This window comes from Microtus pennsylvanicus, chromosome 1 (assembly GCF_037038515.1).
Source record: "Microtus pennsylvanicus isolate mMicPen1 chromosome 1, mMicPen1.hap1, whole genome shotgun sequence".
Lineage (NCBI taxonomy): Eukaryota > Metazoa > Chordata > Mammalia > Rodentia > Cricetidae > Microtus > Microtus pennsylvanicus.
This window is the reverse complement of record NC_134579.1, coordinates 149,279,611-149,856,326: the sequence shown is the minus strand read 5'-3', so window position 1 is coordinate 149,856,326 and position 576,716 is coordinate 149,279,611. Positions and strand designations below refer to the sequence as shown.

Below are 576,716 nucleotides of genomic sequence, written 5' to 3'. Positions count from 1 at the left end.
ATGACACTTTGCACGTTATAAAGTCGTCTTGTTCACCTTACTCCCTGTCTTCCTCCCCCAAAGGAAAGCACTAGAAGGATGTAGCTTCTCTCCACACCACGGTGGCAGAAATGCTAGAAACTTGTCTAGCACCTACAGCTGTTCCTTCATCCAAGACTTGTGGCAAAACAAATCTGCAATAATCAATTATAACAGTCAGTGATACTCTAGAGACACCAAAGACAGTATACTGATTGTGCTCCCATTACTGTGGAGACATACCTGGGACAAGCAGCTTAAGACACTTTATTCTGGATTACAGCCCTTCATGGTGAGTCAGTAATGGCTGCCGAAGTGGAGTGAAGCTGCTCACATGGCATCTCTAAGCAGGAAGCAGAGAGAGATGAACCTGGAAGTCCACTTGCTTGCTTCTTGTTATTCAGTCCGGGGACCCAAGCCCCAAAATGGTGTTGCTTACACTTGGAGCAGTGTTCCTACCTCAGTTTACCTAATCCAGAAATTCTGTCCCAGAAATGCCCAGGGTTTTTGCATCTGTGTCCTAGGTCCTATCAATCGACAATGAGTATTAACTGTCATCATTGTTATCCAGAGTAGCTTATCTGAAACCAGCAAATGACAGTGAAAGCTGTGAAGTAGGCGTACCTAGTCTAGATCTAGGAGTCCAGGGTGAGTCAGGGCAAGATGGTCTTTCTCTAAGGATTATCTCACTTCTTCAAGAAATCTGCTCCATTCACACAACTTCTCTGTTGTAGGGGAAGAAGAAGGCTTCCGTCAGGAGATGGAGGGAGTGAGAGTGGGAGATGGCAACGGGGATAAAAATGACTAAAGATTCCCTGCCCTGACTGCTCTTTGGACTGGAGAGGGAGGGGGAGAGGAGTGGGGGGAGGAGGAGAAAGGTGGGAGGAGGGGGAGAAGGGTGGGAGGAGGGGGAGGGAAATGGGAGGCTGGGAGGAGGCGGAAACTTGTTTTTTTTCCTTTTCTCAATAAAAAAATTCAAAAAAAAATAAAAAAATAAAAGCAGACATGATAAAAATAAAAAAAAGAGAAAGTTCAAAAAAAATGACTAAAGATCTTCATACACATTATACACATTGGGTCAGAAAGCCATTCAATAGTGCTAGAATTCCCAGAGCACCATAAGAACAGTACTTTCCTTCCTATAACATGGCATTTTAAAAATAATAAGCAAATGAATGTTTAAATTAGAAACAGAAAATATCCTACCCTCTTGAACATTGCCATTGGGATTTGTAAAACCCAAACTATCTCTGTTCTTCATGTTACTTGGCTTTTAATAAAATTTTATTGATATATATTATATATAACAAAATTTATAATTCTACAATGTATAGCTGGGCCCCAGGAGCTGCTTCTGTTGATAAAATCTGGATCAGTCTATTCTGGTTGAGACCAGTCTTGTCCATTCTGGACCAGTTGAGACTGGTCTGGACCAGTCTGGTCTGGTTGAGACTGGTCTGGTCTGGTTTGGTTGAGACAGGTCTGGACCAGTCTGGTCTGGTTGAGTCTGGTCTGGTTTGGTCTGGACCAGTAAGGACTGGTCCCATCTGGTCAGGTTGAGACCGGTCTGGTCTGGTCTGGACCGGTTGGTCAGTCTGGTCTGGTCTGGTAGAGATATGCATGAGGATATCCCAACTTAAGTTAAAAATGTTGATGCATAAATATTACATTTATAATTTTATTTGTCAATAAAAATAAGATAAAATCTGGCTCTAAAAGATTAAAATGAGCTACAGCTATGTATTTTACGTTAAGACACATCACATTAAGAGACTGGGTGGAATGGTGTACATCTTTAATCCCAGCACACAGGAGGCAGAGGTAAGTGGAGGTTCATAGTCGAGGACAACCTGGCCAACATGGGGAGTTTCAGACCAATTAGGGCTATAGTGAGAACCTGATTATAGGAACAAAACAAAACACAGAGGATGTAGCGATAAGTGGCAGCACAGCGTGCAGGGTTTATAGCTGTTCTTTGATGTGGGATCAGTAAGTTAGCTGGAGGACACGGCTTACATGGTCATTCTTGGCACATGGAGATCTTACTAGATCATTATTTGTCTTTTGATTTTTGGTGGAATTTCTGTTTAAAAAGTTACTGTACCAGTTGTGGTGGCACACACTGGTAGAATTTGCTGGAGGAGGCAGAGGCAGGAGGACCAAGAGTTCAAGGCCAGCCTGGGTTCCCCCAGTGTATAATACCATCTCTTTGCCACATTCACCCATTTCCCTCTAAAAAGGAATAAAAAATTATTACATCTCTCTGTCTATCTGTATACATTTGATGCCCATGTAAGGGTCAGATGATAACTTGAGGGAGTCAGTTCTCTCCTTCCACCATGTGGGTCCTTGGGTTTCAAAAACCGAGGTTATCAGGCTTGGTGGGAAAAACCCTTCTCCACTGAGCCATCTCATTTCCCCACAAATTTCTCTTTAAGTTAGTGTATGTTAGTGAAAAATATAACAGGCATCTTCTTTTGTAGCACCTTCCCCTGCTACGGGTTTCCTTCCTCCTTTCCAAATACTTCCCCTTCTACTTTGACATCTTAAAAAAATATCTCCATGCTCCAAATAAGAGAAAACATGCAATTGTTATCAGATTCTGACATATTTTCCTTAACACAATGATCTTCAGTTCTGTCCAGTTTCCTGAAAATGATGTAGTCCTGTTATTTTAAAAACTATTTATTTTTGTTAATTTTAGCTGTGTGTAGGTGTGTCTGCACGTGGGTATGTGAACTGAGTATCAGAACCATCAAGGTCAGATGCATCGGATCCTTTGGAGCTGGAGTTGGTGCCTGATGTGGGTGCCGGAAACTGAACTCAGGTTCTCTAGAGGAATCACAATGGTTTTGTTGTTAAGCTTCATTTTAAATATTGATGTTTACATCTGTAAGTTTGTCAAGTAACCTTGGTTATAAGAGCTACTTATAGCAGTAGCTAGGGGTTAAAGAAGTTACTCATTCTTTTTGTAATGTTGTGAACAAGCTGACTGGGTGCACAGCTGCAGATGGCACATCATATCCACCCACTTACAAGGCTCACGGCACATCTCTAAGAGGAGGATGGAAGACTCTAAGAGCTGGAGAACGGGGAAGAGCGTGTTGAATTGCATCCTCTAGACATGATATACCTGCTGCACACATGAACTCACCATTGTGGGGAATGAGGGGTGGATTTATTTAAGACACATTTTATACCTGTAAGAAAATACCAAAGAATAAATAAAAATTAAAACAGCAAATCCCATCTGCAATGAACACATATAGACTTGTTTATCTTATATTTTTGAAAGCAATACATCGTTGTTGGTTTTTTTTTTCTCTGTATCTTTGGAGCCTGTCCTGGAACTAGCTCTTATAGACCAACCTGGCCTTGAACTCACAGAGATCTGCCTGCCTCTGCCTCCTGAGTGCTGGGATTAAAGGCATGCACCACCACTGCCTGGCGCAAGCAATACATGGTAAGTGATATATTATGGAGCCTTTATATTATATTGGATATGCAAATGCCTAGAAGAATATATATAGGCTATCTGTAAATACAGCCCAACCGGTGACAGATTTCTAGAAGGTTCTGGAGTTGAGGGGCTGGTTTTGAGGTCTGAAGGTTCAGCTTTACTCCCTGGTGCTGTTTCCTGGCTGCATATGCAATGTGATCAGCCTCTTCACGCCCCTGGTGCCATGCCTTCATCACCATGATGGACAGCATCTCTTTTTAAGCTGTCAGCTGATCCTAATCAACCATTTACTCATGATAACAAGAAAATTAACACCCCCATGAGAGCTTCACTCCCTTGCATCTTGCAGGTGAGCCATCCCAATCTTCTTTAAGTAAGATGTGTCTCAGAATTTCACAGCATCATTCCCCTCCCCACCGTTCAAACAACTGTTGTGGAATAATCCTTCTGTACACTGTGAATATGTTTTTCTCTCGTTGGTTAATAATAAAGCTTATTTGACTTACAGCAAGGCAGAATAAGGCTAGGCAAACTGAAAAGAGAGAGTAAGAAGGGTGGAGTCAGAAGATGTGAGTCAGCCACCAGAGGAACAAGACATGCTAGAGGAGAGGTAAAGCCACTGACCATGTGAAAAAATGTAGATGAATAAAAATGGGTTAATTTTTGTTGTAAGAGCCAGTTAGTAATAAGCCTAAGCTATATGTCAAGCATTTTGTAATTAATACAGCTTTTGTGTGATTACTCGAGACTGGGCAGTTGGGACAGAAGACAAACTCCACCTCTGTTTACAAACAGCTACAATGTTTGGTTACATTTTTAGGGAAAGCCCTGCTATAGAGCCCCATGCTGGCCTCAAACTCCTGTTTCTCCTACCTCAGTCTCTTAGGATTACAGGCATGTACCATCATACGAAGCCACACTGCAATTTCAATTGCTCTCCTTAACAAATTTAAATTGTCCTTGCGTAATCTACTGTTTATACACTTATCACCCAGCACTAGTATTTGCTAGTAACTTAATAAATGCTTGCCAGGAGGATGAGCAATGAATGAATGTCTATTGTAGTTTGCTTTTCTGTTTCTGCAGTAAAACACTCTGACCAGAAAGAACTTAAGAGAGAAAAATGTTTTATTTGGCAGGTCACAGTCTTTCACCGAGGGAAGTCAAGACAGGAACCTGGAGGCAGAAACATGAGAGGTAATGCTATTGACTGGCTCCTCATACGCAGCTCAGGCACATCTGCTTGGGATGGGGCCACCCATGTCGGCTGGGACCACCCACAACAATCATTTATCAAGACAATTTTACACAGTCCTATCCACAGGCCAGTCTGGTTTAGACAATTCCTTAATGTATTCCCTCTTCCCAGGGGGTTCTAGGTTTTGTCAGTTGACAATAAAAAGTAACCAGCATGTTCGTTGTCCACACCTACCGTTCAGAACCTTTTTCTTTTATAGTTCTGAGGTCTCTTTTCAGATTGACAATAAGTTAGTCAATGATCTAGAAGAGTTAGACAACCGAGAGTTTAACAACAGACTCATTTGTGTTGTCTGAACCACTGACAGCGCCTAACTCCTACACAGCTTTTCATCTTGTAGAATGGAAAGTCCATGCCCACTCAACAGTCACTCCTTATTCTACTTCTTCACGCTGCTATCAACTATAATCCTACTCTCTGTGCCCAGAAACTTGACTCCTATGGGTAACCCATACAAGAGGAACCACACTGTGTTCATCCTTTGCGACTGCTCATCTTGCTCATTCTGATATCAAGTTTCAGCCTTGGATTAGCATATATAGTAACAATTTTCTTTTAGGTCCCCTGATTTAATTTCTTTTGTGACTTAGCTCTTTTTGATCAGTGCTGTGTGGTACTCATTGCTTTTAGATGAATTTAAATGGCAAGTCTGTAGGGTTGGCTCTAAATGTAGATGAATCCCATATATAAGAGACCATCTCCCAGTACCTAGTGGTCTCTGGTGACAGAAATTATGGTGGCTGTTTCTATCCTAAAAGACTCAGCTTACCAAACAGAGTACAGATCAAAGAAATATAATCATAATAAGAGAAACTTCAGATAAACAAACTAATCACAGAGAGAGGGATTGAGGGAGACTTGGGCTAAAATCTTAGGTATAAGACTAATATTGGGGTGATACATGCTTCTAATTTCAGTACTAAAGAGATAGAGGCAGGAGAATCAGGAGTTTGAGGTCACTCTCAGCTACATGTAAAGTTCAAAGTCAACCTGGGCTACACAAGACCCTGTCTCAAAATAACAAATAATCCTGCTTACATCAATACCAGTTTGTAAAAACATTTCTTCTACAAACGTGTCCTTAGTATCACATTGAATTGAACTTGTACTGTTTTGCTAATGGTCTTAGTCACTGTTCTGTTGCTGTGAAGAGATACTATACTAAGGCAACTCCTATGAAAGAAGACATTTAATCGGGGGCTGGCTTACCATTTCAGAGATTTAGTCATTTAGTATCATCATGATGGGAGACACAGTGGGAGTATGGTGACAGTCATGGAACAGTAGCTGAGAGCTACATCCTGATCCATAGGGAGAGAGAGAGAGAGAGAGAGAGAGAGAGAGAGAGAGAGAGAGAGAGAGAGAACCTAGACCTAGAATGAGATTTTGAAACCTCAAAATCTATCTCCAGTGGCACATTTTCCTCTAACAAGGTCACACCTCCTAACCCTTCTAATCCTTTCAAAATAGTGCCATTCCCTGGTGACTAAGCATTCAAATATCTGAGCCTATGGGGGAATCATCTTTTCTTCCTCCTCCTTGAGATAAGGTTTCTCTGTATAGCCCTAGCTATCCTGAAACTCACTCTATAGAACAGTCTGACTTCAAACTCATAGAGAATGGCCTGCCTCTGCCTCTACAGTGCTGAGTTTAAAGTCATACACAACCGATGCCTGGCTGGGGGACATTCTTATTCAAGCCACCATACTAGCTGAGGATTTTATGCAATTTCTCCACTTGTCTAAAAATAAATGCTATTGGCAGAGTGTGGTCATGTGCCTTTCATTCCAGCACACAGAAAGCTGAGGCAGGAGGATATCTGTGACTTTGAAGTTGATCCTGGTCAGCACAGTGAAAGCCTCTTTCAAAATAAGTAAGACACCAAATTTATTGGTGGGAGTTTTTAATGTATTTGTTTAATTTTTAAAGGCAGGGTTTTAATATATAATCAAGGTTAACCTGGAACTCTCAAGGTAGTCCAAGCTGGCCTTCAACTCACACCCTTCCTGCTTCTGCTTCCTGAATGCTAGAATTATAATTAGGTTCTATGAAATTTAGTTTCTTTTTAATTATTTCAATTATAAAACAAATGTGGTGTGTGTGTGTGTGTGTGTGTGTGCTGTACCTGTGTGAAGGTCCCTCTTCCCAGGCATGTTTGAAGGTCAGAGATCAATGTCAGGTGTTTTTCTCTGTCACCCTCCACTTTATTTTTTGTTACTGTTACTGAACCTGGTACTCTCTGATTGATAATTGTGAACTATGTGAGATTCACCACATACCTTCTGGGAGATGCTGTAAGATTTTTACCTAGAATTCTTTTTCTGATGCATCTCTCTAACAACAGCAAATGGGATAAGAAAATACTCTTTTTAAAAATTTTTATTTAATTTTATTTATGTACATTGGTGCTTGCCTGCATGTATATAAGCATTAGGGGTTGGATCCCCTGAAACAGGAGTTACAGAGAATTGTGAACTCTTATGTGGGTGCTGGGAATTAAACCCAGGTCCTTTAAAATACTAGCCAGTGCTCTTAACTGCTGAACCATCTCTCCAGTCTCAAAGAAAACACTCTTAATAAGTGTTGCTTTACAAACTGAAAATGTGCCTCTTCTTCAATTCTATATATTGAATTTCTAATTCTTAGTGTGATAGTATTTGGAAGTAAGCTGTGGGAGGTGATCAAGGTTAAATGGAATTATAAGGTTGGGGCCCTTACAGTGATAAGTGTTAGTGCTATAAGTCTGTGGAGGACACAAGGGATGTTTTTATCCCCAAAGAGCCCTCTAGGACATCAATCAGAAAACCAGAAACCATCTCATCAGCAGATAATAAATCTGCCCGCTCCTTGATCTTCAACTTTCAGCCTCCAGAAAGAGATGTTCAAACCACTCAGTCTAAAAATTGGTTATGTATTTTGTACAAACTCAAGCCACTGATGAAGAAGTTTGTGGTGTGCTATGAGACCTTAGAAGATTGTACTATTATGTGTCCTTGGGCTTGGAACTAAGTGCTGAACCTACTATGAAAATATAGCAATGGAGTGATGGAGGAAGGTCATTGGTTAAAAAATAAAGAAACTGCTTGGCCCTCATAGGTTAGAACATAGGTGGGTGGAGTAAACAGAACAGAATGCTGGGAGGAAGAGGAAGTGAGCTCAGATTCGATAGCTCTCCTCTCTGGGGCAGACGTGATGAAGCTCCAACCCAGGATGGACATAGGCTAGAATCTTCCCGGTAAGCGCACCTTGGGGTGCTACACACATTAATAGAAATGGGTAATCAAGATATAAGAATTAGCCAGTAAGGGCTAGAGCTAATGGGCCAAGCAGTGTTTAAATGAATACAGTTTGTGTGTTGTTATTTTGGGGCAATAGCTAGCTGGTGGCCAGGAGCCAAGTGGCAGGAATGCAGCCCGCAGCTCCCACTACAATGGAGGATGGAGGGAAGAGGGAGAAAGGTATGGAGGGAAGGAGGTAAGAACTTACTTCTGCAAGTTGTCTTCTGACCTCTACATGTGTGCCATGGCATGCACACATACTCCAACCAAAATTAATAAATTTAATAAAAGTCATAAAGATGGCAAATTTAATGTAATTTTTTTACATTTAAGACATCCAAATGAGAATGTTGTATAGCTCAGTAACAGAGGACTTTTCTAGAATGTTTGATGCCTTAGATTCTCCCCAGGACTCACCCCAAATGAATAATTAATTAAAACATACAGAAATAAAAAGTATGTAGGAGCTGATAGAAAAAGGACTACTGATAGTTTCTCTGAGTAATTCAGGGGTCAGGGATGATTTGTATTTTCAAGGAGGCAGGTATAAGATGATGCTCTAGGCAGAATCATCAGAACAAGGCATGATAGTGAAGAATGGAAATGTGTTAGGGCATCAGGGCATCCACTCTGGGCAGGACATCCAGAAATACTCAGAACCACAGCCAAAGAGACAAAAGTATTTCTTGGGTTCACATACTGTGGGGCCTAAAATGTCAGGCTGAGAAATACCATTTATACACTGAAGCCAGTGAGGGGAGAAAATGAGAGAGAGAGAGAGAGAGAGAGAGAGAGAGAGAGAGAGAGAGAGAGAGGCAGACAGACAGACAGGAAATGTGTATGTGTTCACAAATATTGTTTATAAATATTTGTTTACATTTAAAGGGGGATATGTTATTGAGATGTAAACTTTGCATTGGTATGGATCTTGGTTTTTTTATACAAATTTAAGATCAATTTTGATATATATATATATACATATATATTTCTGCTTTTTATTAAGGTATTGTGTTTGTACAGCTCATTATAATGTAATGTATAATTATGAAATATAGGTTAATATAGAGTCATCTATAATAGTCAAGCTTGTATTCATCATAGTTAGGTTTTCTAGATGTACAGAGTTGTATTTCAGATGGATAGATATTCTTTAAACCTTTCAAAGACTACAGAATATGGCATTTAAAATGTTTAAGAACTTAAAACTTTTCATGACAATGAGATACATCTGCTCCTGGCAGCACCAGTTACTTAAAGAGGATGATGGGCATCGAAGAGGTTCCTCATGGAGTTTGTTAGACATTTGGGCAAGACATTGCTCTTGCCTGGACTGCTTGATGCTATGTCATATGAACTGGACATGCAGGACCCACAGAGAAATGACGGCTGAACTTGCCTAAAGGTGAGATGGTCCTTCGGGGTTCTTGCTACATGAAAGAATCTGCCAGACATTTTGCAGGACATAGAAAAAAGCCACCGGCATTCATTACAAGGCAAAACAGATCTTCAAATTTCCTGCTTCGTGGATAAGTCTGCTGGATACCATGGGACTGTAGGCTGAAGATGGATGCTCCAATGGTACAGAAGAACTTTGGGTGACTGTACAGGTATTGAAGTGTCTCTGTCAATTCTAGAGTTTTGAAAGTTGTTTACAATGTACTTCCTGTTTACTTTGGTAATATTATATCCTTCTGGAGTCTTTGATGTAGTTAAAAAATAGATAATTATAGTTTTCCTTAGTTATGTTAAAAGATAAAATAGATATAAATGTTGTAATTTTTCTTGATACCTGTTTTATTATATGTTATTTTACTATGTTAAAGTTAAAACCTTCTTATTTAAACAGAAAAGGGGAAATGGTGTGGGAGGTTCTTTTGTATATTTGTTGCTTTTATTGGTTAATGAATAAAGAATCTGCCTTGGCCTGTGATAGGGTAGAATAGAGGTAGGAAGAAAAAACTAAACTGAATGCTTGGAGGAAGAAGGCGGAGTCAAGGATATGCCATGTAGCCACCAGCAGGAACAGACATGCTGGAACCTTGCCAGTAAGCTACAGCCATGCAGTGATATACAAATTAATAGAAATGGGTTAAATTAAGATGTAAGAGTTAGCCAATAAGAAGCTAGAGCTAATGGGGCAAGCAGTGATTAATACAGTTTCAATGTGGTTATTTCAGGGGTGAGCAGCCAGGAACAAAAATGTGGCTTCCTACAACGTGTGTGTGTGTGTGTGTGTGTGTGTGTAGGTACACATGTGTGCATTCACATGCTGGTCCTGCAAAGGCCAGTAGGTAGCTTTAAATCTCTTGGATCCAGAGTTACTAGCAGTTATGGGCTGTGTACTGTGGGTGCTTGGAACTGTGCTTTGATTCTCAGTAAGAACAGCAAACATTCTTACCCTCCAAGTTACTTCTCCAGCCACTGAGAGCATTTGCTTTAAACTTGTACCTATGATATAATATGTATCTGTCAAGGGAAAGTTTCCTAACTTGTGCCAGGTGAAGACAGCCTTAGAAACTCATCTGGACATATAATATTTTGTCACCTGTTTTCTCTTAGGTATATGATGATTGTATTGAAGTGGAGACCACCTTAGAAACAAATTGAGGATACTGGTGTAGTGGTAGTTGGGTCCACAGTGATGGTGGAATAACTGCTAACCCTCCCTAGTAGAAGTGGAGTGTGGGGTTCACAAGAGCCATAAGTAGAGTTCCTTGTCACTCATCCCCCAGCATTAGATCAACTTGGGAGATGCTGGAGTATATAGGACGTGGAAGGCTTGCTTCAGCTGAGACTCCATGATGCAGAGTCTATGAGGCTGTCATCTATGATGGGGTGGGAGGCTCGGTGGGGATGCAGCTTTATTGGGGTCACTCACACTCCTGTGAGTAGACACTCACCAGTTCTCTAAGTAAATTGAATGAAGTCATTAGTTTGTCAGGTTGGACTTGAGTGGGGTCATTACATTGGTCTGTCAGTGGTGCCCTGTCTGGGGTGAATAGACATTTGTTCATGCTTTCCTGGGAACAGTTAATGCATCCAGTTTTCCTCGATCCCACCCTGAGTTTCTGCTTCCATTTTCATATCCACCTAGACTGGGGACCTTGGGGGCTGGGACAATGTCAGACTTATTCTCATATTCCTGGCACCCACAGCACCTTTCTCCACACAGAAGACAATGAATGCGTGCTTATCAACACAGTGATGCCAGACTGGGCATGCCTCTGCCCTCTTCCTCAAGCCCAATAGCTTTTCTAATTTATATAAAAAAATCTCTTCCGTGTGTTGTTTAATTCCACAGAGATTTGGGGCAGTCTCAGAGATCCAAGATCCTCAGCCATTGCTTAAACCAGCCTCTTTATGTGCCTCCTGCTTGTGAGTCCAGAAGCAACTCAGCACTGTCCAGACAAGAGTCTCAGATACACAGTGGGTGAAGGGATAAGGAGGGGCGAAGCTCTTGGTTCAGAACCAAGGACAGTGTCCACAGGTTCATCAGGCCTGTAGGAAATGCTCTGGCCCTCTGAGTGCTGGATCCTGGCTTCACTGCTGAGAATCCACATGTGAGTGGATACTCAGACAATCTCAACACTGATCAGAGGCCCTAGGAGAGGGACCCTTTACTCAGCTTCTCAGGTAAGTGAACTGGAAACCTCATGGTGCTGGAGGCGGGAGGAAGAAGATGAGAGAAGTGGTACCTTAGAGTCACGTCCTCAGCATCCGCTGCCTTGTTGAATCTTCTTGTTTTATCTCATGAGTTCTCATCCCAGCCCTATGATGTAGTCATACACACAGCCCTTATTTTAAGGATGGAGACGATGGATACTGTCAAAACTACATTAAAGAAAAGACTGGCTTTCATACAGCTGACCAGATTAAGATATTGAATTATAGTCCTGGGCCACATAATTCTGAACCCCAAATTCTTTCTATCATAACAAGATTTCCCTTGGCAATAAGTGAGATGGAATATGTGGGTTGAGGAGGGAAATGGAACTTGCATCCTCAACTAGCTGAGGGACTCTGGTCAAAGTGAGAAAGCATCTTTTTGTGCTGGTTGTGCAGTTTCTTTTTGATTTGTCCATAAATTTGCTGAGTTTTTACCATTCTTTTCTTTCTATTTACTTATCTGAATTGATTGATTTTCATGTGCATATATGTGGGGGTCCGAACACCACAGCACAGGTGTGGAAGTCAGGTGACACTTAGGAGGTTAGTGCTCTCCTTGCACCCAGGGATCAAACTCAAGTTGTCAAGTTCCCTGGAAAATGCCTTTACCTGCTGGGCTTAATATTTGCACGGCTGTCTTCCATACAGCCCTAGAATCCAGTTCAGAGGCCAGGGAAAGAGAACTTTGCAGTGACACTCCAGAGATGTAGAATAAAACCATGATCATTAGCTCTAGAGCCAGGTAGATCCTGGCTTGGTTGCTGGATTTGCTGCTTACAATCTGACTGCAATCAGTCAAGATTCATTCCCCACTCTGGGATTGATCTCTTCTTCTGCAAAGTGTGTGCAGTAACATCCCACTTCCAAAATGCTTTGCAACCGTGTGCTCACAAAACCTGTACATTTCATAAAAATGAGGTTTGTATTTGTGTGCATATGGCTTACCATGTCACAGAACATTGGCATGTGTGAGTTTTATTAGATCAACATAGCAACAACTTATAGTTTGTCTAGGAGGAGATGAAACCTTAGGAGGACACATAAGTTTTTCTATGATCACTGATATTGATATCTAATGTTGAAGTCCAGGTATAATCAGCCCTTACTTGATGGCGGAGGCATAAATTTTCATAATTTATGAAGACAATCTCATTTGTTTTCAAAAGGCTATGATGTGTCAGATATGTTAGAGTAAGTCATCCAGGTTTAGCCAGCAGTGAAGAAGAAACCAGAATATTGTTGTCTGGAGCCAAGTCTTGCTTATTCCTGTATTCTCACTGTGCCTCCCTGGGGCATCTCACAGTGTTGATGCCAGAGGCATGCTTATAAGATGAAACCACTCTCAAGCATTCGGATCATGCACTACACAATTTTAAAATTAAAATCTGACTCAGGGATGCTATCAATGGGATAGTTACTGGAAAAATATCCATCACATTGACCCATGGAAAATAGAATAAAAATTGATATAACCATTCACTGCAGCTGTGAACAAGAACAACTCCAGGAAATCACCACAGCTGAGTCTCACAGACGGCGTTAATGTTACCATTTCTTTCAAATCAGCAGATAGTCAGACTCAAGAGTCAGGGAGATGAGAATTCAGCTGTACCTAAGAGAGTCCAGGAAAATAACCGGCATCCACATTATTAATGGACAGTTAAAAAGGATTGGTATTATTAGATATTATCAAAATTAACAACTTATTTCTATACAACTTTATTCTTTTTATCTTTTTGTGCCATCTCAGCCACATCATGGAAGTTGATGTCATTATTTTTTGTTCTACAGAGGAAAAATGGAAGTTAGAATAAACACTGCATGTTGAGGATGGTAATAGCCATACAAAGAACAACTGCCAACCGTGTCACATTGTGTCTCTTCTAGCTCAGTCACCGTCAGAACTGAGTGTGGTGGCTCACAGTACTCCCAGCACATGGGAGGCTTACTGTGAGTTAAAGGTCGCCCTGGCTTTCACAGTGAGCTCTACGACAGCCTGGACCACAAAGTGAGGCACTGTCTAAAGTAAATTGCAAAACCAAGCCCAAATAATTCAATGAGCATTGCAAATTAAGCCTGAGTCCCAGTGATCTTGAATCCATTTATTGTGAAGCCTGTGGAGGGAGCTACTGATGCTTAGAAAGCCTTGACCCATCGTGCGTTATGGAAGAGCATGTACAGGACACTATATGAGGGTCCTTGACTGGCTGTGGAGGGCAGAGTCCTGAGTAAGACTGACATCAATCAATGCAATCCTGTCCTTAGGGGGCTTACCAACTAGTTAGAAAGAAGATGACCAGTGGAACAGTGGAAAAAAGCATACCCGTGATTTAATTGTTCTCTGAACTTGTTCATTTTACTTTATATATGTTTTACATATGTTTTTGTCTGTATGTATCCATGTGCACCCAAAACATGCCTGATACCTGTGGAAGTCAGGAAAAGGCATTCGATAGCTAGAAACTGGAGTTGTGGGTGGTCGTGAGGCACCCACATGTGGGTGCTGGGAACCAAACCCAGGTTCTTTACAACAATAGTCAGTGTTAACCACTGAACTATCTCCCCAGACTCCTCCTAGTAATTGAAACTAACCACAGCAATCGCTTCGCAAGGAAGTATTAAGGAATGGAATAAGAAATAACGACACAGGATTTGATATGAGACTTTTGAGAGAGGCCTATCTGGGGACACGACTTGAAAATGAAAAGCAAAAGTGTGGAGAAGTGTGTTCCAGGCAAAACGACCAGTGCACAGGAATGTCCTAGGGCTAGAAGAAGCTTGGAGCACTTGAGGGCATGGACAGGGAATCAAGGGGTCTCAGTGGGTGACAAAAGTCTTAAAGCCAAATCATTCAGGATCAGAGCACTGGGGGCTAGAATACTGCATTGTGATAAATTGGGTGTGGTTCACAGGTCAGCAATCCTAGCACTCAGGAAATGGAGGCAGGATGATCAGGAGTTCAAGACCATTGTTAGCTGAATAATGAGTTTAAGGCCAGCCTGGGCTACCTGAGACTTTCTCAAACTAAAGGAAGAATTGTATTATGGAGGGTATTTATTAAAAGAATAATAAGGATGAATGGGCCTTTTAAGGAGGAAGGAGTGATCTTACATCAGGTCTGTTTTGAAAAGACACCACTAGATGGAACACAAAGACTTTTATAGATCAAATTCAGAAACAGAAAGATACAATTAGAAGTGATATCAGGGCTGGTGTGGTGGGTCAGTGGGTAAAGGTACTTGTAGCCAAGGATGATGAGCTGAGTTTGTTCCCTGGAACCTACATGGTGGAAGTAGAGAAGTGATTCCAGCTACAAAGCATCTTATGACCTTCAAACTTGCACCCCCAAATGCCCTGCAAAATACATAAACATAGTAAAATTTTTAAAGAAGTGATTGATGCAGCTGTGATAATGGCATTGATCTAGGGTGGGATATGATATAAGGAAAGAGACTTAGAAAAAAATTGTAGGTGTATTTTTTTTTTTAGATGGAGAAGTCACTTGAATTGGGCAACACAACCAGAGTCCAAGAGTTTGTCCTACTAGGCCTGTCCACAAGGCTGGGGATAAGGGATGCCCTGTTTGCCGTCTTCCTGACTCTCTACCTGCTGACGCTCCTGGAGAACACACTCATCATCTACCTCATCTGCAGTCACAGCGAGCTCCACAAGCCTATGTACTTCTTCCTGGGCAACCTCAGCTGCCTGGAGATGTGCTATGTGTCCGTCACCATGCCCACCCTGCTCGTGGGGCTGTGGATGGGGCCCTGCCATGTTCCATTCACAGGTTGCATGACCCAACTCTTCTTCTTCATCTCTCTCATCTGCACAGAGTGCACCATCCTGGCCTCCATGGCTTATGACCGCTATGTGGCCATCTGCCGCCCACTGCACTACCCACTGCTCATGAGGCCCCAGGTCTGCCTGGCCTTAGCCTTGTCTTCATGGCTGGGTGGGTTGCTGGTCTCAGTGATCAAAACAGCATGCATTGCAAGCCTGTCCTACTGTGGTCCCAACGTCCTCAACCACTTCTTTTGTGATGTCTCTCCTCTTCTGAACTTGTCCTGCACCCACGTGGCCCTCACAGAGCTGGTGGACTTCATCTCAGCCATTGTCATCCTCTGGGGATCACTCCTTGTGGCCATGGCTTCCTATGTGGCCATCGGTAGGACAGTTCTGGGCATGCCATCAGCTGCTGCGCGCCACAAAGCCTTCTCTACTTGTGCCTCCCACTTGGTAGTGGTGGGCATCTTTTACTCAGCCACTATCTTCATCTATGCCCGCCCTAGCCGCATAGAAGCCATGGACCTCAATAAGGTGTTGTCTGTCATCTACACGGTGGTTACCCCCATGTGCAACCCCATCATCTACTGTCTGAGGAACAGGGAGGTGCAATCGGCTTTCCGTAGAACCATGCACTGGTCCTCAGTTTGACCAGGTATTTAAGACCATGTGGCGAGACATTGATTTACCTACATCCTGCTTCTGTGTTAGGGTATAACTACCATACCATTACTTCGCCTTTTAAACACATACAACTCAATGTCTGAATGTTTTCACAAAGTAGTATACCGTCATTGCTGTGTTAGTCATCACTCCGGGAAAAATGCCTATACACATTTGGAAGTCAGTTTCGGTGGTGTCTACTCCTTAAGAAAAATCACTAATCATCTACTTTTTATTTGCATAGATTTCCGTATTTGATATCTTGTAGGCAGGGAATTGTGTCATGCCACCTTTTATAGATGACCCCTTACACAGTTCATAATGCATCGAGTTTGTGAATGGTTCAGGAGGTATCAGTGATTCATTTATTTCTGCGCCCTCATCACATTGCTTTGCATGAACACTCATCATGAACACTTTGCGTGAACACTCATTCATAGCTTTAAAGGTTTTATTCTCATTCATTCGTTTGTGTGTGTAAGAACACTTATGTGTGTATATATGCATGCAGATCCCTGCAGAGGCCGGGAGTTAGACATTGGGTCTCTCAGAGTCACAGTTACAGGTCGTTGTGAGTAATCTGATGTGGGTGCTAGAAGCTGAACTCCAGTTCTCTGCTCTTAACCACCGAGCTCTCTTTCCAGCCTCATAATTCATATCTTTTGAACAGAAGCACATTTCTTGTTCTCTTGTTCTTATACCCATGTGTAGAATTGCTGAGCTAGTCTTATGTCAACTGAATGGTTGACTTTTTGAGTAACCGACAAACTATTTGGCAGAATGTTTAACACCTTACTTTAAAAACATACTTTTAAGTTACTTAAGACCTAGATCTTAAATTTATATACACATTGGAAGTCACACACACATGTATCTTCTGCAGACATATGCATAAGCTGGGCTCCTCTGGGGATGAAGGGTGTCTGCAAAGAGGAACAGGGACCAAGGTGGGAGTGGTGGAGGACAAAATGTATGTGAAAATACCGCAATAAAATAAAAAAATAAAATAAAAATTAGAAAATATTCTAATTTTAAAAAATTGTCCAGAGAAGCCCTTTCTCAAAAACCAAAAAAAAGTGTCAGTATGAAACTTCCCAATATATGTTAAGGCAGGTGGTATTATATACAAACATAGAACTAATAGCTGAAATAACATAAATGTTCAATGAATCTACAGACCTCATTGGCCCTTGCAGAAAATGTTAAATAGAAAATGACACCACCAGTATATCATGGTGGGGAGCATTCAGCTGACTGTCGCATCCTGACCTCCTTAGGTTTTAAAAGGATGGACATATGCTTATATATTTTCTGGACAATAACCTACTCACCAGTATAAAAGTTGTTTGTAAACTTTGACCTGGTGTCCTCATTTACGTGAATATTTCATAAGACAATTAAAGCAGTAGAGCACAGAAAACAAAGATGCTGATTGTGACATTGTGTCACCTGTATGAAGTTAGAATGAGTGATAATATTCACCAGTAAGACAGTGACTGACTATATTATGCTAACTCCACAGAGAGAAATGCGATATAAGAGGATTTATTGGCTGGGCGGTGGTGGCGCATGCCTTTAATCCCAGCACTTGGGAGGCAGAGGCAGGTGAATCTTTATGAGTTTGAGGCGAGTTCCAGGACATCCAGAGCCCCACATTGAAACTCTGCCTTGAAAAACCAAAAAGAGAAGGATTTATTGTAGTTCTACAATTGATAAAATGTATAAAATGTTTGTAACTTGAAATTTGTATTTTAAAGGCATAATTTAAAAATAACTAAGTAGGAAGCCTTTAAACAAAGATGATGGACATCTAAAGTGCGTTTCCAGAGGGATTCTGAGAAGCCAAGAACAACTCAGGGACACTGTGAATTTCTATTTGTAAGTTTCAATAATAATTGAAAAGTATTAACTAAAACTGATGTGATTTTCAGGGGAAACTTGACACTGTGCATGGCATGTGTGAGTGTGTATGAATGTTGACTCAGAATGTGACTGAAAGAAATTTTGCAAAAAATAAATTCAGAATATTTGATGTACCTACAAGTATCTTTATGACATTTTGTGCTATTTATTTATTTATTTATTTATTTATTTATTTATTTAAGATTTCTGTCTCTTCCCGGCCACCGCCTCCCATTTCCTTCCACCTACCCAATAAAGTCCCCCTCCCTCGTCAGCCCAAAGAGCAATCAGGGTTCCCTGCCCAATGGGAAGTCCAAAGACCACCCACCTCCATCCAGGTCTAGTAGGGTGAGCATCCAAACTACCTAGGGTCCCACAAAGCCAGTACGTGCAGAAGGATCAAAAACCCATTGCCATTGTTCTTGAGTTCTCAGTAGTCCTCATTGTCCACTATGTTCAGCAAGTCCGGTTTTACCCCAGGCTTTTTCAGACCCAGGACAGCTGGCTTGGTGAGTTTCCAATAGAACATACCCTTTGTCTCAGTGTGTGGGTGCACCCCTTGCGGTCCTAAGTTCCTTGTTCGTGCTCTCTCCCCTTCTGCTCCTAATTTGGACCTTGAGATTTCAGTCTGGTGCTCCAATGTGGGTCTCTGTCTCTGTCTCCTTTCATTGCCTGATGAAGGTTAATATTCAGGAGGATGCCTATATGTTTTTCTTTGGGTTCTCCTTCTCATTTAGCTTCTCTAGGATCACAAATTATAGGCTCAATGTCCTTGGTTTATGGCTAGAAACCAAATATGAGTGAGTACATCCCATGTTCCTCTTTTTGGGTCTGGCTTACCTCACTCAGGATAGTGTTTTCTATTTCCATCCATTTGTATGCAAAATTCAAGAAGTCCTTGTTTTTTACTGCTGAGTAGTACTCTAATATGTATATATTCCATACTTTCTTCATCCATTCTTCCATTGAAGGGCATCTAGGTTGTTTCCAGGTTCTGGTTATTACAAACAATGCTGCTATGAACATAGTAGAGCATATACTTTTGTTGTATGATAAGGCCTCTCTTGGGTATATTCCCAAGAGTGTTATTGCTGGGTCCAGGGGTAGGTAGATCCAAATTTCCTGAGAAACCGCCACACTGCTTTCCAAAGTGGTTGCACAAGTTTGCATTCCCACCAGCAATGGATGAGTGTACCCCTTCCTCCACAACCTCTCCAGCAAAGGCTATCATTGGTGTTTTTTATTTTAGCCATTCTGACAGGTGTAAGATGGTATCTTAAAGTTGTCTTGATTTGCATTTCCCTGATCTCTAAGGAAGTTGAGCATGACCTTAAGTATCTTTTGACCAGTTGAACTTCTTCTGTTGAGAATTCTCTGTTCGGCTCAGTGCCCCATTTTATAATTGGGTTGATTAGCCTTTTATGGTCTAGTTTCTTGAGTTCTTTATATATTTTGGAGATCAGACCTTTGTCAGTTGCGGGGTTGGTGAAGATCTTCTCCCAGTTAGTGGGTTGCCTTTTTGTCTTAGTGACAGGGTCCTTTGCTTTACAGAAGGTTCTCAGTCTCAGGAGGTCCCATTTATTCAATAAGGCCCTTAATGTCTGTGCTGCTGGGGTTATACATAGGAAGTGGTCTCCTGTGCCCATGTGCTGTAGAGTACTTCCCACTTCTCTTCTATCAGGTTCAGTGTGTTCAGACTGATATTGAGGTCTTTAATCCATTTGGACTTGAGTTTTGTGCATGGTGATAGATATGGATCTATTTTCATTCTTCTACAGATCGACATCCAGTTTTGCCAGCACAATTTGTTGAAGATGCTCTCTTTTTTCCATTGTATACTTTTAGCTCCTTTATAGAAAATCGGGTGTTCATAGGTTTGTGGGTTAAAGTCAGGGTCTTCTATTCGATTCCATTGGTCAACTTCTCTGTTTTTATGGCAATACCAAACTGTTTTCAATACTGTAGCTCTGTAATAGAGTTTGAAGTCAGGGATGGTAATGCCTCCAGACGATCCTTTATTGTATAAGACTGTTTTGGCTATCCTGGGTTTTTTGTTTTTCCATATAAGGTTGATTATTGTTTTCTCCAGGTCTGTGAAGAATTTTGACGGGGATTGCATTGAATCTATAGATTACTTTTGGTAGAATTGCCATTTTTACTATGTTGATCCTCCCAATCCAAGAGCAAGGGAGATCTTTCCATTTTCTGGTGTCCTCTTCAATTTCTTTCTTCAAAGTCTTAAAGTTCTTGTCAAATAGATCTTTCACTTTCTTGTTCAGAGTTACTCCAAGATATTTTATTCTATTTGTGGCTATTGTGAAAGGTGATACTTCTCTGATTTTCCTCTCTCCTTCCTTATCCTTAGTGTATAGGAAGGCAACTGATTTTTTCGAGTTGGTCTTGTATCCTGCCACACTACTAAAGGTGTTTATCAGCTGTAGGAGTTCTTTGGTAGAGTTTTTGGGGTCGCTTATGTATACTATCATATCATCTGCAAATAACGAAAGCTTTCTAATATGAATCCCCTTGATCCCCTTATGTTGTCTTATTGCTGTTGCTAGAACTTCAAGCACTATATTGAAGAGGTATGGAGAGATTGGACATTCTTGTCTTGTTTCTGATTTTAGTGGGATGGCTTTGAGTTTTTCTCTGTTTAATTTAATGTTAGCTGTCGGCTTGCTGTAAATATCTTTTATTATATTTAGGTATGACCCTTGTATCCCTAATCTCTCCAAGACCTTTATCATAAAGGGGTGCTGAATTTTGTCGAGTGCTTTTTCAGCATCTAATGAAATGATCATATGGTTTTTTTCTTTCAGTTTATTTATATGGTGGATTACATTGATGGATTTGCGTATGTTCAACCAGCCCTGCATCTCTGGGATAAAGCCTACTTGATCATAATGGATAAATTTTCTAATGTGTTCTTGGATTCTGTTTGCCAGTATTTTATTGAGAATTTTTGCGTCGATATTCATGAGTGAGATAGGCCTGTAATTCTCTTTCTTGGTTGGGTCTTTGTGTGGTTTTGGTATCAGGTTAACTGTTGCTTCATAAAAGGAATTTGGCAACGACTCTTCTGTTTCTATATTGTGAAATACATTAAGGAGTATAGGTATTAGCCCTTCTTGGAAGTTCTGGTAGAATTCTGTATTGAAACCATCTGGTCTCGGGCTTGTTTTGGAAGGGAGATTTTTGATAACAGTTTCTAGTTCTTCGCGACTAACAGGTCTATTTAGATCATTCACCCTGCCTCCTTTTTTCTTGCTTTGTATCAAGCATGTATGTTCTTGTGGTACCCACAGAGACCAAGTTCGTATGTATATCCTGCAAATAGTTCCAAATCTCCAGATCCTCACTCTCCACACATGAAATGTCACTTGCAATTTATTACAAGACTGTATACATGTCTTTTGTAGATTCCATGTACTTCGGTAGCTTGGGATCCCCTTGAGAGAGGTTATTGGGCTTCACATGCCTGTTGGATGCCAGCATTTGACACAAGTCCCTGGTCTTGCTAGGAGTTGCAAACTGCCTGGGAGCTGACTGGAACCAGTGCTGCCTTTGGGTCACCTTCAGTACAACCTGATGAAAAATTTCACTTGGATTTTTGCTCCAAACCCACAGAGATTAAGGGTCCTCTAAGGCCCAGCTCTTGGTTTTAAGTTGGCCCGTCTCCTTACAGCTGACTGGTAGAACTCTCTTGAAAACAGAAAAGTAGAGACATGTGGAGAGTCTAGTTGAGAACTCATTACCTGGAACTAATGATAACTTTTCCAAACATGTGGCTTTGAATTCATTGTCCAACCACTTAAGTCGCTGCTGTCTTCACTTGTGTCCAGGTGAGAAACTGAATATTTTTAAGAGGAAGAAGCAAGATCTGCTTTGACTTAATAGAGAGGTAAGAAGCTACGATAATGTGATTTGATTTCAATGAGAACAAAAACTTTTCTCTCCTATAGGATGTCTATAGATGCTAGGAACAGCCTGATGATACACAACTTCATTGGAATGACTCCCCATGGCAACCATAAGAATTCAAGGCCCTCCTTGAAATCAGAACTTTGAAGAGTAGATTAACTGGATAGGGATGGGAGACTAAAGGGAAGAAATGGTAAGATGTGATTATGTTTATAATGCATAATGTATTTAAAAGTAGTTGTCTACACCTATATTAACATCATGTGCAATGAATATACACACCAATAAGATATTTTTTAAAAATAAAAGAAAATGGGATACCATTTTTATACTGTAGATGAATATGTGAGCTTTATTAGGCCAGATCCAATGCAGACAGAGATGAATTAGAACCAGCTTAGTATCTTTTACAAGCTCTTTCTTAAGTTGTCAGTATATTTCAAGCTGAGATTTATAAAATCAACTTACTGGGTAAATGACAATATTAAATAATATTGGGTCAATAATAATATTAAAATGACACAGAATGAACATGTTCAGTCAAGTCTGTCATAAGTGAAGACACTGCCAAACCTAGTCATGTGATGTAAGGTGAGTGTTTTTAAACTTTTAAAAATGTCCTTGATGTTTACATATACATGCTGCTTGATGTATTCACGATGGAAAATGCTTTCTTCTTATGATTCGCATAAAATTATTTATGGAGCATACTATAGCTTGCCCTGACTAAATCACCCAATACCTGGCGCACAGGCAACAGGTGAAAGCTATAACATAGTGTCTTTATGTAATAGATAATTCAAAGGAAGATACTATTAGATCTGGGTATGGTGCCTCATGCCTGTCACCCAAAAATCGGTGACAGAGGCAGAGATCGAGGGTATCTTTCACTATATACTGAGTTTGAAGCCAGCATGAACTACATTAGATCCAGTCTCACCTCTGACACATGCTTTAAACATCTTTGACTCATCCCAGATCACCCGGTACCTCTTAAAACACTGTCTTCATTTGTGAGATAGTCAGTCAGGAGCATAGGACATCTTATGTTATCAGAAGGGCAAGATAACATAAAGAAGCCTTAAGCAGATGTTATATAAGATTCAGGGTGTATATAAGGTGAGGTATGAAAGATAAATGTAACCAAGGGTAAGCAGATCACAGAAGGAAATCATTCCAACTGAGGAGGAAAAGTCTGTAGTGGAAGATTTGCAGGAATTCTTGTCAGAACCACGGACAGCTCCAGAAACGCTGCGATGACCCGCAGGGCGTACTCCCAGAAACCCGGACGCGGTTTCAGCACCGGGGACAGCTCCAGAGGGCCCTGCTCAACTCCAGAACCCCTGCTGATGCAGCTAAGGTGTCCTGATGATCCATGCTGACAGGCACAAAGACTTGTGGCGTGAAAACCACCTTTAGTATTGTCGTTGAGTCTCAATAGGCTTGTCTTGAAGAAGTACCGACCTTTTGTGTTTATAGAAAACATTTTTTAATTAAAAATGATTTGTGTGTGTCTGTGGGTGCATACATTTATGGAGGGCAGGGGATAACCTATGAGTCGGTTCTCTTGCACTATTGGGTCTTTAGGCTGGGTGCTGAGTGTTTCACTCACTGAACCATCTTTCTGACTTAACAGTTTTCAATTATTACTACTACTATTATTGTGTTTTGTGCATAATATGCTGAGGACCACAACATGCATGTGGACATTAAAGGACAGCTTTCCAAAGTCAGTTCTTTTCTTGCATCGAGGTTCCAGGAACAGAACTCAGATGGTCTGGCTTGTAGGCCAAACTCTTTCACCTGCTGAGCCACCTTTCTAGCCTCTAAATGTTTTTTTTTTTTTTTGCAGTTTTATTTTATGGAAGTGATTAATGCCAATTGCATGCTTAGGCATCTTTCTTTTTGGTCAGGAGTATGTTTCAGAGATTGGTCAGGGAGGATGCTAGGCTCATTTACTTACAAAGTAGCACTCCAGTATATAAACAGGACTTCATGTATCGGTTTTATTGTTGGATGTTAGCAATGTTGAGATACTTTTGTGCCAAAAGTGCTGCTGTTAAAGTAACCGCTCTCACAGTGGCCACACTCTAAGATCTGATAGATGTTGGTTGCTATTTCCTTTCTCAGGAGTCAACACTCATCTAGGCTCCCACCAAAGTGTGTGACAACCGTAAGGTGAAACTTAAATATGTCCAAATAAATGTTCATATTCATGACAGCTCTCTGGCTGTAAAACAGATATTTCATTTTGACTTCAATTTCCATTTCTTTGTTTCCTAATAAGAGAAAATTTTCTAGTTGTAAGTTATTAGTTATTTTTGGTGAAAATGTGCCTTTAGGACAGGGGTTCTCAATCTGTAGGGGGTCACACATCAGACACCCTGCATATAAGATATTTACATTATGATTCATAACAGTAGCAAAATTACAGTTTTGAAGTAGAAATGGACTAGTTTTCTGCTTGGGGGTCCCAATAGCACAGGGACTGTATTAAAGGGTCATGGCATTAGAAAGGTAGGACTTTATCTCATTTTTTTAAACTGGAAAAGAATATGCTTTCCATAACAATTGACCAATGTCTTTGTATATTCTATGAAGGAACCCCTTATCAGTAGCATGCACTAGGGACATTTTCCCAACTTGCGATTTTTATCTCTTTGGTAACCAGAATCTCTTCAGATCATGCAAATTTTTAAATTTTATGAGGCAGGTGTTTTAGTTCTCTGAAAATTTCGTCCTTTTATTGAAAATAGATTCTTTGCACACAAAATATATCCCAGTTAAGGTTTCCCCAGTCCTCCCCACCTCCTCTCCCATCCAGATGTACTTCCTTTCTGTCTCTCACTAGCAAAGAGATAATACCAAAATATAACAACATAGCATATATTAAGATAAAACAAAAACTATCACATTGAAGATAGACAGAACAATCCAAGAGAAGGGAAAGAGCCCAAGAGAAGGCACCAGAATCTGAGACCCACTTGTTCACCCATTCAGGAGTCCATTCTAACAGAAACCTGAAGCTGTGATGCATGCACAGAAGACCTGGTGCAGACCCGTGCAGGTCCTGTACCTGCTGCCTCAGTCTCTGTGAGTTCATGTGCTCATTGGTGAGACAGATGTTTTCAATGCTTTTCTCTTCTTCTTGATGTTGTTTTATGTATACCACTGTTTTCTAAAAGTTTAGAAATTTTTATTTCACATGAATACATTAAATTTGGACAGTTCTCTACAGATGTGCAATGGTATGAACAGGCTCGCTCTAGCTTCTCTCTCTTACCTGCCTCACATTCCTGCCTACCCATTTCTTCTTCCAAATCAGACCTTTCCTACTTGCAGGTTACATTTTTTTGTGCAGTTCTTTCTTGCATAGGTAGTCACAGCTGCGCTGTGTTCTGGATTTCATTATCCTGCTGTAGACCGGGTTTCATAGGACTCTTCCCCATCCTCCAGCCTCCCCATTTGTGTGTGTGTGTGTGTGTGTGTGTGTGTGTGTGTGTGTGTGATGTTATGTGTGACTTCTCTGGCCATAGGAACTTCTTTGCAGTTGGTGTCAGTTACTACAGAAACTCATCACTGACCCAAATGCTGAGGATAAACGACTGTTCAGTGCTCAGCTCTGACTGGGACATCTGCATTGCATTTATATTTTCATCTGATCAAAACCTGAGCTCATGTGTGTGTGTCTGAGTATATGTGTGTGTGTGTGTGTGTGTGTGTGTGTGTGTGTGCCAAAGGTCGACATTGGCTGACTTCTCAAGTCTCTCTCCACTGTAGTTTTGGAGACAGGGTCTCACTGACCCATGGGTTACCAGTTTGGACAAGCGAAATGGCCAGTGAACTCCAGAGACCCACACACCTCCTCCCCAAAGCCAGTGCAGGAGTTACAGCTGCGTACATTCGACCTTTTTATTTGAGTTTTTCTCTCTCTTTACCTAGAATGCAAAAATTTCAAAAGGTTGCAAACAAATGCTCATTTTTCACCGTTTTAGTTCAAGCACTTGGTACAGATTATAGACTAGATATTTGCTGCCGAATCAGCTGAAACACTGTACTCTTCACACCGGACACGGAATCCCATAGTGTTAGTAGCACAGGACAGCACCTGTCAGGATCCCTTGAACAAGTTTCAATTCATGAGCTCCAGCACAGTCGCAGGTAGGCATGGTTGGATCAATGTCTATCCATCTAAGATAGTAAGAACAAACTTGATGCTCATTTAGAATACTCTGTGGAGCCTAAATTATGCTCAGTGTACAAAGTTTCTTTCCTCTAAAAAGGCTGCTGGGCATGGAGGAGATAACTCACTGGGTAACAGCGTTTGCTAAGCAAGCTTGAAGACCTGAGTTTTAATATGCAGTCTGGCTGCAGGTAAGGCAGAGGCAGGTGAACCTGAAGGCTCTTAAACCAGCCAGCCTACTGGAAACTGTGAGCTGATAGTTCAGTGAGAAGTTCTGTCATAAGAAAAAAAGATGGAGAGAGGTCGAGGAAGACGCTACTCTGTCCTCTGCATGCACACTTACAGGTGCATGTGCACACTCATGTGCATACAAAATGCACACATGCACACGCTTGTATGGACAAACATACCTGTGCACATACATCTTCAGAGAAAAACAGAAACACACACACAACTGTTGTCATTCTGGGAGAATTCCCTTCACCCAGGCTTTATGAGTCTTAGTTGCTGTATTGTTCTAGTTGAGGCGAGGAGCTGGAAAGATGGCTCAGTGCTGAAGAGCTCTTGTTGCTTTTGCAGAGGGCACAGGTTCCATTTTCAGCACCTGCATGACAGCTCACAACCATCCACAGCTCCAGTTCCAAGTGCGTTATCCTGACCTCTGTGGGTACCAGGCATGCATATGTGCAGGCTAAATACTCATACACATAAAACAAATACACCTAAATGCTCTCCTCTACCCAAACTGTCTTTCACCTACATGGTTCTCACGGAGCTGGTCAACTTCATTCCTAACCTTGTCATCGTCTCGAGCCATGTAGTCACAGAGGAAAAGTGTCATGGAAAGATTATTATCCTGGAAACTTTTTCTAATATTGACACATTCCCTTTAGAGATGAGCCCATTTAAGGTAGATAAGCCCAGAAAAGACTGTTGTAAGTCTTCTCTTATTTAAAATAGTGCACACAACTTGTGAGATTGTGGAAGGTTTTTGAAGAAAGAAATTTGACCCAGAAACAATCATTTAAGGTCATCAAAAGTAAGAAAATAAGCATCATTTCTTATTTTATAACCACATTCTCATTTATTGCTGTACTTAAATATCATATGAAGGGGCCAGGCTGTGGCTCAGTAGGTACAGCACTTATCTAAGATGGGCAAGGCCCTGGGTTCAATTCTCATCAGTAAAAAACTAGCAAACAAACAAAAGCTAAATATTCATAAGGACCAAAGGCTTTGTGAGGGTGGATTTAATCTGCTTCATCCTTTCAGGTTTTATTATTTTATATTATGTGTATGATTGTTTTGCCTGCATGTATGTCTGTGTACCACATGTGTGCCTGGTGCCTTCAGAGGTCAGAAAGTATTGGATCACCTGGAAATGGGGTTACAGATGGACGAGAGCTGCCATGTAGGTGCCTGGAATCAAATCCAGGTCCGCTGCAAGAGCAACCAGTGCTCTTAACTGCAGACTCATCTTTCCTGCCCCTCACCTCTTAAAATTGCAGACCTGCCAGGTGGCAGTGGCACAGGCCTTTAATCCTAGCACTCGGGAGGCAGAGGCAGGCAGATCTCTGTGAGCTTGAGGCCAGCCTTGGCTACAAGAGCTAGTTTCAGGACAGGCTTCAAAGCTACAGAGAGACCATGTCTCAAAAAAGTTGCAGACTTAGTAAATTTTCTGTGTGTGTCAATTTTCCATTTCTGGTTTTGTAGTTTTCCAGTTTCTTCTTATTACTTGGCCTGATGTAGCTCAACCTCTTGCTAAGTTGATTCAGCTCCAAGAAAGTTTAACCATAGATGCCTTTATACTTCAGAACAGACTAAGGTCTTTATGAACATATGTCTTTCTTTACTTAGATGGAGAGATCTCTGCAACTGGCCAATCAGTCCACGGACCAGGATTTTATCCTGCTGGGTCTGTCTGCCAGGAAAGACATCAGGGATGGTTTGTTTGTTATTTTTCTGGCCCTCTACCTGCTGATCCTCTTAGAGAATATGCTAGTCATTTACCTCATCTGCAGCCACCTTGAGTTACTCCACAAGCCCATGTACTTCTTCCTGGGCCACCTCAGCTGCCTGGAGATGTGCTATGTGTCAGTCACCATGCCCAGCTTGCTCATAGGCCTGAGGTCCAGCCCCTGCCACATGTCCTTCACATCCTGCATGGCTCAATTGTTTTTATTCATTTCTTTCATTGGTACCAAGTGCACCCTGCTGGCCTCCATGGCCTACGACCGCTACGTAGCCATCTGCCATCCGTTGTACTACCCACTGCTCATGAGGCCTCAGGTCTGCTGGGGATTGACTTCGTCCTCCTGGGTGGGTGGACTGGTGGTCTCTGTGATCAAGACCACATGCATTGCGAGTCTGTCCTACTGTGGCCCAAATGTCCTCAACCACTTCTTCTGTGATGCGCCTCCTCTTCTCAACCTGTCCTGCACCCACATGGTTCTCATAGAGCTGGTGGACTTCATCTCAGCCATCCTCATCTTCTGTGGGTCACTGATAGTTGCTCTGGCCTCTTATGTGGCCATCAGCAGGGTGCTGATCCAAATGCCTTCAGCTGCTGCCAGCCACAGAGCCCTCTCCACCTGTGCCTCCCACCTCCTTGTGATGGGCATCTTCTACTCTGTGGTCCTCTTTATGTATTCCAGGCCCAGACATATCAGATCCACAGACTTCAACAAGGTACTGTCAGTCATCTACACAGTGGCCACTCCCCTGTGTAGCCCAATCATCTACTGCTTGCGGAACCGGGAGGTCCATGCAGTGCTGAAGAAAACCCTCCGTCTGTGCTGAGATTCTCCAGAGAGCTGATGCCCTCCCTCTCCTGGTTTGAAAAAAATTCATGGCCAAATACACATAAAGAGAATTCAAAGGCAGAGAGAAACATGGCAGAAGTTTCTGGAACATTTTATAAATAGACTTCATAAAATCAACATGAAAAATAGGAATATTATAGGGACTGGCAAGATTGCTCAGTGAGCAGACAATTGCTCTCAAGCCTGATAGCCTGACTCCCTGGGTCTTACTTCATAGAAGAAGTGAGTTGACATCCACAGGTTGTCACCTGATCTTCACATGTGCACAGTGGCATGCATATACTCCAATTCACAAGACAGACAAAAAGAAAGAGTCTTTCTGGGTGGTAGTGGCACACCTTTAATTTCAGCACTCAGGAGGCAGAGGCAGGCAGATCTCTGTGAGTTCGAGACTAGCCTGGTCTATATGAGTAGCCTGGTCTATATGAGTTAGTTCCAGGACAGACTCCAAAGCATAAAGTAACCTTGTCCTAAAAAACAACAACAACAACAACAAAAAAACAAAATAAAAAACATAAAAGAAAGTTTTACTAATTAAAAGGGTTACTATAGCTGTGATAAAACACCATGACCAAAGCAACTTGGAGAGAAAAGGGTTTATAAGGTGTACTCTTCTTCATCACTGTTCGTCATTAAAGGAAGTCAGGACAGGAACTCAATCAGGGCAGGAAGCTGGAGGCAGGAGCTGATGCAGAGGCTATGGAGAAATGCTGCTTACTGGTTTGCTCCTCATGGCTTGCTCAGACTGCTTAATTCAGAACCCAGGACCACCATCCCCAAGACAGAACCACCTACAGTGGCCCATGTTCTCACCCATCAACCACTAATTAAGAAAATTCCCTGCAGGTTTCCATATAGTATGATCTTATGGAGGCATTTTCTCATTTGAGGTTCCTTCTTCTTAGGTGACTATAGTTTATGTCAAGTTGACATAAAACTAGCTGGCACAGAAAGAAAGGAAGAAATAAAGAAAAAAGGAAGGGAATATTCCCAAATAAAAACCAAATGAAAATAGTCTTATCGATAAAGAAATATAACTGCTCAGTAAATACCAGAAGATGGACATCCTGCCTATTAAATGCAAACTTGAGAGATTATCATTTATTCTTTGTGTCCTAACACACATATGCTACATGTATGTGCATGTACAAATAGTTAACAAGATACATGTATAAGAATGGTTACTGTAAATCGTGACATTTGGAATAAACATGTCATGACGTTTAGAATAAACATTATGTGAACAAATGAAATGACTGGAAATATCTCAAAGATCCGCTTGAAGATGATTTGCGTTTCTAACATATATACTGTGAAAAGCTGTGCACCATTCAAAGATAGAACTGGATCTGTGGTTACTGATACGGGGCAGACAACCCGGTAGGTGATTGGTGGTGACGGTGAAATTGGTGATTATTTACACTAATATGCATCTAGGAGTAATTCCGAAGAGATATGTAATGTAGCTAACAGTTGCTAGAAATGTTTAGTCCATCAGCAGGACCATGGGAAACTCACATTTTTTTAAATTTTATTTTGCATGCTTGCTGTTTTGCATTAAGTTTGCATTAGCTTTATAAGCACATTAAGTAAATTATTTTAAAAATGAAATAAGCTAGGTGTGGTGACTCATGCTCTTGCTCTCAGCTCTCTGGAGGCAGACTCTGGGAGTTCAAGGCCAGCTTGGTCTACATAGCAAGTTCCAGGCTAGCCAGCACACATAGTGAGAAATGCTCTCTGAAGGAAAAGCAAAGAGGAGATAAAAATAAAACAATGATCTTTCATGGAATGACTTGCTCATCATACTGCAAGATGTTGGAAATTTTTATTTCAAACAGTAGTTTAGGTTAACAGTTACTCTAGAGAAATTGGTGTGCTCTATGTTTATGAGAATATTAAATGGTATTAACTGAGGAAAAAGTGAAATAAAATTCTTATCATCACTGGCTCATAAGTTGACTTGAAAGTCACCAATTTTCAAGGTCCCACATGTAGGCAATACATATATTTGCTGGAGATAACAAGATTCAGGTTCTCATGCTTCCAGGGCAAATGCTGTATCAACTGAACCATCTCCCCAGCCCAGGGATGGACATTTATTTCACACAACATAGATAATTCATTTAATGACATAGTATCTCAATATGAGATAGTGTTCCATTGTGTGAGTATTCTGTACACAGTTGAACTTGCTGTAGTATAGTGAGACAGGAACTTATGAAGTCCAGATTGGCTTCAAACTCACTGTATAGCTAAGGATGACCTTGAACTCCTGGTCATCCTGCCTCCACCTCTGAAGTTAATATTCTGAATAGAAATGTTTTCAATAAAAGCATAGACTTATGAATTTTTCATAGCTCATTAGATACCTGCATTCTATGTTATTTTCTGGGTAAAAGCTGCCTACACTGATGCCATCACAGAGTCCATAAAATTTCTAATTTTTCATGCATATGATCAAATGTTCCTCAGAAAGTATCCTGACAATTTGATAATTATCTTTCATTGCTAATAAAATTTGTTTTGAAAATGTTCTTATTCACCTTTGGAGTTTCAGTGTGTACACCCTCAGAATGGTCTCTGCCAACATTGGCGACATCCATGGGTAGCTCTTTAAATTGTTATGAACAGTAACTGAGTGAATACTATCTGTTGTTTCAGGTAAACCAATTTCCTCTGAGTTCTTCCCAAGAAAATACTTCATTTAAAATACTACTGTAGTGGCTGAAGTGATGTCTTACAGTTCAGATCACATTCTGCTCTTGCTGAGGATCCAATTTCAAGTCCAAGTCACCCACATCAGGTGGCTCACAACCATCTATAGCTCCAGCTGTAGAGATCCAGTGCTCTCTTCTGGACATTGTAGGCATGCACACATGCATCACAAACACACATACACACACTCACACATTCACACACACACACCACGTTAAATAAACCTATTCAAATATACAAATCAACAACAACAAAAACCTGTTCACCATAACAGACAGAAAGAATGTTAGAGCTTGGGGATGGTGAGGAGAGCTGGGAAATGCCATCTTCTGGATGTGACAAAGCCACTGTACTCATGAACTCACAGAAGCCATGGTTCTTGACACAAGAGCAATCCAGTCAACATGGGTGGGGATGGGGCTCCTTACCTAGCTGTGGAGCTATTGGCCACTGAAAGTAAGCCATTTTTTTTTACGATGTGGACCCTGGCAGGCTGCTCATGCTCATTCAGGCAGCAGTCACTGGTCTCAGATGATTAAGGAAGAGCACACAAAGGAGAAAGGGCACAAGGATTTGAGGGGGTGGGGTTGGGGTATATGATCAAGATACACTGTATACATGAATGTAGTTGTCAGAGAATAAATAGAAGTCTTTCTAAATTTTTAGAATAGTATTCACAGGGGCTGGAGAGATGGATCAGCTGTTAAGAGCACTGACAGCCCCGCCCAGCACTCACATGGTAGCTCACAACTTTCTGTAACCCCAGTTCCAGGGGATTTCCCCAAAGCAGAATCAACCCACATGTCCACTAACTGAAAAATGAGCACATAGAATAGTGAGCATCAATACAATGGATTGTAATTTGGACACAAATGAACATAAAGTACTCGTTAATGAGGCAATGTGTGCAGCTTTCAAAATATGTCAGTCACAATAACCACATATGACATAAAGCCACTACCATAAAATATCAAGAATCTACAAATCTACAGAAATAGGATACAGGTTGTTGGTTTCTTGGGGTGTGGAGTAGTGACTGGTGGGCATTTGGAATGATTTTTAATATGCCCAGGTTTATCTTCAGGGCAAACAAAATATTCTGGATTTGACAAAATATTATGATTATGTAATTGCAAACAAGTTAAGAGGAAAACACTACACTGTAGGTATTTAAAGGTAAAATTTATGGTATCTGAATTGTTTTTTTTTAACAAAAAATAGATATTGGTAATTTAAGGTCCCTCTCCGAGGACTTAGACATTTGGTCAACCTCAGGACCAGTGCATGGTTCTGTAGAAAGCTACTTGGACTTCCTTGTTCCTTAGACAGTAGATGACTGGGTTGCACATGGGGGTGACCACTGTGTAGATGACAGACAGCATCTTGTTGAGATCCATGGCTTCTATGCGTTTTGGGCGGGCATAGATGAAGATAGTGACTGAGTAGAAAATGCCTACTACTACCAGGTGGGAGGCGCATGTGGAGAAGGCCTTGTAGCGGGCAGTGATAGAAGGCATGCCCAGAACTGCCCTACCGATAGCCACATAGGAGGACATAGTCACGAGGAAGCAACCCCAGAGGATGACAATGGCTGAGATGAAGTCCACCAGTTCTGTGAGGGCCACATGGGTACATGACAGGTTGAGCAACGGGGAAACATCACAGAAGAAATGGTTGAGGACATTGGGGCCACAGTAGGACAGGGTGGCAATGCATGTGGTCTTGACCATAGAGACCAGTAACCCACCCAGCCATGAAGTCATAGCCAGGCCCAGACAGACCTGGGGCCTCATGAGCAGGGGGTAGTGTAATGGGCGGCAGATGGCCACATAGCGGTCATAAGCCATGGAGGCCAGAAGGATACACTCTGTGCCTACAAGAACAATGAAGAAGAAGAGTTGAGTCATGCAGGCTATGAAGGAAATGTGATAGAATCCATTCCACAGCCCCACGAGCAGGGTGGGCATGGTGACGGACACATAGCACATCTCCAGGCAGCTGAGGTTGCCCAGGAAGAAGTACATGGGCTTGTGGAGCTCGCTGTGACCGCAGATGAGGTAGATGATGAGTGTGTTCTCCAGGAGCGTCAGCAGGTAGAGAGTCAGGAAGACGGCAAATAGCGCATCCCGTATGTCCAGTCTAGTGGACAATCCCAGCAAGATGAACTGCTGAACCCTGGTCATGTTGGCCAACTCTGGGAATCTCTCCATCTGTAGAAAGACAAAGAAAATTGTTGACATTCCACCCCTAGTAATACACAGTGAAAATCTGGGAAGATGTTCAGAGCACTTGGAGAACCCCTACATGTTTTTCAGTCTAGCATCTGTTGGGGTTGTTATCGAGAAAGGCATGGAAGATTTATGGGGCCCTGTGTCTATCTTGTTCTTACTGAATCTGTGACTTCATACAGAGCATCCAAGAGTTGGGAGAATAATGCATAGTATCCCTGAGTATATATTAAAGCCAAGCAAGTGAATCAGTGGGTGGTAAATTTCTCTTCTGGATAAAAAAGGTTATGGGCCTTGCCAGGTGTGGTGATTGTTTAATTACAGCACTTGGGGGAGTTAGAAGCTTTCCTAGTCTATACAGTGAGTACCAGGTCAGCCAGAGCTTCGTAGTGAGACTGTGTCTTAAAAAATTATGAACCTGGAAGATGACTCAGTGGATAAGGTGATTGCCAACTAAGAAAGAGAATATGAATTTGAATCTGCAGAAATATAAAATCAGATACTGTGACTTATGTCTGTAGTTCGAACACTCCTATGCTAGCTAGGGGGCAGAAATAAGAGATTGCCCAGAAGTCCTAGGGCCAAATAGTCTGTCTTGTACACTGACAAACAGGAAGCGCTGATTTAACAGTTTTGACAGTGAGGACTGATACTCTAGGTTGTCCTCTGACCTCCACATCCATGCCTGCACCTGGGACTGCACACACACAACACACACATACACACACACACACACACACACACACACACACAGAGAGAGAGAGAGAGAGATACACACACAGAGAGAAACACCCTCCATCCCCCTCACAGAGAGAGAAACACACACACACACACACACACAGAGACAGAGAGAGAGAGAGAGATACACACACACAGAAACACCCTCCATCCCCCTCACAGAGAGAGAAACACACACACACACACACACACACGCACACACACACACACACACACACACACACACACACACACACACACAGAGCCGCAGAGAGAGAGAAACATACACACATACCACAAAGATAAAAATTATATTATACTATGTCAGTTTTGAAAAAAGTGTAGTCTTTTTGACTGTTTTCTTTCTTTTTTCTTGGTTTTTTTTTTTTTTTTTTGGTTTTTCGAGACAGGGTTTCTCTGTAGCTTTGGTGCCGGTCCTGGAACTAGCTCTTGTAGACCAGGCTGGCCTCGAACTCCCAGAGATCCGCCTGCCTCTGCCTCCCGAGTGCTGGGATTAAAGGCATGCGCCACCACCGCCCGGCCTGTTTTCTTTTCTTTCAGTAACTGAAACATGCATTGGGTACTCTATAAAGCCTAGAGTAGAGTAATATTCGCTCTCTCTCTCTCTCTCTCTCTCTCTCTCTCTCTCTCTCTCTCCTTCTCAGTCCTATTTCTCCTCCTCTTCACCCCTCATCCTCCTCTTTTGCTGCTTTTGCTTTTCCTGACCCTCTTCCTTTCCCTTTCGTCTTTTTCCTCTCCTCCACTTCTCTTCCCCTTCTTCCTCCCCCTTCTCCCCATCTCTTTCTCCATTTTCTTTCTTCTTGATTCTTTCCAGAACACTGTAAAAAAATGCTATCCTTACCATTGTTTTTGCAAGAAAGACACTATAGAACAAAACACTAAAATAGAGCTCGAGAGATTACCCAGTCAGTAAAGGTGCTGGATCCCAAGCCTGATAGCCTGAGTTTGATCCTTAGCACCCACATGATGGAGAGAACAGATTCCTGCAAGCTGTCTTTTAACTTCCACCTGCATGTCATGGCACAAGCACAAATGTGGGACACACGCAAACACCACACATACACACAGGCACACATACACACAGGCACACATACACACACATGCACACACACATACACACACACATACACACACATACACACACATACACACAGGCACACATACACACAGGCACACATACACACAGGCACACATACACACAGGCACACACACATACACACACATACACACAGGCACACATACACACACATACACACAGGCACACATACACACAGGCACACATACACACAGGCACACACACATACACACAGGCACACATACACACAGGCACACATACACACATACACACACATACACACACATACACACAGGCACACACACATACATTTTTCATTAAAGATTAAAATCCAATTAAATTGGCTTGCTCTAAATCATGTGCCAACAAGGGAAATGGGATCAAATCTCTGGATAGTTTGAGCCCCTGTCCAGCCGTTCTTTCTAATTGTTATTTCTTGGTCAGCATCATTCTAAATGGTAGCAGCACAAACGACAAATGATTAAACTCCTAAGCCAGTGGCTCTCAACCACTCTCCTAATCCTGTGACCCTTTAATACAGTTCCTCATGTTGTGGAGATCCCTCCAACCACAAAATTACTTTGTTGCTACTTCCCAGCTATAATTTTGTTGCTGTTAGGAATCATAATGTAAATTTCGGATATCCAATCCCAAAGAGGTTGAGAACCACTGTCCTAAGTTCTTACTTTGGTCAAAATCTTGGTTTCCACTGAGAAGAATTTTTAAGATAACACAGAACTCTATGAAGATGCTTTTTTTTTTACCATCACAACATCACAATGGAGTTCAGGATTGAGAATAACATACTCAAGAGAGAGGGGAGGGAGAGGGAGGGCTGGTTACAACTGGGCTGTCTGTGTAAGTTCTCAAGTTCTGTGTCCTGACATCATAGGTGTCAGCAGTGATGGAACAAATGCAGAAACTATGGTGTATAGAGACACCGGAGGTTTAGTCAGCCATAGAGGAAAGTGAAGTCATGGTTGCCAAAGAAAGGTTGGCACTGGAGAGCATCATCTGGGGTGAGGCCAGTTTGGATGCTTTATCTCATAAATCTAAAGAAGGATGCCATAAGAGAGAAGTAGGGAGGAAACCCAATGACAACAAATTTGTGTTAAAACTGCCCTGATGAAACTGAATACTAGCGATATGAGAAAAGTCAATAGAGGCAATTATTTCATAGGTCTAATAGGTGACCACTGTGTCTTTCCCATTCTCTATCAGATGGTTCCTCACCCATGCACATCCGAGCACCACTAACTGCACTTTAGAAGAACACGAAGTTGGGAGGATGGTGTATTGCATGGGTTACAGGGAGAGGGTCGGGTAGATATGATCAAGATATTATATCCATGTGCTAAATTGAAAAATAAAAAGAACTAAATTATCTACTCTGCATAAGTAAATTTTTTTTTCTAAACAGAGTTTCTCTGTAGCTTTAGAGCCTGTTCTGGAACTAGTTCTTGTAGACCAGGCTGGCTTCAAACTCACAGAGATCCACCTGCCTCTGCCTCCTGAGTGCTGGGATTAAAGACATGCATCACCACTGCCCAGTGGTAGATAATTTTCCTTGGATCTCAAGATTAGAAATGAAATAAGAAAGTAACAGGAATATTATGGCTATGGGACGGGAAAAGAAGGTGTTGTAAGAAGGGGGTAGTAGGGAGGAGAATATTATCGCAGTATATTTTATGCACACATGGGAATGCAATGCCAAGCCCAGTGCTTTAGATAGTAACTTTTAATAAAGTTAATCAAATTTAAAAATTCTATATTATTTCTGCCATTTCTTAATACTTTTCAGAGGTGAGGTTTGGTCAAATTTCCACTTTATGGGTTTAAATACTGACTTGTAAAAACTATCAAGAACTTGACAATTTTTTGGGTCAAATTTTCATAAAAAAAGATGATACTCTTTCCCAGAACCTTCATGGTAGAAGTCTCTCTCTGTGTCTGTCTGTCTGTCTGTCTCTCTGTGTAGGGCTGGGGACCCGACTGACTCAAGGCTTGCACATGCTAGGCTGGTTCTCTCCCACTAAGCTGTATCTTCAGTCCCTGAAGACCGCCAGAAAAGTTCCCCCTGTCTCGTCACCTGTGGTCTATGCCTAGCCTCTGTCTTAGACAGGACCCCACCATATCAGAACAGCAACATGGGACTGCTTTTGTCTGCTGCTGAACATGAGCGGCCCTCTATTTTGTGTATTTATCTGGGTGGTAGGTCTTTCCACAAACTTACACAAGTGCCTCAAGAGTTAGGGTCAGACTGTCTGCGAAGGGGTTCTATTTGCTGTTGCAAGGGAGTCTTCATCCTCCAGTCTCAGGACAGATGCCAAAGCTCTGAAGCATCTGGCAGCAGCTTCCCTGCCAAGAATTCCTGTTGTGCTCCCCTCTCCCTTGTTCCCCCCACCCCGGCTTCTCTGGCTCTGCCTTTGTGTTTCATTCTGTTCCCCTTGCATAGCAACCTCACTCACTGCTTAACTCTTCTATGAATCTCTTTCTGGGCAACGCTTCCTTTCTAACAGATCGAAAATTGGCACAGCACTCCATAAAAATCATACAAATGTCTACCAGTGCCTCAGCACATCGGGAGAAACAGAAGACACACCCAATTCCATCTGTTTTCTAAATATGAACCACTCAGTTGCTGTGCATAGCCTTATTCTGTCTGCTCTCCAGAGGGCTATAGGCCATGGTGTTTTCCTAAACCTGTGCCCTGGAAAGGCTACTAACGCTCTTTCAAATGCGGGACAGTCATCTACTCTGGCGCGTATCATTTCTCTGCCTCTCAAGGAGGGAGACACATCATGTTATTAAAGTCTTTACTATAAGGCGTGACCTCGTAAGTTAAATGGCAACAGGTTGTAAACCTCTTGTCTTAAATAATATTCAGGGTTTTTTTTTCTCACCAAGGCTATTGGCTAGAACTCTTCAATAGTCATTAATTTTACTCCCTTCCACAAATGCTTTTGAAGGGAGGCTTTGAACAGAGAGAGCAGGACACAAGAGCTATGGATGCATTGCCATTTGAGAAGCTGAGCTTTTAGCATCAAGATGTTTGAAAACCTTGAATTCATATATCTCCAGGAATCACTTCATCTATTTCAACCCATTTTGTCTTCTCTGTAATGTAGGATCATTTCTTTTCTTTGAAATGGAGAGATTCCATAATAGTCTTCCATGCTTGCCCAGCCTCTCATCTTCAGGATGTTAGCTGAACCTCTGCTGAAAACAAGAGGTTGAAGTCACCCTGACAGACTAGCTCTCCCTTGTAAGTGCGTGATCTTTAAGAATCCCCGACACCTTCAGGTTGTCAGTCTCGCTATCTCCACCCATATTGCATACATTTTTATCATGTAGTTGTCATGAACATTAAATCACTATCGTTCAAGTATTTGGAGCTGGTACCTAACAAACAATTACGTGTTCTACACAATTTTTTTCTATAGCAAAGCATATATACCTGTTTTTACATACATGGATTTCTAGCGCTCTCAGGCTGGCTGAGGTGGGATGACCACAAGTTTGAGGCCAGAATGATCTCAACTAAAGAAACAGCATATTCATTCTGCCATTCCTTGTATTGGTTTTTGGATAAGGTCATATATCCCAAGCTGGCTTTGAACTTGCTGTCTAGTGGAGGATGACCTGAGCTTATGATCCCCCTGCCTCTATATCCTACGTACTGAGATGTCAAGTGTGTGCCACCCTCCCTCTTCTAGTAGTTGCCTGGGTTCAAGCCCAGGGCACCTGCTGGCATGTTAGGCAAACACTTGACCGGCCGAGCCTTACCCTTGTTTTCACTCCCTCAAAGAATCTCTCTGGATCACCTCACCTACCGGTTGATGGTAGATAAGTGCAGATCCTTTCTGGCTGATGCTAAACGTGGAGTAGGCTTTGGTGGTGGCCAGTAGAAACAGCTGGCTCAAGGGGGTGACATCAAGGATTGGAGCCTTTTGGTGTATCTTGGGAGAAGTTGTCTTTGGTCTTAAACACACACACACACACACACACACACACACACACACACACACACACACCTGGGTTTCTGCTCCTGAATGTCCCAGTTTCTCAGTTGGCTATACTGCTAGAGAAGGCAAAGGAACAAGTTTAAACCAGCTCTCTAGACCTGAGAGGATTCCCTGGTCCCTGTGGATTTAGAAGAAGTAAAGAAAGGAAAGCTTCAGAGAAGATGCAAGGTAAGCACCGACATCTGAAACTGTCCTATGACTGCCACACACACATTGCAGTGCGTGCATGTGGACACACACAAATCTATGCACACAAACAAAGGAATTTTGTATCACATTTTACTTGGTTTTTGAAATTAAATATTCATATGAGTTAAGCTTATTTTTATGGTAAAACATACAGGCTCTATAAATGGCTTAACTGTTAAAAGCATTCACTGCTCTTGTAGAGGACTCAAGTTCAAGACCCAGCATCCATGCTGAGTAGCTCATAACTAACTGCTGGTAACTACGCTCCAGGGGACTCTGATGCCTCATGAGTTCTATGGGCACCTGCATTCCCATGCGTATACCCCACACATAGACATACAAGTGTATACATACTTAAAATAATAAAAGTTATTTAAAACATGACTTATCTCTTTTTACTGTCTCATATTTGTCTTATAATTAAACTATTATTATATAAGTACTATTGATAGGAATTAATTTGATTCTCTCTTGTTGCAAATGATGATTCAGTTAAACTGTAATTTTTGTACAATACTTTTCTATCCTTGTAGACTCTCACAGGCTCACTTAATAAATATTTATGAGCTAATTATCAATAACAATTACAGGACTATGAAATATGCATGTGTGAATGAAATTAAGCATATAAAAATGAGGGTGACAAAATATGTGTAATTAGTCAGGAGCTTTAGCCATTTTCTCCTAGTGATTTTCCAACTATGTCCTCTGGGTTTTAGTTAGCATTTCAAGGTTACTTGTGGTGGTTGGGCCATGAAGATTTGAATGAAGGTGTGAGAGGTTTGCGTACAAAAGGTGATGATCAAGGCCAGTGAAGGGTCTTCTTCAGCACAGTGTGGACCTCCTTATTCCTCAGACAGTAGATGATGGGGTTGCAGAGGGGCGTGACCACCGTGTAGATGACGGACAGCACCTTGTTGAGGTCCATGGACTTGATGCGACTGGGGCGGCAGTAGATGAAGAGAGCTGCTGAGTAGAAGATGCCCACCACCACCAGGTGGGAGGCGCACGTGGAGAAGGCCTTGCGTCGGGCAGCAGCTGATGGCATCCGGAGAACGGCCATCCCAATGGCTGAATAGGAAGCCAAGGATACCAGGAGTGTCCCACAGAAGATGACAATGGCTGAGATGAAGTCTACCAGCTCTGTGAGGGCCACGTGGGTGCACGACAGGTTGAGGAGAGGGGAAACATCACAGAAAAATTGGTTGAGGACATTGGGGCCACAGTAGCTCAGGCTTGCAATGCATTTTGTCTTTATTGCTGAGACCACCAGGCCACCGAGCCATGAAGACAAGGCTAAGGCCAGGCAGACCTGGGGCCTCATGAGCAGGGGGTAGTGCAGTGGGCGGCAGATGGCCACATAGCGGTCATAGGCCATGGAGGCCAGGAGGGTGCACTCTGTGCAGATGAGAGAGACAAAGAAGAAGAGTTGGGTCATGCAAGTTACAAAGGAAATATGGCAGGGTCCCGTCCACAGCCCCACGAGCAGGGTGGGCATGGTGACGGACACATAGCACATCTCCAGGCAGCTGAGGTTGCCCAGGAAGAAGTACATGGGCTTGTGGAGCTCGCTGTGACTGCAGATGAGGTAGATGATGAGTGTGTTCTCCAGGAGCGTCAGCAGGTAGAGAGTCAGGAAGACGACAAACAGGGCATCCCTTATCCCCAGCCTTGTGGGAAAGCCTAAAAGTACAAATTGCTGGACTCTGGTCATGTTGGTCAACTCAAGTGATGTCTCCATCTGTGGAGAGCAAATGACATTATTTATAAACAAGCACAATAGCACAAGCTTAGGAGGATGCCCACATTTCCTGGATAAATTATTGGTGCTGGCAACTGTCCAGAAAGGCAGAGTGTTAGCCAGTTTTTGAAAGAAACTGTAGCCCGTTTCCTATTTGTATTGGTTACTTTTCTTGTTGCTGTGATGAAACATCATGGCTAGGGCAAGTTAAGGAAGAAAGAGAGAGCTTACTCCAGCTCAAAACTCCAGGGTGGTTGGATGGGGGAAGAGAGAGTTTACTCTAGCTCACAGCTCCAAGGGGTGGGTGGGGAAGACTTTGTCGTGGTAAGAAGCTGTGGCGTCAAGTGGCAGACACGGCAACAGGAACAGGAAGCAGAGAACATACATCCTCAATGGCAAGCTTGAAACAGACAACAAACTGCAAGTGGACTGGGGCTCTGCACTCTCCAAACCCACCTCCAGTGATGCACTTCCTCCAGATAGGCCATTCCTCCTAAATTTCCCCCAAAAGCATCACCAGCCAAGTGGGATGAGGTCAAATACTTGATTCTATGCAAAATGTTTCTTCATTCAAATCTCCATACACATCCCCTAAATCTGTGAACACACACACACACACACACACACACACACAAATGTGATTTTTGAAAAAGGGTTTGCAATATGACTCAGCTTACCCTCTAAGATTCACGTGGTGGGAGCAAGCCTGAAACTTTTGACCTTGTAGGAATAATGTCTCCAAATAAAACAAGAGTAGCATTTATTTGTTGTAATAAATGAAGCAATGAATGGCAAGCTCTGTACCAAAGAAGGAACTAGAAATGTCATCTGTCTAGATATTTTGTCTATCGAGACAGGGTTTCTCTGTAACTTTGGAGCCTGTCCAGGAACTTGTTATGTAGACCAGGCTGTCCTCAAACTCCTAGAGACCTGCCTGCCTCTGCCTCCCAAGTGCTGGATTAAAGGTATGTGCCACTACTGCCTGGCTCTAGATGGTTTTTTAATTTTCTTTTTAAACTCCACACAGAAAGTTAGTCGGATCTATAAATCAAGAGTGGTACAAGAGTGTTAAATGTGATTTTATTTTCTATTGTTATAGTTTGGAGCTTGGGAGATAGCTCAACCAGTGAATTGCTTATCTTGTAGGCATTAGGACTTGAGTTCTGTGCTAAAACATGGGCATCGATCATGCATGTTTGTAATCTCAGTTGTAAGGCGATGGCTGCAGGGGGATCCTTGGGCTCTTTGACCGGTCACACCAGCCTACTTGGCAAGCTGTAGGCTGGTGAGCAGCTGTGTCTCAAGAGCATGTGGAGGGTGTGTGAGAGATAGCTCAGTGATTAAGAGCACTCACTCCTTTCCAAAGGCAATGTTGATGCCATTTTTGCTGCTTTTCCTCTTTCATTGCATGCAGGATCCTTTGCAAGCAGCTAACATCTTTGGGTATAGTGTCTCTCAGAATCAAACAGGCCCATAACATCTGACGCAATGTTTATCAGAAAGTTTGAAAATTGTGGAACACATTTATTATTTACTCTTTTTAGTTCTTCTGTATCTCTAAAATAAAAAGCATTGTCTTAATTATAAACAATAAAGCCTAGTTATTTTTCTGTTGCATTAGAAATGCACAAGACTCAAAGTGACACATCTTTTGTTCCAAGTCACAGTCTGGGAGTGAAATGAAATATGACCGTGCTTCAGCACTGGGTGGATTCCATTGTCCCCCACCCTCATGCTCAAGACAGGAACCCAAGCACTTTTCCACCTCAGAGACTTGGTTAGAGTGGAAAGGTTCTCCTTGATGCAGAGAACCATGCAGAAAATTAACTCTGACATTTACTGAGGTCCATAGGTATTCAGCAGCTTGGGATGCTGGTTTCTTGTAAGAAACAGATAATGAATAAGTGAGTGAATTAAAAACAGAAGCAATTTCATACGAGGTAAACTATGGTGGTCCTGGAAGAGCAAGATGCAGGCCACTGAAGTCGAATGGTTGAAGAGGTAACCCCTGAGCAGGGAGAACCAACTGACCACGAAAGCAGGTGAGCCAAGTGTGGTTCAATCAAGATGCTACGGAGCAGTGGGATGCTTCAGGGAGGGGAATCTTTCCCTTACTCCCTCCCCTCTCAGATTCCCCATCTATTGAGCTTCTAGACTATTCTCTTCTTTGGGTGATGTGTTCCAGTCTCTCTGTGGTGTCTGCTCCTTGCTTTGTATATTAAAAGGTGTCATCAGTGGGAAAAACAGTGTTCATGTTCCCTCTGACCCTTCTCACCTGGACTAATTTCAGACTGAAGGTGTGAACACCTTCAGCCTCCAGATTTGAGACCCCTGTGGGATTGGGGGACCCTTGGATCCATTTTCATACTGATGAAAGAATGGGACAAAGTTTAGACTGATTCTAGGCTAACTTGAAGATGAGTTACACAGTAAAGTGTTGATAAGTGTAAGGACTAATTTCATTCTTCAGAATACAGTCTCTCTCTCTCTCTCTCTCTCTCTCTCTCTCTCTCTCTCTCTCTCCAACAATTAAAGAAAAAGAGGCTGTGAATTTGAAAGAGAGCTCAAGGGCAGGGGTGGTCATGGTAAGATGATTTGAGGGATGAAAGGGAAATGATGTAATTATGATCTCAAAAAATATTAAAAATTTACTCATCAATTTATGGACACATAAGTTGTTCTCTTTTCTGGACTTAGGGGATAGTGTTGAAATAACCATTAAGCTGTGAATTAAAAACAAACCAGGCTTGGTGGTTCATGCTTGAAACCACAGCAGTGGGAGGCAGAAACAGGCAGGTCCCTGGGGTTTGCTGGCAAGTTCTAGGCCAGTGAGAGACCCTGTCTCCAAAAACAAGGTGGACAGTTCCTGAGGAGCAACATCTGGGATTCTCCTCTGTCCCTAAAAGCACATGTACACGTGTTTACAGGCATCTGCACACACAAACACATACATCTGTACCCGTGAGCACTCACACACATGAGAAAGAAAAACTTAGATTAATTCTAATCCTTGTGTCCAGTCACTTTTCTCAATATTCTAAGTGATTCTTTTGCCTGTGCATGGGACTTGTTTCCTCCTACTGGATTGCCTCACCTAGCCTGGATAAGAGAGTATATGCCAAGTCTTCTAGCATCTTGTTATGCAGAGTTTGGTTGATCTCACTGGGAGGCCCGTCTTTTCCTGAAGGGAAATGGAGGAGGAGGGGTGGGTCTGAGGGAGAGGGGAGAGAGCGGATGGTGTGGCTGGAAAGTGTTGTATGAGAGAAAAATAAATAAAGTAAAAGAAAAACATGATGAAGGATGCTCACCATGGAGCAGCAATAAGAGCACCACATTTTAAGTTCTTTTTTTCGAGTTGGTTGTTGTTCTAGTTCTTTCCATGTGCACCCATTTATTCCCATAAACTCTCTGTGGAGACACCACTTCCACCCCATCTTTGAGAAACGAGCAGCTTCCCTAAAACACGGAGTATGTGTAGGTGTGGGCGTGAGCAGAAGCCAGAGGCCAGCTTCCGGGAGTCTGTTCTTTCCTCCACTGTGTGGTTCCTAGGAAGTAAACTTAAGTCATCAGTCATGGCGGCAAGGGCCTTTACCCATAGAGACATCTTGTCAGCCTCTAGTTGTATTTATTCTTTGAGAATTTTATGCATTTATACAATATGTTTTGAAAAGAATGGGCCAGAGGCAGCAGATGAGACTTTGGGACACGGTGGGCAGCTGTACCTGGGAACTCAGGGGGTTGGGACAGCATGCCTGAGACCTGTCTGTGTAAGCCCAAGCTGGGCGAATTCCCAACTGGAAGAGGAGAGCTGGGCACGGAGTCTCACCCCAGGAGAGGAGAGGCGCTGCTGGCGACTGATAGCATCTGAGAAAGGGGGAGTCAGTTTTTGTTAAGACTGTAGGTCCTGGGGAGTTGGCCATGCGCCAGTAGAAGGCCACACACACAAAAATGCATGGGCAAAACAAATTAGACTTAATCGGTGTAAATACAAAAGAGGGGAGTAAAAGGGACACAGGGTTGGGTGGGTAGGAGAGTCAGGGTAGACCTGGGAGGAGCTGGAGGAAGGGTGAACAGGATTAAAACATTCTGTGAAATTCTCAAGGGATCAGTACAAATGGAGAGATGGCTCAGAGGTTAAGAGCATTGCCTGCTCTTCCAAAGGTCCTGAGTTCAATTCCCAGCAACCACATGGTGGCTCACAGCCATCTGTAATGGGGTCTGGTGCCCTCTTCTGGCCTGCAGACACACACACAGACAGAATATTGTATACATAATAAATAAATAAAATATTTAAAAAAAACCAAAAAATTAAACAAATGGACTTTAGATGAATGGAGTTCTCAAAAGAAGAAATACAAATGGCCAGGAAATATTAAAAAAAACGCTCAACATTTTCAGTGATCAGGGAAATGTTAAATAAAGTACTTTGAGATTTTATCTTATCCCAATCAGAATATCTAAGACTTTAAAATTATTTTTTACAACAAATGCTGACTTAGTGGTGAGGAAAGAGGAATACTTATTCACTTTGGTGATTGTGCAAACTAGTAATGGTTAAGACTCTAAAAAAATTCTACTGTAGTCAGGCAGTTCATGGCCTTAATCCCAGCACTTGGGAGGCAGAGGCAGGTGGATCTCTGTGAGTTCGAGGCCAGCCTGGTCTACAGTGAGAGTTCCAGGAGAGCCAGGAACTGTTACATGGAGGAAACTCTGTATTTAAAAACAAAAACAGAAGAAGATTTATGTTTTGTTTGTTTTTACAACAAATGATGTCACGCAGTGAGGAAAGAGAAACCCTCACTCAATACTTGTGAACATATAAGCCAGTGCAGCTGCAGCTACTATGGAATCAACATGGAGGCTCCTCAAAAGGAGAAAAGCAGACTGATCATAAGACAGTCAGGCTGCTCCCTAGAGTTTTCCCCAGGATTCCACATCCTACTAGAGACACTTGTTCACCCAGGTTGCTCTACTCACAAGAGCCAAGACAAGGTTTTGAGACAGATCCTCTTGGGAGTCTGAGGAGCAGGAACTGGGAGGAATATGGGCACGCCAGCCTTGTTACAACCTTTATTCTTGTTACAGAGAATCAGGTTCTCAAGGATCCAAATTTGGAAACATTGGGGAACATTTGATCTTAAAGACACCGGCCAAGCATAAAGGCCATGAGCTAACCGGGTCCAAGAGTCATGGGAGAGCTGAGTGTATGACTTCATACAGAGCATGAAGTTGAGGTTCTGATGAGAATCCAGCAGTCCACAGTTTCCAGGCATAAAATCTCCTATTCCAAATAGCATCTCCTGTCTATTATGCAATTATTTTTCCTTTGCCTTTGAACCAAGCATTCTCAAGTCCATCTGCATTTTATGACAAATGATATGAGTTTGAATTTTGCCAAGTCTTTCAACAGTTTTCAAATCTACAGTAGGCACGTTGTCACTTTTCCTCATGCAATTACCGAGGAGATTATATTGCAAAGCACAGCCACATGGGTGGTAGCTATCATTCATATCAAAGCTCATGCCAGCATCCACTGTGGTTGAATGGATCTATCTTTTTCTCCAATTGCGGTCCCTTCTCCAACTGAACACTAGCCTGATCTGAAGCAGCTGTTCTTTATTTCTTATGAAAATGAGCTTCTCAAGAAACTGAGTTTGGATTCTAGTGGTAATCTTAAACAAGAGTACTGACCCAATGAGCTTCTGGATCCTTGAGTAGATTTGCCTTCAGTGTTTACAAAGGTCACCGTTAGTGCTGGAGAGATACCTTAGACTATAAAGTGACTTCCATACACGCATGAGGCTCTGAGTTCAGATCCAATCACCTGTGCACAAACTGGGTGTGGTTGCATGCACCTGTAACCCTAGCCCTGGGAGTGGAACATAGAGGATGAAAGCCTGGAGCTTCCCAGTCAGACTGTTCAATTGGTCATCTCCACATTCAGCTAGAGGACTCGTCTTAAAACTCAAGGTGGAGATAAATAGAAAGAGACACTTGACATGGCTTCAGACTTGTACAAAGCATATCTAGCACACACAAACACACCCATGAACACACACATACATTTACATGCTCATATACACATGCATACACTTGCATACACACACGCGCACACACACAATTTCCCAGGTTGATTACTGGATGAGGGAAACTGTCTACATTCTCTAGAGTATGTGCTGTGACCTTCTCCTCCCGTGCTTCTTCCCCTCCACTGAGATTCTTTACACCCCACTCTGCCAGAATCTGACTTGATCTTTTAGTATCAACTCCACACTCTCCTCTTTCATGTATCTTTTTGTGGCTATATAATCTGACTGATGACCCAGAAGTATTTATATTTCCATATATGAGCATTAGAACTACTGCAAATGTACCACCAAAGGGTCACCACAGCACCCTGAGTCCAAGAACTAGAACATGGAAAAGCTGATTCAGCAGGAGATACACGTGTAGCCCTGTGCTGTCTTCCAGCAGCTCCTCTACATAGTGAGGAGATGATTCTACTCCCTGGAGGAGATGGAACCATGATGCTCTTTATGTACTTTCAAGAACTCAATGCTCTATCTTTTTATTTTTTAAATCTGAAGCTAAAGAGATGACTAAGAGATTAAGGGCATTTGCTGCTCTTGCAGAGGACTCGAGTACAATTCCTAGCACCCATGTCAGACAAGTCTCAAACACACATGACTCTACCTCCAAGTGAATGATGCCCTCTTCTAGCCTCTGCAAGTGTTACACATGTGTTTACCCCACACCTAGACACAGACAGGCATAAAATCAATTATTATAATTAAAAAGTTAATCCATATTCTTGAATTGTTTTTGCTCCTATTGATGAAGGGGGAATGCAATGTGGAGACCACTTGGGTTCTGAGTTACAAAGAATGTATCTGTTCTAAAAAAAATTTAGACTTTCTTACATGAGAAAGGACAAGTCTGTAAAGACCTGTAGATCACTTCACTCCATGGGCATTTAAGAAGTAGGGTCATTAGCTAAAATATTGGTGACTGATAAATTCTGGAAAAGGGGTGGTCATTGTCTTCAGTATTGAACCTACTGAGATGCCTAACTGGATCCTATGGAGAGTTTAAAAAGGCATGAATGCTAGAAAGGGAACTACGGAGAGAAGGAGGTTAATAGGGATGGGAGGAGCATTAAAGAGGCCAGGGATGTTACACTAATCAGCATCCACTTTATACATGTAAAAGCTGTCAAAGAACAAACTCAATAAAAAGACAGGGAACTAAGGATACACACAAAAACAAAATGCATCTGGAACTACTGGCATAATGGCAAGCAGTTGGACTTTATTCTACAAGCACTGAAAGAGCTATGACTCTTGGACAGCTGGTCAACATACTCAATCTTGCTTATCTATTCTGGGATGTAAGAGGGCTCAATCGTTCCCTAGAATGAGCTGAATCTATTCAACAGTAACCACTGCATGCCAGCTCTCTTTTGGGTATTATAGCATCATGGTTAAGAGTTTTGAATCAGACAGAATGTCTCTCCCACCCTGACTGGACCCCAGGAAGCCACTTAGATGGGCCATGCTTCATTACTAACTTGTAGATGCGATTATCTTTACCGCCTCTTCATCAGTTCCTCTGATGCTTAAATTTGTTTATGTTTCCCCCAACAGTCAATATCTGTGTTCACTGAACCTCCTTGCCTTCACCCCAACGAACAATGGTGGATCCTCTCACCTGGTGGCCACAGGCAGCAGGTGCCGGTCCTTCCTCACATGTGTGAAGGGAGGTTCTGCTATTCAGCTGCTGCCCAGAGTATATGCCAAGAGACAGGCAGACAGCCCTTCAGTACATCCAAGGAGCAGCTGCTCCTGGTGCCGAAATAGACCCTCCAACCATACCTCCCATTCTGTTCGTGGCTCTGGAGGTTCTGAAGGGCTGAGGATACTGGCTGCAGTAAGATGAGGAGGAGGAACACAGCCTTAGAAAGAAGCTCTGGACCTCAGAGACTTCCCTGCCCCTGAGAATTTGGAGGAGTGGCAGGAAAGAATGGATTTTACTGATACCTTTTAGAGATTTAAGTAGAAAGGCCTGCAGACCACTCTCAGAGCGATCTTTTTTTAAAATTATGTGTATGTGCTCTGTGTGTGTGTGTGCGCGCGTGCGCGCACATGCATGTACATGTGGGGGGGTTGTGTTTGTGAGTGCAGACACCTGTAGTGGCCACAGATGCACCGGAGCTGGAGTTCCAGGTAGTTCTGAGCCACCTAACATAGGTGCTGGCAACTGAAGTTGGGCCCTCTGCACATGAAGTGTGTGCTCTCAAGTTCTGAGTCATCTCTCTGGGCTGATTTCTTCTTCACTGTAAAGACCATGCTTGGAATGTGAAGTATGTAAGGGAAAAACCCTGTTTCAGCTTTCAGTTAATTGACAGAGTATAGAGAAGAATGCCAACATGGAGCAGACAACCTGTCTGTATACGGGTATATAACCTGTTTAAAGAAACATGGCTGGCATTGAAGATCCACGAAAGAAACCTGTTTAAAGAAACACCACTGGTGTTGAAGATCCAGTAAAGAATGGAACTATTCAGACAAGGGAGTTAGTCTTCCATCTTCCTGCACAAAGCAGCTATGTGCACAGATAATACAGGCCAACAAATAGAAAAGACATAAAGCCGAAATTTATTAGGAAGAGGAAAGAGACCAGCAGGGTATGGGAGGAAGACAGTGAAGGTCATGAGGGGTAAACATGATCAAGTACATTATATACATGCAAGAAAACGCCATAATGAAGCCATTTGTACAATTAATATCTGCTAATACAACTTTAAGCTTTCCTATCACTCACTCACATATCTCTGTGTGTATCTGCACATGAGTGCAGGTGGAAGGACGTGGCAGATTCCCCAGAGTGACAGTTACAGGCTATTGTGAGCTGCTTTGTATATGTGTCCTGGAAACTGAACTCAGGTCCTCTTGCAAAAGCAGCAAGCTCCCTTAACTACCAAGCCAACTCTCCAGCCTCTTGATTTTTTAAATTTAATGTTGATACCCACCATGATACAAATTGTTTTCTTTTTTTATTTAAAAGTGCATTGGTTGCCTCACACTTAATATGTCTGATCCATCCATTAGTAGATATTTAGGTTGCAAACACTTTGCAAATGTTAAAGCAACAAGGATTCTGCACACCCAGCTACCTGCATTTTCCAGGACAAATAGATACATTCAATTAAAATGTATTGGTCTCCTAGGAATAAGAATAATGGGATGCTCTAGCTACATTCCTTGGGTTATGACTTAAGAAGTGGATCACTGGCCACTAGCCTGTATTTGTCTTGTTTTCGGTTGGGCTTTTCTGATTGCTCCTTAGGTATTTCAGATTTAGGTAGTGTTTGGTGTGTTGCTACCACATATTAAACAGAAAGTTTTATTCTATTTTTCTTTGTACTTTAAGGTCTATGGAGTTTTGGAGCCAAGAAATATTTGTAGTTCTTTTTTTCAATGGTTTTTAGGATCAAACCCTGGGTCTGTGCATGCTATGATAGAGGTGCACCACTGAGCTACATCTCCACATCTCAAGGAATTTTTGGTCCAGGGAGAGAAGAGTCCAGAGTTGTAAGACAATGGTCAAGGCCAGTGGAAGGTCTTTTGTAGCACAGTGTGGACCTCCTTATTCCTCAGACAGTAGATGATGGGGTTGCAGAGGGGCGTGACCACCGTGTAGATGACGGACAGCACCTTGTTGAGGTCCATGGACTTGATGCGACTGGGGCGGCAGTAGATGAAGAGAGCTGCTGAGTAGAAGATGCCCACCACCACCAGGTGGGAGGCGCACGTGGAGAAGGCCTTGCGTCGGGCAGCAGCTGATGGCATCCGGAGAACGGCCATCCCAATGGCTGAATAAGAAGCCAAGGATACCAGGAGTGTCCCACAGAAGATGACAATGGCTGAGATGAAGTCTACCAGCTCTGTGAGGGCCACGTGGGTGCAGGACAGGTTGAGGAGAGGGGAAACATCACAGAAAAATTGGTTGAGGACATTGGGGCCACAGTAGCTCAGGCTTGCAATGCATTTTGTCTTTATTGCTGAGACCACCAGCCCACCGAGCCATGAAGACAAGGCTAAGGCCAGGCAGACCTGGGGCCTCATGAGCAGGGGGTAGTGCAGTGGGCGGCAGATGGCCACATAGCGGTCATAGGCCATGGAGGCCAGGAGGGTGCACTCTGTGCAGATGAGGACTATAAAGAAGAAGAGTTGGGTCATGCAGAGTGTAAAGGAAATATGGTAGGGCCCCATCCACAGCCCCACGAGCAGGGTGGGCATGGTGACGGACACATAGCACATCTCCAGGCAGCTGAGGTTGCCCAGGAAGAAGTACATGGGCTTGTGGAGCTCGCTGTGAATGCAGATGAGGTAGATGATGAGTGTGTTCTCCAGGAGCGTCAGCAGGTAGAGAGTCAGGAAGATGGCAAATAGCGCATCCCGTATGTCTAGCCTAGTGGACAGTCCTAGCAAGAGGAACTGCTGAACCCTGGTCATGTTGGCCAACTCCAGGGGCCTTTCCATCTGCAGAGACAAACCAGTTGTTAACATGTGTCCTTCATAGTAAAAGTAATTAGAAAGTTGTTCAGTGATTCGAGCCTTTAGGGATTTAATCATATAAACGACTGCTTGATGTGGGCAGTCGATGGACAAGCTAAAATTAACCAGACCAGCTCAATATAAGAGATTCAGTTTTAATAAACAGAAAAAAAGGGAAACTCACACAACCAGGGTTCCAGCGAACACCAGGAGCGCAGAGAACAGAGAGAGCAGGGCGAGTGCACCTGGGTGTTTTTATCTTTTTTTTCTTGGCCTCAGGGGGACACACCCTAAAAAATGTGATTGGCTGAACTTCCCCATCAACTGCTGGAAATTGGCTATGAGAAAGATTCTTTATATTCTTGAGATAAATGCTACAGCTGCTCACCCAAATGTATAGAAAGAATGCGACCAACTGAACCTCTATGATCCACTGAGCTTTTCTTTATGTCAGAAACGTGTCATGATGACTCTGCTATTTTATTCAGCACTGTTAAGTCCTGGTATGACTTAGGTACTTCTTTTTTTGAAGATTTATTTTTATTTTATCTGTATGATTAGTACCTGCATGTGTATTTATGCATCACATGCATGCAGTGCCCACTGAGGCCACAGAGGGCATCAAATTCCCCTAGAACTGGAATTACAGATGTTTGTGAGCGACATGTGGGTGCTGGGACTTGAATCTGAGCCCTCTGGAAGAGCAACCAATGCTTTTAACTGCTGAGCCATGTTTCTAGCACTCCTGACTTAGTCTTAAATGACATAGTTATATTCTTTGCCTGTGTCCCACAAGGTAAGTACATCACAGCCAAAGATGACCCAGTATGGAAGCGCCTGTAGCTCATCTCAACTCCATTACTCTACTAATTCCATTGGATGACATTACCCATCCCCAAACCCAGACCAGAAACAGTCTCCAACATCCAGACATACTAGAGATTCAGAAAAGTATACAATTTGAGAGTGCTTCTTGCTTTAGAGTGTCTAGCATAGATTCTGCCTGCTGGGATTGAGCTCCTGTGATGAGATCGGCACCCAGGCAGGGGTCTTCTTCTTACTGTTGTTGTTGCTCCTTTTCCTCACCCTCCTCCTCATCCATTTCCTCCTCCTCCTTCTTCTCCTTCTTCTTTCTTTTCCCTATCTCTCCTTTATTCCTCTTAAATATGGATATTTTTATATTGCTATTATTAGCAAATACATTTACTAAACAATTCAAAGCAACAATCTTCTCTTCTGTTAGGAGCTGACTTCTTACAGGACATAGAGCCCATGAAAAGAACTAAAGACAGGGATTTCGGATGAATTTAGAGCAATCATAGTGCTTACAAACCACATTATCTCGATATTGAAGACTACTCATTCATAAATGAGTATGAGTCTAATGAATAAGGGGAGATGCCCCTCACCTACCACATAGAAGAGACCAGGAAGAGCATTTTAACAAAGCAACAGCAATGCTAATGGTTTGAGGATGAGGGGAACTGCCTCAGAGAGCCTGCTTCACCATCTAGCAGATTTTCTCCACTTTAGATTTTTTTTTTCAGTTTCTAATCTGGTTTTCTCTTCAAGGAAACATCCCCAATTTCCTTCCAACATTCCATTTTTTAAAAACTGCATTACTTAGGTGTGCATACGTGCGTGTGCACATGCACCAGGTTCATGTGGGAAAGTCAGAAGACAACTTACCAGACTCAGTTCTCTCCTGCCACGTGGATCCTGGAAATCGAGCTCAGGCTATCAGGCTCAGGGGTGAGTACCTTGACTCCCTGAGCCAGCTCACTGGTCTCCCTCAAGCATTTCTCATGGACAAAGCATTCATGCTTCTCCCAGAATGATCACTGCTTTGTACATCGTCATGTGACCTCACCATGGGAAAACAGAACAAATACAACTGTCGTTCTCTCCCAGGTCGACTGAATTCTTTTTTTTTTTAAATTTATTTATTTATTATGTATACAATATTCTGTCTGTGTGTATGCCCAGAAGAGGGCATTAAGGATGGTTGTGAGCCACCATGTGGTTGCTGGGAATTGAACTCAGGACCTTTGGAAGAGCAGGCAATGCTCTTAACCTCTGAGCCATCTCTCCAGCCCTCGACTGAATTCTATGTTGTAAAATTATAGCCTCCAGATTTGATTCCCAAAGTTCTAGATGATAGATCACTGACAGCCTTTGTTCCAAGTTTTTTGCCTGTGAAGATAAACTAGTTCATTTTTTTCCTCTCCTCTTCTTTTCTTTCCTCCCCTCCCTCCCTCCCTCCCTCTCTCCCTCCCTCCCTCCCTCCCTCCCTCCCTCCCTCCCTCCCTCCCTCCCTCCCTCCCTCCCTTTACCTGTCTCTGTAGATATCTCAGTCTGTCTGTGCTCTTTTTTCTCTTCTTCCCTCTCCTGTATTTCTCTTAAGTACATAGGCATTTGATTCCATGCCTTGCTAGGATAAGTAAATATATTTACTAAATAATCACCTCAGTATTTTTATCATCCTTTGCCCTCAGTTGGGCATTTACCAAACCAGGTTCTTAGAAGTATGATTTCTGTCAACATCCTCACAAATAGGCACACGTGTCTTTGTAAACACCAGGCACATTCAATACCTCAGTATTTTTACCAAAAAATTATTCTCGGACAAATTCTCTATCTTCACAGAGCTGATCCTTCCTTTTTTAGTAGATTCTAGATGGCTCCTTTTGTGGGTCCCAGGGTCCCAGTTCCTTACTAGAAATTGTTCTCCTCTCTAAGCCCATCACAGAGATCAAAAAATATTCCAAATTGCCTTCCAACCTCCACATCCCAGCACAGTGCCTCATACAGTAACGGCATCTTAGGAGACCAACAGAGTTAAAAATTTCAGCAAGGAGTGGGGATGGGCTCCCAATATTCCACCCCCAGCTGAGTACCTTGATGGAAGCAGAGGGATAAAGAATTGCTTTTCTTTCGCGGGTGTGGGGATTTTCCTTGTTAGATTGCCCATGCCCTGATGGATGATCCCAAACATAACACATGGGCAGCACTAATTGAACTTAGTGGGCTTTAAAATAAAAAGATAGGATGTTGGTTGGAATAGAAACAGGAGGTATGTTGTGGAGAGACAGGGTGAGCTGGAGGGAGGGAGTGGGGTAGATATATATTAGCCCCTTAAAATGTCTATAGAACTATAGTTGCCTGGTGTGCATATGATTTCTTATCTGAAGCTGAAGCATTAAGCTCTGCTATTAGTAACTTGCCTAAAGCACAGAAAAGGCTGTCTAGAGCTAGGGTGTGCAGAGAACTCTCGACACGTGAGTGACAAATCTCCTCCACCCCATGCTTCATCTCTTTTTCTTTCTCTGTTTAGCTTCTAGGTTTTTCCAAATGTTTAACATTTTGGTATAAACAGATGTTTATTATAGACAGCATGAAGCTGAGATCCACAGTGTCAACAGGTCTTAATTTCAGAGGAATTTTATAGGACCTGTGCTTTGGCAGATGTTAGTTGGGTACAAGTCCAGTCGCAGACCCTTACATAGGCTCAGAAACTGCACCAAATCCAGCTATGTCCTATATACATTTTTTCAAGCAATTGGGTATATAATCAATTATCCTCAAGAATTTATTGGGAGAAAAATCAAATCATAGCTATATCAAGGACAGGTATAAAACACAGACCAATGTGACCCCTGAAAATGATGCTTATTATTGGTCTCTATCAAGGATATCTCGATGCTAACATTAACTCTAGGCCACAGAGCTTCCCGGGGGCTTCTGGAACTTGGATTTGGCTTCTATTTGGATGTCTTTTACCATCTTAAACAGAAGTCTTACTAATGAGTCATCAACAAGATATGTTTTTAGAATTAAAGGTGGTGCTGTCACCAACCTGGTGGAACCCCCTGTCTTCCTCTGAGAAGTCTTCTGCCCCAATTCTGAAGCTCTTCCTCCATTCCTAGCCTCCCATTGATTTCTCTTTGCCTACCCACAGTCACCTTCTTTGCAAATTCTTTTCTGTGCTGCCACCCATAACTTCAAATACAGTAAGATACCCTTACAAACACATTTGGAAAAACTCATTTGTACATACACAGATGGATACACCTGAGCTCTAAAGCCCAGAGATAGAATATTCAGAGATTACCCTGCCTCAAAAGTGTTTACCAGCCCCTTGAACCAAGTCAATAGCAGCTGTACAAAAAGGACAATTTAATGTAGTTACTAAAAATTGGGTTTAAGGGTCACAGATAACTCATGGAATATATGAGAAAATCAACAGTAAAGACATTCTCTGTACAAGGATTTCAGGGATGAAAAGGACTTTGGATGGTCCTCTTGAGTTCTACGATCAGGAGCCCTTATGAATATTGTGAAGGCAAGATTAAAGAAAAATTAAAGCTAGTAATTTTTTTCTAGTGGCAAATTGGAAAATTTTGAGAAATTAGAATTGGAGACATGGAGAAGTATTTCATCTTAAGGTTAGGTAAAAAGGAATAAGGATCCTGACCAATTTTAACTCTAGGTATGAGCAGATGTTGACATCCCTTCAATTATTACAGACAAAACCAAGGTCATCCCTCAAGAGAAGGTAGCGTCTTAACTGATCGACTATGGCCTTTAATTCCACAAACATTTGTCAAAGAAGGACATGCGCACAGAGAGCAGACCCTGAAGGACCAGAGAGACGGGGGCATGAAGAACATGAGCTTTAGTTAAAGGTGTTTGAAAAATTTGAAACAGTTTGTCTGTGGGAAAACTTAGTCTCTTTAGTACTTTACACATGTTCCATAATGTAAGAGCAATTGTTACATGCTTTGGGGTCATCCATGCTATACAATATGAGTGAATTCTTTGGGATGGTAAAACACAGGATGAAGAAGCAAAGGTTGTGATGTGTGAGAGACAAGCACAACAGGATATTTCTCCACTGATAAAATTCTGATACACAAAAGCCACTTGATTCATCTATGTCAGTTCTGTCTTTCTACCCACCCACCCACCCACCCACCCATCTTATCTATTTACCTATCATCTATCATCTGTCTATCTATCTATCTATCTATCTATCTATCTATCTATCTATCTATCTATCTATCTATCATAGATCTACCTACTATCATCTATCTCATAGCTATCAATACACATATTTGAAAACCTATGCAACTATGTATCTCATATCAAATATTTATACATTTATTATCTATTATATCTATCAATATATCCATAATTTATTGCTCATATAGGTATTACATCCCTATATGTTTAGATAAGACTACTCACTATTCCTGAGGATTAAGCCATTTAGTGTCTCTATAGTGTTCAGCATCTGTAATGTGGACCTGATATCTTGGCTACTTTATAAAAGAAAAGTCTTTGTTCCTGTTGTTCCTTGATTTTACCCACAAAGAATAGCATTGGGTCATCATACCTGATAGTTGAGAGTAAAGAAGTAACGATACTTTCCTGCTGATTCTGACTGTGGCAGAGACTCTGATACTTATACAGATTCAGCTTCTGCTTAGAGATGGAGATGCCCAAGAACAACACCTTTCAATCTGCCTTGAAAAGAAGTGTTCTTGGCACACACACACACACACACACACACACACACACACACACACACACTGCCTTTCTCTCTTTGCTGCAGTGAGCTATTGAAGTTGCCGAGTGGACTGCCTGCCCCGTGAGAAGGAGTAGACATGCAAACTTAAGCCAGAGCTCTGGACCCCAGAGACTTCTGTGGTCCCCGTGGACTGGGAAAGGAGTGCAGAGGAAAGCCTCTCATTGATGCTCTGCAGAGACTGAAGAAGATGGACAGAAGCAGGAAGCTTCTGAGCCACCTTCACTTCATGTCAAGGGGCATTGCTGGTGTTTCCCAGAATTTCAGGCCCTGCTCTTGGGGCTGATGTGTCTGATGTCCATAGGAGAGGAAAGTGTAATAGAAAAGAGGCTGAAAATGCTGCTATTGTAAGCTTATCTGTCACCTACATCCACATCTACAGTAGCCAAAGGTAGAAGTAATCAGATATCCTTTGAGGGGAGACACAATGAAATATTGTGTAACCTTAAGTAAGGGAGGAAATTCTGACATGCTACAACATGCTACAAAGGGAGGAAATTCTGACATGCTACAAAATGGATAGACCTTGAAGGCATGGTTAGTGTGGGAACTCCTTTAGCCAATAATCTTTAAGATACCAGATCATTTGCGTGTGATCTCTTGTACTATAAATGCTGATATAAAGCTTGTGCGGTCTCTCTCTCTCTCTCTCTCTCTCTCTCTCTCTCTCTCTCTCTCTCTCTCTCTCTCTCTCCTCTCTCTCCTCTCTCTCTCTCTCTCTCTCTCTCTCTCTCTTTCTCTCTCTCTCTCTCTCTCTCTCTCTCTCTCTCTCTCTCTCTCTCTCTTGCGACTGCTGGGTTCATTTCCTGTTGCCTGCTCATGCAGATTACTGTGATCTGGGAGACTACCTCTAAATAAAGAACCCTTTATTATACTCAATTCTGAGCTAGTGTGGGACTACTTTATAGCATCCATCTACATATGGTGTCAAGTGTAATAGTCACAGAAAAAACTAGAAGGGGATGGAGAGATGACTCAGAGCTTAAAAGCATGCAGAGGTTAAATTCCAGAGGGCCAGAGTTCAGTTTCCAGAACCCACATGGTGGTAGCTTACAACCATCTGTATCTCCAGTTTCAGGGAATCTAATTCCCTCTTCTGCCTGTATAGACGCTGCACATATATGGTGTAATGGCACACAGGCAAGCAAACACTCATACACACATATAATCCACTACCCCAGAGAAGCTAAGTAACAAGCAGAACTCTAAGAGAAAACACATAGATCCTCCATGACAGGAGAAATAGACAAGACTGCCTGACAATATTGGGAGCATGGGGGTGTAGGGGGAGAAGGGAAGGCAGAAGGGGAGAAGGAGGGGAAGAGGGTGGAGAACTAGAGGGAACAGGACAGTCAAGATGGGGAAAGGACAAAGACGGAGAACAAGGAAAGAGATGTCCTTTCTCGAGGTCCTAGTTAGAGCAATAAAACACCAAAAGAAGATCAAGGGGATAAAATCAGAAAAGAAGTCAAACTCTCACTATTTGCTAATGGTATGATAGTTTACATAAGTGATCACAAAAATTCTACCAAGGAACTTCTACAACTCATAAACACTTTTAGTAATGTAGAAGGATACAAGATTAACTCAAAAAAATCAGTAGCCCTCCTTTACACAGATGATAAATGGGCCGAGAAAGAAATCAGAGAAACATCACTCTTCACAGTAGCCACAAATAGCATAAAATATCTCGCAGTAACTCTAACCAAACAAGTGGAAGACTTGTATGACAAGAACTTCAAATCTTTATAAAAAGAATGGAAGAAGACACCAGAAAGTGGAAAGATCTCCCACACTCTTGGGTAGGTAGTGTTGAAATAGGAGCTGCGGTGGGCTGTGTTCCAGGCACCCGGCCACCTGCACGGCTAGCTTTATACCTGAAATAATTACACGGAAATTGTATTCTTTTAAACACTGCTTGGCCCATTAGTTTTAACCTCTTATTGGCTAGCTCTTACATATTGATCTAACCCATTTCTAATATTCTGTGTAGCACCACGAGCTGGCTTACCAGAAAAGATCTTAACCTGCATCTGTCTGGAGTGGGAGAATCATGGTGACTGCCTGACTCGGCTTCTTTCTCCCAGCATTCTGTTCTGTCTACTCCGCCTACCTAATTTTCTGTCCCATCAGGCCAAGCAGTTTTCTTTATTAGTTAACCAATGAAAGCAACAGATAAGATACAAGACCCACCTCCATCAAGGTAGAATTAACATAGTAAAAATGGCAATCTTACCAAAAGCAATCTACAGATTCAATGCAATGCCTATCAAAATCTCAGCAAAATTCTTCACAGACCTTAAAAGAAGGGTACTCAAAAAACCATTTGAAAATGGAAAAGCAAAAACCCAGGATAGCCCAAACAATCCTGTACAATAAAAGAACTTCTGGAAGCATCACAATCTCTGCCTTCAAACTCTACTACAGAGCTATAGTACTGAAAACAGCCTGGTATTGGCATAAGAACAGACAGGAGGACCAATGGAATGGAATCGAGGACCTGGATATTAATCCACACACCTCACCTTCGAACACCTGATTTTTGACAAAGAAGCAAAAAATATCAAATGGAAAAAAGAAAGCATATTTAACAAATGGTGATGACATAACTGAATATCAACATGTAGAAGAATGAAAACAGGCCCATATCTATCACCATGCACAAAACTAAAGTCCAATGGGTCAAAGACCTCAACATAAAGCCAGCCATACTAAACGTTATAGAAGAGAAAGTAGAAGTACACTTGAATGCATTGGCACACGAGACCACTTCCTAAATATAACCCCAGTAGCACAGACACTGAGAGAAACAATTAGTGGGACCTCCTAAAACTGAAAAGCTTCTGTAAAGCAAAGGACATGGTCAACAAGACAAAATGACAGCCTACAGAGTGGGAAAAGATCTTCACTAACCCTACATCAGACAGAGGTCTGCTCTCCAAAATAAAAGGGTCAAGAAATTGGTCATAAAAAGAACAAATAACCCAATCAAAAATGGAGTACAGACATAAACAGAGAACTTTTAACAGAGGAATCTAAAATGGCTGAAAGACGTTTAAAGAAATGTTCAACATTTTTAGTTATCAGAGAAATGCAAATCAAAACAACTCTGAGAAACCATCTTACACCATTAAGAATGGCCAAGATAAAAAAAAACACTGAAGACAACTTATGCTGGAGAGGTTGTGGGATAAGGGAACACTCCTGCATTGCTGGTGGAAGTGCAAGCTGGTACAGCCCCTTTGGATATTGGTATGGCAATTTCTAAAAAAATTTGGCGACAACCATCCTCAAGACCCAGCAATACCACTTTTGGGTATATATCCAAAGAATGCTCAATCGTGCCACAAGGATATGTGCTCAACTATGTTCATAACAGCATTGTTTATCATAGCCCGAACCTGGAAACAATCTAAATGGCCCTCAACTGACTAATGGATAAGGAAAATGTGGTACATTTACACAATGGACTACTACAGAGCAGAAAAAAAATAATATTTTGAAATATACAGGCAAATGGATGGAGCTAGCAAACATCATATTGAGTGAGGTAACCCAGACCTAGAAAGACAATTATCATATGTACTTACTCATAAGTGGTTTTTAAACATAAAACAAAGAAAACCAGCCTACAAATCACAATCCCAGAGAATATAGACAACAATAAGGACCCTATGAGAGACATAGATGGATCTAATCTACATGGGAAGTAGTAAAAGGCAAGCTATCCTGAGTAAATTGGGAGTATGGGGACCATGAGAGAGGGTTGAAGGGGAGGGGAGAGGCAAGGAAGGGAGCAGAGAAAAATGTATAGCTCAATAAAATCAATAAAAAAAGAAAAGAAAAAAGAGATATCTTGATTGAGGGAGCCATTTATGGGACTAGTAAGAAGCCTGGCAGTAGAGAAATGACCAGAAATCCGCCAGGATGACCCCAGCTAAGACCCTAAGCAATAGTGGAGAGGGTGCCCAAAGTGGCCTAGCCTTGTAGTTAGATTGATGAATATCTTAAATGTCACTATAGAACCTACATCCAGCAACTGATGGAAGCAGGTGCAAAGAACCACAGCGGAGCATTTGGCTGAGCTCCCAAAGTCCAGCTGAAGAGAGGGGAAATGAGAAGACTGTTTTAATAAATTTAAAAAAAATAAAAAAACTTGAAGAATTCATTGCCCTCAAAATATCATCAAACCCTAACTGGAGCAAACTATGTTTTTTTGAAACAAGGTTTTTCCATGTATCCCTTGATATCCTGGAACTCACTCTGCAGACCAGGCTGGCCTTGAACTCACTCACAGTGATCCACATGACTCTCCTTCCTAAGTGTGGGGATTAAAGATGTGTTCTACCATGACCCAGCAAACGTTTTTCTTTTAAAAATATCTATTCTTTGACATTATCTTTCTATATTCAATGCATTTTCATCATACCTACACCTATTTCCTCCCCTTCAACTTCTGCCCCCAACATTTTCACATACCAAAGGTCTACATATTATTTACATTTAATTATTTTCTTCTAAAGACAAAATCCACAGTTTTTAGCAACCAAGGAAAAATCCATACATATATTTATAGAATACTTTTTCTAATGTACTGTTACTCATCCTGTTTTTTATGACTTTATTTTAAATATCTTCTGTTTATTCTTTGACAATTCCATAAGTGTATACCATGTACCTTGACCATATCCACCCCAACTTCCTCCTTCCACTGCCCACCCCCAACATGTTCTCCTCCCACCTTTGGTCCTCCTGTTCCATTTTCTTTTCAAATTCGCAGAGTCTAGTTTGTGCTGCCTGTTGACATGTGAATTAATCATGCCGGTTTGACCTTGTGCAGGTGACCACAGTGCAATGAGTTCGTGTATGCAACAGCCAAGCCATGTCCTGCAGGCGGCCCTTCCTCTAGCTTCATCTCATGGCTTCTTCCGTGATATCCACTAACTCTGGGGGGATGGTGTCAGTTTTTGTTTTTATATGTAACCTAGCAAACTAGTGCAAAGCCTTCCACATGCTTTCCCCCTAACTGTACACACAGTAGTGACAAACAGGGCATTGACTCCTGACCTCCACAAATCTATTCATACTACAACAGATTATTTTTTCTTATGATGAAATATGATTCATTCTTTAAAAGTTAAACTGAACACCACAGTATTTGAAAAATATTTACTAACTCTTTTTTCTCCACCCAAACAGAGCTGGGCTTCTTCTCTGAGCAAGTCACAGGGTGGGTTCATAGTTGGCCATCTTCTGAATGAGGACAGAAGAACGTTGCGTAGAGTTGTTCTCAGCAGATTTGAAACTCAACTTTTGACCTGTACTTCAGAAGCCATACACCTAGACAGATTAAGATGATTTTCAACAACCCAAATAAATTGCCTTTCTCTCAGGATCATTGAGAATACAAAAGTAGCAACTGTAGATGTCACTCAGCTCAGTAGAAATGAAATTATCTTCGAATAGAGTCATTTTATCATTATCATTATGCGGGAATGAGGTATAGACATTTTTTCAAACTTAAATTAGCAGAAGCATTTACCATGTTGGCATGAAAACTGACAGAACGGACAAAGTCTCAGTAAATACCAGCTGATTTCCATCACGAAGTTACCAGTAATGGCCCGGTGCAGTGGCCACTCCCAGGGCTCTTCTGTAGAGGCAACTACGCTCTGTACAGAGGGGGATAAGATTAAACAATTATTTAAAAGTTGTAGTAGTGATGTGGGAGGGTCTTCTGTTTTGAGTTGATTTCATTGGTTAATAAAGAAACTGCTTTGGCCCTTTGATAGGACAGAAAAGTAGGTAGGCAGAGTAAACAGAACAGAATGCTGGGAGGAAGTGAGGCAGTCGCCATGCCTCTCCTCTCTGAGACAGACGCGATGGAGCCAGCCGCCGGGTCAGACACGCCGAATCTTTCCCGGTAAGACACCACTTCGTGGTGCTACACAGATTATTAAAAAATGGGTTAATCAAGTTGTGAGAATTAGCCAGTAAGAGGCTAGAACTAATGGGCCAAGCAGTGTTTAAATGAATAAAATTTGTGTGTTGTTATTTCGGGACATAAGCTAGCCAGGTGGCTGGGAGCTGAGTGGCAGGAACGCAGCCTGCTGCTCCTTCTACATAGTAGTGTGGTTGTTTGAATGATGAATGTCTCCCATAGTCTTGGGTATTTGAATACTTGATCCCCAGTTGGTGGCCCTGTTTGGGGACGTTTAGGTGTGGTGTTTCTGGAGAAGGTGTGTCACTGGGAGTGGGCTTTGAGGTTTCAAGTGTTATACCCAGCTAGCTCACACTTTCTCTGCTTTCTGCTTGTGCTTCTAGGTATTGGTGGTTAGCGTTCAGCTCTACTCTGCCATCGTGAACTCAGTCCTTTGAAACCATAATCATAAATAGCTTTCTTCTGTAAGTTGCATTGTCTATGATGCTTTATCACAAGCAATAGAAAAGTAACTATCATAAGTGTTCAAGATGGACTGCAATCTTCTCAACAGGATGCTGCACAAATCGTTGCACCTTCTTCGGGGCTTACTTTATACTCTGTGAACAGGAAGGAGTAGGCTTGGGGTTCATTGGCCCCTGTGGTGCCCAACCTCCGTTGTTACTGTAGAGATAAAAGGAGGCAGTCAGTGTAAAATACGCACACTCGACGATGGTGGTGAGATGGTGATGTCAAAAGTCAATATACACAGGGTTGTCGTGATGGGGCTTTGATACTAATGCCATGTGCACAAACATCTTTATTTTAACTCAGCCCAGAGCAGTTTTAACTGAGAAGATTATACAGTTTCACGGAACAGAATCCTCCAGTTTCCTATACAGTGACAGTGATGTTACCACAGTTACCACAATCACCTTTATCGACACTATCATCACCATCACTACCGTTGTCATCACCACCACCACCATCATCACTACCATTACATCTCAAGTACCAGGCTAATGGTTAGGACTAAAATCAGGAGTCATACCAAGAGATAGAAAACGCAACCCAAATGGTTTAAGTTGAAGTGAATTTATTTGTTCACAGAAGGACACTTTCCATGGGTAGACCAAAGTTCAGGGTATGAGAGATCCAGGAATCCATCAGTCATTAGGGCCTCATTGCTGTCTCTCCAATAGATTTATTTTTCTTTTTTGATTCTATTATCAGTCAGAGACTCCTGTTTTATAGACACACACACACACACACACGCATACAGTATGTAAGGGTACATACATGTGTGCTGTGCCCAAATTGGCCAGAAGAAGGCTTTCAGAGGGTAGCCACAAGGATATTAGGGAAGGGAACTCTCGTCCTGTCGAAGAGCGGTGAGTGCGCTATATTGCTGAGCCTCCTCTGTTAAAGCCCAAATCGTAGCACCTACGTCTTCTACAATCCTATAGATGTGCTCATTAGTTTTATATTCACTTGACACAATCTAGAGTCATTTGGAAAGACAGACCCTCAACTGAGGAAATGTCTTCATGAGATTGTCCTATAGGGAAGTCTGGAGAATACCTTCTTGGTTAGTGATTTTTATGGGAGGACCTTGTTCACAGTTGGTGATGCCCTCTTGGGCTTGTTTCCTGGGTTATGCTAGAAAGCAGCTGAGCCAGCCATGGGGTTGTCTTTGTAAGCAGCCCCTCTCCACAATCTCTGCTTCAGCTCCTACCTCCAGGTTCGTTTCTTGAGTTCCTGCCCTGACTTCCTTCAGTGACGGACTGTGACCTATGAGTTTTAAAATGAAATAAATATTTCCTCCCCAAGTTGCTTTTGGCCATGGTGTTTTACCACAGCAGTAGAAATGCTCATTAAGATAATGGATCAAGAAAAAAATCTGAGAGAAATCCCAATCTGACTTTCTGATGTAGATTTATTAATGTCTCCAGTTCTTCAGCCATCCATCTGTGAAGGTCAGGTTTCATGTGACTCCAGCCTCCTCCACATAAAGGTTGAGGGTATCAGTTGTCTAATCCAAATAATAATATGTCATGTGACCAAAGTCTTGATAATTCCTCATGCAGTTGGGTTTCCTCTCTTACACTTCAGCTACTGTGATGAAAAGCCAGGCCTTAATCAGCCCTTTGGTCTCAAGAGAAGTATATGGATCTAATCTCCTTCATTTAGGCCATCCTAACATTGATCAACATCCATTTGCATGAGTAAAATTAGTCCATGTCAACATGCCACAAAGGTAGGTCCAGCCTAGATTACCTTACCTTATATCCAGTTGATTGAAAGTGAATGAGATTAAGTTAGTTACCGGCATTTTGTTTCTGAGACATGGTTTCTCTGTGTAGCTTTGGAACCTGTCCTAGCACTTTGTACACCATGCTGGCCTCGAACTCAGAGCTCTGCCTGCCTCTGCCTCCCAAGTGCTGTGCCACCACCGCCCAGCATAAGTTACAAGCTTTAGGATACTAAATTTTAAATGATTTGTTACACAACATTCTTTCAGAAGAGCTAGCTATTGTGCTTTAGTTGGCTTAAAGTGGATTCATTTGTCCACTTTTATTTAAAATAACCAAGATCAGAGGTCAAAAGTTTGGTGTTGTGCCTTCTTTTGGGTAGGAAAATGGAAGCAGCCATGGGTTCCCCCAGAGGAGTGTCAGGGTGTTAAGCCACCCTGAGAAAGTGGCCCTCAACAATTTTTTTAATCTGAAAGATGGTAGGAGAGAGAATTCATTCATGGAGTCTAGAGTCTGGACCCTTGGCGTCCACAGCATACACGGCCAAAGGCAGCTTTGAACTCCTTGTTCCGCAGGCTGTAGATGAGGGGGTTGAGCATAGGGGTCACCATGGTGTATGACAGGGACACCACTTGCTTGCTCTCAGGAGAGTAGCTGGCCTTGGGGCGCAAGTGGATGACCCCCGTTGTGCCGTAAAACAGAATTACCACGATGAGGTGGGAGGCACAGGTGGACAGGGCCTTGTGGCGCCCAGAGGCTGATGGCATCCGAAGGACAGCAGCCAGAATCATGACATAGGATGTAGCTATAAGACAGAAGGGAACCATGATGACAAGGACAGTGGCCACAAACACGTTGGCCTCAAAGACTCTGGTGTCTGCACACACCAGGCTCAGCAGAGGTGCTATGTCACAGAAGAAGTGCCGGATGCCCCGTGGCCCACAGAAAGGAAAGTTAAAGAGCCAGATAGTGAAGACCAGAGCCAGGGGGATTCCTGACAACCAGCAAGCGGTGGCCAGCAGGTGGCACAGCCTCGAGCTCATGATGGCGCCATAACGCAGTGGCCTGCAAATGGCCAGGAAGCGGTCCCAGGCCATGACCGTGAGGAGAAAACACTCCGATGTGACACAGGACAGCACGAGGAGCAGCTGCAGGGCACAGCTTGTCAGGGACAGCCCACGTCCTGGCCGCAGCAGGGTCATCAGCAGACGGGGCGCCACGTCCAGTGAGAAGCAGATCTCCACCAGCGCTAGGTGGCGCAAGAAGAAGTACATGGGCGCACGCAGGCCTGGATCCAGGCTGGTGAGCAAGAGGATGAGTGTGTTGCCTAGCAACGTGAGCAGGAAGGCGGCCAGGAAGAGCACTGAGAGCATTGGGCGCAGGGAGGGCACATGTGCGAAGCCTAGCAACACGAACTCCAGCTCACGTGCACTGCTCTGATTGGCCCAGGGAGGAGCTGCCCAGGAAGGTGGCATGTGCCCAGGATTCGAGGGCACTGAGCTAAGGACCGGGGAGGAACCCTATGGAGTACCAGAGGGAGGAGAAGATGAAGCAAAAATTGGAGCCTGTAGGTTCTGTCCTCTACAGTTACCGGAAAGACGAATCCTCTCACACCCAGGGCCTTCGGTAAACACCTCAGCAAGTGTGGAATGAATGAAATGACCTCATCTGTTGACCTGACTCCTTCCTAATTCTCTGGTCTGTGCTCCATGGAGCTCCATGCAGCATTTGCAAACCATCTCAGGGCCTTTGTAACCTTCATTCTCTCTCCTCCAACCACTCTTTCCATGTCCGTTTATAAGGATGGATGTGTGTCTACACACACTTCCCGCTACTCTTCCAAGTGGTTCCCATGATCCTCAACCCCTAACACTCTTTCCCCACGAACCCAGCATGCCCTCTTTGCATATACATATTCCGTATGTTGGCATCCTTAGACCATTCTCAGTCTCCAGATATATATTAAAATATCACCTTCAAGGCCACCACGATGGCTCAGCGAGGAAAGGAGCTTGCCAGTGAGCCTGAAGACCTGAGTTCAAGCCTCAGTACCCACATAGTGGAAGAAGAGAGTCAACTCCTGTAAGTTGTTCCTATAGCAACATGGCACCTGTGTTCTCCCTCTGCCACATCTCATCACATACAAATAGATAAACAAAGACACCTTCTGAGGTCCATTCTTGGTGGCCAGAAGATAGCAGTAACCACCCCTTCAACTATTCACACTTTCTGAGTATAGCTGTAGTTGAACAAATGCTGGCTCGAGTTTATCTCCTATTCAACAAGTCTATTCACTCTGCAATCTCTCACCATCACGGGTCATGCCATTTCATCTACTGCCCAGGAGATTATTCTCCAGTAAATACTATCAAAAAATGTCTCTTGTGTGGGTCTTGTGAAAAACCAATTTTGAGTAAAATATATGGAATTTCTGGGCCTGGGGAGATAGCTATGTGTGTCATGCATGTGCTTGTTGTCCACACAAGAAGACCCAAGTTTAGGTCCTTATCACACAAAAGCAGGGTGCTGCCTCTGTCACCCCAGTGCGGATCATAGGGGAATGTGGTATAGAGGCAGGAGGAGCCTAGGGGCTGCTTGTCAGCAAGAGCCTGGCTGAAGAGTCCCACAGTCAGTGAGAGATCCTGTCAGATGGTGCGGGGGGTAAGAGAGTGTGCTGTGCTGTGCAAGCGTGGGGACTGCATTCAAGCCTGTCACATCCATGTAAAGAGCAGTATGGCTTCATAAGCCTGTGACTGTGGTGTTCAGGAGCAGAGGTGGGTGCATCATGGGAGTTCTCTGTTCAACCAGCCTGGCTGAAATGGCAAGCTTCTGGCTCACCGGCCATGTCTTAAAGGAATGAGGCAGAGAGAAAAGACAAAATGCCCTCCGCTGGCCTCTGCATGCATGTTCACGGTCATATAGCACTCAGCCATGTGCATGCTACAAGCACACACCGCACCAGAAATTTTTAAAAATTAAAAAGTGTTTACAGTGGATCCATACCTTTACTTCTGGTCTCTGCATTCAAATGGACAGGCAAGCATCCTGCATCCCCATGTGTACACTACACCACACACATTCACAGGCACACTATATATATACATATATGTACATATGTTTTTTCCAGGTCTGGGCCATAATCAAATATATCCAAAGACATGTCAGTGACTTCAGAGCTCTTCTTTGTATACTCCTATTGTAAGCAAGATGAAGCTTAACTGTCTCATCATGACATTCATATTCTCTTGGGAGACAGCTCCCAAATCCATCCATCCATCCATCCATCCATCCATCCATCCATCCATCCAATCCAGAAGGTCATTCACAGCACCAGATATTGCAGCAGGAACTGATCTTGGACTCAAGTTTTAAAGGGAAAGAGACCTGTTCCTCAGCTTCTGATGCTTGGGCAGACAGAGGGAAATGCTTAATCAGAAGGGGGAGGGGTTGCCCAGAAGGGTGTCACAGAGTGACATCCTCGTGTAGCTCATCAGACATTCTCACGGTAACACTCGTTTCACGCACGTCCCTTTGTTATACGCAACACGATGCCTGGCTCATAGAGGTGAAGAATTTGTGTTTACAAAATGTGTGAACATCTGTCTTGTTCATAATTTCACATCTAGCTTTCACTTCAGGGCCTGGCAGATGACAGAAATCAGAAGTACTTTGTTTTTCAAAGGTTTCTCTGTATAACTACTCTGGATAACCTGAAACTCACTTTATAGACCAGGCTGGCCTCAAACCCAGAGATCTACCTGCCTCTGCCTCCCGAGTGCTGAGATTAAAGGCGTGCGTGACCACCACCTGGCCCAGAAGTACTTTTTTGAACATCTGGGCACTGACATGCCCCCTTTCCTTAAAACATCTCCATAATATCCTGCACATTCTCACTTGCTCTTTTTTCTGCTCCCTGCTGGCTTCTCACACTCACCTTGGTGGAAAATGCTGTTCCCGCTCTCTTCACACAGGCCCGAAGTTAAACTGGACTCAGACCAGGGGGTGCCTGGCTGTGCATCTCCACATCTAGAAGTGTAGTTTATAGTGAATGAAACTGCAAGATGGGTCAGTGGGTAAGGGCTTGCTCTGTTAGTACAAGGCCCTGAGTTCAATCCCCAGTAGCCAGGCATGGCTGTATGTGCCTGGAAATCCAGTGATGGGGAGAGGGACACAGACAGGCAGGCCCTCAGAACTTGCTGCCAGCTAGCTTAACCAAACGTTCAGTGAGGGACCCTGTCTCAAGGCAATAAGGTGGAGAGAAAGAAGACAGTCTACATTAGTGGTTCTCAACCTGCGGGTCGGGATCCTTTTGAGGTTGAACGACCCCTTCACAGGATATACGCAAGACAGTCTGTGTATCAATATTTACATTACGATTCATAATGGTAGGAAAATTACAGTTATGATGTAGCAATGAAATAATTTTAAGGTTGAGGGTCATCATAACATGAGCAACTGTATTAAGGGGCTGCAGCATTAGGAAGGTTGAGGTCCACTGCTCTCCTGCTCATGCAAAGGCACACACACACACACACACACACACACACACACACACTAGCACACTTGCGTGCATGCACATTACCCCATGGGGGAATCTATCTTAAGAATGTAATGGAGGAAAATTAAACAGAGATAACCAACATCTTTACAGCTCCAAGAGGACAGCGACACTCTTAAGCAATCTCCAGTGACATGGCTAGTTCAATATGGACCAGAGCTTCACATTCAAGCTACCAGGCTTGGGCTCCCAGGTCTGAAAAAAAAAAAGCAATTTTGTCAAAATGCACTCTGTGCACTAAGTGGATACCATCCCCATGGCAACCTCCCCAGCAAAGGTCACGACAACCTTTCACATAATGAGTGCTGTAAGCTCATAATTGGCCATTTGCCCTTTCTACCTTGGCATTTCCAGTCCATTTCTTCATTGCATTCACTGAAATGACGAGTGAATAGTGTGTGTGCACGCGCGAGTGGGTGTGTGTGTGAGAGAGAGACAGAGACAGAGACCGAGTTAGAGAGATTGAGGTGTATGAGAAAGACTGAAGACTTCAGTTCATTGAGAATCACAGAAAAATTCCCGCACTCCATCCTTGAGATGATGCCTTGGCAAATGTGCCTTTGGTGGCTATATTTTTAATTCCTCTTCAACTGGCACCCAGACCACTAAAAGTCTCTATCACTTCTTCAGGGAGACAAAGGATGTCTTGGCTTGTCTGAAGGAGTCTATCTTGTCTTACTTATTTGAGCCACATTTGTCTAGTATTTCTGTTTTATTTCCCCAAATGGGCAAGGTGACAAGGGCTCTCAACCGAAAAGTGTCTGATGCCGAAGTTGGAGACACAAAGAGACATCAGAAGGCTATTCGAATAGCCTTGGATGTGAGGGATGCTGCTGGATGCTATGTAGAGGAAGACTTCTCAACCAGGAGGACCAGAGGCATAGAACAGATTCTGGAGGTGACATCACCAGCTACTGCTGATGGACTGGACGGGAGGAAAAAGGATGGAGAAGAATGAGACATGACTGCTAGGAGTCAGTCCATAGACACAGGATGATGGCATTTACAGGGCTTTACCCTGTAGTCAGATAAATATCTTAAATGTTGCCATGGAGCCTTCATCCAGCAACTGATGGAAACAGAGGCAGAGACCCACCACAGAGCACTGGGCTGAGCTCCCAAAGTCCAGTTGAAGAGTGGGAGGAATGAGAATATGAGCAAAGAGGTCAAGACCATGATGGGGACACCCACTGAAACAGTCTACCTGAGCTCATTGGAGCTCACCAACACCAGCCAGACAGGGAAGGAACCAGCATAGGACCAACCTAGACCCTCTGAATTTGGGTGACAGTTGTATGACTGGGGCAGACTACGGGGCCACTGGCAGTGGCATCAGGACTTATCATTACTGCTTGTACTGGCTTTTAGGGAACCTATTCTCTTTGGATGTATACCTTGCTCAGCCTAGATATAGTAGGGAAGGCGTTGGACCTTCCCCCAAAGCAATGTGCTTTACCCTCTCTGAGGATTGGATGGAGGGTGGGAAGTTAGTTAGAGGGAATGGGAGGAGGGGAGGAAGTGGGAACTTGGATTGGTATGTAAAATAAAAAAAAATAGTTTGGGGGGCTGGAGAGGTAGCTCAGCAGTTAAGAGCACTAACGGCTCTTTCAGAGGTTCTGAGTTCAATTCCCAGCACCATGGCAGCTCACAACCATCTGTAACTCTGGTTCCAGGTGATCTGACACCTTCACACTAATGCACATAAAATAAAGTTAAATAAATTATTAAAAAGATAGCTTGTGTTCTTTTTTAAAAAAATAAAATAATAAAAATAAAACCTCAGGTAATTGTGTACACATCTCAAAAAAGAAAGAAAGGAAGGAAGAAAGAAAGAAAGAAAGAAAGGAAGGGAGGAAGAAGAAAGAAAGAAAGAAAGAAAGAAAGAAAGAAAGAAAGAAAGAAAGAAAGAAAGATTGATTCAAGGATGCTCCAGTTTGGTGCTGAGGTGCTGAGGTGAGAAGGGAAGAGGAACAAATTTGATGAGAGTTAAGAGAGTCTGAGACTTTCCCATAGTGCTGCAGGGAAGGCTAACATTAGGTGTTTTCCTCTTTCACACTTCACCTTCCTTTTTGAGACAGGGTCTCTCACCGAACCTGGAGATTACACTTGCAGTGACTCTGGCTGGCCAGTGAGCTCCAGCCTCTGCTGACTCCACCTCCCCTTGCTTCCTACCTCTGATATCACTGATGGTTCTTATGTGGATTTGAGAATCCAAAATCAACTCATTATGCCTGGGCACCCAGCACTTTAGTCACTGAGCTGTCTCCCTGCCCTATGGAGTCCAGTATTAAGAGTAAAATTGTGTGGGTGCACCCCTCGCGGTCCTGAGTTCCTTGCTCATGCTCTGTCTCCTTCTGCTCCTGATTTGGACCTTGGGATTTCAGTCTGGTGCTCCAATGTGGGTCTCTGTCTCTGTCTCCTTTCATCACCTGATGAAGGTTAATATCCAGGAGGATGTCTATATGTTTTTCTTTGGGTTCACCTTCTTATTTAGCTTCTCTAGGATCACGAATTATAGGCTCAATGTCCTTTATTTATGGCTAGAAACCAATTATGAGTGAGTACATCCCATGAGGCAATGGGGATGTTCTATCGGGAACTCACCAAGGCCAGCTGGCCTGGGTCTGAAAAAGCATGGAATAAAACTGGACTCGCTGAACACAGCGGACAATGAGGACTCAAGAACAATGGCACTGGGTTTTGATCCTACTGCACGTACTGGCTTTGTGGGAGCCTAGGCAGTTTGGATGCTCACCTTACTAGACCTGGATGGAGATGGGTGGTCCTTGGACTTCCCACAGGGCAGGGAATCCTTCGGGCTGACGAGGGAGGGGGACTTGATTGGGGGAGGGGGAGGGAAATAGGAGGCGGTGGCGGGGAGGAGGCAGAAATCTTTAATAAATAAATAAGAGTAAAATTGTAGTTGGTTTCAAAGCAGGTTTTGTGTCTTCCGTATTATCATCCATAGGATATTTTTCCGTTACTGTAACTGACCGGACAATTGTCTGCCTTATGAGGCTGGCAGAAATATATAGCCAATTCTACATCACATGGGTCACACAGGGGAATCCTTGATTTCGCTGTCAACCCAGTTAAGTGAGCAAAACTCTCCACTCATTTCATGGAGCTGCAGTGAGGATGGGTTGAACCAGTGCATTTAATCTCCGTCTATGAGATGACTCGGTGGATGACAGTGCTTGCTGTCAAGTTAAAAAATGTGAGTTTGATTTCCGAGACCCACATGATGGAAGTGAAAAAAATGACTCCTCAAGTTGTCCTCTGACCTTCACACATGTTCTATAGAGCATACAGACACCCCACACACAAATACATAAGTGCAATAAAAAATACTAGAAGAATTCTATGCGCAGTCCCAGCAAAAACCATCATTTGGCAAGTGCTATTTTATTATGACTTTACACAGTAGAGTTGTCTCCAGTTTTATATTTTTTTCTCAGATTATAATGAATGGGGCATGATGGTGCACGTCTGTAACCCCAGTTCTCAGGGGGTATTATGAGTTCTAGAATAATCTGGAATATATACTAAGACCCTGTTTCAATGCTTGCTCCCCACCAAAAATAATGCAATGTGCATTTGTAGATGAACTTCAGATCTGTCTTAGTGTAAGAAGTTGATTGTGTTGTAAGACGATGGAGAGGAAGAAAAGGCTAGAGGAAGGAGGAAGGACGTGAGAAACAGAAGACAGACAAAAAGGAAGGGTGGCAAGAATGGAAGAATGGGAGGGGGAAGTTGAGAAGGAAGGAAGAGGAAGGTGGGAAGGAAGAAAAAAGGGAGAGAACAGCGGGAGGAAAAATAGAAGACAGGGAAGAACGGAAGAGGGAAGGAAGAAAGCCGAGGGGGAAGGAAGGAGACAGAGCGACTGATTACAACTATCGAGCGTAATGTTTTCCTTGAGATCAACATCAGTCACTGCTCTTGATTTTCGCATCAGAAAATGAGAAGCCCCAATGGTGAGTCCTTCCCAGACACTTGGAGAATTCTTGATACCCGCCACCCACAAACACTTGTCACAATTCTGTTCGGCAAAGTTAATTCTCAGGTGACGACTGAGTCAAGAAAGGAAGGACCAGGGACCTTCCGAATGCACCAAGCAGAGACACCCGCTCCTCCTACCTTTCCAGTAATGTTGTTACAGAGACTGCCCCTTATCCTTGAGTCCCAAAGAGTCCCAAAGAGAATGAAGACGGAGACTCACCTCCTTGCTCATCCACAGTCAAGGCTGGCTGAAGGCAGGTCCCAGGGATATCAGCCTCTGACCAGGGACCTGGAGCTGTCTGTTTTCCCTGAGGAGTGCAGACTCCATGCTCATTATCCACCCTTGCTGTGCCTTGTGGAGGCCAGGGATAGGCGGTGTCTTTTTGTTCATTCCTCCATCCAAGGCACGGGTGGGTGGAGTCACCTCGGCAAACTGGGGACGCCCCTTCCATGGAGGGCCTGCCTGCTGACGGCAGGGGTCTGGAGATATAAATCCCCTCCTACTGTCAAGACAGGAGTGTTAGCTGCACAGTTTGCCTTGGGGGGAATCTGATAGAATTAAATCAGTGTTAGAATGAGCCTTTCTATCATCTGGGCAGTAGTAAAATATCTCAGTACCATGCGATAGAAGTGCTCACATAAGGAGCCAAGTGGGCACATGGAAAGATGTGTACGGGGCACCAATAGTGACACTGGAACTACACACTGATAAGGCCTGGGTAGGCGGTCACGATTTGTTCACTCTGCAAGAGAACACTGCAGAGACTTTTCTGTGTTGAAAACGAGGATGTCCTAGAATGCTTAAGCAAAGGTAACTCTTTGCAGACTTATATGATGGGGTAGCTCTCAGAGGAAATGAGGAATATGAAGAGGAGGAAGGAAGGTGGTGTCTAAAGTGGAGGAGGAGAAAGGAGGGAGGAGGACAGAAGAGGAAGAGGAGGAAGGAGAAGGAAAGGAAGAGAATGAGGAGGCTGGAGGAGGGGGCACACGGGTGGAGGTCAGTTTTCTCCTTCCACCCTATTGGTTTTGGGAATCAGGCTCAGGCCATCAGACTTGGTGGCAAGCACTGTTGCCCACCAAGTCACCCCACTGGCCCACAGTTAGACATCTCAGACAGCTGAGGTCAAAGTACCTGGACAGATGCAGAGTTAAATGGCATTTAAACACTCTCCTTGCAATAGCAAGGTTGGATCTGGAGGACATTATGGCAAGTGAAACCAGCCAGTGACTGGAAAACAAGGGCCTCATGAGTACACCATAAAGAATCAGAAATATGGAGTCCATAGAAGCAGAAAGTGAAAGCGGGTTTTCCTGGACACAGCGTGGGGGAAAGGAGATAAGAGGAGTCAGTCAAACTTCAAGACAGAAGATGTGTTCTGTGGCTTATTGTACAGTGTGGTACTAGAGTTAACAATGCAGTATTGTATACTCGAAATGTGCTCAGAGAGTCATGCGTCTCCACCATGTCATGCACACACAAACACACACATGCACAAATGATGACATATGTGTTCGTTCAAGGGTGGCAATCATTTCATAATGTATACGTATATGAAGTTGTCAAGTTGAACAGCTTAAATCAGCCAGCATCCCAGCAGCAGCACTAACTGGACTCTGAGTTTAAAAAGATAAAAAGAAGAGATGAAACAAGGAAGGGTGTGGTGTGAGTGACAGGAGGGAGTGGGAGGGGTGAGGTTGGAGGTGAGCATGATCAAGACACACTGGGTATATATAGGAAATTGTTAGGGAATAAATAAACAATATTTTTAAAAGTTATATGCCTTGAGTATACAAAACTTTTATTGGCCCCTGATACCTTGAGAAAACTTGAAATATAAACTCTATCTTAGTCTCAAAAATTAAGCCCGACTTAATCTAAAATTAAACATGATTTCAGAGCAGCTTTAAAAGGATCTTGCTGAAAAGAACCTATAAAGGCATTCACCCCATGACTGGAGTTTAGTAATCTCTTTAAGAAAGAGTGGTCATAGAAACCTGCAAGGCTGGCAGCTGGAACAGAGAAGGATGAGGTAAGTGTCCAAGGTCAGCTTCAGCTGTACAGGAAACTGGGATCTAACCTGGGCTACATGAAACCTTGCCTTAAAACAGAACAAAATCAAATATAAATAAAATAATATTCTCTCCCCCCCCCCAAGTCAGGGTTTTCTGTGTAGCCCCGAGTGTCCTGGAACTCACTCTGTAGCTCAGGCTGGCCTCAAACTCACAGAGAGCCGCCTGCCTCCCTCGTGCTGGGATTAAAGTCGTTTCTACCACTGCCTGGCATGAATACATTTCTTAAGAAGATTCATTTATTCTTATTTCATGTGTGTAAGTGCTCTGTCTGCGTGTATGTATGTGCACCACGCATGTGCAGGGCCTGCAGAGGCCAGAAGAGGATGCTGGATTCCCTGGAACTGGAGAAACAATTCTGAGCAGACAATGAACTCGGGTCCTCTGCATGAGCAGTCAGTGCTCTTAACTGCTCCAGAACTTTTTTTTTCTTGGTTTTTTTTTTTTTTTTTGGATTTTTCGAGACAGGGTTTCTCCGTAGCTTTTGGTTTCTGGCCTGGAACTAGCTCTTTGTAGACCAGGCTGGCTTTGAACTCACAGAGATCTGTGAGTTCCTGACTCTGCCTCCCGAGTGCTGGGATTAAAGGCGTGCGCCACCACCACCCGGCCCAGAACTTTTTTATAAAGGATGAGCTGATAAATATTTTGGGTGTTGCTGTAGCTACTCCGGTTCTGCCACTGCAGAAAGGCCTCCAGATAGTCAGAAAGGAACTAGGGACTGCATCCACAAAGCTGTTTGTGCTGAATATCATACAACATCTGTGAATCACAAACCTTGTTATTATAATTTTAAAAACATTTGTTAAAACTGTGTACGTGTGGATGCCTGAGTATATGTCTGTGCACCACATGTATGCATACTCACAGAGGCCAGAATAGGGTATCGGACCCCCTGAAACTGGAGTTATGAATCACTGTGAGCTGCCATATGGGTGCTGGGAATTGAACCTGGGTCCTCTGGAAGTCAGTGCTCTTAACCACTGAGCCCTCTCTCCATCCCTAAATATATCCATAAAAGGGATGTATTATCTTTTTTTTAAAAAAAATATTAAGCAGTATACATGTGGTAGGTCTTCAATGAACATATGCTGGACGGAACCAGTCTCTCTCTCTCTCTCTCTCTCTCTCTCTCTCTCTCTCTCTGTGTGTGTGTGTGTGTGTGTGTGTGTGTGTGTGTGTGTATGAGGGAGTGAGTGTGTGTCTGCAGTGTGCTATGAGCTAGGAATACAACAATAGATCAGAGAGCATCCCTAAGTCTACCCAGAGGAGTGAAATGCATTTACTGACTAGATGCCAGGTTTGTCCAGCTTGTGGTCCATGGACATCAGGTAGCCAAGACCCACTACAGTTGAAGGCCTACCCCAAACCAAACACCTACTTAACATATTCTGAGAGCTATGATGTGGGGAGATTGCTCAGCAGGTAAAGTGCCTATAGTGTAGGTATGAGCACCTCAGTTCCAATCAGTCTCTAGCTGAAAACATAAAAACCCAGTTAAGCTTTAATCCCAGCACTCGGGAGGCAGAGGCAGAATTCTCTGTGAGTTTGAGATCAGTTTGGTCTACAGAGCGAGTTCCAGGACAGGCTCCAAAGACGACATGGAGAAAGCCTGTCTCAAAAAGTGAGAAAAAAAAGAAAAAGAGAAGGAAAGAAAGAAAGGAAGGAAGGAAGGAAGGAAGGAAGGAAGGAAGGAAGGAAGGAAGGAAGGAAAGAAAGAAAAGAAAAAAAATCTAGTAAAAAATAAGAGGTCAAAAGTTAAGGATGATAGAGAGAGAGTATGAAATCCTAAAAATACAAATTAATATTAAAATAAAATAAAAAGCCAGATAAGGTGGTGCATAGGGGTAGGGACAAGCAGATCTCAGGAGTGTGCTGACCAAAAGCCTAGTCAGTCAGTGGGTTTCGGGTTCAGTGTGACACCGTGTCTCAAAAACAACGTGGTGAGAAAGGAAGCTGACCACTAACCTCCACACACATGTATACAGCACAATGCACAGACACACAGACGTGCACACATATACACACTACACACATCTGTGCGTGTGCACGCACACACACAGATGACTCAGTGGTTAAGAGAACCACTTGCTTTTCCAGGGAACCCAGGTTCAATTCCCTGTACCCACACAGCAGCTCAGAACTGTCTGTAACTCCAGTTCCAGGGGATCTGCCTCCCTCTTCTGGCATCTGTGGGCACTGCATGCACAAAGTTCGCAAATATACATGCAGGCAAAATAGCCACAACATGTAAAGTTTAAAAAAGAGAAACAAAACCAAAGCCTTGTGAAAATTTTTTGTGATTTTTTTTTTGCAACTCAGTTATGTGGTTCTCAAGTGTGGTTTTTGTGGATGATGGCATCCTCTCACAAAGTCCAAACAGTTGGAGACACCGAATACAACATACTGTTCTCAGATATATGATGCTTTATACATGAAATTATGGAATTTGAATAATAAGATTAACAAAAAAGTAAGTCAGAATAAATCTAAATCAGACCATATCCCTTGTTGAGTTAAAAATCTGCCACAGCAGCCCACCGTGACAGAAATAAGTCAAAACACCCCGCCTTTCCATGGCTCCAATCTCTTCCTTTGTTTGTGGGAATCCCCCCTACTCAGCAATGCTGAGTGTGCAAGTGGAGGCAGGGGTTGTGTGTGTCTTCCATGGACTCTCTTTACCACGCTTACAGCGGCAGGGTCTCTCACTGACTCCGAAGTTCACTAGTTTGTCTAGCCCAGCTGGACAGCTTGCTCTGGGGATCCCAGATTGCTTCTCCCAAATGCTAGGAGCTCAAGTATGCTGCCAGGCTCAATTTACTATAGGTGCTGCGGCTCCAAGCTCCTCTCCCTCAACCTTATGTGGCTGATGCTTTATCTTCCAAGCCATCTCCCCAGCTCAGCCATATCCTGAGCATAATGTTTTGTTGTTTTTTATTTTATTTTATTTTTGTTTTTCACACAGGGTTTCTTTGTATAACAATCCTGGCTGGCTGCCTGGCTATCCTGGAGACCAGACTGGCCTTGAACTCACAGAGGTCCACCTGCCTCTTCCTCCCTGAGTGCTGGGAGTAAAGGCGTGCACCACCACCGCCTGGTAAGCATGATGTTTTAAGAAAAATAAAATTCCATAACAAGAGATGACTGGGTGTCAGAGAGTTAGCCTGACTAAGATTTGCACACTTTGTAAAATGAGACCCAATAGTACCCAACCTGAGATGGGTCATCTTGATTGTCAATATGACTGGATTTCATAATGCTGCTTGGTATTTCTCCAAGGATGTTTACAGACAGGTTATCTGAGAAAGGAAGATGGGTGGCATGGTCCCATCCACAAAGGTCCCAGCCTTATGAAAAGAGGGCAAGGAAAATGTGAGCTGAGCATTTGTCTCCCTCTGCTCCCTGGTCCAGGGTGACCAGATGTCCCGGCGACACCTCTCTGCCTTCCCTGAAGTGCAGACTACATTCTCAAGCTGTGAACCAAAACAAGCCTGCTCTTCCTCAGACAGCTTTTGTCAGGCACGTTGTTATAGCAACGAGGTAATCATGGGCCCACCAAGCTGTGCTTTGATAGAATTATTATTTTGGTCTGTTGTGGGCTTTCTATCTGGGGCGAGTACTATGAGTGCTTGGACTCCATGGAAAGTGTCACATGACAAGGGTTTGTCCTGTCACATGACAGGGGTTTGTCTCGAACCTTGTGGAGTTCAGTGTTAGACCTTCCATTTCTCATGTCATAATGCTCTTTTTGAGCTTCCAGAATAGAGGTGGCAATTCAAAATAATGCGGACATTTTGCTCACTGAAAATGGTCTCATTTTCTTTTTTTTTTAAGATTGTAAATCATGGCGTTGGACAAATGGCTTATTGGTTAAAAGCATTGGCTCCTCTTCCAAATGACCCAAGTTTGATTCCCAGCCCATGAGAGATCATGACTGCCATAAGTCCAATGTCAATGGATCTGATAAGCCTCTTCTCGCCTTCTAGAGCACCAGGGACACAGGTGGCATACAGATATCTATGCTGGCATATCACCCATATGCATAAAAATAAATAAAAATCTTGTAAAGATTGTAAATCTTGTCTAATATGGGCTAAACATACGTGGGATAACTGGTTTGATACATGCCTGGGAGTGTGGGGAGCCGTTCCCACATACTCCATTGCAAGATGGCGCTGACCCTCAGCACCACCACTGTAATCAAGCCAGTGCGCGTGTGCATGGTAAATGACAGTTTACCTTGTCAAGCCAGTGCGCATGCACATAGTAACTTTCCATCCCTTGCTCTTTGCCTCTCCCGTGGCGTCATAGGGTTTGACAGGCTGCAGCCAGTCAGAGTTTGACACGTCCGAGGCAAGGACTGTTAAGCTATATAAGGGCCGGGTTTTTGACCCTTGAGGTCTTCGCTCTGTAAGCTTATGCTCTCAAGACGCATAAAGCTTTTCTGCAGAAGGATCCTGAATGTGCCGCGTCGTTCTTGCTGGTGAGACAGTAGCGAGGGACATGGGAGCCTCAGAAATGCAGGCTTACCTCATCATTAAAGAGTAATTGGCCATGTGTAAAAAATGCCCGTGCCCTCCATAAAAGTTGAGCCAAGGGTTGGAGTAGTAGCTCAGCAGGCAAAGGGATTCCACCAAACCTGATGATCTCTGGGACTCACATGACAGAAATAGGTAACCCATTCTACAAACTGCCCTCTGGCCCCCACAATTTCACTATGGGACCTACACCCACACAAACAAATGAAAAAAAGAACACGTAGCAATCAAAATAAATAAACATCTGCCCACATGCCAAAACATTAAACACAGTCTTGTACCATGAAAATGAACTCACAGTGGTATTTGGAGGAAGGGATAGAAATAAGCCCCTATCAGACATCATGATGGGCAATCCTCTGAGGAATCCTGCTACAGTTGTGAAGATATGATAAACACAGAGATTCAAAGGGACATGGTGCCTCTGTATGAAACACATGGTTTCTAGGCTAGATGCATCAGTGATGTTGGGACTCTAGGTGAGGCTCATCTCTTCTCTTTTTTTAAAAAACTATGGGCAGACAGGCCTAGGGTAAAGGGAAAACTCCAAGCTTTATTATTTTAAATGGCTGTATCAAGAATCAAACCTAAGTGAAAAAGATCCAGACTCTAATTTCTGTAATGGGCTTTGTGTCCTGCAACTTTGCTGAAATGGCTGATCATTTCTAGAAGTTTCCTGGTGGTCTGTGCCACCACTGCCTGGCCTCTATGGTTAACTGGTGCCTAGCTCCACACTTTGACTGGTAATTGGAGTTGGTTTTCTGGCTACCCTGACACAAATAATCACACAAAACTTATTAATTACAACACTGCTTGGCCAATGGCTCAGGCATCTTCCTAGCTAGCTCTACAACTTAAATGAACCCATTTCTATTATCGTATATTTTATCAGGAGGCTGTGGTTTATCGGTAAGGTTCTTCTTTGGCAAACACATACCTCTACCTTACTCCACCTTCTTTCTCCTGTATTTAGTTCAGCTTTTCCACCTAGCTCTATTTTGCCCTCTGCCATAGGCAAAAGTAAGTTCTTTGGTATACAGAAGAGAATCCCATATTATCTCCTCTTTTCTATATAATAAAAAGGAATGTTTTAACTTTAACATAGTAAAATTACATATAACAAAACAGATAGCAAGCAAGAATTAGTTACAATATTTCTTTGTGAGTCTAAAGTTTCATATCTAATTTCTCTTTTATCATAACTAAGGAAAACTATAATTATCTGTCTTCAATTCCATCAAAGACTCCAGAAGGATATAATGTTGCCTAAGTAAACAGGAAATACATTGTAAGCAACTTCCAAAACTCTAGAATTGACAGAGATATTTTGTTGGCTGGACAGTCACCCAAAGTTCTTCTGTAATGTTTGGGCATCCATCTTCAGCCTACAGGCCCATAATATCTGACAGACTTTTCAGTGAAGGAGGAAATTTGAAGATCTGTTCTGCCTTGTAATGGCAAAATTTGTCCATTGCTTTCTTCTGTGAACTGCAGGATGTCTGGCAGTTTCTTCTGTGAAGCAGGAGCCCTGAAGGACTATCCCATCTTTTGAAAAATTCAACAGTCACTTTTCTGTGAATCCTGCATGTCCCGTTCATACAGCATACCATCCAGTAGTCCAGGCAAGAGCAGTTTCTTGACAAAATGGCTAGCCTTGTTCCACTGAGGGTAAATTCCATAACAAGATTCTGCAATGCCCATCAACGTCTCTGAAGTAATTGGTGTTGCCAGAAGCAGACATGTCTCACTGTCCATAAAAGTCTAAGTTCCTAAAATATTTTAAATGTCATATTCTGTAGTTCTTTAAAATATTTGAAGAATATCTATTCATTTGAAATATATCTCTATATATCTATAAAACCTAACCAACATGAATACAAGTTTGACTATTATAGATGACTATCTATTAATAAACATTATACCTTAAACAAGAGTAGAAATACACATAAAACAAAATTGACCTTAAATTTGTATCAATAAACCAAAGTCCATACCAATGTAAAGTATTCATTTCTATATCATATCCTCCTTATTTTTGTTTGAGAAATTGACTTTGACCATTAATCAATTCTAACCAACCTTTCAAAAAGGAAAATAAATATTTATAAACAACCATTTTGGGAATTTGGGCATAGTTTTCTCCAAACTGCTTTCCACTGTTTTCTGGGTGAAGTATTTTTAGGGTTCACAGAGACTTTTCAGGGGTCTTGTTCCATCAAACCACATTACCTGAAAGGAACCCAAGGGTTTTCATCTTCTATTGAAACAAAATCAGAACCTCTTTTCCAAAGTAGCCTATCCTTAGACTCAAATTTTGAAGTCAAGATATCTTTACATTGGTTTAGCTTTGCATCCCCCATGATCAAATGTCTCTCTGCAGTTAGCTCACTAACAGTCAAAAAATTCAAGGAAAACATAATATATATAATCCAGACTGTATATATTCCATCTTTACTTATTTTTCTCTATTACTTTTTAATATTTATTTTACAATCTTTAATCTGTGACTGACTGTATTTTTTTCTTGTCTAAGGGCACAAAAATAATGTGTGTTCTGTGTGTTCGCATATGTATAATATAATCATAAATGTATATTTTATACACTTATACTTTAAATTCATCTATTTTTTTCACCTTTTTTTTTAATTGAGAAAAGGAAAAAGAACAAGTTTCCGCCTCCTCCCAGCCTCCCATTTCCCTCCCCGTCCTCCCACCCTTCTCCCCCTCCTCCCATCCTTCTCCCCCTCCTCCCACTCTCCTCCCCCTCCCCCTCCCTCTCCAGTCCAAAGAGCAGTCAGGGTTCCCTGCCCTGTGGTAAGTCCAAGGTCCTCCCCCCTCCATCCATATCTAGGAAGGTGAACATCCAAACTGGCTAGGCTCCCACAAAACCAGCACATTAAGTAGGATCAAAACCCCGTGCCATTGTCCTTGGCTTCTCATCAGCCCTCGTTGTTCACCATGTTCAGAGAGTCCAGTTTTATCCCATGCTTTTTCATTTACAGTTCAGCTGGCCTTGGTGAGCTCCCAATAGATCAGCTCCACTGTCTCAGTAGGTGGGTGCACCCCTCGTGGTCCCGACTTCTTTGCTCATGTTCTCCCTCCTTCTGCTCCTCATTGGGACCTTGGGAGCTCAGTCCAGTGCTCCAGTGTGGGTCTCTGTCTCTATCTCCATCCATCATCAGATGAAGGTTCTATGGTGATATGCAAGATATTCTTTAGTATTCAGGATAGGGTCATTTCAGGTTCCCTATCCTCAGCTGCCCAAGGAACTAACTGGGGACATCGCCTTGGGTTCCTGGGAGCCACTCTAGGTTCAAGTCTCTTGCCAACCCTAAGGTGGCTCCCTTAACTAAGAATTGTGCTTCCGTGCTCCCCTATCCAATCTTCCTTTATCCCAATCATCCTTTTCCCCCAAGTTCCCCCATCCTCCCCTTCTCCCTTTTCTCTCCCCATCTCCCCTTACCCCCATCCCACCCCACCCCCAAGATCCCAATTTTCTACCCGGCAATTTTGTCTACTTCCCATAGCCAAAGGATAACTATATGTTTTTCCTTGGGTTCACCTTCTTACTTAGCTTCTTTAGGTTCACCAGTTGTAGACTCCATGACCCGTATTTATGGCTAGAAAACAATTATGAGTGAGTACATCCTATGTTCATCTTTTTGGGTCTGGGTTATCTCACTTAATATAGTGTTTTCTATTTCCATCCATTTGCATGCAAAATTTGAGAAGTCATTGTTTTTTACCGCAGCGTAGTACTCTAATGTGTATATATTCCACACTTTCTTCATCCATTCTTCCATTGAAGGGCATCTAGGTTGTTTCCAGGTTCTGGCTATTACAAATAATACTGCTATGAACATAGTTGAACAAATGCTCTTGTCATATGATAGGGCATCTCTTGGGTATATTCCCAGGAGTGGTATTGCTGGGTCCAGGGATAGGTTGATCCCGAATTTCCTGAGAAACCGAAACACTGATTTCCAAAGTGGTTGCAGAAGATTGCATTCCCACCAGCAATGGATGAGGGTACCCCTTTCTCCACAACCTCTCCAGCAAAGGCTGTCATTGGAGTTTTTTATTTTAGCCATTCTGACAGGTGTAAGATGATATCTCAAAGTTGTTTTGATTTGCATTTCCCTGATCGCTAAGGAAGTTGAGCATGACCTTAAGTGTCTTTTGGCCAGTTCAACTTCTTCTGTTGAGAATTCTCTGTTCAGTTCTCTGCCCCATTTTTTAATTGGGTTAATTAGCATTTTAAAGTCTAGTTTCCTGAGTTCTTTATATATTTTGGAGATCAGATCTTTGTCTGTTGCGGGGTTGGTGAAGATCTTCTCCCAGTCAGTAGGTTGCCTTTTTGTCTTAGTGACAGTGTCCTTTGCTTTACAGAAGCTTCTCAGTTTTAGTAGGTCCTATTTATTCAATGTTGCCCTTAATGTCTATGCTGCTGGGGTTACACACAGGAAGCGATCTCCTGTGCCCATCTGTTGTAGGGTACTTCCCACTTTCTCTTCTATCAGGTTCAGTGTGTTTGGACTGATATTGAGGTCTTTAATCCATTTGGACTTGAGTTTTTTGCATGGTGATAGATATGGGTCTATTTTCATTCTTCTACAGGTTGACATCCAGTTATGCCAGCACCATTTGTTGAAGAGGCTTTCTTTTTTCCATTGTATACTTTTAGCTCCTTTATCAAAAATGAGGTGTTCATAGGTTTGTGGGTAAAAATTCGGGTCTTCTATACGATTCCATTGGTCGACTTCTCTGTTTTTATGCCAGTACCACACTGTTTTCATCACTGTAGCTCTGTAATAGAGTTTGAAGTCAGGGATGGTAATGCCTCCAGAAGATCCTTTATTGTATGGGCTTGTTTTGGCTATCCTGGGTTTTTTGTTTTTCCATATAAAGTTGATTATTGTCCTCTCCAGATCTGTGAAGAATTTTGATGGGACCTTGATGGGGATTGCATTGAATCTATAAATTGCCTTTGGTAGAATTGCCATTCTCACCATGTTGATCCTCCCAATCCAAGAGCAAGGGAGGTCCCTCCATTTTCTGGTATCCTCCTCAATTTCTTTCCTCAATGCCCCAAAGTTCTTGTCAAATAGATCTTTCACTCCCTTGGTTAGAGTTACCCCAAGATACTTTGTGCTGTTTGTGGCTATCATGAAAGGTGAAGCTTCTCTGATTTCCCTTTCTGCTTCCATATCCTTTGTGTATAAGAGAGCAACTGATTTTTTGGAGTTGATCTTGTATCCTGCCACATTGCTAAAGGTGTTTATCAGCTGTAAAAGTTCTTTGGTGGAGTTTTGGGGGTCGCTTATGTACACTATCATATCATCTGCAAATAACGAAAGTTTTACTTCTTCCTTTTCAATTCGAATCCCCTTGATCCCCTTATGTTGTCTTATTGCTATTGCTAGAACTTCAAGCACTATATTGAAGAGGTATGGCGAGAATGGACAGCCTTGTCATGTTCCCGAGTTTAGTGGGATGGCTTTGAGTTTCTCTCTGTTTAATTTGATGTTAGCTGTCGGCTTGCTGTATATAGCTTTTATTATATTTAGGTATGACCCTTGTATCCCTAATCTCTTCAATACTTTTATCATAAAGGGATGTTGAATTTTGTCAAAAGCTTTTTCAGTATCTAATGAAATGATCATATGGTTTTTTTCTTTCAGTTTATTTATATGCTGGATTACATTGATAGATTTTCGTATGTTGAACCAGCCCTGCATCTCTGGGATGAAGCCTAATTGATCATAATGGATAATTTTTCTAATGTGTTCTTGGATTCGGTTTTCCAGTATTTTGTTGAGGATTTTTACGTCAATGTTCATGAGTGAGATAGGCCTATAATTCTCTTTCTTGGTTGAGTCTTTGTGCGGTTTTGGTATCACAGTAACTGTAGCTTCATAAAGGAATTTGGCAATGCCTCTTCTGTTTCTATATTGTGAAATACATTAAGGAGTATAGGTATTAGGTCTTCTTGGAAGTTCTGGTAGAATTCCACATTGAAACCATCTGGTCTTGGGCTTTTTTTGTAGGGAGGTTTTTGATAACCTCTTCTAATTCTTCGCGACTAACAGGTCTATTTAGATTGTTCACCTGGTCCTGGTTTAACTTTGGTATATGGTATTTATCTAAAAATGTGTCCATTTCCTTTACATTTTCCAGTTTTGTGGCATATAGGCTTTTTAGTAAGATCTAATGATTCTCTGAATTTCCTCTGTGTCTGTGGTTATGTCCCCCTTTTCATTTCTGATCTTATTAATTTGCAAATTCTCTCTCTGCCGTTTGATTTGTTTGGATAGGGGTTTGTCAATCTTGTTGATTTTCTCCAGGAGCCAGCTTTTTGTTTCATTGATTCTTTGGATTGTGTTGTGTTTCTATTTTGTTGATTTCAGCCCTCAGTTTGATTATTTCCAGTCTTCTACTCCTCCTAGGTGAGACTGCTTTTTTTTTTCTAGAGCTTTCAGGTGGGCTGTTAAGTCTCCAATGTGAGCTTTCTCTGTTTTCTTCAAGTGGGCACTTAGTGCTATGAACTTTCCTCTTAGGACTGCTTTCATAGTGTCCCATGAGTTTGAGTATGTTGTTTGTTTATTTTCATTGAATTCCAGGAAGACTTTGATTTCTTTCTTTATTTCTTCCTTAATCCAGGTATGGTTCATTAGTTCATGAGTTTGTAGGCTTTCTGGGGGTAGCATTGTTTTCTAATTCTAACTTTAATCCATGGTGATCTGATAAGACACAGGTGGTTACTAATATTTTTTTGTAACTGTGGATTTTTGCTTTGTTACCGACTATGTGGTCGATTTTCAAGAAGGTTCCATGAGCTGCAGAGAAGAAGGTATATTCTTTCCTCTTTGGGTGGAATGTTCTATAGATGTCTGTTAAGTCCATTTGCTTCATTACCTCCATTAATTCTCTAATTTCTCTGTTAGGTTTCTGTCTGATTGACCTGTCCATTGGTGAGAGAGGAGTGTTGAAGTCTCCTACTATTAGTGTGTGCGGTTTGATGGCTGCCTTGAGTTTTAACAATGTTTCTTTTATGTACGTGAGTGCTTTTATATTAGGGGCATAGATGTTCAGGATTGAGACTTCATCCTGACGAACTGTTCCTGTTATGACTATAAAATGCCCCTCTCCATGTCTTCTGATTGATTTAAATTTGAAGTCAACTTTGTTAGAGTTTCTTAGGTCCATTTGCTTGATAATCCTTTTCCCAGCCCTTTACTCTGAGTAGGTGCCTGTCTTTGTGGTTGAGGTGTGTTTCTTGTAAACAGCAGAATGTTGGATCCTGTTTTTTTTTTATCCAATCTCTTAGCCTGTGCCTTTTTATAGGTGAGTTGAGTCCATTGACATTAAGTGATATTAATGACCAGTGGTTGTTAACTCTGGTCACTTTTTTAATCGTAGAGTTTGTGTGTTTCCCTTCTTTGAGTTGCGCTGGTGAAGGGTCTCTAGATGTCTGAGTTATTGTGGTCATTGTTGGACTCCTTGGTTAGTGATTTTCCTTCTATTACTTTCTGTAAGGCTAGATTTGTGGCTGTGTATTGTTTAAATTTGTTTTTATCCTGGAAAATTTTATTTTCTCCATTTATAGTGAACGAAAGCTTGGCTGGGTATAGTAGTCTGGGCTTGCATCCATGGTCTCTCAGTTTCTGAAGTACATCTATCCAGGACCTTCTGGCTTTCATGGTTTCCATGGAGAAGTCAGGTGTAAGTCTGACAGGTTTACCTTTGTAAGTGCCTTGGCCATTTTCCTTTGCAGCTCTTAAAATTCTTTCCTTATTCTGTATGATTTGTGTTTTGATTATTATATGGCGAGGGGATGTTTTGTTTTTTTTTTTGATCCAGCCTATTCGGTGTTCTGTATGCTTCTTGAACCTTCATAGGTATATCTTTCTTTAGGTTGGGAAAGTTTTCTTCTATAATTTTATTAAATATATTTTCTGGACCATTGAGCTACACTTCTTCTCCTTCTTCTACTCCTATTATTATTAGGTTTGGTCTTTTTATTGTGTCCCATATTTCCTGAATGTTTTGTGATGAGATTTTGTTGGACTTGCTGTTTTCTTTGATCAGTGTGTTTATTTTCTCTATGGTATCTTCAGAATCTGAGATTCTTTCTTCTAACTCTTGTATTCTGTTGGTTATGCTTGTTTTTGTAGACTCTGTTTGTTTACTTAAATTTTCCATGTCCAGCTGGCCCTCTGTTTGTGTTTTCTTCTTTGCCTCCATTTCAGTTTTCAAGTCTTGAACTGTTTCCATTATCTGTTTGATTGTTCTTCCTTGGTTTTCTAGGGTATCATTCACTGATTTATTCAATTCTTCAAACTTTCTGTTATATTTCTCATCCATTTCTATAAGGGCGTTCTTTACATGCTGTTTAAGGGCATCAGTCACTTTCATGAGGTCAATCTTTTCTACTTCTTCTTGATTAAGGTGTTCATGTCTTCCCTTTGTGAGGTCGCTGGTTTCTGGTGGCTTCATATTGCTTTTCAGATTGTTGGGTGAATTCTTGCATTGGCATCTGCCCATCTCTTCTTCCAAATGCTTCCTTATGGATCTTCTTTTACCGCATCAGGTCTCCTTGCCTACTGATGTACCTTTCCAGTGATGGCTCTCCCCAGTGATGGCTCTCTTGGTGCCGAGATCAGATTTCCGTGCCCAATGGTGGCTCTCCCAAACGCTGGCTCTCCTGGCACCCAGATCAGGTCTCCATGCTGGTTGGGTAGCTCGTAAACAAAGCGCCTACCTTGCTTGGTGCAGGCAGGCTATAGAAACAAAGGAACTCCCACCCGCTTGGTTGCCCTGAGGATTCGGACCCAGTGCCCAGACAGACTGGGCTGGGTGATGTTATGTGCCGAAAGAGGGCAGGGGGGCCGAAGTGAGGAGGGCTCTGGATGCAAACTGGGTGGGATAGGAAGAAAGAGGCAGTATGCAGGGAGTAGAGGCCTTGCAGAGAGCCCAAGAAGGATAGGGGGCTGAGGAACCCCTGAGTTCCCTGTCCTGGGCTGGCACCACGGGGTCAGAAACTCACCCCAATGTTGGCTCTCCTGGCGCTGAGAGATCAGGTCTCCGTGCTGGTTGGGCAGCTCGCAAACAAAGCGCCTATCCTGCTTGGTGCAGGCAGGCCATAGAAACAAAGGAACTCCCGCCCGGTTGGGTGCCCCGAGGATTCGGACCCAGTGCCCAGACAGGCTGGGCTAGGTGATGTTATGTGTCGAAAGAGGGCAGGGGGGCCGAACTGGGGAGGGTTCTGGATGCAAGCTGGGTGGGATAGGAAGAAAGAGGCAGTATGCAGGGAGTAGAGGCCCTGCAGAGAGCCCAAGAGGGATAGGGGGTTGAGGAACTTCTGAGTTCCCTGTCCCGGGCTGGCACCGCGGGGTCAGAAACTCACCCCAATGTTGGCTCTTCCGGCGCCGAGAGCGACTGACTGTATTTTTATATTATTTTTACTGCCACTTTAAAGATTGATTTATTTCTTAAAACTATTTCTTTCTATAACTGCCTATATCCATTTTATTTTTTTTTCTTAAGCCTACATACATTTTTAAACACTCGGTGATCTGTTTAGAGATTTATTTTTGTCTGAATCTATCTTTATTACATATCTGTAATCAGTGCCATGGTGTTCTGTCTCACCAGAGGGCCAGAAACCATGGAGCCTGCCATGCTCGGTGACAAATCTCTGAAACCATGAGCCTAAAATAAGTTTTTCCTTCCCAAAGTTGTAATTAGTATGCACATACCCACAACAACATGCATGAGCAAGAATCACATGATGTACAGTGAAAGCAACAAGACACGGAAAGACAATATAGTGGCAGCTCACTTATGTGTGGACTCTAAATAGCAGAGCCCAGAGAAGCACGGGACTGACTGAGTGGTGTTTACATGACACTGCCATATTGAGATTTGGTTTAAAGGATGGAAAATTTAGGCTAGGCAGGAAGAATTACTGAAACAGGGCCAGGGAGATGGTCAGTGGGTAGTCACTTGCTGCCAAGCTTGATGACCCAAGTTCAATCCCAGGAACCCGCATGGTCGGAGTGAACTGACTATTGTGGGTTGTCCTCTGACCTCCATATAAGCACAAATACACCACACAACACAAAATAAACAAATACATGTAAAGGAAACTACTGAAACATATCTTAAGTGTCATCATTCCAAATATGATAAATAAATATACTGATTTAGCCATTCCACAGTGACTATACATATCAAAACATCAAAATGTATATCATCAATATATACATTTTGTCAACTTTAAATATTTCTTTAATGAAGAAAATGAATAGACTGAATGAGTAATAGTAAAGATAATTTACTGAGCTTTGTCCATGGTAAAGAATCCTCTATCCCTGAACCAATTTCTCTGACCTGAACAGCCAAGGCTGCAGTCACACACCGACTCCTTAGTCGACATCCTTGTTGACTCATTGAAGATGACCCCCTGAACTAACACCTTTGGCTCTGATTGACTGAACCGGAGGTCACAGTGACTCCATTGTTTCTCTTGATTGGCTGAAGCCACAGTGAGGTCACAATATTCATCCCTAGAATTCTCATGCTTGAAAAATGAGGTTTCTATTCAGGCCACACAGATGGAAGAGAAAACTATGGCATCAAAGTGGAGAATAGATACTCAAGAGGGAACTGATGAATGTTCATCGTAGAAAATGCAAGTGTTGCTGCTGGGATGGCTCAGTAGCTAAAGGTGCTTGTCATCAACTTGACAACCTGAATCAGATCTGAAAGACCCAAATAGTAGAAGGAGAAAACTAACTCCTTAAAGTTGTCTTCCTGCTGGGAGGTGGGCACACACCTTTAATCCTAGCACTCGAGAGGCAGAGACAAGCAGATCTTTGTGAGTTTGAGGCCAACCTGGTCTACAGAGTGAGTTTCAGGACAGACTCCAAAGCTACAGAGAAACCCTGTCTTGAAAAAAAAAAGTTGTCTTCTGATTTCCATGTGGGCACTTTGGCATGTTCCCCAGCTACAAAATAAATAAACAAATGAAAAATTATTGTGCATACTGAGAAAGAAAACAACGAATTCCAATTGATAGAGAATCTCTAAGCTGGAAAGAGCTGGAGCTGCCTTGAGCATAGAACAGTGTTCACGGGGAGTGGAAGCCGGTCATGAATTTTGTAACACGAAGAGCCCAGAGATAGGAACATGGAGGATTCTTGCCGAGTCTGGAGACCTGAAGACTATTCAGAAATCATGGTTATATCAACTTCTGAGGAATGAAGACTTTGTCTTTCTGGCAGTGTGTAGTAGTTCCTGCTTGGAAAGGCGAGATGGCATTCGGCTTTCATTTCTGTTGCTGAGACAAGGTTCTTACAATAAGTAATTGAGTGGAGAAAAGTGTATTTTAACTCACTCTTCTTGGTTTTGCTCTATCCTTGTTGGGAAGCCAGATGCCAGGCACTTGAAACAGCTGGTCACACCCACAGAGGAGAAGACAGAATAAATGCATCATGCTCACTTGTCTATGCTCAGCTTGATTTCCCCACTCTTAGACAGTTCAGGATCTTCTGCCTAGGAAATGGCGCTACCTGTGGTGGGCTGTGTCTTCCCACATCAGTTAGCATGAAACTCCCACAGGCCAACCCAACGCAGACAATGCTTCATTGAGACTTTCTTCCCTGGTGATTTAGGTTGTGTAAAAATGACAATTTACCCATCATACACATGTCTGGGGGGAAAATAAAAGATGCCTATTAAAATAGAATCTATGAGAAGAGAGAAGGATTTGCTTTATTCATAGTGTTCCTGGAGAGGGGAAACCAGTCATTAACTGTGTAACACGGCAGAGGGTGGGATGATCATAGGAACAAAGAATATTGGCAGCTGAATCCAAGCTCAAATAAAAAATGTCACAACCAAGTTGGCTTCATTCTAGAGATTCTGGGATGATTCAATATAAGTAAATCAGTAAATGTTATCCATCACATACGTGGAGCCAAAGACAGAAAGCACATGATTACCTCATTACGTGTAGAAAAAAGGCAATTGGAAAAGTCCAACATACCTTCATATAAAAAGCCATGGAGAAGCATACTTCAGCATCATAAAGTGTACATGCCAACATATAGCTGCTACACACCAATTAGAGAAAGTCTCAAAGCATTTCCATTAAGATCGGGAACAAAACAAGGGTGCCTGCTCTCTACTCCGAGTCAGTATAGTTCTTGAAGTCTTACAGAGCAAGAAGAGAAGGAAATAAAAGGGATGCATATAGGAAAAGAAGAAGTCAGTGTATCTCTATTTGCAGAGAGCAGAAAACAGGAAGGGTCTAGGAACAAAATATTATGAAGACTCTGTCTCCAGGGACCTACTACCTCCAAGAAAGCATCACCATCTAAAGGAGTTTTCACTATTTCCCAAAACAGTGCCACCATCTAGGGACTTAGGAATTTCCTCATGAGCCTGTGGAGCATGGTTTATATTTACAATAGAACACTGTACTTCACTTTCTATGTCTGAGCAATGGGCGTTCTAGGAGACCTGTTCCCAGAAGGTTCTTATGAGAATCAACCAAACCGCATTGTGTGATATGTTATTTGTGTTCTGACAAAGTTTGCCTGGTGATCAGAGGGATGAGCTAGCCCCTAGTTAACCATAGAGGTCTGCAGGTCTGTACAGAGAGACAGGAAGTGACAACATGGGGAGGAGACAGGAAGTTATAGGTGGGGTGTAGAGAGACCCTCCGCTTTTTTGATCTGAGGAAGCGAAGAGGTAAGAGATGACTATGGCAGCTCCTTTGCTTCTCTGATCTTTCCATTTTTACCTCACGATCTGACTCTGGGTTTGTTGATAGGATTAATTAGGATCATGCTTCAGAACTGCTTGGTATCAAGGCACCTAAATGCTTGATCAGTGCTAAATGATATTATTTATATCCATGCACTTATAGCTTTGTGTGGTGGCTTAAAGGAAAATGGCCCCCAAACTGATATGTTTGAGTGCTTGATCCCATTGGTGGAACTGTCTGGGAAGATTAGGTATGACTTGTTGAAGGAGGTGTGTCACTGAGAGTGAGTTTTGAGGTTTGCCTGGAATTTTCTTTGCCTCCTGGTAGTGCTTTTTGAGATGAGAGCTCTAGGCTGTTGTGCCTGCTGTGCCTTTGGTCCACCATCACAGACTTTGAGCCTCTGAAATCATAAGCCCAATTAAATGCCTTTAAAAAGTTGTGTTGCTCATGGTATCTTACCACAGGGGAAAAGTAACCTGAACACTTTCAATGTGGGTATGCTTACTTGCTTCCGTCTGCCATCTCTCATCAGATAGTAATCTCAATTAGACTCCATCTTTCCCATGAAGTATCCCCAGCATTTTTGTTGACCTTAGATACAGTTTTGGAAGGAATATTAGAGGTTGAGCTACATGAATGCATCGAGATATAACTCTCTGTTCTCGTTCTTTTTACAAATTTATTTTTTGATCCGTGTGTGTGTGTGTGTTTGTGTGTGTGTTTGCATGTGTGGGGTCCCATGTGTCTGAAAGTGCAGGTGCTCATTTGTGTGAACCTGTAAGTGCCCAAGTTTGATGTTGGGAATCAACCTTAATCTCTCTTTCAACTTATTCATCGAGATAGAGTGTCACAGTTAGATTTTTAATAATGTGATAAGCAACAAGACCGAAGGAAACTTGGGGATGAAAGGGCTTATTTCATCTTATTCTTCTCAATCATACTATTACTGAGGAAAACCAGGGCAGAAACTCAGAACGGGAACCTGGAGGCAGGAGCAGAAGCAGAAGCCATGGAGGAATGCTGTTTACTGGATTTCTCTTCAGAGTTTGCTCCGCCTACTTTCTCATATCACCCAGGAACACTGGCTCAGGGGGCACCACTTACTGCGGCCTGTGCCCTCCCACATCAATAATTAATTAAGACTCCCCCAGAGACTTACCTGTAGCCAATCTGATGGAGCCATTTTCTCTTCCCTCTTCCCAACTCCTGCCAAGTTGACAAAAATAAAATCCAGCACACAGAGTCTCTCAATAAAACCCAGAGCTCACTGATGTGCCTGGTTTCCCTAGCCAGCTTGCTCTAGGGACTCCTGTTTCCTAAGGCTAAAACCTTAGATAGTACAGTATGCCCATCCAGAATTTACTTGGGTTCTGGGCATCAGAACTCCAATCTTCATGCTTGTGGAGCAAGCACTTTAACCACGGAGCTGCCTCTTCAGTCCATAATGTCCCATTATCTATGGATTTGGTCTACCAAAGATTTCTTGATTCATGGCTTACTCATTGTCATAGATGGATGCTATTGGCTGCACCAAATTCTTGTTAGTAACAAAAAACAATGGCCAGTTCTCTGCTCATTTCTTGCATAATCCACCAGCTATGTTTATTCAAGGACAGAAGTCACAATGCCATCTCAATAGAAGCAGAAAAAACCTTTGACAAAGTCCATTGTTCTCTATGATTGATCTCTTCCTACTCTTTGAAGGATCTTGTAATTTTAATTTTCCATAAATCCCTATTGCTTATTCCTACTCTGATCTCCAATATTCTTTCCCCACAATTCATGCATCCCCTTTAATCCGAGCTGTTTTCTCTACCAACAACTAATTTTTCTTAATCTGTGGTCACTTGCCAACTTTTCAGAGATGTCTCTCTTAATTGTTATTTTTGTCATTGTTTAATTTTTGTTTTTTTACTATGCATGTGTGTCTGTGTGTGGGCATGTGCCCAGGGAGGCCAGAAGAGGGCCCTAGATCCCTTAGAGCTGGAGTTACAGAGAGTTGTAAACAGCCCTGCATGGGTACTAGGAGGTGAACTCCAGTCCCCTGGAAAAGTATCAGGTGCTCTTGACCATATCTAGCCCCAATGATCAGTCTCACTGCAATCATAAGTAAGGCCACCCTATGTCTAATAGACATTGCCTTGTCTACCTTTATTATATACTGCTTCATCTTTAATTTCTTTTTCTGTTTTTGATTTTTCAGACAAGACTTTACTAGATTCTTCAAGATGACCTTAAACTTACAGTCTAACTTGAGCTGGCCTTGAACTTAGGATAATCCTTCCACATCAGCCTCCAAGATTTTGCAATATTTTTCTTAATGTGCATAATTTAAAAACTTTAAAAAATTTGTTTTTATTAGCATTCATAATTTATCACCTGATGTGCAGATTATTGGTTCTCCTGTTTATTGTCTCTTTGATGTAATAGCATAGATAACCGAAGTGCTATGATCTACCCACTTTATTTATTATGGTCCAGATACAAGGTGAAGTGTGTTCACCATGGTCAAAGTTCACAGACTTGTCCTTTCTTGCTTTATCCTATTATGAGCCGTTTTAATCCCCCTACTACAACCCTGACTTTGCTTTTGACATAGAATGTATCAGATTGTGAGCTTTTGCATATGCATATACGTGTGGATTATGCACAAGTGTGCATGTGTGTTTACATATTGGTGCAGGGACACATGCATGTGAAGGCTGATGTTGATATCAAGTGCTTAGTTAGGGTTCTATTGCTGTGATAAAATATCATGACCATAAGCAACTTGGGGAGGGAAAGATTGATTTAATCTTTAATCTAAGCAACAGTCCATCACTGGGGGCTATCAGGGCAGGAACTCAGGGCAGGAATCTGTCAACGGAGACTGCTTGTTTGTTTCCTGACAGCTCAAACCAGAATAATCCCAAGAAACTATATTAATTACAACACTCCTTGGTCTATTAACTCAGGCTTCTTAATACTAACTCTTACATCTTAAATTAACCCATATCTGTTTATCTATGTATCACCATGAGGCTGTTACCTCATGACCTCATGACCTCATGGTAAGGTTCCAGGGTGTCTGTCTCTTTTGGCAGCTACATGGAGTCTCCATTAATCCACCTGCTTTCCCTATATATTTCCGTTTGGATTTCCCACCTGGCTTTTCTCTGCTAAGCCACTGACTGAAACAGCTTTAATCATTATCCAATAAAAGCAACGCATATACAGAAGGACACCCACATAAGGACTCTGGAAGCAGGAGCTGATGCAGAAGCCTTATGAGACTGCCCATTATTGACTTATGCCTTATGGCTTGCTCAGTCTGATTTTTTAGAGCGTCCAAAACCACCACCCCAAGGGTGGCCATGACAATCAATCATCAGTCAAGAAAACACACCAGAGAGTTTCTCACAGGCCAATCTGGTGATGGTATTTTCTCAGTTGAGTTCCCTCTGCTAACTCTAGCTGGTGTCGCACAAATCCCTTCATTGTTACCTACCTTTCTGTAGATTTAGTTTTGTGTATGCATGTGTGCCAATAAGCAGGTATGAGCACATGTGTACAACTTCTCAGAGAAACCAGAAGAAGGCATCAGATTACCCTAGAGCGAGAATTGTAGGTGGCTGCCAGTGAACTATAAACCAACATAGGAGCTGGGAACCGAACTTGGATCCTCTACTGGAATAGAACAGGCTGTTAACCACTGAACCATCTCTGCATCTCTGAAGCAGCCCCAATGACTCTCCACTTTATATATGCAGGCAGGGTCTCTCACTGAACACAGAGATCCCCAGCTATTCTGGGATGGCTTGCCAGCCTGCTCTGGGGATATCTGCTTTCTCCATGCTGGGATTATAAGCGGGCTGCCACACCCACACAGCTTTTATGTGGGATCTGAACTCTGAACTCTGGTTTCCACGTTTGCACAGCAGACACTTGAACTTGCTGAGGTCTTGTGTCCACGGGACGCACCTGTCTTACCATGCCCCCCACTATCCCGAAGCACCTACCCTGACAGAATGACAGTGGCCTTTTAAAGATAGTGCTCAAGTTCCCATTGGGCAGTAGCAGCCTGAAGAGCGGGGCAAGGTTGTCCAGAGGACACTCGGCATCCCCAGTTAAATCCCACCCACTCTGATTTCCCCTGCCCCCCTCACAGCACCTGCGCCCTACTCCCCCCTGTCTAGAGTTGAAACTTAATTGAAGAGGAATTTCAGGTTAACAGAGGATTGTGAAGATGGTACGGACTGCACCCATAAACCCCTGTATGTACGCTATCCCACCATGCACAGCACATGTAACCAGTAGCAACACTGACATTAAGCTACTTTTCCTTGTTCTTGCCTCATGTTCTTCTGCTCCAGCATCTCAGCCAGAACACCCGGTGACAGTTAGACATCATCACATCTCCTTAGGCTCTTTCTGGCTGTGAGACATTCCAGAATTTTTTTTTGAGTGACCTTGACCAGTTTGAGGAACACTGTTCAGGTAGATTATAAGATGTTTCTCTAATGCAATTTGTCTGGTTTCGTACCATTATCGGAATGAGATTGTGCCAAGTATGCTTCAGATCTATCCTTTGGGCAAACATCAGATACAAACTAGAACATTATGAATCATAGCTGCTGTGCTGCGTATTAGAGTCCCAGAACTTTTAAAATCTTATAACTAAACTTTTGCACCCTTTGACAGATGTCACTCAGCCCGTTGCCTGTATCCCAGTCCTTGTTCCTGTCATCTCAACTTTAAAAGCAAATATTGCACGTAGGAATAATATTGTGTCAAATTTGTCTTCTTGTGCCTTGCTTATTTCACTTAACACAATGTTCTCCAGGCTGGTCCCTGTTGTTGGGAAGATTTGTTTCCCTTTCACTGATTTGCATGTGTACATATTTCATGTATGTGTGTGGGTGTATGTGAACATGTGTGCATGGAAGCCAGAGGTGACATTTAGTATCTTTTTAAAAGATTTTTTATTGTGTTATTATATATATACACACACACATACATGTGTGCAGTACCTGCAGAGGCCAGAAGAAAACATCAGATCTCCTGGAGTTAGAGTTACAGGTGGATGTGAGTCACACGATGTTTGGGCTGGGAGCTGAAGCTGAGTCTTCTTCAGAAGCAGAAATGCTTTTAGTTCTGAGCCCTCTCTCCAGTCCCTGACTGTCTTCTCCACTTGCTTTCCACCTTGGATTTTTGAGACAAGGCCTCCCACTGAGCCCTGAGGTCACTGATTCATCTAGACTGACTAGCTAGCCTTCTCCAGGAATCCTCCTGTCTCTGATTTCTGAACACGGAGATTGCAAGTGCTCGCTGCTGTGATCTTTTCACAATGGCGCTGGGGAGATAGCTCAGATTTCCATGCTTGCATGGCAGACACTTACTGACCAAGCCATCTGCAAGCCCCTTTGTTCATCTTCTCAATCTCCACTGTCTCTCTGTCTCTCTTCTCTTTTGTGTTATATGTGTGTATATATACACATGTATATTTGTGTATGCTTCGTGTGTGTGTGTGTGTGTGTGTGTGTGTGTGTGTGTGTGTGTTGTCAGAGGTTGACATCTGAGTCTTCTGGGTGTGGTGCTGCACACTTTTAATCTCAGCACTCAGGAAACATAGCAGGAGGGTCTCTGTGAGCTTGAGGTCAGCCAGAGCTGCTATACAGACAAACCCTGTCTCGACAAACACAGAAAGAGAACAGCTCTCCGAGTCTTCCTCTACCACTCTCCCACATTACTATTTGAGATAGAGGCTCTCACTGTACCTGAGCTCTGTTTCTTCTAGACTGGCTGGCCAGAAGCCCCGGAGGTCCACCTGTCTCTGTCCTCTGGGACAGGAGCTACAGGCACAAACCACTGCACGTGGCTTTTTACCCGGGTGTTGAGGATTAACTGGGGTCCTATGCTTCTGCAACAGGCACATTGTCCACTGAATCATCTTCCCAGGTCCCCTATTCCTCCTTGTGCATTGAGAGCTCCAGAAGACGGAAGTGGGTTATTGTCTTAGTTTGAGTTATCGACTTGACACAGCCTTAAGTGACCAGAGAAAGGAGTCTTGAGAGAGATGCTATCCAGATCAGAGTGGTGTGGGGGGCATGGCTGTGAAGAGACCGTCTTGATTACTAAGTGGTGTAGAGGGATACAGCCCACTGTGGGGGGCACCGTTCCAATGGACAGTTGGTCCTAGGCTGTATTAAGAAGGCTAATGAAGACGAGTCTATGAGCAATCCAGCAAGCAGGATTCCTCCGTGGCTTCTGTCATGTTTCCTTGACCATGAGTGAGTTCCCTGGTCAGAGGCAACGCCTCATGAAAGGCAGGTAGCCCCGTGTCTTTCAGTTCCCACCTTGAGTTCCTGATATCACTTCTGTTAATGATGGACTGTGACCAGGAAGTGTAAGCAAAACAAATCCTTTCCTTCCACAAGTTGCTTCTGGGTAGAGTAGGACAATAAGGAATCTGTAAGACAATGCTTCTTAACTATGCCATTTGGGGATCTATTGCAGTGAGAGGCTGCCCTGTGTGCTTTCAGGAGGCTAAGCAGAATCCCTGGTTTCTACACACTCAATCTCAGTATCCCCCATCCAATGTGGCAATCAAAAACATCCTCAGGCATTGCCAGCGGTCTCCTGATAAACTGAGTCATCTCAAATTGGGAACTACTACCGCCAAGAAAACATCCATGTGAGTCCTTTCAATTGCTCCGCGCTATCACTCAGTTGTTTCCCACCTATCTGTCTTCTCCAGTGTGCTGAAGACTCAGAGAGGCGTGGCAGCACCGTATTCACCCACACTCTCATTTCAAAGAAGGCAAGCAAGGCTCTCATGGAACCAAGTCATGCATGGCTGTGCCAAAAGTCTTTTCCTTCCTGGCACCTCGAGGGTGCATTTCCTCAGCACCGAGACAAACTTGCTGGCCCCCGGGGGGAGGTCTCAGCCACCATCAGCTTCTTTGCTAATGAGTTTAAGCAGTCAAAAAGTTTCTTTGTGATTCCCAGACCAGCCTGGGCTTGTCTGCTCCTAACAAGCATAGCGCGCTCATCTCTAGAGGCTGTCCCAGATGAAACAGAAGCCAATTACTCCCGTCCTGTGGGGAGGAGACCTTGCTGGGTGCTCCAGGGTTAGCGGAAATTCTCACCCTTGGGAAGCCATCAGGAGTTTCAACTTAATGAGCCTTAGGAGAGTGCTTTGTTGTGTTCATCTAAACTGAGTTAGGGCTCTTGGAACTTCCAACTTGTGATCGCGGGTGAGAGGAATCTCCAGAGGCATTCGGGGCTTTAGAGAGCAGTTTGACGTTGGCTGCAATCAGTTCAGGGTGTTTGTGTTGTGTTCTGTGAGTTATCTCACCTCTCCACAGATACTGAATATGATAGTCAACCCAGAAGCCAAGGCTAAAGATGTTACACTGGAGTTGAAATGATTTCTTGGACACACACAAATACACACACTACCAACTTCCCTCAGTTCTGTGACTTTAGTTACTATTGATGTTCTACTCATAGCTTCTCTGAATATCTATCTGTCTGTCTGTCTGTCTGTCTGCCTGTCTGTCTGTATATGTTCCCACATTATCTATTTATCTTCTGCTGTGATCAACTCCTCCTGGTTTTTAAACCTACCCAGAATTTCCAAACAAAAGTCTAACAGACATCTCATAGCAAACACACGGCGGCAGAAACAGGCCCGTATGTCTCCAAATCTTCCTCCAGTTTTTTTTTCTGCACAAATAAATGTTATTATTATCCACACATGTACTCAGGATAAAAGCCCAAAGCTCACCCCTAGCACTAAACCACGATGGTTAAAGGTAGAGTCATATGAGTGAGTTCAAATTCAAATCCTGGCTTTCCCACATGCTACCTTTGAGGCTTTGTCCCCCACCCCCCCACACACAAATTGTCTTGTCTCAGCTTCCTCGCCTGTAAAAGTGGAATATGTAGAACCTATGTCACTGAGATTTTGTTAGGATAAAAGGAGATGTGTAATGACAGATGGGCAGAGAAGTCATAGCGTGATGCAGTTAGATTGTTCATACATACATACACACATACATAGAAGATAGATAAGTAGGTAGAAAACAAAAAATTGATAAAAGATGGATATATAAATGATAGATAATAGGTAGTAGATAGATATATAAAAGGTAGATACATACATACATGCCGCATACATAGATGATAGATAAAAAGTTAGATAGATAAATAGATAGAATAGATATATAGATAGATAGAAGATAGAGAGGCAGGCAGACATATATATATTATAGATAAATAATAGGCAGATAAAAAGGAAGATTGATGGATATTAAAAAGTAAATAGGTGATAGAAGATGAAAAAAGAACAAATAGTTGGATAGACTGATAAATATAGATATATATGTGATATATAGATAAAAGATAGGTGGTAGGGAATATATAGATGCCAGACAGAAGGATAAATAGGAAGAGCTAAATAAATAAATACGATACAAAAAATAGGCATAAAAATGGCAGGTGATTGATAAATATATAAAGATAGATAATCATATACATATAGGTTGATATGTCAAAGACAGGTAAAACATAAAAGATATGTAGTTAGATAGCAGATAAATAGAAGCTAGAAATAAAAGATAGATAAATAGGTAGAATATAGATAGAAAGGTAAATAAAGGGATGGGCTGTAGACAGATATAGACTGGTATACAGAAGTTACTAGGACGCAGATACATGATACACAGAAAGAGAAAAAACAAATAAATTATAGGTAGATATATAGATCAAGTTGGATAAATGGTGCATAAATAAAGTATTAGAGTTTAAAAGAAAACCCCAGGTCAGGGAATGTATAGAATATAGATAGACTGATAGACAGAAGGTATTAGACAGATAGAAGATAGAAAGATAAATAGTAAATGATAGATGACAGATTATTATTATTATTATTATTATATTGTTATAGATAGAAATGGAGCACAGATAAACATTGTGTGTTCACTATTGCCATTGTGCGTTATTTCTGTTATTTTTACCACATCAATTATAAGACTCTCTAAGTTCACTCCATACACATCGACTCATGTTTGGGTCTCTACATTATAATTCAAGCAGGATTTTAAAACTACCACTCAGGCCATGTCCTTCGCAGGAAAGTCCCTCAAGGGCATGTTACCATGCTGAACTTCATGTACAACTCACACAATTGGGGTCCTCTCTTGGGGTTCTTAATCTTACTAATAAAATAATTTAAGAATGAACTAAACCAGAAGTTCAAGGAAAATTTTGTTAAGAGTTTAAAAAAAAAAACCAGGGAAGGCAAGGAATAACCCTTAACACCTTCCTGTAGGAGAATGGAGGAAAGAAGACAAACAAACAATAGACCACCCTTCTAGATATATGGTCTCTAGACATATGGTGTCTAGACATATAATGTCTAGACATATGGTAGACAAGCAGCCAACGTTGGGATAGAGACTTTAGAGACAAAGAAAGCCCAAACTGTTGGGGGAGTCCAAAGTTTTAAAGGAAGATTGCTTAGAAAAGAGACAGAAGAAAAGGAAAAGTTCCATTTTTAAAGCAGGCAGACAGAACCTGGAAACAACCTAGATGCCCTTTAATGGAAGAATGGATGAAGAAAGTATGGAATGTTTACATATTAGAGTACTACTCAGCAGTAAAAAACAAGGACTTCTTGAATTTTGCATGCAAATGGATGGAAATAGAAAACACTGTCCTGAGTGAGGTAAGCCAGACCCAAAAGAGGAACATGGGATGTACTCACTCATAATTGGCTTCTAGCTATTAATAAAAGACATTGAGCCTATAATTCGTGATCCTAGAGAAGCTAAATAAGAAGGTGAACCCAAAGAAAAATATATAGGCATCCTCCTGAGTATTAACCTTCATCAGGCGATGAAAGGAGACAGAGACAGAGACCCACATTGGAGCACCTGACCAAAATTCCAAGGTCCAAATCAGGAGCAGAAGGAGAGAGAGCACGAGCAAGGAACTCAGGACCGCAAGAGGTGCACCCACACACTGAGACAATGGGGATGTTCTATCGGGAACTCACCAAGGCCAGCTGGACTGGGTCTGAACAAGCATGGGATAAAACCAGACTCACTGAACACAGCAGACAATGAGGACTACTGAGAACTCAAGAACAATGGCACTGGGTCTTGATCCTACTGCACATACTTGCTTTGTGGGAGCCTAGGCTGTTCGGATGCTCACCTTCCTAGACCTGGAAGGAGGTGGGAGGTCCTTGGACTTCCCACAGGGCAGGGAACCCTGACTGCTCTTTGGGCTGATGAGGGAGGGGGACTTGGTTGGGGAAGGGGGAGGGAAATGGGAGGCAGTGGCGGGGAGGAGGCAGAAATTTTTAATTAATTAACTAATTAATTAAAAAATAAAAAAATAAAGCAGGCAGACCTCTGAAATGGCGTGGTTGCGGCCTTGTAAGCTGTGGTGCTACTGCTGGGGATTCAGCACCTCATTTGAGGACTAATTATTCTGCCCATTTCTTTAGTGCCTCTCAAGGTGAGCCCACCTTCCTGGAGGTGCCCCTTGGCTTGGTGATTGATCCAGCCCAAGTGGAATGTTAGTCTCTGCCCAGTCAAGATATTTAGATTATTATTTTTGGCTGGGGAGTGTTTTCTCCTGATGGGTGTGAACTTTTATGGCTCATAAACATCCACATTATATATATTAATGGGCTACTAGAACGCAATAAGAAAATGGCAGTTTCTTAGTCACTGTTCTATCGCTGTGAAGAGACACTGTGACCATCATAACTCTTATAAAAGAAAGCATTTAATTGGGGCTGGCTTACAGTTTCAGAGGTTTAGTGCATTATCATCACGGCAGCGAGCATGGTGACATGCAGGCAAACATGGTGCTAGAGAAGGCAACAGTTCTACATCTGGATCCACAGGCAGCAGGAAGAGAAAGATGATGCTGGGCCTGACTTGAGCATTTGAAACCTCAAAGCCCATGTCCAGTGACACATTTCCTCCATCAAGGCCACACCTACTCCAACAAGGTAACACCTCCTAATTCCTCTTGTCAAGTACCACCACTCCCTGAAGACCATCCATTCAAATATATGAGCCTATGGGGCCATTCTAATCACCATAGGTAGAAAACCAAATTAAAGAGTAGGCAAAAAATTTGAACCCACTCTAATGAGATGGCTTTGTGGGTAAAAGTGATTGTGACCCACCTTGATGATCTAGATGAGTTCAATCCCCAGAACAGAGATGGTAGAATTAGAGCACCAACTCCCACAAGTTATCCCCTGATCCCCACACACAGTGTGGCACATGCACACGCTCTCACACATACATAAAGAAAATGTAATAAAATTAGTAAAATAGTGCTCACTTTGGTAGCACATATACTAAAACTGGAATGATACGGAAAAAAGCTAGCATGGCCCCTGTGCAAGAATGGCACTCAAATTCAAGAAGGATTCCATATTTTTAGCACCCAAGGTTCAGCGTCTTGTTACTCCATGTGTCCTGCAGCACAGATGCCATCATGTTGCTCTGAAGAAACAGCAAAGTAAAACAGAGAGGAGGCTGCAGAATATGCCGAACTTTTGGCCAAGAGGATGAAGGAAACCAAAGAAAAGTGCCAAGAACAGATCACCAAGAAACATAAACTGTTCTTGCTGAGAGCTTCTACTTCTAAGTCTGAGCCCAGTCAAAAATGTAAGTCTTCGCCGGGCGGTGGTGGTGCACGCCTTTAATCCCAGCACTCGGAAGGCAGAGGCAGGTGGATCTCCGTGAGTTTGAGACCAGCCTGGTCTACAGAGCTAGTTCCAGGACAGGCTCCAAAGCCACAGAGAAACCCTGTCTCGAAAAAACAAAACACAAAACAAAAAACAAAAAAAATATAAGTCTTTAATGGTAATAAATAAATAACCATATCTTGAAAAAAATGAATAAAATAAAGTAGCCATTAACAAGAAAGGCTCTTTAGATAATGTTAAATAAATAAAGGCAGAAATTGCTTTTATCATTAAGGAAGATTAATTAAAGATAAAAACACAAAATGTACTTAGCTATATGCTCTGGTAAATTGTATGAAATAAGAATTATATTTTAATAAATAATTGTTAAAACAAATGGAGGTATTGCTTAGTGGTTAAGAGCATTCACTGTTCAACCATGAGGACCAGAGGTTGAATCCCAGCACCCATGCAGCAAGCCAGGCATCACACATGCTTGTGACCCCGGTTCCAGGGACAGGAAGAAGGCTGGGGCTTCTGGCCTAGGTGAGCAAACAGAAGCTCCAGATTCAGGGACAGGCCCACTTCAAAAGAGTAAGTGAAGGGTGATGGAGGAGGGAATCTGGTGTGCTCGTCTGGTCTGTGCGTACATGTATGTTTGGACGCCACACATATTTGTATATGTGCATGCACTTGCATACACACAAATAAACAAATATTTGAAAAATAGGATCACATACCCTTCAGAGTGGCATGGCTAGGAAAGCCTGGTGACAGGAGGAAGGGCAGCAGCCACTTCATTGTAGTCAGGAAGCAGAGAGAGATGAATGGCTGGTGTTCAGCCCTCGGAATCTGAGCCCATAGGGTTTTCCCACCTAAATTAACCTATGCTAGAGACTTCCCTCACAGACATGCCCAGAGTTTTGTCTCTAAAGTGATACTAGATCCTGTTCAAATTACAGATAATAAAAGATAATGCACCGTGGAAATGTAAACCAAAAGAAAAATACAATGATTCTTTGGTCACTGGATGACCGTGAGTTTAAAAACTATCCAGTTAGTCATAAAGACAAAAATTGATTCTCATGCACATAACTCATAGATAGTGATAAAGCACATACAAATTGAGTTAAATAATTTCCCATGAATAAAGTGTGCACACCAATTGATCCAGTGATTCCAATTTATTGAAAAAAAAATCTGTGCCTATATATAAAGAGGGTATGCTTTATCTTGTAAATAGATACAAGATATGGTTGGGGAGATGATTCAGTGGTTAAAGCCCTTACCATGCAAGTATAAGGACCAGCGTTGAGATCCCCAGAACTGGGTAAATTTGGATGGGTGTGGTGGCCTACCTGTAATTCTGGCCTCACAGGGGATTCCCCAGAGCAAGCTTGCTAGTGATTGACCTTATGGGTCAGCTTTGAGTTTGAGTGAGAGGCTCGGCTTCAGTGGTTAAGGTGGAAGATCTGTTGATGATGATCCTAAACATCAACCTGAAGCCTCCACATGCATGCATACTCATACAAAAACATACACACATGGGTGACCAAACACATGAAAACACACATATATATATATATATATATATATATATACATACATACATACATATGTATACAAACCACACACATCGATGAAAATGGAAAAGTAAAATATTAATAAAACAAATAGATACAGGATAAACCAACAATATATATGAATTAATATTCACTGTAATCAATAAGAAAATGTCTTGAAAATGAGAGGCCATTTATAAGTGTAACCAAACTCAAGGTTAATGATGAACAAAAGGACATTAAATAATACATAAAGAAATTTGTTGAACACACTTAGAAATATTTAATCTAAGATGTTCATTTTTAAGACTTAATTTATGTGTATATGAGTAAACATATATAACCTAAAATGTTTATTTGAAAGTATTTATTTGCATGTGAGTTGATGTACATGCCAGGGGGTGTGGAGATAGGAGAGAGTGCTGAGTGTCCGGCTCTAGCATTCTCCATTTATTCCTTTGAGGCAGGGTCTCTTCCTGAATCTGGGTCTTTCCTTTTCTTTACTAGACTGGAAGCTGACAAGTCCCAGTGATTCTCTTGTCTCTGCTCATGACACATCTTGGGTTACAGGAGTGTACAGGATTCCTGGTTTGTTTTGTAGGTACTGGGATCTGAACTCTGCTCCTTGGGATTGTGCAGCAAGAGCTCACAACTAGTGGACCATCCCTCCAGTCTAAAACCCATGATATTTGGGAGAGATGTAAGAATGCCAGTTACAGCACCATTGGCCTTGGCCAAAAGAATGAAAACAGACTAAGAGTCCACTGATGTGAGAATGAATACTCTAATTTTTTATCTACAGTATTGCTGAAGTTCTTTTTAAAGATATTTGTATGTAGATTCCTATTTAATAACTGTCTGAGACCATTTTAAATCCAAAGAACAAGACCGAGCCAGTGACCTAGGCTGGAGCAAGCCTGAGAGAGTGACCTCCACAGGAGCATGAGCGGATCCAGACCAGGGACGTTTATGGAAACAGGACTAAGCTAACAATCTAGGCTGGAGCAATCATGAGACAGTGAACTCCACAAGAGCAGGAGCAGAGCGAATCCTGGGAGTGCCAGGTGACCTCCAGGAACACAGAGCGACCAATGGGGTGACTGGAACTGCATCACAAGGAGCAACCATCTAGGCTTTGAATATGTTGGCATCTAGAAGACTGATCACCAGAGTCACAGACAGCCCAACTATACCAATCAGAGGAAAAGATGGGTAGACAAGGTAATAACACACACAACACCACAAAGAACAACACAACACCAGTAAAAACTAGTGACCCTGCAACAGCAAGACTTGAACAACCAAATATAGATGAAGCAGAAGAATATGGCCTAAAAAATAGCTTTAGGAGAATGTTTAAGGACCTTAAAGAGGAAATGAAAAATTCCCTCAAAGAAATGGAGGAAAAGAAAAACAAAAAATTGGAAGACATAAACAAACCCCTTAAAGAAAACCAAGAAAAGTCAACCAAACATATAAAAGAAACTATTCAAGACTTGAAAAATAAAAAAGAAAACACTAGCTGAGGGAATTAAAGAAACAGAAACCCAAGGGAATTATAGAAACAAAAATCACGAGAAAACAATCAGGAACCACAAATACAGCATAAACAGCAGAATACAAGCGATGGAAGAGAGAATCTCAAGCATTGAATATACAATAGAGGATACAGACTCATCAGTCAAAGAAAACATTCATGGAGCTGCCCGAGAAATACATGCTGAAACCTTGCCAGTAGGCCAAGAACCTCGTGGTAGAATATAAAATAATGTAAAAGGGTTAATTCTAGATGTAAGCGCTAGCTAGCAATACGTTTAAGTAATTGGCCGAGCAGTAATTTAATTGGTACAGTTTCCTTGTGGTTATTTCGGGAGTCTGGGCAGTGGGAAACAAACACGTGTCCTCCTTACTAAAATCATCTCATTAGATGCTAAAAAAGCTTTTGACAAAATACAACATCCCTTCATGATAAAGATCTTGAAAAGAGCAGAGATACAAGGAACATACCTAAACATAATAAAGGCAATATACAGCAAGCCAACAGCCAACATCAAACTAAATAGAGAGAAACTTACAGTGATCCCACTGAAATCAGGAACAAGACAAGGTTGTCCACTCTCTCCATATCTATTCAATATAGTTCTTGAGATCCTAGCTTGAGCAATAAGACATCAAAAGGAGATTAAGGGGATACAAATCAGAAAAGAAGAAGTCAAACTCTCACTATTTGCTGATGATTGATAGTTTACATAAGCAACCCCAAAAATTCTACCAAAGGACTTCTACAACTCGTAAACACTTTCAGTAATGTAACAGGATACAAGATTAACTAAAAAAATGGGTAGTCCTTCTTTACACAGATGAAAAATGGGCTGAGAAAGAATTCAGAGAAACATAACCCTTCACAATAGCCACAAATAGCATAAAGTATCTTGCAGTAAGTCTAAGCAAACAAGTGGAAGACTTGTACGACAAGAACTTTAAATCTTTGAAGAAAGAAATTGAAGAAGACACCAAAAAGTGGAAAGATCTCCCATGCTCTTGGGTAGGTAGAATTAACATAGTAAAAAGGGCAATCTTACTAAAAGCAATCTACAGATTCAATACAATGCTCATCAAAACCCCTGCGAAATTCTTCAAAGACCTCAAAAGAACAGTACTCAACTTCATATGGAAAAGCAAAAAACCCAAGATAGCCAAAACAATCCTGTACAATAGAAGAACTTCTGGGGGCATCACAATCCCTGACTTCAAACTCTACTATAGAGCTAAAGTACTGAAACAGCCTGGTATTGGCAATAAGGCAGGAGGACCAATGGAACAGAATTGAAGATCTGGATATTAATCCACACACTTTTGAACACCTGATTTTTGACAAAGAAGCAAAAAAATATCAAATGAAAAAAAACATACTTAACAAATGCTGCTGGCATAACTGGATATCAACATGTAGAAGAATGAAAACAGATCCATATCTATCACCATGCATAAAAGTCAAGTCCAAATGGATCAAAGACCTCAACATAAAGCCAGCCATATTGAACCTCACAGAAGAGAAAGTGGGAAGTACACTTGAACACATTGGCACAGGAGACCACTTCCTAAATATAACCCCAGTAGCACAGACACTAAGAGAATCAATTAATAAATGGGACCTCCTGAAACTGAAAAGATTCTGTAAAGCAAAGGAAATGGTCAACAAGACAAAACGGCAGCCTACAGAATGGGAAAAGATCTTCATCAACTCCACATCAGACAGAGGTCTGATCTCCAAAATATATTTTAAAAAAATTGGTCATCAAAAGAACAAATAATCCAATAAAAAATGGAGTACAAACCTAAACAGAGAACTCTCAACAGAGGAATCTAAAATGGCTGAAAGACACTTAAGGAAATGCTCAACATCCTTAGTCATCAGAGAAATGCAAATCAAAACAAGTCTGAGAAACCACCTTACACCTGTAAGAATGGCCAAGATCAAAACCACTGATAAAAACAAAAAACCCAGGATAGCCAAAACAATCCTATACAATAAAGGATCTTCTGGAGGCATTACCATCCCTGACTTCAAACTCTATTACAGAGCTACAGTAATGAAAACAGGGTGGTACTGGCATAAAAACAGAGAAGTCGACCAATGGAATCGTATAGAAGACCCGGATTTTACCCCACAAACCTATGAACACCTCATTTTCGATAAAGGAGCTAAAAGTATACAATGGAAGAAAGAAAGCATCTTCAACAAATGGTGCTGGCACAACTGGATGTCAACCTGTAGAAGAATGAAAATAGACCCATATCTATCACCGTGCACAAAACTCAAGTCCAAATGGATTAAAGACCTCATTATCAGCCCGAAAACACTGAACCTGATAGAAGAGAAAGTGGGAAATACCCTGCAACAGATGGGCACAGGAGATCTCTTCCTATGTATAACCCCAGAAGCACAGGCATTAAGGGCAACATTGAATAAATGGGACCTACTAAAACTGAGAAGCTTCTGTAAAGCAAAGGACACTGTCACTAAGACACAAAGGCAACCTACTGACTGGGAGAAGATCTTCACCAACCCCGCAACAGACAAAGGTCTGATCTCCAAAATATATAGAGAACTCAAGAAACTAGACTTTAAAATGCTAATTAACCCAATTAAAAAATGGGGCACTGAACTGAACAGAGAATTCTCAACAGAAGAACTTCAAATGGCCAAAAGATACTTAAGGTTGTGCTCAATTTCCTTAGCAATCAGGGAAATGCAAATCAAAACAACTTTGAGATACCATCTTACACCTGTCAGAATGGCTAAAGTCAAAAACACCAAGGATAGCCTTTGCTGGAGAGGTTGTGGAGGAAGGGGTACCCTCATCCATTGCTGGTGGGAATGCAATCTTGTGCAACCACTGTGGAAGTCAGTGTTTCGGTTTCTCAGGAAATTCGGGATCAACCTACCCCTGGACCCAGCAATACCACTCTTGGGAATTTACCCAAGAGATGCTCTATCACATGTCAAAAGCATTTGTTCAACTATGTTCATAGCAGTATTATTTGTAATAGCCAGAACCTGGAAACAACCTAGATGCCCTTCAATGGAAGAATGGATGAAGAAAGTATGGAATATATACACACTAGAGTACTACGCTGCGGTAAAAAACAATGACTTCTCGAATTTTGCATGCAAATGGATGGAAATAGAAAACACTATCCTGAGTGAGGTATCCCAGACCCAAAAAGAAGAACATGGGACGTACTCACTCATAATTGGTTTCTAGCCATAAATAGGGGTCACAGAATCTACAATTGGCGAACCTAAAGAAGCTAAGTAAGAAGGTGAACACAAGGAAAAACATATCGTTATCCTCTTGGATAAGAGAAGTAGACAAAATTGCCGGGGAGAAAAGTGGGATCTTGGGGGTGGGGTGGGAAGGGGGTAAGGGGAGATGGGGAGAGAAAAGGTAGAAGGGAAGGAGGGGGGACTTGGGGAAATAGGAGGATCGGGATAAAGGAAGGTTGGATAGGGGAGCACGGAACCACAATTCTTAGTTAAGGGACCCACTTTAGGGTGGGCAGGAGAATTGACCCTAGAGGGGCTCCCAGGTGCCCAAGCTGAGGTCCCCAGTCAGTTCCTTGGGCAGCTGAGGATAGGGAACCTGAAATGACCCCATCCTAGCGCAATACTGACGAATATCTTGCATATCATCTTAGAGCTTTCATCTGGCGATGGATGGAGATAGAGACAGAGACCCACACTGGAGCACTGGACTGAGCTCCCAAGGTCCCAATGAGGAGCAGAAGGAGGGAGAACATGAGCAAAGAAGTCGGGACCACGAGGGGTGCACCCACCCACTGAGACAGTGGAGCTGATCTACTGGGAGCTCACCAAGGCCAGCTGGACTATTACCAAAAAAAGCATGGGATAAAACTGAACTCTCTGATCATGACGAACAATGAGGGCTGATGAGACGCCAAGGACAATGGCACGCAGTTTTGATCCTACGCAATCTGCTGGCTTGGTGGGAGCCTAGCCAGTTTGGATGTTCACCTTCCTAGATATGGACGGAGGGGGGAGGACCTAGGACTTACCACAGGGCAGGGAACCCTGACTGCTCTTTGGACTGGAGAGAGAGGGGGAGAGGAGTGGGGGGAAGGGGAGAGGGGTGGGAGGAGGGGGAGAAGAGTGGGAGGAGGGGGAGAAGAGTGGGAGGAGGGGGAGGGAAAGGGGAGGCTGGGAGGAGGTGGAAATTTGTTTTTTTTCTTTATTCTTCTTTTATCAATAAAAAAAAAACCACTGATAACAACTTATGTTGGAGAGGTTGTGGGGTAAATGGAACACTCCTGCATTGCTGGTGGGAATGTAAGCTGGTACAACCCCTCTGGATATCAGTGTGGTGCTTTCTCAGAAAATTAGGAAACAACCTTCCTCAAGACCCAGTAATACCACTTTTGGGTATATATCCAAAGGATGGTCAATCATGCCACAAGGACATGTGCTCAACTATGTTCATAGCAGCTTTGTTTGTTATAACCAGAACCTGGAAAAACTTAAATGCCCCTTGACCAAAGAATGGATAAGGAAAATGTGGTACATTTATACAATGGAGTACTACACAGCAGAAAAAAATACTGACATCTTGAAATTTGCAGGCAAATATATGGACCTAGAAAACATAATATTGAGTGAGGTAACCCATACCCAGAAATACAATTATCATATGTATTCATTCATTAGTGTTTTTAAACATAAAGCAAGGAAAACTAGCCTATAAATACAATCCCAGAGAACCTAGACAACAATGAGGACCCTAAGAGAGGCATACATGGATCTAATCTACATGGAAAGTAGAAAAGACAAGATCTCCTGAGTAAATTGGGAGCATGGGGACCATGGGAGAGGGTTAAAGGGGAGGGCAGAGGCAGAAAAAGGAGCAAAGAAAAATGTAGAGCTCAATAAAATAAAAAAAATCCAAAGAAACTATAAAGGTAAAATAGTAAATGACATATTGCCCACTACCATAGAGGATGATCAGAATATTCTAGAAATCTCATAGTTGGAGCCAGGACTGATCTCCTGCCTGCCAAAGAGCCTCAATCTCAGAGTTTAGAACAGAACACAAGGTCCCAGAGGTGAGCCTGGGCAAACTCCCAAGAAAAGCAGAAAGAAACAGCCCAGAGGTGGAGCTGTGGCTCAGAGCCAACATCGAGGACTTTAGCCGACCTGGTTCATCCCCAAAGCCCTCCTTGCTATAGCTTAAGAAGTGTGACTTCATCCCTGAGTTAGGAGTTCCCACCTTGGACCTGCACCCAAATAGCCCCTCGAGGAACTGACCTCCCACTAGCCCAGCCCAGCACCAAATAGGCTTCAGCTTCAACTCCCGGATGGGGGCAGTGGCCAGCAGCCAGGTAAGCAGCTGCCATTCTGTGCCTGGGACACCTGAGACAGCAGAGTGGGCACATCTGGGGTTGTGAGGTTGGCTTAGCCTAGCTCTTCCACAGCACTACCAACATAACATTAACCTGCTTTATAGAGAACAAGGAAGTTGTTATTCTGAGCCAAATCCCCATCACTCAGGAACACAGACTCAGTGTTAGCCTTTACCCCGACAGACAGGTTTCCTCTGTGGAAGTGACATTGGTGACTTTACAGTCACAGAAGTAAAGTGAGCCAAGTGTGGTCTTATCAGATAGGTATATGTAGAATATATAGGTAGACATAGAAGGTGTGTGTGTGTGTGTGTGTGTGTGTGTGTGTGTGTGTGTGTAGAAGACTCTTCGATAGGGTTCAGAAGCTAAGGGTCTGTTGGGCTCATCATAAAACCCAAGAGGTTTTGTGGGGTTGTTTATTTGAGGCAGGATCTCCTAGGCTGGCCTCAGTCAAACTCACTCTGTAGTTGGGCCTGAACTCAATCAAGTTCACTCTGTAGTTGAGGCTGGCCTTCAACTCACATCTATCTCCTGAGTCATGGAATACCTGGGACTGTAGTTCTATCTAGTAAGGAAAATGTTGGCTGCAGAGGTTGATACTGACTGTTAAAAGGCCTAGAGATAGTCTATACTAACTGGCTCTCAAGAGCCTGTGAGTTTTCACCCGTCAGTCATGGTTTAAGGGTCTGTGGGCTCTTGAGGCTTCTTTTGAGGACTTCAATTGTTGTAGCTATGAGAACTTGGGCTCCCTGTCTCTGTTTTCTGTCTGAGAGATAGGGGACAAAGAGATAACTGCCTCCCAGGATGGGCAAGAAGATAAACAGGTGCTGCAGAAGCCATTCAAAGCAGTTGGGATCCCAGAGATATTTAAACACTTGGTTATTGCATGGCTGAGGTAGCACAAAACGTCTAGTGTGGTATCAGCCCAGGGAGGGGTCACCCTTCTGTACAGCGGGCATCAGGAGACACATTCACATGCAATTATCACAGCTTTTCCAAAAGACAGTGAGGATGGAGGCTGGATGCTGTATTTCTTCATTTACTTGTGTTTGGGGGAGGTATACACATACATACACACACACACACACACACACACACACACACACACACACACACACACAAAGTGAGTTTGTGGTAATCAGCTGTCTTCATCCACCCTGTGGACCCCAGGGTTGAACTCAGGCTGTCAGTCAGCCTTGGCAGCAAGCGCCTTTGCCCACTGCACTATCTCACCAATCAGTTTTTTTTCCTGGAACATCACTGTACAGTAACACATGAAGTTGGTGTCTGATGATCCCACTGAAGTAAGCGCAGTACTCTACGTATGCCTGGGGACCATCTCATGCAGACACCTGGATTCTGAAGAGGGAGCATCCTGTGGCAAAGGGAGGGAGGAAGAAGAGAAATGGCAGGGAGCCTCCTGAAAGAGGCACAGATGGTGGTGTTCACTTAGCACTTTTACTTCTGGGTAGGACAGGGCAACCGGGGGAGGGGGGTTCCAACAGCAGCTGGGAGGGTTCCAGGGAGTCCTGAAGGGAGGGAATGGTCTCAGGCTTCCAACCAGACCTGGGGGCAAGCTGAGAGCTGCTGAGGAAGGAGAGACGTCGGGATGAAGTTGTAGTGTTTGGCAGTCACCCTACCCGGTGACTAGAGTTAGTGGGGCCCATGGAGGGGGGTGCAGTCAGCATACCAGTGCCTGCCCTGCACTAAGTGGGTGAGCAGTAGAGATAACTGCACTCCTAGGTCAGCTGTGCGCTGCTTCCAGTAGGATGCTGGGAAGTAAAGAGATGAGTAAGAAATGATCCCTGTTTTTTGGGAGGGGGTGTAGATCATTAGACCTCACACCGAATATTCTACTTAAGAACCCTGGAGTTGCCTAGACATATGCACAGAAGGCTGGTGATGTGGCTCAATTGGTGGAGTGCTTGCCTGGCATGCCTGAATCCCGAGCTCAAACTGGGCACCTAAACTGGGCAGTCATGCACGCCCGTGACCCTATCACTAGAACTGCGCAGGTAGAAGGATCAGGTGTTTAGCGTCATCCTCAGCTACACATTGAAATTAAAGCCAACCTGAGCTACATGAGATCCTGCCTCAAAGGGGATAGAAGATGGGACAGATGGGTGTATGATAAAACAAAAGCATTAAGCTAACAGAGACCAGAGGCAGTCGCTCTCCCCCTTATTCTTTGAGACAGGATCTCTCACTGAACCCGTGACTGGCAATTTAGCCACCGGCCAGCAAGCCTCATAGCTCTACCCCAGCAGCCTGGGAGTGCAGGTGCGTGCCATGGGCCAGCTTTTCTAGCTGGGTGCTGGGAACCAAACTCAGGGCCTCATGCATATGTAGCAAGCACTTTACAGCTTAGCCATACATTTGGATTGGCGATCTATGAGAGTCAAGAGACTCTTCATACAGACGAGGAACTGCAAAGCCTCATTTGGATAGAATACTCATTTTCCCCATCTCCACCATTCCCTAACGTCCACCCAGCTAGATGCTCTTACATGCCTGGTGTCTCTGTGAGGTCTTTGAGTTTGGGATTTCAATGGAAGATAAGAAACACATCTGGATTTCAATTAAGAAACATGAACATTCCCATCAAGGCAACTCATCCTTTAAAAAAAATGGTTTTTAGGCCCGGCAGTGGTGGTGCACACTTTTAATCCCAGCACTCAGGAGGCAGAGGCAGGCGGATCTCTGCTTTTGTGACCAGGCTGGTCTACAGAGTGAGTTCCAGGGCAGACAGGACTACATATAGAAACCCTGTTTCAAGAAAGGAAGGAAGGAAGGAAGGAAGGAAGGAAGGAAGGAAGGAAGGAAGGAAGGAAGGAAGGCAAAAACAAAAAGGTTTTATATATTCTTTTAAAAATTCATACATGTATACTATATATCTTGATCATACCCACCCTCATTACCCCCATCTCCCTCCCAGCACCCACCCCGTCTTCCTTACAACTTCATGTCCTTTGATAACTGTTAACTTATTTTCCCCCGCCGAGTCCTATTAGCACTGCCCGTATGTTCATGGTCCTAGGGCCATCCACAGGGGTGTGACCAAATTACCAGTTACTGTACCTCAAAGAAAAATGACTTGCTACCATTAACTGCCATTAACTCTCCAGACAGAGGTGTGACCCCAGAAGCTCCCTTACCTGTATTGAAATTACACCTGGCTTGTGTGGGTAGCCACAGCTGCTCTAGGTTGGTGGTGCGACAGCCATGTCACGGCTGAGGAGAGCTTTTCACAGCACCCCTTCTCCATCCTCTGGGCCCTTACATTCTTCCTTTCCCCGTGACGCTCCCTGAGCCCCGAGAGGGAGCTGATACAGATGTTCCATGTATGGCTGGGCCCTCACAGCCATCTGTTGTCAGGGCTTTCTCGGGTACCACAGATCTCTGCACTAATCCCTGCCCACTGCAGTCCAAAGTGTCTCTGGCCAAAGCTAGAAACATGAACACCTCACCTCCTTTTCCTCCTTTCCTCGCAGGTCCTTGCTATGGTTGCCCGTTCTCTCCACGGACTCTCCTTATTCCCATTTCCCAGAGACGCGCCATGGCCAATCTCTCTGCAGTGTCTCTCTTCATCCTCCAGGGCTTCTCCACGGTCCCTGCATTACAGCGGCTGAGCACGGCCGCCTTCCTTCTCATATACCTGGCTGCAGTTCTGGGGAATGTCTCTATCATGGTAGCGGTGGCTCTCGATACTCGCCTGCACACACCCATGTACTTCTTTGTCAAACACCTCTCCCTGGCGGATCTCTGTTCTACATCCACCACTCTGCCCCGGGCCCTGGTGGCTGCCATGGCGGACACCAAAGAGATTTCCCTCGCGGCCTGTGCATCCCAACTCTTTGCTTTCATCTGCTTTGGCTCTCTCGAATGTTTTCTCATCACCTCCATGGCTTTTGATCGCTGTCTAGCCATCTATAGGCCCCTGACGTATGGGACAACCATGGATTCTCAGACCTGCGTCTCCCTGGTGGTGGTGGCATGGGTCAGCGGGCTCCTCTTTTCTACCTTCCACACGGTCAATACCTTCACCTTGTCCTTCTGTGGCCCCAACATAATCGACCACTTCTTCTGTGACATTCCCCCACTCATGCATCTAGCCTGTGGTGACCCTGGAGGCCATGAGGCTGCGGGCTTTGCAGTCAGTGGCTGCGTCATCATGACCTGCTTTGCCCTCACCTGCCTGTCTTACGTGCTCATCGTGTACACAGTGGTTCACATCCGCTCCTCGGCTGGCCGCTGGAAGGCCTTCTCCACGTGCTCCTCCCATCTGGCCACAGTGCTCCTGTTTTATGGCACTGGAAGTTCTGCCTACATGCAGCCCACAGCCCACTATGCCCCTCTGCAAGGGCGCATGGCTGCTGTCTTCTATTCTATCCTCACGCCCACTCTGAACCCACTAATCTATAGCCTGAGGAATAAGGACATGAAAGTTGCTCTGAGGAGGCTGTATCCACAGGTGCCATCTTGGAACCTGTGGTTTAGACACGGGAAGGTCCAGAATCCCACCTCCAACACGTTTCCCCTGTAGCCATGCTGGGGTTCACCAGAAACTCAATATATATATTGACCAGTTCCCTGCTTTTGAAAAATAGGTTTGAGCTGGCTTGAATCATGCGCTGAGGCGTCAATGAATTATTCAAATATCTGGATTCCCTGGCAAGACCAAAGTAATCCTATTCCTGAGATATTTGGGGTTTTAAAAATGAGAAATGTAAGGAAGAGTTTACTCCATAAGACCCACATGCTGGAGCTGGAGAGATGGCTCAGCAGTGAAGATAATTTGCTGCTCTTGCAGAGGACCAGAGTTTGAGTTCCAGCACCCTCAATCAGGCAGCTCCCAACAGTCATAACTCGAGTTCTGAGGGATCTTCTGCCCTCCTCTGGCCTCTACAGGTACTGCACTCAAGTACAGTTTTCCCCACCCCACATTTAGTTCGCCTAGAAACACGTGCATGCACATGTAAAAAGAAATCTTTTTCAAAAACACACAAAAAATGCAAAAACATGGAAGGATAAGTAAAAAAATGTGTGACCATAAAATATGGAAAATACACCACAGTGACTGATACAAAGCTGGGCTAAATCAAATGCTAATATCATATTCCTAATGCTAAGATGAAGTGTAGCAATGTTAATATTCAACCAGACAAGATGGCTCAGCAGGTAAAAATGTTGGCTGCCGACCCTGACAACTCAAGTACAAAACCCAGGACCCTCATGGTGGAAGGACAGCACTGAATCCCGAACATTTCCTCTGAACTCGCACATGTTCCCTCACACGCATAAACACAGACAACGCTCTGCACACACACATGCAGGCACACCTATGCACACACCTAATGCAGTAAGTTTGGAAAAATATTAATTTTTATTATCTCATTTACAAACTCATCACAACAAACCAAAAGGCTTTTCAATTAGATTTCAATGTGAACTAACAATCATAGTCTTCATGTCTCTTACAAAGCAGAAATACATTTACAGCACATGATTCAAAACACAAATATACAAACATTACAAAGAATGCTGATGTAAGACAAATTAAGGAAAAAGAAAGAAACAAAAGGCCCAGCGGCTATAGCTGGGTCCTGCACTATGCAATATGACCTCATCTGTCAGTAATTCCTGATTCAAGGAGGGCTCCTTAAGGAAGGGGCACCTTTTCACAAACCAGCTCAGCTCTAGAGTGCAAAGCTTTGTTGCCTTCCATGGGAGGCCTTACCCTTTCTGAGGAGTGCATGGGGGGAGAGGGCTGAGAGGTGGGAGGAAAAGAGGCAGGGGGAACTGTGGTTGGTATGTAAAATAAATAAAACAATTAGCAGAGAGTGGCTAGTGTGTAATTACATCAACAAAACCTTCACAACAAAGCAGTCTAATGCTTACAGCAGGTTCAATTCTGTAGGCTTGGGAAAGAAAACAAAATGACGGAGCTAGACAATGAGCTGAAGCCTTGCTGGGAAAAAAATATTCAAAGAAAGTCTCGACAAAGCTGAGGAACCACATGGGGCTAAAGCAAGTCTGGGAGTTAATCTCTCTTCTGCAAAGAGGGCAGCTGACAAAGGGAAGATAATAAAGACACGATTGAAAGCGGCGCAGAGAAACACAGTGCTCAATGAGCTCCCAAGCACTTGCTTAGCTTCCTTTCAAATCAGATCACTGCAATTAGAGCCCCCATTAAACCATACAGACAGCGCCAGGTGTGACGATGTCCCTACGTGCCACCAGCCCTGTCTCCGGCGACGCATGTTCTCACAAGTAGCCTGGACATATCAAGAACATCTTAACAATTTTACACCTTCAGACTCCAGCAATTCCTCCTTGCCAAAGTTTCCTTTTAAGAATGCAACCCTAAATTGGGAGGAGGATCTAAATAGCAAAATGGTCATTGCAGTATCACTTATAATCATAAAAACTCCAAATCAAATATCTAAACAAGAGCAGAGTAACCTCACATGTAAGGTTCTGGGTCTGCCATGTACCTATTAAAGAGGTGCTAGATGGACATGGAAGTATTGGAAAATCCAAGAATAGCCGGGTGGTGGTGGCGCACACCTTCACTCCCAGCACTTGGGAGGTAGAAGCATGTGAAACTCTGTGAGTTCAAGGCCAGCCCCTGTCTAGCTTACTTTCCCTTGACCACAAGTGACTTATATAATTGGAAGCTCCAAACCCCTTCCTTTACTGTGAAGCCATGAGGGCTAATAGCTCTTCTCCATACTGTCTTGTGCGCTCATCATCGCACCTGGGATGAATGTCAACAGCTCTTATAGATCCCATTTACCACTGAGAGGGATAGAATCCTGCGAGAATGCCAGAAGCAGGTTCTAGGGTGAGATGGTAGCCCACGGATGATGAGATTATTAATGATTATTAACCTGAGGAGGGATGGGATTATAACACCACCGGTGGTAGAGAGAAGCTAAATGTCTATTACCCGATTCTTGTGGGTGGTTTTTGGGCAGCTGTTAAGACAGGTCACAAATTTGTCTAAGGTAAGTCAGGAAGTGCAGGACAAGGATGAATCAGCGGAAGCATTTTTTGAAAGCTTGTTAGAAGATTATCGCATCTATACACCATTGAACCCGGAGGCTCCAGAGAATCAGATGGCAGTCAATCTGTCTTTTGTTAACTAAACAAAAGAAAACTCCAACAGTTCTATGGATTTGAAGGTAAAAATCTGTCTGAATTGATTGCTATGGCCACCAAAGTTTATAACAACAGAGAGGCACATAGGCAAACTCAGGGGCTGGTTAACGTCTTACCAGCAGATAAAAACCAGGAGACCAATGGGCATAGGAAATGTAGACCATACCAAGTAGCCAGTGAGTGGGGAGATAAGGGCTGTGAGCACCCCCAAAAGAATCAATGTGCATAATGCAAGGAGATGGGCCATTGGAAGAAGGAATGTACCCAAAAGGACAAAAGGAACTTGGAGATGACTGAAAAGTCCTTGAGTTGGCAGGCCTAGGCAACTGAAGGGGATGGGTTTGAAGCTCTCCTTGAGTTCTGGGTAACCCTACAAATGGAGGGGAAACCTGTTGATTCTTTTAGTGTACATTGATCCTCATCATTTGGTGCTAAAAACTCCAACAGGACCTCTATCAGACAAACAAACAGGTTCAATGGGCAACAGGGATAGCCCTACATCTAAGGACCACAAAACGAACTGTGGACTTGGGAAGGAAAAAGGTTCCTTCATAGTTAACCCTGAATGCTCCTACACCCTCCTGGGAAGAGTCTTGCTGGGCAAGAAGAAAGCCCAAATTCATTTCACTGGGAAGGGGATGATGATCTCCCCATGGCCCAAAATCATGCCTTATGCTTGGATCTAGAGGAATAACATAGGCTTTTCCCACAGTCTGAAGACACTATATGAACACACGACCTCTGCCTCACAAACCACAGAAGTCCTTCACTCTTGGCCCACAAAACCACTTTCGCTTTCTCTTCTGTCCTTGTCCTTGCTGCAGACTTCCTCCCAGCCTGAGAACAGCCAACAACTTTTGCCCCAGTCACTCTCTGGGGTCATCTCTTGCTTTATGGACAGTCCTGACCTCTCTTCTGAATATGGACTTTTGCTCGCTTTTCTCTCCACTTTTCTCCCTTAAAAATCTGGTTATGGGACCACCAGCTAAGAGACATTGGGCAGTGGCTGGAAGGCTTTGGCTGTTTGACTGTGGTTGAATCCCCTTTTGCTTCTGGGACTGGAATGTTCTCTTCAGATGGCGGCTACTTTCACAGCCACAGCTTGAACATTTCTTCTATACTTTGTCATGGGCAACCTTGAGCAAAAGATGTCCTCCTTCTCATTGGAGCCCCCCCCCCACTGCATCCTGAATTCTCAAAAGGGGACACAATCGAGCTACCACATAAGCCTTCCTGCTCTTTGTACCCCAATGAACCTTACCCAACTGAGTCTGTCTATCCTTGGGAAGATATTCGGCCCTCTGCCCCTATGGAGGCTGGAACCAGGCCCACAGCAATGTCTCCTGTCCCCAAATCTTCCCCTCAGCATGACCTATGATTGCCTCCCACCACAGCTACTCCCCACCAACCCCTTACCTGACTCTTACCTCGACCTCAGTCTACAATAGCAATCCTGCCTCCCAGAATCTCAGAATGAGACTGAGTCTGAGAGCTGTCTCCCCCATCTTATATTCCTCTCTAGGGCTGGAATTAGAAGCATGCACCACCTGATTTCTATGGCAACTAGTGTAGCTACTGGGATTAAAGGTGTGTGTTACCATAATCTGGTCTGTAAGACTGACCAGTGGGACTGTTTTACTCTCAGATCTTCAGGCAGTCTTTATTTCTTAAAATACAATTGAAATGCCACTACAAGAGCATAGTTATATTTAAGCCCCACATGGTACCTTGAGAATAATTGCCCAGAAAGTCACCAGTGGCATGCCAGTATAACGTGATGTAGCCTGTAGAGTTTTCTGGACACATATCAAAGCAAAAAGCCTCAGACAGGTTAAATCAGAGGCCAGTAATACTAACAGCCTCTACAGGGGTGGCAAAGGGGAGCCCCAGTGAAACTTTTGTGGCAAATAAACTGGGAGAAGAAAGAGCCTTTATGGCTACTGGCATGGGTATTGGGGGAACAGTGTAAGAGCCCACAAATTGGGGGGCCAGTACAAGAGCCCCCACATGGTCAGCAAAAGTGGCAACTGGCCACAGGTGTAGTAGCATTAGCATAGTGAGGAGTCGTCTGGGGTGTTTTCTTGGTCTGTGACTAGCTAGATATCTTGACTGGACACGCATATTGGCTTGGTTTGGTTCTGCACTAACAGGAATGACATTTCCCTGGGAAGGGAAGCCCAGTGTTTGTTCAGCATTTCCTATTACTTTCCAGGCTGAGAGTTGCCCCATTTGGAGTTTAAAGGCCATTGTTGGGAGCTTCTACAGTCTCGTGCCCAATGATAGCACTTTTGGCATTTAGGGTTTTGGTCTTTGGACAAGCCCTGGGACAGTCTCTACGTATGTGGCCAGACTATCCACACTCCCAGCAAGTATGAGGTCTAGTGGAGTGAATTATCATCCTTGTCAAGTTTGGCATTAACCAAGGCATTGATGGAAGCCATTAGGCCAAAAATGGGCCTATTCTGTGTGTCAGTATCACAGGCGGCTAAGACCCACGTATGAATTCCCTCATTTCTAACAGTTACGAGTAATGCTGGTGAGCCCCTCCCACGCCAGCTGTTTAATAAGAATATCCTTGGTAGGGCCAGATGGGATGCTCTTTTCAACAGCATTGGTGTCATGGATCAGAAATTCAGGAAATGGTTTCACAGCCTACTGGACAAGATTGCAGAAATAGCCTACTGTCCTGGGCAGTTTGAGGGCCTTGAAGACTAGGTCAGACACTTGTTTGTGATAGGCATGCAGGCCAGTCATGGATTATGAGACAGGATCAGTAAGCATGTTGAGGATAATATTAAGTCCAAATTGCAAATTTGTATGATTTTGGGTCTTTGCTGCATCATCATAGGCTGAACACCACTGGAGGAAAACTGAGGGGGTCAAGAATGGCCTTTAACATAGAGTACCAATTGTAATGGGTTTGAAGCTGCATAGCCGAATGTTTGCCTGCTCAAAATAAGGGGAAATCAGGATTGGACTCATTAGCCACCTTTCTAGTTAGGGCCAAATATGTAAGTGGAGTAGGGACCCAAGGTTGAGCAGTAGCATTGGGGCTACAGGGAAGCTGAAGGGGTTGGTGGGGAGTAGCTGTGGTGGGAGGCAATCATAGGTCATGCTGAGGGGAAGATTTGGGGACAGGTGACATTGCTGTTGGCCTGGTTCCAGCCTCCGTAGGGGCAGAGGGCCGAATATCTTCCCAAGGATAGACAGACTCAGTTGGGTACAAAGAGCAGGAAGGCTTATGTGGTAGCTCGATTGTGTCCCCTTTTGAGAATTCAAGATGCAGTGGGGGGGGGGCTCCAATGAGAAGGAGGACATCTTTTGCTCAAGGTTACCCATGACAAAGTATAGAGGAAAGGTTCAAGCTGTGGAAGTAGCCACTAACTGAGGAAAACATTGTGGCTACTGGTAAACTTCCTTCAGGCTTCCTGCCTCCTGCATCTGTCTCTTGGGGTATAGCTCCATGGCTTCTTTCTGACTCTGCCTACTCTCTCTCTACATCTCTGTTTGAATTTCCCACCTGGCATTACACTGTTAAGCCACTGGCCAAAAGCAGCTTTATTCATTAACCAATAAAATCAACACATATACAGAAAGACTTCCCACACCAAAGGAGACTGCCTTAAATGTCACCAATTCATTGATAACAATGCCAGACCTTGTGTTGCCTGAAATTCTGGATTATTCTGCTCAGGATGATCAAGACTTTGCCTCTTTATCAAATAAAGGTATACATTGGATGAAGGACTCATCTTACGAGATGAACTGGCCAACTCCCTGATCCACCAAATCTAAAAGAGGAACACATTTAGGCCAAAGAAAATTAGAAAAACTCCTGAGTCACTCAAAGTTTAAGATTTTCAACATGAATCAACTAGTGGAGGACTGTATGACTCGATATTTCACCTGCCAGACCACTACCCAGAGAGGAAAGAACCCTCTCAAAACAAAAAAGAGAGAAGAACCTCCCCCAGAGTCCACTGGGAAGTGGACTTCACTGAGGTAAGTGTGGAGCCAAAGAGCACAGGCCTTTTTTCACCTGTCTGCTGGTCAGAGAGTTTAGAGACTGACAGGCATAATTGCACATCCCATCTCAGGAAGTGGTTGTCTGACTCTTTTGAAATTAAGATAGTTCAAAGCCATCCTGACAGGTGATCAGAATATGCAAATGTACTTCTACCCTGTGGTGTAACTATGAGGTTACCTAGGAAAGGATGGTCTTCAGCATATGTGACTCAGAGCACCTTAGCTACCTAGATGACAGAATGCTAAGGACTTGATGTCTCAGAGTGATAAGGCTACTAGGAGGAAAACTCCAACTAAAGGAAGTCTGCTACAGCCACAAAAACACAGACAATAGCTGTGACCTCACAGAAGCAAATCCCAAAGAAGGGACACACACACGTAATAACATCACCACCAACAAAACTAAAATAACAGGAAATAACAATCACTGGTCATTAACACCATGCTCCTGGGTAGGTAAAATTAACATAGTAAAAATGGCAGTCTACCTAAAGCAGTCTACAGATTCAATGTGGGGTTGGTGAAGATCTTTTCCCATTCTGTAGGCTTCCATTTTTGTCTTGTTGACCACACCCTTTGCTTTACAGTTCTTTAAGTAAGTTCTGCCTGCTCCCCACCACGTTCCTTCTTCCATTCAACCTTCACAGCCCCCCCTTTAACTTCCCTATCAATAAACTCCTATGTATGGTTGTTGTACTCAGTGATTCATTCCTCACTGCTCCCACTGGATAACTACATTTGGTGCCAAGACTGTGCCAGGCTCTCCCCGTGTTGTCTCCCGTCCATGGGCAGGCAGTCTGAGGCACATGAAGACCCTAAACAACCCTAAATGACAGCCTGCTTCTCAACTACCCATCCTCTGGGCTACTCCTCACAACATGGGCAACCCAGTCAGCGCAAATGCTCCCTTGAACCCATGACTGTTGAGTGTCTGGCACCCTTCTGGTGTTCTGAAAACAGAGGCACCTCCAGTCATGGTCTTGAGGGCTACGGCTGGCTCCTTTTGCTGACAATGACCTCCAGGAATTTCCCATGAATGAGGCCTTTTTTTCTCTTGGTTTCCACGTCCTTTGGGACTAGCACCAGGGCATCTGCCTTAATTAAGTGGCTGACTTGCACCTTCATTGCTAGGACTTAGGTTCTTTGAGCTCCAGCATTTCAACCTCTCTGTCTTCTGTCTCTTGGACTTATGTCCTTCCCTCGGGCTCAGGGCTCTGGCCACCTATGTTGTTGTTGTTGTTGTTGATAAGGAACTAAACGGCTTGAGCCATTATTGATCCTCACTGAAAAGGCCATTGGATCGTTCTGCCTCACTTATGGGAAATAAGTTGACAAGTAATTTAAATCATTTCACTCCTCTGGGATGCCTTTTAGAAAACCTAAAACCTTCACACTTAATGCCATATGTAAAGGCTTCTAGACTCACTTACCTCTGTACTAAAATAATGGCCTAAATATCCCCTAACTAACAACTAAAATTGGCCACCTGCTGTGGAAATTCATTCAGTCAATAGCTTTTGGGGGTACTGGACTTATGGTTGTGGTCTTCTGTGTGCAGACATGATCACTTTTAAGGGAGAGGAGGGGCTCACTCTCTCTCTTGGGTGGTGGTCAGAGATCTGACCGCAGCTCCCAGTGCACACAGAGCCAAGGACCATGGTGGCTTTCTACCTTGATGTCTGTGAGTGTTTCCCAATAAATATTAGATACTCCCCCTTTAGCTCCGGCTCACGTGGATTCATTTATACATGACAATACCTAGACCCCAACTGAACCTGCCACCCAATTTCCCAGCGCAGCATGCAATCCTCTGCATCTGCTCCGATCCCTTGGTCCTGTGACCCAGGGCACACCACCACTGCCACCCAAGCTACGATCCCCTTTTGAGGTCCAGGGGCCTTTGCCCCAGGTCTGACCACACAGAGCTCTGACTCTGGGAGCTCTGACCCTGCTCGGTCAGCTAGGCAGCAGGCAGAACACAGGCTCATGTCCCCAGTTCAGATCTGCAAGAGATAGGATCCCTTGACCCAAGCTCTGGCCAGTAACCCAGCAACTCACAGGCACCTGCAAGTTCTGTGTTGGGTCTCATGGGGCCCAGGAGTGAGGCTCAGTGTAACTTCCCAAGCCTAGCTCGAGTTTGGTGACCTATCTCTGGCCATAACTTTCGCATAGGAGTGAGTTAGCCCAGCCCAACCTAAAACTGCCTCTGTCTAGCCACTGCTAACATGGTAAAATTTTATTGGCCCTTATTCCCTACTCCACCTCAGACCCTTCCCTAGACTCCCACCCTTATCACAACCCTATATAAGTTCCTGCCTGATAGAACAAAATGAGATCCTGCTTCAACAAGACTCCCGACTCAGTGTGTGTCTCTCCAGTGGCCAGGGGAGGTCTGGATCGTCAACACTCACCATCCTGCTCAGCCCCAGGAAGAGATTGGCAGGATCGGCTATGCCTCAGCCCTATCTGCTGGAGATCCCGGCAGTTCTGGGCCCCTTGAGCTTCTGCCTGACACAGCCTGCTCCATGCGCGCGTGTGCTTCTATGCACAACGAGGCGCCTCTAACCCACCCTAAGGACACTAGGTCTAACTGGAGAACAGTTGCAGTGGGCACAGGCAGACCCCCCCCCCCCAGTTCATGGGTTTTAAATTACCCACTCCTGTTTGCCTGTGTGCAATCAGTCTATCCCTCCATGATCCACAAGGCTCTGTGGGCCAGACACTTCCTGCTGGTGATTGGGCCATGCATACCATATGCGCCTGCTTGTGTGATCACCCCAGGTTGCTCTACACCACTTCCTTCGTTGCACAGTGCCCCCCCCCAGGTGCACCCCAACCACATTTTAACCAATCCAACCAAATTCGCTAGCTATAATTCATTTCATCTCTGCTAGGTCTCAAAGGTAATTTAGACCCTGCTCTAGGACCTGCCTTAGTGCCCCAATTGTGACACCTGCTGGCCACCATCTTTATTACACCTAAACTCTCAGTAACAACCCGAACCAGCCCCCTGAACACCGGCTCCACCTGATGGCCAGTTGAGATTATTATACCTATGACAGTCTTCTGAGGATTTTAACAAAGGTAAGCTATTTGATAACCGAATATTAGGATGACTAATAAATAAATAAAAAATTTACAATCTGTAAACCACTCCCAAGATAATGGCAGATAATATCACTGTTGAGAAAATTTAAAACCCTTTTGTTTCTACTATGAATGGAATTCTAGAAGTCTATTACCTATTAGGAAATACACATTCTTAGCCATAGCTGCCATTATTTTGATACTTCATATTGTATCCTTAAAGAAATTGTTTGATAGCAGAGCCAGGAACGAGAAACTTATAGAAATGACACAGACTTTACAGACTGGTAATTAGAGGTTAGCTGAAACAATTCATTCCATTGAAAATGATCACTAAAATTTGAAAGGCAAAATTCACTCCATGTTAAATGGTTATGAAACCTTAGAAAATGGTACTGAGAGGTTAGTTAAAAGGATTTTTATTGTTGAAAATGATAATCATAACAAGCTAGCAGATAGAACATTGCTTCTTGGAGGCAATCTGCATGTCATCCAAATAATCTCTAAGGATGAGAAGATATCATTAATGGAAAAAATTTAAAACTTGGAACCACATGTGAGTGATGAGAACAAAAGGTTGATTGATTTAATGAAATCATTAGAAATATTTGCAGGCCAAGAAGCTTAAACACTACAAAAAAACAATGATAAATAGACTTCGAACCTTAAGAACTCATTAAAATTGGTAAACACAGAGATGGAATTTACACAAATAAAGGAGAATAGAAAAGACTTAATATCACCAGTATCTCTCGGGGTCAGAGATAACTTACCAAGAGTTTTATCTAATTCTACTTCCAATGCTAATATCTATCTTGTTACTATTTCTGATAGGAGCCTATATGTATAGAATATCTAAAAGATATTCAGGAAGCAGTAGTTTCTATGGCATGCCTTCACCATATGTGAGACAGTAAGTAAAGATATGGGCTTCAAAAAACAAGATCACTCCACATAATTGAATTAAATTAGTCTCTGCAGTGTTAGAACATGGTCCACAGCTACAATGGAAAAGTTATTGGAGAGAAGCAGCTAAGGCCCTTGAACATCAAGGTAGAGTCAAAGGTTTTGAGGCCTCCCAAGATCAAATTTGTGGTGAGAGCCATCATGCTGATGTGGATACTCAAGCTACACACAATGAGCACACTTTGTCTCCATGCCATACAGCAACCTTCAATGCTTAGGGCAAGATTCAAGAACTAGGGAAATGAACTGAGTTGTATACTAAGGTTATACAAGACCCAAAAGAACCCTTTAGGGACTTTTTGCAAGATTGACTAAAGCTGTACAAATAGGGGTATCAGATCCAGAAGCAAGGTGAGTACTCATTGACTCTCTGGCTTTTGAAAATGCTAATTTAGAATGCAAAAAGATACTTTGGCCTTTAAAATCAGAACAGCACCAGTGGATGAATGGATCCTGCATACGGCCAAAGTGGAATCCTTTGAATATAACACTGAGGTTTAGGTAGAAGAAGTGATTTCTAAAGGTATGAAGGCACAACAAAATACCAAATGTTTAATTGTGGTTGAATAGGCCATCTGAGAAGAAATTGCTGACAGAGCATTCCTAGAAATAACGTTTCTTCTGGGAATGACCCAAATAGAAGGCTCCAGCCTTCTGGATTATGCACAAGATGCCACAAAGGCCAATATTGGACAAATGAATGTAGATCAACTAAAAACAGGGCAAGTTGTTACTAATGAAAAACTCCTTGAAGGGGTCTCTTATGGGCCCCTAGGTCAAAATTTTCTAGTCATTCCCAGTCGTTGTGTAGGACATGCCTTCCCAGGAAAATTAAAAAGTCTAGTGCCTGTGATAAAAAAAAGAAACATACTGCTCTGGATGATAAAATAACCATGTAGGATAAATAAAAAGTTCCATTAGGAAGTAGAAAACATATATTTTAGTACTCAAGAGTATGAATAAATAACATTATAACTGAAGGATGATTAGACACAGGTACAGATATCACTATTATTACTCCAGAATCTTGGCATCCCAATTGGCCTCTTCAGGAGGTATATGTTCAGCTCCTAGGAATTGGAAGTCTATTTCAGGTAAAACAAAGGATGAGATGGGTTTAATGCATAGGGCCAGAGGGACAGAGAGAAAGGTTGAGGCTATATGTGGCTAATATAGCAGTGAGTCTATGGGATTGTGATCTATTGCAGCACTGGAAGAACCAGATTAACATTCTTCCAGTCTCAGAAATGGACTATAAACTAACTCATGTTAATTCAGTGTCCAGAAGCAAAACATGTGACCCACATATTGCCCAACCTCAGCTTGGTAGAACTATGAGAACTGCTGGCCCTCCTGAAGGTCCTCATGGAATGTCATGCTAAACCTGTCAATATTTTCTCTGACAGCCAGTATGCAGTCCAGGACATTTGTGCTCTGTCCTTTTCCCAAGTTAAAGAATGAATAAACCCTTTATATGTGACCACGTTGTCCATCTAGGACATGTTAGCCCACAGAGCCCACCCCTGGTGTATTTCTCATATCTGATCACACTCAGGCATCCTGGCCAGAGGTAATGATGAAATTGACACCATGACTATGATGGTAGATCTTAACCTCCTTGAATAAGTGAGAGTATTTCATCAACAGTTCCATCCATCTATCCCCGCCACCCCCAGCCTACACAAGCTCTTCCTGGAACTTGCCATTTCTCAATGTAAACACTTAGTTAGATCCTGCACTGTCTGTGCTCCTCTGGCACCCTGAACCCCCTCTTTAAGTGGAGCATGAACCCCTGAGGGCTCCTGCCCAATGCAATCTGGCAGACGGATGTCATCATCCCCCATTTGGTAGTCTCTGCTATGTTCATGTTATGGTAGTTACCTGCTTCTCCTTCATGTATGCTGTGGCCTTCTCAAGGGAAAGACCTCCCATGTTATTAAGGCCCTTAAAATGGCCATGGGGGGCGTGCCATGGGCTATTAAGACTGATAATGGCCCAGCTTATGTTTCCCAAGAACTCAACGAGTTCCTCAGTTCTTGGAGGATAAACCATACCTTTGGTATTCTCTATAACCCTCAAGGCCAGGCCTTGAACCCGTAGAACACTTAAGGATATCCTGGCAAAATCTGCTTAGCCTGAGCTCAAATGAGACCACCATTTGGCTATGACCAAGGTTGTATTAAACCTAAATTTTCTTACCTTTGATGCCTCAGCCCTGCTTATAAACACTGAGCATATATATGCCACAGTGCACTACTGCCTCTAGTAAGATGGAGGGTCCCTATCATTCTCCAATGCCAACCGCCCACCCCAAAGTTAACTCAGGGGAGAGGATATGCTTGTATTTTCCCACAGACTTCAAAAATACCCATATAGGTTTCTACCCAAGATATGTCACTGGCCACTGAGGGATGGAGTATAGGTGGAGGAACCTCCTCTTCCACAATCCTTCCCAGATGGGTGATGTGTGCCTTTCTTATATATCTGGCTATTCATGTTTTGCAACAACAGGTGGATTTGCTCACAGAAGAAACAGAACTTGTCCATGACATGAACTGACTGGTGTGCAACTCTCACTTCAGGTTGATTGGCCTAACCCATTACCAGGTGTCCAACATTTCCCAGACAAGAACACAACTTGCCCAAATATATATAGGGCACCTGGTCAAAAAGTTTCTCAACTATTTTGTTCTAAGAGAACACATTTCCCACCTTAACATGATGTGGGTACCTCCTATGATTTCTGATAAAAGTTTTATCACTAAAATTTAGAAAAACTTCAAGAGACTCCTCAATCCCTTCTGTACATATGAAGTAATGAGTAGCAAAACACTATTAGTATTCATCCTTCTTCAATGTTTCCTGCAGCACTTCGGACAGCAGCAACCAGCCAAGGCGCCCAACATGGATAACTTCATCCACAGAAAGCCCGAGAAAGCTTGGGAAAGAATAGAGTAAAGCATTTTTTTTTGGTAGCAGCAGTTTCTCGGGTCTGCTCTGCTTGCTGGAGGCAAGCAAGTGCTCTCATCTAAGAGAGGCTTCCTGACTCAGCTTTAGCTGCAAAACCTTGCATCTCTTTTAAGAGGTCCTGCCATGAACACTTAAACAGTGTTGATGAAAAGCTGAACACGTGCTTTTCGGTTTTCAGCCATAGCAGAAAAAAGCTGCACTGTTTGAAGATGCTGGCTTTCTGGGCTGTCCTGCCAGTGCAAACTCTGACTCTTTCAGGCAGGTGGTTTGTGTGATTAAACACACTGCTGCAGCTTGCTTGCTGGCAGGGACTTTGAAATGCCAAAGAGCTGTGGCAACAAAAATGGCCCCAGCGGTACCTCTGCCATGAGGCTGGAAAGCTAAGGAATGGGCTGGATCCAGCCATCAAAGCCACGGCTTTAGTCCTACTGATATTTCTTGGTAAATTAAAGACTCATGTGATCAGAAAAAGAGAGAGATACAGTAAAGAGAGATTCAAAAACAAAGAAAACCTCTAAATGATTTACAGTGTGTTAAGAATATATGCAGGCTAAAAGTTAAAGTTCTTAAAGTAAAATACAAAAAAAAAAGGAAGAAAGAGAGTAGTTGGGTGTGGGAGTACACACCTTTAATCCCAACCTTTGGGAGGCAGAGGGAGATTGACCTCTGTGACTTCAAGGTGTGATAGCACACGCCTTTAATCCCAATGCCTGGGAGGCAGAGCCGGATGGATCTCTGAGAGTTCAAGGACAGTCTGGTCTACAGAGTTATTCCAGGACAAAGATATACAGAGAACCTGTATCAAAAAGTAAAAGTAAAAATAAACAAAATAGAGGTTAAAATAAAGATGCACAAAGATGAAAAATACACAGAGAATCTTGATACTGTATGCTATCATGCTCTCTTTGAATTGTTTGAATGCTGAGGAAAGAGCTGCTAAAAGATATTTGTTTATAAATGCTGATGAACTAATCCAACATAAATATTTTGAAAATGCCTTGACTTTAAAATTTGGATCTAAGGACATGATGCTTTGGAAAGGAGTTTCTTCTTTTGTTTTCACAGAGGATGAGATCCTGTGGATTGCTTCTATCCCAATATGGTATGATGGACCATGCCCTCCTGAAGGGTTGCTGTGAACACCTTCAAAAAATTACTTCACTCAACTGCTGACTGAGATGAATCTAGCACACAGGTTATACCATGAAATACCTAAATAACAATGCCCCCATTCAGCAGGAAGTAGTTTGGAGAGGAAAAAACTGTGCCTATATTCCCAAATATTATGTATAAATGTTCTTTTACATTTAAAGGGGGGGTATGATATAGATATGAATAATTTGCATTGGTATGGATTTTAAGGTCAGTTTTATTATATGTATATGTATTTCTGATTTTAAGGTATTGTGATTGTGTAGTTCATTTAAAAATGTAATGTATATAGGTTGTTAATGGCTAATCATTGATAATAGTCAAGCTTGTAGTTATGTTAGTTAGATTTTCTAGATGTACATAGATATACTTTAGATAGACATTCTTCATATCTTTCAAAGACTACAGAATAGGACATTTAATCTTCAAGAAGAAGATGGGCATCGAAGAGGCACCTTATGGAGTTTGATAGCCATTTGGGCAAGAAACTGCTCTTGCCTGGACTGTTGCATAAACTGGACACAGAGAACCCGCAGAGAGAGGACTACTGAACTTGCCTAAAGGTGAGATGATCTTTCAGGGTTCCTGATTCATGAAAGAGTCTGCGAGACGTTCTTCAGGACACAGCAGATAGTGACTGAACTGCCTTTGAAATTTCCTGCTTCATGGAAATGTCTCTGGATACTATAGGCCTGAAGGCCGAAGATGGATGCCCCAGCGGTACGAAAGAACTTTGGGTGACTGTCCAGGTAGCAAGATGTCTCTGTCATTTCTAGAGTTTGGAAGTTGCTTATTTTTTTTGTTTGCTTGGGTAATATTGCATCCTTCTCGAGTCATTGATGGAGTTGAAGAATAGATAGTTATAGTTTTCCTTAGTTATGATAAAGATAAAATAAATGTAAATATTGTAATTTTTACTTGATAACTATTTTGTTATATGTAATTTTGCTATGTTAAAGTTAAAGCCTTCCTTTTTTTGTTTAAACAGAAAAAGGGGAAATGATGGAGGAAGGTCATTGGTTAATTAATAAAGAAATTGCTTGGCCCTGATAGGTTAGAACATAGGTGGGTGGAGTAAACAGAACAGAATGCTGGGAGGAAGAGGAGGTGAGGTAAGACGCCTCAGACAGATGCCATGCAGCTCATCACCAGGACAGACACGATGAAGCTCCGACCCAGGATGGACGTAGGCTAGAATCTTCCTGGTAAGCGCACCTCGTGGTGCTACACACATTAATAGAAATGGGCCAAGCACTGTTTAAAAGAATACAGTTTCCGTGTAATTATTTTGGTGCATAAGCTAGCCAGGCGGCCGGGAGCTGGATGGCAGGAAAGCAGCCCGCAGCTCCCACAACACCCCATTCCTCCTTTTGCTCCTCCCCATCCTTAGTTCCCTTTCCCAAATCCCCACCATCCTGTACCACCTAACTATGCCCTTGTTTATCATGTGTCTCCTCCCACTCAGACACACCACCCAATAGGACTGAAAGACCCCCACTCAATCCCACTCAATATAAACAGCAGCTAGCAGCAGTAACGCCATTCTTGCAAGGCTTGAACTTTTGAGCAAAATATACACAAAAGCCAGGGCAGGGAAGTTCAACTTAGAAGACAAGGGCGGAGGGGCTAGGCAGGACGTCTGCGGTCAGCCACCGGGCCCCGAGCAATGAGGAACTAAGCAAGGGGAAGCAGCTCATGCCCGCCCTAGATGGAGCCAGAGTAGACAGTTTATCTGATTACTAGGTAAAACCTCAAATTGTCCTCGATGAACCTGGCCTTATATGAACTGACCAATTAAACCCCTGTAACTATGCGTCTCGCTTCTGTAGCCGTGCTTCTCGCTCCCCTACCCTATAAAAACCCACGACCCCTGCCTGAAGGCGCGCTAGTCCTTCGAGAGACTAAGTCGCCCCAGGTACCTGTGTACTGAATAAAGCCTCTTGCTGTTTGCATCCGAAGAGTGGTCTCGCTGTTCCTTGGGAGGGTCTCCCCAGTCTGAAAGGCTGCCCACCTCGGGGGTCTTTCAGGAGGAGTTCTCATTTAGTTTGGATCCCTAAACCTACACCAAAACCCAGCTCAGTGTGATCTCACTGACAGATTAATGAATGTCATTACATTGTTGCAAATACTGGTGATATTTGGAGCAATATTAAGTACCTATTTAGCATTTTTCTATATAGCAGCATATGGGATAGTCAACTTGACACAAGCCTGTTATCTAAGAGGAGGGAACCTCAGTTAAGAAAATGCCTCTGGTGCTGAGGAGACAGCTCAGAGGTTAAGAGCACCAGCAGCTCCTCCAGAGGACCCAGGCTCAATTCCCATCACCCACATGGTAGTTCACAACTGTCTGTAACTCTAGTTCCAGGGGATCAGACACCCTCCCCCAGATATACACACTAGCAAAACATCAATGTACACAAAAATAAATCATTGCAAAAAAGAAAATGCCTCCATAAAAGCCAGCTGTAGGCAAGTCCATGGGGCACTTTTTTAACTAGTGATTCATTAAAGAGGACCCAGTCTGTAGTGGGTGGTGCCATCCCTGGACTGGTAGTCCTGGGTTCTATAAGAAAGCAGACTAAGTAAGCCATGGGAAGAAAGCAGTAAGCAGCTCCTCTACTTGGCCTCTGCACCAACTCCTGCCTCCAGGTTCCTGCCCTGCTTGAATTCCTGTCCTGACTTCCTTCAGTGATGGACTAGAAAGTGGAAGTGTAACCAGAATAAACACTTTCCTTTCCAAGTTACTTTGCTCAGTGTGTTTCATCACAGCAATAGTAACCCTTGCTAAGACAATCAGTTTGCAACTCACATACATGAATTTTACATGGAAGCTTTCTATCAACCCTATGAAAGGAAAATGACACCACTTCCAAAAGAAATAATAGAGGCCAAATAACAACAGACAACAAAACTAACTAACAGTTTCCTCTGAGATAAAAATATCCCATCCAGCAGGAAAGCCCTTTAAACAGGAAGGTAAACAAAATGACCCCAGGAAATCCCTGAAACTGACCAGATTTACTAGGTCCCTCACTGCCAGTGTAGGCAGAGACAAGCCAGAAAGACCCTCTGAGTCCAGACCAGCTGCCTGCAACAAGCAGAGGCAGCAGAGCACCTGAAGTTTAGATCAACTGAGGCGCCTGGAAAGAATACTCTAACCTGCTGACCTGCCTATAGACTGTGCTGTGAATTCCATCTTTCTCATGACTCAGGTTCTCATCTATACCAGGGCAACAATAATAACAACAAGAAGATCGCCTCTTCCTCACGGAACCAGTGTGAGGATTAGAGGAGTCACATATGTAAAGGATTTAGACATGTGTCTGGAATATATATCCAGTGCTCAATCAACATCTGTTACCATATAAACAGTAAGTATGAAATTAAGATGCTGAGTGTTTTCTTCTTCTTTCTCTTCTTCCTTCCTCCCCCTCTCAGAGAGCACTGTCCTTTTGAAGCTGGGCGGGAGTATGGTTGGGAGGTTCAGGAGGAATTAGAAGGGCAGATGGGGGTAGATACAATTAAAATATGTTGCATACATGTATGACATTCTCCGAGAATAAATACATTTAAAGATAAACAAGTGGCTGTTTAAAGAAGACCTGGACTATGGTAACATCAGTATACATGCTATCATGGGTGGTGAAAAGCTCATAGGACCCAAGCCCTAGACAAAGAACTATGCAATTAAGGATTGCTGAGAGCAGGAGAAATAGTCTTCCCCAAGGAGGAGCACACCTGCTGGTTTTCTAGTACCTAGTGGTCAGCACTCAAACCATATACATAGAAGTAACATTGTAAAGACTGAACAAGTTATATTCAGATATATTAATATATATATATATATATCTATATATATATATATATATATATATCCCATTCTTATATTGAGGATATATCTATATATATGCACAGATATATGTATGTGGCAATTAAAGAAACAGGAGCCATGAATTTGAGAGAGAATAGGAGGGGTACATGGGAAAGGTTGGAAGGAAGAAAATTAAGGGGAAATTTATGTTATATTCTAATTTCAAAAAAAGAGAAATTGTAGATACAATGAAAAAATAAATGAGATTGTTGGAGAAATATCTCAGAGGTTAAGAGTACTTATAGCCCTTGCAGAGGATCTAGGTTCAATTCCCATCACCCACATGATGGCTCAGAACAATCTGTAATTCCAGTTCCAGGGAATCCAGTGCCCTCCTTTGGCTTCCACAAGCACTGAATGCACATGGTGCACAGGCAAACATGCAGGAAAAACACTCAGATACATAACATAAAGGTGAGACTTAAAAAAAACAAGGGGATATAATAAAGTATTACAAGAGCATTAATTATCCCACAGCAGCCCTGGGCCAGCCTGAGCTCAATGAGATGTGAATTACCCTCACACAGTAGTTAGAACTGACCTAGTGTGCAGATATCTCATTCTACAGAGAGTGCACATTTATCCTGGGAGACCAGATTTCAGTAATCCTGACATCACCACCCAGTACAGTCTCCTATCACATCACTGCCCTGTTCAGGCTCCCCTGACATCACCTCCCAGTACAACCTCCCCTGACATCACCTCCCAGTACAACCTCCTCTGACATCACCACCCAGTTCAGGCTCCCCTGACATTACCTCCCAGTACAACCTCCTCTGACATCACCACCCAGTTCAGGCTCCCCTGACATCACCTCCCAGTACAACCTCCTCTGACATCACCTCCCAGGACAACCTCCTCTGACATCACCACCCAGTTCAGGCTCCTCTGACATCATCTCCCATACAACTTCCTGTTCTATCACTTCCTGGTTCAGGTTCCTCTGACATCACCTCTAGGTACAGGTTTCTCTGAGTAGCACTGGGTGGGTTGGGGTGTGGGGCGCTGAATAAGCCACATCCTTGAAGGTCCCCAAACACTAGCAAAAAACTCTAAATGATTAAAGAAGCAAGGAAAGAGCCTAAGTTGGAACAACAGTGCTCATGGCCCGAGGCTGAGTCAGCTAAGAGAGCACAGACTGCCAGGCTCCCACCCCATCCGTGTGGCCTTCAGTGGCTTTCCAAGTCTTTGCACCTCCATTCTCTCACATATAAAAAGGGGCATAAAGCTCAGACTAGGGGCTTGTTCTGAATAAAATGGGATGTTAAGACACAAACAATTCAGGATGGCGAGAAAGGAAAACGTTCTCGAGGAGTCAACACGGAAAGTAGAGCAGAGAAGAGAGGAAAGATAATCTTAAGATGAGCTAGAAAGGAGAAGGGAAAAGGGCACGGACATGTTTATAGACAGACTTACTGGAAATGAAGACTAGAGGACACAAGCACTCAGGATCAGGAATGACAAAAGACAGCCTAACTCACCTGGGGCCAGAAGATGGCAGACAACACCTGCACCCTGCCTCTGCTGGCCACTGGTTTCCCTGCAGTGTAGGAGGGAGTCTGCTTGTTCATTCAGGCCGCCCAGAACCAAAATAACCACGCAGAAACTATATTATTTAAATCATTGCTTGGCCCATTAGCTCTAGCTTCTTATTGGCTAACTTTTATATCTTAATTTAACCCGTCTCTATTAATCTGTGTATCGCCACGTGGCTGTGTCTTACTGGATAAAGTTCCCTCCATCTTTTTCCAGCGGTGTGGGGGGCTATAAGACTTCTCTCTGACTCCACCTCTTTTCTCCTAGCATTCCGTTTAGTTGCGCCCCCCCCCCCCCCCCCAGCTCTTTCTGCCCCGCTATGGGCTCAAAGCAGTCCTTTGTTAACCAATGGTATAATGGTATTCACAGCATACAGATGGAATCCCACATCACTGCAGAGTCCTGAGCAGGGGAGCCTAGATGAGGAAAATAACACAGCACTGAGTCCTTTCTGGCCGCAACCATGGCCAGCCACCTCCACGTATCCTGTCCTAAGGAGGAAGTCCACAGTGGCCAGGGCTTCCTATGGTAAAGGAAGAGATCATAGAAACCGCTCCTGTTCTCAACCAAGTCAGGCTCCAGTCACTTCCCACTTGTGAACCTCTCAGTGGGCTTTCCCACTGCATCCTAAAGAGAGTAAAAGTTGTCCATGTCAGTGCTTTACTGTCAATCAAAATCACCAGGTAGGGGCCTGGAGAGATGGCCGGCCCTTCAGAGAGCGTGATGGTCTTTTGTAGGCCCCGGGTTCAGTTCCCAACGACCACATGGCTGCTCACAGCCATCTAAAATTTCAGTTCTAGGGCATCCAAAACATTTTGACCTCCGTAGGCTCCTGCATGCAAGTCAGTCAGTCTCTCTCTCTCTCTCTCTCTCTCTCTCTCTCTCTCTCTCTCTCTCTCTCTCTCTCACACACACACACACACACAATTAAAACTTAAATTCCCAGGAAGCTTCAATTTAAAAGCAACAGTATCTACACTCTAAGGCTTTATGAGGGTTAAATGTTACCAATGTACAACACAGTAGGTAGGTTTTTTTTTTTTTGAAAGGCTGACTTTATCAACCCCTCCCTACAGCTTCTTCACTTACTAATCTAGAAGAAAAGGACACCTTACCCTAAAAACCTGGACTTAGAAGCATCCCATGGTCTTTTCCATGTGATCTTTTCAGTAATTTCTTGTTTCTTTCTCAGACCCTATGCAATTTTTCCTCTTTCCCCTCTAACTTGTTTTTAACTTCTAGGGCAATACCCACTATGTCCACGAGAGGCAGTGGAACACCATGGTTAAGAATGGAGACCCAAGCAGAGTCTATTTTTTTTTTCCTGATGTTTTTAAAAAGAGAGTTGGGTGGGTAAGGGAAAAAGGATAGGTCTGGGAGGAACTGGGGAGCAAAGAAAAATATAACCAAAATACATTGCATAAAATTTTAAAATTGAAGGGGGAGAAAAAGAGCATATGAACCTGAAAGAATTCTCTGCAGGTCCAGGACCCGGCAACCAGGTTAACACTGTGGAACTGCTATGTGTGGCACCTGGAATCCCAGCACTCAGAAAGTGAGGCAGGAGGATTGCTGGGAGCTCAAGGCCGTCTTGAGCCACATACTACAATGCTTTAAGAAAACAACAAAAACAAACAAACTGAATACAAAATACAGAAAACAAAAGAACAACAACAACAAAATGGATCATAAGCACAGGCAAATTGCTTGATTTTGTGTCTATGAAACAGAAGACAGTAAGCACATGTGGGCAGTGCTAACCGGATTCGGCGGGTTGAAAACAAACAAGTGAATAAATAAATAATAACGGAAGAACATGAAGTTGGGAGGGAGACATGATGGGGGATCCTGAGGGATGGGGGGGCAGTATACGAGATGTGGATATTATCAAGATGCAATGCCTACATATATGAAACTTTCACAGAATAAAGACATGCAGATCCATAGCTGTGAATTAACCATAGTTTTTAGTTCATGATATCCTATGCAAAATATGTAATTTTTTATTTGTTCTAAATTCATATTTGTTCTAAATTCTTTCACTGACATTTGGAAATATAATTAAGGCTTGTGAGTTTACTATCCAAACCCCGAGCTTGAGAATTCCCAATGAGGCATATCCAGCCCACAGCCCACAGGCTTAGAGACGCTGAGGCAGCTTAAACACAAAATTGTAAACAATCTAGAAACTTTGATTCTGCTTTGTAATGTTTTTTGTAACTCCATTGCATGGTTCTGGACCTTGTCGTGTCTCCATGTCAAAAGGTGAGGCATGCCTGCATCTAGCCATGCGCTCTTTCCTGTCCATGCCCTATACCCTCCTTCCAGAAATAGCTATGAATCTGATTTTTTTTCCACTTGGTATATATTTAATATTGTTCTCTTCATGTATATGTAGTATACAGCTAATATATCTTATTTGTAGTTGGCATCTATTTTCATTCAAACGACTAGGGGCTTTCTTTTCTTATTTTTGAAATGCCCTCTTTAGTGCCAACCAAATAACCTGAATTCCTATGAAACTAACAGATCCTGGGAAAGGCTGAGCCTTCAGTCCTCATACTAATCTCCCATATTGTAGATCCTCTTGAACTGGACCTTCAGTCATTCCTTTCAAAGTTCATTCTTTCCCTCAAATGAAAAGACTAAGAAATAATATAGAAATTGGTATGAAATTTATACTTAATGCATCAAGTCTAGATTCTTTGGTAGTGCTGAAGTTTTGTTTTTATTTTTGTTCTTTTGAGAAGGGGTTTCTCTGTAGCTTTGGAGCCTGTCCTGGAACTAGCTCTTGTAGACCAAGCTAGCCTCAAACTAACAGAGATCTGTCTGTCTCTGCCTCCTGAGTGCTGGGATTAAAGATGTGTGCCATCACTTCCTGGCTGGTATTGCTGATTTAAACAAACAAACCCACTGATTAAAAACTATGTACATATGTGGGTATGTGCAGGAGGGCAGGTGTCCCACAAGGCCAGAGTCATCAACTCTCCCTGGAGCTGAAGGGAAGAAGGATGTAAGCTGCCTGATAGGAGTGCTGGGAATCAAATTCAGGTCCTATGCAAGAACAATCTATATTTTTAACAGCTAAGCCCCCTCCTCTTTCCCATGCGGTGTTGTTTTCTCCTGGGTAAGAAATACAGATGGGCGTGGGGGACAAAACTAGTACTCTCTGAGTAAGAGAAACCATTAGAGCAGGAATCAATCTGAATTTTCTTCCTTCTCATACGAGGTTAGACAGGTTTAGCTTAGGTGTGCACAATTCATTCTTTTCATTCATCGTATTTCTGTCGTCCCCACCACCACCAACAAGCCAAGCATATTGCACATGTGCAATAAACACAACAACCATTTGCTGCCTTCCTGACTCACTTTTCTCTCCAAACACCAGAAACAAGCTTGCCAGGAGACTGCCTGCCTCCCTGCCATTCTTAGGCCGCTCTGGCCTCACCAACATCGAATCTTCTTCCACGAGGTGGTCTGAACATGCTGCCATCCTTAGGCCGCTCTGACGTTACCAACATCTGAATCTTCTTCCGCAGGGTGGTCCAAACATGGCGCTAGCATTAGTTGTTCTACATCCGCTCCTTGGCCAGGTTCTGTGTCTGCAGCCACTGCTTACAAAGCGGCTCGATCTGGCTCATAGCTTGGTGAGGCCCGTTCACCGCGAAACACTACAGCTGACTCATTTTGAAGGGAAACTTTTGCGGCCTCTGGGTTTTTTATGTGGATGGGTTTGGGATTCTTTTCTTGATCATGCTGATGAAAGATGGAAGCATTCTTCCGGAGCCCCAACACTTCTGTTATATGTAGCATCTTTCCAGCCTGGCCTTTACAGGATGGAGATTCTGTCCAAGGCTGGCTGTTCCAGAATAGCCTACCGTGGAACAGAGTGGGTAGATGAGACAAAGGGACACCAAGATCATAGGACACGGAGCTCTTGCAGAGAGGCTTACAAATGTTTACCTAGGACTGAGGAGATGGTTCAGTTGGTAAAGCAGTTGCCATGAAGCATAAGGAATTGACCAAGCATAAAGAAAAAAATCCAGGCATAAACGTATACCGAGAATTACACAAAATGGTAGAGGTGGCCTCAAGCAAAGGTAAGTAGCTCCTTTCACACAAATGTCTAAACAGACATTCACAGAGATGGGGCACTCACAGAGGTGTTATGTCTGAGCTGGAAATGCACAGGACAGAAGTATACCAAGACGTGGTACTGAAGGGGAAAGACTGGCATTTAATATATAGCTTGCCCGGTGGAGTGCTTGCTTACACACAAGAAGCCTTGAGTTCAGTCCTCAGCACTAAATAAGTTACATGTGGTGACTTATAATCCTAGTACTCAGGAAGTGCGGGCAAGAGGATCCTGAGTTTAAAGTCATCTTCTGCTCCACAGAGAACTGAAGACCAACCTGGGATACATTAGGCTCTTCTAAAAAGTATCTTGAGATAAAGCAACCATTATAGGGCTGGAGACATGACTCAGGGTAAAAGCACAGACTGCTCTTCAAGAGTGCAATTCCTGAGTACAATTCCCAACAACCACATAGAGGGAAACAACCATTTGTAATGAGAGCCGGTGCCCTCTGCTGGTGAGCAAGCATACACACAGGCAGAACATTGTATGCATAATAAATAAATAAAATCTTTTTATTGATTTTTATTGAGCTCTACATTTTTCTCTGCTCCACTCCCTGCCTCTCCCCTCCCCTTCAATCCTTTCCCAAGCTCCCCATGTTCCCAATTTACTCAGGAGATCTTGCCTTTTTCTACTTCCCATGTAGATTAGATCTATATAAGTCTCTCTTAGGGTCCTCATTGTTGTCTAGGTTCTCTAGGATTGTAATTTGTGGGTTGATTTTCTTTGCTTTGTGTTTAAAAACCACTTATGAGTAAGTAATGAGATAATTGTCCTCTGGGTTACCTCACTCATGACGTTTTCTAGCTTCATCCATTTGCCTACAAAATTAAAGATGTCATTATTTTTTTCTGCTGTGTAGTAGTCCATTGTGTAAATGTACCACAGTTTCCTCCATTTTTCAGTTGAGGGGCATGTAGGTTGGTTCCAGGTTCTGGCTATGACAAACAATGCTGCTATGAACATAGTTGAGCACATGTTCTTTTGGTACGATTGAGTATCCTTTGGATATAAACCCAAAAGTGGTATTGCTAGGTCTTGAAGAAGGTTATTTCCTAATTTTCTGAGAAAACATGATGCTGGTATCCAAAGAGGCTGTACCAGCTTGCACTCCCACAAGCAATGCAGGAGTGTTCCCTTTACCCCACAACCTCTCCAGTATAAGTTGTCAACAGTGTTTTTGATCTTGGGCATTCTTACAGGTGTAAGATGGAATCTCAGAGTTGTTTTGATTTGTATTTCTCTGATGACTAAGGATGTTGAACATTTCCTTAAGTGTCTTTCAGCCATTTTAGATTCCTCTGTTGAGAGTTCTCTGTTTAGGTCTGTACTCCATTTTTTATTAAATTATTTGCTCTGTTGATGGCCAATTTCTTGAGTTCTTTGTACATTTTGGAGATCAGACCTCTGTCTAATGTGGGGTTAGTGAAGATCTTTTCCCATTCTGTAGGCTGCCGTTTTGTCTTGTTGACAGTGTCCTTTGCTTTACAGAAGCTTTTTCAGTTTCAGGAGGTCCATTTATTAATTGATTCTCTCAGTGTCTGTGCTACTAGGGTTATATTTAGGAAGTGGTCTCCTGTGCCAGTGCATTCAAGTGTACTTTCTTTTCTATGAAGTTCAAGTTCAGTGTGGCTGGCTTTATGTTGAGGTCTTTGATCCATTTGGACTTTAGTTTTGTGCATGGTGATGGATATGGATCTATTTTCATTCTTCTACATGGTGATATCCAGTTATGCCATCACCATTTATTAAATATGCTTTCTTTTTTCCATTTGATTTTTTTGCTTCTTTGTCAAAAATCAAGTGTGTGTATTAATACCCAGGTCTTTGATACAGTTCCATTGGTCCCCCTGTCTGTTTTTATGCTAATACCAGGCTGTTTTCAGTTCTTTAGCTCTGTAGTAGAGTTTGAAGTTAGGGATTGTGATGCCTCCAGAAGTTCTTTTATTGTACAGGATTGTTTTGATTATCCTGGGTTTTTTTGGTTTTCCACATGAAGTTGAGTACCATTCATTCAAGGTCTGTGAAGAATTTTTCTGGAATTTTGATGGGCATTGCATTGAATCAGTAGATTGCTTTTGCTAAGATATCCATTTTTACTATGTTAATTCTGCCCACCCAAGAGCATGAGAGATTGTTCCACTTTCTGGTGTCTTCTTCAAATTTTTTTCTTCAAAGATTTAAAGTTCTTGTCATACAAGTCTTGCACTTGTTTGGTTAGAGTTACTCCAAGATATTTTATGTTATTTGTGGCTATTGTGAAAGGTGATGTTTTGCTGATTTCTTTCTTTGCCCATTTATCATCTCTGTACAGGAAGGTTACTGATTTTTTTGAGTTAATCTTGTATTCACCTACATTGCTGAAAGTGTTTATGATTGTACAAGTTCCTTGGTAGAATTTTTGGGGTCACTTATATAAACTATTATATCATCAGCAAATAGTGAGAGTTTGACTTCTTCTTTTCCGATTTGTATCCCCTTGATCTTCTTTTGTTGTCTTGTTGCTCTAGCTAGGTCATCAAAAATTATATTGAATAGATATGGAGAGAGTGGACAATCTTGTCTTGTTCCCGATTTCAGTGGGATTGCTGTGAATTTCTCTCTATTTAGTTTGATATTGGCTGTTGGCTTGCTGTATATTGCCTTTATTATGTTCCTTGTATCCCTGCTCTCTCCAAGACCTTTATCATAAAGGGATGTTGTATTTTGTCAAAAGCTTTTCAGCATCTGAGATGATCATGTGGTTTTTTTTTATTTTTTAGTTTGTTTATATGGTGGATTACGTTGACAGATTTTCATATGTTGTTTATATGGTGGATTACGTTGACAGATTTTCTTTTTTTTTAAATTTATTTATTTATTAAGGATTTCTGCCTCCTCCCCGCCACCGCCTCCCATTTCCCTCCTCCTCCCCCGATATGTTGATCCATCCCTGCATCTCTGGGATGAAGCCGACTTGATCATGGTGGATGATGGTTCTAATGTGTTCTTGGACTCGATTTGCCAGTATTTTATTTAGTATTTTTGCATCAATATTCATCAGTGAGATTGGTCTGTAATTCTCTTTCTTAGTAATGTCTTTCTGTGGTTTGGGTATCACGGTAATTGTAGCCTCATAAAAAGAATTTGTCAATGTTCTTTCTGTTTCTATTGTGTGGAATAATTTGAGGAGTATTGGTATTAGTTCTTCTGTGAAAATCTTGTAGAATTCTGAGCTGAAACCATCTGGTCCTGGCCTTTTTTCTTGGTTGGGAGACTTTTGATGACGGTTTCTATTTCTTCAGCAGTAATAGGTCTGTTTAATTTGCTTATCTGGTCTTGATTTAATTTTGGTAAGTGATATTTATCCAGAAAGTTGCCCATTTCCTTTAAGTTTTCCAATTTTGTGGAGCAAAAGTTTTTAAAATATGACCTGATGACTCTCTGGATTTCCTCCATGTCTGTTGTTATGCCCCCTTTTTTATTTCTGACTTTTTTTTGTAAATTTGGATATTCTCTCTCTGCCTTTCGGTTAATTTGAATAAAGGTTTGTTTTGTTGATTTTCTCAAAGAAACAACTCTTTGTCTCATTGATTCTTTGTATTGCTTTCTTTGTTTCTATTTTGTTGATTTCAGGTCTCAATTTGTTTATTTCCTGCTGTCTAGTTCTCTTGGGTGAGTTTGCTTCTTTTAGTTCTAAAGTTTTCAAATGTTCTGTTAATTCACTAGTGTGGGATTTTTCCAGCTTCTTTATGTAGGCATTTAGTGCTATGAACTTTCCTCTTAACACTGCTTTCATTGTGGCCCATAAATTTGGGTATGTTGTGTGATTATTTTTGTTGAATTTTGGGAAGGCTCTAATTTCCCCCTTTATTTCTTCCTTGGCCCACTGATGATTCAGATGAGCATTAATTTCTGTGTATTTGTGGGCTTTCTGGAATTAGTGTTCCTGTTTACTTCTAGTTTTAAGCTATGGTGATCTGATAAGATACATGGGGATGGAGATATTCCAATTTTTTTGTATCTGTTGAGGTTTGTTTTGTTACCAAGTACGAGGTCAATTTTTGAGAAGGTTCCTTGAGGTGCTGAGAAGAAGGTATATTCTTTTATGTTTGAATGGAATGTTCTATAAATGTCTGTTAAGTCCATTTGAGTCATAACATCTGTTAGTTCCCTTATTTCTCTGTTCATTTTTTGTCTGACTGACCTGTCAAGTGGTGAGAGGGGAGTGTTGAAGTCTCCCACTATTAGTGTGTGGGGTTTAATGTATGATTTAAACTTTAGAAGTGTTTCTTTTACATATGAGGGTGCCCTTGTATTTGGGGAATAGATGTTGAAATTTCCTCTTGGTGGATTTTTTTCCTGTGACTAATATGAAATGATCTTCTTTGTCTCTTTTGATTGATTTTAGTTCGAAGTCTATTTTGTTAGATATTAGCATAGCTACACCAGCTTGTTTCTTAGGTCAATTTGATTGGAAAACTTATAATACAAATGTGATACATATACACCTACATGATACAAATTAATATAATTTATATTGCAATATCTAGTAGGAATTTATATTCATAATTAAAACAAAAGTATTAATTATGTTCTGTTATGCTTTGACATATACATGTATATAGGCAGATTTTTCTGTCCCACCAGCCAGCTCCTAAATTACAATATAGATTTATTATTAATTATGAAAGCTTGGCCAATAGCTTAGGCTTGCTTTTAACTAGCTCTTATAACTTAAATGAACCAATTTCTATTCATCTCTGTGCTGCCATGTGGCTTGTGACTGATACCTCTCCTCCTGCATGTCTTGTTCTGTGTCTGGCTGGAGATTTGGCCTTCTTCTTCCCTAGCATCCTCTCTGTCCTGAAAATACTGCCTAGCTATTGGCCATTCAGCTTTTTATTAAACCAACCCAAATGACACATCTTCACAGTATACAAAAAGATTATTCCACAACACTTCACATGAAGATAGTATAGCATGATCTATAATGTAACAAAAAATGTGATGTTTACATAATATGTATTATGCTAGGTTTCTTTTTAAAAATATTTATTTATTTTTATTTTATGTGCATGAGTGTTTGCCTGCATATTGTCTATATGCCATGTGTGTGCAGGGCCTGAGAAGGCCAGAAGAGGACACCAAATCCTCTGGAACTGGAGTTGTAGATGGTTGTGAGCCACAAAATGGGTGCTGGGAACTGAACCCAGGTCCTCTGAAAGATCATCCAGTGTGCTTAACTGATAAGCCATCTCTCCAGGCCCTTGTGTTTAGTTTCAGTTGCTGTGACAAAATGCCTGGGAAAGCTAACAAGTAGGAAAAGTCTATTCTGGCTCACAGTCTCAAGGGTCCAGTTTTTGTTCCTGGGCCAATGGCAAAGCAGAATATCATGGCAGGCAAAGTGTGGTGGAACAGATCTTCTTGCTTTCTGCCAGGCAGGAAACTGAAGGATAAAGAGGAGGAGGCTGAGGTCTCACTGTCTCCTTCAAGGGCAGACCTCTAATGACCTAACTTCCTTCCTTTAGAAGTCGAATTCTAAAGACACCCTTACCTCCCATGAGTGCCACAGCTTACAACCACACCTTCAACACATGGGCCTGAGGGAACATTCAAACTATACCCATTTTTGAGATCTGTTTCACACTTATAGTGAAATAACATTATCCCTATCAATAATTGAGTAACTATAGAAATATACGACATAGACTTCTATGTTTGCATCATTGTCTTGGCTTCCTTCTCTTCACTACTATTTTTTAGCATTTCTTTGTTCTATTCTAGTTGATATTGTGTGTGTGTGTATGTATGTGTGTGTGTGCGCACGTCCATATGCACGCACGAGTGGGGGTGGGGTGCCAGGTTGCACTCGTGGCAACTGAAGGACAAGTTGTGAGTGTCAGCTCTCTCCTTCCACCACGTGGGTTCCAGGAATCAAGCACATATCATCAGGCTTACTGGCAGTGTTTTTACCAGCTGAGCCATCTTGTTGATCCAATTCCTTTTTCTTTTTTTTTCCCTTCCTTCCCTCCTTTTAAAAAAATTATTCATTTATCTTTGCATTTATTTATGTATTTGATACACTTTGTAATACATAAATAAATACATTTGTTCCCATTATCTCAGATTTTAATATCTTACACCGCTGTCCCCAGCTTCTCATTTGATTTTATAAAATTACTTTATGTGTATGGTGTTTTGCCTGCGTTTGTCTGTGTGCCACATTTGTACAGGTCATTTGCTTCCTGTCTGTAATTCTAGCTGGATTTGGTGATATGATTATGACTTACCTCATTTACTTGGGTTTTGATTGCAGCTCAGCTGAGCTGCTTCGCTTTAGCCAACGTTGAATGCACAGCCTTGGCCTTCAGAAACCCAACTTGAGGAAAAGTTACTGAAGGCAAATCCCTTGGAGTAGAATTACCGAGAGAAAGGCTTGGCTTCCTGGCAAAGATTTCTTCTCTTTTATTTATTATCTTTATTACCTCCCCCTTTTTTTAAAAAAAAGAAAACCTTTCTCAACAGAATCTCAGCTAATAGCTCAGGCTGACCTGAAGCTCACAGTGTAGCCCATGCTAGCTTGGAATTTAAAATAATTTTTCTGCTGCAACCTCTCAGTGCTGGGATCTCGGGTGTGTGACTCTTTGAGCAAGGTTTCAGAACTTCCCTCCTGCAGCAAACTACAGAGCCACTAACTTAGGAGAGAGAGCCTTCATCCACACTGTTCTGCTCAGCTGCTTGGTATTTTCTAAACATTGACTTTAGGAAATAATACCTAGGACCAGTTTAGCTTACACATTTTTCTTTTTATGAACAAGATAGACTGTTTTCTAGCTTTTTAGGGGGCATCTTATAATAACTGTTTATTACTTTTTAATTTATTGTGTGTAGTATATTTGCATATGCATATGTATGTATACACATGTGTCTCTGTGTATGTGTGTATGTTTATGTGTATGTGTGTGAATGTATGTGTGTATATATCTATGTGTTTATTGGGTGCAGTGATATTTTGTTTGTGTTTCAACAGATAAAGCTTGCCTGAAGATCAGAGTACAGAGCCATCCACACTAGAGAGTCATAGATGCCAGGCAGTGGTAGCACACACCTTTAATTCCAGCATTTGGGAGACAGAGGCAGATGGATCTTTGTAAGTTCAAGGCCACCCTGGGCTACACAAGATTGAATCGGTCTAAAAGAGAAACAGAACCAAGCAGTAGTGGCTCACACCTTTAATCCCAGAACTAGGGAGGTGGAGATGGGAAATGATATGGCTGGGCAGAAATATAGGGCAGGCAGGTGGAGACGGAAGCTCAAGGCATGCAGTCTGAGCACTTGTAGAGAGACATGATACCTCATTCGGTCTGAGCATTTTATAGAGGTAAGAACTGGCTGTTCTGCTTCTCTGATCTTTCAGCTTTCACTCCCTAATATCTAACTCTGGGTTTTTTAAGTAAGATCAATTAGAATTAAAGCTACAATTGGATGTGTGTATCTGTCTCTGTGTGTATGTCTGTGCATGTCTGTGTATGTGCAATGTCTCTGTGTGAGTGTGTGTGTGTGAGTGTGTGTCTGTGTCTATGTATGAGTGCTTGCTGGTTTGGGTGTGTATGGAGGCCAGAACTGCACATTGGGTGTTTCCCTCAATAGCTTCTCTGACTTACTTTTTGAGAGTGTTGCAAGGAGCCGCTTGTTCATCCTGGCCGCGCAGAACCAAAATAATCACACAGAAACTGTATTAATTAAATCACTGCTGGGCCCATTAGCTCTAGCTTCTTATTAGCTAACTCTTAAATCTTAATTTAACCCATTTCTATTAATCAGTACATCACCACAAGGTCGTGGCCTACCAGCAAAGTTTCAGCACATCTAACTCCGGTGGCGGTGTCTCCATGGCGTCCCCTGACTCCACCCTTCTTTCTCCCAGCATTCAGTCCAGTCCTCCCCATCTACCTAACTTCTGTCCTATCAACAGGCCAAGGCAGTTTCTTTATTCATTAATGGTAATCACAGCACACAGAGCGGACTCCCACATCAAGACAGTGTCTCTCACTGAATCTGAAGCTCACTGTTTTCATTACACTGGCTACCAAGTGAGCCCCCAGAATCCTCCTGTGTCTGCCTCTCGGTTTTGAGATTATAGATACATTTACAAGCCACCATGGCTGGAATTTTATAAAGGGTCAGGCAGAATTCCAGTCCTTTTATCATCTCCCCAGCCTCATTTGTTTGGTTTTTATTGTTCTATACATATTTTTAAATTTTGAGATAGGGTCTCACTGTGTAGCTTTGGCTGTCCTGGAACTTGCCATACAGATCAGCTGTCCCCAGACACACAGTGATCCACCTACCTCTGCCTCTGAGTGCTGGAATTAAAAATGTGTGTCACCAGCCTGGTCTACAGAGCTAGTTCCAGGACAGGCTCCAAAGCCACAAAGAAACCCTGTCTCGAAAAACCAAAAAATAAAAAAAATGTGTGTCACAATGCCCAGCTTTTCTTCCCCCACCCCCTTTAGACTTATTTATTTTAATTTTTGTGTATGGGTATTTTGCCTGTATGTATGTCTGTGCACCACAGGCAGGCAGTGTCTAAGGAGGTGAAAAGAGAGTAGTGGATCCTCCGGAACTGGAGTTGCAGGTCACTGAGGGCCGCCATGTAGGTACCGGGAATCACACTGGGTCCTCTGCAAGAGCATCAGCACTCTCAAACACTGGGCCATCGCTCCCGCTCCTCAGTTGTTTTCAACTAAAGCAATTTTCCAGTGCATCAAGATCTGTGCAGAGGATACAGAAATACCTACCGTAATTATGTACAATGCTGATGATGGCAGCGAAGGCATCATGGTTAGATGGCTTGCTATGTGTCGCTTGCTGCCGTTCAGTTGCTATGCTGATTACTACAGCAAATTATTTGCTCACAAGAAGCCCAGTTTTTGGATAATGAAACTCAGACTAAGAGAACCATAGATGGATAAGTCTTGGAAAAGACTCCAACAAGTGTCTGTTCCTGGTTTGACTCTGTCTGTCTGTATACCAAGTCAAACCAGAGGATGGAAACCTGGGCTGAGAGAGCCGAGAAAGCTGCATCTTCCCACACTGCATTAAACAGAGAGCCAAGGCCCTGCTCTGACATCTGAGATTATTTTATATTAATGAAATGGAATACCTCAGTGACTTTGTGGCTACCAGAAAACAGCTTCTAAGGTTTATGTGGAGAGCCCAAAGAACCCACAAGAGTCAAAACTCAAAGTCTGGAGGGTTGTGTTGCAGTCATCACGGCACTGTGGTGCTGACAGAACAGATAAGTAGGTCAAAGGAACAAGGCAGAGAACCCGGAAGCAGACCCACACTGAAAATCAGCAGAACTCGGACAAAGGCACCAACAGAGCACATTAGCAGAACATCCGAAAAGCGAGGCAGAGATAACTGGACACGGACAGGACAGCAACAAAACAAACCCATCTGAATGCTGTACTCTTCTGCAAAAGATGCCGAACGAATCACAGACTTACATAAAATGCAAAACTATAAAAGGCAAAGTTAGCACAGAAAAACAAATCAAATTCTGGATGGCCTAGAGTTAGGCAGCGACTTTTTAAGTATACATACTCACTTAGGATTTCTATATAATTGGCCCCCATAATCGAATAGGGAGTGGCACTTTTAGGAGGTGTGGCTTTGTTGGAGTGGGTATGACCTTGTTAGGGGAAGTGTGTCACTGTCAGGGTGAGCTTTGAGGTTTTCTGTGCTCAGGTACCACCGAGTGTCTCAGGACTTCCTGCTGCCTGCAAGATGTAGTACTCTCGGCCGGGCGGTGGTGGCGCTCGCCTTTAATCCCAGCACTCGGGAGGCAGAGGCAGGCGGATCTCTGTGAGTTCGAGACCAGCCTGGTCTACAAGAGCTAGTTCCAGGACAGGCTCCAAAGCCACAGAGAAACCCTGTCTCGAAAAAACCAAAAAAAAAAAAAAAAAAAAAAAGATGTAGTACTCTCAGCTTCAGCACCATGTCTGCTTGCATAAAGCCATGCTCCCCACCATGATGGGAACAGACTGAGTCTCTGAGTTAAATGTTGTCCTTATAAGATTTGTCATGGTTGTGGTGCCTCTTCATAGCAATAGAAACCTTAACTCAGACAACAGGTAACAGGGAGAAAATTGGCTTGAGTTTTTGAGATCTCAAAGCCTACCCTACTAGTAATATACTTCTTCCGACAAAGCCATACCTCCTAACAGTACCACTCTCTATGGGCTTATGGAGGCCATTTTCTTTAAAACCACCACAGGAAGAGAGAGATAGAGAGATTCAAGAGACACATAAATATATAAACATATAGAGAGATGTACATTCACAGAGAGATATAGACACATGCTTGAAGAATCAAATCTGGTGTGTGACCCCACAAAGCCTTACCCAGAATATTTGGTTTAGTAGACAACAATTATGTTATTTAAGCTCTCTAGGGTTTCATCAAAATGAAGGAAATCTTTATTTAAAATATAATTTCAATGCAAGTAGATACAAGTCAAGATTTTGCATATCTTTTTTTTCAATTTAATTTTTGTGGTTTAGGGGGTGAATTTAGGGCCTTGTTTGTTTGTTGAGGCAGGGTCTCTCTGTGTATTCCTGGCTATCCTGAAACTCACTGTGTAGACCATGCAAACCTCAAACTCACAGAGATAAGCCTGCCTCTGTCACCTGAGTTCTGGGATTAAAGGTGTGCACCTCCCTGTCCAGCTAATTTAGAGCTTTGTGGTTGCCAGGCAAATACCATAGCATTGAATGATAGTCTCATTCTCTATCATTGTAGTTCTTGTTCCTCAGAGGTTGGGAGACACTCACAAATAGGGTCACATGGTGTCTTAGTCAAAGTTCTATTGCTGTGAAGAGACAACATGACCATGGCAACTCTTAGAAAGGAAAGCGTTTGATTGGGGTGGCTTACAGTTCAGAGGTTTAGTATGTTGTCATCGTGGTGGAAAGCATAGCAGCTTGCAGGCAGATATAGTGATCGAGAAATGGCTCAACTTCTTTATTGGAGAGTTCTACATCTGAACCTGAAAACCGCAGGAACAGAGAGATACTGAGACTGGCTTAAGCATTTGAAACCCCAAAGCCTGCCTCTGATGACACACTTACTCCAACAAGGCCACACCTCCTAATCCCTGTCAAGTAGTACCACTCTCTCATGACCAAGCATTCAAATAGATGAGCCTATGGAGGCTGTTCTTTCAAACCACCCCATTGTCCCTGGCACAGCATTTAGACCTATCAGTACGCCTTCTGGACTTCAGAGTCTTACACGAGGCTTCATGTCACATTTCCCATTATGGTGCCTGGGAACTCTTACATTTCCTGGGACTTGTTTCTGGATGTGATGGTGAGTTTTGATTGCTGACATATTCCAAAATCTATTTTTTTTAAATTTGTCAACCATAAAGTTTATTTCCTTGAGGGTGAGACACAGATAAAATATTTCTGCCACACTGGTGAGAGATTAAAAATAGTTTTTACATTTTTATTTAAAATAGAATTACTTCACTTTCTCCTTCCCCTTCCTGCCTCCAGGGCCTCCCATTTCCTGGCTCCTTCTCAAATTAATAAGAGGCTATCAATTATTATTGTTTCCATACATACATACATATATGTGTGAATGTGTGAATGTGTATAAGTATGCACAAATTATCTACAACCTGCTGAGTTTGTGTATGTGTGTGTACACGCATTCATGCATGTATATGTATGGTTTCATAGATGATCGTTTTGTATTGGATAGCCAATCAGGGGTTCATGCCTTTGAGAAGGCAATTATCCCTTTCCCAGTAGTTGTTAGTTGCTTGGTTTTTTTTTTTTTGGTTGTTGTTTTAATTGTACATTATGTATGTGTCTGTGTGTGGGTTTATGTATGTGCCCTCAGGGACCCTGGGAGGGAAGCACATTAGAGCCTCTGGAATTGGAGTTACAGTGGCAGTGTCTGAACTGAGTGTTGGGAACTAAACTGAGGCCCTGTGGAAGAGTACTACGTGGTCTAAAATGCCGAGTCATCTCTCCAGCCCTTGCCTGTGGTGCTTTGTCTAGGAGGTGGAATCCTGCAAATTTTCCCCTGGATGGGAGTCTCTTTTTTTAAATAAACTTATTTGTTTGTTTGTTTTATTTCCCATCAGCAGTTTTCCCTCCCTCCTCTTCTCTCAGTCTCACCCCCTTCTCTACCTTCCTGTGCCTCTTGTCAGTCCACTCTTCCCTGTTTCTCTTTAGGAAAGTGATGTGGGATTTCCCTCTGTGTGCTGTGGTTGCCAATATTGAATAAAGAAACTGCTTTGGGCCTGTTGGTAGTCAGAACTTAGGTAGGTGGGGAAAACTAAATGGAATGCTGGGAGGCAGAAGGCAGAGTCAGAGAGACACCATGGAGCTGCCAGAGACAGATGCTGGCCAGAATTCTAGCCGGTAAGCCACAGCCACGTGGTGATACACAGATTAATAGAAATGAGTTAAATTAAGATGTAAGAGTTAGCCAATAAGAAGCTAGAGCTAATGGGCCAAGCAGTGATTTAATTAATACAGTTTCTGTGTGATTTTTTGGGGGGCTGAGCAGCCAGGAATGATCAAGCGGCCTCTCTCCTACAGGAAAGGACAGGTTTTCCATGGTATCAGCAAAACATGGCATATCCAGTTGCAGTAAAACTAAGAACCTTCCCATTAATTACAGCTGGGCAAGGTGACCTACTATGAGAAATGGGATCCCAAAAGTCCTTAAAAGAGTCTAAGACATCTCCTGCTCCCACTGTAAGGGGGCCAAACTACACCACAGTAACATATATGCAGAGGGCCCAGGTCAGTCCCATGCAGGCTCCCTCATTTTCTGTTTAGTCTCTGTGAGCCCCTGTGAGCCCAGGTTAGTTGATTCTGTGAGTTTTCTTGTGGTGTCCTTAACCCCCATGGCTCTTACAATCCTTTCTCCTCCTCTTCTGCAGGATTCCACAAACTTCACCTAAAGGGAATCTTAATGAGGAAATCTCTAGACCAGGTCAGCCTGTGGTCAAGGAGTGTGTGTGTGTGTGTGTGTGTGTGTGTGTGTGTGTGTGTATGCACATGTGTGTGCATGTGCATGATTGTATGCCGCCATATTTTCATGCCTGTAGAGCCAAGAAGAGGGCCAGCATTGGATTTTCTAGAGCTAGAGTTACAGGACATTGTGAATTGCCTGATGTGGTGTTGGGTGTTCAGCTGGAATCTCCAGCTCAATTCCAGTTCTTTCTCCCCCCCCAAACCTCACCCTCTGATAATTGCCAAAACCAAAACAATAAAACAAACAAACAAACAAACAAAATAATCAGTTTCCCATTCTCCATGATAGCAGCAGCTCCTCCCCTGAGTCTGCTAGCCGCTCAAGACCCTGTGTACCACGACAGGGGCACAAACCCAGCTCATGAAGAATGCTTCATTGCCCTGCCCCCAGCCTGCAGGGTACTTAAGCCCCTCCTTCAGAGCAGCCATGTGATTTCTCTCCTGCCCTCTTCCCGCACCTTGCTCTCTGGGGCCTAGAGTATTCACCCAGAAGTGATTTGCTCAAATATACCTGGTCTTTTACTTTTCAATTTGGCTTGATCTGACTTACTGTGTTGGTGGAGAAGCCTTTTATAGGGGACCTAATTTTGATCTTCCACAAGAGAAACAAGCACTCTTCACTGCCAAGCCATCTTTCCAACCCCAGAGGATTTTGAGCTGGTTTAAATGAGGTGGGAAGACCCACCCTGAATATGGCTGGCATGATTTTTTAAGTTGGCTTCTGGAATGGATGAAAAAGAGAAAGTGAGCTGAGCATTGACATGCATTAATGCATTTATGCATTTCTCCCTGCTCTTGACTATGGATGGATGTGAGTGGCTGCTTCAGGCTCCTGCCACAATTGACTTCCTGCAATTTTGAGCCAAATAAACTTTCTCTCCCAAAAGATGCGTCTCCCAAAAGATGTATTGTAGCACAGCAACAAGGAAAAGACACTAGCCCTCATGGGGGAAAGCCTCACTCACTCCCTCAGTGTAAGTCTCAGCTTCTTGGGTTCCCTCTAATCTGTAGAAAGTCCACGTGACCCAAACTCATCAACCCTCCCACCCACCCACCCCCGGCTCATAACCCAGAGACACCCCTAGAACTGATTTGGCTTCACTGAGGCCTGTGGATACAGTTGTCTGAGTTGGCTTTTCTGGGCATCAGTTCAGCTTTACTGATGTCTACCAGACCTTGCTGGTTTCAACCAGTCCCGAGGGTTCCACAGGACAGCTTCTATTACAGGCCTCCATTACTGCCCCATCGCTGAACACAGGCCAAAGATTTGGACTCTTGGCTAGGCAAGTGACTTGCTCTGTGAAACGCTGTGCTACTGGTAACTGGGCAGGCAGGCTCAGTAAACACCCGACACCATGATGGAGAAGGGCAAGTAGATGAAATGGCCTCAGAGAAGCTCAAGGAATAGCACCTCCCACCCTATTCCCAAAGTTCACTGGGTTAAAACATGCTCAAGCCTAGAAAGCTTGCTCCAGGCTCCCCTGGCCTCCTAATTAAGATTTGTACATCTTTCCACATGGTCAGAGGGGGTCCTTTTTGTAGTGGGTGGTGGCTGATGCAGAGATTCATAACTGTCCAAAGTGCTGAGTGTAAGCCACCATGGGTGGGTGCTCAGCTATAGATGGGTCCTCTGTGTCCATATGACCCCTGTAGGCTAAGGGAAGATTGTGGAAGGGAGGAGTGGAAAGAGTACAGGCCCCAGAGCATGAGGGGTGCTGTGGACGCTGTCTCGTGGACATGACATGGCTGTTAGAGCTCACTGCAGCTGTGGTCTATACAAGACCCACACAGGGGAGAACAGGTACATGATCAAGCGAGGGAGCTATTGGTGGTTGATGGCTTCTGGACGGGGTCAAGTCACTTTCCTTTAGGAGTGTGACTGCTAGAAGCTTGTCTGTGCCCCAGTGGAAGGTCCCACACCCAGGAGCTGGACTCATTGGCATGAGAAAAAGGGAATATTTAGTTGGGAGAGAGATGTGTTGTGTGTGCATGGAAACCGGGGAGATCTGGGGGGAAATGGAGGATAAGGTAGACATGATTAAAATATATTGTAAACATATATGAAATTTTCAAACTGTTATTTAAAAGACTGTCTATAGTCAGAGAAAACAAACACAAAAATAAGACAAAAGTCTAGTTTTATTTTGCTTGTACAGGTATTAAAATACATATATAGATGCAGGTGGAGGTGCATGCACTATCCCAGCACTTAGGAGGCAGAGACAGGAGGATCTCTGTGAGTCCAAGGCCAGCCTGATCTACATTCCAGGGTAGCCAGGACTACATAGAGACACCCTGTCTTATAAAAGAAAGAAAGAAAGAAAGAAAGAAAGAAAGAAAGAAAGAGGGAGGGATGGAGGGAGGGAAAAAAGGAAGGAAGGAAGAAAAGAGACAGGGAGAGAGGAAACTATGTATAACATGTTTCATTGTTGAATATTTGCTATGTATACATTTTTGTTGCTATGTCAAAACAAACCTTCATATATACCTTCTGACTAAACTTTGAATACTATTCATAGATGCATTACAAATCAAAAAAATACATGCTTGTTACATTTATTTATTGTGTGTATATGCATGTGCTTGTGTTCCAGCCAGGGTACCCATGTGGAGGTTGGAGAACAGCTTGCCAGAGTTTGTTCTCTCCTCCCATCATGTGGGGCCCTGGGATTGAACTCACGTCGTCAGGTTTAGTAATAAGCACCTTTACTGGCTTAGTCATCTTGCCAGTCTATGAATATAATAATTTTATTATGAAAAACAGAACAACAAAAATCCCAACCTGCTTTGAGCTCGAGGGTGTTTCGGTTGTTACTGCCAGCAACGCTTCAATCAGTTCTCCAGCTGCGCCATCACTGTCCATTCTACGGCAGAGAGACGGGTCCTGTCTCTCCGGCATCCCCCTATAGAGACCGTCTTCAAAAAAGTTAACAAAAGTGCTATGTTATTATTGCATTTGCTCAAGGATGAGGAGGGACCAGCCAGTCGTCAGACTGCTTCCCAATTGCAACAAGCCTTGCTGGGATCTTCTTCTGGGTGAGAGGACCTCTCTTTCCTCTAAGTTTGAAAAGCATCTGCATAGCTGGAAGCCAAATCTTCCTAACATGGTGAATGCTTGGGTCTACTGAAAGAAGGACTATGTGAGGAAATACCCAGAGCTCCAGAGTCAAGAGATGTCTTGCCTGGATCAAGTTCCCGATTCCAATCAAGGTTCCCAGCCATCATGAATACTTCATGCAAGGAGCCCTCCCAAGTACGCATGTCCAGTTTCTTTTGGTTACTTCGGTCTTCAGCTAGTGTGAGCTGGCTTCTTGTTCGCAAACCAAAAGGATCACAGAAAATATAAAGTCTTCTTTTTCTCTTACATAGCCAAGTCCATACACATGTAAATATTTCAGTCATAAAACAATCTGTGTAAAAATAACTGGCTGCATGTAGTCTACTCTACACAAAACACATCTTAGTCCCACTCCTGTGATCTTCCCAAGAGTTAGGCAGCCACATCACCAAAGAGCTCCAACCAGAGTCCTGGGATTTCTTTATCTGCGGCTTTTTTACTCTTACTGTAAGATATCTGTGCCCCCTCCTGCCCTCTTAGAGCAAAGCGTGGAAATAAAATGTTCCGAATGAAATATGAAGACAATCCACTGAGCCTGGGTTCATTACTAAACCCTTGCTCCCAGCTCCATTGGTGGCATCTAGAGCACATGGAAGGTCACAAGTTTGGTTGGTATCATGGAGCGAACCACCATATGTCTTTGGATAGATAAGTCGTTCAAGCATTGCTCAGGGTCTGGTAAGGGAAGCAGTTGAAGATTCTGGTCACATCACTTGCTGCCCTGTTACCCGCCAGAGCTTTGCAAACTGTGGGTGATGAGGTTCTTCAATCTGAACAAAATCAGTTGAGAGTGTTGTCTCTGGCACTTCAGAGTGAGAGCTGTTAGGACCTACATTTCAAGCTGGTAAGTCGTGGAACTTGTCTTTTTGGTTCATTTTTACTTTTTCCATGTTCATGCACATGTGTTATGTGCACATATGTGCATACATTTCTACATGTTTATGTACACACATGTGTGGGAGGATGCAAATGGAGGTCCACAGTTCATGTCAGCAATTGACCTCCATCACTCGTCCACCGTGTTCATCGAAACAGACTCTCACAATCAAACCCAGAGCTCTCCAATGTGGCTAGTCTCTCTAGCTAGCTTGCGCTGGAGAGTCCATCTCTACTTTCTGAGCCTGGAACTGCAGGAGGGCTACCACCCCCACCTGGCATTTACATGGATTCTGGGGACTTGAACTTGGTTCTTCACATTTTTGTGGCAAGGGCTTTTAACCACTGAACCATCTCCACAGCTCCAAAATTTGTCTTCTAATATGCAGAGACATGTGGCCATGTGCACACAAACACACACAGGTAATCTGTACTGGATTGCAATGCCACAGATCTTCAACACCGAGAGATGTGGCAGAAGACTTCCAGGGGGGTGCCACAGAGTTGGCTTTCTCTTTGTCCGAATCACTTTCTCCCTAATTCTCACCAGTTCGTTAGCCATTCAGAGGTGGCTAGCCAACTCTCCATTGGCTATAGAGTCTTTTCAGCCTCACTGAGATGCTGAGTCTCTGTTCTAATAACTTGATGCTGTCTTTGTAAGCCGCAAAGCAGCCATTGGATCGATAGACAATTCATAAACAAGTCTATGTGGTATGTACTAAAACTCCTCTTCCAGCAGGCTGTGACTGAATCCATGTAGGTCTGTACACTCCGTGATGTACTAACCTCTATCTCAGCTCCTGCTTTCTGCCCTCAGGAGCTATCTACACAGAAATGCAGTGTGTGCTCACATGCGTGTGCGCACACATACACACACACACATAATATACAAAATTTTAACACACATTTTATGCAAACATGTAATAAATCTTATCTATTTGAAAGAGTGCAATATAAAATTAGCAATGCAGTCTTGCTATAAGTGCAAAATTGGAAATAACACATCATTACTAAGCAGCTCAGCAGGGTGTGGCAGCTCACACCTGTCGTCCCAGCCCTGGAAAGACCGAGGCAGGACGACTGTCACAAGTTTGAGGCTAGTCTAGGCTACACAGTGAGACTCTGCCTCAAAAAACACAAGGGAATAAAAAAACAAAATAAGTACATAATGCTTCTTATTTCATACGACTGGTAGGGTTGATTAATTGATATAGTTCATGTAAAGATCTCAGCACCATATTTGATAGGTAGAAGGACATCAATAAACACTCAACTATATTAGTAATACTGTTAGTAACCTACTGATCATTCTGCCTGAGGCACAATGGAGGTAGGAGTCCTGTAACTAAAAAAAGAAGGAAAGGAGAAGAGAGGAGAGATAGATACTCTTAAGGAAAAGTCTTGGTTTTCTCAACAGAAAACTAGGTACGTAACAGTTCTTATCTCATAGGACTCTGGTGAGGATTAGGTCTGCTAACCTCCACACAGAGTTCAGCACCACACTTGGTAAGTAGAGTGTGAGCAATAGAGGCTCACAGTTATCAGTGATGTTATTAAGCATTCTGCCCTAGGCACACTGGAGGTAGGAGTCTCCATCCATTCCAGCTCATCCATCATCAAGAGGTGGCCAGCCAATGCTTTCGATCAAAGGTCACAGAGAAAATATCTGCAGCCAATGAGATGTTGGGTCTCTGTTCCCTAACTCAACATCATCTTGTGTGCCTCCAAATAACCATTGGACAGAAAATTCATAAATGAGTCTGTGTGGCATGTACCAAAACCTTCCAAGTAGCTGTGGCTAGATCCACCTATATCTGTACACTCCAGGATTTACTGACCTCTGTCCCAGCTCCTGCTTTCTGCTATCAGGAGCTGTTAACACAAAAACGTAAGCACACTCACACACACACACTCACACACACATCACATCACACTCACACACACAAGCTTTAAAGACACATTTATGCAAATATATAATATATCTTATCTATTTGAAAGAGTGCAATATAAAATTAGCAATGCAGTCTTGCTATAAGTGCAAAATTGGAAATAACACATCATTACCAAGCAGCTCAGCAGGGTGTGGCAGCTCACACCTGTCGTCCCAGCCCTGGAAAGACCGAGGCAGGACGACTGTCACAAGTTTGAGGCTAGTCTAGGCTACACAGTGAGACTCTGCCTCAAAAAACACAAGGGAATAAAAAATAAAGGTACATAATGCTTCTTCTTTCATATGATTGGTAGGGTTGATTAATTGATATAGTTCACGTAAATATCTCAGCACCATATTTGATAGGTAGAAGGACATCAATAAACACTCTACTGTATCAGTAATACTGTTAGTAACCTACTGATCATTCTGCCTGAGGCACAATGGAGGTAGGGGTCCTCTGAGAGGAGGAGGGTGGAGAAGAAGGATACTCTTAAGGAAGAGTCTTGGTTTTCTCATCAGGAAACTAGGTACCTAAGAGTTCTTATCTCATAGGACTCTAACGAGAATTAGATCTGCTAATTCACATGGAGTTCAGCACCACACTTGATAGGTAGATAGTGATCAGGAAATGCTCACAGTTATCAGTAACCCACTGCACACACAGAGGTAGGAGTCCTGTGGGTGGGGCACTGACCAATCAGAGATCTGAAAGTGCTCCAAACATCGCAGGCTCCGACACATTCACGACACTTAGAAAATGCTACATTCTGCTATCAAAAGCACAAAGTCAACATCACAAAGTTGTGTCCTAGTTTCTCAGGGCCATCCCACGAGATAATTATTGATCACTAGGATATAAATGAGCTCCGAATAGAGTCTTCCATGGTGTTGAAAATGTTAGTTGTCCGTGATATCAGTGACCAGAGAAACCAACTGCCCACTGAGGCCTTGAAATGTTGATGATGCAGCCAAGAGACTGCCTTTGTATGTTTATTACATGTTGGTTCCTTGGCATTTAAACAGCCATGCCTAGTTAGTGGTTACTGTAGTGGCTGACAGAGGAAACTCTACCTGAACTCCTTCTCAAATCCAAACGCCCATATGGCTTTTGCTTGAGAGAGGAAAATCATTCTCAGTTATTGGAAGGCAAGGGAGTCTGTTTGTTACATTGTAGAATATTTGATATCACCCTTTGCCTCTATCCATAGATGCCAGTTGATAGCGGCACCTAATGCTGGAATAATGATAACAAAAAAATATGTCTATTTATATTGCACAAATGCTCCGAGTAGGGGAAGGGTTGAAACCAGTCTTCTGTGGACAACTACTGGCTTAGAAGTAAACAGCTACTAAGAAATGAAGAAACTGGTCACTTATATAGTTTCTCTCATTTCAGCTTAGTTCCAAAGACCCCAAGAGGTGAGTTCTGGCTAAAGAAAGTATTTTATACATTGTCGGCAGGTTTCTTTTTCACATGCTTTTTCTGGTGGAGCAGCAGGGTGGCCAGTTTCTTAAAGGTTCTCCCACACTGGGCACACGGATCTGGCCTGTCTCCAGAGTGGATCTTCAAGTGATTGTTCAACGTAGTTTTGTCAGTGAAACCTTTGTCACACTTCGTGCACACGAAAGGCTTCTCCCCAGCATGCAGCCTCTCATGCCTCTGGATGCTTGATTTGCACCTAAACGTTTTCCCACATCCCTTGCACCGATACCTGGAGTTCGCCTCGTGTCTTTTCTGGTGCTTGAGAAGGGCTACTTTGCAATCGAAGACTTTCCCGCATTCCGAGCAGTCCACTCGGGCTCCGGGCACGTGGCTCTGCTTGTGCTCTGCTAAGTAAGTGCTGTTTCGGAAGTGCCGCCCACACTTGTCACACTTGTAGGGCTTCACCTTCAGGTGGAGCCGCTGGTGCTCCGAAAGATGGGAGTTGACCCTGAAGGATTTCCCACATACCTGGCAGCGGTAAGGCTTCTCTCCGGTGTGGATCCTCTTGTGCTCCCTCAGCGACGAGCTGCGGCCGAAGCATTTGTCACACTCTCCGCACTTGTAGGGTCTCTCCCCCGTGTGGATCCGCTGGTGGCGGGTGAGCTTCGTGCTCTGCTTGAAGGTTTTGCCACACTCGTCACATTTGAAGGGTTTCTCCCCCGAGTGGATCCTGCAGTGATTGTTGAGAGTGGAGCTGCTGTTGAAGGCTTTGCCACACTCCTTACACTTGTAGGGTCTCACCCCCGTGTGAATTCGGTAGTGTGTGAGGAAGTACGAGAGGTGCCTGAAAGATTTCCCGCAAGTGTCGCACTTGTGGGGTTTCTCTCCTGTGTGAATTCTCTCGTGCTCCACGAGGTGGAGGGTCTGGTTGAAGGTCTTCCCACACTCCTTGCATTTAAAGTGGTTCTTACCTTGTCGGGCAGGCTTACGCTTGGGCTTGGTGGAGTTGCTGCCATACTGTGTTTTTCCATGAGAGTCTTTCCCCAAAGTCGACTTTTCAGGAGGGGTGCTCCGTGGTGCTGTAGCTGCTGGCTCTTTACTCGAAGATGTTCCTGGGGTCACAGATCCATGCTCCTTCGTGCCGGGAGTCATTGCTTTGCCTGCTTCTCTTGTCGAAGCTGGGCCACACTTCTCCTTTCTCTGAGATGGCCTGACATCGCTTTTGGAAGGCTTTTCTGCACCCAAACTCTTGGAACCACCCCCTTGATCTGCTTTCTTCTGCTTCTCCTGAGACGTTGTCTTAGAATTGTCTGGCTTCGGGATTTCTGTCTTCGAATTATTCCCTGTCTTCTTTCCTAAAGGAGATTTAAAGGTTTAAATTACAAAAAAAAGTGTGTGTGTGTGCGCGCGCGCACGTGCATGCGTGCACCTGTTTTTGATCATGCCTGTAGGTGAGCATGCCTCTGTATGTAAGTGTGCCTGTATGTGAGTATATGCATGTGAGTGCAGGTGCCTGTGCAGCCACAAGAGGGCATCGAATGTCCTGGACCTAGAATTATAGGTAGTTGTAAGCTGCCTGACATGGGTGCTTGGAACTGAATCCTGGTCCTTGCAAGAACAGTAAACATTCTTATCATTGAACCATATCTCCAGCTCCATGAAGGAGCACAAACAGGTGTTTCATGTCTGGCTTTGTTTTAATGAAAAATGTTTACTAATAATTAGAATATAACATGCATGAAAGTATAAAATATAAAATATTTGTTTGGCATTCACAAAGTGAATATAATCATGTCTATAGCACCAAGGTTACTCTCAGAAGCAGGTAAGCAATCATTTCTACCCCAACCCTTTCTCATTTTCCTTCTAGTCATTGTCTTCACATTCTTGGAACTTATGTAACGGGGGAGGGACGGGGTGTGCCACAGTTTGCATGTGGAAGTGGGAGGCCACCTTGTGGTAATTGGTTCTTTCCTTTCCCATGGGTTCTAGGATCCAGCCAACACAGGTTGTCAAGTTTGGTGGCAAGAACTTACCTACTGAGCCATCTCACTGCCCCAGCCCTGGCTTCTAATATTATAAATTAGTTTTGTCTGTTCTTAGATAACTTATGAGCAGCTACAATATGCTCTCTTTAGTACCTGACCGTTTGCACTTAATGCTATGTGTGAGAGTCACCCACATTATTTCATTATTTTGTATCATGGTTCTCTCTCACTTGCATTATTTATAATATCTCTTGATGAGAATATTCTGAATATATATTTCACTATTTTCTCACTTATTGGGATCTGGGTAGACCTCAGTCTGAGGCACTCTGGATAGAATTGCACATTTCTATCATGTCTGTAGCTGGGACTATAGTTGTTGGGGTAGCCATGATAGAGATGTACAATTCTGGTAGGTATTGTCTGTTGGTTATTTTCCCCAGACACCTCCACCAGTCAGCACTTCCATCAACAGTCTACGGGAGCTCTTGATGTGCTAGCTCTACAACAGACTTAATGCTGGCGTCCTTCCTGCTTCATCCCTAAGAAGATGGCACTTGCAGGTGGGGCCCCTGAGAGGTCATTTATGTCATGAAGATGAACCCCCCCATAAATGGGATTTTTATTTTAAAAAGAGGCCAGAGATCTTTCTGGATTTCTTTACGCCGTGTAAGCACATGAAGAAGAGCCTATGACTCAAAAGAAGGCTCTCCCTACGGTTCTCTAGGGCTTGTATCGCAAACCTGGACTTCCTACATCAGAACTACAAAGGTCAGCTTATGTTCTGTGTATGTCACCAGGACTCTCTTTGACCTGGCAGCTAACAAAGCCCAAGATGATGCCCCCAGAGCATTCCCACCACACAGTTTAGTCATTTTAATGGAGAGGTGCTAGGGTCACTGAAACTCACAATTGTTCTTAACCTGACACATAAGGCAGAGTCGATAAGGAATGTAAGAAAGTCTGGAAACTACTGTGTTAAGAAAAATAAGGCAGACTCAGGAAGACAAAAATTGCATATTTTCTCTCATATGGAGAGCCTATATTCCAGTCTTCCTATACGTGTGTGCACATCTTTAGGGGTGGGTGCGTGTAGGCCATGAATTAGCTCCCACCTCTTTACACCTCCTCTCCTAGGGCGGAGACAGGAGGATTCGGAGAACTCACTAGCTGGCCAGCCCAGGCAGAAGGTGAGCTTCTGGTTCAGTGAAGGACCCTACCTTAAGAAAATGAGATGGAGAGAGATAGAGGGAGGCACCTGATATCTTGCTCTAGCCTACACGTGTACCCACACCTTCATGAGGACACAACACACAAACACACACATACACACATACTCTCTCTCTTTCACACATGCCCATACGTACTCAATCACACTCATATACACTCTCTCACACACACTCACATATACTCACACTGTCACACAAATCACACATTCACACAATGCAATCTCATACACTCAATCACACACTTACACACACTCACACACTCTCACACACACTTTCATACACATTCAAATACACTCACACACACTCACATTCACACACTTAATCACACACTCACACACATGCACTCTTACACACTCAGTCACACACTTACATACTCACACACACTCTCACACTCTCACACACACTCACACACACAGACTTACACACACTCACACACACACTCTCACACACACACTCACACACACTCACACACACTCACACACACACACACTCACACACACATACACACATACTCTCTCTCTTTCACACATGCCCATACGTACTCAATCACACTCATATACACTCTCTCACACACACTCACATATACTCACACTGTCACACAAATCACACATTCACACAATGCAATCTCATACACTCAATGACACACTTACACACACTCACACACACTTTCATACACATTCAAATACACTCTCACACACTCTCACACACACTCTCACACACACACTCACACACACACACTCACACACACACTCACACACACTCACACACACACTCACACACTCACACACACTCACACACACTCACATACTCACACACACACACTCTCACACACTCACACACACACACACTCTCACACACACTCTCACACACACACTCTCACACACACACTCACACACACTCTCACACACACACTCATACACACACACACTCACACACACTCACACACACACTCACACACACACACACTCACACACACTCTCACACACACACTCACACACACACTCACACACACTTTCATACACATTCAAATACACTCTCACACACATATACTCACATTCACACACTTACATACTCACACTCTCACACACTCACACACTCACATACACTCACACCCTCTCTCACACTCTTGTACAGATGTACACACACCCACTCACACACTCTCACACACTCACACACTCTCACACTCACACACATGCTTTCATACAATACACTCTCACACACTCTCACTCACACACACACACACTCTCACACTCTCTCACACACTCTTGTACAGATGTACACACACCCACTCACACACATACACTCTCACACATATTTACACACTCAAAGATAAAAAGTAAAACGTTCTGGTGGGAGCAATAACCGAGAAAGAGTGCAGAATCATCATTCGAGGGAAAGAGCCAGCATGAAAGTCTAGAGTCAGGCTGTCACCTGCAAACCCGAGGGCAGAGGGAAGGAAGAAGTACGGTACCAAACTGGAGAACACCAGCACCTCTGGGGCTAGGAGAAAGACACAGCTTGCCTCAAATGAATCAAGTTCTGTAGTCACCCATCAAGTCCCCAGCATGACGGAGGACGGGGATGATTGATAGACGTTAGAATGGCCCTGGGACTCACCTGCAGAGGTGTCGCTCCGGCTGACTCCTGCCTCACCTTGCTGGCGTTCTCCAGGAACATCATTCTCTTTGGCGAAAAGGTCAACACCCTGTTCTAATCTGGTGATCAGCCTTGGCTTGAAAATATAATATTCTGTTCCACAGAAAAAGAAGAAAAAAAACTGCTGCATGTCTCCCAAGAATCCCTTTCTAAACAAGTGTCTGCCCAGAAAGGAGAGTGCTAAGAGATTTTCACAAAGAACAGCCAACTGGAACAGGGAGACAATTACTTCTTAGCCCTGTCTTGCCCCACCCCCATCACAGCAGCTCAAATTTCTGCTAACCCAGGAGCCCACTACCACATCAGCCAATCAACCCATTCTTGGCCCCACTGACCACCAGGATTGGCTTAAGACAGAGCGGTCAGTGCCTGTGAGGAGTCGGGAGTGGGAGCTGTAGGCATTCATTCTCAACACATTCCACCCCCCTCCCACGCATATGAGTTAAAAACTAAACTTCTAAAGTGGAGGATTGTTGAAAAGCACCAGTCTCCGGATGAGGCCAACAGCACCCAATTTGCAGGGTCTGAATTTCGTTCTATGGCAGAGTTCATTCCTAGGAACCACAGCCTCTCGGAATTGCGACCCACAGACTCTTGTGAACCCAGAAGGCACTGCCGATCATCCTTACCCACAGAGATCAGGTTCCCGTAGTTCTCCAGCATCACATCCTTATACAGGTCCTTCTGAGCAGGCTCCAGTAGCTGCCACTCTTTCTGGCTGAAGTACACAGCTACATCTTTGAAGATCACTGGTTCCTATAACACCAAAGTCCCACTACCGCTCATACGAGGCCTCGTCTTCCCCTTGGCCCAGGAGAGGAGATGCAAAGAGGTGGGCGTTTGAGCTGTATTCAAAATTCTACACCGTTGCAGACTGCGAAGATGGCCCTGGTACCTTCTTACTTCGCGCTAGGTCCATACTATTTGTGTGTGTATTTGTGTGTGTGTGTGTGTGTGTGTTTAATGTGTATATATGTGTGTATGTGGTTTATGTCATGTGTGCAGGTGCTTGTGAAGGCCAGAAGAGGATGCCAGATCCTCCCGAACTGGAGTCCCAGGTCACTGTGAGCTGCCTAATGTAGGTGCTGGGAACCAAGTTCAGGTCCTCCGCAAGAGCAGGAAGTGGCCTTGACTGCTGACCTGTTTTTTGGCTTGCTTCAGTTATTAACTTGACACAACACAGAATCACCCGGACAGAGAGAGTCTCAGTCAGGAATTGTCTAGATCAAGTAGGTCTCTTGGGGGAAGGGTTATCTTAATTGAGTTCATTAAGACGGAAAGACCCACCCTGAATGTGGCTGCATCATTTCATAGTCTCAGCTCTGGGCAGTATAAGAGTAGAGAAATCTAGCTGGGTGCTAAGCAAGCAGGCAGCGTGGGTGCGTTCCTTTCTCTGCTCTTGATTGTGGATGGGATGCTTCTAGTCCCTGCCTTGACTTCTCCACAGTAAGGAATGGACTGGGACCTGGGACCGCAGGCCAAATAACCCCCCCCCCTTCAGTTGCGCTCTGCCATGGTATTTTATTGCAGCAATGGAAATGAAGCTAGGAGTGTGTGACCAGGCACTGTCTTCCCATTCTGGACCCAGGTTTGGTTAATGGGCTAGTGGAAAGCTATGGCATAAGCAAAAGCTTTTACACTGTTTAAGGCTCAGGGGCTGGAGAGATGGCTCACTGATAAGAGTGGGCACCCCTTGCCCACTGAGCTATCTCGCTGGCCCCGTATTTGCTTTTAGAAGGACCAAAGAAAAGGACCTTCATTCCCTACACCCCACTTCTGTTGGTTCAGATTGTGAGCTGAACCGGGGTGAACGCTCCTCAGCACCCTACGGAAGAACAAGATCAAAGGTCCCTGGTTCGGCCAGCTCTGAATGCTCACACACAGACTATAACGTAAAGACCGCAGCACCATTCTATTCAAACACTTCACACAGCCACAGCCAGATGTGTGTCCTTCTAGAGCGCACAGTGCAGAGCAAGGAGAAGGGGCCTGGACACGGCCTCGGGGGCATCCCAGGGTGGCATGGCGGGTGCTAGAAGAACATGCCCAGGAGACCTCTCCGCGTGTTTGAAAGAGTAGGTGACAGCTGAGGATCCAGTGACGAGGAGGAAGGTAGAGCAGAGCGGAGCAGAGCGAGGTCACTCAGAAGGTCAATACCGAAGGGAAAGAGCTTCAAGAGGAAAGAAGAACACAGAAGGAAGGAGAGAAGGTTAGCATCACCTTAGAGTGAGCACTCTACAGTTACAGGGGCGGGGCGTGTGGAGTCAGCGCCAGGGTTTTGGATTTGAATTCCCCTGACCATCAACGAGCTGGGGGCCCGTGGAGGAGTGACTTCCCATGCCTCTGTTTCCACATCTCCAGCGCCGAAAACGATCGCCGTTCTTAGGAAACACAGACTGAAGTATTTAGAGGGGGGTGCGATAATGCATGCACTCTATGCTCAATGGCTTTGGAAACAAGTATGCAGATGGCAGGGCAATAGGAGAAATGTCAGCAAATTCCAGACATTGGGTGACCTTTGTGCAATTCTTATAACTTCCTTGTGAGTCTTAAAGTATTATTTCTGTGTACGTGTATGTGGTGTATGTGTATGTATATGTATCTGTGTAGTATGTCTGTGTGGTGTAAATGTATGGTGGATATGTACATGTGGTGTATATATATGTAGGTATGTATACGTGTGTAGTATATGTGTACATGTACACAGTGGTTATGTATGTATAGGTGGATAGTGAATATGTGTATGTGTTGATGTATGTGTCCAATGTGTATGTGTATGTATATGTATAAATGTAGTCTGTGTATGTGTAAGTGTATGTTTGTGTATATGTATAGTATGTGTATTCGTGTATGTATGTGTAGTATGTGAGTATAGGTGTGTTTGGGTATGTGTATATGTACGTGTATATTGGGTATGTGTATACTGTATATGTGTAGGTATATGTGTAAATGTATGTATATGTGTATGTGTATAGCGTGTATATGTATGTGTATGTGTATATGTATGTAATCTCTGTGTATGTGGTGTATGTGTATATGTATGTGTATAGTGGGTATGTCTCTATTAATGTATATGTGTATGATGTATATGTGTATATGTATGGTGTGTATATGGGTGTGTATATATATGTGGGTGTGTGAATGTATGTGTATATATATGTGGGTGTATAAATGTATGTATGTATATATGTATGTGTGTACATGTGTGTGTATCTCTGTATGTGCATTGTGTATGTGTGCATGTGCGTGTTGTTGTTGCTAATAGGAAAGACGGTCCAGTCCTCCAGTTGCTGAGCAGAAGCCCATGTGAGCCTCCAGGTACTTCAGACTTGCTGATGGCTGCCCATCTCTCCCCATCTCTCCTCTGGAACTCTCATTTGCCACAGTGCCCCTCCAGGATTCTGTCCCAGCAGTTTGAGCAACCCTGAGGTCAAAGCAAGTCTCTGGACCAGTTCTCACTGGTCAGGACTGAGTCACAACGCCCAGCCTTGAATCAATTGCTATTCCCCGAGTAAGCCTGGAAGTGGGGTGAGGTTCAGATCAGCCTCTCCCTACATCGCCCCATCCAAGGCCCAGGGAACACTGAAGAAGAGGGAGGCGGAAAGAATGTAAGAGCTGGAGGATGAAGAGGAGGGCTGTGAAATGCTGTCTTCTGGATATGACATGGCCGTTGCACTCATGAACACACAGCAGCTGTGGAGACCTGCACAAGAGTAGGCCCATCAACATCCCATAATTACAGGGGGAGGGGATCGCGAGACCCCACCTTAGGAACTCTCCGTGCTTAATGTTTGCCAGGGGAGGGGAACGTCATTTTCTTCAATGGTGTAACCACTGTTAACTTTCCCATGCTCCAGGAGATAACCCCACACCCATGCTAATACAACCAACCCTAATTACATTCATGGGCCAAAAAAGAAAGGTATGAAAATAGGAGGGGAGGGAGTGCTAGTTGGGACACAGTAGGGATGGGAGGAGCGAGAGAAGACAATGGGTGTGTGTATGGATACAGTCATGATAGAGTATGTGTGTGTGGAACTGTCAAAAAAATGATACTAAATTGAAAGCTTGGATAGCATAACAAAAGTCATTAACATAAAAGAATTTAAAGAAAAATATCAGCTTCATCCAAAGTGGTGGGAAGACAAGGCATGCCCAAGGGAAATCAGAAGTGCCCGCATAAGGAGATGTGGATTCCAGTGCGACTGCGCCAAGGCTGGCTGCCTCAGAAGAACCATTCACGAGCTCCTTCCTTCACCCATGCACATCACCCATTGTCCATCACCCTTTCAGCCCAGATGCAGAAAGTGTGTTAAAAGTCCAGACCAGACCGCTGCTCAGGCCAGGTCAGCTCGCAGAGGCCTCTTTCTTCTGTAAAGAAAAGGGTGAGCCCCCTCTTGAGGGAGAGTCTGTCTGCCAATCTCTAACCATCTCCCCAGGTACCCAGATTCCAGGAGAAGGGCAGGCATCATTCTTACTTCAACAAGCTAGTTTGCAGGACCTCAGGCTGCCAGACTAGGCGACATCAGAGAGTATAATGGGTACGAATCAATGAGGCATGCCCCCTCTTCTCTGACATTCTAGAAGCCCCACATTCCTTCTGAAGAATTCCTTCCTCTACCCCTGCTACCTGAATGAGGGCTCATGCTGTGAAACTTTCTCCCCGACTCCAGACCTATAAGAAGGGACCTCCCCTCCCTTACTTTTGTGTTTGAACTCTTCTCAGAGGCCCTGCCATACTGCTATCTGTCTATCTATGAGTTAATAAACTTTTTACCCCCAAAGGGCAAGGTGCAATAGTCTTACCCTTGAAAATGGACACCCCACACCCCATCAAGACCTTTCCATCTCCGCCACTCATCATATTTGTTTCTGGGCAGAGGGGATGTGTCAGTAACTCATCAGAAGACAAGGGACAAGGTCCCTGCCCTCACAGATGGGGAAGAAGAGACAGGCAATGAACAAGTTAAAATATATGGTATTGCCAGGTGGCAATACCTGCTATAGAAAAACATGAAAGATAACTTGTTGGTGAGAGTGCTCAGTTGGTCTTGCGGAGGACCAGAGTTCAGTTCCCAACACTCATGGCTGGCAGCTCACAACCGCCTGCAATTCAAGCTCTAGAGGTCTGATGCCCTCTTCTGGCTTCCAGGACTCTGCATTCATATGCACATATATACACATACACCTAGTTAAAAATAAAATAAATCTTCAAGAAAGAGAAGGAAGGAAATTAGGATGTTGGTGTCATCCTATCAAGAGCGGAAATTAGGAAAGAGGGGAGCATCTCTTAGAAAAATGCCCTTCCCTGAGGTGGTCCTGGTTGGAATGTACAACTGGGGCAGACCCCCAAGCTGGGCTTAAAGGTGGGGATGCCCTTTCCTTCTGTAGACCAAGCTAGCTTCTGATCAAAGGAAGGAACCCACAGCTTACCTTGTACCAAGTTGGCAGCAACGTGGTTGGAACTCTTCGCTTCTTTTCAGAGAGCTGGCTTAGTGTCTGATCAGGATTCGGTAAAGGTGTGGCTGCTGGAGGAGGAAGGAGGTGTGAGGCTGTTCCGGTTTCTAAGAGTAGGGAAACCCATTCACAATAAACCTTTAATAAGGATATAAACCCATTCACAATAAACCCTTAATGGGGATGTAAACCCATTCACAATAAACCCTTAATGGGCAAGCATTGACTAACGCTGATGTGTACCGTGCACTGTCCTACATTCCAGACAATTATTTGAGTGTTCAGAGCAATCCTAGCAAAAGTGAACCAAAGCCCTGTGCGGTACCCAGAGTAAGCTACCACACGTGTGAAAAACTATGCATAGATACTATAGATACTATAGATACTAAAAGCATCTATGCATACTTTTCCACACATGCGGATACACATGTAATGGATACACAGATGGATAGTTCACACATGTCATGGATACACAAAAGAATAATTCACACATGTCATAGATGCACACATGGATAGTTCACACATGTCATGGACACACGAAAGGATAGTTCACACATGTCATGGATACACGAATGGAAATTTCACACCTGTAATGGATACACAAATAGTTGGTTATGAAAGCAGCACTTTCTGGCTACCACAAGAAACCGGAAAGTACTCCCTCTAGGCAAAGAGCCAGGTTGCTGGGGAAGGAGAAGTAATAGTACTTTTAATTGTGAAGCCCTCTGCCATTAGACATCGTTGCCAGACAAGCAGGATGTCTTAGCGGGTAAAAGGTATCTGCTTCTAAGCCCGAGGACCTGAGTTTGATCCCTGGGACCCACACAGTAAAAGGACTGCAGTAATTCAGAAAGTCATCCTCTGACCAAAACTGTAATTAAAAATTGTAAGGGAGCTTGTACCTCTTGATTCCAACATTGACCCTGAAAGTGTTCTAACAACACCGAGATCCGTTGAAGAATTACCCAGGGAACAGCCATTCACCTAAATCTCTAAGTTGCTTTGGTCATGGTGTTTTACCATAGCACTATACAGACAACCAATATATAACCCCGAGAGAACTCTGAGCACAGATATGTGGGGGTGAGGGAGGGTCTCGTGTCTAAATTCTTGCCATCAGTCAGGCCTAGGAGGTTCATCCTACACACACCCATGTTTTCTGGAACCATTCGTCTCTTACCTTTACTAACTGGGGTTTTAGTGTTCACCTCTGCGTTCTTCTTCCTCTTCATGGCGAGAGAAGGAAGTACTGCATGAAATACAGGTAGGACTACTAGGTGAGGGGATCTTGGTGGCCTCAGGCAGGGGGTGGAAGGTCTTCAGGCTCCATGTCCCTAATAGGAAAGCAATGTCATTAAAGCCTCTGCCCTAGAAGGTTAGTGAGATGTCTGCCGTGCTCAGTAAGGGGAGAGCTGGGGTTGCGAGTCCTGCCTCTTTTTAAAGTTATTTGTTAACCATGTTTTGTTTGTTTGTTTTGGAAGGGTGCCATGGCACTCACGTGGGGTCTCTTTCCACCATAGGAGGGTCCTGGGGTCACCAGGCTAGGCAGTAAATGTTCTACCCACCAAGCCATCTTGATGGCTCTATTAGGGTCCTTTTTAAGTGAAGGTGGGAAGGAATGGGTGAGATGGCTCAGCAGGTAAAAACTCCTGCCGCCAGGCTTGAGGACATAGGTTTGATACCAGGATACCGGGAGGTGGAAGAGAACTGACTCCTGCAAGGTATACTCTGGCCTTTTGATACACACACACACACACACACACACACACACACACACACACACACACACACACACAAAGAGGAAACAAACCAACAAATAAATGTGGAAAAAGAAAATGAGACAGAGAAAGCAATCGGCTCATGCCTGTATTCTTTGCTGTTTGGGAGGCTGAAGTGAGAGGATCCCAAGTTCAAGACCTGCCTAGCTTACGGGCATGAAATCTGCTTATACCAACATGAAATTTCTCATCTCACCTAGCCAACATGAGAGCCAGGAAGTGATAAAAAGGAGAGAGCTCAGGGCTGGAGAGATGGCTTTGCAGTTAAAAGTATTTAGTACTCATGCAGAGGACCTGAATTCAGGGTCCACAACTGCCTGTAACTCCAGCTCCAGAGATCCGATGCTCTCTTCTGGTCTCCACAGGCACTGCACGCATGTGACACACATATGCCCGTGCAGGAACATGTATGTAGACACAAAAAGTAAAGAAATTTAAAAAAAAATTAAAAGCAAGAATTTATGACTGCTGACTGAGACTAGAACTTTATAATTTTCTGAAGTCTCATGAGAAATTCCTTCTTGACCTACACACATGCCCAGGCTTGACACGCCTTTCACATGTGCACACATGTGTGTAATGGATTCCACCTTCAGCATACTGACATGTTCTGAGGACACTCTTTCACAACAGCTTCTCCACCAATGAGCTATTGCCAGGTGATCCTTCAGGTTTCCAAACCAACGAGCTTTGTATCCAAGCAGCATTCATCAATCTCTCCCTTTTCTTTTTATCTATGGTGTGTGTGTGTGTGTGTGTGCGCGCGTGTCTGTGTGTATGTGCGTGTGCTTGTGTGCGTGTCTCTGTGTGCACGCACATGTGTGCGTGTGCTTGCGCGCGTGTGTGCGTGTGTCTGTTGTGTGTGTGCATGTGTGTGTGTATCCATGTGCACGCAGTGTGCATTATGTGCTGGATCCCCTGGAGCTGCAGTTTTAGGCATTTGTGATGCTCCTATCTGTGGATACAGGGAAAGGTCCTCCGCGAGTGAAGAAAGTCCTCTTAACTGCGGAGCCATCTCTCAGCCCCCATGACTCCATTTTCTGCTAATAAATCTTCTCCCTTTGTCTCAGCCTTGAATACACCCATAATTTACCTCGGCACATCGCGTTCTCAAAGAAATACCATGACTCCTTAGGGATTCTCTCTTGGATTGCTTCTGAGATTGATCACTATGGATGTAAAAGCGATGAGGGAAACACAAAACTGTAAATCATATCGACTTCTAGGGCCTGGAATACAGCCAGTACTCGGTAAGGACGGCTCTTAGGAAACATCCAGATCCCCATGTTGTTTCAATCCTGTTCTAAAGTGATGAATTTAAACGCCCAGGTCCAAAGCCCAGCTCAGTCTCCAGCCCTCTTCTGACTCACGCAGGGACTTTAAGCCCAACACGTTGGGTTAATGGTATCAGGAGAGTAGAAACTTAATCTGAACACAGTGTGTAAAGATGGGGCCGTCACAGGGCGTGACTGGGTTTGGGAGGAGCCCCATCATGCAATCATTTCTATTTTTTTCTGATTCGTTTTATGGAGGAAGTGTGTGTGCGTGTGTGTGTGTGTGTGTGTGTGTGTCACTGAGTCTGAGTATAGGGTCAGAGGACAACTTGCAGGAGTTGGTTCACTCCTTTCACCCAGTGGGGCTCAGAGATTAAACTCAGATCCTCAGCACCTTTATGCTCTGAGCCATCTTGCTAACTCATGCAAGGAGAGGGAGAGAGATTGAGTCCACATGCATTTCCACCAGGAGGCAATCTAGCTAAGCTGAGTAACCGTGCTGAGTCCCTGACCACACATACAAATGTATATATGTATGTATACATGTATGTACATATGTGTGTGTGTGTATATATATATATATGCTTTTAGACCCTAAATTTATGAGTTAAATGCTCATTTCTTTATGGGGTAGCCCCTCTTAGGAATGTCTTTTTGCACGGTGTGTGTGTGTGCGGGGGGTGAGCCTGTGTATGCTCTCCTGTGTAGTGGGCAATGACGTGGAGGGAGTGTGTGTTCACATTGTATCTGTATTTATGTGGAACCCCAAGTTTCCAAAAGATGTCAGGCGTCATCCTTGAGTCTTCTCTTTCTATATTGAGTCAGGGACTTTCAGTAAACCCACCCTGTTTCAGTTAGTCAGGCTGACCAGCTTTCTCTGGGGGTTCTGTCTCCTCTTCCCCTGCAGTGGGATTACAGATAGGCCACCCTATCCCTGCCTGACTTTTGTGTGGATTCAGAGGCTCTGAATCCTAACCATATGTTTACACAGCAAGTGATTTACCTGCTTCCCTACCCACCCACACACATTGACTTTTCTTTTTCATTAAGACAGAATCTCATGTATCCCGGCTTGGCTTTGAACTAGATAAACAGCCAAGGAGGACTGTGGATTTCTGAGTCTCTTGCCTTCACCTCCCTCGAGCTGGGAACACAGGCATACTCCACCATGTCCAGTTGACTCAGTACTAGGGATGAAACCCAAGGCTTCCTGGATGCTGGGTGCGGCGAATGCACTCTCCCAACTGAATTACATCCCAGCTCTCTCTGCATGTGACAGTGGTAAAGAAAAAGTATTTATACTCCTCCCTGGACCTTGTGCAAACGACTCTTCTGCCTAGGTTCCACTGACTCTGAAATGGGGGTGTTAGATAATTCCTTTACAGATTTCCTGTGGAGATGGCTGGTTCCGTGTAGCCCTCAATAGAAGGCACGGGGAGAAGTCAGCTCTGTAGTAAGGATGGTCAATTAAAGGGCTTGCTGTTAGCTCCCGGTCTCCCCAGGTGCTGCTACAAGCCTGAGAGCACAATGAAGGGTGGGTGCTGGAGCGAGCTGTTTCTGGGGACGAAGGGACGGTGACTCCCAGCTGACCATTCTTTAGCTGTGAGACCTTAAGGGACCAGGTTGGCAGATTCAATAAATAAAAATACTTGGAATGCAGTTAAATTAACTTTCAGATAAGCAAAGAATAATTTTCAATTATAGAAACATTCTCAAATACTACTTGTGGCATGCCTATGCAAAAGAATAGTCGTGTGTATGCGTGCGTGTGTGTGTTGTGTGTTCATGTGGGGGTGCATGTGTATGCATGTTCATGTAGAAGCCTCAGGAACCATCCATTTTGTTTTTTGAACAAGGGTCCCTTACTACAGTCTAGAATCCACTTATTGAGCTAGACTTGCTGGCCGAGGAGTCCCTGGGTCCCTCCTAGCACCCTTTTTTTTCCAGTGTGGGGATTACATACCTGGTGTTTTATGTGGGTAGAATCCTGGTTCCTCATACTTGCACGGCAGGAACTTTTTTGACTGTGTCACATCCTATCCCCAAAGAATTATTTTTAATACATTTAATAACTAGCTTTTATATATGCATCCCCATATAATATTTGAAAATTATTTTTTTAATTATTTGAAATAAAATTTAAATAGTGCCCCATATTTTAACTGATAATTTGAACACTAGGCTGATTGCTCGACATTTTTATAGTTTCACTCAAAGACAAAACAAACGAACAAACAAACAAAAAAAAAAAAACCAAAAAAACAAAGTAGATTCAGAGGGTCAGGGAGATAGCGAAGGGGGTCAAAGTGTTTGCCACACAAGCCTGATAACCTGATTTCGGATTCCCAGAAGGCAGAAAAAAAGGGCTGGCACGGAGGTTCTAATCTATTTTCCCAGCATTCCGACAGTGAGATGAAAGATACAGTCAAGCAAATTCCAAGAAGCTCACAGGCCAGCTAGCCTAGGATACACAGCGCAGTGCCGAGCTAGACAGTCTCAGAAACAAGATGGAGGGTGAGGAAAACATCTGACTGCCACAGAACATGCACGAACACGAACACACACACACACACACACACACACACATGCACGCGCGCACGCCCGTGCGCACACACACACACCACCACCACCACCAAACACTTAAATAAATATTTAAATTTATTTGGGCATTCAAAGACGGGGAAGATGGCTTCGTGGTTAAAAGCACCTATTGCTCTTGCAGTGGTCCCGAGTTTGGTTCCCAGCATGCACATCGGGTGGCTCGCAACTGCCAGTAACTCCAGCTATGGGGGGTCGGGGGGGGGGGATCTGATCCGGGAGCACTTGCGCTCACGCGTGCAGTCAGAGCTTCCCCCTCACACACATACTTAAAAAGTAAAAATAAATGTTTTTAAAAACATAAGATCTAATATTTCATGAACGTCCAGTAATTAAACAGTGCCCAAGATGGAGTATATGCTTTTTGCTCATTTAGTGCTTGCTATTCAAGCCTCGGGGTGTAGGGCGTGGTAGGGTCTTTCTTCACTCTGGTCTCAGCTTCCCCGCACCATGTCCCTATCGCTGAGGTCTTCAACTGGGCCACACATGACGGTGTTTTTTCCCCAGTGCTCCTTCCCTGTGAGTGCAACCTCTATAAAGAAGCAAATTACCGTTGAAGAAGATCTGTGGATCACCGAATTTTATGCTTCTGCCTAGAAGAAGCATCACGGCTCAGTCCCCAGGCTAGACAGCAGAGGCCGAATCTTGGCAGGTTTGCCAGACATACAGTGGTCCCCCAGCATATGGCCATCCCCCTTTACAGACTGGCAGGAACTTTGCTACTCACGAAGACATACTTTGTTATTTTTACAATGTTGTACTTTCAAGAATTCGTAGCCACCACACAAGACCGGGGCTCCCAGCAGCCGTTATGGATTAGAGAGAGGTTTGTGGGCCCTCTGAGCTATGGATTGGCAACTAGTGGATTCTGGGGAAGAAGCAGCCATTGCCTTCAGTTGTGTACCTAATGGGGAGCCCACCAGGCTCCAGTAGATTCTGCCAAACCTGCAGCCACACGGCCAGGCCCTGGTTAAAATCAGTAGGTCACAAAACAAAAAGACATAAACGTGGGAAAGGCAGCTGTTCTGGGGTGTAGGGGGAGTGGGCGGTGGGAGAGCTGTAAGAAAGTGGGGAGCAAGAGTAAACAGAGGCACTATATACAGGTGTGAAATGCGAAATCCAGCCACCACCACCAAGAGCAGCAACAACAACAGTAAGAATGGAATTAGCAAACATACCCTCCGCTTCGCAGGTTTTTTTAAAGGACACTGAGATCCGTGGTAGTTTCTCACACAAATATGTTGATACAGCATCAAACTTGGGAAAAATCCAACCACATCTTAGGTGTCAGAAAAACTGAGGACACCCTAGCATACAGACACAAATCCATCTGCAGTCAGATGCCAAGGAAACTGAGGAATCTGCCCATCAGTCTGACATCTGTTCAGAAACGCTGAGACCCCTCCAAGCGTACTTGGGTGTGGACATGCACACATGCCATCTATAGAAGAACATTCCAGAATTCCCAGTCACCCTCCTGACAGAAGATCTCTCTCTTGTTGACTCTAAGGCTGACCTCAGCCTCACTTGGCCTCCCATGGTATGCACCCCCATCAAGTGATGGAAGCTTCCTGCCCTCGTCGTCAGCTGAGCACTAAAGCGCACTTACTTGCAGCGGATGCTCACGACGTTTTTCTAAGCACCCTTCTCATCCAGGAATCTTCACACGTGTCCTGTGTCCCAAATATCTCCTGAACCCCCCACCGTTTCATCCGTAGCCTAACTCCCCCAAGGGTCTCTCTCTAAACTCATCCTTCTGAGACCCCTCACATCAAAGGACTAACTGGTTCTTCTGGTTCCCAACTGCCCAGTTTAAAGTCTGCGAAGCCTCCGCCCATTTCCTCCTGGCCCATTAGAATAATACGCCTCTAGGGCTCCTAAATCCCTCTTCACAATGCCTGGCTGTGTGTCTTGAAGAGCCCACCACAATCCCCTCCTCTGAGCCAATCCTAGTTTCTTCATTTCTTGTCTTCTCTCTACTCCTCCAGGGGTCTCGAGACATCCAGGGGCTTGGTTGCTCTGTGGCTCAGAAACTCCTCAATTCCCAGTCTGGATCCCTGCCTTCCCTTCACCAGACCCTGAGTCTGCCCTGTGCCCCTAAGGCAACAGGCACATTTTAATAAGTAGGAAAGACACCTCTGCCTGCTCCCCTTCCGCTGCCCTTCAGCCACCCTGAAGTCATTTATCTCCATAAGTGCCTCAGTCCTAGAACAGGATATTCTGCCTGACCTGGGACTCTTGAACTGCCTCCTGGGATCGGGTTGAAATTCTCCAGGGTTTCATGCTGGGCACAGGCCACTGGATAGGGGTAAAATGACTTGCCTGGTGCAACCTTTTCTTGGGTATCCACAGGTTTAGCTACTAGGCATCCAGATAGTGTATCAACGTGCTAATGACTAAACTTATGGATCGCATAGACCTGCTCCTGTGTGCACAAACTATCACCCTTACCCACATATCGGCAAATGCACATAAAGGCACCCAAGAGTACAGAATCAGCCGCATACAAATCAGTGAGACACAACTCACTAACTGTACACAAAAACAGACCACGTAAATTCCCACAGTTTAGTTGAGCCCTAACTCCTTCAACCAACCATACCAACACATTCCTCGACATACCACAGACACAAATGCAACCTATAATCCACACAAACACCCTCTGCCAGGCACAGTGTGAACTCAAGCCTTACAACCCGAATTCCATGGCCGGGCCCCACATGGTAGGAGAGAACGGACTCCTGAAAGTTGTCCAAAGACCTACACACACACACATACAAACGCACAAATAAATAAATGTAATAAAAAATTTCACACTCACAATACCACACAGTAGTAGACCCACAGAAGGAGACATGGAGTCGGGCTCAACTACAGACACGTCACCCCATGGTCAAATACCAACTCATACAATCACGCTCAGCCACACTCGTAAAGTTGGGCAGTTGGGCAAAACTCAGAACCACAGCTCACACGTATCCAAAAACGGATACGGTTACAAAGTCTAACACAAGCTCACACACACACACCCTCACAAGGAGAGAATGTGAGTCTGCACTGTTCAAATAATCCAGTTACCACCAGCTACAACCACACGGGAGAGCCAAACTAAGTTATGAACTTAAAGTTGTCAGGGAAAGCACATTGCTGGGTCCAGATCCTCCAAATCGGAGTTACACAAATCTCCACAAAGTAACAAAAGTGTCTGAGAGCTATGACACACTCTTCCCTCGCACACCCCCTACCCAGACCAATGTCCTCGACAGAGCTGTGACAAGGTGGGGTCCCAGGACGCACGCAGACACCCGTGGCCTCTTAGTCCTCTCCCGTGTCCTTGCCTCTCATTCCCGCGCTCGATTCTCCAGCCGCACTCGCTTCCAGGCACCGCAGCCCGCGGTCACCCGGAGTGGAATGCCGCGGGAAGACTTTCAAACCCAAGTCCCCTAGCTCGAGGGCACCACCCACCGGACTACATATCCCAGAAGCTCGAGTGCTGTCCAACCCGCGGTTTCCTATCTGTGAAGCGCCCAGAGCCGGGAACATAGCGCGCTGGGCCTTGTGGGAAATGTAGTCTTCAGCAAGATGAGCGCGCTTTAAGCGCTCTACAGACGCTGCCCCACTGTGGCTCCACTCAACAAGTGCTGTTCAGCTATTGCGTCTCCTGGTGGAAAAGTTGCCTTCGGTTGCAAAATTTCTAAACTGAGAGAGGCCTCTGGTAGGAAAGGAAAAGATTTTTTTCAGGCTATGTAATGATTCAGTGGGGGAAAGTGGTTTGGTTTGGGACAAGGTTTCACTGTGTAGACCAGGCTGACCTCAACCTCATGATCCTCTTCCTTAGCTTCTCAAATGCTGGGATTACTGGAGTGAGTCACCAATCTGCCTCTGTTTTCACTTGTTTGTCTCTGAACCTATGTTACCATCATGGCCACAGCGTAGGTTTGGGGCCTTTTTCTCAGCTGGTAGAAAAACTCAGTTTCTACAAGTGGTGTCTCCTCATTATCGGTTAGGGCAGAGCCTCCCACTGTGGTGTAGATTTACAGGGCATGGAGGATGTATGTCAGGGGCAGGAAGATGTGTCCATTATTACTGCAGCTATGTCGTTAATGCCTCTTCCTATTCAAACCCAGTGTCGCAGGGTATGGCATTTCTCTCTTGAAGGTGGAGTTTAAACCTCTTATTCCAGGATGCTTGCTTTAGCCAACAGAATGAAGTGGGTAGCCCTAATTCCAGTTGTCAGTGGGCTGGTTCACTGATTCTCTTGCACTTCTGTCAGAAGGAATGAATGAATGATCATGGGTAAGACCTTGATGGGTGGATAAAAGGTGGCAACCACTAAGTCACCAAGTCACAACCCAGGGGTGTTGTGATTTGAATGAAAATGGTCACCAAAGGTTCATAAGGGGAGACACTATTAGGAGGTATGGCTTTGTTGGGGGAAGTATGGAGGAAGTGTGTCACTAGGAGCTGTCTTTGAGGTTTCAGAAGCTCAAGCCAGGCCTAGTGGTTTACAGTCTCTTCCTGCTGCCTGTGGATCCAGATGTAGAACCCTAGGCGGCCTCTGCAGCAGCATGGCTGCCTGCATGCAGCCGCATTTCCCACCATGATGACAATGGGCCAAATCTCTGAACTGTAAGTCAGTCCCAGTTAAATGCTTCCCTTTATGAGAGTTGTCAATGTCATGGTGTCTCTTCACAGCAACAGAAACCCTAACCAAGACGTGAGGTCAACCCCAGGACTCACAACTGTAGAAGGAGAAACCTGTCCTCCCCAAATTGTCCTCTGATCTCCATAGGGACACACATATCCACACACAATAATTAAGAAAGTAAATAAATAAATAATGTATAATAAAAATAATCTCTCACCCTCAATGTGATAGTGTTGCCAAACTGACAGGTTCTATGATCACCTGGGACACGGGCCTCTGGGCATGCTTGGATCAGGGGAGACTATCTTGATGATGCTAGATGTGGGGAGATCCATCTTTACCCTGAGTGGAATCCAGCGCTCTGATCAGGGTGTCTGGGACTATACAAAAGGGAGAACATGAACTGAACAGCAGCATGCATTCCTCACTCTCTGTATCCTAACTGTGGATGTGAGATAACCAGCTACTTCAGGCTCTCGCTGCCTTTGCTCTCTACCCGCATGCTCTCCTGATGGACCAGATCTTGAGTTGTGAGATAAAATAAGCCCTTTCTCCTGTAAGTCTCTTTGGTCAGAGTATTTTATCACAGCATCAGGAAAAGGAATTAAGATGGAAATGCTATACCTAGGGCCTAGGGTTAGCTCACAGACAGTCAACACCAGACAGGCCCAGTCAAGATAAGCGGTGCCACCAGACCATCTGGAGTTTATTCCAGAGGTGTGAAGTTTTGCTGTTGCTTTGAGACAGGGTCTCTCTATGTAGCCCAGACTGGCCTCAAATCCAGAGATCTACCTGCCTGTTGAATGCTGAATGTAAAGGTGTGTATTAACACAGAGAGATAGGAAGATCTGTGGCTTAAGGTTCTTTTGTTTTTATGTATATGTGTGTGCCTGAGTGTAGGCATATGCACCATGCATATGGGTGCCTGTGAAGGCCAGAAGAGGGAGTTGAATCCCCTAGAACTGGAGTTAGGTGGTTGTGAGTCATCCCATGCCTTATGATCATGACCTTAGTGAATTGCTACATGAGACGTGAGTGGTTTATGAGGTATGCAATAAGTTCATATTAATATGAGGCTGGCACGTGTTGGGTAGGGAGGGACAAGTCTAGATGTAGAAGTCTCTGCCTGATTGAGGATGTAGTATTGCCCTGTCTGTAGGAAACGGGACTTGAATGTGACCATCCATTGCCATCAGATGTCTGACTGGAGGTAGGAAGAATACCAGTCTTGGTTTCTTTCTTCCCGTCCTGGGAAGGGAACTGCTTTGCTTGCCATTGCTGGTAACAGATTGTAATTGTGTTCCACTTTACAACTTTCCCTCCTTGGATTAATAATAGTTTACTTTCAACATTCAGTAATTCTCGTAGAGCTTGTTTCTTTTGGCCAATGAATAGACTATTTGTGTGCAGTGGTTTGGGATGAGGGTCTTATAAGGCTTATGAGTTAAAGGCATAGTTTCCCTGCCTGGCTCTATTGGGAAGTGACAAAATCTTTGAGAAGTAGGATCTAATTCCCAGTTCTTAGGTCACTAGGGCATATCCTTGAAGGGACCTTAGTCACACTTTTGCTTCCTGGTTTGTGAGAAGAGTAGCTTATTCTGTGAGCACATTCCTACCCTTGATCACCCTTGCCGGCATTTCAAAGTAATGGAACCATTTGATCTTGGGCAGCAATCTTAAGCCAAAAATAAACCTTGTTTCATTATGGCAATAGGAAGACCTTTCAGCCAGACTCTAAAGGAGATTGGGGCACTGGGAACTAAGCTTGCCCTGGCCATGTATCTCTTTGATATAGCCAGCCCTGATCTATGTGATCGCTCACCTAGTTAGCTATTAGTTTCTTTTGATTGTGACTGGATGCTGGGAACCCATGAGCACACATCAACAGATGCCAAAAAGATACCAAATCTCATGTAGTAAATATATTGGGAGAGTTAATCACCTCTTCAAATGAGCTATGGGGGGAAGAAAGAGGTCCTTAGGAGCATCAGGGTTGGTCATACAATCTCAATGGACATGCATTTTATTTCTTTTCTCTCTTGCCTTCTTTCGGGGGTACTCTTTAGAAAAATGGAAAAGGATGAATCTTTTGCCTGGACCTAGGCTGAAATCCCATGTTATAAGATGACTACTCAAGAATGGCTCTGAGGTGGTTTGAATGTAACTGACCCCATAAGTTCATAGGGAGTGGCACTATTAGGAGGTGTGGCTTTGTTGGAGTGGGTATGGCCTTGTTATTGTGGGGGTGGACTTTGAGGTTTCCTATGCTCAGGATACTGCCCAGTGTCTCCGTTGCCTTTCTGTTGCCTGTAAGATGTTGGACTCTGAGCTACTTTTCCAGTACCATGTCTGCCTGCACACCGCTATGCTGCCCACCGTGATGATAATGGACTGAATCTCTGAAACTGTAAGCAAGCCACCCCAGTTAAAGGTTTTTCCTTTATAAGAGGTGCCATGGTCATGGTCTCTTCACAGCAATAGAATCCTCCAGGAAAAGAGCCAAGACTTGGAGTGCTTGCAGAGGCTGAAGGAAATGCAGAATGGGTAGCAGAGGAAGGTAGTTAAAATGCCATCTAAGGCCACGTGACCAGTTGCAGAACTGAGGATTATAACTGGCATGAGAGCTTCTGTTGTATGTTAAGAATGAATTTGTACAGATGTAGTAATAAGGGCGACGGGGCTGCGTCCCCAACACCCCAGTCGCCTGCTCGGCTAGCTTATGCCCTGAAATAATTACACACAAACTGTATTCATTTAAACACTGCTTTGGCCCATTTCTATCTAGCCTCTTCTAGGCTAATTCTCACATATTAATTTAGCCCATTTCTAATCACCTGTGTAGTGCCCCTAGGTGCGCTTACCGGGAAGATTCTAGCCTATGTCCATCCTGGGTCGGAGCTATCTGAGGCGTCTGCTCCGGAGAGGAGAGCTGTCGAGTCTGAGCTCACTTCCTCTTCCTCCCGGCATTCTGTTCTGTTTACTCCACCTACCTATGCCCTAACCAATATAATGGGCCAAGGCAGTTCCTTTATTAGCCAATGACCTTCCTCCATCATACAGACATTTGTGTTTTCTTTCAGTTTCTTTATCATATGTTGTAGCATCAATTAAGAGAATATCAATGGTTATCATATGTAAGTTTGAGATACTAGAAGGATTTTCCCCAAGGGGCATTGCCACTAGTCCTTTTTTTTAATTCAATTCTTTTTCATTTATTTTACATACCGACCGGTTTCCCTTTCCCTTACCACTCCCATTCCCTTTCCCCACCTGCCTTCTACCTTCCCCCTATCCACTCCTCCTCCATTTCCATTCAGAAAGGGGCAGGCCTTCCACAGGAGTCAAGAAAGCATTGCACATAAAGTTGAGGCAGAACCAAACTCCTTCCCCTGCATCAAGGTTGGGTGAGGCAACCGAGCATGGAGAATTGGCTCCCAAAAGCCAGCTCAAGCACCAAGTACAGGTCCTGATCCCACTGATAGGAGCTCCACAAACAGACCAAGTGACACAACTGTCACCCACATGTAGAGGGCCCAGGTCAGTCGCATGCAGGCTCCCTAGCTGTCCGGAGTTGGTGAGCTTCCAAGAGTTCAGGTCAGCTCTCTGTGGCTTCCCCTGTAATGACCTTGACCTCCCGCCCCCTTGCTCTTTTAATCCTCTCTCTTCAACAGGACTCCTGAAGATCAGCACAGTGCTTGGCTGTGGATCTCTGCATCTGCTTCCATCTGTTACTGGATGAATCATTGCTACTGTTCTAAATTTATGATGTGATTGTGGTTGTTTGAGGGATAGTTATACATGCTAGGTGTAATTATGACCTGGTTAAATCTATAATACATTTGCAATTGTATGTGGAATAGTTATGTTATGTTTAGTCATAATTATGACCTGGTCATTGTTTTTCATTTGGAAATTAATCATGGCACAAGGAGATATGATTGTGTGTCAAGCTGAAAAGGGGTGGATTGCAATGTCTATTCTTGGTTGTTAACTTGTCTAAATATGGAATGAACAACAAGCCAGAAATGGAGGGCACATTTGTGATCTGGACCTTGAGGCCAAAGGGCTACTTGCCTTTGATAGGGATCTTGAGGCAGCAGGATGTGAACCTTTAATCCAGACCTTGAGGCTGGAAGGCACACCTTTAATCTGGGCCACACCTTCTGTTGGAAGCCTCTATGAGGATGAGAGAAGAAGGAAGGGGTGGGTATGTTCATTCTTCACCCACTTACCCTCACCTTGTCATTTCCATCACTGGCATTGGAGCCTATATCCTCAAGATCCCAGCATATATAGAAGACCAGCAGAGACACCCAGCCTCGTGAGACTGAGCAACTCTAGATTCTTGGACTTTCCATTGACAGCTAGCCATTGTTGGACTCAGCCTGTAAGTCATTCCAATAAATTCACTTATATTATATATGTGTATGTATGATAGGCATATACACATATATGTGTATACATATACATATGTGTATATGTGTGTGTATATATATCTATATAGAGAGGGGGAATTGCTTCTATAAGTTCTGTGACTCTAGAGAACCCTGACTAATACAGGCTCCCATTGGCTCATTGACTCATATATTTGAATGCTTAGTCATCAGGAAGTGGCAATACTTGAGAAAGAATAGGTGTGGCCTTATTGGAGGAAGTATGTCACTTGGGGTGGGTTTTATAAGAGTTGCCATGGTCATGGTGTCTCTTCATAGCGAAAGAACAGTGACTAAGACAGGTGCCAATGAGGCCCCCACAATTCAATGAGGTTTCATTTGGGCGTAAATAAAAGTTTTAGAACTATGAAAATATTCATGACCTGCCAGGGGCTGGAGTGACTAGATTTTAGAGAAATTTACACTCTTTTATCTTAAAAGCAAAGTCTAATCATGGACTGTGGAGGGTGACAGAGGAAGTGGAGTGTGTTGGCCGTTCCCTTTGAGTTACAGAATCAGAGATGTGACAGCCGTGGATTTTTTATGGTCTTCCCATCCTAGTCACTTACAGGGATTCCGTTAGCTAACAGACTTTATCTCTGGTCATTATGAGGCTACAAACATGCTTAATAATTATCTCTCAGAGGACTGAGGGGTTGGCCCAGTTGGAATAGTGCTTCCCATTCATACACGAGGACCTGGGTTTAATTCCTAGAACTCACATAAAAAGTCAGGTGTGGTGGCACACACTTGTAATCCCAGCACTTCACTGCTGTTAGTTGGAAGCGGGGGAGAAGAACTCTGGGGAACACTGGTCAGCCATGCTGGCTTTGTGGGGAGCTTCACAAGGTGGGTACCTAAGGAATGCCACACCCAAGGTTAAACTCTGGCCTCCATGTAAAGACACATACATACAAACACACACACACACACACACACCCTAGCTAGGATAACCAACTAAACTGTTATGTTCCTAGTGGTGAATCTGGCCTAAAGTATAATGAATGCAAATAAATAGTTTTTAATCTTGTGCAAAAGTTAGGAATAAATGCCCCATTGTGATGCCAAACCCTGCTTTACTATTCTTATGCTGAGGATTCATGAACCTTTGTTTTATAGAACCTCATATTTCCAATTAAAAATGCCCCATCAACTAACCAAAATATATTTCTGATTGTAATAAAATCTAAAACCACTACTGGGTGGTTATGACTTAAGATGATCAAAATACGATTTAGTTTTAGAGGTGTAGTTAAAAACATGGACCCAAGTAGAAACCATAGATCCCTGACACGGAATTGTTGAAATACACAATCCTAAAAAAAAAAAAAAAAAAAGACAAAATGAGAAGATGGCTCCACTGGCAAAGCATTTGTAACAAAAGCATTAAAGTTGGTTGAAGTTTATGCTTCCAGCATCTACAGAGAGCCTGCAGCTGTTGCGAGCATCTGTAATCTCAGCACTTTTACAGCAACCTTGGAGGCTGGGACAGGAGACTCCCCAGAAGCTCCAATCCATCTTACCCTGGCATACCTATTGGGACCAAAAATCCACCTATTTCTCCAACAGTGGGAAGGTGGGGTTGACACCTGAGGCTGTCATCTGATGTTCACAGCCACACTGGGCCATGGGTGCATGTGCCTATACTCACACACAGATATCCACTCATGCATGTACATACACACAGACTTGTTTGTTTGTGTTTTATAAGAAGATTTGTAAGTCAAACTTCATAGGGCTAGGGGGCCACTAACATTTTGAATTTATAACTTTATCAACAGCAAAGAGTCCCTACAAAGTTACCAACCACCAAACACATACACCAGAAAAAGAAGAGACGGAGAATTATCTTACTTTTAGCTTTATTTTTATTGTTGACACTATTACAAGATAGAACAACTACAACCATATTAACAAACCAAAAGCCTGTGCACAGAAACAACACAAAGAAAATATATCGAGATGTTAACACAGTCTTTGGATGATGAAAATATGGATGAGTTTCTCTTCTACATTTCCACATCTTCAAGGCTACTAGGATGGACATGTACTGCATATAGAATGGCAATATAAGCAATGAGGGTAGCCTACTAGAATAGAACACTATGATGAAGACCCCTCAAAGAAACTGAGGAAACACACTTCCCTGTAATCCTGCCACAGCTAACCCGCTGTTCCACACTTCTCCGCATTTCTTCCCTTGTTGACTCCACACACTTATCTAGGATAGCCTAATAATCGCACACGTGGCGCACAAGCCCAGATGTTAACAGGAACTTGTTGGAAATACAATTGCTTTTTTTCTACTTCACTACAATTTCCCAGTTTTCTTTGAGTATGTCTTATATTTGTGATGCAGAATATGTACTTAAAGTTTGTTACCCAAACACCAAAGATTATTCAAGAAATTTAGAACAAAATATTTAAGCACGACCCCCCCAACACTATTTTTGTTTCCCATGTTTTCTTTTTGTTTTAGACATTACGCAAATCTATTTAACACTGTTTAAATCACAAGTTTATGCGATGGCACAAGATGGAGGACATAGGTGAAGATCTTTACAGTTGTTGGTTGTGGGGAATGTAGGCAGATTTTTCTTTTCAATTTTACTGTATTTTCCAATTTTTCACTGGGTACATAGTATGCTTATAATGGTGACATTACATACTAAGCTTCAGTATCAGGAGACTATTATAAGGAGCATAGGGGAAACTTCAGATCAAAGTATTTTACCGTAATTACACAGGAATACTAGAACAACTATCTTGAATACACGTTTTGACACAGTTATAATATCTAAACCTGTGCACGGCAACAAGAAAAACAAGATATTAAAGAGTATATCTATCTTTGGATGGTGGGGACATGGATTATCTTCCCTCCACTTTTCTTTTTTTCCAAGTGTTTCATAATGAATTCCAATTATGTTCACGATGGAAATGTGATCCTTAACTTTTGAGTAACACTACCATAAAGAACATTCTAGAAATTTAAGAAAATAATGCTCGACTATAAGCCTACAACAACACAATAGCTTTTGACTATAAGCGTACATTTTAAGACAGTTATAGTTGTAGTATAAATATAATTTTGTGTCCTGCTTTCTCCACTTCATATTCTTGAATATCTACTACACAACTCTCCATGATTATCACTTTTAAACAACTGCATAAGATTCCAGGGCACTTTGACTTAATTATTCCTCTACAGTCTGGCATTTCAATTGTTCCTAATCTTCTACTCACTCAGTTACAGTTAGAATGGACACTTAGACTTCTTGACAAGTTGCTTTCTAAACAGGGTCTAGTGGGGTAACACTGTCAATGATAACGAATCCCAAATTTACCCAGATGACATCAACACTGACTTCCATCTCAAGGGTGCTTCCCCAGTGTATCGCTGCCCTCTGTTTCCCTAGATGTCAGTTCCAACCTAGGGTCTCTCTATGCAGCTGGCCTTCACCTATGCCATGCCATCAAAAAGGCCTTTCTTCCAACTACCCAGGACACTTCATTCAATTCATTCTTATCACCCTGCCCTTCCTGTCCCTGCTGATGCTGTTTTCTTTAGTCTGTCTTAGTGCCTTCCTAGATCTGCAGTTATCTTGGAGCTCCTTTCTTTGGCTCGCTCATCTCTCTACTCCTTGCTCTTTGCTCGTGTCCACCTCTGAAGCCTCTGGCACTCCTTGAGGCTTTGACACACTCCCTGTGAGCCCCGGTCCTACAGCTCTAGAAGCCTAAGAGTCAGACCCATTTCCTCAGCAGGCATCTCACCTCACTTTCTCAGATGATCTGTACAGAGCTTTGATCTTTCGCCTACAGATCAGCTTTGTTTTTTTTTTAATTTTTTAAAATTTTTTAATTTTTTTTTTCCCCAGCCAACAAAAGGCCAAAAACTTTCTATAGCCATTATGCGAGGGGAGGGGAAGTAAGGAGCGCAAGCTGTCCATACATAGGACGCAGGAAATCTCAAGCTGGGAAGTCCATTTGTGATCAAGAGGAAAACTGACGACATCAAGGCAGACATGACACTAAGTGGAAAGCTCAGAAATACTTAGGAGGCTCAATGAGAAAGAACAATGGTAACAAAAAAAAAAATTAAGGCTGCTGGGGAACCTGAGTCCATGTTAAGCTAGGATTAACTAGAAAGAAAGCTTTTTTTGTGTATTTTTCTTTTCTTTTTTTTCTTAAATGCAAGTTTCACTTAGGGTTGACAGACACATAAAGGGTGGGGGATTAAGTTTGAAGATACAAAGATCTAAGGATACTAGCTCCTGGGCACCCAGGGAGCACACTGACTTGTGGCAAGCACATAAAACACCACACAGGTGACTCAAGCGACGCTGCCACTTGTCACTTAAGGCAGGAAGCACACAGCAGAGCTAATGAAAGGTTGCCTGTCTGCTTCCTTATTTACAATGTAAGCCTCTCCTGTGGTTCCCAACCTTCATTAGGCACTACTGTGATCTAGCGATGGTTGTCACCCACTCTTTAAAGGCAAAGACATCAAGATTTACAGGGCAAAGCTTCAGGCTTCATGAATTCACTATCGAACACATGATGAGCAGGTTAGAAAACAAAAACCCAAACCTTAAAGAACACCTCAAATGTACATATTTTGTTTTTTGCATGAAAACCACTGTAAGGGATATAAAACGGGGAAATGGACAGGGTCATAGAGATGAATCCACGTATTGTAAAGAGTTACAGTAAGTCTCAAGGGGTTTAGGTGCACACCAAATGGCTGTCTGTTCTCACACAGCCAGGATTCAAAGACACATGCTCGCTCACACCCACACCTTCACAGGACTAGCTAAGAGGTAGGGGACCAAACAGTCCGTTACTGGGAAGGATACTAAAGGGGTTCAAAGGATGCACAGTAAAGCTTCCGCGGGATGGCCAACACTTACAAATATATGCTAAATTGTTGCTCTCTTCCTCCTCAGGAAAAAAAAAAAAAAACCAGAGCACCAGTTTAGGTAGCTCTGTAGAGTAAACTGTAAATTCTATAGCACACTAAGTCCAAATATATGTATCACTGATTTGCTCATTTATATACACGGCAGGAATCATTATGTATAGGGTATGAAAGGGGTGTCCTTTACAGTTGATTGGGGCAACCTCTGTGGTCTTGAATACTCACTAGGTTTTCCCTCAGTCTAACTACTCAGATGAAGAATGAGATGTGTGCTCTAGCTTTCACGAGTGTAACCGATGTTCGATGGAGAAAAGACTGAAAAGGTCTCTTCATTCATCCTTTCTGTTTATCAGTCTGAGTTATCTGATGAGAAGTCCGGTATGAGTATGATAAGGTGAATTTCTATTTACATTGTGGGTTGGTTTAGGCTCTCTCTGTGATTTATTAAGGGTCTGGTTCTGGGAGGAAGGTTCGTTTTTGTTCTGCTTTTTTGCCTCAGCCTGGAGACTCAACCAGTGTGAGAATTCTGGTGTCTGGCAAGGGAGAGGCGGTTGTCGAAGAGCTGCCCGCAGACATCGCATTTGAAGTACTTGTCATCGGCCTGCTCGGCACCATCCGCGCTGGTGCTGGCGCTGGCACGTTCAATGTAGCCGGAACACTCTCCGAGAGCATTGGCAGGCTCGAAGATGATCACGCTGGCATGGCTTTTCAGATGCTCGCCGAAGGCTGCGCTGGAAGCGAAGGTTTCTGTGCACTCGTGGCAGTTGTAGTACGGTTCTTCAACCTCAATCTCTTGATCTTCTTCCTCTTCTGGGTCTTCGATGTCTGCCCCATCGGGCTCATCCGCATTTCCCTCTGGCTCTTCAACATCTTCCTCTGGCTCGTTGACTCTCTCTTCCGGGTCTTCGATCCCGGCGCCATCTGGCTCATCAGCATCACCATTTGGCTGCTCTGCCTCTCCATTGGGCTGCTCAGCCTCTCCGTCTGGCTCAGCAGCTTCTCCATCTGGCCCTTCAGCCTCTCCATTAGGCTGTGCAGCCTCCACCTCAGGCTCTGCAGCCTCCACTTCTGGCTCCGCGGCCTCGACTTCGGGCTCAGCAGCTTCTGCATTTGAGCCCTGGGTCCTCAGTACTTCCTGTGGAATGAGGACGTTGGCTTCGACCTCTTGAGCTGTGGCAGCTACTATGTCTGAACCCCCTTCTCGCTCAGGATGGAACATCAGCGGCTCGGTGATGACTGTGTTGTCTAGGAAGGGCTGCCCACAATCTTTGCATTCGTACAGTGGGATGTGTTTCCTGCGGGGTTCGGTGAGGAAGGAGGTGTGGGTGTAGGAGGGCCCGTACTCGTAAGGCTCGTCCTTATGAACTTTGGTGTGGTGGTCTCCGAGCTGTTTGGCAGTGAAGAAGCATTCTCCACAGATCGTGCACTCAAAAAGCTTCTCTTCGGTTTCGCTTCCCTGGTACTCGGTGAGGGCTAGGCCTTGAATGAAAACCTCATCGTTCAACTCATTCTGCTCCAGCATTTCATCATCCCGGTGGTGTCTCATGTGCTCATTGAGGGCAGAACTGTGAATGAAGCCTTGTCCACACTGGCGGCATCTAATGGCTGACCCAGCAACAGCAGGATTTCTCTCGGAAGCACAATTCCTCCTTGGCCTCACAGGCAAGACAGCGACGAAGCCGTCGTCACCGGCCTTCACAGAATACAGCTGGTCTTGTTCGTGGACTCGCTGGTGCTCAAAAAGCAATGAGCTTTGAGTGAAGGACTCCCCACATTTGGGGCACTCGAAGAGCTTCTCTCCAGAGTACTTTTTCTCAAATTCGCTGACCGAGTGGACATGAACTTCAGAGTGTGCATATTCGCGACTGTCAACCAGAGCTTTTCCGCTGTGGACATCCTGGTGGCTTGTGAGGTCTGTGAGGTCGGTAAAGCCCAGACCACAGTCCTGGCATTCATAGATCATGTCACTGGCATTATCTTTCTGGTGCTCATCAGAAGTGGAGGCCTGAATGGTAGTGTCTTCAGCTTTCTCCTGGCCATGGGGCTCACTGCTCTGGGCCTCTTCACTGCTCATCTCCTGATCCAGGGGTTCTTTGTCATGGGGCTCCTGGCCATGGGGCTCCTGGCCATGGGGCTTATCACCATGGGGCTCTTCACTGCGCATCTCCTGATCGAGGGGTTCCTTGTCCTGGGGCTCATCACCATGGGGCTCCTGGCCATGGGGCTCCTGGCCGTGGGGATCTTTGTCATGAATCTTCAGAACATGCGTTTCTTTAGCATGAGGCTCCTCGGCATAAAACTTCTGTTGGGCATAGATTTTCTGTACACTGAGGTTGTTGCTGGTAGCAGAGCGCTGTCCAAACTCTCTGAATTTGCGCACTTGCTCTTGAATGAAACGTTCTTGGGCATAACTGGTCTGCGGGTCCCTAGGGGCCAGGCTGCGGATGACAGACCGCTCATAACGTCGACTTCCAGAGGGTCTTTCTCTGTCATGAATCTTCTGGTGTTCAATGAGCTCAGACCTACGAGCGAAGGCCTCCCTGCACTCCTGACATTCAAAGAACTTGGCTCTACGGCGGATCGATTGCAGGTCTCCAAAAGGTAGGGAGTGGATTACAGAGGTGTCGTTGCTCCTGGCCTCAAGGTATTTCTTCTTGGCACGAGCTTTCTGGTGTTCACGAACACTTGAGATGGGAACTGAAAATATGACGTCTTGATTAGATTCGCGGGGCTCTCCAGAAAGACCTGGAGGCCCAGTGCGAGGCACTCTCGGGAGGATGAATTCCTTGTGCTTGTTGCTGTTACTTCCTTCATAAGTATCTTCTCCAGTAGGAAGCTTCCGTCGCTTGTTGTTAAGATCTGAGATATAAATGGAGGACTCTCCCCCTTCATCACATTCAAGCTGGTCATTTACTCTATGGCGTTTTAGAGGTCGAGGAGCGGGCAGGCTGTGGATGACAGATCCCTTGTATTCATTTCTTTCAAAGATGCTCCCTCTAGAGAAGAACTGGGGGAAGCTAAAGTCACCTGTGGTCTGGGTGCTCGACTCTGTCACCGATTTCACTGGTCTTGGTTTGATGAATCCCAGTGCACCACGACTCTTCTGAGCCTCTGCAGGGCAGAAGCTGTGAATGACAGACCTCTCATAGGCTTTCCCCTGGCAGTCATTCGCCATGGTGGGGAATTTCAGCTTGTCAGTGGGGTTGGCGCTGATGGTGAACGGTTTGTCATTGTCTTTGTTCTCAGGTGGTCTTGTTATGGTATGACTCTTCTGAGACTCGGTAAAGGGTTTCTCATAAGCCCTGCTCTCAAAGAAATTCCTCCGAGAACGAATTTTCTGGTGGTCCCCGGCGTCTGAGCTTTCCATCAATGCATCTCTGGTGTTGTTAAAGTCGAACGGCTTCTCCCTGTAAGTTTTCTGGCGCCTTCTGAGGGACTGACTAGGGACAAAGGTCTCCTCGCACATCCTGCTCTTCTTTGCAAATGGGTTTCCTCTAGTGTGGATCTTCTGATGCTCCTTCAGGGATGAGTGATGAAAGAAGGTCTCCTCACACACCTTGCACTCATAGAGCCTGTCTTTCCTGTGCATATCCTGAAACTCACCGAAGTTTGGACAGGTCAGAACGGGTTCTCCATGCTCTTCGCGTTCACGTTCACGCTCACGTTCACGTTGCTCCCGTGCACGTGCACGCATGCGCTCCCGTTCACGTTCGCGCTCATTCTCTCTGTTGGCTCCTGATTTGCCTCTGCCATGGGTTTTCTGGTGCTCGATCAGGGCGGAGCTGTGCAGGAAGGTCTCCTTGCACACCTTGCACTCATAGAACTTGTCTTTGCCATACATCTTCTGCAGCTCGCTGAAGGTGGGGCTAGGCATGATGGTGTCCTCATCCTCCTGATCTTTACACTCTGCCAGGTACTCTCTAGCATGAACCTGGCGGTGCTGCGCCAGGGCTGTGCTCCTACTGAAGGTTTCCCCGCACTCCTTACACTCAAAGCGCTTGCCCCCACCCTGACCTTTCTGCACCTCATGGACAGCTACACTGTGGATGAAGGACTCTCCGTACTCGTAGAGGTTCTCCCTCGTGTGCATAATCTGGTGCTCGACAAACTCAGAGATGACACTGAACGACCTCCCACACTCATCGCACACATACGGGTCTGCGGCCAAATTGATTGTCGGGGACGCAGGGACAGGAGGGCAACTCAGGTTACCCATGCTCAGAGCCTGTCGCATCTCACTACCACACTCAAAAGGCTTCTTCCTCACACAGCTCTTATTTTCGTGACCTGAACCCTTCTCCTCAGAATCAAAGTGATAACGCCTCTTCCTTTCCAGAGCTCGGCTTCTGGAAAGCAGTTCAGCATTGACCCTGAAGCCTCCCCTGAACGCGCTCCCCTCAGCAGCCCTCTCCTGGTTCACCGACTCTCTTTTGTTTGATGAAGTGTCCTTCCAGTTGTTGCTGGGCCTGGGGAACCTCGGAGGAGGACGCATGTTCAGCTCCCTGGCTCTTCCGGATTTGGAGTTGCGGGACACATCCTTGATGAATTTTTCCATTATCACGCCATGAGAAGATTCATCCTCACAGATTCCCCGTCGGTGGGCTGGCTTTTTGGCTTCAGGCATGGGTTTCAGACCTGGAAAGAAACCCCCATATGTAATTCTTCCCTTGTTGTTCTGTGGTGTTTGAGAATGTGAAATGTAGAAGTTTCTCCGTGTGGGACTGGCTTGTCACTCACCTCGGCTGGTGCTTGGGTAGGCACTTCTCTTGGACCTGGATGAGTGGCCTTGTGTCATGTGAGAGTGTCGGTCATCTTCGGCAAGCTGTACTCCTGGTTACAAGAACAAAATGGCGGCTCAGCTTTATGTTGAAGATGCAGACTCATCACCGTCAATTGACCCTTCCCCCAACCACTCGTACTAAATACCAACTGTCTCCTATTCAAGTCTTTGACTGTCTTTCATTCAGTGGCTGAAGGAAGAGGTGCTTACCCAGTGAGAGCAGTTTTCGGTAGTTTTCCAGATTGTCCTGAATTGGATTCTGAGGCTTCTTGTCCTCTTTGAGTTCCACCATGACATTGTGGTATGACTCAGCATCCTAAAACATCAAACACAGGCCTCTCAATGGAATCTGGCCCCATGGATGTTCAAAAAGAGAATAATGTTGGCGACATGGGAGCTACATATATGAAGTTCTATAGGAAGTGCTCACGGTATTTAGGGTTCTGAGCGATCCAAGGCAAGTGTTACTAGGGGCCTACATCGTACCTACCTTGTGCTACACTCTGAGGCAGATCCCAAAGACGCATGACACATATTCCTTGCCCTCATGCAGCTTATAATTTGGTTGGAGAGAAAAGACTCATGAAACAATTAGAGAACAATAAACAGTAAATTGGGATACAGATAATAAATGCTACATGGGTTTATTGGAGGGACAGTTCAGGGTGAGCCTGAACAGTGAGCAAAGGTTTTGCAGAGGGCCTCCAGTGGGCCTGAAGTGGTAGGTGAAATTACAGTATGTGAAGGGGGGCTATTGGGAAAGCCCATGCAGGCTAAATAATCAGCATGCATGCTCTACTCATGGAAACAGAAAGAAAATGTGATCTAGCAGACATCTGGTCAGACTGTGTGGTTTTAAGTTCCCTTCCTGTCTCTCTATTGCATGACATGGCTACAGCCTAGAGTTTCCAGTGTGCATGGTTTCCAAGTAACTCAACACATCTGAAGTTCTTGACTTAGAGCTACCTTTTATCTTAATAGACATTTCTCTCAAAAAGAAATGCAAAACTCCCTGTGATACTCAGGAGAGTCTTCTCTGCAGGATTCTAAAGGACCTTTGCTTGCTACCAGAAGGCAGTCCTGGAGTTTCACTGTCTTGGTGAGCTGCAATGCCAGGGGAGATGGTGCTGAGCCTGAAGGGGATACTGGAGGATGGAGAGGGTGCTATGGGAGTCTATAGGCTTTGGAGCTGGAGAGAACTGTAGGGTCAAAAGCAGACTGCACCATTCATGAGCTGTGTGACCGTAGATACGGAAATCTTTCAGACCTTCAGTTTCTTCATTGTAAAATGGAGAGAACTTGCAGTATTGCAACATTGTGGGTGAAGGTTCCACAATATGGTTATTGTTTAAATAGTAAGAGAAATTATGCAAAGAAAATATAAGTGCTTTGATGTTAAATTGATTATTGTTCTGTTACTGGAAAGAGGCTGGAATTTTAATAGAAACATGGGAAATACAGCAAAAAGAAAAAAAAGCATCAACTTTTAAGAAGCTTCATTTATGCAGCTGCCCATGCCCAGTCATTAAGAAATAAACAACAAAAATTAGGGTGGAGAAATGAAGCAGAGCTTCAGAAATTAAAGTCTTTCTAGGTTAGGGCTGAAAATGAAGACAAAAACCACACTACAATGAAAATTTCAGGAAGCATTGCAAACTTCACAAAACTGCCACCCTAGAAAGCTAAATTCTTTTCTTTTGGGTGTCCCTCCTCATTCCATATGGTAATTTCCTTGGAGGTAAGTGCTCTGTGCTATCCATATTTCTGGGGGTCACTGGCATTTACTTATGATGAAAGACAGAACAAGTGAGTACACAGATATATCGGTGATGGCACAGGAAACTGGAGGCTGCAGGAAAGCGAAGGAGCCAAGAGTCCGGGAGTGTGAAGACAAAGGGGCATCATCGCTGGGATACCCAGAGCCCAAGAGCAGTGCAGCAGATGGATTAGTTTTTATCTTTATTTTTCTGTCTAATTTGCATAAATTAAAGTCTCAACTGCACTGTTTCATAAAACAAAATGGTGCTTTTGTATGAAGAGAGGTTAATTTAAATAGCCTTAAAGCAGTGGCTGTTTTTGTTTGCCATCAACTGTGACACCTAAATGTTCATGAGCTGCACACAAGTTTGGGTGAAAGAGGTGGCCCGAGAGCAGTGCTAACATGGTACGATCCGAATTTTCACAACATGAGCTAGACATACAAATTATACGTGTGATTAAAAAGGTAATAAGAGAACTAACTTCCTGTTTGGAACACCCTCAAAATGTGATTTGCACCACCTAGTGCCCCTGTTTCTACTCTGAGTCAGTGGGAATCAGCAGCATCTAGACTTCTGCATTCTGCAGACATGGCCCTTGGTCAGCAACTCTTCACACACTGACGAAGTTCAACTATCAGATACCAGCAATCCAGCCCTGTGTGCTTCAGTAATTTCCTGGCTCTTCTTTGATTTGCTGGATGCCTGACTTTCACTTAATTCTGAGACCAAAGCCTTTGTACTTTCCCTAAAGCCTGGGATCCTCTCTAACCTCAAGCTGGCTCACTCCTCCGAGCCCCTCAGAAGTTAAGTATTGCTGCCTTTAAGGCATTTTGCTTTGATCCAAGTCAAGATTCATGCTGTAATTTTTGTGATCATCACCACTGGCAACAGCGTCTGAGCAGGGATCCTGTCTGTCTTGGCCACAGCTATGTTTCCCAGGGCTTAGCTGCATAATTGCAAAGGAAATGAAGGCTCTGCCTCTGGCTTCTCCCTCCCTTCTGAGGTCTACTGATGCCAAGGTTCTGCTCCTCCTCTTCTGCTGTCACAAGCCAGCTCAAATCCCACGCCCTTTTCCCTTTTACCAACTGCCCTACTACTTACTGTGCCTTAACTCACAATTGCTGTAACTGCTAGTACTGTGTCTACCACATGCCAGACACCATAATAGGATCTCACAACACACACGGTGTGTGACTCTCACTGACTCCTCACAATGGATCTGGGAGACAACTGCCACATCCACTTTTACTGATGAGGAAACTGAGGTTCAGCTTAGTTGAATAGCCCAATCCCACACAGCAGTAGGTGGCAGAACCAGGTTTTGCACCCCATTCTCGTCAGCTCCAGAGCCTTGGTTCTCCCTGAGTCCACTTTCTAGACTCACAACTTGTAATGCTCCTAACTTCCTGGGGGCCAGGAAGATGTTTGGAACCCTTCTGCTGCTTAGCCTATCAAGTGACACACATTGAGGGGGCACACACTCCGGGTTGTGCAGATCAGTTAAAAGACAGGCAGCAGTGGCCTTGGCCACCTGTTGGGATGGTCCCTGCCTCCTCTTTAGAGTGACTGAGGGCTTTCAGCCACAAGTGGGCATCTAGGGGTAGATGAAGACATCGTCGGGGGAAAAGACGGGTATCTTTGGTGTGAAATGAAGATAGGTTTTTCTGGAAAGAGAGGAAACCTGAGCATACCTGGGATCGAGACTCATAATCCATGGAACGCCTCTCATCATCTCGTTCCAGTCCAAAATGTGGTCTTGACATCACAGGAAGGGAAAGATCCCGTTGAGGCAGCCCTAGAAGGAGGAGAGGCATCAAAAGGGTGCAAAACCTAGTCCAACATGGCAGGGCTCAGGTATCCCTGCCAACCTCAGAACCTACCTGGGGTGTGAATATGCAGAAAAAAAATGTGTATGTTTTCTCTGCTTTTTGTGGAAGGACCTTGCAACATCTCAGCATACCTGTCTCTTCCTTCCTTCCTCCCTCCCACCCTCCCTCCCTTCCTATTTTAGAATCAGGCTCATGGTTTCAGGTATCATGTCTGTATTCCTGTTGTCAGTCACTGGCTCTCTTGTGTTCCCTCATTCAAAACCAGAGATAAAGCCTAGAGGGTCACCAAAGGTACCCCAAACTATTGGTAAATATGGTGGACTTGCACATCTCTTCCTGATTACCATTTTAGGATGACGTGCTGATAAATGCAGCATCTTTCAAGTCCAGGAGGAACAAGAGCTAGTTCCTGGTGACATGAATACCAATAATATATCAACATGTGTTTACTCACTGTACTCTAACTGGGTGGGGCATTTCGGTGCAGTGTCCCCCACACCTGCATGAAACCATGATAGGCAACATTGTTGTAGTAAAAATACGTTTGCTTTTCATGGTCATATCTCTGTCTGTAGCACTTTGTACTCTTTTTCATTTTGTAGCAATATAGTTTTATATAAAAACATCTAGTTTTTTTTTTTAAAAAATTATGTCTGCTTAGGAAAAATGTTGAGAAAACAAGAGCACAGGCTGAATTAGGCATGTAGCATGAAACAGCTCTGCCGAGAGGAGGTTCGGAAACTAGAACTTTGGACTAAACCTTTGAGTAACAGGAATTCAACCCAAATTGAGCACTAGGGCCTTCTGAGGCCCCTGGACACACAGCCTCTGTCCTGAGTCGCAGGCCAGCAGACAACTTACTGCTTCTGGGGTTCCTGGTGTATGGCCAGCGGTCTCGAGGCTCCACATCTCTGCTTCTGCCCCTGTGCTCCTGGTCTCGGTCACCTAGGCAGGTCAGGTATTTGAGTGATCAGATCTGTGCTTCCTTCATGTTGCACACATGCCTCCCTTGAGGAGATGGACCCAACATGGAAGGTTCTACACTAACAGGCTCAGTAGCTATCCTACAAACTTTTCCCAAGAGGGGCTTGCTTCACAGCAAGGATTGGAGTAAAGTCTGTATGGTAGGTCCACTTCAGACCCCCTCCCCCCAATTATCTTCTAAGTGGTCAAGCCCAAACCAAGGACCGGGACCATAGACCTTCTATGTCTAGCGCAGGCCAGCTGACTTTAAATTGCACAACATTCTACTGGAAAGAACCTGAGAAAGTGGAACACATACCCACTCTAAGAGCAATTCTGCTAGTGTAGTCTTAAGTAGATGCTAAATAGTATAAATATGTTATTGTTGAAAACCCCTTGCTGTCATTCCATTGTAGGTGTCTGTTTGGATATAAAAATGCCTCAATTAACCTGCTCTCCTCAGAGAGATGCTGAACACTCTGGCATCGCCTGTACTTTTCACAGAGGCCTCGAGGCCTGTGCCTCTCTATAGTGGGGCATCTGGTGGGGTGTGGTACTCACTGCTGAAAGAGTGGGATGGTTGAGGTGGTGGGGTGTCTCTCCCACTTCGGCTCATGTCGTCATCACTGGTCATGTCACTGTTGGTGTCGTCTGAGAAGACACCAGACAGTAACTTAACGCGTTTGCATAGCTGGCCTGTGTTCTCACATACAGCCACCCTCTCCCCTGCACTTTCAGTGTCAGCTCTTCCATCCTCTTGTCAGCCCCTGTAGTGGCATCTGTCTACCCCTGCTACTTAAAGACTCAGTGGAAACGTGGCTGCGACTATCTCTACTTGGACCCCACAGCAATAGTAGGCAATAGGCCACTCCCTAAGGTAGCACGCCATGATGGCAATGGAAGGCTTTCTATCTAATGGACTTCCTCCCTTAGGATGGTCCACTTTTCTTCTGCTATCTCAGTGGTAGTTCTTAGCTGCGGACAAGTTTTGTCTTCCAGTAGTCAGTTGGCTACATATGGAGACATTAGGAGGCCAAATCTAGTGGGTAGCCCTGTTTCCTTGCCCCTCAAGAGAGAATGACCAGACCCGAACAGCCATCAGTAGTACCGGGACACAATCCTAGTAAATGTTGTCTAAACCAGCTACCATCGACCTCTGCCGTGCCTCACCTTCCTGGTGGTACATCTTGTAATTCTCCAGTGGAGTGGTGAGTTTTTCACAGTTATTTATTTTGCTCGCACCCAAGGGCTTGAGCTTTTCAGGGATGGCCGGCTGATCTCCTCTTGTTGTGAGGGTCTGCCTAAAAGCAATCAAGGCAGAATTTTCAGAGACTGAACAGGCCCAACAAATTTCACATCCAGTAAGTTCCAAAACCTCTGCTGAAAGACTTCAGATCATCTGGGTCTTCTCCTAAGATGGCGTCTAGCTCTTTAGTCAAGCCACTTTCTAGTTCACACAGAATGGCTCAGGTTTGGTGGCAGACAAGTGATTTGGAGTCAGCATTTCTCAAATTAAAAGGACTTATTTTGGAGGAACCAGACACACAAGTCAGCAGAAAGCCTGTGATAGCATGCAGGGACCTGGACATAGAAAGGAGCTATGTGCATGTAGTACAAGTCGAAAGCTGGGCATCAGCATGGGCTGCCTAGTGCACTGGAAGAAGAATTTCCTGGGAACTATGTATGAGGAGCTCTCAGGCTAATTGGTTGTGTGACAGTGGCCAGTTCTAGTACCTTGGACTCTGTTATCTGTGAAATGGGAGCAGCACTACATTCCTTTATATCTTATCTTAAATAAGCTAAGATTCCTAAGAAGTTTAACTTGTAAAGCACAGAAAACATTCTCAAGGCCCCCAGCCATGACTAAGTTTGGATGTCAGTGCTCCTCTTTAGCCAAAGTGTTAAAGGGGATGACGTCAGAGATGGACCTGACCCTGCCAGCTCTGTCCTTAATGTAGTTATTGCAGCACAATATACAACCTGCAAAGAAATGGATGACCGTACAGAGATGTTCATGGTGCTCAAGTTTGAGCTCTGTGATGACAAATGATTATATTTTCCCCTTTGTTATCTTTAGGCCTCGGAGGCTCTACTACATCACCATTGACTGTGTGCGCTGTTTCAACTTAAAGGCAGTAAACCATTCTCCCATTTGGACCAGTACATTTCAGGTGCCACGTAGGTACAAATGGCTGCTCACTCGCAACTGGACAGTGACAGACAGTTCCATTATTTCTATCAGCTCACCTAAGGGAGGCCAAGACTCTTCCTTCAGAGTTACACAAACTTCTAAGGGTTGTCAGTCCTAAAACTTGCCCCTTTGGGGGCTGACGTCACACTATTTCCTCAGGTACCTTCCGAGACATGTCCAAATACCTATGATTATTCTTGCTGTTCCTCAGTTGCCAACCAACCATCTTTTCTTTTTGAGACAGGGTCTCTCATTGGCCTGGAACTCATCACATAGACTACAGCTCTATATTCACCTTACCAGTACTGGGATTACGAAAATCAACATCACAGACTTTTTTTTTTTTCTGTGTGAGACAGGGTCTGGAACTCAGTACGTGGATCAGTTAACCTTGAACTCATAGAGACATGTCTGCTCTCCCAAGTGCCGAAACTAAGAGCATGTGTCACTATACCCAGCTTCATACCTGAATTTAATTGTTTTTTTTTTTTTTTTGATTTGTTGAGACAGAGTTTCTCTGTGTAACAGCTCTGGCTATCCAGGAACTTGCTCTGTAGACCAAACTGGCTTTGAACTCACAAATATCTGCCTGCCTCTGCCTCCCGAGTGCTGGGATTAAAGGTGTGTGCTAATTTTTAATATGGGTTCTGGGAAGCAATCTCAGTCCTCATGTTTGCCAGGCAAGCACTTTACTGACTGAGCCATCTCTCCAGCCCAAATAAAAAGGGAGGGAGGGGAGAGAAGAGAAAACAGCAAAAACCCACACCAGAAAAACCCTTTCCTATGATAATGGAAAAATTCATTTTTGAATTCAAGAAAAGGGAGGGAGGGGCCCAGAAACAAAATAATCAAAAGTTGGACAACATTTCTGTTTGTGCGCTTGAATGAAATGTGCACATCTGCATGCTGCTTGCAGAATTGCAGGTTTCAGCAAAGGTAGAAGTGTGGCTATTCAGTCCTGTCAGCTCCACTTCTGTGATTACCACTGGGATGTTGAAGAACATATGGCCAAGAATGTCATCATTCAGGTGGGTGTTATTGGGAATAGACAAGATATAGTCTACCCAACGGTGAATTATTATGAAGCCTTTCAAAGAACAAGGCAACTCTAAGTAAATGGGTGAAAGAGACACCATAATACACTGAAGTGTCAAAACATTACACTGCTTAATAGCATCAAATGAAATATTAAGACTGAGGAGGAATTCTGGCCTAGAGTAGCCTAGAAAGGCCACCAATACAAGAGTCTGAGTTCGTGGTCCTATGAGTAATTGGATGGGGGGCGGGGGTGGAGTGATAAGATCAAAATTCATTGAATATATTTATGAAAAATTTTGAAGAATAAATAAAATATATTCTTCTTTTAAAAAGGTACCGAATCAGAGATACACCTGGAGATGAATGAACACAGCAGAATACTGAAATATGTATACACTGCTGTCCTTTTTATTGCTCTATTTTATAGCAAATCTTTCCTGCCCATAAATACAAAAATATTTAATAAGTGAAGTCTAGCAAAATGTAAAAAAAAAAATCCATGTTCACAAGGCTATCCTACCAATGCAAGGACAGTGCTCTTCTAGAGGTGAACTTTATAGATAATGAATTAAAGTGGGGACAGGGAGCCCGTATGCACCATTTTCCATGTCTCAAGGAGCTTACACACAATAAAGATCTACCTCAATGAAGGGGAGGGGAAGCAGACTAAAAGACAATAAAAAGGCATCCTGAAGAAAGCATTCTGTCCACCACAATCACCATTCCCCAGTATACTGGAGGCCCTGACTAACCCAACTAAAGGAAAAGAAAGGTGTAAATACTGTGTTATTTTGAATATAATGCTGGTAAACATAGTAATAGAAAAATCTCATTAAAAGCAAAATAAATAAATATCCTTAAACAGTGCCTTCAAGTCCGTACAAATATTTTAAAAATATACAGAAAGACACAAAACTTATATCCTAAATAAAGACATGCATAAAATACACACTCACACATATTCTGTGTGGATGTCTGTCTGTCTGTGTCTTTTTGTCTCTCTCTCCTCTGTCTCTCTATCTCACACACACACTCTCACACACGTTTTCTTTCCATGTATCTATCTCTGTCTATCTGTCTCTGTGTGTCTCTTTCTTTGTCTCTCTGGGTCTCTCTGTGTGCATCTGTCTGTCTACCTGTCTTTGTCTCTGTGTGTGTCTGTCTCTCTTTGTCTGTCTGTCTCTCTTACACACACATGCTCTCTATGTATACCATCTATCTCTAGCTCTCTGTCTGTCTGTCTCTGTCTCTCTCTCTCTCTCTCTCACACACACACACACACACACACACACAAACTCAACTTATAGAAAATAAATGTACAGAGATAGCAATAGCACTCTGAAAAGACAGGTATAGGAAGTGTGGGAGATTGCTTGTCTGTAACATGGCCCTGATATACAAAACAACACATTCTGTCCAGCACAGGGAATATAAGGGAGTCCAGATGTGGATATATGTGCAAGTACATACACATAGGGGCTTCATTTACTGACACAGAAAGAATTTTTAAAACGGGGGGGGGGTTGAGTTATTTAAATGTAAATTATTCTCAGGAGTAAATGGAAGATTAATTTCAACAAAAGAGACAAGAGTGGACAGCCATCACTTTATAGTGTTGGATCTGTTACTACAGCATTTATTTCCAGGGTTAGTCTTTAATTTTAGCAAAACTCAGGGCTGAATCAAATTTCCCTAAGATAGTATACATTTCAATTATGCCTCTTTAGAAGGCCAAAGCCACCAAAACCCGGTGACAAACATACTGTGACCTAACTAAGTCAATGTACCCAGAAGAGAGCATGCCTCCTGAGTTTACTAATAACTGGGAGTGAGAAGAAAGCCTTTTAATGTGTTGTAATGTAATTGGCGAGTCACGCTCTTGAGGAATGAATACTGCAGCTTTATTTCCTAACTACAAATGTAAACACAGACATACAGTTACGCTCTGAAACAGTCAGTGTAGAAACTGTAAGCAACATCCACTGGTCAAAGTTACCATTACAACTAAAACTTTTAATTTTAATCTATCTTTAAATTTTTATATTACTATTACATGTATGTGTAGTGTGTGTGTATGGCCATGTGTGTGTACACAGAGGCCAGAGACTGACTTTGTGCTTCCTTGTCTGTTACTTTTTTTTCTACATAGTTTCTTCTTACAAGGCCCCCTCAGCTCTGCTGGGCTCCCCACGACAAGGCCTCCTTCCTCACTGTTTCCTTTGTCTCCCAAAGCCTGCTGGGACTCCCTGCTGCTATTGGCATTTGCTTCCCCAGTGAGTGTGTGAGCAAGGGGTGGCTCCAGACACTGAATTCCCTCCTCCCCAGACTCTTTCTTCATTCTCTTTACAGACCAAGACTGAACTCTGGCCCTTTGGGAAACCTATTTCTTTTATTTCTTGACTCTCCCACATTCCTCTGCTTTTTCTTCATGCAGGAACCTTAGCATGAGTTGGATACTGGCCAAAGGCGTCTGAGTGGCCCACAGATACTACTAGCCTGACTGAGCTAGTACCAAGGGAAGCTAAAGAAAGCAGCCAAGTGGTGTGGACGAATGATGAGTCTGCCCTTCCCGTACTGGGCAGAGAGGGACACTGGCTATCTTTCCACTTTTGAAGAGTTATTCATAAACACAGAGACATGAACAAGCCTTTTGTATGGACAATAAGTTCCACGTATGACCTGGAATATATACAATCATAGGTCAGCGACACTGCCTATTAGAGAATAGCATCGCCACTATGGTCTGTGTGGCAACACTGATGCTGATCTTTGCATATTTTATAATACTTAACTTGCATCTCCCTTCAAAATAGAAATTAGCATAATGTATAAGAAAGATAAAGTTCATTGGTATCTTTTACCCCATATGGGGAGTGGGGTGGAAGTTTTGCTCACAGAGAAACCACGGGTGAGCCTTAAAATGAGCAGGGACACACACATCAGGGGCCAAATGTGTCTGGGACTGTGTGTAATGAGAGAGAAATCATTGACCTTCTAGTCTTCGGTCTCAGGCTCCCATATCCCCATCAGAGGAGAGAAACTCCACCCATCTCCTCCTACCCCATTTCTACTTACTTACTTTGTGCCCTCATCATGACACACCTACATTCAGCCCGCTAACTCATTCTACCTACCTCATTTAAAGGGGGCTGCAATTGAGAACTTTAAAGTCAGGAACCGAGGAGGTTACGCTTGTCATCTCTCAGGGACAGCATGGTGTGCAGTCTCTCCTCTCTTCTTGTTTGTTCCAGTCTCCTGCCTCTTTCTGCAGACCGGCATTCTCTACTTCAGTATGTTCATGGAGTCCAGTCCTGGCCCAGTCCCAGGCCTAACCTTGGCTCTCAGTTTAAGTGCCCTAACACTGACAGGGTCATCAGCCTGGGCCCCTTCACCCAAAATCTGACTCTGAAAAGTGCATGCTGCAGTCTGATTTTTTTCTAGTAGTGGGTCTCAAACTCACATATGCAGAAGGGTCACCTGAGTTGCTTATGACAGTTTACTGTGAAACTACTTAAGAAGTGGATGGTTCCCTAGGGCATAGGCATTGTGGTCTCTAGGAACTAGCCTCTGGTCCAATCTTGAACAAGAAAGGAATATATATGGGACAATGAGATTTTTGGGGGGTAGGGGCTAGTAATCATACATGGGAATGTGAGCAATGAATGAATGACCTCTACCCTCTGGTCTAGTGGCTCTTTCAGGTCATCTCTACAACCTCCTGGGCTTCTTCTACACAATATAAGCTTAGCACTTACCACATTCCAGCCAAATCTCCTTATTGTTGTCCATTCTTGAGGGGTTTCCCCAAAGTTCAGAAAGAGAGGAAATAACAGCTAAGAGTTCACGTTTCATGATCAGCACTAAGAAAAGGCTACTTCAAAGACACAAAATGTCTACTAGACCAGCGTGACATGTTTGACCTTATCTGAATGACCAGCTGATCTTATTTATTTTAGGGGGTGGGGGCATGGGAATTTAAGTCACAATACATGGCTAATCCAACCATCTACAGGCAAGAGATCTTCTCTAATCAGACCTAGCCTGAATGGAGATGGTGGAAAGCAGGGGCAATAGATAAGGAGTCTGGTTGTCTGACTGCCATAGCAAATGGCATCACTATGACCAGGAGGCTGCACTAGGCTGTCTTAAAAGCCAGTGCTACCAAGGTTCTTCTATGCCTTTTGTTCTGATTTCATACTCACCCATCCACCTCCTCATTATGCTTTCATTTCCCATGTAGGTTTGCCTACAGGGAGAGAATTTGCTGATCACACACTTTCCAGTTTTGGGGCCCTGCTGCATTCCTCTCCCACCATGAATTTCTGGGCCAGAACTGAGGGAACAGGACATGGTTCCCATGTCAGTATAGTTGAAAGTGCAGTCCCTGAGCTTTGTAAAATTGGGTTTACACACACGAATCCTTCAGTAAAGGAAGATCTCTAGCTCTTTGCAGGCTTGAGTACCATCCTGGATCCCTGGGGCCTTCATAAGGGTCAGGAAAACACTAACCCAGCTGCAGGGGCCCGCTCTGCCATGTTAGCCCCTCCCCAGGCAACACTCCCCCGCAAGCATAGCCAACTATTTTGCTAAGCACATTTCCTTACTTTCCAGGTAATAGTAGTTCTCATTCAGTAGGGTTTATACCACTCACTTCTGGAGTGCCAGAGTCTGGCATGATTCTGTCCCAAATAGGCTGAGTATCAACACTTGCGGATGGATTGAACAAATGGACACCCTTTGGAGAGTCTGCTCACTTCTCCTCATCATGTCTGGTCTGAATCAGTCAGCAAACTACTGAAAAAGGGAGCAAGTTCTGTGAGGTCTCCCTTCTTTGCACCACTCCAACATGCCCCCTTCAGGTCTTCCAGTGCCGGGACTCCAAGCCAAGCAAGCCGTCTCTCACCCAAACTCAAGGTGCTCTCCCCGAACCAAGCGTGGCTACCCTGCCCTCTGCAACTTGCAGCCAGATGATCCCTACCAATGTACATGTGGTCTTCATGTCACTCCTGTGGTCCAAACACCTCAGTGGCTTCCCATTGCATTTCTGGTTAAGCCCAAATACTTACCACTGATTCTTAAGGCCTTTTATAATGAAACCCTCAAACTTACCTTTTCTCACCTTTTCCGTCAGTTATCATTCTTCTCTTGCTCCAGACATCCTTGGTTTTCAGCTCCTTTCTCTGCATCCCTCAGGAACATCTTTGACCCCTCTTATCAATCTATTCACCCCATGAAACATACCATTTATAATCCTTCAAAGCCCAGCTTTAAGGTTCCCAGGTATCTCAGGGAGGCACCGTCTAGCCTCTCCCAGACTAAATTAGTTTCTCTGTGCAGATGTGTACTTTCAAGAATATAAGCCATACAATCACATTTTTTTTAATTCCCCCATTTATGCTCCATGAAAATTCTTCCTTTCCCAGTTGAGATGGTACATGGCACAAAATATTCCCTAGGGTAGTGACAGGTGAGTACAATTCATCCTGCTTCTTAAATAACCCAGCCAAAGGCAAGCAGGAAGCCTGAAGGAGTACCTGAGTGTCAGAGGGGAAAGATAGGAGAAAGAAAAGGAGGAAGTAAGGCTAAGCGGGAAAATTCTAGCAAATTCATGACCCACCAGACAGGTATGCGTGTTCTCAGAGTACAAATGGTGTTCTTATAGTTGTGCATCATATATGTACATCAGGAAAATGTCAGCGTAAGGAAGGGAAGTGAACACTCCAGAGACGGGTGTGGTGCTCTGAGGTGTGAGGATAACTCACCTGGACCAGCCACCTAGTTGCTGGAGGACCTAGTTAGGCTTCCTCTTGCCAGCGGTCTCAAGAAGGACAGAAGATCAAGAAGGTAGAGCTGTGGATGAAAAAGAAGACATGAAACACTGACCTGATTTTACAATTACAGTGTTCTCTGGGCAGGAAGCAACCCACAGCAGCTTCACCTTTTCTTTCCCTGCAAAGGCAGACATCAAAGGAGGCCAGGACCTCCCCCCCACCCCAGGATGAAAAGTCATGGGCGATCAGCTCTTCCCCAGACACACGCTGTGCCCCGGACTTTAATTACAGTCCTTTCCTATGTCAAGGGCACTGAAGAAATTGCTGAGGTGTCTTGGTATCTTCAAGGGGATTCTGGATTAAGGAACCAATCCAAGAACCTAATTGGTTACTAATTAGCTATGTGACATTCCCAACCTCTAAGTGCAAGGAAACATGTTGTAGGTGAAAATTAGAGGAAAAGAAATGGTCAAGGAGGGACTTAAAATCTCTGAGTAAACAGTACTGGGAGAGTTCACCCATAGTGTGATAGCCCCAGAGGCCTTCTAGAGGCTCTAGTCTTCTGGGTGCTGACATTGACCCACCCCCTCTATCCCCACCAACAACCACTTCCTTCCCACCATGCCTAACCCCATCTTTCCCCCCTTCTGGTACCTATGTATGAAAAGAGTGCAGTCACCTATGTGTGGATATAAAGTGGAGGCACTGTGACCCCTGCCTTCTGTTGCACCCAAGATGAAAACTGCTCAGATCCCAGTCCTTAGTCTACCAAGACAACACAGTGCTCTGTAACTCTGTTATGAAAAAAGGACAACCTCTGCCTCAGACTGCTGCCTACAGGTGACACATGCACAGGGAATGGCAGACGCCCCCTTGTGGCCAACAAAGATGGCGCCAGGGAGGGTGGGTAAGGCTATGTTGTCTACGGTCCCTGAAGGCAATCAAGATGATATCTGCACAGCGAAAGCCAGATGCCCCCTTGTGGCCAACAAAGATGGCGCCAGGGTGAGTAGGACCAGACGCCCCGCCTTCTAGCCCGCCTCCTGCAGCAAGCCTAGAAGTCATTCAAATCGACACCCGCAGAGTGAACATCAAACGCCCCCTTGTGACCAACAAAGATGGCGCCAGGGAGGGTGGGTAAGGCTATGTTGTCTACGGTCCCTGAAGGCAATCAAGATGACATCTGCACAGCGAAAGCCAGATGCCCCCTTGTGGCCAACAAAGATGGCGCCAGGGTGAGTAGGACCAGACGCCCCGCCTTCTAGCCCGCCTCCTGCAGCAAGCCTAGATGTCATTCAAATCGACACCCGCAGAGTGAACATCAAACGCCCCCTTGTGACCAACAAAGATGGCGCCAGGGTGGGCGGACTTCTGAGGCCCAGTCACTCAAGAAGAGAGAGCCCCTCCCTCGGACCTGCCCCCTGCAGCTAACCCAGCTGTCATTCAAGATGACTCATGCGAGATAAATGCGCCATCAAAATTGGAGCCAGGGTGGACAGGGCTCTATGGTCCCTCAGGACCAGATCCTTTCCGTCCCTCTGCCCCCTCTAGTGGCCACTCAAGGTGACAGCGGCGCAAAGAATATTAGTCAATCCGCAAGCATGACAAAGATGGCGCCCGGGTGGGCAGGACTCCAGAGTCCAAATCAGAGCTCCGCCCTCTGGTCCTCCTTCTGCGGCAAACCCAGCTGTCATTCAAGACGGCTACTGCACCACCAACGTCAGCAAAGATGGCGTCCGGGTAGGCGGAGCTCCGCTGTGGCTTGAAGCCCGCCCATGCAGCTGTCCGACTGTGTTCACTAAGGGCGGGCCGGGGTGTGCCGCCCGTCACTCAGGAGGATAACCCCTCCCCGGCTGGCCCCTCGCAGCCAGATTAGCTAGCGTGCAAGATGGCGCCTGCACCATAGGTGTCAGCCGCGCTCACGTCCTATAAAGATGGCGCCAAGGTGAGTGGGGCTCAGCGGTCGGACACACCCAGGGCCGTACCCCTCTCCCTCTGGCCTGCCTCTCGCAGCCAGCCAGTCCAACCGTCACTCAGGATGACATCTACACTGACAACCTCAGACATTCCCTCTACGGAAAACAGACGACGCCAACCCGAGCGGCCTAATCAATCATGAGAAGAAAGCTCCTCCCTTAGCTCCTCCCCAACAGCTAGCCCCTCTGTCATTCAAGATGGCGCCTGCCCCATCATTGGCAGCCGCCTTCGGTTGCCGGGAAAAGATGGCAACGTTGGGTGGGACTCAGGATACTCAAGCTGTATGATCACATCAATCAAGGCGAGAGCCCCGCCCCTGGCCCGTCCCCTGCAGCCAAAAGGGCTGTCATTCAAGACTGTGCCCGCATCACGTCAGCGGTCCCCTTCATAACTCCTCCCAGCCGCGCCCCCTTCCGGCCAGCAGCCCGCAGGATGGCGTCATGGTAGGCGGGGCCCTGTGATAACTCAGGCCCGGAAGCCCCGCCCTCGACCCTGCCTCTTTGCAGCAGGCCGGGCCAGCTGTCATTCAAGATACCCGCATAGCCCATAGAAGCCCCGCCTTCGGGCAATAAAATGGCGCCAGGGAGGGCGGGGCTGTGAGGCGCCACCATTCAGGACGATAGCCCCGCCCTAAGGCCCGCCTCCTGCAGCCAGCTGGCTGTCCCTCAAGATGGCGCCTCCGCAGTTGCGCGCCTGCGGCACGGTCTCTCAGGACGACCCCCGCCCTCATGCCTGCCCACTGGACACCCAGACCCCGACAGCGCTCCTCATGTACGGAGCCAGACACATCCCAGGGTCAAAACGATGACGCTTGAGGCTCCGCAACCGAAACCTAGCACGGAAAATCGGGAGAGTGCGACAGTGCCGCGCCATCCGCAGACAGAAGGCCGCGAGGTGGCAGCATTAGCACGCCAACCCAGTGAGTGCCCGGCTCCAGCTGAGGCCACTCAGATAACAACTGGGGTACACCTTTGCTGCAAGCCAGCAGAGGAAGCGTAGAGATAGCTCCCCAAACTCTCAAAACACTTCGGCCTTTGCAGCTCTTACGCCAACAGGCTAAAGCCGCGATTGCGCGGCAAATCCGGACTTCATGCAAGATGGCGCCCGGTGGGCTGGGCCCGCTGAGTCTGGCACTGCCCACCGTCACTGCCTTAGCCCCACCCCTGCCACAGGGAGCCAATCGGGATAAGCCTGTCTGCGAACCTCTCTCCACCCTCCAAGATGGCGCCAACTGGGTGGAGTCAAAAGTATCTCTCGGCCTTAGCTCTGGCCCCTCCCCCAAGCTGGTCTCAGTCCCGCCCACGGCCACTGCGGCAAAACAAGACCCGCCCCCAAGGGCAGTCCAGCGCATAGCGGTAGATGGCTAGATTGCGAAGACGCTGCTAGCCAGATGTGCTGGCGGTCGGGCTAACCGCGTGGCCCCCAGACTCTGCTGAGCAGAGAAAATGAAACCGCAGAAGTGGCGGCTCAGAGACACCACTCTGATGTCCACATGAGTGGTCTTATGACGATCGTCTGCACTCGGGCGAAAGTTGGGGGCCTAGATTCTGCTGGGATTCTGGATGGTTCGCCCCTAAAACCCTAAGATCCTAAGATTCTGGGACTCCGAGGCTCCGAGGCCACGATACATGGAGTACCCTTAAGATCGCAACCACAGAAGTGACATCCTTGCGGCAACACGGCCGCCCCTTGGCGAACCACCTTTCCGAAGGCGCAGTTTGCAGCCTTGTCAACCCACGGTGAAATGTGGCATGGTTTGCCGCCCCTGGCCCGCAGCAACGCACTCCGAACACCGTCTGAACTCTGCAGACAGTATCCAAGAGGGTGCATGCCACTGGGCAGGCAGGTAGCTGGCTGACTCACCTCCCCGGAGCACCGCACTCCGCGCACACACCCCGACCGAGGTCGGCCGCCTAGTGCGCCCACACCGAGCCGGGCGCCCATCGGCGCCACCAGCCCAGGGTGGACATCTCTCCGCTTCTCCTCCAATGCTCGTCCTCCTGCGACTCTTGACTCCCCAGCGTCTGCAGCAAGAGCTGCGGGACACCTCCTTGTCAGGGTCCTCTGCAGAGGCGGAGCTTCTTCTTTGACCAATCAGAGACCCTGTTGCCCGCCTCGGTCCCTCACCACGCCTCCCACACCTTGCCAATCAGACTACGGTTGTCAAGGCAACAGCTTGGCGCCAAGGCACGGAGTTGACGTCAACGGAGTCAGTGTTAGGGGCCCCCAAGCAGGGTCTGGAAAAGGGGGATGGGATGTGGGTGTGAAGGGATGCAGCCCCCCCAAAAGAAATCGAGGTGAAACTGAAATGCCTACCAATGATGGTCCAATGCAAAACCTGAGAAGAAAGAGAGGGATAAAGGACAAGCATATATTTGTCTAAAAAACGGGAAAAGGAAAAAAAAGCCATGAAAAATCGAGGCAAAAACATATACGTTGAGGTCTAACCACGAACGATAAAGGTGGAAGAAAGGAGTTTTCTGCCTGCAACACCCAAGCACTAAGCTCATTTCCTTAATAAACGAAGAGCTATTGGAAACCTACAAGGGACAGACAAAGGCAAACCAAAAAAAGGGGGCAAAAGAGACCGCAAGTCAGAGGACAATACAAATGGCTGGAAGAATCATGACTTGACTCGGCATAGCAAAACGCCAACCTGAGATACCGGGTGAAGGCGGTTTATGGCAGTGCGCTGAATCGCATGCTGTCATCCACCGTTGCGCGAAATCTACTGCGTAGACTAGCGAGAAATTGCGAGGGGAGTGAGCAGGTAGATTACCAAGCCTGCCTCTCATAGAAGAAATTCCTGTCACCGGAAAAAATAACGGGGTATCGCTGCCGCAAAGGACCTAGACCGTAATAGATGCGATGAAATAAAACACGTTGCTGAAGTTTGTACAAACGGAATGGTAAGTGTGGTTTTCTGCTTTTCTCTCTCATTTGTTTCTTTGTTTAAAATAAATAGAATTGTGGGCGAAGCTTCTGGAACGGTGTACAAGAAAATTTTAACTGGTTACCTCTAGGAAAAGAAATGGGGGAGGGGAGGATAGAGTACAGAAAAATGATTTTGGCTTTATTCTCCTAGCCCATGAATTTTCTTGGCAGATAAATGGTATTTCTTCCCTGGCAGTAAAATCGATGAATTATTAAAAGTTTGTTAATGTACTATTGATGGAACCATTTCACTGCCAAGGAATTCAAGCAAAGGAAATAAGCACAGGTGTGTGAAAGACTAATATGGGGGGGGGTATTTACGGAGCGTGGCGTTCTTTCTTATGGCTAAATATGTACTCTGTAGAACATAATTGAATTCCAGTAAATCCACACAATTGTATTTTTGTGTGGCCGCTAAACTTCAGGTCGTATATTTTTATTAGGCACATAAAATGCAGTATTTTCATTTTAAGGGAAAAAAAATTCAAGACCGTGGTCCGTGGATTAAAAACAGTTTTACCTAAGAGTACAGCAATTATGATACCTCGGATTCAATTTTATATTTATACTTAAGGAGTTATTCGTGGTTGCTTGCTAGACAGAGAAGTGGTGTGCTTATGGATAGCCTACGCAGTTTTAAATCCCCGGACCTTGGGCAGGCTTTCTCCCCTCGCAGAGCCACAGAAGCATAGCGTATGAATGAAAATACTGTCCTTTCTATGCAAGCGCATGCAGTGAAGGTGAACGCCACACTATGCTTAAGTCTTTGAATCTGACTATCCATTCTGCTCAACAGGAGAGCTGGTAAACGCAGTCCGCGCTCAGGACTCCGCAGAGATTGTTTTTGGAGCCCCCAGGGAATCCTAACGTCTCGTTAAAGTTGCCTGGGTGGGGGTGTATTTTAACGTATTTGAAGGACTCTGTCCCTTGTAGCTGCAAAACCAGTTTATCTCTGGGTCATGGGTCATCGGTTTTCTGAGAATTCAGTAGGCTCTAAGAGCTCCCAGGGAGCTAGGACCCCGGTTCCTCAGTATTCCTCAGGCTCACTTTCTCTCCATATTACAGTCAGTCTCTTTTCACCAGCTACACAACCTCCCTACATGTCTTTGGCTAACATATGTGCCATGAAGACTTCCTTTTGACGGCCCTGAAATTGCATGACAATTTTACCAATTCTCTTCGTGCTTACATTCAACATCTGAAATGGAGGGGTAACAACAACCCTCTCTATTGTCTCTTGTTTGGGGCAACACTGCATGCTCCTCTATTTCCGTGGCCTCTTCCCCTATCATAGCCCACTTTTCCTTTACTCAACCTCCGAATGCCGAATGCTCTTGCCTCAGAACATGGCTACCATTCTTACACAACCTCTTCACAGGTAGCCACCTATTTCCTAACCTAGTCACAAGGTTTAGATGCCTAGTCATACACCAATAGGTCCCAAATTTTAATCCTATGGCACAAAACTCTCCACACAATCCTAGCCTCATATATTCCACAATCCACGTGAAAGCCAGATGCTTCATTCATGTATTTCACAGGTAACTCAAAAGCACTGAAAACATGTTAGGGGCTAGGGATCGACGTAGTTCACTTGGTAGAGCGCTTGCCTCGCATGCATTAGACACTGGGTCTAATCCCCACTAACAAACAGCATTTTTTTTTCTTTTTCCTCGTCTCTAAAAACAGGGGCAGTTGTTATAGGCAAAAGCCTCACAATCTTTTATTTTTTTTCAGGATATCCCACTGACTACATCCAAAACGCACCCCAAATTTGTCCCATAGAGTCTCAGCCAGTTTTCCTACTAAGTTTCCTCTATTCCAAAGTCTTTCTTCTGGTGCTCCCCACCCTGCACCAGACTGGTTTTTGGAAGGTGAACAGAAGGCTCTTTCAAAGCATAGGAAAGGGTCCCCCCCCTGAGTTTGAGTTACCTTCTGACCCCACACCAACCACCACCAACAAAATGCAAAGAGCCATGCTACCTCTGAGCCTTGAAACGGCGTCAGATATTGGCCCTATAAAATCCAACTATCTTTCCTTATGAGTCCTGGCTTTTATGCCTAAGAAAACTGCCCTTAAGAACGTAAATAGAGATTCTAATATTCTAATGAATACTAGATTTTAGAACTTTTTTATTTTTGTATTTCTAGTGGTAGGGATGTCACACGCACACTTCATGTTTTTGTATCAGGAAGACTCACGTGTCTCCCTGAAATTTCTGGTCTGTTCTATTGGCCCATTTGTCAACCTCTGTGTATTATTAACACACCATATTCATTAATACCGATTTATAGTGCCTTGACTTCTGAAGGGGCCACTCCACTCTTCAGTTTTCTAAATGCTTCTGAATGTTCCTCACCTTGTTGCTTCCAAATGAATTTTCAAATGGGCTTGTCGAGTTTGATGAAAGAGCCTCCTGAGATTTGTATTCCTGTTTTATTAAGGTTGGGGAGTAATTTAGATAAGGCAGCAAATGTCATGCTATCAAATGCCTCCATCTCTGACCATGTCTGCGCTGCTGTTTGTTCCTATCCTACAGATATGATCAAGATAATGTAATAGGTAGGTTTTTTTTTTCTTTAAAGGTCCTATTTGCCTTTAGAAGGTGTTTTTTTTTTCTATCCATTATTGTGGGTCATTTCTACTTGGTTATTTTGTAAAAAAAAAACAACTCAGATTTATAAAAGTTGTCAAGATAATACAAAGATTCCTACTGCAATTTTCCCTGGATGAGAACATCATAACAGAACACTGGCACAGGACACCGTCAAAAAGAAATCAATACTAGCACAAAACTTGAGAATACAGACTGCGTTTGGATTTTACCCATCTTTCCATTAATGTCTGTATCACAAACAAAACTCCCAATACCACACACACACAAATGCACAAAAACAGGACCCCACAATGCCACACACACACAAACACACACACAAATGGACAAAAACAGGACCCCACAATGCTACACACACACACACACAAATGGACAAAAACAGGACCCCACAATCCACATATACACACACACAAGACCCCTAATACCATACACACACACACAATATGATTCAACGCACACACACAGAGGACCCCATGATACTACACACATACACACATACAAGCAGGACCCCCAATACCACACTCACACATACAAACAGGACCCCAACATCAACACCACCAACTACACACGCACACATGCACACACAGATCAATACTCTACGATACAACACACACACACACACACACACACACACACACACATAGAAGAAACGGGACCCCATGATACTACACACATATACATACACATAAGCAGGACCCCCAATACCACACACAGGACCCCCCAATACCACACACACACACAAAAAAAAAAATTCCAGGACCCCACAATACTAGACGCATATACACACACACACAAACAGGACCCCCAATACCACACACAGGACCCCCCAATACCACACACACACAAACAGGACCCCCCCCACCACCACCAAACACACGCACACACACGCACACACACACACACTCCTATATTCGGACCCTGTTTCTTAGCATCCCCTATTTTCCATAAACTTGGCTGTTTGGTTGGGGGTTTACAAAGGGAAATACTGTATAGAACATTTCTCAATTTGGGTTCGTATGATGATTTTCTCATGAATTAACTTGAGTTATGCAATTTTTTTGAAGGGAATATTGGCCATTGCTAGCTGTGTGTTGGTGTGTGAGCTGGTGAACTGGCTGGCAGGTTTTTTTTTGTTGTTGTTGTTATCTGGTTATCTTTTTATAGATTTCTCAGGGATTTTGAAAATATTAATATCTTCACTAATAATTGTTTTTTTGTTTGTTTGTTTGAAACTTTCATTAACAATCGTATCTCTGTGGTGAGACAAAATAATTCTGATTCCAGACTTGAGAGAAAGGACAGTCTTAGCTTTGCCTCGAGTACAAATGTCCACTGTATACATTTTGACAAGAGTCTTTTTATTGGAGGTTATAAAAATCCTAGCTTAAAAAAATTATACCATTGATGAGTTTAATTTTATGGCTTTTCTGTATTTGTTGCGATTTGATGATTTCCTATCTGCTAAGGATGTGAAGCACAGCAGTTGCTGGGGTTAAAATGTGTTTACATTCCTAAGCCCTACTTACCGGTGCTATGAGGGTCTGCTTTACACATGCAGCTGGATATCAGTTTTGTGTTTCAGTTCACACTTTTTTATTATTATTATTTTACTGTCCTTGTTTGGCTTTGGTATCGAAATTATACAAGCCTTATAAAATACTTTAGCTTACAGTTTATCATCCTTTCTTCCAATAGGATTCTGCTTCTTATTGATACAGTTCTTGTTTTGTTTTGTTTTTTATGCCTTTTTTTAAAAGTGGCTTTTGATTCTGACTGCCACATTCTTTTTTCTTTGTCATTTAATTTGCTCTTCATTTCTTTCCTAGTTATTTGGGCTCCTTTTCCTAGCTTCTTGAGTTGCATATTTATCTCGTTTATTTTTATTCTCTCTTAATTTCTAACATATGCATCGAAGGCTATAAATTCTCCTCCCAGTGCCACTTGAACCGGATCCCACATACCTCATCGTGGTTCAGATGCGCACTTTGTTTCCATTAGTGGCCTAGAGGAATGCGTTTACGGCTCTGAAGTACGTAAAAAAGAAATATCTTTTGAATGTAGATTTTTGAAAATCCACTGCATTGCAGTCAAATAAGACTAGTCTGTGCAATTTGCCATTTCTTTAGGCTTCCTTTGGTTTAAGGTATGACTGCTTTGAATTGTTCGAGGTGTTAGACAAGAGCCAGCTGTCCTCTAATTGCCAAGCATTAATTTCTATTTAAGTTCAGAAGACTAAGCTTCTTAACTGTGTTTATATTGCCACTATTTTTTGTTCTATTTTGTCTGCTTTAGCTATCCATTCTAAATAGTTTCAATTAATATAAACTGATACGCCTATGCTTTTACACTTGCAAATACTGGCATATTTATGTAATATGCTTTTTTTTTTTTTGCTGCCATTTTCTCCTTCCCAGATTTTCTATTGAGTTGGTTGAGTTTTCCTTACTGTCTTTTATTTCCTTTGTTTGTTTATTCCATTCTTCCATTTAAGTCCTGTTAATTCTTTAAATTCTTAATTTATATACAAACATTAAGAAAATACTACGTGTACTGGCACACCTTAGCAATACATGGAATTTCTTATCTCTACCATAATTGTAGGTATACCTTTTTGGTTTGTTTGTTTGTTCAGCTAGGTTTGGTTGTTTGTTTTGTCTTGATACAGGGTCTCACTGGGTAGCCTTGGCCTTCCTGGAGCTCACTATGCAGGCCAGGCCGGCTTTGAACTCACAGACATCAATCTGCCCCCTACCTCGTGAGCACTGGGATTAAAAGCATGCACCATGGGTCCCAGCTAATTATACATTTTAACCCCCAACCACCCCAAAATCCATTTTATAGTGGAAACTATTAATCATAAAGACTGGTGTATTGCCAAGTCATTCATTCTTAAGTCTCCCTCCTTCCTTCCAGGTTCATTTTTCCCCCTCATTACAACACGTTTAAAAGACATTTTTTTGAGTAAAAGCATAGCCAGGTAAGGGGGTTTAAAGATGTTGGTTCTATGTTTTTCTCTTTGTCGTCCTGACAATTTTATTCCTTTGTCATCTAACGCTGAAGATGAAACCTTCCCGTCAGGCATAATGTCTCTTTCTAAGGATGCGGGATTTCGTCCCTAGCCTTTAGAATAGGAATACGCATGGAATATCGGTGATCAGCTGGCGGGGGGGCTTCCACTCGGCAGCATTCCTAGCCAGTATGTTCTTAAACAACCCTTTGCTGCCGCTTCATTTCTGTTTTCCCCACCTATTAGAGTATTATAATAATTTCCTCTTCTGTTAATGAAAGCAATTTGTTGCTTTTTAAAATTCTGGCTCTTAGATTTAGCTGGGTTTTTTATGCATGTGGCTGTCTCGTCTGCATGTATGTATTTGAATCATACATGCATATATTTGCATTGTTTGCATCTGAGGAAGCCAAAAAAAGGGTATTATATTCCCCTTCAAGCTAGAGTTACAAATGGTTGTGAGCCTCTATGTGGGTGCTGGAATTTGAACCTGTGTCCTCTGTAAGAGCAACATGTGCCCTTAACCTCTGGGCCATCACTCTAGCCCTTACTTTCAATATTCTTGAAAAGATACAATATCCATAAAATGTTCATCCATGAGAGAGATATATAAAACATTCCAGTTAGAGCCATTAAAACTGAAAAAAGTATCCATTGTCACTAAATATCACTATCACTAACCTATCTTAAATATTATTATAAGATGTCTCTATAATTCCAAATTTATACCAAAATAGACTTTAATTCAGAGTATGAACCCACAAAGTCATGGGACCATATCAATCAAAAGCATTTCCGCGTGGGCTGAGGAGATGACTCAGCAGGTAGAGCTCTTGCTCTGCGAGCGTGGAACCTGAGTTCAATCCCCAGCACCGACATCATAAGCAGTTGGTCACGAGACCCATTTGCAATCCCAGTGCTGGGGAGATAGACAGACAGAACAATCTCTGGGGCTTGCTGGCCAGCAAGCATAGCCTAACTGGTGAGCTTCAGGTTCAGTGAGAGACCTTGTCTCAAGACATAAACTGGAGAGTGATGAAGGAAGACACCAGACAATGATCTGACACACATGCACACTTGGATGTGTATACATGCAGCGCACATACGCACACAGTGTTTGTCTTCATTGCTTACAACAGTTGTTGCTTCCGAGTGTACAGTGACATTTTCCTGAGGCAGTGCGACCTGTGATACCATAACAGGCAGAAGGCTCCAGCAGACGAGAATCCAGCTGTTCCCTACCACGTCTGGCACTGAAGAGATTCGCAGAGATGTAAAGTGACGCTACCAGGTAATCTTTTGTTTCAAAAAGTCTTTTTCACTTAAAGTGTTATTTGAACTTGTGAAGTGTTTATTACTATTATTTTAAATCAGTAGCTGTACATTTAAAGTTGTCTGATTTCTTGTCTTTTAAGGTAGGTAACAATTGATATATTTATGCCATGCTATGGTATGCTTTGATATGTGCTTATGAACTTCCATATTCATTTACATCGCTCTAATAAGACTTTCTTCTCTCCACATTCATGCCCATATATTGGTTTTTAACAGCCATTCTAGAAGGTATGACGTAACATCTCTTCATGGTTTTAGCTTACCTTTCCCCTATGATTATTAACACTGAGCATGCTTTCACGTACCTGACGGCGTCTTCTGATTAATGTCTGTTAGAGTCCTTTGTCACTGTCATTTTAAAATTCCTTGGGTGGGAGAAAGGAATGGAATAGTCTTGAGTTATTAAGAAAAACTGAAATCACAAAGTTTTTGGGAAAAATGGATGGATTTGGAAAATATAAAGTTAGCGATCAAAACTCAGGGAAAAGCAAAACAAAACACTTTGGCTGCCATAAGTAGATATCAGCCTATAATGTACACTTGTTTGTGTATGTGTGTTTGTGTGTAAAAGATATTAGTTAATTATATATATGCACACATATACAAATAGAAGTGTGATTATAGTATATTAAGAAAGGAGACCACAGGAAGGTTATAGCAGATGATAATGAAGGGCAAAAGGCAGGTAAAGGACATTTGATACATGAACGAGGCTACAAAGATAATTGTTTTTCTAGTTTCTAGTCTGTCATAGTTGTGTGTGTGGTACGTGTGTATGTGTGTGTGTGTGGTGTGTGTACATGATTCAACTGTGTCTTGGTATGTAAAGAGGATAAGTTTTGGTAGTTGGTTCTCTCCTTCCATAATGTGGGGTCCAGGGGATTCAACTACGGTTGTAGTCCAGCCTTCCAGCCTCGGCAGCAAGTGCCTTGACCCACTGAGTCAAGGTTTTCTTGATTTCCTTTGCAGGTAGCCCATTGTTGATTATAAAGTACTGATTTCTCTATTTTGATTTTGTGCTAAATTAATCTATCAATTCTGGCAGACTATTTTTATGTTATCTTTAGAGTTTTCTATATGTAAGATCTTGCCAACTACAAACAGATCATCTTACCTTTTTATTTTCTAATTTCTATGCCTTTTTTTTCCTGATATGATTGTTCTGGATAGAAATGTCGGGATCATATTGACAAGACATGGTAAAAGAATGCATTTTTGTCTTGATAAGTAAGCATGGTGGCACACACCTTTAATCCTAACATGTGGGGAATTCAGAGACAGGAGGATCTCTGTGAATTCAAAGCCAGTCTGGTCTACAGTGTGAGCTCCAGAATATAGACAGACATTGTCTAAAAAAAATTGTCTTGATTCTTAGAGGAAAAACGTTGTGTATTTTGTTTTATCATTATTATGTTACTATGGGTTTGCCAAAAAAAGGCCTTTGTTGTGCCGAGGTACGTGCTTTCTACACTTACCTCCCAAGGTTTTTATTCTAAAAGGATGCTGAACTTGGCTAAATACTCTTTAACTACAGAGCTGAGGATTAATCCTCTTCCATTAAACTAGAATGCCACAGAGCTTGACTTGTGACTGCTAATCCACCCCCCACCCCCACCCCTTGAGCACGGTACATGATGAGCTAAATTTCATTTGTTGGTATTTTGTAGAAGATTTTTGCCTCTGCATTCATCAGGAACAGTGACTTTTATTTTCTTGTAGTATCCTGGTCTGGATCTAGTGTTAGTGTAACACTGGTCTCGGGAAATGGGTGTGCAAATCTTCCCTTCCCTTCTTTGAACTTCTTTGAACTGCTTCTTCCTTGAATAGTTGGTTGGATTTATAATGAAGTCTTTGTGGGAGGTTTTCAATCATAGATTCAATCTCCTTAAATTATTTGGTTATATTTTCTAGTTCTTTTTAAGATTCCATGTAAGTGTGTGTGTGTGTGTGTCTGTGTGCGTGCTTGCACAGCACATGTGAATATGACTTCCATGTCCAAGAAGGTCAGGAAAAGGTGGTGGATCCCTGCATCTAGAGTTGCAGACAATGTGAGCTGCCCCACATGGTCGTTTGGGTCCTTTAGACAAGCAGCAACCACTGAACCATCTCTCTAGCCCCTAGTTTAACTACTAAATAAAACTACAGATGCCCCTCTACTGATGGTGGCACTACTTACAGTGAAAGGTGAAAATATCTCAAGTTCCAAAATAAATCTAGGAGCTGAGAGATGCCTCAGCAGTTAAGAGTATTCTCTGCCTTTGCAGATGACCTGCGTTCAATTCCCAGGACCTACATAATGGCTCACAACCATCCCCTTCTGGTTCTAAGGGATCCAATAGCTTCTTCTGGTCTCTTTGCTCACCAGGCATGCATGTAGCACACATATATACATACAGACAAAACACTCATATATATTATATTACAAAATTAAATTTAAAAAATGTCAGCTACCAACATAGCTTAACAACGTGAATGCCGTGAGGTAGCTATTTGTAGCTGGTGGTATTGCTTCGTGGGTAGAGTAGTTGTCTAGTCTGCTCAAAGCCCTGGGTCTGACTCCTAGCACTACACAAAGCTGTGTGTGGTGTTGCACACCCATAATCCCAGCAATTGGGAGCTGGAGGCAGAAGGTTGAGAGATTCATGGTCATCCTTAGCTACATAGTGACTTTGAGTCCAATTTGAGCTATATGAGACCCTATCTCAACGGGAAAAAAATTAAATTCAAATTTAAAAAGAAGGTATCTGTTGTTTAGCCTCAAGCTCATGTGGCTGATTGGGAGTGATGGCTTCCTGCCCAGATTCCCTAGAGAGCATCATAGTACATATTGTTACCCTGGGAAAAAGATCAAAATTCAAAATACAATTTCCAATGAATGCAAATTGCACTCCCTCAATCCTAGAGTCAGAAATAAAAATGTAAGTCAAGCCATCGTGAGTCAGGAACCATTGATATCAACAGGCAGAGTCCACATAAGTAAACATGGATGCTGCTGTCCTCCTGGTAATATTTGGGAGCCTACTAGTGATAAAGGCAAATGCCAGGCATGTGTATGACTCCTTGAGAATGAAATCAAAGTGGTTTTCATGTGAGCTCAGTTATTTAATTAACTACGACTTTAGAGTTTTAGTCTCCAGCGTGGAAGACACATCCAGTAGGTAAGCTGACAAATTAACTTGTAAAGATGATGCCAAATGCTTAGAAAGAAAAGAAAGGGGGGAGGAGAAATGCAAATGGGGGAAGGTGTGCTTCTATGGCAGACACAGGGTAACCAGGAGAAGCTTCTCGAGGAAGGGCAGCTAAGACTAAATTTTAAGGAGAGTCAGGTGTGGGAAGAGCAAGAACATTCCAGATGGATAGAATTACGCTGCACAAAGCCATAAATGTTAGAAATATAAGTAAAAGAAAGGAGGAAAGAAAGGAAAGCAGGCAGGCAGACAAAGCACCAGAATGTCTGGAGGACAATGTGGGGCAGAAAATGGGGTTGGTGAGACTGCACGAGTATGGAAGAGTGAACGATTCGTCAGGAGTTAAGGGCAATAGAAAGACCTGACGTTTAATTCCAAATTATGACTCCAAGCACGTGCTACTTAAGCATGGAAACCAGAGTTCAGATCCCCGGGACTAACATAAATGCTGGGCGGGGACGGCAGCATACCTGTAATTCCTGTCTGGGAAAGCAGGGACAGGGGTCATCCAAGCAAGCTGGCTAGCAAAACTAGCCCTACCAGCGAGCTCTAGGTTTGCTTGAGAGGCCCTGCCTTAATGAATAACGTGGAAGAATGACGGAGGGAGGGTCTTCACGTGTGTACATGTGAACACACACACATTCAAGCACACACATGTGCAATGCAAACATACACGCACACACCAGTGCACATGCACTCCCACACATATCCTCACGTGTGCAAATAAGCACACACACATACGTGCATGCACACACATGAAAATGGAAAAATAAAAAAATGTTGAGAAAAAAAGAGAAAGAACTAAGAAAATGTAATCCTAAATATGGTAAGGGGTGTCTGAATATTTTGAAATGATGCCATTCATTAAGATGATTCTGGCTGTTCTGTGGAGAGCTAGAACAGAAATAGGAAAGAGAGGGAGAGGAAAGGCCAGGCATGAGGCAGTTGCCTAGATGAGACCAACAGACTCCAAGCATAGTAACAGCAGAGACAGGGAGAAGCGAACAGTTTCAAGACTCTCTTTGAAGACTATATAAATAAATCTTGCTAATGATTTGTATATGTGTGGCAAAGAGAAAAGGCATCAGACATTAGCCCTGTGGAGATTGGGTTGACAGAAGTTTTATTTAGTGGATATCTGAGATGCAGGGCGCAGGCGAGGCCTGAGAGGAAGAGGACTCTGGGATATGTAACAGCCGATTTGCTTATTCTAAAGTAAGTGGAGACGTTAAGTGGGGACTCTGGAGGTCTCCGCTGAGCTCTGCAAGTCCTCAGGACTAGCTGGCTCGGTGCTTGAATAGTCAGATTACAATAAACACTAATTTACAAAACAAATAAGTTCTTGGGACTGTATGTGTGTGTTTGGTTGATACACAAATTCATATCACTCCCCTCAATGATGAAAATCCAAGCTTTCTTTTTTTCTTTCTTTCTTTTTTGGTTTTTCAAGACAGGGTTTCTCTGTGTAACAGCCTTGGCTGTCCTGGGACTCACTCTGTAGAACAGGCTGGCCTCGAACTCACAGGGATCTGCCTGCCTTTGCCTCCTGGGTACTGGGATTAAAGGTGTGTGCCACCTCTGTCCAGCCCAACCAAGGTTTCTTAAAAATTTAAAGTTAGTTTTTTCACCTGCTCAAGGAGTTATGCAATCGAAAGCTAAACATTCATGTTAAAGGTAACCAACTTTTCCACAAACACTGCTGCTAAGTCCAAATATTAAAAGAATACTTTGTGGGGCTCAGCAAGATGGCTCCCAGGTAAAGACACTTACAGCCAGACCTGATGATCTCAATTCCACACTGTGACCCACATGGTGAAGAGAGAGAACTGACTCCTGCAAGTTGTCCTCTGGCCTTGACATGGTGTGCACATACATGGCTGCTGAAAATCAAACATGGCTCAGCAGTTAAGAGCACTGGCTGCTCTTCCAGAGGACCTGGGTTCAATTCCCGGCACCTGCATGGTGGCTCACAACAGTTATAGGGGATCCAACACCCTCTTCTAGCCTTCTTGGGCACCAGGCAGTCATGTGATGCACAAACATACATACAGGCAAAACACCCATACCCATTAAATAAAAGATTGTAAAAATTAAAATGAAATGAAGTCCTGCTACATGCTATAGCATGAAGTTGGGAAACAAATTGCTAAACAAGAGCAATAAAATGCCAGTCATAAAATCCCATCTATTAGATGATGTCATTTCTGTGAAACATCAGGAATGGGAGAATTCATAGAGGAAATGTAAGGGTGGCCTACGGGTGGGTGGAAAAGGGGAGCAGAGGGTCAGAGTTTCTTTAGATAGATTACAGTAATAGCTGGGTGACTCTTGGAGTACATTTGGTGCTACTGAATCATCCACTTGAAATGGGTGACTCTTAGGTATGTGAATCATGGCTTAATAGAGCTGACATCAGAAATGTATGTGAGGGTACATTCATCCACCCAGCAGCCTTAGTGAAGCTGAAACCAATACACTTGTTTTGAAGATGAGAAACCTGTAACTCAGAGAGGATGTTGCCAGCTCAAGCTCAGAACCTAATATGCTGAGAAAGACAGGATTCAATTCTGGTTTTATCTATAAGGCTTGCGACGTTCTAAAACAATCCCACACAGATATACCAGAAAGGCTTCAGTAATGCCCACCCTTGAGAAAGCATGACTAGCAGGCTTGTGAAGGCAACCTTCAGGAACCAATTAATCCTTATACTACAATTAGGCATCTTTTAAATAAGAAAAGACTCTGTATGTGTTTGTGCAGGAGCACATGCAAGTGCGCGCGCATGCACGCGTGCGCGCGCGCGCGCACACACACACACACACACTCATGCCTCATACCAAAGGAGAGAGGGGGATCCCCTGGTGCTGGAGTTACAAGCAGTTGTAAACTGCCTGGGTATGGAATGCTAGCAACCAAACTCTGGTCCCCTGCAAGAGCAGTGAGCGCTCTTAACTGCTGAGCCATCTTTCCCCGAGTTAGGCACTGGGACCTACAGTAATAGGGAACACTGTTCTTTGAGGAACCCAGCAAATGGCTTTTAATCTTATATGGATCTTCCTGAGCAAATGCCCTGGAGGATAGTAAAAACAATAGCTATCACATTAAAATTTTACAGCATGTAACCCCCCATCAGACTCTTTAACAAGTTGTCTTTAATTACTGTAAGGACCCTATGAGATAATGGCCCTTTCCAGCCAGCTTTCACAGGAGAGAGGTGAGCCTTGAAAGGTTAGTGTCTTTTTTTTTCCCCCTCCAGGTTACAAGTTAGCAAGAATGGCAGGTCTCAGAATCAAACCCAAATCTGCCAGATGTCTGAACTCTTCACTAACCACTGGGTACATTTCTAGGCTATTAAATTTGAAAGCCATAATGAAATGTTATCGTTCTGGAAAGGTGGATGCTAAGAACTTGGCAATGTCAAAGGAGCGCTTTCATCAAAATGTACTCCAAGCCCTTGTCATTTATAGACAACTTTCTTCACCTTCCGAGGAATAATTCTCATGCATTATACATTTTAACAGCAGCAAGAGAAGAGAGAGACATCTTAACAATGTGGCACAGGCATTTAAGCCCCAAGTATACCTTATTTTGAAGTAATAAAGCTAATATCGACAACTGATAAGTGCCAGGAAAACCTCTAAGAACTTAATAGCTGTTAGCTTATCAAATGCCCATGACACCTGTCTATAGCAGGCACTATCAGTAAATCCTATTTTACAGAGGAGGACAGGTACAGAGAAGTTGGGGGAATGGGTCCAAAGTCACATGGATAAATGGCTAAGTAATTGACCACCATTAAAACCCATATTGGAGGGCTGGAGGCATGGCTCAGTGGTTAAGAGCACTGGCTGCTCTTCCAGAACCTGGGGCTTAAGTCTCAGCACTCACAGGGTAGCTCAAAACCACCTGTTAGCATCAGCTTCCGGGAATCTAACACCCCACTCCTGCCTTCTGCTCTCGGTGTGGGTACACACACACACACACACACACACACACACACACACACACACTTTTAAAACTTCTTTAAAAAGAAGGTACGGTATGGTATGTGCCACAGAGTCTAAAAATTTGCCATTTTGGTTTTTACAGAAAGAGTTGGCTGACCCCATTCTTAGGATTAAATTTTTAAAAACCCTTACTTAAATGGCAGAGGAGTATTAAAAAACAACCCTCCCCCTCAAGGGAAGAAAAGGCATGACTCGAAATGGTGACTTTAGTAGGAGCAGAAACTTCCTTCCAACTTTCAAGGAACAGATAATTCATCCGTTCCATACAGCGTGCCAAGGCCTAGAAACCAGTGGAGTTCTTCCCAGTTCATTTTAATTAACTGGTTCACAGAGGTTTACAATCCCCAAGGGACTGTAATTGGAAGGGACTCAGCATAATGAAAATAACAACAGCTGAGAGTTGTGCAATGCTCTCTGGCTGCCAGGTACTCTGCTTACGCCGAGACTTCTGGCTAATCCCTCCGACAGCAGGCAAGGTAGCATGCCATTGTTACCCGTTTCTGTGCCCGAAGCCTGGGCCTCAAAAGGTTAAGAAAATTGTTCAGCAACCCCATTCGTTGGAAAGAAGTCAGGACTCTAACCCGTCTCTACCTCCACAGACTATGTATGCTCGAAACACAATAGCATTTAATTTTAATCAAATAAAACTGCATATATCAAGCAAATGCCTCATTTCCAGAGTTGAACGGTTGGTTATTGTTGAAAAAATATTAAATGCCAAATTATCAAGATGATCTTGGAGGAGGGAGGAATAAATTCCCATCAACTCCAAGTGAACAAATACTTTTGTGTTATAAATTGACCTGGACCATTAAAAAGAGCGGAGGTTGAGGGGGCTTGCCAACAATATTTAATACCACCATTTTTTTTCTCCCCAAACACAGAATCCCAGCTAGGGCTGTGGATCTGTTGGTAAAATGTTTACTTACCATGTACTAAGTCCTGGATTCGATCCTCAGCAATGCATACAACCACACATTGTAGTACACGCCTATGAACCCAGCACTGACTCCAAAGGTGGAGAAAGTTAAGGATCATGTTTGCCTACATAGGAAGTGGGGAGGCCACCCTGGGCTAGAGATGTTCTCTAAATAGGCAGGGTAGATGAGATGGCTCCTCTCATCCTGCCACCAAGCCTAATGACATGAGTTTGACCCAAGGGTCTGCACACGCTGGAAGAAGACACTAACCCCTGAGAGTTGTCTTCTGACCTCTGTTCAAACACTGTGGCAGGCTGGTATTCACATACATGCACACACAAAAAGTGTAATCATTTCCTTAAAAGATTCCTTTCTAAGAACAGAGAAAATGAACTCACAAATAAAAACACCACACAAGTAGATTAATAGCCACTTAAACACTTGCTCCATCCCAAACTTTATGTATTTCAGTGGACTATATGGTTAGAAGAGCCATTCTGAAGCCATGGAACCTTGGCTAGGGCTCTACCCTTTGCTGCATGTTTGATTTGAGAGATTTCACTATGTAGCCCTGACTGGCCTGGAACTCTTGGTGCAGACCAAGCTGGCCTTAAACTCAGAGAGCCTACTGCCTTTGCCTGTTGAGTGCTGAGATAAAAGGCATTTTCCATCACACCCAGCCGGTTTTGTTTTGTTTTTTCATTTGAGGAGCTCATGAAGAGTTAGATAGATGGATAGTTGGATAAAATTAAGAATCCCTGCAGGAAAAGGAGAGCTAATGTTTCTAGCCAGATGGACTGCATCTATGCAGTAAGTTTCTCTTCAGCAACTCATTTAATCCAGAAACTAGTGTTCCCAGCAAGCTACCGCACAAGAATCACAAGGGTGGGGAGGGAGAGCGCCTGGATCCAAAGCCAGGCCGGTGGAGAACAAAGGCAGCCCCTTAACAGTCTTCTCATCAGTAAATTAGAAAATAACAAGCGTGGTCAATCGGGGTAAAGAGGAACTGGCCAAAGAAGCCAAATTTAAGGGTGATAATGGGATGGGGGTTGGGGTTGGGATGACCAGACCTCCTCTTTCCAGACACACTCAATAGTGACTCACCTGAACGTCCTGCCTTGGGCTTCTGAACTTTTAAGACATTTAACGGTGGTCTCAAACTGCCGGTAAACTGGCTGATTAGATAAAAGAAGTGATGATAAATTAAGAAGATTCCGGGTTTGTTTGTTTTTGTTTTTTTTTTAAATGAAGTGTTGGAAATGGAAAGACAGACAGATGGGTGCTTCCCTGGCACTGGGAGCCACAACCCGCACAAATGGGCTGATGGGAAGGGTTTTTTTCCTTTCTCTTCTGGTGAGGGGTGGATGGGAGTATTCTGAAAGTGAATGCTGGCAATGTCCCACAGCTGATCCGGAAACAGATCTGCAGCAAGGAACTGCCACTCCATAAATTTCCTTAAAACAACAACTCCAAAGCAGTATGCGAAGCGCAATTTTGACTTCCGTGAACCAAAGTCCAATAAAGCGACTTGAAGGTCAGGTACCTTGGCAGAGGAGTCTTAGACCCCTTGCTAAGCCTCGCACAGATTTTCTCCCCCTCTGGCCCATGCTAATTAGGAACACCCAGTTCAGAGAAACACATCAGCTGTGTAGTGTGGTGTGGTGCGGTGTGGGGAGAAGAGGGGGGAGGGGGAGAAGAAGGCCCCAGGCTTTTACTGTTCATTTCGGTTCCAGGATTTTTAAACCCTTGGGGAATCTGGACTGTGCCATCATCAAGGCTCCCAGTGGGCTGCTGAGAACAGCCACCTGAGACACCTACCTGCTTAGATGCCTATGAGCTCCAGGCCCAGGCACTCTAACCCCATCTTTTCCATCTGTAAGTCAGGTGCCCAGTGTTTGCGCATGCCCGCTGCGGCTGCTATCTGCTACTCACCGATTCATCTGTAGGCAATGGAAAGATGGCCTCTATGTAATCTACCCAGGGTCTGAGGTTCTTTGAGATGCGTGTTTGTGCACGCTCCTTTTACACTACAACCTACAAGCCTTTCACAGTAAATTTCCAGCTTAGAATTACCTTAATCATATTTTCAATAGATTTCCTTCTGTTGGAGAGGGAAAAAGGCAGATACAGGATTTTTCTAGCTCTGAGGGAGGGAGTGGACATGGGTTCCATGAAGCATTTCATCTACAGCGGTAATTGGCAGGGAATAGGTGTTCTGTGACATGTTTTTCTTTCTTCTTTCAATCTCTCTTTCTCTCTTTCTCTCCCCACCCCCTCTCTCTTTCTTTCTTCCTCCCCCCCCCCCACCTCTTTCTTTGAAAACAAAAATCTGATGCTATCCAGGCTAGCCTCAAACTAGCCAAGATGACTTTGAACCTCTGATCATCTTGCTTCCCCCTCCTGAGTCCTGGGGATCCAACTCAGGATTCCACTCACGCAGGACAAGCCCTCTCTCAACTGAGCTGTTTGCCTCACCCACTCGCTAACTGTGTTCCCGGTGGCTGACTTAGCGCTGAAAGGGTACAGTGTCTGGAGCCGCTGTTGGTGAATGGCCTAATAGAGGAGCTGACAAAACCAATGTTGCTTTTGCTACAAAGCGGCCTAGTGTGAGAGCTAGGGCTTCCAGGTTTAGCAAATGAAAAAAGAAACACAGAATAGCCCGACTAAATTTGAATTTCAGATAAACAATTTTAAAAACACACACACACAGAATGTCCAGCTTGGATACCCTGGCTGTCCTGTATTTTGTCTGGCACCCTAAAGCAGCTGTTAAGTCTGAGGGGGAAGACAACTTTTCTCCTTTTAGAGAAAGAGAGGTGGAGGAGGAAAGAAATCTGTCCTGTAATGGGATTTATAAATATGCACCTCCAAACGGTTCTATAGTCAAAGGAGAGCAGCAGACTGTGTGCAACAAACTACAATTTATAAAGTAGTGCTTTGTGGTATTTTTATCATCTTTTTTTTTAAAAAAAAAGCTTTAAATTTTGTGTGTGTGTGTGTGTGTGTGTGTGTGTGTGAGAGAGAGAGAGAGAGAGAGAGAGAGAGAGAGAGAGAGAGAGAGAGACATAATGTGCATGTGAGGGAAGATGCTCCTTAGAAGTCAGAGAGGTCTGATCGGTCTGGAGCCTGGAGTTACAGGTAGTTTTTGAACTGCCCTGCGTGAGGGCTTGCAATCTAAGCTGGATCCTTTGCAAGAGCAGTAAGCTTTCTTAACCGCTGCGCCATCTCTCCAGCCTCTCTCTCTCTCTCTCTCTCTCTCTCTCTCTCTCTCTATATATATATATATATATATATATATATATGTATATATATATATGTTGCCTTAATTGAGAGCTCCCATACAGTATTATGATTAATTAATTTTTGGTCTCATACTTTTATTAAGTATTGAATATTCATTAAGTTTATTGAGACCCGATAGTATGCTGGTCAGATTTTCTCCCCCCACCCCCACAGGCTGCCTTGAGAGCTGGAAAATTTCAACCCCTGCCCATTCCTCAGCTTTCCTTCCACACTCCAGCCGCAGTTTCCATGGTAATAGAATGAACCTGACTCTGTGGCTAACAACAGCTAACAGCTCTTGAAAGGGCCTAAACCAGAGTAATTGGAGTCAATCTAACTTGGTGGGGGAAGGGAGTATTCGCTGAAGCCCTGAAGCTCACTGTTAGCTTATGCAAGAATTTTGTTTGTCTCTCCCGAACTGCAGACAGTTGGCTATGCGACTCTTTGCAGACCCCCATAAAGTCACAGTCTCTCATTTCGGAAGCTTCTACCAACCACAGTGGCATTTACTTCACGCATGCTTAAAATTTATCAATCCATTTAGTCTGTCGTTCTACCAATGAGGATTAGGGAGTGGGGTTTTGTATGTTAGGCAGTACTGGGTCCACGGGATGCAATTGTTATTAAAACAGATGTGGTATCTATTTTCTTATTTCTTGTGGTACAAAGGGAGCTATTATATATGGAACATATACTAGGATCGGGGGGATGTAGAAATGAATTAAAATAAAGCCAAACACGGTGTTGCATAGAAATGAGCCTGTTGGGATTGGGGTGAGATCAATAGTGATGAATAATAAAAACACTCACATACATGGAGCGATGCTTACAGTGTCAGATATGGTTTTAGGCAAGGAGACCGTACCAGTGAACAAAATATATTTACCATCTGTTCTCATAGAATTTACTGTCAATGGGAAAAAAGAGCAAAATACTTAAATGACCTGGGATCTAAAACAATATTTTAACTTCAGATTGGCTTCAATAAAAAGGAAAATTTATTGACTGAAGTCAATGGAAATACCAGATGTATATAGTTGGGGTCATTAATAGTCATAAATACAATCTGAGCCCAGCAAAATGGCTGGGTAGGTAAAAAGCCCTGCCCATGTAAGTCTGATGGCTGGAGCACAATCCCAGAATGCGTTTTTAAAATGGGGAGGGGATCGTGAGTATCTATAATTCTAGCACTCCTTTTGGCAAGATGAGGAGCAGAAATAAGAGAATCTGCTGGAAGCTTGCTGGACACTTAACACTAGGTATGCAGCATACAGCCCAGTAGAAAAAACAAAGCAGACTGTGCCTCAAAAATGAAGTGAAGGGGAGAACCAACTGTCAAGAGTTGTCCTCTGTTCTCTACAAAAAACGCTGGGCACTGGACCACACACGTGTGCACACACACACATACATATACCCATAGACCCCACCCCCATGTATAATTTCCATGATGGTAACTTTCCACTCAGTACTGCTTCGTAAGAGAGAGGCCATCCTTTCTGTGAAGGAATGAACTGGGTAAAATCAATCCGTTCTTAAGCCATGCCCACTCTGGCTCCGGACCTTATCTTTAAAACAAACAAACAAAGAAACCATGGCCTTGTGGACCACACAAACATAGGCAGTGAACTCATTTTGACCAACGGGTCATAGTTTGCCCACACCTTGCCTCTTCAAAAACACAATCAAGGTGATCAACGTAACACTTTGCTTCTTGCCTTCCTGGTCCAACATGCCATTTACAAAGTATATATCTTTCCTTGATAGAGGGATGAATGGATGGCTGGATAAACGTTGTGGTTGTAGCACTGTAAGTCCTTGGTGTGAGTCAAAGTCTCGTCTCTCGTGTTATAGTCTCTGCTTTCTGGACAACTCTGCTCCCTGTCAGCTAGATCACCAATCTGGACAATTCTCGTTCTTCAGAGTTTGTTGTTTGGATCAGACTAGGGGAGGAAGTTGTGAAATAGTGAATTACCCAAGGTCACATCTTTGTGTGAGGCTCTTAGACAAATTCTTCAGGTTTTTGTAAGGATTTATTATTATTTATTTATGTCTGTTACCAGGGATTGAACCTAGGGCCTCATTCCTGCTGTTCTAGCACTCTCCCACTGAGCTGCCTCCCACAGTGGTCCCTGTAAGGTTTTAGGATTTGAAAGTCATCCTCCCAATTAGATGGTAAGAGCCTTAGTGTTGAGGTCACCAAGACTCTGTGCTGGGTTTATTTTCCATATTGGATCCCTTGCAGGTCAGTCTTCCTCATGGTTTCTAACACACACACACACACACACACACACACACACACACACACACACCCGCCTTGAATCCTCAAGCACACTTATTGGATCTTCTCAGAGCCACTCACTCCTGGGGCCTCCACATGGATGGATCTGATGTCTTGATTTGCAGTAAAAACAAAATTAATCTCATCACCCCTCCCCTTAAAGCAAATAAACAGTCTGGTGCCAGCAAGAGGCAAGATAGCGCAGTGGGTACCTGTGCTTGTGAACCGACTACCTGAGCCTCCACAAAAGCAGATCACAGGCCTGTGTCACAGACTTGCGTTAGTGTTTTTGATGCCCTTCCCGCCCGTGTGTGTGTGTGTGTGTGTGTGTGTGTGACATCAGGAGTTTGTTTTTGTTTTTGTTTTTTTCAATCACTCTCTACCTTGTATCGAGACAGAGTCTCTCACTGAATCTGGATTTTGCTCATTCAGTTTGGACTAGATGGTCATTGAGCCTCAGGCATCTTTCTGTCTCTGCCTCCAGCACTGGGGTAACAGGTTCTTGTCACCTTGGCTGGCTTTTCTACATGGGGATTTGAACCCAAGCCCTCATACTTGTGCAGAAAAGATTTTACCATCTGAGCCATCTCCCCAGTCCATTTTCAATTTTCATGGAATAAAGGACAAAAAAACCAGCTCTACTTTCAGAACTTCCTGTCTTTCCTGCTAGAGAGCCGACCCACGCTCCTGTGACTCCACTCCTGGAGAGGACTTCATAGCCACACACTCTTCTCTGTGGGTCGTCTTAGGGACCCAGAGCAGAACGTAGATACTGCCCCTGCCACACCTGGTATGCTCCGTCAATCATCAGACTCCCCATGCTGTCTCCTAAAATAAGTCCTTCCTCACGCTTAACCTCACTGTTTCCAATGCGGTGAAGGCTACCACAACCCAGCTTGAATTCCTGCCCCATGTCCTAGCCTCCTGCATTTATACCCTTAATCCATTCCCCATGACCTTTCTGAAATGAAAATCCTTGGTAGATTCTACAGTTAGGTCTCTAAGGTATGTTTTAGCTGGAAGTCCGGTTTGTCTCAACACCTCAGGAGAGACCAGAAGACCTTTTAAGCACACAAAATTTGACTTAAAAATGCTGCTACCTGAATGCTTCTGAAAGCTACAATTTTTATTTTTTTCATTTTTTTGAGATAGGGTTTCTCTGTGTAGCTTTGGAGCCTATCCTGGAACAGCGTTGTAGACCAGGCTGGCCTCGATCTCACAGAGATCCGCCTCTGCCTCCCAAATGCTGGGATTACAGGTGTGTGCCACCACTGCCCATCTACCTTAAAAAAATACACCACTGTGTATTTATGTATATGTTTGTGTGTGACTACAAGGTCATAATAGTGAAAGTTTTAAAAAAAATTGAGATTATTTCTTTAAAAAAGTAGATACATTGTTTATTGACTGTGTGGTGGAGGAAATTGTACATTCATGGAAGGCAGAGGGCAGTTTGCAGGAGTCTGTTCTCTCCTTCCACCATGTGGGTTCTGGGGGTTGGACTCAACTCATCAGGCTTGGTGCCAAGCTCCTATGCACAGAAGCTGTCTCACCATCCCCGTGAAAATATCTTTATGGCTTTATCATTTAGCTTGGGGAATAGTTTGGAACCAGGCCTGTTTTCTGTGCTGATCACTGTGAAAGTTATGGAGCTTCTGTGAGACAATGGGGGATTATCAGCATCCCCAAATGGGGAAAGGATACGGTGCAAACCAGGAACTAGGGCTTGATCAGGAAGAGACATAGCAGGTGTCACCCACTGACTGGGAAATGTGCGTCTCTGGGACCCAGAACACTTAGAAGAGACTGTGGCAGCTCTTCCAAGCAGAGCCATAAAGAAAGCCCAGCAGTAGTTACTGCCTCTTGTCCGAAGCCCTGAATGGCTGTGCACCTCCATCTAAATGGAGTCTAAGTGGCCAACTCAACCTCTGAAGGTCTTCAAACCCAGCATCACTCAGGTGGAATGCTCTCCTTGCCTCCTTTCTGGAGCTTTGTGTGATGACGGTCATGGCTGTTTCCGTTTGTGGTGAGCACCATGTCACCCCTGAAGAGCTGGCTGCTGCTGCACACACGTTCCTTAGCTCACTTTTTCTCCTTGTTTGTCTACAGTCAGGTCTGCCTGCTGCCGTTGCATTGAGAGCCCTCTTGTCAGGGTTGACAGTGGCCTCCATGCTGTCACACCCATGATATTGCTCTTCACCAGTTACTGGACTTTTCAGCACTGCTCAGTCCAAGTGGCCTATCCCCGCCTTTTGTTTTTGTTTGCTTCCTTTCTTTTTCCTTTCTTTTTTTGTTTTGTTTTGGTTTGACTTTGGTTTTGGGTTTTGAGGAATTGTGTCAGGTCACTTCTGGGTCCCACTAGATTCTCCTGGGCCAGAGGCATGCTTAACTCCAAACTGAAGGGATCTACTGTTTCATGGAAAATTACCCGTAATCGTAGGCTGTGAGGGACTCAGTGTTTCAGATTCATGATCAACATTATCTGTACCAGCTCATCTTCATAGATTTGTTCAATTATAAATACATGTGTGTGTGTGTGTGTGTAGTATATGTACAAATACCCACACTCATACACACAATAAATAAATATATGTAATCCTAAAATTAAAAATAAATAAATAAAAGTTAAACTTGGATATATGCATATTCTTGACCCATTCTCATGCAGATTTCCCAAGAAGGCACACTCACGATGAAGTGATGATAATTCACACACATATGGAATGCCAACTGTGGGCCATTTGTGTGTGTTTAGGTCAGTAATGCAGACTATATTCTTGTCTCAGTTCACTGACAGTCTATTAGGGCCACTGTTACCTGAAGAACAATGTGTCAAGAATAAGAAAGTTCCCAGGAGCTAAGGAAAAACTATATTGGTTCATAGCCAGGGAAGGAAGTAGCTATCAGAATCAGATAAAACCCCGTTCAGCTGATCAATGACGGCTCGCCTCACTGGACACGCTTCTGCAAGCCAAACAATTGCTTTGCTTTGGAGAGCCGAGCCCATCAAAGATGGACTCAGTCTGATAAACACGCCTCTGCATGCCAACCAATCCAGCGGGGTCTCACTCCAGAGACCACACTTCTGCAGATGACGTCAATGTCAATCCCTTTCTGTCTTTGATAGCCGGACAGCACCTGTCCTCTGCTGCCCCCAGACCCTCTGTAGAGCAGCACTGTGCTTCAGAGACTCCTGACTAGCCTAGCACTCTCTTGTGTGAAGAAATACATTGAGTATTGTTGTTTTGTAATTTTGGATATCTAGCTAGAATTATTTGTTAGAGCCACCATAAGGGAGTACCAACAGACCCAGTGACTTAATAGCAGAAATAGATCGTATTTCTGGAGGCTAAAATCTGAGATCAAGATGCTGATAGAGGTCTAGGAGGTAGATGCTGAAGCTTCTGGGTGCTTATGCTCTTATAATGAGTTGTATAGAGACAGGTAGATCATTACTGGAAAGGAGGGAGCTTATTAAGGGGAAGGGAAAGGGGAGGGAAGACATAAGACAAGCTGCTGTCTAGCCTGGTTCCCAGAGGGCAAGAAGGGAGAGAAGTGAGGTCTGCGATGACTTTTTATGGGTCATTAGCATACTACCCACCTCCCTGGGTTCCTTTAATTTGGACTTTTCAGAGCATGCTTGCTTGGTTGTATGGGTGAGCTAATGGGTACCAGTTTTTCCACTGCCATGGCATTTTGTATGTTCATTTCTTTTTCTTTTTTCTTTTGAAAAAACGGGATGTTCATACATGAGAACTATATTTACAACATTTCCACCTCTCCCACTCCCCCCATCCAACTGCTCCTGTGCCATCTTCCCATTCTCTCTCAAACTCATGACCTCTTATTTAATTGCTACACACACGTGCATGCACACACATACACACACACACACACACACACACACCTAAGTCTATTTAGTGTTGCTCATATATATGTGTTGTCTAGGTCTGACTGCTTGATATTTTATCTATCGGAGATGGTCCCTGGAGAAGATTCTCCACCTCTCTGTAGTCATTAACAGCCTGTAGTTTGCCACATAGAGGCGGGCCCTTAGTGAGATGTTCCCTCGTCACACTGGCAGGTCATCTGATGGCGTCATACTGATGTTGTTCAGGCAACAATATTGCTGACAGTTATGGGCACAGTCTTCCTGTCTCACAACGCATGTCCTGGTCCTCTGGCTCTTACCTTCTTTCTGCCTGATAGAGCCTTCTTCATTCTCCCTGCTCTCCTTCCTCAGTCAGTTGGCTCGTCCATAGTTCCCTCTTATGTCATTCAGCTGCCTATCCTCTTCGCATCAGATCACATGCTCTCCCCGCTGTGTGTGTCTGAGTCCCATTCTCCTCTTCTGATAAGGATGTGAGTCATATTAGCTTAACATTGATCCTGCTTCCTTAAAAAAAAATCCATCACTCTAAAAAGACCATAGCTCTATAGTCACATGCTGAGTGAATGGGGATTTGAAATTCAATGTGCGAATATGAGGAGGGGTAGGCAGATTTGAGCCACTTATAGCTTAGTCATTTTCATATCATGCTCTGTCAGAGTAAATACATTACACATCAAAGTTCGGAAATGGAGGTCCCTGCAGAAGGCTCATGTGTTGATGGCTCGGTACCCAGCTGGTAGCCGCGGAGAGGTGATTGGATCATGGATGTCACCTTAGTTTCCTTTCCTATTGCTGTGATGAAAATGCCCAGACAGAAGCAACTTAAAAGAGAAAGGAAGGGTTTATTTGATTCGCAGTCCCAGGCTGCAGTCCAAGCAAAGCCTGGCAGCACACACCTATAACCCCAGCCCTCAGGAGGTAGAGGCAGGTGGATCTCTGAGATCAAGGCCAGCCTGGTCCTACATAGTGAGTTTCAGAGCAGCCAGTGCTATGTAGTAAGACCCTCTCTCAAAACAAACAAACAAACAAACAGAGAACCAGCCAGGTTACAGTTCATCATTTTGGGAAGACAGGAGGCAGGAATTTGAAGCATCGCTTCACATCCACAGGCAAGGGCAGAGAGCCGTGAGTTAACACATACTCGCCAGTGCTCAGCTCACTCCCTCCATTTCATCCATCCTAGACACAGTCCATGCAACTGGGCCTCCCACCTCTGCCCAGCTGAGAAAATTCCTGGGCCCGGAGAGATGACTCAGTGGCCAACAGCACATCCTGTTCTTGCAGAGGACCTGGGCTTAGTTCCCAGCACCCACAATGGACAGTTTATACGCACCTGTCACTCCAGGTCCTGGAGTATCCAGAATCTCAGGCGTGTATGTGTGTATGGAAGCATTCGCACACACACACACAGGCACTCACACACCCACAAACACGGTTATTTGTGTGTTTAAGAGGAACTGCAGAAATGGTTCTGTGTTCTGTTCTCCTAACAACCATGCCACAAATACCTGTAACCCAGCTTCAGTGGCATAGAACCTCTTCATGCGCCTAGATTCATATGTTCATGCCCTTACATACCCTCACACAACTAAACACAAGAAAACCTTTGGGAAATGTAAGAAACAGCAACAACAAAAACCTTAGTAAACATTATTATCTCCAGCCATTTCCTTTTAAACAATATTTTTATTAAACCTTTGAGAATTTCATATATATGGATTTTGAATGTATTCACACCCTTCCCCTAATAATTATTTTTAAACAGTCTCGCTCTATAGTCATGGCTGTCCTGGAACTTGCTCTGTAGACCAGGCTGATCTCTCACTCACAGAGATCTGCCTGCCTCTGCCTCCCGAGTGCTGGGATTAAAGGTGTCATTTCTGCAGTTCTGGAAGTCAGCAGTAATTTTGCTTGGAGTTTCTTCCTTAAGTTTGTAAAGAGTTTGGCCATTTTTGGTTTTTCCAGAAATCTTGAGGAGGCTGGGAAGAGCCACCCCCTAGATGGCTCACCCTAGAGCTGGGGATTGGATGCCTGATGCTGGTGAGGCTGGCAAGAGGTTTTAGTTCCTCCCATCAGTCACTTTACTGGAGGTGATGGTTGCTGAGATGTCTTGGAGGGTGGCTACTGCAGTCAGAAATGGCAAAGGGATGGACTTGGTGGTTCTTCTCCCAAGGCCAGCAAATTAGAACCCAGGTCAGTTCTGGAGGACCATAAGAGTCAAGTTGAGCTTTCCTGGCCTCCTATGGGACTGGGAAATAATAAATTGACTTGAAATATACTTATCTGAGGAAAGGTCTCACCATGCATCCCTGACTGGCCTAGAACTTGCTATGTAGATCAAGATGACTTTGAACTCACAGAGCGCCAGATGACTCTGTCTCCTGAGTGCTAGGGTTAAAGATATGTGCCATGCTTCCTGGCTATGAACTTTGTTTTAAGCTACAAAAGTTATGGCAATTTGTTATACATCAATGGAACACTAATAGTGAATGATTGCCAGAATGGACCATGAAATCTATATTAGATAAAGAAAAATCAAGTCAAGAGTAATAGGATGAATGTATCAATAAAAGTGCAGGTATGAATTGGGGGGAACCCTTGAGACAGGGGCTAATCATGGGAGCAAGCTCTGTTTGATATCAAGATTTCCAACATAATGTAATTTGTAACATGAGATGGTCCAGAATATTAATAGCTGGATGATAGGTGATAGCTACTCAGATGATAGATGCATATATGGATGGTGAATAAAGATAGATAGTAAGGAGTTATGTGGATGGTCGGTTGACAGATGGTTGGATTGGTAATTTCTACGTGAAAAATTAAAGATCCATAGATGTTAAGTGGTAGATAGATGGTAGGATGGGTTGATAGATGGAAGATGAATGATTGGTAGTAGATAAATGATAAATAGATGATAGATAGTAGATAGGTAAATGATTGATAGATGAAAGGTAGAGGGATATAAATTGATAGGTGGATAGATAGTAGATTGATGGTAGATACATGATAGGTAGTAGATAGATAATTGGATGATAGTGGATACATAGATGATGATATAGATTGGTAGATAGCTACACAATAGATAGAAAATAGATGAATGATAGTTAGTAGATAGATAGATGATAAATAGATGGTAGATAGATAGTAGATAGATAGATAGATAGATAGATAGATAGATAGATAGATAGAAGGATTGGTAGATAATAGCCAGCCAGGTAGATTAATGGATGGATAAATAGATAGATGATAGATGATGGCTTGCTAGATTATAGATAGTAGGTATATGGTAGATAGGTTGATAGATAGATAACAACAACAACAACAACACAAACCTTAAAAGAACTATCCCAGGACTGAGACTGACAGAGTTCTTACCCAGTGTACACTAGACCCTGGGTTCAGCCTAAGCACCATACAGAGCTGCTGTGTAAGTGGTCACTCATAATCCCAGCATTAAGGAGTGAAGGCAGGAGAATCGGAGTCCAGATCATCCTCAGCTGTATGTAGAAAGCTCAAGGCCAGCCTGAATCCCTAAGAGCCTATCTCCAAAGTACGTAAATAAAATTGTGCAGGCCATTTAAAAAAAATGACATGAGCTAGAGTCATGTGGGAAGAGAAACCTCAATTAAGAAAATGTCCACATCAGATTGTCCTGTAGGAATGTCTGTGAAGGCATTCTCTTGATTGATGATTGATGTGGAAGGGCCCAACCCACTGTTTGTGGTGCCATCCCTGGGTAGGTGATCCAGGCTAAATAGCAAAGCAGACTGAGCAAGCAGGGCTCCTCCATGGCCTCTAACTCCGGTCCTGCCTCCAGGGTGCCTTAAGTTCCTGCCTTGCTTCCCTTCATGATGAATCTGAAATAGACTCGGTTTGGGGTCATGGTCTTTACTACAGCAATAGAAACCAAACAAGGATATACATAAATAAGCAAGAGGTCTTTGTTTAAAAAGGAAAAAAAAAGTAGTTACCTAGGTTTGGGAGATGGCTCAGTGGATAAAATGTTTGCCTTGCAAGCTTGTGGGCCCAATTTCAAACCCCAGCATCCACATGAAAGTGCCGGACATTGGGCGATAGTACACACTTTTAATCCCAGCACTTAGGAGGCAGAGGCAAGTAGATCTCTGTGAGTTCAAGGCCAGCCTGGTCTACAGAGTGAGTTCCAGGACGGTCAGGGCTACACAAAGAAACCTTGTCTGCAGGGTAGGGGTGGGAAGTGCTGGACAGTACAGTCCTGGAGGCTTGTAATGACAGTTCTCCATTCATGAAAACAGTAGTATCCCAGGGGGTACCTTAGCTAGATTGGTGAGTTCCACGTAAAAGTGAAAAACACTATCTCAAAAAAAATGCATGACCCCTGAGGAATGATATTCAAGGTTGACCTCTGGTCTCTACACACATATGGACACACATGCACACAAATACACAGACATGCATACACACGAATATATGTACAACGCCACTGCCTTCATATTGTCTGATAATTGAAGTGATAATTTTAATCTTTTTCAACAATCTTCCACTATTTATTCCCTTCGACTGAATGTTTTCGGTCTTGATAATTGTGCAGGAGAAGGGAAACAGATAAAAGCATTTGCTGCCAAGCCTGAGGACCTGGGTGCATTCCCAGGATCCACGTGGCGTGTAGGAGAGAAGCGACTCGCAAAAGTTGTTTTCTGAACTCACTGTGCCCCGCCCCCGATGAGACAAATAATGCAATGAAATGTTGCAATAGTTCTTTTTACCTTTACCAAAAATTAAAATAAAATAGTTAATAACAGCTGACTGGGAAGTAAGCATATCCATGATACCAAATTGTCCGCCATTCCTAGAGATGGCATCTCTAAAGTGTCAAACTGGAGTAGAGGCCATGCTGGTGAGGGAATGTATGGGGGCAGAGATGGGAACAGCAAAGCCACGTGGACTAGGAAAACTCGCCCAAGACAGTGGGGTTTCTGCTTCCTTCCTGGTGACCCTCACACTTAAAAACAAAAATTTTACGTGTCAACAGGCATTCACTCGAAAACCGGTGAAAAATGTAAATAACGTTCTCAAATGTTCACTTTTGATGAATGTGTTTTCATGGAGAAGAATGAGTGAAAAGATTTCAAATGTTTCCAGTTTATCCCTGGTTTGTCTGCTTGAGGGTACTTTTTTCCTTTCGTCTTCTTTGATATCTTCCCCCCTGTGATTTCCAACGCAGCTACAAAGAGCATGTGCTCCTTTTATCGTGAGAAGACTTTAAAGGAGATTCTTTGAAAGAGAGGACTGCAGGCGAGAGTAGAGTACCTCAGATGACGTAGGTGCCTCAAAGCCAGAGCAACTGTGGGGGCTTAAGTCTGGGCAGGGTTGCCTCAGCTCTTCTGCCTCTCAGCCTCTAGTTCTCCCCACCCCCACAGCTGTCATCTGATCCAAGGACACATCTGCTGGCTCAGCAAGCGGAGGAAACTCCGCGCGCCTCAGCCTCCTCTACTCTGGGAGAACCTTGCCCAGCCTCCGCCAACTGTTTCTAGCTAAACATGGTCTCAGTTTGAGCAGCAAGGGCTGCCTGTCTTTCTGCTACCTGGTACAAGAAGTAGGAAACAGAGGGCCTACGATAGAACTCCATTGGACCTATGTCTTTCTTCACATAATTTTAACTTTTTTCACACGTGTGTGTATGTGGTGTGCGTGTGTGGGTATGTATGCGCATGAGCACAAATGTGTAAGCAATGTACACATTCATGAAGGCCCGAGGTTAGCACTAGGAAATCTCCCTCCATCGCGTGGGGAAATCTTCCTCCAACAGTCTTCTTCTGTATTTACTGAGGCAGAGTCTCTCAACGAAACCCAGAGCTCACTTATATGGCTAGGCTCCCTAGCCAGCCTGCTCCAGGGTTTCCAGTCCACCTTCTGAGGCTGAAATTACAGTGGCGGGGAGGGCTTGGCTACCCAGCATTTACATAGGTTTTGGGGATCCCAACTATAGTCCTCATAGTCTCATGGTAACCACTTAAATACCAGTCCTAAATCTTTACACTTTTGACCATCTCGCCTTTCCCATTGCCCTCTCTTATTCCCCTCCCACTGCTGATGACACCCCCTTTTTCCCCAGAGAGTCCCCTCCTACTTTCCTGACTCCGCTTCTGTGTTTGTGCAGGTAGCCACAGCTGCTGTGCGCCCATGATTTCATGCCATGTCCTGAAGATGGTGTTTCATGTTGCACCTCCCCACCCTACCATCAGCCTTACATCTTATACAGTAACTCAGCTGTCTCTGCACAGGTCTTTCCCATGCCTCCATGTCTCCATGGCTGTACCTGTGTGTTCCGGGTCACCCCTGTGTCTCCCTAAGTTACTCCCCGACCAGAGTGGGATTCTGATGAACTCAGTACTTGCAGCCTTGGGGTGATCTTTTCAAGAGAAAAGTCAGAGGGCATCGTCTCCTTGCTTGAAACTGGCCAAAGCCCATCAGGATGAAGACCGTGTCCCTTAAGTATTCGTCCGACTTTCCAGTAGGCTACCAACCTTCCCCCTTGTTCCTGCTTCCCTGGCGTCAGCATATTTGCCTCCTTAAGTCCCAGGGGAATGGGTGTCCATCTCACCAGCCCCTGCCTCATTACAGTGCTTCCTTCACAAGCATGAGAACCTGAATTGAATCCCCGACATCCATGGTTTTTGGTTTTGTTTGTTTTTTGGTTTTTTGAGACAGGGTTTCTCTGTAGTTTTGGAGCCTGTCCTGGAACTAGCTCTGTAGACCAGGCCAGCCTCGAACTTACACACAAACAATCAAAAACAGGAGTGGCGCCGTGCTCTTGCAATCCCAGTGCTGGAAAGTTGGAAGAGTGGGCTCCTTGGCCAGGCCAGTGAGAGATCCTGTCTTAAAGATAAAAGAAAGAAGATGAACAGTGGCTGCACTGAGATTTGCCCTTGGGCTTTCGCCTGCACAAGGGCACCCCCAGCTCCACCAGCCCCCTATGCACACAGAGAGATCATATCTTAAAGGAGATAATGCGTCCAGAGTCCTAGCAGAGGAATCTTCCGGGGCCTGTTTTGTAAGCAGAGTTCAAAGATTCTTGAATTCCAGACCCTATGCTTGGGCAACAGGAATTTGCAAAACAAGTTCTCTGTTGTCCACATCCAGCCCTTCCCGGCTTGATAGAGACCCAAAAGAAATGAAAGCAGGGGTTTGAAGAAATGCTCTCATGCTTGTGCTCGTAGAGACATGGTTAGACATATGCTAGTCAGGGGGCAGAAGATACCCAAGTGTCCATCGATACATGGACGAAGAAACAAAATGTGGCATGCCCATACAGTAGGCTACTCTGTGTGTGAAACTTGAGGACGTTAAGCTAAGTAGGAAAAAAAAAGTCCAGATATCAAAAAAGACAAATGCTAGATGATTCTAGTTATTTCTGGCAGTCAAATCTGTGGATCTAGAAATAAAGATGGCGGTTCCAGGTGTTCCTGAAGCAGCTGCTGCTGCTACCTCCTCCTTCAACTGTTGATTTATTTATTGTTTACTATGTGTGTGTGGCTTCATGCGTATGTCTTGGCACATGTGTAGAAGTCAGAGGACAACTTTCATGAGTTGGTTCTCTTTACCATGTGGGTCCCAGGGATTGAACTCAGATCATGAGACTTGGTAGCAAGGTCCTCTCTACCATCTGAGTCACCTCACTGACCCCGCAGCCATTTTAGTTGGTTGGTGATGCTGCATCTTGGCCCCAGTTTGCATCTTTCTAATGATTAACAACATCAGATGCTTTTTCGTGGATTTGGTGGCCAGTTCATGTCTTTACAGACATAGTAATTTAAGCTCCTTTTCTTTTTTAAAAGATAAACCAGGTTGTTGTTTTTTAAGACAGACTTATTGTAAACGTTTTGGTTGCCGTCAGTGTCTGTCATGCTGGGGACTGATCCCCAGGCCTCTGGAAGAGCAGCCAGTGTCTTAACTGCCAAGCCATCTCTCCAGCCACGTGATTTTCTTTAATTGTTGAGTTGTTGGAATTCCTCATATATATTAACTTCTACACTTTGTTAGGTATTTTCACTCATTTTATAGATTGTCATTTTAAAACATTTTGTGTATTTATTGTGTGTGTGTGTGTGTGTGTGTGTGTGTGTGTGTGTGAGAGAGAGAGAGAGAGAGAGAGAGAGAGAGAGAGAGAGAGAGAGAGAGAGAGACATACTGGAGCTTGGCCATTGCACATGTGTGGAGGTCAGAGGACTGCCTTTGGGATATCTTTCTTTCCTTCCACCACGTGGGCAGAGCTCAGGTTGTCAGGCTCAGAGCAAAGAACCCATCTGAGCCATCTCTCCTGCCTACCCACTAGACTGCTTTTGTGGTCTGTCAATCATTGCATCTTCTGGACATGGAACTTTTAAGTTGGGTATGATTCTCTTGGTCTATTTTCACATTTCTTCCCTGTATTTTTGATGACATGTCTGAGCATGGCTTTGACTAACCCCATTCATTTTTAAAATTTTCTGCTTTATGTAGTACTGGGGAATTGAACCCAGGACCTTGTGTACGCTAGGTGAGTGCTCTATCAATCAAGCTACAGGCTCAGATCCCTATTTACTTTTAAAATGTTCTTGCTTCTGTCACCAGAGTATATGGTTCCCAACTCTATCCTCCCCAGGTAAAGAAAAGCCTGATCAGTCTATGGTAATGTGAGGTCATTGAGATGGGGTCTCACCAAGTCACCCAGGCAGGTTTGGAACTCACTATGTAGCCCCGGCTGCCCTGTATCTCACAGTCCTCCTACCCAGCCCTCAGAGTGCTGGGGTTACAGGCCTGCACGACCACACCCAGGTGGCAGAGCCATGACTCCGTGTATTCTCTGAACCCTGGCTATAAGCTGTGCCTGGCCACAGGCCTGCAGAATTCTTGTTCAGTGACCGAGTGCTCTATTGCTGCCATGGGACAAGGTTTGACTTAGAGTTTACAACTGGCGGTTCCTGGGCAGTGCCTCAGGTTCTTCTAGTGAACTCTACGAAGGGAGAGATGAGGGCTTCAAGAGAGCAGCCACTTGCCATCCCATAATATGGCGGAAGGGATGAGTTGAAGTTGTTGATGTCCCCAGAGGGCTTTTCCCTGGAGTAGGGACTAGGGTATCTTTGTGCTCTTCATAGGATGGAGGCTTTTGAAGGATGCCAAGCACAGCCAGAGCGAGGTGAAGGAGTTCTTGGTTCCCTTTCCACTCCCTCTGCTGCAGCAGGAGGCATGTTTTGAGGGTCAGTTCCTAAGAAGAGGATGGGAGTGGAACCCTCACCCTCAGCTATCAATATCTACATGAATATGGACGTATAATTGGGGTCCACTGCAGGATACTGTCAAACGTTTTTGGCTTTGTCAGACTTCCATGGAGTTCCAGAAACCTCTGGGCTGGTCCATGTACTTTTGTGTAAAATCTTGCATTAGCAAGAACCTACAGCCCACACCTGTCATATCTGATTGCCTTCCTTGTCTCACCTGGTGATGTCTCAACACCCTGCCCTGTGTTCAGCAAGAGCGCTGGGTCAGAGTAGAGACAGTCCAGCTTTTTCCTGTTGTTTCCATGGGACCGTTTGCTATCCATGGACTTGCATCCCAAGTCTTTCCCCGAACCCCCATTTAAAAACAAACAAACAAAAAACAAAACAGCAAACAGGGCCAGTGAGGTGGTTCACCTGGGTAAAGGTGTTTGTGGCCAAGCATGAAGACTTTGGTTTGGTCCTCGGGCCTGATCATTCCTTCTATCATGAAAGGATAGAACTGACTCCTGCAAGTTGTCCTTTGACCTCCACAAGAGCCCATACCCCTTCACACAAAATAAACAAACTGATGTCAATTTTTATAAAATCCATTATCAACATCCTTATATCTACTGGGACAGTTCTCAATAAAATTTTTCTTACAGCGTCCCTAACAATTTAATGTTGGTTTTGTTTCTTTACCAGTATTGAAATTTAGTTTTTTTTTTTCTTCTCTTCCCTAGCCAGACAGCAGCATTCGCTAGACTGTCTGGATGTAGAAATATGGTTCTTGGGTGGCAGGCACGGGACTTAACTCCCCCTCCTCTTCTGCTGGGGTCAGGGAAATGAGCCTTCTTCCTGGCCCTTGCTTGGGGCCTCCAGCCGGCAGCTGGAGGGATTAAGGAAAAGAGGCTCCTGGCGTCCCTGAGTCTGGAGTGGCTGCCCGGGATGTCCCAGGAGAGTGGAGTGGGCCAGAGGTCTGGAGGCTCCCAAATCAATCAGAGGTCTGAAGGTCACTGAATGGCGACCTTTGATTCAGGAGCCTGGTAGCCCTGAGGCTTGCACAGCCTCAGAAGGGGTGAAGGGAAAAGGCAGATGTTTGAACCCAGTGCTTTTCCCAGAGAGGTACCCTGTGCACATAGTCCTCAACACCTTACAAAAAGAGCTGCCCCGTCTCATCAGCACTGTAGTCTGGGGGCCTCAGAGAAGCTTCTGGCATCCCTCAGATAGCCTCTTTTATGGAAGCATCTAGCAGCCTCGGGTACAGATATTGCAAGGTAGAAAGTATCAAGAAGTGAAAACTGCTCTCAGTTGCTTCCGAGGCTCAGCTATTTTAATACATCAGATAACGAGGGACATATGGCAGGGCCAGCAGTCCAGCGTAACAGGAAAGGTGTTTGCCCTCAAGCCTGATTGCCTGAATTCAAGCCCCAGGACCTGCGTATGGAGGTTAGAGGACAGTGTCCAGAAGTTGGTGGTCCTCTGCCATGAGCGTCCTGGGGACTCTTGGGGTCTCAGAAAGGGCACCGAGTGCCTTCATTCTCAGGCTCTCTCTCATCCCTTTATCTTTACTGTGCTGCTTTAGTTTGTTTGCTTGTTTTTTGAAATAGCATCTAGAGAAGAGAACAAACTCCCGAAAGCTGTCCTTCGACTGTCACAAAAGCGTTCTGGCCTGTGCACTCACACACACACACACACACACACACACACACACACACACACACACACACACTATATATATATATATAAATGCAATTTTTTAAAAAAAATGTCAAGGAGCACATTGGAAATAATGGCTTCTATTGTCCTGAGCGTTTATGAGGAGAACCAGCTGTTTCCAGTTTTGATTGAAAGGCGCCTGTTTATCCAGCCAGTACTCAATAGAGTGTTCAGTGTGCTGCCAATCAGTTGCTTCTCTGCTAATTTAGCCCCACTAACTTTAGTACACCGCCCCAGGTGAAATGGAGGTGATGTCATAAGTGATGGGCAATCTACAATAAGATCATTATGCTGTACATTCTAAGATGTTGTTGCTGGGCTGGCAAGATGGTCAGTTAGGAAAAGTGCTCACCATGCCGGAAACTGCTCATGTACTGTCTGAGTCGATAGACAGCCCCCTGGCTCTTCCAAGCCAAGCCTTTTTATCTACATCCGGGACCTTCTAACAGCACCTTACTAGGCAAGAGCTGCTTGGCTCCTCTGAGGTCCAAGACCCATTCTGTGCTCAAGAGTATTGCTCTGTTGCACCCGTGTGTGCTTTTGTTGACTTGGCTGATGCAGCAGACACAAGAAAACAGGGGCAGAAGTAAACCCTCATTTGCAACCCAGAACTCACTGTTCAGTGTGAGTTTTGATGTATGTGAGAAGGGATATGATACCCAGGGTTGCTCAGTGATAATGATATTGGAGGCTGGTTCCAAGAATGGTCAGTTGATCATTTAAATTCACACACTCAAGGAGTATTGGGTCAACATTCTAATCTTCATGCTATAGACTGATTCTTTCCCTTTGTTGTGCTACACACTGTAGTACATCCTTTTACTTATTAAGTTTGTGTGTGCACATGTGCTCGGGTGGAAGTCAGAAGACAGCAGACGGCTTGCTGGAGCTGGTTCTCCCTTTCCACCAGATGAACAGCCCATTCATCCGTCACTAGTGGCGGCAAGCCCCTTTACCCACTGAGCCATCTTCCCCCTCTTTTTCCTTTAGCTTTGTTGTTGTGGTAGTGGTGATTTGTGTGTGTGTGTGGGGGGGTTGTTTTAGTTTTTGTTTTCTGAGGCAGTGCCTTGTTATGTAGTTCCAGCTAGCCTGGAACTCACAAGGTAACCTAGGCTGGTATCCTGAACCCTCAATCTTCCTGTTACTCCTTCCCAAATGCTGAGATGAGTGTCTGTGTCACAGCAAGCTTTGACTTGCTTTCAAATGCACAAATGAACATTTCAATGCTGTATTGGCAAGTTTCAGTCGAGTGACATTGCCAGTCTGGGGAACTTGGGAGCTGGTTGCCAGGCCTGGTCTCTCTATGCTTCGTTACTGGCTTGCTCTCTTAGGATTCAAGCTGTAGGCCTTCTGTATGACTCAGCTATACCACTCTGTGCAGATACTTACCCAAAGGATTTCAGACCCATATATCACATAGATTCTTGCACATCAAGACTTTTCACAATAGTTAAGATGTGGAACCAGCCTATGTGTCCATCAACAGAGGAGTGGATATAGAAAATGAATATGTGGGTTAAGCTAGCTATCCATCTGTCTGTGCGTCCATCTATCTATAATCTATGCATATATATATATACATGTGAATTGTTTTGCATATAGAAAATAGTTATGTTAATTGTAGGAAAGTAGTATACTTTCGAAACAGTATTTTTTTAAACTTAGTTTTTAGTTAGTATACAAAACATTAGGTTTCATTATGGATTTTTCAAACACAATTTGTTTCTGTTAGCCTCCTCCCCAACTCTCCTGCCCATCCCCCATCTTCTTTTGTATTCTTCCACCCCCAAATCCTCAACTCCTCTTTTTCCTCCCTCCTGGTCTCTGTTCTAATCCTGTAGCCTATAGCCACATTCACACCCTATGTACACAGATAACCATCTCAAGCCAGCATCCTCATACGGGATGAACCAGAGATAGTTATATTAAACAAGTTAAGCCAGGCTCAGAAAGACTGGTATGTTTCTCTCACATGCGGTGCCTGGGTTTTACAAAGATCCCTAATAATAGTGTGTGTATACATGTAACATGAAGCGAGGTTATGGGGACAAAAGGGACTAATCTAGAGGGGTGAGAAAAGGGGTGGATGTAGGAGAATGTGCTCAACATACGTTTTATACTTGCATGAAAAACATTAAAATAAAGAAAATTTAAAAACAGAATACTCACTGAACTCTTGAGCAGGGGACATGCCAACATACATTATCTTAATGTTTGCTGAAAAGGCTTTCTCTCCTAGGCCTGTCCTGCCTGGGAGCTATTGCCACCACAAATCTATTTCAATTGGGATTTTTAAAGGTGCAATTATTTGTTTACGTATCCGTGTGCTGTGTATTTGTGCATGCATACAGGGGTGTATGTGTGCCTGTGCCACAGCACTCACGCACTTTTAGGAGTCCTTTCTCTCCTTCCACCATATAGATCTCAGGGACCAAACTCCAGGCCTTAGGCTTGGTGAGAGTAAAGCACCTTGACTCTCTTACCGGCTCCCTCTTCCCGGTTTCCATAGTACATATTTTTGATGCTTTTCCCCCCACTTTTGATTCATATAAGATTATCTATAATACTGAAAGTGTCAGTTTGTGAAATTCCATGCAAAGTGTCCAGGAAAGACAGAGATAATACATGGGAGAGCGAAAGACTTAAAGACAGACTCATCTCAAATACGCCACGCTGGTCTGTCCGCTGTTTCAGGCTGAAACCGCCTAAGGAACTGTAGCCACAGGAAGGGCCATTCAGCCGGCCTCTCCCAGGAGCACAGGCCATAAAGATCCTTTCACACACCAAGTCTGAGAGGGAGCCTTGATCACCACAGACCGGTGACTGGGGCTGCCTGAACCTGTGTAAACACTCTGAAGTAGCCCTTATCTCCCCTCGGCCTGACGGCCCCATATATCTCCTAGCGACAGCCTGCAGTTTACTCCCTCAGTCAGAGACCCATCTGTCTTGTCAGGGTATTTTATTTTATTTTTTTAATCATAGCCACAGAAACTAAAGTAAAAACATGGCCCTGGTAGAATCCAGAGTCGAAATGCTGCTTCCACCACAAGCCCTGCACCAAGAGCCTTGTGGTACCCATCCCCGAGAAGAAGCTAGCCGATTTCCATCTTTCACCGGGGGAAGGAAGTTTACATCAAAGAGGGTATAGGGATATCTCTGGCCACAAGTCCTGCTCCCCGCTCGCTCTTTTACCTCACACTGGGGGGATTCAGGAAGGCTGGCTTTAGACCCCCAACATATTCCTCAGAAGGGACCCTCCTCAACTCTGACATGGAGCTGGTTTCTTCTTCAGAGTTGCCACTTGCTGTCCCTCAAGGACACTGGGCCCCAATCTCCTCAGTGCCCCCACCGTGCCGTTGTCTGTCTGCCTGTCTGCTGTGTTGCTACTGCCTTCTTCCAATAAACTTTGGAGCCCCCCACAATTATTGTCAGTGTCCCCTTAAGACCTTGCAAACCCCAGTAAGCAAAGTAGCTTTAAGTCAGAGGTTTCGGCCCAGGTAGGGCCCTGGTGACCTTAGCTGAATCATGTGTTCTATGACCATCCCGTTCCTAGATTCAGCGAAGGGCTCAGCTCAGCTCCATTGAGCCTTAGAAAACGAGAGCCGGGGAAGAAACTACCTCAGAGGAAAGCCACTAAGTGTTTGGCAGGAGGAGAGGCCATATGGTGTGGGCTACATCGGAGCTGTTGTAAGGAAGGCCTGCTGGGGTATTCAGATGGTGAGCTACTCCCATCGGCTCAATTCAGACCCGTCACCGTGTTTTCCCTCTCCGCTCTGATATTTTTGGTGGCACGGCAAATATTTTCTGCCTGCCTCTTTCTATGAAAGCCTCAGTGAAAGTGGGAGGCGAGTCACAGCTTGTACTTATTTCGGCTTTCCAAACGCGTGGCGCGGTCTTGTGTACTCCGCATCAACTCTCCTACTCGGTCCTCGTCACCCATCCTGGAACATCCTTTCCATGTTTAGTAGTATCCTCATTTCACCCACGTCGACGCCGAGGAACAGAAGGTACATAACATGCCCAGGCACACCGCTAGTCGCCTGCAGGCCTGGAATTCGAGCGGAGGCCTGGAAGCTGCAGAGTTGCCATCCTTAGCTGACACCTGTTGGGTTATGTCTCTGAAACCCGATTCGTTTCAGCAGCTTTCCCATGCAGCCTGACGTCACTAGGCAGCCATGTCCCCTCATGAGTGAATGGCGTCTCAAATGGCAGCCACCCGTGCATTAAAATCAATTTGTTCAGTACATAGGAAACGCTGCGCAGGAATGTATGTCCCTCATGGCAGGTGGTCATGAAGGGCTCCCCATTGTAAAATGAATGGCCCCAGTTGATTTCCCTGCAAGCCTGACCCCGCTGTGGAAGGTTTTCAGTTAACACACATGGCCACTGCATGGAAACCCAGGGCCCCCCGGCTTGGCTGGGAGACCTCAGGATGACAGAGTTCTCAAACCAGTTTCAGCAAGGGGTGGGTCGTGGGGAGAATTTCTTGGCTCCAGGAACTGGCTGTCAGGGAGGAGAGGGGTGTAGCTGTCCTGGAGTGATGGAATGCAGCCAGCAGCTGTCTCTCCTCCATTTGAGCCCGTACACTGGCAGGGTACTGTCACGCAGAGCTTCCCCATGACATCAGAGTGGTACTATTCTCAGGTCATTTATCTGTGTGGGAAGGTCACCTAGAATACCCTTAGCTGGCCTGCTGTGGGTCGTGCATTCCCAAGCCATGGCTGGTCATCTGTGATGGGGATACAGGTGGGAGAGAAGTGGTCTCCGCAACTCAGGATGACGGCTAGTTTCTCCAAAGATTCAACAACATAGATGGAGCACTAAAATCAACATACCATTCATTGCTTACGCCCATATTCAAGAGCGGCCCCCAGTTTCTCAGAATCAGAGCAGCCATTCCTTCCCTGAACAGTAGCAAATGCAGAGACTCCTAACTGCCCGAGAGGCAAAAACTAAGAGAGGAATGTGAACCTAGCCCTAGACAGGTGACGTCCACCACCCTCTCTAAGGCTCAGTGAGCATCTGAGCTGAAAGATAAGCATAAAAGGCTGTGGAATGGCATCCTCTAGACTCCCCACAGCCACTGTGAGCATTAACTCACAGCGCCTGTGGTTACCTGGGCTGGACCCCCAAAGACCAGCTCTGTCAACCATCAGTCATGAAACTGGGAGCTCCTCCCCTTTATGTCTGAACGATTTACTGGGGGAGACGGGGAGAGCTGTCTCTAGTGGTTTTTCCTCTGCTGAGCCAATCAGTTTCGAATACATAGCTCGAAAACCATATTCTTACAGATAGCTCTATTTAATCTTGATGGGTCACGAAACAACATAAATAGATGTGAACACGAGAGATTTGTAGGGATGGAGCAGGGTGGATGGGCTTGGTGGAAAGGTTGGAGTCAAGGGTGGTTAGCATGCTCTACATACGTGTTCAAAATTTTTGTTTGTTTGTTTTATTTTTTTAAACAGTAAAATCAACCTTAGTCACAAACACTCTCTCTCTCTCTCTCTCTCTCTCTCTCTCTCTCTCTCTCTCTCTCTCTCTCTCTCTCTCTCTTTTTTTTTCCCCGAGATAGGGTTTCTCTGTGTAGCTTTGGAGCCTGTCCTGGAACTAGCTCTGTAGACCAGGCTAGCCTCTGACTCACAGGAATCCACCTGCCTCTGCCTCCCAAGTGCTGGAATTAAAGGCGTGTGCCACCACTACCTGGACAAAATCTTATCCTTGAGGGGGGTTTAGAAACCTCCTGGAGGATCAGAGGCAAAGACATCAAAATTTATTCTACCTAATGTGTGTAAGCTACAGTGATGGTTGTGAGCCATGACCACAGAGGAAGCCACGAAAAGCTATACATGCACACTAAACTTGACCATGGTGGTCCTGGTACATTTTACATGGATGTAGTGATATGAGCTTTTGCTTAACCAGTGTTTACTCTTTAAAAAAAGATACCACATTTATTTATTTTGTGTTTATGTATCTCGATCCACACACACCACCGGACACCTGTGAAAGTCAGAGGAAGACTTATAGGAGTCAGTTCTTTTTTCACCATGTTTTACTGGGATCCAAACTCAGGTCATCAGGCTTGGTGCTGGGAACCGAACTCAGGTCATCAGGCTTGGTGCTGGGAACCGAACTCAGGTCATCAGGCTTGGTGCTAGGAACCGAACTCAGGTCATCAGGCTTGGCAGCAAAAGTCTACCTACCGAGCTGTCTCATCAGCTGCCTGTGTCTATTCTTTCAAAGACCCACAAAATCACCTTGTGCTTTTGAAGACACCCCTGACTTTCCCCAACCCTCTCTCTAGAATATATGTAGTTTCTCTTCTCAGCTCCTGTGACTTCTATTTGACCATCAGAAGTCACCATAACTGGTTTGAAGGTGGCACACGTGACCTAGTTTGAGCCAATAAAAAACATCCCTAGGAGAATTCTGTTGAATGTGCTGGGCAGAGTTCCTGCCAGAGAATCAGAGTCTAGAGATGGCCAACTAGAGATATCTGCGGAAGATATTGAAGAGTCCACAAGCAGCTGTATCTGATGCCAGCTGCCTTTGGGCTTCTCCATTGTCCGGTTCAGTAGTCTCTCTCTGGGTGTCTCTGTCTCTCTCTCCATCTCTATCTCTCTTTCCCTCATCTGTGCGCATGTTTGTGTGCACCGCGCGCGTGTGTGTCTCCTGAAGGTTTGTGTTTTGGCAGTGTGTCTTTTCTGAGCTTGAAGAATACGAGGGGAAGATTAAGAAAACTAGCAGTGCAATGAAGAGTTCACAACGGAGCGGACTAGCCATGTCATGGGGAAGATGTGTCATTGTAAAATGGTACTGAATAGATCTGTAGAATTGGAAGACATGGGGGCTGGTGAGATGTCTCAGTGGGTAAAGGTGCTTGCTGCCGAAAAGGACAACCTGAGTTCAATCCCCAGGACCCATGTGGTGGAAGGCGAGAACCGATTCCTGCAAGTTTTTCTCTGACGTCCACAACCACCCTGTGGTACACATACTCTTTTGTGCACAAATAAATAAACAAACAAATGTAAAAATGAAAGAGCAGAAAACAGGGAAGAAGGAGACACATTTATGAGTAAACATCTATCTCCATAGGACATACATTGTCTCTGGATATGAGAAAGGGAGAAGAGGGAAGTGGCTTGGATATTTCATGTCTGAGGGGTCCAAGGGTTCAAGACGGGAATTTTATTTGTAATGTCTATTTCATGTATCAGTGAAAGAAAACTTGAATTAAACAAAACAAGGGAGATTGTAGCTGTTCAATATCAGAGTCGCAAATGATACCGTCATGATGTGATCTTATTTTTCAGTCCCTGGGAGCTGTTAACTTCTAGTCCAGCCCAATTCTGTCCAAGAGGTCTCATCTCTAAGAAGCAAAGATGGCTACTGGCGTCATTGGGAATGGGTGCCGCCAGCTAAATTGTCCCAGGGGAAGCGGTGACTCTATTACAATGTAATTCCACAAATGCCCCAAGCCCTTTGATGAGTCAGTTCCTGAGATACTTATTGGCCAGCCCTGGAACAGATTTCATTCCTGCCTGGAATTCCTAGATTGTCATCTCTACCTTAACTGTAGGACTCGAGAGTAGAGTTGACCTGCTTCCCTGTGTAAAACAGAAAATGTCCGAATAAGGGGAGAGAAGATGTTAGAAAGGGTGAGTCACCAACGGCCTCCCTCAGCACATACAAGTTCATCTGCGGAGTTAGTTACTTATTTCCATTCATTTACTGTAGTTTATTATTCATTGTATATGTCTGGGTACCCATTCACATGGCAGGCATGAGGAGGTCAGAGGACAACTCAGTTGGAGTCTGTTCTCTTCTACCGTGTGGGGCCTTGGGATCAAACTCAGGTTGTTAGGACTGTCAGGCAACTGGTGCCCTTACCCGCTGAGCCATCTTACTGGTCCATATTTATTATCCACTCTCTGTCATGTGTGTGTGTATGCATATGCACACGGATGCTGTGCCCAGGACAGTGGAAACCAGAGGACAACTTACAGTTCATCCTTCCCTGCTACCATGTGTATCCTGGAGCTCAAACTCAAGTCCTCCTAAATGTCTTTGTTTGCTGGTCCCCATCTTGCTGGACTAGGGAGTGTTTTAGAGGTTGTTTTTGACAGGGTCTCTCACTTTATAACCCACAGTGGCCTCAAACCCACTGTGATGACCCTCCTAGATGACCCTACTGAAGGATGGGTATGTCCCACCATGTGTAACCTGAAGAGTGTATTTTATAGGGAACCCACAGAATGTGTGAGGAGAGGCTAGAAATGACTTCAGAGAGCCCAGGAACACCCTGTCTGAGCCGGTAAGCAGGGCTCGGAGGCTTGGATTTGGCATAGTTGGGAAATACATCTTCAAGTAGATGACACTGAGTTCCACCCATGCTGGATGAGCAGGAGGAAGCCTTCCTCTGAGGCCAGGATGGTTTGGAGGAAGGAATTATTTTCTTATGATGAGCAAAAGACAGAGTGTGATGAAGGATACTGGGTAGACAGGAAGTAGGGCCATGGAGGACTGATGAACTGCTTGCTAAGGATTAGCATAGGAATCCAGGGCAATGCCTTACTTGGAATTGTGAGTGTCACTGAGGCATGCTGAAGAGAAGATCTAGCTCTTACCTCTGTTCTGAGGCAGAGTGCTTGGTAAAACCCAATAAGATAGATCTGATCACACTTGTTTTGTTTATTTTTGAGAAAGGGTTTCACTGTGTAACAACCTTAGCTGTCCTGGAACTAGCTCTTGTAGACCAGGCTGGCCTCTAACTCACAGAGATCCTCTTGCCTCTGCCTCCTGAGTGCTGGGATTAAAGGCATGTGCCACTACCACACGGCTTTTTTTTTAATAATTTATGTTTTTGTGCATTGGTGTTTAGCCCGTATGTAGTTTGTTTAGGAGTGTCAGATCTTGGAGTAACAGACAGTTGTGAGCTGCCATGTGGGTGCTGGGAATTGAACCTGGGTCTTCTGGAAGAGCAGTCAGTGCTTAATCTCTAAGCCATCTTTCCAGCCCTGATCTCCCTTAGTTTATGGGATGATGAGATGGCTCAGGGAATAAAGCCTTTGCTGTGCACACTTGATGACTTGAGGTCTATCCCTGGATCCAAAGCAAAGGTGGAAGGAGAGGACAGACTGCCCAAAGTTGTCTCATGCCACCATGTGTGGGCTGCGGCATTCATGCACACAGTAATAATAATGCATTAAAAACTGAAAAGAACCCCAAGGCTGCAAAACTATAGAGAGTCTGAGATAGGATAGGTCTGGCTATGAAGGCCTTCTTATGAAGGCCAAGTCTCAGAGATGCTAATTTTAGTTCTGCATCTCGTGGAGTCTATAGGCTCTGTCATCAGGTCACATCCCCGTCAGCCCATTCTGCAGAGAAAGAACCTGAGGCCCCTTGCAGATCAGATCACCTGGCTTATGTATTACCTGAGCCCGAAATCCCCAAGATGAAGGGGTTAAGCCTTCCAGCCCATTCGTCGCTGGAAACTCAGTTTGAATCCCACCCTGGAATTTTCCTCTGAGCTACGAGGCCAGGCGAGCTGCCAAGTCATATATACATTGCAGGGTAGCCAGGCAACTCCGTGCTTTTTCTGGGAAGGAACACAATGTGGTCACTGTTTCTGCAGTCGCCAGGTTCCAGATGGGAGAAAGACTTTAATCCCCAGCTTCAAGGCTGTTTGGCAAAACTCACTCTGAAGCCCCTGCCTGGGCTGGTGTTTGTTTGCTGTGACCCTCCTGTGCTGCCATTTTGTGACATGCTGTTTCTGATGTTTGAAAATTCAATCCTTGAGATCCGGGGAGGGAGCTCGGTCAGGGAAACACTTGGGGTACAACATGAGCACTTGAGTTCGGATCTCCGGTCTCCGTGTAAAGAGCAAAGCCCTGCAGTTCAGGTCTGTAGCCCCAGCACCGGGAGGCAGAGAGCATAAAAGATGAGCTCCCGATTCAGCGAGGGACCCTGTCTCAAAAAAATAAGATGGCGAGGGAGATAACTGATAGCGACTTCCAACCTCCACAGGCACACACGCTTGATCCTTACAAGCTGGTTTCGGTGACACAAGAGGCAGAAGCTGGGAATGAAATAGGACAGTGCCCTACCTTACTGTGAAAAGACATGGCAGGGCTAGGGAGGTGCCTGAGAGCTTGCTATGTGAGATCAAAGACCAGAACTTGGATCCCCATGCGGGGTGGGTGTGACAGCTGGCCTGTAAATCCAGACTCAGAAGGTGGAGCAAGCTGGCTAGTAACTCTAGCAATGTTGGTGAGCTCTGGGTTTGACTGAGAGCCCCTGACTCAATGACTAAGGTGGAAGATGAGCTCTGGGTCTGGCTGAGAGTCCCTGATTCAGTGATTAAGGTGAAATATGAATGAATGATGACTCCTAACATCAGCAGAGGCCTCCACATGCATGCACAGACACATACATGCACCCTCACATGTGTGCCCACACATATGCCAACATGCACCACACACACACACACACACACAGACTTTTAAACAATGTATAAGTAATACAATACAGCTTAACATTTCATGATCCCCCAAATTAAGATGGCAGCAAAGGCTGGGGGTGTGAGGGTGGCATATGAGTCCACCTCGTAGACAGGGAGAAGGGACACTAAGGGCGGCACCTCACACACAAACAAGGTATCCATCAGCAAAGGGTTAGATAAATAAGATGTCATTTGCATGTAAACAAGATTATCACTCAGTCTTACAAAGAAGGGCAATTCTGACACATGCTACAATATGGATGGAACTTGAAGACATTTTGCTCCATGAAATGAGCCGGACACAAAAGGACACCCATTGTACGATTCCATTTTCAGAAGGTTCCCAAAGATTCAGCTGCCCAAGGATAGAAAGTGACATGGTGGCTTGCCAGGCGGCTGATGGAGGGCTGCTGTTCAGTCAAGTCATAGTTTTGTTGTTTTATACCGAGTCTCACGTGGCCCAGGAGGATCTCAAACTCTTGATCCTCCTGCCTCTAGCTCCCCAGTGTCGAGACAACAGGCATGTGCCACCTCGCCTGACTTATGTGATACTGTGTATGGACCTCAGGGTTGCCTGTGTGTGCCGCAAGAGTTTCAGTTTTGTAAAATGAAAAGGGTCCTAGAGATGGATGTTGGTGATGTCTGCACACTTATGTGTATGCGCACGATGCCACTGAGCTAAGATGATGAAAATGGGGGGAGTTCTTGCTGATGAGATGGCCCAGCCAATGACAGTGATGACCTGTGTTCCATCCTTGGGACTAAACGGTGGGAGGAGAGCAAATGTGCTTTTAGCCAGTTCAAGGTGGTGAGGTTGACAAACACCCAGGCCCCTTCACCGCAGTCCGTCAAGGAGATGAGCATGGCCTCCAGTCTCAGACACCTCCATCTTTGTGCTTCTCGCCTTTCCTCTTGCACCACCCCACACTTCGCACATCTGCTCTGACGTTACATTTGGGCTTGTTATTGGTGGTGGTGGTTCTTTAAACTTTATTTGTTTGTTTGTTTGTTTGTTTTTGAGGCCTGGTTTCTCTGTGTAACAGCGCTGACTGGCTGTCCTGGAACTCACTCTGTAGGCCAGGCTGGCCTCAAACTCATAGAGATCTTCTGCCTCTGCCTCCCCAGTGCTGGGATTAAAGGCGTGTGCACCACACCTGGCTACATTTAGTTTTAATATCCAGAATTTTACATACTTGAAAGTGTTTAGCATGATCTCTTTCTCCTTCCTCCAGCTTCCTCCATTCTGTTTATTTTGTTTCAAATCCAGTCGCCCCTTCATCTTTGCGACTCCCTGGGGCTCCTTTACGTAGCTACACCACAGTGGGTTTCTCCCCTACATGTGGACTTCTGGATTGATTCTAGGTTTTGCTATTATGTACAAAGCTGATATGAATATTCATGCGTGTGTGTGTGTGTGTGTGTGTGTGTGTGTGTGTAGACGTGTTTCCATCTTAGGCAAATATCTGGCTGTGAAGTGTCTGGAAGATGTGGGGTGTGTGCCGACATCCTCTTTCATGGTTCAGGAACAGGGGTTTGCTTTGGAAGGCAGTGCTCTGAATAATATTTTAACATAAGCATAGTATCAATCGTACATTCATTTGTTGTTTACCTGAAATTCAAATTGAACTGGGTGTTCTGTATTTTTGTTTGCTAAGTCTGGCGAATTGATCCCTGCTTGCCTGTCTGAGGTGTGTGCTCCAATAACAACTATGTGGGTTCTTTATGAACCCCACCGCCCATCTTACACTTCCTTATTTTTTTTATCAATCTATCTATGGGGGGTGGACACATGCCACGGTGTATGTGTGGAGGTCAGAGGATGAATCACGTCTCTCCTTCCCACCAGAGTTGGTGGCCAGCATTCAGTTGCTGAGCCATCTCCCCAGGTACACCCACATTTGAGCTTCAGGCCTTACCCCGGGCTCTAACACTTCACCTAGTGTCTTTGAGACAAGGTTGCTTCTTAGAACCTTGTATAATTTTCCAACTCCTTTCCTCATTTCCTGCCCCTCTGCCCTCTGCTCCCCAGTAAATGTCAGGAATTTTGATAGCTTGCTCAGTGTTTACCCCCAAGATTTAGATCACCCCCGGTTGCGTTTGTAGACCCTCACATGCTATTCTAAAAGAAAAAAATTAAACCCCCCACTTCCTCTGGCTACACTGAATCCCACGGCTTTTGCTGAGACTTTTAAACCAAGGACAAACAGCCCAGCCAAGACCAAGAGCCTACGTGTGCACGTGTATCCAGGCAGCTGCATCCAAGGACATGATTAGCTGCTAAGCCCCCTCTGGATTGAAGCATCCCTTGTTCAGCACATTCTCTTCCCAGCAAAGAGGCTGGAGGCCCAACGGTGTTGTGTAATTCCCACCACACCCCGAGGGAGACCGATCCTCTGATCACTGCAGTTTACAGAGGAAGGATTTGAAACCCCGGGCTGTTAGGGAACAAATCAAGGTTAGACAAGGGGTTGGCTTTGTGCTGGGGAATGGATGGTAACCAGGACTGGAATTAGCAATCAAGACAGAAGTCTGTGCGGGGGGGGGGGGGGGGGGGGGGGGGGGAAGGGAGATGGAGGCAGCGTAAGTGCTCATCTTCCCCAAGGCTCTTCATTGGCCAACTCTTTGAGACATCTGTGTGGGGAACGACGTGGTCTAAAGTTGGTGCACAATGGTGGTCAATGGGCTGTGATCCTCACTGAGTTAACTGCTGAGACAGCCCTCGTGAGAAAAGGGATGCCATGTCCCTGCAGACGATTTAGAGAATGACCAAGTACCTTTGAAAAAAATTTTATTTTAACTTTCAAATTGTGAGCATGAATATGTTTGTGTAGAGGTCCGTACAAGTACCCATGGAAGCTGGGAGCATCGGATCCCCTAGAGCTGGAGTTTAGACTGTGCTGAGCCACCCCAGACAGGTGCTAGGAGCTGTCTTCTGCAAGAGCAGCACACACTGTTCACCCCCGAGTTGTCTCTCTGGCCCCACAATGCTTACATTCTTGTCTAAGTGATATGAATTTAGATTTATCTCAATGTGTTCATGAGAAATCCCTACCACAATGATGTAAATCAATAAGGGCTTTCTTGCTCTTCCAGAACTGAGGATGGGCTGTGGGGCATGTGCACTTCACCAAAGACTTCATTTTCTTCTCTCTTACCTTGATGATCTCATTTAAAGTGAAGTTGCCTTCCTGGTGGCCACAGTGTGAATGCTGCCCTTCCAACCATCACATCTACAGTCCAGGTGGAAAGAAGAGGGAGACGGTTGCCTGCTTTGTTCTCAATAATAGAAGGCAAGACCCCTACCCCCTTGTGTCATTGGCTCCAATGACTCCCCTACCCTACTCAGGTAGCTGCAGCTGCACATGTGACTGGCTGTTCTGAACAAAATCAGAACTTGTCAGAGTTTTTAAGAGAAGAGAATAAATATCCGATAGGAATCCAAAGTGATGCAGTGAAGGACCAAGCGAAAACTTTGAGTTCAGAGTAGCATGCAGAGAAAAAGAACAAGAAAGGTTGACTAGCAGGGGATGAGGAAGAACTGGGCGAGGGTGGCAGACATGAGTTATAAAAGAAGACGCAGAGGTGGTTGTCTTTCTAGTTGTAACTCTGTCAAGGGCTTTCCATTTCTGGGGGCGGATAAGTGCGTAAAATTATATTGAATAGTGAAAGTATAAAATCCAGTGTGAGATTCCAAAGCTTCAGAATGGCTGTTCAAACTGTTCACTGAGATGTACAGACTTAGGGTCTGGTTGATTTCTGTGTGTAAGGTTTTTTCATTTCCCAGTTTTTAACAATAAAGGTAGTTTAATTTTTAGAAAGTCTATCTGGTGCTGAAGAGGTGACTCTGTGGTTAAGAATACTTATTACTCTTCCTTCCATAAGACCCTGGTTCAATCCCTAGCACTCAACATGGTAGCTCAGAATTACCTTTGATTCAAGTTCCAGGGGACCCAGCGCCTTCCTCTGAACTCAGGAAGCAGGCACACACGGTGCACAGGCAAAACTTCCATACACATAGAAAAATTGTATCTTATGCTTGTGTGTTTATGATGTATGTGTGTTATGTCATGCATGCATGCGAAGGTCAGAGGGCAGTTTGGGGGAGCTGGTTCTTTGCCGCTAGTCCTGCTGCTATGGGTGACAGGGATCCACCTCAAGTCTTCAAGGCTTGGGCAGCAAGCACTTTTACCAGCTGAGGCATCTCTCCAGCCCCCATGTTGCTTTGTCAAGCTAACAGTACATCTTGGTGATCGTCCTATGTGTGTCCTTCACAGAGCAGATGTCACACAGGACCAGCTGCGTAAGAGATTGCCTGTGAGAACCAGACTTGGTTGGCCTGCGGCTGAAATTCCAGCCATTGGAAAGCTGAGGCTAGACAATTGGGAGTTAGGAAACCAAGTCAAAACCAAAGCAAACAATAATAATAATAAAAAAGAGTCCAGGCAAGATGCTTCATCTGGTAAAAGTGCCTGTCGCCAAAGCTGGATGGTCTGAATTGGACCCTTAGATCCCACCTGAGTTGACTCTCCCCTGTAGTAGTATGAAGCGGCGGCTGGGCTGTGTCCCCAGCACCCCAAGCCGCCTGCCCTGCCCGGCTAGCTTATGCCCCGAAATAATTACACAGACACTGTATTCATTTAAACACTGCCTTGGCCCTTAGCTCTAGCCCTTACTGGCTAATTCTCACATATTAATTTAGCCCATTTCTAATCATCTGTGTAGCGCTCCTAGGTGCGCTTACCGGGAAGATTCTAGCCTAAGTCCATCCTGGGTTGGAGCTGGGGCATGGTGTGCGTCTTCCCTGGAGCAGGTAGCATGGCGTCTCTCTTGCGTCTGCTCCCGAGAGGAGAGCTGTCGGGTCTGACCTCACTTCCTCTTCCTCCCAGCCTTCCCTTCTGTTTACTCCACCCACCTAAGGGTGGGCCTATCAAATGGGCCTAGCAGTTTCTTTATTGCTTAAACGATGAAATCAACAGATTGATATATGACACTCCCACATCACTTCCCCTTTTTCTGTTTAAACAAAAAAAGGAAGGCTTTAACCTTAACATAGCAAAATTACATATAACAAAACAGTTATCAAGTAAAAGTTACATCAGAAACATTTATACATATAACAAAATTGACCTTAAATCTCTATAAATAAAGCAAAATCTATACTAATGCAAATTATTCATACCTATATCATATCCCCCTTTAAATGTAAAAGAACGTTTATAAACCATATTTGGGAACATGGGCGCAGTTTTTTCTCTCCAAACTGCTTCCTGCTGAATGGGGGCGTCGTTAATCAGATTATTTAGGGTGTAACCTGTGTGCCAGGTTTATCTCAGTTGGCAGTTGAGCAAAGCAATTTTCTGAAGATGTTCACACCAACCCTTCAGGAGGACGTGGTCCATCATACCAAATCGGAATAGAAGAAATCCATAGAGTCTCATCCTCTGTGAAAACAAAAGAAGACTCTCTCCAAAGCATCATATCCTTAGACCCAAATTTCGAAATCGTAATACCCTTATATCCATTCTGGTTTAGCTTGGCAGCCCATATAATGAAATATCTCTCTGTACTTAGCTCCTTCCCAGTCAAAAATTTTAAAGAAAACACAATGTACATAATCCAGACTCTCTGTGAATTTTTCATCTTTACGCGGCTTATTTTTACTCTATCACTTTACTTTATCCTGTCTCTTTAAAGACTTTACCTTTTTTTTTTAAACCATTAACTTTATTCTCTATATTCTTTTTCTTCTCTGTCCCAAGCCTACGTACATTCATCCAACAGTGTGACTCATTCAGTGGTCTGAATCTGTCCTATTGTGAATCTGCAATTTTTTACTATCCAGGAGCACTTTTGATTTAAACCTTTAAATCACTAGGCGCTTAAGAATCTAAGCTGTGACATTCCTAAGTTAACTTTTTGCTTTTTGAGCATATATCTTTTACCTGTAGACCAGGCTGTCTTTGAACTCTCAGAGATCCGCCTGTCTCTGCCTCCCAGGCATTGGGATTAAAGGTGTTTGCTACTACACCTTGAACTCACAGAGATCTGTTTGTCTCTGCCTTTTAGGCACTGGGATTAAAGGCGTGTGCTACCACACCTTGAAGTCTCAGAGGTCTATCTCCCTCTGCCTCCCAAGTGTTGGGATTAAAGGTGTGTGCTATGACACACAACAACTCGCTTCCTTTTTTTTTTTGTTTTTTGCTTTAAGAACTTCAACTTTCAGCTTGCATATATTTTTAACACACAGTAAATCATTTAAAATTTTGCTTTGTCTTTGACGCTCTCTTTACTGTATATCTCTCTTTTTCTGACCACAAGAGCCTTTAAATTACTGAGCAATATCAGTAGGACTAAAGGCGTGGCTTTGCCGGCTGGATCCTTAGCTTTCCAGCCTCACGGCTGAGGTACTGGCCGTAGCCATGTTTATAGCCACAACTGGCATTTCAAGGTCCCTGCCAGCCAGCGAGCTACAACAGACAACACTCAAGTCCTCTCTCGGTAGCTGGCCCTCCTGCCTCAAACACTCCCCAGACACCATGGTGTCTTTTGAGGCTATGAGCAAGCATCCTGTCAAGCATGGTGCACTGGGCTTTAGCTATTTCCCCAGGACATGGCGAGACCATCCCATCACAGAGTAGAGTGGCTAATGGTGACCCAAAGAAAACCTGTCTAGAAGTCATGCCAGAGCAATGCACGTGACAACTAGATTTTGATAAGGGAAGTGAGGCCTCTGACATTTTCTTCAAGGAAGAGGGAGAGAGTCATAAGTCCCTCTCTTGCGACCCCAGCTGCCACTGTCCCCTGTGTTGGAGGCTACTAGAGTACAAAAAAGTGAAGGGCTGACTAGGGGGTGGGGACTCTTCAGCTTTGGTGACTTGCCACTCAGCTTAGATTTCTGTGTGCTGGTGGGGGAGCTGCACTGGAGTCGCCATGCTTCCGCATGTAACCTGCAGTGGATAGAGAATCCTGGGCAAGGGCATAAGAGCGGGAGCGGTGGCACACACCCGTAAGCCCAGCACAGGAAGGTGCATTGAGGAGGACTGGGAGGTCAAGGCCATCTCAGCCACAGTGTCTTCAAGTGAGCTTGGAGCCTGCACTGCATGTGACCTTTTCTCTAATAAACATGAAAATACCTAAGATAATAATAAGAAAAGGCCCAGGGAGGTGACTTGGTGACTCAAGCACATGCCACACGCGTGTGAAGATCGGGGTCCAGAACACATGTTAGTTTTGAATATGTATGTCTAGCACCCCAAAGACAGTGATGGGGCCCCAGAGCAAGTTGGCTAGTTACACTAGCCTATTTTAAAGTACCCCAAGTTCAACTGAGACAGGGACTGCTCATTGAATACAGTGCGGAGCGACAGAGAAAGACTCTGGATGATGTCAACATCCAGCTTTCTACATGAGCACACGTACAATCTGCCTGCAAATGTACATGAAGAAATAGAATAAGCACATTGGGTTCCCAAGCTAGACTCTTGTCTGTCGCTGTCCTTCCCCAGACATCTCATTATCTGTCCACGCTATAGTACTAAAGGGGTCACTGTGTACACTGGACCTTCTCCCCAATACCTATCATAAACACCCTCCCCATCAATCACAAGACCTGGACTCTGAGAAAAGCAAGTCCTGGACATCACACATCTCCCAAGTGGAGAGGAATGAACTCCAGCTAAGGGTGGGTGGATTGGAAAGTTGGCCTCAAACAAGACAAAATAGCTTGATTTTTAACACATGGCCCAGTTTCCAGAGACACGCTCAGGCTCATCAACCCGCCATGGGACTTTTTTTCCACCAGGCAGAAAAGCCAGGTTGATTCCAAGAAATATATACATTGCCGCACAATTAGGCAAGGGGAGAGAGTCCTTGGAGCCTTGGGGCCATGTGGTCAGTATTTGGGAGGCATCCACTTCCTGACGGGAAATAGATTTAAGCGCACCATCTGTTGTGCGGTTATTTCCCGGGACCTGTTTTCCCTCAGTTTCTCTCTCTCATTTTCAATTCTGACAACCTTGTTTTCTTTTTCTTGACTTAAAAAAGTGACATAAACCAGTATTTGAGGTTTTTTTTTTTTCATGTGCAAGGCCTGATGACTTTAAGCTCATTTATATACCCTTCTTTCCTTCCCCAAAGGGAAAAAGAAAAACTTTTTTCTCCCCTACTGGTGTTCAGTCACAAAGAATGGCTTTCAAAATAGTCTTTGGTTTTGTCTTTTAACTGATACATTTTTGCTTCTTTTGGTTTTTCTTTTCTTTCCTTTGTTTTAAAATTTTAGTGTCTATGTGGTGCCCGGGTTGGAGTATATTGAGTGTGTGGATGTCAGAGGCTATTTGTGGACTCAAGTCTCTCCTTCCACCTTTATGTGGGTTCTGGGAGTCAAACGCAGGCTTGTGCTGCAAGTCTTTACCCACTGAGCCATCTTGCTAGCCCTCCTTTTCTGATAGATGGATGGATGGATGAATGGATGGCTGGCTGGCTGGCTGGCTGGCTGGCTAGCTATAGGGAGGTGGATAGATGATTGATAGATTGGTGATAGATAGGTGACTGATAGGTAGATTATATCTAATAGGTGGATAGATGATAGACGTGGCAAAGAAAATTGCCACGCACGAAATGAATACACGTGATCATTTACACGTGCCCATCTGCTCCTTCTCAAATGTCAGTGGTTATTTTTTCCTGAGACCTCAACAAATCCCCTTGGGCAAATTCTTGTTTGTTTCAGTCTCTGCTGCCAGGGGTTTGTAGCTTATCACTGCCACTTGACACTTGACGCAGAAATTCCAGACAACAGGGAGGCCCAGGAGGTCCCTTTGTGTGTAGCTGAACGAAGGCATGGGCTGACAAGTTCAAATAAGCATGCCACCTCAGTCTTGAGATGCCTTTCGGAGCTGTTTAATAAGACCTGGAACATTTATTTATTTATTTATTTTTAATGTATATTTTGGGACAGAAAGAGGTTAAAATGCGCTTGCCGCACAGGCCTGGTGATGTGAGTTCAATTACACGCACGCGCGCGCATGCGCGCGCGCATACACACACACACACACACACACACACACACACACACACAGAGTAATTATTTTCCCTTTAAACCTATACTGTAGTACTCTCTGTGACCTTTCCCCTTTCCTTCTGTTTCTGATGCTGATGGAATTCCCTTCAAAGTCATAGCTTCCTTAGGATGTGCCTCATCTTTCTTGTGTGACCACTCTCTCTTTGGGTCTGTACCCTTCACCATCCAGAGACTGGTATAGCCTTGTCACCAGTCACTATCAGGACACCTGTGGCTTGGCCAGCCCACACATCTCATCAGTACCACAAACAGATGTCCGTCAGCCTCCTCCATTGATGCCACCGATCATTCTTCACTGCCTGTCTGCTGGGTTCCAGGACAGCACTCTACCCAGTCCCAGTTGGGTAGAGCGGCGTGACCTGAAAAGGTCCTTATTATACAGCAGATGACAATAGGGCCAGCTTGTGTTCACTGCTGTATCTTGGTGCCTGGCTGGGACTTTTTAATGGAATATATTTTGGGGAGAAAAATCTTGTATTTTCCAATTGGCAGAGATAAGTCTTCAAAAGAATAAAAATGTGAAACTTCTAAATTTTAATTTAATAAATTATTTTTATTAATTTATACAAATAATAATATTAATTTAATAATTAATTAATTAAATAATAACACTATCATAAGTTAGCTGGGTGCACGCCTTTAATCCCAGTACTCAGGAGGCAGAGGCAGGAGGATCTCTGTGAGTTTGAGGCCAGCCTGGTCTACAGACTGAGTTTCAGAACAGGTAGGGCTATACAAGGAAACCCTGTCTCATAAAAACCAATCTACCAAGCAACCAACCAACAAACAGACAAACTAACTGTCATAGGTTTTGAGAGACTGTGAATTTGAGTTACTTCATTTTGTTTGTCTAACAAGCATTTATGGGCAGTTGCTCCTTACCCAATGTCACTCTGAGCATCAGAATGAGAACTGTTACAAAGGGCTGTGGGGACGGTACAGACAGTAAAATGGTTGCCTTGCAAGAATGAGGACCCAACGTTGATCCCAGAACCCACATTACAAAAGTTTCTGTCTGGTGTGCACTGTAGTCACAGACCTGGGGACACAGAGACCAGCAGATCTCGGGGGCTCACTGGCCATTCAACTTATAATATTAACAAGTGTAAGGTCAGTGAGAGACCCTGGCTCACAAAACAAGGTAGATGATTCCTGAAGAGCTGTATCCAAGGTTGACCTCTGGCCTCCATACACACGTGTGCACATACACCAATCTGCACATACTTGAACACAAACACAGACTCAAAAGAAATTGTAATAATTCATATTTCCACAGAGCTTCTAGAGCAGGGAGAAAATAGGCAAAGAAGGCCAAATACATATCATAAGGATGATGGATGTAATATAAGGTAGTGGGAGGGGGCAGAGAACATAGAGCATAATATAAAGAAATACATAATGTACTACAACAACATACGGTATATGAATGTATAAGGTAAAGGTGTGTGATACTATAAAGGCAAACCATTGTACTGAACCTGATGGGCTGGGGAGTGGTTGAGGAAATTACATCGAAGACACAGAAAGAAATACGATCAATAGCATGAAAGTAACTTATGAGGCTCGGGGTGGGAAGCAAGGGAGGGGCTGTGTCAGGGAGCTAGAGTCTGAGTTTTCACGTGTAGTCAAGAAATTGGAGCAGGAGACTGTTGACATGGCTCAGTGCGGAAGATGCTTGCCACCATGCCACCAAGTCTCATGGCCTGAACTCATGGTGGAAGGCGAGAACTCTGTCCTCTGACCGTCATACAATTACTGCAACACACACATACACACACACACACACACACACACACACACACACACACACACACACACACACACAATAATTCTTAAAAAGAAATTGGTCCAGCTGGATTAAGAATTGAGAATCTTGGTGAACTTGAAGAAAGTGGATAGTAGATGGTGAGAGCGTGGTACAGATGGGTTCGGGAAAGACTGAATGGCAAACTGGAAAGGCAGAAATGGGGGGATGCTCTGGGAGGATTTCATCTCTAATGATGGAAAAAGATGGGCAGTCACTCAGAGGCACTGAGAGCTAAGAAAACATTTGATTTCTCTTTGAAGTTTATTCATTTTTTTAAAAAAGAAGGGTGTATTTTGTCTTTAATTATATGTACGTGTTTGTATGTGTATGTGCACATATGTACACCTGAGTGCAGTTGCCTGAGGAGGCCAGAAAGGGCCTTGGGATCCCCTGCAGCTGGAGTTGCAGGCAATTGTGAGCACTGAGAGACAAAATCCATTCCTCTGAGTTTCAGAGGAGGATGGGAGCCGTCTCTCTAACACCGAAGGCTTTTTTTAATGGTGGAAACTTTATGATCTGTATTACAAACACCATATATATTTCAAAACAAGACACGGGGGGGGGGACTCACAGTATATTCTTCTGATTTTTGCGTTCTACTATTTATTTTTAGTTTCATCTTTTGCAAACTTTATTCCTGGAGAATTTCATCCATGTATGCAATGAAATACGATCATATCCGCCCCTCCCCATCTCTCCCTCCAACTTCCCTTCAGCCCCAATCACCACATCTCCTTCCCAACTTCTTACACTCTTTCAAAAACATTCAGTGTTGACCATATGTGGATGGGTGTGAGGCAAACCCCTGGAGCACGGGAAACTCCCCCCAGTAAAGAATGATATTTCCCCCTCTCTCAGCAGCTGTCAACTGCCAATAGCTCCTTCACTAGGGGCAGATCCTTGAGCTCTCCCCTCCCCCCCAATTCCATGCTGGACCATTTTCTGGCTTCATGTTGTGCAGGTGTTATGCAGGTGTGCACATGAGCACAAAGCTATTTTTCAAGTTTTCATGCGAATATAAATTATATTTTGGACGTATTCTGTCTATACTCCTGCCCTCCAGTTTCTTACATCACCCCCATCAGTACCCCCTTCTCCTACTTCATATCAAACATACCTTCATAATCTCATCACTGTACATAAATTCTATGAAGCAAGAAGTGATAGAAAGCATACGATATTTGTCTTTCTCAGACTGGCTTAATTCTTTCGATGTGGTGTGGTTCTCTCCAGTTGTATCTGTTTTCCCATGTTCTTCTTTATGGCTGAAAAATGTTCCCATTGTGTTGACTGTTGCGATGGCTTAGAGGGTGAAGCTCTCGCTGCCAAGCCTGGCAGGTTGAACTCGATCGCTGAGACCCATGTCACGGAAGGAGAAAGCTGTCCTCTGACCTCCACACGTGTCATGGCACTCACGTGTCCCCACACATGTACACACACACATGACCAGTGTGAAGACTTTACGTTTTCATTGTGTGTATATGCCACATTTTCCGTGTATCCACTCCTCTAGTGTCAGACATAGTCTCTACTGTGCTCCACTAGTGTGAACAGCGATACAGTAAACATGCATGTGCAGGTCCCGCCGGGATACAGTGACAGACCTGAGCACCTTTAGCTTGAGACGGGAGACATCACAGCATTCTAAATGTTGATAAGGAGATAGGAAACTCAGTGGTCCATCCAGAGAAGAAAGGATGACCGAGCAACCCATTCAACCCAGGGGGCTGGAGAGGTGACCCGGTGGGTAAGAGCACTTGCTGCTCTTGCAGAGGACCTGGGTTTGGTTCCCAGCACCCACATCGGGGTTCATAGTTGTCTATAGCTCCAGTACGAGGGGATCTGACACCCTCTTCTCAAATGTTTGTGCAACTGCATACACACGTGCATGAGGGCACACTCGTGCATGCACACACACATACATACAAATGCGCGCACACACGGCAATAAAATAAATATTAAAAAAAAATCTCCCATCAGGTGGTGTGCCTCACTGAGGGAGCAGCTGGGAATCAGGTTTACCAAATGGACAATTTGCCAAATTACGCACTTGCTGAAAACTAATGGCCGTTAAATCTTTACAGTCATCCAGCCCCGTCATGCCACATGGGATGGTGTTCACAGATGTCAAGGCTAATTTTTTCCCTCTGATGTTTTGGTTTTGGTTTCTGCAAATCAATTATGGTTTTGCTTTGGCCGGTTCATTTCAGGATCAGAACTGATCCATAAGCGCAGTTGAATGGCACCTTAGGTCTGGGTGTGACTCCCATCGTAGGGGCATTCCTCAGATTCTCCCTACTTGCTTACCAACATTTGCAGAATCACACTGGGTAACAGAACCACAACTTCAGAGAATTCAAAGGCAAGAGACAGGAGTGAAAAGAGGCAGATAGCAGGTCTGTTCTGACTTATACCTTCGTGACTTCCAAGACCTGAAGAATACATTCATGACTGTCATAGTTTGCTCTCTATTGCTGTGATGAACAGCATGACCTAAAGTAACTTGGGGAAGGAAAGTTATTTGGCTTACAGCTCCCAGGTCACACTCCATCACTGAGAGACATCAGGGCAGGAACTCGGGCCTAGAGGCAAGAACTGAACAAGAACATAAAGGAATCCTGTTTACTGCCTTGCTTCCCGTGACTTGCTCAGTCTGCTCTCTTAACAGCCCAGTACCACTTGTCCAGGGACCCATCCACAGTGAACTGATCCCACATCCATGATCAATCAAGAAAAAATGTTCTACAGTTTTGCCTATAGGTTATCTGATGGAGGCATTTTCCCAATTGAGGTTTCCTCTTCCCAGAGGCTTGCCTTGGGTTGACAATGATGATGATGATGATGATAAATTATAATTATTATAAGCCAACCAGGGGAGTGAGAATACTAAGGAATCTTTATTTTTAAGATAAGAAAAGCTCTTAGGACACACTAAACTATGATTTATACATGCGTAGCCTCAGAAAATGCAAGCCTAAATTCCAACAGGAAACTCAGCTGTCAAACCAATCCAAGTGACAAGTTCCCCAAACTCCCTTGAAAATGGGGTCATTCTAAATGTTCAGGAAGGGTTAAAGAACGCATACTTATCTTGTAGTAATTAGCCAAAATCAACCCAGTGCATTTGGGCCACTGAAGCAGTTAATGGTCAGTAAAAATGCTCACTTGGAGAAGCGATTTTCCAGGGGTTCACTCAGCACAGGGGATGTGGGAAAGGCCAGTGACCATGGGGTATTGGCTTAATGATTTTTGTTTGAGATAGGGTCTCTTGGAACCCAGGCTGGCCTCAACAAGTTGTATAGATGAGGATGTTCTTGACCTCCAGATCCTCTTGCCTCCACCTCTGGGATGTTGGGATGGCGTTGGGGGAGTACCACCACAACTAGTAGATGTGGTACTGGATATGGAACGCAGAGTTTCTTGCATGCCAGGCCAATACCCTACCAACTGAGACACATCTCTATCATCATCAAAGCAGTTTGCCCGCATCTTCTTATACACCATTCCTCCATGTATGTGAGACCTATTTTGCAGTGAGGGCAAAGTAAGACATTCCCATGGCTTCTAAGGAAGAATGGAATTTGAATTCAATTTGTTTAGAAAGTCGATGAGCATGGAAACAGAGCATTTGGATATTCTAGAGGGTCCAGTTGCCAGATCCCCTGTCAGTAGATCACCACCATGGAATGTGCCCCGGGCTCCAAAAGCAAGCTGCAAGCTCAACAGTGCCCATCACAGTGACATAAGGCAAATGCACCATGTATGCAAATGTGCAGCCCAGCAAGCTCCACATTAGATTCCTCCTCTGACTGCTAGGAAAAGACTTAAACACCATTGGTTTGCACACCGCCAGCATGCAGGAAATCTTTTCTCTCCCCTGTGCTTACTTTCTCAGCATGTAATTTTATTGTTCTGACAACTCTCCCACACCCTTGGTTTGTTAAAAAAGAAAAGAAAAAAAAACATTTATTATTCCTAGCCTACTTTTGGAAAGTCTTGTGTTAATTTATATACCTTCATATCTTATATTTTTTTGGGGGAAAGTGTCATATTTCTGCCCACCTTTCCCCTCTTTTGAAAACATGTGTATGTGTTGTGTCTGTGTGCAGGAATGTGCGTGTGAGTGCAGGTGTCCTGAGAGGTACCTCTGTGTGTGGTGTGTGTGTGTGCAGGGGAATGTGCGTGTGAGTGCAGGTGTCCTGAGAGGTACCTCTGTGTGTGGTGTGTGTGTGTGCAGGGGAATGTGCGTGTGAGCGCAGGTGTCCTGAGAGGTACCTCTGTGTGTGTTGTGTGTGTGTGCAGGAATTGTGCATGTGGGCCCAGGTATTCTCAGAGGCTAGGAGGCATCCATCCACTAGAGCTGGAGAGGCGGGGAGCCACCTAATGTGGGTGCTGGGAACTCAACTTGGGTCCTCTGCCAGTGCAGTGTGAGCCTTTAACTACCAAGAATCTCTCCCAGCCCCTGGGAATATGCTTAACCTTTCACAGGAAGAGATCTTGTGCTGTCTCCCAGTTTCCCACATGGATGGACGGAGAAAAGACAGCTAATACATTGGAGCTGGTAAATGGGTTCCCTGTTTGTCTTGACTCCTTTATTTCATCTTATTTTTGAGACAGGGTCTCACATTGCCCGGGCTGGCCTCAGCCTTGCCCTGCAGCTGAAAATGACGTTGAACTCCTGATCTTCCTGCCATTGCTCCTGGGCTGGGATGACAGGCATGTGACACTGCATCTGGTTTATGTAGCACTAAGGATCAAACCTAGGGCTTCGTGGGAGCTAGGCAAGCGCTCTACCAGCTGAGCCACATTCCCATGTTGCTTAAAAGAAAATATCCCATAAACAAAATCCATTTGACAACGTCAGCTCTGCTCTGCTTAGGGTCTCTAGCTCCTTGTTGAAGAGGAATCCTTTGAAGGAGTTATCTCGTCTCATGTTTATTTATCTCAGTGTATATTCCCATGGCTTCCCAGCTTATCATAACCAGTAAAACATTTAAGGATGTATTAAGAGACTAGAGCAAACTCCCAGGACAAACTGTGTGTGTGTGTGCCGTGGGACCCCAGTGAATTGTACTAACGAATTCCAAATGAAGCAATAAAAGAATAGACCAGAAAAAAAATTAACCCTGCCTTTTTTATTCAAAGCCAGTTGGCTCTGTGTATAAATACCTTTATTCTAAACTGCTCTGCTGTCTTCTCCCCCTCCTCTTCTCCTTCTCTTTCTTTCTTTCTTTCTTTCTTTCTTTCTTTCTTTCTTTCTTTCTTTCTTTCTTTCTTTCCTTCCTTCTCTCTCTCTCTCTCTCTCTCTCTCCCTCTCTCTCTCTCTCCCTCTCTCTCTCTCTCTCTCTCTCTCTCTTTCTTTTCTTCTTTTTGAGCTAGGGTCTCATGTAGTTCAGGCTGGCCAAGGATGACCCTAACCCTCTGGTGCTCCAGCCTCCACCTCCAGGATGCAGGATTACAGAGGTGCTGCAGTCCACTCCGATTATGTGGGCCTGGAGGTCAAACCCAGGACTTTGTACAAGCTAGGCAAGCAGTTCCCCAGCTGAGCCACGTTCCCCAGCCCCAAACTGTTGATTTTAATCCATAGTAGATTGCATTTATTTCAGCAGAGTGATCAAGTAAAGAATTGTAAAGACTGTGACATGTCCAGGCCTCCCAGCACCTACCTTGGTGCTCCTTCCTCTTGCACCTCCCTTATTTTCTCATCAGTTTTGTTGAATTTAGTGCCTCAATTTTGTTGCTGTGAAAAAGTAAAAATAATTACCATCAGTCTAGGAATTAATTTACCTTTAAAAACATTTTTTTTCATTTTCTTTTCCAGCTTTTTTTGAAACAGGATCTCATTCTGTGGCTCAGGCCAGTCTGGAATTTGTGGCAATCCTCCTGCCCCAGCTTCCCTAGTGTTAGGGCTATAGGCATGATCTACTCTGCTCAGCTTTTTAGAAATTATTTATTAGTGTATATCTGTTGTACATAGTGATGAGTTTATTTATTATGTAATTTTCTATTTTCATATATGTGTGGTGTGCATGTGTATATATGCATGCTTACCTTGGCCTGTGTGTGTGTGTGTGCCCAAGGTTGATTTCCAGAATCATCCTTCATCACCCTTCAGTTATTCGTTGAGTCAGGGGCTCTCAATCGAACCCAGACCTAGTCAATACAACTAGTCTTGCTAGCCAGCTCCCCCATCCCCCCGGGAATCCCCTGTTTTAGCCAATGCTGGGATTACAGTCTATCTGATATGCCCACGTGGCATCTCTATGGCTATGGGGATCTGAACGCTTGTCTTCATTCTTCCACAGCAAGCCTTTAACCACTAAGCCATCTCCCCATCTCTCTTCTTTTCAAAAGAGTATTCTCGAACCTAAAGCAATGGAGACGTGAAGTCGTTTCCCTTTAGAAATGTCATGCTGTTTGCAGGGTGGGGATGGATTTAGGGGTGGGGTGCACTTGGCAGGAGTAAGATAGGGCCCCTGTACTGCTGTGACCCTCAAAATTCAGACAAAGGGAGGAGAGGCATTGGCAGATTAGAGGCGCTAAGGACTGGGAGTGGCCAGCCTTGAATCTGCAGGTGTGGGACTCTGCAGGCAGGCAGGCAGGCTCCTGGCCACAGCTGCAGCAACTCCCAGGCAGAAGGCTGGGTCACCAAAAGGGCAAACCCGGGGAGGGGAGAGACTTGCCATAATAGGCTTCTTGCAGGGCTTGCTTCAGCACTCCCATCCCCACCTTCCTCAGGACCCCGTCCTCATCCCCAGAAAGAAGACCTGGGCTCAGTACCTTATGCATTCCTCTTCTGTCCTTGGGGTACAGCTCCCTAGCTAATGTGTGTGCTGTAGAATGAGGTCCTCCAAGAGAAACAGCCACCATCTTCATCAGATCAACTGTGCCTGCTTGTAAGAGACCGGCACCACCGGTCTATGGCTTGTTGCCATCCTCTCAGAGAAGGGGACTGAGCCTCCAGCCATTGCTCCCAGACATTTCTAGGGAACTCTGCCCTAACTGAACATGAATTTAAGTGCTATGTATAGTCTGAGGGAGTCCACTGAAGTAGGGTTCCAACTATGTAGCTCTGGGACGCCATCATCCATGCTAGAACGTAGTGATGAGTGGTGGAGGCTTTCTTTCCCACGGGACTGCTTTGGGGTCACCATATTCCTGTAGTCACCCCTCATTTGTCCTCTGAGTTGACCTAATTAACTCATTGATTCTCGGGTTGAGCTTTGGTGGACATTGTTTATGTCTGCTCCGGAAAGTAAAGGAGCCTGCTCTCCCATTACCACCCAGGCCCCAATCCCTCCTCTGCTCCTCCATTCCTTCCCGCTTCTAGTGCTGCTGTCGGCATGCCCACCTGAGCCAGTCCTAAGATTCAGCACCGCTAACTCCATCTGCCACCCTCTGCCTTCCTTCTCCTCACCCGTTCACCAACACTGGAGACACTCAAGCACTGACCCCCCCACTGTCATTCATCCTTCACATTTTGAGCAGGGGTAGAGCATAGTAATAGCTCTGTCTGCTGCTGAGGAAGCTTCCTTGAAGAGCAGTGAGGGCTGCGCTTATCTATGGACATGAGGATATAAGAATTTAAAATGCAGTTGGGAATTTCTTCAGGGATGAGTTCTGAATCACAAGTGGTCAGTCAGCCCTAAACATGTGCACATATGACCAACGGTGATGGGATCCAGTTGTGTGTGTGTGTGTGTGTGTGTGTGTGTGTGTGTGTAAAATGATAACTATAGAAAACAAGGTCATGGGTTTGAAAGTGGTTGGCTCAAGAAACATGGGTAGCATAGGAGAGGGAAAGAGAAGGCAGAAATGATGCAAACACGGGTACTTATAAGAAATCCTCAGCAAGCGGGCGGTGGTGGTGCACACCTTTAACCCCAACACTCAGTGAGGCAGAGGCAGGTGGATCTCTGTGAGTTCAAGCCCAGTCTGGTCTACAAAGTAAGTTCCAGGACAGCTGGGGCTACACAGAGAAACCCTGTCTCAAACAAAACAAAGCAAAACAAAACAACAAAGAAGGAAACCCTCAGCAACAGTAACAACAACAACAGCAATAATAAGGCTTACTGGGGGTCAGGAATGTAACGCCATAGGTAGAGTGATTGCATAGTATGTAGCAAGCCCTGAGTCCCATCCCCATCAGGGAATGCCTGGGATCCTATTACTCAAGGTGGAGAAAACAGGATCAGGAGTTTGAGATCACCCTCAGTCAAGCATTCTAAGCATGCACACGCCTAGGCTTTGCACACATGGAATTGTGTGTTTATAGTAAGTATGTACATGTGCTAATATAGAACTTTTATCTGTGTGTGTGTGTGTGTGTGTGTGTTTGTGTGTGTTTGTGTAGCTTTCTTTGTGACCTCTCCATGTATCTTCTCTCTCCCCATCTAGGATGGCTCCTCCTCCACGTAACCTCTAGACAGGAACCTTCCTTTAAGCTTCTCCCCTTCCCCCCTCCACATCCTGTCCTTGGTTGGTTCCTTTGCTCTGATAGCTTTTATGGCATCCATCTGCCCCCAGCTCCTTGCTGTAGATTGAATGCAGGTGTCCTGCCCAGCTCATAGCTGAGCTCAGCCCTGATGCACATGAATTAGGGAAGTGGGGAGGTGATGAGGGTAGCTGGCCGTGGATGGGCATGTGCCCTTGTAAAGGAGACCCTGGAGGGCTTCCTGCAGGCTCTGTCAGCCACATGTGGGAAACACAGAAGGAGCTGCCTCTGCAGCAGGAAGAAGGGAAGGCCTTACCAGATATCGAATCTTCTAGCACTTTGATCTTGGACATCACAGACTCTATAACTCTGAAGGCGCTGGTGATGTGGCCCAGAGGGAACAGGCGCTTGCCGCCAAGCCTTAAACCCAAATTTGACCCCTGGGACCCACATGGTAGAAGAAGTGAACCGATTCTCACGTGCTGTCCTCTGCCTTCCACAGGCGCCATGGCATGCTTACCTGCCCCTCCTCCCCACCCGCCACACAAAAACCACATACAGAAATAAAATTAATAAAAGCTTTTTAGTAGAAATTCCAGACAGCAGGAAAGTCTTTTCAGTGTTTATAAGGATAGGCTTGTTGGTTTGAGACAAGCTAGCCTGATACTTCTGTGTAGCTGAGAAGGACACAGTGCCGAGTCTCCTGCCAGTGTGCTAGGATGAAAGGCCTGTACATGTAGTTTACGAAGCTGTGCTGATAGCTAACTAAGCCCTGTATCAACAGTCACCTCTCCGACCTGTAGAATGTCTTTGATCCCCGCCGGCGTCTTCATTAGGTGTAATGACCATCTACTGTGGTTATAGAACTATCCGGCTGTCTTGTCTTGTGAAGGAGCCGGGAAAGGAACTGTCTTATACTGCACACACTCTGTCCTCAGCTCAGACCCCCAGGTAACGTGTCTGGGTCTCAAGAGCTGGTTATTTAAAGTGAGAGCTGAGTCAACATGGAATGTGAAGGAAGGTTCTACTGAAGGAGCTTGTTCCTGAGGGGGGAAAAAAAAGCAACCCGCCTCTGAATACTAGCTGCTAGGATGTCAGTTTGTTCGAGTTGCCAAGTAAAACCCCACAGCAACTGCCCACCATGGAATTTTCCCTGATTAATGAGCTACGAATGCCCGGCTGGTGTCCAAGCTCTATATACGTTGACATCCAACTCAGGAAGGGAAAGTATTTTCCCAGAAACAGCACAACATGGCCACTATTCTTCAGACGTCCGCTTCTAAAACCATAAAAATATTTCATACTAGCCGTCTGTTTGTGGACCATATCCCTGGGTCGTGCACATAACTGGGTTTTCTCTGGTATTCTGGGATGGGGGGGGGGCGTCCTCCTTTTAAGATGAGTTGAGCGCTTGTTCCCAATGCCCTTTGGAGCCCGTGCGCCACACTTTTCCTGTTCAGGGTTGGCATGGAGCAGCAACCTACTTGCAGACATGTGTATTGAGCTACATTATATAAACATTGAAATAAGAAGCCAAACAAGTAGGAACATTTTCACCCTTATACCTCTGTCCCCAACTTTATAAATCTCTAAATGCTTGCATTCAGAGGAGCTGTGTGCCTTCCCCCAATAACTGCCTTGTGGAACAGAGAACACCATTATGCAAACATGGCTGCCTGGCAGAATCTATAGACTTCTAACCTCAGACCAGACTGTCCCTCCTAAGCCTTTAATATGTGAAAGCGTGGAGTGTTAACTGCTCACAGAATCTCCTAAAGAACTATTATTTGAGCTTGGGGGGGGGGGGATGGAGCCCAACTGGTGGAGTACTTGCTTTGAATGCACAAAGTCTGGGCTGGATCTCCAGCATCATCTGGGTGTGCGACGTCTGCATTTGGGAGGCAGGAGGAGCAGAAGATCGTCCTCAGCTACACGCCAAGTTTGAGGCACATCTCGGAAAAACAGAAACAACCAAAACAACAGCAGCAACACCAATAACAAGAGAGAAGCTGTAGCTAAAGAACAATGGAAAAGTGTTCAAGTTTTCCAAGGAAGAGCATGGCGCGATCAAGTGTTACCTGGGAAATTCGGAGCCTCTGAGCAAAGCCAACCACAGCGCTGGAGGGATGACTCAGTGGTTAAGGCGCTTGTCCTGCAAGCTTGAGGACCAGAGTTCAGAATGGAATTCCAGCCTTTGCATTTCAGACAGAGGATCTTGAAGCGAGCTGACTAGCAAGACTCACCGCCATATTGGCAAGCTCTGTTTGCCCTGAGAGACCCTGCTTCGATGAATAAATTGGAAAAGCAATAGAGCATGATTGCTGACCTCAGTTGCAGGCATCCACGTGTACATATGCACCCACATATGTGTGTCAGCATGCAAACAACAAAACCACACAACTACACACATGTGAACCACACATCCATGAGAAATGGAAAAGAGGGGGAGGTAGCTACAAACCAGGATGGTTAGTTGGAGAATGCTTATGGAGGGATAATTGAAGAACAGAATGGAGAAATGGTAGGAACATTGATAAGATGGAGCCAGGAAGAGGTAGACATGTGTCCACAAATAAAGTTTTATTGGACTGCAATTCTGACCACTCATAACATACTCTACTTTGTTGCCTTCATGCTACAGTGGCAGAGTTGGATAACTGAGTTCCAACCACACAGTCCACAAAAATTAAAATATTCACTATGTAGCTTTTGACAAAATGCTGTTCCAGGCTGCAGAGTCGAATAGTATAGAAACCTGCATAGACCCAGTTTCCAGAAAAACACTGCAGAGTTCAATAGAACTGCCACACCAAATTCCTCTAAAGAGAAGATATAGGAACACCCATTTTTTCCTTTCATCAAATTGAAACTCACATAGCCTAAAATGTAACTATTGTAATTTATTATAGCCAGCAAACTATACACACTTAGAGCATGTATATGATGCTTTAAATCATATGGAAGGATCTCTTATCTCTGCCGTTATCCATTCAACATTTTTTCTTAAAGAAACTTCAGCAATTTTTTTTGCTCTGTTTTGTTTTGTTGAGACAGAGTTTTCATTCACTGTCTTGTCCTGATTGTCCTGGCACTTGCTCTGTAGATCAGGTTGACCTCAAACTCAGAGATTCACCTACCTCCACTTCCTGAGTGCTGGGATTAAAGGTGTTCAACAATTTTCAAGTTTACCATAACTCATTACTGATTATAGTCACCATGGTGTACAGTAGCAAACACCTCAGAACTTACTTTTCCTGCAGCATGGAGACTCCATACCATTTGATCAAAGAGAACAATTAAATGTATTGTTCAACACCACCTCTATCTAGCTTAAGAATGGGTCCATAACCTTTGCCATGTGATTTTTACCCCCAAGAAACACATGCAAACATCTATTTGCTCCCAAAAGGACATTGAAGACCAAAAAAATGATACCATAGTCTAGCTTAGGGACCCTACGAGTTTTGAGGGGTTCCTTACAGTAGCATGGATGACCTAGGCAGTTGCATCCCTGAAAAGTCCACCCCAATATAGCTGATGACTCATGGAACCTGCATCCTGGGAGCTCCCTGCACAATTTACAGGCAACTCCCCTCTTTCAGGAATTGTTTCCTGCTTACTATAAATAGGGGGTGGGGCCTTGGGGCGCTTCTAACTTCCTGTGCTTTCTGAATCTTGTGTGTTTCACGAGATTCCTGAGCCTTGGAAGTTTCCTTAGCTCCCCAAGTCTTGAGAGTCAATATTTCAATTCAGAGGAAATCTCTACTGCACACATTCGAAAGGAAAACTCAAGCCTGCTGAGCGGTCGATCCCCATCCCAGCTTCCTTCCAGCCCTTGATGTTTTTCTACACACATAGGCTAGAAAGAGGTTGGGGATGGGGAAAGATGAGAGCATCGGATGCAGGATTGAGTGGGAGAGAGACAAGGATGAAATGGCCAAAGGACCACATGGATCGAGCCTGCCTGGTGGCAACAGAGACCTGAGGACTTCACCCTTAGTTCTTTCTCATCTGATGAGAATAAGCAGGGAAATAATGTGAACTCAGTTAGTGTGAACCAGTCAAAGGTGCATGGAGCAAACTCAAACACAACTTGTAAAGCTCACTAAAATTGGAGGAGTAGATGAGGATTCCAAAGTTGGGTCTCTAGTAGGCTCATGATTCAAGTGAAGCTGATGATATTGAACCAGGGAATCAAGTGTTACAAACCATCTTCTGGGCGATGGTTAATGAATATCTTCTATCCTTTATTTGCCTTACCCAATTTCTGCCTCTACCCCCAGGAGAATGCATTTCTCTAACTCACACTTTCCTGACAGGGGCAGAGAGGTTTTCTAGCAGTGAACAGTTGTTCTAGAACTTGAAAGCCTTGCATGATGTCAAAAGGGGGGTTAGAGGAATATGGGGAGGTGTAGTGACATCCCTTCACTCTTAAGCCTCCCGTCCTCCTTCACTTGTCCTCTACTTTGTTCTGGGACCCGTACCTGCTGCACAGAAGCATTGTTGTCATGGGAACTGGCTCTAACATGGACACAGAACATAGTGATAGATAGCATCTAACACTGGAGTTTTCCAGATTTTATAGGTAAACATATGTAGACTTAAAAAAAATTCCACCTAGCCAAGCGGTAGTGGAGCATACCTTTAATGCCAGCACTCGGGAAATAGAGGCAGGAGGATATCTCTGAGTTTGAGGCCAGCCTGGTCTACAAAGTGAGTTCCAGGACAGAAGAAACCCTGTCTTAAAAAAACCAACAAAACAAACAAAAACAAAACAAAAACCCAACAAGTAATTGTCCCATCTCCCTGGTCATTGAAAGAGGATGGAAATCTGAGTGACAGAGGAACTCAGTCTTCATCGAGTGGCAGGAATCCAGAGAGTAGACAGTAGATTCCTGAAGACTGTCATACCGTGAGCCGCCATCCTCCAACAAACCAAGGCTTATCAGCTTTACAGATAATCATAAAGAGGTACAACTTGGTTGTATCAGTGCATTCAGGTGGGCCACACCGAAGAGGCAGGGGCAGGAGGATCATGAGTTTGAGGCCAGTGTGGGCTATAACTATAAAGACTGGTGAGATGGCTCCATAGATAAAGAGCTTGCTCTGCAAGTATGAGGACCAGAACCCCACATGAAAGCCGGATGGGCTCGGTGGCCCACCTAATTCCAGACAGGAGAGCCTCCAGCAAGCTGGCTAACTAGTCTAGGTGAATAGGCAAGCTCTGGGATCAGTAAGAGACTCTGCCTTGATGAATAAAGCAGAGAGCAATTGGAAAGACACCTCTAGTCTACACACATACAGTTCTGCACACATGTGAACTTACACACATGACCACATACCTACACAACCATACACATACCCCAAACAGAAGGATGTCTGAAGAAGTTTGAAAAGAACGTGATCCTAAGCCACTGCAAGGATGCTAACAAATGAACTCACAAGGTCTGACTCGAAGACAAGATGCAATCTTCAGCATCATGACTTGATTTCCCATCACAGAGGCAGCATCCTACTCTTATGATTTATCTGCATTGAAAATGGTGTCTTGTTTAATTTACTTAAAAAAATACAAACCTAGCAAATAAATAAAAATATCACACACCAAAATCTGCTGTTTAAATGTCTGTGTAGTGAGTCACGACCCAGCCTCAGAGGAAGCAAGATGTGACTGCCTCGCTAAAAAAAGAAATCAGAGGCTGTGGTTCATTCCGGGTTAAGAAAAATCAGATTTTATCAAAGAAGACCCCCTGAGAAATCTCCAATAGGGGAGGATGGCCCAGATGTCTGAGTTCTACATCCAGAACAGATTCAAGACTGCTGCCTGAGAAGATCAAGCCTCACAGGATACAGGATTTGATCATAATTCTAAATTTTCTTTAGGTCCCCATAAAGATTATCAGTGCCCCCCAAAAGCAGGAAGTAGCCTGGAAAACTACACCCACATTCCCAAAAAAATGGACTATGGATATTTTCCTTTATTTTGAATGTTGGTTACAAGTTATGAATAATGGTCAGGAGAAAAGATAAACAGAGGATATTAGATTCAGAGTTCTTGGTTTTTTTTTTTTTAAAAAGGGGAAGTGCTGTGGGACGATGGTCTTTTATCCTGTCACTTGTATTATTTTTAATTAAGTACTGATTGTCCACTAGCTAGGCAGGAAGTAGAGGCATGGCAAGGAGAATTCTGGGAAGAGGAAGTTTCAGTCTGCAGTCATGACCCAGTCTCAAAGGAAGCAAGATGTGACTGATTCACCAAAAAAAGATACTAAGCCATGTGGCTAACTCAGACAAGAATTATGGGCTAATGTAAGATATAAGAATTAGTAAATAAGAAGCCATCTTTATGTGGCTTTATTTTTAACTCTGTTTTTTTTTCTTTTTAACTTTTGGTATTTTGAGACAGGGTTTCTCTGTGTATCTTTGGCTGTTCTGACTCTCACTCTGTAGATCAGGTAGTCCTTCAACTCACAGAGACCCACCTGCCTCTGCCTACAAGTGTTGGGATTAAAGGTGTGTGCCACCACACCCAACTACTCTCTTTCTTTTTTATTTTAAGGACTTTATCCTTTTTCTTTTCTCTCCCAAGCCTACAAATATTTTTAAACACACTGTAAACCATTTAGAGGTTTTCTTCATCTGACTCTATCTTTACTGTGTATCTCTCTTTTTCTGACCATATGATTCTTTAATTTGCTAAGCAATATGGCTAGGACTAAAGCCATGGCTTTGACGGCTGGATCCAGCCCATTCCTTAGCTTTCTGAGAGTCTAGCTTCGTGGAGGAGGTAGCAGCCAGATCCATGTTTATTGCCACAACTCCATGGAATTTCAAGGTCCATGCCACCACCAAGGAGCATGCTGTAGGCTATTCATAAACACCATTAAAGTGTTTTGTGGCCGAGCCTCTTAAAAGAGGTGCAAAGTTTTTGCAGGTAAAGCTGAGTCAGGAATGAGACACACTTGCTTCTAGCATACAGAGCCCACTTGAGAAAATGCTACCAAGAAGCTGTGCTTAACTTTATTCTTTTGTCTCTAGAATTACTTCTCAAGCTCTCTTAGGTTTATGTGGCTGCAGTTGCCCCATATTGGGTGCCATATTATAGCAGAAGATACAAAATAAAAATAATCCCACACTAGTTCAGAATTATGTATAATATAGGGTTATTTATTTAGGGGAGACTCAAAGATCACTATCTTAGATCACAGGTCTCTACATGAATGGGGAACAGGAACAGAGTGGGACTTTAAGATGCTAGCTAATAGCTCTTCAGTAGGGGTGGGACTTTAAAATGCTAGCCAATAGCTCCTCAACAAGGTGTGGGACTTCAAGATGCTAAATTTTCTTTTTGTATATCTTACCCCACTTTTAAAAAATTGAAATACTCCACCTATGAAAATATCTCAGTATGGAGAGTTAGTCAGCCTCGCCAGATGGATGGAGGCAGCTTGTGCTGTGCAACATGAAAAGAATGAGTGTCAGCTGGGACCATCGGAACATCTGTCTATGTGCTCAGGAACAGTTGAGACTTTTCCCCCTCAAATGGAAGATCTACTGTTGCACATTACCCGACAATGTTCCCACTGGATATGGTCACCCTGCTTTGTTTTACTTTTTGAACAATGTCTTGAGTAAATGATTTTGCTTTTTGGCAATTTTTTAAATTATATTAATTAATTTGTGTGTGTGTGTAGCATATGCATGCTATGGTATACATGTGGAGGTCAGAGGACAACGTGCATTTCCTTATGAAATGTGGGTCCCAGGTTCTCAGGTTCTCAGGGTTGGAGACAAGCACCCTAAATCCACTAAGCAACGCACTTTTTTTTAAAAAAAAAAGGTTCTTAAAATTTTCCCATTATGAGAAAATTAAATGAATCACTACCTGAAAAGCACCTGTTATTTTTTTTAACTTTTAAAAGATGGGTTTATTTTATTTGTATGAGTGCCTTGCCTGTATGTATGTATGTATATATGTGTACTACATGCATACCAAGTGCTCTTAGAGGTTAGAAAATAAAGTTGTGAGCCACCATGTAGGATTTGGGAGCTGAACCTGGGTCCTTAGAAAGAGCAGACAGTGCCCTGAACCACTGAGCTGTCTCTCCAGTCTCCAGCCTGTTAAATTCTGTGTAGATGAAAACACTGAGTCAGTTTTCAAGACCTGGGCTTGGATTGTTTGATTTGCCTCTTTGTTTTGTAAATATTTCCACTAGCGACTTAAAAAATTATTTATAAATACTTATTTGAGTCAAACACGCTCACTTGTACATTCTTCTTTGTGTACACTTGTTAAGTATAATGTCTCCATTACTGTGTGTGTGTGTGAGTGTGTATGTGTGTGTGAGAGAGAGTATGAAAGAGAAAGAGAGCAGGAGAGAGAGAGAGAGAGAGAGAGAGAGAGAGAGAGAGAGAGAGAGAGAGAGCGTGATTCAAGAATAAATAATCCTTTTTGTCTGTCCTACTTTTATTTAAATAATTTGTCCTCTGAGTACATGTAGACTTCTGTGTTCTGCAAGGCCTTTCTGTTGTTGGCCAACTTGAGAACTGGTAGGGTTGAAAACCATTTGCAAAGAAAACAGTTATACAAACTTTGGTGTTCAGGAAGATTAGGTTGGGGACAGCAGGGTGACTCAGCAGTTAAAAGTGGTGACAATTCTGAAGACCAGAGTTGGGTCCCCAGGACCTACAGCATTTAAAGAGAGAACTGGCCACCACAAGCTATTTTCCAACTTGGACATGCACGCGATGGCAAGCTCGCGCATGCGCACGCGCACACACAGAAGTATGAGCAAAAGTAAATAAATAAAATGTAATAAAGATTAGCCTGGCTCTCAAAGTAGGCTATTCCTTATCATCACTCATCGCCCTGGTGGTGTGCTCTTTGTAAATATTATTGAAAGTCACACTTTCGGACAAACGGAGATAAAGAGCGGAGCTTAGTCCTCATCCTGAATGGAGTAGCGCTCAGTTTAGCAGGTCCCGGCTGAGCTCAAAGTCACTATCAGAATCAGCAATTTCATCCCAACGAAGCAGGACCGGCTTTCTTCCTTACGCCTCAGTGACCTTCAGAGTTTTGATCCCCCCACACCCCTTTGGTTTCCATGTTTCTTATGCATTTAATTTCCTATATGGATGGATCTTGGTTCTTATCGTTTAAAAGAAAATGTCTTCTGCAGTTGCTTTCATTTCCTATGTCTTTATCTTTTCGGCTCTCATAACTCTTATTCTTATCTGAGCTTTGCCCAACGGTGCTTTCACTTATTCCTGTTTTGAAGAACTTGCAAGTATTTTCTTGGACCATAGCTGTTCCTTTTTGGCATATCAATAACTTTTAAGCATTAGGATTTTGTTGCTGTTATAATCTTTTTAGCTTATTTAATATTGAGGGCACATGTCTGCCATAGTGGGAGTATGGAGGTCAGAGATCAACTTTTGAGTCTGGCATTCCACTACATGGGTCCCGGATATCAAACGCAGGTTTTCAGGCTTGGTAGCAAGCACCTTTACCACCTCTGCCTGGTGTGTTTGGATACTCATTGATTGATTAGACTTGTGTATGTGTGTGTGTGTGTGTGTGTGTGTGTGAGAGAGAGAGAGAGAGAGAGAAAGAGAGAGAGAGAGAGAGAGAGAGGAAATGGAGACCCAGAGGTGTAGCTCGTTTGGTAGAGCGCTTGCCTAGTATACATGGAGCCCTGGGCTGAGTCCCCAACATGTTACAAAATTGGGTGTGCAGATGCACACCTACCAGCCCTGCACGGATTCAGGGCATTCAAAATAGGACTAAAAGTTGAAGGTCTGGGCTGCTTTTCAGTAAACATGTATCTGTATGTAGAAAACGATGCACTCTACATAATACTTAAGGGTTAGTGTGGTACTAACCCAATCACAGAATTGCAGATTATCATTATTGCTCCCCCCCCCAGAAGAGAGAGAGAGAGAGAGAGAGAGAGAGAGAGAGAGAGAGAGAGAGAGAGAGAGAGAAACTCAGAAAGTTCTCAAAAGGCTCTTAAGATTTAAAACTCAGGAAGCAAACAACTCACAAATCTCAGGAAGTTCTAAACTCAGACAATTCTGAAACTCCACCATCACCAGCCCCAGTGCCCCAAGGTTTTATCAACAGCAAGGACTGATGAGTAGAGCACCTTCCAGCCGCCCATGCGTCCTGAAGCTTCGTGAGCTGCTACTGGGCTGGACTTTTTGAGTCAATGCTCCTGTAAGCAACCCCTTACCCATCCTGCTCTTAGTGATCCCTAGAAAGCTCATTGGTTTATCCAGTTGACTTTGGTGGTATATTGGTTAGGGTTCTCTGAAGGAACAGAGCTGATAGTAAAACTGTATCTATAAAAATGGGGATTTGTTAGGTTGGCTTACAGGACACAGTCCAGCTTGTCCAGCAGTGGTTGGCTGTCTCTCAGAGGAAAGATCAAGAATCCAGGAGTTGCTTGGTACATGAGGCTGGGTGTCTCAGCAGTCCCCATCTGCTGCCCAAGGCCTAGAGCAGTGGTTCTTACACTTCCTAATGCTGTGGCCCTTTAGTACAGTTCTTCATGTTGTGAAGACATCCAACCATAAAATTATGTTTGTTACTACTTCATAATTGTAATTTTGCTACTGTTATGAATTGTGATGTAAATATCTGTGCTTTCTGATGGCCTTAGGTGACCCCTGTGAAAGGGTCATTTGACCCACACCCCTCTCAAAGGAGTCCACAGGTTGATAACTACTGGCCTAGAGGATTCCTGAAGAGCTACTAGTCTTCACTGTACATTCAAATCTCGGAGTAGTTGGTGAAGGAATGCCACAGCCCCAGGACAGATAAACTTTCTAAGGAGAGTAAGGCCGAGAAGGGGAAAAGCAGGGTTTGCCATCTTTCAGGTCCTTTTTATTTGGGCTGACACGGGAAGATGTCATCTAGATCTAGAGTGAGTTTCCACTTCAAATAAACCAATCAAGAAAATTCCCCCACGAGAGTGCCTAGCAGCTTGCCTTTTAGTTAACTTCAGATGCAGTCAAGCTGACCACCAAATTTAGCCATCACAGGTGGTATCCCGATTTGGCCTGCCGATGGTTTCCTATCTGAGGCGAGCAGACATTTGCTCATGTCTCCCAAGGAATAATGTCAAACAACGTGTGCTTGTGGCATTGCCCCCTCAGAAGACTCGCTCTCTGTGACAGGCCCGTTCTCATCATTCAAGTCTGTTTCCACCCTAGAAAGGTGTTTCCATCCCTGTCTAAAACAACCCTCTTGCACTTCACTCTCTGTCTTACACTTACTGGTTTTGACATTTATTTATTTGTGGGATGTGCACGCATACCATGATGTACGCCTGGGGGTCTGAAGGCAACGTTCATGAATGGATTTTATCCTTCTACCATGAGAGTCCTGGGGATAAATCAGGTAGTCAGGCTTGGCAACATGCAACTTTATCCTCTAAGCCCTGGTTGGTTGGTGGGTTTATGTACACAAGAATTCATCACTTGCAACACACCACTTTCTCTGTTCATTTGTGACCACCTCTCCTGCTGCCAGGTATGCTCTGAAGGGACAAAGGCGTCCACTGCTGCTTTCAGACAATCCCCCTTTTCTGACATGGTGCCTGGTGTGTGATCGGCATTCAATGGACCCTCTGTGTAACAAATAATGAATGAGATGAGGCTCCTTCAAGAACAAACTTGTGTCTCTCTCCCTCTCAGAGCAGAGGCTTGTGTTTGTTTGAGGTTGTTGCTGCCGTTTTGGTTCCGTCCATGGAGTCTAGGAAACGGGAAGGACTCAGTTTTCCTCACTTGTTACGTTCATGCGTCAATGGGGAATAGATAATGCTAGTGCCACTGGAGCCTAGGGGGAGATTTGTGGTTTCTAATAGCTAAACGGGGACTCAAATAAGAGCCAAATTTGGGGCCAGCAAGATGAAACTCAGTGAGTAAAGGGCTTGACGCCAAGCCTGATGATCTGAGCTTGAGCCCCAGAACCCTCATGATGAAAGGCAGCTACCCCCACAAATTGTTTTCTGACCCGCAACATACATGTCACGAAACACTCATGGAGCAACACAATAATGTTGTAAACAATGTAATAAAATAGTTTCCTAAAGGCCAATATTTGTTTTGTTTTGCGACGACCCTGTTGTTGTTCAAATCCCACCACTGTACATGCTTTTTCATGGGAGAGCCAGCCGAGCCCATCCCCCAGCCAGGACACTTGGTCCGGAGCTGCTCAAGAGCCCTCATCCTCAGTCCTTTCAGGGGCTTGTTGCCATGGAAACTGCAGCCAGCGTTTCCATGGAGAAAGAGCTGCAGAGTCTGGAATTTTCCAGGTCCTAAAGGTGAATGCACATTCGCTTGAAAACAATTCTAAAATGTGAAGCATTCAGAATAGCTCTTCTCACCTCAATTAATCCAGTTGATGAAAACCCCCTCCCCGGCTTGCCCACAGGCCAGCCTGATCGAGATGGCCCCTGGTTGGGACTCTCTTCTAGATGCTAGAGTGTGTCGAGTTGAGAGGTAAAACTAACCATCTCATCATTCACCCATGGACACTCAGTCTCTTCCACCGTTGGGTTTCAAACACTGCATCATATGTAGGTTGGAGGGACTGCAGAGATGGCTCAGCCTTACCCTACCGCCATGCAAGCCTGAGGCCCCGAGTTCAAGCTCCAGATCCGTGTGACTGTGGAAAGAGCGCAACTCCACAGAGATTCCCTCTGACCTCCGCATGTGTGCTCCTGGGCGAACACACACATTCATGAGTAAGACAGATATAAAGTAACAACAAGTGGGTTAGGAAATCTTCCTGCTTCTTGAAAGCCATACATTTTCTCCTTCAGAAATGCCTGGGGGACTAAATATTTTTAATTTAGCATTTTAATTGATTTTTTTTGAGACTTTCTTGCATGTGTGTAAGACTCCTTTTTTCTAACTGAAGTTTTTCTTCTTTTTTACCATATTACAGCATTTTTTCAAAGGGAAGGTAGGTCAACATAAGGTTTTGTTTTTTTTTTTTAAATCTTGGGAAGGCAAAACCTGTAAAATGCTACAGAGCATTCATGTCACTCCCTAATTGTTCTAAACTCCTCTTAACTCCTCCTACATCTGCTCCCCTCTCTCAAGCTCTCGTCCCTTTTTTTTTGTCCCTCCACTGACTGGAGTTTATGTTGCCCATATACTCAAACATGATATTTAGCTTTTGGACCCACTTACCCTCTCTGGGAATGGGCTCGAACCCTCTGCTACTGTATTTGTTGTTGTTTGGAGATAAGGCTTCACTGTGTTGGCACATGCTGTCCTGGAATCATTCTGTAGACCAGGCTGGCGTCAAAATCAGATATCAGCCTGCCTCTGCTTCCCGAATTCTGGGATTAGAGGTGCTCACTGCCAGAGCCTGGAGATAGAATTCTTTAGGTTACCCAATATGACAGTTTAACCCAGTAGGCTATTCATCCCTACGCATGGTACAGGCATTCATGTTCCAATATTTTCGGCTTTATGCAATCACAGTGCAATAAATATCCCTTTATATTTGTTAATTTGTGGATATTTCTAGAATAAGGCATTTCCCTCCCCATGGCTATGCCAACATTCTCCAGTTTTATATGTTGCTAGACTCAAAAGAGAGCGTGGACAAAAAGCCTTCACCTTTCTTGCTCTTGGAAACGCTAGTCCTCATTTCAGACCCTGATTCCACTTAGGGAAGGGGCTGGGCTGGGTCTGAACTGTGACCCGGCTGATCAGGAGCGCACAAGTTTCTAATTGGAAACTTGTGCTCTCCAAAAAGGAGCCTTTGGACGTTGTTTCCTGGCTCCCGTCGTCAGATTGTACTTAGTTCACGGACTCACCGTGGTTCATTTAGCTTGGCGCTCGGCAATAAACCAAGCAATACATACATCTCTTTCCCTGCAGGAAGCGGTTGGGTTTCTTGGAAGTATCTCAATTGGCCTCTGTTGGGAAGACAAGCATTTCCAAACCATAAAAGCAGTCAGGGCTACCAGCTATATCCTTCCATGTCTGTCTTCTTCAGCTTTTCAATTTGTTTTCTTTTTTTGGGGGGGGGGTGGTTGGTGAGTGAGTAGGGGTGAAATGCTGACTGCCTCATTTTCTGATGTCCCTGTCTCAAAGTTGATGCTCCTGCATGCTCACTCATGTAGTTCAGATTCCAACACACAGGCACTTTCAGACTCATGGCCTGCTTCACAAGCTCTGATAACGTCCCAAGCTGAAACTATCGCTGGGGAAATGAGAACAATTACAGCTTCATGTCTTCGTATTCTATCGTCTGTCTCACAAACCTATGCATGTATATTCAAAGCAATCGTCTGTGGTCCCTACAGGCAGCACATTGCAAGATTCAAAACGTAGTATCAGTGAATCCCAAAGGAAGACCCCGAGGCAGCCCCTCTCTACCGGGAAAACAGCTCACCCCTCATCCTCCACACTTGCACAGCAAAAAGAGCTCTTGGAGGGATTTAAGCAGAGAAGTCAACCGTAATTACCTCTGGGACCTGTTGCTCCTTAGGGGCAAGAATCATTTATATTCACGAGCATATACATATGCAAATAATATGTGGGATGGAGGTGTGTGTGTGTGTGTGTGTGTGTGTGTGTGTAGTGAGCAGCACACCAATAATCACTGATCCTCTAAATACTCACCCTTATTCCCCATAGACTATTGCTGCCCTCAGCCTGGGTCAGGACATTTCTGTTTGCAGTAAACAACAATTAATCTAGAGATTCAGAACTGGCTCACAGATCTGAGAATGAGGGAACTCTTGGGTGCTTGGCCCTCAGTGGGGAGTCTATGTAACACCTCCAAGGCCTAAGAAGTACTGTTGCAGAGGGGCTGGAGAGGAGGAGTGCCATGAGAAACTGTCTTGTGGACATGACATGACATGGCTGCCACAGTCATGACCGCATTGCAGTCGTGACTGCCTCACAAATCAGAAAGTAAGAGAAGGACTCACTGGCGAGAAAGATGGGGTCAGGAGTGTTGGGGAGGGGGGAGAGCTGATAATGAGATAATTAAAAATAAGCAGATAATGAAACCATGACACATTACCTAAATGTGCAAAATAGTAGAAATAACTAATAAAACAAAAGCATCTCTCTGGAACCTGTTTGAAATGCAGATTCTCGGCCGAAGGTGGTAACACACCTTTAATTCCAGCATTGGAAAACAGAGGCAGGCGGATCTCTGTGAGTTTGAGGCCAGCCTGGTCTACATAGGAAGTTCCAGGCCACAGTTACATGTGAAATGATGGGGGGGGGGGTGTGGAGAGAGAGAGACCCCATGGGAACATTTCATCAGAAACTCTTAGAGCAGTGGTTCTCAACCCCAGCAGGGTCACATGTTAGATTACAAATAATTTTATGGTTGGGGGAGTGGATCACCACAACATAAAGAACTCTATTAAAGGGTTGCAGCTTTAGGAAGGTTGAGAATCACTGTCTTCGCAGCTTTCCTGTGCGGTGTGTGTCTGTGCCTCGCTCCCTAATTCCTTCTCCCACCTCAGCCTCAGGAATATCATATCTTCCCCTCGTAACTGTCCCTGGGGATGTGTGTTGTTTTCCCCTGACAAAAACCTGACAGCAGGAGGCAGGTACCTATTCCAGATGAGACCTATTTTGAAATCAGGAGCCTTGGGTAAACTCGGGGTGGGGGTGGGAGACAATGGGCTTGAGCCTACCGTGATGCTGCCCTCCCCACGTACCAAAACATCTCATCATTAGGAACTCTCTGTCCTCCTCATTTACCTGTGGTGCTTGATGGATGCAAGATCAAGCTGTTGTCATGGAAACCTCAGCTCAGGAGAAATGGAGAGGGGCCCCGGAGGAAAGAGCTTCATAGCATGGAATTTTCCAAGCTCTGAAAAATAAATAAATAAAGACACACAGTTTTCACAAAGCCTCCAGCTTGGCGTATAGCCCACCTCCAATTTTAATAAAATGTTCCTGTTGTAGAGAAGATTGTTGTGGGGGGGGGGGGAAGAATGATCCTTTTGGTTTCTGTATGATTTCAATTTTTTTCCCGATGAATCTCAAGAGAAATAATTGAGAGCTGCGAATGAGAAGGGGAAGAGGAATCTTCTAGAAGGTGGGAAGGGCAGGGAAGTCAAGCTGAGTGGTCACGTAAGTTGGTGGGTTTTGGTGGAATAACATGAGGGGTGTTGAGGGTTGGAGGACCATACGGTTGCCCTAGTCCTTCCATTGCTGTGATAGGACACGGACAGAAAGCATCACAGATGAGAAAGGGTTGTTCGACTCCCAAGTTCAGGTTATAGTCCCTTATGCAAGGAAGTGAAAGAGGCAGGAATTTGAAGCAGCTAGTCATATCACATCCACAGTCAAGAGCAGAGAGAAATGGGTGCATGCATGCCGGTTCTTAGCTAGCTTTCTCTACTTTTCGTATGGTCCAGGGCCCCAAACCAGAGAACGATACCACCCACATTCACATCCTCCCACATTAACAGAAACAAGAGAATTCTCACAGACATGCCCCGCTGACCAACCTGATCTAGACGGTCCCTCACGGAGACTCTCCTCCCCGGCAGTCCCTCGCGGGGACTCTCCTCCCCGGCAGTCCCTCACGGGGACTCTCCTCCCAGGTGGTCCCACGTTGTGCCACGTTGACAGTTGGGACAGACCATCATAGCGTTGTTTTGCTCTCTCTACTTCCTACTGTTGAGGTCTATCTGTGTCCACGATATGACATCATTTGTCCATCGGAAGTCCAGTGGGAATGGCTGGGTGTGAACACGTCACCATCTCGGCCCACGGGCTGGTGACTTGTCAGCAGTTGGAATGGATTTCTCACAGGCGGCAAGGCCAAGCTGAAGATACCAGAATACTCAGCCTCTGGTGAGGGATGCCATCCTCACCTTGTGCCCATAGATGAGGGCGCAGGAAAGGGCAAGGCAGCTCCCTGGAGCTATTTTTCTTTAACAAGCATTTTTATTCATTTAAAATTGTTTTCTAAAATATATTTATTTGTGTGTGATGTCTGCATATGTACATGCAAACCTGTGTAAAAGGTCAGAGGACAACTTGAGGGAGTCAGTTCTCTCTTTCCAGGGTGTGGGTTCTGGGGATCAAACCCAGGTCATCAGGTTAGGGCGGCTAGCACCTTTAACCATTGAGCCATCTTGCTGGCCCCGTTTAAACTGTTAAATAGCAGGATCCATATTTTTGATGTGTGGTATGATTTTTGAAATAGGCACAGATGGTATGAGATGGACACATTAAGATTATTTCCATATTAGCCCACATATTTATCTTTGTGAGCATGTGGTAAGAGCACTTAAACTTACCGTGCTTTCCAGTGCGCCTCGAATGAGCACATTGCCATGGCACATGTATACAGGCCATTGGACAACTTTGAGGAGTCCATTCTTGCCTTCTGTCTTGTTGAAGCAGGATCTGTCATATTTCCACTGTGTCTTCCAGGCTCCACTGATGCTTATGCTCTCTGCCAATTCTGTCTCTACCTCCTCTCCAATGGAATGCCCAATGATAGCTACAGACACTTCCCATTACCCAAAGCCTGTCTTATAGCAAGTGTCCCAAAACTGTGTCACCAACAGACTTTGGGCTTATCATAAAGATGTAAAGTTTTACATTAACAACATCGTGATGATTGTATGTTGATGTGAAGGTGTATTTAAAACCTTATTTGCCAGGTGGTGGTGGTGCACACCTTTAATCCCAGCACTTGGAAGGCAAAGGCAGGCAGATCTCAGTGAGTTGGAGGCCAGCCTGGTCTACCAAGCAAGTTCCAGGACATAACAGGACTACAGAGAGAAACCTTGCCTCAGAAAAAAAAATAGTGATTAGCAAAGGCCCACAGAAACTTGAAATGTCTAACAAAATCTTTTAAACAGGGCTAAGATGCGGGTGATTCAGTAGAGTGCTTGCCAGTATTCATGAGGTTTAGGGTTCAATCTCAACCCTGAATAAACTGGGTGTGATGGCGAACGCCTGAAATCCCAGCACTTGGAAATCGAGGCAGGAGAATCAGCAATTCAAGTTCATCTCCAGGTTCGAAGGCCAGGCTGAGTTTCACGCGACCCTTGTCTCAAAAGAAAAACAAGAAAGAAATTTGAAATAATATACATAGGATCACATTATAAATCTCAGCAGACACGGTTACCCTTAGGTTCTTCAAGAAGACATCTGGTAGTGTGGGGAAGACTTGAGCCTAACCTAAATAAATAGAAAAGGAATTTCGGCGGTGGAAGCCTCTCTGACAGGAGACTCTCAGTCTTTCAGAAATAGTTTCAATGTCAACATATGGTCCAGGTGCCAGATAAAACTTTGGTTCAACAACCCACCTCGGAATTTTTTTCCCTGATTAATGAGCTAAGTCATGGACTGAAATCCAAGCAATATATACATGCTGCCATCCAGCTCAGGAAGAGACTGGCTTTCTCGGAAAGAGTACAACCCAGCCAGTGTTCTGGGCGCCTCTGTTTCCAGGCCATAAAAACATATTTTTAAAAATTTATGTTTATTATGATTAGTGTATGCATTTGTGTGTGTGTGTGTGTGTGCACGCACACATACGCTCACACACACACAGCATGGCACACGTGTGGAAACCAGAGGACAAATTTGGGGAGTTGGTTCTTTCTTTCCACTTTGTTAAAGCAGGGTCTCTCTCAGAGAACCTCATGCTTCTTTATCCCTGCCAAACATATATACACACTGACCCCACCTCCCAGCACCCAACACAAAACTTTCAGTCACATGAGCACACACCCAGAAGCCAGCGCCAAAAATAGTTTTAGAAACGACAGTCTAGCCTCGTCCAAGCATAGGAACAATACTCTTTGCTAAGGGAGGTGGAGGGACGGTGCGGCATGCACAATGGCACTGTGGCATCTCTCTTCTTCTTTGCATCTGTAGACGTCTGGCTCCGTGTCTCCACCTCTCATTTCTCTCCAAGAGCACGGGTATTACAGATGCGTGTTACCACACTCAGATCTGTTCCGTGGACTCAAATTGTCAGACTTGTGTAGCAAGCTCGTTTACCACACTGAGCCATCTTGCCAGGTCCCCAAACAATAAAACTATCAAGCTCTGGGAACTCTGTGCTTAACCACTGAGCCATCTCTTCAGCCCCAGCCCTTGGTTTTTGAGATAGGGTTTCTCGGTATAGCTTAGGCTGGCCTTGAAGGTAAAAGATCCTGCTGGTCTACTTCCAAGTGCTATGATGCTTAGGGGTGGGCTCAACAGCATGCCCTGCTACAGTCTAACTTGGTTTTTAAAGATTTTATTTTAGGTATGCGTATCTGTGTTTATGTTTCTGTGTGGGTGTTTGTGCATGTCCTTGGGGATGCCCACAAAGTCTGGAAGTGGGCATTGGATCCTCCCACATTGCAGTTAAAGGTGTTTTGTGAGCTGCCCAATATGGGGTGCTGGGAACCCAATTCCAGTCCCTGAGGAGCACTTCTTTATTCTCCTGGATATCTTTTTCACTACAACCTTCTGCCTTAATTTCTTTTCTGGTTACTTAATAAAATAAACTGACAAACTGGGCATGGTGGCACACACTTTCAGTCCCAGCTTGTTAGAGGCCAGAAGCAAGCAGATCTCTGTGAGTTTGAGGCCTGCCTTGCCTACCTAGCCAGTTCCCAATCCGCAAAGGCTAGTGCTGAGAGCCTGTTTCAACAACCAAAACACAATAACAACAGCAAAAGCCTGAAAAAACAAAAAACAACTTAAGAGAAAAATGGATTTCTTTTGCTTCGGAGTTGAAGAGTACAGTCTGTCATGGTAGGAAGTCAAAGCCGTGGGAGCTGGTATGTTTTACAGGAATACTGCTTTCAGGTTCTCATGCCGGGGCAGGCACTTTACTCACTGAAGCTTCTTAAATAAACAAGCAATAACGAATGTATGTGTGTGCATGTACACACACATCTATACATGTTTATGGTCAATATTTACTGGCCAGTTAATGTCATAACAAAGTATCACAGACAATAGCTTACATGATGGAAACATTTTCACAGGACTGGAGGTTGAGGGCCAAGCCCAGGCAGAAGCAGGGTTGCTCCCCTCCGAGGCCCCTCTCCCCAGCTGGCCGCCGTCTCTCCATGTCCTCACACGGACTTTCCTCTGTGCCTGTCTGTCTAAATTTCCTCTTTTCTTATGAAAGCACCAGTCCTACTGGGTCGGGGCCCAGCCTAATGGCTTCGCTTGACCTTAATTACCTCCTTCGAGTTCTTCACATGCAGGCATATTCTGAGGCAGGGGAGTTAGAAATGCAACGTGGGATTTTGCTGGGAGTGGGGTACGGGTGGAGGGGGTACGGGTGGAGGGGGTATGGGTGGAGGAGGTATGGGTGGGTGCAATTTAACCCACAACGGCTGTGTGTCTCTGGTGGTGCCCAGACTGATTTTGGAACGCTTGCTTCTCCATAAAGAATTCAGTCAGCAGCTTTTTTTTTTTTTTTAACTGAAGAAAATGAAGGATGTGAAATGTTGGGGTCGTATAGCAGGGTAGAGACCTCCTAAGACGAGGAAGGAGCCTCGGCTTGGCTCTGGGAAGGGAAAACGTTCTTCTGACATTTCACTGATCCAGTGGAAAAATGGAACGCCCAACCTCTGCTCAGATCTGTCTCTGTGTGCCTCATTAATTCCCTAGAAAGAATTTCTGGAAGTCAAGTTACTGGGTCAAAGGGGATAAAAGGGTCTCGTGATTTGCTGGGATTAATGAATTTTATCCCACCAGGAGGTTCAGCCTTAATCCCTATTTATTTGTTGTTGATTTTCCACGTGGGCACTTTTAACGGACAAGCAAATGAACATTGTGTTACTTAAAAAAGTGACACTGGACATAAGTTTTAGTTAATTATTTTGTGTTTTCACTCCTGAGAACATTTCTGTTAGTTCTTGAAGATTTTAGGTGTAATAAAGTAGTGCCCACCCATAATCCCAGCACCCAGGAGGTGGAGGCAGGAGGATCAGGAATTCAGAGTTTTCCATGATTACGTAGTGAGTTCCAGACTAGCTTGAGCTACATGAGTGAGATCCTGTCAAACAAAGTAAAACTCTTTTTGGAGTGCAGAAATGATGGGACCTGGATGCTGATGGGTTTCTGTGTCTGGACAGTGTAATCAACTAGCAGAAATGAATATATTTTTTCAATTCTATTTTTCCTTTGTTTTTGGTAACTTTATACATGGATCCTATTATATATGGTCATGTCTATCTCCCCTCAAGCTATGCAAATATAATTTTAAGTACACCTCTCAACTTAAAGACGTTTTTAAAAATAACCCACCAAGTCCAGTTAGTGTTGCCCATATGTGCATGATGTGGTACCATCCGCCAGAGCCTGGGAAACTGACGGTGGTCACATCTGCAAAAAGAGGGTCTATTCCTCCCACAACAACTATGTATTGCTAATAATAAGGGTGGGTCCTGGAAATCATCCACCACACATATGCTGGGCTTTTGGCTGACTTGACTTGTGAGGGTCTTGTGTAGACTAATCATTGTTACTGTGTTCACGAGTGTGATGGTCATGTCACAGCCAGAAGGCTGCACTCCATAGCATTCCTTCCCCATCCTCTTGCTTTTAACATTTTTTTCTGTTGCTGGAATACAATGTTATGACCACCCCCCAAAAAATAATAATAACTTATGAAGAAAGAGATTAGGATTCCAGATCATAGTTCATCATTGTGGGAGCATCCCAGTAGCAAGAGCTTGAGAGAACCAGTCACATGACATCCCCAGTCAAGAGCAGAGAAGGAATGCATGCAACACTCATATGCTTGTTTGATACCTGGCCCTGGAATGCTGGGTCAGGTAGACAGTGGCGCAATGGAAGAGCTCAATGAAAACGATATTGGGGATGAGAGCTCTCTATTCATAAATTCGAACATGAAAGATGTGACATTTCCTGGGAATATATTCATCTCTAAGGAAATGGAAGCCCCACCCCTCCTTTAGAATCTGTAAGCTATTAATGCTTGCTGTGGGGAGAGAAAGTAGTCACTAGTCGGTTGTCCGAACTCCTGTAAATAACCTACATGTGTTTGGATAAGTAATGCTAATTGAACCCACTTCATCACACACAGACAAGTGCGCGTGGACAGACAGAGAGACAGATGTGAAATCAGGAAGGAGGAAAACTGAGAGAAGAAAGGAGATCAGGGGAAAGAGATGAGAACAAGTGAGAGCAATGGGATGAAGACTATTAGAACACCACTGTGTGTATGAAAATGCCCCAGTGAAACCCATTCTCATGCATAATTAATATATGCTAATTAAATAGACGCCAGGGCTAACATATCCAGGAGAGGGCCAATGTACCCAGGAGAGAAATGCAGAGGACCTGAGTCATGCTGGGTGGAAAAATGAAGTCTTTGGGGGGTAGGGACACCCTCAGATAAGCCTTGTTCACACCAGTCCCCTCTCCCCCTGCTCCCAGTCTTTGTTTTTCTATAAGGGCATGTGTGTGGAGTGCATGTGTAAGTGTACTTGTGTTTGTATATTTGTGTGCAGACTCATGGGTGTGCTTGTGCGGATACATAGGTGCACATGTGTGTGAAGGCCAGAGGTTGTCCTAAGATTGCGTTCCACCTTTTTTAAATTTTATTTTTAATTTATTTATTCCTTTTGCTTTTCAAGACAAGGTTTTCTCTGTAGGTTTGGAACCTGTCCTGGAATTAGCTCATGTAGACCAGGCTGGCTTCTAACTCACAAAGATCTGCCTGCCTCTGCTTCCCGAGTGCTGGGATTAAAAGGTGTGCACCACCACCACTGGCCTGTGTTCCACCTTATATGTCGGATCTCTCCTTGAACCCAGAGCTCACAGAATCATCCTATCTGCCTAGCCAGCCTACTCCAGGGATTTCCTGCATCCTGAGTGCTGGGATTGCAGGCAGGCTGCCCTGCCACCCAGTATCCATGTGGATTCGGATGATCTGGGGATCTGAGCTCTGGTCCTGATGCGTACACAGCAAACGCATTAGGCTCTGAGCCATCTACTCAGCCCTGTCCTCCATCTTTAATGCAGTTCTCGGTGCACATGGATCTGACTGAGTAGGTATCAAGCCACCTCTGTGACTCCCCCTGATGTGTTAAGTTCCTGGGATGATGTCAGTTTCATGAAGGCTCCAGGGAGCAATCAGTCCCCTGCAAGTCAGAATGGTGGGCCACCCTGCTGGGTGGTGCTGAGGGCCTGGCCTCCTCTTTGGTGGGGAATTCTTGAAGGAAGTTGGCCTTGTAGGGACAGGAGCTCAGCGCAGAGTGGCTGTTTACCACTTTGCTCTCAGCTTTGCTCTACTTGGCTGAACCTTCTTCCCAATGGACACCGCATTTGCTCCTTTTGCGTGTAGGGACACACTCGGACTCTCTCCAGCTGGACAGTTGCTGGCTATTTCCAGACATGTTGCCACACAACCTCTGTTGGGTCCAGGGCTCCGCGCCTGGACTTGTGTGAACTTGTTTACTGTCTTAGCGAGGCCTGAGGCATAGCCTCTGGAAGCTGCCTGTCCATTCCTGAGAAATCACTGCCTCTTAGCCATCTGAACTCTCTTCTTATTAGAAAAGTTTTAATTGATTTATTTATATATTTATGCGTGTGAGAGAGCACGCGTGTGTATGGTCGCAGCATGCACGTGTATGGCCGAGGACAATTTGTAGGAGTCGGTTCTCTCCTTCCGTTCTCTCTGTCCTAAGGATCAGACTCAATCCATCAGGCTTGGTGACGAGTGCCTTTATCCAGTGAGCCATCTCACTGGCCCTTCCATTAATGTCAGGCCCCAGGTCCTTCCGCAGCCACCACAGCCTAGCATTGGCTTGTCAGCTCCCCTCAAGGAAACAGAATGAGTAATTCAGTCATCAGGAAGTGTGGCTCAGGGTGTGGCGGCACAGGCCTGTAACTCTAGCACTGAGGAGCAGAAAGACTGCCGATAGTTTGAGGCAGCCTTGGCATGTGATGAGTTCTAAGCCAGCCTGTGCTATAAAGAGAGACTTAGTTTTTAAAAGAAAACAACACATACACGTATGAGCACGTGCGCGCGCACACACACAATCAAAACTCAAAAGAAAACAAATAGGGGAAAGAATATGATCAAAATATATTGTATGAAAAAATGTAGAAATAAAAACAAAAAGAAGATAAACCTGGAAAAGCATCATAAAACTACAAAAATAATGGAGGCATGCCCATAATCTGGGTTGGAGGCAGGAATATCAGGAGGTCAAGATGAATGTGCACATGTGTGTGGGGTCAGAGGTCCACATCAATTGTTATTAGAAGTTGCCTTCATGTACCAGCTTATTATTTTTTGCATGTATATGTGTGTGTGTTGTATGTTCACGTGTATACATGTTCTCGTGTGTGTGTGCGCATGCAGAGGCCAGGATGCTAATGATGATGGGTGTCTTCAGTAGTTCCCCACAATATATAGGGAGGCAGTGTTATTCATTTGAGTCCATAGCTTGCTTGTGTAGGATACCCTAGCCAGCCAGCTCGCTTTGGGGAATCCCCTCTCTTTGAGTACCTATTCGTGGAATTGTAGGCAGGTCTCCACACCCACCTGGCACCTATATGGGTGCTAGAAATGCGAACTCCATTCCTTACACTTGTCGTCCTTACACTAAGTCATCTATCTTCCTACCTTAGCTATCTTTCTACCTTCGTTTTTAAAACACGGTCTCTCACCAAACCTGGGACTCACCACATGAGCTCTACTGACTGTCTCTGCCTCCCCAGTGCTAGGATTGCAGGCATGAACTGCCATGCCTGACTTTTACATCGGTACCGGTGCCTGAACTCACATTCCCATGCTAACTGAGAAAGAACTTTCCCGGCTGAGCCGTCTTCCCTGTCCCTTTAGAGACAGTATTAACAGTCAGGAGTAGAAGCAGAGGGTGGCACTGGCACTGGTGGAGAAGGATGCTGAGAGACATACGATGTTGTACGGCACAGCTGTCCTCTATGACAAACACAGACAGGCCAAATGCCAGCGGTGTCTAACCCCAGGCACCCATCAATAACATAGCAGTTCTGTCACTGGACATGCATGCCCTGGGGGAGCCCCCTCCCCTCGCATTTCCGTAAGGACTCATATATAATAACGCCCATAGCAATATTTGCTCACTCGAGATCTGTGGATTGAATGTCTCCCATGTGTCTGGTACTGGGATAGAGATGGGGGCTGTTCGTATTCCTTATACCAAGAGGGATTGGGCAAGTTAATGCCTGTTGACAAAGTAATGTCTACATCTTGGTGCTGGTGGGACCATATATATGAGTAAATCTATCATAAGTCAAAGACACAAGAGACGCAGCTAACTCACTGAGCACATTGCTTAGCATCTTACCATGCTGTGCAAAACCAACTGCTTCCTACAATGATTGAAGAAGTGTGGGTTGAACCCCTACGCAGCACCACAGGAGAATATGGTCAGGCATATTGCTAGCTGTTGGAAAAAATCTTTCCCCAGGGAGATGTAAGTTTTGTACCATCTACTCTCTCCTCAAAAGATTCACCAAAGTTTACCCTGTGGAACCAATAAGCTTCTCAGTCTCACCTACAGAATGTGGGTGACCCCCCACCCACCCAAAGCATCCACACTGGAAAGTGTCCACTCAGCAGGGCAGATGATCTCCCCAGAGTATTTATGCTCTAGGGGCTGCCTGTAGTTGCACACTAGTCTGCCTGGAGAGATGCACACTAGAGTCTGGGAGGAGTGGTGGAGCGTCCAGGGAGGGTCCAGTGGCTCACCCCTGCCTCCTTCTCTGAGGGTTAGCAATAGTCCACAGGCCCATTTGTGACACCTGTTGCAAGCAGAAACAGCTAACCTGGCAAATACAGCAGATCTTCCTCTCAGAGGATAGAACCCAGGAAAGAAAAAACTTCAAAGCTTAAAGCACAGTTTCTACTATGTATCCATCTTGTGCCTTTGAAAGGTTGTTGTTGCTTTTAAATACTATAAACAAGGCCGTTGTAAGTCTGGAGCTGGGAGTACATTTATACAGTAGACCACAACATAGCAAATTAAAGACCAAGAAGTGTAGATGTCCGTATAAATCAACCTCAGGTCATCAGCAGGTAGGGCTGCACTGGCTAGGAGCAGACTCTGGCAGACCTGAATGGCATCGGCTTACTTCCGGTGTGTCCACCATTGATTGTGCTTTGCTGTTACCGCAGTCCACAGAAAGGCCTGGATGGATGCAGCTGTAGCTGATGTCAGACGCTGAGGAATATTGGGTATGGCGGGTCATGCCTGCTGTCATATCCCTCCTTGGGCTGAGGCAGGAAGGTTTTGAGTTCAAAGACAACTTTGGGTCTACAATGAGACACTACCTAAAAATAAAAGAGAAGTTGACAACATATATTTCTGTCCTGTAAGGAGGAGAAACATCTCCCAAGGCATTTGGAGACTGGAGCCATTTAATTTCTTATATGTTTTGTTTCTTTGTTTGTAATAAGGTCTCGGGTGACATAGGCTAGTGCTGAATTTTCTATGTAGCTGATGATGACCTTGAACTCGTTATTCTCCCGCTCCCACTCCTGGGGTGCTAGGATTACATAGGACCACATCAAGTTTACATGGTACTGGGCATCAAACCCAGGGCCTTCTGCCTGCTATACAAGCACTCTCCACATCCCCACTCCTTCTTTCAACAAACACTTATTATGCACCAAAGGTGTACTTGCCTGGAATTTTGAAGACAACCCACCATTTCCCAACCCCTCCATTCCCTCCCATGTACCTTCCAACCCCCCAAATCTCCCTCCCACATATCAGAGCCTGGAAAATTCCAGTCCAGAGGCTCCCTCTGTAGTCCCTCTCTTTCCCCTGGACCAGGTTCTGTTTCCATGGCAACAGTCTGAGCCCTTTTCAGTTCCCTGGACCAGGTAATTGTTCTGAGAGATAGAGAGAAAAACAAATCAGAAAAGCTATGTGGGTGTGGGGAAGCTTCCAACCCGCAATTACAGCCCAGGTCTGTGTGCGACTGCGTAGACTCTTCATGGACATCTCTGATGACAGCTTTGCAAGAGATCTCACACAGATCCCCCCTTAGGACCAACTGAGCCTACCAGACCCCCAACTAGAACTCATGACCTTGTATGTATGAAGTCAATGGCTCCCCACTTTCCTTAGCTCAGATAGCAGACAATAAACGCTCTGTTGGGAAGGTGTGTTGACTCAGTCTTTGTCGTGTGTAGTTAGACATATATCAATGCTCCTGGACAGCTGGTGCTCCTGTCTGTCCACTGGTGTCCCTCGTTCATGCTGGCATCTCCTGTTGTATAGCCAAACCCACTCCCTTGCTGGTCTCTGCCCCTCTGCATCCCAAGCCTTTGAGTATTCCTCACACAGGATCCAGAAAGGACGTATGTGAAGAAATGCATGCCCTGCATATAAAAATCTGACCTCCACATGGCTGCCTACATATATAGATACATAAATACTTACATTTATTGCATTTGCAGGTGCTGGGGGAGCGGGGTGGCAGGGAGGTCCCTGAAATTTACCAGCCAGAGAGTCTAGCTGAATAAAAGGATGCCATTGATCATTAGGAGACATTGTTCAAAACTAAATAAATAGGGTGGAGAGTCCTGATCAACCTCTGCAAACACACACATTTATGTGCACCTACAGGCATGTGTACACATATTCACACTTACACACGTAGACCATACATGCATACACAGACATGTATATATAGAAAACGAGGACCTAAGGTAATCTTCTCCTAATTGTCTTTGGCCTCTCCTTTGAATTTCCAATTACTCTAGGATATAGTCCAATAAGCATATCTGAAAACATAACAGTACTTAATTTTATGTGTGCTTTTGGCCAGACCGCGTGGCCTTGTTGTTTGATCAAACGCTAAGCTATGTGTCACTGTGATCGTTTTGTAAATGGCATTGACATCTATAAAACAATTGACTTCAAGTAAGGGTCACCTTCTGTGATGGACTTAAACACAGAAATCCTACCAGAATTTCAACCCTGCCAGCTTGCCCTTCAAGCTCACTGGCCGCCATAATCCCATAAGTCAATTCTCTACCATGAAAATCAACATTCCCAGTCTCTGTCTCTCTGTCTTGTTCTGTCTCTGTCTCTCTGTCTTTCTCTCCTTTCTTCTCTGTCCTCTGACCTCTCCACACATATTACAGTATATTCACACACATGTAAAAAAGGTTTTAAATGAGAACACTATTCCTATAAGATTTTATAGCCCAAAGGCAGAGACTCCTTGCTGGATGAAAAAAACAACTGTTCTCCAGGCGATTTCATGCTACAGTGCACGTTAAATAAAAGCTAGATTAAAATTTACAGATGCACCCGCGTTGAGCAAACAGAATTCAGACACCATCTCACTTGTTCGCTTACGTCCATCTATAGAACACCTGCTGTGCGTTAGGCAGCGTGTCTGCTGGGGATTCAGTCTAATACTCGGTAACGCTGAGTGGGAAAGAGCCTTGTGGAGAGGGGTTCACGGTCATCGGAGAAAGCTTCTAGACATTCCAGTTGCAGATTTATGACCCGGATGACCTTGGATGGCAAAGAAGCGAAGTTAGGAATGTCTGCTGCAAGAGTCATTCTTTGATCATTATTTTGTTTTTTAGCAGAAAAAACACACCAGGTCTGCTCTGGGCACTGGGGATATGTGTCACAATTTATAATGAAGACAAGATAAACAGGAGGCGAGGGGAGCACTCACAGTGTCCTGCTCAAGCCGGGTACATTCATGGGATGGGTAGGCTGCGTAGTGTTAAGAACACCAGCTGACCTTACAGAGGACCAGAGTTTGGTTCCCTGAATCCTTGTGGGTGACTCGCAGCTTCATGTAACTCCAGCTGTACACTGTGTTATACTTACGTACTTTATACATTAAATAGGAACAAAATCATTCTTAAAGCCCGAGAAAGCAAATTAGTGCCAGTTCTGGGAAGACCAGCTGATATATTGTCGCCAGCACCCCTTTCTGCAACCTGTCTCAAGTTCCCTGTTGCCTTCATCCTTCTCTGAGATTATCGCTATCTTCCCCCCTCAATTGTTGTAGCGAGAAATATCAATAGGTTAAAATTTGCTAAATTACCCATTGTGTGTGTATAGCTCCATGGTTACCAACACTTTTACAGTGTCCAGCATTTACCGTCATCTTTCTCCAGCGATTTTTATCTTTACCAAAGCTCTGCAACCATTAGGCTGTAAGTCCCTAGTCTTCTGTTTGCAGCCTAGGACAGCCGTCATCCTAACACGTCCTGGGAGCTGCCTACTCTAGGTACCCCGCACAAGTGGAGGGACAGTGTTTGCCGTTCTCTGACAGACTCAGTTCCCTTGGCATGGTGTCCTAATGGTCCATCCGTGGTGTACCATCTGTCACGGTTTCCTAATTAAATAATATTCTCATTTTTTTATTTGTTTATCGTGTGTGCGCGCGTGTGGAGTGAAGACAACTTTCGAAAGTAGGTTCCCGCCTTCTACCATGTGGTCCTTGGCACAGAACTCAGATCTTCAAGCTTGGCAGCCAGCATCTTTGCCCACTGAATCATCTCACCCATCCAGTTTCCTTCCTTTAAAAAAAATACTTTTTTCTTTTCTTTTTGAGATTATAAGGTAATTACATCGTTTTCCCCCTTTCCTCTCCTCCTTCCGGACCCTCCCATATATCTCTCCTTGCTCTCTCCCAAATTCACGGTCTCTCTTTTCATTAAGTGCCATCACACACGTATATGCATAATATATATATATATATATATATATATATATATATATATATTCTTCACTATAACCTGCTCAGTTTGTATCATGTGTGGTGTGTAGGCTTGCAGGGCTGACCGTTTGGCATTGGAACGATTGGTGCTCTTCCCTGGGGAAGACTCTGTCCTGCTCTCAGCATTCCTTAGCTGGACACTGTTCCATTGTGTGGACGGGGCACTTGTTTATTTATTCATCCACGGGGTCGATATTCCAAACAACGTTGCCGTGACCTGGGGATGCAAATATCTATTGATTCTCTGCTTTAGAATCTTTTTCAGAAGTGTCACAGCTAGGTTATATGGTAACTTTTGATTGAATTGACAGAAAGGTCTCTCTGTTTTCAACCTTCAGATTGGTGTGACTGGTTTCAGCCACCAGAGTTCACCACCCAAGGCCGTCTTGAAAGTGTGTGGGTCCCCTACAAATCACAGCCGTGAGAATTGGGGAAGGGGTGCCGAGTTTCCCTTTTTTCCTCAGCAAACTTTTAGGAAGCCCCTGCTCTGTGCTGCCTTGGCATTTTGATCTCACCATAAATTTAAGGACTGGAAATTTCCAGTCTCCCTGGGCCTCTTCTGGTCTTCCCTCAGCCCCCTCCCTTTGGCCGCAGCTGCTACAGTTTCCATGCCAACGACCCGAGCCTACCTAAGTCCCAGATACACCAGGTGTTAGTTCTGGAGGGAAAACCTAACAAAGAACAACTGGCTGGGGCCGGGACAGGAGGGGATGAGCACCTAGGTGAGAAACAGGTCTGGGGGAGCTGCCATCTGCTGCCCCCGCTTCTCCCCTATCCTGGTTGGAGGCACATCTTTTGTGAACATTTGTGTGGGTCGTTAAGACTAGACATCATTGCGGGAAAGCACACAAATGCACGTAAATGTACACGAGAACCTGGGAGTTTAGTCCCAGCTTTGAGTGATTTAACATAAAGGTCTAAACCTGGGTGGCAAGATGGCCCAGTGGATTAGGAGCTTGTGCCAAACCTAGCAACCTGAGTTCAACCCCCAGGACCCACATGATGGAAGGAGAAAATCAACTCTCTCGAGCTGTCCTTTGAGCTCCCTATGTGCGTGAGGGTGCTGTGTGTTCACACCCACACACACTCACTCACACATATGCAAAAACAAAAAAATTTAAGCTGTATGTAAGGGGTTTTGGTGGCTAATACTGAATACATATATTTGGTTACTATTTTTAAGAAACATTAGCAGTAAGAGTTAGCAATAGAAGCCAGTAAGATGGCTCCATGGGTAAAGGTGCTTGTGTCAAATCTGATGCCCCGAGTTCTGTCCCTGAAACCCACATGGTGGAAGGTGGGAACTGACTCCCCAAAGTTATCTCCCACCCTCCACACACGGGTTGGCACTTGGTGTATGCTTGTGTGTGCTCGTACACAGACACACACACAAACACACACATACACACACACAGCTTAATGTTTGACAGTTTTCGAGCTTTAGGGCTGGAGTGCTGGGTCAATGTTTAAGGGCAGGCACTACCCTTGCAGCAAACCCAGTTCAGTTCCCAGCACCTGTATGAGGCTGGTCACGAGCCCTTGTAACTCCAGCTGCAGGGGACCTGAAGATCTCTTCTGGATGAGGGGCGGGGGTCGCCTGTAACTATACCCATTCACCCCTCACACACATACACAACCAAAAATAATTTTAAAAAAATCTTAAAAGATCTTTACTAGTCTAGACACAAAGAGTATCTGATATTCTTCTCAAGTCAGAGAATGATAGAAAAAGCTGTTATCCCCAAGATGCTAACAGCAGAGATGAATCTTCAGTCCTTCAGCTGTGGATACAGGGGACTTCCTTTGGCAAAGCTCCAAGACCAGGGAATGGTGGGGCACTACAGAAACCAGGCCATCAAAGATTACTACCTTCTTGCTATCTTATCCTAGTGGGAACTGGGGGAAGGGAGAGGTGGGACCGCCAATCAGACGTAGAGAAGAGGGTTGATTAGAGACTGGATGCTCTTCCAGAGGATCTGCGTTCAATTCCCAGCAGCAACATGGTGGCTTCTAACTGCTGTAGCTCCATTTCTAGGTGATCTGCTGTCCCTTCTGGCCTCCACCCGCACCAGCCATGCAAGCAGTGTGTTGGTATGCATAAAAAACACCCAGACACAGTAATAGAAATAAGCAGAACATAACGATGACGATGACGGCTGTAAACTAAAGCTCCCAGGGAGGGCAGCGACACACGTGCTGAAGATCCTCCAGCACTGACCCACCTATCAGAAAGCTGACTGTAGAGAGGTAGAATGTGGCAGACCCGCAGCTAATTCTCTCGTGGTTTACATTATCTTAGCCACTCGGTGCCCACTGCTGCAGTTGACCCTTTGACAACCAAACCCTTTAAAACGTGTTCTCATCAGGCCACTAGCTCCCACCAATCCAAAAGCTGAGAATGTCACCAGTTGCCATCTGGAACCTATCACAGAGGTTCCCTGCTTTGCCATAACCTGCCTACCTGTGGTCCCCGCGAAGGTATTTGGTAAATGGCTTGATTTATAGCTTCCTTCGTTCTGTAACTAATAAAATCTCATGGAACTACTTTCAGGGTGAAGCTTGTCTTTCAGGGCCATGGTCATCTGTATTTGGCACGAGAATAAACTGTCTCTTATTCCCTTTGAAGAGAAAACCATGTCTTCATGCTGACAGGATAAGAGATGGAGCCAGTGGGAGGGGCTAGTTTAGCTGGATGGGGGGCTCCCGAGAAGGCTGATAGGGGCCATGAATATTGAGAAGAACAAAGATGAGGGGGGAAAGGCCTAAGGGAAGGACATTCCAGATGGAGCAAGGATGGACAAGAACTGGAAGGCGGGAGTCAGTTGGCTATCCATGGGAGGCCTTCGGTACAGAGTGAGCAGGGAGGGAAGAACCACTTAGTAAGGAAGGTTAGGCTCTCAGAGGCCTTGAAACTCACTTTGTGGTGTTAGGTGTGTGTGTGTGTGTGTGTGTGTGTGTGTGTGTGTGTGTGTGTGTGTTTGGTGTGCAGATGAGCTCATACCACAGAACATTTGTGAAGATCTCAAATTTGGTTTTGCTTTTGGTATGGGTATGCGTGCATGCATATGTGCATGTGTGTGCGCACATGCGCGTTTACGTGCATATGTCCATGTGTGCAAACGTGTGTGTGTGTCTGTGTGTCTGCTCAGCATGTGGATGAGCTCATGCCACGGAAAAGCAGGAGTCGGTGCCCTCCCTCCGCCTGTGGAAGTTGGGTTTCTCCTGTCTCTGTAGACCTTGTGTACTTCAGGCTAGCTGGCCCACAAGCTTCCTGGATGAGTCTCATGTCTCAACCTGCCATTTCGCCACCAGAATGTGGAGATTATAGGCAAACACCACCCCATCCGTTTGTTTACCTGGAGTCCAGGGATCGAACTCAAGCCATCAGATTTTCAAGGCAAGCACTTTAACCAAGTGAGCCATCTGGCCCGCACCTGGTGTTATTAATTAAGTGCTGCAGACCTTCCCAGAGATTGTGTCACCGCCTAGGATTAACTGCATATCTCTGGTGCTGTTTCTTAATGGCCCCAGGCAGTAAGCATTGACAGACAGGCTTCTGGAGGAAGAGAAATCAGCCAGGAGCCATCAGGAAAGTCGGCCGAAGAGGACACAGTGCCCCTGGGGCATGTCCCTACCATACCAAACTGAAGTGTGCTCAAGTCCTTTACAGAGAACATATATAACCTATACATGTCCTCCTGCATACTCTTTAAGAAATGTGTGTGTGAGTGTTCCTACAGAGGCTAAAAGGACACATCAGATCCCCTAGACCTGGAGTTACAGTTATTGTGAGCTGTCATGTTCCTTTTCTTTTCTTTTTTCTTTTTCTTTTCTTTTTTTTTTTATTTCAAGACAGGGTTTCTCTGTAGCTTTGGAGCCTGTCCTGAAACTAGCTTCAAACTCCCAGAGATCTGTCTGTTTCTGCCTTTTCAGTGCTGGGATTAAAGGCGTGCGTCACCACCGCCTGGTGCCACGTGGGTTCTTGGAACCCTGATCCTCTGCAAGCAGAAACAGCTCTTAACCACTAAGCCAATGGTTCTAACTCTAGGCCCAGTCTTTCCCTATCCCTCCCCCCTTGCCTGTGGATGAGGATATAAGTTCTTACCTATTTCCCCAGTTCTGTACCTGCCTGTGGCATGCTCCCCACCGTGATAGCCATGGAACCCTATGGAAGTGTAAGCAATCCCCCAGTCAAATGGCTTTCTTTTATAATTGCCTTGGTCATGGTGTCTCTTCACAGCAATAGAGAGGGAACTGTGACACAGTCATATAAAAAATGGGGGGAAAATTAAAATGCATACAAATAAGTAAATGTATTGCATTCTAACGCTTCACTCACGCCTACAACCTCTACATTAGAGCTGCGTGGGTCCTGAGGCACATATAAATCATGTTATGTGAGCTGCCTGTTCAAATCCCTGCAGCTTCTTACAGTGCCTTCTGATCGCCCACCATGAGGCCCCCAGCACCTGCTGCATCCATTCTCTGTCTCTTTGTCTGTCTTTGCTTCTGTTTTTGTCTGTCCTGCTCTGTCTCTCTGTCTCTGTATCTCACTCTGTGTCTCTGTCTGTGTCTCACTCTGTCTCATTCCATGTATCTGTACCTGTCTCTCTGTCTCTGTCTCTCTGCCTGTCTGTCACTCTGTTTCTGTCTCTCTTTTGCTGTCTCTCTGCCTCCCTCTCTCTTCCTCTCCCTGCAGTCAATGGACCCATCCCCCTTTACACTTCTTTCTCCTCAGTAAACAAATCACACTGTGTCTACCCCAGGACCTTGGCACTTCCCCAGGCCTCAGCATGCAGTGTGAATGCTGGTGAGTAATTAAGATGCTGCCTCTGTTTAGAGAACTTGGCGAGCAGTGAAGAGTATGTATCTATTCAGTACAGCTTACGAACCCCTCAGCTGTCCTTTCTCCCGCTGTGAAACTGCCGTTCTATGGACCAGAGCAGGCCCTCGCCCTCGCCCACCCCTCTGAGATGCCTGGGAATGTGCTCCTGCCCCCCTTCAACCGCATCCTTCCTTCAGAGCTGCTTCACTACCTGACGTGACTTCAGAGTGAGTTTTTACTACACTCCGTTCTCACACACCACCAGGGCTAACATTTCTGATACCGGATGTCAGATGTAGAGGGCTTTCCCCACACCCGGTGTCCTACAACTGCGATCCATTCCGATACTAAACCCCAAGGAGCTAGCAGAAGACCCCACAGGCTAATGCCTCACTATGTTCCCCGGATGGCAATCACAAGAATTTGCTTGTGACAGGCAATAAATTTGGATTCCCGCAATCCCCTCTTTGACTTTAGCTGATTTGTTAGCATGCCCAACAAAGCATAGGGGACACTTGACTTATACCTACTGACCTGTTAATGATGGGCCCATAAATGATCCTCCTCATTTCCCCCATCTCCTTCCTCTCTCTCCTCCTCCTGCTTTTCCCCTGCCCTCTGGCTGCTGTAGTGTTTATACCTTTGACCTCAAGGATGATCCCAGTTTCATGTATAGCCTACGCACATGTGTATGCATATATAAAAGACCAGGAAAATAAGTAGAAAAGCAAAAATAGTGCTTACATCTAGACTGAATATGGGATAAAAATCATTACACTAGCTGGGCGGTGGTGGCCCACACCTTTAATCCCAGCACTCAGGAAGCAGAGGCAGGTGAATCTGTATGAATTCAAGGCCAGCCTGATCCACAGAGTGAGTTCCAAGGACAACCAGGGCTGTTACACAGAGAAACACTCTCTCAAAAAACAAAAGCAAAATCATTACACTAAAGTCTTAACACTCTTTATTTCTTTCCACCTAGGAATTCTGCACCCTTTCCCCAACACTTTCTAAAGCTCAGAGACAGAGGCAAGTGAATCTTTGTGAGTCAAGGCCAGTTTGGTCTACAGAGCAAGTTCCAGGACAGGCTCCAAAGCTATAGAGAAACCCTGTCTCAGAAAAACACAACAAACAAAACAAACAAATAAAAAGCAAAAAAATAAAAAAACAACAACAAAACCCATTCTTTCTTCCCAGAAGGCTGTAATTTTGTTAACCCTTCATGGGAGACTCAATGGACACAGCCTTCCCTTGATATCCACAGAGTCCAGGTCCAAGCACCAAGGGGAAGTAGATATTGATGGACAATGATGTAGGAGGCTGGGGAGACTGCTGGGTGGGTAAGAGCACTCGCTGTGCAACTGTGATGACTGGAGTTCAAATCCCCAGGACACACACAAAGGCTGAGTGTGGTCATGTGATCACCTGTAGCCCCAGGATTCTGGAAAGCAGAAGCGAGAAGATCACAGGAGGTTACTGGCTGCCCATCTAGCCCCAAGTTCAATGAGAGACCTTGTCTCAAGGGAGGAAGGCAAAGGGTGGGTATTAGAGCTGGACATGTAACAACCTCCTCTGGCCTCTGCGTGAGTGCATGCACCCACAAACACACACCACACAAATAAAAACAAAAGAATAAAATGAAAAGAATGTGTCTGAGGCAGAGGACAGGGAGGGGACATTTGGGTAGATATGATTGAAATGGTTATGTATACATATATATACATATACACACAAAATGTATATATGTATATAAATATGTATATATACAAACATGTATCTATACAAATATATATGAATACACAATTATGAAGTTATCAAAGGATAAATAAAAAATATTCGAAAACAAAATAAGGTGGCACATTATTTGCATGTACCCAGCCCGTCCTTCTATGTACTAGAAGGCACATCCTTGTCACTTCCCAAAGATAATATAGCATTAATGATGCATAATAATAAGGTACTCCATCTTGTTTGGCAAATATCGACAAGGGGGTAAGCACACATGATCAGTACAGATTGTCTTGTCAAATATTTCCAATTCACACTTGGCTAAATGTTTGTAGAACCAGGTATCATGGGGATCTGACTATTTTTACATGGTTCTCTTCTTGATGAAGAAAATCCCTCTGCTCCCTTTCTGGAAAATACCTCCTGAATCTGCTTCTGTTCACACTCTGGCTTCCTGCCATCTAAAGCCTTGGTTCTTAGTTCCCTCCAGTCCCTGTCTTCTCTCTCCTGGATTCAAGAATCCACCGTTTTCCTCGTTTGCTGGCATCGAAGTTTCTTATAAGAAGATTTAAAGAATGGATGCCCTGGCATGAAGCTCCTTGTAGCGCGTGCGCGTGCGTGTGCGTGTGCGTATGTGTGTGTGTGTGTGTGTGTGTGTGTGTGTGTGTGTTCAGGTATACTCTGAGCTCCTGAGGAACATTAATTATATCTTCATTATTATGCATATACATCACTTATTTAAATTATCCTCAATGATTTTTTTTTTACTTTAACTCAGTATAGCACAGAATTTGGATAATGAGTTTTGGGGTTCCCAAGAGGTCACCCAGTTATCATAGCTAAAACCCTTAGAAAATCAATGACAAGATTTCTAGCCATAGGAAAGCTGAAACTCCTTCAAAGCTGGGTCTAGAGACTGATCTGACAAAATCGGCTGAGTGGTACTGAGGCCGCTCTGGCTGGGGGTGTCTCCAGACCACTGGCCACAAGTCCTGGTTTCTGAGAAAGCCCTTCCCTGCCCTAGTGAAGTGACTGCTTGGACTCTGCTCTGTGGTTCAACTCATTAACCAGAGAAAATTCCAGAACATGCCAGTTTCCTCTAGCCTTTGAGACAGTTTTAGCGCTTTGACCAAAGGGCCAGGAGATTCTAGGAGAAACTTCTCACCCACATGAACCACTGGCAGTCTGGGCCCTATTCCCTTGGCAGGGACTAGAGCCTAGACCCCACAGAAGAGCACGGTTTCTCCATGGCGCAGAACCCATGTGTGGTCCTTTCTCAGCTCAGTAGAGACTCTGTGTAAACGTTCTTTCTGTCATGAACAGGAAAGGGCTCAGGAATAGGTCACAAGGACTCATAGGATGATCTACCGAGTCAAAGCAAGGGGCTCATGAGTGGTGTGATGGGTAACGGTGCTTTCTGTGAAGCCTGATGACCCAAGTTCGATCCTGGGATCCACGTGATTAAAGGAAAGAGCCAACTTTCACACAAGATCTGCATGTCATGCACACTCTCATGCACATGCATACGAACACATACATGCTTGGTAAATAAATAAAATGTAATCATTTAAAAAGGACAATCAAGGACTAGAGAGATGTCTCAGTGGTTTAGGGTGCTTGCTGCTCTTTCAGAGGACCTGAGTTCAGTTTCTAGCACACACGCACATGGCAGCCTGTAATTCCCGCTCCGGGGGATCCAACAGACTTCTGGCCTCCTTAGGCACCTGCACACATGTGACAGACACTCATACAGACACACAAACATGCACATAAAATTTTAAACATAGTAAAATATCTAGAAAAGAAAGAAAGCTAGGTTTCCTCAGAAGCCCAAGCCTGTGTTCCCAGCAGCCAGGGAACAGAAGCAGTCTAGATTCCCATTGACAGAGAGATGAAGACAATGCAGTATATATACATGGAGTTTTTCTCAGCCATCGAAGAAATAAAACTATGTCATTTGTAGCAAAGTGAATGGGACCAGAAACCATCACCATTAGTGAAGTACACCAAACTCAGAATGAGAAATGCTTCATCCTTTTCCTCTTCTGTGGAAGCTGAGAGAAAACTGAGAGGTGGAGAAAGATGCTAGAGATGTAGAAAGGAATGAAAAATGGGGTGGGGGGGTGACTAAAGCAGTAGGTAATTTGGGAAATGATTTTTGTCCTGGGTGAGAGAGAGGAATTGAGCTTCATTTGCCTAAAGCTAACTATCCGATTTTCTTCAACGTTCGTTGAAGAGGTTACCCTTTCTCCAATGTATTTGGGGGGGGGGATCTCCATTAAAAATCTGGTGACTGTTTCTGTGTGGACTTATTCCTGGGTCCCCTGTTTCTATTCCATTCATCTACATGTCTGTTTGGGGCCAGCACCATGCTATTTTGATTACTATGGTTTGCATGAAAATGTCTTTGTTTTCCTTCTTCCTTCCTTCCTCCCTCCCTCCCTCCCTCCCTCCCTCCCTCCCTCCCTCCCTCCCTCTCTCTCTCTCCCTTCCTTTCTTGTCAGGGTCTCACTATGCTGTCTTAGCTGGCCTACAACTCTCTGTGGAGACCTGGCTGACCTTGAACCTTCATTGCTCCACCGGCCTCTGCCTCTGGAGTGTTGAGATTGAAGGTGTCTATCTTAGTTAGGGTTTCTGTTGCTGTGATAAACACCACGCCCACGAGCAACCTGGGGAGGAAAGGGTTTATTTCTGCTTCCATGTCCTGACCTCAGACCATCATGAAGGAAAGTCAGGGTAGGAACTCAAGGCAGGAATCTAGAGACAGACACTGAAGCAGAGGCCATGGAGGAGTGCTACTTACTGCCTTTACTCCTCCTAGCTTGCTCAGTCTGCTTTCTTATAAAACTTTAGACCATGTACCTGGGATTGGCACTGTCCACCATGAGCTGGACCCATATCAGCCATCAATCAAGAAAATACACCACAGATGTATCCACTGGCCATTCTTGTGGGGGCATTTTCTCAATTGCAATTCCCTCTTCTCCAAATGACTCTATTTAATGTCCTGTTAGCATAAAACTAGCCAGCATTGTGTGATACCACACCTAGCTATACTTTCTCTACATATAATGACTATACATTAATAAAAACCTTATAATAGAAAAGCGACAGAGGGAACAAATGCCATCAAAGCATATGTAAACTCCACAATGAAACCATTTACTTTGAATAATTAACGCACACTAATATATTTTACCTTTGGATGTATGGACATGTGTATGTGTGCCTGTGTGTGCCTATGTGTGAAGCTTCACTGTGGCTTGCCGGCTGCCATTCTGGCTCCAATTCAGTGAAAGACCTTGTCTCAGAGGAATAAGTCAGGCAATGACAGGGCAAATCTTCTGGCCTCCATATGTGCACGACCCCCCCCCCCACACACACACACACGCAGAAGATTAGGGCATTGACCATTCCAGGCTGAAATTCCTTGAGGACTTGGTGTATACATTTTTTGAACATGCACGCAGAAGGTAGGATCAAACGTCACAAAGAGCCTTTGGGCATTCTCCCACATGCAGCGGCGCTCAATAAAGATTCTTTGCAGAGGGACGTCCTTCACACACCACGGCTGAGACTGAGCCTTGATCACCCAGGCCAGTGACTGGGGCTGCCTGAGCCTGTGTAAACACTCTGAAGTGGCCCTTATCTCCCCCCACCCCAGCCTGAAGGCCCCATATATCTCTTAGTGACAGCCTGGAGTTTACCCCCTCAGTCAGAGACCCATCCGTCTTGTCGTCCTTCTCAAACATACTGCTCTTTGTCTGGAGTGTATAAAGACACCCTGCTTTGGACTTCACCCTCTGGTGAAAAGCCCCATGAATGTGTAACTTTACTCTTTACTGAAACTTGTGTATTTTTGCCCTGTTAACTAGGCTCGTGCTAACTGGAGGTTTCTGAACCCAGACAAACAGCACCCATGGTGACTAGGGGTAGAAAGGATGGCAAGTTATTTCTTTCTTGCCTTCTGCATATTTTACCAATTTTTCTTCCATCCTCCCTCCCTATCTCCCTTCCTTCCTTCCTTTCTGACGAGATCTCACGTAGCCCAGGCTGGCCACAACTCACTGTACGTGAAGATGACCTTGAACTCTTGTTCCTCCCCGTTTCCACTCCCACGTTCTAGGATTGTGAGCCTTTGCCACCACACCTGGTTTATGCCGTGTGGGCGATTGAGTCTAGCACTTTGCCCATGGCAGGATGCATTCTTCCAACTAACCAACATTACCACAATTTTAAAAATTATTTATTTTTTATTTATTCTTTGAGAATTCCATAAACACATGTATTTTGATCAAATTCAGCCCCTAATCTCCTGTGTGGCCTAGGACTGTGATGAAACATCCTGACCAAAAGCAACTAGAGGAGGAAAGGGTTTATTTGGCATATATATATATATATATATATATATATAGAGAGAGAGAGAGAGAGAGAGAGAGAGAGAGAGAGAGAAGAGAGAGAAGTATTTTGTAGGACTATATCATGTAGGTATAAAATACAGTTACTCAAAGAGAACAATGCTAATCATAGAAAAATCGATTTTACATAAAACTGAATTTAATAAATGTAAATATTGCCTCAATATCAGAATTATAGTAACGAGAACTTTTATGTGTAATCTCAGCGATGTTTGTGGGGCAGATCATTAAACTAGAGCTTGTAGTCAAAAGACAATGTTCTGTGGGACCAGGAACACAGCACAGTTAGCTGAGTGTTTGCCTGGTGTGGTGCAAGCCCTGAGTTCCAGTTTCAGAACGGCATAAATGGGACATTGTGGTATTCCTACAATTCCAGCACTGGAGAGGAGGTCAGTGTTGGCTACATCATGAGTTAGAGGTTAGCCTGGGCTACATGGACCCTGTGAAAAAGAAAAGAAAACAAATCACTTCCACATGAAACCTTCATTTCCAAAGACCAGTTCACGCCATGTGTGTTAGGGCCCTCACCAGGTTCCGTGACTCGATAGGACTCCTGGGTCTTAGCAGATGGTCACACTTACTGCTGAAGCTCACGGGCAAAATGCAGTGGAAACCAGAAACCAGCTGCTGCTCTAACAAAACACCATGGGGTGGGAAGTCTATGGCGAACAAGAGAGACAGGAAGATTCCTTCTCTTCCTCCTCCTCCTTCTCTTGAGACAGGGTCTTATTCTGAGCTCAAGTTATCCTGGAACTCACTATGTATCCCATGAGTTGCTTCAAACTCATGGCAATCCTCCTGTCTCAATTTTCAATCTTGAATCACAGGTGCGAGTAGCCATGGCCGCTTCCTCTTCCACTTATAAAGACCTGTCGTGTGATGGGTGCCTGACCTCATACCCTCATCTAGTCCTAACTAAAGGCCCTCCTCAGGGGCATATCAGCAGTTGAGGCTCTAAGCTGTGGATGTGGGGACTCGCAGATTTAGCCTGTAATGTTGTTTGCTAAGCCACTCCATTCATTTTCATCTACAGACAAGAAGTTGGAATTATTTCCTTTATTCTTTACTGTCAGCTTTTGAGTTTCGCTCATCAAAATTTACATAGCCAGGGGGAGTGGGTTAAGGCACTGCCTCAGAATCAAACCTGTGGTGCAGCTGGTTTCTGTTCTGCAAGGGGGAAGCCTTCTCCATAGGGACAGAGGCAAATGTATTTATTAATCATTATTATTATCATTATCATTATTATAATAATTTTCAAAGTCCCATTTTGTGGCTTCTGTGTTGGGGCTTTTTCAAAGCAACATGCACGTTCACCTGTAGCCCAGCATTAAGCCTCCAGCCTCTGCAACCCCTCTCTTCTGTGGCCTCTGGGTTTCCATGGCAGCACTGAGGAGGCCAGCTGCGGTTTCCATGGCAGCGGCTGAGCTGCTTTCTTCCTGATTATGAAAGGTTTGCAGGGGGGCCCAGGCAGAGTCAGACAAGATCAAACAGCAAAAAACCAGGTTTGTTTCTTCCCTGTAATGAAGCTGCATATTTGGAAACTGGTAGAACATCATATACCATACTGTGAGGTCCAAGGTCTCTGTCTCTCTCTCTGTCTCTCTCTGTCTCTGTCTCTCTCTCTCTCTCTCACACACACACGCACACGCACACACACATACACAATTAGTGTTTAAGGAGGCTCACATGCTAATTATTAATTTATTATGCAGCGTATGTGTGCAATGAGTTATCACACTGTGCCCCGTAAAAATGTTCAACGATATCAAATAATTTTATTAAAAAGTGTTGCTGTTGGTAGCATGTGGTACAGGCCTATAGTTGTGTTACTAAGGAGACAGAGGCAGAAGGATGGAGAGTTGGAGAGCTTGTGCTACAGGGTGCATCTCTGCTATACAGCGAGACCCTGAATCATTAGACAGAGACAGAGGGTGAGGGGAAGGAAGGGAGCGAACTGTAGAGTCCGTTCATTATTAAACACTTCAAGTTGTCTACAAACAATCACGATCAAGCATGGTCCATGGTAATCTTTTGTTTATTTGTAGTCTACCCATAAACTATCGGTTTTACCCCAATCACAATGGCAGGCAGACTCCATCATGTGGGTGGTAATGTTGACCTACCTTCTCATGATCGAATCTGTTCAAAGAAGGATGGGGGACCAAAAGGGGCATTAGGGGTAGTCAGGAAGAGATGATGGTGGGAGTCGTGGTATTTAAACAGTTCTAGAACTGGAGGTGGTAGCCAACCACGTGGACCCCAGCAGTCAGAAGTTTTAGGTCAATATGGGCTACAAAGAAGATACTATAACAATGAAAAATTGCCTTGTGGGGCAACAAGATGGCTCAGTGGGTAAAGGTATTTAGTACGAAGCCTGATGTCTTGAGTTCAGTGTCCAGGACGCATACGGTGGAGGGAGAGAATTGTCTCTTACACACTGTCCTCTGGTCCCTGTCTGCACATCTTGGCAGGTGTACCCACATACACACAGAACAAACAAATGGAGTGTAATTTAAAAAATAAAGAAAAACAGTGTTGAACATAGTATTGATATGACAATCGATGGCTTAATTATTGAAATTGTGGATATATTACTGTGATCCAGCTTGAGTCAAGATTTCCTGCATACCAGACTTACTGCAGGGTATTGGAAATTTCCAGAGTGTGGACGCAGACTTGGACATTGACTTCTATGAGCTTAGAGACCACTGAGAGAGAAAGCAACTGATCAGATGGTCATATAACAGATACTTGGAGAAAAAAATGATCTCTCTAGTCCAAATTCTTAGTACTTCAGAGCAAAGTTTCACGTTTAGGAGGAGCCAGTGGTTGCTAGCGTACCACCACCACCATTATAATTGTCGTATTATTCAAATACAAATTCATATTTATTTTGCTCACTCCACCCCAGGAGCTGCATAAGTGGTTTCTGAATATCCAAAGCATCCCTGAAAGGTGGGCGTGATAAAGGTTCTAAGAGTGAGACAGAGATGGGGGAGGGCAAGTAAGACGGAGGGGGGTTCGTCTGCCTTCTACTGACTTCCACGTCAGACCCAGCGTGGAATGCTACCACACAGTAGCTTAATTCTTAGCTAAAGCATCCACACCTGGGGAAGAATCTATGTCCTGGGATGATGCGACGATTAAATGAGCAGAGGAATCATGGCCACACATAAGCGCAGTGAACAACCGAGCAGTCGCTGGGCGATGTTTTAACAGAATAAGAGACAAATATTCGTTAAAAGTCCCACGCTGAACAACACGTTAACATCTTAAATTAAAATGGGATCTGGCAGCTCTACTGAGCTGTCTTAGAGTCCGAAGTGAAAACACTCATACAGGTCAGTGTAAGTATGTTACTTTGTTTCACTGTGTATGGTGCTGACGAAGGAGCCCTGGGCCTTGATCGTGCATTCTAGGCAAGCATGCTACCATGTAGCCAGGACTCCAGCCCTTCACAGAGGGGGGGGGGGTTCAAAGCAGGGGCTCTACCACTGAGTCACACCTCCAACCCTGACATTTTTTTTAACAGTTACTATTTCCCTAGATATAAAGTTTGAAAACATTGTTGTTGATGGGTTTACTTTCATTAAAGCAAATAAGATAAAAACATAAGATAATTTGAGAGTTTCAATATATATTATTTTTTCAAGTTTTAAGGGGATCGTCTAACTATTCAAATGTTAAAATTTAAAATGTGGAAAAATTAGCAATTAAAACTTACACAGAAACACACCTTAATGGCTCACTTTGGTGTGGTTTGCCTCACTTTGGTGTGGTTTAGAATATACTGGACTTTATTTACATTCTTTCTGCTTTGCCCATATCTTATGGGTGAGATTTTTTAAATTAAATATTGCATTAAATATTATTTTTATCTTTTTCTAAAAGTGGACTAAAGTCAACATATTGTACAAAAGCACCCTGAACTTTCTTCCTTCGGACTGAAACAGTGTATCCTTTGATCCATGTCTCTGGAACCTCCACTCAGGTGTGGGCTATTTATCTTGATGGCTGACATTTTAGTGCCCTCTGATGTTTGCCTCACCCTGACCCCAGCTCTGTTGTTTTAGGATATGATCTATGAGCTGTAATGGGATAGTTGAAAACAAACAGCGGGGGAACCGAAGAGAAAGGAATCCAATTAAAGAAAAGGTTAATTGTCAAGCTCAGGGGTAGGGGGACAGAAAAGTTTTTCAGGGACATGAGGAAAGCCGTCATAGCTGTAGGGCAGAGGTCAAGGGATACGGTCTTTGCAATGAGAAAAACAGATAGAGATGGGCGGTCATTAATCTTGGGGACCGATGTTCGGCAGTGTCCTTCCCTACCTTGTGCTGCAGTCACTGACAGAGGTCAAGTTCCAGTGAGATTTGTGTGTGAGGAAAGTGACATGATCTGCTTAATTGCAGGTCTGCAGCTCACTCTGCGAGTGACAGGATATTGATGGCATCCGAGTGACCCTGGTCACCGGGATGTCACTGGGAAGGAATTGAAGAGGGGACTGACAACCGATCAAAATAATGATATCACCTAAGTCTAGTTGGTACACCAATTAGTTGATTGGGGCTACTTAGAGAAGCAGGGTTGGCTCAAAGGCAGCCGCATCCCTGAAACCCGCCTTGTCATACATGATAACTCACCAAAGCTAGGATCACGGAGTTTTGTTGCATGACTTGAGGCAGCTCAGCAGGTTGAAAAGTCTTTTACAAGCAGCTCGGCTGCACTAAGCATCACTGGAATCTTTACGTTACCTCAAGGAAGTGGACACCTCAAGAGTCTTTAGGTCTCAGGGACTCCTCCCTGAGCCTTGCGACTTCCCAGGTCTTAACACGTCTCCTTTAGAGCAACACGTGTCCTGCCAAGTGTCGGGGGGAAATGTGGGCACAGCAATGGAAGACACGAGTGTAGTTCTGATCTGGAACTCTGAACTCAGTGGGACTCCATAGAATAATGGTTCAGTCAGTGGTAGCCATGTGTCCAGTGGTATGACCTCCAAGCCTAGGTTTGTATAGACTATCCCACCAGGCTTGTATACATTCACACCAATGTGGTGCCCATCGAGCGTCCCCCAGGAAGGCGTTCCTAATGGGTAAAGGCCAAGCTTCATTCCTTTCTCCCTCTAAATAAGCTGGGGGAAAGATATTTCCTCAAAATAAACAACCAGGGAGGGCAATGATCTGCAGGTGCTCATTTCTAGAGCATGTTAATTTCACTAACTTCATAAAGTTGAGGATTCATCTGTGTGTGTGCATGTTCATGGGTGTGCACACATGTATATGGCTGCCTGTGCCTATAACACCAACATTCTGGTGGCCAAGGTAGGGAGATAGAGGCAGGTTTGAGGAAAGTCTAGGCTACATAATGAGCTACATGGAAATGTAGGTTACAAGGTAAGATCCTGTCTCAAAAAGGCGGGTGAGGGGTGGAGGGATGGCTCAGCAATTAGTAGCATTTACTTCTCTTGCAGAGGACCAGAATCCACATCAGGTGACTCATAGCTGCCTATAACTCTAGTTCCAGGGGATCCGATGTCTCTGGTCTCTTTAGGCACTGTGGGGGCCAATAGTCTCTCTCTCTCTCTCTCTCTCTCTCTCTCTCTCTCTCTCTCTCTCTCACACACACACACACACACACACACACACACAATCATTATTGTGGTGCACATTGACTAGTACCCTTAATCTCATCACTTGGAAGGCTGAAACAGGAAGATTAGTGTGATCTAAGGTTTGCCTGAGGGATAAAAGTCATTTGTGGTCTTACCCACTGGCAAAGCCTGAATACTGTAATACTAACTTGCCAAGTAAGACGTGCCCACTGGTACAGTAGTGGCATGAAAATTATGGAGGTAACCAACTTTGGTTTTTTCTAAGTTTTACTTTTATGATTTTGTTAGTTATGTGCCTGAGTTTGTGTGTGTACTCATTCAGGCACACATGTGTATTCACACCTGTGTGAGTATATGTGTGTATGTAATACCCAAGGGAGCTAGAAGAGAATATCAGATGCTCAGGAGCTAGAGTTACAGATGGTTGTGACTTGCCGGACATGGCAGCTGGGATAACTGGGGACTTCTGTAAGGATAAAAAGTGTGCTTAACCACTGAGTCATCTTCTCAGCCCCCAGCCACTTTCTGAGTGAATGAGCTACATGGTGAATGCCCAACCAGCCTGGGATGCCAGAAAGATTTGTTATTATTCATGCTATTTACAGCTGGCAGCGTGACACAATAGGTAAGACAATACAGATGCAGGAAGACTACACAAATCAAACACCTTGCACCACCCAGAGGGGGAGTCCCTGTGACAGAAGGACAGATTAGCAAGAGAAGGGTATAGACACATGTTTTTGATATAAATTGTTCATGTTACAAGAGTTTCAAATGGAAATAAAAAACCAAAGAGACAGAAAAACTTCAAGTAAAAAGCCATGAAGAAGCATGCTAAGATTTTTTAAATTACAGTTTTAGTGTATGTGTGCGTGCGTGCGTGCGTGTGTGTGTGTGTGTGTGTGTGTGTGTGTGTGTGTGTGTTAGGGTGTGTAACATAGCATGTGGGGGACACAGGACCACTTTCAGGAGTCTGTTCTCTACTTCTCCCAAGTGGGTCCCAGGGATCAAACTTAGGTAATTAGCCTCCGTGGCAAGCTCCTTTACCTGCTGGGCCATCTCCCGGGTCCCAGGCTTTGTTGTTGCTGTTGTTCTTGTTCTTGTTTTTGTTTTAAATGATCTAGCTGGCATGATGGTGCATATTTATAATCTTATTTCTCAGGAGGTAAACAAACAGAACCACGATGTCACAAGCTAGAGGTCTTTAGCAAGGTCTGCTTGTTCAGTGTTCTCCGTGTCTAGCTTTAAAGATGAGTGTGGTTCTCATGACCTGCTTCAGGGAAGAAGGATGAGGAGAAAGCAAGAGAGGTCTCTGGTTTGCAGCTTTCCAGATGTTTTAAAACACAGTTGATATCATGTGGGGATGCCACATTTCAGGCTACATGGAGGCTTGATGATCTATCTTGTTAGTCAGTCTGACTCTCTCTCTCTCTCTCTCTCTCTCTCTCTCTCTCTCTCTCTTCCTCTCTCTCTCTCTCTCTCTCTCTCTCTCTCTCTCTCTCTCTCTCTCTCTCTTTCTGTGTATGTGGTGGGGAAGGGGGTGTCTGCCTGTCTCTGTGTCTCTGTCACAGTCTCTCTCTGTCTCTCTCACCCCTCCTGGGAGGGCCTCGTGTAGTGGCCACTGAATGCAGATGATGAGAAACAGTGGGCTTTTTCAGTCTGAGAAAAATAATAACTGTGGCTGAGTTAATCTCAGGAATGAGACGGGCAGGTTTTCCTTTGAAAAGGAGTGAGGTCTTTACAGAGCGGCTGTGGGGTTTCAGCCGAGAAGCAAGGCAGGCCTTCTCTGGTTACAGGATAATTTATGGAGTGGGGCCTTTGGGGTGAAGAGCTTGACTATGTGTGGGCTGAAGACCTGGGCAACCCAGCCATGTCCTGGGACGTGAGGAGATGAGGAATGGGTAGTGGTTTTCTTTCTTGAGACCAGGGTCGTATTTAAAAGTTCTTGGATGGACACAGGCATTTCAGAAAGAGAGAAAGCCAAACATAACTGGAGAAAATTCCAGAAAGGGAAGAATAACAAACTTCCACCACACAGAACTGGCCTCAGTACTGAGCAGCTCACCCTTTCTGGACCCTAGATTACCTTTTAAAAGAGGACTAAGGCTTATCTTGGGGATGCAAGCCTGTCATCTCAGCCCTGGGGAGGTAGAGGCAGGAGGATCAAGGGTTCAAGGTCATCCTCTGATACCCAACATATCTGACACTAGCCTGGGCATAAGAACTTGTCTCATGGAGGGAGGGGGAAGCAGGGAGGATGTAAAGTAAATGAGAAGGGAGGAAGGAGGGAGGGAGGTTGAGTAGTTGGTTCAATGGTAAAGTGTTTGCCATGAAAACATGGTGGCCTGGGTTTGACCCCCAGAACTCACAAGAAAAAGCAGCATGAGCATGTAATCTTAGCGCTGGGCAGGTGTTGACAGATGGAGGATCCCTGGGCCCCTGGGGCCAGACAACCTGGTCTACTCAGTGAGACCCCATCTCAGAAACTAAGGTGGACATCACCTGAGGAACTACACCTGAGGACCCTCTGCACACACACACACACACACACACACACACACACGAGTAAATAAATGTAATTTTTTTCAAAGATAGATGAGAGATATTCAACATCATCTCTGGCCTCCACACGTGTTAGCAACCGCCACTCCCCGGCTCTGGGGGAAAAAGTTAAATTTTAAAATTGTATGCATCATTTACCATGGTAAGGAAAAATTACAGATGTAATAGGAGCCATTGCTGGGAAGTCTGCAATCCCACCTTCCCCAGCCCCCACCAGGGGCTGGTTTGACGTCAATAGATGTTTGTTTCCACTTAGGAACATTTACCTGCCTATGAGACATTCATTGGTCTAGCTTAGGCGGTTGCCATGGAAACAGCAGCTCGATTGGGAAAGAGGAGGGGGTCTACAAGGGAGCCCAAAGGGCCTCTGAGGTTGGAATTTTCCAGGCTCTGAACTGTTACTGATGTTTGTTGTGTAATCAATGACTATCCCCAGTAATGAGATCAATCCTTCCTCTGCAAGGAAGACTCTTGGAATCAATGAGAACAAGATATGCAGCCAGGTCTTGGACTCCTTTATGAACCATGTTTTACCCATGAGTCCCTTTTAGATTGTCACTTACCTGTGGATCTTATCACATAGATTTTGGGAGTTTTTGTTTGTTTGGGGAGAATAGCCCGATAAAAATCAAATTAGGAAATGTGGTAATATTTTGTTTGTGATCTAACAAATAAAGCTTGCTTGAAGATCAGAGTGTGGAGCTAGCCACACTAGTTAACCATAGATGCCAGGCAGTGGGGACACACACCTTTAATCCCAGCACTCAGGAGGCAGTGGCAGACAGATCTCTGTGACTTCAAGACCACCCTGGGCTACACTAGATTGATTCAGTCTCAAAGAGAAACAGAGCCAGGCTGTGGTGGTTCACACCTTTAATCCTAGTACTTGGAAGTCACTTGCCTTTAATCCCAACACTAGGGAGGTGAAGATAAGAAGGGATACAGCTGGTGGAGAGAGGAGTGTAAGGAGGGAGGAGACAGAGCTCAAGGCATCCCATCTGAGGATTCGTAGTGACAGGATCTTGCCCCCTTCAGTCTGATTCCGATAGAGGTAAAAGGTCTCTCTAGTGGCTGGCTCCTTTACTTCTCTGATCTTTCAGCATTTACTTGATATCTGACTTTGGGTTTTAAGACCAAGTAGAATTCACGCTATAAGGGAGGAAACTTTGGGATGTTAATCTCAAGCTTATAGTTACAGGTTTCAGTCCATCATCGAGGGAAGTCAAAGCAGGATCTCAAGCAGTTACATCCACGGCTGCATCCATCCATCAGGTTACATCCACGACTGCATCCATCCACCAGGTTATGTCCACGACTGCATCCATCCACCAGGTTACATCCACGACTGCATCCATCCACCAGGTTATGTCCACGACTGCATCCATCCACCAGGTTATGTCCACGGCTGCATCCATCCACCAGGTTATGTCCACGACTGCATCCATCCACCAGGTTATGTCCACGACTGCATCCATCCATCAGGTTACATCCACGGCTGCATCCATCCACCAGGTTATGTCCACGACTGCATCCATCCACCAGGTTATGTCCACGGCTGCATCCATCCATCAGGTTATGTCCACGGCTGCATCCATCCACCAGGTTATGTCCACGGCTGCATCCATCCACCAGGTTACGTCCACGCGGCTGCATCCATCCATCAGGTTATGTCCACGGCTGCATCCATCCCTCAGGTTATGTCCACGGCTGCATCCATCCATCAGGTTATGTCCACGGCTGCATCCATCCATCAGGTTACGTCCACGGTTAAGAGCAGAGAGAAGTGAATGCATATCCATGCTGCCTGCTGCATTTATCCAGCTTTCTCCATTCCTGCAGTTCAGGATCTGCTGCCTAGGAATTGGTGCTGCTCACAGTGGGGTGGGGCTTCTACATCGATTAAGAATCATGACAGTTGTCTCATAGACATGCCCACAGAGCAGCTGAGGCTGTTTTCCCAATTGATTGAGTTGTAGCAGGGTGACACTTAAAATTAAACCATTGCATTTATTTACTTTATTATTGTGTGGTGGTGTGTGGTGTGTGTGTGTGTGTGTGTTCATGCACAAAGGTACTCACATACAACACATGTGGAAAGCTCAAAGGACATCTTTGGGGAAATCAGTCCTCATCCCCCACCTCCCTTCTTTCTGCGGTGCTAGGCACCAGCGGTTAGCTGGCCTGCGAGCCTCCGGGTGGTTTTATTACCCACTCGCATCTTACCAGAGGGGTGGTGGGCTTACAGATGTACACCACTGCATCTGGATTTTTAAAATGTGAGTTCCAGGGCTCCGACTCAGGTCCCTCAAGCTTGCAAGGCAAGCAATTTTATCCCCTGAGCCATCTGGCCGCCCAGATTCTTGTTTTTAAGGCAGATTTTCCTCCACTTGCTTTCCCTGAGTGAAAAGAAAGAAAATCCTGTGAAATTTGAGTCAAACACAATTTGTGGCTAATTGCTTATGAGTTGATCCATTTAGCTGTAATTCTAGCTGTAGGCCAAAATATACTTAAAAGAGAAGGGATTAGGGCTGCAAAGATGATTTAGTCAGTAAGCTACTTGTCACACAATATGAAGACCTCAGATTGATCCCCAGCAACCCCATTTTTTTTAAAGCTGTGTGTGGTGGCACATGCTTACCATCTCAGTGATGGGGAAGTGGGGACTTGTGAGTCCCCACGACTTCTAACCAGGCAGCCTAGGTTACTTGAGTGAGCTCCAGGCTAGGGAGACAACTTGTCTCACACACCAGAGCTGGAGAGACGGCTCAGCAGTTAAGGCTCCACGCTCTTGTGGAGGACCTGAGTTGGGCTGCCACTTCCATTCAGGCGGCTCACAACCATCTGCAACTCTAGCTTCCAGGGACTGGATGCCACTTCTGACTTTCTTGGGTACCCACACCCACTCATGTGCGTGCACACACATGTGCACACATATGTGCATGTACACACACACACACACACACACACACACACATAGAGGAATTGTTCAGTTTTCCAGTTCTTTATGTATCAGTTAGCAACTGCCGCATAACAGATCATTTGGACTGAGTAACTTGAAATGTCACATATGGGTTCAGTTTCCATGGGTCTCCTGAGGCTGTGACCAACTCCATTAGCCTGGTAGTGCTCACTCCTGGAACTCAGAGTTCTCACCATGAGACTAGAGATTCTGCCTTTCTTGTTCTATGTTTGGGTGGGGGAGGGTCACATGTATGTCCCACCCAGGTGTGGAAGTCTGAGGATAAATTGTGGAAGTTTGTTCTCTCACCTTGTGGGTCCTAAGGATCAAACTGTGGTCATCAGGCTTCACTAAGGCAAGCCCCCTTAGCTGCTGAGCCATCTGGCTGGCCCTTATTTCTTCAGATAGTGCCCTTCTCACCATTTGATTATGTATAGCTCCATCCCACTAGAATGGTATCTTATGAGAAGGGCTTTGTCTGCCCCTTGCATGACTCCTGTGTAGAGTACAGTCCCTAGAACACAGTAGTGAAGACACTTGCTGATAGAGTCCACCATCCTTTAGACACACAAATAACCCCTCTGCTTGCCCAAGCCCAGGCAAGCTGATATGGTGCCTGCTTTTACTTCTCTTTAATTCCAAATGCCCAGGACAGTGTCTGATGCACAACTGGTGTTTGTTCGCTGACTTAACAAGTGACAGATAACAACTGGTCATATTAACTATCACTGAAGATGACTATAGGTCAGTGCAAGCATCTTCCTGACCCTTCATTCTACGATACACCTTTACATTAAAACAATCACACTCTGTATAGGTGGGTGTTTTGTCTGTTTGTATGTCTGTGCACCATATGCCTAGGGTATCCTCACAGGTTGGAAGAGGGTGTCAGCTCCCCATGGAACTGGAGTTACAGATGGTAGCGAGCTGCCATGTAGGTGCTGGGAACTGAACTTGGGTCATCTGGAAAAGCAGCAAGTGCTCTCAACTGCTGAGTCATCTCTCCAGCTCGTGTGTGTGTGTGTGTGTGTGTGTGTGTGTGTGTGTGTGTGTGAGTGTGTGTGTGTGTGCGTGTGTTACACAAGCACATGTCTGCATATGTGGAAGCCAGCCTCAAATTTCATTCAACCTCAAATTTCATTCTTCAGTACGCCATCTCCATCTTGTTTCCTGAAGCAGGTTTCTTCCTTGACTCGGAGCTCCTCAGGTAAGCTAGGCTGGCTGGCCAGGGCCTCCTGAGATCTATCTGTCAAGGGACTGTAAGTGTGTGCCCAAGTGCCTGGCTCTTTACTCTGGTATTTGGTACTGAACTTGGGGCCTCATCTGTGTGGGGCAGCACTTTACTCATGGCGCCACTTCTGAGCCCCACCTTTCTGTTTTAACGGTGTAAGAGATTGTACTTGCATTCTGGACGTCTGGCCAGCAGCCTTGAGAATTTGTTCTAGCCCCCACTCCCCACCGGCCACCCCTGCCCCAGGAACCCTCACTGGAAGTTAGATAAAGCAGTCCCCCACCCTCATTTTTTTCCTTTTATTGAAAATAAATTATTTTTCTTCAATAATATATCCTGATTATAGTTTCCTCTCCTTCCACTCCTCCCAGTTCCTCCCTACTTCTCCTCCCACACAGATCTACTCTCTTTCTGTCTCTCATTAGAAAACACACAGGCTTCTGAGGGATAATAATAAATATATAAAATATAATAAGACAAAAATGAAAACATTGAAATTGGACATAGACAGCCTAGGTTCCTGAGCTATCAGTCTCAAGTTCTTCATCACCAAAGCAATGTTAGGAAAGCATTCCATCTCGTGGAGTTCTTCAGTGAAATCACATCACCGTTGGCACTACCACAAGCTTTGCACCACCATTGCCCTAGCCCATCTTACAGACAGGGCATCACTGAAGACCAGAGGGTTTGTAGCTGGGCTAGTAGTCATATGTCTTTCGGCAGCCTGCAGAGTACCTCCCTGTGCCAGAGACACTAGAACGTGGGAATGTAGGCACCAACTTGACTTCCCCATGTTCAGTGAGTATGTGGGTGTTGTCTTCAGCAACAGGGACTCACTGTCAGTCTGGAGAGCACCCTGTACTCTTGGCAACAGCCTGGATGTTTGGGGATTCCTATGGGAACCTTTTGGATGACAGCTATATTAGATATGACCCAATCCCAGTCCTGGAATCTTCATCTGATGACAAAAGACAGCCAGTTGGGGCTCTGTCTCCCCTATTATTTGGTGATTTCATTTAGAGCGCCTTCGTATATGTATATATTTTAGGAAGCTCCTAATGTATTAGACTTCCATACTACCCCTCAAATGGTTCTTAATTTTAGCTGTCTCTCCCAGTATTCTCTCCTCTCCTCTTGACCCTTCCACTCTAGCATCCCCTTATCCATGCATAGCTATCTATTTTATGTTCCTTTCCCAACAATATCTGTCTGTATGCTCTAGTCCTTTACTCTATACCTAACCTCTGTGGGTCTACAGATTGTAGATGGGTAATAGTTGCATTAACCTGGAACACCATCTTTCCAAATTTACTTAAAAAATAAGATGTAATGTTTTTCATTTTTGTGTATGGCTGTGTGTGTGTGTGTGTGTGTGTGAGAGAGAGAGAGAGAGAGAGAGAGAGAGAGAGAGAGAGAGAGAGAGAGAGAGAGAAGAGAGAGAGAGTTTTGTGCAACACATTTGTGCAGGTGTCTCAGAGGCCTGAGGGCATTAGATTCACTGGAACTGAAGTTAGAGGTGGTTATGAGCCTGTCTGACATGGATGTTGGGAATCAAACCTGGGTCCTCTGCAAAGGAAGCAAGTCTTATTAACCATGAAGACTCCTCTCCAATCCCCAAAGTTGTTTTTTGTCAGAATATTTTATCACAGCACCAGAAATGAAACCAGAATGTCTGCTCCAACGTTCACATCCTCTGTGGTTGTGTACATATGTGTGTATATCCATATATGTGTGTATTCATTAACTAGGTTCCATATAAAAAATATTTGCCTGAAGTCTAGTTTATTTTGCTTAACATGATAGTCTCCAGTTTTCTCTCTCTTCTCCAGTCTACTTGATTATTTAAATCTATCTATGTATGGAGGTGCATATGTGAGGAGTGCACGTGGCACACATGTGGGTGGATGATGGATGCACAGGTAGGCACACGTGTATGTGTGCTTATGTGTGTGTACACTTGCAAAGGACAGAGTGTCAGTTTCCTCAGCTGTGTTGTGGGTTTTGACATAGGGTTTCCTGTCAGCCAGGCTGCCTTCAAACTCCGTATGTAGCTGGGGATGACCTCAAAGTCTCAATCCTTTCGCCTCTGCCTCACAAGTGCTTGGATCACTGGCATGCTCTTCCATATCTAGTTTATGTGGTGCTGGGATCAAGCCCAGGACTTTGGACGTGTTTCCTAAACACGCTACCAACCGAGTGACATCCTTATTCCAATCTTTAGCCTTCGAGGCTCAGGTCCAACTGTGTCGTTCTACAGGGACTCTGTCAGGAGAAAACACAGAAGGTGTGCATGGACCACAGATGGCGGATGATAGCCTGAAGAGGCTGGTCCTCCCCCTCCTTAGCCAGGTTGGTTCCATGGTGGTAGCTTGATCACAGGTCTCTCCTTAAGGCTTTTTTGTTGCTTAGCAACCCAAGCAAGCTCAATCTGTTGCCATAGAAACTTCTGCTAGGATGAGGTTTTGAAGGTGCCTGAAAATTAGCAAATCTTAGAGGATGGAATATTCTAGAATTTTGTATTAGACTGACTGTGTATATAAAGAATTAGCCTGGAGTTCACCAGTTCACTTCTCACTCAAAATTTGTGAATAAATAAAACTCTGACTCTTGAGCAGATGCTCCATGCCTCATATGTCACAGCTGAAATTCAGGGATGGGATTTGCCTTGCTTGAATTTGGGTTTTTTTGAGACAGGGTTTCTTTGTGTAGTCCTGGCTGTCCTGAAACCCACTCTGTAGAGCAGGCTGGGTTTGAACTCACAGAGATCTGCCTGCCTCTACCTGCCAAGTGCTGGGACTAAAGGCATGTGCCACCACCACCCAGCTGTTTCAAGTATTTTTTATCACAGCAATGGGGAAAACAATTCATACATTTTTCTTTCTTCAAACTTTCAAAAATATAAATGAAAAATTCAAGAAATGAATAAGCTTTTTTGGCTGGGGGAGAATTTATGTCCTACATTGCTGAAAGCTATGTCTCGTGCCTTCTGGCTCCAGCCTTCTTAGGATGTATGCCATTCTTTGGTCTGGTGCAAGTGAACGGTATGTGTGACCCAGCTGTCAGTCACTTGCTAACCATCTCAGCACCAGAGGGAATGTTATGGCACCTGCTATGGGACTTGGGTATTTAGGGAGACAGGAACAGACCCACCCTCCAGACAGGACACTGAAAGGATCCCACCCACATCAGGCTCGGAGAACCAGAGGGTTTATTGAGCTTTGATAGGAATATGAGTGACCCAAAGGTGACCGCATCACTGTAAGTCCCACCCCAGCATGAGTGTTGACTCACAGAAGCTCCATCCTTCAAGTCCCTCAGTTTGTAGACAGCTGCACAGAAGAGAGACCTTCTCGGTGGCCTTCGCTGCTTTTCCAACCTTGATGGTTGAGAGCTTGTAATTGTGTCAGCCTTCTGAGGTTCCTGAACTCCCTAAATTTCATTCGTTTCTTGAGTCTTCATGAGGCTTATTCTGAGGAAGAAATTTTTAAATAATTTATTTATTTTTGTTTTATGTGCATTGGTATATGTCTGTGTGAAAGTGTCAGATACTCTGGAACTAGAGTTACAGACAGTTATGAGCTGCCACGTGAGTGCTGGGAATTGAACCCCGGGCCCCCTGGAAGAACAACCAGTGCTCTTAACCACTGAACCATCTCTCCAGTCCCCGCCCCAGGAAGGAATTTCAAATTTGGAGGAAAGAGCTACACGTGGCATCGAAGACTTAGCTTCAGTAACCCTTATTTTACTAAAGAAGAGGCATAAAGTAAGAGCGCTGTGTCAATGTTGACTAGCTAGATGTATTAATAAGTTTGGAGACATTGAGGTTGGACACTTCCCCTGAACCCTACAAGGGAGAGCATCATAAAATTGCCTCTTTTTAAGATTTGAAGATCCATAGGAAGAGGTGAAGGTGTGGAGGTGCCTGGACTTCATGGAGGCCCTTAAAGGGACAGCCACTACTTACCTTCTGATCAAAGGATCAGATTCTGAGTTCTACCTCTGGCCCTGGGTGGAGACACATTCTAAATTGTCCCAAACTGTACGTTCTTTTGTCCCCTCCCCTAAGAGTTCATTCAGTCAAGCGCGCTGGTGCGCGCCCTTAATCCCAGCACTTGGGAGGCAGAAGCAGGTGGATCCCTGTGAGTCAAGGTCAGCTAGGGCTGTGTAGAGCGATCCTGTCTCAGAAGAGTTAACCCAACTAGGCCTGCCAGTCCCCTGACCAGGCGACAGTCTCTTCCCCAGGAAAACCGGATTCACCTGAAGACCCGCTGAAAAGATGCAGGAGTTATTGTCCCCCACATCCCATTCCCTGGTGAAACTGTGGACGGATCTTCATTGCTAAGCCTACTTGCCTTTTAGCTTTTCCTTTCCCCACTCTCTGTCTCTTCTTTGCATGATAACCCAAATCCTAAACGGGACTGCCCTGGCACTCTGGACTTTCTCATTGCTTCCCTGAGTCACCCCATATCATCCCACAGTGCCCCCAAATGCTTAATGTTGACTCTGCCAGCTTTTTGGACCCTAATTTAAAGATTTGCTTATTTATTATGTATACAGTCTTCTGGCTACATGTGTGCTTACACACTAGACGAGGACATCACATCTCATTACAGATGGTTGTGGGCCTCTGTGTAGATGCTGGGAATTGAACTCAGGACCCCTGGAAGAGCAGCCAGTGCTCCTAACTGCTGAGCCATCTCCCCAGCCCAGGGACTCTGACTTAAAAGCCTGGCTTTCTCTCTTCCTCTTCTCCATCTCCCTCCTTCTAACAGATGCTGAGATCTACAGCTTGCCTGCCCCTAGTTTCTCAAAGTTTTCCTTCTTTCATCCTCTTTTTTTTCTTTCATTTTCCAGTTATTTTATCAAGGAAACTGAGAACCCACAAATGGGAACCCTGCTTCTCCAGGAACATTGTCTCTTTAGATGAGATGTGATGTGGAAAGGGGAAATTTCTCAACATCCATGTATGTTTCACGCTCTGAAAATCCTTATTTAAAGGCCCCAAATGCTCTGCTAGGACCACTGACAGGTGGTGGCAGACTGGAACACATTCTGTCCCCCTTCCTGCCCCCTCCTTTCTTCTGCCCATAACTACGATCTTTGAAGGAGATTTAGCAGCCCTGTGCCCTTAGCAACAGATGCAGGCCCAGACCATCACCATGGAAACTGCATCAGGACCGCATAAAGGTGGGAGGAGCTGGGAACTGGAATTTTCCACTCTTTAGATTCAGTTCTAAACCATGACTGACACACAGTGGTCCTTTATTAGACGTTTATTGAGAAAATGAATGACTAAAACCTAATGCATACAGTGGGGTGTCTACCCAACCACTTCTGTTTTTAAAGATTTGTTTATTTTACTTTATGCATTTGAGGGTTTTGCCTGTATGTGTGTATATGTAGTATATGCATGTCTGGTCCCCCCATAATCCAGAGAATTGGATACTCCAGAATTAGAGTTACAGACCACTGTGAGCCACTGTGTGTGCTAGGAAACATAGTATATCCTCTGGAAGAGCATCAAAGCTACCTCTTTAGCCCCGAACCAATAACTTCTATCCCCGATAATGGCCCAAGTCCCTATGATGGCACAGTAACCTGAACATAGAAGTCAAGAATAACTCCATTCATTAAGTTTTGTATTATTGTATTTCAGTAAATTAAAAACAATAGCAACAGATAAACAAGGGCTGTGGATATAGCTCATATGGCAGAGTACTTGTCTGGCATGCGTGACACCCTGGGTTCGAGCCCCAGCATCACATAAACTTGGTGTGGTGATGCACACCTCTAATCTCGGTACTCAGGAGGTAGAGGGAAGAGCTTCAGATGTTCAAGAGTGTTATCAGATATATAGTGACGTCAACAGGTCCAGTTTCCAGTGTAATAAGATTTGGAAATGAGACTTTGGGGAGATGATTAAGTCATAAGAGTAAGGCCCTCAGTAATAGGCTTAATATCCTTATGAAAGATGTCTCCAAGAAATATAATGTGTGTCCACCATATGAGAACACAGTAAGAGGCAGGTTCTTCAACCTGAAGTGACCCTCAGTAGATGTGGAATCTGTTGCTGCTTTGATCCCAGATGTCCAGCCTCCAGAAGAGTGATAAATTTGCTCCTACCATTAAAAATATTTATTGCATGGATTTATTTATGGGGATGAGAGGCACATATGAGTGTACATGCCACAGCATGTATGTGGAAGCCAGAAGGCAACTTGTGGAAACCAGTTCTCTTCTACTGTGTGGGTCCCAGGACCAAACTCATCATCAGGCTGGGCAGTAAGAGCCCTTTACCTCTCTGCAGTTCCTATTATCTAGAATCCAGTTTGTCTGTGGTACTTCATGATGGCAGCCCGAGAAGAAAAAGGGAGTGTTGTGGTCGCTCGCTATGAGGTAGGCTATAATTATCTTCACTTACCAGGTGAGAAAATGAGGTTCAGTCTAAAGAGCTATGGTCACACAGCATGAGATGGCCACTGCCAGAGTGGTGTAGGAGGTAGGAAAGACGTTGAAGGAAGCCTTAGAGAGGACCTTCTGGGAACTCCAGTTGGGAAGACAAGAGCAGTAGCGGCATGGCATGCAGAGCGAGCTCCAGCTAACCTCCATTACGTGCTGCGATTTGCTTCTATTAAACCTTGGAGAAAGTTACTTCTCTCATTTTATCCCCCATTCACCCTCCTCATGCATTAACCCCAATTCCTAACAATTTAAATATCCAAAATATGACTTTCCAGACATGGAAGGTATGGGGGGTCCTCTGTGTATACACATGGCGGGGGAGGGTAGCTCTAGAGTCTACTTCGTCTGAAACAAAATCCATCAATAATAAGGGAAAACAGGATTTTTTTCATCCACAGCATCCATCTACTTATCTTTTATCTATCTAATCACCCACCTGTCCTTTTATATATTCATGTAGCCATCAACCTTCCATTCTTACATACACACGTAAACACCATACATGCATACATATATGTAACCATCCACCTTCCATTTATATACCCATCCATACATCCAGCTACTCATTCAACTATCCATGCAACTACCCCCTTGTCCACTCACCCATCTATCCATCCATTCATTCCTCTGTTCATGCAGCCATTCGCCTTCTATCCCTCCATTCAACCACCCACCCATTCATCCAACTAGCTAAGCATCCATCACCTGTCTACTCGTCTACCCATCAATCCACCCACCTACTCATCCATTCACCTATCCATCCCTTCTTCCTCCCATCCAGTTATCCATCCAAATCCCACAGCAATGTGCTAAATAAAAGCCCCCCCCATTCACATCCCACTTCTCAGTACCTGTAAATTTTGTCTGATAAAGCAAAATGGACTTCTAGATGTGCTTAGACCAAAGACTTTGAGCTGGGTTGTCTGTGTCATAAGGGTCATCACAAATATCCTTGTAAGAGAGAAGCTGAGGATCTGGAGGTGAAGCTCAATGGTAGAGCACTTGATGGACATCCACGTGTCCCCAGGTTTGATCCTATGGAAGGGGAGAGGAGAGGAAAGCGAGAGGGAAGGAGGGTCAAAGAAATGGAAAAATGGAGGGAGGAAGACGGTTTTGAAGATGTTACACTCCTGGCTTTGAAAGTGGAGGAAGGGGCAGGAGTCAAGGAATACAGGTGGCCACAGACTCTTTTCTCAGAGGCTGCCAGAGAAGCCAACCCTCCTGAAACCTGGCCCTATTAACTATAAGACAATAGAGTTCTGCTGTTTTTAACCACTCACTTTGTGGGCATTTATAACAGCATAATAAGAAAATTATTCACTCACTTATCCATCTAGCTATCAGCCTGACAACCATCCAGCCACCCAGCAGCCACACATATATCCACCCATTGTCCATCTATCCTCCTATGAACATTCTGTACTTCATCCAAGATTCTTCTGCTCACCCATCACCCATCCATCTATGCATACTTGCATCCTCAATTCCTGATTCTTTCACCATTCATTCATCCACCATCCATCCAGGATCCATACACCTGTCTATCTGTGTATCCCTCTACTTATTTTCTACCTATGATCCATCCATCCATCCATCCATCCATCCATCCATCCATCCATCCCCCATCTATCTTATGCTCCTTCAATCTACCCATTCCCCTACATTCATGATTCTTCCATTCATCTCCATTCATAATCCTTCCACTCGTAAGTGATCCAGCCAGCCAGCCTCTATTCATGATCATTCCATTATCCATACATCCATTCTTCCATTCATGAGTCTTCCATCCACCCACCATTCATTCATAATCCTCCATCCATCAGTCATCTATCTACCCATCATCTATCCATCCATCCATCTATCCTCTATTCATGATCATTCCATCAACCATGCATCCATGCATCCATACATACATACATTCATGATTCTTCTATCCATCTATCTAGCCAGCTGTCAAGCCAACAGAGAGGAAATGTTTCTCCAAGAAAACATGAGTGCATTAACTATGTTTTAAGTTTTATATAGTACATTGAAGAGCCAAAAACTTTCCTGTACTAGTCTAGATAATATTTTTAGCTTTGTGGACCATATGTTCCAATGTACAAAACCACTTCGTCATTGTAGAAAGAAGAAAAACGTGGTCACAGACAAAACATAAATGATGGGTGTGCCTGTGTCCCAATAAAACTGTGTTTTACAAAAACAGAGCAGGCCATCTTGCACAAGACTCCTAACCATCTGGGCCTGGATGACTCAGCCTCTAACTCACTTCCTGAGCAAATTTCATCCATTTTATCCCCTATATCCTCCACTCTAGCATGTAGGCTTCCTAGCAGCTCCACAGGAGTGATGGCAGCCATCAACTGTAAGGTTTAAGTGTGTGCTGCTTGTCTGCATGTATGAGAATGTGTGTGTGTGAGTATGTGCGCATGCACACGCGTATGCACTCTCGTGTGTGTGTGTGTGTCTGTGCACACGCGTATGCAGTCTCCTGTGTGTGTGTGTTTGCAGGCATGTGGGAATCAGAAGATAATCGAGGGGGTTGATCATCTCCAGCCTTCATGTTTCTACCATGCTGTATACTCCATGTACCCCAAAGAACCCCAGGCTAAGCAACCCACAGGCTTTCAGTCAGTTCTCCTGTCTCCACCTCCATCTCATGGGCTGTTTTCAGGGGTTCCAGGGATGGATCTCAGGAAGTAAGGTTCGCACAGCAAACCCTTTTACCTGCTGACCCATCTTGCCAACCTGGCCTTTGGGGGCGGGGTCTCAGCTTTTCTTATTCCTTTTTGGTTACGGGATAAGACATCTAGTCCCTAGACTGACCTCAAACTAGCTACATAACCAAGGGTACCTTTGGACACCTGGCCTCCTGCATCCACATCTTTTTTCAAGTTTTTAATGAAAAGAACTTTTGAACATGCAGTAAACGTTAAAAGATTTCCCATTGACCATCCATATGCCAACTCTCAAGTCTATTGCCGCTAACATTTTTCTTTTCTTTTTTTTAAATTTTTAATTAAATTTTAGTTATGGTGCAGCTAAGATCAGCTCTAGGAGTGCAGAAAGCAGGCTCCTTTTCGGCACAAAATGTTATTCTCCATGTCTGGGGAAGTGTCTGGCTCCCGGAAGGGGTTCGGTCGATATTTCTGATTGAATGCGGGGGTGAGACACTGGCCTTAGGAGATATTTGGGATTGTTCTCACGTCCGCGGTGTCTGCTGAAACCAGTATTCGATTTCCGCTGAGACACTGACGATGACGCATTTTGGCGTGTGCGAAAGCGCGCATGATTGACCTGTGTGGGGTGGGGTGGGGGGCTTTTGACGTCTTTTGCCACGTTCCTCCCATGGGGTTCTCATCTTCTCGAGGACAGGTCCAGGAGCTCGAATGGTTGCCATGGAAACCTCTGATGGAATCAGGGATGTGAGGGGCAGGGGCAAGATGCAGAGAGAGAGCGAGAGCGGGAGCTGCAGAGAATGGAATTTTCCAGGCCCTGCAGTAAGATGGTGGGCTTTGCAAATCAAAGCTTACCTTAAGTCCTGGAACTCTCTTCTACCTGTTCAGAGCCTGGGACTTTTTTGATGTCCGTCACATCCCGGAGGCTTCCTTTTGCCTTTGTCCAGGGGCCTGGGTTCATAGCTTCCTTTTATCACTTCTTTGAAAAGATTTTGTGCTCCCCGTATCCCTGTCTATCCAGCTGTCTGTCTACCTGACTAGTTGCCCACCCGTCTGTCTGTCTGTCTGTCTGTCTGTCTGTCTGTCTATCTATCTATCTATCTATCTATCTATCTATCTATCTATCTATCTATCTATCTCTTACATCCACAGCTCCCCTCCCAATCTCCACTCTTGCACAAAATGCAAACTGTAGCTCATGACAGCTCTCACACCCCAGATTAATTTTTTCTATTTTTTGAGTGTATATATGTGAAGTTTTTTGTGATGTGTGTCTATGTCCATTTCACATATGCGTGTGTGTATATGAACGGCAAAGATTGGCATGAGAGAAGCTTCCCCAATCACTTTCCCCTTTATTTTTTGAGATAAGAGTCTTTCACACTCAGGAGCTAGTGTTACAGGCTTACAACACCACGGCCAGCTTTTTTTAAAAAATGTTTTTAAGTATGTATGTGTGTGTGTGTGTGCACGCATGCGCGTGCTTGCATGTGAATTCAGGATCCCATGAAGCCTAGAAGAGAGTTTAAGATGCCCTGTAGCTGGAACTGCAGGAAGTTGTGAACAGCTTGATGTGGGTTCTGGGAACTCAGATCCTCTGCAAGAAGAGCAAGCGTTCTTAACCACTGAGCCATCTCTCCACCTCCTGCTTTTTCTTTCTTTCTTTTTTTCCTTTGTAAGACAGAGTTTTGTACTGTACCTCAGGCTGACCTCACTCTCATGGCAATCCTCCTGCCTCAGCCTCTCAAATGCTGGGAGTATAGGTGTGAGCCATCACTCCTGGCTTCTATCCAGTCATATCAATTTACAATCAATGGGGTATTTTAATATTACTCCCAGTTTGTATATCGTGGTGTACCCTTATTTGTAGGAAATATGTGCCAAGGATCCCGTTGGAGGCCTAAAACCACAGATCTCACTGAAACACATCAATACCACAGGAGGAGATCTAGTCACCAAAATGGTTGCTAAATGGTAGTAGATAGAGGATAAGTACTCCAGACAGAAAGATCATCAGCATCTCAGATGAACCAAAATGGGATGGTGCAAGAGTTACATTATTCTACTGAAAATCATCTGGTCCTTAAAAAACATCTGAGCTCTTCATTTCGAGAATTTTTTCATTTAATGTGCTTAGACTTCAGATGGTGACAGGTAACTGAAACTTCACAAAAGGGGGAGCTATAGGCAATGGAGGTTGACTGTCTGCGGTGACGGAGTGAAAGGGGAGGCAATACATTATACTCACTTGCCTGGCCAGTACAGGACAGATCTGGGACTCAAACTCTGGCAGCAAGACACTGAGTCTGCAGCCTTGTGTTCTGATGTCCATGCAGACGCAGTACACCTGAGGCACAAGTCTATGATCTTAGACGAGACTTAGCCATTATCTGATTCCATTTTTCTTACTATCTTTTTGTTGTGTGACTCTCCCTGAGAAAGAAAATATCTGTTCACCCTAAACAGGGAACCAACAATAGATCCAAGAAAATATTTCACCCACTTATATCTTCATGAACCAATGATTCTATTAGGGTACCTAGAGGAGCCTGCATGAACCTAGCACAACTGCATCAAGGACAGGTTCACCCCAGCATGGCTGTCTCTCTTAAAGCCTGTGTTCTAGGAGCTTCCTGTAGAGTCAACATCACCACTGAAGATGCTCCTCTTCCTAGTAGACATTACTGTTTATATAGCACTGGGGAAAGGCCCTGTGGGACTTGAAACTTCTTGAGCTACCTAATCATAAATCTACAAAGTTGTCCACCTACCCAGCTATCCATTCCTTTTATTTTTTGAGACAGGATTTCTCTGTGTAGTCTGGCTGTCCTGGAACTCACTCTGCAGACCAGGCTGGCCTCAAACTCAGAGATCCACCTGCCTCTGCCTCCTGAGTGCTGTGGCTAAAGGCGTGTGCCACCATGCCTGGCCACACATGATCGATGTTAATAGATAGTATTAACCAATCCATCCATCTATCTATCCACACATTCATCCTTCTGATTCTCTATTAGCCACTCCACCTGCCTTTCTCTACATCCATCATTAGCACCCATCCATGTGTTCATTTATCAGTTCATTAGTCATCCATCCATCAACACATCATTCATCCTGCCCGCCAGAAAGTGGCCAGCCATCCCTCCACATATTCATCCGTCCATCAACCTATCCGTGCATGCATCTGTCTATCTATTCACCCATCCACCCATGCATGCATGGATCAATCATTTACCTACTCATCCAAGAGAGGAAATAAATGCTGAAAAATTTCACACACACCTGCGTTTCTACCCCCTAGGTGAACTCTAAGGGGTGTTGCACATCCTCTGGCCAGTTCCCTCTCTGAACCCACCTCCATACCCTTCCTCTTCTGCTCACTCCCCATGAGACAGCCCTGCTTCCTTTCATTCTCCTAACACAACAAACCCACTAGGGATTCACTCCCACGCTTCCAGGTCAGGTTCCTTCTCCTCAGAGTGGCCATTTCCCTAACAATGCAAACAGCACCTCCACCCCTGTCCTCCCAAACAGCACCACCTCCAGGAAGACCTGTGAGACCAGTGTTTCTCCCAAAGGAGCCCCTCCTCCTCTCCACATCTCAACTGTTTCCATGTCTCAGAGCTTGCCCCCATCTCCTGTTTTAAGCTAAAGTGATTGACAGATGAGCTCCAGCAATGAACGAGCTATTGGGGGAGAGTTAGTCTTGTCTTTCCCTTTATCGATGACTTTCGTCTGACTGTCCACTCATAGTGGGACTGCAGTCGGTATTTTCAGAATAAACAGATGCCAACAATCACTTTTTGTTTCACCTATTTTGGACAGGGTCTGGCTACATAGGTATGGCTAACCTCAAACTCACCCTTTTCCTGTCTTGATCTCTGGAGTACTGAGAGTCCAGGCATGCATCATCATGCCCAACACACACAAACGCGCGCACGCACACACACACACACACAAACGTGCGCGCACCCCCACACACACACAAACGTGCGCGCGCACACACACAAACGCGCGCGCACCCACACACACACACAAACGCGCGCACACCCACACACACCCACAAACGCGCGCGCACCCCCCCCACACACAAACGCGCGCGCATCCCCCCCACACACAAATGCGCGCACACACACACACACACAAACGCGCGCGCACCCACACACCCACACACACACAAACGTGCGCGCACCCCCCCCCACACACACAAACGCGCGCGCACCCACACACCCACACACACACAAACGTGCGCGCACCCCCCCCACACACACACAAACGCGCGCGCACCCACCCACACACACAAACGCGCGCACCCCCCCCACACAAACGCGCGCACACCCACACACACACAAACGCACACACACACACGATAGGTTTAGATATGATTGTGTATCGTGCTGGTGTGCTCTGAGAAGGGAGGTCATACGACAGGATCCAAGAGTCAGTTCTCTCCAACTTATAGTTCCCAGGGGCCACACTTAGGTCATCAGCATCTGCAAAGACATCTGGACCCACCGATCCATCTCCTAGCCCTCATATACGTATCTTAACCTTGGAATGAATGCATGGGCCATGTAATAACAGAAACTTGGAGCTTTTATTTCTCCATTGCTTTCAGTCCTCCAGATAGAAAAATGGAACATGGAAAATGGAAACCAGCTCGGCGACTATACGTAGGCCTGTGCATTTATCTAGTTATCTGGACAAGCATCCACATGTAAATATGTACTTGATAAATGAATGGGGAGGATATAAGCTACAGTGCCTCTATCGCTTAGATCGGAATCTCAGTTTTATTCAGAGTCAGTAGAAGCTTCAATTGTTCCCCCCTCCTTCCACGAAGCCAAGTAGCAGTGACGCAGCTCCACACGGGCACAATACAAGATGCAGGGCTGAAGCAGAGCCTAGCCAGCCAGCCTCAGCTGTCCCAGTGGCATGACTCTGACGTCCATTCCCAGCTCAGGAGCCCACACAGTCTGCAGTCACAGGGGCTGGCTCAGGCTGTTGCCAGGGAAACCACAGCCGGAAGTGGGAGGGGGAGATTCAGGAATGGAGACAGGACAGAGTGCCCCTTAAAGACATGAATGTTCCCTTTCCCCAAACCGACCTCGTGCAGTTCCTGCATCCCAGCCTGGACACAGTAGGCCTTCAACTCCTGATGGAGAACCACTGTCATTGTCCTGACACTGCCAGGGGTGGGCAGAGCTTCCTTCCTTCACAGGGAAATCGGTTCTGCAGGGGTTTCCATCCCAAGCCTTGGGACTTGAGATGGCCCAATGACATCATCGCTCTGCTGCAGTGAACCCGGTGTGAGGAGAGGAACAGGCCTGGGGAAGGTGGGTGCTGACTGTTCCCACAGGACACCAGTGTTCCGGGACCCCCAACAGAGCCACACAGAGGCAAGGGCTCTTTCTGCCCAGGTGACAGAGTCACCTCCACCCAGGGGTCCGCAGACTGCAGCTGAGCTCCAAGTGAGCAGAGGACATGGGCAGGAGCCTTGGGATGAGGCAGCTCAGGGCTCAGGGAGGAGCGAGCATGAAGCAGGACAAGCTTCTGGTTTCACAGGAACATGGTGAAAACTTGGGCCTCTTGAGTCACATGAATGCAAAACAGACAGATTAGTGAACTAAAGACTGGAAGACCATGGGCTCCTGGTGGCCCCAGGGTTTGTTGTGTCCTACATGATTTTCCGTGATTTTTATCTTTATATCGGTTTAGGGTACCATCAGGACAGCTCAGTATGTAAAGGCATTTGTCACCAAGCTTGACCCTCTAAGTTTGGTTCTAGAGATCCAAATGGTGGAAGGAGAGAACCAACTCCCAAAAACTGCCCTTTGACCTCCACACACATACTGTGGCATGTGTGCCCCCCACCCCCACACACAAGCAAATAAATAAATGAATAAATAAAATCATTTTTGTTCTTGTAAGGAGACTGAATTAATGTTGGATGTTCACTTGACATATTCTGAAATCACGTAGGACATAGTCCCCTAGACTTGTCTATAAAGGAACCTTCTAGATTGGGTTAAAAGAGGTGGCCAGATCCATCATGCATGGGGCCTGAAGTTCACGGAAAGGAGAAAGTGAGCTGGGCTTTCCCATTCGTGTCTCTCTGCTCCCCGACTGCAGAATGTGACCAGCTACCTCAGATGACTGCCTCCAAGATGTCCCTCACATAACAAGCCACATCCTCAAACTGTGGCTACAAATAAATTTTTCCTTCCCGGAGCTGTGAGCTCCTGACAGAGACCATATAACTAATACAAAGAGTCTGAAAGAATGGGAGAGAAAGATGGCGGGGAGACCCAACAGAAGCCTGTGGCAGAGCAGGGGAAGACGGGGACCAAGAGAGCAGAAGAGGAGGTGCTCAGGGCAGACTTGAGGAGACAAGTTCCTTGGTGAAATCATCAAAGACGAGAGCAAGTTCAGCTCACCTGTCTCCTACTGGGTGAGAAGCAGCAGGTGTGGACCTCTGAACCCCCGCAGGGAGCCCCTACCCCTCTAGTGTCCTTGAGTCCTGCAGCCACCTCCCAGGAGGAGGCTCTGCCATGCCCATAGTCTCAGACCAGGAGGAATCTGGTTTGCTTTGAAGCCGCAAACCATCTATGGAGATCTGATCATGTCCCGTTTGCCAGCCATGTTTGTGTTTAGTGTTTAGCATCCTAGACTTTTTGAGTTTTTCCCCAGGGTGTCCCAGGGACTGCCACTAAGGCAAGTTCATTTCAAATAAGGCCCTATCCAAAATCCATGCTAGTCTAGAACCTGAATGAGTGGCCCAGGAGGTGGCCCAGGAGGCTCAAGAAACAGATGGTTAGACGCAATGACACAGTAACCCAGCCACTAGATTTTACTTCTAAAACCCAAAATCAAAGATGCAACTGTTAGAACCTGAAGAGTGTCTCCACCTGAGAACCTGAGTTCAGGCCTGGGGATCCATGTAGCAGAAGGAGAAAACCATCTCCTCCAAATTGTCCTCTCATCCTTATGCACACATAGTGACTTAGGCATCCGCCATCCAGAAGGAGAAAACCATCTCCTCCAAATTGTCCTCTCATCCTTATGCACACATAGTGACTTAGGCATCCGCCATCCCCCACACACAAAATAAATGAACATTATTCAATTAAAAAGAAAAAGAAGCAGGTTGAGAATTGAATGATTTTGATGGGAGACCACTAAACCCTTGGGCTGCTGGGAGACCATGGCATCGGGGTCTCGATCTATTTGTTCTATGACTTCATCCCATCCCATCCCTCCATCCCTCCCTTGCTCTCTCGATTTCAGAACCCAGTGGCTTTGACCATGTTCCTGTGAAACCAGAAGCTTGTCCTGCTTCATGCTCGCTCCTCCCTGAGCCCTGAGCTGCCTCATCCCCAGGCTCCTGCCCATGTCCTCTGCTCACTTGGAGCTCAGCTGCAGTCTGCGGACCCCTGGGTGGAGGTGACTCTGTCACCTGGGCAGAAAGAGCCCTTGCCTCTGTGTGGCTCTGTTGGGGGTCCCGGGACACTGGTGTCCTGTGGGAACAGTCAGCACCCACCTTCCCCAGGCCTGTTCCTCTCCTCACACCGGGTTCACTGCAGCAGAGCGATGATGTCATTGGGCCATCTCAAGTACCAAGGCTTGGGATGGAAACCCCTGCAGAACAGATTTCCCTGTGAAGGAAGGAAGCTCTGCCCACCCCTGGCAGTGTCAGGACAATGACAGTGGTTCTCCATCAGGAGTTGAAGGCCTACTGTGTCCAGGCTGGGATGCAGGAACTGCACGAGGTCGGTTTGGGGAAAGGGAACATTCATGTCTTTAAGGGGCACTCTGTCCTGTCTCCATTCCTGAATCTCCCCCTCCCACTTCCGGCTGTGGTTTCCCTGGCAACAGCCTGAGCCAGCCCCTGTGACTGCAGACTGTGTGGGCTCCTGAGCTGGGAATGGACGTCAGAGTCATGCCACTGGGACAGCTGAGGCTGGCTGGCTAGTCTCTGCTTCAGCCCTGCATCTTGTATTGTGCCCGTGTGGAGCTGCGTCACTGCTACCTGGCTTCGCGGAAGGAGAAATGTGCTGTGCAGGAGCCTCACCTGACCAGGAAGCTGATGGGAGCCCTGTAGCCCAGCAGCCCAGCAGCCCAGCAGCCTGTGTTCCTGCTGTTCTTGTGTTTCTTTAAATGACAGAGGTGCAGACCTTTGAGGATTTCTGGGTCTGCTTTATGTCTTCCTCCTCCTGTCCTAGACCTGGACGATGAAATCATGTGAGCAATAATAATGATGATGCCCTATGCACACGCTCATGTGGACAATGTATTTACCCCTACATTAAACATGTATGTGTTAGGGCTGGCTAGGTGGCTCGGTGGGTTAAGGCACCACTTTCACCAAGAATGATGACCTGGATTTCATCCCTGGAACACATATGGAAAGGAGAGAATCAATTTTTGCAAGTTGGTTCTCTGAACTTCACACATAGGGTGGCACAGGAGATCTCTCTCTCTCTCTCTCTCTCTCTCTCTCTCTCTCTCTCTCTCTCTCCTTCTTACACACACACACAACACACACACACAAATAATGTGAAAATCATAAGCATCTATTCTGAAAATACCGACTGCAGTCCCACCATGAGTGGACAATCAGACGAAAGTCATCAATAAAGGGGAAGAAATAGATTTGCAGGAATCTATTTCCTTTCTTAACTGGATGAATGGATGCACTGATGTCTAGGTGGATGGGTGAATTAACACATGGATAGATAGATATCTGGATGGTGAACAAGTGGACAGGTGGATGATGAATGGATGAAAGGGCTAATGGATAAGTGGATAAATCAATTGACGGAGGGAAGAGGCATGCATGGATGAAGAATGGGTTAACGCGTGATTGGATAAAGGGTGAATGAAAAGATGGCTGTAAAGGTGGAGGATGTATGAATTGACCTTTGATGGGCAAATGCGCTGATGGAAGTGTGTTTGGATGTTTCGGGGGTGTGCATGGTTTTAAAAATGAATGTGTAATTAGTTGTATGGATATTTCATATAAATATACTATTTATCTCTTCTTGAAGAGACAACTCCAATTGTAGTTTCCCCGATTTGATCTCTACCACATCCAGCTGTGAATGTCACGTGCACATAGATTTTTGTCAGTAGTAAAGAATTGGCGCGTAAATGGCAGTGGGAAGATGTATAATGTAAATTCAGCACAAACGACAGGAATTTAAAAAGCCCACGGCAGAGACAACAAATGTAGAGGGAATTCCCCTCAGTCTCACATGCACCTCTGACGCTCTGCTTGGAGAGGCGTGTGAGGCGCTGAGACAGGTCCTGTGATCAGAGAGCAGTCACCTGTGTGAGATAGCTGGTCAGCTGACGATCACCTGAAGATGTACTTGGGAGATGAACTTTACTCTGTTTGGGGATTTCGACACTGTTGGATCTGAGGTGTCACGTTCCTCCACATGGAAAACATCACCTGGGTGTAAATGTGTTACTACTGAGCACACATTCAACCCGTAGGCTACTGCCCCCTTCCCAAACAGCACTCCGGGAGCATAGCTGTCCCACCTCCCCTGCCTCGGAGACTGCGCAACCTTTTGACATGCCTTCAACATCAAAATGGAAACCTGAGTCATCACCTTCAGTTTTTGCCCTTTCCTTGGGTTCTTGAAGCTCAGAATAATACCCCCTTCTGGGACTGGGATGATAGTTCAGTGGTTAAGCACTTGCTGAGCCACTGTGAGGACAAGAGTTTAGATCCCCAGAACCTGTGAAAACACCAGCTAGTCAGGTCTGCCTTCCTGCATTTCCAGCCTCAGAAGATTCAGACAGGGGACCCCCAGAGGGAGCCATATTAACAAGCTCTGAGTTTGATTGAGAGCCCCTGCCTCAATGAAGAAGGTAAGAAAGCAAGCAAGGATGACTCTCACATGTGGGCCCACACATACACAGTGTCTATACACAGGAACACACACATAAAAAACAGCCACTCTCCTCCATGAACCAAAGCAATGGCTGTCTGGTTTGAGGAAGACTAGCTAAGCACCAGGACCTGTCTTGAAGCTGGTTGGTTCAAATTCAGAGCACAGGTTTGGAGGGGCTACACCCACAAGCTTGAGCGTTCATTCCTGTCTACTAAGTAGCAAACAGACTATGGTTGGCAGGAGGGCCGCAGTAGCAATCATCTTTGTGATGTTTACAGATTCGGCGAGCACAGATAACGGTGTTTTACTCCCATTCCATTCTCTTGCTGGCTTAGAAACACTTACGGGCTGGAACCGGCTCAGCATTCTAAGTGAAGGTGGATTGTTGGGGAAATGATAGGGGTTCACAAGCGGCCAAAGGGAGTAAGAAAGGATCACTGGGAAGAATATGGTACTTGGTGTGTGTGTGTGGTGTGTGTGTGTGTTTGTGTGTGTGTGTGTGTGTGTGTGTGTGTGTGGAATTAAATTTAAAAAACATAGAAACTAATACAAAATGAAACCTGAATCATTACATTTTATGCGATACAGCTACCTTTCTCCATCTGAGATGATTTGTCTTTTTTTAATCACATTTTTTTTAAATTTGGGTGTGTGTGTGCACACATTCACATGTCCTAGCACGTGGGTGAACAGACGATAGTTTTCAGGAGTCAGTTCTATCCTTCCACATGTGAGCCTAGGCCAAACTCAGGCAGCACACACCTTTCCCCTGAGCCATGTTGCCAGCACCGGGTGAGTTCCATTAGGGTTGCTTCCAGGAGCTCAGAGAGGGCTGCTTCCAGGAGCTACACCACTCAAGAAAATGTGGCCCCTTCCCCAGCTTAGTATGATTTTAATCACTCTGGGAATATATGACAATATCTGAAGACATTGTGGGTTGTCACAAAAGGGAAAGGTACTCTGTCCCGGGCACCTAATGACTTAAGGCCAAAGATGTCACTTGACATGCTATAGTGCCCAGGGCAGCCAGTTGCCTCCTTCACAAAGAGCTATGAAGTTCCAAGTGCTTGTCATGCTGCGATTGAGCAAAGCCATGCTGTACAATAGGAATCTCTCCCACGAGCATATCAGAAAGCAAATTTGGCAGCGTGGTGTGGAAATGTGAAATGTGCTCACACTAGGAGCCAGCTGTGTCCTGAGCCCCTCACAAGCACATAGGACAGGAATGCATTGTCTCAGACGAGGGAGAAGCAAGGCTCCAGCCCCAGGAAATTAAAGAAAAGCTGGCCATCGGCTGCATCTAGGGACATGGCGTGCCGAGCAGACAGCTGCGCTCTCGATGCTTTGCTGGCCACGGTGAGCTGTTTCCAAGAAGCCGCTGACCCCCTGGGCCCTGTGGAAATGCAGCTACTTCCTGGACCTCAGGTGAACCTCCCCTAATGTTCCACCCACTGTGAGTCCTGGGAGCTGAGTTTGAGCTTTGCAACTAAATCGTGTCTTGAGATTCACATTGCATGTTCTTGGACACTGTAGCCTCCAAGTCAGAAAGTTTCTTTCACTGGTTTTCCTTTCCAAACGTGATAAATGTGGACTGGAAAGGAGGCTCAGTCGGTGGAGCACTTGCTTTGCAAGCTCAGGGCCTTGAGTTCAAACCCCAGAGCCTAGGTGAAAAGCCAGTTGTGGGCAGGTGGGCGCACACTTTTAATCCCAGGACTTTGGAGGTAGAGGCAGGTGAATCTGTGAGTTCGAGGCCAGCCTGGTCTACAGAGCGAGTTCCAAGACAGGCTCCAAAGCTACAGAGAAACCCTGTCTCGAAAAACAAAACAAAAAGCCAGTTGTGGTAGCTCGTGTTTCTAAACCCAGCACTGGGGAAATGGAGACAGGAGGGTCCTTGGGACTCACTGTCCAGGCCTCCTAGCTTAGGTGAAGCAGACACCATTCCTGAGAGCAACACACTAGGCTATCCTCTAGCCTCCCCACAAATGAGACACAGAGGTGCCTGTGACACACACGAGCAGCCACACGCGCGCGCACACGCGCACACACACACACACAAACACACACACAAAGGGACAAATGAATTCTGTGAGCTGTGCTGTTAAATGACAATTGTCCAGAGGTGCTTATTAAAGTACAACGAGGGAGACTCCATTCCGAATCATCTCAATGGGTCCAGACAAGGTGGCGCCATGGGGGAGACACACTGGCCTCCATACAGCACAGGCACCTGAGATCAGAGTATAGGGCCATCAGTAGACAGAAGGCCGATAAGAGAAAACCAGGCAAGGGGGATTCTGTATCTTGATGACTGTTATCACCTGGGGGTGGTGGTGGGGTGTGTGTGTGCGCCTGAGGAGAGGTCTGTGCTGATCAGATCTCGAGACCGCCCAAGCCTTTAGACTGCAGTCCTCAGTTGTGAGAGCGGGTGCCTCTGGCTATGCCTTCATTTCCTGGGCCTGGCCTGCCTTTTCATCTGTTAAGAAACAGACCCAACAGGTTCTTAATGAAACCCAATTTGAGACTAGGGGTACAACTTATTTGCTAAAATTCCTGCCTAGCATAAAAAAAAAAAAAGCCCAGGCTTCCATCCCCACCCCTGATGCCGCTTAAACCAGGCCTGATAGCACATGGCTATAATCCCAGCACCCAGGAAGTGGAGGAGATGGTGCGGAAGTTTTAAATTCATCCTCAACTGCTTAGCAAGTTTCAGATCCACCTGGGGATACATGAGACCTTGTTTAAAATAATAATAATAATGGGTTAGGGGGATGGCTCAGTGGTTAAAAATTTGAGGACCTGACTTTGGAACCCTCAAAATCCATGCAAAGTGCCCTCTTCCTGCGCTTCTAGCCTTAGACAGTGGAGCAAGATCCCCAGAACAAGCCAGCAAACCAGACTAGTGACCTGGGCGAGCTCTGAGTTTGAGTGAGAGACCCTGCCTCAGTGAATAAGGTAGAGAAGAGTGACTGAGGAGCATTCCCAACTCAACCCACATGCACATGCACACACATGCATGCTCATACACGCAACACACATGGAAAATGAGAAAAGAAAAAAATGCATCTGAATTTTAGAAGGAAATCTACAGGCCGACAGACGACAGGGACAGGGCCCTAACAGGAGTCTGGCCAACTGAAGACTGTCACTATGGAAGGGCAGTGTTGGGAGTAGATGTCCTCATCACCCACCAGCTCCCCGGGTTCATGTCTTTGTGGTGCCCCCTTCCCTGGAGCACAGATGGCAGTGGTTCTGGCCTGTGCGCTGCGACCAAGGAGATGGGAGGTCCTGTTGTGACTAGGTAGCCTAGTAAACGGCTCTGTCCAGCCGGCAATGCGCTCTAGGTTCCCTTTGCCGGCTTGACGAAATGATTGTACCGGGAAAGCACGAAGGGCCAGGAAACACAGGTGGTCCTCAGAATCCAGGGCAAACTTCCAACAGGCGTGGAGGAAGGGGCCTCAGCTTCCTCAGCTGCACGGAAGCAGATCCTGCCAGCAGACACAGGCAGCCTGGAGGGAGAGCCTTCTCCAGTTGGGAGCCCATACATACTGTCCCCTCTATTACAGCTTTGTGCGACACGGAGCGGAGGACCTAGCTGAGCCACAGCCCGCATTCCTGGCCCACAGGAAAGCTAGGGTTTGAAGCCACTGAGCTTGGGGCTATGTGTTACCTAGTAATTAAAAACGGATCAATTGGGGGGCTGGAGTGATGACTCAGAGTGGTTAAGAGCACTGCCTGCTCTTCCAGAGGACCCAGGATCAATTCCCAGCCCCCATATGGCTGCTCACAACTGTCTGTAAACCTAGCTCTAGGGATCCGATACCCTCACACAGGCATACATGCAGGCAAACACCAGTCATATGAAATAAAAATAAATTTTAAAAAGTGAATCAATTGTACCTTGAAAAGATGGTTCAGAGGAACTGAGTTCTGTTCCCAACACCTGTGGCATTTATGCATGTAATTATAGCCCCAGGTGACCTGACGCCCTCTTTCCGGACTCCGAGGGCACCTGCTCTCATACACACATGTGTACATACACACACACACTACACCACACTGTTGGCAAAGGCTGCTCGTTCATTGCCTGGCCGCCAGACCTGAACTAATCACACAGAAACTCTATTAATTGCAATACTGTTTGGCCGATAGCTTAAGTGTATTTCTAGCTAGCTCTTATATCTTAAATTAAGTCATTTCTATTATGTTATATTTTACCATCGGTACTAGTGCGTGGGTGTCTTTCTCCTCCAGCAGCTACATGGCGTCTCTTCGGCTCCATTTACTCTCTTTATATATCTCTTCCAGCTTGGCTATATTCTGTTAAGCCATTAGCTGAAAGCAGTTTCTTTATCAACCAATGGCAATAAAACATATTCATAGCATACCACACTACAAACACCACACTATACACTACACACACACACACACCATACCATATACATACATACACACACTATACCACACCACACTGCACACACACGCCACACCATATCACATACACACCACCAGCAGCATCACCAGCAGCATCACCAGCAGCATGCACACAAACACACACAAAATTTAAAATAAAAATAAATGTTCTTTTTAAAAAACAAACAAGAAACAAAAACAGAACAAAACAATACATATGACACAGGAAACTGGAGTTTTTATATCAAAGGCTGAGAGAAACCAAAGAAAACATCACCATAAATAATAAGGAATCAGATTGAAATGTATTGAAAATCCGAATTTCAGGTGGGGAGAAGGGAGAAGAAACCTATCATGGATAAAGCTAGCAGCACGCCCCTTCTCCGGGGTCATCTGACTCTCACACTCTAGCCCCAAACCCCCAGTGGGTTCTTCTTACTGCTCATATCACTTCCTGGAGACAGTGGGGACCACAGGATTTTCTCTATGCAAACTTACAAATCTGTTTAGATCTATGGCAGAGGGGATGTTTGTATCTATGTCTGTTCAGGTGAAAATGTATGTGTGTGTGTGTGTATGCATATAAGTGTGTGAGTGTACAGACTAGAAGATGTCTGGTAACCAAGTTCCATCCCCTCGCCCCTGCTGTTCGTTGTTGATTTTTTTTAAACCTTACAGTGTAGCCCAGGCTAGCCAAGAACTTCTGATTCAAGCAATACTACTGCTTCAATTGCTAAGTGCATGTAACTTTTGACTTTTGATTGCACTTTAGTTAATTGAGTGTGTGTGTGTGTGTGTGTGTGTGTGTGTGTGTGTGTATGCGTGCGCGTGTGCAGGCACATGCGCGCATGAGTGTCTATACCTATCCTTGGAGTTACAGATGAAGAAAAGTGAGAGCTGCCATATTGTCTCGAATTTCCTTTTGCACACGGCTATCTCTCTGGAAGTGAGAACAAAGAACATTTCTGAACCACCAGTTGTGCGCTGGACTGTGTCGTGGGCACGCTCCAGGCCACCGCATTAGAAAATCGAAACACAAAGACTTTTTTTTTTAGCCCTTGAAAAATTGGAGAATAATTACATGAAATGGTCTCCATGGAAACAATCAGCAAAACAACCTTAATGGACCATGTTTTTATGTCTGAAAAGGGCATCTTTTGAATACTTTGTTTCCTGTGCTATTTCTTGCCATTAAATGGTTATGTGCTCACACAATGGATCCCCAAAAGGCATTAAGTATGGAATAGGAAATGTTCTGGCCTGGTCTGAGCCATTATCTCCTGGGTGCATACTTGGCCTGGGCTTTGAGTGGCTTCTACTGAGGGGACGTAATTTCAGGAAGAAAAGCCTGCTATTTTGAAGTTCTTTGCCTCTGAATCATCCATAGTTATCTAGATGGACATGTTGGTGGGGGCCCAAGGTCGCTTTGTCTTCCCAGCAACCCTTTTATGTTCATGCCATTATTTTTGTGGCTATTGAGCTCTTTAAATGATTTTAGCCTTCAGTCTAAACAGCTGCCATTTGTTCACTGCACATCAGGCAAGGTGGAGCTACCAAAAAAATCTGATACCAGAAAACATGAGGTTTTCTTTCATGTCCACCCTTTCTAAGCTCCTCAGCACCGTTCCTACCTAGCCCTCGTGAATTTGGGCGTGAGTCGATTGGTACCATGTTTGTCTAGCACACACAGGGCCTGGGTTTGATCCCCTGTACCCTATGACCGGGTGTTTTACACAAGGGCCTGGGTTTGATCCCCAGTACCCTATGACCGGGTGTTTTGGTGTATGATTTTCCCTACCAACATTTGGGATGTTAGGGTAGAAGAACCAGAAGTTTGAGGTCACCCACAGTTACAGCCTGTTTCCTCTCTAGCAGACCCATGTATCGGACACCAGGTCCTCACAATCCTTTCTTCTGGCCTCCAACTCTGTCCTCATAGCTCCACCACGGGTCAGGTGGTCAGTGGTGTCAGAAACTACAGAGAAATGGAAAAAATGTCCCCTCCAGCAAGTGGCCCCTCTGATGGGTTCATTCCTGCCTCCCTTTGTCGTAAATGTGGCTATTTGGAAAATAGCTGCCATTTTAAAAATGGTTTCAGAGCTGGAGAGATGATGGCTCAGCGGTTAAGAGCACTTGTCTGTGATTCCAGAGGACCCAGGTTCAATTTCCAGCACCCACATGGCAGCTCACAACTGTCTGTAACTCAAGATTTGAAACTCTCACTCATACATACAGGCAAAGAACAACAATGCACATAAAAGTAAATTAAAAAAATGTTTTAATTAAAAATCTAGTAAACGTGTTTTTAGTGCTTTTTTTTATTTTAAGCCAAATTAGTTGAGTGAGGTGGCTCATACCTGTAATCCCAGCACAGAGACATGAAGATCTGTGAGTCTGAGACCATGCCTACACAGTGAGCTCCAGGCGAGAGAGAGAGAGAGAGAGATCTCAAAAAAAAAAAAACCCACAGAAATAAAAGAAGGAAAAGTCCAGGAGTAGCCCCCAGAGAAATGTTGAAACGTGTTCCTGAGTGGAAACATCTCAGTCTGGGAGGACTTTGTTCTGCTTCTATAACAGGTGATGGTTCCACAGTGTGGACCCTCTGCTACTTACACTTAAGGTCTGGATTTTATGACCACTGAAGTTGTGTATTATATTAGTAATGTTTCTGTTGCTATAATAAAACACCATCGTCAGAAGTAATGTGGGGCAAAGGGGGCTTGCTTCATCCTACAGCTTGTAGCCCGTCATCCACGAAGTCAGGACAGGGACTCAGGGAGGAACCTTGGGGCAGAGGCTGAAGCAGAAGCCATGGAGAACACTGTTTTTTGATTTTCTCAGTCTCCTTCTAAAACCCAGAACCACCAAGCCAGGAGTGACATCACCCACATTGGGCCAGGCCCTCCCACATCACACATGACTCAAGACAACATACCCACAGACTTATCTACAGGCGTTTCCTCAGTTGAGGGCCCGCTGACAAAAGAAAAAATGAATCTGCACATATACAAATATATTTTCAAAGATTTCTGTTTTTAATTACACTTGGCGACAGGGTATATGTGATTGAGTAAGGGTGCCTGCCCTTGAAGAGCGGCAGTGTCAGATCCCCTGCCGCTGGAGTTACAGGTGACGTGAGCGCTGGCCTCAGACTCCTATGTAGCCACGGATGAGCTTGAACCTCTGACCCTTCTGATTGTCCCTCTCCAGTGCTGGCATTTCTGGTGTGTACCACCATGAGATGCAGGGAATCTCAGGAATTCTCCTGTCCAGCACATGCCACATTGCCTGACTTTTTTTTTTTTTAATTTGAGTTCTGGGGATGAAACTCAGGTCTCACATTCCCACAACAAGCAGTTCACGAAGTTGTCTCCTCAGTCCAAGAAACTTCATTTTCTACAGGAGTTTGGAGAAAATTTGCAATGTCATGAGTTGAATTGGGTCCCCTTAATATACATATATTGAAGTTCTACACCACCCCCGACTCAGAACATAGCTGTTTGGGGGGGAATATGGATGGTACAGATATAATTAGTTAAGATGGATTCTTCAGAGTGAGTCATAGTCAAATACAACTCTTGTCCTTATTAAAAAACAAAACAAAACAAAATGGGAAATCAGATACCAGGCATGGTGGCTCACACTTGTAATCTCAGGACCTGGGAGGTAGAGGCAGGAAGATCAGAAGTTCAAGGTCACCCTAAGCTACACAATCAGTTAAGTTGAGCTACCTCAAAACCTGTCTCAAAGTATCAGAATGAAAAGTGGGGATGGGGTGGAATTTAGACAGGGACAGGGTTTAGAGACAGAAGGAAGATGATCCAGAGAGACCTCAGAAAGAACTAAGCTAACACCGACCCTGGAAGTCAGCAACCCTAAGCAATTTAACACACAGGCTCATGGGTTTTCACATGGCCGCAAATACGCCAACCAGGAACAAAGAAAGAAACAAAAGCTATATAAAAACTAAAAGTAAAATAGAGGAATGGTCTGCCCCCTTCCCTAGGCTGGCTCTTTCCCATTCGAGCTGCCCGATTTCCTGGGGCAGGGAGAGGATGGCAGTGCCTCCGACCTGTTGCTAGGGAAAGGATGAGGAAGCCACTGGCTGGTTGTTACCATGGAAACTGCAGGAACAAGAGAGGAAGGACCAGGGAGAGAAATGGCACAGAAGCCCACCTTGTCCAAGCTCTGAGACACTCCCAGGCTTGATGGTTGCAAACCTTATCTTAGTATACCATAAATGTTCAATAAATATTTATGGGGCAGATGAATGAAATTGTGCTGTTTTGTTTAATGGCTCCCAACATGTAAAATTGTGGTACCCGAGGTCATAGGTTTTCCTGAGTGACTGAAGTAGACCCTGCTTGTAAAATGCACCAAAAAATTTCTTCATAAAAATCTGCTTTTAAGGCTCCATTAAAATTTTCATTAAAAATTGTGTGTGTGTGTGTGTGTGCGCGCGCGCGTGTGTGTGTGCACGGTGTGATGTGTTTCCTCTGGGAGCTAGAGGGAAACCTCGTTTTCCTCAGGCACTATCAGTCTTTATTTTTTCCCTTTTCTGTCTTTTTTTTTTTTTGCTCGTAAATGTGTATTGTGAGCATGCCTCCTCCCTCTTCGTGTGTGTGCGTGTGTGTGTGTGTGTGTGCACGCGCGTGCGCGTGTGAGCGTGTGCTGGGGTGCATACACACACGTATGCATGTAGACCTGAATTTGATCCGAAGCGTTTCGGCCATCACTTCCAACATTGTTTATTGATGCAGCTTCTCCCACTGAACCTGGCACGTCCAGCTGGCCAGCTCTGCCTCCCGAGTGCTAGCATTGAATGTATTTATTTATTTACTTTATTTGCTATTATCTAACTTTTTGCCTGGTTGTTTTCTAAAGTATTTTTAATGCACTTGTGGGTATATGCTCATGAATACACACTTAAGTATATAAGAACATCATGCATACATGTGGAAGACAGAGAACAGCTTGCTGAAGTCAGTTCTCTCCCTCTGTCACATAGGTCCCGGGTATCGAACTCATGTTGTCAGACTTCGCAGCAAGTGTCTTTGCCTGCTAAGCCATCTCGCCAGCCCAAGGCCTTGCTTTCATACATGAGTTCTGGGATCCAAACCCCAGCATTCATTCTTACATAATAAGGGCTTAATCTCTACACCATCTCCCCAGTCCTTTTGCTTTGTCAAGATGAGGTCTCTCACTGGCCTTGGACTTACCAAGTAGGCGAGGTTGGCTAACCAGTGATCCTCAAGGACGCTGCTGTTTTTGTCGCCCTAGTATCAGGATTGCACATGTACACTGCCACACTCTGCCGTTCCTTACCCGGGTTACAGACTGTACCGTCAACCAGATCATTCACACACACACACACACGCACACACACACAGAGTCACACACACACACACTCACACACACACACACAGAGTCACACACACTCACACACACACACACACACACACACACACACAGAGTCACACACACACACATATGCATCATGCATGCACACAGGTTAGGAGTCAGGAACAGTGTCAAAAACCTGTCGTCCCGGCACTCCGGAGGCTCAGGCAGGAAGATCTGATACTAGGGACAAGTCTGCAGTGTTTGTCTCAGGTCAGTATAGACGGCACGGGGGAGCCCCTCTATTAGTGTTTTTGTTTGTTTGTTTTCTTTTTTCCTTGTTGAAATCTGCTATCTATACTAGGCACAGTGGCCCACACCTGTCACCCCAGCACTCCAGAGGTAGAGACAAGAGGACTAGAAGTTTAAAGCTATCCTTGGCTACACAGCACATATAAGACCAGCCTGCCCTATATGAGATACTGTCTAATTTTTTTTTTTTTTGCGGAGATACTAAAATGCTTGCAGACAGACCTCCCTTCCTCCCTTTCACTCCACCTGTCTATGCTGGCTATGTGGGTGTTTGTGTCTGAACCGGCCTGCTTTACTCGCTTGGATTGTTCCTTGGACTCCAGGTGGCCCCATCAGTCCCTGAGGAATGTGTTATGTGGGGTTCACTTCTGTGTTATCAGGACCTGAAGAGCTCTGGGTCATTACCGACACTCACAGTACGTGACTGGAGCGGAGATGGGAAGAATCAACGCTTATTTCAAGTATGCTTGTGTCCTTTGGCTCCGCAATATTCCTTCTAGAATACATCCTCCAGGCATATCATGCTAAATACTGGCCACAATATGCATGAGCTTGCTTCCCTGGTTCTTCCAGAACCCCAGGGAAAAAAATGAAGACGACCGCATTGTTGGTGGGAGGACGTCTGTTCATTAAATCTCCATGTCCTCACACTGAGGAGGATTTGGCCATAATAAAAAGAAAATGAGCAAATTCTAAACCTATCAGGGGACAATGCCCAAGATGAATTGTCGCGTGGAGAAAGACAGGTGACAAGCAATATAGGGTGCTTTTTTGCATAATGTATATGAGAATATAATTGTGCGAAATAGGATATGTCTAGCAACGTATGCATAATAGATTATACATAATGACCTGTGTGTGATTATGCATAACAGTCTGCTCATAATGTGTGTGAATAATTTTTGCATAAATGCATATGTAAAATTTATCTCGAGGGCAATACATATAATATTAGAGATATGGAAATCATCACAGGAAGGGAGATAAGAAATTCCAAAGCCCAGAGGTGAAAGAGAAAGAGACTTCCTCTTCTGTCTGTTCAGCACTCCCATGCATTCTTGAAAATTCCCCATCGAGAATCAAGTAACTCATGACGACTGTTTGTCTGACAAAGTCAGAACTCTGCTCCAGAGAAGCCACCACAATCGTGATCAAATGCTTTAAGGTTTTTATTCATGGAGGAAAACCATAAACAAAAGATAGATGGTGAAGATCAAGGGCCAGCCACAAAGTGAAAATTTAAAATGCCAGTTATAAGCCAGGTGGTGGCGTGCACACCTGTAATCCCAGCACTCGGGAAGCAGAGGCCAGCGGATCTCTGTGAGTTCGAGGCCAGCCTGGTCTGCAGAGTGAGTTCCAGGGTAGTCAAGGGCTGCACAGGGAAATCCTGTCTCAAAAAAACAAATAAACAGACAAATAAATAACAAAACCCCCAAAAAGATGAAATAAAATACCAGTTACATTAACAACAGCAAATATGTAATACCAGAAGTAGGGAGACAATCGAGCAGGAAAAGATTCTTGTTGTGGAATCCTGATGACCTGAGCTTGACCTCCACCATCTACATAAAGAGAGGAGAGGACTGGACTCCGAAGTCGTTCTCTGACTTCTACACATGCACCGTGGCACAGCACAAATAAATTACGTGAAAGTTAAAAATATGCAGTTGTCAGTGCAAATCTGATAGAAGACCGCAAAGGTGTCAGCTAAAAACAAGTGGCTGATAGGACCGACAGGAGTCAGGCTGGTGAGACGGCTCAGGGGTAAAGGCATCCGGTGCGCAAACCTGGCCACAGGAGTTTGAGCTTCAGAGCCTACATGAAGGTAGAAAGAGTGAGTTGATTCTGTAAGCCACACACCTGCTATGGCATGCCCATGCCTCCCCAACACATGATAACTAAGTGCAATTTAAAACTTAAAAAAATGATTCCATTAGGCAGAACAAAATGGAGGAAGACAATGGACATCAGCCACTGACCTATATACACATGGGCAAACATATACACATACACACACATGCACAACACAAGGCACATATAGACACACATACACATATGACATGTAACACACACAGGCATACATACACACACATGCCCCACACATATGCATGTCTGTATACACAGGTGCACACACACGTGGGCACACAGGCACACACACATGCGCAGATACACAGACAGGGATATACAGGCACACACACATACACACATGCACACACATACACGGGCACATACACAGGCACACATACACGCAATGGGATCTTTTTCATCCTATTCCATGGTGGTTATAGAAACATGGCATTCCGGCAGTAAGATGGCCCATCAGGTAAAGATATCCGCTGCCAAGCTTGAAGATCTATGTTCTGCCCCTGACACCCACACAATGGAAGGAGAGAGCCAGCCCCTCAAGTTGTCCTCTGCTCCACACTCCTGCCCTGCTGGCTCATAGACAACACGTGCAGGCGTGCGTGCGTATGCACACGCGAATACGTGCACCAGCTTTAATTAAAATCTTAATTACCCTTTAAAAAAAGAAATATGACCTTCAGCCCCTGATGAAAATGTATTGTTTCAGATGAAACCCCATTTGATGACACAGCTGCTCAAAACTTTGTGGGGTGCTCCCATTGCCCGCTCTCCCAGGGTACAGAGTGGGCATGCATTTTATATCACAATTATTGCTGTTTTAGATGACATTCCCGTCAAGGCTTTGACATTTAAATGACAAATGTCGTGTCTTGAAACCCAGCATGAAAAGACGTTCTCTCTACTGAATTTCTAACAGCAATTTTCATTTGCCAATTCCCAGCCCGAGCCCTGTCTTCGCACGGCCACGTAATTCCTATAATTTGGGAGATGAGTCACTGTGCCTGAGTCGTGACACCGGGGGAGGCGGGACTTTCCCAAGGGGCGCTAGGACTCAGCCGAGCTCATTCTGCAGTAGAGCATCTTCTGGAAGGCAATTTTTCACCTCTGTTTTTCCTTCTTCTGCACGGCACAGGACTGACCACTCTCACAGAGGGACTGCTCGTTTTTCCAAAGATTTCTGGAACATTTCAAAGTTATAAACTCCAAAATGCAAGGCCAGTGAGATGGTTCAGTGGTCAGGGAGCTTGCCACCAGATCTGACAACCTGAGCTCATTGCCCCAAGGTGTTCCCTGTCCTCCATGGGCATGCCAAGTCAGGTTCCTGGGCTTTCTCTCTTTCTCATGGAAAAATGAAATAAAAAACACACAAGAGAGTAAGGATGTCAGTTGGTGGAGAACTCGAAAACAATGAGCAAAGTCCTAGGTTTGATTCCCAGTCCTGCAAAATCAGGTATGGCAGTGTACCCCCGTGAGGCCAGCCCTCTGGAAGGGGAGGCAAGTTCAAGGTCATCCTCAGCTATATAGTGAGTTTAATGTCCTGGGCTACATAAGGCCCTGTTCAAAAAACAAAACAACAACAATAACAAAAACAAGAAAAAGAAGGAAATAGATTGTTCTAGAAACACACAAAACTTTTAGGGAATACTACAAAACACAAGGGACTGGGAGGGCACTCACAGAGTTGAATACCAGTCCCGCCCAGTTGGAGACCAGCCTGGTTAACAGCCACAGAGAGAGTGGGCATCCAAGCCCACCCACCACCATACCGGGATTTGTGTTTAGAGACAACATTTTTCAGGGTAGGTGTTCCAAAGAAGTGAAATCAGTATGCAGAAGAGATATATGCCCTTCCATAGTCACCAGAGTATTATTTACAAAAGCCAAATGTAAGATTAAAGACAGATCCATCTCAAAATACACCACGCTGGTCTGTCCGCTGTTTCAGGCTGAAACCGCCTAAGGAACTGTAGCCACAGGAAGGGCCATTCAGCCGGCCTCTCCCAGGAGCACAGGCCATAAAGATCCTTTCACACACCAAGTCTGAGAGGGAGCCTTGATCACCACAGGCCGGTGACTGGGGCTGCCTGAACCTGTGTAAACACTCTGAAGTGGCCCTTATCTCCCCTCGGCCTGACGGCCCCATATATCTCCTAGCGACAGCCTGTAGTTTACTCCCTCAGTCAGAGACCCATCTGTCTTCTCATTCCTTCTCAAAAATATTACTCTTTGTCTGGAAAATATAAAGGCCTGCTTCAGCCGTCACCCTCTCGTATGTGTAAAATTAATGAAACCTGTATGGTTTCCTCCTATGCATGAATGCAGCCCCAGCAACCTCAGAAGAACTAAGCAGAAGAATTTTTTCCCCATGGATTTATCAATTTTTAATTTTATTTACTTAATTTAATTTTATTTAGTGTATGGAAGTCAGGGGGCAACCTTTGGGAGTTGGTTCTCTCCTCCCGTGTAATTTGGGTCCTGGCGATCCAACTTACGTCATCTGTCTTGGTAGAGGGCACCTTTACCCACCGAGCCATCTCACCAGCTCCTAAAACAGTTCCCCCCTTCCTTCCTGTACAGTCTGGCTTCCTCAGAAACTGTAGTCACACACATACACACACACACACACACACATGAACACACACACATAACCGTACATGAAATAAATGTAAGTTTTGCAAACAAAATCTGCACCTATAGTAAGCCATAAATGCAATTATTATTTGCCAATTGAAAGTAAAAACTTAAAAAAAAACACAACATTTAAAATAACAAAGATAGCATATTTTGTGTATGGCCCAACTGTCCCCATACACATACTCTGTGCTTTGATACTGGGGTGACTAAGCTGTCTTGATTTCTCTGGAACATTCCTGATCTTAGTGGGCAAACGTTCTGTAGCCCTAGGAAATCAAGGAGAGATAGAATAACCGGTGATTATTTAGTATCAACTCTTCGGCTAAAATGTGCTTGTCCCTCAGTTTGGACCCGACACAGCACAGAGGTTCAGGAGATTCTTTAAACACGTCCCATAATCCCTTGCTCCACCTCCATCACTTCATGAGACTCCAGCTCAAGAAGCCTTCCCTGAACTCCTGATGGCATAAGCATTACCTGCAGCCTTCCTTGGGGAACTGACATCTGACCTCAACAAGGTCCTTTGAACTGGGCCTCCCTCTGCCCCCAGTCCATATTCTCTCTCTCTTTGCCTGTCTGTCTGTCTTTCTGTCTCTCTCCTCTCTTTCTCCTCCCTCATGCCCTCCTCCTTGATCCTGGTGTGAAATTTCACAGAAACTACCAAGAATTTCTTCCATCTGGGACATGATTCATTGTCATTTCTTTTTCATTTTCACCTGTGTGTAATGTGCATGCACGTAGATAAACATTTTTGCAGGTGTGTGGGTCCGTGTGTGTGAGGTCCACACGCATGCGTATGCATGCCTGTGTGGAGGCCTGAGGTTGAAATCATCCCCCATCGCTCTTCCGCCTTATTCACTGAGGCAGGGTCTGTCAGTCAAACCAGAGCTCACACATGTAAGTAATGTCCCTCGCCAGCAGCTCTGAGGTCCCCTGTCTTGGAGGGGCTGCCAAGCCCACCCTGCATATATGTAAAATCTATTACCCTACTACCCATGCCTGCATGGCAAGTGTCTCCCCAGCCCCCTGAATTACTCTGTTGATGTCAGCATGGGGTTAACGCCTTTCCAACTGAACCGTAATTTCATACCCCTTCCCCAAGACTATCCCCCACCAGGTAAATACCACAGCAGACGTTTCCTCTTTTCCACTGTCTCCACCCTGCTCCACACACTACCTTCCCTGACAGAAGGCATCAGGGCCCACTGGGGGGCCACTCGGCATTCATCCTTCCCTTCCCATCAAGTCAGTGCTGTCAAACTGTGAGGAGCACCTTGATGGTAGACGGTTGTGGTGTCTCTAGGCAATAGGAATTGAATTGTCCAGCTCCCCTAGCATCTCATGGGACCCTCAGCAGTTACATATGACACTGCTGATTGGACTATCCTCATACACTAGGAACTGGAACTGGACCGTGAGAAAGGAAATGCATACGGTGGCAAGAATTGTATAGAAAGTTTTACTCCTTTTTGTTTGTTTCGTGTGTGCCTATATATATATGTTGGCATAAGCATGAAATAGTTCACATTTGGGGATTAGAAGACAACATATAGGTTCTCTCCTTCTACCATGTGGGTTCTGGGGATCATCTTGGTGGAAGATGCCTTTACCCACTGAACCATTGCTCTGGCCCTGATGGAAAGAATTTAGCAACAATCTGAATGTGTATATTCCTCCAAAATTCAAATATTAAGAAGTATGTGTGGCCACGCATGTCTTTAATATAAGCACCCAAGAGGCAGAGGCGCATGGATCTCTGTGAGATCAAGACCAGCCATGTCTATATAGCAAGTTCTAGACTAGCCATGGTTACACTGTGAAACCCTGTCGCAAAAATAAGATGAAGTTGGGTCATCCTAGGAACTTGAGTACACATGTGACCTATGCAAGTGTGTAGACACACACAAAGAGAGACAGACAGACAGAGACCAAAAGTCTATTATCTAGTGTCTACCAAGGTTAAAATCTTCTCATTCTCTTCACACAGATGGAAAAGTAGCTGTTTCAAAATTGCTCTGAGTCACACAGGCAGCAAAGCGAAGAGCCAGGGCTCAGATCCAGTATCACCTGATTACGGGGGATGCTACTGTAATCGTCTAAGGGGGTGTCTCCCAATTAGTTCCCTGTGGTTGCTATAACAAACGAGCTCAAATTATGTGATGTTAGAAGACAGAAAGCTATTCTCCTCCGTTCCAGAGGCTGGGACTCTGAAGTCAGCATCTCCAGTGCTAGTTTTCTCTGGCTCTGAAGATGAATTCCCTCTCTTTCCCCCGGGCTTCTGTCTGTTGCCAGCAATGTTTGGGATCCCTCTGCACGAAGATGCCCTTACCCCAAGCTCAGTCTCCACCATTGGGGGGCTTTGCCTTTGATTGTGTCTTTTTGGGTTTCCTATAGGAAACACCCTTAGATTCAGAGCCCACCCTCTGCAGGGCGACAGCCTTCGTCCTAGTGCAAAGACTTCTGTTTAAAAATATCTCAGTTCTATTTACCGTACGTGTGAATGCACACATGCATGTGTGCCATGGCTTGCAAATGGAGGTTAAGGAAAACTTTGGCAAGTTTCTTCTTTTTCCCATGTGTGTCCCCCAGATCAAATTCAGCTCACAGGCTTGGTGGCAGGCACGTTGGCCCACTGAACCATCTCTCCAGCCCTAGTAACATTCCAAGTAACATCACACCCGAGGTTGTTGGTGAATTTGGGGGTGAGGAGCACCATCCAACCCCCAGAAGCATTTCTTCCTCCTTTCTTACTGAATCTCCTCCCACCAAGAACCAGCACATTCCATAGACTCAACTTTCTTATTCCTTAAAATCTATCCACTCCTCAATCCCTGCTTTGGTGCCCTTGTCTAGGGTAGTATTTACAGAGGTGGTGCACACCTTTAATCCAGCACTCCGGAGGCAGAGGCAGGCGGATCTCTGTGGTCAAGGCCAGCCTGGTCTACAGAGTGTGTTCCATGACAGTTCAGGTTGTTATCCTATCTCAAAAAAAAAAAAGGAAGGAAGGAAGGAAGGAAGGAAGGAAGGAAGGAAGGAAGGAAGGAAGGAAATCTTGAGTCTGAAATTTCAATCTGAGAGTTTGTCCAAAAGTCAGGACAAGATTGGGGTGTAAGCGCGATGAGATAAGAATGTCAGGTGCTTCCACCATGTCCCCAATATGATTCTTATTTTTGTGTAAGGAAACACAATATAAACTCATCAGGAGATTGACCTGTGAAATTATTGACAATCTGCAAATGGAATGTTCTATGACCATAGATAAGAACTTAATTTTTAAATTTTTTAAATATTCATGCATACAGGTGTTCTGTTTGCACGCATGTCTATGCACCATGTGTGTGTCTGATGCCCAGGGAGGCCAGAGGAAGGAACCAGGTCCTCTGGAATTAGAGTTAAATATGGTAGGGAGCTACCATTTGGATGCTGGGAATCAAACCCAAGTTCTCTAGAAGAGCAGCCAGTGCTCTTAACTACTGAGACTTCTTTCCAGGCCCTCTCAAAGAATCTTAAATGTGTTTAAATACTGATACAAGGTATTTGTCAAAAGAGTTCTTAAACTGGGAGGTGATGGACACGCCTTTATCCTAGCGCTTGGGAGGCAGAGGCAGGTGGATCTCTATGAGTTCCAGGACAACCAGGGCTATACAGAGAAAATGTGTCTCAAAAAAACTAAAAAAATAAGTAAATGAATAAATCAAAATTAATAAAAATAGGTAAAAATAAAAATATTTTTAAAAAGCAAGAACTGAGGAGACAGCTTAGTGTTAGTACTGTTCTTCCCGAGTTTGATTCTCAGCTCCCACATCCAGTCGCTCACAACTCCCTGTAACTCTTGCTCCAGAGGAGCAATACCCTCTTCTGGCTTCCTTGACACACACATCTATATATTTCATTAAAACTAATCCAGTCAACATAGCCCATGACCTTAATCTCAGCACTTGGGAGACAGAGGCAGGTAGATTTCAGTGAATCTGAAGCCAGCTTGGTCTATGTAGTGAGTTCCAGGCCACCCAGAGCTATATAGTAAGGCTCTGTCAATAATAATAATAATAACAATAACAATAAATAAAATCTTAACCAGAGCATGGTGGTTCATGCTTTAAATCCCAGCACTTGGGAGGCAGGCAAGGCAGATCTCTAAGTTCAAGGCCCACGTGGTCTACAGAGAGAGTTCCAGAACAACCAGGGTTACACGGAGAAACCCTATCTTGAAAAAAACAAAGTAATAATAATAAACCAAATAAACGAGTGGGGCAGTGGTGGCACATGCCTTTAATCCCAACACTTGGATCTCTGTGAGTGAGTTTGAGGCCAACCTGATCTACAAAGAGAGTTCCAGGACATCCAGGACTGTTAGAGAAACCCTGTCTCGAAAAATCAAAAATAGATAAATAAATAAAATAGAAATAAATAAAAAATAAACCGAATAAAGTAATGATTTAATTGCATGACTACACAGGCAGACAGGTGGATAAACAGACACAGAGGATGGATGGATGGATGGATGGATGGATGGATGGATGGATGGATGGATGGATGGATGGTACGGTGAACGATCTTTAGGATGGGGGAGTACTACTCCCCTTTGAAAATAATACTGTGACCTGATCGGCTCTAAACAGTAGAGGAAAAACTGGTTAGAAGCAGCAAGAGCTCGTACACTTCGCCAAACAGATGGTTAGTATTAAGTACGCTTTTTTTCCCCCATATCTTGGAAGGGACTGCCTCCCACATGTCTGCAAGAAAGCAATGTTCTGCCTCCATCTCTTGGATGTACATCCTGCCTGCGATCCAACACCGCCCCTAGCTCACTGGAAACCCCATGGAATTCTGGAGGCCTGAGGGTCCACGTGGCCACGCAGCGTTGTGTGAATGTTCTAACCGCTAGCTTCCTCTCACTTGGATAGGTTCCTTCCGTCTGTTCACGTTCAGCAGGGCCAGGATGAGGGGGAGTGGGGTGCAGACTCCAACAGGGTGCAAAATTTTAAAAGGTGCAAACATCTCAGCAATACAGACAAATAACAGCTAAATGAAAGATTTTTTTAAAATGTCATTTTTATTTTTTAACTCAGGGAAAATAACCAAAGGTGAAATAATAACATTTTGTGGGCTTGTTTTTGCTTTATTTAATTTACTTTATTGAGACAAAGTCTCTTTTTTCCAGACTGCCTTTACATAGTGCTGAAATTACAGCCGTTTAACACCATGGTGCTGAGGCTCCCACCGAGAGCCTCTTACGCCTGTCAGACAAACACTGCACTAAAAATCCCAGCCAAGAGAGCGAATGTTAGCTAGGATGGGGTCGGCAGTAGGAGAGGCTAGGGAGGTACGGTTTGTCAGGCGGTATTTGTTCTGTTTCTGGGGAAGAGTTTGGCACTGGGCTCATTGTGGGTTCTCCGTGTGTCTTCTAATTTCCTGTGGTGGGGTATTTGTGTGTGTGCCTCCTTGTGGGCACGAGTGGAGGCCAGCGTTTGTGTTGGGATGTCTTCCATCGATTCTCTGCCTTGTTTTGTTGAGAGAGGGGCTCATACCGAACTGGAATTTTCTCATCAATCAGTCCAGCCAGTGAGCCCCTTGGGCCTGCCAATCCACACTCCTTCCCCCACCACCCTGCGCACAGTCCTCGGGTTCCAGGCGTGGGCTTCCGTGCCAACCTTCTGAGTAGGGGCTAAGGATCCAAACGCAGGTCCCAGTGCTTGCACAGCGTTCTCTTTACCCAGCACGTCACGCCGCTAGTCCCGGGTTGTTTTAAATTTCTTTTAAATCTTGTGTTTGTGATATAGGCCTGCAAACCCAACTGCTTTCAAGGCTAAGATAGGAAGATCGCACGCACGCTCCAGAGTTTCTTTGGGGCTCACAAGATGGAGATGGGCCAGTGGATAAAGAGGCCTACTGCCAAATCAACTGCCTGAGTTCAACCCCCGGGACCCACAGGGAAGAAGGGAGAAAATCAGCTTCCAAAAGTTGTCCTCTGGCCTTCACATGTGCTGTATGGAATTTGTATACACACACACACACACACACACACACACAAACATACACAAACACCACCATCACCACCACCACCACCAATACCACCAACAGCAATAATAATAATAACAACAAATTAAATTAAAATTTAAAAAAACTTAACTAGACTACAGAGTAAGTTCAAGGCTAGCCTGGGCAGCTAAGTAAGAGCTTATCTCAAAATAAAAGCAAAACTAGGCTTGAGCCGTGGCTCAATGGTAAAGCCCTTGTCTAGGCTGCACAAGAAACCAGGTTTACCCCTCACTACCACGTCAAACTATTTCAAGAGAGCAGCAAGTGTCGTAGACCACAGATGGGCTCGCCTGCCTGCCCTGTGTGAGTGCCTGGGTTCCGGCCCCACCACTGGAGAAAGGCGAAAAGAAAAGGCAAGACTAAGTGAAAATAAGGTTTACTTAGAGTAATGAGTTCCTTGGGGGAGGGGGACAGCAAAGGCTGCTCTTGCCTTATCTAGTCACGCGTGTCTGCTGGTCTCAGCTCTAAGTCCTCATGGCCAACATCTTAGTCCTTTCTGCCAACAGATCAGACCTCAACAGCTAACTGCAACCTGCTCCTAGTCACGCCCCCCTCTTCTCCTCCCCATGAGAACTCGACACCCATAATGTCAGGATAAAAACTGCGAGCTAATTCTCTTTCCGTGTTTCTGTCTGAAGCCTAAGTCCTGTCATCTCTGCCTCCAGCTTCCCACATCTGTTCATTTGCAGATGCTGCACAGTCCAGTTGGCTTCTCTGCTGCCACCAACAGCCTGAGTTGTCATATCTGACTCGGGGCCTGTTTTCTCACCTCCTTCCCGGCCTCTGCCCAGAGGTTTCCCAGAATGCAGGCTGATTGCACTGCTGGGAGGTCCCAGCAGCTGGTTCAGCGTTTGAGATAGCAGACTTTCCCATAACAGCTTCAGCCTCTAGACAGTTCTCCCCCGACTTCATCCAAAAAGAACTTGCTCTACGCGTCAGGGTGTGTCCAACAATTCCGTGTCACACTCTCTAACCATTTCATTTTATTTTGTTAATGTTTATATGTAGGTGTATGTGCAAGATGCATGTATGGTATGTATGGGCGTGTGCACATGCGCGTGTGAGCCGGTGTTTGCAGATGTGAGTGCTGGTGCCGTGTGTGCAGCACACACATGGAGGTCTGAGGACATCCTGAGATGCTGGCTCTCACCCCCCATCTTGTTGGAGACGGGATATCTTCGTGGCTCATCACTGCACGTGCCAAGCTTGCTGGCCACTGATCCAGGCATTTGCCAGTCTCTGACTCCCATTTCACTGCGAGAGCACTGGGACTATAGACAGGCATCACCTTGAAGGCAAATCCTTTCCCCACTGAGTCACATCCCCAGACTATATGGTACCAAAATGCTGCCAACAACCCCATGATACTTCCTAAGTTTTTCTTTAATTTTTTTTTCCAAAATGAGAATGCATTTATTGTATAAATGTGTTCTTTGTACAAATTCATCATGCAAATGGGTCCTACAATGACATTTCACAGTGTGCTTTGACTATGTTGACTTCCCATTAGCATTTCATGGCCCCTTTCCCCTCCCTTTTCCCTCTAGTCTCCTCCCTCTTCCTTTACAGCAGAGCACTTGGGAGGTGGAAGGACAATCAAGAGTTCAAGGTCAACCTCAGCTATGTAGTGAGTTCAAGATCAGCCCGAGCTATATGACACCTTGTCTCAAAATACAAAAACGGGGGCCCGAGGAGATAGCTGAGGGGTAAGGGTGCTTACTACCCAATAAGAGCCTGACTTCAGATTTCTAGAACCAACATTAAAAAAAAAAAAGACAGATGTGGTCATGTGTGTATCTATGAAAGCAGAGATAGGGAGATCACCAGGGCTTGCTGGCTGTCAGCCGAGCTCTGGGTTTAGTGAGAGATACTGCCAGAAAGGACACGGTGGAGAGAACAGAGCAGGACCCACACATCCTTTGGCTTCCTTGTGTGTGCACACGAATGGACTCAAACACACACACACACACACCTACACACAGTTGATTTAGATCATTTTTATTCTTAATTTATAATGTAATTACGTCATTTCTCATCTTCCCCTTTCTCCAACCTCTCCCATGTAGCCCCCCCTTTTTCCCCTCAAATTCATGGCCACGTTTTTTTTTTAATTGCTGTTACATGTATGTGTATATGTATTCCCAGATACATAAATACAACCTGTTTGGTCGATGTGATGTTACCTCTAAGTATATTGTCTCATTAGGGCGCCCTCCCTTGGGAAAGACCATTCATCCTGCTCTCCGCATTCCCCAGTTGCCTGGAGCTCTTTGTCTGGGTTTGAGGCCCTACGGGTTTTGCGCCTTCCCTGTAAGCATAGCCATTGGCGTCATCAGTTTTCAGCTCTTGTGCAGGCAGCCGTGTGGTGAGCCTTCTTGGGTGTGGCCACTCTGACATTTGTAGGAGACACAAATCTCACAGCAAGCTTCCAGCTCCTCTGGAACAGGGTCTTTCCTTCCTCTTCTTCCACTCTGATCCTTGATCTTTAGTGGCAGAAACTGATACACACAATTTTAAAAAGCAAATACTCTCCGTTCTACCTTCATGTGTGTGTGTGTGTGTGTGTGTGTGTGTGTGTGTGTGTGTGTGTGTGTGCGTGTGCATGTGGGATACAAATCTACTGGGTTCCACATACAAGATAAAATATGTAATATTTGTGTTTGTGAGAGTCTGGCTTAATTTTTAAGTCATACGACAACCTCCAATTCAATCCATTTATTTTCCTTCCAAAAAGATTGATTGATTTTACACGTATGAATGTTTTGATTGCTTGCATGTCTATGTACCACATGCATGCTTAGTGCCAGAGGTCAGAAGAGTGTTGGGCCCCCTGGCACTGAAGTGACAGACAGTTGTGAGCCACCGTGCGGATGCTGGAAGTCAAACCAAGGTCCTTTGCAAGAGCAACCGTGTTCTTAGCCACTGGAGCCATTTCTCTAGCCCCGACCATCCATTTTATTGCAAATAACATAATTTCCTTTTTCTCTACTTTTACGACAGAGGAGAGCTCCAGTTGGATCTTCCGCAGGTGGTGCCCTCTGGCCCAGGGCCTCTCTTGTCTTGCACTCTGGACATTCAGCATTGGAGAATACTTTGCTTTGTGAGTGAGTGTATGGGCTCTGTGGGTGGAAACTGTCAGTCCCTGCCTCTCCTTACCAGTAGTTTTTATTTTATTACATTTTTAGTGCGTGTGTATATGGGAGTGTGTGTGCGTGTTTATACCCACATGTATAAGTCAGGGGACAACTTGCAGGAGTTGGCTCTCCTTCCATCATATGGGTCCAAGGTACAGAACTCAAGTCTTGGGAACAAGCCCCTTTCCCCTGAGCCATCCTTTTAGCTCACAAGTTTTTCTTGTATGGCAACTAAACCTGTCTCCAGACATTGCCACATGTCTCCACTTCTCTTGGAGATCGAGTTTCAGCTGATCCTGGTTCCTGTTGCTGTGTTTTGATTTTCCGTCTTCTGACTTTCACCTTCCTCGGGAGGCCACACTGGCTTCCCATGAGCATTTGTGACATCAAATCTGGAAACCAATGTAATTTAGAGTTTTAGATTTAACACATACAAAATAGTAAGATAGTATATCAAAGTCCAATTGTTAAGGCTGGAGAGTCGACTCGATGCTTTAAAACACTGGCTACTTTTTCCGGAGGACTCAAGTTCAGTTTCCAGTATCCACATGGTGGGTCACAACCATTTGTAGCTCCAGTTCCAGGGGACCCGGTGCCCTCTTCTAACTTCTGCAGGCACCAGATACACACATGGTGCACAGACATACATACAGGCAAGACACTTGGGTACAAATTCCATTCCTTCACTCACACTTCAAGTCACAGGGCAGATTCCGAGCACCACATAAACTAGGCGTGGTGGTGAGGGCCTGTAAGCGACTGGGCAGTAGATACGGATAATCCTCGGCTATTCAGGGAGTTTCAGAACACGCTGGAAGACAAGAGGCTTTGTTGTCTTAGAGAGAGAGACAGAGAGAGACAGAGAGAGAGAGAGACAGAGAGAGAGACAGAGAGAGAGAGAGACAGAGAGAGAGAGACAGAGAGAGAGACAGAGAGAGAGAGAGAGAGAGACAGAGAGAGAGAGACAGAGAGAGAGACAGAGAGAGAGAGAGAGAGAGAGAGAGAGAGAGAGAGAGAGAGAGAGAGAGAGGAGAAGTCTTATTTCAAAGTCTAAGGGCAGGAGGAGAGGCCTGGAGAGATGGCTCGATGGGCAGAGAATCTATTGCCCTTTTACAGGATCCCAGTTCCCAGTACCCACAATCAGGATGCTCACAACTGCTTTAACTTCAATCCAGAGAATCTGACTCCTTTGGCTTCCACAGGCACTGCACTCATGTACACAAACACACACACACACACACTTAAAACAGAAAAATATTTAAAGTAATAAGGAAAAGAGAGCGGGCCAACCAAAACAACTCAGCATTTAAAAGCACTTGCATGCAGCACTAACAACCCAGCTGAATTCCCAGCACCCGTGTGAAAAAGGCTAAACGTGGTATCTCGCTTGTGTAATCCCAGAATGCCCACGTCAGAATGGAAGACAGAGATGGGGGGAACAGCCAAAGGGGCTGTCTACAGCGCAGTGCAGCCGCGCAAATGACAGAGAGATCCCATCTTTATCCAGTAGAAGCAGAATCCTGACTCCTGAAAGTTGGCCTCTGACCTCCCCTCATGCGGTGTGGGGATCCGCTTGCTCATTCTCACCAAGCAAAAAGAATAAATCTTACAAGAAAGGAAGGGAGAAAGAAAAGGCAGATCAGATGTTTGCTTGATCTCAAACACACCCGCAGCTTCAAAGGCTCGTCCTTCTAAGGCGTGCATCTCTCTGGCCCTGCTATCTGTAGCTGCCACCCCCTCGAAGCAAACTTCACAGGCACCCCCCCCACACACACACCCTGCATGTGGCTCTTCTATTGTAAAGTACCCATCTTTGAACTTCGAAAACAACAAACATTTAAGGATTTATGTTCATCCATGTCTTTGGGGCATGCACCCTCAGAAGGAATCTTTCACCCCAAATCCCTGAGATAAGAATTCTTTATTCTATCTGCAGCCTGCATGGAATGTGCGCCTCACATCCTGTTTCCTTGAGTATCCGAGTTCTTATTTGGAGCCTCATATTGATAAACCATTCACATTCCAGACAAGACCACTAACTAACCTCAGTCTGCAGGAATGAAAGTGGGGGGGGGTAGGGGAAGAGAAAACACTCTTTGTCCCATTCCTCTTTCACTAACTACAGGACGGTGCTTTCTGACCTCAAACAGCTCCCAGGCAGGGCACAGAAGCCCCTGGCAGGGAACGACAGCCCTGAGTTCCATAACAAAATGGCAGCGTAGGTGACTTGAACAACAGAAACTGATTTTTCCCCCACTATTTCGGAGACTGAGAGTCGACGCTAGAGGTGCCTGCAGATACTGGCTCCTGGTGAGGGCTCTCTTCCAGGCTTGTGGTTGTTCTCACATGGTGGAAGGAGAAGGGAGGAAGAAAGGGGAAGAAGGAGGGAAGGAAGGGAATCCAGAAAAATCAAGAACGGATCTAGGGGAGAGGAGCTGGAGCGGTGGCTTGGTGGGTAGGTAAGAGCACTGGCTGCTCTTGCAAGAGGACCTGGGCTCAGTTCCCAGCATCCTCATCAGGAGATCGGAAAACCTCTTCTGCACTCTAAGGGTACTGCACACACATGCACATTCTGACACACACATACATACACACACATACAATTAAAACTAAAATAAATCTCTTTTTTAAAAAAGTATTGACCAGGGCTGGAGAGATCACTCAGAGGTTAAGAACACTGCCTGTTCTTACAGAGGTCCTGAGTTCAGTTCCCAGCAACCATATGGTGGCTCACAACCATCTATAATGAGACCTGATGCCTTCTTCTGGCATGCAGATAGAATACTGTGTAGATGGAACATTGTATACTTAATAAATAAGTAAATCTTTTTTTTTCAAGTATTGAACCGGTATCTTTTCCTGCTCTTCCAAAGAAAGTCCCAGTGCCCGCCCCCCCGTGACCCCCCCCTGTGGTCCCCCCCGTGGTCCCCCCCTGTGATCTTCCCCTGTAACCCCCCCCCCCCCGTTCTCTCCTTAAACTTTAGTTTGCCTCCTATAAAGAGCTCTCTCCAGAGAGATCACTCTGGAGTCCAACCCTCCATATACAAACTTTGAGGAAGAGGACAAGATTCATTAGCAATCTCTGACAGCGTGGAACCTTCCTAAGGCTGATCAAGCCTTCTGCCACAGGAGAGCAAGGGCCCATAGAATATAGCCATCCTTCAGATACAGGGCCAGCGACAACCCTAGCGTCTGCCTCCCTAACTCGCACACACTCACACCCCCTCTCTCACTCTGAAATCCACAGCTCTCTGTCCCATGACGGCACACAGCCTGCAGAAGACCCAGGGAGAAGGCATCGTCCCTACCCATATCTGAACAGAGGAAGGGAGACCCCAACAGCTGGGTGACTCGCTTGCCAACGTGGGAGCAAAAGACTTACTGAAGAATGGCCCACTCTTGCTGACAGAGTGATTGGTGATTAAGGCCATCTGGGAGGAGCTGCTGAGAGAACTGTTCTTATAAGCCGCAGGAATCTCTATTTAAATATATAGCCACATGTGGGTGCTTGTGTTTGTATATGTACTTACGTGTGTGATTGTATATATGTATATGCGTTTGTGCTTGTCTATGTATGTGTATGCGTATAGGTGAGTATATGTACACGTGTGCCCTCATGGATGTATATGTGTGTATATATGTGTGTGCTCTTATGTATATGTATGTGTATATGTGTGCGTATGTGTATGTATATGTGCATATGTGTGACTTTGCATACGTATTTGTGTGTGTGTACATATGTATATGTGTATGTATATATGTGTATATGCGCCTGTATATGCACGAACGAGTTTATGCATATATGTATGTGCATGTACGTATATACATGTGGACATATGAGTGTAAATCTGGGTTTACACGTGTGTTTATATATGTATCTGTATACATATATGTATCTGTACGTGTGTTTATATGTGTTTGGATGTATGTGTATATATATGTATATGTGTATATATATGTATATGCTTATGTGTGTGTGTATGTGTATGCTTGTGCATTTGTGCATGCGTATATATACGTGTGTGTGTATGTGTATTTATATGTGCTGTGTGACACTATGCTTGGGGAGATGTGACAGATGCCTCCTCCCCCCAGAGAGGGAGCTAAGGGTAGCCCAAAGTAGGGATACCAGCGAAGTCCCATTTGGTGAATCCGTGAGTTATAGTGGGGCTACTCACAGGAGTATGAGGGAGGAGTTAGTTACAGGAGCAGGAATGACCCGGCCACAGCTGCATCATCAGACCCCACCCCAGGATGAGGACCACTCATCCAAGCTGGGAGCCTGGAGTGCGCTACACAGCCTTCAGGCAGCTCAGCTGCTTAGCCGGTGTCTCTTCTGGGTAGCTCTGCTAGTCTCTTCTTCTTCCAGGCAACTCAGCTGGCCTGAGAGTGTCTCTCAGCAGTCCTCACTGCTCAAACCTGCTTGGGGAAGGGAGGGGCCTCGTGAATCTCGTCATTTTCAGTGACTTCTTGCTGCCTTTTAGTTGCTTACTTCCTGGGCTGAACAAGCTCCCCCGCAGGGTAGTGCTTTCCTTCCCCGTAGAATATTCTGTGTCTTGCGGTGATTCCCTCCAACATGAAAGATTTTAACCTTGGAGGAAACTCCTACACAATACTGTGTGTGTATATTTGTGTGTGTGTGTGTGTGTGTGTGTGTGTGTGTGTGTGTGTGTGTGTGTGTGTGTGGTGTGGTGTGTAAGAGAAAGCAGAAAGGAAACTCTCTGAGAGAAAACAGTCCTGGCGGAAGAGGGCCGAGGCAGGCAGAGAGTGGCTAAGCCAAGTGTAACTACATGTGTTAAAATGCTGTAATGAAATCCATTATTTTGTGCAGTAACTTAAAAATAACAATAAAAAAGAAGGCCCCACCCAGGAGCCATTCTTGATACTAGAATCTGGTGGACCTTGGATTTTGTGTTTATTTATTTTTTTGCTGTGTCTTGGTAAAACACCTTCTAATGGTAGCCGAAGCCCCAGGGTTTTCTCCACAGAACATCAGCTCGACTCCTTCTCTGACGTGAGGGAAACCTGTGCCTATGCCCTAAGCCCACCATGGTGGGTTGGATCATTTGCTGTGGGGAAAGCTGAAACAGGCAGCCGGACTGTTTCAGGCAATCCTCTTTCCCACCCCAGTCTCCCGTCCCCTCCTTCGGGTCAAAGCAACTTCTCAGAATTGCTACAGGAAGGTGGGAGCTGCTGCTTTCACGGGTGACCAACCTCACCCATGACCGTGATGATCGATCAACGGTATTCCTGTCACCAACAGGTCTGCAGCTGCTGCTGAGCAGGGCGGTCATCTCTGTCCCCTGTTGCTGGCCTGCCAGCAGAGGCCCCAGGCCAGTCAAAGGCAGTTTGACATAGCACAGCGGCCAGCGCAGCTGTTGAGGGGGGATTAGCTGCAGGGAAAACTGACCCAGTGACAAATGGCTTAGGTATGTCCGCCCCTGGGAAACGTGATCTTCAAGGTTTGCACTATAGAACTTGTTTGTCTCAAAAGATGAGGAACACGTTTGTTGTCTGGGTCTCCAGAGAAATCACAATGCTGACAGCTCTTTGGATATACCCAAAGAGACAGAGTACAAAAAAACCAATTACACGTAGGCTGCGCTCATAATCAACAAATGCTGGTTTGGGAATTGCCGTGTGAAGCATGCCTCTCGGCAGGCTGCTCCGAATGTACGTCTGGTGACTTCGAAGATGTCACAGTCATCACCCACAATTACTATGTAATAAAAACACTTCCCCAAAGAAAGATATCCGTGAGCACGGCTCCTCATGGGAGGAAGCCTGCAGCCGCAGGAGCCCAAGATGTAATCACAAGTTTATCAATATTTCATTTTCTTTGCACGAGGCTGATAAGCATTCGTAGCCCTGGGTGTGATGGGAATTTATCGAGATTTACATCTTTCAACTTTCCTTCTAGAAGACAGTGAGGTTTTGTACTAAGGGACTAAGGGCCAGCAAGATGGCTCTGAGATAAAACATGCTTGCCATCGTGCATGTGAGCCTCTGATCTGAGTTTGATCCCCAGGTTCCATGGTAGAAGGAGAGAACTGACCCCCCAAAATTGTTAGCAGGGGCTATACTTTTCAACAGAACTGATGGTTCTCCCGACAACTGGTTGCTGCCAGTAGCTCTTCAGCCAGGGGTGGGACTCCATGCCCACACCCATTCTCCAAGAATATCTGATCTGAGTATGCACAAAATGGACCTGATGGTTTTTAAAAAGCAAAGGACACATAGTTGGGTGGGTGGGGAAGAAGAACTGGATCTGGGAGGAGTCGGGGGAGAAAGCCATATAATCAAAACATGCTATACAAAATCCAACAAACTAGTAAACATATATATTAAGACAAAACAAAATTGTTCTCTGATCTCTTCATGCATGCCATGGAACATGTTCAGTCACCCACAGACAGACACACACACAGAGAGACTATACATAAACACACAAAAATAAAAATAGGGCTAACCAAATGATTCAGCAGTAGCGGCTCCTGACAGCAAGCCTGATGACCTGAATTATAGCTCAAGGACCTGTATAGTGAGTAGAAAGAGAGAATTAACTCCAAAAATTAATCAAAATTAATCCTCTGATCACTATACGTTCAGTAGGACACACACGCACCACACACAGACGCACAGATAAGTAAGTATGATTTATTAAAAAAATCTTTAAAGGGAGCTGGAGAGGTGACTCTGTAGCTAAGAGCATTGGTTGTTCTTCCAGAGGACTTCAGGTCCAGTGTCTAGTACCCACAACTTCCTGTAGCTAAAGTCCAGGGGACCTGACACCCTCCTCCAACCTCTGTGGACACCAGGCATACACATGGTGCCCAGACACATAAACTGAAACTAGTTAAATTAACTTTTAAAAAAAATCAGGAGAATAAGGTGGTTGTATTCACAGTTTAGAAACATGGCTTCGTTCTCCATCTGTGAGGTGGAGTACATTGCCACCAGTTTGAGGACACACCAGAGTATAGAAGATAGCCAAATGTACCTCCCTGTAAACCGTGATTAACCCTGTGTCTCAACCTATTATTAACTAAACCAACTAAACCATCACACTCCTTTCATTGCTTCTCTCTCTCTCTCTCTCTCTCTCTCTCTCTCTCTCTCTCTCTCTCTCTCTCTCTCTCCCCCCCCCCCGCCCGTGTGTGTGTGTGTGTGTGTGTGTGTATGTGTGTGTATGTGTCCACTTAACTAGACTGGCCAGCCAGCAAGCCTCAAGGACAGGAGCTGATTTCATCCAGAAATGTTACAGTATCCATCCCTTAAAGATAAAGCTCTTATATAGAGCTGATGTTTGAACCAAGGCAGTTCGCATTCAGAAAGTAATCACTACTGCCAAGGTCTATTATAGCTTGTATCAACAAAGACGGAGGCTACAGCAACACACTGAGTGTCTGTCTACTGCTCATGCGTTACACAGACTCCAGTCTAGTTCTGGGAACATTCACAGCCAGGAGCTTCATTGAACACTCAGAATCAAAGAAGCAGAGGGCTGCGGGATGCTGGGGGTGGGGTCGTAGCTCACTCAGTAGGTAAAGGGCCACTGTAAAAGTATGAGAACCTGATTCGGGTTCCTAGAGCGCACATAAAAGTGTGGCGTGGTGGCTAGTACTGAGAGGACAGAGACAGTATCACTGGCCTGATGCTCAGTGACCAGCCAGCCTAGCCAAATCTGCCTCAGGGTCAGTGAGAGACAACACCTCTGAAATAAGAGTGGTACAAAGAATGAAGAGAGGGAAGGAAGGGAGGGAGGGAGGGAGGAAAGGAAGGAAGGAAGGAAGGAAGGGAGGGAGGGAGGGAGGGAGGGAGGAAGGAAGGAAGGAAGGAAGGAAGGAAGGAAGAAAGAAAGAAAGAAAACTTCAAATTTAAAAATATTTTTTTGATGATGGCTGAGCAGTAAGGACATTTGAGTCAATCCCCCAGAACCCACATGGTAGGAGAGAATCAGTTCCTACAAGCTGTCCCCTGATCGCCGCATAGTGAGCATACACCCTCCCCATACACATGCTCAATAAATAAACGTAAAACACGAAGGGCCCCATCTGAGAAGCGATTGATGAATGATGACTGAGAGGGAGAGGGAGTTTGCTCCAGAGATGGCCTCTGAGAGGCTGTGCATACTCCCTCCCGTGGGTCCTACGCCCACGACACTCTCACAGAGAGCACCAAATGCACTCAGTGTGTTCAGGTGGGACAAAAGAATGTATGAAATCAGGAGGGGAAGACAGGGGTGAGACACTCTTGGTCTCCAGCACTGCACAAACCAGGATTGGTTAGGGCACATCTATGATCTCAGCACTTGGCTTCAGAGTGAGTCCCTGGCCAGTCTACTCTCGGGGAACAAACTCAGGTCTTTCGCATGCAAAGCAAATACTTTACTAACGGGGCCATCTCTCCAGCCTCCAAAGGACAAATTTTTAAAATCTGTGTCTCGGTTTCCCAATATGAAAAAACAAGGCATATTTAGCGGTGTTTCTAGATCCAGGCTGTGGGGGAACCACTGGCGTGGATGCTGGGAACTGTACTTGCATTCTCGGGAAGAGCAGAAAGCTCCCTCCACCACGGAGCCTCTGTGCAGCTCTCGTACTTGGCATATGAAACAATGGATTTCATGTAGTAGCTCTTGCCTGTAATTTCTGCACCCAGGAGGCTGAAGCAAGAAAGATCATTATGGGTTCAAGGGCATTTTGGATTAGATAACTCAGGTCAGTGGGCTGCAAGGTGAGATCTTATTTCAAGAAAGAACTGACTAAATGGAGGTTTCAGCACATTTCCATACAACTGTCTGTGTGTGCTGCTCATGTCCCTCCATGCCAGCCACAGTCCGGTCCTCCTCACCTCTTTTCTCTGGCACCTTTCCTGTCTGCTCTCTTGCCATAAGAATGGTGAGATTTAGTTCCGTGTCTGAGAGAGAACATATAATATTTATCTTTCTGAGTCGGGCTTATTTATTTAACATGATGAGCTCCATTTATTTTCCTGCAAATGATATCATTTTATTCTGCTTTCTGGCTAAATAATACTTGCCTGCGGGGGACCGGGTCCAGGCACACGAGGCTGTATATCACACTTTCTTTATCCATTCATCTGTTAATGGGCATCTAAATGAGTTTTATAATTTGACTATTGTAAATCACATTGCAATAAGGACGAATGACCAGCCCTCCCATTTTGCCTTAATCACATCTATCACGGCTCTATCTAGATCTGGCAAAATGGCTCAGCAGACAAAGGCACTTGTTGCCAAGTCTGATGACCCAGGACCCACATCGTAGAAGGAGAGAACTAACTCCTTCTGTAAGTGGTCTTCTGACCTCCACATTGACACTGTCATGCGTGAAACAATGTACAGAGCACACACACAAATACAGGAGGTATGTTTGCTTGTTTGTTTTAAAGACCCTGTCGCTAGGGTTGGGGACACGGTTCAGCAGAAGAGCTTCTCTGGAATCCACCAGTGAGAGAGGCCTTAGGCACAGTCTCCTGCATAGCAAAAGGAAATGGACACTGTTAATAGCTGGGCCGGGCAGTGACAGAGGTCGTGCTTGTAATTCCAGCATTCAGAAGACTTGAGCAAGAGAATTGCTGTGATTCCAAGGCCACTCTGAGCTACAGACCTTGCCTTGAGAATAAATATGGACCAGTAAGATAGATAGGCACGTACCTACCCCCAAGTCTGCCCGCCAGAGTTCAATCCCTTGGACCCACATTGTGGTGAAAGAAAAGCAACTCCCTCATATTGTCCCCTGGCTTTCACGTGTGCCTTGTGGCACATACAGGCCCTGACAATTTTATGTACAGAAATAAATAAATGGGGTTTTTGTTGGGGGGGGGTGCTGTGGTAGTGGGTGCTTTAAACCCAGCACTAGGGAGGCAGAGTCTGATGGATCTCTGTGAGTTCGAGGCCAGTCTGGTCTACAGAGTGAATTCTAGGACAGGCTCCAAAGCTACAGAGAAACCCTTTCTTGAAAAACCAAAAAAAGAAGGGGGGGTGTCATTTTTAATAAATAAATATCTCCATTTCTAATGCATCTGGAGGCACTGAGGTCTTCGATGTATAAAATCATGAGACACTCAACTGAGCTTTAACAACCCCAGAGTCATGGTGGGGGAAGCTGGGAAGCTGGGAACGGAGCTTGCAGTTTGGCGAAGGCAGGATTTGGAGACACACCCACGGCCTTAGTCAGCAGCGTGGATTTTGACCCAGGTGAGGAAGGATTTGTGCTGCCTCAGTGTTGACAACCTCAGTTGTCAACAGCCAGTGGCTCTGACTGCCCCTGCCACTGCGAGCAGGGGAAGCCCGTGGAGGTGGTAAGCCTGGAAAAAGAGGAAACAGCCGGAGTCAGGAGCCCGTGGACGTGGGCAGAGGGGCAAGAGCTTTGCTTTCAAGTCTGCAAGCGTGGGAACATATACTGCTGTCTCCCCCAAGAAGATAAGACACAACACACTAGAGATTAGACCCCTAACTGTCCCCCTCTCCTCTCCCACGGGAAAAAAGGCATACTCTTCAGCCGCAAAGTTCTTTGCTTCTCTGTCGCTGCCAATCAATTTCTTCCCGTTTGTGCATTTAAGAATGATCACGGGTGCCCTCTACTGGCCTTTTGCTGAGCCCATAGGAAGCCACCCTCCCACTGAGGCTGCACAAATCCTTCCTTTTTTCTCCCCCTTCCATACAGGTTATCCATATTGAGGGCCTACTATGTGCCATGTATTGTTGAGATGAATCAGATAGCTTCCATATGCACACAGAAATTCACTTATACTGAACAAGTGAGAGGGGCTGTGTACAAATAATAATAATAATAAAAACATGAGTCAAGACGTTTTGAGTAATTTGAGGAAATTTAGATCAGGATACCACTGGGAAGAAACAGGCATAGAAGGCTCTAGGAACGCAACACTTTTTTTCATTAGATAAAAAGTATGTTTAGTGTGTGTGTGTGTGTGTGTGGTGTGTGTGTGTGTGTGTGTGTGTGTGTGTGTGTATGTATGAGGGGGGCATGTCATAGTATATACATCCAGAACTCAAGGAACAGCTCAACAGTTGGTTCTCTGTCCTTCCACTTCCATGGGTTCTAGAGATTGAACTCTGGCTGTCAGTCTTGGTGGCAAGTGCCTTTATGTGCTGAGCTCTCTTGCTGGCCCCAGGAACATGTTCCTGAGGTGTAGCCCAGGATCTGCAACTTCCCCAGTGACGACAGGTTAGAGACACCATAGCCAGCCAGGCTGAAGCCACACACTAGACAGCTGTATTTAGGTGTCCCTCAAAGCCCCATAGACATCGAGCCTCTTCTACGTAACAGATGAGAAGTTCAGAGGAGCACAGGCCACTGGCCTATGGAGCCTCAAACCTTTGCAGAATCTGAGCCTAAACACACGCCTGCACACATGCACACACAAACACGCCTGTGCACATACACGTCTAAGTCCTACAATACTTCAGCCTCTGCCCCTCTCTCGGTTCCTATTGCAGCTCCGTCCTCTTCTGTCTGCCTGCGGTTTCCATAGAAACAGAGATGGCCCGATGAGAGCTCTGAAGGAGACAGAGCCGAGACTCTGGCCTCAGACTTTTATATAATTAAAATGCATTGTCAGGGAGAGGAAAATTCTGTGTGGGGTCTCTGCCATCCCGGCAGAAATCTCAGGCTGCCTCAGAAAAACAGCGACACAAATGCTATTTGTTCTTCTCTTTATTCATTTATGATTAAGCCAATTATCTGTCCCACACACTCAATGGCTAGGAGTGAATAACAGAAATAATGTCGCTCTTATTATCTGAGATAGGGTCTTGCTATATGCCCCAGGCTGGCCTCTAATGCATGGCAATTTTCCTGCTCCAGCTTTCCACGTACTAGGATTACAGCAGTGTGTCACTGTGCATGATGTAAATGGTTATATAGTGTATGTGTGTGTACTAACTATATATATATATATATATAGTTATATTGTTAGTATATGTATTATTTAATGCATCACAGCAAGCTTATGGGAGTCAGATAACAGCTTATGGAAGTCAGTTCTCTCCTACCATATGGGTTATGGGGACCAAACTCAGTTCAGCAGCCTTGGTGGCAAGCACCTTTACCTGCCAAGTCATTACGCCTGCCTAGTTATATTAATATATTAATTTTGTATTTACTCTCAGTTACTGGTATTGTCATAAGGACACAGTATAGATGAAGGCGCATCTCACAATGCTTTGGTAAAGACACTTGCTTCTTAGATGATGTGACCACACAGCACTAGCCATGACAATCAGCAATAGTACAATAGCCCTGGGTTCAGTCATTAACACTGCATCAGTCATGAACGAACACACCTATGATCCCAGCACTAACCAGGCAGAAGCAGCAGGGAGATTCAACAGTTCACAGCCATCCTCAACTATATAGCAAGTTTGAAGCCAGCTTGAGCTACCTGAGACCCTGCCTTAAGAGAGAGAGAGAGATTGAGGATTGAGGCAAGATAGTCCCATTGGTAAAGGCATTCACCACCAAGCCTGCTGACCTGAGTGAGATCCCAGGACCCCCAGGATGAAAGAAGAGAACCGACACCCGAAGCTGTACTCTGTCCTCTATGACTGTGCATGCCATTTGTGAGCATGCGCACGCAAAAATAAGTGCAACTGTGGACCCGTTGGGTATTCCAAATTGTGTAATGTGCGTGCGTCTCACAGGGCTTCGTGGATGTTTGAACTGAAGAGATTGCTTTGTGTTTCCATGTGTCTGAGAACACTGGACCAAGGTCTTCACCCAGTCAGTTAAACGTCACGGGCGCTTTGTGGGGACTCTGGGTGTAGACTAGTGTTTCTCAACCTGTAGGCTGTGACCCCTTTGACAAACCTCTGTCACCAAAAATATTTATATCATGGTTCACATCAGTAGCAACATTACAGTTATGAAGTAGCAATGAAAACGACTTTATGTTTGGGGTCATCACAGCATGAGGAACTGCATTAAAGGGTTGCAGCATTAGGAAGGTTGAGAACCACTGTGTAAACAAAGAAGCCCTCCTCCTGCTTGAATTCGGAATTCCAGATCTCAGCTTCCTGCACCTTTCCCAGCCATTCATCCCTCCTCAATCCTCCTCGGTGTTCTGCCCTTTCCACAGACACCATCTCTCTTTCCCAGTGCACTCTGCCTCTCAAGCCAGAGATTCCAACTATGCAAATTCAACAAGATTTGCACCAAAAACATTCAGAAGCCAGGTATAGTGAGTAGTAACTCACACCTCTAACCCCAGAACCTGGGAGGCAGAGGCAAGCAAATCTCTCTGAGCTCAAAGCCAGCCTTGTCTACGGAGTGAGCTCAAGGCCAGCTAGGACTACAAAGTGAGACCCTGCCTCAATCCAAACAAACAAACAAACAAACAAACACACATTGCATCTAGACTGAAAAGACAGACGTTTCTGAGAGGTCAGAATTTCCTAAGACAGTGTAATTACAACTCCATAGCTCATACATGTTACTAGGTACTAGAATTAATCTGGAGTTGACAAAAATATATACATGGGAATGACAAGATGACTAGGTCAAGGTAATCGCTTCCAAGCCTAAGAAACGGAGTTCATTTCCCGGGTCTCATTGGTGGAAGGAGAGAAAAAACTCCTTCGATTCCATGTGTGTACCAGGGCACGTGCGCACTCCCTCCCCCCAGTAGGCACCATATATGCACACAAAATTAATAAATGTAATAGATGGGATAAAAATTGTGTGTGCAAACACTACCATTTTCTATAAGGGGCTTGCGGATGTGTGGGTTTAGTCATACTCAGGAGTCTTAGAACAGATCCTTCATGGATCCTGAGTCGTGACCGTATCTATAAAACACCTACTGTGTGCTGAGCATTGCAGTGGGTTAGGAATGCAGAAACACTAAGAGAAAATCCTCATCCTGGTGCTATGACCTTATTCTGCAGTGAGCAGAAAGTAATCAGACAGGCAGACGCACACACAGACAGAGAGAAAGACCAAGACAGGGAGACGGGGAAGGGGAGGGGTCTTCAGACAACAGGATAGTTTGTTTGGCAAATAGATAAATAAATAGATAAACAAGGCAGAATGTTAGGTGGAAGGCAAAGGCAGAATGGGCGGTTTGGCTTCTCTGGTTGGAGAGCAGCCTGGGAATCTGCATTTTCACCGTCATTCTTCTCGTCCCTCCATGAATGATAAACTTAGCTGTCAGCCTGACTGGATCTGGAGTCACCCGAGAGGTAAGACGCTGGGCACACATGCGGGAGATTTCCTTGATCAGGGCGGTTGAATTAGGAAGACCCATCACCTCCCGTGGCAGTCAGGCACGAGGATCCCGGGGAAGAGCTTCACTTTCTTGACTCGTTGCCTTGCGGTCTTACTGCTGAGTTTGTCTACCATGTTGGCAAGCTTGTGTAGCCCCTCCCCCCTTTTTTAGTCCATCTGCCCTGTTGCTGCATGCAACCCTACACTGATATCAGAACCCAGCTTTTTTTGCCTTTCCAATATGGACGGAAGACCAGTGGTTCTCTGGGAACTCTCCAGGCCCTCAGGACTAGATTAGGTCAGATGAAGTCACTGTAGACTACCAGGTTGTACTGTGTAGACTAATTCAATAAAGGCCCTCTTAATGCATCAGTTCTCTTCCTGTACTAATCCTAATTAATACCTCCCCCATTTCAGTACCTATACAGTCTAAAAAACATTATTTTACCAATTCTGGCCACACTATGACAGGTATGGAGTTAAGTGATTTGAAATCACACCTATTGTAATCCTTACCATACTATAATCCAGAAATAGATATTCTCCATTTTTGAAAAAGAAAACTGAGGTTGAGAAAAAATAAAATCCCTGACCCATGATCTTGCATTTTCATCTAATATTTCCCCACACCAAATATTCCTGTGAATTATTCATATGCCTGGTCGGGATTCTAACTTACAATATAGTCTGGAAAATTCTATCCCCTGTATCTCTCAGCCTCATTCCTATCGGCCTTGGTTCCCATAGCAACAGGAAGAGCATGCCTCTATCACTAGCACCAGAGGATGCTACTAAGGACCAAAGCAGAGTAATAGATGTCAGAACAACTAAGGTGGGGTCTGGGGGACATGGGTCCACTGCACCCCTACCTGGGAACCTGCTCTAAAATAGATATAGCTGTAATATAAATATAGATATGTATGAGATTTTAGATACACAGATACAGGTAGAAAGATGTGCTTATACATCTGTGTGAATATTTTCTATCATAATCCATGTAGACATAGATTTGCCATATATGAATAGCTGACAGCGTTACATTCCCTAGAAAATAACATATTGGAATGAGACATAGCATGACAGGCCAGAGGTCCTTCAAATAAGCATGAGGGACTTTATAATGAAGAGGAGGGAAACAATTGAGCATAGCAAGGATTCTGCTAGGAAGCTGAAAGTCTCTAAGGCTAAGCTTTCCCCTCACGTCTCCACTTCAGCTATTCTCTTGGACAATTTCAGAGCTCAGCCCTAACACCCTGCTGTGTCCCAGGACCCAAAGTGAGCAAATCAGGTGAAGTCCTGGGATAGTGGCAGGGAGAGGCGTGTGTGTGACGGACAGGAGAAAAGAGACTCCTAGTCCCAGTGTCACACTCCCCAGGTGAAGAGAGGGACACTTTCCTCTGTTCCTTGTTGACTTTCAAGATTCCGCCCTCTTCCCAGCCACAATACTTGGTCCTTCAAGTAGCTGTTAAAATATATATGTCTCCTAGCCTCAGCCCCATCCAGGCAGGGGTGCCACAGAACCATGATTCTGTCCCAACCCCAGTTTAGCTGATCCAGCATCCATTACTCCACTTTGGTTCTTAGGACATTCTCTGGGGTGTTAGCGATGCAGAGGACTCTTCCCATTGTAATGGGAACTGAAGCTGATAGGAATGAGGATGGGGAGTTGTCTCTATGGATAAAGTGCACGTCATGCAAGTGTGAGGACCTGGGTTCAGATCCCCAGAATCCACGTAAAACTGGGCACACTAGCTTGTCTCTATAACCCCAGTGCATCACTGCAAGACTGGACACAGAGACAGAAGAATCCCCAGGAGCTCGTGGACCAGTTTTCCTAGTGCATGCATAGCAAACAAGCAAGCCTATTGCCAGCAATCAGAAGACAAAAGCAAACACTCCAAGTCGCCATCTGACATGACACACATGAGCAGATACACACGAGAAAAATACGCAGGTGTTTCTCGGTTGATAACTTCCATTTTTTTTTAAAAAAAACAACCTTTCCTTTCTTTCTAAGATGTATTTATTTTATTTTATGTGTGTAAGTGCTTGCCTGTATGTAGGTATGTGTATCCCATGGGCACAGTACCCACAGAGGCCAGAAGATGGCATTAGATACTCTAAAGCCAGAGTTAGAAGCAGTTGGAAGACGACCCGTGGGTGCTGGGAACCAAACCAAATCCTCTGCAAGAGCTGCCAATGTACTTAGATATCTATCTAGGTAGATCTCTAGAGTTCGCTGAGCTAGCTCTCCGGGCCCACCTTTAAATTTGTTTTTATTTGCTATAGTATAACCGCTACACATTCTGCAGTAAGGGTGCTTAGAATGTCGATCTTCTTTCCTGACTGTTAATATGCACCATGATATTGTGACAGTGCCAGGCTGTGGCAGTGAGCTGAAGGTCCCAGTCAGTCATATAATTAAGAGAGTAAGTAACAATAGGGTGTACTATACACCATTGTGTGTGTGTGTGTGTGTGTGTGTGTACGTGTGTGGTGTGTGTATGTGTTTGTGGTGTTTGTGGTGTGTGTGTGTGTGTTGAGGAAGGAGCTGTGCATGCTGGGAAGATGTTCTACCACTGAGATAACCAAGCCCAGACCACCAACACTTTTTTAAAGCTGTATTTTGTATCTTGATAAGCTAGGCTGTCTATAAAATACATATGCAAGGCATCCAACACCGTATTCTAAAATAGGTTTTGTGAGAGGAGAGTTTTTCCGAGCTGCAGGATGATCAAGTGTTCTGAGCATGCGGACTAGCATGAGACAGATTCAACAGGTCAGGTGCACTAATCCAGCTTCTCATGTGTGGAGGTGTGGTATATATGTGCATCTGTGCAGGTGCAGAGGCCAGAGGTGACAGGGTAGTGGGTGTCCGGTGTGTCACGTTCTGCTTTGTTCTTTTGGGACAGGGTGTCTTGCTAAACCTGGAGTTTGCTGGGTTTTGTCTAGGCTGTCTGACCAGCAAATTCCTGCAGTCTTCCTGTTTTTGCTCCACAGCACTGGGGCAGCAGACAAGTGCAGCCACCTTCAACTTTTTACATGGGTCCTGGGGTCATTCTTGTGCAGCAGGTACTCTTTTAGCCATTAGGTCATCTACGCATACAGCGTTCTGCCTGCATGTACGCCTACAATCCAGAAGGGGCATCAGATCTCATTACAGATGTTGTGAGTCACCATGGGGTTGCTGGGAATTAAACCTCTGGAAGAGCAACCAGTTCTCTTAACCTCTGAGACATCTCTCCAGCCCCTTTTTGTGTTTTTTAAGGCAGAGTTTCTCTGTCTAGCTCTGGCTTTCCCGGAACTGGCTTGTTCTGTAGACCAGGCTATCCTCAAACTCAGAGATCTGCCTGTCTCTGCCTCTGGAACACTGTAATTAAAGGCTTACACTACCCCTCTGTCTCTCTTACACAAGCTCTCTTTCTCTCTCTTTTAAACTTTATTTATTTATTTTATGTACATTGGTGCTTTGCCTGCATGCATGTCTATGTGAGCGTGTTAGATCCCCTGGGACTGGAGTTACAGACAGTTGTGAGCTGCCATAAGGGTTCTGGGAACTGAACCCAAGCCCTCTGGAAGAGCAGCCAGTGCTCTTAACCTCTGAAACAACTCTCCAGCCCCACTCTCCAGACTCTTACATGCACATTTTTTATGTAAAATATTTGAAACATGATGGGTTTATCAGGATGTCAATCCTTTATAAATTGAAAAGCATCTTTATATCAATAGCCAATTATGTGTCGTTAATTATTCTAGATACTGAGCCTACTGGGTAACCAACACAGACAAGGCCAGAGACATGGCTCAAAGGGTAAAAACACATACTTTGGGCAGAGTTGGATCCCGGGAACCTATGGTGGAAGGTGAGGACCGACTCCCGAGAGTGTCTGCAGACTTCCGCACACATGCGTGCACGTAAGCCATGGCCACATGTGTCGTGCACGTGCACACACAGGGATAACACGTAACTTTTTAAAACCACAAACAAGTCTTTACTGTTGTCCATAGAATGTTCACGGTGATCCAGAGATGCACAAAGCAATAAAAGACGAGAGAGAGAAAGAGAGAGAGAGAGAGAGAGAGAGAGAGAGAGAGAGAGAGAGAGAGAGGAGAAATCGACTTTAGAAGCATGTGATGAAATGTAATCAGGACATAAATATACACTGTGAGTATCATTTTGAATATTCAGGAGCTACACTTAAAACGATAGGAAGAGCTTTGGGGAGGTAGCTCAGCAGTTAAATCACTTGCCCTGAAAGCATGGGGACTAGAGTTTGGAGTTACTCCAGAACACGTGTAACTGCTGGGTGGGCACGGCAGCTCACTCGTCATTCCAGATCCCCAGAGCAAAGAGCTAGCAAGACTAGTCATATCTTCACACTCTGGGTTTGATTGAGAGAAGCTGCTTCGTTGAGTAAGGTGGCAGAGAGATGGAGGCTAACACCCAACATCAACCTTGGGTTTCCACACAAAGGCAGACAGACAAACACACACACACACACACACACACACACACACACACACACACACGAAGAAATACGTGGTTGGGCGTGGTGGCGCACGCCTTTAATCTGAGCACCCAGGAGGCAGAGGCAGGAGGATCTCTGTGAGTTTGTGGCCAACCTGGTCTACAAAGTGAGTTCCAGGACAGCCAGGGCTACCCAGAGAAACCCTGTCTTCAAAACTAAAACCAAACCAACCAAACAAATAAAAACTGGAGGAGATTTCGGTCAGCTTGAGTTAATGAGGGATTGTGCAGCCCTGAAAGAAAACATAGGCATGCGGAATGTGCTTAGCCTGCGTCCAGCCCTGCATTCAACCCCAGCACAGGGGAAACTGTGAAGCCGAAGTCCTAGGGACAGGGCTGATGGACTGGTCACAGCTCTGTGACTGGGAGTTGGAAATCTGCTGGTACACAGTTGCATTTATTTTAGACCATCTTAGTTCTCGTAATAGCCACTCGTTGCCTATCTCTGCTTCTGTTGCCGTACTTTCAACTCTCAGGTAAAGCCTCTGGGATGCATTATAGAACAGAACACTAGCTTCCACGGGTCCCAAAGCAGTGGATGCTGTTTGATGGCAGAGTTGTCCCTGGTGCGCCATGGTCTACCTGCCCGGTGTTCCCATCAGTGAATTTGGTAAATACCTAGACTTGTGATTTTTATTTGTCATGTGGCACACAACCACGTACACGTCACTTAAGATAAATATTTTAAAACAGATAAAACATATATATGTATGGATGCTAGGGATGCAGACATGGGCGCTTGTGATGGGAGGCTCTGTGCATCCTAACGGCAAATAAGAAATGTTTATCGGTTACCCTGAGCTACATCTAGACCCAGGTTTTGCAACCACATCATGTTGCATGAAATATTTCATTCTCTGAAGCTCTCGCTGCCCTCTCCTCACCCTCTTGACCACCCACTCCTTCCTCTCTACAAGTGGTTTCCATGGTGATCTTCTCTGGTTGCTAGCGAGGTTGAGTACCCTGCAGAGGGAGCCATGGCGGGAGGGCAGGCTTCTAGCCAAGGACAAAGTGGAATGTGGGTGGATGGGAAGACTCAACAGGGGTTAAATCCTGCTGTAGGAGAACACAAAGGGCTGAGGAAGGATAATGCCTTGGGGTGCCTGGCCGAGTGGGAAGCGAGAGTTTGGATGCATATGGCCAAGGTTCATTGCTTACATGTATGGAATTATCAAAGAATAAATGAAAGACATTCTGTTTCAAAATAATAATAATAATAATCGAAACAATAAGTCCTTCAGTCCCTTTCTGCCGCCCCCTTATTGGTCCACTCAAGCCCTTGGCACTTACTAAAGGCCTCTAGGTCATTTTTGGATTAGAGGGGGGCAGAAATGTAGCCATGCAGGCTGCTGACTGAAACGGAAGTCCTGGGTCCTTGGTGGGCAGCTGCCGCAGGTGCGAGTTAAAGCCTCATTATGTCCTCTCCTTGTCCGCCACTCAGTACATTCTGTCCTTCTTCTTTTTCTTTTCTTTTCTTTTTTTTTTTTTTGTGCGTGTGTGGTTGATGGAGGACTTCCTTTATGTGCCAAGAAGGTTATTAGGCACTTGAATGCAATTTCAAAACCTCTTTGCTATAAGAAATGAAACACCGCTCTGCAAAAGGAGTCCAATAGCTCTCCCAGAGAATCAAAAGCTTGAGAGTTCTATTTATTCCGGTTTCAAAAGACATCAGGCTCTTTTGTATTTCCCCAGATTTTTCTGTTTTTTTTTTTTCTTTCTTTCTCTCTTTCTCTCTCTCGCCCTCTTTTTTGGTCCGGAAGGCTTATCATTTATTGAGAGCAGGGTATTGAAGTCCTGCTACCGCTATTGTCCTAGAACTCATCTAGAGTTTTGCATCTAATAGCGTTTGTTTTATAAAATTGGGTGCACCTGTGTTTGGGATGCATGTGTTTAGAATGTTAATGGCCCCGTGATGGATTGTTCCCGTAATCAGTCTGAAGTGACCCTCTTTATCTTTTTTTTCTAGTTTTGACATTGGGCTCTTGTTTTGGGGTGACCCACGAGTCCCCAACCATCTGGAAGAACTAACAGGAAAGGAGTGAAAGCCAGGACTCAACCACAGCTTCAGGACCTGAAGGAGGCTTCTTCCAAGATCAGCATCTGGTGAGGGCAATGGCAGGCCTAAGTTGTCTGGAACTGTGAGTTCAGAAACCAATGACATCGGGATGCTGCTATGTTCCCTCATGTGAAATCGTCAAAAGAATAAACAAAAGATATTCTATTTAAAATAATAATAACCACAACCATAAGTCCTTCGGTCCACTTCTGCTCTCCCCCCACCCCTCCATCCTGCCGCCACGGGTCCACTCACGTCCTTTGGTGCTTACTAAAGACCTCAAGGTCCGTTTTGAATTAGAAGGGGGCACGATGCAAAGATCTGGAGATGGGGGCTTTAGTACAGCTTTTAATAGCTGGGAGCAACTCTCCATCAGTCCCAGAGTAGGGAGCAGAGGGTACATGAAAGAGAACCAAGGAACATCTGCTTAAGCAAATGTTCTATTTCCCCCATTCAGAAAAACAATCCAAACTGAGGTTTTTTTTTCTTGGTAGTGGTGGTGTTATTGTCATTGTTTTGTTTTCTATCTACTATGTATGGGCTGCCTCACAGATTACTTTTGTAAAAGCGTGGACCATTGTGTCTCTAAAATATCACAGTCCTAAGTAGACGGTGGCAGCCCTGAGCAAAGATCCTATGGCAAATACGCTTAATGTGTTTCTCTTTGGGGGGAGCTGATGTGAGGCTGAGTAGAAAGGACACAGGGCAGAGAATTAAGGGTACAGAGCCGAGAAGGCTCAGTGGGTAAAATACTTGCTCTACAATAAGACCCTGAGTTAAGATCCCCGGTACCCGTGGAAAGCCAGAAGAGCTTTAACGAATCTGTAAATCCCAGCGCTCCTCTATCCAGTGAGATGGGGGCGGAGACTGGTGAGTCCTGGGAAGCTCACAGCTAGCTTGGCACAGATAGCAGTGAACAGAAGACACCCCCCCCCACACCCCAAACAAGGTGGAAGACAGGGACCAGCACCCAACACGTAAGAAGACACACAGACTGCTTTATTTGTTTATTTTTAAAGATTTGTTTTCATTTTATGTATATACAGATTTGTCTGTGTGTCTGTCTGTGCACTGTTAGTGTGTACTGCCCGAGGAGGTCAGAAGAGAGCATCAGATCCCTTGGAACTGGAGTTATAGACCGTTCTGAGCTGCAGCGTGGTTGCTAGGAATCAAACCCCTGTGCTCTGGAAGGGCAGGCAATGCTGTAATTTTAAAAAGCCGTGAAGAGAAGTCATGCCATGCAACAAGGCTCACATAAGAGGTTTATTGGAAAAGGAGAGAGAAGAGACAGAGAAAGGGGCAGAGAGGGGCAGAGAGGACGGCAGAGACTTGTCCCTGGGGACAAGAGTGGTGGAAGAGAGAAGGAAAGGGGGAGAAAGAGATGAGAGGTGGGCAAGACCCACCTTCTAAAAAGGGAACGTAGTGAATGTGCACAGGAGCTACTCTTAGTGGCTGCAGTTGAGGACGGATCCTGTCAGGACCCCGAGGGCAGCCCAGTACAGACGCCTGAATACTAACCGTCAATGCTCTTAACCACCCAGCCATCTCTCCAGCTCCACAGAGAACTTGTTTTTGAAAAATTAAGAATATGCTGGGCATGGTGGTGTACACCTTTAAGACCAGTACTCAGGAGTTAGAGGTAGGTGCTTGCCTGTGAGTTTAAGGCTAGCCTGGTCTATACAGAGAGTGCCAGGACAGCCAGCGCTACATAGTGAGACTTTTTGTCTCAGAAAGCCCTTCATGTATATGTAGATATCGATATATATGTAGATGTAGATATGTAACTATCGTGATACATATGTATAAATGTGCCGTGATCTATGTGATACTGTGACCCTCTGTGAAATAGGACATAGGGAGTTAGAGCTAACCTGAGCAACCTTCACATTCCTTGTGGTTGGTTCTGTGCAGATTGTCTTAGTCGTCCCCCCACCACGTGTGACAAACTGCCTGAACAAAAGCAGCTGACAGCCAGAGCAGGGTCTACTTTGACCCACCGTCTCAGAGGATCTCAGTCTGTCAAGGTGGAAATGGTGTAGGGGCTCCAGGATCTGTGGCTACTTCTCCAAAAAGTACAAACGAGGAATTCGAGAAAGCAGACTGCGGCCAGGCTGGGTAGACCAGCGAGGCCCACGCCAGTGATCTAGGACTACCAGCTAGGCTCCTCTTCCCCTCCAGGTCCCCAGCCTCTCACAACACCATCACCAGCTGGGGACCCAGCGCTCTAACATGGGGCTTGTAACAGACGCCTCACATTCAAGAATTGAGAACCTCCTTATGCCAGGCAAGCATTCCACTCCTGAGCTACAGCACTGGCTGCCAGCATTTTAATTCAGCAGTTCCCGACCTGTGGGTGGGTTGAGACCTCTCTGGGGGTCAAATGGTCCTTTCCCCGGGGTCCCATATCAGATATCCAGCATATCTTATATTTACATTACCATTCATAGTAGTAGAAAAATTACAATTATGAAGTAGCAAAGAAATAATTATTTTGGTGGGAGGATCACCACAACACGAGAAAATGTATTAAAGGATCACAGCATTAGGAAGGTTGAGAACTGCTTCCTTAATGGCTTCTTTTCCTTACCATATCCTGTAATACAAAATGATTGGAGAAAAACCCAATATCCTTCAAAGGGAACTGACCAATGTGTATGTATGTATATACATAAACACATTATATATACATATATACATATGCATATATATATATACATACATATATTGGGTTTGGGGGCTTCGAATCCTTTTAAGATAATTATTAACTTATTTTGCACATATGTGTGTGTGCCTATGTGAGTTAAAGCACATGCCATGCATACAGGTTCCCTTGGAAGCCAGAGGCTCAACCGATATGCATAGTGGAAACTGAACCCGGGTTCTCTGCAGGAGCAGTAAGTGCTCTAAACTTCTGAGCCATCTCTCCAGCCCCTAAGAAGATCGATATTTATCTATCTATCTATCTATCTATCTATCTATCTATCTATCTATCTATCTATTTATCTATTTATTTATTTGTGTTCAGTGCACATTAAATTCATTTATTAAACCTTATTTGGCCCCAGGGGTGTAGCTCAGTTGATAGACTACTCACCTAGCTTGTTCGAAGCCCTGGGCTCAATTCCCAGCACGGCATAAACAGGCCGTGGTGGCGTATGGGTGTAGACCTAGAACTTCAGACCTGGAGGAAGTTCAAAGTCATCCTCGGCCACATTAACAAGTTTGAGGAGAACCTCAGTACATGAAACCCTGTTTCAAAAAGTTAAAAAACAGAAACAGGGGGCTGGAGAGATGGCTCAGTAGTTTACACTGACTACTCTTCCAGAGGACCTGGGTTCGAATTCCTAGAACCTACATGGCAGCTCACACCTGTCTGTAGTTCCAGTTCCAGGGGCTCTGACACGCTCACATAGACATACATACAGACAAAATACCAAATCAACTTAAAATAAAAAATAAACTTAAAACAATAACAATTAAATAAATAAACAAAAGTAGAGTCTGGCACAATGTCCCACGCCTTTAATCCCGGCACTTAAGAGGCAGAGAGCAGGTAGACCTCAGCCAATCAACCAATTAATCAATAAATAATAAAAACAGAGGCGGGGCTGGAGAGATGGCTCAGAGATTAGGAGCACTGGCGACTCTTCCAGAAGACCTGGGTTCAATTCGCTCACATTTGTTTTTAACTCCCCTTCCAGAGGATCCGACACGCTCGCACAGACATACATGCAGGCAAAACACCAATGCACATGAAATGAAGGTAAATTTAAAAAATGCACCGTGTGTTATATGACGGAGAGGGGCACACCCTCCAGGGCACACGCGTGGAGCCGGAGGCTGAGTTTATGGAATAAGCTCTCTCCGTCCAACTCTACTCAAGTCTCGGGATTGAACTTAGGCCAGCAGGCTTTCCCGGCAGGTGCGGCAGGTGCCTTTACTCCCTGAGCCATCTCAACCGCCATCACTGACATATTTTTTGAGAAAGGGTCTCAATATATAGCCTTGGCTGGCTTGAAATTCACCAAGATTCCCCCACATCAGCCTCCCAAGTGCTGGGATTAAAGGCCTGGTCACCCCACCCATCTGGACCCTGACATTTCTGAGGAACACAGAACGGTCTGTAGAATGTCCCTCAGCCTGGGTTTGTCTGATGCTTCCTGAGTCTCAAAGATCTTCATGTTGGCGCAAGCATGCCTTTCCTGGAGATTAAAGGCGTGTGTCACCACTGCCTGGCCAACACAGGTTTCTTTAAAATTCTTTTGTTCTTGAGTGGATGTCTTCACACCCCTGAACAGGACAAATTGGAACTGAGAGGTTACCAAAGGGTGAAGGGATCTGAAGGGATGGCTTAGTGATTAAGAGCGTGTAGCTCACCGGGGTGGTGGTGACGGAGGCCTTTAATCCCAGCACTCAGGGAGGCAGAGGCAGGCGGATCTCTGTGAGTTCAAGGCTAGCCTAGTCTACAAGAGCTAGTTCCAGGACAGGTTCCCAAAGTTACAGAGAAACCTTGCCTTGAAAAACAAAAACAAAACAAAAAACAAACAAAAAAGAGCTTATAGCTCCTTCAAGGGATCCAAGTGTGATTCCCAGTACCTGCTTCTAGAAGCTTTCGTCTGCCTGCTGCTCCAACTGCAGGGGATTTAATATCCTCCTCTGGCTTCCCCGCTCACCTGCACACGTGTTCACATACATACCCCCACATAGAATTTAAAATTAGGAAGGGTAGGGTAGATGGTGGATCTGGGCAGGGGATAGGAGCGAAAATGAACAAAATAAATTGCACGTATGCATGAAATTCTCAAAAAACTGTTTTGTTGGGGGCTGGAGAGATGGCTCAGCGGTTAAGAGCACTGAGTTCAATTCCCAGCACCAACATGGCACCCAGCCCACAACTGTCTGTAACTCCAAGATCTGACACCCTCACACAGACATACATGCAGGCAAAACACCAACGCACATTAAATACAAATAAATAAACGACCTTTAAAAATGTTTTATTATTTTAAAATCTTACATTTGTTTGTGTATGTGAGCGGACAGGCACATGCCATAGGCCACACGTGGACAGGCGAGAGGACCACTCGTGGGCGTCAATTCTCTTCCCTCTACTGTGCGGGCCCTGCAGGTGGAACCGAGACTTGGCAGACAGTGCCTCTGCCCACCGGGCATCTCACGGCAGCACACAGGCTCGGTACCATCCACGATTCTTTCTCGCGATAGTTGCTCCCCGAGAGCCGTCGAGTGATCGCTTTCTCATCCCACGCCTCCAGCTGTCCCTCAGCTAGAATTCTTCTCTCAGCCGGCCCTTTCCTTTATCCCACCTTAATTGATTCCATGCTGATTTTGTGGAGTTTTTAACTTAATTAAGGGCTTGTTTATAATTTGCTACTTTCAGAATTTATCTTCTCCAGGACTGCTCCAGTTTTGATTCTGGATCTTTTCAAACTTTTTGACATTAAAACAAAACAAAACAATCCTCCCATGCTTTCCAGACACAACGAGACATTCTAGTCTCCTGTTTCCCCTGCCCTGACCTGCAACCAGCTAATCATCCACAGAGTCCCGGGTCCCTTGTGCATAGAACAAGACTTCAAAATCAAGATCTGAGCTCTGAGTGTGGCTTTTTACAAACCATGGTTTTGGAAATACTGAAGATTGTAGGGTTTTTAGTAGAAGAAAGAAATAGTTGCTCTTGCATTTTTAAAAATTGTACATCTTCTTTATTTTGTGTAAATTTATGTGTATGGGGGGGTGGATGCATAACTGCGCCAGCACATGTATGGGGGTCAGAGGTTAACTTTTAGAAATCAGTTCTATGCTATCCTCCATGGTGTGGGTCCTGGGGATCAAACTGGGATCCTGCGGTGATCAAGTCATCGGGCTTGACGCAAGTGCCTTAATTTATTGACCCATTGCACTGGGCCTGCTTTTTAAATTTATTTTTGGTTTTGAGGCGGGATCTCAGGTAGCCCGGGCTGACCTTGCAGATAACTTTAATTTCCCAAACTTCCTGTCTCCACCCCCAAGCACTTGGGACACACTTGCATTTCTAAGGGCCCCAGTCTGGAACAATTTAAGTGCTGAGTAAAGTTTCCAAAGACATAACTTTTCCAAATCCTTTCATTTTTTTTTTTTTTGACAGCATGGGTGAATCTGAAGGACGTCATGCAGCTAGGTGAAATTAGCCAGATGCAGAGGGATAAATGACATGATCTCACTTGCTGGCGGCATCTAAAAACCTGGAATCATAGGAGCAGGCGAAGGGTGGTTACCAGAGGCCTGGGTGGCCATGATGGCGAGGGAGGGGCGTTGAGATAGTGAACAAAAGACACAAGCTTTCCATGATAGGGTTGGTGAGATGGCCTAGGGGGTAAAGATGCCTCTCAGAGGGGTGGGAACAAAGAGGGGTCTCACCCAGGTGCTCATCCTGAGCAACTTTGTGGGTCGTGCTGACTTGGGCTAAGACGGAACAGCTTGGGGTACAGGAAGAAGAGATTAAGAAGGTCCAGGAGGAGGACAAGCACAGTGAGTAATAGCACCCACCACCACAGCCTTCAATTCCACAGGCAGGCACATCTCTGTGAGTTTCAGTGAGACCCACCCGGTCTAGGAGTTCCAGGACAACCAGGGCTACCCAGGGGGAAAATAATAATAATAATAATAATAATAATAATAATAATAATAATAATAAAAAGCCTGCCAAGCGGAGTTCCATCCCAGGGATCCACATGGTGGCAGGATTGAGCTGACTCCTGCAAACTGTCCTCTGGTGGTCACAGCACATAAGCTTAAAACGTGTGCTAAGAAAAAATACGAATTCTAAAACAGTTTTAAAGATGGTACTATGCTAGCCGGGCGGTGGTGGTGCACGCCTTTAATTCCAGCACTCAGGAGGCAGAGGCAGGCGGAACAACTGAGTTTGAAGCCAGCCTGGTCTACAGAGCGAGTTCCAGGACAGGCTCCAAAGCTACAGAGAAACCCTGTCTTAAAACAAACAAACAAACAAGCAAACAAAAAAAGGTACTATGCCCACCTGGGAGCAAATATGGCAATGAAGTGGACTAGAAAAGAGGCCGCGGGAGTGGAGAAAAAAAATGGCTGTTGTTAGTGAATTACGCTGTGCAAAACAGAGTGGGCTTGGGGAGAGAAGGCAGCCACAGGGTGTTTACCGCCACTACCACCCCCCACCCCTCCACCCCGCAGCCAGAGGAGAAAGCTCAGCTCTCAAATCAGCAACGGAATTTTCCACTGAGCTCAAAAGGCCAGGCTTCGTTCCGAGAATTATATACCTCCGTCTGTAATTAAGGACGGAAAAGGTCTCGCTTAGACGCACAACAATGTGGACGGTCTTCTGCAATGCCTGTTTAAAATCACATCTGTCTGAAGAGCCATCTGCTCTGCAAATTTCCCCTTGATTGTGGCCTTCGTTTTCATCCAAATTTCGAGAGCTGACAACATTGAATTTTATAATCTGCAGACTTTATTGCTTGGGGGTGGGGGCAGTGTCGGGAGGGTGAGATGGAGCCAAGATTGGCCTGGAACTATGTGATGCCGACTGGCTTTGAACGCTTAAAATCCGCTTACCTCAGCCTCCCAGGGCTGAGGGTTGCAGGTGTGTGCCACCATGCTTGGCAATTTAATTCTTGGGAAGTGTTTATCGATGTCTAACACAAAATAAGTGTTTGATTGCTAGTGTAGCGCGCCGGTTTCTTTGGTGCAGTTTTAACGAACACATGAAGCCTTTGTGTTACAATTTTGTGTTCTTTTTATTGTAGATCATCGTCATTATTAATTAGGTTTGGGAGTTCGGGGTTGTCCTTGTTTTGAGGCTGGGTATCACCTAGGAGACCAGGCTAGCCTCGAACTCTAGATTTGCTTTCCTCTGCCTCCAGAGTGCAGTGTGCACCACCATGCCCAACTGTTTGGGATTTTTTGTTCTGTTTAGTTTTGTTTTTCCTTTTTGCATTGGTGTTTTGCCTGCATGCATGTCTGTGTGAGGGTGTCAGATCTTGGAGTTACAGACAGCTGTGAGCTGCCATGTGGGTGCTGGTAATCTAACCAGGTCCTCTGTAAAAGAAGCTGGTGCTCTTAACTGCTGAGCCATCTCTCCAGCCCCTGTTTGTTTTTTTGTTGTTTTTTTTTTTAAGACACAGTTTTACATAGTCCATGCTTGCTTACAACATTCAATACAAAATGAAGCCTGGCTCAAAAAACAAAATGAAACAAACAAGCAAACAGAAACAAGGGAGGCAAAGGCAGGAGGATCTCTGTGAGTTCAAAGCCAGCCTGGTCTACAAAGAGAGTTCCAGGACAACCAGGGCTACACAGAGAAACCATGTTTAGGAAACACAGGGAAAACAAACCAGAAAATAAAAAACAAAACAAAACTAAAAACCTCCCCCAAATCACTTAACACAAATCCTAAATCTAAATTGCCCCCCCCCCCAGGGTGGTCTCACATTGGCCTCTCTCACGGCAAAACACCTGCAGGATGGCACGGGGGAACTTCCTGGTGTTCAGGGCTCAGACCACTATCACAGTGTTCAGCAGAACACACTACAAACCTCAGCTCTTTGTCCTGACATCCGTTCACCACCAGAACATAAAGTCACGGTACTTGGTGTGATTGCCTGCATTGAAGAGACACAATGAATCCACTTATATTTTCAATTATTATTATTATTATTATTTTTGTTTAAGTTTGGTTTCTGAGGACTGGGGATTGAACATAGGACCTCTGCCTAGCTCTAGAAGGAAGTGCTGTAACCATGAGCTACATTCTAGCTTTAGTTTAGTCTTTTGAGGTAGGATCTCATATAGCTTGAATTATTTTTGTTTGTTTGTTTGGAATTTTGTTTTGTTTGGAGACAAGATCTCACCGGGTAGCACAGGCTAGCCTGGAACCCTGTTTGTAAAGCAGACTGACCTTGAACTCAAAGAGAGTTGCCTGCCTCCGATTTCCTACGGCTGAGAATAAACCACCTAGCTAACGTACTGGTGTTGAACTCCACAAGTAGCCAAGGACGGCCTTAAATTCCTCCTCCTCCTCCCTTCACCTCTTAACCATGGATGACAGGGGTACCTTGCTCAGCTTTCTTTTTGAAGTCGAACTATAATTCCAGGGGATCTAATGCCCTCATACAGACATGCATCTGGGAAAAACACCAATGTACATAAAATGAATACATTATAAACAATTAGATTAAAATCAAAAATTATATATATTTACAGTTCACAGCATGGATGCTCTGATGTATGTGTCAGTTAAGCTACTGACAAAGCCACCATTTCTCCTTGGTGAGAACACATGAAATCTCTCCTAGAAATTCCCGAATAACATTATTAAGTAGACTTGTTACACTGTGCCGAATGGACATGTTAGGAGGCCAAAAATCCAACAACAGGCAGGCCAGTGGGAGATGAAGTCAGGGTGTGAACTCAAATCCCAACGCCCTTGCTCTCCAGGCCTGCTGCTGCGCTGGCCTCGTGACACGTGATCAGCGAGTGCAATCTGAAATTCAACTACCTCGTCTTGTGGGTTAGTAAATGGGTTGAACAGCAGCCATTAGGGCCCGGTTCCCTAGCCTTGCTCGAAGTGTTTCAGTCAATGTCCTACGGGCGCCACCTTGTGGCGTCTGGCCGCAATTGCTCGTGAACGTCCTTAGGCCATAGAACCTTCCAAAAATTCCATGAACGCAGAATTTACACTTGCAACCCCAGCACTGAGGAGGGGTCTATGTAGTGAGCTCTAGGGCACCCTATGCTACTTCTCTCAAAACCTCAGGAAAGAGCCGGGAATGTGGCTTAATTAATAGATCTCCCGCCTGGAATGCTCAAAGCCCTGGATTTTTTCCCCGGAAACACATTCCAAACAGGGCCTAATCCTACCCTGGTGCGCACACATCTGTAATCCCAGTACTTGAGACATCTGTTATTCCCGCATTTGAGAGATGAAGACAAGAAATTCAACGTGCCAGGTGGTGGTGGCGCAGACCTTTAATCCCAGCCCTTGGGAGGCAGAGGCAGGAGGCAGAGGCTGGTGGATCTCAGTGAGTTCAAGGCCAGTCTGATCTACAAAGCGAGTTTCAGGACAGTCTGGACTGTTACACAGAGAAATTCTGTCTCAAAAAACCAAAAAAAAAAAAAAATAAACCATACAAAACAAAAAAGAAAGAAAGAAAAAGAAATTCAATGTTTTTCTGTCGTGGACCACACCAGTAGTCCCAGCACTCAGAAGGCAGAGTAAGGATGATCACTGAAAATTCAAGGCAAGCCTGGTCTACATAGGTATTTCCAAGGCAGCCAGGACTATGTAAAGAGACCTTGTCTTGAGAGAGAGAGAGAGAGAGAGAGAAAAGAAGGGAGGAAGAAAAAGAAAGGAAGGAAAGAAAAGAAGAAAGGTAGGAAAGAAGGGAGAGAGAAAATAGGAAGAAATTCAAGGTCATCCTCAGCTACAGTGAGTTTGGAGCCAGCCCAGATGATGTGAGACCCTGTCTTAAAACACTCAAACAAGTGTCCCTGGGTTTAGTGGCCACACCTACACCCTCTTGCTAAACTCCCTTCCCAGGTGGAGACATAAACTATGTCTTATTTTGTTTTGTTGAGAAGTGTTTTCTCTGTGTAGCCTTAGCTGCTCAGGAACTTGCTCTGTAGGTCAGGCTGGCCTTGAACTCAAAGGGATCCATCTATCCCTACCTCCCAAGTGTTGGGGTTAAGCCACCACAGCCTGCCCAGCTTTGAGAGACCTTACTTTTCCTGGCCCCAAACGCAGCCTGAACCATTTCCCCTAACACCCGCTGGCCTGGCCCAGCTCCTCAGTTCCCCAGTAGCTAAACCATCAATGCTAAAAACACTTCTTTCCTGGTTCTACAGAGCGATGTGCTAGATGAGGGTTTGAGGAGAAATGTCGTTTGTTAATGTTGGCCACTCACACCCGAGGAAACTGGGAAAGGAGATCCAAGAATAACCTGCAGAAATGAGTTTCTACATTTAGGAGTCAGAGGCAGGTGGATCTCTGCGAACTGAGGCCAGCCTGATCTATGTAGTAGTGAGTTTCAAAGCTGCACACTAAGACCTCCCCGGTGTCCTAGAGTACCAGGCACACATATTCAGGCAAACACCCACTCATACAATACAATAAAATGAGATAGATTCTTGGGTTTTTGTTGTTGTTGCTGCTGTTTGTTTTTAAGAAAGGAAAAGGGGAGCGGTTTAGAGGGAAGAACGTTTCGGTTACTGCAGGGTGTAAAGCAGTAACCAGGAAGAAAACCCGACTGCCCTATCCGGCCTTGAGGCTGGCACAAGCTGGGAGTTTAGCAGTTTAGTAGTAGTGGGATAGAAGGGACTCCCTTCCTCTGTAACATAACAGTTCTGTTGAGTTGAAACCGTGGGCTGCGGACAGTGGTGCCGCACACCTTTAATCCCAGCACTTGGGAGGCAGAGGCAGGAGGATCTCTATGAGTTTGAGGCCATCCTGGTCTATGGAGGGAGTTCCAGGACAGCCAGGACTGTTACAAAGAAAAAGCCCGTCTCAAAAAACATAAACAAACAAACAAACAAAAAACTGCTCTAGGTGGATGTTTAGGTGTTTTTCTCCACCCCAGCCCGCCCTCCCTCTAGGAGAGACAACTCAGTGCTTTACTGGCTGAGTGTGGTAGAACGTAGCTTTTATTCCAGCACGCCTGAGGCAAAAGCCTGGTCTACACAGGTCAGCCTGGTCTACACAGGTCAGCCTGGTCTACACAGGTCAGCCTGGTCTACACAGGTCAGCCTGGTCTACACAGGTCAGTCAGCCTGGTCTACACAGGGGTTCCAAGATAAGTAGCACTCCAGAGAGAGAGAGAGAGAGAGAGAGAGAGAGAGAGAGAGAGAGAGAGAGAGAGAGAGAGACCTTGCTAAGAATTAAAAAGAAAAGAAGGGTATTTATTGCCCTTGCAGAGGATCCAGGTTCAGTTTCCAGCACCCACACAGTTCCATGGGATCCTATGCCCCCAGTGTCCTCTTCTAGCCTCTGAGGGCCCGGCAGCGTGACGCACAGACGTGCAGGTACAACACCCAGACACATAAAGTAAAAATAAATACATCTTTAAAAACATAAAAGGGGCTGGGATGTGATGGCGCATGCCTTTAATCCCAGCACGCAGGAGGCAGAGGCAGGCGGATCTCTGTGAGTTCTAGGCCAGCCTGTTCTACAAAGCAAGTTCCAGGACAGCCAGGACATAGAGAAAGCCTGTCTTGTAAAACATAACAAACAAGCAAAAAACAAAAAAAAACAAAAAGGGATTTCTGAAGTAATTGACTTAATTAGATGAACCTGTCATGATATGTTTCATTTTAAGTGAGAAAGACCTTGAAAAAATGCAGAAGTGAAAAATGTAGTTTATGGCCAAGTGGTGGTGACACGTGCCTTTAATCCCAGCCCTGGGGAGCAGACAGGTGGATATATGTGTGTGTTTATGTGTACGTATGTGTGTACATGTGTGTGCATGTGGATATGGATGCAGCATACTTGAACAACCCAAATGTATTCAGTTTTAACTTGGACTTTTACAATTCTGTGTTGTGTCTACATGTGGGCATTCCCCATGGTGAAGTAATAAAGCCATCAAAATAGCGGCGGAACTAAGCCCATGTGGACACACAAGTTTTCTAAGTCACTAATATCTGTAAATGCTGTAGCTGTGTTTTCCCAAAGGCACAAACCCCATCTTTTTATTGTCTTTACAGAGCCTGTGAATCTGTAAACAGTTGCTACGTGCAGCCACTAGATGGTGGTAGACACCAAACTTTAAAAAGCAGAGTAAGTACCCGGGTGCAGCTCGCGGCGTGTGCCCGCCTGTATGTGTCTCTGTGTACGTGTTTCTCTTTTCTGACTCATTTTGCTTTGTTGAACAAGGTCTTATGTAGCCCAGGCTGGCCCTGAATTTACCATGTCTTAGGCTAAGGAAATCTTGAAGTCCTAATTCTCCGCTCTTCACCCACCAAGTGTTGAAATAATAGCATGAACTGCTGTGCCCAGATAGTGCTGTGTGGTGGGCACAGGGCTTCGTGCATATTAGACAGACATTCTACTAACTCGGTTACATCTCCCAGCTCTGCCGTTTCCGCTGGTTTTCAGTTAACCATTGACAAGTGTCTAGCAGGACAGTGGTGGCACACACCTTTAATCCCAGCACTCAGAGGGTGGCAGGATGCGGGGTGTGGGGAGCAGAGACAGGTGAATCTCTGTGAGTTCAAAGCCAGCCTGGTCTACAAAGTGAGTTCCAGGACAGGCAGGACTGTTTCACAGAGAAACCCTGTTGTCTCAAGGGAAAAAAATAAAGGAAAGAAAGGAAAAGAAAAAGTGAGTCTCAGAGGCAGGGGAGATGGCTCAGGGGTTGAAGCAGTGGCTGCCCTTGGAGAGGACCCACCACCCTCACTGCGGCTCATAAGCAACCGCAATTCCAGCCCAGGAGTTCCAGTGCCCTCCTGATAGGGTACAGGCAGAATGTTCATACATATGAAATAAAGAACTCTCAGAAGATTCAATGCATGCATTTATAGTGTTTTGATACATGTTAGAGTTGCCACACTAAGCTGTCTGAGGCCAGCCTGGTTTACATAGTAGTACATGTATTTATCTCTGTTGTGAAAACACTTAAAATACACGCTTTCTTAGAGATCTTCAGGTGATCTTTTACCAAATATCACCCATTGCTGTTGGTACAGGTTGAAACAGCCTTAGCTGACCTGGACTACCATGTAAGCCAGGCTGGCCCTGAATTCACAGAGATCCACCTGCCTCAGCCTCAGTGCAGGGATTAAGGTGTGCAGCACCACGCCCTGTGGTTGTTTCTGCAGTGCTGGAATGTAGCCCAGGACGCTGTGCGTGCCTAAGCGAGACTTTCAGCTTTATGGTCTCATGTGACCCTGCTGTATGCGGCGTTCAGCAGGGCGACCATCCTGTGTTGGTGGTGGATCTGGTGTAGACAAACCAACCATGCTGCCGCATGTGGATCGCAAAGGATCACATCTAACACACAGCATATATTTTAAGATTTATTTATTTATTATGCATAAAGTGTTCTGTCTGTGTGAGGCCAGAAGAGGGCACCACACCTCATTACAGGTGGTTGTGAGCGGCCATGTGGTTGCTGGGAATTGAACTCAGGACCTTTGGAAGAGCAGTCAGTGCTCTTAACCACTGAGCCATCTCTTTAGGCCCCTAAGGTGTATTTTCATCCACTTGTTTGTGTCAGTGCGTGCTGCACGCGTGTGGGTACATGAGAAGGCCATCAGACCCCAGGCTGTGGTGGTTGTGGTGTTACGCCTGATGTGGGTGCTGGGAGCTAAACTCGGATCTTCTGGAAGAGCAGCGAGTACTCCTAATCACGGAGCCCTCTCTCCAGCCCTGTTACACATGCTTACCAGTGAGAGTAAACATTAGGTCACTGCTTTTCTTATTGCATTTGTGTGTATGGGTGTGTATTCCTCTAACTGTGTACATGTGGAGGTCAGATGACAACTTGCAGGTTGGGTACCGACATCTTCAAAGAGTACAGTGGAAACAGCACATGGCTTTTGAATCCTCCAAGTCCATCCCCCGTGGCACACTTCCTCCAGCAAGGCTCCATCTCCCAAGCCTCCCCAGACAGGGCTACCAACTAGAGACCAGGTATTCAGATCCGTGAGACTAGTGGGAAACGTGCCATTCAAAGCACCACAGCTAGTAGAGCAATCTGAAACACGCAGGCGACGTTAAGGCTCACGGGATATTTTGAAAGGAGGGGCCAAAATATCGAAAGAGCCGAAAATCAGAGATTTGCTGTGATCGTGTCGACTAACATCAGATGGTACACGCATAAAGTCTCACCAACGTGACTGCCCAAAGGTGAGCTGAACAAGGGCGACACCAATAGACATGTCAGAGTGCACAGGCGTGAGTCCGGGAGTCCTCGGCCCTACACAGAGATCTATGGACAGCTAGGGAAGGCTGAGAGGGGGAGAGAGAGTCTTCCCCAGGGTTATCCAGTACCAATGGTCAGCCCTGGAAACATACAGATTGAGCATGGTGTGCTTACGTGCTCAGTGATATCCATGTGTGTGCATGCATCCGTACACACATCTGTATGTACGTAATGACAACTAATGAAAAAGAAGCCATGAAAGAGAGCAAAGAAGGTTTTGGAGGGGGAAAGTCTGGGGTGACATAATCATAATCTCATAAAATAGCCAGAGCTAGTTCCAGGACAGCCAGGGCTACACCGAGAAACCCTGTCTTGAAAAACAAAACAAAACCAATCTCATGAAATGAAAGAAATAATTTAAAAAACTTTTTTTTTAGTATTTTATGTGCATTTGTATGAAGGCATTAGATCCCCTGGAACTGGCGTTGCAGTTGCAGACAGTTGTGAGCAGCCATGTGGTTGCTGGGAATTGAACCAGAGTCCTCTGGAAGAGCAGTCAGTGCTCTTAACCACTGAGCTATCTCTTCAGCCCCAAAGAAATAATTTTTAAATTTTTTAAAATTTAATTATTTTGGTTTTTCAAGATAGGGTTTCGCTGTGTAACCCTGGCTGCCTTGGCACTCAGTCTCAATCAGGCTGGCCTTAAACTCACAGAGATCCACCAGCCTCTGCCTCTCAAGTGCTGGGATTAAACGCTTGTGCCACCACCACCTCACAAAAGAAATAATTTGTAAAATGAGTAATCTGAGAACAGTTTCCTTTTTTCTTTCTTTTTGTTTTTGTTTTTGTTTTGTTTTGTTTTGAGTCAGGGTCTTACACATCACTGTATACCTCTGGCTGTCCTAGAACTTACTATGTAAACAAAAAAATTTTTTAATATTTATTTTTTATTATGTATGCAATATTCTGTCTGTGTATATGCCTGAAAAAATTTTTTAAAAAGATAAGAAAACATTTATCACAATACCCTTGGCTTCAGTTTTATATCAGTCACTCTGGTTAATAAGCCCTTAGAGAAATGCCTTTGTTTGTTTGTTTGTTCGTTGAGGTAGACTTTCTTTGTGTCTTTGGAGCCTGTCCTGGAACTAGTTCTTTTAGACCAGGCTGGCCTTAAACTCACAGAGATCCGCCTGGCTCTGCCTCCTGAGTACTGGGATTAAAGGCGTGCCCCACCACCTCCCAGCCAGAAATGCCCATTTTAATTCCTCTATTTGTCTAAACTAAAATTGAAACTATTTCTTTCCATTACGGAAAAAACAACCCCATTAAGCATTTTCTCCTCCAGGCGTGGCACTCTGGCTTGTCCTTCTGATCTCAGTGCTCAGGAGGACGGGACGGGAGTAGCGCTTCCCGTTCAAAGTCAGCCTGAACCTCACAGTGAGTTCCAGGCCAGCTACCTCTTCCCACATATTCCCCTAACCCTCTCCACCTCAGCTCTCTCGTTCCACCCCCTTTCATTGATATCTATCTGTTTATTTCCCTTTCCTAAAGATATCTATTTGTTCTCTCAGGCCCTTACTCTATACCCGCCCACTGTGACTCTAAGGATTGTCGCCTGGTGGTCGGCCTGCGGCAGGATCCTGAGCCCTCTACGGCTGTGACATTCCTGAGTAGGTCGGGGTAAGTAAAGCATTATTTCTTTTGAGTTGCGTTACTAACGGTGTATATTGGATATCAGAAGGCCCAATGGGAGCAGGTTCTTTGGGACGCCTTGAAAGAAATGGTCAAACAAACGACCAGGGAAGACGATTGAGGGGAAGCTGCAAAATTCCCTTGGGAGAGTTCTGACCCAGAATGCTCGAAGTCCTTGGCTTGGGCCTCAGTCTGGTACAAGCTGGGCATGATGGGACACTCCTGTAATTCCGGAACCCCAAATGTGGCGGATCAGGAGTTTGCGGTCCTCCTTAGCTACATTTGTGAATCTGATGCTATCCTGGGTTATATGAAACCCTTTCTCAGAAGAAGAAAATAGTGTTTTAAATCAGCACGTATTTGTAGAAAGCAATGGACTTCAGTATGACATTTCATGGAGGCATATAATATAATCAGGTCATTTGTGCCCTCCCCATCTTTTACACATTTCGGTCAAATCCACCCCAGTTTCCCTTCCCTCCAATTCCTCCCCTGTTCTCCCTGCCGTTTTCCCTCCCGGTAGCATGTGTGTGCGCTTTAAGAAAAGCAACCCCACTATTCATCTATATCCTCTGCCCTCGCCCTCTCTCTTGAAAGTCGCTCCACTACTTTAAGGCCCTTAAAAAAAATCTAGGTTCTGCAGGTGCAAGAGAAAATGAAATATGGAATTATTATGGAATCTGGCTTATTTTTTGCTTAAAACAATTTCCATTCCAAATTTTCCTGCAAATAATATAATATTGTTCCTCTTTTTGGCTGAATCAAGCTCCATTGTATTTCTATATGTGTTCATCTCCACACCTGTTTTACTTATTCATTCACCTGCAGCTGAATTGTTTTCCGTAAAACCTCCTAGGTGTTCAGGCCTCATGTTGTACCCTGATATTGATTCCTCCGGATAGACATTCAGAGCCATAGCTGGATCACAGTGTAGCTCTGTTTTTCAGTTTTCTTTTTAATAGTTATTATGTGGGGTTTTGTTGTTGTTTGTTCCCCCTTCTTTCTTTCTTTCTTTCTTTCTTTCTTTCTTTCTTTCTTTCTTTCTTTTTTTTTTTGAGACAGGGTTTCTCTGTAGCTTTATTCATTATTCTACATGTTGACATCCAGTTATGCCAGCACCATTTGTTGAAGATGCTTTCTTTTTTTCATTGCATAATTTTAGCTTCTTTGTCAAAAATCAGATGTTCATAAATGTGTTGATTAATATCTGGGTCTTTAATTCAATTCCATTGGTCAATGTATCTGTTTTTATGCCAATACCAAGCTGTTTTCATTAATATAGCTCTGTAATAGAGCTAGATGTCAGGGATGGTAATGCCCCCAGAAGTTCCTTTATTGTACAGGATTGTTTGGGCTATCCTGGATTTTTTGTTTTCCATAAGAAGTTGATTATTGTTCTTTCAAGGCCTGTCTGTGAAGAACTGTTTGGATTTTGATAGAGATTACATTGAATCTATAGATTGCTTTTGGTAGGATTGCCATTTTACTACGTTGATCCTTCCTATCCAAGAGCATGGGAGATCTTTCTATTTTCTAGTATCTTCTTCAATTTCTTTCTTCAAAGACTTAAAGTTCTTGACAAATAGGTCTTTCACTTCCTTGGTTAGTGTTACCCTAAGGTATTTTATATATAAATAGTGTTATTTGTGGCTGTTGTGAAAGGTTATGTTTCTCTGATTTCCCTCTCTGCTTCTTTATACTTTGTATATAGGACGGCTACTGATTTCTTTTTTAGTTGATCTTGTATCCTGCCACATCACTGAAGGTATTTATCAGCTGTAGGAGTTCTCTGGTAGAGTTTTTGGGGTCACTTATGTACACTATCATATCATCTTCAAATGACGAAAGTTTGACTTATTCCTTTCCTATTCGAATCCCCTTGATCTCCTTATGTTGTCTTACTGCTATTGCTAGAACTTCAAGCACTATATTGAAGAGATAAGGAGGAGTGGACAGCCTTGTCTTGTTCCTGATTTTAGTGGAATCACTTTGAGTTTCTCTCCATTTAATTTGATGTTAGCTGTCAGCTTGCTGTATATTGCTTTTTATTATATCTAGGTATGACCCTTGTATCTCCAATCTCTCCAATACCTTATCATTAAGGGGTGTTGGCTTTTTTCAAATGCTTTTTCAGCATCTAATGAAATGATGATATGTCTTTTTCTTTCAATTTCTTTATATGATGGATTGCATTGATAGATTTTCGTATGTTGAACCAGCCTTGCATCTTTGGGATGAAGCTTACTTGATCATGATGGATTTTTTTTTTGACGTGTTCTTGGATTTGGTTTGCCAGTATTTTATTGAGGTTTTTTGCATCCATGTTCATGAGTGAGATTGGCCTATAATTCTCTTTCTTGGTTGAGTCTTTGTGTGGTTTTGGTATCAGGGTAACTGTAGCCACATAAAAAGAGTTTGCCAATGCCCCCTTCTGCTTCTATTATGTGTATAGGTGTTAACTCTTCTTGGAAGTTCTAGCAGAATTCTGCACTAAAACCATCTGGCCCTGGGGTTTTTTGGGGGGGTGGGGGAGGTTTTTGATGTCAGCTTCCATTTCTTCACAGCTTATAGGTCCAGTTAAATGGCTAACCTGGTCTTGATTTAATTTTGGTATATGGTATATATCTAAAAAATTGTCCATTTCTCTTACATTTTCCAATTTTGTGGAGTATAGGTTTTTGTAGTAAGACCTAATGATTCTCTGAATTTCCTCAGTGTCTGTTGTTATGTTCCCTTTTCACTTCTGATTTGTTAATTTGGATATTCTCTCTCCCTCCCTTTTGATTAGTTTGGACAAGGGTTTGTCAATCTTGTTGATTTTCTTAAGGAACCAGCTCTTTGTTTCATTGATTTTTTGTATCATTTTCTTTGTTTTTATTTTGTTGATTTCAGCCCCCAATTTGATTATTTCCAGTCTTCTACTCCTCCTGGGTGAGTTTGCTTCTTTTTGTTCTAGAATATTCAGGTGTGCTCTTAAGTCACTAATGTGAGCTTTTTCTGTGTTCTTTATGTGGGCACTTAGTGCTATGAACTTTCCTCTTAGCACTGATTTCATAGTGTCTCTTAGGTTTGGATTTATTGTGCCTTCATTTTCAGTGAATTCAAGGAAGACTTTAATTTCTTTCTTTATTTCTTCCTTGACTCAGGGGTGGTTCAGTAGTTGACTGTTCAATTTCCATGAGTTTGTAGGCTTTCTGAGAGTGGTGTTGTTGAATTCTAACTTTAATTGCTGGTGATCTGATAAGACACAGGGGGTTACTCTAATTTTTTTGCATCTGTAGAGGTTTGCTTTGTTGCTGAGTATGTGATCAATTTTAGAGAAGGTTCCATGAGGTGCTGAGAAGAAGGTATATTCTTTTGTGTTTGGGTGGAGTGTTCTATAGATGTCTGTTAAGTCCATCTGATTTATTACATCTGTTAGTTCTCTTATTTCTCTGTTAAGTTTCTGTCTGGTTTACCTGTCCATTGGTGAGAGTGGAGTGTTGAAGTCTCCTACTATTAGTGTGTGGGGTTTGATGTGCAATTTAAGTTTTAGTAATGTTTCTTTTACATATGTAGGTGCTCTTGTATTAGGGGCATAGATATTTAGGACTGAGACTTCATCTTGATGAATTGTTCCTGGTATGAGTATAAAGTGTCCTTCTCCATCTCTTCTGATTGATTTTAGCTTGTAATCAATTTTGTTAAATATTAGGATAGCTACACCCGCTTGTTTCTTAGGTCCATTTGATTGGAAAACCTTTTCCCAACCCTTTACTCTGAGGGAGTGTCTGTCTTTGAGGTTGAGGTGTGGTTTTTTTTCATGATATTTATTGAGCTCTACATTTTTCTCTGCTCTCCTCCCTGCCTCTCCCCTCCCCCCTTCAACCCTCCCCCAAGGTCCCCATGCTCCCAATTTACTCAGGAGATCTTGTCTTTTTCTACTTTTTACTTCCTATGTAGATTAGATCTATGTGAGTCTGTCTTAGTGTCTTCATTGTTTTCTAAGTTCTCTGGGATTGTGGTTTGTAGGCTGGTTTTCTTTGCTTTATGTTTAAAATCCACATATGAGTGAGTACATGTGATAATTGTCTTTCTGGGTCTGGGTTACATCACTCAAAATAATATTTTCTAGCTCCATCCATTTTCCTGCAAAATTCAAGATATCGTTATTTTTCCTGCTGTGTAGTACTCCATTGTGTAAATGTACCACATTTTCCTTATCCATTCTTCAGTCGAGGGGCATTTAGGTTGTTTCTAGGTTCTGGCTATGGCAAACAAAGCTGCTATGAACATAGTTGAGCACATGTCCTTGTGGCACGATTGAGCATCCTTTGAATATATACCCAAAAGTAGTATTACTGGGTCTTGAGAAAGGTTATTTCCTAATTTTCTGAGAAATCACCATACTGACATCCAAAGTGATTGTACCAGCTTCCATTCCCACCAGCAATGCAAAAGTGTTCCCTTTTCCCCATAACCTTTCCAGCATAAGTTGTCATAAGTGTTTTTGATCTTGGCCATTCTTACAGGTGTAAGATGGAATCTCAGAGTTATTTTGATTTACATTTCTCTGATGACTAAGGATGTTGAACATTTCCTTAAGTGTGTTTCAGCCATTTTAGATTCCTCTGTTGAGAGTTCTCTGTTTAGGTCTGTACTCCATTTTTTTATATTGGATTATGTGATCTTTTGGTGTCCAGTTTCTTGAGTTCTTTGTATGTTTTGGAGATGAGACCTCTGTGTGATGTGGGGTTAGTGAAGATCTTTTCCCATTCTGTAGGCTGTCGTTTTGTCTTGTTGACCATATCCTTTGCTTTACAGAAGCTTTTTAATTTCAGGAGGTCCCATTTATTAATTGTTTCTTTCCGTTTCTGTGCTGCTGGGGTTCTATTTAGGAAGTGGTTCCCTGTGCCAATGCATTTAAGTGTTCTTCCCACTTTCTCTTCTATAACATTCAGTGTGGCTGGCTTTATGTTGAGGTCTTTGATCCATTTGGACCTGAGTTTTGTACATGGTGATAGATAGGAGTCTATTTTGTTAGTTTTGACACTGGTCTAATGTAGCCTTGGTGGCCTCACACTGCTCTCTTCCCTTCCATCTCTTTTCTTTGGTTTAGGATTTGTGTTGCTCTTTTTTCCTTTCCTTTCCCTTTCCCTTTCTTTCTTTGTTCTTTCCTTCCCTTCCCTTTCCCTTCCCTTTCCTTCCTTTCTCATGAGACTGTGTTCCCCTTCATATCCACTCTTGTATCACACCTGTCCATTGCTTAGCCCCTCCAGTGCTGGAATTATCATCATTTATAGTCACATAGACCACAATTGTCTGTGTGTGATCCTAGGGATTGAATCTAGCTCTTGTCAATGCTGAGTGCTTTAACCTCTGACCTATGCCTTCAGCTCCTCATATATTCACATATGTACTCATTGATGTGTATCATATGACCACTGCAGGACTGTGTCTCTGAATCCTGAATCTGCAATCAAAAGGCCAGCACCAGAGCTGACCACTCACAGCCTCAATCTTTCTACATTTCGCATTTGCAGGAGAGAGTAGAATTTGACCAGAACTACAATTGTATCCGCAGCAGCATCAGGACAGAGGACAGAGGCACCAGTGAGAGAAGTACTCCTACCACATTTTCCTTAAGGTACTTACAGCTTTTGTTTTTTCTATAGACAATGAAACACTGTGGAAAACAAAACTTTTAGAGAAACGTGGCGGCGGGGGGGGGCAGTTATTTCAGTTCCCAGTCACAGGTTATAGTCATCCCTTTGGGGAAGTCACATCTGCAGGAACATGAGATAGCTGAGAATGAACACATGCATACATGCTCGGTGCACAACACTCTGTCTCTACTCTTCTGTCCTTTGGTGCCCTAAAGCAGGACATAATGTCACTCACTTTCAACCTGAGTCTTTCCATTCTTATTAAGGCAACCTAGACAATCCCCTAGGCCAACCTGATCTAGACAAAAACTCATTGAGACTCAGTTTCCAGGTGATGGTTGGTGGTGGAAAGTTGACAAATAGAATCACCCATGACAATTAAACACTGGGACAGAAAAATGAGCAAACTAACTCTGTCTTCCAGAGAACGGGCACGGCATCTATAGCTCAGTGTTAAGCATGGTGTGGGATTCCCCTTTATATGCTGTGAATATGTTTTATTACCATGGGTTAATAAAGAAACTGCTTTGGCTTATGGTAGGGCAGAATAAAGCAAGGTGGGAAATCCAAAGAGAGATACAGAGAGAGTGGGTGGAGTCAGAGAGACACCATGTAGCTGCCAAAGGAGACAGATGCCAGAATCTTACCAGTAGGCCACAGCTTCGTGGAAATACACAGATTAATAGAAATGGGTTAATTTAAGATGTAGGAGGTAGGTAGAAATACGCCTGAGTCATCAGCCGAACAGTGTTATAATTCATATAGTTTCTGTGTGATTATTCGGGTCTGGGTAAAGAATGAGGAGTCTCCGAATACAGACTTAAGTTCAGTTTCTAGTCCACATACAGGGCAGTTGAAAGCTGCCTGGCAGGCCAGTTCTGGGGAGTCTGGACTCTGAGGGCATTGCACTCACATTTGCACAAATGCGCACACATGGACATACACAATTATAGTCTTTTTATTTAAAGGATACAAGTAACTCCAATTTTCTTAATTGTAATCAATCAATAAATGTTGTAAATACTAAACAAAAAATATAAGTTTTTCTGTAGTGTTGTACTTGAGGCAGACTAAAAGCCAATTCTGGTCAGTTGGTTTTACAAAAGAAATTATGATGAATACATTTTGAGTCTATAATCTCAGTGTGCATCGTGCTCTTGTATGTTTGTTTTTAGATTAGACGTGTTTTCTTTGTGAAGAAAGAATGGCTCTTCTAAAGATACACGGTTTCGTCCAAATCCGAAGCAAGAACCGGAGCAAGCACACCCGGGGTTCTCAGTGGAAAGAGGCAGTCATCGAAACAGTGGAGAGGAAGCAGAAGGCTAGTCTGGTGGTCTCCTTTAAGTTGGAAGGAAGGAGAAGGGTTTTCCCGCTGGGTGGTAATGTTGCAGGTGTAGTGGTTAGTTATTGTGAGGCTGGACTGCATCGTCTGCATTTAACTCTGAAAGATGACACGTCCTTACTCATCGACAAGCTATCTGCCTTCGATGTTGAACAGTTGAAGGCTGTCCTGGATTCTGTTCATCCTTCTGAATCCCAACAACTCGAGGAACCAGAGAGGAATCCGGATGTTCTTGAAAGCGGCGATCTATTTTGCCGGAAGCACCAGGATACATTTTGTGGATCTTTGAATATCACACAAGAAAGTGAGACGCTGTTCCCCATGAATATGTCGCTTTCAATGGCAAACTCCGCCAGCGGTTATGTTGAAGAAGAGAGAACCGAGAAACAGAACAAGAAGCGGAAGACGATCTCAACATCCACTGTAGAATTGAATGAGGTCTTTCTCAAAGAAAGTAATACCGAATCAAGAAAGAAATCCAAGAGCTACAACTCCAGGAACAAAAGAAACAAAGGAGAGAAGCTGATGCCTATAAGAGATCAGGAAATGCATAACAACTGGAAACTTGAGCCGTTATTCAGTACCAACTCCTGCGGGAAGCTTGACCTAGACGACACTGTTTTTGCAAGCGGATCCAAGTTTAGCCAGGAGATCCCAATACATAACGATATCCAGTCTCCTCTCGATACTTGCGCAAAGCAGCTGACACGTGAAGGCTTCCCCAATTTAGGAAACACCTGCTACATGAATTCCATCTTACAATCTGTCTTTGGGATCCCAACCTTCGCAAAGGACTTGCTCACACAAGGTATCCCATGGGAGAAAATTTCCTGTGATGATCTCATCAAGCCCTTAAGCCAACTTCTTGTCTTGAAAGACATCAGAGATGTAGAGATCAAGGGACAGTTACTCATAAATGTGAAGAAATCCATTTCCACTGTTGCAGACACATTCTTGGGCGATGAACAGAATGATGCCCATGAATTTTTAAGTCAGTGCTTAGACCAGTTGAAACTGAACGTGGAGAAACTCAACGCCATGTGCATTACCGAGAGGGAAAACGAAGTTGATGATTTTTTTCCATCAGCATATGCTGGGACTGCCTCCACCAAAATGTTTGTTTGTCCTGTCAGTGCTAATTTTGAAATAGAGCTGGATAGCTCTATTGTTTGTGAAGCCTGTGGTGAGGCGACCTTCAACACTGAAGTGAGTAATTACCTCTCCGTTGACCTGCACCAAGGGACAAAAGAACACCCTCTGTCGATTCAGAAGTCACTTGATCTTTTCTTTACACCGGAAAAAATTGAGCGCAATTGTGAGAAATGCAAGAACAAGAATTCTGTGCTCAGATACACTTTGAGGAGACTCCCAAGGGTCCTTATCCTTCATCTGAAACGCTATCACTTTACTGCTAACAGGTTGTTAGTGAAGAGCCAGCAGCCAGTTGAGATTTCAAAGTATCTGGATGTCTCTTCCCATTGCAATGAAAACACGAAGCCACCATATCCCTTGACCAGTCAGTCCCCTCACGAGGCCTTTGGTGTCCCAAATGTCTCTGAAGAGATGATGCCTGACATCCTCAGCCAGTCGATACCAGCTAAGAGGGTGGCTTCAGACTTCATTGATTTCACAGTCCTACAGGTTGGATCCACTGAGGACGCTGAAGTCCAAACCTTGCACAGGATGTATGAGGAGCTCAGTGAGGAGCAGTGGCAGAGAGGCCTTGAAAATGGTCCTAAACTGGAGCCAAAGGCAGGAAAGAGAGAAAACAGGATGCTCAGCGAGAAGACATTGTCAGCACCGGACTCAGTGATGTGCGACCCTCTCAGCATCCACATACCAGGTCTTGCAGAGATAGGTCTTCAACAGGTCTCCAAGAATTCAGAATTTAAGAAGTATGAGAAAATCAATGTATTTGGAAAGTCAGATCATTACACTGCAACTGAGATGGCCAATTATTTGTGTGATCTTAAAGAACAAAACATCCTGGATGGATCTCAAGAAATTGCCGAACAGCTCCTCCAGATGCACGGGAGTAGAATCCACGCGGAACTGCTGCCTTGGGCATCACCTCAAAGTGTTCGCAGTACCGAGGAAGACGCCGGAGCCAGAAACACTGAAACTGACTCAAAAAACGCAGCACTGGGAGCCGATCCCCAGAACTACAGGCTTGTCGGTGTCGTCAGCCATTTTGGGAGCTCCCAAGATTCAGGCCATTATGTAAGCGATGTGTATGACTTTCAAAGGCAGGCGTGGCTCCTGTACAGTGATGTCCAAGTGTTTGAGATCCCAGAGGCCTTGATTCAGGAGAATCGGCTTCACACCGGATACATTTTCTTTTACATGCGAAATGAGATTTTTGATTGGCTGTTGAAAAAGGCGTCAGAGTGCAAGTTACTGAACACATCTCAAGATGAAAAGAATACAGAACTTTTTTCCACCTTGCTTAATGGCTTTACATACCTTCTAGAAGAATCCTAAATTCTATCCAGAAGAATCACACAGCTCAAGATTAAAACTCAGCAAACAGAACACAGCAAACAAACAAACAAACTTATTAGGAGAGAAACCCAGACAGCTCTGATGCAGGTGATGCACCATTCTCTCTAAGAAGGCCATAATGGTGTTTTTTTTCTTTTGTTGGCTTTTCAAGACAGAGTCTCTCTGTGCATCCCTGGCTGTCCTGGAACTCACTCTGTAGACCAGGCTATCCTCAAACTCCACCTGCCACTGCCTCCCTAGTGCTGGTATCAACGTGTGTATCACCACCAGCCAGAAATGATTTTTTTAAAAAAATTATTTATGTTTATTTAATGTGCACTCGTGTTTGCCTGCACGTATGTCATCTGTGTGAAGGTGTTGGACTCTCTGAAGCTGGAGGTACAGGCAGTTGTAAGCTGGCATGTGGGTGGTGAGAATTGAACCTAGATCCTCTGGAAGAGCAGACTGTACTCTTTTCCACTGAGCCGTCTCCGGTATCAGGAGGATGACTTTTAAAATACCATTCTGAACCAACACAGTGAGGAACTGGTTATCGGTCCAAATGTTAGGGTCCAGCATCATAGCGGTTCAGAAACAGTACTGATGGACTTAAAAGTCTGAGAAACAGTGTGTGGAATTTCTCTTTTGTTAGTGTAAATATGAATTGATTATGTCATCGAGAGGATTTTCATCATTGTCTGTTTTTCCTAGATTCATAGGTACTGTTCTTTTGTCAATTTATTAAAACCACTGCCTTCTGTATGTGTTTGACTCATGGCTGAAGAAATTCTCTGGCTGTCAACCAAGTTGTTTATGCTTCCTTCAGAATTGCAGGGCATAACATCTGGGTTACAAGCAAATAATAGATAGTATGGTAAATTTGCAAATTCTAAGCCCTCTAAGGGCTCAGTGGGTAAAAACCCAGCCACCAAGCCTGGTGACTCTATTTCTGCAAGTTGTGCTTTGATCTCTAGAGGAGATAATAGATGCATGTGCATATCAACGCATAAATAAATGAGCGACTAAGGTTTTTAATGTCACTATGTCGCTCTGGGTGGCTTGGAACTCTCTATGTAGATCAGGCTACCCCCATTCTCACAGATTTTCCCTGCCCTGCCTCCTGAGTGCTGCTAAGTCTGCACCACAATATCTAGCATAGTACATTTTAAAGCTCTCTGAAAAAAATATATATAAATATACTTGTTAGATTTAAATTCAGATTGGCCATGCTGTGATGGTGTAATATAAATATACTTGTTAGATTTAAATCCAGATTGGCCCTGCTGTGGTGATGCACACCTTTAATCCCAGCCCTTGGGATGCAGAGGCAAGTGGATCACTGAGTTTGAGGCCAGCCGGTTCTAGATAGTGATTTCCTGGACTGCCAAGGATATACAGAGAAATCCTATCTTGAACTCTGTCCCTGCCCCCAAAGAGAGAGATGTTAAATCCCGATTGATGTGATGGTGTGAGAAAATGTGATTCAAGGGACAGAGTGAGACAGACTGTCCCTCAGGTGAGAGCCCCGTAGATAACACAAACAGCACGGTGGTGTTCTGACGAGAGAGCTTTCAGATCCTAAGACAAAGCAAGGTCCCCCTTAGTTTCCAAGGGAAGAAAGAGACCCTGTACCATGAAGCAATAGGCTCACTTAATGCATAGCCCATAGTTGATGCTCACAGCTGGTCACCTCTGATTTCTGGGCAGCAAGGGGAAGGAAAAACTAGTTGGGGTTTCTGGCTATGAAGTGTGTAGCCTTATCTGAGACACGCCACATCTAACTCTTTAAAATATGAAAAAAAAGTATAGAGTCACTTTCAAGGGTCTACAGAGATAATTCAGAAGGCCAGAGCAAGTCAGGCGGTGGTGGCACACACCTTTATTACCAGTACTCAGGAGGCAGAGGCAGGAGGATCTCTGAGTTCAAGGCTAGCCTGGTCTATAAGAGGTAGTTCCAGGACAGGCACCAAAGCTATACAGAGAAACCCTGTCTTTAAAAAACCAAAAAAAAAGGGCACTTGGTTTGCAAGCATGAGGACCCGAGTTCAAATCCCCAGCACTCATACAACAAGCTGGTCATGGCCACATATGCCTATGACACCAGCACCAGGGAGCAGGCAGTGGTGGGTTGTAGAGTTCACTAACTAACCAACCTAGCCAAATGGTAAATGTAAGATTCAGTTGTGGGACACTCACCAGAGATGACTGCTCAGACACTGGTTTTAGCCAATAAAAGTCTTTACTAGCTGGCTGGGGACTACACTGGGTATTCAGGATCCCATTGTAATCCAAAGCCTTTCTCAGGATGAGCTTGTCAGCACAGAAACCATGTCCTGGGTTCACCACACTTCAGTTAACAAGACTTGGCTAGAAGCAGAACTACAGTAGCCAAAAAAAACAAAAAACAAAAAAACAAAAAAAAAACAAGGTTAGGATTAGAGACTTCCCCTTAACTGCAGACTTGTACAGCTTAGTATAGAGAGGAAAAGGTCTTGTACATACATTCAAGCCCTGGAGTTTCACTACTGGAGATTTGTGCCTATGTATTATGTATGCAGGGCTCTGCCTGCATATATCCCTTGCAGGCCAGAAGAGGGCGCCAGATATCATTACAAATGGTTGTGAGCCACCAATGTGGCTGCTGGGAGTGGAACTCAGGACTCTTCAGTGCTGAGCCATCTCTCCAGGCTCCTCGTCTATGTCTTTCCTTCTGAAAGCTCTCAGATTCTAGAACAATGTAATATCTAAAAAGAACAGACTATTAATTTATTAAATAATGCAGTTGTTAAAGTGGTCTCTCAAAAGTCATCCCTTACTGCTAAAGAGTCTATAGAAATTACTGTGCCTCTTGATAAAATGCGGGTCTATTGTTTGTTTCTCACTAATAAGAATTGACAGGGTACAGTAGCGTGTTACTTGGATTCTATAGATAATTATCCACAATTTTCCCTCTTAAGAATTTTAAAGATGCATTGTGGGTATTTACCTAAAATTACATCTAAAAATTCTTTCGATTTAGGATTTTAAAATATAATAGAACCTGCTTCTAATGCTTCTGTAGATAATTCTTTAAAAAGAAAAGGAACATGTATTCTATATACGAATTCCACAGGCTCTTCAGAGAGCACCCATCCCAGGTGGTAGAGCTGAAAAGTCTCAGCTTGCTATAATACATAAGCTTTAATTAGACATTTCTTAGCCATTAACTGTTTAAGTGACTTTGCTATATTTAAATGTTGGTGACAGTTTTTTTTGGATGGATTAAGAAAAATCAAAGTCTTATAGTCATAATGGATAGCGTTGGGTCCCCAGTTTGCATATCTCAGCCCAGATTGTTATCCTGAAAAGATATTATGACTCAATATTAACTGACCTCATGTATAATTTAGCACATTGAGGAGATAGTCTTTATCTCAAGATTTGTAAGTTCAGTGGATATGGGTAAAATTCTGTAAAATCTGTAACAAAAATTTAGCTTAAAACTCATACTAAAAGACTGGTAGTTAAATCTATTAATAACATAATTTTAGTTTCCTTTAGCTTTATGCATACATACACATATATGATTCAGGTCCTTAAAAATTAGGTCTGCTACATTTCAGCATATAAAATAGATACATTTTTAATACCAGCCACATAGTTTGCCTTCATCTTAGCTGATGTCTCATCAGGATAAGAAGTCCACGTGCCTGGTAGCCATCTTTCCTAAGGTTAAAAACCACAGGCCACACAATTTACCACTTTCTTAAAGTGACCAGGTGGCATCAACTAACTAAGACAACACTCCTAATACTTAGGCTCACTAAGCCTTCTGTTTATTATTATTCCTTTTAGACTAAAGAAACAATGACAAATCTCCAAGATATTTTGGATTACAATGGTTTTTATATGATAAGTTCCTAAGGTTGTGAAGGTATACTCAGGTTATCAAAAATCGATTTAGAAATGTTTGTCTAAAACTATATAATCCTAATCTTATAAAAGCTACTAACTTGTTGTAAACTAAGATAGTTAAGACACACAAATTAATGGTCAATCACCTTATAAATGACTGAATGTTTTAATGTGCTCAAAACTAAGTTTATAGTCATAGTAAATACAAAAACGATGCATTTGAAAAGAAACTTTGACCTTCTATATGTTTTCAATATTAAGGTTAAAGTAGATAACTAAAAACAAAGTTTGATTAAAGTCAGATATATTTCCTAGATGGCTACATCTTTAAATCATGTATCCATTCAATAACACACTAGCAGCATTAACAAAGTAAGAAATCTTCTCTTCTCTTTTATTACTAAAGCTCCAATTTTAAATTTATTTTTTGTACAACTCAACAGGTTTTAAAACGAGAATGTAAACAGACTTAGGGTGGATTAGAAAGTAAAAGTAAATTAAAATTAAAAAGTTTTTTAAAATATTTCTTCTACATAATCCATGGCTCCACAATACAAATATAGTTCTATACTTCTCATATTGACTTGGAGACCATAGGAAGTTAAACCAAATTACAGTGAAGAAAAAAATAGATTAGTTTAAAGTTTTTTATATAAAACTATTTTGGTACAGCTTAGAAGTCTGTTACATCACACTGCCTCCAGTGTGAACACTGCCTACGTAGTCACACTGAAGCCGCAAACGAGCGGGAGCCGCTACGCCTTCCTGCCGCGCACACCCGTGCTTTTGTTCACACTATCAACCTCTTCTGAACTTTCTTGTTGACATAAAAACCCTTGATTGTTTTCTCTTTCAGGATTTTCTGTGTTTATTTCTTCGGTACTTACCTAATAGAAGATTCTTAAACTCAAAATTAAATTTGCACTAAATTTTTAAAAGCTCAAATCTTTTCACCTTAAGTTGGAATCTTTTTTTTAAAAAAATTAATGAGCACTGTTGAAATGAAATGCATCCTTGGTCTGATATATGATCAGACACTGACAAAAGAGATTGAGAAACAGCCCACACAAGTCTAATGTTCATCAAAGCCTTTTATCACAGTATAAAGACATCCGCTCACGCCCAACTTCTAGGGCGTAATGATTGGACATGCACTGGACACCTGAAGCTCCGGCTGTCTGTGTCCGGGACGGTCTCTGCTACCAGGTGTGTCGCAGAGATCTGTGCTAAACCTCACTGCAGACAAGTGCCTCTCCCTAACAATCAACTATAAAGCACAGCAGCTACAGACATGACATGAGGCCCTCAAATCTGCAGAAAATGCTATTATATCTTATCTAGAACTTGACTTGGTCAAATAGTTTGATACTTGTCCTTCCTAGGACTCTCATAACTGAATCTTATTTAATGGTTCTGCTTAAACTACTGAATAATTTAAGAAATTTTTAATATAAATCATGTTATTAAAATCCATTACTATATACAGGGTAAAGTTGTTATAAAACATTATCAAACACTTAATTAACAAATTCTAAACTATTAAAAAGGGGTAAGAGACTATACCTACTTTCTGATATGTTATACTACATTTAGTTATGTTAACTTTAGACTTTTTTCTTTTTTTCTTTTTTTTTTTTTTTTTTTTTGGTTTATTTGAGACAGGGTTTCTCTGTAATAGTCCTAGACGTCCTGGAACTCAATCTGTAGACCAGGCTGGCCTGGAGCTCACAGAGATCCATCTGTCTCAGCATCCCAAGTACTAGGATTAAAGGTGTGCCCCACCACCTCCCAGTTAGATTTTGTTTTTATTTCAAATGATAATCCTTTTTTTCCTACTTCCCCAAAGCATTTTGCCCTAAAGAAGTCACAACCTAATGTAAATGCTAAATAAAAAGAAAGAGCCTTCCATTCTGTTAACATTGAGGTGAGGTCACGTCTTTACAGAAAACTAAACAGTCTCAGATGGCTCCCGATCTGAAGCATCCAGCTAGGGCATCTAGAGACCACTGGACAAATGAGACATCTGAAGGCAGACAACACATCCATCAAAAGGAGACGCCTAAGAGAAAGAGTAAACTGGTGCCTTAGGGCAGCATCAGCATCTAACTCATCAAGCTGAGACTCTGAGGAAACAGAGACCCTGTGTGACTGCCCTAAACGTGAATCTGTCGTATTTATCGACGATACTGCTAGCTAATTCTTAGCTCGCAAATGCAGACTCCACACACCTGTTTTCCGGGGATTAAAGGCATACCTGTGGTAGGAGACAGTCTGGTACTGATTTGCACGCTAAGGATTGCGTGTATGTTAATTAAAACTACTAATATTACAGAAAATTATTAAAGAAATCAACTAAGAGATGGATGAACTGAGGACCACAGTTGTAGGAAATAGAGCTACTGCCAGGCGGTGGTGGCTCACGCCTTTAATCCCAGCAATCGGGAGGCAGAGGCAGGCAAAAGATCTCTGTATCTCTGTGAGTTCGAGGCTAGCCTGGTCTACAGAGCTAGTGCCAGGATAGGCTCCAAAGCTACACAGAGAAGCCCTGTCTCAAAAAAAAAATTTAAAAAAAGAAAATAAATTAAAAAAAGAAATAGAGCTAGTATAGATTATTTGTTGCTGAAGCATAACCTTGGTTGCCAACAATTTCCTGGCTTGTGTTGTTGCTTTAATGTGTCAGATTCTTCTTTCACTATTGTTGATCAAATTAATGGTTTGTACAAAGTTATAGATAAACTCTCCCAAGTGACCTATGAATGGCCCTCATGGCCAAGAACATTTTTCCCTTTCCTTGGTCCTCTGTTAGTTATCCTTGTAATTCCCTTGTGCTTGCCTATATTAACTAAAGTACCATAGAGGCAATGCATTCAATCATGTCCCCTATTAAAACCGCTATTTTTTCCTTTAAAAACTTAGAATTGGGGAGATGTAGAGAGCAAAAACCTCTGTGCACACAGATGAGCACTGGAGAAGCCAGGAAATTTAAACACCCAGCTTACCTCTTCAATGGAATGAGGGGCACAGCTGCTCTTCCTGGCACGCTAGGAATGATGGCGTTTTACAACCTGGTGATCCTTTGCTGTCTGATGAGACAGGTTCTGCCCTGATCTCCCAGAATTTAGGTTTTGACCTAAATTCTTACCCAAGACCTTTCCCCTAAATCTTGAGCATTGCTTTTAGAGTGAAGTCTCTTGTGGTTTACAACAGTCTATGTGACTTCTGTGTTTTCTTCTGGTCAACCCAATCCTGACACCCACCAGTGTTATGTTTGCCCCAGTCAAGATCCCTAGATTCCTAGACCCTAAAATTTGGGTACTATCTCTGAGTCAACAGTACCCATTCTTGTGAGAAAAAAAAAGAAAAAAAAAAGAAAACCTAAATGTTCTTTGAAAAGAATCTGTGTAAAAATGTCTTAAATTGTTATACACTTGGAACTGAGTTAATTGTTATCTGAACTTATTTCTTTTCAGAAACTGTGCTGTGTATAAATATGGCTGAAGTAGATTGATCTCGACCAGGCTCTAGAAGTACTGGTCCGGCACGGGTTACAATAAAATCGGGCTGAGTGGAGTGTCATCTTTGTCTCTTGTGTTGTATTTTCTGTGCTTGTTGGAAAGCCTGCGGAGGAATCACCACAGGACAGGTCTTTGGTTTTTGTTTTGTTTGTTTGGCCCGTAGTGCAGCACCCTTGCTGAGATTTACAGCCTGAATTGCATGTCCATCATGGAGTTAGTTGTGCTCTGGTTTGGAGGCCTACAAAGGCCTGGGGTCCTGTGACACACTTAGATTCTATTTTGAAAAAGAAACAAGTAGAAAATGATAGAAGAATCGCTCCATGACCCCTGGCCTTCATATGAGCAGGCACACATGTGTAAACACCTCAGAAATGGTTTTTCCCAAATTCCACTTTGGGGCTGGAAAAATGGTTAAGGTCACCCCTTATTCTTTCAGAGGACACAGGTTCGATGCCTTATATCCACACGGTGGCTTACACCATCTGTAACTCCAATCCAGGGGATCAAATGCCCTCTTCTGCCTTTGTGGTATGCAGATAAAACACCCATATGCATTAAAACACTTTTTAATTCTATCTTCTGAAAGAAACAACATAGCCTGTGGCTAACCTTAAAGAGCTTATAAAATTCCCAGTTTTAAACTAGGTAAGAACATTTTATTTTATTTTTTTTTGCTTCTCCCTAGATTTTAATGTTTTTTTCTTTTGCCCATATTTTTTATTTTTTAAAATTTATTTATTTATTAAAGATTTCTGCCTCCTCCCCGCCACCGCCTCCCATTCCCTCCCCCTCCCCCGATCAAGTCCCTCTCCCTCATCAGCCCGAAGAGCAATCAGGGTTCCCTGACCTGTATCGGGAACTCACCAAGGCCAGCTGGCCTGGGTCTGAAAAAGCATGGGATAAAACCGGACTTGCTGAACATAGTGGACAATGAGGAATACTGAGAACTCAAGAACAATGGCAGTGGGTTTTTGATCCTACTGCACGTACTGGCTTTGTGGGAGCCTAGGCAGTTTGGATGCTTACCTTACTAGACCTGGATGGAGGTGGGTGGTCCTTGGTCAGGTAAGAAGATTTTAAAAAGTTAAGATTTTAAGGGTCTAAAAATACCAAAAGTCTGGTAATGTATAAAATGTGGAGCAAAATTAAGTGCAGGTTTTTGGGAAAGAAGCAGTTAGTTTGGAGCATTGGTTCTCAGCCAATTTGGTTCATAAAAGCAGAAAAACTGCAGTTATGAAGTGGTAATGAAAATAATTTTATGGGGCTGGAGAGATGGCTCAGCCGTTAAGAGCACTGACTACTCTTCTAGAGGACCCGGGTTCAGTTCCCAGCACCCACATGGCAGCTCACAACTGTCTGTGACTCCAGGATCCAGCTCCCTCACACATTCATACATATAGGCTAAAACACCAATAAATAAATAATTAAAAAAACTGTATGTTTGGAGGTCACCACAACATGAGGAACTGTATTAAAGGGTTGTAGACCTAGAAAGCTGGAGAACCAATGGTCCAGAACATACTTAAAATTTAAGCATAATTCTTTTTTTGCATTTTAAAGAAGGAAAAAATTAAAGACTTATTTATTCCTGTATTTTATGTATATGAGTGCTCTGTCTTCATGTATAAGAGAAACGGGAATCAGATCCCATTACAGATGGTTGTGAGCCACCATGTGGTCGCTGGGAATTGAACTCAGGACCTCTGAAAGAGCAGTCAAGTACTCTTAACTTCTGAGGCATCTCTCAGCCTTCTCATTTTTTTAAGTGTCAGGGAACTGATGGCACAGCTCCTTTGGTAGAGTACTTATCTCGCAGACAGGAAGCCCTTTGCTAACCTTCACTACCGCATAAGCCAGGTGTGGTCACACACACCTATGATCACCGCATTTAGGAGACGAAGATGGGAGCACCAAGATTTCAAGGTTTTATAATGAGTTTGAGGCCAGCCAGAGTTACATAGAGTCTCTCTCAAAACACCAGGTCAAGGTACTGCAGTTGGGTTCTCCCCCACCTTTATTCTTTGGGAACCCACCATCAAGTACCCAAATAAATACACAGAGACTTATTCTTTTTTAGCCCAGCTTTTGTTATCATAATTTATCTACCTACCTTTTGAGTCTGGGCTCTTACAGTTCTCATCTCTGTATATCTTTCCTTTCCTTCTTATTCTGTGTCTGGCTGTGAGGAAGGGGCACCAGCCCTGGCGTTCTGCTCTCCACCTTTTCTCACTCCCCTTTCTTCTTCCTTCTATTTATTCTCTCTGCCTGCCAGCCCCACCTATCCTTTCTCCTGCCTAGCTATTGGCTGTTCAGCTCTTTATTAGTGACCAACCAGGTGTTTTAGACAGACTTAGGTTTCTAATCTTAGAACTAGGGAGGCAGGGGCAGGTGGATCTCTAAGTTCCAGGCCCCCTCTGCTCTACACAGCAAGTTTTAGGACAGCCAGGGCTATACAGGGAAAACCCCGTCTCAAAAAAAGAAAAGAAGATTATGACATACTTCTCATGTGTATGTATATACAAGCAAGGTGAATCCACACACAATCCTCGCATAAATTAGCCATGATTTTCATGAATTTATAGCCAACTACCGCCCTTGAAAAGGACATTACCTTCAGTTCCTAAGAACTTGTTGAGCATTGAATTTGTTGCGTGGACACAGCTGTGTGTGTGCATGTGTATGCGATACATGTATGGGTAGTGATGATGGGTTGATGTTGGGTATCTTCCTCTCTTACTCCCCACCTTAAACATTTGGAGACAAGGTCTCTCAATGAACCTAGAGCTCATTGAATCAACCAGACTCCATAACAAGCAAACTCCTGGAACCTCTTGTCTCCCCGCCCTCAGCTCAGGAGTCACAGGTACACACCACTGCACCCAGCTTTCTATATGGGTGCAGTTACGTGTATGGGATTACAACACAGGGCCTCATATTTGGGTGGTGGGCACTTAATGCTCTCCTAGTCTACTAAACACCCATTCTAACCATTTGCTAAGCTTGGCTTTCTGAACATCTTAGCCAGATGTCGTAGTTCATGCCTATGAGTTCAACTCTCAGGAGGCAGGTTCCAGGCTAACACAGGTTAGTGTGAGACCCTCCTCTCTACCACCAGTAATGCAAAAGACTACGTCAAGATTTTATCTGCTGGCTGCCTTATGTTCCAGAGTGTGTACCCTTTGTTTGGCCAGGTAGGTCTAGTCATAGAAGACTTTTTAGGTAAAGAAATGTTCAGAAGCAACTAGGGTGAACAAATCTTGCAAGATGGAAACCACCAACAAAAAAACCACAGGAAACTCCAACTGATTGGGGTTACTACTCTAAATTGAGACAAATTATTCTCTCTTGAAAAATAAAGTGTTCTGAGTGTTGGTGGTGCACACCTTTGATCCCAGCACTCTGGAGGCAGAGGCAGGCAGATCTCTGTGGGTTCAAGACCAGCCCGGTCAACAGAGCGAGTTCCAGAATAGGCTTCAAAACTACACAGAGAAACTCTGTCTCAAAAACCACAAAACAGGCACACACATATACATGGGTGCCCACTGAAGACAGAGTGGGAGATTGGAGGCCTAGAGCTGGAGTGCCATGTAGTTGTGAGCCAACTGGTGTAGGAGCTGGGTGCTCAGCTCAGGTCCTGGGGAAGAGCACTCTTAACTGCTGAGCCATCTCTCCTGACACCCCCATCCCTCTCTATCTGTCTCCCACTCTTTCTCTCTTGAGACAGAGCCTCACTGTGTTGCCCTGATTGACATTCTATGTAGACTAAGCTGGTCTTGAACTTACAGATACAGAAGTCCACCTGCTTCTGCCTCTTGAGTGCTGGGATTAAAGGTGTGAACTACCATACTTGGTACTTCTGTATTTGTACTTTTTTGTTTTGTTTTTTTAGACAGGGTTTCTATATAACAGCTCTGACTGTTCTGGAACTCCCTTTGTAGACCAGGCTGGCATTAAACTCACAGAGATCTGCTGCCTCTGCTTCCTGAGTGCTGGGATTAAAGGTATGACACCACCACCAGGATCTCTTTTCTTTTTTAAAAAAAGGATTTATTTTTATTGTTCTTTTGAAAGTATTTATTTATTTTATATGGACGGTTATTTTGCTTACACATATGTGTACCCATCATGCATGCAGTGCCCATAGAAACCAGAAGAGGGCATTGGGTTCCCTTGGGACAGAGGTCACAAATGGTTGTGGCCTGTCATAGGGGTAAAAGCTCCAGTCCTCTGCAAGAGCAGCCAGTGCTCTTAACCACTGAGCCACCTCTCCAGCTCCAACATTTATTATTTTGAATCGTGTGTCTGGGGAAGGGTTTGTTATGTGATTGCAGATGCCTCCAGAGGTCAGAGGCATTCGATCCTCTGGAGCTAGAGTTACAGGCAGTTGTAAGGTGCCTAACATGGGTGCTAGGAACCAAGCTTGGATCCTCTGCAAGAGAATAATACAAAGTTTTGTTTTGGTTTGGTTTTTTTGAGACAGGGTATCTCTGTGTAGCCCTGGCTGTCCTAGAACCTGCTCTATATATCTTGAACTCAGAGATCCTCCTGCCTCTGCCTCCCGAGTGCTGGGATTGCATCGTGCACATTTAACCCCTGAACTATCTCTCTAGCCCTAGTATTTCTTTCTCTTTCTTCCTTTCTTTTTTTAAAAAAACAAAAAAACAAAACCAGAAAAAAAAAAACAAGAAACAAAAAACAAACAAGCAAGTCGGGCTGTAGTGGCGCACGCCTTTAATCCCAGCACTCGGGAGGCAGAGGCAGGTGGATCTCTGTGAGTTCGAAACCAGCCTGGTCAACAAGAGCTAGTTCCAGGACAGGCTCCAAAGCTACAGAGAAACCCTGTCTCGAAAAACCCACAAACAAACAAACAAATGAAAAATCCAGTGAGGTGGGGAGGGCCAGAGACTTAAAGTCAGGAAAACATGCCTCCCCATTCCTCTTCTTCCCAACCATTAAAAGAAGGATTTCTATCCGTTTGTGTCAGCGTGTCTCTGTGTACTCTGCATGTGGGTGGACACATTTAAGGCCAGAAGAGATCAGATCCCTTCAAGCTGGGATTCAGGCAGGTGTGAGTTATTCAACATGGGTGATGGAAATAAAACTCAGGTCCTCTGGAAGAAGGCAAATGGTCTTCAACACCTAGGCATCTGTTTAACACCCTGCACCCCTTTAAATCAGTGCATGTACCACAATTCATAGGTGGAGGTTAGAGGACACATTGAGTCCTTACTGTCCTTCTACCATGTGGGTCCTGGAGATCAAACTCAAGCTGCTGGCATCAGAAGCAAGTGTGTTTACCTACTGAGCCATCTCAGCATCCGTAGGCTGGCCTTGAACCGTGGGCCTCGTCTCCATCTATCGAGTTCTGAGGTTACAGGCTCCTGTCATCACTTCTAGATTCCTTTTACAACTGCTCTTTGGGATGACAAGGGAGGGGAACTTGATTGGGGGAGAGGGAGGGAAATGGGAGCCGGTGGCAAGGAAGAGACAGAAATCCTTAATAAATAAATAAATAAATGGAGAAAAAAATAAAGAACATGAAGTTCGGTAGGGATGGGAAAGAGTATGATAAAATACATTGTATAAAATTATCAAGAAGGTCCAAATCAGGAGCAGAAGGAGAGAGAGCATGTGCAAGGAACTCAGGACCGCGAGGGGTGCACCCACACACTGAGGCAATGGAGATGTTCTATTGGGAACTCACCAAGGCCAGCTGGCCTGGGTCTGAAAAAACCTGGGATAAAACTGGACTCGCTGAACATAGCAGACAATGAGGACTACTGACAACTCAAGAACAATGGCAATGGGTTTCTGATCCTACTGCACGCACTGGCTTTGTGGGAGCCTAGGCAGTTTGGATGCTCAACTTACTAGACCTGGATGGAGGTGGGGGTTCCTTAGACTTCCCACAGGGCAGTGAACCCTGATGAGGGGGGGGCCTAATTGGGGGAGGGGAGGAAATGGGAGGCAGTGGGGGGGAAGAGACAGAAATCTTTAATAAATAAATAAATTAAAAAAATAAAAAGAAAAATGTAACATAAAAATGAAATAAAATTATCAAGAAATAAAAATATAAAAAAACCACTTCTAGTGTGTTTAGTTGAGATTATAGCTAGGTGTCGTTGTAAGTGAATCCCATACATAAGGGCCTGAATTCCATTCCCAATACACACACACACACACACACACACACACACATACACACACACACACACACACACACACACACACACACACACACACACTGTTATTTCCTGTGTCACTTGGAATTCCATTTTTTTATTATTTAGCAATGACAACAACAAAAAGTTGCAGACAAACTCCATCATCAGCCTGGCACAGATTCACACCATTGCATTCTCTGACGTGACCATCACAGAAGCGGCCACCACCGCTTATTATTCACTACCGTGAAACTCCAGGAAAACAAGCAAAAGCTCCATGAAAGTTTTGGAGATCTTTGGTTTATTGGTATCTCTTCACTCATGTTAGATAAAAGAAACTTTATGGATTTGCTGAGGGACAGTCATGGTGTCGTGTACGTGAAGCCCCAGCTACTTAGGAGGCCGAGGCGAGAGGATCACCTGAACCCAGAAGTTCCAGTCCAGTCTGGGCAATATGACAAGATTTCCTCTCAAATATAGAAAAATGGCGGTTTCAGAGATGGTACAAGAGCTCATAGCATTGCCTGCTCTTGCAGAGGACTTGGGTTCAATTCCCAGAATCTGCATGGAAGTCACAACCATTTGTAACTTCGGTCCCAGGAGATCCAGTGCCTTCTGTTGGTCTCCATGTCCATCAGACACACATGTGGCACAGACACACATGCAGGCAAGACACACACACAGATCATTACAATATGTGTGTATGTATGTGTGTATGTATGTGTATAGAAATACATACATAATTTTAAAAAGTGAAACAGGGGGATAGACAGGTGACTCAGCATTCAGGAACACCTGATGCTCTTCCAGAAGAATAAAGTTGGTTCCCTGCACCCAAATGAGGCAGCTCACAACCACCTGTAACTCCATGGGACCTTAAGTCAGCATTTGGCTTCCCCAGGCATCTATGTGTGTGTGTGTATGACATATGTACACACATACACATACATTTTAAAAAGACAAAAAAAGTATCTGTGAATGAATTAGCTTAACCTATCCTCAAAGGATAGTCATAATGAGTTTAAGTCCTCTTTGATAGACTGAAAATTATTGGTTATTTTGCAGTCACTTTTTGGGGTGACTGTTCCATGGCATCCTATAAATGAAGTTTCCCATAATTTTGTAGTGCTCAAAGTCTCTATCTAGTGTGAATTCTTTTCAGGTGTCCGTCAAGACAAGACTTGTCAGCAAAGGCTTTTCCACACTCAGAGCATTTATAAGGTTTTTGCCCAGTGTGGAGCTTTTTATGAAAATCAAGGTGTTCTTTGCGGCTGAAGGGTTTCCCACATTCGTTACATGCATGGGCTCCTTCTCCACTGTGAATTTTCTGATGAATTAGAAGATTTGACTTTAGAGAGATTTTCTCACATCAATTACATTCATATGATTTTTCTCCAGTGTGGATCTTTTTTAAAAAGTTTATTGCTTTATAAATAATACCACTCAAAATTTCCACTTCCTTCTTCCCATTTTCTTCCCACTTCCCTCTCCCTTCCTCTCCTCCCCCTCCCTCTCCAGTCCTAAGAGAGGGCAGAGTACCCTGCCCTGTGGGAAGTCCAAGGCCCTCCCCACTCCATCCAGGCCTAGGGAGTTGTTCATCTAAACAGACTAGGCTCCCAAAAAGCCAGTAGATGCAGTAGAGACAAATCCCAGAACCATTATCATTGGCTTCACAGTGAATATATGAGGGGCTGAGGCATAGGTCAGAGGCTAGAGCACTCAGCATGCGGGAGAGCCTAGACTCAATCCCTGGGATCACAGACAATTCTGATCTATATGACTACATATGATCATATATTCACATATGTACTCCATGATGCGTATCATATAACCACTGCAGGACTGTATCTGAATCCTGAATCTGCAATGAAAAGGCCAGCACCAGAGGTGACCACTCACAGACTGGTATCTTCCTAACTATTGGATTTGCATGAGAGACTAGATTTGAGCAGAACTTCTGTTGTCGCGGCATCATCCGCGGGACAGGAGAGCAGAGCAAGCGGCGAGAGGAGACTGCACTGCCACCAGATTTTACTTAAGGCACTTGAGTTTTCGCTTCTCTCTCTATGATAAATACTCTGGGGGAAAGGTACAAAAACTGTGGGGGAGAAGGTTTATTTCAGTTCACGGTCACAGGTTACAGTCCATCACTTCGGTTAAGTCACAACTGCGGGGATTTGAAACACTGGTCCTATGACAGCCACAGCTAGGAGCAGGGAGAGAGTGAATTCATACATGCATGTATGGACTCTTACATAATTGTGATCCTGCAAACCAGGAAAAAAAACCACTCCCTTTCAAGCTGGGTCTTTCCATACTAATTAACGCAACAACGACAATCCCATAGGCCAATCTGTTCTAGAAAAAAAGCCCATTGAAACTCAATTTCCAGGTGATGGAGGTTGTGGAAAGTTGACAAATAGAACTAATTAAACACAATCAAACACTGGGACAGAAAAAAAGAGCAAACTAACTCTGATTGCGTCTGCCAGAGAACAGACACAGCATCTATAGCTCAGTGGTCAGGAGCATGTGCTTGAGCATGGAATTGAGGGAGACGGGATAATCTCTTGAGTGTGAAGCCAGCCTGGCTGACAATACAAAAAAATACAAAAGAGCCAGGTCTGCACAGAAAGACCCTGACTCAAAAAACAACAGAGAGTGGGGGGAAAAACACAACGCAAAATCTAGAAGTAGAGACACCCAGAACTCTCCTGCCTCTCAAAAAATCTGAAACAAAACATGGAAATGTGTTTGCAAGGAGAGTTGATGGAGCTGACAGATACGAGATGGAAACTAGAATTTCTTTTTAAAGACTTATTTATTTTTAGGCTGGCTGTGGTGAAACACACACACCTTTGATCTTAGTACTGGAGAGCCAGGAGAAGCTCTGACTTGGCAGCTGGTCTGGTCTAAATTAACCAGTTTAGGAAAGCTGCACAGAAGACTTAACCTCAACGTTATTTATTTCAGTGTGTGGGTGTTTCCCCTGGTTGTATGGCTAGGCATCACATGCATGTAGTACCCACAGCGGCCACCAGAGGGTGTCAGATCCCTTAGAATTGTAGCCAAAGAGGCTTGTGCACTGGAACCTTAACAGCCCTCTCTCTGCCCTGAATTTAGAATCCATAAAGGAAACTAAAGCCCCTACTGGAGAACAGTAAGGAAAAAGTTAGGGAACAGGCAAACTTATCCACAGGGGGACCTCAAGCAAAGAGCAGAGGGGAACCTCGCGTCCACAGATCCAACAACTGACGATGTACAGAGTCTATGCACCACCACACCCGGTAATGGCATTTCACTAATAAAGCCTGCCTGAGGATCAGAACAGTAAAACGGCCACACTGGCCAGCCTTACAGACCAGGCAGTGGTTAACACACACCTTTAATCCCAGTAGCCACAGTGGTTGCCATAGACACCAGTAGTGCATGCCTTTAACCCCAGCCCTAGAGGGGATTATAAAACAGGAAAAGACAGCTCTCAGACACAGCCTCATTCTGATGCTCCTGGAGGCAGGATCGCCATTTGGCTGAGGTAGAGCTAAGAGCTAGTGGCTGGGTGTTTTGGTTTTCTGACCTTCAGGTTGAGCCCCAGTTTCTCTCTGAGGTTTTATTAATCATGCTTCAACCCCCTGCTGCAAAAACAGACTCTTAAGTTGGGCATAGCTGGCAAGGGGACATCTGAGAAGGAACCAACACAACTCTGCCGTGAGCGGGGGACTGCAGTTAATATAACCTTGGTGTGGAGGGAAGGTGTGGCCTATCTCCAATGCCCAAGCTCCCATCCTTCCACAGGCCAAGAAGGAGACCACTTCCCTAACTTCTGTGGGCAAGGGTGGCTGGAGGTGACCTAAACTCACGTCTAAGACTGCAGAACTATCCTGGCAGGAATGGAGATATTCTCTTTTTTGATTGTTTGAATGGGTTGTTTTTTATTTCTTTATTTATTTACTTTGCTTTTTGAGACAGGGTTTCTCTGTGTGTCCTTGGATGTCCTGGAACTTACTCTGTAGACCAGGCTAGCCGTGACCCCACAGAGATCCACCTGCCTCCCCCGTCTGAGTGTTGGTATAAAGTAGAGGGCACTATTCTTCCTTGTTGGTTTTCCTCTGTAACCCATGATAGTTCTTGTATGTTGTTTCATATTCTTTTTCTCTCATCCTATCTTGTTTCCCCTTCTATCTCATTGAGGCAAAGTCTTGGTATGGATCCCTGGTTAGCCAAGAACTCACTAGACTGACCAGACTGTCCTTGAACTGGAGGCAATTCTTCTATCTGCCTCCTTCGTGCAGGCTGACACTCAGTTATACCAGGAAACCCCAGATTTAAGGACAAAAAGGGAGGCATTTAGAACACCATATAGACAAGAGCAGAAAAGAACTTTCCTAAACTATTCACAGGTAGTTTAATCCGATGAATCAATAGTAAACACATCTCTTTTTTTAATTAATTTATTTATTAAAGATTTCTGTCTCTTTCCCGCCACCGCCTCCCATTCCCCCCTCCCCCAATCATGTCCCCCTCCCTGTCAGCCCAAAGAGCGATCAGGGTTCCCTGCCCTGTGGGAAGTCCAAGGACCACCCACCTCCATCCAGGTCTAGTAAGGTGAGCATCCAAACTGCCTAGGCTCCCACAAAGCCAGTGCGTGCAGTAGGATCAAAAACCCATTGCCATTGTTCTTGACTTCTCAGTAGTCCTCATTGTCCGCTATGTTCAGCGAGTCCGGTTTTATCCCTGGCTTTTTCAGACCCAGGCCAGCTGGCCTTGGTGAGGTCCCGAGAGAACATCCCCATTGTCTCAGTGTGTGGGTGCACCCCTTGCGGTCCTGAGTTCCTTGCTCGTGCTCTCTCTCCTTCTGCTCCTGATTTGGACCTTGAGATTTCTGTCCGGTGCTCCAATGTGGGTCTCTGTCTCTGTCTCCTTTCATCGCCTGATGAAGGTTAATATTCAGGAGGATGCCTATATGTTTTTCTTTGGGTTCTCCTTCTTATTTAGCTTCTTTAGGATCACAAATTATAGGCTCAATGTCCTTTATTTATGGCTGGAAACCAAATATGAGTGAGTAAATCTCATGTTCCTCTTTTTGGGTCTAGCTTACCTCACTCGGGATAGTGTTTTCTATTTCCATCCATGTGCATGCAAAATTCAAGAAGTCCTTGTTTTTTACTGCTGAGTAGTACTCTAATATGTATATATTCCATACTTTCTTCATCCATTCTTCCATTGAAGGGCATCTAGTTTGTTTCCAGGTTCTGGCTATTACAAACAATGCTGCTATGAACATAGTAGAACATATACTTTTGTTGTATGATAAGGTCTCTCTTGGGTATATTCCCAAGAGTGGTATTGCTGGGTCCAGGGGTAGGTTGATCCCGAATTTCCTGAGAAACCGCCACACTGCTTTCCAAAGTGGTTGCACAAGTTTGCATTCCCACCAGCAATGGATGAGTGTACCCCTTTCTCCACAACATCTCCAGGAAAGGCTATCATTGGTGTTTTTGATTTTAGCCATTCTGACAGGTGTAAGATGGTATCTTAAAGTTGTCTTGATTTGCATTTCCCTGATCGCTAAGGAAGTTGAGCATGACCTTAAGTGTCTTTTGGCCATTTGAACTTCTTCTGTTGAGAGTTCTCTGTTCAGCTCAGTGCCCCATTTTATAATTGGGTTGATTAGCCTTTTACGGTCTAGTTTCTTGAGTTCTTTATATATTTTGGAGATCAGACCTTTGTCAGTTGCGGGATTGGTGAAGATCTTCTCCCAGTCAGTGGGTTGCCTTTTTGTCTTAGTGACAGTGTCCTTTGCTTTACAGAAGCTTCTCAGTTTCAGTAGGTCCCATTTATTCAATGTTGCCCTTAATGGATCCCTGGCTAGCCAAGAACTCACTAGATTGACCAGACTGTCCTTGAACTGGAGGCAATTCTTCTATCTGCCTCCTTCTTGCAGGCTGACCCTCAGGTATACCAGGAAACCCCAGACCTAAGGACAAAAAGGGAGGCATTTAGAACACCATATAGACCAGAGCAGAAAAGAACTTTGCTAAACTATTCACAGGTAGTTTAATCTGATGAATCAATAGTAAATACATCTTGTTTTTATTCAGTCCAGGACATCTTCGATGGTATGGCGTCACCTACAATCCAGGTGAGTTTCCCCACCTTACATAACCTAGGGTAGATAATCATGGAGATGCTAGAGGTTTATTAGCTAGTAATCTCTATGGATGCTCAGAGACTTGTCTCCTACTCGATCCCAGTGTCGGCAACACTGAGCATCCCAAGTCTTGTCAACTGACACCAGACATCACTTTATAGCCCTAATTTTCCTCCTCTGTCCCCATGTGTTCAGACACCTAATTACACAAGATGCATTCAGTCCAGACTGCAAAGTTTCTGCAGCCTGCAACATCCAGTGCTGTGTAAGAACCCAAAGTCCAAGCTGCCAAGATGGCTCAGCATGTGAAGGCACTTGCCAGCAAGCCTGAGGCCTGAGTTCCATCCCTGGGACACGCGTGATGGAGGGAGAGAACCAACTCTGGCAAGTGGTCTTTGATGGCAACACCCACGTATGTTAGACAGACACACACAAAGTAAAGGTAACAGTAAGTCCAAAATCCATGTCAAAACCTGAGACTCAAGACAGTCTTTTCATGGGGAGCTCCTGGTAAAAGTTCCATATTTCTGCCAGGAGATGGTGCCTGCCTTCAATCCCAGGGCTCAGCAGGAGAGGCAGAGGCAAGAAGATCTGAGCTCAAGGCCAGCCTGGCCATATAGTGAAGTCTACAATAGCCAGGACTACACCGAGAAACCTTGTCTCCAATAACCAAAGCCAAACAAGGTACATATTTCTGACATACAACCACAATATACATTCCAAAATCAAATAAGGTTGAGGAAGTGATAGCAAGGAATTATTAGAACCAAGAAATACTGAAATCCAGCAGGGCACATGCCAAAACCTGGAGACAAAACAGTTATACATATAAAATAAAAATGTAAAAACCTTATATAATTAAAAATTATGTCAAAAATCAAACAAAAACAAAAGCATATGTGGACCTAGTGGTTCAGGCTTGTTCAGCTCTTGGAGTCAGTGGCAGGCAGATCACAAATCCAAAGCTAGATGGGCAAAGACAGAGGCAGGCAGAGTCTGGGTTCACCAGCCTGGTCTACATTGGAAGTTTCAGGACAGCCAGGCTTGTCTTAAAGAGGAGGGGGAGGGGCAGGGAAGCTTCTTTTGCAGTGGTATTGATGACACAGACTCACAGTTGAGAATAAGATACATTGAAGGCTTCAGTGACCACCTCCCCCCATCCACATTAAAAGAGAGAACCGTCTAGACAGGAAGCCATTGAGGAGAACTCTGAAAATGTGAAACCCTGCCACAAACAAACAAACAAAACACACACACACACACACACACACACACAGAGAGAGAGAGAGAGAGAGAGAGAGAGAGAGAGAGAGACAGACAGAGAGACAGAGAGAGAGAGAGAGAGAGACAGAGAGAGAGAGAGAGAGAGAGAGAGAGAGAGAGAGAGAGAGAGAGAGAGAATCAGGCACTTACAAACAGGAAAAGATTTTTACCAAGTACACATCTGATACAGGGCTAATATGCAAAATAAATGAAATCACTCAAAAACCTGGATATCAAGGGAAAAAACTAGAGTACAGATCTAAACAGAATTTCCAAAGGGGAAACTCAAATGGCTGAGAAATGTTAAAATGCCTTTTTTTTGTTTTGTTTGGTTTTGAGTCAGGGTTTCTCTTTAGCTTTGGAGCCTGTCCTGGAACTAGCTCTTGTAGACCAGGCTGGCCTGGAACTCACAGAGATCTGCCTGCCTCTACCTCCCCAGTGCTGGGATTAAAGGTTTAGGCCACCACTGCCTGGCTGTAGAAATGTTAAACATTCTTAGTCATCAGGGAAATGCAAATCAAAACAACCCTGACATTCCATCTTACACCTGTTGGGATGGCTAAGATGGAGAACACAGGATGGCTCATGCTGGAGAGGGTGTTAAGAAATCCTCCTTTACTGTTGGTGGCAGGGCAAACTTGTGCAGCCACTGTGGAAATCAGTGTGGTGGCTCCTCAGGAAAACTGAAATTGATGGACCTCAAGATCAGCTGCTATCCTACCCTTGGGCATCTGCCCAAAGGACACTTCATCCCTGCAGAGACACTGCTCAGCCAAGTTCATCACGGCTCTGTCCACAGCAGCCAGAAAGTGGAAACAACCTGGATGTTCATCAACAGAAGAATGGATAAAGCAAATGTGGTACCTCCGGGCGGTGGTGGCACACACATTTAAGCCCAGTTGTTGAGGACGAGCATAGAAAGGTGGATCTGAGTTTGAAATTAGCTTGGTCTACAGAGCAAGTTCCAGAACAGCAAGGGTTAAACAGAAAACCCTGTCCTGAAAAATCAGAAAAATAGAAGAAAAAATAAAGAAAAAGAAAATATAAAGAAAGAAAGAATATGGTCTTTTTACACAATGGAATATTATTCGACTCTTAGAACAAAATGACATCAGCCAGGCAGTGGTAGTGCGTGCTTTTCTGCTCAGACCTGGGGAGGCAGAAGCAGGTGGATCTGAGATTTAAGGTTAGCCTGGTCTATAAAGTGAGTTCCAGGACAGCCAACGCTACACAGAAAAACCCTGTATCTAAAATGAAAGAAACAAAGAAAGACACTGAAATTTGCAGGCAAATGGATGGAACTTAAAAAGAAAAAAATCCTAGTCCCAGAAAAACAAATATTGTATGTATTAGCTTATATGTGGGTATTAGCTGTTAACTCAGTAGTTAGGTATGGAGTAAGGACCTGAGAGAACATATTAATATCCTTAGGACAGGGAAATAAAATAGATAGAGATGAAAAGCGGTATGATGGAAGGATCAAGTGGAGAAGGGGAGGGGAGAGTGAGTTTGGGGTAGAGTAAGGGGAGAGACAGCTAATATCAACGAACATTTGAGGGGTCATATAAAAACCTAATACAGTAGAAACTTCATAAAATACATTCATATGAAGGCAATCTAGATTAAATTGCCTAATAATGAGGGACACCCAACGAAGTTTCTGGTACTAGGATTAGATCACATCTAGTTGAGCTGTTGTCCAAAGGGGTCCTGTGGGAATTCCCAAACAACCAGGCTGTAACCGAGGCTATAGCTTGCTCTTCACTAACTGTCAGTGTGGCCATATTGCTGAAGACAGCACCTATGCAGCTCACTGAGCATGGAGAAGTCAAGTTGGTGCCTACATAGAGTCTTCACCCCTACCTTCCAGGGTCTTTGGGACAAAAAGGTACTCTGTTTGATATCAGAAGAGGCATAAACCCCAGCCCAACCACAAAACCTATGACTTACAATCTGTTCTGGCTGTAAAATGTGCTAGGGAAATGGTGGGACTGAGCTTGTGGGAGGAACAAACTAATTTAAATAACTGATTTAACTTCAATCCCACTTCACGAGATGGAACCCATACCAACCCTGCTTGGGTGCCCAAGAACAGGAAACTAGATAGCTCTGGGAACCAAATATTACTGTTCTAAAAAAAAAAGAAAGAAAAGTGATATTAAGAGATGTTATTGACCACAAGGATGACCCCAGTTAAGACTCCTAGCAGTAGCAGAGAGGGAGCCTGTACTGACCATCTACTGTGATCAGGTTGGTGACTATCCTAAGTGGCACCAGAGAGCCTTTCCCCAGTTACTGATGGAAGCAGATGCAGAGATCCACAGTCAAGCACAGGGCTGAGTCCTGGGAGTCAAGTTGGAGAGAGGGAGGAGGGATTATGTGAGCAAGGTGGGCTAGATCCTGACGGGGAAACCCAGTGTCGAGCTTCCTTTACAACTATTCAGGTTTCTAATGTGTTGAGTTGTCGATGTACCTTTGTGTTAGATTAAGTGAACCTACACATAAGGGCCTGAGTTCATTCCAAATACAGACACACACACACACACACACACACACACACACACACACACACACACACTGTTATTTCCTGTGTCACTTGGAATTCCAATTTTTTATTATTTAACAATGACAACAACAAAAAGTTGCAGACAAACTCCATCATCAGCCTGGCACAGATTCACACCATTGCATTCTCTGACGTGACCATCACAGAAGCGGCCACCACCGCTTATTATTCACTACCGTGAAACTCCAAGAAAACAAGCAAAAGCTCCATGAAAGTTTTGGAGATCTTTGGTTTATTGGTATCTCTTCACTCATGTTAGATAAAAGAAACTTTATGGATTTGCTGAGGGACAGACATGGTGTCATGTACGAGGAGCCCCAGCTACTTAGGAGGCCAAGGCGAGAGGATCACCTGAACCCAGAAGTTCCAGTCCAGTCTGGGCAATGTGACAAGATTTCCTCTCAAAATTAGCAATGCAGGAGCAGCAGAGATGGTACAAGAGCTCATAGCATTGTCTGCTCTTGCAGAGGACTTGGGTTCAATTCCCAGAATCTACATGGAAGTCACAACCATTTGTAACTTTGGTCCCAGGAGATCCAGTGCCTTCTGTTGGTCTCCATGTCCATCAGACACACATGTGGCACAGACACACATGCAGGCAAGACACATACACAGATACACACAATATGTGTGTATGTATGTATGTATGTGTATAGAAATACATACATAATTTTAAAAAGTGAAACAGGGGGCTAGACAGGTGACTCAGCATTCAGGAACACCTGATGCTCTTCCAGAAGAATAAAGTTGGTTCCCTGCACCCAAATGAGGCAGCTCACAACCACCTGTAACTCCATGGGAGTTGAAGTCATCATTTGGCTTCCCCAGGCATCTATGTGTGTGTGTGTATGACATATGTACACACATACACATACATTTTAAAAAGACAAAAAAAGTATCTGTGAATGAATTAGCTTAACCTATCCTCAAAGGATAGTCATAATGAGTTTAAGTCCTCGATGTTCTCTTTGATAGACTGAAAATTATAGGTTATTTTGCAGTCACTTTTTGGGGTGACTGTTCCATGGCATCCTATAAATGAAGTTTCCCATAATTTTGTAGTGCTCAAAGTCTCTATCTAGTGTGAATTCTTTTCTGGTGTCCGTCAAGACAAGACTTGTCAGCAAAGGCTTTTCCACACTCAGAGCATTTATAAGGTTTTTGCCCAGTGTGGAGCTTTTTATGAAAATCAAGGTGTTCTTTGCGGCTGAAGGGTTTCCCACATTCGTTTCATGCATGGGCTCCTTCTCCACTGTGAATTTTCTGATGAACTCGAAGGTTTGACTTCAGAGAGAAGGCTTTCTAACATAGCTTACATTCATAAGATTTTTCTCCAGTATGGATTTTTTTTTATGTTGAGTAAGATTTTCCTTCTGGACAAAATCTCTGACCCAGAGAGGACACTCGTAAGTCCTCACCACAGCATGGATCTTCTCATGATCAATGACATTTGCTTCTTGGGCAAAAGCCTTTTCACACAGCCCACATTTGTAGGGTTTCTCTCCCGTGTGTGTTCTCTGGTGTTCACAAGAGCAGACGTGCAAATGAAAGATTCCGCACAGTCCTTCCATCTGTGAGGCTTCTGCTCCTGTGAGTGTCCTGCTGGCTAAAGGCTGAGTTCTGCTGGAAGGACTTTCCACGCGCATCGCACTCATAGGCTTTCTCGTCCTTGTGGATTTTTCTTGTCAATCCTAAATTCAGTGATTTCAGGCTTATTTGTCATACCTGGTTTTTGTAGTGGTCACGGTGAATCGAGGCCTTCCTGTTTGTTAGGTGAGCACTCTACCAAGGGAGATATTTCACCGGTTTCCTAATATTTAAAAATATTTTTTGAGGGGACTGGAGAGAAGACTCAGCACTTAAGACTCCATGACAGCGCTTTTATAGGTCCTAAGTTTGATTCCCATCACCCACATGGTGGCTCATAACCATCTGTAATGGAATCTGATTCATTTTTCTGGTATGCATGAAGACAGAGCACTCATATAAAATATAGAAATAAAAAGTATAATTTTTTCCTTCTTTTACATGCAAAAAGGAATTATGTTTATATTGTAAGTATGTTTTGGACCACAGATTCTTAACCTTCCTAATGCTACAACCCTTTAATATAGGTCCTCATGTTGTGGTGATCTGTCATAAAATTACTTTCATTGCTACTCCCTAACTGTAATTTGGCAGCCATTATGAATCACAACAGGTTGAGTCTCACTGTTCTAAAGCAATATCTTTTTTCCCGAAAAACCCTCACTTAATTTTGCTGCATATTTTATATGTTACCAGGATTTTGATGTTTTTTAACACCCTCAAAATCTTAGCTTTTATAAATGTTCATACATTGTATAATAGTGGGTATTTTATAAACCGTTTAAAGTTAGCAACAGGTTATGTGTTTTATGCATATAGGTGTTTTGACTGAATACCACAAAGGCAGAAGAGGGTATTTGATCCTCTGGATTCGAGTCACAGATAGTGTAAGCCATCATGTGGGTCCTGGGCATTGAACCTGTCCTCTGAAAGAAGCAAGTGATCTTAATCCTTCAGCCCAAAAGCGCAGTTTGGAAAATCTCATTTTTGTGGTGTTTGCACATGTGTGCCTGCTTGTGTAAAGGCCGGATGACGTGTAGTGGGTTTTTGTTCTCTTTCCACTTTTTTTTTTTGAAAAACACAATCTCAATGTGTAACAGGGATCGAGACCTTTGTAGGCTCTCAAACCACAGCACTACTAACTCCAGGATGGACATGCCATTCAGGCTGTAAACTCAGGAAGAGAACAGCACAACTGGCCGAAAGTGAAAACCAAAGACCTCACCTGTGGGGAATCCACAGCAGGCAGGGAGAGAGGAGTCCATGGAGAGACATGAAGGAAACTCGATGAGGCCAGTTTTATTGTAATGTGTGCTTCACCAGGCCTACTCCAGTCTGGCCCAGATCATTTTACTTTAGTCATTTGAGAAGTATTAAGATAACCATTAGCTCAGCCCCAAGAGCACAACAATATATGGCATGTTTACATTGAAACCCCTTGCGGGTAGTGGTGGCACAGGCCTTTAGTCCTGGCATTCAGGAGGCAGAGGCAGGAGGATCTCTTTGAGCGCACATCCAGACTGGTCTACAGAGGACAGGCTCCAAAGCTACAGAGAAACTCTGTCTTAAAACCCAATAATGGTGTTAAGAATAAGAAATTCCTGGCAAAGTTCATCTGACTTTCCCAAGAATGGGTACTGCTGACTCAGACAGTGCTGAAGATTTGTGGTCTTGGTTGAGGTGAGCATATCACTTGTGTGTGTCAGGCTTGTCACGGCTCTCAGAGCACATAGAAGTCACTTAGGCTTCCTACTGCACATACTGGCTTTGTGGGAGCCTAGGCAGTTTAGATGCTCACCTTACTAGACCTGGATGGAGGTGGGTGGTCCTTGGCCTTCCCACAGGGCAGGGAACCCTGATAGCTCTTTGGACTGACGAGGGAGGGGGACTTGATTGGGGAAGGGGGAGGGAAATGGGAGGTGGTGGCGGGGAAGAAACAGAAATCTTTAATAAATAAATAAACAGAAAAAAAAGGAAAAAAAGAAGTCACTTAGGCTGTTGTGAAGCACTTGTGACTTCACTCCTATGAGGGGTTGCTCGTGTCTAAAAGTGATGCTCAAGATTTAGGGGGAAAGCTCCTGGATAAGTAAAAACCTAAATTCTGGGAGATCAGGGCAGAGCCTGCCTCATCAGTCAAGGATCACCAGGTTGTAAAACGGCATCATTCCCAGCGTGCCAGGAAGAGCAGCTGTGCCCCTCATTCCACTGAAGAGGTAAGCTGGGTGTTTAATTGTCTGGCTTCTCCAGTGCTCATCTGTGTGCACAGGGCTTTTTGATGTCTACACTAAGCTATCAAAATCCATAGTCATGGGGAAGTTTCTAAATGTCCTTACTACCTATGCTTTTTGGTGTTTGTAGTTCTGCTTCTAACTATTCTTGTTAACTGAAGTGTGTGAACCCAGGACATGGTTTCTGTGCTTAAAAGCTCATCCTAAGAAACGCTCAGGCCTACAATGGCATCCTGAACACCCAGTAAAGTCCCCAATCAGCTAATAAAGACTTTATATTGGCTTCAGCCAATGTCCATGTAGTCGTCTCTGGTGAATGCCCCACACTGAACCTTACACTATTTTGCTTTGTTGGTTAGTGACCTCTGGAATCCTCCTGTGAGCTCTCTAGGGCTAGTGTCACAGGCATATGTGGCTATGACCAACTTAAGTGGGTGCTGGGGATTTGAACTCGGGTCCTCATGTTTGTACAGCAAGTGCTCTGACATTCTGAATCATCTCTGTGGACCCTTGAAAGTGGCTCTTGATGGAGGTGGGTCTTGTACCTTATCTGTTGCTTTCATTGGTTAACTAATAAAGAAAACTGCTTGGCCTGATAGGACAGAATTAGGTAGGCAGAGTAAACAGAACAGAAGGCTGGGAGAAAGAAGCCAGGCAGTCGCCATGATTCTTCCACCCAACACAGCTGCAGGTTAAGATCGTCCCTGGTAAGCCACCTCGTGGGCTATACAGATTAGAAATGGGTTAGATCAATATGTAAGAGCTAACCAATAAGAGGCTGGAACTAATGGGCCAGGCAGTGTTTAAAAGAATGCAGTTTCTGTGTAATTATTTTGGGTAAAGCTAGCCGGGTGGCGGGATGCAGCCCCGCTGCTCCTAATTCAACAGGCTCTGTTTTTTTTTTTTTTTTAATATTTGAAACACTGTTAGATGTAGTGTGCTTGTCTCAGACAAGGCTACAGATCTTGTAACCAGCAACCCCAGCTGCTTTTCCTTTCCCCTTGCTGCCCAGAAATCAGGGTCAACTGGCTGTAAGCAAGAACGGCCCATGGGCTATGCATGAAGTGTGCTTGCTGCTTCATGGCACAGGGTCTCTTCCTGCCCTTGGGAATTAAGGGGACCTTTCTTGGTTTTAAGAACTGAAGGTTCTCTCCTCAGAACCCTACCAGGCTATTCATGTTAATACATGAAACTCTCACATGAAGGACCCCCCATCTCAGACCTTCTGTCCCTTGAATCACCCCATTTTCTCACATCAATCTGGATTTAAATCCAACAAGTACATTTGGCACTTAATTTTTCTAAGGATGCTTTAAATTTTTATTTTGCTAGGCATTCTGTTGCAGACCTTTAAATATCAGCACTTGGGAGGCAGGATCTGGTCAAATCTGAGTTTGAGGGTAGCCTGATCTACAAAGAGTTCCAGCCAGGAAGAGCTACAGACTGAGATTCAAAGCATTATTAAATTTGTTCACTTATTTATGCGTATATATTCACCTGAAGAGGTCAGGTGACAACTTGCAGAGTTAGGTCAGTGGCCTTAGTGGCAGGTGTTTTTACCTACTGAGCCCTTAGAGGACTCTGAATTTGCAAATTTCCTATGTGATCTATTTCATTTCCTTGTAACCCAGATATTATGCCCAGCAATTCTGAGGAAAAAAGCACAAACAACTTGCTGAGAGCTAGACAGTTTCATCAGCCATGAGTCACAAACACAGAGAAAGCAGTGGTTTTTAAACTGACAAATTTAATAAACTGACAAATCTCTGAATTTAGGGAAACCAAACAATATAATGAAAATCCTCTAGATGACATGAACAATTCCTATTTACACTAACAAATGAGAAATGCCAAACACTGTTTCTCAAACTTTTCAGTTCATCAGTATTCTTTCTTACCATGTTGGAAGCTAACTTTTGGAGCTATAACCAGTTTCTTGCTGTGTTGGTTCAAAGTGACATGAAAAAAAAAAACCATCGTGCTGATGGCTCGGTGGAAAAGAGCACAGGCTGCTGCTCTTCCAGAGGACCTGCATTCAATTCTCACAACCCACATGGCGGCTGACAACTGCCTGCATCTCCAGGTTTAGAGAACCCAACACCTTCACACAGACATGTAGTCAGAACATGAGTGCACATTAAATAAAAATAAAACTATTAAATATAGAAAACATTGCTGAGTGGTGTGGCACACACTATTGATCCCATTACGTGGGAGACAGAGGCAAGTAGATCTCCACGTTTGAAGTCAGCCTGGTGTACAGAGTAATTTCCAGGACAACAAGGTCTACAAAGAGAAACCCTGTCTCCAAAACTCAATAACCAACCAACCAACCAAACACCCGTGAAATGTACCACTATAGCCTTGTAGGCAAGAATGGTGCCTCGCCTGCATAAGGAACATCTGGGTTTCTCTCAATGCATTTGTTTGCTGAGTTTTCATCTTGAGCTGTGATTCTTGGTTATGGTCAGATTTAGGATTCTTCCAAGATGTATGTAAAGCCATGGAGCAACATTGAGAAAAGATCCATATTCTTAATTTCCTCTTTAGATGTGCTCAGCAACCTGCACTCTGATGCATTTTTAAACAGTTGCTCAAAAACCGCATTTTGCATGTAAAAAATGATGGATCCACTGTGAAGCTTATTCTCCCGAATCAAAGCCTTTGGACTGTGAAATCAATGAAGTCTGAAGCCACCTTCTTAGCTGGAATCGACTGGCTGAGGATGTCAGGCATCATCTCTTCAGAGACATTTGGGACACCAAAGGCCTCGTGAGGGGACTGACTGGCCAAGGGATATGGTGGCTTCGTGTTTTCATTGCAATGGGAAGAGACATCCAGATACTTTGAAATCTCAACTGGCTGCTGGCTCTTCACTAACAACCTGTTAGCAGTAAAGTGATAGCGTTTCAGATGAAGGATAAGGACCCTTGGGAGTCTCCTCAAAGTGTATCTGAGCACAGAATTCTTGTTCTTGCATTTCTCACAATTGCGCTCAATTTTTTCCGGTGTAAAGAAAAGATCAAGTGACTTCTGAATCGACAGAGGGTGTTCTTTTGTCCCTTGGTGCAGGTCAACGGAGAGGTAATTACTCATTTCAGTGTTGAGGGTCGCCTCGCCACAGGCTTCACAAACAACAGAGCTATATCTAGCTCTATTTCAATAGCATTTACAGGACAACCAAACATTTTGGTGGAGGCAGTCCGAGCGTATGTGGGTGGAAAAAAATCCTCTACCCTGTTTTCCCTCTCAGTAAGGCACAGGGCATTTAGGTTTTCCACATTGTTTCAACTGATCTAAACACTGACCTAAAAATTCAAGGGCATCATTCTGTTCATCGCCCAAGAATGTGTCTGCAACCATGGAGATGGATTTCTTCACATTTATGAGTAACTGTCCCTTGATCTCTACATCCCTGATGTCTTTCAAGACAAGAAGCTGGCTTAAGGGCTTGAGATCAGCACAGGAAATTTTCTTCCACGGGATACCTTGTGTGAGCAAGTCCTTCCTGAAGGTTGACATCCTGAAGACAGATTGTAAAGTGGAATTCATGTAGCAGGTGCTTCCTAAATTGGGAAAGCCTTCAGGTGTCAGTTGCTTTGTGTGTATGGTAAGAGGAGACTGAACATTGTTATATGTCGGGGTCTCCTGGCTCACCTCTGATCCAGTTCTTTCATCAGAGTGCGTTGGTGTTGGAAGAACAGTGTCACCTAGGTGAGGCTTCTGCAGGAGCTGGGATTGAACGAAGGTGCAAGTTTCCAATCATTACCTTTTCATCACGTTTCTTTGTTTTTCTTCCCCTGGAGTTATAGCTCTTGGATTTCTTTCTTGATTTGGGATTATTTTCTTGAGAATGTCCTCATTCACTTCTAGACTGGATGCGGCTATTCTCTTCCTCTTTTCACTGTTCTGCTCTCTTCAACATGGCTGCTGGTGGAGTCGGACACCGAAAGCGACATCTTCACGGGGAGTGCTGTACCGCTTTCTCGTGTACAATTCAAAGGTCCACAAACTGACTTTTTTTTCGTGCTTCCTACAAAATGGATTGCTGCTTTCAATATCATGATTCCTCTTCGGTTTCTCGGGTTGATGGGTTCAGATGGATGAAAAGATTCCAGGATTGACTTCAGCCATTCAGTATCAGTATCGTCGATGAGTAAGGGTCATCTTTCAAAGTTACGTGCAGACGATGCAGTCCAGACTCAATAACTGCTCCCCCTACAATGCTATCACCCAGCAGAAAAAAAGCTTCTCCTTTCTTCCCACTTGAAGGAAACATCAGATTAGCCTTCTGGTTTTCTACTGTTTTGATGACTGCTTCTTTTCATTGAGATGTCGACGTATGCTTGCTGTAGTTCTTGCTTCAGATTTGGACAAAACCATGTATCTTTAGAGAAGCCATTCTTTCTTCACAAGGAAGATAAATGTAATCTAACACAAACAAAATACAATACACAGATTGTCACTTGATATGTAGTCATAAATTCATGTGTAAAACTTTTAGTGACCAGTATTGACTTTTAGTCCTCTCTTTCCGCCTCAAGTACCATACTACAGGAAATATTTTTAGATTAATATTTACAATTTTTATTGATTACAATAAAATTTGGAGTTACTTACATCCTTTTAATAATAAATGATTTAATTATGTGTATGTGTGTGCATTTGTGCATATGTGAATGCAGTGTCGTGGAGTCTGGAAGAGGACATCACACTCCCTAGAACTAGTAATTCAGCAGCTTTTACCTACCCTCTGTGTGCTAAGTACTGAGCTCAGGTCCTCTGCTAGAGGAGTGCGTGCTCCTGACTGCTGAGCCATCTGAGTTACATGCTCAAGCGCATGCTCCTGACTGCTGAGCCATCTGAGTTACATGCTCAAGCACATGCTCCTGACCACTGAGCCATCTGAGTTACATGCTCAAGCACATGCTCCTGACCACTGAGCCATCTGAGTTACATGCTCAAGCACATGTTCTTAGCCACTGAGCTATAGATGCTGTGTCCGTTCTCTGGCAGATACAGAGTTAAGTTTGCTTTCTTGTTTTGTCAACTTTCTACCATCTACCAACACTTGGAAATTGAGTGTCAATGAGGTCTTGTCTCAATCATGTTGCTTGGGCAATTGTCACAGTTGCCCTAATGAGTATGGAAGCCCCAGCTTGAAAAGGTGTGTCACTTTTCCCTGCTGTGGTACCAAAGTACATAAATAAGGGTAGGGACAGATGTATGCATGCATCCCTCTCTGCTCCTAATGTGGCTGTCATAGGACCAGCTGCTTCAAGTTCTTGCACTTATGACTTTCCCAAAATGATGGACTACATGTAACCTGTGACTGAACTGAAATATACCTTCACCCGAGTTCCTAGAACTTCTTTTCCAGAATGTTTTATTGGAGTGAGAGTAGCAAAAACTCAAGTGCCTTAAGTAAAATCTGGTGGCAGTGCTGTCTCCTCTCCTCGGTTGCTCTGCTCTCCTGTCTCGCGGATGATGCCGAGACAACAGAAGTTCTGCTCAAATCTAGTCTCTCACGCAAATCCAATAGTTAGGAAGATACCAGGCTATGAGTGGTCACCTCTGGTGGTGGCCTTTTCATTGCAGATTCAGGATTCAGACACAGTCCTGCAGTGGTCATATGATACACATCATGGAGTACATATATGAGGGGCTGAAGGCATAGGTCAGAGGCTAGAGCACTCAGCATGCGGGAGAGCCTAGACAGTCCCTGGGATCACACAGAATTCTGATCTATGTGACTACATATGATCTTAATTCCAGCACATGAGGGACAAGAGATGGATATGTGTGAGGCAAGGATGGAGTAATAGTGAGAAGACCATCTCAAAAAGAAAAGAAATGAAAAAAAAGAAATGGAAAGAAAGAAAGAGGAGGAGGAGGAGAGAGAAACAGAATGCAAACCAAAGAAAAGAGGTAGGAAAAACAAAGGAGTTGGCCTGAGGCCCACCAAGGCTACTTTAGACCAGTGTCAAAACAAAACACAGCGGACAAGATGGATTAAGGTGCTTGCCGTCAAGACAGACAACCTCAGTTTGATCCCTTCCACCCACACGTGGAATGAGAGACTTGCAAACTGTTTTCTGACCTACACACTCCAGTTATGGTGTGCAAGAACACAAGTATATAAAAATTAAAATTTTAGCTGGGCAGTGGTGGTGCACACCTTTAATCTTAGCACTTGGGAGGAAGAGGCAGGCAGAGCTCAGAGAGTTTGAGGTAGCCTGGTCTACAGAATGAGTTCCAGGACAGCTAAGCTACAGAGAAACCCTGTCTTGCAAACAAAACAAAGAAAACAAGGAAGGAAAGATGATGTCACAGTACTTTCACAGCTGACCTCAGACTCACAGATCTACCCCTCCCTTCTGCCTTCTGGCTCCTGGGATTAAAGTGCACAGAAACACCCTGCCTTGTTGCTTTACTTCTCTGACCCAGTATTTCTTGTATGTTATTTTATATTCTTTTCCTCTCAGTACTATCTTTCTTCCTTCTTTGTTTCCTCCTATTTTATTGAAACAAGGATCTTGTTATGGATCCCTGAACTCACTAGACTGACCAGACTGTCCTTGAAATGGAAGCAATTTTTCTAACTGCCTCCTTCATGGTGGGATTACAGGATGCATTACCATGTCAAAGCCTTTGACATTTTTATTACCTTCAGGTTCTTTTCTCCTTTTCATTATGTGGTGCAGGCTGACCCTCAGTTATACCAGGAATCCTCCAGACCTAAGGACAAAAAGGGGGCATTAGAACACCATATAGACCAGAGCAGAAAAGAACTTTCTGAATTTTTTATAGATAGGATTCTAAGACTACAGAAAAATGAATCAATAGTAAATACAATTTGTTTTTATTCAGTCCAGGACATCTTCGATGGTATGGCGTCACCTACAATCCAGGTGAGTTTCCCCACCTTACATAACCTAGGGTAGATAATCATGGAGATGCTAGAGGTTTATTAGCTAGTAATCCCCATGGATGCTCAGAGACTTGCCTCCTACTCGATCCCAGTGTCGGCAACACTGAGCATCCCAAGTCTTGTCAACTGACACCAGACATCACTTTATAGCCCTAACTTCCCTCCTCTGTCCCCATGTGTTCAGACACCTAATTACACAAGATGCATTCAGTCCAGACTGCAAAGTTTCTGCAGCCTGTAACATCCAGTGCTGTGTAAGAACCCAAAGTCCAAGCTGCCAAGATGGCTCAGCAGGTGAAGGCACTTGCCAGCAAGCCTGAGGCCTGAGTTCCATCCCTGGGACACGCGTGATGGAGGGAGAGAACCAACTCTGGCAAGTGGTCTTTGATGGCAACACCCACGTATGTTAGACAGACACACACAAAGTAAAGGTAACAGTAAGTCCAAAATCCATGTCAAAACCTGAGACTCAAGACAGTCTTTTCATGGGGAGCTCCTGGTAAAAGTTCCATATTTCTGCCAGGAGGTGGTGCCTGCCTCAATTTAAGGGCTCAGCAGGAGAGGCAGAGGCAAGCAGATCTGAGCTCAAGGCCAGCCTGGCCATATAGTGAAGTCTACAATAGCCAGGACTACACCGAGAAACCTTGTCTCCAAAAACCAAAGCCAAACAAGGTACATATTTTACATAACCACAGAATATTCATTCCAAAATCCAATAAGGAGGAGGAAGTGATAGCAAGGATGATGGAGGACTCTCATTTGTTAATATAGAAACCATGTCTCGAAAAACCAAAAAAAAAAAAAAAGAAAGAAACTGCTTGGCCTGATAGGTTAGAACATAGGTGGGTGGAGTAAACAGAACAGAATCCTGGGAGGAAGAGGAAGTGAGGCAGACACTATGCCTCCCCTCTCCAGGGCAGACATGAAGCTCCAGCCCAAGATGGATGTATGCTAGAATCTTCCTGGTAAGACACCACCTCGTGGTGCTACACAGATTATTAGAAATTGGTTAGCAAGATGTGAAAGTTAGCCAGCAAGGGGATAGAAATAATTGGCCAAGCAGTGTTTAAAAGAATACAATTTGTGTGTTGTTATTTCGGGGCATAAGCTAGCCAGGCAGCTAGGAGCCAGGTGGCAGGAACGCAGCCCGCAGCTCCTTCTACAAAATGGCTGCCCAACATGTGGATAACTGAATCCACAGAAAGCTTGAGAAAGCTTGGGAAAGAATAAACAATGTTTTCTTGGGAGCAGCAATTTTTTGGGTCTGCTCTGCTTGCCAGAGGCAAGCAAGCACTCTCATCTAAGATAGGCTTCCTAACTCAGCTTTAGCTGCAAAACCCTGCAGCTCTTTTAAGAGGTCCTGCCACGAAACACTTAAATGGTGTTGATGAAAAGCTGAATGCATGCTTTTTGGTTTTCAGCTGTAGCAGGAAAAAAGCTGTGCTGTTTTCAAATGCCGGCTCACACCTTTAATCCTAGCACTTAGGAGGCAGAGGCAGGTGGATCCCTGAGTTCAAGGTCAGCCTGGTATACACAGAAAAATCTGTCTTGAAAAACCAAACAACAACAACAAAAACCCAAGTAATAAATATTACTAAAAAAGAATTACAGACCAATCTCACTCATGAACATTGATGCAAAAATACTAAATAAAATATTGGCAAATTGAATCCAAGAACACATCAGAAACATCATCCACTATGATCAAGTTGGCTTCATCCCAGAGATGCAGGGATGGGTCAACATATGAAAATCAGTCAGCATAATCCACCAGATAATCTGAAAAATAAAAACCACATGATCATCTCATTAGATGCTCTTTTGACAAAATACAACATCCCTTTGACAAAATATAACATACCTTCATGATAAAGGTCTTAGAGAGAACAGAGATACAAGAAATATACCTAAACATAATAAAGGTAATATACAGCAAGCCAACAGCCAATATCAAACTAAATGGAGAGAAACAGCGATCCCACTGAAAAATCAGGAACAAGACAAGGTTGTCCACTCTCTCCATATCTAGTCAATATATTTCAGGGGGTCCTAGCTAGAGCAATAAGACACCAAAATGAGATCAAGGGGACACATATCAGAAAGAAGTCAAACTCTCGCTGTTTGCTGATGTGATAGTTTATATAAGCAATCCAAAAAATTCTACCAAGGAACTTCTAGAACTCAAACACTTTCAGTAATGTAGCAGTATACAAGATTAACTCAAAAAATCAGTAGCCCTCCTGGACACAGGTGATGAAAGGGCTGGGGAGAAAACAGAGAAACACCCTTCACAATAGCCACAAATAGCATAAAATATCTCGGGAGTAGCTCTAACCAAACAAGTGGAAGACTTGTATTTCCACTTGAAATCTTTGAAGAAAGAAATTCAAGAAGACAACCAGAAAGTGGAAAATGCTCTTAGGTAGGCAGAATTAACATAGTAAAAATGGCAATCTTACCAAAAGCAATCTACAGATTCAATGCAATGCCCAGGAAAATTCACAAACCTTGAAAGAACAATATTCAACTTCATATAGAAAAGCAAAAAACCCAGAATAGCCAAAACAATCCTGTACAATAAAAGAACTTCTGGAGGCATCACAATCCCTCACTCAAAACTCTCCTACAGAGCTATAGCATTGAAAACAGCCTGGTATTAGTATAAGAATAGACAGGAGGACCAATGGAATCAATTCAAAGAACCAGGTATTAATCCATACACCTTGAACACCTAATTTTTGACAAAAAATTATTGAATGGAAAAAAGTATATTTAACAAGTGGTGCTGGCATAACTGGATACCAACATATAGAAGAATGAAAGTAGACCCATATCACCATGCACAAAACTCAAGTCCAAATGAAACAAAGACCTCAACATAAAGCCAGCTACATTGAAACTTATAGAATAAAAAGTGTGGAAGTATACTTGAACGCATTGGTACAGGAGACCACTTCCTAAATATAATCCCAGTAGCACAGACACTGAGAGAAACAATAAATGGGACCTCCTGAAACTGAAAAGCTTCTGTAAAGCACAAGACATGGTCAACAAGACAAAACAGCCTACAGAATGGGAAAAGAGCTTCACTAACCCCATATCACACAGAGGTCTGATCTCCAAAATATACAATCTGATCTCCAAAATATATAAAGAACTCAAGAAATTGGTCATGAAAAGAATAAATAATCCAATAAAAAATGGAGTACAGACCTAAACAGAGAACTCTCAGAGGAATCTAAAATGGCTGAAAGACACTTAAGGAAATGTTCAACATCCTTAGTCATCAGAGAAATGCAAATCAAAACAATTCTGAGATTCCATGTTACACATGTAAGAATGGCCAAGATCAAAAACACTGAAGACAACTTATGCTGGAGAGGTTGTGGGGAAAGGGGAACACTCCTGCATTGCTGGTGGGAATGCAAGCTGGTACAGCCCCTTTGGATGTCAGTGTGACGATTTCTCAGAAAATTAGGAAACAACCTTCCTCAAGACCCAGTAACACCACTTTTTGGTATATATTTAAAGGATGCTCAATCATGCCACAGGACATGAGCTCAACTATGTTCATAGCAGCTTTGTTTGTCATACCCAGAACCTGGAAATAACCTAAATGCCCCTTGACCGAAGAATGAATAAGGAAAATGTGGTACATTTATACCATGGAGTACTACACAGCAGAAAAAAATAACGACATCTTGAATTTTGCAGGAAAATGGATGGATCTAGAAAACATTTTGAGTGAGGTAACCCAGACCCAGAAAGACAATTATCACATGTACTCACTCATAGGTGGTTTTTAAACATAAAGCAAAGAAAGCCAGCCTACAAACCACAATCCTAGAGAACTTAAGGCAACAATGAGGACACTAAGAGGGACTTACATAGATCTAATCTACATGGGAAGTAGAAAAAGACAAGATCTCCTGAGTAAATTGGGAGCATGGGGACCTTAGAGGATTAAAGGGGGATGGGAGAGGCAGGGAGGGGAGCAGAGAGAAAAAATGTAGAGCTCAATAAAAATCAATAAAGGAAAAAAAGGATAAAAAGGGGGGTAAAATCTTAAAAAACAAAGCTACACTTTGATCTTGCTATGATTCTAAGTATTTATCCAAAGCAATCAATATCAGGATACAATCAATATCAGGATAAAAAAGGGGGGAAAATCTTAAAAAACAGAGCTACACTTTGATCTTGCTATGATTCTAAGTATTTATCCAAAGTAATCAATATCAGGGTACAATCAATATCAGGATAAAAAAGGGGGAAAATCTTAAAAAACAGAGCTACACTTTGATCTTGCTATGATTCTAAGTATTTATCCAAAGGAATCAATATCAGGCTACAACATGGGGCCTGAACATTTATGATTTTTTATGATAAACAATTCAACTACAAGTGAATGAATATAAATTCATATGAATGTATATGTACACATCAGACTTTGGTTCAGTAAAAAAGAGGAACAAAATTGCATTACTTGCAAGAAAATTTGAATGGAAATCATTTCATGCAAAAATGAGCCAGATTTCATAAGATAAATATTTCATATACTCTTGCACATGCAGAATCTACATTTTTAAAGGGGCATTGAATTAAATAAATAGGGCCTTGAAGAGACTCTCAAGCGAGAGAGAGGGACAACCTTGTTGCGACAGAAAATGCAGGCCAATGGTGGGCTTGTTTTTCTTAAAGTACACATACACTTGGGAAAGAGAAATCGTAGGGAGGTCAGGGGCAGAATTGGAGGAAAGGGAAACTGGGGTGGATTTTATCAAAATATGTTACATGCTTGTCTGATGTTCTCAAACAAAAAAAGATAAATGGGGGAAAATGACTTGAGTACATTATATACCTCTATGAAATGTAGAATGTTATGGACTTCAACATGACAACTATATACTAATTTTTAAAATTTTCTTTTCATGAGAAAAGGTTTAATAACCCAGGAATAGGCTCAGATTCGATATGTAGTTAAGGATGACTCCAAACTCTTATCCTCTTGATCCACCACATGTAGGGTGCCGGAATTACAGGAGTGTCCCACCGTGCTCAGCTTGTGCCTGAGTGGGTACCAAGCCATGGACATTGATCATTCTGGGAATGGTCTACCAATGGAACTATATTGTAGCCTCCCCTAGTCCATATTTAGTTTGCTCTTTCCTGGTTGTTTATTTCACCTTTTCTTTCTAGGGGGTCCCAGAGAACCTGTTCACACTGGGCCTTCCTATATCAAATATATATAGTTAGTAATACAACTGAAAGGAAACAATGTTTTACTTACCCAGGCCTACTCAGGAATGCCACAGCTGTAGACGGCTGCTCAGGATCCTGCTGCAGGCTGTTAACTAAAGGGTTGGGCACAGAAATGTAGCTTAATTTAAACCATCCTAAGAAAAAAAAAACATACCCACTTTTAATGTCCTCATTGCTTAGGAAAAGGGATTAGGTAGAGGAAAAAAATAGAAAAGGAGCCTGAGACATGACTCAGTGTTTAAGAGCACTTGCAGCTCTTTCAGAGGACCCCGGTGTTGAGGTCCCAGCATCCACGTTAAGGGTGAAGGAGCAGAACAAACCCCATTTTGAGATAGAAATCCACTTCAGACAGGAACTAATAGGGGTGAATGCAGCTCAGCAAAAGTCATAAACATTTTGAAGACACCGTGCCTGCCTTGATCACAGTGACCCACCATGCTGTCCAAACAACATCTGCTTGCTTCAAACGTCCTTGTAGATATCTGACTAACTGCCGTTTTGAAACTGTTGTCTGCTGACAGTCCTTGTTTTGAAATCTCCCTATAAACCCAACCAATGAATTCAAAAGTTGTATACTTTTACCCAGTGCAGAAATGCCAAGGCTTGTGCCCTCCTGCCTTGTGGTTTTCCCCTTTAAAATCCCCTTACCCTGAAGCCTCCAGGTTGCTTTCCCCTACCTGCTGAAGCTGGGGGTTTGATTATGGTCCGAGTTGGCTATAACCAATAACACCCAGTGTGTTTTCACCAGATACCAGCTCTGTGGTGGTCACATCTGGGGGTCCCATGTTGTGGGCACAACAACAGGGTGTGTGATGCTTCACAATGGTCTGGAACTCCAGCTCTCTGGAGTCCAGTGCCTTTTGAAGGAACAAGGCATATGCTCACAGTTGTACAAAATAAAAATCTAAATTGGGTGGGGTGGCCTGTGCCTTTAATCTCCTAATTCAGTATTTAGAGGCCAGCAGGCAGAGCTCAGTGAGTTCCAGGCAAGCCTGGCTGGTATGAAAGGGAGAAAAGGGAGAAAAAGTCATAGGGCGTTAGTGCTTGCCTTCAATTTCAGCACTAGGAAGGCAGAGGCAGTAGGATCTCTGCAAGTTCGATGTTCACTAGTCTACAAAAGAGTTCCAGGACAGCCAAAGCTACACAAATTCTGTCTCAAAGAGAGGGAGGGAGGAAGAAAGGAAGGAAGGAAGGGGGAGGGGGAGGGAGAGAGGGAGAGAGAGAGAGAGGGAGGGAGGGAGGGAGGGAGGGAGAGAGAGAGAGAGAGAGAGAGAGAGAGAGAGAGAGAGAGAGAGAGAGAGAGAGAATGAGAATTGGCATCCTACAGAATAGGATTTTATAGGATTTTTTTTTTCACCAAGGGCTGGAGAGATGGCTCAGAAGTTAAGAGCACTGCCTGTTCTTTCAGAGGTCTTGAATTCAATTCCCAGGGCCATATAGGGGCTCACAACCATCTATAATGAGATCTGTTTTCCTTTTCTGGGGTGCAGGCTTACATGCAGGTAGGACACTGCATACAAAATTTTTAAATAAAAAATATTTTTACCAAATTTATAACTGATACAGAGCTAATATCCAAAATAAAGGAACTCAAGATGCTGGATATCAACAAAACAATCCAATTAAAATCTGGGGTACAGGTCTAAAAGTAATTTCCAAAGAGGAAACTCAAATGGCTGAGAAAAACTTAAATCTTAGTCATCGGGGAAATGCAAATCAAAACAACCCTGACATTCCATCTTACACCTGTTGGGATGGCTAAGATGGAGAACACAGGATGGCTCATGCTGGAGAGGGTGTTAAGAAATCCTCCTTTACTGTTGGTGGGAGGGCAAACTTGTGCAGCCACTGTGGAAATCAGTGTGGTGGCTCCTCAAGAAAACTGAAATTGATGGACCTCAAGATCAGCTGCTATCCTACCCTTGGGCATCTGCCCAAAGGACACTTCCTCCCTGCAGAGACACTGCTCAGCCAAGTTCATCACTGCTCTGTCCACAACAGCCAGGAAGTGGAAACAACCTGGATGTTCCTCAACAGAAGAATGGATAAAGCAAATGTGGTACCTCCGGGCGGTGGTGGCACATACATTTAAGCCCAGTTGTTGAGGACGAGCATAGAAAGGTGGATCTGAGTTTGAAATTAGCTTGGTCTACAGAGCAAGTTCCAGGACAGCAGGGTTAAACAGAAGCCCTGTCCTGAAAAATCAGAAAAATAGAAGAAAAAGTAAAGAATGTTATTTTTACACAATGGAATATTATTCGACTGTTAGAACAAAATGGCATCAGCCAGGCAGTGGTAGTGTGTGCTTTTCTGCTCAGACCTGGGGAGGCAGAAGCAGGTGGATCTGCGATTTAAGGTTAGCCTGGTCTATAAAGTGAGTTCCAGGACAGACAACGCTACACCGAAAAACCCTGTATCTAAAAGGAAAGAAAAAAAGACACTGAAATTTGCAGGCTAATTGATGGAACTAAAAAAAAAAATCATCTTCAATGAGGTAAACCAGACCCAGAAAAACAAATATTGTATGTATTCACTTATATGTGGGTATTAGCCGTTAACTCAGTAGTTAGGTATGGAGTAAGGACCTGAGAGAACATATTAATAGAAAAGGAAATAAAATAGAGATGAAAAGGGGTGGAATGAAACGGTCAAGTGGAGAAGGGGAGGGAAAACTGAGTTTGGGGTAGAATAAGGGGAGAGACAGCTAATATCAACGAACATTTGAGGGGTCATATAAAAACCTAATGCAGTAGAAACCATAAAATAGATACATATATGAAGGCAATCTAGATTAAATTGCCTAATAATGAGGGTCCCTTCTACTAGTAGGATTAGATCACATCTAATTGAGCCATTGTCCAAAGGGGTCCAATGGGAATTCCCAAATAACCAGGCTGTAACCGAGGCTATAGCTTGCTCTTCACTAACTGTCAGCGTGGCCATATTGCTGAAGACAGCACCTATGCAGCTCACTGAGCATGGAGAAGTCAAGTTGGTGCCTACATAGAGTCTTGAACCCCTACCTTCCAGGGTCTTTGGTACAAGAAGGTACTCTGATATCAGAGGAGGCATAAACCCAAACCCAACCACAAAACCTATGACCTACAATCTGTCCTATTTGCAAAATATGCTAGGGCATAGGTGGAACCAAGCTTGTGGGAGTAACAGAACAATAACTTCTTTGACTTCACAAGATGGAACACTCAACCTCAAATGGGATGATCCCTTCAGAGCTCAGGGAACCCTTCAGAAGATCAAGAGGAAAGAGTGTTAAGACCCAGAGGGGATGGAGAACACCAAGCAAACAAGGCCATCAAAATCAACAGGATCAAAGCTCATATGAACTCACAAAGACTGAGGCAGCAAACTCAAGGCCTTCACAGGTCTGCACCAGGTCCTCCGTGTACACATTATGGCTTCCAGTTTGTTCTAAGAAGTTCCAGAGTGTTTGAAAGACTGGTTCTCAGAAATTGCCATCTTTACCACTAGGCCATGCATTGCAGACATAAATCACAGTTCCCTGCAATTGTATAGAATTGTTAGGGACACGGACAACACAAGTAAAGACTTTACAAGGAGGTTTTGGGATTTAATATTTTCTTTCAGTGTTGGGATTGAATTGAGAAACTTGAGCATGCTAAATAAGCACTCTCATTAAATCTCCATAATCATGTTTACTTACCCTGAATGGTTCGCTTGATTTTTAAGCCAATGTCTTCTACTATTTGTCAAGTTGGAAGGAAGAAGGTGTTTTCTGCTGAGTAATAACATTGCAGGCATAGTGGTTAGTTATTGAGAGACTGGACTGCATCGTCTGCATTTAACTCTGAAAGATGACACGTCCTTACTCATCGACATGTTATCCTCCACTGATGTTGAACCATTGAAGTCTGTCCTGGATTCTGTTGATCCATCTGAATCCCAACAACTCGAGGAACCAGAGAAGAATCAGCGTGTTTTTGAAAGCAGCAGTCCATTTTGCAGGAAGCACCAGGAGCCAGCTGTGGATCTTTGCATGCTACACAAGAAAGTGAGACACCACTCGCAATGAAGATGTCACTTTCAGTGTCAAACTCCCCCAGTAGTCATGTTGGAAAAGAGAATAAAAGACAAAGCAAAAATAGAAAGAGAAGCAATTCCAGTGTAGAAATTGAGGGCTTTCTCAAAGAAAATAACTGTAAACCAAAAAAGAAAACCAAGAGCTACAACTCCAGGAGTAAAAGCAGCAAAGGAGAGAAACTGACTGATTTAAGGAATCAGGACAAGTATAACAATTGGAAATTGAGCCTTCGTTTAATCCCAACTCCGGCGGGAAGGCTAACCTAGATGGTACAGTTTTTCCAAATGGATCACATCATAGCCAGCAGACCAAAACATAACAATGTGCAGACTCTTCTTGACACTGTACAGAGCAACTGACACATGAAGGCTTCCCCAGTTTAGAAAACACCTGCTACATGAATTCCATCTTACAATCTGTCTTTGGGATCCCAACCTTCGCAAAGGACTTGCTCACACAAGGTATCCCATGGGAGAAAGTTTTCCTGTGATGATCTCATCAAGCCCTTAAGCCAACTTCTTGTCTTGAAAGACAGATGTAGAGATCAAGGGACAATTACTCATAAATGTGAAAAAAAAAACATTTCCACTGTTGCAGACACATTCTTGGGCAATGAACAAAATGATGCCCATGGATCTTTAAGTCAGTGCTTAGATCAGATGAACCTGAATGTGGAAAACCTAAAAGCCATGTTTAGTACTGATAGGGAAGACAAAGTTGAGAAATCATCTCCACCAGCACACACCTGGAATGCCACCACCAAAGGTTTGTTTTTCCTGTAGGTGCCAATTTTGAAACAGAGCTGGATAGCTCTATTGTTTGTGAAGCCTGTAGTGAGGCGACCTTCAACACTGAAGTGAGTAATTACCACTCTGTTGACCTGCACCAAGGATCAAAAGAACACCCTGTTGATTCAAAAGTCACGTGATCTTTTCTTTACACCGGAAAAAATTGAGCGCAATTGTGAGAAATGCCAGAACAAGAATTCTGTGCTCAGATACACTTTGAGGAGACTCCCAAGGGTCCTTATCCTTCATCTGAAACGCTATCACTTTACTGCTAACAGATTGTTAGTGAAGAGCCAGCAGCCAGTTGAGATTTCAAAGTATCTGGATGTCTCTTCCCATTGCAATGAAAACACAAAGCCACCATTTCCCTTGACCAGTCAGGCCTCTCATGAGACCTATGATGTCCCAAATGTCTCTGAAGAGATGATGCCTGACATCCTCAGCCAGTCGATACCAGCTAAGAGGGTGGCTTCAGACTTCATTGATTTCACAGTCCCACAGGTTGGATCCAATAAAAATGCTAGAGTACAGGATATATGTGGACCCAGTTGAGGAGCAGTGGCTGACAGGTCTTGAAAATGGTCCTAAAGTGGAGCCAGACAGCGAGTAAAGACAGGATGTAAGCAATGTGTATGACATCACTAGCACTGGACCCAACAATCTGAACATACCAGCATCCAAGTCCCAGGTCTTACAGAGTCTTCAACAGGTCTCCAAGAATTCAGAACTTAAGAAGCATGAGAAAATTATTGTATGTGGAAAGTCACATCATCACATTATCGTTGAGAAGTTCAATTCTTTGTGTGATCCTAAAGAACAAGAGACTCTGGGAGGATCTCAAGAAATGGCTGAACAGCTCCAGCAGAATCATGGGAATAGAGTCCACAATGAATTGCTTGTTCAGGCATCATGTCAAAGTGTTTGAGGTACTCAGGAAGGCAGAGAAGGATCTCATCATGTGTTCAGAATTGAGAGATCAGAAAGATAAAAAAAATTCCCTTGGTGCATCGGGGAATCCCGAAAGTAACAATGGAACCAGAAGTAGCAACACAGAGGATTCTCTTTACAATTCAAAATGTGGCATTGGGGGTTGATCCTCAGAGCTACAGGCTTGTCAATATTGTCAGCTTTTTTGGAAGGTTCCAGGATTCAGGCCATTATGTAAGCAATGTGTATGACTTTCAAAGTCAGGCTTGGCTCCTGAACAGTGATGTCTATGTGTTCATGACCAGAGGCCTTGAGTCAGGAAAGCTTGCTTCACACTGGATGCAGCTTTTTTTTTCATTGCGAAACGAGATTTGAGTGGCTGTTGAAAAAAAATCAGAGTGGAAGTTACTGAACATATCACAAGAGGAGAAGAACACAGATCTTTTCTCAGCCTTGTTTAATGGTTTTGTGTATCTTCTAGAAAAATGATAAATTTTACCCATAAGAATCACATAACTCAGATTCAAGTCAATGCCCACCAAAATCTCAGCAAAATATTTCAAAGACCTCAAAAGAATGGTACTCAACTTCATATGGAAAAGTTAAAAAACAATCCTGTACAATAAAAAGAACTTCTGGAGGCATCACAATGGCTGACTTCAAACTCTACTACATCGCCACAGTACTGAAAACAGCCTGATATTGGCATAAGAACAGACAGGAGGACCAATGGAACCAAATAGAAGACCCGGATATCAACCCACACATCTTCAAACACCTGATTTTTGACAAGTAAGCAAAAAATATCAAATGGAAGAAAGTATATTTAACAAGGGGTGCTGGCATAACTGGATATCAACATGTAGAAGAATGAAAATAGACCCATATCTATCACCATGCACAAAATTCAGGCCCAAATGGATCAAAGGCCTCAACATAAAGCCAGCCACACTGAACCTTATAGAAGAGAAAGTGGGAACCCACTTCTCCAGCAGCACAGACACAGAGAGACAATAAATGGGACTGCCTGAAACTGAAAAGCTTCTGTAAAGCACAGGACACGGTCAACAAGACAAAACAACAGCCTACAGAATGGGAAAAGAGCTTCACTAACCCCACATCACACAGAGGTCTGATGTCCAAAATATACAAAATATACAATCTGATCTTCAAAATACACAAAGAACAAGAAATTGGTCATCAAAAGAACAAATAATCCAATAAAAAATGGAGTACAAACCTAAACAGAGAACTCTCAACAGAGGAATCTAAAATGGCTGAAAGACACTTAAGGAAATGTCCAACATCCTTTGTTAGAGAAATGCAAATCAAAACAACTCTGAGATTCCATGTTACACATGTAAGAATGGCCAAGATCAAAAACACTGATGACAACTTATGCTGGAGAGGTTGTGGGGAAAACGGAACACTTCTGCATTGCTGGTGGGAATGCAAGCTGGTACAGCCCCTTTGGATGTCAGTGTGATGATTTCTCAGAAAATTAGGAAACGACCTTCCTCAAGACCCAGTAACACCACTTTTGGGTATATCTCCAAAGGATGCTCAATTATGCCACAAGGACACGTGCTCAACTATAGCAGCTTTGTTTGTCATAACCAGAACCTGGAAGCAACCTAAATGCTCCTTGACCAAAGAATGGATAAGGAAAATGTAGTACAATTACACCACAGAGTACTACACAACAGAAAAAATTAACATCTTGAATTTTGCAGGAAAATGGATGGATCTAGAAAATATTTTGAGTGAGGTAACCCAGACACAGAAAGACATGCACTCACTCATAGGTGGTTTTTTAAACATAAAGCAAAAAAAAAGCCAGCCTACAAACCACAGTCCCAGAGAACTTAGACAAACTGAGGACACTAAGAGAGACTTAAATAGATCTAATCTACATGGGAAATAGAAAGTAGAAAAAGACAAGATCTCCTGAGTAAATTGGGAGCATGGCGACTTTAGGGGAGGTCTGAAGGGGGGGAGGGGAGAGGCAGGGAGGGGAGCAAAGTGTAGAGATCAATAAATATCAATAAAAAAAGAAAAAAAAACCCACTCATCCATTTAGTAACACACCAGCAAAAACAAGTTTATCTTGTCTTTTATTACTAAAACTCCAATTTTAAATTTTTTGTACACCTTAACACATATAAAAATAACAATCTAGGCAGCTTAGTATGGATTAAAAATAAATTTTAAAAGTTTTAAAATTTGTTTCTACTTAATGATTTAATGGCCGCCAATATAGTCGTATACTTCTCACATTTCATTGGAGACCCTAGGAAATTAGACCAAAATCGTCAGTAAAAAGTAGATTTTCAAGCTTCTTACCTATTTATTTTGGTTCAGCCTAAAACTCTGTACTATCACACTGCCCACAAATTGTAGTAGAAACTGAAGCCTTTAAACAGGTTTTTTCTCTCTCCACGGTTGCCCTTGGATATCACTCAGATTATTGTTCTCATTTACAATTATCAGCTGTGTCTAAACTTTTTTGCTTACATAAAAACAATCCTGAAAGGGAAAACAATCGAGTTTCTGTGATTATTTCTCAGATACTTCCAAATACCTTGCAACCTAATAAAAGAGTCTTAAGATAAAACTTACAATTGCACTAAAATGTAAAGATCTCAAATATTACAGCTTTAAGTTAAATCCTTAAGAAAATTAATGACCACTGTTAATGAAGCACGTTTAATTTTACACTTGATCTAATAAATCTTAAACCAGACACCGACAAGTGAGAAAATTATAAAAAGAAAACTGCAGGAGCCTAACCTCTACTAAAGGCATTTTTAACACAGGTTAAAGGTACTGCTTTATTCCAAGCATCTAGCACGTAATTAGTAATGAATGGACGTGCACTGGATACCGGAAACTACGGCTCTCTGTCTTGGACATTCTTGGCTATCAGGTGTGTAAAGGTCTGTGCTAAGCCTCACTAGAGACAAACAATGCCTCTCCTAACCAGTCAGCTACAAAACACAGCTACAGGTATGATACGAGGCCTGGAAATCTCCAGAAAATACTATTCTATCTTCTCTCGAAGTTGACTTTGTCAAATAACTGTTTACATGTCCTTCCTAGGACTCTCGTTCAACCGAAGGCTAATGACTGCTTCTCCTTAAACTATTAAATAATTTAAAAATTTTAAAAAGCAATCGTGTTACTAAAATCCCTTACTATACACAGGGTAAAGTTATTATCAAACACCAAACCATCATTAGTTAACAAATTAAACTATTAATAAACCAAGGTAAGAGGCTATATCCACTTTCCAATATGTTGTACTATATTTAGTTATGTTAACTTTAAACTTTTTTTGTTTTGGTTTATTTGAGACAGGGTTTCTCTGTAATAGTCCTAGATGTCCTGGAACTCACTCTGCTGACCAGGCTGGCCTGGAACTCAGATCCACCTGTCCCAGCTTCTCAAGTGGGAAGAAAGATGTGCCCTACAACCACCTAGATCGATTTTTTTCTTTAAATGATAATCATTTTTTCCGCTGCCCTAAAGCATTTTTCCCCTAAGAAGTCACAACCTAAAGTAAATGCTAAATAAAAGAAAGAGCCCTCCATTCTGTTAACATTGAGGTGAGGTCACGTCTTTACAGAAAACTAAACAGTCTCAGATGGCTCCCGATCTGAAGCATCCAGCTAGGGCATCTAGAGACCACTGGACTATCGAGACATCTGAAGGCAGACAACACATCCATCAAAAGGAGATGCCCAAGAGAAAGAGTAAACTGGTGCCTTAGGGCAGCCTCAGCATCTAACTCATCAAGCTGAGACTCTGAGGAAACAGACCCTGTGTGACTGCCCTAAACGTGAATCTGTCGTATTTATCGACGATACTGCTAGCTAATTCTTAGCTTGCAAATGCAGACTCCACACACCTGTTTTCTGCGGGTTAACGGCACACCTGTGGTAGGAGACAGTCTGATACTGATTTGCACGCTAAGGATTGCTTTCACCTCTAAGGCCAGTTCTGATTAAAGACTGTATACAAAGAGAAATCAGGTGAATCGGGAGTTGTGACAATTCTCTACGTTAGATCCTGTAACAGTTACTGCCACTTCAGATCTCTGATTGCCTGTTCCAGAATGAGTTACTGAAATAAAAAAAAAGTAAAATGGCGGGTATGATTATTAAAACAACTAATATTACACTAAATTATGAAAGAAACCAACCTTTCCTTTGTCTTCTGTTAGCTGTACTTAAAGTCCTCTTATGCTTGCCTGTATTAAAATACTAGCCATAGAGGCAGTGCACTCGAACACAGCCTCTATTGAAAAATGGGGAGACGTAGAGAGCAAAGTGCCTCGTGCACACAGATAAGCACTGGAGAGCTAGATTGGGGTACACAGTGCCTGTGGGTGTCAGGATTGGCCTGGCCCTAAGAAAGCACAGAGTCACTTAGGGTGTTGTAAACCACAAGTAACTTCACTCATGAGATTGAGTTTTATGGTCTAAAAGCAATGCTCAAGATTTAGAGGAAACATCCTGAATAAAAACCTAAATGCTGGGAGATACGGGCAGAACCTGTCTCAGACAGCAAAGGATCACCAGGTTATAAAACGACATTCCTAGCATTCCAGGAACAGCTGTGCACCTCATGCCCCTGGTGCAAAGCCCATATCCCTATGGTGGCTTACGATATCTGTAACTCCAATCTGGAGAATCAAATGCCCTCTCTCCTGGCTTTGTGGTATGAAAACAAAACACCTACACACATTAAAACATGCCTTAATTCTGCCGGGGCAGTGGTGACACGTGCCTTTAATCCCAGCACTCGGGAGGCAGAGGCAGGTGGATCTCTGAGTTCAAGGTTAGCCTGGTCTACTAGAGCTAGTTCCAGGACAGGCTCCAAAGCTACACAGAAACCCTGCCTCAAAAAACAAAAGCTTTTACCTTCAAAAAGCTAAAACATAGCTTGTCGTTAACCTTAACGAGCTTATAAAATTAACAGTATTAAACTATGTAAGATCATGTACGAAAGTTAAGATTTTGAGGGTATAAAAATACCAAAAGCCTGGTGATATATGAAATTTGGGGCAAAATTAAGTAAAGGTTTTATCTTAAAAGATGAAATTAGGGGCTGTTTTCAATCGACTGGGTTAGTTATAGCAGCAGAATTAGTTATGAAGTAGCAATGAAAATGTTATTTTAGTTGGTGGGTCACCACAACATGAGGAGCTTGTTAAAGGCTTGAAGCATTAGGAAAACTGAGAACAAGTGCTCTAAAACACACTTAAAATACAAAGGGTAATTCTTTTTACATTTAAAAGGAAAAAATTCAAAGACTTATTCATGTGTTTCATGTATATGAGTGGTCTGTCTTCATGCACACCAGAAAGAGAGTCAGATACCATTACCGATGTTTATGAAAACTCAGGACCTCTGGAAGAGCAAGCAAGTGTTCTTAAGTGCTAAACTGAGCCATCTCTCCAGCCCCCCCCCAAAAAAACCCTTTTTTTAAGTGTGAAGGAACTGACGAAATAGCTCCATTGGTAGAGTGCTCAACTAACAAGAAGCCCTGGGTTGACCTTCACCTCCAATACAGGCCAGGTGTGGTCACACGAGCCAATCATCACTGTATTTAGGAGATGCGGGCTGGAGGACCAGGATTTCAAGGTTTTATAATGAGCTGGAGAGGCCAGTCAGGGTTACAGAGCCTGTCTCAGAAAATCAGGTCAATTTACCGTCGAGGTTTTTGCTTTCTTTAGCCTTTACTCTTTGGGGACCTGCCACCCAGCTCCCAAAAAATTACACAGAGCCTCATTCTTTCCTATGAATGCCCGGTCTTAGCTTGGCTTATTTCTAGCCAGCTTTTCTTAACTGAAGTAATCCCTCCTACCTTTTGCCTCTGGGCTCTTGCCATTCTCCATCTCTGTATATCGTTCCTTTCCTTCTTATTCCGTGTCTGGCTGTGAGGAAAGGGCACCGGCCCTGGCGTTCTGCTCTCCACCTTTTCTCACTCCCCTTTCTTCTTCCTTCTATTTATTCTCTCTGCCTGCCAGCCCCGCCTATCCTTTCTCCTGCCTAGCTATTGGCTGTTCAGCTCTTTATTAGACCAACAGGTGTTTTAGACAGGCAAAGTCACACAGTTTTGCAGAGTTAAACAAATGCAGCATAAAAGAATGCAGCACATCTTTGGCTCATTAAACCAATATTCCACAGCATAAAGGAATGTAATACATCTTAAACCAATGTTCCACATCAGGCTATCAGGTGGTTCAGTAGGTAAGGAACTGCTGCTGCCGAGAATCTGAGTTGATCCCAGAGATGAATATGAAGAAAAGTCAGGACTGACCCCCACATGCCACCACTCCAAATAAATAAAAATGTGTGTGTGTGTGTGTGTGTGTGTGTGTGTGAGAGAGAGAGAGAGAGAGAGAGAGAGAGAGAGAGAGAGAGAGAGAGAGAGAGAGAGAGAGAGAGAGAAACAAGAGGCAGGGTGTTGCAGTTTAAAGTTTCTTTTTTTTTTTAAATAAATGTGTAGCCCAGGCTGGCCTCGAAGTCGTGATCCTCCTGCCTCTGCCTCCTTCAGCAAATCCTACTGGCATGCACCCCCACAACAGGCACTTTAATGATTCTAATCCCAGAACTAGGGAAGAAGGAGCAGGTTGATCCTGAGTTCTAGGCCACCCTGCTTTGCACAGAAAGTCTCAGGACAGCAAGGGCTATACAGAGAAACCCTGTCTCAAAAGAAATTATGATATACTAGTTCATGTGTATGTATATACAAGCAAAGTGAATCTACATGATATAACTCACATAAATTAACCATGACTTTAATTAGCCATGATTTTAATGAACTTAGAACCAACTACTCCCCCTGTAATGGACTTTACCTTTGGTTCCCAAAAACTTCTTGGGCGCTCAATTTATTACATGGACACGGTCATGTGTGTGTGCATGTGTATGCGATGCATGTGTGTAGAGATGGTAGGTTGATGTTGGGTAGCTTCTCCTGTCTCTCCCAACTGTAACCATTTAGAGACAAGGTCTTTCACTGAACCGAGAGCTCAACGAATCAGACTCCTTGACAGGCAAACTCCTAGTTCCTCTTGTCTCCCCGTCCTCAGCTCAGGAGTCACAGGTAGACACCACTGCACCCAGATTTCTATATGGGTGCAGTTACGTGTTTGGGATTATAACTCAGGGCTTCATATTTGGGTGGTGAGAACTTTACCCACACCCAGTCTACTAAACACCCATTTTAACCTTCTGCTAAGCTAGGCTTTCAGAATGACTTAGCCAGGTGTTGTAGTTCATGCCTATAATTCTAGCTGTCAAGAGGAACCTGAGTTTGTATGAGACCCTCATCTCTCCCACCTACATAAGACCAAGTCTAGATGTTATCTTTTGGCTCCCTTACCTTCCTGAGTGTGTACTCTTGGCTTTGCCAGGTAGGTTCAGTCATAAGAGACTTGGTATACAAAAACAACATCAGAAGCAGCTAGGGTGAACAAATCTTTCAAGATAGAAAACAACCAAACAAACAAAAAACAAAACAAAACAAAACCCCACAGGAAACTCCCGTTGGTTGGAGTTACCATTGAAGATTGCTTTTCCTCCAAGCTACCAGGTGAGATAAATTCTTCTCTCTTGGAAAATCAAGTGAGGTGGGGAGGACCAGAGACTTAAATTCAGGAAAACATGCCTCCCCATTCCTCTTCATTCCCAACCATTAAAAGAAGGATTTCTATCCGTTCGTGTCAGCGTGTCTCTGTGTACTCTGAATGTGGGTGGACACATTTAAATCCAGAAGAGAACATCAGATCCCTTCAAGCTGGGATTCAGGCAGGTGTGAGCTATCCAACATGGGTGAGGGGAATCAAACTCAGGTCTTCTGGAAGAAGGCAAATGGTCTTCAACACCTAGGCATCTGTTTAACACCCTGCACCTCTTTAAATTTGTGCATGTACCACAATCCATAGGAGGAGGTCCTTCTACCATGTGAAGGTAGAAGGAGATCAAACTCAAGTTGCTGGCATGAGAAGCAAGTGTGTTTACCTACTGAACAATCTCAGCACCCGTAGGCTGTCCTTGAACCCTGGGTCCCTCGTCTCCTGCTCTCAAGTTCTGAGGTTATAGGCTCCTGTCATCACTTCTAGCTTCCCTTTACAACTTTTCAGATTTCTAATGTGTTGAGGATGTAGCTTGGAGTTAGAGTATGTGAATCCCACATGCAAGGCAGTGAGTTACTTTTCCTGAGTTACAGGCACACACACACACACACACACACACACACACACACACACACATGTACTTGCGTGTCATTTGGAATTCCAAGTTTTTTATTTAACAATAACAGCAACAAAAAGTTCCAACCAAAATATATTATTAACCTGGCACAGATTCATAACATTACATTTTATGATGTGAACTGTCAAAGAAATGGCTACCACTGGCTATTATTCGCTACACTAAAACTCCAAGAAAACATAAGAAACTCCATAAAATGTATGGTTTATTGGTATCTGTTTAGTCATATTAGTTAAAAGTCACTTAATAAATATTTGCTGAGTGGCAGACATATCATTTACCTGAAGCCCCAGCTACTTAGGAGGCTGAGGCAAAAGGATCACTTGAACCCAGAAGTTGCAACCCAGTCTGGGCAATGTGACAAGATTTCCTCTCATAAATAGTAAAATGGGGGCTGCAGAGATGGTACAAGAGCATTGTCTGCTCTTCCAGAGGACTTAGGTTCAATTCTCAGAACTTAGGTGGCTGTCCCAACCATATATTGTGTGATATGAATACATACACACAATATATCTAGATAGATAGATAATTTTAAAAAGTGAAATGGGAGGCTGGAGAGATGACTCAGCATTTAGGAACACCTGATGCTCTTCCAGAGGAATGAAGTGGGTCTCAGCACCGAAATGAGGCAGCTCACAACCACCTGTAACTCCATGGGACCTGAAGTCAGCATTTCGCTCCCCCAGGAATCTATACGGTCATGACATATATACATATATATATACATACATTTTAAAAAGACTAAACAAGTATCTGTGGATGAATGAGCTAAGCTGATCCTCAAAGGATAGTCACAGCGAGTTTAAGTCTTCCATGTTCTCTGTGATAAGACTCAAAATTTTAGTTTATTTTGCAGTCAATTTTTGGGGTGACTGTTCCATGGCATCCTATAAATGAAGTTTCCCATAATTTTGAAGTGCTCAACTAGTGTGAATTCTTTTCTGGTGTCCGTCAAGACAAGACTTGTCAGCAAAGGCTTTTCCACACTCAGAGCATTTATAAGGTTTTTGCCCAGTGTGGAGCTTTTTATGAAAATCAAGGTGTTCTTTGCAGCTGAAGGGTTTCCCACATTCGTTACATGCATGGGCTCCTTCTCCACTGTGAATTTTCTGATGAATTCGAAGGTTTGACTTCAGAGAGAAGGTTTTCTCACATCTAGTCCACTCATAAGATTTTTCTCCAGTGTGGATTTTATGTTGAGTAAGCTTTTCCTTCTGGACAAAAGCCCTGTCACAGAGAGGACACTCGTAAGTCCTCACCACAGCATGGATCTTCTCATGACCAATGACATTTCCTTCCTGGGCAAAAGCCTTTTCACACAGCCCACATTTGTAGGGTTTCTCTCCCGTGTGTGTTCTCTGTTGCTCACAAGAGCAGACGTGCAAATGAAAGATTCCGCACAGTCTTTACATCTGTGAGGCTTCTGCTCCTGTGAGTGCTCTCTTGACTACAGTCCTTCCATCTGTGAGGCTTCTGCTCCTGTGAGTGCTCTCTTGACTAGAGTCCTTCCATCTGTGAGGCTTCTGCTCCTGTGAGTGCTCTCTTGACTACAGTCCTTCCATCTGTGAGGCTTCTGCTCCTGTGAGTGCTCTCTTGACTACAGTCCTTCCATCTGTGAGGCTTCTGCTCCTGTGAGTGCTCTCTTGACTACAGTCCTTCCATCTGTGAGGCTTCTGCTCCTGTGAGTGCTCTCTTGACTACAGTCCTTCCATCTGTGAGGCTTCTGCTCCTGTGAGTGTTCTCTTGACTAAAGGCTGAGTTCTGTTGGAAGGACTTGTCACGCTCATCACACTTGTAGACTTTCTCGTCCTTGTGGATTTTCTGGTGATGGCTGTAAGATGACACCCAGAAGAAGGCTTTCCCACAAGCTTGGCCTCTAGAGGGTTTCTCTTTGGTGTGACTTCTCTGGTGTTGAACGAGGTTGGTCTTCTGCCTGTAGGCTTTTCCACACTCACCACACTTATAGACTTTTCTCTCTGGATGAGTTTTCTGATGTTTACTTAGGTTCCACAGCATTTTGAATGTTCTTATTTATTGCATTTAAAGGATATCTCGCTGCTGAGGATGTCAGGTGCCTCTGAAGGCGTGGCTTTGAATGGAGTAACTTGCCACAGGCATTACACTCAAACTGCTTTTCCATAGATTTGCATAAATTGGGGTCACCTGATTTTCTAGATTCCTGAGAATTGTTTTTTATATGCAAGGCTTCCTATCAAAACGACATCTCAAATGGCTTCCAAGTAGATGGGATTCTGGGAACCTGATTCTTGAAGGAACATTGTCATTGCTTGAGAGAAACATCTTTTTAGGTGCAGTACCTTTTTGCTTAGTCAATGTTTTCTTTTCTTTCTTTCTTTTTTTTTTTTTTTTTTGATTTTTGAGATAGGGTTTCTCCATAGCTTTTAGTTCCTGTCCTGGAACTAGCTCTTCTAGACCAGGCTGGCCTCGAACTCACATAGATCCGCCTGCCTCTGCCTCCTGAGTGCTGGGATTAAAGGCGTGTGCCACCACCGCCCGGCAGTGAATGTTTTTTTGAGTGTTGATATAACACCTATCTTGAGGGCCTTCTCCACATTTACAGACATCCCAACCAGCCTTTCAATATTCTGGTCATTTTCTGAAATGGATTAAGGAGAAATGTTCCTTAACATTTGCACTCTTGTGGTTGGAGATGAAGATGTTAGACGTCACCAGTGGGGCTATTCTGGTCTCAGGGAATTGGATTTAGTGTAGCTGTAGTGAGGAAGTGGCTGATGCACTCTGTGCCACCATGTCGATGGGCTCCCAGGGACCAACTGCTAGTTGTACTAGTCAAGAGATTGTAACAGGGGTTGGAGAGATGCCTTCTTCAGAACTCTCCTGAATATGTTCACACACAGATACTCATTATTAAAAATAAAAGAAAACTGGACTGGAAAGGTGGCTCCGCAGTTAAGAACACTTGCTAGTCTTCCAGAGAACCCCAGTCAGGCTCCAAGCACCCACCTCCAGTGGCTAAAAATCACCCACAACCCCAAATCCAGGGGATCTGATGGCCTCTTATGGCTCCAGGCCACTTGTATACACATGGCACATGCTCATGCATATACACACTAAATTTAGAAAAATGATCTTTAAACAAAAACAATAACCAAACAGGTGTGGCAATGGCTCAGGGGGTGAAGCACTGGCTTTGTGAGTGTCAGCACCTGAGTGCGGACCTGAAGAACTTAGGGGGAAACTGACATGGTAGGGACACGTCCGTAATGCCAGCAAAACAGAGACGGGAGACTTCCTGAAGGTCCGTGGACCAGCTGGTCGGGTGTATTCTGGAGTGAATTAGAAACCCTGTCTCAAATAAGGTCGGTCGAGGGGTCGAATGAGGCTCAACCTCCAGGTTGTCCTCTGACTTCCAGCTGGCATGCCATGATTATGCCCACATCACACATAGATATACACACCAAATGGATGGACACCCACACCCACACAGGCAAGAAAATAGGGAGAAAACAATAAAACAACCATAAAACTTGGCACCACACTCCTCTCCTGGTTTATCCTAATCCTGGCTCACATAGGATAGCCCAAAAGTGAAAAGCGGCCTAGAAGCAAATATGCTCTACCTCGAGCAGGTGCTTGTATAGTTCAGACTTCAGGCCGGCACTCCCAGCCCCCAACCTTAGCCACAATGCCCTCCTTGCCCACAGAGGCCAGGTTGCTGTACTTTTCCAACATCACATCCTTATACAAGCTTCTCTGCTCAGGGTTCAGCCCCTGCCACTCCTGAGGGGTGAAGTCCACAGTGATGTCCTCAAAGGTCACTGTCCCCTGAAACAGTAAATCCCCCATTTCAGGCAGGTGTGGTGGCTAACGCCTGCCTAGAAACTCAGTGCTCCTAAGGCTGAGGAGGGAGGATGGCTGTGAGTCAGAAGCCAAAAAGAGCTAGACATTAAGTTCCAGACCAGTGTGAGACCCTATCTCAACACAGTAACAAGGCTGGGACTGTGCTGCACACTTTTGATCCCAGCACTCAGGAGGTAGAAGCAGCTTGATCTCTGTGAGTCGAGGCCAGACTAGTTGTCTACATTGTGAGTTTCAGGTCAGCCAGGACTACACAGCAAGACCCTGTCTCAAAAACAACAAACCAAACCAAACCAAAACAACAACAACAAATAAACAAATGAAACAAAACAGGTAATTAAAAGCTTCCAGTGGCTTCTGAGGACTAGGAATATAAAACTGTGTTCCACTGTCTTGTGAGCAGAGTCACTGAGTACTTACTATACTCTGGGAGAAAATAAACTGAACCTTTAAATACTTTGCAATCAAATCAAAACCCTAATGCTCATTCATTCATGCAACCATCTTACTGAAACGTGTTAAAAGAGTCCAGTAATTTTATATTTCAATGATACATCCGAAGATGAACTTTAGACAAGGCAGGCGATGGCAGTGGTCAAAAGATGTTCACCTTAGCTGGACTTGGTGGTTCACACCTTTAATCCTAGCAGATCAAGGCAGAGGCAGAGGCAGGCAGATCCCTGAGTTTGAGGCTGGCCTGGTCTACACAGTGAGTTTCAGGCCTTGAAAGTAAAGAATACTTTTTTAATTTAAAGGTATTCAGCTTTACTAGGAATGTTTTCTTTTCTTGTCTGTCTGTCTGTCTCTGTTTTGTTTTGCTTTGTTTTTTGAGACAGGGTTTCTCTGTGTATCCTTGGTTGTCCTGAAACTCACTTTGTAGACCAGGCTGGCCTATCTCTGCCTGCCTGAGAGCTGGGATCAAAGGCGTGGCCACCACCACTCAGTGAAATGTTTTCACTTTAACAAGGAAAGGGAAATTGTCCCAGGTACAGGCCTGTAACCTCGGCTACTCAGGAGTTTGAGCAGGGAAGATTAAGAGTTCAAGGCCTAGCTGAGCTAAAGAGTAAATTCAGGGCCAGACTGTGTCATTCAGTAAGACTTTGTCTCAAATTGAAAAATACAGAAGGACGTGGAGATCAGTAGCAGGGGGCCTGCCTCGCTTGTGCCAGCCCTGGGCTTGATTCCTCCCCACCCCCACAAGAGAAGGAGAGAAATCAGAGTCTCTGATGTCTTTCAATAAAGGCAAGGAAAGAAACGTGGGACACTCAGTAGCAGAGACCGTGAACAACAGGAGCACAACTGACATGGTCTTCCTGAGGGATTTCAGGTTTGTGGAAGCTATTATTACATTTTGTTCATTTATTTTGTGTGTGTGTGTGTGTGTGTGTGTGTGTGTGTGTGTGTGTGTGGAGCTCAGAGGACAACCTGCAGGATTTGGTTCTCTTGTCACACCGCGTGGCTTCCAGGGATGGAACTCAGGCCAATAAGCTGGGCAGCAAGAACTTTATCCACTGAACCATCTCCCGACTGAGCCATCTTTCTGGCTCCTAGTTTTTGCTGTTGTTTTGTTTGAGACAGAGTCTCATGTAGCCCAGAGTGGCATTGAATTTACTACAGAGTGAAACGTAGGCTTCGCTGTCTGATTTTCCCTCATCTACCCACGGGCGCTGGAATTACAAGTGTACATCACCACCCCAGCTGATTTCCAAGGTTTCAGTTATTTAGATTTATTTTGTGTGTATGAATGCTTAGCTACGTGTGTGTGTGTGTGTGTGTGTGTGTGTGTGTGCACCATGTGCTTGCAGAAATCAGAATGGGACAGCAAATTCCTTAAAACCAGAGTTATAGATACTTGTGAGCCACAGTTCAGGTACTGAGAACTGAACCCAAGTCCTCCGCAAGAGCAACAAGTGCTCTTAATAACATCTGAGCCATCTCTTCAGCATCCCGATTTCAAGTTGGGGCTGGTGATACAACTCTGTAGTACAAAGCTATTTGCCAGACAATAGATTCAAGATCCTGGGGGCGGGGGGGGGGGCGGGGAGGGAATCTCACCTTGGCACCATTCATTTCATTCATTTCTTGTTCTTTTCAAGCCAAGAAGCTAAAACAACCCTGGGGAGGAAGATTCGCTTGGAACTGCAAAAGAAAAAGCCCTGCAAGACCAGCAGGTCTTTGGAATGTGCCATAGCCCCCACACTGGAGCTCTGGACTTGCTTCCCTATAGGAAGCACTTTTCTTCTAACTAGCCAGGCCACAATGATTAAGTTCTACAACCTTCCAAACTAGCACCCTTGGCTGTAGAACAACCCGTATATATGAACTTAGGGCCTGGGAGGATAGTTCAGCAGGCAGAGAGACCCAGGCAGGGCCAGGCTGAAGCTCTGAGTTTGATCTTGAGTACCCACACAGTAGGAGAGAACCAAATCCTCCAGGTTGTCTTCTAACTGCTACATTTGGGCCTTGGCATGCACACACCTACCACACATTTACCCATATTCCCAGACACATACAATAGAAAGAAAATGCTATTTTAGCCGTGGCGTATGCCTTTAATCCCACCACGCGGGAGGCAGAGGCAGGCAGATCTCTGTGAGTTCGAGGCTAGCCTGGTCTACAATAGCTAGTTCCAGGATAGGCTCCAAAGCTACAGAGAAACCCTGTTTCGAAAAACCAAAAATAAGTAAAAATAAAAAAAAATAAAAATAAAAAAGCAGAACTTTCCATTTCCCTGAGTCTTTGTGAATGTTGTCCAGAAATTGGAGCAAGATAATCTTTAAGATGTTGACTCAGTTCCTGAACAATTACCCACATGTATGTTTTGACTCAGTCCCTGGGAAATGGGGTCAAAGTGACCCCTTACCTCATCTGATCTGGCAACCGCTCTCTAGCCAATTATTGGTAATAGCCCTTTTGAATAAGCCAATTATAATAGTCAAAGAACAACCCCCAGACACTCCCCTGCATTGCTTCTGTGGCTTTTTCCTTTAAAAGTAGTCTGTACCAGCTATTCGGGGTCTTTCTGGCCTCTAATGCTGGAAAACCCTGTCATGACAGATTTAATAAAATCTTCTGCTTTTACATCAGCTGTGGTATGAGAGGTGGTCTCTGGGAGCGACTCCTCCTTGGTGTTTGGACTCAAGGGTCCAACAAAATCACAGGCAAGTATGGCCATACCTGGCTGGAAGTTGAGAATATGGAGTTTATATACCTCAGAAAGGAAAGAGCAGAGAGATGGGAGAGAGAGAGCTCTGTAGCCCAGGCTGACCTGAAACTCACAATGTAGTCCATGCTGGCATGGAGTTTATGGCAATTCTTCTGCATCACTGTCTTGAATGCTGGGACTCTAAGTGTGAGCAACCACATCGGGCTCACAATTCCCAAATTTACACGCTCAGGCTTAGGTTCATTTCCAGTACTGAACTGCATATATGACACCGTTACTATTCTATCTTGGAAAGGTATCAAACTAACCCTGAGGCCCCTAAACCTCCTATCCTTGCAGCCTTCACACACTGGGAGACAGCAAATCCAATGATCTAGTGACCCTGAAGTCCGAGCCTCTCTGGAGGCTGTTTTGAGCCACAAAACATCTAGAGCAGTAAGGATGGATGATGGAATAAATAAGATGAATTCCCCACGAAGAATGTTAAGCTTCATTTTCTGTCTCCAGCTCAGAAAACGATCTTGGTAGGAAGTATCTGAAAAAGACAAACCAAAAGAACAGCTGCGCAACAGGATCCACATAAAGTTGCAGGAACCCTAAGATGGGCAAATCTTTTTCCTCCCAAATTTCTCCGGATGAACAACAGCAGTCTTACCCCTGTTCCTAGGTCCTCCCCCACAAATTCCGTCCTCTAGATGTCCCCGCATTTGAGGGAAACTGGGACCTTTGAGCGCCTTTCACACTAGGTGCACCTTTTACTCTAGATGCGCTCCCCGTTTGGTCGGACAAGTGGGAAAAAATAAAAAAAACTACATTACCCAGAAGACTATGCTGCGCGCGGGCCCAATAATAGACCAGAACGGAGCGCACTCCCGGTTATTCGCCTCGGACGCCATTTGCCTCAGCACATCGGTTCCCAAAGGGCTTAAGTTATCTGAACTTCGGGAATCTAGGGTCAGTTTCCAAGCCTGTGGCGGGATTCGAAAAGGACCGGAACGTAAAACTTCCGCGGAAGCCCGCACGACCCTGTGTGGTCTGGTCCTCCTGAGGACCGCAACCTCTCAGTCTCGCCCTAAGGGCAACGGTTCGGGCAGGTTCGTCATTTCCACGGAAGATCCCGAGGTCCCGAGTACAGCCGGTTTCCGTGGTCACCCGGCTAAGGCCGGATGCGCTCTGGGAGCTTCAGCCTAGGCCTGCAAGGCGCTCGATTTCCCCCCAAAGAGTCTAACTATGGCGGCCTGGAAGGGCCACCCGCAGGTTAGTGGACTGTGAGCTTTAAATCACTGATCAGGGAACCGAGAAGGCCCCCTGGGTGGAACTCTACTGTTGTCATTCTTTTGGGGCCAAGGATGCTTCCGAAAGAAGCTCGGTTTGAACTGGAATTTCCGAAAGGAAGCTGCGCTAGAACGCCAGTGACTGTGGAGGGACTGGAATGTTGCGGGTCAAGAGCCTGTTTACTAATTATCTTGGGCAGTCTTTAGCCACCCATAGCAGAGGTTTCTCCACTGGGCTCTAACCTACCTGCCTGAAGTGAGTGTATTTGAAAAGTTATCGTTATTTATGTCCTTTGTTCTGTATCTTATAACTTTTGGAACAACAACAACAAAAATCAGTAAAATGACATTTTGCCGGATGGTGGTGGCACACGCCTTTAATCCCAGCACTGGAGGCAGAGGCAGGTGGATCTCTGTGAGTTCGAGGCCATCCTGGTCTACAAGAGCTAGTTCCGGGACAGGCTCCAAAGCTACACAGAGAAACCCCTGTCTTGAAAAAACAAAACAAAACAAAAAGAAAAAAAAAGAAAGAAAAAAACAAAACAAAAACAAAATCGTTTGGAACATGGCATTTGGGTTAGCCTAAATCTGAGTTCCAGGACCATGGATAGCTTCAGAATAAACTCTTGGGTTTGAGGTGAGAGCCATGTTTTTTACATTGTCATTGGTAGGTAAGCCGTTGCAAGAGTATATGTTGCTTCCTCTACGGTGTCAAGTCATACTTAGGATTCCTGCTGTGCTGTAAGGATCCACCAAGACTGGCCAGGCGTCTGCACAGCAATACTGGTTTAAGAAAGTCACTGAAGGTTAGGGTATTCTAAGTAGGGAGACGTACCTGGTATTATTTATCCTTGACCATCATGTTCCCCATTTTTGAAGTGTCTTAACATGAGGAGCAGGGCTGTCAGAATCCTGCAAGGAAAAAGGTAGACGTCTCATTGTCAAATTCCCCTAGGAATCTAGGAGGCCTAAGAAAGGTCTAGACCACATGGGAAGCTGGTCGGGACATTGTCTCAAGTAGCTGCTGGTACCTTTCTTGTTCTTGTATTTCGACAAGGTCTTACTTGTGTAGCCCAGGCTGGCTTCAAATTTGAAATTCCTTATCCGATCCCCTAAAGCTGGGATTACGGGTGTGAACTGCCACAACCAACTCAGGTACATTCGTAATGAAGCCAGCTATAATCCTTGCTTTGTCTAGCCATGTCAGAGGGTGTTTTTCAGAGGTGATTAAATGGGTTTGTCAGAGAAAAAAAAAAAGAGTGGAAACACTCCACAAACTCCCAAATTTTTAAAAAATCTTCCTTAAATGATAGCATGTGTTAGCATAAAGGTATGTGCACGTGAGTACTGTGCCCTCGAAGGCCAGAATAGGCCCTGCGAAGCCTGGAGCTGGAGACACTGCGGGGGGGGGGGGGGGGGGGGGGGGGGGGCGGTTACTGGGAACCAATCTCAGCAGCTCTCCAGCTCTGCATCTTGGTTTTGAATAAGCTTGTTACTTTAGAGTCTCCTTGCGATTAATGGAGTGTCAGAATTACTCTTAGAACAACCTTAAGCCAGTGTGCCATCCTTGCCTGCGGTCTATGATATGTGGCCCCTGGTGAGCTGGCCAAGGTCCTTTAGCTTCCGGCACTCACTGTGATGTGACGATCTGACGATGGTGACCGCAGAGGCTGTGGGAAATTAAGAGCATTTTCATAGTGAGCACTGGAGACTTTCTCTTTTAAAAATTCCTGTTGTCGGGGCTGGAGAGATGGCTCAGTGGTTAAGAGCACTGACAGATCTTCTAGAGGTCCCGGGTTTAATTCCCAGCACCCACATGGCCGCTCACAGCTGTCTGCAACTCCAGTTCAGGAGGATCTGGCATTCTCATAAAGACAGACAGGCATCAATGCAGGTAAAAACATCTGTGCACATAAAAATAAGTAAATTTTTAAAATTTCCTGTTGTCAGATAGAAATGTTTTGTTTGTACAGTTTTTAGTGTGTATGCGTGCATGTGTAAGGAGATCAGAGGACAGCCTACAGGAGTTGTGAAGCCGTGTCGGATTCAGTGCGCCGGCCTGGCTGCCTTGAAAGCGGTTGCTGTGAGCATCACGGAGAAGCTCTGCTCGTGCCTGTCCTGTGTCCCCTTCGCGTCTCCATTCTTCTCATTTCCTAGACTCCTTGCTGTCCGCATTTCATAGTCTATGTGTTTTTGTTATCTGTCCCTCTGACTTTGTTTGAGGCAGTAATCTTTTTTATTTCCTGAAACAGGGTTTCTCTGTAACTTTGGAGCCTGTCCTGGAACTAGCTCTTGTAGCCCAAGCTGGCCTCGAACTCACAGAGATCCTCCTGCCTCTGCCTCTCAAGTACTGGGATTAAAGGCGTGCGACACCACCGCCTGGCTGAAGCAGTAATCTTTTCACCTGTATTTATTTATTTATTTATTTTGTTTTTTACTTTATTTATGGGGTGTATGTGTGTGCCTGTATGTAACAGCCTGAGTGTGGAGGTCAGAGGACGGCTTTAGAGCGTCAGGTTCTCTTCCTACCATGAGTTCCAGGTGTCGAACTCAGTGGGCAAACTTAGCAGCAAGTGTCCTAACCACTAAGCATCTTGCCAGCCCAGTTCTTCTGTTTCGTTTTTGTTCTTGTTTTTGAGATAGAATCTCATGTAACACAGGCTGGCCTTAAGTTTGCTGTGTAGCCCAGGCTGGCTTTGAAATAGTAGCAATCTTCCTGCCTTCAGTCTTGAAGTTTTGGGGTTAAGAGGTGTGAGCTGTCAGCCTCTGATCACTCTTAAATCGGGACGCTTCTCTCCTTACACCTCTGTGTTCTCCAAGCATTATCTCCCGAACCTTGAAACCCACCGTGAAGCGTAGGTAACCTGTGTGGTTTGGGCCTTTATCGCTCTTGATCTGTTTCAGTGAGGCAGAGTCTAGTTCCTCTCATTGAACCTCAAGGCTAACACTGTACCTGTTTGACTTGGCAAGGTGTCTCTGACCTTTGAAGATGTAGCTGTGGCTTTTACCCAGGAGGAGTGGGGGCAGCTGGACCCTGCTCAGAAGACTCTGTACCAAGAGGTGATGCTGGAAATCTCTGGGTTCCTGGTGTCTCTGGGTAAGGCTTTCTACTCTACTTTAAAAAATATTTTATTTATTTTGTATACATGTAGTGTGTGGTATACATATGCTGTATGTGGATCAAAGGGCAACTTGCAGAAACTAGTGCTCTCTTTCAACCATGTGGGTGCTAGGAATCAAACTGGTTGTCAGGCTTGGTGGCTAGCAACTTAGCCATCTTGCAAGCCCCCATCCTACCCTGCCCCACCTTTTTAAAAGGAGGATTGTCTCACTCTGCAGCTCAGGCTGACCCAAAATCACACTATGACCTCAAAGCCAGCCTAGTCTACAAAATGAGTCCCAGGATACCCAGACTGTTCCACAGAGAAACCTTGTGTCAATACCCCCTCCCCCCAAAAAGAAAGAAATGAAAAAAATAAAAAATCCATTACATTTTAAATGTTTGTATGCACACATGTATGCATGCATGCTACAGTGTGTGACGGCCAGAGAACAAGTTGTGGGAGTTGGTTCTCTTCCTTCCACCATGTGAGTCCCAGGAATCAAACTCAGGTCCTGCCTCAGTTTTTTGTTTGTTTTTGGTTTTTCTTTTTTCTTTTTTTTAATTGATATTTATTGAGCTCTACATTTTTCTCTGCTCCCCTCCCTGCCTCTTCCCTCCCGCTTCAACCCTCCCCCAAGGTCCCCATGCTCCCACTTTACTCAGGAGATCATGTCTTTTTCTACTTTCTACTTCCCATGTAGATTAGATGTATGTAATTCTCTCTTAGTGTCCACATTGTTGTCTAAGCTCTCTGGGATTGTGGTTTGTAGGCTGGCTTTCTTTGCCTTATGTTTAAAAACCACCTATGAATGAGTGCATGTGATAATTGTCTTTCTGTGTTTGGGTTACCTCACTCAAAATAATGTTTTCTAGCTCCATCCATTTTCCTGCAAAATTCAAGTTGTCATTATTTTTTCTGCTGTGTAGTACTCCATTGTGTAAATGTACCACATTTTCCTCATCCATTCTTCAGTCGAGGGGCATTTAGGTTGTTTCCAGGTTCTGGCTATGACAAACAAAGCTGCTATGAACATAATTGAGCACATGTCCTTGTGGCACAATTGAGCATCCTTTGGATATATACCCAAAAGTGGTATTACTGGGTCTTGAGGAAAGTTGTTTCCTAATTTTCTGAGAAATCATCACACTGCCATCCAAAGGGGTTGTACCAGCTTGCATTCCCACCAGCAATGCAGAAGTGTTCCGTTTTCCCCACAACCTCTCCAGCATAAGTTGTCATCAGTGTTTTTGATTTTGACCATTCTTATAGGTGTAAGATGGAATCTCAGAGTTGCTTTGATTTGCATTTCTCTGATGACTAAGGATGTTGAACATTTCCTTAAGTGTCTTTCAGCCATTTTAGATTCCTCTGTTGAGAGTTCTCTGTTTAGGTCTGTACTCCATTTTTTTTTAATTTGATTTTGTGATCTTTTGGTGTCCAGTTTCTTGAGTTGTTTGTATATTTTGGAGATGAGCCCTCTGATATGGGGTTAGTGAAGATCTTGTCCCATTCTGTACTCAGTTTTGGCAGCAGCGCCTTTACCGACTGAGTGATTGTACCAGCCAAGTGTCGGTTTCTGACGAACTGTTTAGTATGGAGTAGCAAACTTACAGCTTCTGAGTTATGTTTCACCTTTTTTTGTGTAGCTTCATTCCAAGGTCTGGGCCAAATCCTGTGAGATGGAGGGTCTTTATCTTGTTTCATCAATATCTTCGTGTGATTTTTTGTTCTCCCTGAAGGGTGTCCTGTTCCCGCACTGAAGATACTGGAACAGGGGCAGGAACCATGGGCAGTGGCAAAGTCCCTCTCCCAAAGCACTTGTTCAGGTAAGAATCCAGGAGGAAGGGCCTGGAGGTCGGACAGGGGTCTCCTGGGAAGCTCTTTTTATTTCTATGTCTGTGAGTACATGCCACAGGTGTGTAGGGGCTGGCAGAGCAGGAAGAGGGCACCGGGTCCCCTGAAGCTGAAGTTACAGGCCACCATGAGATGCCTGGTGTGAGTGCTGGGAACTGTACTCAGATCCTTTGAAAGACCAAGTGTTCTTAACTCCTGAGCCATCTCTCCAGCCCGCTGGAATATTTCTTAGTGGATCACTTCAGGATAGATTAGTGGAACCCTGTGATCTGGCCCTTCTGATTCCCCAGCCTTGTCCCATTTGTCCCTGCTTCTGGGAAGGAGTCAGGTTCATAAGCTGCTCTCTTGGGACCCCTTTGTGTGCTTGAACTACCCTGGCTTCCTTGTCACGAGCTCTAATAAAACAGCATGACCAAGCAACATAGAAAAGGGAGCGTTTGTTTGCCTTATGCTTCATGAGGGATAAGAGTCCATCAGACAGGGAAGTAAGCTGGCAAGTAACAGAGTTGGCGCCTAGAGAAGGAAGCAGAGAACACACTGGGAATGGCACAAGACACTTGAAACCTCAAACCCTGCCCCTAGAGATGTGCTTCTTCCAGCAATGTCACATCTCCTAAGCCTCCCTAAACAGTGCCACCGACTGGAGACCACATATTCAAAGCCTATGGGGGACACTGCCCTTTTAACCACCACAGTAAGCATTAACTTCCACGTCAAACTCCAGACTCAGTGGCTCAGCATGCAGTGTCTGTGTGGACAGCTGGGACCGTTGTGTCATCAACCTGTTGGCTTTAAGGTTGTCCTGCCATCTTCTGACAGACCCCCAGACTGCAAGAGGAAGAGATGTTATACCCTCTTCCAGGAACACCAGTTCTGTTCTTAATTTATTTTTTTAAATGTGATAGGTGTTTTGCCATGAGTGTTGATCAGCTGTAACTATAATTACAGACATTTGTGAGCTGCCATGTGGGTGCTGGGAATTGAACCTGGGTCCTCTGGAAGAGCAGTCAGTGCTCTTAACCATGGAGCCATTTCTCCAGCCCCTTAAAATTTATTTCTATTTTATTGGTGCTTTGCCTGTTTGTATGTATGTGTAAGGGTGTTGGATCCTGGAGTTAGAGTTGTAAGCTGCCATATAGGTGCTGGGAATTGAACCCAGTTTCCCTGGAAGAGCAGTCAGTGTTTATAACCGCTGAGCCATCTCTCCAGTCCCCCAGTTCTTATCTAAAGAAATAGGCATTTGGTCTACTCGGGGTCCATGGGCTGGGATGTGTTACTGCATTATGTGTTCAAGAAGAGCAGACCTTTCTTTTTTTTTTCTTTTTTTTTTTTTTTTTTTTTTTTGGTTTTTCGAGACAGGGTTTCTCTGTGGTTTTGGAGCCTGTCCTGGAACTAGCTCTTGTAGACCAGGCTGGTCTCGAACTCACAGAGATCCACCTGCCTCTGCCTCCCGAGTGCTGGGATTAAAGGCGTGCGCCACCACCGCCCGGCCGAGCAGACCTTTCTTTATCAACACCTATTACTAGCCTGCACCCAATCTGTCCCTGGAAATTGGTAGCACTCGTTGACCATTGGGTTCCATTGGAGAATATATAACCACCTGATGTGTTGATGTATTAGCATCAACGTCTGAGCCAGAGGGGATGCATCTAAGGCTTTATTGCTTATTGTTCACTGAATGCTTTGAAAGTTGTAATGCACCTGTGTAGCCTGTGTGGAGGAGGGGTCTGCATGGCCTGTATCTCACATTAGTCCTCTAATGTTCCTCTCACTTCCTCCTGCACACTGAGGGCAAAGGTGTCCTTTCTTATTCTCCCAATTTCCACCCTCAACTCTATTTTACCTACTGCCCTTTCCAGTCTTCTGTTCATGAGAGCCCTTCTGACAGTAAAAGGCAATCCCTTGCCCATGTCTTCCTGAATAATCTGCTGTGCACATATGTTTGTGTGTGTGTGTGTGTGTAAATTTACTATTAGAGGTGGGTAGCACATGTGTGAAGGCCGGAAAACAACTTTGTGGAGTTGGTTTTCTCGTTCCTCTACCAAAGATTGTATTCTCATCTGGATGAACAACCAGCAATATTTTACTCTCTGAACCGTATCTCTAGCCCAAATGAAACCTTCTTGGTTTTTTGTTTATTTATATTTGAGACAGCTTTCTCTATTATGTAGACTTGACTGCCCTGGAACTCACTCTGTAGAACAAAATGGTCTCAAACTCCCAGAAATTCACCAGCTTGAACCTCCCGAGTGCTAGGGTTAATGGCATCCACCACCATGTCTGACTGTCCAAGCCAAACCTTTTAATCATATAATCTGCTTTTCTTTCTCCTCTTTTCCCCCCATGAGACAGGGTTTCTCTGTCTGTCTGTCCTGGAACTAGCTCTGTAGACCAGGCTGGCCTCGAACTCACAGAGATCCGCCTGCCTCTACCTCCCAAGTACCGGGATTAAAGGTGTGAGCCACCGCTGCCCAGTTAATTTCTTTCTTGTATAGCTGTGTCTGTTCCTGAGTCATCTCTTCTGTGTAAATTGCTTGTGGGCCAGTAATACTTATTTGGAAAGAAAAACAAAAGACCAAAAAAAAAAAAAACCCACTTATTGGTTTTAATGGTAGGAATCCATAATGAATTTCAAAAGGAATTCTGGACACCTCTGGGACTTGAAGGTTACTTCCTATGGTGTTGAACAAAAGCTGAGGCTCCCCCAGGTGCTTTCTTTCTCGTCATTTATTGTGTGTCTTCCTTGGGGACAGTATTAGGTGCGTCACCTAGAGGAATTCTACTCCAAGGTGTTAGTCTCACTCTGACAAGCCACATGCGGCCTGTAATTCTGAGAATGACTCCGTGAAAGGCCCTCCTCTAGCCCTGACCCAGTCTTCCCTCAACATCTCCCTTTCACAGCATTGGAATCCAAGGACCAGGGAAAAGACTGCTAACCTAGGCTTTGGAGATCTTACAGCAGCCAGAGAGGCACTGTTTTTATCTTCTTGGGCGTATGTGTGTTGTAATAGGAGCGGTGGGCTGCGTCCCCAGCACCCAGCCGCCCGCACGGCTAGCTTTACCCGAAATAATTACACGGAAACTATATTCTTTTTTTTTGTTTTTTTTTGTTTGTTTTTTTTTTATTGATAAAAGAATAAAGGAAAAAAAACAAATTTCCACCTCCTCCCAGCCTCCCCTTTCCCTCCCCCTCCTCCCACTCTTCTCCCCCTCCTCCCACTCTTCTCCCCCTCCTCCCACTCTTCTCCCCCTCCTCCCACCCCTCTCCCCTTCCCCCCACTCCTCTCCCCCTCCCTCTCCAGTCCAAAGAGCAGTCAGGGTTCCCTGCCCTGTGGTAAGTCCTAGGTCCTCCCCCCTCCGTCCATATCTAGGAAGGTGAACATCCAAACTGGCTAGGCTCCCACCAAGCCAGCAGATTATGGATGGAAATAGAAACTATATTCTTTTAAACACCGCTTGGCCCATTATATCTAGCCTTTTATCGGCTAACTCTCACCTGGACTAGCCCATTTCTTATAATCTGTGTAGCCCATGAGCTGGCTTACCAGGAATGATCTTAACCTGCATCTGCCTGAAGTGGGAGAATCATGGTGACTCTCTGACTCAGCTTCTTTCTCCCAGCATTCTGTTCTGTTTACTCCTCCCACCTATGTTTTAACCTATGAGGGGCCAAAGCAGTTTCTTTATTGCTTAACCAATGAAATCAATAGATTGATATATGACACTCCCACATCATGTGTGGTCATGTGTTTTCATTAGCATGGTTTTGGTTTTTCCTATGTTATTTCTCACAATCCCTGTTGTGTGCTGAATTTGTTTTAGGTGACAATGGAAAACCCAAGGACTTAGGACCTACCACTTCTAAGCCACAGCTGTCTGAGGCAACCTCATTCCAGGAACAGTCAGCACCAAGAACCCCAAGAGGCTTGCAGTGGGTGCCAACCAAAGGCCACGATGATGCATCGGAAGTTCAGGGAAGGCCCTTCATACAAGAGACAGAGGCCCAGGAGGAGAAGCTTCCTGAGAAAATGAGCCCTATACTAGATGATGTAGGGACAGCTGAGGAATTGTGTCCAACGCTCATCCAGGAGGAAGAGGAAATGGTCTTCAAATGCAGAGACTGTGGGAAGGCATTTAGTAAGAAAAACCTTCTTGCTTCACATGAGAAAATCCACTCTGGAGTGAAGCCCTATGAGTGTACAGAATGTGGGAAGACCTTCATAAAGAGCACCCATCTCCTTCAGCACCAGATGATCCACACTGGGGAGAGGCCCTACGAGTGTCTGCAATGTGGAAAGGCCTTCAACCGCAAGTCCTACCTTTCCCAGCACCAGCGGATCCACAGTGGGGAGAAGCCGTATACGTGCAGCGAGTGTGGGAAGGCCTTCACACACCGCTCTAATTTTGTCTTGCACGGCAGGAGACACACTGGAGAGAAATCGTTCGCGTGTACAGAATGTGGACAAGTCTTTCGACACAGGGGCGGTTTCCTAAGGCACTGCGTCAGTCATGGTGGGGAGGACCCGTATGAGTGCTTTGAGTGCGGACAGGTCTTTAAGCACAGGTCCTACCTCATGTGGCACCAGCAAACGCACACTGGGAAGAAGCCATACGAGTGCAGTGAGTGTGGGAAAGTCTTCCTGGAGAGCGCAGCTCTGGTCCACCACTATGTGATCCACACTGGGGAGAAGCCCTTTGAGTGCCTCGAGTGTGGCAAGGCCTTCAACCACAGGTCCTACCTCAAGAGGCACCAGCGCATTCACACTGGGGAGAAGCCGTTCGTGTGTAGTGAGTGTGGGAAAGCCTTCACCCACTGCTCTACTTTCATCTTGCATAAAAGAGCCCACACTGGCGAGAAGCCCTTTGAGTGCAAAGAATGTGGGAAAGCCTTTAGCAATCGGAAAGACCTCATTCGCCACTTCAGCATCCACACTGGGGAGAGGCCCTATGAGTGTGCCGAGTGCGGGAAGGCCTTTGCCCTCATGTCTGGTCTTACGAGGCACAAGCGGATTCATAGTGGGGAGAAACCTTTTGAATGTATTGAGTGTGGGAAATCCTTCTACTGGAGCACAAACCTCATTCGCCACGCCATCATCCACACTGGGGAGAAGCCGTATAAGTGCAGTGACTGTGGGAAGGCCTTCAGCCGCAGCTCATCCCTCGCTCAGCATCAGAAAATGCACAGTGAGAGAAACCGTGCCAGTGTGTCGCATGAGGGACCTCTCACAACCATGCACACCTCAGTTACCCTCCAAGAACTCCTTCTAGGCAAAGACTTCTTGAGTGTAACCTCTGAGGGAGATCTTTTGTCACAAGAAACAAATTCCTCAGCATCTGATTGTTTATACCAAAGAGAAACTCCACAAGTGTCTTGATTATAAAGAGAGAGTAAAAAGCTCCTGTTGCAGAATCTTCTCCATCATCCGAAGACCAACATCAGCAGCAGACCCAGTTCATAGCCGTATTTTTCACCTGAAAGTTCACCCAGGAAAGAGACCCATGGTTTGGGGCTTTGGAATTTTGTTTTGTTTTCTTATAGGAAAAGCTTCAGCCGCATCTCTTTCCTAGTTTACACTGCAGTGTTAGCTCAGGAATTGGTTTACAGAGGAATAGATGTAAACAAAAATAAAAACAGGTCTCTTTAGACCTCCCTGCCAAATCTCTGACACTTCATTATTGATTCCTTAGCTTATTTGGAGTTAAGTGGGTGTTTCAGAGGTACAAGGCCTTCCGTCCTTTTTGTGTCTTATGTATTCATTTGTTGCCGTTCAGTTACTACAGGAGTTAGCTGGGAACAAGCCTGTAAATGTGTGTATGTTTTTGTGTCCTAAGATAATTTCTTTATTCTTAAGATCTGTAGCTTTTATGAAGGGGCATTTGAGTCATGAAAATATTTCCTATTTAAGGGAATGAGGATCCATAACTTTCCTAAGTATGTCTGTACTTTTGAAAATTCCAATAGTTTTTTTTTCCTTTACCAAGATGTATCTTACTATGTGTGTTTGTGCCTGTGTGTGTAAGCTTAACTGCTGAGCCATCTCTACCCCGTAATCACATGAATACACAGCGTCCTCATAGCATACAGCTGAAATTTTTGCCCCTTTTTGTGGGATACAAATCATAAAGCCTGTGTATTCAGCTGACTCAGACATTTCTCAGGGTAAAACAAAATGCTGTGGGGGTGGGGAACTCTTGTGAGATAGCTCAGTGGTTCAGAGCAATTCTAGAAGATAATGTTCCCTCTCCCAGCAAAGCTTGTCCTCAGGGCTAGGGACATCATTTAGGGGTTAATTGTTACTTGTATAGGGTTGGGAGTTGGGGTGGAAATTGTGTCAGCCCAGAGATCTCCTTGAAAAAAAAAAGAGGAAAAATTGGATGGGATAATAGGTAGATTAGTATGAACTTACACTAAAAATACTGAGTAACAGAGTGAACACTTGTAAACTATTATTTATGGACAATTTACATTCGTATAGATTTATGTTTATATTGATACAAGTTCAAATTATATTTGTGCTCCTATTTCTGTTTACAATATTTGTACACCTATGCAGAGTTATTTTGTCAGATTGTATGCATGCACGTTTCTACCTCTGCTTAAGATATTTTGTATATTGATATAATTTTAGGAATATTTATCATATTGCATTATATATTTCTACCTCTGATCAAGATACTTAATACATTGTTTACATTTTGAGGTCATTGTCCTCATTTACTGTACAGTTGTTTAAAGATTGTTAAATATTCTGACTTAGTCTTCAATTATACAGGTATTAAGTATTATAGGTCAATAAGTCATTCATGTTTGTCATACTTATAGTCAGACTAATTAGGTTCTTCAGATACATAGAGATTGTATTCTGCATAGATAGGTAATTTTCAACTACTTCAAAGAGCTGTAGAATATGACATTTAAATAACTTAGGGTTCTGTTGACGTGAGACAGGATTGCTCCTGGCAGCATCAATCTATTCCTGAGAGAGTGTTGAGCACCAGGCACTCCACTTGGAGTTTGTTTTCTTCTTGGCACAATTGGCCTTTGGGCGAGGAACTGCCCATGCCTTGGCCACTGACAAAGTGCACAGTGTCTGGACAGGACAAGTAGGATACAAGAAGAAAGACTGCCAAACCTTGCCAAGACAGGGTAAGAGGGTTCTGAAAATTTTCCTGCCTCTGAACATGGTCTGTCAGTTACTCTAGGCCTTAACCAAAGTTGGTTGCTTCCACATTGCAAAATGACTTTGGGTGATTGCCCAGGTAGCAGCCAGTTAGTTGTCTCTGTCGTCTAGTGCACATTTTGGAAGTTGCTTCATTGCACTTCCTGCCTACTCAAGTAATATTATTTCCCTTCTCACACCTTCGATGGGCTGAAGATTAGTCATAGTTACCGTCCTCTTATGATCTAGCTAAGCCCTTTCTTTCCTTCCTTCCTTCCTTCCTTCCTTCCTTCCTTCCTTCCTTCCTTCCTTCCTTTCTTTTTGACAGAGTTTCTCTGTTGCTTTGGAGCCTGTCCTAGAAATAGCTTTTGTAGACCAGGCTGGTGTCGAACTCACAGAGATCCACCTGCCTCGGCCTCCCAAGTGCTGGGATTAAAGGTGTGCACCACCACCACCCGGCTAGCCAAGCCATTTCTAATACAAGACTTAGACTCCTTAGGAGAGAATGATTATTAAAACAGTTAGCATATGCTCCTTGCTTATTATTGTTTATGCTGGTTGTAATTCTAATTTTATACTTGATATCTGTTCCTAGTGTATATAGTTTTGTTTTGGGTTTGGAACTCTGTTATTTAGACAAAGGGGGGAGGTCATGGGGAACCTCCTTCAGCCAATGGCCTTTAAGAGGCTGGAAAGGCCGCTGTCCTGCCCAGCTCACTCTCTTCTTCCTATGTTCCACACCTTGAGGTTGGATCCCCATTCCTGTTCCATGAGTTTTCCCCTTTAATAAAGGAAAACCTTAGAATACTGTTTCTGGAGTCACCTTGGGATTATTTGACTCATGTCCCCCTATACACGTTCAGCATCATATGTGCACAGACAATTTTAGATTTTTTTTAAAGTTTTTATATTTTTTTAAAGATTTATTATGTATACAGTGTTCTGAATGTCTGCTGGCCAGAAGAGGGCACCAGATCTCATTACAGATGGCTGTGAGCCACCATGTGGTTGCTGGGAATTGAACTCAGGACCTCTGGAAGAACAGTCAGTGCTCTTAACCTCGGAGCCATCTCCCCAGCCTCTGTGGTTTTTTTTTTTTTTTTAAGACAGGGTTTCTCAGTGTAGCCCTGGCTGTTGTGGAACATCACTTCATCAACCAGTAATCTGAAACTCGCAGAGATCCGCCTACCACTGCCCGTAGAGTGCTGGGATTACAGGTGTGCGCCACCACCACGCAGTTTGAATAAGGAGTATTTTCCAAGCCAAATCAAGCAGAGGATAATAGCTCTCCCTAGTGTGGCTCTGTAGTTCCGATCTTTTTTTCCTGAGACAAGGTCTGAGACATAGCCCTGTAGCTGAGCTAGCTCCGTGTTAAGAGCGCTGTTGTGCTTGCAGAGTACTTGGGTCTGGTTCCCAGAATCTGCATGGTGGCTAACAGCCATCCCTAACTCCATTTGCAAATAATCCCTGTGGGCACTAACCATGCACATCTTTAATCCCAGCACTCAGGAAACAGGCAGGTGAACCTATGTGTTCCAGGCCAGCTGGGGTGCATGGTAAGACCCTCTCTCCATAGAAAAAGAAGAGGAGGAAGCCACCAAATGTAGTGTGCCTTCAACCCTAGCAATCACGAGGCAGAGGCAGGAGGATTGTGTAATGCTTGAGGCAGCTTGCACTACCTAGTTATCCAGGGGCTACATGACAAGCCCTGGGCTTTATAGTGAATTCCAGACCAACCTGGGCTACAGAGTGATCCCGTTTCAAAGAAAAGCTAAAGAAAAAAAATAAAACCCTAAGCAATAAAAATTAAAAGTGGATATATATATATGTATATATTGCTCTTCAGATAACTCTCTTAAAGCCATGGTTAATCTTTGTATACAGGCAATGCCACAGCAATTCTTTATTATACTTGATTGTCTGGGAGGAGGACATGCCACAGTGCTCCTGTAGAGGGCAGAGGACCATTTTTAGGAGTCTGGTCTCTTTCCACTATGTGTTCTCCAAGGATCAAACTCACGTTCTCAGGTTTGGTAATGAGTGCCTTTACCCTCTGAGCTAGCTTGCCACCCCTTCACAGCAATTTAGACTTTTATCAGTTGACTCAGCCAGTGAGAAATGCAAAGAGACCCTGGAGTGATGGCTTCTTTCTCTTTCTGTGCCCCCTTAGTTTTTGATGTTTTCTTCCTTTTTGTTCCCTTAATTCCCTTCCCACTCTCCCTCACTCCGTCCTTTTTTAAAATTGTATTTATGTGTGTATGGGTGTTTTGCCTATATGTATATCTGTGAACCACATGCATTCCTGGCCTAGAGAAGCCTTAGGAGGGTATCAGACTCTCTGAGACTGGAGCTAGAGACAGTGAGCCATTTCATGTCTGATGGGAGTCAAACGCAGTGCTCTGGAAGAGCAGTCAGAACCCTTAACCTCTGAGCCTCCTCCCTAGCCTTGTCTTTTAAGATTTCTTTTTATACTGATATTGAGCCCAGGTTCTTTATAACATGTTTTAAAATACATTTGTTTATGTCCGTGTGCGCATGGCACCTGTCGCAGCAAAGGACGACGTCGTGGAGTCAGTTCTTCCCTTCATGTGGATTCTGAGGGCTGAGCGTAGATGCTCAGCAGTGGCAGCAAGCATCTTTACCCACTGAGCCATCTCACCGGTCCTGAACCCAGGTTCTCGCACATGCTAGGCAAACAGTGCACCACTGCACTATACCCCAGGCCTTGTTACTGTTTAGAGTCAGGGTCTCACTAAGTTACCCGGCTAGACTTGAACTTGCTTGCTTTCATGGGGCTGAAGAAATGATTCAGTAGTTAAGAGCGCTGACCCCTCTCCTCTTTCAGGAGCTCCTGATGTGATCATCAGCACTAATGGCCGCTCATAAATGTCTGTAACAGAGCATCTGGTAACCTGTTCTGGCCTCCTCAGGCCCTAGGCTTGCATATGGTGCACAACACATTCCCACAAAATGTCCCAACACAAAACAAATCACTTTTCAGTGTGCATGTGTGACCAGGCAGCAAGCACTTTTGTCAACTGAGTCCTCTCTCTTGACCTTTTTATCCTCCTGCCTCAGCTTCTCCAGTAGGTGGAACTGCAGATCTGCACCACAAAGGAGGCCTGGGTTATATTTTCTTCTCAGTCTAGTCTGCCTCATAAGTAACTGGCGTGGGTAATCTGTGTCTAAGGACAAATGCAAAGGAAAAGGAAGACAATCTATCTTAAAGATAAGAGGACAGGGACTGGGGATGTGAGTGAGAATGTTTGACTAGCATGAATGAGGCTTTGGTTCACCCAGTTCAACACACACACACACACACACACACACACACACACACGGCTGCCCTTCCAGAGGATCCAGGTTCGAGTCCCAGCACTCACGTGGCAGCTCACAATATCTGTAACTCTAGTCCTATGGGATCCAATGCTCTCGTATGGTCCCCAAGGGCACCGTGTAATCATGTGGTATGCAGGAAAAAAACACGTATACATAAAATTAATTAAAAAAATTTAAGAATAAATGGAGAGCCAGGGATTTCTCATCTGTAGAGTGTAACACAAGTCTGTATTCAATTCCCAGCATCACACAAGAGCCAGAGCCCTTCCCCCTCTCCTTTAAAACAGGCAGTTATAAGTTCTTTATGGAGACGTTTTCTCCTGTTTTTCACAGCAGTTATCACTGCCTATCAGAAATCCTCTTGCTTTATTCTTTTTTTGAGACAGAATCTCTTTACATAGCCCGGGCTGTCCTGGAACTTGCTCTGTAGACCACCAAGCTGGCCCCGGACTCAAGAGATCCACTCACCTCTGGCTCCCAAGTGCTGGGATTAAAGGTATGCACCACCCACTCCCCACCAAGCTTGCATTTTCAGTTGATCTGCTGCAAACAAAATTTGTCTTGTTTCTGGTCTGAATGAATTCAATTTGAAGTGTTTTTGAAGTAAGCTCAGTCCTAACCACGACACCTGGGAGGGGTATGAAAACAGCTCAAGAATAATTTTTGAGGGCACAAGACTCTTATTTTCTTGGATGGTTCTCACAAGCACTCAGAATTCTCACAGGACTCCATTCCTGGACCAACACTTTGTTTTGTTTTTGTTTTTCGAGATAGGGTTTCCCTGTAGCTTTGGAGCCCATGCTGGAACTCACTCTATAGACAAGGCTGAACTCATAGATATTCGCCTGTCTCTGCCTCCCAAGTGTTGGGATTAAAGGCAGGCACCACCACCACCGGGCTTGACACTCTTGATTATTGGTTGGGTTCAGAAAATCGAACACACATAGAGACAAGAAGTGTATTCTTTATTCTCACTCATTGACTGGGTTGGATTTTGCGATCTTACTCAAATTGGCTAGTCTGAAAAGAAGAAATAGAGGAAGGGGAAAGGGTTACTGCTTCAGACCATCAAATTCCTAAAAGAAAGCAGTGAGCCTTTGTGTGAACTTTTACTGGGTAGGAAAACTTTGTGTGAAGTTTTACTGGGTAGGAAGGATTAGAACACTTGGTAGGCCCCAGGGCAGAGCACACATGTTTGATTGCAGCACTTCTGAGGCAGAGGTAGGTGGATCTGTGTGTGAATTCCAGGCCAGCCTGGTCTAATAGTTATCAAGAGATCCAAAACTACATAATGAGATCCTGTCAGGGGGCATGGGAGGGGAACAAAACAAAAACGAAACTAAAACCAGAACACACGTGTCCAACAGTCTTACAGGGTGGACAGGATTTTTGTTTGTTTTGTTCTCCGAGACAGGGTTTCTCTGTGTAGCCCTCGCTGTCCTGGAAATTGCTTTGTAGACCAGGCTGGTTTCGAACTGTCTCCGCCTGCCCTGAGCTGGGATTAAAGGCGTAAGACACCACTGCCCTTCATGGACGGGATCTTTTTTTTTAAATATTTTAATTCCCTATCCTAATAAACACAAGTTTTATAGTACTTGATAGAAAGACACATAATATTTCTTACAGCGAGGCCCCTGAAGTTGACATTCATTTGCACGCGCACTGACACACAGCGAAGCTCCTGACGTTGACTGGCTTTCATGTGTACGCGCACTGACACACACCCAGCTCGTCGTGCTAACCTCTGAAATCTCGCTAACCCCACCTTCCCGTCTGGTCCCGCCCCCGTCATCCTATTGGCCGAGCTCCCTCGTGGCGGAAACGTGCTTCTCACGCTATCCTATTGGGTACGCCGTTGACGTCGGAAAGCTCAACCAATGGGGAGCCAGCGGAGTCGGCGAGTCCCGGGCCAAGGCGCTTTCTCCGAATGTCTTGAGCGCCGCCCGTCCTGGTTTGCCTGTGAGTGCGCAGCCCGGTTCCTTTAGCGGGCTGGGGCCTTCTGGGCCGTCGGAGAGGCCGCCGCCGGAGCGTTACCCGCCCACCCCTTTTCTGGGGCTCCCGGACCCAAGCAGCCTGCGGGACTTCAGCTTGCCGTCACCTCTTCTCCAGAGTTCAGGGGAGACGCTGGCCGCCCTCGGGCGCAGCTACGCCCACAAGTAAGAGGAATGGGAACCGGGGCCAAAGTTCAAGGTGTCATCCCGACACGGGGGAGGCCGAGGCGAGGCAGGAGGGTAGACGCAGATAGAGGCTCCTATGAAACCTTGTCTTAAACAGAAACAGGACACTTAGCGAGAGGAGGAGCAGAAAAGGCTGGGGTCCCCCTTAAGGGTTTCTGACTTGGGCCCTGAAAACGTCAGTCTTCCCTTTCCTGTTCCTCCTCGGTTCTTTCTCCCATTTCTCACCCCCCCCCCCCATTCTCCTGCAGCCCTTTACTTTTTCCTTTCCCTCCCTTTTCCTCTTTCCGTTCCTCGTCCTCTCCAGCTTCCCTCACTCTCCCTCCTCCCCTTCTGTTATACTCTTAACCCCTCCCTTGCCCAATCTCTGACAGGGTCTCTTGTAGTCTAAGTGGGCCTCAAAGTTGCTGTGTAGTGGGGAATGACTTTGAACTTGTGACCCTCCTGCCTCCCCATCACACTGATGGGATTGCAGTTAAGCATCGCCACACCCATCTTTTCCTCCCTCTTACCCTTAGCGACTGGCCAGATGGAACCCAGCACCTCAACCAGGTGAGTGCCTTGCCATGGTTTCTAGAAGAAGGAAGAAGATGGGACTTGGGTGAAGAAGAAGCTGGGCAAGTGGAGCAGTGGCCAATGAGTCCAAGACTCTGTTTCCTCATTGAACACCCAGTGCTGGGGCTGTGATCAGACCGAATGGTGGGGTAGGGGGGTTTTTGGGGGGTTCCTAACCCACTAGTCTCTGAATGCGGTCATCTCTTCTGTTCAGGAGGCCTTTCACCATCGATGACTTTGAAATAGGGCGTCCTCTGGGCAAGGGGAAATTTGGGAATGTGTACCTGGCTCGACTCAAGGAAAACCATTTCATTGTGGCCCTGAAGGTCCTCTTCAAGTCCCAGATAGAGAAGGAGGGATTGGAGCATCAGCTTCGACGGGAGGTGGAGATCCAGGCACACCTACAGTAAGCATGGTCTGTGTGGGATGCCAAGGTGGGGTTTCAGGCTCCCGCTTTCCTCCTGCTGGCCTGATCTCTGAACGTGGCCTTCCCCACGAGTTCCAAAGAAGCTCTCCGTTTTCACCCTGAAGATTTTTCTCTGTAGTTCATTCCAGTTAGACCGTGTAACATTCTCTCCCAGTGTCGGACACACCAGTCTTATGTGTGTACCTTTGTGAAGGTCAGATGTCAAACCTCCAGTATTGCTCCTCAGGTGACATTTTTTTTTAAAAAAATCATTCCTTTATCCCCAGCACTTGGCAGGCAGAAACAGGTCACTGAGTTTGAGGCCAGCCTGGTCTACATAGTGAGTCCAGGCCAGCCTGGTCTACATAGTGAGTTCCAGGCCAGCCTGGTCTACATAGTGAGTTTCAGGCCAGCCTGGCCTACATAGTGAGTTCCAGGACAGCCAGGGCTGCACAATAGACACAAGTAGTTGAATTGTTGTTTGTTTTGTCTTGATTTTTGAGACAGGTTTTTCTGTGTTGCCCTGGCTGTCTTGGAACTCACTCAGTAGACCAGGCTGGCCTTGAACTCACAGAGATCCGCCTGCCTCTGCCTCCTGAGCGGTGGGATTAAAGACATGTGCCACCATTCCCCAAAAGAAGTAGTTGCTGTTTTAATTTATTAGGGGATGGGGCGGCATGTGGGCCGTGTGTGTCGCAGTGTGGAGAACAGCTTGCAGGAGTTGATTCTCACCTTCTGCCATACTGGTTCTGGGGACAGAACTCAGGCTGGCAGCCTTGGCAACAAGTGCCGTCACCTGCTGTGCCTTCAGGCCTGCCCCGACTCTTCCCTCATTCCTCCTCAGACACCCGAATGTCCTACGCCTGTACAACTACTTCCACGATGCTCGCCGGGTGTACTTAATTCTGGAATATGCTCCACGGGGCGAACTCTATAAGGAGCTTCAGAGAAACCGTGTGTTAGATGAGCAGCGTACAGCCACGGTGAGGGGAGCTCTGGGGCCCTAAGGGTTGAGCGTGTGATGAGTTACTCTTTGTGGTTGCCAATATCCCCTTCCCACTTTTTCTTAATTTATTATTATTATTATTTTGGGGTTTTTTTTGAGACAGGGTTTCTCTGTGTAGCTTTGGAGCCTGTCCTAGAATTTGCTCTGTAGACCAGGTTGGCCTTGAAGTCATATAGATCCTCCTGTCTCTGCCGCCCTAGTGCAGGGATTAAAGGCATGTGCTACCACCACCCAGCTTAATTTATTATTATGTGTATTTGTGTGTGCGTGGGAGGGGGAACATACATGCCACAGTGCTCATGTGGAAGTCATGGAGGGAGGATCCCACTTTCTATTTCCACCTTTACATGGGTTACAGGGTCGCCAGGTCTCCAGTTTATAGGAAACTCAGGTCACCAGGCTTGTGCAGCAAAGCTTCCCTACCCACTGAGATATCTTGCTGGCCTTCATCCTCCCCCCCCCACTTTCTTTCTGAGTTGGAAACATTGCTAGGTAGCCCAGGCTAGCTCAGGCTGATCTGAAATCTGTGAGTCTCTTGGGAGAGCCCCACATGTGCTGGTATTATGGACATAGGCCATTATACCTGACTCGGGGTGCTAGGTAGCCAAGAATGACTTGCAACTTCTATATAGCCCAAATTGGCCTGAACTTGGAGCATTCTGAGTGCTAGGATGACAGGCATGTGCCATGGCACCCAGCTTTAGACTGTTTTTATTAGAATTTTTTTCTGGGGTGCTGAGATGTAACTTGGTCGTCCACTTGTCTAGTGTGTGTACAGCCCTGGGTTCGGTGGGTTTTGGTTTGTTTGTTTGTTTTTTGGTTTTTCGACACAGGGTTTCTCTGTTAGCTTTGGAACCTGTCCTGGAACCAGCTTGGCCTCAGACTCAGAGATCTGCTTGCCTCTGCCTTCCAAGTGCTAGGATTAAAGGTGTGTGCCACCACTGCCCAGCTCAGCCCTGGGTTTGATTCCTAATGTAGTTCTAGAATATTAGTGTTCATAGTTTGGGAATTTTTTTTTCCTTGAAAACAGAGTCTCAGCTATGTAGCTGTGTTGGGTGGTTTTGTGTGCCAACTTGACACAAGCTAGAGTCATCAGAGGAAGGAGCTCAGCTGAGAAAATGCCTCAGTGAGACTGGCTGTAAGGCATTTTCTCATTTAGTGATCAGTTGGGGAGGGCCACAGTAGCAGCAGTGGAGTGGAAGCTGGCTGGTGCCTAGAAGACAAGCTGTGTGTGCAGGGCAGAGCCAGAGAAGTGACCCGAGCTCTCTAGAATAGTCCAGAAGGTCGTGAGTGGATCCCAGATATTGGACGGTTGGAATTTTGTTATGCTTTGATTTGATTGTGACTGTTCCCTACTTTTTTTTCCACCTTGAAGTAAGAAAGTATTTTACAGGATAAATAGCCCACAATTGAGAGACCTGAATTTTAAAACACTTTGTATTTTTATTAAAGAGATTGGCTATTTTAAAGGGGCTGAAGTTTTAAATGTGTTTGAGTTTGTAAAGACTGTGTTTTTAAAGTTATTTAAGATCTTGGAGATGAATAAGAAAGGAAGGGTTGTGACTTGATAGTGACGTGTTTGTGCGTTGACACAATCTAGAGTCATCAGAGGAAGGAGCTCAGCTGAGGAAATGCTTCAGTGAGATCCAGCTGTAAGGCATTTTCCATTTAGTGCTCAGTGGGGGAGATCCCAGCACATGGTGGGTGGTGCCATCCCTGGGCCGCTGGTCCTGGGTTCTATAAGAAGGTGGACTGGGAAGCAGGACAGTAAGCAGCTCCCTCCATGGCCTCTGCAAATAAGGCCTGTCCTTATTTCCTAAGGTGATGAACAGCAATGCTGAAGTGTAAGCCTGGCAACTCCCTTCCTCCCCAGCTTGCTCTTTCTTTGGTCGTGGTGTTTCGTCACAGCAATAGTAATCCTAACTAGGACAGTAGCTGTGACCTGGAACACTCTGTGCAGTCCAGACTGGCCTCAGAGATCCTCTTGACTCTGATGCCCGAATGCTGACTACTGCACCATACCTGGAGTCTTTATGTCAAGCATCTGATATAACGTGGGCTCGAAAGCTGGCTCGGTGGGTAAAGATGCTTACTGCCTAAGCTGAGCATGTAAGTTTGGCCTCCTGGACCACATGGTAGAAGGAGAACAAATCCAGAAGGTAGTCCTGGGACCTGTGCATGGACAAAACAAAAATATAGTAATAAACATGAGAACAGTGTATAAAAGGTCCAACTCTGTGATACAGGAAATGAAACCATAAGCATATATTGAAAGGGTAGTTTTGCAGGCCTATAATTCCAGCACTTAGAAGGCTGAGGCGGAAGGATCAGCCTGGTTCATGTCAAATTCCAGGCCGGTAGGGTTACATAGTGAACCCCCCCAAAAATGTTATCTAAGATTTTATAGGGTGTTGAAAGGGAAGCCATAGCAGCCATTATCCCATCAGCAGTAGTTGGGTCAACTGGACATCAAAACGGATGTTTCTTGAGACGGATTCTTTGAGGAATTATCTGATTGGCTCGGCATAGGTTCCATATCTGACTACTTACTGTGCCAAGTCCACAGGGAGGACCTGCCCATTTTAGTGTCCACTCAGAACTATAACCATGGTGCTCTATTAAAGATATTGGGGAACCAGGAGGGCATGGCGGTGCGTACCTTTAATCCCAAACTCAGAAAGCAAAGGCCTGCAGAGCTCTTGAGTTTAAGGCTAATCTGGGCTGCCTGTACAGTGAGACAACAGACAAGGTGGATGGACAGTAAGGAGCCACGCTGAAGACTGTCCTCTAGGCTCCACATATGCATGTGTGTACACATAGAGAAACACTGGAATTATTAGTGAGGAAATGAGATTGCTTTGCAGTCTTAAAATTCATGACGCCTATTCTACCTCACAAGGAGGCCGTGCAAGTCTTTCCCCTACCAGATTGCTTTTGTTCACACAGATAATAGAGGAATTGGCAGATGCCCTGACCTACTGTCATGAGAAGAAGGTGATTCATAGGGACATCAAGCCAGAGAATCTCCTGCTTGGGCTCAGGGGTGAGGTGAAGATCGCAGACTTTGGTTGGTCTGTGCATACCCCCTCTCTCAGGTAGGTCAAGTGCGATGGGGGTGAGACCCTCATACCATTGAGGAGTTTTCTAGGTGAAATCATCTCACATGTTAAGACTCAGATACAGACTGAGGCTTGTATTTGGGCACCATTTTTTCTAAATGCATACGTCTAAAATGCGTTTTCAGAGTGAGAGATTTGGGTTGAGTGATGGGTCAGTGGGCAAGAGCATTTCCTTTGGAAGCACAGAGCTGAGGGGTGGAAATAGGCAGCTCCTGGAAGCTTGCTGGCCAGACTGCCTGGCTGAAATGACTGGGTAAGGTTCAGAGAGACACCTTGCCTTAAAGGAATAAAGTGGAGAGCAATAAAGACACGGAGCGTGTGTGTGTGTGTATGTGTGTATGTGTAGGCCCAACCAGAGCTTTTCTTTCCTGGTCTTTATTAGTATGTGCCTTTGCCAAAAGATTCCGTGTAAATTAGTAAGCATTCCAGGAATGAATTTTTCTGTGTTGGTAGCTACATTTGCTTGGATCCTCGTGATATATCATCATTATATTATGTTCCAAATCTTCTTCCTTTTTACTCTGTAGACCAGGCTGGCCTCAAACTTAGAGCAATCCTCCTGTCTCAGGTGTGATTTACTACACCTGACTGAATAATTTTAAAGCATGGGATTAATGCATTTTCCTTTACAGTAGTTGCTTTCTCTTGAGTTTTTGGGTTTTGGTTTTGAATTTTTAATCTTATGTGTATGGGTGTTTTGCCTGCACGTGTGTCTTGTACACTTGTCATACCTGGTGCCCAGTGCCCATGAAGGCCGAAGAGGGCATCAAATCCCCTGGAACTGGAGTTGTAGATGGTTATGGCTGCCACGTGGGTACTGGGAAGTCCATACAGGGTCCTTAAGAAGAGCAGCCAGTGCTCTTAGCCACTGAGTCATCTCTCCAGCCCAGCCTTCTCTGAATGATTGACAGTTTCTCATGTTATAGTCCTGCCTGGCCTCTAGCTCATTCTAGCCTCAAACGCACACTATTCTTTTCTACCTCCCACCTTCTCAAGTGTCAGGATTACAGATGTGAGCCTCCTATACCTTCCCTGAATCTTAAAGAATTCTCTGTGTATCCACATGTGTGCTCAGCAGGGAAGATGTCCCTCAACTCCGCCCATGCTCAGCACTCCCTTCTGTGTCCTGCTCTAGGAGAAAGACGATGTGCGGGACTCTGGACTACCTGCCCCCGGAAATGATTGAGGGAAGAACGTATGATGAGAAGGTGGATCTGTGGTGTATTGGGGTGCTCTGCTATGAGCTGCTGGTGGGAAATCCTCCCTTTGAGAGCAGCACTCACAACGAGACATACAAGCGCATCCTCAAGGTGAGCTGGCCACACATGCCGAGTCCCACACATCAGGGAGCCAGCACTGCCTGCTGAGGGTGGGAGTGCTTACAGGAGATTCTGACAGAACCCAGAGGACATGAGCTAAAGAGATAACTAGGTCGTCATTCTTCTTCCCTGGCTCATTAGGTGGATTTGAAGTTTCCTCGGTCGGTTCCTGTGGGGGCACAGGACTTGATCTCCAAGCTTCTTAGGTACCATCCCTCGGACCGACTGAACCTGGACCAGATCCTGAAGCATCGCTGGGTCCGGGACCACTCTCGTAGGATGCTGCCTCCCTGTAATCAGACGGCTTCCTGAGCTCTGCCTGTCTCTATTAGTTTGTGTTTTTCTCCAGGCTTTGTTACTTAATCTGTTTTGCTTGTTTTCCCTTGTAAGATGTGAATTAAAACTGATTAATATCAATCTTTTTGGTTGTGTGAGTTAGCATGTCAATGTGATAGAATCTTTTGTCTTGCATGTGTGGTGGGGGTGAAGTCCAGGGTTCCATATCTGGTATCTCCCTCTATTGCTCCCTGTTTGGTTGGAAGCATCACCTCAGCTCCTAACATCCTTATCCAAAGAGTCTGGAATGTTTGGCTGGGGGCTTCACCCCAGCTCCTGGCATCCATTATGGAATGTTGGGTGGAAAGTTCCATATCAAGCCCCTTCCCCTGGGAGTTGCCACAGTCTAGACTCCATCTCTGAGAAATCCTGCCAAATGGTCACCGCGCCCCAAAGAAGGTCAAGACCATTCCCACAAGCTATTTAAACCGCCCTCCAGAGAACAAACATCGTCTTTCCTGGGTTTTCATGTCCCCCACCCCCACCCCCAGGGCCACCTGGGAGCACTGGCATCCATTAAACCTGGCTTCTAATTTGGTCTGATTTGGATTATTGTCTTGGTGGAGAGGTTTGTCGGACCAGAAAAACATAACACTCTCCAGCTCATTTTTTGTTTAGTTTGATTTTTCAAGACAGAGCTTCTCTGTGTTAACAGCCTTGGCTGTCTTAGAACTCCCTGTGTAGACCAGGCTGGCCTCAGACTTAGAGATCCGCCTGCCTCTTCCTCCTCGGTGCCACCATGCCACGCTTCCATCTCATTTTTTTTGAGATGGTAGTTCTATCAACATGAAGCTCACCGACTTGGCTAGATTGGCTGGTCAATGAAATGCTGGTCCTCCTATCTCCAGCTCCTCAGCACTAAGACCACAAATGCATATCACTGTGTTCAGTTGGTTCCAGGGTTCTGGGGGTAGACTGAGTCCTTCTGCTTCCACTCACGTATGGAGGCACACCTATGCTCACACACATACAAATTAAGTAATAAATGAAAAGGGGGTGGATTAGGAGTGGTGATACATGTATAGACGTCTGGGTTCCTGCAGAAAGCCCAGCTTCTCATCGTTATTTACCCAGATGTTTGGAAAAGAATCCAGACACACCCTCATCTCTAGTCTACATTTTACATCGGAAGAATGGCTTTCTCACCCAGTGCTCGAATCCTCTCGAGTGGTGTGCACTGTTACTGGGTGGTTCTGTGCATGCCTACAATCTTAAGTGTTCAGGAGACTGAGGCAGGACAATTTCAAGGCCTGCCTGGGCTGCTGAGGAAGGGAGTTCAAGGCCAACCTGGCCAACTTAGCAAAGCTGTTTCAAAAACAAAAAAAGTAAAACAATTTCAAGTAAAAAAAAAAAGAAAAGAAAAAGCAATAGGTATGACTAAACGAGGACTGTAGTCTATTTTAGGAAAAGACAAGGGCTCCTTTCTCGGGGTGGGCTCCAGCAGAGAAAGAACTACATTACCCAGAAGGCACAGCACACGAGTCTTGAGGCTCAGCAAATGAAAAGCCTACTATAGGACACTACCCCTCTGTCAAGGAGCTTGCCGATTCCGTGATGTCATCCTGGCGCGACCCTGTAGTCCATGCCTGCTGTGGAAATCCTAACACTGCCCGAGGCCATCTCCTCTGAGAGGCAAATTCTGGAGACCGCGGTGAGCGGGCCTCCGTGTCCTGGTCCTGGGCACAGCTATCATCAGCCAAGGTCGCCTGCCCGGGACAAGACCACCGGTTCGCAGCCCACGGGGGTCTCATGATGGCGTCGGCGCTGAAGGACTCCAGGCGGGTGGGTTGACGGAGATTTTTGATGCCTCCACGGTTTGGAAAGTCTCTCAGTCGTGAGAGCCTCTCTCTTTGTTTTGCAGTTGTGTTTGTTTAGGAAGAGTGGCTCTGGATGGTACTCAATTTATTTCGAGTCTTAGTGTTAGGTCCCAAACTCGGGACACGCGGCGAGGTGCCTACTTAGCATATCAGAACGGACCTGGCCGCCAGGTTCCCCCAGCATCCCTCAGTTCCTACCTGTATCAGGGTCCGCTTGGCGGGCACAGCCTGCGCTCTTCCATAAACTTCTCCAGCCCAGGGGCTGGGCTGCCCTTCTCCCAGCTAACCTTCCCTATTAAATCCAACCATTTTGGTTAACCCTCCTCTTTTGGGCCTCCTAACTGCTGCCCCTGGTTCCCTTTCCCCTCTCCTCACATAGCTCAGGATCATGTCTACTCTGGACTCTTCCAGATGTCTCTGTGTCCGACTATACTCCGCCACATATCTATAATAAACTTTTTCCTCCACCATACCCAAGAGCGGACATGTCCTTTCCTTTTCTTTCTTTCTTCTTTATTATTTGCTTAGTACCTGAGAGGGTCATTTATTTATACATATTGACAGTGAAGACCATAGCTAAAGAAGTAGGACCTCGAGGCATAATCCATAGCAACCTGCCACCTTTTCTGTAACAAAACACCTTGAAGACAGTCTGTAAGTCATTTCTACAGTAAGCAGATGACTATTTCTCATGATAATCTAGAGGTCTAAAGATAAAACTTGGTGTAACTATAGGCAGCAGACGTCTAGGATTTGGTTTAATAACTGGTCCCTACTTGTTTCTGCCTCTAATAAAGGACACAGAGCCCTTAGTTCCCAGTATGCCTCTCAGCTAGTTGTCCCCTACAGCTTCCTCATGTCAAGAATGTCAGGCCGCTGGTAGGTAATTTAAGGGATTGAAAGGCGAGTGAAGCTACAGGCTAAGGGCTTTCATCAACTCATAATCCAATCAGACATGGTCTATTAGTCTCTTATTCTTTTTTTGAAACAGGGTTTTTCTGTAGCATTAGAACCTATCCTGGAACTCTCTGTAGACCAGGCTGGCCTTGAACTCACAGAGATCCACCCACCTCTGCCTCCCTAGTGCTGAGATTAAAGGCCACCGCCCACCAAGTCTCTTATTCTTTCTGGTTGACCACTTATTGATGGAAGAGGGTCATTTTTCTATCTGTTGTTTTATTGGTTAAGTAATAAAGAAACTGCTTGGCCCTGATAGGCTAGAACATAGGTGGGTGGAGTAAACAGAACAGAATGCTGGGACGAAGAGGAAGTGAGCTCAGAAACCATGTAGCTCCTCTCAGAGGCAGACACGATGAAGCAAGCCGCCAGGTCAGACATGCTGAATCTTTTCCGGTAAGACCGGTGCTACACAGTTTATTAGAGATGGGTTGATGGGGATATCAGAATTAGCCAGTAAGGGCTAGAGCTAATGGGCCAAGCAGTGTTTAAGTGAATACAGTTTGTGTGTTGTTATTTCGGGCATAAGCTAGCAGGCGACCAGGAGCTGGGGCGGTAGGAACACAGCCTGCAGCTTCTACTACAACTTATTATCTTGTTTCCTTTCTCTCTCTGGCTCACTGCTATTCAGGTGTACCCACCTGACCAAAAATCCCCTTTACTCTCTCCTTTACCGTTGCAGTTCACTCTGCCTTGGACAATCCTCAGATCCCTGCAAGACCATTCCCTGTAATTTCTGCTCATGATGTCACTTTTTAAATATTATAAAATGTGTGTGTATAAGTGTTCAAGTGTGCATGGATTATATCCACTCATGTGCAAGCAGTGACTTGAGTGTGGAGGTCAAAGGACAATTGTTTAGGAATTGGGACTCGACCTCAGGTTGCTGGCTTGGAGGAAAAGCACTTCTACTCTGAACTACCTCATGTGCCCAGAGAGCACTCCTTTAGTTGTTCCTGTAAACCCCAGCACTGGAGAGGCAGGAGCAGGAGGATCTCGAGTTCAAGGTCAGCCCTGGCTATGTAGCAAATTTGAGGCCAGCTTGAACTGCTTATGGCCTTGTCATAACAAAAACAAATAGCAAAGATGTGAAACCCCTACTTGAATTAGTGGCTTTCTATATATGACATATAGGTGACCAGATGCTGTTGAAGTTAAGACACTAAGTGAAACTTAGACAGAAACAAAGACAGTTAAGTGTGCTATTCTTTTGGTTTGGTTTTGAGACAGGCTTTCTCTGTGTAATTAATCCTGAGTGTCCTAGAACTTGCTTTGTAGACCAGGCTGGCCTCGAACTCTGCCACCTTCCTCCCGAGTGCTTGGATTAAAGGCGTGAGCCACCACAGCCCAACCCAAGTATGGTATGCTTCATCAAAAATCTCATCTCAGTCTCATGGCTATTTTTTTTTACCCATGTTTACCTTTTTCTGTTTCTCTGCAATTTTTTTTTCTTTTCTCATAGCTGTTGTCGCTGAAGTGAGAATTACTGTGTTGATCTGGAGATGGAGGCTCAGAGATGAAGTGAGGTACCTAATGTTGCACAGCTGTTGAGCGGTAGTTTTAGGAGCTTGCATTGGAACTTTAGGAGTCTGACTTCAGAACTGAGGACTTGTGAAGCGTTCAGCATGGGCAAGAACCTGGCTGGACCAGAGAAGCTCAAGAAGTGCTGTTCTTAACATCATTGGTATTGGTTCCATTGTCATTATCATTATTTGTCATTCCTGTGATACCCCAGACAGAACCTCTCTCACAGCCCACAGTTTGTGTTCGTTGTTTGTTGCTTTCTAAGAGCGCCTGGCGATGGAAGTTGTTGCCCTTCCTTCGCACTGATGTATTCTGCCGTCTTCGCTTTGTTTTCTCTTGCTGTGATAAGATGCCCTGACAAAGGCATTTGAAGGAAGAAGGGTTTATTTGGCTCACAGTTCCGGGTCTGTCCTGAATAGAGAAGTCACTGCAGCAGGCGTTGGAGAGAACTGGTTACAGCATCACGGTCAGAAAACGAGAGCAATAGCTGCGTGCATGCTTGTGCTCCTCTCGTTTCTCTGGTCGGTTGCCTTTGAGGCAGGGTCTCACCGAGTAGCCCTGGTGGACCTGGAACTCACAGAGACCCATCTGTCTCTGCTTCTCAAAGTGCTAGGTGTGAGCCATCACACCCAGCACTTATTTTTATTTATTTGAAAGTTAGATTTGTTCATTTATGCATCTGTAGGTTTGCATTTGGAAATCAGGGTTTGGGGAGCTGGGTTCTTGCCTTTTGCTATGTAAGGTTCCAGGGGATAGATCAAGTTGTAAAGCTTGGCCCCAAGTGCCTTTTCATGATGAGCCAACTCAGTGACTCCACTTTCTCCTTTTATGTGCAGTCTAGGGCACAACCCCTGGCAACGGTGTCAGTCTTCTTTAGGTTAGGTCTTCCTACCTTAACATAATCAAGACCTTCTTCCATAGACACACCCACAGGCCACCCTGATCTAGACAGTCCCTCCTGGAGACTCTTTCCAGGTGATTGTTGATTGTGTCAAGTTGTCAAGTCTAGCTATTATATGCCCCAACAGCATATCTCTCCTGGTGGAGCCCAGGATACAGCATAGCCTACAGGATTTGTGTGTAGTTTGGGCCTTGATCGCTCTCTGAACCCTTTGAGCAAAGCACATGGCATTCTGCCGAGCAGCCCGAGGCCAACACTAATGTGCTGTGACTTTTCAGGTGGCTTTCACCTTTGAGGATGTGGCTGTAGTTTTTACTCAAGAAGAGTGGGGGCAGCTGGCTCCAGCTTAGAGAACACTGTACCAGGAGGTGATGCTGGAAAACCGTGGGCTTCTGGTCTCTCTGGGTAAGTGTTACCTCCCTGTCCCAGGGGGCAGGTCCTCTGCTGCTTCCATTCTCCCCTCTGGCTCCAGGCCCTGATGGTGAAGAGGTCCTCTGAGCCTGCCTTTTCTTCCTGCTGCTTCAGACATATTCTAGACTCGTCTCTTCCTGTGCTGTATCTCTTTGGGCAATAAACTTTAGACTCCAAGGGTAATGTAGAGAGGATGGTAGTGGGAGGAAAGGGTGTTTGGTAGGACCCAGAGGCAGAATTTCCAGCTGCTTTAGCTAGTGCTTTATCCTTACAGGGTTTATTTTTATTATTCTTAGTCATTTGTATGTGTATGTATCTGCAAACACCACGGCCAGCAGAAAGCTGATCCTAATGAGTCAAGAAGGAAGCCTGGTCCAACACAACCCAGTAACTGGTGTTGGTTCAGACAGAGAGTTTGACACCAGGCAGTTTATTTTAGACATATTTAAGCACAGACAATTTAGAAAAAAGTTTCCTGGTGATACTTAATTCTGTATGTATAATAAATCTTAATGCATGGCTGCTTTGAAACTCTGTAAAGTACATATGGCCTCTTTCCTAAGGATAAGTTCTGTAGATTAACTGGGAAAGCGCGCTCAAGGTAAATAGCTCACGATAAGGGTCCAGGAGAGGATAACACCCCAGGGTGACTGAGATACACATAGGAGTCTGGGGGAGCCAAGGTCATCAGGCTATAACCACCTCAGTCCCAGGCTTCTGGGTGGAAAATAGGTCATCAAGAAACGAGGCTTAGGGTTGGCAAATAGCTTAGCATTTGCTTAAACTGGAGGCTGGAGAGATGGCTTAGTGGTTAAAAGCACTGGCTGTTCTTCCAGAGGACCCAGGTTCAAAATGTAACACCAGCCTGGAGGCCAACAGCCATCTGTGGCTCTAGTTCCAGGGACTGAGGCCCTCTTCTAGCCTTTGAGAGCAATAGGCACACAAAAGGGGTACATACATACATGCAGGAAAAACACCCATATACATAAACAACAACAGAATCCCAAGTGCTAACTCCAGGACCCACATAAATGTGGAAGGAGAGAATCAAAAGTTCCTGGAGCCACTGTTCTTTCCAGGGATTAACATGCTTATCAGCGTAGTTCTGGCTTGGCCTTAGCTACAGTGGATTATAGAAAACCGGTACTCATTGACTGTGGTAGTTCACACCCGTCCATAATCTTAGCACTCTGGAATCCAAGTCAAGAGGATCAGGAGTTTGAGGCCACCCTAGGCTTAGATAGTGAGACCTTAGTAAAGGGAGGGAAAGATGGGGAGTAGAGGGAAGGAAAGAAAGGGATGCAGGAAAGGCTTGCCTCTAAACTGAACTAAATAGAACTTGACTTTTATCTTTTGTAGAATGGTCTGTTCTCATGTAGCCCAGCTGGTCTTGAACTCGTTATACAGCTGAGGATGACATTGAGTTCCTTATTATCCTGCCCCCATCTCTGAAGTGCTAGGATTATACTGTGTCTGCGTGTGTGTGTGTCTGCGCACTTGTGCTGTGATACATAGAACTCAGAAGACGACTTGTAGGACTCACTTCTCCCCACCGCATGGATCCTGGAGGTCAGCTTAAGGCTAGGTGGCAAGCACTTTCAGCTGCTCTATTTATATGTATTTTGGGATGCGATTTTGTTTGATTTGAGACAGGGTCACTAGACCAGGCAAGCCTTGAACTCAGATCCACTTGTCTCTGCTTCCTGAATTCTGGAATTAAAGGAATGTGTCACTCACTACACCTGTTTTTTGTTTTTGTTTTTGTTTTGTTTTGTTTTTCTAAAAGACAAGGTCTCACTTTATAGCCCAGGCTGGCTTAGAACTTAATGTGTAACCCATCTTGACCTCAGACTTGTGGCAATCCTTCTATTTGACTCATCCTCCCAAATGCCAGTTGTCGTAGTTAGAGCTGTTGCTGCGATGAAACACCATGACCAAAAGCAAGTTGGGGAGGAAAGGGTTTGTTTGTCTTTCACTTCCACACAATAGCCCATCATCAAGACTGTCAGCACGGGACTCAAACAGGGCCGGATCCTGGAGGCAGGAGCTGATGTACAAGCCGTGGAGGAGTGCTGCTTCCCCTGTAGAGAACCCAGCAACACCTACCTACCCGGGAGTGGCACCACTCATGTGGACTGAACCCGCCCACAACTTCACTAGTATAGAATACCCCACTGGCGTGCCTACAGGCCAACCTGCTAGAGGTATTTTTCTCTTCGGAGGTTCCCCTTCCCAAATATGTCTAGGTTTGTTTTGTGTCAAGTTGGCAAAAACTAACCTGCATAAAAATACTTGGTTTTCTCTCTCAGTGCAAGGGGTGTACTTGTCTCTGCACAGTCTAGGCAAGCTCTCTACCACTGAGTTGTGCCCCTAGCTCTCCTTTTTGTTTTAAAGCAAGGTCTCATCACAGTTGTCAGGCAGGCTTGGCCTTGCTGCCTTCCTGCCTCAGCCTCTCTAGTAGCTGGATTATAGTCTTGTCCCACCAGGCACACCTTTTACAGTTTTTGACATACTCTTTTAAATGTAAGTTTCTAAGTCACATGTTAACTTTATTGATATTGCTGAGAGCAGCTTCATTCCAAAGTCAAATTGTGATCCCGAAATCCCAGGTGACGGTCTTTATCTCTTTTCAGGAAAAAAAAAAAAAAACTATCTGTCTATCTATCTATCTATCTATCTATCTATCTATCTATCTATCTATCTATCTATCTATCTATCTATCTACCTATCTATATCTCCATCCATGTGTTCGCATTTCTCTCCTTGAAGGGTATCCTGTTCCCAAACCTGAGCTGAGGTGTCAGCTAGAGCACAGGCAGGAGCTGTGGCGGGTGATGAAAGACCTTTCTGCAAGCGTCTTTGCAGGTAAGGGAAGTGGGCAGGACTGGTGGGCTCTCCTAGGGACTTCTCTCTCTCTGCTCCTCTACCTCCTCTTCCTCTCACTCCCTTCCTTTCTTTTTTCTCTTTCCTTCCTTTTTGATTTTGTGTGTGTGTGTGTGTGTGTGTGTGTGTGTGTGTGTGTGTGTGTGCACATACATGCCACAGTGTGCATAAGGGAGTCAGAGGCCACCTTGTGCGAGCTGGGAGTTGGCTCTCTCTTTCCTCTGTTTCCTTTTATACTGGTTGGTGCCCCAGTCCCTGTGACTCAGTATCTGGGGGTACAGGAGAAGGGTTTGTGCAGGAGAGTAAGCGGGGAGAAGGCCAGAAACTGCTTTTTGTTGTTATTTTGTTTTTTATAAACCATAGGATGAAAGAGAAGCCAGATTTCCTGTGAGTATGTGATGAAGGTTGGTTCTTTTTTGAAATTCTATGGTGGGTAGGTTTCTTGAATCATTGAGCCTGTTTATAACCCTGTTTTTTGTTGTTGTTTTGTTTTTTATTTTTTAAATTGTATTTATTTAATTAACTTTTTTCATTAATTTTATATACCGACCACAATTCCCCCTCCCTCCTCTTCTACTCCCACCTACCCTCCTTCTGCATCCACTCCTCTGTCTCCATTCAGAAAGGGGCGGGCTTCCCATGGGCCTGAACAAAGCCTGGCACATCAAGTTGAGGTAGGACCATGTTCCTCTGCCTGCATCAAGCCTGGGCAAGGTAATCCAGCATGGGGGAACAGCTCCCAAAAGGCAGCTGAATGCCAGGGACAGATTCTGAACTCACTGCCAGGAGCCTTGCAAATAGACCAAACTACACAACCATCACACATATGCAGAAGGCCTAGGTCAGTCCCATACAGATTCCCTAGCTGTTGATCCAGAGTCTGTGACTTCCCACCCGCTCAGGTCAGCTGTTTCTGTGTGTTCCTCCATCATGATCTCCTGGCTCAATCCCTCCTCCCTTTCTTCAGGAGGACTCTCGGAGCTCCGCCCAGTGCTTAGCTGTGGATCTTTACTGGGTAAAGACTCTCTGATGGTAATTAGGGTAGTCACCAGTCTGGTTACAGTAGATGGCCAGACCGGGCACCCTCTCCACGATTGCTAGGAGTCTTAACTGGAATCCTTATGGATTCCTAGGAGTTTCCTTGACACCAGGTTTCTCCCTAACCCTGAAAGGCCCCCTATCAAGATGTCTCTTTCCTTACTCTCCCTCTGCATCCCACCTTCAACCTCCCTCCAGCCCCCAACTTTCCCAACCCACCCAACCCACTCCCTCAAGTTCCCATCCTCCCACCCCACCCCCAGTTTCCCCAGGAGATCTCTTTTTTTCCCTTCTCAGGGAATTCATGCATCTGTCTTAGGGTCCTCTTTGTTCTCTAGCCTCTCTGGGGCTATGAATTGTACGCTGGCCATCCTGTACTTTATTTCTAATAGCCACTTAGGAGTGAGTACATACGATGTTTGTCTTTATGGGTCTGGGTTACTTCACTCAGAATAGTTTTTTTCATAGGGAGAGAAGCCCTGTGAATGCAGTGACTGTGGGAAGGCCTTCAGCCGCAGCTCCTCCCTCCCTCACCATCGAAGGATGCACAGCGAGAGAAACCCTGCCGGTGAAGCAGATGAGGAAAGGCCCTTCACAAGTGGGCGGACTTCTGTCAACATCCAAGAACTTCTATTGGGAAATGGCTTTTTTAATGCGACCACTGAGGAAAATCTTTTCCAGACAGAAGCATCTTACATAGCACATGCTAATTCATACCAAAGAGCAACCCCACAAGTGTCTTCCCTGTGAGAAAACTTGTCACAGATTGCTGCTTGTCATATGAAAACAATAGATAGTGAGCATTGTTTTCCAGCCGAGAATGTGGGAGAGACACCAGTGGGCACTTTGCACTCATGAAAACCTTCAACTGTATCTTTCTCCTACTTTGAAGTGCGGTGTTAGCTCAGGAATTTTTGTGAGGAGGAGGTGACATAGGAATGAAAACTTTAAGCACCGTTTTCATGCTGCCCCGCTAAGTCTTTGGCATTTGCTAGTGAATTTTTAATATGGGTGGAGAGAACTTTGGGTTAGGGAGTAAAGGAGTAAAGGACCTCGACCCTTTATATGTCTTGTGTTTGTGTATACATTCATACATATAAAGAGAGAGAGAGAATATATATATTCCTTGCTGTCCAGTATTTAAAAATTGAAAACAAATCTATAAGCTTTTTCCACATAATTCTGCAGTAGATTATTAGTTATATGAGAAATATGGAAGCATAAGTTATTAAATACTTTAAGGATGTAAGGGAAGGTAGATGTGTGTGTGTGTGTGTGCGTGTGCATGCTTCTGGGACTAAGCCCAGGGCTTTTGCCATGCCAGGCATGTTGCAAATACATACAAATGGCCACTACTTATTGCACCACAAAACTTTCTGTGTCATTCCAAACACGACTCAGAATTTTTATTGATTCCCAACTATTGGGCTACTTAATTGCCAAAGCTATATAGTAAGTATCAAAATTGGTTAAGGTGATTATTTAAGATTGGTTTAGCACTTTTTTTTTAAGTCTTTATATATGCTTCAGTATATGTCCTCCTGGTTTTATAAAAAATGAGATCTTGTCAAAATATCTTGTCAAAATTTAATAGAAGTTGGGTTAAATCTGTGGGTCATTGTTTTGAGCAGTAATGTCTTTGTTTCAAATCTTCAACTCAACAACGTGGTCTGTCTTTTCATTTCAGTATTTCTTCACTTATTCCATTACTGTTTTACAGTTTAAACCATATAACTTCTGAACATTTTTTTTTTTTTTTGGATTTTTCGAGACAGGGTTTCTTCGTAGCTTTTGGTTCCTGTCCTGGAACTAGCTCTTTTAGACCATGCTGGCCTCGAACTCACAGAGATCCACCTGCCTCTGCCCCCTCCCCAACCCCGAGTGCTGGGATTAAAGGCGTGCATCACCACCGCCCCGCACTTCTGAACATTTTTAGGGATATTTGTGTCTTTTATTTTTTAGAATTATAATTATGATATTTAAATTTTGAATTTCTGCATCGCATTTGGTATAGTGTACAAGTCTTTTTTTTTCTTCTACAACTTTGATGAAGTATCTCTAACCATGTAAAGAAATTTTGAGAATCCTTAAAATAGTAAACAGATAAATGTCTACAAACAAATAGTTTTTCTTCTTTCTCATCTAAATGGTTTTTTGTTGTTTTGTTTTTTGTTTTTTAAGACAAAGTTTCTCTGTGTAGCTTGCTCTATAGACCAGGCTGACCACAAACTCAGAAATTTGCCTGCCTCTGCTTCCCAAGTGCTGCGGTTAAAGGTGTTCGCCGCCACCACCTGGCTTCATCAGTATAGCTTATATTTCTTTTTGTACTGCACTAACACTTCCAGTATGACATTAAGACCAGTGAGAATGCACCTGTACTTGGTTCTGATGTGCTCAGTGTCTCATAAGTGATGGTAAAGTAAGGTGTGTGTCTTAAATCAAATGTCGGAAATTTCCTTTTGCTGAGATGTGTTTGTTACTGGGTGTTGGAATTTATCAAATGTGTGAATCAATGTGATGATGAGTTGTCTGTTGATGTGATGCTTCACATTAAGCTTTAAATATTAAACCAGACTTGCATTCTGAGAATAGCCATACAGTTTACTTTTGTTAGATTTTGTATTGTTAATACTTGCTAGTATTTTATTGAAATTTTTCTAACTTCCTGAGTGATGCATATGCTGTCATCATCGTCTCGTTTGACATTGTCTGGTGTCAGAGCCGTACCCGTCTTTCAGTATGACTTGGGGATTATGTCTTCCTCTTGTTTATTTGGAAAATGGTTTGTAAAATTGGTGCTATGTCTTTTTGTAATGTTTTGTAGCATTGTCCAGTGAATTATTCAGTCTTGGAGATTTTTTGAATGTCTAACTTTATATTTATTTTGTTTACTAGGTCCAGAACTATTGACCTTTTTTTGGGGGGGGGGCTTTTTGAGATGGGATTTCCCCGTGTAGTCCTGGACATCTGGAACTTGGTCAGTAGATCAGCTTGACCTCAAACTCATAGAGATCTGCCTGCCTCTGCCTCTTGAGTGCTGGGATTAAAGCTGGTACTGCCACCAGATAGAATATTTTATATTGAATGAAATGTCTGGTACTTTTCAAATTTTTCATGTTATATAAAAATTTAAGTTTTGCGGCATTGTTTAAAAGTTTGGTTTTTTTTTTATTTTAATTTTTGTTTTTGAGACAAAGTCTCATTGTGTATTCCTGCTAGCTTTGAACTCAGCAGAGATCCACAGCTTCTCAAGCTCTGGGAATCCTGGCCCTGATGTATCTTCTTACTATCCTTTTTCCACAGGGGAACCTCTATTTAAACATAGCTTTATTCCTGATGAGGAGAAAAGCAAGGTCAGTCATGCAGCTAGAGCAGCCTATTCGTGCCTCCCCTCCTCAGACTTACACAGAGGGATGACCGCGTCTCCGCGGGAGGACTCTCGGCAGAGTTCTGTCTTTCGTGCCTCCCCTCCTCAGACTTACACAGAGGGATGACCGCGTCTCCGCGGGAGGACTCTCGGCAGAGTTCTGTCTCTCGTGCCTCCCCTCCCCAGACTTACACAGAGGGATGACCGCGTCTCCGCGGGAGGACTCTCGGCAGAGTTCTGTCTCTCGTGCCTCCCCTCCCCAGACTTACACAGAGGGATGACCGCGTCTCTGCTGGAGGACTCTCAGCCGAGTTCTGTCTCACGTGCCTCCCCTCAGACTTACACAGAGGGATGACCGCGTCTCTGCGGGAGGACTCTCGGCAGAGTTCTGTCTCTCGTGCCTCCCCTCCCCAGACTTACACAGAGGGATGACCGCGTCTCCACGGGAGGTCTCTCGGCAGAGTTCTGTCTCTCGTGCATCCCCTCCCCAGACTTACACTGAGGGATGACCGTGTCTCCGCAGGAGGACTCTCAAGTTCTGTCTTTGGGAGTGGACCCCTAACAGCTGAAAATCGGAGCTGGTCCTCAGGGCCGGCCAGTATTTCGTCACTCTCACTCTCGATTTTCTGGGAAGTTCTTGTTGAAACAGTACTGGGTCAATATTCATACACAAACGGTCAATTAAAACACAATTGAAGTAACATTATTGTGAGATCTTAACATTTGCTTGAAAACATTTGGCATTTGGTTAAAGTGTTATATTTATGTATTTGTTTATTTGTTTTGAGACAGGGGACAGGGTCTCTCTACATAGTCCTGACTGTCCTGGAACTTACTATGTCCACCAGGCCTCACACTCAGAGAGATCTGCCCGCTTCTGACTTTACAGTGCTGCTGGGATGGAAGATATGTACCGCAGAACTTTGTCCTCAGTCTGTCAAGACTGAGGCATTTCTGCTGCCGTGACATGTTAAGATAAGAGTGTTGAGAACTGAGAAGAGCCAAGTGTGTCTGAGGACTAAAGTGCTGTTTTAAGTTTAAATCACTGTGCTTAAGCAATCTATAAAACAAAAATGCCCGGGCGATGGTGGCACACGCCTTTAATCCCAGCACTCGGGAGGCAGAGGCAGGCGGATCTCTGTGAGTTCGAGACCAGCCTGGTCTACAGAGCTAGTTCCAGGACAGGCTCCAAAGCCACAGAGAAACCCTGTCTCAAAAAACAAAAAACAACAACAACAAAAAAACCAAAAATGCCTCTAACCTGTAAGCCTCATTTGCCCAAGGACCGATAACTTCCTGGAATGCTGGGGGTTGTTGCTCATGTTTTCACTCCTGTAAACAAGGCTGGTTGCCCCAACTGCGCAGGACGTGTTTGATTACACCGCATGGGAGGTACATAAGCAGGAAGTATGTCAGGATGTATGCTTGCCCCGACTGGTTGAAGGTAGGGGTTTTACCTTTATACGCCTCTGACTAACGTATTTTGGTGCCACATGCTGGGAATCCCAGGTACGGACCTGGCCAAATTCAGCTCAAAAATTGTGGGAGTAGCCTTATTCTTGCCCCCGCGGGATTAGAAGACCCTTCAAAGACTTGAAAAAGGAAAGAGAAAAACAGCCCTCAAGGAGAGGCTGGGCTTCGACTTCCAGAGTGCCCCATGCCCCAGGTGCTTGCTGTATGTGTTTCCTCATCCCTTTCTTGACTGGCTGATGCTGTCTGTTCACGTCTGCATGTTTAAGACTTTTCCTGCTGCTGTCTGTAGAACGGGAGATTTTTCCTGCCTTTTAATTCTTTAAGTGGCAGAGAAAGTAAGGCTTGCTTCAAATTTGACTCAAAAACTGCATTAAAAACACCTAACTCTTACCCAGTGGGATCAACGCGTGTTAGTGCATATAACAATCCCAGTGGTTGTGAGACTTGAGAGCCTGAGGCCAGACAGGCACACAGGTCTGTCATAAGACACTAAAGGACGCAGAGGGAAATGGACTTTGATACTTGTTCTTAGAAATAGTAAGACATGTCAAAACAAAGCCAAGTGTGGTGGCACTCACCTTAACCCCAGCATTCAAGAGGCATATTTCTGTCCGCTCAGAGCCAAGCTAGTCTACATGGAGTTCCAGGCTAGTCAGGGCTATAAAGTGAGATCCTGTCCCCCAAAATATAGACAAGAAAGAACCCTCACACGCATGCACATAAAAATTTAAAACAATACTATAGCACTGTGCTGGGTTATACACTCATGTACACACACAGAAAACCAAGAAAGCACAGAATTTGAAGACATACCTCAAAAAACTACATATGTGCACGTCTTTAATCCCAGCACGTGGGAGGCAGAGGCAGGAGGCTATCAGTGAGTGTGGGCCAGTCTGGTCTACAAAGTGAGTTCCAGAACAGCCAGGACTGTTACACAGAGAAACCCTGTCTTGGAAAAAAAGAGCTCCTGCAGAAGACCTAGGCTCCACTCCCAGCACACACACAGCTCACAGCCATATGTAATTCCAGATCCAGGGGATCAATGACTTCCTCGGGTACCACACACACACATAGACAGGCACACACAGAAATGAAAGCATTTGAGCTACACTTCAACATGAGATCATGAGGGACACCATGGAGCTGCTCTCCATCAAAACTAGTGTGAGAATCAGAGCTGGAGACAGCTCAGTGGGTGCTCTTTCGGGGGACAAGGGGTTGGTTTCCTAGCATTGCCACTGTGATCCACAACCATCTGTACCTCTAGTTCCTCGGGGAGAATGTGCTCTCCTCTGACTTTTGTCAGAACCAGACACACATGTAGTGTGCATACATAGATGCAACCAAACACTCATCCAAAAACAAAATGAATCTAACAGCAATAGCAACAACGATAACTCTCCTGAAACTAAGCAGTCCTGAAAGACTACAGAGCAGGAAAGACAAGCATTTATTCAGGGCACTGTAACACTCAGTAAAAGGAGAAGTTGAGTTTCATTTCAGATCCAAGGTCACTGCCCCTACCCCAACCACACTGAGTCCGCAGGAGCCCTCTCAGAACTTCTCACTGAAGGTCAGGTTTGGGACCTGAAGTTCCGCCAGTGGCCGACGTTGTTCCCTACAATCTCTGCACTCAGAAACCTACGTAGGGTCACGGTATTTCCAGAAAACTTCTTTTTTTTTTTTTTTTTTTTTTAATATTTATTTATTATGTATACGATGTTCTGTCTGTGTGTTGCCTGCAGGCCAGAAGAGGGCACCAAACCTCATTACAGATGGTTGTGAGCCACCATGTGGTTGCTGGGAACCGAACCCAGGACCGTTGGAAGAGCAGGCAATGCTCCCAACCTCTGAGCCATCTCTCCAGCCCTTCCAGAAAACTTCTAATCAGAGGCCTCAAACACGGATCCCTGAATCCATGGGTTCATGACACATCCTAGCCCAGTGACCTCGCCGCTTTAACGGGTTGGAGGTGTGTGAACGGTGCCGCCATGTGCTCTGAAGCATCCGTCACTTGTGTTCCGCGGAGATTTCAGGTAAGGGACTTCTTACCCCGGGGCCCTCCATAGCTATTTATCGAGTGTGAATCTTGCGGTGCTTATACAGGCTAGAGCTACTGCAGTACACTTTGTCACACTCCCTGCACGCATACTGCTTGGCTACAATGTGAACTTTCATGTGTCTGACGAAATTGTAACTTGAATTAAAGACTCTCCCACACTCGTTGCACTTGAAGGGTTTGCCGTGGACTGTAAGATGTTCAATGAGGTCGGAGTTCTGGGTGAAATCCTCCCCACATTCGCTGCAGCTGAAAGGCTTTTCTGCAGTGTGACTGTAGAAATGATTCAACAGGCCTTCCCTGCTCCTGTACGACTTCCCACACTCGCTGCACTCAAAAGGCATTTCCCCAGTGTGAAACCGATAATGAACTTTAAGGCCTTCTCGGCTCCTGTATGACTTCCCACACTCGTTGCACTTGAAAGGCATTTCTCCCGTGTGCAGTCCCTGATGGGAGATGAGGGAGATATTGTGCTTGAAGGCTTTGCCACACTCGCTGCACCTATACGGCTTCTCCCCCGTGTGCATTCTGAAGTGCTTGATGAGAAAGGCTTTCTGGCTGAAGGATTTCCCACACTCGCTGCACTGGAAAGGCTTTTCTCCAGTGTGTATCTTCCAGTGCCGATTAAGGTGAGAGATACTAGTAAAGACTTTGCCACAGTAACTGCATTTGCAGTTCTTCTTCTCGGGGTGAATGGCCTCTCCACTCTCAGTGCTCTTGGGTGTCTCCCCAACACTGGAAGTCACCTGATGCGTGAGAAGACCTGAGGAAGTCTGGATGATCATGGCGTTGTCTGCACTTAGCAAGGGCGTCTCAGCACAGCTCAGCACTTGCTGTTGGAGCACGGAGGCACTAAGGTCTCCTTCCGCAGACAGACTCTGCTCAAAGGGGGACGCTTCACTCTCCACTTTGATCCAACAACCTGAACACAGAGAAACACTGATGAACGGCATGGAGACTGTCGAGTGACAGACAGACAGACACGTATGACTAACAGTGTTCTGAGATTTCTTACGGAACAAGGGGGCTACTTCAGGGTGGCAGGGACCCACGGCCACGCTGCATTTGTCAATATCACAGGACCCAGGGACCTTAGGGACAGCAAGAACACAGCATGGAGTGAACCACGGGGAGAAGCGCTATGAACCTCAACACCGACCTCCGCAATAGCTTTCCACAAGCCGCAGCTGCTGAAGATGCAGGACACAGTAGGGAAGGCTGTCCAGGCCCCTAAAACATGGCAACTGAAGTCCTGCATTCAGGACTGCCTAGGTATGATGCACCCTACCACCATCAAGGAGAGCCTGAGTTTCACAGTGTGCAAGCAACGGGCAAAACATGAGAGACTGATATGTGGGGGGCGGGGTGGTGACAGTCCTGGTTCAGAAATAATAGGTGCATGCATCTGCAATCTCTACCCTCCAAGTACCTGTCCACAAACATGGGGTCGTGAATCTCAATGCAGGCACGGAGAGATCACCACAAGACTCGACCTTAGTTATGTCCTTGATCCCAGAAAGTTCAAGTCCTAAAGTTAAATGATAGAAGAAGTGAGTGTTCCATACAAGGACTGACTGATCCTCCAACCCATAATAATCCAAAGTAAAGACACCTAATGAGAACAATCCTTATAAGAGTATCTTGCAAGAAAAACAATGAGCCCATCAGTTCCACAACTCCTGCGACCTGCAGACACAGGCATGCCGCTGTGGGACAATGGTTTGTACCCTGTCAACTACATTTTTATAAAACGCTGACTGGCCAGTAGCCAGGCAGGAAGTATAGGCAGGGTGACCAGATGGGAATTCTGGGAAGAGGAAAGATTCAGTCTGCAGTTCCACCCAGAGGAAGCAAGATGTGACTGCCTTGCTGAAAAGGTACCAAGCAACGTGGCTAACACAGAAAAAATTATGGGCTGATATAAGTTATAAGAGTTAAGAAGCCTGAGCTAATGGGCCAATCAGTTTATAATTAATGCGGCCTCTGTGTGTTTATTTGGGACTAAATGGATGTGGGACTTGGTGGGACAGAAAAAATGGTCAACAGCATGCCACCTAGGAGAGAGAAGTATCTGGGTCAAGGAGATGCCATGTATTTACAAGACTGATCACTGTTGAGACTCCCAACCCCCTAGTGGCACAAAGCATTAATCCCAGCACTTGGAAGGCAGAGGCAGGAGGATCTCTCTGAGTTCCAGCCAGCTTGGTTAATACAGTGAGTACCAGGAGCCCTTCCGTAACTTATCACACAGACAAATATTGTCACCTCAAACTGATCATGATTCCTGTTTGCCTTTACTCTTCTTTTTTTAAAAAAATATTTATTATGTATACAATATTCTGACTGTGTGTATATCTGCAGGCCAGACGAGGGCACCAGACTTCATTACAGATGGTTGTGAGCTACCACGTGGTTGCCGGTAATTGAACTCAGGACCTTTGGAAGAGCAGGCAATGCTCTTAACCACAGAGCCATCTCTCCAGCCCGCCTTTACTCTTCTTAAGAGAGAAAAGGTATTATGTAACAAGCCTGAGTCTATAACCTGTATTTTCCACTACAGGACAGTGGGAGGAAAGATTGAGACTTCACAGGCTAGCTTTGAGAAGGATACATCTCTCTGTAGAAGAAAAAAAGCCAAGCCCATACAGATATGCTTTAACAGGATGGGGGGCTTACTCAGTGAGGAAACAAGTTCGAAGATCTCTGTCATCACAGTCCGGTACAGGAGCCTTTGGGAGTCATCAAGCAGCTTCCATTCCTCCCAGGAGAAGTACACAGCCACATCCTCAAAGGACACACAGCCCTGTCACAACCGGGAAAAGTTGAGTTTACTATGAAGCCACCTTGTCAGAGACTCTCGCCATCCTCAAGACGGTCACTCCCACTTGGCCTCCTATCTCAGAGGGTGCCAGGCTCTGAAGCTGTGACATCATCAGTCTGTCCTCAGGGTCCCACTGACCACTCTGTGCAGCACTCAGCAAGAACAGGCAGGTGGATAGATGGTGTCTTAGTTACTTTTCTATCACTGTGAAGAGACACCATGACCAAGGCACTTACAGAACAAAGAGCTTCTTGGGGACTTACAATTCAGAGAGTGAATCCATGACCCTCATGGCAGCAGCCATGCATGGCACTGCAGCAGCAGCTGAGACCTCATATCCTGAACCACAGGTACCAGGCAGGGAGAGTTAACTGGGAATGGCATGGCATGGCCTTTTGAAACCTACAAGCCCACAGTGACACATCTCCTCCAGCAGGGGCACACCTCATAATCCTCCGCAAACTGTTCCACCAATGGGGCCCAAGTACTCAAGTCTATGAGCCTATGGGAGGTAGGACATGTGCATCGAAACCACCACAGCTGGAGTCAATCCAAGCTTGAAGGATGCCAGGGAAAGTCCCTCCTTTCTACCAGAGAATTCACATGTGCTCCTCCCAACCATCTGCCTCACACAGACCCCATTTGGGTCGCTGTTGCCCACTCTGTCCCATGCAGGAAGGCCAGGAAACCACCTATGCCTACTCCACAGCACACACATCAGTCTGCACACTGAACTTGCATTTCCATCGCAGGATGCAAGCCCAGCCCTCGGCCACTGTGCTCCCAACCCCTACCTCCCACTAAACCCAGCAGCCCTCAGGCACACCTGAGGGCTCTCAGCATTCCCCGCCATCTCACTTCCAGGCATCCTCTGATGCTCATCACTGGAGCTTTACGACCTCTGAAACTTAAGCCATGGTTGCCATAAATAGAAGCCCAGCCCTGTATTCCCTGCTGTGGACATGGGGGCCTTACATTCTGAGTACCTGCCAGGAAATCCAACGCAAGGATAGAGAGAATCCCAGGACACCACAATCACAGAGGTGTCCCTCTCTTTTTTTTTATATTTATTATGTATAGAGCATTCTTTCCATGTATGCCTGCAGGCCAGAAGAGGGCACCAGACCCCATTACAGATGGTTGTAAGCCACCATATGGTTGCTGGGAATTGAACTCAGGACCTTTGGAAGAGCAGGCAATGCTCTTAACCTTTGAGCCATCTCTCCAGTCCTCACAGAGGTCTCTTCTGTGAACACTCAGGGCTGTGATTCCCGGGCACCCTCCACTTACCTCTTCCTGGTTGGCGGGTTTCAATGAATAATGGGAAACCTGTGGATGAACAAGACTGTGAGTAAAGAACGAGGGTGTTGGTATCCCAAAGGTTCATCCGAGTCCCCTCAAACACCTGCAGGCGGGTTCACCCAACTGCCTTATGGGCTCCATCCCTTAATAGTGTCCCTCACTGGGTGACCTTGGACAAGGAGTCGATCTCATTATTCTCTGGGGATAAGAATGGCATGGCAGCTTGTCTTAATTACCGACAAGACACCACGACCTAGGGAAATGTTACAAGAGCATTGAAGTGGGGCTTCCTTATAGTTCTATAGGGTTAGTCCATCATTATCAGGGTGGGAAGCAGACAGGCAGTAGCTGAGAGCTTTACATCCTGATATAGAAGCAGCAAGCAGAGAGTGACAGAGAGAGAGAGAGAGAGAGAGAGAGAGAGAGAGAGAGAGAGAGAGAGAGGGAGGGAGGGAGGGAGGGAGGGAGGGAGGGAGGGAGGGAGAGAGAATGACATTGGCATATTTTCCCAGCTACACACGTCTTCCAACTAGGCTACACCTCCTCAGTCTTTCTCAAATAGTGCCACTCCCTGGTGACTAAGCATTCAGATACATGAGCCTTTGAGTGCCATTTCACCCACACCACCACAGTCCTAGCTCTAAAGGAAAATCGTTGTATCAAACTCAGTCCTACGCGTCAAGTACTCACTGCAGGCTTTTCCTGGGCACACGACTAACACTTGTGTCAAAGAGTTTCACAAACACTGAAACGGTTATTTCAGACTATATGGTTGGATCTACCTACATTTAATTGAGAATTTAGGAGCCAGGTGGTGGTGGCCCATGCCTTTTATCCAGCAGAGAAAGCCTGTGTGTGTGTTGGGGGTGGGGCATACGGTATTAGGCAGGCATAGGGGTGCACCACATGGGAGGCGGAGGAAAGCAGATCTCTGGGAGTCTGAGGGCAGCATGGGCTACACTGGCCAGTCAGTCACATAGTGAGTTCAAAGGGGAGAACAGTGAGTGTACACAATAGACTTTACTCAAATGGTGAGTGCTTTCATACACGAAAAAATTTAAAGGAAAGGAAGAGAAAGTACTTCTTTAATGTCTATCAGAGAGGCCCGGGGCAGGAGGCCATGCCTTTAATCCAGCCCGTTCTACATAGCGAGTTCCAGGACTGCCAGTATTACTGTCTCAGAAGGAAAAAAAAATTAAAAAAAAATCTATCAGATATCTGAAGCCTCTCCCCACCTCTATGGTCTACACCCCCAATTCCTGCATCAGTCCACAGGATATACCCAAAGTTTCAAAGTTCTCTGTCTCCATCCACATCACCTTATCCATGCCCAATATTCCCTGGGGAGTTTGAAAAATTCTGAATAGATCAAGTCTCTTCTCTGTTCAGATCTTCCGTGGTCACCAGCACCTCTGCAACTGCCCTACCCCCCCAGCCCCATCTAATGCCAGCAGGGGTCACTCCAGGGCTTCTGTCTTTGAGCTCACGTGGGCCTGCAAGTCTTTGGATGTACGGTCTACCAGACGGAGAGTCAGAAGGGATCTCTCTCTAGCACTTAGATGTCAAAACCATGATCTCGTCCATCAGTGTCCTACAGTCGGGAACACGGGGCCTGTCCTGTTGGCTCCTGACCCAGATCTCAAAGCTGTAGGTAGGCGGGCGATCCCGAGGCACTCACCTGGGGCAGGGCTCCACCCGCAGCCTCCACGATCACCATAGGGCTCCACAGAATGGTGGGGCCCTGGGACATGGCTTATTCCTACTTCAAGCCCGGATCGGGTCACAGGTGTCGTCATAAACCTCAGATCCGGCTCTGTGACGAAGGACTAATGCTTCTAAGGCTCCGGTTTTCTTATCATGGGCAAAGCAGATGAAACCAGTTCTCAGTGAACCATACTGACGGGTCCAGGAAGTTACAAAGAATCTCCTTCACGTACAGCCCAAAGTCCCGCCCAACGGTTCTTGTCGTCACTGATCTACCGATTTTCATTGGTCGAGCTTCTTGCAATGTTTTCTGGGCAATGTAGTACAAATAGGATTAAATGTCAGTTTTGGACATGACTGCCCATGAGCAGTTTCCCAGGACTTCATGGGACTGCTGTGGAGAATATTTTAATTATAGATGAGCCAATATTTTCTACCTGAGGTGAGTTGTGTGTGTGCTAGAAATAGTAGGGGATGAGCTACAAGGCTAAGCTTGCTGGAACTCTCCTAAACTGCAGGCAGAGACAGGTAGGGCTCTGGGTTTTAGAAGCCAGCCCGTCATAGAGTGTTCCAGTCAAGGCAGGGTTACATAGTGAGACCTTGTTGTTTTGCTTACTGTTCAGAAATGCATGAAACGGGGCAATGTTGACTTTTCTATGTGAGACTTTTGCCTGTGTGAAATGGTACTTGCCAGGTCCTTGCCACTAAATACAGGAAAGTGACCATGGAAGAGGACAAAACATACTGAAATCAAGGATTTCCCTCTTTTTCCTTTCTTAAAAATGATCTACTTATGACCGGGCGTTGGTGGTTCACGCTTTTAATCCCAGCACTTGGGAGGAAGAGACAGGTGGATCTTAGTGAGTTCGAGGCCAGCCTGGTCTACAGAGTTAGTTCCAGGACCAGCCAGAGAAACCCTATCTCAATGCCCCCCTCAAATCTACTTATTAGGTGTACAGTATACAGCCTGCATGTATGACTGCAAACCAGAGGAGGGCATCAGACCTCATTACAGACGGTTGTGAGCCACTGTGCGGTCCCTGGGCGGGACCTCTGCTAGTGCAGCTGGTGCTCTTAACGGCGGAGCCACCTCTCCAGTCCAGATCAAGGATCTCTAGATTCAGAAGCTTCTCCCCCACCCTACCCCCACAGTTTTTGTTTGTTTTGTTTTATTGAGACAGGGTTTCTCTGTATAACAGCCTTGGCTGTCCTGTAACTCTCTCTGTAGACCAGGCTAGCCTGCTTCGAACTCTGCCTCCTAAGTGCTGGGATTAAAGGCATGCGACACCATGCCCAGCAATACTTCTCATTTTTACACACTAGAATGGAGTCGTCAGGAATAACTTTTCAATTGTGCGAAGGGAAATTTGGGGATGGACAACGGAATTCAGCTTTGGAAGCCACCTTGCTGTGACCCTGAGGATGCGCTTCAGAAGCAGAGATTTGCGGGGCAGCTGCTCGGGGAAACCGGAACACTGGCGCTTCTGTAACCGCAACTGTGTCCGCAGGAGTTCGGCTAATTTCTTGCACAGGGCTTCTCCGCGTTCCTCTTCTACAACTGTCCGGGTCTCCGTGGTGCACGCTGTGACCTACATTACCCAGAGGAGACTGCGCAGGAACGCTGGAAGGTTAGCCATACACAGCGGTGTACATTTTTAATTTCAGCATGTGGGAGGCAGAGGCAGGTGAATCTGAGTTCAAGACTAACCTGAGCGAGTCCCAGGACTGTCAGTGCTACACAAGCCGGCGGTGGTGGCAGAGGCAGACGGCTTTCAAAAAGAAAGAAACGCTATACAACAGACCCTCTCTCTAAAAGAAAACCAAAAAAAAAAAAAAAAAAAAAAGCAGGAAGGTGGGAGAGGAGAAGGGTCTTATCCTCTGACACCTAGACAGGTCTGAAATCTACGCTGCCGTGGCGTGACTGATTCTAAGCCTTGGATAGAAAAGTCCCTGTACATGCCCCCAGTCATATCAATGAGGAAAGTAATACAGCTCTTATTCCTAACAGCCCTCCTTTAGAACGGCATCTATTGTGTTATTATGTGTCTATTATTAGAACAAGTGTCTTGTATGTTCCTTTTTCTTTTTTTTTCTTTATTCCCTTTTTTAAAAAAATTTTCAGCAGGGTTTCTCTATATTCCTTCTTCTCTATGTTCTCTGGCTGTCCTAGAAGACTTTGTTGATCAGCAGGCTGACCTCAAATTCAGAGGTCTGCCTGCCTTTCTCCCAAGTGCTGGAGATAAAATCTTGAGCCTACATCATCCTGCAGTAAGTGGTATTTTCATTTCCGTTTGATTTTAAGAATTTTTATATTTTCCTTCTCATTTCTTCATTGACCCACTGGTCACTCAGGAGCAGTGTACAAATGCATTTGCTTTGCATTTTTCTGTTTTTTTCTTTTGCTATTGACATTTATTTTTATTTCACTGTGATCTGAGTAGATATAAGTAATGATTTTGACTCTGTCGTATTTATTAAGATATCATTTACAGGCCCAGCAGGCGGCATGCTGCCCAGAAGAGGCGGAGAGGGGAGGGCGGGACTGGGTGACCAAGCTGGGCTGCTGAGCTGCCCCCAACTGCAGTTTCGACCTGGTCTTCTTCAGGTTCCCTCCGGACACGGCCAGATGCCAGAAGTGGGTTGAAAATTGTAGGAGAGCAGACTCAGAAGACAAAATACCCAATCAGCGAAATAAGCATTATCGACATTGAGACCTCTGTGATCTGTAGAACGAGTCCTTATCTTCGAGATAATGCAATTCGATCTCACCAGTCATTTCAACAATCCACACAGCAGACACAGAAAACGAATAAAAGAGTTGAGTGAAGATGAAATCAGGACACTAAAACAGAAAAAAATTGAGGAAACCTCTGAACAAGAACAGGAAACAACAGCAGTGCTCAGAACCCCAGTGCCGAAGCGGGGAACCAGCAGGATGGAGGAAGCATGTTACCTCTAATCCCCGAAGAGGAGGAACACAAAGAGTACCTCAAGTCGTTGCATGAGATTCTGACTCTCATGGGAAAGCAGAACATTCCGTGGACGGGCGCGAGGCTGATGAGATCCCAGAAGTCCTCCTTGCTCCAGACAATTTTCAGACCTTACTGGAGTACCGGATCAATTCTGGAGCAGAGGTCCTGCGGAAGCGATTTGAGACCACAGCGGTGAACACGCTCTTCTGCTCTGAAGCTCAGCAGAGATAGATGCTGGAGAATTGCGAGGGCCGCGTTCGGGAGGAGACACTCAGGGAAGTGAGACTCGGCCTTCTTTTCTGTCATTACACAGCAGGAGAAGAGCACCTGCCCGTGCTGAGGGAGGAGTTTGTGGGCTTCCTGCCATGTGAAGCTGATGCAGAGATTTTGGCTGTGAAATTTCACACTACAATAACTGAGAAGTGGGGATTGAATGTGGAGTATTGCCGTGGTCAGGCCTACATTGTGTCCAGTGGATTTTCTCCCAAAATGAAAGTTGTTGCTTCCAGACTTTTAGAAAAACACCCACAGGCTGTCTACACCCTCAGCTCTTCCTGTGCCTTATAGACGTGGCTGGCAAAGTCTGTCCCTGGGATCTGGGTGTCTGTGGCTTTAGGGACGATCCAGGAAGTCTGTTCTTTTTTCCACTGGTCGCCAGAGCTGCTCTGAGAACTTGGCAGTGTGATCTCTGTTCTTTTCCAACAGTGAAGAGCGAGGTGAAGAACTGAAGGAGATCTGCCATCTCTAGTGGACAGGCAGGCACGGTGCCTTTGACAACTTAGTGGATCGGCAAGCACTTGTTCTATGTTTAGATGGTATAAACCGCGACACAAATATTAGGAGGAAGAACTGTATAGCGGGACGAGCATTTGTAACTCTGTAGTGCAGTGACAGATTTTGATTTCATTGTTACCGTTGTTGTTCTTAAAAACGTGTTATCTTTTACAAGAGCCTGTGGGAAGAATCCCCAGGCACAAACCTTGGATGTCTTCTTTGCAGCCAGTAGCCTGACTGCAGAACTGCATTCACTTAAGGAGGTGATGGAGAACATTGAAATTTAGCATGAGTTTTGGTTTAAGGAAGACTCAAATTTAGCAACCAAACTTGACATTCAAATGAAACTCCCAGGGAAATTCTTGAGGGCCCGGCAAGGTAACCTGGAATCTCAGCTTACCTCTGAGAGTTACTATAAAGACACCTGCAGTGTTCCAAGAGTGGAGCACATTATTCAGGATCTGAAAGATATATTTTCTGGGCAGCCCCTCAAAGCTCTGAAATGCCTGGTCCTGGTAACCTCGGTGATGGGGCAGCTCAAATTCAACACATCAGAGGAGCACCACGCTGATGTGTACAGTGACCTGCCCAATCATGACATGCTCTCAGCCGAGCTGCACTGGTGGAGAATCAAGTGGAAACATTGAGGCAAAGATATCGAGCTCCCGTGCACTGTCTACGAAGCCCTCCATCTTCCTGACATCTCGTTTTTCCCCAATGTGTATGCCTGGCTGAAGGTCCTGTGTATTTTCCCTGTGGTGAAAGTTGAGAATGAGCGCTATGAAAATGGATGAAGGCATCTCAGGGCGTATCTGCAGAACACTTTGAAAGACCAGAAGTCAAGTAATCTGGCTTTGCTTAACATAAATTTTGATATAAAACATGATCTGGATTTAATGGTGGACACATATATAAAACTCTATACAAATAAACTAGAGCTTCCTACAAATAATTCAGAAACCATTGAATGCCTAAAAAGATTTCTAAAATGACTGTTGTTTTTGTGTTGCTGTTGGAAGAAAAGCCTTAGGTATAGTAGGTCAGTTAACCACTGCAATCCTTGCTGAGGGACCTCCAGTTGAATGCGTCACTAGCTGTTGGTAGTCCACGTATTGGCCCCTGTTTGAACTCTCATGCTTTCCGTACCTGTCTGTTCTAGGAGTTGGCATTGGGAATGTCAAAATTATTGTGGATTTAGTTGTCACGTGTTGCGTTATCAGGTCTTTGAAAAGGGAATTTTGTGAGATACATTTTATAATGTGTTATGATGAAGTGCTCCACTGACGTTTGACCTGTAGGGGTTATAGATATTTAAAATTGTATTAGCAGCATTTGGAAGGCAGAGGCATGAGGATTAAAAGTTTTAGGCCAGCCTGGGCTGCATAGTGAGCCTGTCTCAAAAAAGAACAAGGGCCGAGGGATAGCTCAGTGGAGCACTTGCTGAGCACATGCAAGCGCATGCCTCAGGACTGCAAGAGCAGAAAAGAAAGGAAGAAAAGCAACAGAATCCAGTTGTGCGATGATCAGTCGCAGGAATTACAAAAGGAGTCTATGAGGTCAGCAAGCAGGTTTCAGCGTAGTTTGTTCGGAATGGAAGGACCTCAGCGGAACAAGTGATGGCAGAGCCAGGCACTGTCAACCCATTTGGTTGTTGCTGTTTACATCCCTTTGTTGAGCCCACATTTCCATAGCCCTTTTCACAGGTAAATTCACTTCTGCTTCACGGGGAAGACAGGCAAAGGCCACCCATACAAGCAACCAACTTGTCTGTTTTCTTGTCTTATGAGATTATGTCTACCCCCGTGTCTTGATTTATAAGCAAAACCTAGTAAAATAAATGTTTTGTGGTTTATCTAAAAAAATAAAGAAAATATTACTGTTATTTTTAGCGAGTAAAATCAATTTCGTACAGTTTGTTTCAATCTAAATAAAATGTGAATTTTGTTTAAATTTCCAAAAAAAAATATATATATCATTTACAGCCAGCAGTGGTGGCGCACACCTTTAATCACAGTACTTGGGAGACAGAGGCAGGTGGACCTCTGTGAGTCTGAGGCCAGCCTGGTCTACAAAGTGAGTTACTGGTCAGGCAGGACTGTTACATCAAGAAACCCTGTCTTGAAAAACCAAAACAAACCAAACAAACGAAAATGACCAAACAAACAAATGATACAATTTATAGCCTAAAATATGGTCTATGTTAGAATATGCTCAATGGGATGCTGAGGATTTATCTTTAAGTTGTTGTTTGAAATATACTTTTTAAAAAGACTTATTTATTACGCATGCAGTGGTCTGTGTGCATGTTTGCCTGCACTCTGGAAGAGGGCGCCAGATCTCATTACAGATGGCTGTGAACCACCATGTGGCCGCTGGGAATTGAACTCTGGCAGAGCATCAGTGTTCTTTACCTCTGCGCCATCTCTCCAGCTCCCTGAAATATTCTTTTTTAAATTTTAATGTGTATAGGTGTTTTGCCTACATATCTGTCTGTGGGCCACCCTCACCTTTCCAGCCCATTTGCAATAGTCTGAAGATCTCTTGCAATCTAATTCTTTACTTTTGTTTTGAATTATTTTTTTTTATCTAAGGGTCAGGTCTTTTGATGACAATGAGGTATTTAAGTGAACCACAATGAATGTATCTGTACATATTTATCTGTCCATGCCCAAAATGTTTATTTATACACACCCTAAGCAGTGCATATATTTATTGCTCCAAGTTATTAACAAGTTTGTGCTCATATTAATATGTTGTAGCATGTTTTATCTAATCCGATCTTAGGTAAGATAATTTACCAGATGAAAGTTTAACTGCCTATGGATAGTGTTTGCCTTCCGTGTGCTTTGTATATTGTCTTACATCTTTTATTTTCAGTCTCTTTGCCAGTGATTTATTTATTGTAGACAAGATCAGTCAGACCCTGTTGTGAACCCGCACAGTTGGTCTTTGTCTTGTGACTAGAGAATGCAGACAATTAGTAGATGGGTTATTTCAGGGGGCTATTTGTTGATTCTGGTAATTTTGCTCATTGTTTATGTTTGAATGGATTGTTTGTCCATTTCTTTCCCTATATCTTTTTGGAATTTGCTGGTTTTGTGAGTTCGCATGATTGACTCTTTCCTGGTTCGCCTTTATTTACGTCTTCACCTTTTTCTCACACACTCACGATTAAGAAAGCCTTCCTTTAAACAGAGCATATTGAGGCATGGCTGGAATCCCAGAGCTTGGGATTTAAAGGAATATCATGAGGATGGTGTTCAAGACCATCCTCAGTGATACACTGACACAGCTTAGTGCGGTGGTTCCCAACCTGTGGGTAACGACCCCTTTGGGTGTCAAACAACCCTTTCACAAAGATCACCCTTGGTAAACACAGATATTTACATTGTAATTCATAACAGTAGCAACACTGCAGTTATGAAATAGCAATGAGAATAATTTTATGGCTGGGGTCCCCACAACATCAAGAACTGTGTTAAGGGTCACAGCATCAGGAAGGCTGAGAACCGCTGCTTTGGTGGCGGCTTCATTTCCATTCTGTTTTCTTTCATTCATCACAAGGCCTGCTTGCTGCTAGGCTTTCCCCACACACGTCTCATTTTTATTTGCTATCACAGGATCCACTTGCTGTCCCTGGAAAGCACCCAACTGTGGGAAAAGCCCAGTACACACCAGGCAGAAATACAAGGCCGCCACTCGGTCACATCACACCACAGGCCTCTGCAGGAGGTCCTGTCCTTCAGTCTGGGAAAGCATGCATGGGCAGAAGTCTGTGCAGACACTAGAAGATCTTATGTCACATGTCTCTGCTCATAGGCATATTATACTCTTCATATTAGGAATGACTACGGCTATACCTTCATGGTTAGAGTAATCTCACCTCTTTAGAAAAGTGGCCACTCTGACCTGCAAGGGGACCAGACATATATGTGGTGCACACACATACATGGGAGCTCTAACATAAACCACAAAATTAAATACATTTTTATAATAATATAAGATGATAACACAAAATTAAAACTACAATTATATACTACCACATAATTATTAAAATGATTCATGCGAACACCTCACAACTCACAAAGTGTCAGGGAGGATGTGACAAACTGGAATCTGGAATATTGCGGGAGGAAATCCGAAGCACACAGTGACTTACAACTGAGTCTGGTAACTTCTTCAAAACTTAAACCTTGGGCTGGAGAGAGGGCTTCATATTTAAGGCCTCACGCTGCTGTTGCAGAGGACCTGGGTTCCATTTCCAGGACACACACAGGTTCATAACCATCCGTAACCAGTTCCAGGCAATCCAATACCATCTTTGAGCCTTCACAGGCAGCAGGCATGCATTCGGTGTACATAAAGACATGCAGACAAAATACTCACACCTGAGAAAACAACGAATACCTAAAGCATGTGGGCTGCACGTCTACATAAGAGCACAAGGTCCCCAACAAAACTAGTGACCCATGCGGATGTGACAGTTATGAAGACTATACAGAAAACAATCATTGGGGCTGGAGAGATGGCTCAGAGGTTAAGACCACTGACTGCTCTTCCAGAGGTCCTGAGTTCAATTCCCAGCAACCACATGGTGGCTCACAGCTATCTAGCCATCTATAATGAGATCTGGTGCCCTCTTCTGGCATGTGTACATATATGGAAGGAATGTTGTACACATAATAAATAAATTAATTAAAAAAAGAGAACAATCATTTATTCCAGGAACTGCAGCATTCAGTGAGAAAAAAAGCAAACAAACAACAATAACAACAAAAACCATGTCTTATTTAAACATTAACCACTGTTCCTCCTCCATTCAAACTCAGTAGCATTGAAACTCCACTCCACACCGGTGCAGTCAAGAACACAGGGCGTGGCCTAGCGGTGGTGGTGCATGCACCTCTAATCCCAGCACTTGGGAGGCGGAGGCAGGCTGATCTCTGAGTTTGAGGCCAGTCTGGTCTACACTACGAGTTCCAGAACAGCCAGAGCTACAAAGAGAAATCCTGTCTCAACAAAGCAAAAAAACAAAACAAAATAAAGCGAAACAAAAAAAAAAACCAACAAAAAACACGCACAACAACAACCACAGGGCTTCTTCTTCTTGCTAAGTTTCCTAGAAAGCATCAATTTCTTGGGAATAGGAAGATGGCAATAATTTTCATATTGTCCCAGTGTTCTTATTGTTGACTAACGTTCACTGAATGGCTCCCTCACACTCTCAGGACTTCTCTTCAGACTCTGGCTCACTCCTAAGGCTGAACAAGGCTGAACAAGGCTGGCCAATGGCTGGAGACTTTCGTCTGCATTCACAGACCTATCTGGGATGTGTGGCTCTCACTAATAACAGCAGACATCTGCTCAAAGCTTTCCCAGATTCAATGGGTTCACGGTGCATCCCAGCTCTGTGGCCTCCCTAGTTCAATAGGATGGAGGTGTGGGTGAGGGTTCCTCACCTTTGAGACATTCTTGACTTGTGTCCAGCGAACGTTCTCTTGTGTGCGGACAGTAGATGATGAAAAAGATTTCCCTTGTTCACTGCATTCAATGCTTCTATTCAGCGTGAGTCTTCCGGTGTCTAGAAAGTCCAGTCCTGTAGGAAAACACTTGGCCACATTCCTGGCACTCATGATGCTTTGTTGCGGTGTGGAATCTCTGGTGTTTAATGAGGCTGCACCTCACAGTAAAGGATCTCCCGCACACGTTACACTTAAAAGGTTTCCCTCTGCTGTGAACTTTTCGGTGTTTGATGAGGTGTGAGTTCTTTTTAAAACGCTTCCTACATTCGCCGCACTCAAAAGGCCTTTCCCCGGTGTGCACGCGTGCATGGTAAACAAGGCTGGATCTTTCCTTAATTTTCCACACTCGCTACACTTGTAAGGCTTTTCTCCAGTATGAACTTGATTATGCCGGATGAGGCTGGATTTGTTCATGTACGATTCTCCACACTGGCTGCATTTGTAAGGTCTTTCTCCAGTGTGAAGTCTTTGATGCCCAACAAGGGAGCGGTTATGTAAGAACTCTTTCCCACATTCACTGCATCTGAAAGGCTTCTCTCCAGTGTGAACTTTGACATGTTGATTCAGGTCAGCCTTTTGGATGAAGGATTTCTCACATTTCCCACACTTAAAAGGCTTTTCTCCGGTGTGTATCCTCCGGTGTCGAAGAAGCAGAGACTTACAACTGAAGGATTTGCCACAGTCACAGCATTGGAGGTTCCTCTTCTTACTGAGAATGACCTTTTTTCTCTCAGTGCTCCCAGGTGGCTCTGCACTTCTGTGAGTCACACGATGCCCAAGAGGCCCGGAGGGAGTCTGGAGGTCCCTCACCTTGTCTGTGCTTTGTAAACTCTTCTCTGAAAGGTCACCTTTCATGCTCTTCACAACTGGACTGCTGCTCTCTGCTTGGCACAAGGCTTTCTCTGCACAGCTCAGCTCTTGCCGTTGGAGCGTGATTGCATGAAACCGTCCTTTCATGGGAATGTTCTGCTCACAAGGTATCTTGTCAACCTCAGCTCCTTTGCAGCAACCCAAACACGAAGAAGCAATGATAAGGGATAGATAGACTTTGAAGTGGCAACATGCACAAGTGATCAGCACCTGAGATTGCCCACAGAAATTTCTAGACGGGAAGGACCTACGACAGTGATGAGACCAGAAGGTCCCTCTCCCAGGAAAGCACGTGAGCAACAACTCGGGAATGGCATGCGGCACAAGGAAGGGTGCTGGGGACCTGAATTCCTTCCTCAGAAAACAGCTTTCTGCAGAGCCTCAATTGTTGGAGACTATCCTGGTTGTTTTTTTTTTCTTCTTGGCACAAGCTAGGGTCATCTGAGAACAGGAAACCTCTATTGTCAAAGTGACACCATAAAATAATCAAGGGTTATTTTTTAAAAATTAAAAATTGATGTAGGTGAGCCCAGCTCTTAGGGGGGTGGTGCCACCCCCCTGGTCAGCTAATCCTGGCTGAGTAAGCTTGAGGAGCAAGCCAGTAAGCAGTGTTCCTCCATGGCCTCTGCTTCAGTTTCTGCCTTGAGTTCCTGTCTTGAATTATGCTTAGTCTAGGGCTTTTACTGGGGAATGTAAGATGAAATAAACCCTTTCTTCCTCAAGTTGCTTTCGGTTATGGTTTTATCACAGTAATCAAAGCTCTAAGACAGAGATACTTAACTCAGTGCAGAAGGCTATGGCTATGCCCATTGAAGACAACACCCAAAGAACCTGTACTCCAGGACTGCTCAGGGGACTTGTGCACACTAACAACACCGTCCAGAAAAGCCAGTGTTACACAGTGCCACAGGTGAGCAGGCAAACACACACAAGACTCATAGGTGAGAGACAGCCCTGGCTCTGAAATAATAGCAATGAAGTGCCTGTCCACATACTTGGAGTCAGGAATCTCAGTGCAGGGATGAAGGACTCTCCTGAAGACTCCAGCCGAGGGATGTCACGGGCTCCAGAAGGTATGAGTCCTAAAGTGAAGAGCAGGATAGGGGAATGACATACCAAGTCAGAGTGATGTAACTCATGGTAAACCACAGGAAAGAAAACTAACGACAAAGACCCCTGGAGAGATCGTGCAAAATAATCCACCAAATAGTGTGTATATCAGTGCCACAATTCCTGTCCCAAGCAGACCCAAGCCACCCAGAGAACAGTAGTACCTGGATCATAGGAACGCCACATATTTACAGTGTCATGGAGAGGCCACCAGTGTGAACTCTATGAAGCTACCATAAGATTCCTCACCCCAGGCTGCTTCCTATGTCCATTTGCTGTACTTCAGAGAAAGAAGATGGAAGTGTACCAAGCCCAGGTCTTCCACATGCATCTCCTACTCCAGGACAGTGGGGAAAGAGTCAATGATCCATGGACCAGTTTGGGAAGGAGACATCTCTCTCTAGAAAGAAGCCAAGCCAGACAGGATGCTCTTACAGAATGGGGGGAGGGGACTTACATGAGGACATGAGAACAAAGACCTCCATCATCACGTGGTGGTACAGACGCCTCTGAGGGTCATCAAGCAGTGTCCACTCCTCCTTCGAGAAGTAGATAGCCATGTCGCTAAAGGTCACAGAGATTAATGAGTTAGGACAAAAAAGTCTCCTTCCCCTGGACTTTTGACATCCCAGAGACAGCCCCTCCTACTTAGCTTCCTTCTCCAGAGGGCCCCAGGCTCTTGATCCATTGACAGTCTCTACTCAAGGTTGCAGTGACCACTGCATTCAGCACCAGCCACGAGAGGCAGATAGACAAATGAAATTCATCCAGTCTTGACATCTGTCGTGGGAAGTTCTACCTTTCTAAAAATTTAGGTAGGTTCCTCTACATTATGCTAACCAGATTTGTGCAGATCTGAGCGCTGTTCTCCACTATAGCCCTAGCACGGGAGCTTGGAGTCCATCTATTCATTCTTCCTGTTATTCTGCACATCACTCTTCATAATGTCCCTCTCTTTCTCATTTTAGTGTTCAAACCCACAGCTTCTCATCTACTGTGCCACTCCCAACCGCTGCCTTCCACCACATCCAGCAGATCTCCGGCACACCCAGGGCTTCTGAGCATTCCTAGTCCATCTCACTTCCAGGCATTTCCTAAAATCCACCGCTGGAACTTGAATACCTCTGACTCTTAAGGGAGTGGTTTCTATAAAAGCAGCCTATCCATATAATTCCTGCTCTGGTCTCAGAGACCTTATTTTTTATTTATTTGCTTTTATTTTATGTGCATTGGTGTTTTACTTGCATATATGTCTGTGTGAAGATTTCAGGTTTCACACCGGATAGTTGTGAGCCACCATGTGGGTGCTAAGAATTAAACCCGGGTTCTCTGGAAGAACAGCCAGTGCTCTCAACCACTGAACTCTCTCTCCAGTGCTGAAATCTTATATTCTATAATCATCTTCCATGGAATTCAGACATAGGATAGGCGAATAGCAAGTAAAGAGTTCCACTATCTTCCCAGACATCACTTATCACAGAATTGACGAGTGTGAGTTCCTGTGGCACCCTCCACTTACCTCTTCAGAGTTAGTCGATGCCTTTGTACTTACTGGAACCTGTGGGTAAAGGTTTGAGTAAAATGCAATTATGTTGGCATCCTGAAGGATCATCCAAGCCCCCCTCATACCTCAGTCAGGTTTATCCATGTTGAGCTTCAGACCTCAATGAGGTCTCTTATTTTCTGTGTGCCCTTGGATCAACTCCTCGGTGCTGTCTTCTGGAAAATGGGAATGAGCATGACATCCATTCCTTGACAGCAATACTGTCCTTTTTAAAATTTGTTTATTTATTATGTATACAGTGCTCTGGCTGCATGTATGCCTGCAAGCCAGAAGAGGGCACCTGATCTCATCACAGATGTTGGCGAGCCATCATGAGGTTGCTGGGAATTGAACGCAGAAGCTGAAAGAGCAGCCAGTGCGCTTAATCACTGAGGCATCTCTCTAGTCCGACAGCAGTACTATTGTACTGCCCTCTGTCCTACATGTCAAGTACTCTGTGCAGTCCCTTCCTGGATGTATAACACTGTAGGCGAGACTTTTAGTACAAACAGGTAGGCACCGCCAGGCTCACCTACTATTACAGTTCCAGGGTTCACAGCTGGTTAAGGCTGGAGCTTACCTTTCTCCTCTGGTGGCAAGCATGGCACTTCCTGCACTGTCGAAGGTATCCTGTAGGGATGAAGCTTCCCGGTGAGTGTGACGCCATGGCTTATGACTCAAGTGTGATGTGTTTTCAGCACTAGGGTCTTACTGTCAAGTTCTGGCAGGCAGCCAGGAGCACTGACAATAGCCTGTAATGTTTGGTGGCCTCTGGTACCTCATTGGCCAGCAACTCCAAAAGCAGTGATCATGTTTGGCACTAGGCTTTTTATTTGGTAGTCTGTGGTGTCTAGCCTGGCGTGGGTGCACTATTTCTCAGTATGCTGGTTAGTTTCTGTCAGCTTAAGACAAACTTAGCCATATTTAGCAACAGGGACTCTTAACTGAGGAATTGTCATCAGATTGCTCTGTGGGCATTTGTATGAGGGATTTCCTTGATTAATGATTGGTGCGGGAGGACTCAGCCCACCGTGGACATTGCCACCTCTGTACAGGTGGTCCTCAGTAATGTAAGAAGCAAGCTGAGCATGCCATGGGGAGCCAGCCAGAAAGCAACGTTTCTCTGTGGTTTCTGTTCCAGTTCCTGCCTTGAGTTCTGCCTGACTCCCTCAATGATGAACTATGCAGTGGAAGTATAAGCCAATGGGTTGGCTAGTTTTATGGCAACTTGACACAAGCTAGAGTTATCTGAAGGAAGGGCAACGCAGTTGAGAAAATGCCTGCATAATATTGACTGTAGGGCATTTTCTTAATTAGTGATCGATAGGGGAGGGTCCAGCCCATAGTGTGTGGTACCCTAGGTTCTATATATATAAAAATGCAAGCTGAGCAAATTATGAGGAGTAAGCCAATAAGCAGCACCCTTCATGACTTCTGTTTCAGCTCCCGCCTCCCTGCCCTGTGGGAGTTCCTGTCCTGACTTCCGTTCCTTTGATGATGAACAGTGTTGTGGAAGTGTAAGCTACATAAACCCTCTCCTCCCAAGCTTCTCTGGTTGTGGTGTCTTGTCACAGCAACACAGATTCCAAGACAGCCAACTAAAGCCTTTCCTCCAGGGTTTGTTTCTATCATGGTCTTTATTACAGCAAGAAACAAGCACACCCCATTATAGAGTCATTGTGTGTGTGTGTGTAAGCTTCTATGATAGTGGGTTTCTATATGAGTTTTTGTTTGTTTGTTTGCTTGCTTGTTCATGTTTTTGAGACAGAGACTCTCTACATAGCCCTGGCTATTCTAGAACTCACTATGTAGAGCAGGCTGACTTTGATCCTACAGAAATTCACCTGCCTCTGCCTTCCAAGTGCTGGACTTATAGGCATGAGCCACCACACCTAGCGCCCATATGATTTCTCAAAAAGTCTTTAGTGATGTTTTTCTCCCCCTCAGTCTCCTCTTTACCCTTACCTCCCACCCCAACTCAATTTAACCTTTATTGTCCCATGTTTCCCTTTATACTACTACATCCTATCTCCCCTCCCTTGAAAACCCCCCACCCGTCAATTTTCTGACCACTCTGGGTACTCCAAATGTAACATACACATCTGATTCAAAGTTAACATCCACAAATGAAGAAAAAAATATCACATTTCTATTTCTGGACATGGGTTACCTCATTCCAAATGACGGTTTCCAACTCCATCTGTTTACCGTGAATTCCATAATTTTGTTTTTCTTAACAGTGGAATAATATTCCATTGTGTAAATGTACCACATTTTCATTATCAAGTATCAGTTGAGGAGCATCTAGGCTGTTTCTATTTCTGGATATTGTGAACAAAATAGCAAGAACAAGGATTTACTAATCAACAACTTTCTTACCGAACTTACGTCCTGCCTCACAAGATGAACCCCAACACTGACACCACTCTGGGGCCACAAGTCTCTGTGTCTGCTACACGGACATGGTATTAGACGGACTCTCAATGCCTCCATAGATCAATCATCTCTCAACCCTCATCATCGAAGCTTCTATTTGCAGAAAATGGCAATCAACAGGATGGCCTACAACTAGCGAAGATGCAAAGAATAAGGAATTTTGGAAGGCCAAGCCCTGTGCTAAGCACTATTCCCGTGGCTCAGGAATCACTGGGAAAGGGAGAGTGGTAGAAAGAATGTAAGAGTCAGAGGTATTGGAGAACAATGAGGAAACGGTGTTTCCTAGACATGGCAAGGCAGCTGCATATGAACTCATAACAATTGTGACAGCAATCTTAAGAGCTGGGCGTGGTCAAGCCAGACTACGGGGAGGGACAGTAGATACAAAGTCCACTCCTAACAAAAGAGCTATTGACAACTGATGGTTGCTGGGAGAGCAAAAGTCTGTTTTCTTTAAGAGTATAGTTCTTGGTAAAGCAACCAAGCTCTGGTAGGCAGCCATACATCCAAGAGTATATATATATATATGCTGGACTCAACGGTTTGGATAGGGAAGCGGGGTGCAGCTGGGAGGACCTAGAGGAGGGGATGAATATGATCAAAAGACAGTGAAAGAAATTTTCAGAGAACTGAAGATTTTTCCCTCAAAAGCAAATATGTGGGCCTGCTTTTATAAAACATGCTTTTGTTTTCTATACACTTATTTAAGGGTGTGATATTTGGGGCCAGAGATATGGCGCAGCTATTAAGAACACTAGTTGCGCTGGGTGGTGGTGGCTTACACCTTTAATCCTAGCACTCGGGAGGCAGAGACAGGCAGATCTCTGTGATTTTGAGGCCAGACTGGTCTACAAGAGCTAGTTCCAGGACAGTCAAAGATACACAGAGAAACCTTGTTTCGAAGAACAACAACAAAAAAGCCAAAACAAACAAACAAACAAAAAAGAACACTGGTGGTTCTTCCAGAAGACCTAGGCTTGATTCCTAGTGTTCACGTGGTAGCTCAAATTGTAGCAGCAATCCCAGGGAATCCAATACCACCTTCTGGCCTCTGTAGGCACCGAGCACACATGTGGTGCACAGACATACATGCAGGCAAAACACCCATACACAGAAAAACAAGCAAGGAAACGGACAAAGATTGTGATACTTGACACACTAGGCTTTAATCAAGTGCAGAATATGTTTTCAAGAAATTGTTAAGTGCTCATGATAATGTTATTTCCATGCTGTTTTAATTGTCCATTTATGTGTGACTCTCGACCAAACACTGTCAAGTTCAGAGTGAATAAATACAGGGGCTGAACCTGAGAAATCAGGCTCTGGGCTTCAGCTACCTGCCTGGTGTGCACCCCAAGGAGGGAAATCTGCTGAAGGTCCTTCCACAGAAACAGGGGACCATCCCTCTGCACAAGGCTAAGCACAGATAGGGTACTCATGCCAACTGCATGACTGACCTTCCTTTTCTCCACAGGGAGTGTCCACGAAGGCCTGCTGAGCCATATCTATCCCACCAATAGCCATGTCTCAATCACAATCTAGAACGCTGATACTCTAGGGATGTATCCAGTCCTGCAGACACCAGCCAATACCACATCAGATCACAGGACTCCATTTTTGGAGCTGCCTGTGGCTCAGCTGTAGAGTACCAGCCACCAGCAAAGGGCTGGGGATGAGGTTCAATACAGAGGGCTTGAAGATCCTGGGTTACAGCCTCAGGACCACAAGCTGACAATAAACCTTCAGCTTTCCTTTCTCAGCCCAGAGCTGAGTGGGTAAGGAAAACGGCAGTGTCAGACAGTGAAGCCGCAAATACACCAGGCAGGGATGACCCAGACTAGGCAATGTGGGACAGGAGAACCTAGGCGAAGCCCAAGGGGAAACTGGACTCAGTCTATGGGGATTTTTTCTTGGGGAGGGAAAATGTGAGATCTGAGACCTGTAAAGTTAATCCAGGCCTGGGTCGGTAAGATGGCTGGTGGGTAAAAGAGCTGCAGAAACCAGACGATCTGAGCTCAATTCCCAGATCCCGCGTGAAGGTAGACGGAGAGAAACACACCAACGGAACTTGTTCTATGTGCTCTATGTGTGTACGATAGCATGTCTGGACCCCACCCCTCCCACTCACACACAGGTGTGGTGGCCCGCGTCAGAGCTGAACAAACTTCTTCGAGTTCAAGGCCAGCCTGATTCAGATAACAACTCCCAGAAGAGCTAGGGCTACACAGTGAGACCCTGCTTCAAACAAAAAGAGAAAATGGGAAGTAAAGAAGGAAGGGAAGGTAGGTAAATTGGTAGTTCAAATAACAGACCATGGGGGCACATGTCTGTAATCTCAGTGTCTGGGAGGCTGCAACAGGAGGATTATGAGTTTGAGGCCAGCCTGTGCTACACTCACGAATCTTCCCAGGTTCGTTAGTGGACGTGTCTGAAAACCCCATGCCATGGAGAAATTTTAGACAGCCAAGCTTTTATTGAACACTAGGACGGGGCAGGGGGATTGAGGTGGGGAAGTGGGGACAGAGACAGAGAGAGGGAGAGAGAGAGAGAGAGAGAGAGAGAGAGAGAGAGAGAGAGAGAGAGGAAGTGGGGACAGAGAGAGAGAGAGGGAGGGAGGAAGGGAGGGAGGGGAGGAGGAGGAAGAGAAGGAGGGGAGGAGGAGGAGGAAGAAGAGGAGGAGGAGGAAGAGGAAGAGGAGGAGAAGAGAGAGAGAGAGAGAGAGAGAGAGAGAGAGAGAGAGAGAGAGAGAGAGAGAGAGAGAGAGCGCACAGGCACACAGGCACACGATAGGGTCACGTGGCACGCACCTGTTCCTTGGCTCCCTGCCCAGACACAGCAGTCTGACTTGATTGAATAGCTGGGTCCATAGACATGGCTGTGCTCCCCAGGCCTGCAACCTGTCACACGGGGTCCTCTGCAGACTTCAAACCTGTCTGGTCGCAAAAGCACCAAACAAAGCCTTGCTCCTCTCTAGTCTTCCAGTCCTGGGCAACAAGGTTTTAAAACAAAACAAAACAAAACAAAACAACAGCTTTCCACTGACCTGATACGAGCATCCAAAAAAAACAATCACTTGCCAACAACCACTGTGTCCCAATCCTTTTTTTTTTTGTCTTTTCTTTTCTTTTTTCTTTTTGTTAAAGCCTGCGGAAGTGCCTGTTTTCATTGGCTGAGCCCCTCTGCGCTGTCTCTTCTGGGTAATGTAGTTCAAATAATATGTACCCTGAAGAGAAGGACATAGCCAAAGAGGCAGAAGCTATAGAAGCGGTATGTAAGGAGTTAAAGACACTCCTGCAGACACTGTGGTGGTTACAGATGCGCTGGTGTTTCCATCAAGGGTGGATTCCTGGGTCTGAATCCGATATGCATTCCCAAGTTTCCCTTCGCACGGGGATGCTCAGCTTAAAAGCTAATGGTGACAGTGCCATATCTGATGTGTAAAAATGCGAAAACATTCTGAATTCTCGAAAGAGGTCTCCGCGATTCCGAAGTGTGCCCTTCTTTCCCCTCCACCTGTATTCCTGTCTTTTCTCCTGGGCCTAGGATGTGTTCATTATGGCAGATACTCATACACGGTCCTCTGTATCCTTTCCTCTTCTGTATTCAGTATCCCACTCTTTCTGAATTCACAACCCACTCCCCGCAGGTGGGCATCATGCTGCCGTGTTGTGGTGGAAGAGATGCTAAACCTTCCTTGTATGTTATTCCGCTGCCTCAGACTCCACTATCATTTCTCTGATCCTCCTGATTCTCATCTCTGTACGAAGTGATGATCAAACTTCATAGGTTCAAGGGGACTCCAGAAGACAAGAGATAATGAAAGGTTCCTATCATTCTGGAACATTCCGAAACTGGATGGCGAGTGTAGATTCTAGAAAGGGTGGGCCCCGACATTGCTACTGACTGTGTGCTATGGTAGAGAAAGGTCTAACTAACCATTTTGTCCTTTCTGCAATGGTCTTCATTTTCTATCCCGCCTCCTTTCTGTTTTGAGGAAGTGTGGTGATGAGGTGTAATTGGCAGAGCAAAGCACTGGAACAAAGAGTGGGAAGCCCCCTACCTTCTTAAATCAGGCATAGGCGATAAATCATTAAGCTGGGTGTGGTGGCCCAGGTTTTTAATCCCAGCACTCAAGGGAGGCAGAGGCAAGCAATCTTTGTGAGGATAGCCTGATCTACATAGTGATTCCTAGGCTAGTCAGGGCTATATAGGAAGACCTTGTCTCAAAAACCATAATTAATAATGATGATGATGATGATGATGATAGTGATTACTGGGTGGTGGTGGTGCATGCCCTTAATCCTAGCACTCAGAAAGCAGAGGCAAGAATCCCTATGAGTCTGAGGCCAGTCTGGTCTATCCAGTAAGCTCCACAACAGATAGGGCTACACAGAGAAATTCTGTCTCCAAAACACAAAATATAACAACAATAGATTAAATCATTGTCTTGAAACATGCTAGAAAAGTAGATTCTAGTCAGGCAGTGGTGGTGTATGCCTTTAATCCCTGCATTTAGGAGGCAGAGGCAGGCAGATCTCAGTGAGTTCGAGGCCAACCTGGTCTACAGAGCTAGTTTCAGGACAGACTACAAAGCTACACACAGACACCCTGTCTTGAAAAACAAAAAACAAAATATAAAAAAGGAAGGAAAGGAAAAGTAGATTCTAGACTATTCTACTCTGAAACATAAAGTGGAGCTGGTCACCATGGCATGGGCCTTTACAGAAAAATCTGATATACATACTATAAAATATGGTCATAGCAAAATTCATAGAGTATAGAAAACTCTGCAAGAAATTCAGAATCTGGAGATAAGAGGATATCACCTAGAGAGTTCCACACAGATAGTAAGGAAGGTTATAAAGACTTCAATGAATGAAACCATTGAGTCCATTTCTAGGGACTTTTCCAGGTATGTGAGGGAGTACAAGAGACCTGTGGGCACTGTTTCATCTCAAGTGCTGAACCTGAAGACCATCTGTTAACTAGAACTAACCCAGTGTGCAGGGAGCTGGAGAGTTGATGCACTGGTTAAATACAAGAGACCCGTGGGCACTGTTTCATCTCAAGTGCTGAACCTGAAGACCATCTGTTAACTAGCACTAACCCAATGTGCAGGGAGCTGGAGAGTTGATGCACTGGTTAGGAGCACTTGGTGGTCTTGCAGAGGGCCCTGGTGTGATTCTCAGCACCCGCATGGTGGCCCATAACTGTTTGTAACTCCAGTTCCAGGGGATCCATTGCCCTCTTCTGACTTCTGAGGGCACCAAGGAACCAGACATGTACATAGTTCATATATGATGCATATATGCAGATAAAACACTCAGACACATGAAATGATAAAATAAATAAATCTAAAAAAATTAAATACAATGTACAGACTTCTCAGGAATATTTATTTTATTTTAGGAACATTTTATTGAATGTGCAAACACATTAAAATACAGAAATAGATTTTGAAGTGGTTTAATATTGCTGCAAGATTAAACAAATGGGTTATATAAACAGACTAAAATGCTATGCATGTGTAGAATTGTAAGAATACCATCATAGAAATAACACACCACTTACTTTTCATTGCCATTCTCTTCAAATAAAAATTTCTCCTTGTTAAATTCACATATATCTCCTAAAATTTGCACAATAAATTCCAGTCATCCTTAAACAATAAGAAGTTGGGTTGAATGAGCTTCCTTCAAGCTCCAGTGCCTTCAGATTGTATTTGGACTGCCCTTGTGAGGGCCCTTGCAGGTGGTCACAGAAGGAAGAGACCCAACAAGAGGTGAGAAGGAAAACTTAGATTGACTGTCAACCTGATCAAGCCTTCCGGGAGGCTGATCTCATACTGTTTATTCCCAACAAATTTAAACACTTAAATTTGGGGGAAGGTAAGTTCTCCTGGTGTAACACAATCCCCTGTGCACAGGAAGTTGTATTTACATTGGAAGTTGACTCAGGGTACACGCCATGTCATTTCTTCCAAAGAGGTGAGTTCTAGAGATAGGCAACCTGTACTAGCTGAAGGTCCTAAGGAAGGGTCTGGCCTGGCCTTGGTCATACAGATAGCAAAGAAATCATTTTTGGGCTATTAGCCACCTCTGGTCCTGGTTGTAGGAGCTTGATATGGCCTGGCCTAACAAATAATCTGGATAACCTGGCTATTAATTACTTCCAATTCCCTGCTTTCTGACAAAACAGCTTTTATGTCCTTCCCTTTGAAAGAACAATCCTGAATGCTTGATATTCTTGGTTTCCCTGGAGATCTGTAGGTACAAGGACCTTTGTGCTCCCAACACCCCTGAACTCTTAAAAATACCACTTTACTTTCCTTCCGTCTGTCCGTCTGTGTGTGTGAGTGTTTAATTGTTGTTTTTAGACAAGGTCATACGTAGCCGTGGGTCAATCAGACTTGCTAGGTAGCTAAGGATGACCTTGAACTTCTGATGCACTGCCTCTACTTCTTGAGTACGTGGGTCACTCCTTTACAGTGGTATCGACAGAGCTGTGCACACTAGGCAAGAATTCTAGCAAACAAGTTCGATGTCCAGCATCTCCCAGCAGCTTTTGACATCACCATTATGTTGGTCTATTTTTATTTGTTTTTTTTTTTCGAGACAGGGTTTCTCTGTGGCTTTGGAACTCTGTAGACCAGGCTGGTCTCTAACTCACAGAGATCTTCCTGCCTCCCAAGTGCTGGGATTAAAGGCGTGTGCCACCATTGCCCGGCATGTTGGTCTATTCTTAAAGTATTTGGTTTATTGATGTATTGGTGAGTTGATGTGTTGGTGGATGTCCACGTGTTTGCACCTCCGAGTTTGCCAGTGAATAATATGAGACAGACCAAGGTTTCAGACCCTTTAGAACTGGAGTGGCAGGGGTTTACAAGAAGCCACGTTTGTTCTCTGGTTGCTGCAATTGGAACACCAGTCATCATGGTTGCTAAACAGACACTAAAATGAAGAAGGACGCTTAAAAGAAATCCCACACTAGCTCAGAATTGAGATAGTACATGGTTATTCATTTAGGGGTAAACTCACAAATCAGAATCCTCTGCTGGAATGGTGAACAGCAACCGAATCCACAGCCAGAAAAGAAGCCAGAAGCGTGCTTTTCATTGGCATAGATATCATAAGAGGCCACGCCCAAGTGGGCAGGTAACTTAAAGTCTACCGGCTGTAGGATTTCCTGCCTCACCAAAGTTTACATTCTTACTGACCTCCAAGGGTACCAAGCTCTGGGGCCATTGGTGCACAGTTCTGCTTATGGGTTCGCTGACCATTGTGTTCAACATGGAGCAACGAAAGGAAAGTGGACAAATGAACTCAAGCGTGATGCTTGACACGGTGTCACAGCTCTCAACCAGCTCACTCACATGAGGCCCCCACATCATGTGTCCCATTATAACCAAGATTCAGCTGCCACTCTCTGTCCCCCGGAGGCCATGTGTACACACTCCCTCTCAACTTGCACATCTCTCTTGTCCTGAACCTCTCTTTCCATCTTGGTATACAAGATTCAGCTGAGGCTACTGTTCAAGTCTTAAGCTATGCTTTCCAGTTGTTTCCAACACATTTTCTGAGCATTCCCAATTTGTTACATCCAGGCATTTAAAATTTTAATTTATGTCTGTATTTTATGTATGAGTGCTCTACCTGCATGTATGACCATGTGCTAGAAGAGGGCATCAGACTCTATTATAGATGGTTGTGAGCTGCCATGTGGTTGCAGGGTATTGGACTCTTAGGAGCTCTGGAGGAGCAGCTGATGCTCTTAAATGTTCAGCCATCTCTCCAACCCACCAGCCACATCCAGGCAGTTTGTATAGTGCACCATGGGAACTCTAATACCTCCAGATCTCAAGACAGGAGTTGTCAGAGATGGGAACCTCTCCATATAATCCTGCTGCTGACTCGTTGGCTTTCCATTCTGTGATCGCCTTCCACGGAAATCAGAGGGAACATTAGCGGGAAGAGAAGCAGAGCATCCTGGGACACTACAGTACCAGAGATAACTCAAGTGGGGACTGGGGAGTGTGCGTTCCTGAGGCACCCTCCGCTTATCTCTTTAGGGTGAGTAGGTGTCTTTGCATTAAAAGGAACCGGTGGTAAAACACGGCTGCTATTGTGGATAGCAATGATGCTGGCACCACCAAAGACCACCCAAACCCTCCCTCACACATGCAGGCTGGTATACTGTCATTTTGTCCTCAGTCCTCAGCGAGGTCTCAGACTGCGTGCTCTTGAACAAGGCAACAAACCCCTACATGTTATCCTCTGGAACATGGGGATAAAAATGATACCCCTACACTAAAGGCAGTATTACTGTGTCAAACTATGTGTATTTGGATGAAAAAAATAAAATAAAAAGGAAAGAATGCGCCAGCTCCTAGGTATGGCAGGGAAGAGGTTTTATTGTAGATGTGAGGGAGAGCACAGCCAGAGGCAGAGACAAGAGTGAACAGAACCCTGAAAGACCCTGTGAAGAGAAGGGGTGGGGGCAAGGGAGAGAGGAAACTGGAGGGGAGCTGCCCAGCAAAAGGAGTATCCTGTGCTAAGAGACTGGCCAAGATCATGGCATAGTCAAATTGGCTGAGTTATATAGGGGCCAGAGAAGCTGGGGGACAGAAGTCCAGCCTAATATCTGGGTAGGAGAGTTCAGGGGAGGGGCCAGGGTATGCCAGCCTGGAAGGCCTTGTAACTGAAACAGACTGAGAAACTGGGAGGACCCGGAGGCCAGTTTCCACTTTGATGTGTTAATGGACAGTTCATTTAGCCTTTTGTCCTGGATTAGAGACCTAGTGGTAAGGTCTCTCTCCCCATACATATAATTTGAGTTCTATTAAGAATTTCAATGCAAGTAACCAGGCAGGTTTTAGAAATGTATGGCTTTACTTTATATACATTTAATCTGGAATGTGATATCTAACAATTACATTTTTATCAAGGTTGGGTGAGGTGGCACACACCTTTTAATCTCAGTGCCCTGCCATTGGAGACTGAATCAGGTAGAAGTCTGTGAGTTCAAGCTCCAAACCAGTTAGGGAGGGCTTTACAATCAGATACTTTGATTAAAGAAAAGAAAAGAAGAGGAAAAAAAAGTCTTTATTCTTAAGCAATTGTCAAGGGCTCATAATAATGTTATTTCCATGCTGTTTTAATCACCCATTTGTGTGTGAATCTTGACCAAGATAGTTCAGAGTGAGTAAACACAAGGACTGACCCTGAGAAATCAGGCTCTGTGCTTCAGCTACCTGCCTGGTGTGCGCCCCAAGAAGGGAACTCTGCTTAGGGTCCTTCCATGGGGACGGGAGACCATCCCTCTGCATAAGGCTGAGGCGCTGAGGCACAGATAGGGTATTCGTGCCAACTGCATGACTGACCGTAGTTCATTCTCGGCCTGTTGAGCCAAACCTGTCCCACCAATGTCTCAATCACAACAGGTATTCCCCACACTCTAGAAATATCCAGGCCTGTAGCCACCAGCCAGAAGGTGCCTGCATCAGTTGTTACATCTGATGCTGCACCATGAGGAAGGAGAGAGACAACACTTACAGGTTCCAAAGACTTTACTAATCCACTACAATAGGAAGTCTGGTGTGGTGGTGCACTCCGATAAGCTCAAGACTTGGGAGGTGGAGGTAGGAGGATCAAGAGTTCAAGGTCAACCTCAGCTACGTAATAATTCACCACGTAAGTGGGTTACTGACTGAACAGGGCTGCAGGGCTGACAGCCCCAAGTAGGCCAGAAGCAGGGTTTACAAGTAGAAAAATCACAAATGTTTGTTGCCAAGTTACAGTTACAATTTTCACCAATTAGAATTTAGAGATTAGGGATTTCTTTGAGTGTTCCTGTGGTCAGTAGTTATACAATGCAAGCCTTTCAGTCCAACCAATCAGGTTCATTTGTTCCTTCGTGGTTGGGAAGAGCCATGGTGTTTCTAAAGGACTAAAGATGCATAATGACTGTCTCCAAGAAGGAGGCTGGTCAGCCATTGGAAAGTTCTTCCTTCCCCTAGGCTTTGGGAACCTGAACTTTGGTGCACCCTACAGGTAAAATGTCTGAAGTCAAATGTCAGTACTTAGGCCAAGTGCTTTTGCCTGTTCCCTTCCAGTGGAGGAAGTTCCGCTCTCCAGCTCCTTCTCACCTCTCGTTTCAATCAAGTCCAAGTCCACCTAAAATGAAAAAAAAAATCAATTTTAAGAACTATTTCTATTTTCTTTGTAAGAGTGTCTGCCTGCATGTATGTATATGCAGCACATGCCTGGAGGCTCTGTGGAGGCCAGAAAAAGGTGCCAGGTGTCATGGAACTGGAAGGACAATTAGTGTGAGCCCCAAGTGGAACTGGAAACTGAACCAAGGTCCTCTGCGAGAGCAGCAAATGCAACTGGGTTTGGGTGTGGTGGTGCACACCTTTAATCCCAGCATTCCAAAGGCAGAGGTGGGGGGCGTGGAAGAAATGACTAAGCTGGGTGTGGTGGCTCACCTCACCTCTGTAACACCAGCACCCTGAAGTTATCCACACACACACACACACTAAAATCCCATACAAAAATTAAACAACTAAGCCCTACATGGTGAGGCTCACCCTTGGCGCTTCTCCAACCAAGTTCAAGGCTAATCTGGTCCACAGAACAAGTTCCAGAACAGCCAGGGCTACATAGAGCGTCCCTGTCTCAAATACCACCAAACAACACCAAAATTCCTTCTGGAAGGTGCAACACTCCAGAACAGTAGTTCTCAAGGTGTGGGTTTGGAGCCCTTTGTGGGAGGAATGATCCTTTCACAGGGGTTACCTAAGACCATAGGAAATCATCGGAAATGACTGATATTTATGTCACAACCCATAACAGTAGCAAAATTACAGTTATGGAATAGCAATGGAAACAGTTTTGTGGTTGGGGTCATCACAGCATGAGAGACTGTATTAAAGGGTCACAGCATTAGGAAGGCTGAGAACCACTGCTCTTGCACACACATGTCAAAAGTGGGAATCCAGGGAAAGCGATTGGCTAAGGGGGAAAAGGAACTGTCTGAATGTAATCAGCTGCAATCATGCGGTGGAAGGAACAAACTGACGTTGGCAAAGGGTACTCCAGCCTGGACAAGTGCGGGGACACACATACCAATGATCCCCCCCCCTTTAAAACTGAGTAAAAGCTTATGATTTTACTGTCTTCATAACAAAATCATCTCAGCCTGGTGCTTGCCACATTGCTTGCAGAAAGTCCAGCGGGTCTTAGCAATGTTCACATGTTTACGGATATTGGCCAGAAAGCAAATACAATTTTAAAAGAGTAAAATTAGTAGGTAAAAATGGGAGCCATGTAGTCTGGATCACTAGGAGGGGACATCAGCCCAGTGCGCAAGATCACGACCCAGACCCTAGGTGTTAGTATTCAGGCATCTGTACTGGCCTGCCCTTTGGGTCCAGACAGGCTAGGTCCACAGCTGTAGCCACCCCCTGTGTGCATTCACTATGTTCCCACCATGCCACGGGGACGCAATGCCTTTAATCCCAGCCCTCGGGGGAGGCAGAGGCAGGCAAATCTCTGTGAGTTCGAGGCCAGCCTGGTCTACAAGAGCTAGTTCCAGGAATGGCTCCAAAGCTACAGAGAAACCCTGTCTCAAAAAAAAAAAAAAGCACTGTCCCCTCCTTCCCTGCTCTCTTCCTCTCACTCTCCTCCCTCTCTCCCCACTCTCTTCCTTTTCCTTCTCTGCCTGTCTCTGTCCCCCTCTGCCTCTCTTTCTTTTCTTCTGCCTCCCTTGTCCCCAGAGGTTGGTCTTGCCTTCCCACTCCCCTCTTAATGTTCTCGTTGCCCTAATAAAAAAATCCCTAAAGTGAACTCTGTGGCACGTGTCTTTCTCTCGTTTTTTACAATTACAACACCAGGGCATTTTAGCATCAGGTAGGCCAGAGATCATGTATCACCCCATACGGAGTTCGCAACCCACCTGACTGGGCTACCCAAAGAGGCACATGAACAGGGACATTCCTGCCCAAGGTTTAGAACCAGTCACACCATGGTGGTGAAGATTTCAGTGGCGTCCATGTGCCAGGGAAAAAGCCTTCCATCTCTCGACTCCCCCCCCCCCCCCCGCCACCTTTTTTTCCCCAGTCAGGGTTTCTCTATGTAGCCTTGACTGTACTTGAATTCACTCCAAAGACCAGGCTTGCCTCAAACACAGAGATCCGCTAGGATTAAAGGCAAGCACCCACTGCTAGGGTCAGCCTTCGGGCCTTTCTGTAGAGGTTGCATGCACCATGGAGATCCAGACAGTTAAAGAGATAGAAGGTAACAGAGAAACTCTGTCTCCACACACACACACACAGAGAGAGAGAGAGAGAGAGAGAGAGAGAGAGAGAGAGACAGAGACAGAGACAGAGAGACAGAGAGAGAGAGAGACAGAGAGAGAAGCAGTGTGTAAGGAGGTAAGGAGTTAACAGGATTCTTGGAGATAGAGTGGAGGTTACACACGTACCAGTATTCTCATTTCCCTGGGAAGCCCAGGTCCCTCTGAAGAGCATCCTCCCCCCAGTAAGGTGGTTTCCTGGGTTGAATTGCGTTGCTCTTCCCTAGATTTCCTTTAGCACGGGGATGAACACTAGAAACGTTATTCCTGACGTCATTTCTGATGTGTAACAATGAGAAGAGTCAGAATTCTAGAGACCAGTGGCGAAATATTCCAAACGTGTTCTTTCTTTCTTCCCTCCACGATAATTCCTTCGTTTTATTTGCAAAAGGATGTGGCAAGAACCGTTCATACAACGGCAAAGGTTTAAAATCTGTTAGGTTTCAAACCTGGGATAACCGGCTATCTGAAGTGCCACTAACTTATCAAAGCCGACAGACACTGGCCGCCAGGTTCTCCCAGCATCCCTCAGTCTCAAGCTGTTACAGGACCGTGCTAGCTGGCATAGGCAGTTCCCTACCCTGAACTCTCCAGCTCAAGTGTTGGGCTGGGCTACTCTCTTCCCAGTTCCTCTGACTCCTATATAAACTCAGCCAATTTTGACTATGCCAGTCTCTTGGCCCAGGCCGCTCTTCTTGGTCAGTGACTGTTCTTCCCTCTCCTCACATAGGTCAGGGTCCTGTTCACTCTGGACTCTCTCAGTGGTTTCTACTTCTGGCTATTCTCTCCCTTTTATCGACAATAAACCTCCACCATACCTAGGAGCGGCCATGCCCTTCCTTTTTGTTTCTTTTTATTTTTTCATTTAAAATCCATAAGCCAACAGTGCCCCTTCTCAAGCATCCATAATCATTAAACAAAACAAACCAACGGGGTCTCACGATGTTCCCTTCCTGATTTGGAACTCACTGTGATGACTTCTAATCCCAGAGATCCACCTGCCTCTGCCTGCAGTTCCGTGATTTAAGTGGGCAGCAAGCCCGGCCATGTAGCTCAAGGAAATATCGGCACATCTGTAATTACAAGAGTCTATCAGACAGTATATTATTCCATCTGGGCAGGTGCGTCCACATCCTGGAGCTTGATCCTCTCTGAACTACATTGTCCAGAAAACATTGCTCCAAGCTCAACCAATGAAAACGGGCGTTTCGGTGACGACAAAACGACGTTGGGCGGGACTTTTGGCTTTGCGTGCAGTAGATTTCTTTGAAACTTTCTGGATCTGTCAGTCTGATTCACAGAAAACTGGTTTCATCTACATTGGTCATGGCAAGAAATCGGGAGCGTTAGAAGCGTTTGTTCTCTATCACAGAGACGGATCTGAGGTTCGTGACGACCTGTTTGACCGGATCCAGGCTTCCAGTAGGAATGGCCAAGTCCCAGGGCCCCGCTGGCCAGTGGAGCCCGATGGTGATGGTGCAGGCTGCGGGTGGAGCTCTGCCCCAGGTGAGTGCCTCGAGATCGCCCGCCAACTGAGTTCTAGAGCTTTGAGATCTGGGTCAGCAGCTAACGGGATCCCAGACTGCAGGACCCTGTGGACGTGGTTTTTATTTTTGACATCTGTGTGCTAGAAAAAGATCCCCTCTGACTCAGAGCGTCTGGTAGACCGTACTTCCCAAGGCTTGTGGGCGGGCCTGAGCTCAAAGACAGTGATAGCCCTGGAGTGACCCCTGCTGGTAATTGATGGGGAGAGTAATCAGTGCACCCATGGAGCTGACTTTTGTTTATGGAGAAACCACGAAGATTTGAACATAGGAGAGATTCGATCTTTTCAGTTTTCCAAGCGTCTCCCGGGGAATATTGGGCTGAGGTTGGGTAATGTGGGTGGAAACAGATCTATGAATTCATGGGTAAATCCTGTGGACTTATGCACGGGTTGGAGTGTAGGTTATAGAGTTGGTGAGTCTTCAGATCTTTGATAGGTTTATTTTCTATTATCTGTCTATCTATCTATCTATCTATCTATCTATCTATCTATCTATCTATCTATCTATCTATCTATCTATCTATCTATCTTTTTGCCTGTCGGGTTGGAGTGTGAATCATAAGGTGCTGAGAGTCTTCAGATCTTTGATAGATTTATTTTCTATTATCTGTCTATCTGCCCATCTGTCCATCGAGGGATGCTTCACCCATCTATCGGTCATCTGTCTTCTGGAACTCTCTATATATGGCAGGGCTGTCTCCAAACTCAGAGATCCTTCTACCTTTAACTCCTGAGTGATGGAAATAACGAGTGGCCTCCCACACAGGGCCTCTACCACAGCTTTTAAAGACGTACTTTCTTTTTCTTTTCTTTTTTTTTCTTTTATCTTGGCTGGAACTCACCATTTAGACCAGGCTGACCTTGAATTCACAGAGATCTGCCTTCTTGCTTCTCCTTTGGGGTAGGAGTGCCAACTGAACTCTGGTTGTCTGTAAAAGAAGGAAGTGCCCTAAACAGCTGAGCCATCTGTCCTGCCCTTCCAATGAGTCTGAATCTTAAAAACTCAGCTATCAGGATTTGCTGCTGAACCAAGTGTAGCCATGAAGCAAAATTAAACAAAGAAAAACAAATTGATCCCATGGGGGAGTGTTTGTGAAAGGCAGGGGTTGAAAATATTCCTGAAAGTACTTTGCAGTTATGTGAAGGCATTCGGTATTTGAGTAGAGTCTACTGTTTCTGTTACCCGTGCCCGCCTCTACACTGAGACTCACCGGTATTTGAGTAGAGTCTACTGTTTCTGTTACCCGTGCCCGCCTCTACACTGAGACTCACCGGTATTTGAGTAGAGTCTACTGTTTCTGTTACCCGTGCCCGCCTCTACACGGTATTTGAGTAGAGTCTACTGTTTCTGTTACCCGTGCCCGCCTCTACACTGAGACCCACCATGTCAGCAGCTGGCTCTGACCGGCCTGTGTTCCCATGCTGGTCTCTCTCACACACAAGTCTGCCTGGTTCCACTCTCCAAGTGTTGCATAAAGGTCTACACCATTATGTCGGACTAATACCACAGTCTTAATTAAATGTGTGTAGATAAAACCGTGCATGTTGAGAACGTGTGTGTGAAACTCTTCACAGAAACGTTTGTTATGAGCACAGCCAGAGCCTGTACCAAGTGCTTGACACATAGGAGTGGCTTTGATGCTACGATTCTCTTTTTGGAGTAGAACTTTGTGTTGGTTTGAATGAGAATGGGTCCCATAGGCTCAAAGATTTGAATGCTTGGTCATCAGGGAATGGAATGGTTTGAGAAAGATTAGAAGGTTGGGGGCTGTAGTACTGTGGGAGGAAGTGTGGCTGGAAGTGGACTTGGAGGTTTCAGATGCCCACATCAGGACCAGTGTGTTTCGCTCTGCCTGCTGCCTGTGGGTCAGGATGTAAAGTTCTCCGGTACTGCCTCAGCGCCATGTCTCTCTGCTTCCCACCATGATGGCCATGGACTAACCGTATGAAACCAAGCAAGCCCCATTTAAATGGTATCTTTTTATAAGAGTTGCCTGACTCGTGATATCTTTTCACAGTAGTAGAACAGTAAAGTAAGACAGGCTGCCATGCTTTTAAAAATGATTTATTTATTTTTATTTTATGTGCATTGGTGTTTTGCCTGCATGTGTGTCTGTGTGAGGGTGTCAGATCTTGGAGTTACAGGCAGTTGGGAGCTACCATGTAGGACCTAGAAATTAAACCTGGGCCCTCTGTAAGCGCAGCCAATGTTCTCAACCTCTGAGCCATCTTTCCAGTGCTAGGCTGTCATTATTATCCTCAACTAACAACCAGAAGATCCTTGTCTGATGTGGGAGTGTCATATATCAATCTGTTGATTTTGTTGGCTAAGTAATAAACAAACTGCTTGGGCTCATAGCTTAGAACATAGGTGGGTGGAGTAAACAGAACAGAATGCTGGGAGGAAGAGGAAGTGAGCTCAGACTCAACAGCTCACCTATGGGGGGCAGACGCCTCAGAGAGATGCCATGCCCCGCTCCCGGGCAGACACACGCAAAGAAGCTCCGACCCAGGATGAACGTAGGCTAGAATCTTCCCGGTAAGACTGGTGCTCACAGATTATTAGAGATGGGTTGATCGGGATATCAGAATTAGCCAGTAAGGGCTAGAGCTAAAGGGCCAAGCAGTGTTTAAATGAATACAGTTTGTGTGTTGTTATTTCGGGGCATAAGCTAGCCAGGCTGCCGGGGTGCTGGGGACGCAGCCCCGCCGCCCTTATCACTACACTTGTACAAGGTCACCCAGTAGGAGCCACTACTAAAAGATGGAGCCCATGGGGCAGTTGGGTGAACCTGCCTGCAGGTGTTTGAGGGGATTTGGATGAACCTTTGGGATACCAACACCCTCGTTCTTTACTCACAGTCTTGTTCATCCACAGGTTTCCCATTATTCATTGAAACCCGCCAACCAGGAAGAGGTAAGTGGAGGGTGCCCAGGAATCACAGCCCTGAGTGTTCACATAAGAGACCTCTGTGATTGTGGTGTCCTGGGATTCTCTCTATCCTTGCGTTGGATTTCCTGGCAGGTACTCAGAATGTAAGGCCCCCATGTCCGCAGCAAGGAACACAGGGCTGGGCTTCTATTTATGGCAACCATGGGCTTAAGTTTCAGAGGTCTTAAAGCTCCAGTGATGAGCATCAGAGGATGCCTGGAAGTGAGATGGCGGGGAATGCTGAGAACCCTCAGGTGTGCCTGAGGGCTGCTGGGTTTAGTGGGAGGTAGGGGTTGGGAGCACAGTGGCCGAGGGCTGGGCTTGCATCCTGCGATGGAAATGCAAGTTCAGTGTGCAGACTGATGTGTGTGCTGTGGAGTAGGCATAGGTGGTTTCCTGGCCTTCCTGCATGGGACAGAGTGGGCAACAGCGACCCAAATGGGGTCTGTGTGAGGCAGATGGTTGGAGGAGCCCATGTGAATTCTCTGGTAGAAAGGAGGACCTTCCCTGGCATCCTTCAAGCTTGGATTGACTCCAGCTGTGGAGGTTTCGATGCACATGTCCCACCTCCCATAGGCTCATAGACTTGAGTACTTGGGCCCCATTGGTGGAACAGTTTGCGGAGGATTATGAGGTGTGCCCTTGCTGGAGGAGATGTGTCACTGTGGGCTTGTAGGTTTCAAAAGGCCATGCCATGCCATTCCCAGTTAACTCTCCCTGCCTGGTACCTGTGGTTCAGGATATGAGGTCTCAGCTGCTGCTGCAGTGCCATGCATGGCTGCTGCCATGAGGGTCATGGACTCACTCTCTGAATTGTCAGCCCCCCAAGAAGCTCTTTGTTCTGTAAGTGCCTTGGTCATGGTGTCTCTTCACAGTAATAGAAAAGTAACTAAGACACCATCTATCCACCTGCCTGTTCTTGCTGAGTGCTGCACAGAGTGGTCAGTGGGACCTTGAGTGATGTAGGTGGGTCTTCTCTCTATCTGTTGCTTTCATTGGTTAATTAATAAAGAAAACTGCTTGGCCTAATAGGTCAGAACGTAGGTAGGCAGGGAAGACAGAACAGAATGCTGGGAAGAAGGGAAGTGAGGCAGACACTATAGCTCTCCTCTCCAAGATGGATGCAGGTTAAGATCCTTCCTGGTAAGCCACCACCTCGTGGTGTTACACAGATTATTAGAAATGGGTTAATCAAGATGTGAGAATTAGCTAGTAAGAGACTCGAGCGAATGGGCCAACCAGTGTTCAAAAGAATACAATTTGTGTGTTGTTATTTTGGGTAAAGCTAGCCGTGCGCCGGGCCATAGCCCACCATTCCCATTACTACACTTGAGGACAGACTGATGATGTCACAGCTTCAGAGCCTGGCACCCTCTGAGATAGGAGGCCAAGTGGGAGTGACCGTCTTGAGGATGGCAAGAGTCTCTGACAAGGAGGCTTCATAGTAAACTCGACTTTCCCCTTTGTGGCAGGGCTGTGTGTCCCTTGAGGATGTGGCTGTGTACTTCTCCTGGGAAGAATGGAAGCTGCTTGATGACTCCCAAAGGCTCCTGTACTGGACTGTGATGACAGAGATCTTCACACTCATGTCCTCGCTGGGTAAGGGCTTCCCATCCTGTAGGAACATGTCTATGTATGCTTGCCTTTTTTTTTCCCTAGAGAGCTGCATCCATCTCAGAACTGGCCTGTGAACGCTGAGTCTTTCTTCCACTATCCTGGAGAATAAAATACAGATTTTTATAACAGCCTTGTCTCTCACAGTTGCAGAAAAAGCACACGGGAATCAATTTGCGATTAGGATTTTTTTGGGAGTGGGGTTGGTTTGAGTCATAGTGTATCTATAGAGTCCAGGTTACTGGACTTGATATGGAGACCCGGCTGTCTAAGTCACCAAGACCTTGCTCTGACTCCTGAGTCCTGTCATTAATGGCTTGTATAACCATACCCTGCCTGGGGTCAGTAGTCTCCACACTGATGGCTCCTCTGTGATCAGATGATGCTGTAAATACTTGGCATCTTTGTGACCTGGTTCCTTCTAAGTAACATGCGTGGTGTCTGCATGTGGCAGGAATTATGGCACGGGTGAGCTATTTATTATTTATTCATTTATTAATTTTGTAAGATCCTCTTACCAGGATTATTCTCATTGGGCTTCGTTCCTACCGAACACGGGAGTTACAGCCTTAGTCCTAGTACAGAACACTCTCACTGTGTATCTCGTTTTACTTTAGGGCTTGTACCTTCTGGGATTCACGGCATCACTCAGCTAGAGTCTTGGGGAGAGCCCTCTGTGCCTGCTCTGAGATTCCTGACTCCAGGTATGTCCTAGGTACTTGGAAGGTGGTTTCTGATGTGTGTAGCTATTATTTCTGAACCAGGACCCTCTCCCTCCCCCAAGTATCAGTCATGCATGTTTTGCCCGTTGCTTGCACACTGTGAAACTCAGGCTCTCCTTGATGGTGGTAGGGTGCATCATACCTAGGCAGTCCTGAATGCAGGACTTCAGTTGCCATGTCTTAGGGGCCTGGACAGCCTTCCCTACTGTGTCCTGCATCTTCAGCAGCTGCGGCTTGTGGAAAGCTGTTGCTGAGGACAGTGTTGAGGTTTACAGCGCTTCTCCCCGTGGTTCACTCCATGCTGTGTTCTTGCTGTCCCTAAGGTCCCTGGGTCCTGTGATGTTGACAAATGCAGCGTGGCCGTGGGTCCCTGCCACCCTGAAGTAGCCCCCTTGTTCCGTAAGAAATCTCAGAACACTGTTAGTCATACGTGTCTGTCTGTCTGTCACTCGACAGTCTCCATGCCGTTCATGAGTGTTTCTCTGTGTTCAGGTTGTTGGATCAAAGTGGAGAGCGAAGCGTCCCCCTTTGAGCAGAGTCTGTCTGCGGAAGGAGACCTTAGTGCCTCCGTGCTCCAACAGCAAGTGCTGAGCTGTGCTGAGACGCCCTTGCTAAGTGCAGACAACGCCATGATCATCCAGACTTCCTCGGGTCTTCTCACGTATCAGGTGACTTCCAGTGTTGGGGAGACACCCAAGAGCACTGGGAGTGGAGAGGCCATTCACCCCGAGAAGAAGAACTGCAAATGCAGTGACTGTGGCAAAGTCTTTACTAGTATCTCTCACCTTAATCGGCACCGGATGATACACACAGGAGAAAAGCCGTTTCAGTGCAGCGAGTGTGGGATGTCCTTCAGCCAGAAAGCCTTTCTCATCAAGCACTTCAGAATGCACACGGGGGAGAAGCCCTTCAGGTGCAGCGAGTGTGGCAAAGCCTTCAAGCACAATATCTCTCTGGTTTCTCACCAGCGAGTTCACACGGGAGAAACACCTTTTACGTGCAGTGAATGTGGGAAGTCGTATATGACCAGATCCAACCTTACGCGTCATTATCAGGTTCACACCAGCGAAAAGCCGTACAGCTGCAGCGAATGCGGGAAAGCCTTTAAGGAAAAATCCAGCCTTGTTTATCACGCCCGGGTACATACTCGCGAGAGGCCTTTCCAGTGCAGCGAGTGTGGGAAATCCTTCAGCCAGAAAGCCTTTCTCATGAAGCATTTCAGAATTCACACGGGGGAGAAGCCTTTCACGTGCGGTGAATGTGGCAAAGCGTTTAAGCATAACTGCTTCCTTGTCGCTCACCAGCGAGTCCACACTGGTGAAACGCCTTTTACATGCAGTGAATGTGGGAAATCCTACATGAACAGATCGAGCCTTTTGTATCATTATCGAGTTCACACTGGAGAAAAGCCTTAGGAGTGCCGCGAATGTGTAAAGTCATTTAAGAAAAAAAATCCAGCTTTATTTATCATGCCCGAGTGCACCCCGGGAAAAGGCCTTCTGAATGTCATGTATCTGGGAAGTGTTAAAAAAATAAAATAAAACTTCTCGGCTCATGAAAGACCACAACAGAGGCGGCACTTTAAGTGTAATGTGTGGGAGAGTCTTTACTGTGAGGTGCAGCCTCATTAAACATAGATTTCACACGGCAGCTAAGCATTGCCAGAGCACGGACTGTGGAAAGTGTTTTGTTACAGGACCTGACTTTCTAGACTCCGGAAGAGTCACACTGGATAGAATATATGTGTTGGGTGCAGTGAACAAGGGAAATCATTTTCATCATCTACTGTCCGCAAACAAGAGAACGTTCGCTGGACACAAGTCAAGAATGTTTCAAAGGTGAGGAACCCTCACTCACACCTCCATCCTATTGAACTGAAGAGGCCACAGAGCTGGGATGCACATGAACCCACTGACTCTGGGAAAGCCTTGAGCAGATGTCTGCTGTTATTAGTGAGAGCCACACAACCCAGATAGGTCTGTGAATGCAGACGAAAGTCTCCAGCCATTGGCCAGCCTTGTTCAGCCTTAGGCGTGAGCCAGAGTCTGAAGAGAAGTCCTGAGAGCGTGAGGGAGCCATTCGTTGAAAGTCACCCATTAAATAAGAATATTGGGATAAGATGAGGATTATTGTCATCTTCCTAGTCCCAAAAGTTAATACACTCTGTGGATCTTAGTAAAAGGCAGTCCTGTGTTTTGATATTACCAATGTGGAATTGGAGTTTTCATGGCACTGATTTGAGGGGGAGGGTCAGAGTGACCTCCCTTTAAATAAGACATGTTTTTATTGTTGTTCTTTTCTCATTGGATGCTGCAGTTCCTGGAATAAATGATGTTTGCTATATACTCTTTTTTTTTTTTTTGGTCCTCAGCGGCAGCTCAGTGACCGGGGCCCTCTGATCTTTTCATTAGACATTAAGGACCCCCTATTTATAGGACATGTATCACAGAAATCAGGAGTAGCTGAATCCTTGCTATGACCACCAGAGAGACTTTGATTGGAAAAGGAATTTATTTGATTTCATCACCAAAGTACTTGTGCAAAATATTACACTTGAATATTTCAATGATATGACCCAAACCTGTATAAGAGAGATGGCAGGTGTATCAGTCAGTTATAAAGCAGGCATGTTCATAGACAGACCCACAGACATCCGGGTACGAGCAGTTGTAAGACTCCTGATGAGTGCTGAGACCTCAGCTTGTCCTCTGTAAGAGCAGAATGTGCTCCTTGTTGCTGAGCCATCTTTCCAGTGCTGACACTCTGTGTTTTAAATAGGCTAACATAATGGTGAGGTCAGCAGGAGAGTAGCTGAGGCTGTGGCTCAGTAGGTAGAGGGCTTGTGTAGCATGCACATGAGCCGGGGTTTGATTGATGGAAGCGTATAATCCAGAGGTGGAGTATAAGCCATGTGTTCAGGAGGTAGAGGCAGGTGCATCAGAATTTCAAAACGATCCTGAGGTCCAAAGGGGAGGTCAGCCTACTCCACAGAAAGGTATTCTAAAAAAGGGGTTCTCTGTGTAGCTCTGGCTATCCTAGGATATGCTCTGTAGACCAGGCTGACCTCAGACTCAGAGATCTATCTGTCTTTGCCTCCTGAGTGCTGGGATTAAAGGCGTGTGCCATCACCAGACAAGAAAAACATTCTTTATTATGAATGTACAAGAAGACATGAAGATATAAATAAAGGAGAACCAGAAGCTAGTCAACCATGTCTAACTCACAATACCAGCAAATTCCAAAAGGAAATAGAGGAGAACAAAATGAAAAAAAAATAATTCAACTGAAAAAAAAAACAGTAAAATTACCAGAATCAACAAATAGCTCCTGAAATAACCCATCTACTAATAGTCTGTGCTCCCTAGTCATAAGATGAAGACCAACTGTGTGGCTCACAGCAGGGTCTGACTGATTTTGTCTACAATAAATAAATCACTGGCAAAGAGACTGAAAATAAAAGATGTAAGACAATATACAAAGCACACGAAAGACAAACGCTATCCATAGGCAGTTAAACTTTCAACTGGTAAACTACCTTATCTAGGATCGGATTAGATAAAACGTCATACAACATTAATACAAGGAACAATTTGTTAAAAACTTGGAGTAATAAATATATATGCACTGATTCAGACGTATGATTTTCTAAAACATTGCTAGACATGAACAGATAAATAATACAGAAACATTTATAGTGGGTGACTTCATACCTCATTGTCATAAAAACATCTGTCGCCTGTGAAGAGTTAAATTGCAAGAGCTCTCCAGACTATTGCAAATGCGCTGGAGAGAGGGCTACTTGGTTAGGAGTCTTCCAGAGGACCTGCTTCATTTCCTAACAGGCACATGGCAACAAGTAACTCTCTGTAAGTCAAATTCTAAACTCCCAAGGGAATCCAATGCCCTCTTCTGGCCTCTGTTGGCACTACATATGGGTGGTGCACAGACTGACATGTGTGCAAAACACCCATATACATTAAACACACACACACACACACACACACCTAAAGAATTTTTTAAGCAACAACTATTGAAGACATTCTCAGTAGCCCATGGAGGGTTTTCTCAAATAGCTCACATTGTAGACTATACAAATACAAAAGGATCAAAATTATTTCTTCTATCTACTCAGATCACAGTGAAATAAAACTAAACATGAATAGCAAAAGAAAATATAGGAACTATGCAAAGAAAAGGCAACTGGTCACTGTTCTCACATCATGAGTTCCAGACCAGCCAGGGCGACACAATGAGACCCCGTAACAAAACAAAACAAAACACAATTTCGACAGTAAAAAGAGCTCAGTAGACAACTCTTGAACATGATGAGCATTTCATCAAAGTACGAGATCATAGACCTAGATTGGTCTGGGAGTTCGTGAATTATTGCTATTCACTCATAGGTAAGACAACTGATTCTGTTTCTCTCCCAGAAGTCTGCACTGTGCCTTCTGCTCCCCCCTCTCCTCCTCCCCCTCTTTCTATATTTTATGAGCACTGATTGGTGTTTTGTCTCCATGTATGTCTGAATGAGGGTGTCAGATTCCCTGGAACTGGAGTCACAAACTGAACCTGGGTCCTCTGAAAGAGCAGCCAGAGTTCTTAACCAGTGAGACCTCTTCCAAGCCCCTGCCTTCTGCTACTCTTAAAAAAATATTTATTTATTATGTATACAGTGTTCTGCCTGCAGACCAGATTATGGCACCAACTATCATTATGGATGGCTGTGAGTCACCATGTGGTTGCTAGAAATTGAACTCAGGACCTCTGGAAGAACAGCCAGTGCTCTTAACCTCTGGGACATCTCTCCAGTCCCCCTCTGCTACTCTTAAAGTGAGATGGTAGAGGGTTTGTGATATGCCTCAGAGGTTTCAATTCCCAACATCAACAAGACAGCTCACAACTGTCTATAACATGGGATCTGAAGCCCTCCTCTGGTGTGCAGACATATATGCATACCACACACTCATATACAAAAATAAATAATAGGAAAATAATAGTTAGTAGGGATATCTTGGAATCAAAGGTGTGTGGTGTCTTCAACATTAGCCTTTTATCTTCTAGCTCTGTCAATCAACCAGGAAGGGTGGCAGAAACATGATTTTTTTAGATGCCTCTGGGGCTTCCCTGGCTAGCAACTCCTGAGGAGGTATCTCCCACTCAGTATTGAGGCTTTTGTTTAATAACCTATTGGTTCCCATAGGCAAGATATTCATACTTACAAAATAGTGGCATGCTTTGGGGGTAGGTAACCACTCTTTGATGGGATTTGGGCCCAATACCAAAGAGGGAAACCATGCCTGATAACCCAGTCAAAACCCATGGTTGGGGAGGCCATAGGCCTCTGACCAGAACTTAAAATTGTTGTTTAGCTAATAGAGCACAGAACTGACTACTAAATACTTGTCTATACTCAGACAAAGGCTACTCTCAGCTTCAATGAGAGAAGCCCCCCTATGGGGGGCTGGAGAGATAGTCTAAACACGTTTTTAAAATTAGTACAAATTTAAAACATGACTCTGAGAAACATGAGTGAAATTGGACACTTTATTTTAAAAATAAAGCATGACTCCATGAGGAAAATGTATAATGAAGTCACATTACATGCAACTATACTTCTGAGTATAGAGGATGTGAGGAGCTGGTAATCTATGCATTCTAGGGGTAGATGTGAAACACGCAGGACAGAATCAGAGACTGCTCAAAGGCTGCAAGCTGCGGCTTTGCACTGAATACACAGCACTAGGAACCTCACGGAGCTGTCCCAGCATCACAAGTCAGACAGAGGAACATAGCAGAAACCTTTGAAGGTGATCATAAAGAGTATCCTCACAATCAAGAGCTCTTGGGAACCAGCTTCAGTCCCCGGTCCCACGTGGTGGCACACAACCATTCATAACTCCAGTTTCAGGGAGTCCAACGCCATCTTCTGACCTCTGTGCATACTGCACACATATGGTGCTCCTAATGTATTCGCACACACAAAATAAGTACATCTCGTAAAAATAAAACTTTCAAATATTTTAATATTTTGAAAATATTTTAAAAAGAGCACATAGCAAATAAACAACTATTTAGGGAAATGTAGCGTTTGGTAAGAGAAAGTTTGAAGTGTACATAAAGCAAGACTACTCTGCTTTTCCATGACTTAAACTCATAAACGTGGACGTTCCACTTCACACTTGTGCAGTGGAGGACCTACAGCTTACTCTCTCTGAGTTCCCAGGCAATTAGCATCTTCTGGGGAAGACAGGATGGTGGCAAACCTCATGCTGTTCCAATGCACTTGTGCGATGTGGTGCATTCGATTGCTGCTCCCTCATAAAGGACTCCCAGAGCTTCTACTCAAAGTCATGCCGACCCCCAAGGCTGAAGAAGGTTGTTCATTCAACCGCTGAAGCTTTTCTCGACACTCATACCCCATCTGATTTTCCAGTGTGCCATTCAGAGCAGACCGCTGCTGGGAGGCTTTGCCAGATCCAGCGTTGCCGCGATGCATCCCACGTCAATAGGACGGAGGTGTGGGGGCAGGCTCACCACAATCGAAACATTTCAAGGCTTTCGTCCAGTGAATATTCCAGTGTATATTTAGGGTTAATGACTAAGGGACTGTGCACATCCATTGCATTCCTGTGTCATTTGCCAGGTATGACTCTTGCTATGCGTAGAGAGGCCAGAGTTGTAGCAATAAACCTGCCACATTTCTTGCACTCATGATGTCTTGCCGCAGTGTGAACTCTCTCGTGTTCAAGGAGGCTGTAATTCATGGCGAAGACTCTCCCACATGCGTTGCATTTAAAAGCCTTTGGTCTGGTATGGGCTTTCTCATGCTGCTTGAGGTGAGAGTCTTTGCTGAAAGACTTCCCAAGTTCATTGAACTCAAAAGGCCTCTCTCCAGTGTGCACTTGGCAATGATAGAAAAGACTGGGTTTTGGCCTGAATGATTTTCCACAGTCATTGCACTCATAGGGCTTTTCTCCATATGAACTTGATAAAGACTGAAAAGGCTGCCTCTGTGTCTGCGTGATTCACCACACTGCTTGCACTTAAAAGGCTTAGGTCTAGTATGAACTTTTTGGTGCTTTGCTAGTTGAGACCTGTTCCTAAAACACTTTTTACATTTGCTACACTGAAAAGGTCCTTTTTCAGAGTGTACCTGATAATGATTAAAAAAGGTTAGATTTTTGCCTAAACAATTTCCCACATTTGCTACACTCATAGGACTTTTCTCTACTGGGAACTTGATAATGAGGTGTAAGGCTGGCTTGGTACCTATATGATTTCCTACAGTCTTTTCATGTAAAAGGCCTTTGTCCAGTGTAAACTCTCTGGTGATCGACAAGGGAGTGGTTACATCGGAAAGCTTTTTCACACTGGCTGCACATGAAATGCTTTTCTCCAGAGTGATCACGAAGGTGTTTGATGTGGGATTCCCCTCCCTGTGCTGTGAATGCCATTGGTTAATAAAGAAGCTGCTTTGGCCTACTGGAACAAGCCTAGGGCAGAATAGAACAAGGCGGGAACTCCAAGCAGAGATGGAGGAGAAAATAGGCAGAGTCAGAGAGATGCCATGTAGCTGCTGGAGGAGACAGATGCTGGAACTTTGCCCTGTAAGCCACAGCTACTTGGTGATACACATATTAATAGAAATGGGTTAATATAAGATGTAAGAGTTAGCTAGAAATATGCATAAGCTAATAGGCCAAGCAGTGTAACCTGCCCAGCAGGTCCAGTTATTCCAGGGTCTGAAGGGGTGCTATCTGAAAGAACATGGGTGAGAGAGGGGGAGAAGACCAAGCAAGCCAAACAGAATTCTGTTCTCAATTTGTCAAGGTCTTCATTTATTGAAGCAAGCCCCCTGTCTTATATACTCCTCAGTGAGGAACTCAGGCAGGGGGAATTGGGGAAGGGGGAAGGAGAAAGGGATTGGGCAGCTCGGCAGCTAAGCGGGGCAGTTGCAAGGTCAGTGGCTAGAACACTTGCTGTTAGTGATAAGCAGCAAGCAATGAAGACACTCTGTGGTGCTTTCCAGAGCTTGAGTCTCCAAGGTTAGCATGTAATGTTTTGGTTAACTTTAAGTTTTCTGTCTCAAAGTTTTTACTTCAAGCCCTGTGAGAAAGGAGAAGCCTGAAATGGCTCCTGACAATTAGTGGCTACTTATTCTCATCTCTTAGACCAGTTGTGAGTTTGTGAATGAACTGCTGAACACTGCATATAGAAGCTTCTCTGGACAAGATTGAGATTACATTCCTCTGTGGATATAAGCATATATCAAAAAGAAAGTTTGTAGTGATATGAAGAAGATATCCCCCACAGTCTCAGGCATTTGAATACTTAGCTCTAAGTTGGTGGCCTGGCTTGGGAAGCTTAGCAAGTGTGGCTTTATTGGAGGAGGTTGTCACTAAAGTGGGACTTAGATATTAAGAGAACTCAACACCAGTTCTGTTTGCTCTGTCTGCTTCTTTCTCACAGTTCAAGATGTGATCTTTCAGGTGTTTTTCTTGCCTTGCTGCCTGCGGCCTGCTGCCTGCTGCCTAATGCCATAATTCCTGGCCGTGCCGGACTCTGGAACCATAAGCCCAAATAAGCTCTTCCATAAATTGTTTTGGTTATGATATTTTATCATAGCACTAGCAAGGTAACTAATATACAATTTAACAACATGTATTGGACAAAGCAGTAGTAGGTTCTTCTCTAGATCTGTTGCCTCCCAAGTCATGGTGTTCAACCAGATTCTCAGTACCAGGTCTGAACCACCTCCTGTAGTGCTTACCTCAAGTCCAGTTTAAACGCTGTTGGATACCCTCATGACCTTCATGTCGCTATTACAACCAGTGAGTGCACCTTTTCTGGTCCGTCGGTACAGTATTTAGGGTTGGCTGCAAGGATACTGTGTGATGCCTTTTCTCCCACAGCAGCCTTCATGGCATTTTCTGTCACCACCAAAGCTAGTTACCAGGGAGGAAATTTTCAGATCAGGTCTAGCTACAAGCAAAGCATTTCTGGTGGGATAGAACAATGTGTATTAGATTAGTACTTTTTATTAGTTGAGAGGATCTACAAAGTTTTCAATGCTTTTAAATATTAAATTTGGGATCTGTAAATTTGATCAAGCAAATCATATCTGTTTTAGCAGCAGTATAAGCATAATAGTCAA

General features: G+C 44.5%; 14 protein-coding genes, 1 long non-coding RNA gene, 2 other non-coding genes and 5 pseudogenes across 27 annotated transcripts; 12 read left to right on the top strand and 10 right to left on the bottom strand.

Annotated features, from left to right (window-relative positions):
• Positions 1–15,169: 15,169 nt before the first annotated feature.
• Positions 15,170–16,114, top strand: LOC142860901 (olfactory receptor 6Z7-like). The gene has a single exon (XM_075992807.1). The coding sequence runs from the start codon at positions 15,170–15,172 to the stop codon at positions 16,112–16,114; it is 945 nt and encodes a 314-aa protein (XP_075848922.1).
• An 11,875-nt stretch (positions 16,115–27,989) lies between these two features.
• LOC142860906 (olfactory receptor 6Z7-like) lies at positions 27,990–28,931 on the top strand. Its single transcript, XM_075992820.1, has one exon. It carries the CDS (start codon positions 27,990–27,992, stop codon positions 28,929–28,931), a length of 942 nt encoding a protein of 313 aa, XP_075848935.1.
• Positions 28,932–32,940: 4,009 nt separating this feature from the next.
• LOC142860920 (olfactory receptor 6Z7) lies at positions 32,941–33,879 on the bottom strand. Its single transcript, XM_075992845.1, has one exon. The coding sequence runs from the start codon at positions 33,877–33,879 to the stop codon at positions 32,941–32,943; it is 939 nt and encodes a 312-aa protein (XP_075848960.1).
• A 6,847-nt stretch (positions 33,880–40,726) lies between these two features.
• On the bottom strand, positions 40,727–41,671 carry LOC142860934 (olfactory receptor 6Z7-like). Its single transcript, XM_075941284.1, has one exon. The coding sequence runs from the start codon at positions 41,663–41,665 to the stop codon at positions 40,727–40,729; it is 939 nt and encodes a 312-aa protein (XP_075797399.1). The 5' UTR covers positions 41,666–41,671.
• Positions 41,672–51,267: 9,596 nt separating this feature from the next.
• Positions 51,268–52,206, bottom strand: LOC142860915 (olfactory receptor 6Z7-like). The gene has a single exon (XM_075992832.1). It carries the CDS (start codon positions 52,204–52,206, stop codon positions 51,268–51,270), a length of 939 nt encoding a protein of 312 aa, XP_075848947.1.
• Positions 52,207–66,486: 14,280 nt separating this feature from the next.
• On the bottom strand, positions 66,487–67,455 carry LOC142857578 (olfactory receptor 10A7-like). Its single transcript, XM_075986120.1, has one exon. The coding sequence runs from the start codon at positions 67,453–67,455 to the stop codon at positions 66,487–66,489; it is 969 nt and encodes a 322-aa protein (XP_075842235.1).
• A 37,800-nt stretch (positions 67,456–105,255) lies between these two features.
• On the top strand, positions 105,256–105,363 carry LOC142842769 (U6 spliceosomal RNA). The gene has a single exon (XR_012909449.1). It is a non-coding gene; the product is annotated as a U6 spliceosomal RNA (small nuclear RNA).
• A 12,285-nt stretch (positions 105,364–117,648) lies between these two features.
• Positions 117,649–118,635, top strand: LOC142857530 (olfactory receptor 5AR1-like). The gene has a single exon (XM_075985979.1). It carries the CDS (start codon positions 117,649–117,651, stop codon positions 118,633–118,635), a length of 987 nt encoding a protein of 328 aa, XP_075842094.1.
• Positions 118,636–161,581: 42,946 nt separating this feature from the next.
• On the bottom strand, positions 161,582–175,012 carry LOC142831342 (uncharacterized). The gene is made up of 5 exons (XM_075941318.1): positions 174,907–175,012; positions 173,703–173,794; positions 168,899–169,025; positions 168,231–168,362; positions 161,582–164,751 (listed from the first exon to the last, which is right to left on the bottom strand). The coding sequence occupies exons 1-5, from the start codon at positions 174,956–174,958 to the stop codon at positions 163,418–163,420; spliced, it is 1,737 nt and encodes a 578-aa protein (XP_075797433.1). The 5' UTR covers positions 174,959–175,012; the 3' UTR covers positions 161,582–163,417.
• Positions 175,013–192,289: 17,277 nt separating this feature from the next.
• Peg3 (paternally expressed 3) lies at positions 192,290–215,712 on the bottom strand. 4 transcript variants are annotated; one of them, XM_075992528.1, is made up of 13 exons: positions 215,548–215,712; positions 211,699–211,786; positions 210,588–210,730; positions 210,139–210,182; positions 209,692–209,726; positions 209,071–209,201; positions 203,878–204,008; positions 203,269–203,358; positions 202,606–202,689; positions 201,607–201,710; positions 198,366–198,471; positions 198,113–198,205; positions 192,290–198,010 (listed from the first exon to the last, which is right to left on the bottom strand). In XM_075992528.1, exons 6-13 carry the CDS (start codon positions 209,073–209,075, stop codon positions 193,884–193,886), a joined length of 4,740 nt encoding a protein of 1,579 aa, XP_075848643.1. In that variant the 5' UTR covers positions 209,076–209,201; positions 209,692–209,726; positions 210,139–210,182; positions 210,588–210,730; positions 211,699–211,786; positions 215,548–215,712; the 3' UTR covers positions 192,290–193,883. The 4 variants fall into 4 exon arrangements, with proteins under 4 accessions (XP_075848643.1, XP_075848636.1, XP_075848653.1 ...); XM_075992521.1 differs by lacking the exons at positions 209,071–209,201; positions 209,692–209,726; positions 210,139–210,182; positions 210,588–210,730 and adding an exon at positions 211,046–211,470; XM_075992538.1 differs by lacking the exons at positions 209,071–209,201; positions 209,692–209,726; positions 210,139–210,182; positions 210,588–210,730.
• A 138-nt stretch (positions 215,713–215,850) lies between these two features.
• LOC142860766 (ubiquitin carboxyl-terminal hydrolase 29-like) lies at positions 215,851–427,031 on the top strand. Of its 4 annotated transcripts, none has more exons than XM_075992497.1 (7): positions 215,851–216,593; positions 223,380–223,531; positions 398,503–398,639; positions 411,322–411,394; positions 415,052–415,160; positions 420,695–420,798; positions 421,993–427,025. In XM_075992497.1, exon 7 carries the CDS (start codon positions 422,022–422,024, stop codon positions 424,638–424,640), a length of 2,619 nt encoding a protein of 872 aa, XP_075848612.1. In that variant the 5' UTR covers positions 215,851–216,593; positions 223,380–223,531; positions 398,503–398,639; positions 411,322–411,394; positions 415,052–415,160; positions 420,695–420,798; positions 421,993–422,021; the 3' UTR covers positions 424,641–427,025. The 4 variants fall into 4 exon arrangements, with proteins under 4 accessions (XP_075848612.1, XP_075848619.1, XP_075848625.1 ...); XM_075992504.1 differs by having other exon boundaries at positions 215,879–216,593; positions 223,443–223,531; positions 420,602–420,798; XM_075992510.1 differs by having other exon boundaries at positions 215,897–216,593; positions 223,443–223,531; positions 421,993–427,031.
• Positions 252,606–252,737, top strand: LOC142842839 (small nucleolar RNA SNORA40). The gene has a single exon (XR_012909500.1). It is a non-coding gene; the product is annotated as a small nucleolar RNA SNORA40 (small nucleolar RNA).
• A 22,236-nt stretch (positions 427,032–449,267) lies between the features above and the next one.
• LOC142837495 (uncharacterized) lies at positions 449,268–484,165 on the bottom strand (annotated as a pseudogene).
• Positions 454,664–456,072, bottom strand: LOC142837508 (ubiquitin carboxyl-terminal hydrolase 29-like; annotated as a pseudogene).
• On the top strand, positions 458,899–469,598 carry LOC142837501 (ubiquitin carboxyl-terminal hydrolase 29-like; annotated as a pseudogene).
• Positions 484,166–486,117: 1,952 nt separating the features above from the next.
• Znf264 (zinc finger protein 264) lies at positions 486,118–499,463 on the top strand. 3 transcript variants are annotated; one of them, XM_075992454.1, is made up of 4 exons: positions 486,118–486,791; positions 489,506–489,632; positions 491,379–491,465; positions 495,316–499,452. In XM_075992454.1, the coding sequence occupies exons 2-4, from the start codon at positions 489,599–489,601 to the stop codon at positions 496,866–496,868; spliced, it is 1,674 nt and encodes a 557-aa protein (XP_075848569.1). In that variant the 5' UTR covers positions 486,118–486,791; positions 489,506–489,598; the 3' UTR covers positions 496,869–499,452. The 3 variants fall into 3 exon arrangements, with proteins under 3 accessions (XP_075848569.1, XP_075848553.1, XP_075848562.1); XM_075992438.1 differs by having other exon boundaries at positions 486,136–486,518; positions 495,316–499,463; XM_075992447.1 differs by lacking the exon at positions 491,379–491,465 and having other exon boundaries at positions 486,156–486,518.
• A 4,439-nt stretch (positions 499,464–503,902) lies between these two features.
• Positions 503,903–510,983, top strand: Aurkc (aurora kinase C). Its single transcript, XM_075959066.1, has 7 exons — positions 503,903–504,148; positions 504,685–504,718; positions 504,936–505,127; positions 505,972–506,110; positions 509,080–509,228; positions 510,388–510,562; positions 510,713–510,983. The coding sequence occupies exons 2-7, from the start codon at positions 504,696–504,698 to the stop codon at positions 510,881–510,883; spliced, it is 849 nt and encodes a 282-aa protein (XP_075815181.1). The 5' UTR covers positions 503,903–504,148; positions 504,685–504,695; the 3' UTR covers positions 510,884–510,983.
• A 1,483-nt stretch (positions 510,984–512,466) lies between these two features.
• Positions 512,467–524,497, top strand: LOC142860746 (uncharacterized). Of its 2 annotated transcripts, XR_012912390.1 has the most exons (5): positions 512,486–512,689; positions 515,144–515,207; positions 516,385–516,511; positions 519,287–519,382; positions 520,907–524,497. It is a non-coding gene; the product is annotated as an uncharacterized LOC142860746 (long non-coding RNA). The 2 variants fall into 2 exon arrangements; XR_012912391.1 differs by lacking the exon at positions 515,144–515,207 and having other exon boundaries at positions 512,467–512,689.
• A 2,169-nt stretch (positions 524,498–526,666) lies between these two features.
• LOC142860743 (uncharacterized) lies at positions 526,667–533,432 on the bottom strand. Of its 2 annotated transcripts, XR_012912389.1 has the most exons (6): positions 533,142–533,432; positions 531,452–531,490; positions 530,017–530,143; positions 528,770–528,868; positions 527,163–528,262; positions 526,667–526,954 (listed from the first exon to the last, which is right to left on the bottom strand). XR_012912389.1 is itself a non-coding variant. In XM_075992402.1 (5 exons), the coding sequence occupies exons 1-5, from the start codon at positions 533,211–533,213 to the stop codon at positions 527,355–527,357; spliced, it is 1,245 nt and encodes a 414-aa protein (XP_075848517.1). In that variant the 5' UTR covers positions 533,214–533,432; the 3' UTR covers positions 526,667–527,354. The 2 variants fall into 2 exon arrangements, 1 of the variants encoding a protein (XP_075848517.1); XM_075992402.1 differs by having other exon boundaries at positions 526,667–528,262.
• A 1,168-nt stretch (positions 533,433–534,600) lies between these two features.
• Positions 534,601–538,711, top strand: LOC142860736 (52 kDa repressor of the inhibitor of the protein kinase-like; annotated as a pseudogene).
• A 2,576-nt stretch (positions 538,712–541,287) lies between these two features.
• Positions 541,288–555,784, bottom strand: LOC142837490 (uncharacterized; annotated as a pseudogene).
• A 6,191-nt stretch (positions 555,785–561,975) lies between these two features.
• Positions 561,976–570,816, top strand: LOC142860732 (uncharacterized). Its single transcript, XM_075992376.1, has 5 exons — positions 561,976–562,251; positions 565,170–565,208; positions 566,696–566,822; positions 567,455–567,541; positions 568,052–570,816. Exons 1-5 carry the CDS (start codon positions 562,174–562,176, stop codon positions 568,972–568,974), a joined length of 1,254 nt encoding a protein of 417 aa, XP_075848491.1. The 5' UTR covers positions 561,976–562,173; the 3' UTR covers positions 568,975–570,816.
• The last annotated feature ends 5,900 nt before the right edge of the window (positions 570,817–576,716 follow it).

Bases quoted from the DNA above. Each gene is read 5' to 3' on its own strand.
- LOC142860920 (XM_075992845.1), bottom strand. From the start codon at position 33,879: ATGGAGAGATTCCCAGAGTTGGCCAACATGACCAGGGTTCAGCAGTTC.
- Znf264 (XM_075992438.1), top strand. From the start codon at position 486,492: ATGGCGGCCTGGAAGGGCCACCCGCAG. The intron at 489,633-491,378 runs GTAAGGCTTTCT...TTCTCCCTGAAG, and splicing joins TGGGTTCCTGGTGTCTCTGG to GGTGTCCTGTTCCCGCACTG. The intron at 491,466-495,315 runs GTAAGAATCCAG...AATTTGTTTTAG, and splicing joins CTCCCAAAGCACTTGTTCAG to GTGACAATGGAAAACCCAAG.
- LOC142860901 (XM_075992807.1), top strand. From the start codon at position 15,170: ATGGAGAAGTCACTTGAATTGGGCAACACAACCAGAGTCCAAGAGTTT.
- LOC142860906 (XM_075992820.1), top strand. From the start codon at position 27,990: ATGGAGAGATCTCTGCAACTGGCCAATCAGTCCACGGACCAGGATTTT.
- LOC142860732 (XM_075992376.1), top strand. From the start codon at position 562,174: ATGGCCAAGTCCCAGGGCCCCGCTGGCCAGTGGAGCCCGATGGTGATG. The intron at 566,823-567,454 runs GTAAGGGCTTCC...GTTTTACTTTAG, and splicing joins CACACTCATGTCCTCGCTGG to GGCTTGTACCTTCTGGGATT. The intron at 567,542-568,051 runs GTATGTCCTAGG...CTCTGTGTTCAG, and splicing joins TCTGAGATTCCTGACTCCAG to GTTGTTGGATCAAAGTGGAG.
- LOC142857530 (XM_075985979.1), top strand. From the start codon at position 117,649: ATGGCCAATCTCTCTGCAGTGTCTCTCTTCATCCTCCAGGGCTTCTCC.
- Aurkc (XM_075959066.1), top strand. From the start codon at position 504,696: ATGGAACCCAGCACCTCAACCAG. The intron at 504,719-504,935 runs GTGAGTGCCTTG...TCTTCTGTTCAG, and splicing joins GAACCCAGCACCTCAACCAG to GAGGCCTTTCACCATCGATG. The intron at 509,229-510,387 runs GTAGGTCAAGTG...GTCCTGCTCTAG, and splicing joins GTGCATACCCCCTCTCTCAG to GAGAAAGACGATGTGCGGGA.
- LOC142860915 (XM_075992832.1), bottom strand. From the start codon at position 52,206: ATGGAAAGGCCCCTGGAGTTGGCCAACATGACCAGGGTTCAGCAGTTC.
- LOC142831342 (XM_075941318.1), bottom strand. From the start codon at position 174,958: ATGAAGAGGAAGAAGAACGCAGAGGTGAACACTAAAACCCCAGTTAGT. The intron at 173,795-174,906 runs GTAAGAGACGAA...CTCCTCCAGCAG, and splicing joins TAAAACCCCAGTTAGTAAAG to CCACACCTTTACCGAATCCT. The intron at 168,363-168,898 runs GTAAGGATGATC...TCTGTGGAACAG, and splicing joins CGGGAACCTGATCTCTGTGG to AATATTATATTTTCAAGCCA.
- LOC142857578 (XM_075986120.1), bottom strand. From the start codon at position 67,455: ATGCCACCTTCCTGGGCAGCTCCTCCCTGGGCCAATCAGAGCAGTGCA.
- LOC142860766 (XM_075992510.1), top strand. From the start codon at position 422,022: ATGGCTCTTCTAAAGATACACGGTTTCGTCCAAATCCGAAGCAAGAAC.
- LOC142860934 (XM_075941284.1), bottom strand. From the start codon at position 41,665: ATGGAGACATCACTTGAGTTGACCAACATGACCAGAGTCCAGCAATTT.
- Peg3 (XM_075992521.1), bottom strand. From the start codon at position 211,122: ATGCAGAGAAAGGAGCTGAAAACCAAGGATGTCTGGAGCAAGAGAAGA. The intron at 202,690-203,268 runs GTGAGTACCACA...TGACCTGCCTAG, and splicing joins ACCATCCCACTCTTTCAGCA to GTGACCGAGACCAGGAGCAC. The intron at 198,206-198,365 runs GTAAGCACCTCT...TCTTGTAACCAG, and splicing joins CCGAAAACTGCTCTCACTGG to GAGTACAGCTTGCCGAAGAT.
- LOC142860743 (XM_075992402.1), bottom strand. From the start codon at position 533,213: ATGTCCCAGGGCCCCACCATTCTGTGGAGCCCTATGGTGATCGTGGAG. The intron at 531,491-533,141 runs GTGAGTGCCTCG...GTTCATCCACAG, and splicing joins CGGGTGGAGCCCTGCCCCAG to GTTTCCCATTATTCATTGAA. The intron at 528,263-528,769 runs GTACTTGGAGGG...CTCTGTGTTCAG, and splicing joins GACCCCATGTTTGTGGACAG to GTTGTTGGATCAAAGTGGAG.